Source organism: Chlamydotis macqueenii, chromosome 4 (assembly GCF_036417535.1).
Source record: "Chlamydotis macqueenii isolate bChlMac1 chromosome 4, bChlMac1.mat, whole genome shotgun sequence".
Lineage (NCBI taxonomy): Eukaryota > Metazoa > Chordata > Aves > Otidiformes > Otididae > Chlamydotis > Chlamydotis macqueenii.
In genome coordinates, this window is record NC_141559.1 from 65879876 (window position 1) to 66369846 (window position 489971).

Here is a 489971-nt window from a genome sequence, read left to right on the forward strand (position 1 = left end):
CAACAGCAGGAAAAAAAAATGCTGGATTTTAGAGTCTGAAGGAGCTAAGTACTTATTTCCCACTGAGGCTAAGTGAAGAGTGAGCCTCTACTTCCCTGAGTTTTGCTTTAAAAGCCCCAACAAATAAGTCAATTCATATCTTGGCTGATTTACATCTGGAGACAACATTTACATTGGAAGATTATTAAATAATTGTTTTCTCTTCTCTTTTTGGTTAGCACAAATAAATTCTGACTTGTTTATTCATTTATGGTAAGTCAAATTGCTTCTGACCCCTAGAGAACTTATTACAAAATGTTAATTTAAAAAACAAATGAGTTTCAAGGAAACTAGGCTCTCACCCTTTCCTCTCACCTTCTTTGTAACAAGGTATAGCAATACTAATGGCCAATTTTTGCTAAGTTCCAGGGCTGGCTTTCATTGTTTCTCACTATTTATTTCTGTGCAAGGATAAGGATACACAGTGCACAATGTTCTTTTGAAGAAATGTTCTGGTTGAGGTTTAATAGTCACAAAAATCAGAAAATTAAAGATTACTCTTTCTGAAAGCACTAAAACGTTGTGTGCTAACAGGAAATCCTGACTATTGAAGCGCCACTGTTTCAGGGACGTGTAGCTTGTTAGTAGTCTGTGACATCTTTCCTACACCTACTATCTCATTTTGTGTTTTGAATTCTCCCATATCCACCCTGTGGTGGGTTGATCCCAGCTGGCAGCTAAGCACCCAAACACCTACTTGCTTATTCCCCCCTCCCACCTCCCAGCGGGACAGAGGAGAAAATGGGAAGAACAAGAAGGTGAATGCTTGGGGGTCAAAATAAAGACAGGGAAATCACTCACCAGTTACTGTCACGGGCAAAACAGACTTGGAGAGTTTAAACTAATTTATTGACAATCAACATAAATATTTAATTACTGACTTGGGTATTGGGAAATAAAGAAGAAAAACATTTAAACACTTAAGGAAAGCATGCTTCCTCCCTCTTTTCCAGGCTCAAATTCACTCCAAACACTTCTGTCCCCTCCTTGTTCACACTGCAAGTTACGCTCAGTGACATGATGGGCAGTGCAAGAGGTTGGGTTAGCGCATAGTGTTTTTTCTCTACTGCTCCTTGTTTCTCGCTCTTTTCTAGAGCTGCTCCTGCATTCTTACTTGTTTCCTCTGTTCTGACATGGGCTTATCCATGGGCCACAGTCCTTTCGTGGTGTATGTCCTCCAGAATGGGTCGTCCATGGGCCTCAGTCCCTTTGGGAGCATATATGCTCTGCCATGGAGCGCCTCCCTCTCCTCTGACCTTTGTGTTCTCTCTCTCATTCCCCTTTCCTCAGCATGTTGTGCCCTTCCTCAAGGTACCACCAAGTTGGCTGATAGGATCAGCTGTGCCCTGTGATGGATCGGTTGCAGAGATGCCTGGAACCAACTGTCTAGCACAGGGCAACCCTGGCCTTTCCTCACAGAGGAGCAGCCCTCCTGCTAACAACACCTTGTCACTGACACCCAATGCACACCCTACAACAGGGTGCCAGAGGACTCTCAACGTGCAGGAGACTTCTCGTCTAGATCACAGACAATAAATATTTGAGTATGGCCAAATTACTGTTAATGTTTTGTGATTTAGAGTACACATAAACTGTTTTTGTAGGATACATTTTCACACAGTATGACTTAAAATAAAAAATACACTTCTAAGAACAAAAATACTCTTAGAAATGTATTGTAGCATGAAGAACAGTTTCTTTCTCATGCCTGAATAAAAAATAGCAAAATGGAATTTTATTACTTTTTGGAGAAGGAAGAATATTTGTCCTAGAAGTAACAGACTGATGTAGCTGCTTTTTGTTTCTTGTGAAAAACATTATAAGTGACATCCAGTATAAGCTTAATGACAAATTCTTCTGGATATCAAGAAAGCTCCCACCTGGAGGACCATTTTCCAGCACTTCCAGAGGAAGAACTGCAAAAATAAACGGCTTCTCTGGAGGCCTGGAACGTAACGTGGACCTGCTGAATCATTTGGGCTTATATTTGTTCTATTCAACTGCTTAGTTATAAATTATTCAGTTCCTTAGTGGAAATACAATTTGGGTAGCTGAACTACTGTGTTAGCCCTTTGCTGATGTCCCAAGACCAGTGGGGGAGCAGAAGAGACTGAAAGGACTGAATCTTTGGGTATTGCTATACACACTCTGTGAGACTCTTCTCGTCCACACAAATAGGTAGGAAAAAATCAGGCCCTCCCTGATAGGAAGGTGCTACCACTCAAAATCGTGATGAAAATTTTTTATTCACCAAAAATGATTTGATTTTCTCTTTTGGATGAAAATGCCTCCTCGATCATTAGTTTAGCTTCACAATTTAACACTTAATTTTATATATTATATATTTTAAACAGCCGTGGAAATGTGAGCGTGATTTGGACACGCTGAATCATAATGTTAAATCTTTCCAATTAGTTTACATTTGAGGCTAACAGAAATATGCTGATTCAGCCTCTAATTAAAGAAATCAGATGGAAACTACATCAACTATTTCAAGAAGAAGAAATTAAAATTTCATCACAGGTGACTGGAAGAAATCTTCAGCCATACGTGTACATTTTAAATATATGCTCAAGGTGCTATTAGCATTTAGCTCCAAAATAAATATTTTAAATAAATGAAGAAAGGAAGGAGTTCTATATTTCAGAATGTAGAAACTAGAATGAAACTCTGTATTCACAGAAATATAATTATATTTTGAAATGTGATTATATGGAAGGGATTAAATTACAGTTGATGTCAAATTTTACTGAATGTTATGCAGAGCAGATACATGGGCTTGACATGTTAATTGGAGGAAACTGAATCAGGTTTGGTAAACAATAAAGAATTTGCTTTTTAAAGCAAATTTGGAAAAACCTCACATTCTGACATATATTCTGTTTTACACAGAGCATCAACATTGCACATACTTATGTTTGTCAATTATTGCCAATAATTGTCTTAATCTAGAGTTAGATAAAATTAAAACAGATGTTCAATGGTTGAAAATCTGCACAGTTCTATTATTGCTATAGTCTTTATGAAGTCAGAAAATTATACACATCTGTATTAACTGAGGATTTTTCCAGTGATTTTTAAATAGGCTTTCATTTTTTTTTCTGTACTGCACCTCTAATTTGTAAGCAAATGGTAAATAATATGCTAACATTTAGATCTCACTGGCAATGGTGGTGAAAAAGGAAAATAGTCTACGAGGCAAGAGAAAACTAATAGATCTAAACAGCCAGGAAATGGAAGAGTTAAAAAAGAAGTTTAGGAAAGCCTATGGCTTTTTCCAAGACAAGTATTTAAATCCTGAGAGAACAAAAATGAAAGAGAATGCAGGGGGAATTGATCAAATTATTTCAAACAAGGCCCATCAAGAAGAACAGGAGATGAAGAACAAGTGGAAAAATAAAGAAGATTAGCTTGAGAGAAACATGCAGATTTATGGAGACAGTTCAGTTTATTTGGGTCACTTTCTTTTTTCTTTGCCTCAGACAGAATTGATCATAGAGGTGACACACGCTACCTTATCTGTACAAACTTGGTACATGCTTCTGGAGCTTATGTTCTGCACTGCATACCTGTAATTCTTCCTAAGACACAAGATGAATGTCTAGCTTAACTGGCAACTGCAAGGGTATTTTTGATGTATCACTACCATTCCTGCCTTAGTTCACTCTGTTATGACCAGCTGCTCACATATATTTAGAGTGTTTTCATAACTCATGGAGTTCTGATACAGTGTTAGGGTAGAGCAAAGCAAACAAAAGAAAGTGACAGCCATAAATCAGAATTGCCTCACTCTGAAAACTACATATATATATGACAACAAGAACTCCTGCAGAATTGTGACAAATTACAGTTATCTGTAAGGTTAGCTTCTTGATAATAAGTAAGCTCAAATCCTAACAATGAAACTAAATCCTGATCTCTCTTCTGACTACTTTGAATTTCTCTGATGAGGAAGAGCCACATCCTGGCTACCCTGAGGATTCACCTGATAGAAGGGAAATCTTTTGAGGGCATATAGCAAATACGATACTTTGAGTCCTGTCTCTTCACAGTCTTTCCTAAGCCTCCAGCAGTGAATGCACTTTTATAAAAAAAAAAAAAAGAACACTTGGCAGCAGCTACTCAATGTTGAGTTCTTCTTGGCCAGTGTTATACTACACTGTAGTGTCACTGCCCGTTCAAGTCTTCAATCATTCCATCATTTTGGAGTGAAAACAGACATAAGTCTATCCCAGGGAATAGAAGAGGATAGCAGTATTTTTTTAAAGCATTTCTTGGCACTGCGGTGTAGGAATTGCTCCATTATCTTTCATCTGATAAGAATCTTTGCAATACCTGGTTCAAGAAATAATATTAAATTAGACATTAAAAATAACTTTTAAGATTTTAGGTAGCTAAGCCTATAACCTTTATGTGCCTTGAAAAAACTACTAGAATTTTTGGGGAATGTACGCAAGGAGAAGAATAACTGGCATTTTTAAAGTAAATCATTATATAAGAATAAAAGAAATAGTACAGAAGAATAAAAAGTAATCTGTATAAAATTGAAGTAGAGAACTGCCATGACGGAAGCATTTGTGTCATGATAGGCCTTTATAAATTAGAGGAGTTATAGATGGTGTCTTAAAGTGCCCTTTCCCTTTTGAAGCACAACAGCCAAATCAGTCCTGATATCCCAGGACAGAACCCCATTGGATTCAGTGGAATGATATGAATTTCCTCCAGGGCTGTTCAAAGTGCCTGACTAAATAATTTCTGTCTGGTATTATTTCTGCGCTCCACACGTGGCTTCTTAGAAATGTCATATCCTATAGTACAATTTACCGGAATGTGACCAAGTGTAATGTTTTGTAAAAAAAGGAATGGATTTGATACACCACGGGCTTGTTCTTTCAGATCGGAGCTGATGGCAGTGCTGGTGAGCCATTCCAAAAAGTATCCCTGGGTTTTGGGAGCGGCCCCAGCTCCCCATCCCAGCTCGCTGACAGAGGGAGCGCAGCTGGGACGGGAGCTCCCCCGCGCAGGGGCTCAGTGCCGGGCCGTGTCCCGGGCCGCCCGCTGAGCACCTCTGCGCGGCCGCGGAACGGAGCGGGGCGCTCGGCCCGGCCCTGCCCGGCTCTTGCTCGGGGCTTTCCCCGCGGCAGCCCCCGCTCCCACCGGCGGCCCGGCCCCCGAGTATCGGCTCACCCCCGCGGAGGCGGGCAGCCCCACCGCTGCGGGGGCCCAGTCCGGCCGGGCAGGCAGCCGGGACTGACCCCCGCCCCGCGCCGGGCGGGGAAGGACTGGAGGCGGCGTCCCCGCCACCGGGCGCCCCGCAGCCGCCGCGGGTGGCGGGGGAGGTGCCGCCGCCGCCTCCAAGGCGGGGCCCCGCCTCGCTCCACCGCACCGCACCGCGCCCGGCCCCGCTCTGCTCTGCCGCGGCCCCGCTCCGATTCCCGCGGCCCCGGCGCCGCGGTTCTGGCGCGCTCCCCCGCCGCGGCTCCGGGCGCCTCCCGCCTCCCAGCATGACGGTGAGGAGGGTGGAGAGCATCTCGGCGCAGCTGGAGGAGGCCAGCTCCACAGGCGGTAGGACCCGAGCGGTGCGGGGGAGCCGGGTTTTTTTTCTTAGTTGTTTCGGGGTCTCGCCCCCCGCCTTGAAGCAGCAAGTCTTTTGCAACTTGGCGTGGGGCGAGGAGGGGGGAGCTGCCTGTTTGCATGAGGTAAACGCATCGCTGCTGTCTTGGGAAAATGTGTGTGTGTCTATGGGGACGGCAAGCGAACGCTTTACGCCTGGGATCTCGGGGTGAGAAACGTTCAGGGCTTTGCGGAGCCCGCCGTGAGATGCTGCTGTGACCTAACTGGTACTTTTGCCTTCGCTGAAATGACCCGGAGCTGGGTATGAACCTCCCGGGCGCATCATGCACATCCTCGCAGGTTACCAACTCCCAGGAGGTAATCTTGATCAGTCTCACTTATACTTCCTTGCTTTCATCTTTGTACCTTCCTGATGCCCAAGTAACAATTATTTGATGGAGACGAGCTTCTCCCAGTGAGCCAGAGGCTACCTGGTGCCTTCCTCTTCGCTGTATTACAGTCTGTAGCTGTACATTCACCTGAGAAAGGTAACAAAATAACTTGCTCTTTTAAGGAGGAGAAAAGCATGCTTTGCTCTCCTCCACGATAACTGTGACTTCTAGAGTGTTAAGAGTTTTCTCCCAGCATGTGTAGGAAACAGAGTTATTTAGAAATGAAGCTGCTCGAGTGCAATGTGTGTAACATGCTGTTGCTGAGAAAGGTGCCCAGTTCAAGGTAAGAAGGTTAAGCTGATGATGGTTGGAGAGTTAATGAAAAACCTTGCAAAACAGCCAGTCAAAAATAGGGGAAAATTGTTTTCTGAGAAAAAAAATGGAAAACTGTTTAATGTTTCTTACTGTGTTGCTAGGTTTCTCACAAACTGTGAGATGCCAGTGTAGACTGACAGCCTTACCATGAAGTTACTTGAAAGATGCAGTGGAGTCCCACCCTTTGCTTGATTTCTGATGCTTCAGAATAGTTGTTTTGCTTGCTGGAAGAGGCTCACAACCACGTGTCCTCTGGTGGATTGTACTTAGTTTTTCTCTTTTCTTTACATCCCAGCGTTTCTTATGTGTAAATGCTTGTAGCCCTTCAGATAGGATACTAGATCATTTGCTTTGGGGATGGGGAGCTTTTGTAATTGAGTATGCAATTAGTTTTAGGCTATCAGCTCAATTGTTAATCCATCTTTGCATTTCTTTAAAGCTTCATTAAAAAAATGCATACTTAGTCCTTATCTAACAAGGAACTGGGCCACCAAAGTGACGTGATACTTCTCACTGCTTTTCAGATCCCAAACCCCCAAGTTATAATTAAGACTTTTCCCTCCACATAGCACTGCCAGCCTTACAACTCCAGTCTGTTGGGGATCTGGAAGTCAGCCTGTTTTTTCCGTAATACATACCTCATCAGTGACAAATACTGGACAGGCTCTTAGCTACACCTGTGCAACTGCCATGCAGGACTGTTTGGGCTAAACAAAAGCAAGGTCATAATTTAGACACAGTGGATTTGCACAGCTGCTATTGAGGGATAGTTTGGGTTATGGATCATTACTAGAGGTGTTGAAGCATAAAGAGAGTTTGCAGCTTAACATTTCATCTTATAGGCATGGTTAGCAGTAACAGGAAAGTGTTTATATGAAAACTGGGGAAATACGATCTGAATCCATGTCACACAAATCATATGAAATACCAAGATGGTATTTTTACAGAAAATGTTTTCAGTTGAACTGTATATTAAGTGTGTGTTCCACTTTGATTCTCTTGATGTGCATGCCTGGTAGGTTTTAGAAATTAATGGTGGCTTTAATTCATTTTAAGCTTGTAATGGTGAGAGGTAGTAAGGTATACTTTTGCACTGTTTTAGAGTAAAAAGCAAAATCTAACTGAAATATGAGTTACTGTAGGAAAAACATCTCTCAAAAATACATTCTTCTGCCAGAATGGAAAGATAAAAATGACAAAGCTAAAAGAAAATACCTCCTTTCTTTTGGAGAATGACATACGTTAAATCACCACTCAACTTACATCTCATCACTAGCTTGATTTTTCTTTAAGTGAGTGTCTAGCTCACTGCTCTGGTCTTCCTCTTTATGTGAGAGAGCACATGTGTGTTCATCTTCCCCAAATATTGGTGCTTTTTCATCTAAACTTCACTTTCCACCCTTCTTATCTCTAGCTGTCTCCCTTCAGACTCCCTAGCTTTCAACTCATTTTCACTACCATCAGCATTTCTGTATGTACCTGTCTGTTGGTTACTTAATGAGGAATCATTCAGTAGATCTCTTCTCATTTATTTCCCTTCAAATACAAACAATATTTAAAATGATACTTATTTTTAAATGTGAAGTAGAGTTGTTACAGGGATTTGATGGCAGTGGAGGAGAGTCATAAAACTGAATGAACAGAAGTGCAACTGTTCCTCTGTTTCATTTTCCCGGTGAAATAAAGCCCAAGTAATCCACTAGCAGCTTAAATTATGAAAATTATTAATTACAAAGGAAACATTTTGTACCTTTTCACAAGTAATGACTCTTTTTCAGCTGCTTTTCACCTGACATTTACTGTATTGTAACTTGCAGGACATCTTTTACTTTCAGTGTAATGTCAGCTGGAGCATCACTGAGAGTTGTTGAAGTAACAAAATACTTCCTCTCCTACGTATTGAACCATTGTAAGGATGAACTGTTTCATCTTTCTGCACCATGAAACAGTGTTTACCAGTGTCCTATCTGTGTGGAAGTTGCATTTGTGCTAGTAATAGCCAAAACTCATCTGCTACAGGGTAAAGGCATGAAGGGTCTTGGCAAAACCAGAAGAGAACAAAAAGTTTGTGTGGGTAAGAATGAGTTTAACAGACAGATGTCCTGTGTGTTCAATATCTAGGGCAAACTTGAACTGTTAGGAATACCAATATGAATAAGACACTATCACAGCAACTGGTTGCTTTGCTTTAGGGTATCATGAATTCAGAATGTGGATTGTGCTGACCAATGTACCCCTCCTTATTAAAAAAAAAAAAAAAGAAATCTTTAAAAAAAGCCATGGAGTAATTTATGACAAGTTTTGAAGATTTTCTGTGACTAGACAGGGCAGTCACAAACTCTGCATTTCAGGAAAGAGGCTGTCATTTCTGCATTATGTGCAGAAGATGGACCAAATAGTACTACTAAAAAGTGTTTATCCAACTTCAAGTTTACTTAGAGTTTGGTATTCTCTGCCATACCTCTGAGAGATCCTTGTGCAATAGTGTTCACTTTTGCTTTTAATGACTGTCTTGCTCTTTTTGCCTGAGGCATTCTTGAGGGAATGAGGAAGCAGCTTCTTATACATCTTGAGATACAACTGATGTTAAACAAAAGTGTGTCCTGTTGAGGGCTACTGGAATGCGTTGGAGTAATTCCTTTGTAACCCAGATGGGATTCATTTGACACAATGAAAAGCAAACAGTGACTCTCCAAGTAACTTGCACCAATACTTGTACCTGCATGAAAGCTTTGGTTTGTCTAGGAGCTCCATCCATGGGACGTGCTGTCAGTCAAGAGTCAGTGTCACTCTTTCTGCTAATGTTGTCCCTAAGCACTCTTCTTGTCTTCTTAGATATGAGGGACCTCCTGGCCATTTTATCTTGTGCACCTGTATCCTAGTGGATCCTCTGTCTCTGCCTGAGCCTTCTGTAACACAAATATGTTCTTCTTGTAGGAGCCACAGCCAGCTAGAAATGCAGCTTCCAAATGTCACATGTTTCTGTGAAAGTTGCAAGTACACAAGGGAAGGAATAAATTAAATGGACTCATGATCTGATGAAGGAGCTATCTTTTTAATACACGTGCAAATAGATGCAAATATTTTAAGGGTAAAATATACATCCTGCTCCTGCAGGATGGAGGAAATAACTGAAGTTTTGAGAGAACTGACTGCGGTGTAAGCCTCAGTGTAAAATTTGGTCTCTGCCTCCATCTCGAATTCCTGTATTCAGTGAGCATGTGAAGCAGTAATTATATGCAAAATTTTTGTATAGAGAATCATATTTGATATGAATGCTGAAAATACCTTGGCTTCCCACCAATATAAATTTTATAGGTTTTGCACAAAATAACAGCTTTCTTTTTCATTATGCTATGTTTCAAAGTTACTACTAGTGTTCAGAGAGCTGATGCAAATAAACAAACATCTGGACAAGTTTCAGGTAAATTGGACTTAGGGAACTCTTTCCAGGTGTTTTTAGACTTTATGAAATATACAGGGGCAGATAGGGTACCTAGTGATTAATGTAGCTGTTTCAGAGGCAGCTAGCATGTGTCATGGAAAGCTTTTACAGTGTATCAGATAAGCATTTAGGACCCACGCTTTGGGTTGGAGCTGAATATTCAGCTGTAATATATCGCATCTCAGCCACTCAGTTTGCCATTGTGATTTATTCGGAATCTTTGGCACTTGAAAAAGAAAGTATCTAAAAATACAACAACGCCTGATTACCTCACTGTTTCATAGATATATGCATTTTTACCCGCTGTCCTTTGCATTTTGTCCTGCTGTCCTTCCCCCCGCTATTCTGCTCGTCCTCTCTTGCAAGTACTGAAAGAGTCTGTATTTGAAATCTTGCTTGCCAAACGACTGCTGGCCATTTATTGTTTCCTATTAGCAGAGGCCATTACTCCTATTTGAGATGAGAGAGAAAACATTGGCACAAGGTTGTGGACTGGGCCAGGAGCCAAGCTGATTTTTCAGTAGTTGTAGTCAATAGGGTCTGAACCACGTAGGCGTCTCTTATTTATTAGCACACACTTTAATTAATAGGCTTGGGCCTATTCTGGGGTGTAAGAAGTGCAGATACAAAAAACTTATTTCTTTGGAGCACAGCGCGGCAGCACAGCTGGAGATAGTTAATAGTGAGGTTAATGGGCTTGTTTGAACATAGTGAGGTTAATGGATTTGTTTGAACATTGTTTCTCTGTAATATTTGGTCTGAACAATAATGTGTGGTTGTGTCAAAAGTAAGTGGACAAAGGATTGACATAGGTGTTAAGCTTTTTGGTAGTAGTTGTCCCTTCAGAATCCTGCTTTCTCTGATAAGGTCTTTGCTTGCTGTTGCCTTGGTGGCTAGGCAGTACTTGGCCCAGATTTCCCCCTGAGTACACCAGGTGGAATGTGGAAGTGAAAATGTATGGAATGGATATTTTTTTTTCAGTCTGTGGAACTATGGAAAGCATGGAATACAAATATTTTGTGATGTTCTTATTATTTTGTAGTTGTATGACAGGAGTCTTGGGATCGCATAGATCATATAGATAATGGTTTGGTTCTTTCCCTCTTAATTTTCCATTCTCACACTCCACAGGAGAGATCAGTTCTGTGTTACCACCTTCATGAACGCAGCAACAGAGGATATTGGGCTTTAGACTTACTGCTATGAATGTGGAAGGTCTGTAGACAACTCTAAACTGGCAGCAGTTTAAAATATGTGGTTGGGTGGAAGGTATATTGAATCCATTCACTTCTAAGAATAAACTCAAACAGAGAATAAAAGCTGTAGATCTGAACACATACTGTGTTTTATTTCTGGCAGTCTAGCAGAGACTTAATATGGTATTAAAAGGAGCTTTCTGTCAGAGGTCTGAGAATAAATATAATGTTGGTCTTTTATATTCTTTTTCACCTATAAAAAAAATTTCTTTAGAGGTACAGTTTATAGTTCTGATGCCCTGTTATATGTTTATAACTTACACTGCAGCAGCACAAAGAATGGCATAAATGTCATAGATGCTTGTATGTCCACTGGAGAAACGAACTACAGGTGGAAGGCATGACAATAGGGAATTTTTAACTATAAATATTTTGCCTTGTTAAGAACAATGATTCACATTGAGATGTTTGGATTTTATTGTAGAAGAAAATGTGTTTATTTGTAGGCCAGATGTTTCACCAAATAAAGTGTAAACGCAGAAGCTTCCCTGAGCACAGTGAAATGCCTAGTTCTATGCAGCCCATTGTATCAGTATGCCACAAAATGACTACGTGGTGACAGCATAGACGTGGTTATACAAAATTGAAGGCTTTGAATGTCCTACAACATAGACTGTGAGGTAGTTGCTCTTCTTGTGGAGTCAGTAAGAAAGGGTTTGCTATTTTAGTGATGGGAAAAAAGACCAATTTTACTGATACGTTGTCTTGTTGTCACAATTTCCAGTTATCTTTCCAGCAGAGAATTTTTGTGAAAATCACTATAGCCATTAGGCTTTAGTATAACAAATATTTTTCTTATTTTTGAATCAAAGTTAACTTTTGTTAATAATCCAGAAGAAACATTTAGGATTTATTAGAAAGGTAAGCAGTAGCCATAACATATGATGATGAGTCTGATTCTTCACAGTGTAGGGTTTTTTTAATCCTTGCCCTAAGTGGGAACAACCAGAACAGCAGTTCATCACAGTAACTCATTTGACTATTGTCACTATTCCTATAAACCCTTTGATACCTCTGGGAATAATTGCCACGACTAAGGATTTTGATCCTAATATTTGTAAAAATCAGGAGAACACTGAATGTGGAACTGAAACACAGATCAAGTTTACGTGATTCTGCATAAAGGAAGGAAACTGCTGTGCTGGAAATACTTAGCAATAATTAAAAGTTTTATAGCTCTGATATATCTTGAAATAAGGTCAAATGACCAAAACCTTTTATTGAGTCACTTATCTACATGCTTTACAGTAAAATGAAAAGCACATCTACGCATCCCTTCCCAGTCTCTTAATATCTGCATGATACAATAACTGGGGGCTTACCTAATTTGTGTGATGAGTTGCCAAAGGTGCGCTCAGTGTCTGCGCGTTGCAGTAATGAACTGTCTTCTGGCTGTTATTCCCTGCCACGTAAGGACTGCTGTGGGGAATGCTGAGGCTAGTCATGCTTCTGCTTTGCTAGTTGAGGACTTCTTGGGTCAAATCCCTAGCATGTTTTCTTTTTTGTAAGAAATTCTGCTTTCTGTACACTCTCACAGAAATGTTTCTGGTAATCTGTACCAATTGATTTCCAAATCCTTGAACGGTTTTATTAAATAGAGGAGAAACAATTTGATTCAGATGAAATCATTGAGTCACTGTAGACATGGCGTCTGCAATATTGACAAATATCCATTTTTGTATAGAAAGTAATTATATTGATTTTTATTTATTTAATTATTTGATGGTTGTGCTCCAAAACAATAATTAATTACTTAAACGTTACTGTATATGTTTTGTTCTTCACTTGTATTAATACTATAGTTTTTTGCCCTGTGTTTTAATTTAAGGTAACACTTTCTAAACAAAGAAATGACATTGTATTCTACATCACAAGCATTTATCAGTAGAGTGTGGTTTAATCAGTGTTGATGAACCTATGGAAAAATTTACAAAATTTACATAATTTTCACTTTTAAAATTAAATATAGTTAATTGACTTAGAATTTTTAATGATATTACAGCATATGTTCTGATAAAAGCATGTTGAAAGACATCATTATGACCAACAAAAGATAAACATGATTAAAAGAACTGTCCTAAATGGAGAACGTCCTTAGTGCCTGCAGTAAGTTGGAATGGCAGAAAAATAATTTTTTTTTTTTTTATTTTAACTTACTTACCTGATGCAATTTGAAGTTATAATCTTCTCAAAGTCACACTTTATATAACATCTGTCAGATACAAACATTATTGCAACTGAACACTGAGATTTGTAATTTGTAGTAGGTAGAGATGTCTATGTATGTGCTAAGTACCATAAATTAACAATCTATTATCACGTTTTAAAAATAATTGAACCAGTACTACTAAAATGGTTTTTTTTTTTTTTTCCCAATGAATATTACTGCTCGTAGTTTCAAATAACACCCTAGAAAGAACTGACCTTTTTTTGAGACAGTTTGTTTTAGAGTGTGCCCAAGTGTGTTGTACCAACCACTCCTGGATGTTTTGCTGCAGCAGATGCCCCTTCCCTGTCCAGGCGCTGAGCTGGGCCAGGGAAAGCCCCTGCACACACACTCAGTTAGCACCAGTGCTGGGAGGGACATGCTGTGTATGTGCATGTGGTTTCCCAGTGCAGACAGGTGTTGGGAGAATAAAAAGTAGGCTGTGGGATTGCAGTGCCTGCCTGAGCAGCTAGAAGAAAGGAGAGGAAAAATATGAAGAAATGCCTTCTTATGTGTTTGGCTTCAGTGATATCCAAGCAAGCGGAACTGGGATCTGCTGTTCTATTACCTGTAGCTGGAGATAAATGAATCCTGTTTATTTTAAAATAAATAGGAGAAAAATCCTTAAGAATACTCTTTTGAAGCAATACAAAAGATTTATATCAAGCAGATCCAGTCATAGAATCATGTTTTGCTTCATTGAGTGCTGGTAACAGTATGATAGGTGTTTCCTCAGATCACCATCAGTCTTGAGTTTTGACAATGTAGCTAATTTTAACCAGATGATACCCAGATGTCCTTAATCATCTTGACTATTGACTTACATTCCACTGCTCAGTAAGTGAATGGTACCCTCCATATCTAATGATTCACTCTTTCTATTCTATATATCCTTTTCCATGTTGATTTATGGACATTTGAGGTTATTTTGTTGTGTTCTGAGATGCAACATTTTAAAAAGTATCACATGTTGTAATGCTGTCTATAGGAAAGATAAATTTAGACCATTTCTCCGGAGTATTGTGTGCTGGCAGCATCCACCTGCTGGTAACTGAAACAAGTACACAATGAAGTTCATTGTTATTTTAGAAAAGATGCTGTAATTGCTTACATACACACACTGCCTCTTAGGTGCTGCCCTGATTTCTGCACAGCCAGAGTCTGCAGTCTACCAAATCTAAGATGCCCAAGAAAAAAAATATAATAAAACAAAGTGGATATATCTGCAAGTTGTGAGAGTGTGCAGTATGATTAAGAGACAGAGAATTTCATGCTAGTGTTTCCGTAAATATACGATGTCATTCTCCAGTCTTTGTGTTGGCGATGAGATGAGGTTTTCCTGTTTTGCTTTTTGGAATATGCCACGTTATGCAATCATCTTATCAGCCTACTGTCCAGAATTGGGAAAATGAGAGCACTACCTCTGTGGCTAGGACCTATCAACCCATTTCATTGTTTGCTTCAAAGCCATTCCTTTCAGTCTCTCTCAAGAGGACTACATATTTGTTTCCCTACCTGGAAAACAGGGGAAAGAGGAGGTCAAATAGCCGGATGGATTTGGTAAATAGGTGATAGGCTTTGCCCTTTCTGCCTTCAAGTACATCGTGAATGAAGATCCTTTTTGCAGGATGAGATTGAAACCTCCAGCTCTTTCAAGCAATGGCTTCCCACTTCTGTCTCTACTTGCCACTTGGAAGGTGCATGTGAACCCCCTCAGCTCAGTGAGCATTTTCTCACCTTTGTTGTGTAATCTCTTACGTCAGAGTGATGTTGTTTTGAGGTTATGCACTCTTTCTAGGTTGGCTGATTGTCAGTCAAAGGAGAGGAGAGTATGTGATGCCTCCAGTGGAACTGGTGGGTCCCTAATGCATGTTTTATAAAACTGAATTCCAATAGCCTGGAGGAAAAAAATAGTATGTTGAGGTTAAGGTGAGGAGGGAACAGACGTGACTGAGGGTATACAGTGACACAGCTTTTTATGTGGCACACCTGCTGTCATGTTTCCCCCTAGTAATTTAAATCTTTGTTAAATGTATGGGCTAGCAGGACTTAAAATTATACAGGTTCATACTTGAATACCTTGCTTAATTACTTAGCTTGCAGAGTTGTACAGCATTTAGACATTATTTAGACTCGTAAAAGTCTTTGTTTCAATTACACTTTTTGTTTGCATTCAGCTAATTTTCTGATATTAAAATAGAATTAAGCAATTCTATATTTCAATATAAAGATAACTTCTTATTTCTAAAATCTTTGAGTCATCCCAGACTTCTTGAGAATGAGTAACTTCTTTCCTTCCTGAAGATATTGGGGGTGTTCAGCTAAAACTTCATGTTGTATTAAGAAAAATAACAGCTCTACTCCTAATTTGACTGGATATTTTACTTTACCAGGGTTCAAAAATGACTGCCTATACTTAGAAATGCAAAAGCGAGAATGTTTTGACCTGTTCAGAATGGAATGTAAAGCAATCTGAAAAGTGTCAGTAAATTTGTGACATCTTATTAAGCAGTGTTTTATCAACAATCACTTTAATCAGGAGCACTTTAAATTACTACTAGACTGACAATCTTTTAGGACATTTTCAATTACAGAATTCAGAAGAACGTAAACCCTTTTTTTTTTGTGTGTGTGTTTCTCCTTTCAAGAATGCAGAACATTAATGGTGTGTTTTTGTGTATGCTGCATCACAAAGAATATGTACAAAAATGCTGTCAGTTAAGAGACTAATTCCTCACTGAAAACAAACAAGAAAAAGTTGATGGCATTATCAAACCCCTGTTTGTTAAGTGACAACGTACAATGCTGATTGTGTAGATGGTGTATGGTCCATTTTGCAGGTGTAGTGTTAGAAGAAATGTGTATTCAATAGTAAACATACAGTTAATTGGATAAACTGATACCGGTTTCTCGTTGCAGTAACACTAAAACGATGGTTTGTGTTCCAAGAAGAGTGCATATTGATTAAATGCACCTTGTGCTGAGGCCATTAATGTAGATCTTGATCCATCAGTGCCTGTTTCATTATGATGAGACCTTACAGCAGTTGCAATACAGTGTAACGTTTACAACTTAGAATCATCCTGTTCTACTGAAGAAATATACTTGGTCATAATTATTTGAACAGTTGACTTTAGTCCTTCAGATTCTGAAGCCTCTTACAGAGAAGGGAAGAAATAAAGCTTTTCTCTCTTCCTGCATAGTCCATGATTTCATAGATCAAAAATACAGGCTGTGGCTTTAGAGGATACCCAACTACATTGACAGTACACCTTGTAATGCTAATATAATATTGTAATGCTAATATGATGTGAAAGAATATGAGAAATAGAAAAAGATATCAAAAGAGTCTCTTTCTCTGCTTAGAACACTGGAGACTATTTCCAATTCAAACCACGAAAAGTGCAACTTTCTCTTTCTAAGAGTCAGTTAATTATTTGCTTTCTGGGAAACAACACTTCTTCAAGGAATGCTGCGATTTTTTTTGTGCAATATCATGATTTGAGAAACTTGGGTTTTAAGAAAAAAAAACAACACTACTGACAAAGTTGTGGATTTTTTGGCTGAGGATAAAATAAATAGGCATATATTCAGTTGAGTTTCTAGGTTTATGTGTCTCTGAATGCTAGGCAGACAGTGACTAACCGCGCTGATTACATGCAGTTGTATATAATCCATACAGCCTACGCAGGGCAGAAGGCTGATGCAAAATCCAGCTCAAAATTTCTATTACATTGTATTTCATTTGTACTTTTCAGATGAAAGCAATAAAACCCGTGGAATCAAAGATAAATCATTTGGAAGAGAAATTGAAAACTCTTATTATTTTTCCTGATGGCCTAAGGCAGGATCAAATATTTTTATGGTAGTTCAGGCAGCTTTTTGTCTCATGTACTTAAAATCCACCAGTACTGAGTGCTTTGTAACATCACTAGGTAATCTACTCCAGTATCTTTCCTGGTACAAACTTTTTCCTGGTTCTAAAGTAAATCTTCTTACATTTAAAGCTTGGTACACCAAATACATGAAATACATAGCCAAGATTTTACAGTACTGAATAGCACAAAAACATTATTTGGTGTATCTTACAGACTTTTGTCTTGTTTATACCTTCAAGTATGAACTGCTACCCCTTTTGCAGAAGCCTTCCACCTGTCTGCAGCCTGTGATTTAACATGTTAAGCAGCGTCAGAGTTACCGAAATAGTTTTTCTTCATTCTATTTCTACAGGATAGACTGTTTCTCTGGAACTCTACTTGATTTCTTCTACTTTACAAATGATAACTAGACTTTGAGTGTTGCTTTTTATCTTCTAACTTCCAAACCTGTTGGAAGCTTACTGACTGCAGTGCTTGAAGTTGCAAAAATAAAAGCAGGGTACAAATTTCAACTTAGCTCCAGGAATTTCTGTTTGCGCAAAGGAGAGATTCCAGCTTGCTCCTGTGGATGGTAATTCTTCCTATCCTACAACAACTCTGTAGGAGTTATTGCTTCCACGGAGATGCAATCAGCAGCTCCCGGTTCCTGTTGGGTCTGAGGAATCACTGTAGGGTAAGTTACATCATTGTCTTACAGGAAATAACCCTCAACTTTACCTTATTTCTATGCGAAGCTTGATGAAAGACTACAAGGATCCTGAAGAGATTCTCCAGAACTTGTCTCTTTTATGATCTGCACATATATTCCAAATAAATAAAATAGGTAAGTACAACTTCAACTTGCACAGCTTTCCAGATGTTAGATTTGGATCTTCAGAAAGGAAACTTTGTCAGTGACCTTTTTATGAACTGTATCTTGTCTAAGGATATTTTAGCTCTTGAACGTTTGATATGTAGCATGAACATCTTAGTTCTCTCTTCCATAAATAAAAACTGAAGGCAGTTACTTTAAACAATTTTTAACATGAAAAGTCAATGTCACAGGCAATAGCAAAGCTTTTGATGTTTCAAACACTTCTTATTCAGATTATTTTTATCAGTGCTGTACCATCTCACACTTGAAAAGATGTGCCTCCGCTTTATATGAGTGTCTTTACCAAATGTTATTATAATGATAAAATAGAGTGTGCTCATTCCTCTCTCATTTATCAAGACTGATGTATCTAGGAGGCTTTAATCAAGAAAGATGTCATATATTTTAAATTTTGTACCATCTTAAGCTGTTCTAGTTGTAATTTTTGGTGTACATACTCCAAAAGTATTTAACTTCCGTTCAGTGCCTGATTAAAACCACCATTAGAATGGCATTTGCATACAAATGACATAGAGGATTTATTATCTATCTTTTCCAAATTCATTTTTATAGTTTGATAGTTTAGGGATACGGTCCTTTAAGCTTGTAGTTCCAGGAGAGTTCTGTGATAGCTCGTCTCTGGACGTTAATAAATTAAACTGTGTGTTTGAATTCAGTTGTGAGATGTGATAAAGCTATTTTAATGAGCCCAGGCAGAGGCTTTTAGCAGGCAGTCCTCTAGAGGCACAGAGCTGGTGCTCTGACTTTATACCATTCGACATTCCTTGTGTTGGCTGTGCTGGGAAAATGTTACTCTTGATTTTATATTTATATATAACTTTATTTCTTTTCTGTATACTTAGGCAACTTCACAGTGTTTTGATTGACAATGACTTTGTTAACATTTATTACAGCTAATGTATTTTATACACTGTGTGTCTTTGTCTTGACAGCATTTAATGTCCCTTTGGATTTTATTTAAAATGTTCTACAAGTATATTAGTCTAGCGCTGCCTTTTTCCTTTGAAACAATTTTGTCAGACATTTGACCTTAGGTGGAAATAAAGTGTGAAATGAATTCTCTTTGTTGTGCCTGTTCCTATATAACTTTTTATTAGTCTAGTTATTAGTCTTTATATTAAGCTATTTAGCCAGTAATCATGTACCTTTAATAGTACACCGAGGAGGAGAACTACATTGTTCTTGGATTATAGGTTCATAATGCTTTTTAATCAGAATTTTCACCATGTTAATATAAAACTACTGTACACTTTCTGAAGTCTTGAAGAATAATTTGTAAGTGATAGAGAAATGAAATTGAGAAGTTTTAGCAGGAAGATCATAATTTTCTCAGTGTAGGCATTTGGGCTGTGCCCAAATTTGAGAAAGAGTAGTTCAGACTTGCAGTGTGAAATGGGGTTCTGAGTAATAATGAATAAGAATTTTTACAGGGTTTTACTTCAGACTAGCTCTAGTCTAGTTCAATTGACTAAATGCCTGCTAATAGTTTGGGTGCATTAAGTGAGCTTCTGGAGCACATCTTCCCACTGAGTTTCATCTAAAAGAATCCAATTTGTGCATTCCAAGTGCATTCCATGATGTGAACCAAAACATGGCAACTGGGGACAGTTACGTGACTTCTGAAAGCACGTTCCTGATCTGAATGGAAATGCTAATGGAAACACCTGGAGATGACGTGTCAGCACTGTGAGAGCCTTCCTGTTCTCCAGAGGCCCAGAAATTGTGTGAGTTTGTTGAATTACAGTTTCATCTCTTTTGCAGAATTTAAATCTGATCCTTCCTAGGTCAGGGAATTTATGGAGGCATGCTTAGGGACTGTCCTAATATTTTAGGGATATTTGTTAAAGATTAGGCCTATGTATTTTAGGATTTACTATATTAGTATCACCAAAATTGTGTCTTGGTAGAGCCAAATTCTCTGTCAGAGATTTTCCTAACATCTAATCACCATCACCAAGCATCAGCATCATTGAGCAGAAGCTGCTCCTCACTATTTGATAACTGCTATCACTTGCCTAGTTGACAATTTGCAATTAGTTCTCTTTGTGTGTATTCAGACTGCTCATTTAGTTGTGACTGTGGAATGACACATGTGCAGAACACAGTACAGAGCTCACATTAGCTAAATGTCTTCTTGAAAAGGAAAATTTATAGCTGTGTCAAAAATAAACATAACAGGATTTAAAAGTAGAATACATGTGTGCTAGAATTTCAGTGCTGGACTTGGTAAATACACCATCTTAAATTGACTGTATCGCAGACTGCATTCTGCAGCATGATGCAGACACACCCTGGTAACTTTTTGTAATTTCTGTGTTTCAGGATGCAATTACTTGCCCAGAGAGAATATACAAAGTCAGTAAAAACCCAGAAAGAAAATTAACTCAATAGCACTGCAAAGAGTATAAATCTGTGTGAAGGCTGGCTAATTTTATAAATTACATTAGTTTGTTATGACACTAGAATTGGGACTTTTAAAATACTGTGCCAATATTTCAAGAATGTTTGTAAGTTCACTTAGAGTTTGATCATAGCAATTGGGTAGGGTTTTTCTTGCACACCATAACTATAAAGTCTAATATTACCCCTACTTGCTATAGAAATGGTCACAAAGCCAAATTAACTTAATTTCATCTTTGTCATATTTTCAGGCTCAAAAACTACACCTTGCAATGTCTTTCTGCATTAAGGAATCAAATTTGTGTGGAGTGATTATACTTCTTTTAAACATTGCTAAATTGCTTCTAAATCCAATTATTTTGGACATGATGCAGCTACCAGATTTATTTTTAGCTCATGTAAGTGCCATCTCAGCCTACTATGAACAACATTTAAAAATCTTGAGTACATGAAGACTTCGTTCCTTGTCTCTCATATTGAGTTCTCTTAAGAAAAAACACACTGGTTTGTTTTTCCCAGAATTGTATAAGTGGAAATTTCTTCCATGAGGAAAGCTAAAAATAGAAATTATTAATAGTAATTTCTTGAAGCTTGAAAGTGACTGGAAGTTTCTACTCATCACTGGTGAGGCCACAGCTGGAGAAAGTACTGTGCCCAGTTCTGGGCTCCCCAGTACAAAGGAGGCATGGACGTGCTGGAGAGAGTCCAGCAAAGGTCCATGAAAATGCTGAATGGACTGGAGCAGCTCTCCTTTGAGGAAAGGCTGAGAAAGCTAATGAAGGCTAAGTGACAGGACCAGAGGCAGCGGGCACAAAGTGAAACACAGGAGGTTCCTTCTGAACCTCAGGAAACACTTCTTTAGTGTGAGGATGAGCACTGGCACAGGTTTCCAAGGGAGATTATGCAATCTGAGTATCTCCAAAGCTATAATCCAAAGGTTATATATGGAGATATTCAGAAGCCACCTTGACATAGTCCTGGGCAATGTGCTCTAGGTAGCCCTGCTTGAACAGGTGGGTTGGACCAAATGACATCTGGAAGTCTCTCCCACCTCAACCATTCTATGATGCTATGACTGAAATTGACATTTTTTTTTAAAGTGCCATTATAGTACATTAATTGCAATTAAGTTTCTAGGAATACTTGTGGTTTTGTGGCCCCCAAAATATTGCATTTTTCATCTTTCTTTACATTTCTGTGCATAGTTTTGTATTTAAAAGTTATTCCAGGGATGGTCCTCACTGAAGAGAAGAGAAAACTGGATGAATAATTTTAAGCAAATCGCAGGGAAGACTGTAGTCACATATTAAATTGGAAGAGTGGTTCTGCAGTGTAAGATGCATTATGTAACTAATAGTTCATGGATTGGAAAGGAATGGTTTTAGGTGTTCAGTGTTAAGTAATTCAGTTCTCAATTACAGCCATGCATAGACATGCCAAAAAGAACAGTTTAATATATTCTCAAAGATGTAGGCACTCAAGCATTATGTATTATTGCCATGATCTATCTGAAACTAATTTTGAGAATAAACTCTTGTGTCAGTATAATTTCCTTATCTGTTAGGACTCTTGTTAGTTTTGTATGTAGAACCCTTGTAGAATGGGATCTGGGGGTTTTTTTTGGTATTTCTGTACAGCTCTTGATCTGTCTGTTCAACCTTATTAGTTTCCTGTTTTTATGAAAAGCCTTCAGTGGCCTAGGTGAGCATCAATAGCTGGAGATTTGAGCCACAGTGTGGAAGTGTTGGATCTGTATGCATATGCATGTATAGCATGCAATAACATTACATTATTTTTGTTTCCTATTTCACTGTGTCTATGTGTATGGTATGTACTTGATTGTGTTGTACATCTATAGCATCTCTAAATGAACTGAGTAGGTCAGCTGGGGTAAAACATACATATCTATTCACATTGGGTTTTACAGAAGTTTTTAAAACCTAAGTCTGGGATGCATGCTAAGCTGTTGTCTTTTCTCAGGGAAAACATAAAGCAGATTAGGGGTTCTGGAGCTCTGGGGAGACTTTAGAGCAGCCTTCCAGTATGTAAAGGGGGCCTACAGGAAAGCTGGACAGGGCCTTTTGACAAGGGCATGTAGTGATAGACAAGGGGTAATAGCTTTAAACTGGAAGATAATAGGTTTAGATTAGACATCAGAGAGAAGTTGTGGATGACCCATCCCTGGAAGTGTTCAAGGTCAGTTTGGATGGGGCTTTGAGCAACCTGGTCTAGTGGAAAGTGTCCTTGCCCAGGCCAGGGGGATTGAAACAAGATGATCTTTAAGGTCCCTTCCAATCCAAATGATTCTGTGATTCTATGATTGCAGACTAGTAAAGGCAATTGGCATTTACTGGCCAAATCTCCTACGGACAATAGAGTATAAGAAAAATAGCTTCTCTGCAAGCTGACAAGCCCCAGCTTGTTGGAACAGGCTATATTTGCAACAGAGGCCTCTGTGGTGATGCTTGGTGAAGTCCCAAGAGGTGTACTGCCAGGAATGGAGGAAGTGTTGTTAGGATTTTGCAGGGTGTCCTCGTTCCAACTAGGATGGAGTTAATTTTCACAGGAAGCTGGTAGGGGACACAGCTTTGATAGCTTAGCCGTTAGCCAACAACTGGGATAGCCTACCCAAATTAGCCAAAGGGATATTCAATGCCATGTGATGTCATGCTCAGTGTATAAAGTGAGGATGGCACCAAGGGGTTTTTTTGCTACTCAGGAGTGAGCTGGGCATCAGGATCACCATGAGCTATTGTGCTGTGAATCATGTACTTAGTATATTCTGTTATTGTGAGCAAGCTGCCATGTGGTATTATAGCTACCGAGTGGGGCTAAACCATGATGCAGGGTGTCCTGGTTTCAACTGGGACAGAGTTAATTTTCTTCCTAGTAGCTGGTATAGCGCTGTGTTTTGGATGTAGTATGAGAATAATGTTGATAACGCACTAATGTTTTAGTAGTTACTGAGCACTACTTACACTAAGGTAAGGACTTTTCAGCTTCTCATACTGCCCTGCCAGCGAGGGGACTGGGGATGCACAAGAAGCTGTGAGGGGACACAGCCAGGACAGGTGACCCAAACTGGTGAAAGGGATATTCCACACCATATGATGTCATGCTGAACATACAAACTGGGGGGAGTTGGCTGAGGTGGCGGTGAGCACTGCCTGGGGACAGACTGGGCATTCGTCAGTGGGTGGTGAACAATTGCATTGTGCATCTCTTGTTTTATATATTCTTTTATCATTATTATTATTTTCCCTTCCTTTTATGTCCTATTAAACTGTCTTTATCTCAACACACAAGTTTTAATTTTTTTTCCAATTGTCTCCCCTATCCCACTGAGGAGGGAGCAAACAGCTGTGTGATGTTTAGCTGCCTGCTGGGTTAAACCACAACAAGGGAGTAATACAATTGCCTAGGACAGGTGTCATATTCAAACTCATGAAGTCATAACTGCAGAGAACAGCGTACATGGAATTACAGAGACTCGAGTACAATTGTTTGTTTCTAGAAAACCCTACTGATTGACACATGTCAAAGTGGAGATGTGGACATTTGGAACTCCTTTGCAATTAACACCTTTATTCAAAAATGTAGAGTCATACACAGAAGATAAAAGTCATAAAATCTGACGTAATTTATGCTTGAAAATAATCAGGAATTAAAGATCTTTTTGATCAGGAGAGAGCCTGCGTCCTTGCTCGGCTCCTTCAAGCTCCAAGACATAATCTTTGCTGCTGAAGAAGGAAATACCTTCTCTAGACTGCAAGAAAAAAAAATTCAGAAATGTCTGGTTATATTAGTTTGCTACCTTTTACCAAATTAATGTAGAGCCCATTCAAGACTATGGTTTCTGCATGAATTAAATAAGATGACTGTTAGTACTAGCTGGGGGCAATCTGGGGATACATGAAACCTTAATTAGAGCTGGTGCTGAGTGTTGTATGTGGCATCACATTTGGGAAGTAAACCCACATAAATGCAGTTATAAAGTTCTGGAAGTAGTGAAGTGACAGTCATTTTGAGCAGAGAACTATTGAAGTTATTTATTCTTTTTGTATTTTACACTGAGGGTGATAGAACACTGGAACAGGTTGCCCAGAGAGGTGGTGAATGCCTCATCCCTAGAAACATTCAAGGCCAGGTTGGATGAGGCTCTGAGCAACCTGATCTAGTCAGGGATGCCCCTGCTCCTTGCAGGGGGGTGGACTAGGTGACCATTGAAGGTCCCTTCCAACACTAACCATTCTATGATTCTATGATTCTGTCTTGCAACCAAGTTTAGCTTTTCAGGTTGGGACGTAATTTGAACTGAAAGTTGATAGCATACTTTTTTCCTTTTTTTTTTTTTCCCCTAAATGTCTTATTTATTAAAATTGAAGCTTTTTACAAATGAGCCAGTAATTACTTCTATGTGGATGATAAGAGGCTTGGGTTAATTTTGGGTTAATTACTGTGGTTAATTTGCAGTTCAGGTAGGAAAGGATTGTGATAACTAGTAATAGTGGAAGCACTTCTATTTTAAATTGTTTTTACTGAAGAGCCATTTCTTGTGGTTTTATGTGATTATTTTATAATAGCTCTTCTATCTTTTGAGTGCTATAAACACTTGCTTAAAGCACATTTGATATTTTGAACTTGTGAAACGAGATAATTTTAATGTCTTTTCTTTCCCTTTCTGTACACTGAAATATATCTCATATGAAGATTGCATTGCATCAGGCCTTACTAGGCCTGTCTTTAAAAGGGAAAATAGAAAAAAAAAAAAACAGTAGTGGAGAAGAAAAAGAGGCAGAGAGCCTGTCAGGCTTCCTGTCTTTGCCACTGCTTTTTGATTGTAAGTATTTTCTTACATGGTTACAAAGAGCAGATATCTAGGTGACTCAGTCTTTAAAATGTTGGTCCAGAAGTTTATTTGTGCTGTACACGTAACTCCCTTTAACAAGAAAGGAGAAACCAAGAGGCTTATGCTGCACAGTCTGTGTGTAATGAGGTATTTAAACCAGGTTGCCAGCTACTTGGCTGCCTGGTTCATCCTTCTGCTGAATTAACCTAAGATCTTTCTTTCTGTAGGCTAGCGAAGTTTAAGGTGCCATATAAATAATAACACTGCTGTGCAGCATGTTAGATGGAATAACCCAGAAGCATTGCTGTGCTATTGAATTCAACCTTCAACAAAACCAATCAAATATTGATGGTAAGTCCTCGCCTTACAAATTCTCTATTCATAGAGCTCTTATGAATTTCTGTAAGAGTTCTACACACTTGAGGACTTGCAAACTTAGACTTACTAAAGCTGGATGCAGTTCAGCAACCTCTAATGTGGTAACATAGGTAAGGTTGACTCACTTGCAGTGGCATTATGGCACTTAACGTCCCTTTATGATTAATTCAATATTTAGAGACATTTCTCTTCCTTTTCTTAATGTCAGTAGTTTACTTAAGCAGCAAAAAGAAAAGAGAAAAGAATATGAAGGCACTGATAGGGAGAGTAGTATTTTGAATCCTTTGCTTCTCTCTGTGGAAATCTTCAAGTATAATGACTCTTTTTCGCTGACATCAAATTTCAAGTGTTCTGCAGAGAGCAGCAGTTGTTCTAAAATGAAATTGTACTGTTCAAAGTGCACTACAGGGTTCTAAATTCTCCTGTGAGTTTTCCCTCTATAAAAAGCAGACAGAGACTAAATTCTGAGATTATTAACTGTTTTTTGAGATGAATTTCAAATAAAGTGAAGATCATCCTGGCAAGAGCAGCAGCAGAGTTTGTATGTTTTGCTTTATGATTGAGACATTCAGCAGTACCTCACACAAGTACATAGGATTTTGACAAATGTGCCAAAAGGAGAAATGTCTGTTCTTTGCTATGAATAGTAACAGTTTTCAGACTGGGTTAAGACAATATAAGGAAGAAATCAATTATCATTTTTTTTTACTGGTCAAATCACAGCTTTATGACAAGTTTACTTAACTCTTATCCCATCTGGTTATTTTTAATTGAATGAAAAAATCTTTCACTTGCTTTCTCATTTTGCCTCTTTGAAAACCATTCATTCACAACATATTGTTTTACTGTATTGGACCGAGGATTATTTTTTTAGTCATGGCAAGTTCAGCCTTCTGTGTAAAGGAACTGGGATTTACTTTGACTTTTTTTTTTTTTGGAGATAGAAAATTACAGGTAATATCAGCCTCTGTTTCTACAACTTCTGTCTTTTCTTGGCCTGATTCTTTTGAAGATTCAGGAGAAGAATATTAAATACGTACCTTACAGCAGGAAAGGTCTATGCTGAAATTTCACAGAAGTAAGAAAAGACCATAATTGCCATAATTCTGTGATTAAATTGCAATATGCTGGTTTGGCTCAAATACTAAAATAATCTGATCCTTTCCCTCGGCTTTGGATGCTTTTTGGATACAACAAAGAAAAAAATGTTCTGCTCAGTTCATACAGTTCACTGGGAAACACCACAGCTTTAGAGAATTGTTAATGTGTTAACTGAGCCCTGACAATGTACAGTTTTTTGACGTGATGATAAATACACTAATAAGAAATTCACTCTTCACAGCAGAATTCATCTGAACCTTTTTTCAGTCAAGCAGACACTTTAAAATTTACACAAAATTTAGGGCTGAGGGCCTGTGGGGAGAAGCTAAAAGCTGCAGAACAGGGGACTCAAAGCTTCAGTGGGTGTTCAGTCGTACCTGAAGCCTTTTAATTCCAGCTGCTGTGGGCCCCTCAAGGGCCCTGCTGATTTGCATGGCAGTGACCTTCCCTGAAATTGTTCTGCTACATGCTGTCACCTGCTTCTTGCACTCCTCTCCCATTCCCAAGCCTCATGCCAAGGCTGGGGAGCGGACGGTTGCAAAGCATCTGTGCTGCAGCTTGAATCCTCTTCAGACGACCGAGAAAATTTTACAGTGCTGTTTCATATCTCTGAGAACACTGGTAATGGTCCTAATCTTCCAATTTTTTTCAGAAAGGTGATTACACTGTTATCATTACTGCCTGCCTGGTCTGGCTTCCATCAGATGGGTGCCTCTAGGAAGCAAAAGTGCTGAATTCAAGAGAAGATTTTTCTACAACATTTTTTCTAGCCAAGTGATAACTGGATAGTACTGGATGCATTGCAAAGACTGAAATAACCCCTTTGTTGGATTTTTAAAGTAATTTATTTGTGTTAAGTGGCTTTGGCAAGGATCTGGGCACTTCTGGGTCATGTCCATTGTTTAGAAAGGCGTCATAACCCTGATACTGTCTTTTAGTAATGATTTTTGAATTTACTGACTTGTCTCCCTTTCAATAGACAAAAATGCCTTCTTGAACACCTTATCAGAAGTCTATTGATGGAGATTTTAGTGGATTTTGAAGGCCTTGGAAATTTATTTAATACTTCTTAATATTATTTAAAATATCAGGTGAGTTTATGGATTGGTTAAAAATGGTAATACGTAGTTTTCATGTATAAAAAAATCTGGTGTTGCATATTTTGTGGCTGTTAAATTTAGCATAACTGCTGACATAAGAAGATGCAGTGCTGCATTTGTGCATTTGTTTCCAACTGTATATTTTTTTTAGTTAACCCAGAAGATAAAAAGGACATAAAAAAATTTTGGTAACTTTATTATCAAAATATTAAAAGACTTCAAAGACTTTCTCATAATCCAAGGAGTTAACAAGCTAATAAATGAGTACATAGTTACTGCACAGATGTTGCTCATTTTTTTTTTCCTGGGAAGTATTGATCAAAAATGGGCACCATATTAGATTTGAAGCCCTAGACATAATCTTTTAAAATAGAGCAAGTAATTGTATTCAGAACTGTATCCAGTTTGTAGTTAGTTAACATACTATAATAAAAATAGGTGTAGCAAATATGCAAATATTGGATATTTTTCCAATATTATTAGCATTTTTCCCCAATGTTATTGGAAAAATACTGTTGAACACATAGATATTGGAATCCATACCTGGGATAAAGAAATGTATTTTTATTTCCTGTGCAAGTAAAATCAGAAGTCTGTGGAATTTACTACCACATAAATGGTTGTTTCATTTTGCAATATATGTAAAATAAAATATCCGTACTCTTTTGTATGCAAAGATGGAAAAAAGGTAAAAATATGGTCCAGATTAAGAAAAACAAAAGCTACTTATTTTCTTAGAAAAGATGGAAGAGATATCTAGTGTTATGCCATGCAAACAAAAGGAAAAAAAAATTCTTTTAAACTCTGAAAGACATGTAGTTTCCAGAGCTCCCTTAGAGCCAAAGATCTGATTCTCAAAACTGTTTAAAGACAGTGGAAAACTGCTGCAGGTAGCTTCTGAGAAACCAGAAAAGCCACTTCAGATCACAAATGAAGAGTCTTCTGTGTCTCAATTTGCTGCTTGGTTCTTAGTTTTCCTACTACCATCTGGCCATATCAAGGTACTGGATTGTTTTAAAGCAATAGATTGCTATATATCTTCTACCTTCTTATTTCGAGGCTCACCGCTGTGGTAATTTGAGTGCAAATTAAGCAAGAGAATTCAGTAGCCATCCAGTGCACAGTATATGAATAGCTTTTAATAATGTACACTGCTGGAGTTCACATAAATGATTTGTCTTTGAACTTTACTTTCTTCCTTTTATAAGTATTCTAATACTTTAACTCACCTCTCTCCCTTTATCAGTCACTTAAAAGGAGAGATTTTTAAGTGCCAGCATCAGGCAGCTGGCACAAAGTTAACTGAGTGCTAATGACAGTTCTGAAATTTTCTGTGCTCAGAACTGATTATACACAAAGCCAAAAAGTGTCCTTCTGCTTGGTTCCCATCTTTGCAGGTTTTCTAGGTACTTTAAGACTGCAGTTCCTCAAGCACTCAAGTACATAGAATTAATCCATTTTAAAGTTAACCCATTTTATTAACACATATTAAAGAGTCATGCTGTGAGTGTTAACTCTCCATTTCATTTTACCTAGGGTCACAATTAGAAAAGTGCTTCTGTTAGACTGTCTGCTGTGGGGATTAAGTATTTGCTAAATCCTAGAATCAAGGCGGCTTTCTACATACAGATATTTTACTGAATCAAAGCCATTATAACCTCTGAACAGTGGAAGTGTGGAAGGATTTCCCATGAAGCCTCAGAAGAGAGGAAAAACTGTAAGATCCAGAGGATGGAGAGGATTCATTTGGGTTTAATTCTAGATCTTACACTTGTAAGTGTTTCCCCCCACCTCCTAAACTGATGATTAAGTTGGAAGACCATTAAGAATCAGAAGTCTTAACAAGAGTGTAAAACTTTAATTCAATACCCTCCAAAAGCATTTGTACCAAAAGTTATGTTTTCTAACATAATCTTACACATTGTCAGAATTGATAACATGGGTAAAGGCTGATATCTTTTTCTGTTAACTGAAGCAATAATTCTTTAATATTTTGCTTTTAGTCCAAAATGTGATTAAATAGTGTCCTTAATGTATTTTGATTTGTTTAATACTTTCTACTTTAAATTTCTTTTGTGACCTTATGTCACGGAAATGTAAGATCGACAGCAATGTATTCCAAACATCAGTTTTTACTGGTATAAAAACTTAAGAACAGGAATAGACTTCAGTGGACACAACTTATTTACAGGCTTAGAATGTCAGTTCAGAACTGTTACTACATGGTAAGTAACTAAATCTAAGCTTAGAATGATGACTCAAAATGCATAGCCACCTTAACCCCTGGCGTCCCGATCCAAGGGGAGAGTCTCCAACTGCAGACCCACTGCTCTGAGGAAGACTGGCTCAAAGGGATCTCCTGGTGAGCTCTATTTATGCATTAGTGCGATCAAGGCTTGTGGTCAAACATGCTCAGATTGGCCGTCATTGGTTCAGATGGTCTCCTAGGAGGGCTCATTGGCTGGAGGCCCCAGTAGCCACTGTGGGGCGTTGACCAGGACTTTCTAGGGTTTTCCAGGCACATGAGCCTTTAGGCTTTGAGGACAGGTGCGCCTGCCACACCTTAAAAGTGCAATAGAGCAAAACTTTTCTTTTTTTTCATGCATTAACTTTGTGTTTGACCAGATTACAAAACAGACTGTGTATTCACAGAGATAGTTCCAGAATATTAGTTGAATATGCTTTTCATATTGTATCTGAGGAAGACATTAACTTCAGTACTAGTCTACTAGTCAGCATATATTTTTAAATGTCTCAGATGTTAAAACTACTTTGTAGTATAATGATCTCTGTCCTGTATAATTATTCTAGTGTAATTACTTTAGTCTAAAACTTTGTCATTACATTTTCTGTTTTTGAGTTCTGGTAATCAACTATATCTGCTGCTGCAACTGATGAACTGTAATGCTTATCTGCAGATGTTTCTCTTCTACTTATAACTTCCTTAAATCCTGATTGCGTTAGGATGAAATTTTACTTTATGAAAGGGGAGAAATGTTCAGCCTTGCTCATGAAGCATGGAGAGAGATTTTTTCTCATTAGTAAAAAGAAAACTTTGCAATGTGATTAAGACAGAAAGTGGAGACTCTTCGAGAAAAAATGTCCCTACAGTTAAGAATACTTAAATTTCACAGTGAAAACAGGGCTAGGTTGGGTTGAAAGACACTTTATGTGTGCAGAATTTTTCATGGTCTCATTGACATGAGCTTGTTGTAGAGCTCAAGGGTAGCCTTGGCTGCAGTGACCATGAGATGGTGGAGTTCAAGTTCCTTAGGGCAGCAAGCTCTCTACCCTGACTTCAAGGGAGCAGACTTTGGCCTCTTCAAGGATCTACTGCGAAAAGTTATATGGGATAAAGTCCTGGAGGGAAGAGTGGAAAGTTGGTTGATATTCAAGGAGCACCTCCTCCAAGCTCAGGAGCGATGCATCCCAACAAAGAGGAAGTCAGGCAAAACCTTGAGCAGGCCTGTATGAATCAACAAAGAGCTCCTGGACCAACTGAAAAACAAAAAGGAAGCCTAAAGAGGGTGGAAGCAAGAATAGGTAGCCTGGGAAGATAACAGAGAGATTGTCCGAGCAGCCACGGGTCAGGAAGGCTAAAGCCCTGATAGAATTAAATCTGGCCAGGGACATCAAAGATAACAAGAAAAGCTTCTTTAGGTACATCAGGGATAAAAGGAAGACCGGAGAGAATGTGGGCCCTCCCTGGAAGGAAACAGGAGACTTAGTTACCCAGGACATGGAGAAGGCTGAGGTACTTAATTACCTTTTTGCCTCAGTCTTTGCTGACGAGGGCTCTGGCCACATTGCCTAAGTCACAGAAGGCAAAAGCAGGGACTGGGAGAATGAAGAACCACCCATTGTAGCAGAAGAGCAGGTTTGAGACCATCTAAGGAACCTGAAGGTGCACAAGTCCATGGAATCTGATGAGATGCATTCGTGGGTCCTGAGGGAACTGGCAGATGAAATTGCCACGCTGCTGTCCGTCGTATTTGAGTTTGTGGCAGTCTGGTGATGTTCTTGACAACTGGAAAAGAGGAAACATAACCCTCATTTTTAAAAAGGGAAATAAGGAGGACCTGGGGAACTACAGGTCGGTCAGCTTCACCTCTGTGCCTGGCAAGGTCATGGAGCAGGTCCTCCTCGAAACCATGCTAAGGCACATGGAAAATAAGGAAATGATTGGTGACAGCCAACACCACTCCAGTAAGGGCAAATCATGCCTGACCAATTTGATGGCCTTCTATGACAGGGTTACAGCACTGGTGGATAAGGGACGACCAACTGATGTCATCTATCTGGACTTGTGCAAGGCATGTGACACTATCCCGCACAAAATACTTGTCTCTAAACTGGAGAGACATGGCTTTGATGGACAGATGACTTAGTGGATAAGGAATTAGCTGGATGACTTCACTCAAAGAGTAGTGGTCAATGGCTCGATGTCCAAGTGGAGACCAGTGATGAGTGGCATTCTTCAGGGGCTGGTATTGGGACCAGCGCTGTTCAACATCTGTGTTGACTACATTGACAGTGGGATAGAGTGCACCCTCAGCAAGTTCACTGACGACACCAAGCTGTGTGGTGCAGTCGATACACTAGAGGGAAGGGATGCTGTCCAGAGGGATCTTGACAGGCTGGAGAGGTGGGCCCATGAGAACCTCAGAAGTTCAGCAAGGCCAAGTGTAAGGTCCTGCACAAGGATCAGGGCAATCCCAAGCACAAGTACAGGCTGGGTGGAGAATGGAGCAAGAGCAGCCCTGAAGAGAAGGACTTGGGGGTGTTGGTGGATGAGAAGCTCAACGTGAGCCGGCAATGTGCCCTTGCAGCCCAGAAGGCCAACCGCGTCCTGGGCTATATCAAAAGAAGCATGGCCAGCAGGTCAAAGGAGGTTATTCTTCTGCTCTATTCTGCTCTCGTGAGACCCCACCTGGAGTACTGCATCCAGCTCTGGAGCTCCCAACAGAAGAAGGATGTGGACCTGTTGGAGTGAGTTCAGAGAAGAGCCACAAAGATGATAAAAGGGCTGGAGCACCTCTCTTATGAGGACAGGCTGAGAGAATTGGGGCTGTTCAGCCTGGAGAAGAGAAGGCTCCGGGGAGACCTGATAGCGGTCTTCCAGTATGTAAAGTGGGCCTACGAGGAAGCTGGAGGGGGACTTTTGACAAGGGCACGTAGGGATAGACAAGGGGTAATGGTTTTAAAACAGAAGGAGGTAGATTCAGATTAGATATTAGGAAAAAAAATTTTACAATGAGGGTGGTAGAACACTGGAACGGGTTGCCTAGAGGGGTGGTGGATGCCCCATCTCTGGAAACATTCAAGGCCAGGTTGGATGAGGTTCTGAGCAACCTGATCTAGTTGGAGATGTCCCTGTTCCTTGCAGAGAGGTTGGACTAGATGACCTTTAAAGGTCTCTTTCCAACCCGAACTATTCTATGATTCTTTGACATCAGAATAGACTTTTAGCTGCTTTAAGCACATATGAGACCCAGCTGTTTAGCAGAGAACCAACTCTCTTAAAACTCTCCAAATATAAGCACCACAACTATGAGGACACATTTTTTATTGGTAATAGACTGGGAGGGTCAATTATTTACCCCTAGACTACTCTTGTGTACTCCCCTGCGAGCATATAGGCAGCCTAGAACTGAAACTGATTCATTTACCTGACTTTGAGTACTCAAGTAAACCAGGAAAGAAATAATCTTTGCAAAGAAGGCAAAAGTATGACAGTGTTATTTAGGAGTTATTTAGGAGATGGGAATATATATGTTGATTCCTCACACGCCAATGACTGATAGTTCCTTACCTTTTCCCTGGAAGGTTGCATGGTTCTCAATGCATTCATTGTTGGAAGAAAAAAGCCCAAGCAAACCAGTGAATAATATTCTGATGGCAATTATTTTTCTATTTTTGAGCTGCCTAGACAGGAGGTACTTTTATTCATGGATAATTATTCTTTGCAAATTGTCCAGAAGTTTTTATAACTCTTACTTGCAACCATTCACTCTTTCACTCACGTGCTCTAGTCTGCTTCAAAATTCATTTGTAGTTTTTATAAGAAGTGCGAGAGTGACAAAGCAAAGGCTTTGGTATTGAGTTTTCTGCCACAAGGCCTCTTTTGACTGTGATAATATTAGAAGGTAGAAGATTATTACTTTTTCTTCCTATTTTGGGAGTTTTATTATCAGGTTCCTTTCCTTCGCATTTTTTATTTCCAGTAGAAATTTGCTCATCATTTGTAGTATATGTGCAGATCCTGCATTTATTGTATTCTTTTCAAAGGGTGTTGATTCCTTTTGCAATGATAATGATTTTTCTTTCTTATACTGAGTGGTGTGGATAAGTAACTTGCAGTAAATAGGATCAAATTTTGAAGTCTTGCTTATGAAAATCAATAGGCGCCTACATGATTGTGTAACCTCTCTATTTTTGCAGCTTCATTTGCCCTGCTTCTTCCATCATTACTTTTTTCACATGAGCATATAATTTTGCAGTTTTCCTAGAAGTGGGACTTCAGAGTGTATTGTGTATTTCCCAAGACTAAGAGAAACAGTATTATTCTTAAACAAAAAACCAACTAAGTCTCATTTTAGTACACCTCATAACATAATTTCTTGTGAATTTTTACATAATGTTAAATCCTGAACTAGTCTAGTGTTTATTCAGGGAGTTCTGTTTCCCCACTCCCCCGATTCTACTGATTGCTATTAACAAAACATTTGGCACATTGATTTTTTTTTAATTTTTTTTTTTTTAAGGTCACAGCTATGTAATTTGCTACATTGTATAGGCTTAGAACTTAGGAAAGTAATAGCTCTCTGAACCTTTTGAATTTTGGCCATTACTGTTTATACATGTGATTTTTGCCTTGCAACAAATGGTAAAGAATCTCTTGTACAAATACTGTCTTCGACTATCTTATCTAGAACTGTACTTTTGTTTTATCCATTTTTACACTTGTTTTCATTTCTCACACTTCAGAAGATGGATGTATGATACACAAAACCTAATCACTCAGTACTGCAACACAAAAGTGAATCTGTTGTCTGTTTGCAGAACTGCACATATGTGCATCTTTTGAACTGCCATCAGAAGCCTTTCTCATAGTTTAAGTTTATTTTCTCTTCAAGTATTTAATATTTGATTGATGAGAAAGCACATTAGTGGTTTAACTGAAATACTGTTTCATGTGCTCTCAAAGGACTTCCTTCCAAAGCTTGAATCAAATTACTGGAGATGGTTTAAAGAACATAGGAGCTGAGGGAAGAAACTAAAATCAATACAGCCTAAAATTTATTGTTTGATTTTTGAAGTTACTGACTCCTGTATATCATTTTCAGATTGTGATCCTATTAAACCTGAACAAAGCAGTGCTCTTTTACTTGCTAGATTACGGAAAAAAATGCATACAGAAGCAGATATTAATGAGAGAAGGCATTGGCCTGTAACTCAAGCTGTCTAGGTCACAGTCCTGGCTCTGCTGCGTGCTGCCTCAGGCAAATCACTCGCTGGACTTCCGTTCCCCATCTGTCAAATAGAGACAATGGATGCATCCTTCTGCCTGGCCTTCATCTTGCCTTTTTGTATTGTGATTCAAAGGAAAAATAAATGTTTCTTAAAATGTGTTTGTATCATACCTCATATCCTGAAGCCATTAGGTACTTCCATAACACAGAAAGGGATGACAGCCCCTAGGCAGGAGCATTTTTAATGTGCATTTTGCAAAATGGATTTGCAGTCCACTTCAGACCAGTCCTGAAATAGTGTGGAACTTTTCTCCTAGTCTTTTTGGCAGATTATAGATGTTACTGTTAGGTTACCATATTGCGGTTGCCATAAAGAATTAATACTATCAGCAGTTACCACCCTGAGGTATTATTGTTTCAGTTAAGCCATCCTGCCTACCCTCTCCGCTCACAAACAGCCTTATAACAGGGCATTATAAGTAACTAGCATACATCAACTATGGATAGATAATGGCTTTTTGATGACTTCCATTGCATTGCTAGTAATATAACTTTCAGTTTTATGGCTTTTTTGCATTTCATGATCCCACAGTGCCTATGAGTGCTAGGACTTGATAAAAATGGAATGGACATAGCAAAACGCATTGACACTGCCTAACTTTAGGCACTTAATCAGGTCAAAAATGTAGCCAGAAGAGGGTAGTTCAGGGCCGAACATGCAGGAATTATGCATCACCCTGTGATGGAGCATCTTTCTACAGGACTATAGGTTGAATCAAGGGAATTTACCCACTCAGTTTAATGAGGGAACTTGGGTGCCAAAAGTCAGATGGCTTCTCTGCTCTTTACTCCCCTCTAACACAGGGATTTTTTAAATTTTTCATCTTATTCAGGTAGACATTTTTTTTCCAACACAAAAACTTCATTTGCTACCACTATGAAAAAAAAATGTGCAATTTATAAATGCCTGCAGGTGAGTTAAGGTATGTAGGGATGTTTTTAGTTTCATGATTTTTACATGGAAACACTCTCTGAAAATCTGACATGATCCTTTAACACGGAGTTGTTCATAGAATAAGTACTTTTTTTCCCCCCTAAAATTAGTATCTGGAAAGAAGTAACTTGTCATGGTATAAAAATCTGTGTATACTCATATTTTAATATATCACTTAAAATGGAAATGAGAACATGAAGTATTTTGACAAGTGTTTGGTGAGGTTGGACATTATTCAGTAGTGCAAATGTTTCCTCTTTTTAGATTAATTTGGCCATTTTGAATTAGCAGGAAGTATTAGTGTGGTAAGGTCAAAATTAGTGTGATGTCTCTTGAAGATGGTCTGAGTTACAATGTTTTTCATTCTTAAAGTTCATACAACGTAAAGTCCTGCTTTCTGGGATTATTATACAGATATTAAATGACAAACTCCCCCCTTGGATGTGTGATGGTTATATGAAGAGAACCTCTTGCATTGCTACAATATAGTTTCCATGAATTGTCAGGAAATGTAGGAAAGCAAAATACAGTTGCCTAAATTAGAATTTGTTCATGATAATGACTCAGTCATTATAGGAAATGCCATGGTACTTAACTACCCTGAGTTATCAGAACCCCAGAGGATCCTTAGTTATGCTAACATGATACAGGTCTGGGAGAAGTATCTGGATGATAAATCACCTTCACATCCTTCTGCAAAGTGTTACATTCTCAAAATATGGGCTGAACTCTCAGTATTCCTCTTCTTAGATGAATAGCAATTACAGAAGAGTCTGGGGAGCTGTGGGACAACTGTCATATTAATTACATGGGCTGGTAGTGTTTCCTCTTATAAATGTTTTAATATGGGGAAATTAAAAAAGGAATTTGATAGTGCCACATGTCCTGAATCTTTAGCTCTCATTCTCAATATTTATTTTACATCACAAATTGAATTTTCAATTCAAAAAGAAAGGTATGGTAGGCAGAATGCTAATTGCAGCAACTTTTCTTCTCCTTTCGCCTTCCTTCTCAGTCTCCTTCCTCCTGTCCGTATTTCATTCTTCCTCCCTCTTAGAATCACAGTTGAGGGTTTCTTTAAGTCTGTTGAAATAATTTTTGTGTTATTATTTAATATATACAGATGTTGATATGTCACTTCATTGTACTGCTGTATGCAGCAATATCAACACAGTCTATTGGTACCAGTGTATGGCATCATTCTGCTGCACATGCACACCGAGTACTGCTACAGTGCTCCGTATCAGGAGTGTAGGTCATACCTTACAGTACCTGCATATTGTCCTGAATGTTTAGGTCTTTTTTATTATTACCAGCGCACATACTTAGTATTTTACTTTGCTTACTGATATCCCTCCAGCCTGTCAATATTTCTAAGCTAGTCACTTAATTTAGTCTCTTAGTTTTCCCATCTGTAATATGGAGTAATAATGGTGCTTAACCAACTCTGTTTAGCTCGCCAAACTCTGCAGTTGAAATTTGCTCAGTTATTGTTGCAAAAGCTAAAATAGAATTGTTTTGTTTGTCCATTATACAACACATGACAGAAAGTAGCTATACCAAAGTGTGAGAATCACAATATTGCACCTGGTGGACCCCAGTTACTCAGAACTAGGAACTGCCATAAATAAATGAAAAATGAATAGAAGTCAGAATGAAAAAGAAAGGAAGAAAACCAGCATATCTGAAGCAAAGAATGGGGAAAAAAAGTCAAATAAGTGGTATGAATGCTTATTTCTCATTAATTGACCCTGACTTTTACAATCTGAAACACTAGGTACTGGAGAATGAGGTTTATTATAGATCCTTATGCATTAATTGCCAGCATGTAGTATACAAACTCATTTGGTATGAAGTATTTAGCTGAGAAATCACAATCATTTTTCTTTTATAACATCTAGAAATATGTATATGTTTGAAAAGGAATATTCATTTCCTTCTAACTCAGTTCTCTGCTTTTACTCTTCTACTTTAGTCTCCTTTAGAGTTAACACTTCCAATTACAAGATAAGGACAATGACAAAGCTGAAAGCTTTTGAGTTTAGCAGCAAAGTCTGCTTATGTCAGGCACACATCAATTTACATGACAGTGGAAGGTCGAAAATCTCATTATTATTTGCAATGTTTATGACTGCCTTCCTAACCAGTAGCTTCAAGTACTGAACTGTACGTGCTGGAAAGCCATCTGATCTATGAGATGGTTTATTAATTTGAACCACTTGATATTGCCTGAAGCTATGAAAATAGGGATATACTAAAGAACATTATTGTAATTATTCCATTAGGAATCCCTTCAATTATTCAGGTGTTTTAATCACTTGGGCATTTAACATAGTGCTAAATGATGATCATCTGATTAAATACAGATTTGTATGGATCTTCGACACTCTTATTTGCTGAACATAGGCAAATGCAGACTAATGACTTAATTCTGAGAAACTGATTAATCTTGAATTTATTTGATAGAATTTAGGTAATGTTAGAAGCATTATTAGAACCTCTGTGATTTGCCAGAAAATCTGACAGAATTGCTACAGAACTGTTCCATATTCATGTTTTTACATTTACGTTTCCAGCTTTTTATGACAGTGAAGGTAACTTTGCAAACAACCTGTGAAATGAAGGGAGAACAACATAGTGCTCTTTCCTTCACTCTGCCAAAAATAGCATTTTTTTTTAAATCCAGAGATGATCACAGTAATCTTCTAAACTGACCTTCTTCAGGCAGAGGTCTTTTTTTCCACAGAGATTGGATCATAATTTATTTTTCAAATATGATTATTGTTTTAACAAGTCAAACAAGAGATCACCACTAATATTTCACTACTCTAAAACTTCACCTTATTTTCCAGATTTGTCTAGCTTCACTTTTCACCTTCTGCATCATACTTGAGCTGTCCATCAGCCTTTGAGTCCATCAGCCTCAACATTTTTCCATAATCAGATCTCTTTTCCATTGATGAGTGTCTTCACGGAGATATGTAGCCATTCCTTAACTTTCTTTACTTTGTAGTCATCCTTTGAAGTTACTCCTTTGTTTTCTTTTCTCTTGGCAAGTGTGGACTCTGAACCAGAAACTTTTCTGGTATAGTCTTAGGGTTTTTTTTGTTTGAACAAAGATAGAGTCTCTGTTCCTTGTTTCCAGAAGTGTTGTTTTGCATTCTGTTGAACTGAAAAAAAAATTACTGAGTTTATTCTGTAATGGTAAAATGTCCTCCTGATTACTTATTCCATCTTTTTTTTTGCATTTGTCTTTATAAAGATTTAATAATGTCCTTTAAATTGCTGATAAAATCATTGACAAGTTGGACCAAGAGCCAATCCCTTCTCCATTCATAGATGTATTCTCGTTAATGAGTGACCCCTATGATTAATGTTTAAAGGGATCCTAACTATGAAACGATAAAACTTAATGAACAGAGACATAGCTGAAAGATAGACATGAAAGTTGATGATCACGCTAGTGACAACAAAGCATGTAGCTAAGGTGCTATGTCAGACCTCTGTATCATTTGATAGAGAAGGGACGTAAAAATATCCATGTCTAAGCAGGTAACAGTTATAATTTGCTGTTATGTTTCAGGCTCCTTTAATTCATAACAAACTAATTGTTTGCTGTTCAGCTGTCAAAATATGCAGTTACTGAATCTGAAGTTTATTATAATTCATCAAAAATTAACAGTCTCCAGCTCTGCTGCCTTCATAAGCACTATGAAAATACATAAAATTTTACCTTATTTTCCATCCTTTATTAGCGCAGTCTGTTTCCAGTCTCACTTTTTGAATGAAAATGATTCTTTATGTGCTTTTGTATCCAAAAAGCAAAATGACAAATTATTATTCTTTTTCATTAGCAATGAGAAATAACTGAGTCTTCACTCATTTAATAAATGTGGATAAAGATGAGACTTTTGTTTGGCTGTCAGGTACATCTTCCAAATGATATAAAATCTGCCAGTCTGCAGAAGTCCAGAGATTACTAAATTACAGCTTTTCTTTTTCTTTCCTGCACTGCTATTGTGGAGTAACAGCACAATGTGGAGATTTCTGAAAGCTTACTAGTTCACTAGGAAGTGACAACTTTGATTTTCTGGAAGGTATCAGTGGACTAGTTGTAACTTGCATAGTGTTTTCTATCACTGCGAAGTTGCTGTTAATGGGATTTGTTTCTGCAGTTTCCGAGTACCCTGTATCACTGATCCCTCTGAGGATGTCACAGTAACAGTGTAAATACCCTGTCATTGCTCTACCTGGACAAGCATTTAACATATGTTTTTAAATAGTGCTGGTTTGGTAAACCACTTTAAAAAGCTGGGTTTTCCCCACAAGTAATACTATAATATAAACTTTCCCTGACATGATCTCTTGTAAATATATGTCTAGATTAAGGCCCATGCTGATCAAGTTCTTTCTGTCATGAAAAGTTCTGTTTTAATATTTTGAGATTATTTTGAAGAAGAAAAGAGTCCCAGGTGTTCCAGTTATGGGAATTCTGGAAAGTGTTGGCAACTGTAGATAGTCTGTGCTGTACACTTTGGTTACGCTATGCACTAGAGGGAATTTTAGGTGGACAGAAGTATGAAAACACCATCTTATGTAAGTTTATAAGTGCACTTATGTAAGTGCATAAGTGTACACTTACATAAGCACATAAGACTTTTCATATTTTGGTTTCAAAATAATTATCCTTATATGTGTTTGAATCTGAGCTAGGTATGGATGAGAAACTTCTAGCTCCTATGGCACTCTTTTACACACAGTTCTAGTACTGCATAAGGATCATTACGCTATTATAGAAAATCAATAACTAGAACATGGCTATTAAAGAGGTTTTTTTTAGTTGCTGATATTCTGTGTGCTAATTACTGAGGAAAGCTGCTCCTTGTAATGGTAAACCTGTAGTTGTTAGTTGTTTGGTAACCCATTTTGTGTGATTTCAGTTAATTTTCTCTGAGAAATTGCAGCCACAAAAGATACAACTATCAGTTTTGCTAACTAACTGCTCTATTAGTCTCTCCAATTAGGCCCAGAATTTAGATGGAGGAAAAAAACCTTGTCATTAGATGTAGCTGTTCCAGTGGAAGACTAAAGGTATTGCTCTCGTAGAGTGCTTGTGCTTTCCCTGTTTTGTGACAAAACAGAAGATTTCTATTCCCATTACTGTCAGGCACATCACAACAAACACTAGAGCTTTGTAAACTGAGCATTTTAAATTGTACGAGTGGCCCAAGTGATTAGTGGTGCAGGCGTGCAGCCTACTTGATGTGGATTCAGCTTGAACCTAAATTGCAAGTATTGATCAGCTTGGCCTCTGGATATTTATAAACAACTTGAACCATTTTCTTCATATCTATGGCATATGCAACTATTTTTGACTGCTGTGCATGTTGTCTAATTTAGCAGAGACTAAATACTGCTGGACAGCCCTAGAAATAGAGAAAGCTACCATGTAAGAATGCTACGTGTGTCTGAAGAGACAATTTAATCTTGCTGTCTGTTAACAGATCCAATAGTTCTGGTAAATTTATTTGCATGAGGTGGCAAAAAACATGTCACTTATTAATTGAACTTACTAAATAGTAATGCTATTAAATACCATCTGTAAAATGCAGTCACTCCAAAGCTGCATGAAAAGGCTTCTCCTATTACCATTTAAAATAAGAAATTACTTTTTTGCTTGCCAGCATTGTTTCTGCTTCCTGAGTTCCTCCCAGCTTACGACTATGTGAATTTCCACTTGCTATAATTTTTCATCTCCCTTCAGGACTATTAAGGAAGAAATCATACAAGCAAAAAACCTAAAATAGATTCAAATCATAATTTGTCAGTATATGATAATAACCTGAGCCGATCTTGCAATATGCTGAACGTTGCATCATTCTGTTATCCACAGTAAGTGCTCAGCATATCACAGAATCAAGCCTCGATGCTTATGTGACTGCAGTATAGTGCAGTTGATTATGTTCTGAATTTATATTCTCTCAACCTCCATTCAGTCTTCAAGGATGTTCATATCTAGAAAAATATAAATTATTTGAGAACAGTTTCGTAAGAGTAAATTTTTATGACAACATATGAAAGCACATATTAAAATTCAGAAATAGCTACTATTTTTATTCATCTGCTTCATAACTTTGTTCATTTTGAGTGTGTATCCAAATAAACACAGAGCTTTAAAGTCTGTCTGAAAATATCTTTATTGTTTTTATCTCCTATTCCATTGTCCTTGAGATGTTTATCATTATTTTGCTGAGCATAAGCAATAGGCATGAAGTTTAATGAGACAATAATTTTCACTGTGATTTTATTTAGTGCAAAATTATATGCACTTAATTGAACACAAGTTTGTATCCAATCTGAATTGTTTTCTCCAAAATTTGGAAGATCATTTAAGAGTTCAACTGATACTTCATCAGGGATCCAAGTGACAAATGTGTTCATACTGATTCATGTGCACTGTCTCCAAGCAATGTGTATATATCCCTGGTAAATGAGACTTTTATGTCTTTTTGAGGAAACGTATGAGTAATGTTCTGCTGAAATAGGACATTATAAAACTTCTTGTCTACTGTTCATAATCAATTTTATTTGAAACTGAAATGAAATATGAGACCTGTTTTGCTTCCTTTCCCAAGTGTATTGTGCAGTAGCGTTCCTCTGTCTCCTGAAGCTCCTTCTTCAGCAACCATATTATGGATAAAACATTTCTCACAGTCAAATCAATTTTTAGAAGCTTCTGATTTCAGCTATTCAATTAATTGCTCAGTTGCATCCCCTTTAGCTTTTTGCATTTATCTTTTTTTTTTAACCATTTAAATGGTTAAAATGGTTACTTATCGACATGGTATCATAGCATCTGAAATCATTGAGATTTTGTTCCTGTTCTTCAGTGAGTAAAAAACAGCAATAATGATTGCTTTGTAGCAGGTAGGATCTCATTTTGTAGATCATATATTATAGCGTTTTCTTATTTTAAGCTGTTTAAGACTGATAATATATTGGATGAAGGAGACTATACTTTAGGAATAATGATTTCAGATACTAGTAATAAATTGTTTATAAAAACAAGCAGTAAAAATAAAAGAGGTCATGGAAATGTTTTGTCATTGTTCAGTTAGCTTCATTTGTTAGTGCTGCCCCATCTGCAGCATGCTCTTTGATAAGCAGGGCTTTTTGTCTATACGAGCTGGAGGTTTCTGACCTTTCTTGTTACTGGTGCTGCGCTACCACTCAGTGTTACTCACTGTTGCTAAAAGGTGACTGAAGGATGTAACACCCAGTAGGCAGGAAAAGAGCCTTCAATTGTGCTGAAAAGTTTATTTCTCCTCTATTTAATTTGTCTGTGAAAGGTTTGCAAGCTAGTTTAATATGTGTTTGATTATTTAGATGTTAATAAATAAGTCACTATCCCTGTGAGGTTTACTGATTATGTTCTTAATTCTGTGGCATTATAAAACCTGAATTAAATGGATATGTGAGAACTAAACACCTTTTCTCTGTCCCGTACTGAGTAACCCAGAAGTTTGTAGAAAAAAAAGAAAGCTTGTATGTCCTGGCCAGTTTTATTCTTGTTGTGTTTTGGGAACTCCACACCTCAAAATCAGGATGGACAATTTTTTTTTTCATGGTTATCTAGTTATAAATTTCATGTAAATGATAAAGATCCACAAAGAAAGGAAATTCCAGAGAGCTTCTAGGAATATTTTGACAAATATTGGGCTAATTAGGAGCCTAAGCAAAAGCAAAATGTAGCACTTTCCAAAGCAGTGATCATCATCTGAAATGGAGCTCCGATAGTTATGAGTTAACTGGAAGTCTTCTGCTGCTTACCTTAATGCTTTTGACCACCACAATGGATGTAGGGCCCATAAGAGAAGTCAAAGTCGGGGGTGAGGATCCTGTCCATACAATAAACTCAAGTCCAGTTTAAAAATGAATACCTCTCACTGTTTGGAAGTAAAATGCATTCACTTTTATTGTAAAGAACATTGTTTGCAACTTTCTGATTGCTAGAAAGTAAAGAATGTAATTAATACTGTTCCTCATAAGTAAGATTACTTGCAAAAAACTGTAAAAAAATTATTAAGACCAAGAGCAGACAATTTCCAACAGCAAATTCTAGCTAGACTTTCTCTTTAGAATTTGTTGGCAAGTCCATATGTTTACAGAAATTAATCAAATAATCTACTTATATTCATTTCCTCTACTTTTTATTCATCCTCTCCAATGTCATACACTGATGATATTACTTTTGATGGAAACAGATAATATGATTACACATGCTGTTTAGGACCAGTGTCACATTCTGTTAATTCTAAAGTAGCATCTTGATCTATCAATATTTCTAACTAATTATATGCAAAGCCATAGCATAGTTTGTATACAAAGTTACCATAATTTCTATACAAACTACCATAATTAGTCTCATCAACCTTCATTCTCATCTGTTTGAATTTTCAAACTTTGTAGACAGGTCTTTTTCTTGTAAAAGCATAATGATACACAAATATAGAAAACAGTATCAGTTTGTATGTAGATATGTAAGACTTTGGTATATTCATCTTGTGACTATGAGATAAAAATTTTTTATCTGGGAAGTTAAACAGTCCAATACACTCATTTATTCTTCATGAGCTTTGGCTGTATTGATGGCACTTTCAGGTATGTTGCTACCCCTTTTTAGTATCAGGGCATACTGTTCTGGCAATAAAATGGATCAGCTCACTATAGTCTTGGCATGTTTGCCTTACTCAAGCCATCCCTCTGACCTCCATCTACCCGTGTCCATCTCAGTGGCAGAGGATGGACCTCTTCAGTTTTGGAATATCAATCCAAGATAATCTTCTGAGCTATCTGATGCTACTGAATAGTTTTTTCAGAAAATATTTTCTAAGGATCATTGACGTAATGTCTTTCACAGCAATGGCATATGATTGTACAAATTCAGTACTGTAAAGTTACCTATGAAAAGAACCCTTTAGGAAATAACTAAAAAATTATTATGGCTTTCATATCCTCTTTCCCTCCTGTCATTAGTCCAATTTTCTCTTGTGATTTTGGAAAAAGAAAGGTTACTCTGTATCTGTAATAAAACCTGTAAGAATTAAGCCCTTGACATATTGACAAGAAAGATTCTTGGCAGCCATAAAACTTTATTTTTTTGCCAGTTAATAAACTATATTTCTCTTTGCTGAGACATATTATTACCCCTGAACATCTGAAAACTTCTGCCACTGTAACCAATTGGAGTAGAATATACATACACCCCAGACAAATGCTAAGAGCAAGTGGGAATGTTTTAGTTAACATGAACAATGGATTAATATTAAAATCCTTTCTGCTCATATCAGAACCACTGTCGCCTCTTTTGTTGCTATAATCTGACAGGAGGTAAACTCTTTCTCTCAGTTTAGTTCAGCTACTGAATCATCCAGTGAGAGCTCATCCCAATATATCTGTACACCCAAGAGGGCTCATTACGACGTGAAATTCCTCTTGCACAGTGAAGGAGCTCTCTGAAGTTCCCACCCACAAGCACTTGCTCTCGCTTATGTTGCTCGTTGTTCTTGCTGCAGTCAAATAATTGTTGAAGATGTCAAAATGAGTTCCTGTCACCTACACTGCCCACAAGCACTGTGACATAATGGATGTGAACACAGATGTTCACAGATGCTTCTAATCTGAGCAACCTGAATACAACCTGCACTGTCCCACCAAAGAGTCTGGAACTAAATAAACCTAAAGAATTTGAGAGAAGTGTTGCCCTACAGTCTATTCCTATTTCTTTTCTTTGCTTCTCATTTACAATATAGAGGTTCACTATGTATGAACAGGTAAGACCTATAGAGGTTTCATACATCAAGTAGGATGGTCTTTTTAAGGTAAGGAAAACAAAGGTAGCAGTTCTCCCTATACTTGTGGGATATTTTCAAATGCTTCCCACAGAATTTCCAGAGTGACTGGAACTGCTCAGCTCTTCACTGTGTTTAAGTTAAATTAAAATTTTTCAGTTTGTTTTCTCTCATCAGAAGCGGAACCCAAAATTGTATTCAATATTACAGCATACAGAAAACGTTTGATTCCTGGTATTTATCCGATTACTATTTTTTTTGCCTATAAATAGACATATAAACATTGACAAGGTCTTCATAAAAAGATATTAATGGAGCTCAAGTTAATGCAACAGTAAAACCTTAGAGCATGCTATACAATGGGAGTAAATAAATGGCTGGTATATCTTTTTCTGTTCCATCTTTTATTTTACAGAAAGAGAATGAAATTTTCCTTTCTGCTCACAAATCCTTTCCTTCATCTGCCAAAACTGGATACATAAAATACTATTAAAAACTCCTTCTGCTGAGAAAAACAAAACCAAACCAAACCCTGCTTTTTCTCGGAAGCATCTCATTGTAATACTCCGCCATATGTTAGCAGTCACCCACACATTGATCTAGGAGTGGATTCTGTAACCTTGCCCTATTTTTCAGTATTAATTTCTTATAGATGCAATCTCTAGTGGCCTAAAGTTTTCAGCAGATGTCACTGGTTTAATTTAACTTCATCTTTGACAGTAAGCAATTTATTTCTTCAAGACCCTTATGAGACCACATAGTCATCAGTGAAGGTTCTTGAAGCAGTTATGCTAGAGTAATCAACTAATGCAACTAATCAGTTCTGTAAAGATTCCCAAAAAATCCCAATATAGATGCCATCCATGTCAGTTTTGACTGTTTCATCTGGAATATTCCTGAGCCATTTCTCACTCTGTAATGATGCCTCTGGTCTTTCCAACTGCTACTTCATTATCAAGTGAAGAATTATTTAGTTTTCAATAAGTCCACACGAAGTTCAGTTCCATATTCCCAAAGTTCAGATCTGATCGAGCCATATTGAGATAACTTGCATACATGCTGTTACTGCAGCTGTGTTCATGTACACCCAGTTAAAAGACATTCCTTTGTAGCTCCAGTAAATACTCCTCAGAATGCCTGTAGCTGTGTGGCATCACATAGCACTATATGATTCATCAGCTTGTGACTTCCTGGAGTTTTTAACTGACATGATTTAGATCACTCATAAAAGCAGTTATTTAACCATCAATAGGAAATTAACAACTTTTTTATACAGAAACCTAGCTTTATTTTTGGCTGTAACTGATTACAGATGAAATCTGATAACATGAAATAATGAAAAGCTACTTTCTTTAGGCAGACCCCATTTCCATGCACTGTTACTGCCACAGTAAAAAGTTTGCCTTCCCTGACTGGAGGCACGTGGTCAGGATGAGTGCAGGTTTCTGGTTACTTCTGCAGTAACATGTAAGTAAGGGCTCAAACCAAAGGCATTGCAGGGTTTTTGCAGATCATTTCTCTGCCTTTGATGTTGATATTCCCACTAATACATAGTTCGGTTTCTTTTCTTTCTTTTTTCTCTTCTTACCTGTTTCACTACTCACTCCCAGTTGGAAGATCTACCCATCCCCAGATCCTGAGGTTGGTCAGGCTCAGTAATTTCTAGGTACCAGTCCCCTGTAGGTGCTCCCTGAGCAACATGCATTCATTTCAGAAACTGGATGCTCATTTGAACACGCTGATGGGTTCGGCCTTCAGTTCACCCAGAGTTAATGTACTCCCACAGCGCTCTTTGGCTCTCTTTTTCATTTTACCTAAATTTTGCAATGATTCAATGTATTTAGAGAAGGGAAGGATCCTGTGCAGCATGTATTGGAAATCCTTTCCGCACATGATGCTTTTCTTATGTTACTTACAACATGGCCAGTTTTTCTCCAGTATTGCATGTCATATTTTTTACAGTCCTTGAGTTTGTCAATGTGGAATTCACTGCCAACCCATTTCCTTTTCTCAAAGTTAATGTTAGAGTACATGATTCACAGAGGAAGAAAGAGGTAAATCAAGTGGATTGCTTCAGAATAGTGATGTTAATTCCTTTTATAAATTAAGCGTCATGGATATGTGAGGTACAGTATCATTTGCATGGAAAAAATTCAATGTTGCCTTGAACTTTACTACAGCCTAAGTTTATTTTAAATGTACTACAAAATTCTGGCATAATGATCAGCAGAGTAAAGAACATCTGATTCATGTATACTTTTATTATAGAAGAAAAATGCTGTGGAGTCAGTTAAGGTTTGAAGTAAGGAAACAGATACAGTGTAATCTGAATGCCTTGACATCTTCTGAACAATTTTTAGAACAAATACTTCCTTCTAGAGCTAAATCTGAAGTGAAGCTCTTTAAATCATGGTAAATAAGACATGATTTTCAGCTGCACATAAGTAAATCCTAAAGATTTCAGCAAGGGTTCTACCTCTCCATGTCCTCTTGAGTAGTGTGATTGAACTTGTGCTTTCATATATCCCATGTCTGGCAAAGCTCCTCTGTATTCTTGTCCCTTCTGAAGACCTTATTCAGATGCTAATATGGGAGCATACCCAGCAACCATCTCCACTGCATTTGAACAGTTGCTCCATGTCTAGGCAGTATGCAGTCCTGTTTACTCTCCCATCACGGCATAATCTTCCCAGATGCTTATCTCAGCTCCCATGTCTGCTTGCCCATTCACACTACATTTGGATGAATGAATCTCTGAGATGAGGCAGCTCTGAACTGGCACTCTGAGGAATGTGACAGAATATGTCATGAGAGCTAGCATTTGAGCTGGAGGATCAAGGGTTTTGTAGCTGACCTTTGCATGAACAGGCAGTTACTCTGAAGGTTTATATCAAGAAAGCTTGAATTTAAGTTACTTCAACAACACTTTCTAGTTCTAGCAGTGTGGAGCTATACTACAGGCTGCTATATTCCAGTGCTGCTCGGCATAGTATTGGTTTTCTCTTTGCGCTGGATGGGAGTGATAGAGATGTGTTCCACCAGAGAAGATGGTGACTTTCTGTGGATGCCCTACACAAACTCTGATCAGAAGAAACCTTCAGTTTTCAAAGGGATGAACTCTTAATTTCTAGAGTATGTTAGTTTCATTCAAAGACAGCATGCAGAAATAGTTTAGAATGTTATCTTTTAACATTCTTATTATTTCGATGCAATAACTAACATTCATGCTTTGCTCTTGCAACTCAAAATTCTGTCCAGGAGTCATCTGGAAATCCAGACTGAATTTTTTTTGTGGTGAAAATGTATTAGCAATGTAAAACACCAATATAAAATTAGTATTTATTCTCAGAATGGCACCTTTGAGAGATGTGAGAGAGCTGTGAAACATGCTTAAACTGGGAGGAGTTTCTCTGCTGAAGTTTCAGAAGTTTCAGAAACTCTGTTACCAGACTGAAATTCAGCTCCCTTTGGTAGTGGCTTGTGACGGGCATACAGCCATGACTGGAATGCTGTGTCGTGCCGTGGTACTCAAAGGACCTGATACCAGCAAGTACTGTTCCAACACTGCAAATTCAAGCTGTATTCAGTTCTAAATAGTGATGGGACTGAAATATATGAAATATATCCCTAGATGTGAATTTGAATGAAAGTGCTCCCCTTTACTTTGGCTACCTAAAAATCGGTTGTTAAGGCCCATGCTTCTCTGCTTTTAAGAACAGAGTTCACTGCTGATTGATAGGCTGTTTCCAGAGGTGGAATTAGTGTGCTTAAAAAACTCCATCCTACCCTCTGCTGATAGATCTGAGATGTCTTCTGTTGTTAAAGATAGGTATGGGGTTCTGTGTGTAACATTTTGCACGAAGCGAAATAGTTCAAATGTATGCAGGAAATTTCACATACATTAAACTTGTAAATTTATGTAATTGGCATTAAGATTAATTCAGTTACAAGGGAAGCGGACTGATTAAAAAAACCTTGGAGTTCTAGAATCTTTTAAAAAAAAATTCAGGAAATGGAAACGTGTTCCTTGATGGTTTTGCACAATCAGTAGAAACTCCTGACGCAAATGCAGGCAGTGAGGTCATGTGTTTCATCATGCTTGCTTTCTTTAGGAAGCAGTAAATTTACAGTTGAAAAGTCAGTGTCATTTCTCAGATTGTGGTCTGTACTGTAACTAATGCCAATATTTTTTTTCTTTTACTCTTTCTTATTTTCTGCCTTTAGAACTTAAATTGTGTTTAATGTTTTTAGATTCAGATTGTGAGTGCAAGTGTGAGGGAAATGGAGGGGAGTGAAATAGGGACCACGTTGGTGTCCTGCTCCTGGCTGGGCGCAGTTGTTGTTTGTAATTAGAGTCGCTCCCCCGGTGCAGTCTGTGGCTGGTTGTCAAAGGGCTGCCACGGCTTGCAGTTTGGTTCTGTCCTCAGCAGCAGGCATCTCTTCGGCATCTCACGCTGGAGCTCGCTGAAGAGCGAACGGGAGTGCTGTTTAGGACTACTGCGTGACCTTGGAGTAGCATAAAAGTCCTGGAGCACTGGGTAGGTGCCTTTTCTTAGTTTGTGACCCCTCAGTAGAGCTTTGGTTAGATCCTAGTCAGTCTTGGTTATTTCTAATGGCCCCCGGCTCCTTCAAAGTGGCAATCTATCAAGAAAAATAATGTCATATAGAAATTTATTGGTCTGCCTGTGTGAATCAGAAGGTAGTGTAGAGAAATGGTCCCCAAGTGTACAACTGGCTTTAAGTGGCTCAGCTGCTTTTCTGCATTTGAGTGACAGTGGCATTAAGGCAGCACAGAAACCCAACTATTCATCTTTTCCGGGTAGAGCAGCTGTCTTTCAATAACAGCTAGAGGAATGCAGCTCTCCTCTATGACACTGATGTAAGGCAAGCTAAGATAGGAAGGATAATAGGTTCACGCATAGAAGATTACATTATTTTCTTTACCTAAACAACTGACTAAGGTAAGAGGTAAGTAGTTGTTTGCCATCTAAAGATGTTATATAATTTATATAATTTAAGTAAAATCTAAGTTTTTAAAAAAAGTAGATAAAAATCTGATTTTTTTTCTCCATTTGTAATTTTACAAATACATTATTGTTCCAGATATATAATTCAAACCAAAAGAATATGAATACAATAATTTCATTTAAGTTATTTATACTGAGAATATATGAGCTAAGAATAATGGTTAATGAGATCCTAAAGCTTTTCCCTTTATCCTGAGTCTCTCTCCTCCCTTCTCCCCCCATCTTCCTTACCCCCAGTCTACAGATTTAAGTTGTGTATATATCCTTCAGGAAGACTAAAGGTTAAGTTTTTGTTTAGGATGGAAGTGTTAGCCCCTGAGAAGAAAACACATGAAGAGAAAGAAGATTTGCAACAGTATCATCAGAAGCCTGCAAACTGCAAGAAATTGCTTAGGAATTGCTGCTTGATAAAGCGAATTTTTGCCTGGAAAAGTTTGAGCTCTAAAGGTACCTTTCCTGTTGAAATTTTTAGTGTAGGAGAAATTGTTGTCTTTCCAAGAATTCTGAATTTTTGATACAGTGCTATTACTGAATTTAGCATCAGTCAAGTTACAGGTACAAAAAGTCTCTACTGTCTTTGGTCTATTGTGCAAAGAGATTAAAAAATGGTACAGCTTTGATTGAAGGTGCTTTATCATAACATGATATAAATAATTGTACTGCATGAGCATTCAGTTTGCAGCACATCAAAATACATGGTGTGCAGAAAAGGTCTGCAGAAAAAAAAATTCCTTCAATCAGAAGATAAATGAGTGAATGTAAAATTTCAGTAATTAAATTTGTCAATTTATCAGGGCCCAACCCAAAAATCTGTTTTGATGAGTAAAACCTTCTTTCATCACTATCAGAGTATATTTGCATGGAAATTACATGATCAATCCCTTTGTCTTTGAGGAAATGGAGAAAGGTAACATCCTGTCACTTTTATACATAATGATGCTATGTACTGTATTTATTAATAAATACTGAAAGAAATGCTTCTTTTAAAATTGGAAGTTGGCTGTGAAATATCTCAGCCATTGAAAATCTAACTCTTTTATGAATAATAAATTAAACGGCAACCATCCTGAAGTGATGGTTAATCTACTTCACATTATTTTCTTCAGCAACATACACACAGTTAAGAATTTTATTCAGCACTGATTCCTCTTCTTACCATCATATTTGTACTTTGCAACATTATGTAGGAACAAAACAAGAAGCATTGCCCCAAACAACGCTTTTGTGTTCTGGCAGCATTTGTCATCCCCTTGCACACATTTTATGACAACAAAAAACAGGTCCTCTGTATATTGAATTTGTGTCAAACAGAATGAAAAAAAAAAGCATGACGTTGTTCTGTCCCGAAGAGCTAAGTCACCATATCCTGAGTAACATGTTATTTTATTTACACATTTACTTTAAAGGATATGCTCCTGTAGCTTAGTTTCAGCATTTAGAAAATATGAGCTGGTTAAATACAAAATACTTCTCAATTTAAACTGCCCTTATCCCTGTATTATCCAAGTAAACACGTGTTTGATATGCCTTCTAATCTAAGCATAATCATTTAGCTATTCTTGGCCACTCACTTTAAAAGCTTTAGGCTAATATTTCCAACAAATGGCTTCTTTAATCACTACACATATTGTAGTTTACTAAATACATGCTTCATTTCTGATTACTGTGTCTGTTTGTACCTATAATTCTCTCCACTTTCACATATTTTTTGTATTGTTACTGGAGCTAATGAAGCAAAAACGAATTTGCTATAACCCTTTCAATACACTCATCCTTTTGTTCATGGGAATTTTAGAATTTTTTTTCATTGGGTTGTTTATTAGCAGCCCCAGTAGGCCTAAGGAATCAGCTCTTTAGAAATGGTGTGTGAATCTAAAGCATGTTGCACAGAAGTTAATAGGTCTAATTCTTCAGTATCTTTAAAGTGGCTAATCATTTGCACCTCTGGAAAGGGTCTTGAAACAGCTGATATGTAATGATAGAATTAAGGATTTATTTTGTCTTGGTAAAAAGAATTAGCAGATATATGAATCACTAAAATCAGGCTCAATTAAGTTACTCTGGGTTAGTGCAACAGAGGTAAAATCAGAATCTGACACAGAGTTAACTCAAAATGAAGCTATTAATTTTGCTTTAACTAGTACCAAATAATAGAAAGCATATTCCCATAGGGAATACAACAACTTTGCATATTTATCAGGATCAAGAAGACTGACGCTCTGAGATACTTTCTGCAGCACTGTCCTGCTGTCCAAGGTGACCTCACTGGCTGAATAGATTTTCTTGGACTTCAGTTCTAGAGCCTATTGAGGTCTGTTGTGTATGGCATATCCAATTGAGTTCCTGAGCTGCAGCTAAGTAAGATTTCATACATATAAACAAGTGGGCCATTTCTGAAACCCCCTAGGCTTGGCCATGGAGATGCTCATCCATTCTCTGGAATAAGTAAAGTCAGCAAGAGGTCTGCTGTAGTTTAACCTTCCTCCTAGTACCCATGGCAGTGCTATCGTAGCTACAGAGCACCTGAGTACTGAGATACTTGGTCAATAACTACTGTTTACTGTTGGCAGGATGAAAGTGGGCTTGTGAATGTTATTGTGGTGGCTCATTCCCACTTAAATATTCCTTTATGCAAATCAGATTCCCCACTGGTTGTCTTAAGCTACCTTACACTAGTAAAGTGGTATAAAAATAGTTGTTAGGCAGTTGAGGCTGGCAGTTTAATACTTAAAAAACAACTGAAATATTTTTATTCCTATTTTTTAAAAATAGTGGAAACTACAAATGCTGAATTATTTGGTGATTCCCTGCCATTATAGCAGTTTGTAGCTAGAAATACTGTAAAGTAGTACATACTTGATCTTCTTTTAAAACAGATTGTTTCTCCTCTACAATTTGTTTTTGATATTTTAGTTTATTTGTATGATCTTGAAACTGAGTTTTTCAACATGTTGTTTTAACTTTATACAATTAAATATACTTTCAAAGACAATTTCCATTTATGAATTTGTAGCAGACAAATAAATATGTGATTTATTGTAATATTCAGATAATTTAACTCTGTTTTCAGAATGAATAATCTTCACTCTTATGATAAAATTTTAGAATGTCCTGGCACTGGGGATGTCTTCCTGCTCTTCCTGCTTCAACATCTCTCATAGGAATATGAAGAATGTTCTAGCATAAGTACTGGAATGATATTTCTACTCAACCCTTTTCTATGCAGTATTTAAACACTATGAATTTAATGCATCAGTGATTGCTCCAAAAGAAGAACAAGAGAATAAAGAAAAAAAAAGGCTTATTGTATTCCAAAGGAAAGTAAATGGAATGACACAGTTGTTGATGGGAAACAATTCCACACTAAAGACACTATTTTAGTCAATGCTCAAGGCTCAGTAACTTGACCAATTTCTTCAGACAGCGGTTTCAGAGAGCAGTTATCTTGTAACCAGGGCTTGAGGAACAGGTTCTGACTACTGCCAGGTACACATCAGCGAGAGCTTGATACTGGGCTCAAGTTTAAAGCATGTGTTGAAAAACTGGAGGGTTTTACTTTCAAAAATGAGCAGCACTGAAGTATCTCCTTACTAAATTGGCAACCCACTCAGTTAACCTAGGGCAGTTATGAGTCCTTCGCAATTATTCCATACCATGAATATAGGTTCTGCTGCAGATTTTATAAAATGCAAATGGGAGACACCAAGAGCACAACAAGTTGTCTGTCACAAAAATAAATTCGGGGGAATTGTACTGCTGACTCCACATAACATACTGCTAAAAATATTATTATCAACTGTTTATTTAAAACCTGTTCTGTATTGTCTGCGTTTTCTCAAATTATGTATTTATGAGTTGAGTTATAACTAATTCAGGAATAATTCTAAGCTGTCAATCAATGTGTGTATTTTTTCCTGTCAAGTAGTACATTTGACAAAATATTTAAGGAAAAAATAACTCAAGTTTCTTGAGAACTAGTTAAATGTTCTGCTCTCCCTAGGGTACTTCATATACTCTCAGACCTTGGATAACTGGAGATTGCCAGTAGTTTTTTTTTAAATATGGACTTCTTGTGAACAGAATAGTTTATCCCTTGTGGTCTGTTTGCCTTTTCTTCTTCTATGCAAATATGTTGAGCAGTACTTTGAAATCCAGTCACATCTCAGACCATGAAAAGAAATTCTCCTCTCAGTTGTTCAAAATTAACAAGAATCTTTATTAATATTGAACAGAGGTCCTTTGGGCTGAAACATTCTTCCAGTGTGTCTCTCAGCATTAATTCTTGTGTGCCTGCTTGTACCCCTTTTCTATTGAGCAGTGAAGCGATAGGGCAAAGACAATCTGAAAGTTAGACACTGATGACAGCAGGATTACATACAGGCATTAAAGTATATGTCTTTCGAATATCAAAGCCCTGAACTGCCTTAATTAGAAACTATCATGACTACCAATTAGGAGACAAGTGTTGTTTCCTAACTTTGTTACTGAAGAAAAAGCATCTTCTTTTTGTTTGTTTCTGCATGGAGTGATAGTTACTGAAGTTGGCCTGGTCCTAGTTACCCTTCCTTACAGGAAGAATATGAAATAAATGGCATAGATAAAAATCACAGAAAACAACAATAAATAATAGATATCCAGTTTTAAGAATAGCATATCTCCAGAGTTCATTCCCTTGTCCCAGTAGTTGCTTTTCACAAGCAGTCCTCTCTTAAAGAATTGCTGATACACTTTTTGGATTGTAGCTTGTCTGGTGATTGAATTTGTATGGCCTGTCAGTTGTGAGACTTTTGGCTTCATATCATGTCAAACTACTTAATGTAGTTTTCCTAGGATTTTTTTTCTCCAGTTTTCCCCAGATGCTTTGAATAATGTTGGGTTTCTGTTGAATTTACAAATTTAAATAATGAGAGGACTTCATAGGACTTCATATGGTCACTAGGAAAAATTTGTTCTATGTACCTATATAACTGAAGTTCATATGACCTTGTTGTTTTGGGTCTGAAAGGCTCTAAGAGAACAAAAAGAAGAAAAATGAGAGAGAAAGAGAGGTGTAGGAAGGGAAGGAGAGTGAGAGAAAGAGAGAGATAAAGGACCATGTTCCTTGCCAGACCCTCTTCTCCTTTCCATTCTAGATAGTGAAAGTGTAAATAATAGACCATACCATATTAAATTTTTTCTGAATGCTCAATAAGCAAGTTTTGTAGCCTATTACTACATGTATTAACCATGGAAGAGATTAACATATCTAAGATTTTATGCTCTGGAGACAAATATAGAAATCAATTTTAAAATGGAACCTTTCATGGTTTTGAGCAATACAGAAATCTTTGTCTTGTAAAAGCTACAAGAAGAGAAATTTACTTGGGAATTCAAAATGAGCAATGTGTAGCCTAGTGTGTCTATTTGAAATATTTATGAAAACATTTTCCAATTTGATGGTGCATATGTTAATCTTAAGTAAGCTAGCTACTAAACGCAGGAAAAGTTACAGGATTAAAATCTTATTCACTTGGTGTCTTTTAATAATTTTTTTTTACAGAGAAAATAAGCATTGCTCAGTATTGCTTTAGGTGTTTCTTTAATTACAATGAACTATGAATTGGCACTATTTTCATATTCAGCTCTAATACATTGAGGGTTTGTGGTACCTTATACCTTCTGGCTCATTGTGCAAAAGTTCCATTTTATGTTACAAAAATTTTACCCTCTGAACAAATATTGCACGTGTATATACAAATCTTTTCAAGTCACTGAACTGGATGGAAAATGTGGATATATTCCATTTATTTGTAAAAGTGTGATGTAATGAGCTTTTTTTTTTTTTCTCTGAAACCATTATAGGACTCTATTCTTAGCTAAATAATTCTCTGTACCAGAACAGAGGTGTAGTTGCTCCTATTTACTAGGTATGAAAAGATTGTTTAAAAAATGCTAATAAAACATGGTAAGGAAAAAAAAGGAAAAAATGATAGGGTTAAAATAACCTATTTATAATATTTTTGTTTTGTTTTCCACCGAAACCTATTCACCATTATAATCTCAGATAAAGGAATTTATATAAAGAGGCCCGGCAAAAAAGGGGAGCTTTGTATTTTGTTCCCTTCTTGCAAAATGCTAACTCTGAAAAACAAATCATGGCAATAAAATTAGAAGCTCTCCCTGGTGAATGTAATTTTCTTTTAAATTTGTAGCACAGAGTGATCTAATCTCAGTAAGACTTCTAATACTCTCTTCAGGGTAGCAGTAATAGTTGATGGCCCAAATTAACAGGAAAGTGTATTATGCAGGAATGTTTGTTATCTTTCAGGTCATTAACAGGGGAATTGGAAAAACATTGATTCCCACAACTTAGAATCATTCCAGAGTGATTATTGCAGAGTGAGTAATGTTTTTTAAAGGGCATTTACTGTGTATTTGTGTACAGACTTGCTTATGAAAATGTGAGGCTCTGACGTATAAAATTATGTAGCATCATTTTTGACTTGAGAAAGTATAATAATCACTCTCCTATATTTCTCTTAGAAAAAAAACCCCAAATATATACCTTTTGAAGCTTTTAATACCTATTAAAGTTTTAAAATTAATACTTAAAGGCCACAGTCATGACAAAAGCTCTTGCTACTTTACTCTGTAAATACATAGATGAAAGTTTTTAAACACTTCCAAATTTAAAAATAAATCTTGCAATAACCACTAGTTTCCAGTTTGGGCAGAATTCATGTGTGCCTCTTCAGAGCTCTTGAAACTATAAAAGTGCCTGTAAAAGTAAGTATTACCTGCAACTTATTTTTTAACGATGCTTAATAGAAAGATAGCAAGTTGCAAAGTGCAGATTATTAAGTCAATTCTCTTTAAAGTGAATGTACTTGTAAGGAGAAGGCTATTTCATGGGAATTAGATTTCCTCAGCATTTAACATTCAAAGGATTAAATATGCTCCACAGTTAAATCCTGAGAAACATGGCTCAGAAAAATGTGGGTGCACCACTTCATGGAGTTTCTGCTTTCTGCTTCCCTAGCTATATAGACGTTACACAACAAGGTATGTTTCTTCTTTTCTCTTGGAGGTTTGTTTCCTTCATATCAGAATGGATTTTTATGGTCTCCTGTAATTGCTGACTTTGTAAGCCCGGTGTTGCAGCTACTAGGAGGGACATGCTAATGGAAGATGAAGCATTAACTCATGGCAAATTGCTGCCTAAAAACTCCACATTTGCAGAAGAGCATGTTGAGCTCCCAAGCTTTTTTTTTCCCTCTTTTCTTTCTTTTCCTACTGACTAATGTTAGTACCAAACAGTTTGCATAAGCTTCCTAAGAGACAGTGCACAGTTTTAAACTGGCTCTAATTAAGAGCTTCAAACATTTTTATTAACAATTTAGTTTTTGATTAACAGTAATGAATGTGTGTTTTCTTTTCATATAAAAAAAGCATGAGGAACCATTGAGCTGACTGGAACCTTTCCAGGGATGTCACTCTGGATTCTCTATAATGAAATTTTATTTTTCCATTGAGATTGTTATTCCTGCTTACGAATTATCGCCTTATTCGTCAATCAGTTTAAACTGTTAGAAAAACAGTCCTAGCATCTTTTTGAATTTGGCCAAAGAATAAAAGGAATAACTGATTAACTTATCTTTAATCAGCTAGTTATATCAGAAATATAATTTCTTCCTCTAATTCTCCTTGTTTGTCTAGTAGAATTGGAGTTGCTGCTTCAATATCATGCAGATATTTTGATCCATTGCAATACAATATAGAAACTATATGCCCTGAATATGAAAGAAAACTATGAAGTTCTGACTGCTCCATTTGAAAATCTGATGTCTAATTTTGTTTCCCCAGATTTTCCTTCATTGTTATGCAAAGGTCAGTGTCTCATTTAAAAAAAAAAAAAAAGGTAGCTAATTTATTGAAAATCACTTAAAAATCAAGTTCTAACAATCAAAAGTTTGGAATATAATAAATGTAGAGGATCACCACTTTTGGGAAACTAAGATATATCCTTTATGAAACCAATATATACTTCTATTTAGTGTCTGTACTCACAGTATCTTTGATTTCTACTGTGTCTGCCAACTGCTGCTTTTTTATTTCAAGACATTCTATCAATCAAAAACTAATAGGCTGAAGAAGTGTATTAGATTAAGTGGAAGGACTTTTATATTCATGGCACACTTAGAAAATGGAATCAATCTTTAAATATCTTGCCACTTTCCATCTGGGCATTATTCCAGCAATTTAAATTGCTAAATATATTGAGAGTATTCCAGATTAAATGGTGGCTCTGAATGTCTTTTTATAAATGGTATGGCCCATAAAGAACTGAATTTGTTGTGGTAGTTAAAGATATCTGCATTTTGTTTACCGAAGTGTACTAAATATTAGGGCAGTATAACACAACTGTGTTTGCGAGCATCTGTTCCTGAAAAAAATCCTGCGATTCAAAGGAGCACTTCTACTGCAGATCAAGTAGGCTATCAGAAGCAGCTTCTTGAAAGCATGCAAACCCAGCTTTTTTCCCTTTTTTTTTTTAGCATGATGAAGCATTATGACTGAATAACTTTTCACAAAAGATCAAATTAAAAGTAAAACTAACATATCTTAGAAGTGGAAAATTAGAGCAGAAGAAAGGAGGGAAAATCAGTAAGAAACAAAAACACTGAAATGGCTAGAACAACAAAATTACATGTTGTTTTGTTTTCCTTTTTTTTTTTTTTCATTTCTTTTATTGCTGCTGTAACCTTTATTGAATGCTTGTTTCCATTGGAGTCTGCAGTGTGGTCCTGACAGTTCTTCGGGCAGGCAACAGTTCTGACAGGATAGATTTACTGTCCTTTCAGCCCCAGAAAGGGTAAGTGGGAGGACTTGGTGCTCTTCGTTGCTGCAATAATGCCATCCTGCTGGGACCTCCCTGCTGTTCCTTCAAGCAGCATTATCTTCTTGGCCAGGAGATGTGTTCTCAGTTGTCCTTTAATTTTCTTATTCATCGTCTCTGTGTACAAAAGACTAAGAAAAAGTTTGTAAGGAGCTGGAATTCTTCACCAAGCCATCCAAATGTTTAGAGGGCTCAATGACTATTAGTCATATGTGGCAACACTGCAACTGAATTTTGCAGATCACCTCAACCCAATGCCAACGAAGCTGTACTCTGTAGCAAAGCAGAAGGCATACTTGATTTCACATATGTCACAGAAAATGGTGCTGGAAATATTGAGCTACCTAAGCACTTTTTGTACTGTTCTCCATAACCCTCCATCTTTGAGGTCAACCTGATTTTTTTGTTATACAGACAGGGAAAAGGAGAATTATAATAGGTGAACAAAATGAAAAAGTTTAATACCTGTAATACTAAAAATAATTTTCTAATACATTATTTAACTTGTGATGTCGTTGGCCCTGTGAGTGCAAAAGCAAGATGCTTGGGTGAGTTGGGGTCATCATTCCCAACAGCAGACAAAAGCTATTTCTGACAATACAAGAACTCAAGGTCTAGGGCAACAGAAATGTGAAGCTCGTTTCATTACCTGCTTCTGGCCTAAGCAGATGTGTAGGTTAAGGCTGTCTGGAATGTAACAGCAAGAATACAGAGTATTTAAACCTCTGTCAATTCACACCAATTCATTACCAAGTTTCTCTGAATATAACTAGCATTACTTCATGCGACTTCCTTGTTATACCTCGTGTATATATATATATTTAAAGCCATAAAAATACTACAGCTTTTGAGTATAGCATCTATTGGCTGAGCTGTTATAAATGTCTCTGTGTTTATCTTTGCACAGGTTTGTGTTTATCTTTGCTGGTTGAGAGGTAAAATATTTTAAACTTAAGACCCTTCAGTTGACAAGAGCTACCTTCCCAAGCTGCGATAATTTGACTGCTTTCACTAATTCCCTTAGTTCACACCACTTCTGATTTGTAATAACTTAAGGTTCCTTGTGTTTCTGAATCTCAGTATTCTCTGCTGTGAGAAAATATCTGTAAACCCAGATATTACTCTGTCTCTCCCTAGCTTTATATTATATGGGGGCACAATAAGCTACTGCAGCTATCAGTTTCTTAGCTGTCAATTTTGCCTGAAACAAAAAAAAAAACCAAACCCCTCTACTTTTTAGTAAACAGAGTGGAAACTCTGCGGTGATGAACAGATTTATAGAAATGCTGGTAAAGAAGACAACAGTGCAATTCCTTAGTTGTTGACTAAACAATTTAGAAAGTAGTGAACAAAACAGGATATAGAAAAGAGGTCCATATGGTTAATTTACACTGGAAAAATGGATTTCTTCTGAGTTCCTATGTGATGTTAGAGGAGTCAGTTAAGTTAAACTTTAGAGATTGACACTGTGTATTTCTTGTTTTCTGAGTGCATCTTTGGGGATTGATTTGCAGAATATTGAGCACTTGCAGCATTACTAACTTGGCTTTGAACATCTGTGAAAGGCTGTGTATTAAGCATTGTGAAAATGAGCTTCCATGAGTTTCCTACCAAGGGCCCAAATTAGTCAGTGTCTTTGATCTTAATTGCACTGTGCCTCTGTTCTGCATAAAGTAAGTATAATAATACCCTCTCATCTCAAAGGGATGTTGTGAATATACATGTAGTAATGTTTGTGAAGCACTTGGACACTGTAGTGATGAACATCATAGAAAATTGTATTTTCAGCTCAGATTTTCAATAATGTTTGGTGAGTAAATTGTGAGGGCAGAAAATGTGTAGAGTGAATTTTTGAATTTGGTAAATAAGTGATAGCTGTGAATTAAATTAACTTATCAAAAGAAACTCCTGCTCAAACTATATTACATGATCATGTCATTAAAATGTTGCACATGCATATGTAGAAAGGGGCTGAACAAATACTGTTAGTATTTATGATCACCGTACAATTCTTTTGATGTATGCTTCCTATGTAATTAACATATGCAGCAAAATTTCCGAGTGTAAAGGAACCATAAACCTGAGCTCTTGGTTTGTAGTTCTGCTTAAAAGTAAGGATAGTGTGATTGATCAAAGGATCAGGCCCTAAGATACAAAGTGTGAAAGATGTGAGGGTTTAGTTAATTGTGTAATGTTAAATCTTGGCTTGCTGAAATGAATGAGAATCTTGCCGTAAATTTCATTGTAGCAGGAATTTGATTCCATTTGCTTTATAAAAATAACTCTGTACTGAATAAGATAAATCTTTATGTAGGAAAACAAGATATCATTCATCTGTTGGCTTCGTAACGTTATATTCTAATGTATGCCTTATTTGTTTAGAAGGAGAATTTGGGGGGAAAAGAGTTCTTTCCAACAGGAAGTTTTTGAATTTTCATTACCAATATCAAATCACAGAAATGAGAAAAAAAATAATAGCAATTCTTTTTATAATTCAGTTAAGCTACAATTGATTCTATACTAAAAACTAATCAGTATACTATAATCGAAGAGATATTTTTGGACCAATGTACCAGCTGGTATCACAGATGGTACAGATGGCATAAGGCTCTTTAATGGGATAAAGATAATGTGTTGGCACGAAGAGAGTTGAGTATATGAACATGTGATTTTTCTTTCCCATTATAAACTGTCTAATCAGTGTAATTTTAATTGATACACAATTGATACGTTCCACAAATCTGGGTAAATACTAAGATCAATACTTTCCAGTCAGTGACATTAGTATAACCTTACTTTGTTCTGGAAAATCTCATATGCCATAGTAGGCAACAACTCATTAAGCCTTTAGTTCAGAAGAAGGAATTGCAAGGCAAATTTGATATTATTTAAATGGTCTACCTGACATTTTAAAAGGAGATTAATGAGAAATCTATGGAAACAGCTGAATCCCTCAGAAAGGTCTTATTCTTTTGAGCTTTGATATTGGTATGAATATGGCAAAAAGTATGATAGTAGTATTGATAATGAACAATCTTGATGACAGGTGATCAGGAAATAATTCTAATTATTTTCTGTGAAGAATCAGTGTGGCTGGATATTTCTCGACAGTAGTAGAAGGGCCTCACTGGATAGTGTGGACTTTACTAGACTTAATATCTTTTTTTTACATATGATATTCTATAAAGTAGTGTGGAATTAAAAATATTTTTACTTGTACCCCATTCAGAACTTTATTTTGTCACTTCTCTGTTTTTTGTATATTGCACAAGACATAAGAACTATCTACAGTGTATCCTATAGGCTGGGTATCTACAGTGGTGCTTTCAGTCACAAAGCTGGCAAGACATTGCTACGTTAGGTTTTTTTCCTGGTGTCTGAAATAAACCTCAGTGCCACTGTCAAAAGTTATCAGTGGGTACTTTACTGAACATCTAGCCAGTTGCATCCAGATTCCATATTCTTCGATATTCAAAAGTGCTCTGTCATCAGAAATGGATGATTGTATTTTTCCAGGTTAGGCAAAACCTTCAAAAGTATCCAAGCTTTTGTTTGGCACACCTAGATTGCTAAGCGTATTTGATAGAATATTATACCCAAAGAGTCATTACTCCAGTATTTACAGCCATTTCCAGATCACAGAAATGTGGCTAAAGGTGTCAGGATTTGTTTAGTGATAGCAAACTTGATTTGGAATTAATTTCACACAGATCCTGAGTCTGGTGATTGTTAGAACATATTGAAACAAAGCTAGCATAAGCTGGTTGGGATAACAAGTCACTGCATTCAGTCACCAATCCAGAAAAAAAAAAAACCTGTATTGCTTAATGTCCCAAGGGAAAACTTGTGAAGAAGACACCACCCCAGAACAGTACAAACCCTGCTGAAGTTTCGTCATCAGGAGCTGCAGCATTCCTCTGAATGGCCGTGACTGGAGGCATATCCAAAACGTGCCCTTCTTACAAGTTCCTAAAAGTTGCAATGGAAAAGGGGAGTTTTCTTGCTTTTTTCCTCTAGAGTGATAAATCACAAAAACCAAATGGCTTAGGAGAAATGAGTGAGTATGTCCTACAGAAGTGGAGTGTCTGTATTGTACAACAAGTGTCCAGATTTCTTGTACGCTTACATCACATAAGTGATGTTTTTGAAGATTCTAGGATACTGAGAATACAGTTCCAGTCACATGTAGCTAGAATGTCTGTTCCATTTCTTCTAATTTTATGAGAAATACTCTTTTCCATATTCAAACAGATTACGAAATGAAATATGATGAAATACTAAGTTGCCAAAACTGAAGTTCTTACACTGTTATTATTGTTCTATCTATAGGGTGAAAAGTATAACCCTACTTCCATTTGTATTTCAGAAATATGTTTATATCTCTTGGAAATTATCTGTCAGCAAGTTATCTTTAGATGTATTGTGAAGCAAAACCTGGTTTTGCTACAATGTCTTTTTCCACAGTTGGTTGTAAGGACCTTGGTAGTGACAGGATTTAATGGGCATTACTCATTAAAGAACCATTCTCTAGTGGGTTCCAGTGGGTCCACCCACACAGCACATGTTTCTGTAATAGCACCAGTGTTTCTGATTTTAGTTAGAAGCAAGATCCTGCTTACTCTACTGTTTGTATTGGGACTGAAGTGCTTTGACATAGACCAAAACTATACTGGTACTTATTTCAGAAAGAATCCTTCGTTGAAGTTTGAAGTTCTTGCCTTTTGTGAATTAAAATCTGATTCCCATGGGTTTTGTATTATTTTAAAATAGGGTTATATTTAATGTATAAGGAAATAAGTCAACACTTTATCATTTGCAAAACCAGGGAAGGAAGAATTGGAGGTAGGAGTAATGATAACATACTATTATTATTTTGCCATTTGTCTTTTCACTTTCACTGGGGTGCTATAGATTGGAAGTTGGTAAAATTTCTCCATTTCATTCATAGAAAATTAACGATGAAAAATTAAAAAGGAAACCTGAACCTTTTATTAGTCTTCTTGTCTGATTTCTACTATTTTAGTCTATTTTCTTTCTCTGCTTAGAAACTAGAGGTTATGATCTCATCTTTGTAAAGCGTTTAGAAGAGCCTTCCTTCAAGCATCATAAAGCTTATTGATCCATTTTTCATTTGAGCTTTGAAATGCCATCTGTTTTATATTCCAGTCTTGTATTATTGTTATTATTATCATTATTATTGTTATTATTATTAAATATCTCAGAATAAATTATCATAAACTTTCCAGTTTTGTTTTTGTAAAGCTGGTGTAATATAAATGATTTCATATAAATGAACCTCCTTCACAATTATGAAAGGGACTACAGTTCAGTGAGAGAATGATTTTCAAAGAGCAATTATTGCTTTTGGGGTCGTATCATCAGATAAACATATGTCTTGCTTCTTCTCCACACACTATCTATACTGACTGTTAAAAGTGTCCTGCAGTTGTACTTTCTCTGGTTGTCAGATTTTGATTACATAATGTACAGTTTACACCAGGATTGGAGATTTTGAAGATTTGGGAAGCCTTGGATGCAAGGCTTTTTCCTCTGAGCCACTGGTCCACACAATAGATTTGCATGCAGTTGCTGAAGGAGTCATCTTCTGCGGGAGATCTCAAACTGAGTTGTAAACTTTTTGTTTACAGTAATCACCAGAGTACCTTAGTCCTGTTTCTAAGGTCAAGGTATATATAGAATTTTTTGAGCAATTTCCAGGTTAAATTCCAATCTTATATATCAGTGTGTTTCAGTAGCTCATAAAATAATTTGAAGTTAACTATAGAATATAGCATCTGTTGTTAGAGCAGAAGGTTTGATCGTGAGCTGCCTTTCACTGCATTATTCTCTTGGAGAGGTGCACAGGAAATGATTTATTCTTTTTGCTCAATGTCAGTTATAGAAATATCTTTAACCTTTCCCTGAGGAATGCAGATACCTTTGTTCTGACCTCTCATTGTTGTGCAGCAAAGTCTAAGCTGCTTTTGTAGTAAGATGCCTTTCAATTTTTGTAGTAGATGCTCTTCTACAAATTGAGTAAAATATCTGCCAAATGAGAAGTAATACTTAAAACCTTATTTATGCCAGAAATAAATTACTTCATTAAGGATAAGGCTGTAGGGAAGTGGGCCTTCTGCATTTCATAGACTGAATCCAGGAGCTTTTCTAAGCACCTAGCAATGCTCTATGGATCCTCTGGGTGGAATTTTTAGTAATATTTCAGTTATCTTAATTTCATCCTCACTATTCACATGTTCCAAGTGAGAAGCTGCATATCTTTATTTTTCATTAATTTAATAAGTGCTGTCATTTTAGTCTGTTACTAGTGGTTTTTTTCAAGTACAAAATATGTAACCAAAATACTCCACAAGTTCACAAGTTCCTTTATTTATAATTATTCCATATAAAGTAGTAATTGCTAGAGGAGAAAAATGTCCACTTACATGGTTAAGATAATGAAAAATTTCCCCAGGTAATATGTTAGATCATTGTCATGTACTGTTTTAGTAAATGAAGTGTCAAAAGCATGTAATAAAGCAGTCATATTTGAATTAATTACCTAGGGTAAAGGTATCAGATTTTTATATTTTGGAAAGGTTCAATGATTCAACTTCAATTTTCTTCTATCATATAATACAAATATTCTTTCAAATATGCTATACCTTCTGCTGTGAGGACTGATTTACAGCACAGTAGTTGGTTTTAAACTATGAAAATGTGTTGAAAAGTGACAATTTAAGTTTCCAAGGCTGTATTAAGTAATTTTTTTTTTTATGTAAAAATGTATGTTCTGATGTACGTAAGGTAAAATATTCACCGTATATGTTACAGTGAGACATGTAATCTAAGGACAGAATTTCTTCTTTCACTTCATCAGCTTAGGAGCAATGATTTCTTAGAGAAATATGGGTCAAACTACAGAGATAGATATATATATCTTAGTTATTAATCTGCTTGATCATCACCATGCAGACTTACTAGGAATCCAGCTGTTTTTCTGGACAGTGATGTACTGTGCTGAGAGACCACAGCTGAGTTAACTCTGCAGTATGACATAATATGCAAGTGCTAGTGCAGGGCCTTCAGTAGGCTAATTAGCCGACTAAGCAATGCTAACTATAGCAGACATTATGCCACTTAAGCAGAGCTGTGCTACTTCTGAGACCCAGCTACTACACAATGCTATTTTTTGGAAATTGCGAACTCCTCACCACTTATTCAGCACTAGCCGCATGCATCTAGCTCCCCCCTGGAGCGGAGAGGGAAGAAGGCTGCTTCGAAGAACTTAAAAGAGAGATAAATGGCCTTGAGTTTCTTTCACCTATGGGGTGGGTCTTCTGGAGGGACACACAGACTCTCAGGCTTATCACCCCTGAAATTTGCCTCACTGGCAGATCTGCCAGGCTGCTGCTCGCTTAATGAGTGTGGGCAAGCCATTTTCTTTCCTGTCCTCCCTAAAACTGGGGAGCTTCCTACAGCTTTGGAAGGAAGATGTCACAGCGATTGTCCAAGGAAATCTCTGGTTTGTCATGTACTTCACATCACTGGGACGTTAGTAGCAACTTTGCTAGTGCCTGTGAGATCTGCAAACAGCCAGCTATTAGCTTTAATGGCTCTTCTAGAACTGGAAAAGCATGTTTTGAGATTGAGAGATCAGCTTCATGCACCCCAAAGATAAATGGGTTTTTTTTTCAGGTTTGAACTACTAGGAAAATTGATGTTTGCTACAAAACGTGAGTTAAAAAGAAAAGAGTTTTAAATAGAGTAACTTGAGTTTGTTTCTTTACAGTGAGAAAACTTGACTGATGTTTACATAGAGCCACAAAATCTTTCAGTTGAACCAAATCATAATTTTTTTTTTGTGAAAAAAGTTCTGGATAAAGTTTTTTTTGCAGCTATATGAGTCAGTTTCTAATAGAGAAAAATGTTCTTTGAAGTTGTTTTGGAGCAGTTGTAATGAGTACATACATGGTGGGAGTATCAAAACTGCAGTTATTCAGGGTAAGCCATGCTGAGAAGATATCATTAAAAATATTTCTCCTTCATACTGACTTCTATCATAATATTAATGCCTCCCTTAATGAATTAGATACATGTTGCTTTTTCCATACCTTTTTTTTACTGAGTTGTAGTTCATTTATCATCTTCAGAAAAGCCCTAGCATGATTTCCAGCTGGTCAAAGACTTTGGGAAGAAAATAATGCATGCAAATTATGATTAATAACTTATTTACTTAGCTTTTCTTTTTACAGCAGCAGCAGCACAGTGCATATATTCAAAGTGCCATGAAATCAGCAAGTAGTAGTATATACAGTATATAGAGAAGGTTATTCACTTGGGAAAAAATCATTCTGCAAACTAAAAGTGCAACAGGAAACGTTCTGATAGTGCCTTTTGGCCTGCAGCAACTCTCAAGTCATGACAGGAAGTCCTGCCATCTTAAAGGCTCTCCATGTCATTTGGGTCAGGGTCCCTGTCTGTCTTGGGTGATGTCACTAAGTGGTGTCCTCCATGGCTCCAGTGTCATAATCTCCCACAGAAAACAATCCGTTTATTTCTTTCCAAGAGCTCTAGGATGATAAATGAAGGGTTTTGTGGAAATCTTGCATATGCTAGTTCTGAGCAAGGATGGACTGGTTGCCTGTTTGGTAAAGGAGGGTCTTTTCAGCTCTGAAAAAGTGGTAAGAATTGGCCCCTCTGAAATATTCTTGTTCAGGAATATCAATTTTTTCTCACTGTTTGAAGCTGAGTCATTGTGCATTTTCTGGATGAGGAATGAGTACATAGGCTTTTTAGGAGACAGTCTTGTTTAACAATTCTTTGTTACTGGTAATGAATTACACCTTGCATTGTTCATGAAGTGACTGATTTAAGAATCAATCAGATGTTCCACCAGGTTGTGCCTTTGCAGAGCACTTCATGGACTACTATAATCTTACTCTGAGACATCAGATGTTTTATCATAAACATCCTTGGCATCGTATTAGTGAGAATCTTCTGCTATCTGTTTTCATAAAAGGATAAAGACAAAAATATGCATGGCTAATGAATGAAAAGACCCACTGTATTCTTTAAGGTAAAAGGAGACACAATTCCTGGTGTCAAAAAGAAACAAAGTATATCCCATGTAATTCTAGTTTTATCATATGAAAGATAAGAAAAAGAGCAACTTTTTTTTTTTTCCCTTGCTTCTGGAAGCATGAACAAGTATGCAAAATAAGCTACACTGGGTGGGGGAGTGCTCAGACTATACCTAATGAATACAAGGTGGTTTATTTTTAATTGAGGGAAGTGGAAAGAGGCCTATATAAAAGACAGGGATGACTGCTCTTTGTTGGTTTCTTCTTGTGTGCTGTTTTGCAGTCTCATTGGCATGAAAAGGATTAGACTTCTATGACTGATGTTGGTCATAATAAAGTGAAAATAATTTTATTTTCTTTGAGTCTTTTTTAGTTGAGACTGTCTTAAGACTTGAGTGGTTTCACCTTGGCTTGTTTAGCAGCTGAAACTCAAGGTAAATATTAAAATATTTAAGTATATTTTTTGTTTTATAGCCTTGGGTTTTTTTTACATGAATTGCTGTGGAAAAATGACCCAAGGAAAATGTCTATTAGAGAATTTTTCTACCATAGAACTGAATTTATGTAATATCTACAAAAATGCTATCTTTAAATTGATACAATGGGATAGGTCAAGCAGTGTTCAAAGGCTTACTATTCTTCTGTTTATCAACAATACATAGCAAAAATAGATGCTGTTCCTCAGAATCAGAAGCTTTATTTTAATTCATTTTATCTAACTGGAGAAAGGTTAAAGGAAAAGATTAAGGTATTAAGATTTGTACGAATTGCGAGATTCTCTAAAGCAATTCCAAAGAAGCTCTATTTTTGGCTCAGCTGCATGATAGCACAAACAAACTTTTGTTCTGCTTTCAGCTCAGCTATTTATACTTTGTAGTTCACCGAGGACAGTGCCTGAGGTTATTATTATTTTCCCTCATGGATTTTTTTTTTTTTTTAGAAACAGCAGAATGTTATTCAAACATTTATTTTATTTTGTGCTTGGAATGTTTAAAAGTGCCCTCATTGCTTCCTTATTCACACTAAGTGACAGTACTGTGAGTTTAATTCAGTGGAAGAAAATCCATATCATACCAACCCAGAAAAGCAGGTGATGTTTCTTGCAGCCTGAAGGAATGAGACTCAAGCCCCTATTTCTCTTCTAGAAATGAAGTGAGGGAGCATTGCAGGTGGTAACAAAAAAGATAGCACCATAAACTTCTTCACTGAAACAGGATCCCATAAAAACACAGCAGAAAACGGTTAGCTGTGTGGAAAGCTTGCCTGGGAATCCTGACATGAAATCGAGTAGCTCTTCTACAAGTGAGGATTAATAACAGGTGCTGAACCAGGTGCTGAATGGTGCAGACATATGTTGATTTTTTCTAGTTACCCCTGCCTTTAGAGACTTTAACTTTGCCATCAGTGAGAATTGTTCCGTTAACTTCAGTGAGTTTTAGATCAATAAAAGGCCAAGAAGAAAATCTATGCATTGAAAGGAAACAGATGAAGCACTGGAAAAAGACAGCTTTTTTTTTTTTGCTTTTTTTTTTTTTTTTATATAATGCAAGCTTGACTTGTGGGTTGGGTTTTCTTATTGTTGTTGGATTTTGTTTTTACATAAGCCATAATTAGTCCATGGAATTCCTTGCTGCAGGACAGAATTTGGGCCAAGATCTTGGGCTGCTGCTAGCTTGGAGTCCACATCTATTCCATTTTTGAATCCAGGTGGAAAGTCTGAGAGGTTGTACATATTGTGGCACACCAGTACTCCACAATTCACGCCCTGTAGCTCAGGTGATAGAAGAGGCACCAGCTTGGACCCTGGGGCAAGGTAGAAAGGACAATAAAGTGTTAAGAACTGTGAAATTATTTTATGAGTAACCTGAGAAAGAGGAGGCTTTTAGGAGATGAAGTTATTTAATCAAGGATTTGGGTTTGTTTTCTCTTTTCCTTTTTTTTTTTTTTTTTTTTTTTTTTTTTTCCTCATGAGTTGATCATTCTGTTATGTGCTTTTTAGGGTGATGGTCTGATTCAGACTTGAGAACAGCATGGGATCTTTCACAGTCTACTGAGAAAGCCTATCCCTTTTGGGGGATGGTTCATGTATTTTACTGCTTTGTAACTCTGATTTCCTATTGATTTTTCATGTTGGATTACTTGTGGTTTAAGTAGAAGTTTCTCTGCTTCAACGCGCAACCTATTTAAGCCATGCTGTTAGCTAATACACCTGTTACATGTTTCTTTCCCATTTTCTTGACATAAATTATACTTAGCCAGTTCATTCCAAATTGTTTATGTGCGCTGAGGTGTAAGCTACAGGGCAGCAATTAGATGTGAGTTAGAGAGAGAAAAATTTTCTAGAAAAGCTGTTAACAGATAACTTACATGCAGACGTTCAGGCAGAGATTGATGTAGTAATAAGGAAACACAGACTCACTCAGTCCTTTTTCTTTGTTTTCCCTATAATGTATTTTTTTTCGTAATTTCTTTTGTCTTTACCCTGCCATGCAACTCTCTCCCACTAATAAATTTCTGTATGAAATTCTGCCAAATATTCTTAGCACTGCTCTTTCACCGTCATAAGGCTTTGAGTATCCTCACTGGTGCAGTGAAGTATGCTGGAGGTAGAAATATTGATTTTTTTTTTTTTTTAATTGTTTTACTTATTTTCTTTTAATATATATAGTATTGTATTTGGAAATGTAATTAAAACCAACTGGTTTCAGCTATTTAGATATAAACCTGGTAAGAAACAAATCAATTTAACTTGTTTCTACTCATACAAAAAGCAGAACATATTTCAGAGGCTTCATCTATTATGGATACAGTTGTAAGCAATAGAAGAGTCATGCAATTTTTTTCTGTATTTTCACCTTTTTTTTTTGTTTCAGTAGCTGGACTGCATGCAGATGCAGCTCCTAATGCAGTTTATAAAATACCTAGAACTGAGCAAGTATGGTGTAGACTTATACAGGTGCAGGTACTGAAGGAAATGATCCGTTTTAGGGGCTACAGGGAGCACGCTGGAAGATGAGGCTGCAGCCTCACCACGCAGGGGCAGTTGTAGGGCTTGGGTACAAACATCACTGGCAACGTATCAGGCAGGAACATTAACAGCAAAAGCAGCTTCACACAAATGCAAAATATTTATTGTAACCAACACACAAGAGATGATTTTTAAAAGTGGATAGAAAAGTGCTGGAGGCAGGTGTCTTTGCAGTAACAGGCAGTACATCCCACCCACACGCGAACCCAGCAGTGTTTCACAGCTGCATCCTGGGAGGGTAATGGGGCACAGGTGTGCTGGATGTACCAAGCCTTTCAATAGAAGGGACTTCACCTGAAATTTGCTCAGCTGCTTGAGAGTAAGGGGGCTCAGGATGAGCTTTTTTGTGGTTGAATGATAAGGGGAAAGCTGTGACCTGAAGGTTTATTCTGATAAAAAGTACAGTGGTGTGAAGATGTATTTCAACTGTCCTAGGAATCTAGAGGAGAATTTGGATGGGGTGGGGAAGTGGCAGTTTCATCTTTGAGGGCTCTAATGGACTTCTGGAAGCAGCTTTGCAAACAGTGCTGTGGAAAGAGGATTTAAAGACAGAGCTGTCACGATTTTTTAGAAGTATCTGCTACAACAAGACTACAGAGTATCCAAGGGTTGTGTGACTCAGCTAGAAACAACGTGAAAGGCTGCCTTGAGTGAATGATCTGGGAAGAGTTTTTCAAGGCATCTTTGAGTGTTTTAATGGAGAGGAACGGACTGAAAGGCTGTGATTGAAGCAGGTAAGTCTTTGCTACGGCAATTTATACAGTTAAAGAGGTTAATTGTTAATTTTTTAAGTGCACATTAAGCATGTTTACATTTTATTTTAAACGGCATCGTCTGGTTACAGTTTACGCTTTAACGGCATGGGAGCTGATCTGCGTTGAGCTGTCACCACCTTGTGGTAAAATACAGATTATAACAAAAACATGGAGACTCCAAGTATTTTTTGTTGACTGTTGTGCTTTTGTTTTGGAAAGGCGACAGAACTGATGAATTTTATTAGAAACAAAAATTAACAAATGTGGTAGTAATTCATTACTAGCTTTATCTTTTAATTGCTTTTCTTTCAGTATTGTGTGAAAACATGTTAAGGAGTAGTTACTCATTCAATAATTTCTTTCTTTAAAATATTCCTTGTAGATGTGATTAGCTAGTCCCCAAGTTTTCTGCTCTTGCCTGTGTATGATTGATTAAATGGAGCTTTGATGTTTAAAAGAGGGTGACATTTATTGTATTTATGTAATGAAAAGTTTTAAATGGAGCTAACTACATTTTATGTCTACTCTGTTCTGACTTATCTGAATATATCTGTAGATTTTCCCTGATATGTACCTATTTAGTGTACTATGTTTTTAGTAAAAACACTTTCACTTCTTAAAAAATCACAAATCACTTCCAGTAGTATGGACAGTAAGCAATGTATTAGCTCATCAGTGAAGGTATGCTGGTGGTGGGGCACCTTCTAGAATGTGCATGTTTTGCCTGCCTACTGAAGTTTCCATTTCTATACCCTCTTGAGCAATCAGTGTAGATTCCCCAGTTCTGTGTTCAGCTGGGGTGGAGACTGTGGCTCACACCTCCATTAAACCAAGTATTGGAGCTTGGCCTTTCTCAGTCCTCTAATGTAAATAGTTACCTTCATTAATACTATATAAAACAGTCATTTTAATTATTCCTTCTTTGAGAAAGGAAAACAAAAAAGGAAGATCTGTCTCAAAGAACTGAACTTGTATAGCCTAGAAAAGCTGAACTGTGGGGGAGAGATAATGTGATGCTACCTCTGAGTGCCTTGTAAGGGTAATGTGGAGAAAGTGGAAAAAGCTATTGAGCTGAAGAGCAAAGTTATCCAAAAATAAGTAAGAATAATCTAGCTGTCAATAAATCTAGGTTTCTGACCATTAGACAAGTGTCTGAAGCAGACATCTAACTAGTGACAAGAAGGATGTTTACTTCAGAGTTTGAGTTTGGTAAATCCATCGAAGAAATAGGACGTGATTTTTCTGTAGTAGTGGGTAGGTGCTAGAGTCAGTGATGCTGTGAACACTTCTCTGAACATCTGTCCTGAAATAGGGACACAATGTGGTGGTTTTCTGGAAAATTTTGAACCTATGCTCATCCATTATTTTCTTTGAGGCACAGAGAGATGTATATCACTGATAGCTGTAATGTCTTTGTTTTAATCTGTGTCTGCGTAGGTTAGGGGAAATTATCATGCTTCAGGGTCACATTGATATGTCCTTGAGCCACAAGCCACTATATCTACATAGCTTTATACTGTGGCATATTGAGATATTTGAGCTATTGGGTAAGTCTCACAAGGTGCTGCAATAAACCAAGCCAACGTGCCTAAAACACAAGCAAGATAACCAGTGGCCTTCACCACTGTCTTAGTGGACTGATCCAACCAAAAGCGTAACACAGATTGACACCTTTTCTATGCTTATGTCCACCCTGTTTGTCTTCAGTGTCCCTCAAATGGTGTGCATAGTCTCTTCTTGGAAAGGTTTCTGCTTCTGTGTGGTGCCTAACAAAAAATGAGCAGCTTCTCTTCCAGTTCTATAAGCTGTAACTGTTTCTGGAAACAGTCATGCTTTCTTTTATTGTCTTTATTACTTGGATGGTTGCTACGAAGCAGAAAGGAATGTGATCTCTGGCCTGTTTTTATAGGTTCTTTTAGAAAAATAGCAATGATGCTAAAAATCATTAATGATCGTTGCTTTAAACGTGTTTATGTTTTTAGAATATAACTGCCTTACAAGGACAACCAATATTATTATTTTTGTTTTGTTTTGGGGATTTGTTATGTAAATATGAAATTACCTAATAATAAATACAAGGAAGAACAGATTTTTTTTTTCTTTTTACCCAAGTGCACAGGCTGAACACACAAAAATATGTGCTGTACCTTAGATTAAATGGCAACTTTATTTGTTGAAGTAGAAGTACTAATCAACTCTTTGACAAATGTGAACATAAAACAAAATTATGGTCCACTCATAGAAGATGTTTTCTTTGACCACAAATGGTTCTGTGTGTTAGGTATTTTGCTGCCTTGACGGCAGCAACACTTCTTGGCTCTGTTTTCAGGGAAGATTTCCTCTGGTATCTCTCCTTTTTCTCACTCTTTGCTCTGAATTTTAGACTTACCATTAGTGTGAATAAATCGGTGGCTGCTTGCTTGGACACTTCTTAAAGTTTTCAGTGTAAAACACCTGAGATTTCTTTTTCTAAATAAAAATCTTGTTTATTTTAATGAGGAAGACAAATAACAAATCTTTTTTTTTTTTTAACTTTAAAATTATCAGTATTCTTGAGGTGATGATTTTATCTAATCTAGCAGTGCTTTGGAAAAGTAAAAAAAGAGGATAAGATAAAAGCTGTACTGTGACTGAAATTATTTTCATTGAAAAATCTCATTAGATGTTCAGCAGAAATAAAGTTGTATGCTGCTATCTTAGGCAAAATGATAGAATGTGTTTTAGCTTTATCTCTTCCCTTCTCACTTTAATTTTTTTTAAATTTTTTTTTCCCTAGTATGGATTACCAGAGTCTTGTCTGAAGAGATCGTAATGTTTTAAATGACATATTGTTCTTTAATGTATATCGAATTAATTATGATACTCCATCTTTTAAGAGTTTTAGCTGCTGTCATGTTACAAATTGAGAATTTGAAGAACAAACAAAATGTTTTTCAACACTTCACTATGCAGATGGCTTTACATGTCTCACCCTGGTAGATGCTTCTCATGATACCAGTTACATCCATTACATTGTATATCAGTACAATTATCCAGTTCAGACAGAGGGGGAATGCAAAGTCAGCAGGTAGCAGGTGAAGGCAAGAAAAGTTGGTGTCTGCTGAAGGCACCGGTGACGGCCTAATGTTATACAAAAGACAGGAAGAAGAGACTTATATTTCCTTATTTCTGGAAGAGTTTTGACTATCACTTGTATCTATGTAGTGGTATCGTTGAATTACAGTTTGGACTTCTTGATACTACAGGTTGGTGTAACTCCTAGTTTTCCTCCCTCAGCATTATAATGTGCTGACTACTTGTATTCCTTTGTTCATCTTAAATTAATCCTTTTTCTATTTTTCCATATTTCTTTAACCAAAGTAATAGAAATGTGTATCTAATAACTGTATTCCACCATGTCTGCCACAACTTTATAGTCTCCTGATATCTCTTTTGTGATGCCTCTCCAGGCTTTGGGGAAGATACTGTTGTGTGTTTGTAAATCTGCCCCAGTAACTTCCAGTAAAGAGCAAAGTGTGATAGTTTAACTGGTATCTCCTGGGCTTGGTTTGCTTGATGGCACTGATGACAGTGAAAAGGTACCTGATGGAATGACAGAAGGGTCTGTGAAGCAGTAGAGCCTCTCTCCGGCACATTGGAGTGAATTAATTTGTCTTTCACAAAATGCAAAGTGTAAGAATTTAAGCAGAACACATATGATAATTACTAATACAATTGTAAACTGTACTGGCAGTACTCAAAGTTCTTGGCCAAAGTTGCCCCCACTTACATGCCATCAGACAGATAACAGTCTGGGAGGTCTGACTGTTGAATGTTATGAGTCCCAAGGGAGAGACAGCGTAACAGTTTTATTTCTACTAGACTGCAAGTATTTAGTGAAAGGATTATGGTTTAAAGGATGAGAATGAATAAGTAAAACAGCATCCCATGACTTAAATGGTAATTCTTAGAAATATATATATATATTTTTAATTAACAGATTTGTTTACAGGAACATACTTCCTCAAAAATTTGGGACCGAGTAAATGTTCCTTACTCTGGAAACGAAACACAAATTTAGGTCAGTGTATAATAAATAAAAGCCCTTTGGGTGGCACCTCCTAGCACTGTGTACCATCTGGTAAACTCTACTTCTATTTGAAGTTGCTATAATTTCATCTGATGTTTAGAGTTAAAAGTTATCTGCAAGGGTAATTGTCTGGTCTACTGATCTCACTTTTTTTGACACTCTTGGCGATTTATATGAATTTTCGTGACAAATATTGGCTATGTAGACTGTCTAACTAAGGTCAGAGGGAAGATCCAAGCTGCAGGAGTCTTTGAGACTGCTAGAACAAATCTAGCCTTTGTCTAGAAAGCATACGGTTCTCTCCAATGCTTTTTATTTCTAGTGTTGCTGAACTGTTTTGAGGGAGAGGAAAACCCAGTCCTCTCTACTGGTATGCTTTCTAAGGAGAGAGAAGGTGGTTTTGTTTTTTAAAATGAACCAAAGTTGTCAGTGAAAAGCAGTTCAAAGGTTTTTTGAGTCTTTTTTTGTGTGTAGTTTTTGGTTTTGTTTTGTTTTTAAATAGCCCTTTATAGCATTAAAGTAATTCAGGCTTATTGACAAAGTTTTGCTGATATCAACTTGAGATGTGGTGTTATCTGTTAAGCCTAAACCTAGTCTGATTTCTGTCCAGGTAATGCCTTATTATTCAAAGATGCTTGGCACTTTCAGACAATATCAATGAGAAATTATTCCTACAGTTTTATTTGATTTCACTACTGATTTTCCCTCTCCATCCACCCCCAGCTTGGAACAAGGTTTTTTTTTTGAGGCCAGCAGAGTTTGAGAATGGTACTTGTGTGACTGGTGGAAGGCTAGAATATCCTTTGAAAAAGCTAATCATTAAGAGTGTGAAAGGAGCATTTTCAGAGTCTTTCAGGACAAAGAAACTGAATGGTATTCTACCCAGCCCAAAGCACTCTGCATTGTTGACCATGTGCAAAGCTTTTCTTGGAGCTTTTGATGCTTTGAACACTCTGGAGTTTTGCTCCTCAAGGAGCCAATTATTTTAATACACCTCTGTATGTGTCACATTTTCCTGAAAAGAAAGCTGAGATTTCCTACAGCTTAGATAGTGCTCTTAATGGAGAGATTGTTGGGATGTCTTGGGCCAGTGAATGTTTAGAGTGACACCATTTGGGAAAAGGTCTGAACTAGGAATGTACATGGTCATGTCTTTTTAGGTTCTGTTGACTAGATTCCACCCAGAGTTGGGATAACTAACTAAATAACTTGGGAACACTTGGGACCTAAGAGCATGTGCCCTTACAGGTACATAGTTCTGATATGCAACCCTCATATGTTTAAAACAAACAAAACTCTGGTAAACAGCACAAAATATGGTAGTCTGCAGGAACGAGCTATGTATGTGTGTGCAGAAGTGTTTAATAAAATGCATTTATTAAAACCGTAGTGTTCATTTTCTGATAAGCAAAATGCAATAGTATAATGGGGGGTTTGGCAGTATATGATAATGTACCTGTCTGTTAAGGATTATGGAGAACAATTTATACTAAAATGTAAAACTCCAGTATAATCTGCCGGCCTGCATGGAGTGTTTGACAGATTTGCAGTTTTCACCTTGGATAGCAGTGGAAAAAGGATAATATTAGTCAAAGGTTAAATACAGTAGCATAAGCTTTCCATTAAATACAATATTTAGTTTGTAGTAAGACATGCCTTTTTATGTTGGATTTTGGTATTGTTTAACTAAGGGAGGAGGGCAGTTGATAGTTATTATTCCAGAAAGTTTGGGTGTAGAAGGGGAAACTAAGAGTATTCTCTGCTGTTTCAGAATGATAGAGCTCAGTCATTTTAGGAACCATAAATGTAAACTGCAACATCAATAACAGCTGATCTAAACCAACAAACCTCTTTGCATCATTTTATTCTGTGATCAATTGGAGATCTTGGGATTTAAATATTCTTACCTAGGCAAAATAATAATAAATGCAAGATGTCTCTGAAAGATTTCTACTAAAGAAATCTATGTAGATTTCCTTGGCCATCCAAGGACAAAAGGTTATGTTTCCTAGCATACGTTAAAACTGTATGTTTCCTAGCATACGTTAAAACTGTATGTTTCCTAGCATACGTTAAAACTGTATGTTTCCTAGCATACGTTAAAACTGTATGTTTCCTAGCATACGTTAAAACTGTATGTTTCCTAGCATACGTTAAAACTGTATGTTTCCTAGCATACGTTAAAACTGTATGTTTCCTAGCATACGTTAAAACTGTATGTTTCCTAGCATACGTTAAAACTGTATGTTTCCTAGCATACGTTAAAACTGTATGTTTCCTAGCATACGTTAAAACTGTATGTTTCCTAGCATACGTTAAAACTGTATGTTTCCTAGCATACGTTAAAACTGTATGTTTCCTAGCATACGTTAAAACTGTATGTTTCCTAGCATACGTTAAAAGAAGAGGAGATACCTTTTGAAATAGGATTTAATGTAGTAAAATTGCATATAGATATTAACTTTGAAACAGTTTTACATCAATCTTATGCTAGTGCAATGAAAAATGTGCCTGAAGTTTACAGGGAAAAAATATTTGAGTTTCCTTTCCCAGAAGAAAGACATAGATAAAATCACACTAACAGCTTTTGTGCTTGGAACCGAAGGAGGACCATATCTCTACAGTTCTGTAGCTGTTTGTAGCTCTTGGATCTGGCAGCAAATTAAAATTTCAAACTTTGGGGTGCAATTTACATACTACCTCTTTTGCTTCTAGATAACCATATATTGCCTTAATCATTGCCACAGGGGGGAAAAAAACCCAAACCAAAACAAACAAACAAAAACCCACCAACAAAAAAAATGCTCTTCATATTCAGCAGGATATCTTTTCCAGGCAGCTTATGTTGCATTTACTTAAAGAAACAACAATCTATATGTAGTAACTCTGAGATAATAGCAGTAATGAAAGCTGCTGCATAGTATTTTAGTTCTTTTCATTTTGTTGCATTCCACTAGTCACTGACCTCTACATTGTTTTATTCTCTAGATTTGTATGGAGACTTTAATGTTATTCTTTATACAGCACATATGATGCAAATGTATATTTATATTATCCTGCCTGCCTTTGAGTAGATTAAAAAGAAAAATTTTAAAAATTAGAATGTTTATTCGGAGCATAGATTAACCCTATAATGATAATGATTACTTAATTTATGAAGCTGTCTTATACTGTTTACTCCTAAGCAGTGATGAAGGATTGCCTGAGACTGCAGTAGCTCCTTAAGCTCCAAATCACAGAATTGTGTTTTATATCATTTTTTAATCTGATTTTTTTCCAATAAAGTTGACTTCAGTATCCAATACTAGTGTTTTGTTTTGTTTTTTCTTATTTTTCATTGTTTTTTGCTAAGCTTTCAGATGTTTTCAATGCTGACCTCTTGGAATTCAGCAGCATGAATAATGGATCAGTTAGATCCAAGTCCTTTGTATGAAGAGCTTTATTATTTTCATGGTATTTGCCACAGTCTTGCTGGAGACAGTGAGGTACTGAGCAAATAAGACTACCTTCTACTTAAACTAATTTGCACTTGACTATGCACAACAGCAGATATTTCTGGATAATAGCCTCAAGACTAGCATTATATGCTTCATCAACTATTTGGCATTAAGTTATTTTTATTTAACATTTGTGGGATGGTTTGGCATTTAGCTGTTACTTTGTTTTGTGGGGTTTTAAAATTTTTGTTTGGTTTTCTACTACAAAACTCCAACTACTGCCAAGGATCCCCACCCTCTAGTAACTCTTCTGTTCTTCTCTTCCCACTCCAAAACAAAGACTCATTTATAGTACCTTTTAGGACACCAAAAATCAGTTGTTTGGCATAGGGCTGCTTTATGGTACAGCACAGTCCAAACAGTGGGATAAACAAGGGATGGCTTCCAAGGATGGATCCAAATATTAACCTAGCGCCCTGTGCTCCTGTGAGTACCTGGTGCTAAGTGGTTTTCATGTGTTTGATAAAGCAGCCATCATGTTTCTAGAATGGAGAAATCAGTCATTTGGAAGTTAGGGAGAAAAACTTCCTTCTGCATATTTTGATTACACTTTTCACAAGTGTGTACTCAAGTGAAGGATTCAGCTTCCTACCTCTCTTTCTGTAGACTGAGTATATTCACTGATTAGAGATTTAGAACGTGCAGTGCAGACAAACGAAACTATCCTACTACTGATTTACTTTGTACACTTTGTGTGTATTCTTTGATAAATAATTCTGTAGGCTTGTCTTTCACAGTCAATCTAAGTAGGGCTCAAAAAGCCTTAGAGATACAGCCCATTTCAATTGAAGGAATCTGTCGCCTCAACTCATCTCTTTATCTCCCAACTGTATACTACTCCAGAACCTCATTCACATGAACCAAAGCAAGTCCCCAAAACTTCCTCCTCTTTCTCCTCGGCTCCTCTTCTGTTATCCTAACTGACCCTGGGCCTCACTTCCTCCAGAACTGTCATCTTGTCCTGGTTCTGGGGAAGATTTTGAAAGCTCTGGGGTAAGCTGTGTGTTCCACACACTGAGGATGTGATTTGGGAGTTAGATGACTGAGATTAATGAGGGCAAGGGAGGAATATGTATATGGCAGGGCTAGTCCCAAGCAATCATAAATTCTATCCTCACTACTTGCTTCACCAGTGAGGTGAGTAACATTGAGCCCCAACCTCTTTGATCTCTGTGTCATTATCTGTCATTTGGCCTAAATGAAATTTTGTTCCAGTGGATCTTGAGCATTAATATTTCCTGTGAGCATTTGCAGATTGAAGTTTTACTCACTGCTGCATTTACCTTACAGCAGAGTCATAGTTTACTACAGAACTATTACTTTGTGAAGTTTTTAAAATTAGCTATTCATGTAATCAAGAGTCTGAGTAATGATACCTCTTTAGATATAACAATGTGGGTAATGTTGTTAATATGCATGATGGGCTTCAGTAGAAATCGACATGTCAGATAGGAATAGTTTCAACTGAGTCATTAATGCCTTAATGTGTTAACGATCCATGTATAATCAAGTCCCTCCATAGTCATAGACAGGCATCATAATGGTCTTAGTAGGGCAGAATAGATGTAGCTCTTCTTTCCTTTTATCCTGAAGTCATACCTCTCCATTATGTAAAAATGCATAGTAAGACTGAAAAATGATGTAAAACATGAAGTCATAGGTAAGACGTAGCAAATGCACAAAAAGTTCATATATGTGTTGGAGCAAAACCTTTCAAAAGGCTGCAGCTTAATACTAACTGAAATGTGGAAAGCTTTTGGAGTTGAGTTACATTAATTTTATTCTTATTTTTGTTGGTTGGTTTGTAATGCAACAGTGCACACAAATCAGGGTAATTTTGTTACCTTGCTTTCTAAGAAAAATGGGAAACAACGATGTTTAATAGAGAAAATTTAATGGATAGCATCAAGCTTCTTATTTTCCATTTAAAGTATTAAAAAGTATAAAATACTCAGAATTTAGGATGTTCTTAATCAGTATTTCTAAAGGAAGTACCAGCACATTTCCCTTTTTTGTACACAGGGTATCAGAGATTATTATATTGGAGATAAATAATCCATCCACTCTGAGATCAGTACTGTTTTTTCTTGTGCTTAGCCCCAGTCTAATATTTAACTGCAGAAAGTGGAGTCATTTGAATGGGAGAGAATGAATTACTCTCTCAACTAGTCTGGTAACTTTATGGCTAGGGCTTTTGCTCACTTGGAAGAAATGAGCAATGAATACTTCTCTTTTTTTTTTTTTTGTCAAAAGGAGGCAGAGCAGTGAGGTTTTAAGTCTACTTTCCGTATAGCCATTGGTATGCTTACCTGTTATAGAAGAGCACCTTGATGTTCCCACAAATCTCTAATTCTTGCCTGTATCAATATGAAATATAAACAAAAGATGTAGGACAAGCTGGTAAAGAAAGCAAGAAATTGCCAGTCACATGGTCACTTTTTAATTTCAAGTGTGAATTTGTCAAACTGCTCAGTACAGTGCATAACTTCTTACTTAAAAATATTCCAGTAGCAGGAGGATGAAAGAAAATAAAAATGATCTTTAGAATATTTCAAATAAGACTAATAAATCTGATAAAAAATAAAAAAAAAAGGGGAAGTGATTAGTTGAAATATGTTGCAAAGGGGAAGAATAAATGTTACTTTCACAGATAAAAATTGCACATTAGGGTAATGATTAGGGTAGGCTTTAAGCTAAAATTGGTATAATTGATTAAAGTATGATAAGGATTTGAAAAACTCTTAGATTAGTTTTGTCACTAAATACTTAATAGGGAAGGTGCTAGATTAGTAGGAGACTAAATATAAGAACTAAGGGGATAAGAATTAATGGAAAGGTATTTATGCTTTTTCCACATTAATACGTTATCTGGGAGAGAAGGTGAATGCTGAAATGACAAATTCATGGAAGCTCCCCAAGTTAATCAGCATATTTAAATCTAAAACTCAGTAGAGGTACTGACAGAAAATTACAAATCTTAAGGACTAGCAAGTTAAAAAAAAAAATGAAGAAAAAGAAAATAAATATAGATTATGCAAATGGAGAATATCTGTATTCAGAACTAGACACACTTAGTTCTGGAAGCATGTGTGGCCTTGGGAACCTTGATGGAAAAGCAGCATATAACACAATATCCCTGTTGCTCTTCATAAACTCTATGTCCACGTGTTTCAGAAAGGATGTGGTAAATTTGAAAAGGTAAGAGAAAGGGCACATTAATTTTTCTTTTTCTTAATGGGACTGCTTCTATGTGAGGAGAAATCAAAAAGTTTAGAACAGTGCTTGGAAAACAAATGTCAAGATGATGGACACTCGCCTCTAAATGGAGTGAGGAAAGCAAATAGGGAAGACTTGTACAGTCTTCCTCACAATAGATGAGTCAGGGAATACCTAATGAAAGTATTAAGTGCCAGACATAAATAGCTGTCCACAAAATGCATAATTAAATAGGGGAGTTAGCTTCTGCTGACCACTTTATTAATAGCTTCAAAAGCCATTAGACAAGTTCAAGTAAGAAATGTACATTAAATGCTATTGAAAACCGTTTTGATAAGGCCTCTGTTTATCCCTAAGCCACAGATAACTGATGATGGAAGGGTACACAAGGAGAAGGAATGCTGTTTATTTGCCCTGATTTTATCTTTTGAAATCTTACATGGAAATCTTTGATCAAGCACATCAGTTTTATAATTCTTAATATTTTCATCATATTGCTGTGTTTCTTTCTTGCACATGAGCTTTTGTTTGCGCATCTTCTGTTTACGTATTGATTCGCCTAGGTCCAGGAAAGGGGTCCCAGTTGAAGGTCCCAAGCCATACACTCGAATAACTTGCAGTTTCTTGGTCCCCTCCATGTTGTGTATCTAGGTATGTTTGGAAAGCTGCTCTCAGCTGGAGGTCACCGCCCCAAAATACAATTACAGCATCTACCTTCTGTGGATTTAGCTGTAGAGTTTAATGTTATGATCTTACCAGTGTCTCCACTGATGGATGTCCATATTAATCAAGTCCCCAAAGGCCTTTCACGTCGAGTAGTTGGCAACCACGGGGCCTCAAATCATATATTTTACTTTTCTGCTGACATTGGCCTAAATTAGCACTTTCTGCTGTATTGGCGGCAATACACAGGAATTAGCATATACCCTGTAAGCTCTTGACACTCCCTGCCCTGGGGTACTTCTTGGCTTACAGTTTGCATCTTCCAGCTTTATCATTAGAGGGGAAAAAATAGATCAAGTGACTGACTTTGCCTACTGTATGAAAGTTTTTAATTCTGATCATTTTGTGGAGCAATGAAATAAATATGGGTGTGACTATAGCCTGTTAAAAAGGATATGAGTTTTAATAGCTGGCTTTAAACTTTTTTTTTGTTTGCTTAGTTTTTGTTGGTGTGGGTTTTTTTTGTGTGTGATGTTTTATTGATTTTTGTTGTTGTTGTTGGTTGGTTTTTTTAATATGGCCAAGCAGCTCACCCATGGGTGGCAGGTGGTTAGCACCTGTGGGCTCATTCAGTTGGAGAAGTGCATCCCTGAGCTGCAACTGCACCTCCCAGCCCCCTCCCCTCTCTTTTTTTTTTTTTTTTTTTTGGTGCAACTTTTCTTTGTTTTTCCATGGAAAAAAACATTGCTAATACTAACTTATTTTTATCACAAGACTTTAGTGGTTTAAGATACAAGACCTGCAGAAGGCCCTTATGTTTTCAAATGATAATCAGAAAGTGACATATTACAATTCTTCTAAAGCGATGCCTGACTTTTCAGACTCCACTGCAACTGAAAAAAAGGAATGTGAAATGCAATATGGAAAATGACGTCTTTATTGCCAGTCTCAAAATAAGTAGGCCAGCTTACAACTGTTATTCATAACGACATTTTATTGCACGAACCTTGAAATTAATTTTGATTCCTTGATTATAAAGACTGTTAAGAGAACATGCATTCTGTTATAGATGCATATAAACTAACTAGATTTGACTGACCTTGAACAAACCCTTAGCTGACATATGATTTTAGTTCCCTTGAAATCCATTAGAAAAGTTAGATTACTCCCAATTCCCAGCTTTAGCCTGTCCATAAAGTGAGCAATGAATACTGGCTCATTTGTGGGTAGTACTAAATGAGCCTGGTGCACCTCACTGATTTTTATTTTTTATTTATTTTTTCCCCCAGATTTCTTAAAACTTTTATGGAAATATATGAAGGACAGAGACATTAGCTAGCTGAACATTACACTTTATAGTAGCTATTTTTATTTTTTTTATTTAATACAGGTCTAGTAGTTTTTCACAGTGTAGTCCTTTACTTGTAATGTTTTGCTGTAACTGCAGGATGACACACCAAACTGCATGCTATTTCCAGAGAGGAACAGCAATATGGACATACCATGATGCCTAGGTGATTTAATTATGGCCAGCCTGTTCTGCTGTAATGCCAGGAGAAAATCAAAGTAAATTATTCTAATGTTACTTATCTAATAGAAAGAGGTAGCCATCCTAAGTAAATACATGGTTAATTCAGAAGTGTTTAGCAGGCACATAATGTGAAAACCTCAAGACTTCCATGTTATAGGCTCATCTAAATATATAATGCAAATCCATACAAATATATAATGGAAAATTATTCAATTTATAGGAAAACAGACTAGTAAACTTAATTGTCATCAAGGCTATTTAAAAAGTGTAATTAACATTAAATTAATACTTGCAAATTATAGAATTTTTCTCTTTGGAAATATTAGATCTAATGGCATCAGCGTGATTTTGGCTGCTCAGAACTGTAGAATTTCTGGAGTCCCATTAGGTGGCCATGGGAAAGCCAGGGTTAAAGACAACTTTCATGGTTTCTATCCCTAGCCACACATAAAGAAGTGCGGGTTCTTGGTTGCTCAGAAAAAAAGCTTTGAAAAACTTTATTTTTTTGCCATTGCTTGACTTGACTGCTTCATTTTCAATTTTGAAGGTTATGCTTAATTTTTGCATGTGGCTGCCTAAATTTGCACGTGATCATCTAACTTCATATTATACAAATATTGGCGGACTTGGGCAGGGTATAACTGGATTACTGCTTTTGAAAAAGCTCCAGAGCTCTGTGTTAACAGCTTTTAAATAGTGAACTTGCCCCATTTAGCTTTTAGTCAAGTTTCTAGAGGTGTTGCGGATTTCACACATCATAGTGGAACACTTTCTCTATTTCCTGTTTTCGGGATTTTGATTATGTTTATTTAGTGTTTGCTCAAGGTCTTGTTAAGAGTTGTTGGTTTGGGTGATAATTATTTCATTCAAGCAGCTTTTGGGAAAACTGGATTCTTTGAGAACAGGTACTAGAAAAAAGGAATTTTTAAAGAACAGTCAGCTATTAATGAAGTAACTGTATTGAGCCTAAGAAATTGTTTGTTTTCAGTAACTGCAGCATTGAAGTGCCATGCTTATTTAAAGAACATAGGAGCACCTGGTAGAGACGGAGACAACTTTGCTAGTTTCCCGAAGTTGTCATTTAAGTGCAACTTAGAAAGTTAGCTTGTGTCTTGGTGGTTGTATGATCAATGCATTGTCCTGCGGAGGCCGTGAGATTCTTCTTCTGAGGAGTACTTGCCTGAGTACTTGCATCCAGCTTGGAAGGCAGCAACTTTTATCTTGATGATTTTTCCTTCCCTCTAATCTGTATTTCTAAAGTGTAGTCAGGTAAAACACCAAATCTTCTCTGTCAGTATCAAGCAGAACCAGGGACATTCTAACAGTGGCCTTTTGTGCTGTGCTCTGGTAGCTGCTAGCTTTCATTCCTTCCTTCCAGTAAGGGTATACTTGAAGGCTGTCCTCCATTTCATAATCTTCTTCTAGTGGATATACCCATGGAATACAATTCTTCATGCTTTTCACAACAAAGCATATGAAAGCTTTCTATCTTTGCTTGTCATAATTTAATGTAGGATAGGTCAATCATCTGCTTCCTATTAGGATGGAGAAACTGAGGCAGGAACGAAATCTATGGAAATAATATTAATTGTTTATTAATTGCTTTGCTATGTTTAAAAGGTACAGAAAAGTAGAAATGTTCACCTCCATTGCAATTCCGTATATAACTTTAACATAATCGGAGTATGGGAAATGGCATTAAATGTACTGAACGCATTCATGCCAAAACAGCTCTGTGAAAAACCAAGCAGTTTTATGAATCAGAAAAATGTACCTAAATGCTACTTGAAGGTGACATGGTAAAATTATAAACTACCTAGATTAAATTGAATGACGCTGGGAAAAGTATTCCAAAATAAAATTGGTGTAAATCTCTCTCTCCACCTCTTCCTTTAGAGATGCAGCACAGGAGAGAAGCTGTCAGATTTTATTGATTTCTGTGAGCTCTCCTATGGTTTAGTATTCAAACCACTTAGAACTCTCATTATCTGTTAAATGTTCTCTAACTGCTGCCTGTCATAATAGTGAAAATAGGAAGCAAGTGCTTGAAGGAGAACGGGAGGGGCAGGGGAAAAAAGAGCTGCTCAGCACCACCTAAACTTACTTGCAGCTCCTTTCGGCCTTTGTGTAGAATTTTAATTTAGATCTTAATAAAACAGAATCTTGCTTGGTTGACTGAGATTAGTCTCAGCTTCTGCTAGCTGACTTGAATTAGGTAAAACAAAAGAAGATCCCATCCACGTAAGACTATAGTTTTAAAATGAACCACTGAATTCTGCTAAACTAGGATTATCTATATTTTTTAATTTTTTTTTTGCTTTAAATTGCTAAAATCTCTCTAAATTAAAAACAAACTATGGATTCCTAAGTGTTATTCAGGAGCATATAGAAACTTCTTTTAATCTTTTTGTTAACATCTGATTCATAACATTTTAGTACATGGTATTGGCAACGCTGGCATTTAGCCAGTAAGCAGATATCCAAAACACAACTGTTACTTAGGGAGATCGCTTTGCTCACCCTCTCTCATTCTGTCTTAAATTTCATTATTGAATCTTTCCTTTTTATCTCTCTTGCTTTGCCCTCTCCATTTTAGAGAGGATGATGGAAGCAGAAGGACAGGCAGACAGGCAGAGGAGAGAATTCCACCTGGGAACCAAAGAACTGAGAGGAAGAGTCAGACTACAGCTTGTGTATTTGCAAGTCTGTGCAAAAAAAGAAAAGGAGGTTTTTTTGAGAGTTTATACCTTACATAATTTAATCAATATATCAGAATTTTTATATTGGCTTATCAATTCACACATATTGAAGTTACATAGACTTCCATACTTTTTTATTTCTTATCTGGACTCTGTGCTACCACAGCTGTTTACAGAGCTGTGCTAGAATGAATATAGTGGAAGCTATTTTGCAGTATACTGCACTTCATTCCTCCTTGCTTATGCATTCAGTGACTAACTTTAGTTTTTTAGATGTCACATTGCAGTGCAAATGTGCTTAACTGGGTATAAATGATGTATTTTAAGTTCTTGCACCAGAAAATTACCCTAGTGTAGGTAATGCAGTGCAGTTTCATGTGTCATAATGGCATTGTGACTTCATTGCTGTGCATAGTGACTCAATGTCAAATGCTAGGGTTGAGAAAAAGTACAATTATTATTCAGGTGCCAGAATAACACTGTCCTTCTCGGTCTGCCAGCTTCTGCAGCCTAAACAACAGCTGTTGCTCAATGTTGTGGATAACTGTCTGGGGTACAAACAGTTGGGGCTTGTTTTTACCCAGGTTTATGTGGTCAGGGCAGTGGAAGAGCTGAGGAGAGTACCACTGGTGAAAGCTTTCTGTGGTCTAATCACTGCAGTGAGGTGTAAGAGAAGTGCTGGCATGGAGACATCTGCATCTCTTTGAGTCTGTGCGCACCACTGTTGCGGCTCCCCAAGCCGATAGCTTGCCCTCTTAGATGCCTCTGAACAGTTTTCCCTAAAGGAAAAAGAGCCCAAGCACAGCGCTTTTCTGCTTGCTCGCTTCAGAAGCATTTCTATTTGCATCATATGCTGTCCTCTAAGAAAAAGTGGTATTGCCCATTGGCTGTTTTTAGCCAACTAAATATCATTCAATTAAGTGGTGTTTTGTTTGCTGTTTGAAATACATTGCCAGCTTTTGCTGACCAGATCCAGAAGTTGAGCTCTTCTTCTAAAGGCCTTGGCTGCTCTCCCAGAGATAATTCGGAAACACTCATACAGTTTAGTGAATTTTTAAGTGGCTATGGTGGCAGACTGGCACAGGATACTTGAAATTGTTTCATTCGTAATCAGTAATTAGGATCCTCTGAAACTATGCCCTAATAAATATAAAAAATCGTCATCATGTCATTCCGTACCACTATTTTGATGCTTTCTACCAGCCAACATTCAATGTTTCCTTGAAATAGTCATTCACGCATGAAAAAGGTATTTTTGTAACTTAGCTAACCTCTGTGTTAAACCTCTCCTTTACACTTCTAAGGAGAAATGTAATGTCTTATAATTTATCAACCTGGACTATGTTTTACTTCATTTATTTTGGAAATAATTAACACTTTAACTTACTAATACATTGCCCAAGGCTTGTAACAATGAATTGCAGAAATAATCATAAAACATGACTGTCATCTGAGATTCAGTTCTATCGTCTCAACAAACTGCATATTTCCCAGACAGTGTCTTATTTAGTTTTGATTTTGAAGCCATTAAGCATTTCCTTGCAGCTTCAAGTAAAGGTCTAAAAATCTGGCAAAAAACCAACCAATCTAGTTTAATAATCCAACCATGAAATAATAATTAAAAAAAGCTCATTACTGCTGTCTAATAATAAAGAGGATCTAATGTTAATTTCTGAAATGCTGGCTGCAGAGTTTCAAGTTCTTCTAAAACCGAAAAAAAAAAAAAAAAACCACAAAAAAAAAAAAAACCCAAACCAAAAAACCCACATTGTGTTTTAGAGTATCACTGCAATGCTTTTATGTTTCAGTGACACCTGCAATTTTCTTACCTGGATGTTACCCTCCTTCCAAAAAGTTGCGTTATACTAGCAATAGAGAACTGTGATTGTATCCATAGGAGATATATGGATCCTGCAAGATATACCAGTATAGAGGCGATTTACAGCCTCTTCTTCAGCTTTGTCCTGTAGGGGACATTGTATATAGTATTATAAATATGTTTAATGTCCATCTGTTGTTTGTGAATTTAAGTGTCTGTTCCTAATGGCATAGAGTGTAAATCTACAGTACCGTGATTCCGAAGCCTGTGCCAAACAACATTAAATTCATTTATGGTGGTGCAGTTGCATGACCTGTTTTATGGCTCCATGCACAGAGGAAGGGTTGTCCTTTCTTTAAACTCTGCTGAAACCTTTTTACTGCTTCTCTGACCAGTGGGACGTAGCAGAGAGAAACTTGGTCCATTTGGATTTGGATGCCACAGCTTACTTTCGTTCTTGCCCATCCCCAAACATGTAGTGATGAAGTACAAGTCTCTTTAAGTATATGAAGTGCTCTTTTCTGCCTACAAAACTTGGAATGAGCCAACATTTTTTTTAGCATGGTGTGGTATCCTTGAGATTAAGTTGCCTGCGAAATTGTGTCTGGAAGCAGATCTCCTATACAAGCTATAGTAGTTGCAGTACAGATCACAATGGTGGAGGCATGCAGAAGGGTTGAGCGTAACTGGGGTGCGTGTGTGGAGGGGGTGAGAAAATGGATGAAATCTGCAGCTTCCGTGAGAGGTGAGGAAACCATGCATCTGCTGTAGGGAAATTATTCAGAAAAGTCCTTGGGTTTCGTATTCAGAGTTGACTCCTGTGGTGTGATGTTAGTGTCCTACACTCATGCTGAGTGGCTGTCAGTGAAATATAATGTGCTGTTGACGCACTTCCCAAAGGAAGTGGCAAAAGCCAGGTTATTTGTAAGGCTTAAAATTAGACTTGACAAAAGCCTTGGCAAAGTACTGAGAAATTATGCTGCACTTGCAGGGAGATGAAAGTATGCCAGGTTGTGCTTCCCAGTCTGTCTGACCACCCCTGCTTTCCCCCACTGCAGAAGCATCCTGAAAACCCAGATTTACAGGTGTCCAAAGCAGCCCTGTGGCAGCACTGAATCCTGTCTATATTGCAGCTGTTACATGCTGAGCTGTGAGCTGGTGAAGGAATTCACGTGAACTGTGCAATGGGTCTGCTTTGTTCATCAGTGGAAGCCAGAGTCTTGTACCCTGGCCAGAAGATGGTGGGTTCAATGGGAACTGTAGTGAATCTTGGCATCCCGCAAGTCCTGGGAGGAGCTGGGCTGCTCATGGGGAAACCTGCAAACTGTTTGGAAACATAGCCCTAGAAAGGCACAGAAGTTTGCAGGGTGAGCTTCTAGAGAGCTGGTGAAGCAAGGAAGTAGTTATGCAGACTTACATCTTAAAGGGTACATTTTAAAGGGGTATGTTTTTCCACAAGATGGATGAGTTTGAATGAACAGGCATTTTCTGATTGGAAAAAAAGTTTCACAGTGAAAAAAAATTAAAAAAAATTTTTTTTTTTTTTTTTTTAAAATGTTGTTACTCGTCTACTAGAACCATACTTTAATTGAATCCTTTGGGACCTAAAGAAGCATGGAAGATAAATTTAAGATGCATGCAAAGAAGTTTCAGTTTAATGAATATCCTAGATAATCAGGAAGAATTCAAGGTGAAATCCATTGAAACGGTCTTCCATAGAAAGTTTTGGGTTTGTTTTTTTTTTTTTTTCTTTATTTAGAGAATAAAGAAAATTTAGTTTATGAGCATCAGCTGGAATATTAAACCTATTCAGAAGTATTCAGTGTTGACAAAGAAGTAATCCACCAAATTTTGGACAGGTGAGTGAGATGGGTTTCCTGAATCTGATTTGCAAGTGTGCTAGCGTCTGTAGACCTAGACAGATTGGGAAGGGCTTGGAGTTTTACTTTTTTGCTTGTTGGTCTTTTTCCTTTAAAAGAGAGATGATGGACAGGGTAACAGCTAATTAAATGGATTTTGTGTCACCGATGGATATCTGTCACCATTGATTACCAGGTGGTTTTTTAGCTTTCCATCTTTGCTTTCTGAAAGGCACTTGCTATTTACATATAACTTGACCACAGAATAGTTATATACACAGGTAACTTCAGAGATTTTCTTAATCAGTGACAACTTTCTCTGAAGTTTTACAGGAAATAATCCAATCAGTTACCTTACCAAAATGTATTTTTTACTTTTTGCTCCTTTTGTATATTTTATCTTTTTGTTTAGTTTGGGGTGGTGGTTTTTTTTTTTTTTTCAGTCAGGGGTAATAAAAACTGCCAATGTTCTATGTTATCGTTATAACATTAGATGAAATCAGCACAACCTCACTGCAAAAGCAGTGAATCTTCACTACTTTTAAAGTAAAAATTAGATCTAATGAACTGTCTGAAGTAAGGCTGATGTTTTAAAATGTAGCTTGGTTTTTCTGTTTTGTTTCCCTTCCTATTATTTTAATAGCAAAAACCATCAACTCAGTTCCAAGAATATATTTAGCTGACTAATATAATTTAATTTTCTCATTGAGCATGCACTGAAATAAAAAAGCAAATCAATAGCACTCTTGGATATCTTCAAGATCGTTTCGGTTCCTGCTCCCCTGTGTCAGCCGCCGCCTCTTTTTATAAAACAATGAGCAAAGACGGCGAACGTGGCTATGTAAAGGTCAGTATTCTGTGCCTTTTAAATGTATGAGGAAATTGTTGTTCTTAGGATGTAGTTACCTCTGTGGTCTGGGTTATTTGTACAATATACTGCTAATGCATCCTTGGTTTAACGGGAAAACGCATCCCACCATTACAGAACTGATGTCTTGGCAGCCTGTTTTCTCAGGTGCATCTAAGACTTGTGCTGCTGTCTATATTGGTTTGTTGTCTGTTGTGTTGTAGCATCAGGTGCTTGTAAATAGACTTCATGGTCCTCATTTTCTTGTCTCTTATATAAAAGCTTAGTCCTGCTCAGATCAGTTGGTAGGTTTTGTTTACTTCTCTGCCAGCTCCATGAGAAGCTGTTGTTTAAAGTTAACAGACCACATGCCCTTATCTGTCTTCTCTTCCTGATTTGATTGGTTTTGTTTATATTGTACTATGCTCTATGGATTTATCAATGGATCTCTCATCTGGATCTCACCTTTTGGAAAACTCTAAATTTCTTCAGATTTTTTAAAACTGCATTTTTAGAGCGTAAAAGCATCACTCTCTTCCAGCATCATCTTTTTTTGGGATGTTTCTAAAACACACACAGTCCATATTTTCCATATGCAGGCAGAGACATGCTCTGGCCTCATTCTCTCCACAGGCACAAGCCTGACGATAGCTCTTTCAGTCATTGACCATCACTTTGCAAGATTTTCCCCAGAATGGTTTGTGTGCTGGTGTCATGTGAAACTGAAGTGATACTATTAAACTACTAAAGTGATGACAAAGCTATGTTTCCTAGTAGAAGTTTGCAGAATGCTGATGCACTGCTGCTGGTCATACCCTGGACCAACAGACTTCTTACCTACTTAGGTAGGTGCTATAGATTTTTGTGGTCCAGAAGAGATGCTTATGACACTGTCACATGCAGGACAGAAGACTTGATGCTGATATAAGCTGAATTCATCTGGAACTACAGTAAAATCCATAAGGGATTCTCATGTATAAATCATCTGGGGGATTTGAGTTTAATTTAAAGCAGTAGTTGTAACTAAAAAGAGGAAAAATAGGAAAAGGAAGGAACAATGAATTTAAAGCATCAAACAGAATGAATTGACATATAAACCAGTGTTAAACCAATGTTACATTGTCTTTAGAAAACAGGAATAAATGTCTAGGGATATAGCCTGTTTAGAAAAGCACAAAGAAAAATATTACTTTAAGTGTAGACATGCCAATTTACAAAAAAAAAAAAGTGATGCTCAGTGATCTTTGTTTTCAATTTTACACTGGAAAATAAGTTTTGAAGTTTATAATTTGTTATAATGAAAGCATAAATTCCTGTCACATCTTGACATGGAGAAGGATCTTATTTTCTTCTGAAAAGATTTACTTAAACCACCTTCTTTATATCAAAATATGTTTTGACTATCCATTGCCCTTCTTGATGTTACCGATGTATGAGAGAAGTAATTACCTGTGAAATTTAAAACTAGTGGTATTTTTGAAAGGACCTAAGACATGTTATGGGATAATTAATACTTACAACATCCCTGTGAGACAAGATTGAATTTATACCTATGTTACAGAGAGATAAATTTCAGTAGGAGAAAAAGCTTAAAGCATATATACAACATGCTTGTTGTGTCCACCCTGGGTAAAGTGTCATAGCTACCTTGTCAGTTCACTGACAAAACATGAAAAATTAGCAGCAGTGAGACTTGTTTGGCCATCATTTTGCAGATGTCATAGGAACACACAACTCTTTAGTCCCCCATCCCCTGTGTTTTCCTCTGGCTGAACCAATTCACCCTTTCAACTCAAACACGCAGACAGCTTCTGTCAAACTGAAACTTCTGTGTCCTTCAGCTTAGCAAATACATTGCTGTACGTATCCATGCAATTCTTCACATGTCTATGCACTTTTTGATAACATTGAAAATACCTTTTGAACAAGAAGTCTCTCCTAGATTTTCTCCTAATCTTGGCAGAAACCTTTAGGTATGAATATGACTAAAATATACAAGCATATTTATCATTGTATATTTTGGTATTAAATGCCTGTTTCTGAAAGCAGATATTTCTTTGTCTAATGTTTTGCCAATACCTTTTTGACATTATGATATTTCCCCTTACAAAATCTATTTCTAAATTTAGAATGCTAGCAGTGACATGTAAACAAATACAGATTCTTTATAACTCACTAAATTTACTCTTCAGAATTTCCTGTACATATTTTACTGTGAAAGTAGTTTTAAATAATCTTGAAAACTAAACTTGACTTTAGATATTCAGCTTATTTTCACCAATAAACAGAGTAAATTACATCCTCCTTGCAAATATGGTCAGTTCCTCTCATTGAGGACTTGTTTTTTTTTTTCTGTCCACTTAAGAATATGGTTGAATATGAACATATGATGACCCTCAATGGAAATAAAGCTTGCAGGAAACTGATCTCTTAATTATTGTTTGCATTAATAACAAAACAGAAATTAGTAGGAAAAAAAAGACAAGAAATAGCATGCTGTGCAGCACTTAGCTTTCCACGTGCTGCTTGGGCAATTAGCTGATATTGTTCCCTGTTACCACTTCATCAGCATCCAAAAGCCAACACATAATTTAGGCTGGAAGGGATGTTTGGTGGTCATCTCCTCTGCCTGCTTAAAGCTTTTGCTAGCCCTTCCCTGCTCCCTTTCTGGTGACGAATTATTGCTAAGCTCAGCCTGCCCCAGGGTGAACCCTGTGGTGGCATAAAATTGTTGATTTTCTACACTCATAGCTACTCTTTTGAAAAGAGTTGGTAGCAAAGAGGACAGGGATGAAGGAAAAAGTCCTGTGATGCCCTCATGTCGTAGTTCAGCCCCGATCGGTACCAGACTACGCAGTCTCTCTCTCAATCCCCCCACCCTCCGAGAGAATAGGGGGAGATGATATAAGAAAAAAGGGTCAAGGCTTGAGATAAGGACAGGGAAAAATCCTTAAAGTTACCGTTACAGGCAAAACAGACTGGACTTGGGGAAAACTATTCATTTATTTCTAAAAACCAGAGCAGGATAATGAGACAGAGAACAAGATAACCTCCCCCCACCCCTCTCTCTTCCCAAGCTTAACATTATCTCTACTACCTTCCCCACCCCAAGCAGCACAGGGGGGAAGAGGGAATGGTGGTTATGGTCAGTTCATCACATGTTGTTTTACGCCGCTGCTTCCTGGTCGGGGGAAAAACTCCTTGCATTCCTCCCCTGCTCCATTGTGAGATCCTACCCGTGGGCCACAGTCCTTCGTGAAACTGCTCCAGCATGGGTCATCTCTTCCACAGGTGCAGTCCCTCCAGAACAGCTGCCCCAGTGTGGGCCCTCCATGGGCCACAGCCTCCTTCAGGCATCCACCTCCCCCGTTGTGGGATCCTCCATGGGCTCCAGGTGGATCTCTGCTCCTCCATGGACCTCCATGGGCTGCAGGGGCACAGCCTGCTCCACCATGGGCTGCACCACAGGCTGCGGGGGAATTCTGGCCAGGAGCAGCATTACTCCTCCCCCTCCTTCTTCACTGACCTTGGCATCTGCAGCCATTCCTCTCACAAGAAACTCTTCACAACAGGCAGGCAGACGCCTCTCAGGATCTCTTCACATCATCCATCTCATCTCCTCTCCACTTCCTGCAGCCAGGCCGGGCCAAGTTGGGCCCAGTCAGCTTCCCAGTGGGAGGCCAGAGGTTGAAGCCTGCAAGGCCCACAAGTCTTGTGCCTCCCCCTCTTTGCCCTCACTCAGCATCTTCACACCTTCTTTTCTTTCTTTTTTTTTTTTTTCTTCTTCTGTTTTCCCCCTTAAATATGTTGTCGCAGAGGCGTTATCATGGAACATTCTGCTACCAATTGGCTTGGCCTTGGCCAGCAGCGGGTCTGCCCTAGGCCCGGCCGAGTCCACTGAACAAAGGGGAGCGACTTCTGGCAGCTTCTCATAGAAGCTACCACCTTAGCCCCTCCTCACTAATTAAAACCAGAACGCCTCAATTTTTAGTCATCTTTTAGTCCTGAGCTTTTTCGTCCTGTGGAGGCATCTATGTATAGAATATGTTGCACACTTGTAGCTTTTTTTTTTTTAATCTGTCAGCAAGAAATTAGGTGAAGGATGGGATCTTGAGAACATAAAGATGAATTTAAACTGCTTCTGTGCATGTGCAGTGCATATATTTGCTGTGGGCAGATATGCAATACCTCAATAAGCAGGCAAGGTTATTAAAAAAAAACTCCCTGTTTTTTACAAGTACTTTTATGTGTCTCTGAGTGTGTTATATATAGAGAGAACTATGTATACCAATATACATAATTCCAGTAGAAAAATTGTTTATCAGTGTATGCTGGAATACCCAATATATAGTATTAGTGCAAGGTAATAGTCTTCACCTTTTGAAATTTTTTTTTTTTTTTTTACAGTACTTACACTAGGAAACAATCTGGCAGATATTATAAGATGTTTAGAAACATATTTGTTTTTCATCAGCTACTGTAGTTGTCAGGAATTATTTTTTTCCAAGGGCAAGGAAGACTTACCTTTAAAAGCAGAATCCAAGTGACAAATTGCAGACAATTTTGGGGTACTAGATCACTAGGATTCCTTATCTAAATTGTTTGTATGTCAGATTTTCTTTGTAGCACTGAAAAACTTGGATAAATGACCCTTCAATTGGTAATTGAATTTCCTTAACAACAGTTGGGTGATGGTACATAAAAAGTAATAAAAGTCTCTAGCAGTGCCCTTTCCTGGAGCTTGTCACAGTCTCTACCTCTGATAGTGGATGACACATATTACTCAAGTCATATTTCCTTAAAAGCTATGACTGTGCTGAGGTTGTGTCTAAAATTATGCTTTCTCCTTTAAGTGAATTGTACAGTGGTAAAAAAAAACCCTGAATATTACTTTTTTTCTCTTGGCTAATGGTAGAAAATTTTACATTTTCCTCAAAATATATTCTCAAAAACTAAGGTAGCTGTTATAAATATTAGGAAACAATTTCTATACTGAGAAGTCAATTAATTTGTCAGTAATTTAACTTTACTGACATAAGGGAAGTGAACTTGGGTTATTTGCATGAGAACTGTACAAATTCTATAGCTATGCATATGTTGTCTGAAGCTCATATAGGACCAAAATCACCTCTAGTAATACTGGGGGTTTTTTTTGTTGACCTAAGAATTTGAGATTTGGCCTTTAAAATGCAGATATTGTATAATACAGAAACATACAAATGGAGAGTAAATAATAAATTATAGCTAACTAATTTCTTTAATGAAACGGCTTTCCCTGATTCTCTGACTGGTAGAGCTAGAAGAATTCAAAATCTGCCCTTTAAAACAACCTCGTCATACCTGAGTCTTGCAGAAGAAAATGAAAAACATTTAAAGAACAGATATGGCAAAAAGATGCCAAATCTTCCAGTATGTCTTCTTATTAGAAGATTACCAATATCTGACTAAAATATTTTTAAACTCTCATAAACACAAATTTTTAGAGGCATAAAACTTTTAATTTGCTAAAACATTCTCAAAAATACTTTTCATGTTAACTCCTTTCTCTTTGTAAACTGAGACAATAGTAATACCCTGAGATATAACTGTTTATTTTTATTCCATGTCAATCTTCCACATATATATATATATATTTTTTTTTTTATTAGGTTATACCCATAGTTCCCTCTTTTTAGAATCCAGGAGTGTTTCTGTGGCTTTACTTAAGTGTTTTCTATTCTAGCTTTATCTGGCTTTCTATAAAATATCTTGTGATGCTGCAGAGAGCATAATGTTTGTTAAAAATTTTTCATAGGTCAAATACCTGTAATTATTGGTACAGGTAATGGCATCACAATGATATGGGAATACTGGCTAGCAAATGTCTTAGATTTCTATAATACCGTACACATGACCTCATTTTATCACACAAAATATCTGAAATCACTCAGTCTTATGTGCTTATTTGCTTTCTCTTAAATAAATCAAATCTGTCTGTTTTGACTCTCTAAGCATATGAATTCTTCAGACTGGGTAATTCTCCCCCTGTTTTTTGTTTGAAAAAATACATAATACACTAGAATACCTCCAGAAACCATAATTAATAAGGATCATAGATGCTAGCTCAAAGCTGCCAGAAGTTGTTCAGCTCCTTGCCATGTGAATCCCAAAACATACTGTTTCATCTCCTCCGATAATAAACAGGGTTAAATCCTCATTGTAGTTGGCACTAGCGAGACTTTCCACATCATTTTGACTATATTGGAAAATTGATTCAGATATGAGTAAGCCACTTCATCTTGAATAAAAATACAATAAAATAAATATATTGCGTATATTAGTTTCCTCATGCATCTTTGTCTTCAGTGCCTGAGTTCTGTATGCTTTTTCATTTCTGTAAGATTTATTAGGAGCCATTATACTTGCAAAGTGCTTAGTGTATTTCTGGTTGCTACAAAGAAAATAATTGTGCTAGATAAGAGAAATCAAAGCCTTCCTATTGCGTGAAAGCACCTAAAACAATTAGATTTGTGATTGCAAAGCTCCAAAAATGCTGTTTATAAAAATAAAAGCACAATACATTTTTATAAAAACTAAGGACCTCTTAGCAATTTCTTCAATTCAGATCTTAGCAAAGCAAGTGTTATCTAAATAAAAAAGTGAGAACTGACTGACTTTCTTTGGGGGCAGCGTAATTTTTTAAATTATTGCTAAATAAAGGATATAATTATTAAGACTTGTGATAATTAATGTTGTTTTAATTTGATGACGTCAAAGTGTAGGTTGATTGAAAATAGTGTTGCTTTCTGAGCTGTAGTAAAGACTACTATGAATAAGTATTCACTAGGGGGTTTTTGACAAAGGCTTTTATAATATATCAATTTTTTCAATGTTGATTTGTTTTGATAAGGTAATTCTGTACTTGGGGAGTAACTGATTGTACCTGCCTCTGAATGTGTGAAGCTGTAACAATTTCCCTAGAAATATCATTGCTGGAAACAGTCGTCTTAGGATTGGCATTAAAATGTCAGTGCACCAACTGTTCGGAAAGCTGCTGAGTTTCATGATATAAATATTGCCATCTTCAAAGTCAATTAAATAAGCCAAATATGCTCTTTTCATCCCCCTTGGCTTCTAAGCTTCACTAGAAATAGTTAGCTAAATGTGACTCCCATTTTAGTAATTCGTGTATTTATCCTGTTACTCTCTAGGATACTCTTCATCAAAGCTTTCGGAATGAGTGCTTTGTATTCAAGACTTAAACCCTTATAAAAATATCTACAAGTGCACAGATGTATTTGCTTGACTTCCCTTCCTTTTCCAAAAAAACGCTGAATGTTTGAGATTTCCGATTGTTTTCAAAGGAGGTATGTTCCTATACGCACAGATGGTGTTTTTAGGAGCCTGATTTTCTGCCCAATCTTCTAATGAGTGCAATCTTGCATGGAAAGTAGCTCTCTTTTTCTTTTTTCTACTCTTTTTTTTTTTTTTTTATTTTTTTTATTTTTTATTTTTTATTTAAGTAAGTGCAGTATGGTATTCCTAACAGTGACGAGACTGGACTCTGTTTTTTAAATGAAAGTAATTTCATTATTCTTTCTTTGAATCATAACCTGTCCCTTTAGTACTTAATGTTCACTTGCCTTGGACCAACAGGTGCAGCAAACACCTCGGAACTCCAATGCCAGTTACCGACAGTACAGGGATATCAATAAAGTTTTGCAACAGGAATTGGAATGAATGAAGTAAAACTTTTTTTTTTTTTTTGGAGACTGTCATCACATAATCCATCTGGTTTCCAAGGCCTGGGAGTCTGCATGCAAACTGTGCAATTCCCTCTAAATTAAAACTTCAGATGTTCCCCTGCATTACATAGTATGAAGCCCTTATTGAATTTAGCATTTTAAAGGACAGTTTTACTCTGGAGGCATATGCTAGTGATACATATGAATGGCAACACTTACAAACTGTCTCAATCAGTTTTGAGGCTTTTGTGAAATCACATAATATCTTTGCTTCGCAAAATCATTAGTCACAGATTTACGTAAAAAAGCACTGAATTTCAGCAGAACAAATCTAAGCTCTTCTTTTTAACTCTTCTTATTTGCCTTTGATTTAATTTATTTGTGAATTAATTTTCTCACATTTAAATTGTAGTAATATCTTAAGCCTTTAATGTGTTCTTTAGATGTAATTTAGTATCAAAGTTTGAAACACTGAACAGATAAGAGGATATAATTTGTGCACTGGTATCTTTTTTTAACCCAATTTCTTAATATATTTTAGGTGTTGCTCTTCGTCTTGCTAGGAGTTAACATATAAATAATTGCAAATGCAAATCTTTACCCTATTTTTTGCTTGACTTCTCATTCCAGTGGTTTTCTTTGAAGCAGCACTCATAAATATTCTTTAATAGATGAAAATATCCTTGAAGAGAAAATGTATTCCTGAAGTGTTGAAAATGTCAAAGGAAGGATGGAGGTAAAAATTATCTCTGAATTTCCTATTTCTACTAGAAAATTCCCCAGAGGGAAAGAAGCTTGCAAAGAGCACTGATAATGCATAGATACCTATGCTGATTCTAGAACTGATCTTTAAGATCTGATGCATGTTGAGGTTTGTGGAAGGTTATATCTGATTTAAATTACTTAGTTTCTCCTTGTAGTAATGAATTTTTGTATGGCTGTGAAGGAACTGAAACTCCATTTCCCTGTGAGATTCCCTTTCCAGCCTTGGATTGAGTTTTTAATTCCAAACTCAGTTGGACATGAACATGTTTTTTGATTCTGCTTCTTCCGTCCATATACTTGAGGGATCTTGATCAGATGTTGTAGATATAGAAATACTCAGGGAGAGTAATTTGTTAATTGTGCCCATGTTCTTAAGTGTGGGACGTTGTTCTGCCTACTGTACACATTATGTGTATTCTTTAGTGATTTATAAATATTGATCAAAGCATATTATCAAATTTACCAGCATATTTTTTGGTCGCTACCAAATTAACCTATGCATGTATTGAGGAGTAATAGACTGCATCAGGATATGTGTTACCTGTGAATAAAATGTTCTGGAAGGACTTTGACTATTGCTTGGGGGAGGTGGTGAAATGATTAGATGGAGAGAACTGAAAAGTAGTGGGGCTCAGTATGCTGAAGAGAGGTCAGAGAAGCTGAGGAAAGTCTGCAATGCTGAGGAAAGGCTGGAGTACTGGATTTAATTTGTGATAAGTGGAAATCTGTGTGAGTAGACAGGATGGAACAGATTGTGAGGTATCTCTTACAGTAAGTTTATTTTGTGTTATATTACAGAGGTAGAAAGGTATATCAAGCTTGGGTAGAATGATGTGTAACAACTCAGTGTGTAGCTAAGAATACAAGGTAATTGTAGAGGGGATTTTTATATCAGAATATGGTACTTCAAATGTCTCTCGAACCTGTTGATACTGATTTTTATTTACAGTGTTCAAAAAAAGGAATATGTTGATATGTTATCAGTACAAAGGTTTTTCACATCCCATAGTAGCTCAAGGACAGGTAGTAAGTCCCTGAGGCTTTACCAAAGGTAATTTTCTTTCCCTTCAGTGTTAAATGTGTCACTTTAATTTTTAATTAACTGCATAGTTTAATACTTAGAATGTCTCTTGAGACCTTCTACCACTTTCTGGCTTTATATACTTCCCCTAAAATATGGGAATATTTGCACTATAACAAACACAAACATAAAAGAACAAGGCTGAATATTGAAGGCATCTGTTGTTCTCAGTAGGAAAAGGATCCTGAGGGAACGGGATGATCTAATTGAGCTAATATAAATTGTGAACTATGACAGATGCATTTAAAATAAATCTGAAATGGGATTCTAACTCAAAATGCTCAGGAAAAAAAGTCTTAGACCTGCAATGTTAAACTGATTGTTGAATGAATATTTATCTTGTCTTCTCTTTACATCAACTGTTTCTTGTAGCATTGTGTTCAGAGACTTGGCTTAGAAGTCTGTCCAATGTGTCTTCGCTTGTCAACTTCCGCCTACTCCTTTGTTTCCTCCCTTGCATTCTTCACAAGCTGAAATGTAATTTCACAAAGTTTACACATCAGCATTCCTGCTTATTTTTCTATTTTGGAAATACATATAAGACTTCCTAGACTACTACATGTTTAAATAAAATTGTATTTGTCACATTTTAGAAAAATGAACCTAAAGTAAGAATGCTTTGAACAGCGTGTCTTTCCTTCTCCGCAGGCTAGACTGAATAAGATAAAGCACAATAACATATAAGATGAAGCCATTCCTTTCAAAGCAATCCTCTCTGTCTTGTCTATTTTGATGGGCTTACTATCCTTTGCACACAATTTTTAAATGCTACGATTAGTATAGGTGAAGTGAGCACTTCTGTGTCTCCATGGCTGTCTGCCAAGACTTGGAATTTCATTTTTTTTTATTGGTCACAGTCTTGTAATTGTTGCAGAGTTGTGTATGGGTTTTTTCGTTGGTTTTTTGTTTTGTTTTTTTTGTTTTGTTGTTGTTGTTTGTTTTGGGTTTTTCTTTTGTTGGTTTTGTGTCCCTACCCACTCTGCTTTGGCATCTGGAAAGGTAGAATTAAAAAAATCATGGTAAACACTACCTCGTCTCTTATAGAGGCCTCCATGCCCTTAATGTGCAATTTTTCTTCATAGAAACCCTCTTAAAAGAAAAGGGTGGGAGGAGGGAGAAAAGACAATGCAGTTGTCTTGTATAGCAAAATACAGGTCCCTATCATAGATAAAGTACTCTCTCTGTTTGCTGCAGATGTAGGTGCTTTCAATTCTGGCCACAGGCTTTCAGTCAACCTGAATGGAGAGAAGTGTGGAAGAGAATGGTCTCCTCCTCTCTCCCTTTCCTTGCAGGTCAGAGGCTGAACTCTGAGGTAATGATGAGAAGTCTTTTTTATGCAAAGGACATCACCTGTACTTTTATTGAATTTTTAAAGCATTACCCTGATGTGCACTTTCTGAAAGCTGAGACAGCATACATGTATTTCTATGCAAATTATTTCAAGATCTATTGTTTTTTTTATCAGGCTCAGACATGTAGTCTCAGCCATTTTAAAAATCATGTTTTATGCAGTGTGGATTATTCATGCAATCCTGGGGTTCACAGAAGCGTTTGTTGTTAGAGTTCCCAGATTCTGCACATGTTTACAAGAACTAATAATCATGACTAGGCTTTGACCTTTCTCCCCAGCCTTAAATGCAGACTAGAGCAAGTTTTTTTACATATAGAACAAAATAAAATCTCTAGGAAAACACTGAGGGTTCAGTGTTGCTTTCCAAATGGTCTTTAACTTTTTTTGTTGTTGTTGGAAAAATGTCTTGGCCTTAATTATTTGTTTACTTATACTTCTGTTTTCTGTAGCATTTTTGTTCCAACTTTTATCATCTCTTATATAAGGTCTGAATTTTCACCACCAGAAGTTTTGTGCCATTTAAAATGGATAACACTGCTCATACCCTTCAAACCCAAGGGAAGTAACAGGAGGAATTTTTGCACTTGATTTAAGCTAACAAAAGAGGATCATTAAAATTTGATCACCTCTTAAAATAAAGCACTACTGGAAAAGGAAAAGCAATTGGTCTTGGCAAAACAGATTTTTTTTAGTTTAAATATCAGATGGTAGTAACTATGCAATAGATTATGTAGCAAAGGACCAGATAAAGATGCTTTCTTGAACTCCTCTTTGGAGAAGTAAATGAAGCCTGCACATGTCAATGGAAGTAAACTAGTTCTGTGTTGCAAGGAAAGGGAATGTTTCTGAAAGTCCATATTCTGGAAGAGAAACCAGGACAGGAGGTTTGGGATGAGGCAGAGGAAGGACTCAGCCCAATAATTTACCTTAAAGAACTAAGGACTGATGTAGACTGAAAGGCTGTGTCTTTTCACATTCAGATACCGTAAGTACTTCAGAGGTAGGAACGTCTGGCATGATTTACAGGAAAAAATGCATTAATTCTTGCAGTTTTTGCCTATGGAAAGTATATGTATGCTGATGACCAGTTTGATTTGCATGTTCAGAGTGGGTGCAGTTCTGGGAAATAGTATTTATACTGCTGGGCAAGTTCAGAAATTGGCACTGCCCCTAAACGATGAAAGTGGTTAGACTATGAGGACACCTTTCTGTAAAAAGCCACTGAAAGGAAAGCAGACTGCAAGCAAATTCTTCTGGTGAGAGAAAATGTTATGCATGAAATCTTGCTATGGACAAGAGAGGGAATATGCCATATATCTATACCTGATCCATATGTTTACAGGGTCAAGAGTTATTTTTAGCTTATTTAAAATATTAATAGTATAAACAAAATACCAAAAAAGTTGTTATTCCAGTTGCAATAATACTAACAATGCTCCATCCCTGGAAATATGCAAGGTCAGACTGGACAGGTCTCTGAACAACCTGATCTGGTTGGAGATGTCCCTGTTCCTTGCAGGGGGGATGGACTAGATGGCCTTTGAAGGTCCCTTCCAACCCTAACTATTCTGTGATTCTATAACATCTCATAGTGTTAATGACTAGACCTTCAAGAGTAATTTTGCTTGAGTATTATTCTTCCCTAGATAGCATCGTAATCTTCCTGGAGACTGTAGGATGTTTTGAAATAAAGTGTCCTCCTATTGGTACTATTCAACTTCTATCAATCATTTCTAAGGCACAGAGCCACACAAACTGCTCTTGTGGTTTTTGGTGTTGTTTTCCCCCCTTGGTTTGTGTCTTGAAAGATAGAATGTTATTGGGGAAGCCAAAGCAATATATTATTTAGAAATATTAATATTAAAAAGGTTAGGAAATCCTATGTGTGCTTTCAGATAAATGTTTTACCTTCAGAGAAAATCAACTGGTTTAAAACATCTATTACCCATTTATCTCCATCTTCTATTTTTTTTTCTTTTTTTTTTTTTTTTATTGGGTAGAAAACAAAAGATGTAAGCTATTAAAATGTGACCAACCTGAATTATCTCTGCAGACATCATATGGGGGAGTCTAGGTAATGATCACATAAAATAGTGTAGGGTAAAATGTGATTACTGAATCAAAAGCAACTTGAAGTTAAGGAGAGTGGAATTACCTAGCTTAATCAAGGCTCAAGAATGAAAACTGTATGACATAACCATAAAGTCTTTATTGACCAAAACTGGTAGGGGTATCTATGCAATTAAGATGCTTACACCTGACAAGTTACCTGTCTATTGGAAATTGTAGAGGTTGCTTTTTTATTTTTTTCTCTTTTCCAATACAGTTCTTTGGACATAAGATAACCTTAACAGAATTTTTTTTTTTTTTTTTTTGACTGAAGAGCTTATCTCTTCCACTTTTAATACAGCTTCTACAGTAGAGGTAGCTGCCCTATTCTGATGGGGAAAAGTTTGAAATAATAATTTATGTAATATAAAACATGATTTCTACTTGGTAACTGAAGTTCTATGTCCAGGCACACAGAGTAGCTGGTATGAACTAAGAAATTTCTGCAGGCCTTAAATAGAAGTAATACTCATATTCCGCCCCATACTGTTAAGACCTTAGAAGTTTGCCATCATTCTTCCAGTATTTAGTAGTTGTTTTTTCTTCTAGTAGTATTTCCTCTCCTCATAATAAGAGAAACAATTATAGTGGTATTCCCCTGTATCTTCATGTTCCTGAGCACCAGTGCTGATGATATAATACATATGTGTGTGTAATCTATAGAGATGGGGCAAATGCTCATTACCAGCCTTGCAGTTAACTTCCTGTTCTAGACTTCAGAGTTGGAAATTTATTTACAGCCAACTAATAAAATTTTCCTTTGTTCTCCTAGACCATATACAGGTTATTATCATTATCACTGACTTGTAACTTCATAATAGCCAAGTTCATCATAAGAACTACTTCACTTCCTCAGGCTATAGAGTTGGAAAATGATTTAGATTTATGCTTAAGACCTTTATTTGATCAGATCTTTTGGCCTCTGTTGTTACTAAGAGACTACAGTGATTTCATATGCAACTTGAACAGTTCCCTGAGGTCTCAAACACATGGTCCCAAGTACTTACCCTGCCAAGTGCTCCCAGCTGGGAACGAAAAATTCTGTCTTTCACTAATGCCAGTAGGTCATGTGAGGTTGAATTCCCTGGTTGCTCTATTCCTCTGCTTTTAATCTCCAAGATTTACTTTGATTCTGCTTCCTTCCATCTCTGGTCCTTGGGGACTGATTTTAAAGTAGTACTAGAAAGACAGGTAAGGGAAGCTTGCCTAACACTGAAAATAGTTGTGGCCATACTTCTTGGAGAAGTGGTGGTCACAAAAGAATATGTGGTAGGAGGTAGGAAGTCAAATGAATGATGATAGTCCTGAGATATTGTATAAGGACACCAAAATCTACCAGCTGTATGTAGTATGCAACTTCAAGACTGTAATGCAGATTCAGGTGTTTCCTTTACAGGGCCAGCAGTGCTAGATCAGTATGCAAACTGTCTGATTTATATCCATGATCACTGTTTCCTATCTGAAGTGCACAGTGGGTAGCTCCTTCAGGCTTTATCCATAGCATGAAATGTAGATGAATTTTCAATTGACTGGAGATGATCACAAAATAATTTGTGGAATGTGTTTTTTAATTTGCATGTAATGAAAATAAGTGTGCAGAGTAGAAAAACTGTTATTTATTTTAGAGTGGTAGAGTTCTGAGCATATATTCTCTATATAAACCATTCTTATTACCCATGAGCAAGGTTTAGCTCAGGCTTATCAGACCATAGATAGGATCAGATCAATTCTAAGTTTATTTAAAATGATTCTCTTATTTGTCTGAGCTAAATTTGGCATACTTTGGGAGAGCTAATCACCTGTATTATGTGGGAGGAAGATCTATGGGCCAGTATTACAATCACAACAGTTCTGGAAAATCTGAAGTAGACAAGTAATTGATCGTGTTCCCCAAAGGACTTTACTGAAGGATCCCACAGGAATGCTGACAGACTGTCTGTCTTCTCGCTATCTGCAGGATCCTGCTAGGAGGGAAAAGATGGATACCACAGGCCTAGCAGTGTGGTAGTCTCAACGTTTGTACTTCATATGAAATAATTAAGAGAATCAAATTTTGGATGAAGAACAGCTGATTCAAAGTTACATCAACCAAAAGGTGTAGGCTTTGAAGAACTGTTTGGGGTGTAGCATATCTTCTGTTTTTCTCCTCCCTGATGTAGTAGCTGCAGCACATCCACCCAAATGTATTGCAATTCATGCCAGATTAACAATGCAAAGACTTAAGGATTTGCACCTTTTAAATTTTAATTTTTAGTTTAATCATGGTATCAAGCCACATCTGCAACCTCTGCAGCATCCGCAATTGTTTTGGGCTAGCAAAAAAAATGCCAGGGGAAAGAAAATCTCTGAAAACTCTAGGGAAGCCCTTGACTCAGAAGATGAAATATAAGTTTTGACCATTTATGGGAAATCCTAGGGGCAAAAAGGTTCTCACAGATGACTGAATACATTATTGAGGCTATGAAATCAAACTTTTAAAAAAACATTTATATTTTATATAAATATATATACACACATTTGCTACATATATACATATATATGAAAGCATGCTTCTCTTGAATATTTGTACTTACTGGCTCAAGTTGTACATGTACATGCATTTATTATGTTTACAGACTTCTTATAGCTGATTTGGTGCAATGCCTATTCTGTCTTCTGAAGAATGCTGCGTAGCTAGCATGCATAAACAAAAGATGTTTGCACCCGATTTCTGATATATTTTTCTTCTTTAACAGGTTAATGTAGCTGTTGGGGTCGAAATGGAAGCTTTTCAAAATTCTTATTGTGTATCGATGTGATATGGATATGCTTTAGGTACATCAAATTTTGAAAGATCTATGGAACCTGTAGACTATTAAGGCTGTAGTTTCTATAGCAGGGAAGTTGATTCCTTCTGATTTTTTTTTTCCATTCAACTTACATCTGTATTTAGTGGAAGAGAAAGTATGTGCAGAATTGAGTACAACTAAACTGTGTTGTAATAACTCCGGATTCTTTCCACGGAGTAGAGACTTAGATTTAGTAATTTTTTTTTTTGCCTTGGAGGCAAAATGCAAATTTCATATAAATGGGGTATGTGAAATTAAGATAGGAGTCCAAAAGCCACAACCCGCCCCCCCAACTCACATACTTGTTGATAGTAGTATGCCTCAATCAAGTAGTATGTAAGTATTTGAAAATACTTACAATTGGTTTTTTTTTTTCTTTTTTTTAAGTTGGAAGATATGATTGTACGTAAAAACCAGGGTCTGTATAATAAGGAAGAAAAGATTTTAGTGTTCTGCAGAAAGGTTATTGATAACACTACCCATGCAGGTTTTATAGTTAGCTTTGCGTACAGATACTCAATTTATATTGAATGTTAAAAGATAGTACTCTAGCTTCTGCAGTGAGAATTTTACAGTCTATGCACAGAACTTAATGTGCAACATGAAAACTGCATTATGCCATTTTATGTTTCAGCAGTTAAGTTCCAGTTTTGTTTATTCTCCAGCACAAACTGCAGGCTGGCTGTGGAAGGTCAGGCTGGAGAGTTGCTCATGTTTGAAACTGCAACATTCTGGAGTGATGAATATTTAATTGGGCAACTGAGGACCGTGTGGGAGGCTGGGGCAGCCGTAGCTCCTAGTTGACTGTCTGCAGTATCATCTTAGTGTTCTGTGAAAATGAATCCTTGGGGTAAGCTTCAAGGACACTGAGTAGGTAAAAGAGGCATTCTGACAGCAGCTAGTTACAGGGAAGCTAGAAATAATATAGATAAATGTTTTAAGTGTTTTTGTTACACTGGTCAAAGGTTTTATGTTCTGGCAGGCTAAGCCACCATGTTTTATTAAGCTCCATAAAGGTAATAAAAAATTAAGTTTAGAACTATAGAGTCTGGAACTATAACAGCGACGGAAGTAGTTTATTTTATGCAGGTATTAGCTATTAGAATGGAGCATATGTATAATTTGTTGATATTATGCAAGCAGCATGAGGTAGCAGTTATTTCTCTGTAGTCCTATTTTGAGCACAGCAATAGAGCTGTCTGATTTTGAGGATATTATTCTTAGCAAGCTTTCAGAAGTTAAAAACTAAAGACAAAAGCAGTAAGACTGTATTAATTTTCAGTGGCATAGGCCAGGATAAAGATTTCTTATTTTGGATTCCACATTAAGAAACATTACATGCAGTTTGGATAAATAGGGGTTGGACTACTAGGAACTTTTAAAGTATGCTATGAAGAGTTGGGTGGTTTTTTTTTTTGGTTTTTTTTTGGTTTTTTTAAAAAAAAAAAAGTCCATCTTCATAACCAGGGACCTTGTCAGTCTCCTCACTATATCTGTCCTGGGCTCTGTGGAAGATACTATTACCACACAAGCAGAACAAGATAATCTCTGCATCCCATGTGGACATCCATTTTAATAGGGAGTGGATGAAGAAGAAGAAAGTTTTGTATTCCTTGTTGTTGCTATAACATTCAGGACAGACAGCAGTGAGCAATAACTATTTTAAACCAGGTAAATTTAGCTAGCACATTACTACTAATCAGTTAGGAAGGGAACACATATCTGCATCCATGCATCCCTTCCTCACGTTCTAGCATATAACAATCTCTACTTTGTGTTAATATCCAGACTAAATCTGGGCAAATGAAATGCAGGAGAATTTTTGTTGCTATTCATTGGCTGTGCCTAAAAGTGGTGGCTGATATTTTCAGAGACATGGTGAATAATTTAGAATTAGTTCTGCAGTTTCCAGTGACTTCTGTGATGAAGGACTCTGATCCTGCTGCATCCACTTTAGAATAATGGTGGCAAATTTTGGACACCTTAGTACACAATACTGTACAATCAAGAAGTAAAAGTCCAGAGAAGAGCTATTAAAACAAATACATTAGTGACTGTGATTTAAGACTTTTATGACAGACAAGGACCAACTGAAAGGAGATCTGATGATGGTCACCTGCTTGTGGCAGCTGTTTATTATGTTGATCGTAAACACCTCAGTGTTACCTTATGTTCACGCATCTGTTTGTTTCTACCCATCTGTTATTTCTTGCCATGTGCTAGGTTGTAAATATGCTCTCTGTTCTTTGAAATAAGGAGGTTAGAAATCCTCTGATAGAAATGTTGACTTGTGGAGTTCAGCATTTGCATTAAGAACAAAAGCCCTCACATGCCTCTGGAGTCAACAGCAAGGAAACTGTGTACACAGGTTTTCAGTGCTCCTGGTTGACTTCCTGACCCTTTCTGAGGCAGCTGAAGCATCTCATTGAGTTGATGTTGTTATTGTTAAAGACTTCAGTTTGCTCTTAGTCAATAGCACAGGTTACTTCAAGAGGAGATTTTGCTCTTTGAAGCTGGAAGAATGTTTAAATAATGTGTGCAGATGAAGGAGGTATACAAGGCAAATCTAAGTCTCAGTTGCTGAGGTGAGCAGCTCCGGTGCCACCACAATCCACAGTGGAGCACTCTACGTAGTGCATGGGCGGGTTCCTGAACCACAGAACCTCAGGGGGAGCTGAGAGGGCTGCCAGAAGCTCAAGGGACAGTGGCTGATGAGACCTGGGTGGGGTTAAGCCCCTCCACAGGTATAAAAGAAGCCCTTAGGGGAGTGCCAGTAAACAGGAGGGGAAACAACAAGGATAGTGGCCAATGGCGAAAAGTTTCTGCTTGGCACAGCAGGTGTGTCTCCTCTGTGACTACCTCACCTTCCCAGGTGCCCTTGAATAATGGGTATGAAGCTCTGCAAGTGGAACTGAACAATAATGAGGATGATGGTTCATCTTAGCTTGGAGGTGTCACCGAGGCTAAGTTGGCCTATGCCCTGCATCAAAACTGCTTCCATAAAAGAAAGAAAGATGGGTCATTGTCATAGGAGACTCCCTTCTGAAGGGAACAGAAGGCCTAGCATGTAAACTGGACCCACTTCTTAGGCAAGCTTGCTGCCTCCCTAGGGCCCAGGTTAAAGATGTGAAGACAAAACTTCTGATGCTGGTGTGGCCCTCAAATCCATTATTGATTTTTTTCTTTCAGGTACCCAGTTATGAAGTTGCAACAAGAAGTCCAAGAGCAATCAAGAGAGACTTCAAGGCTTTGGGATGAGTGGTTAAGGCTTCAGGAGCACAAGTAGTGTTCTCCTCTATCCTTCCAGTTGCAGAGAATGATGAGGGAAGAAATGGGAAGAGCTGGCAGATTGATACCTGGCTCCAAGCCTGGTGTCACCATCAGAATTTGGGGTTTTTTTGATCACGGGGTGGTCTATGTGACACTAGGCCTGCTGGCGACAGAGTACACCTGTCTCAAAGGGGGAAAACGATCTTTGCACAGGAGTTAGCAGGGCTCATTGAAAGACCTTTAAACTAGATTTGAAGGGTGAAAGGGATAAAACCAGGCTTTAGAGATAATCCTGGGGACGACACACCAATGTTGCAGGGATGGCATGCTAGCAAAGTCCTTCTGTTTGCTGTCGCAGTGGAGGTAGGGAATGGAGAGCCATCTGGTAGCAAAGACACAAGTGTTACTAATATGTTAGAAACAATGGAAGTGCCTGAGAATGGTCAAATAGGAATTGAGGCTTCTTCCCTCAAAAAGATGATGGGATCAATAGGCCAACTGAAGTACATCTATGCCAATGCACACAGCATGGACAACAAACAGGAGGAGCTGGAAGCCATTGTGCAACAGGAAAACTATGACTTGGTCATTATCTCAGAAACATGCTGGGATGACTCACAACTGGAGTGCTGCAATGGATGGCTATAAATTCTTCAGAAGGGATAGGCAAGGAAGGAGAGGTGGTGGGGTAGCCCTGTGTGTTAGGGAGTGTTTTGACTGTCTAGAGCTTAGTGATGGTGATTATAAGGTTGAGTGTTTATGGGTAAGAATCAGGGGGAAGGCAGACAAAGCAGATACCATGGTGGGAGCCTGTTATAGATCATTCAACTAGGATGAAGAGGCAAATGAAACATTCTATAAGCAGCAGTTCTCGTGGGGGACTTCAGCTTAACCAGATGTCTACTGGAAATACAATACAGTGGAGATGAAACAGTCGAGGAGGTTCATGGAGTGTGTGGAAGAGAACTTCCTGACACAGCTGAAGAAGAAAACTATGCTAGGCACCTTGCTGGGCCTGCTCTTTGCAAACAGAGAAGGACTTGTGGGAGATGTGATGGTTGAAGGCAGTCTTGGGCATAGTGATCACAAAATGATTGAGTTTTCAGTTCTTGGAGAAGTAAGGTGGAGGGTCAGCAGAACTGCTGCCTTGGACTTCCAGAGGGCAGACTTTGGCCTGTTTAGGAGCCTGGTTGACAGAGTCCCTTGGGAGACAGTCCTGAAGGGCAAAAGGGTCCAGGAAGGCTGGACATTCCTCAAGAAGGAAATCTTACAAATGCAGGAGCAGGATGTCACCGTGTGCTGAAAGAGGAGCCAGTGGGGAAGAAGACTGACCTGGTTGAACAGAGGGCTTTTGCTGGAACTTGGCGTTGGGGGGGGGGGGGGCGGGGCAGGACACGTGGGCAGGGAGAGAGTTTCTGACCTTTGGAAGAAGGGTAATACAATTCAGGAGGACTACAAGGAGATGTTGTGAGGTTATGCAGGGAGAAAATTAGAAGGGCCAAAGCCTGACTGGAACTTAATCTGTCTACTGCCATAAAAGACCATAAAAATGTTTCTGTAAGTGCATTAGCAACAAAAGGAGGGATAAGGAGAATCTCCATCTTTTACTGGATGCAAGGTGAAATATGGTGACAAAGGATGAGGAAAAGGCGGGGGTACTTAATGCCTTCTTTGCCTCAGTCTTTAATAGTCAGACCAGGTGTTCCCTGGGTACCTAGCCCCCTGAGCTGGAAGACAGGGACAGGGAGCAGAATGAAGGTGCCATAATTCAAGGAGAAACAGTTAGTGACGTGCTACATTCCCTAGACACACACAAGTCTATGGGGGGCCAGATGAGATCCACCTGAAGGTACTGAAGGAGCTGGTGGATTTGCCCACCAAGATACTTTCCATCATTTACCAGCAGTCCTGCCTCACTGACTGGAGCTTAGCAAATGTGATGGCCATCTACAAGAAGGGCAGGAAGGGAGGATACAGGGAATTACAGGCCTGTCAGTCTGATCTTGGTGTGGGGTAGGCTATGGAGTGGTTTATATTGAGTGCGCACATCAGGCATGTGCAGGACAAGCCGGGGACCAGGCCTAGGCAGTATGGGTTTATGAAATGCAGATTCTCCTTGACTAACCTCATCTCCTTCTGTGACAAGGTCACCTGCTTAATTGATGAGGGAAAGGCTGTGGATTTTATCTACCTGGACTTTAGTAAAGCCCTTGACACTGTTTCCCACAGCATTTTCCTGGAGAAACTGGCTGCTCATGACTTGGACAGGTGTACTCTTCGCCAGGTAAAAAACTGGCCAGGTCCAAAAAGGACCTGCAGGTGTTGGTTGATAGCCATCTGAATATGAGTTGCCAGAGTGCACAGGTGGCCAGGAGGGCTAATAGCATCCCAGCTTGTACCAGGAACAGTGTGGCCAGCAGGAGTAGGGAAGTGATTGTGGCCCTGTACTTGGTGCTGGTGAGGCTGCACCTTGACTACTGCGTTCAGTTTTGGGGCACTCACTGCAAGAAGGACATTGAGTTGCTGGAGTGCATCCAGAGAAGGGCAATGAAGCTGGTAAAGGGTCTGGAGAACAAGTCTTATGATGAGTGGCTGAGGGAACTGGGATTGTTTAGTTTAAAGAAAAGGAAGCTGAGGGGAGACTTTATCTCTCTCTACAACTGCTTGAAAGGAGGTTGTAGTGAGGTGGGTGTTGGTCTCTTCTACCAAGTAACAAGTGATAGAATGAGAGGAAATGGTCTCAAGTTGCCCCAGAGGAGTTTTAAATCAGACATTAGGAAAAGATTCTTCACCAAAAGGGTTGTCAAGCATCAGAACAAGCTGCCCAGGAAAGTGGTTGGGTTACCATCCCTGGAGGTATTTAAAAGATGTGTAGATGTGGTGCTTAGGGATATGGTTTAGTGGTGGACTTGACAGTGCTAGGTCAGCAATTTAACTTGATTTTAAAGGTCTCTTCCAGTGCAAATGATTCTATGAAATTGTCTCCAAGAAGCTGATCAACTTGTGCTCTGTATATGTCACTTCAACTTGTGCTCTTGTGTTTTTGTTACCAGACTAGCAAATTTATCTGGTGTGGACTGTCATTCTTTTTGCAGGGATTTCTTCTTGTCAAATATTTGTGATGTTTTTTTTTTTTTCTCCTTAAACTATTATACTGTGCTTTTTGTAAGCTGAGTCTTTGCCATTGTTATTTAAGATGATGATAGCCAAATTTAATTTCTTCTGTAGTATTTTAAGGGATGATTTTACTTTATTTTGTTATTTTTTGAAGAAACGACTAAATTGTCCTAGCAACCAATGCAATATAAAAATTGGGAGGATTTTTCCCTTGTTTTCCTATTGCTGTTAATTGATTTCTGCTTTGGTTTTGATTGTTTTATCTTATACTGAAATATTGTTCCTACATAGGAACCAGAGAAGAAATACTGATTACGTACCTGCTAATACTGACCAGCTCTTAATTACAAGATTTGCATAGTTTTGTCTTTTGTAGTGTGAGACTGAAGCTACATCAGTGTATACCCCTCTCTGAATGTGGTTAGGGTGCACTTCAATTGCCAACTGGTGTGCCTGGGGGATAGACTAGTGATGCCAAAACCCAATTGAAGTTCTGAAAATGCATGTGGAATTGCATCTATGCAAGATTCTATAGAATTGAATTTCATTAATTGGTGGTTTTGTGCTTTTTTTTTTTTTTTTTTCTTGCCATGGTGACAAAGATTTTCTTAAGTTGTTTTGTTTTTTTTTTTTTTTTCTTGTAGCTCTATTTAGAAATCCTCAAAGGAGGAAAGTATTTGATTATTAACAATTAATTTGTCTTAACAGGTCTATAGTACACTTTGTACATTTAGGGAAACTTTTCCATTTTTCATTTAAACTGCTATTATGGACAGTCCTCTTAAAAAATCACATATGTTTCCTCCCCAGTCATTTAATGCTTTCCAAGTACTTCAAAACAAAATAATTTGTGTTTTGTGTTGCTCTAGGACCCCATCAGCCAGAGTGGATAAAACAGTTTGAAAATCCGGGAGTTTACAAAAAAAGGTTTACTTTTTCCTTCCATTTACTTTTCCTACTATCAGAAAACCTCGTGTGTGTGTGTGTGTCCATGTGTTTTATTCCTTCTCCATTGTACTTAGTGAGTTTTAAAACCGGATTTCTAATACCTGATTCCAAAGTCAGAACTTATAGGATTTGATCCATATCCATCTGATGTGCATAATTTTTTTAAAAATTTTTTTTAATAGGTTTTAGTTTAGGTCTATAGATTATGAATTATTAGGAGTGGATATAGCTTAGAGATATTAAAAAATATATACTTCAGTGCAAAGAGACTTTTTCTCACTGAGGGCTCTAGTGTTGTCCCATCAATTAAAAAAACCCAAACATATATATTACATAGATATACATATAAAGTTTATATTCTCCAACTGTATTTCATATTGTTTCATTATAATATATTTGACAGCAAAACCATGACAGCTTTATCACGAGTTTCGATTGTAATTTTCCTATCCACTTTTCCCCGATCTGCTCTACTTGATTTTGGGGTAAGCAACCTTTTGTGCTGAGCAGAGAAATACTGGGAGCTAGATGTGAATTCAGTTCTGTCTGAATACTGCACTGTTTGTTGAAAGCCTCTTAGTGAAACTGGTCAGAAACCTTTCATGAACTCTTTCTTAGGTAGCAATTATTGCTGCGTTGAAATGTAAAAGGTTTAGGAAAAAGTGTCGGTACTGATGCCGCTTTGTTTTGGCGGAGGGAGGGGGAAGTAATAACAAAATGTGGTGTAAGTGATACACGGTTCTATAAAGCCGTAGAAAACCAATACTTGCGTTCTTCATTTAAAAGTAACATTGCTAGTGAAATTTGTATAAAGCAATTAAAAATGTGAAAGGATTAAGGTGGTCAAGGACTGTAGCTGAGAACCATTTGCATTGGCCTTTTCTATCCCATTCTAAAGAAGAGATGTACACTTCTGTTTTCACTATATCTTTACCTCCACTAGCTACTTAAATTATTCCCTTTTCAGAGACGAAAGGCGTTTAGAAGTTGTAAGGCAGACTGTGATCTCTAATGGCTCGGAATTTATTGGTTTTGTTTGGTTTGTGTTTGTTTTTTTATTTGTTTGTTTTTGTCAAACTCTTCTTGATAAAGTTGTCTTTCTTTCTTTCCAGAAAAATAGTTATTGCTTAAGATAGGTGGCTGTAGGAAGTGGTGTAAACATGAAATACTGAAATTTGCCCAATTCTGTCTCAGGCTAAATCTCTCACTGGCCTAAACTGGGGGTTTCTGGGAGCTATTTCATTTTGGTTCTTTCCATTAAGTATGTAGCCTCACTGGAAGCATGAGACAGCATGCTTATGTTTTAGACAGCAGACACAGAAACTGTGTCATCTAACTGCAACTTTGATAATACTTTGATGTTTTGTGTCTATAATGTATTTATCTCTGCTCGGTGTGTAATACAAAGAATAGCTTGAAGATGTGCATTTGTGTTTATTGTAATTTTTTAAAGGCATCCACCAAAATGTTTTATGGTCAATGCCGTCATTAAAATTAGATCAGACAGTGATTTTCTTCTGTTAAGCTTTTCCTTAATGGGTTCTTTGTCTTCTTTTAACTGTATTAGATGGTGATGCAATGTAATGCCTAATGCAATAGAGTTGTTCTCTGTGTTTATGTAGTACACAGAAGTACTCCAAAGGCAATGAAAACGTATTCTTTGGGTTCTTTGGTCATGGATAAAGACTTCAGCAGACCATTTTTATTAACAGGAAACACTTCTCACGCAAGTTGGAAAATCATGACTTTATAAGTGAATAGCAAGGAATGCATGTGGCTTCCTAAAAAGACTTTCTTGGGGAGATCCTAAGTACAAAATGTTAACTGTGCCAGAGCCAGCTTCCCAGCTGTCCCAGGGCAGCCAGCTGGAGAGCAGTGGGAGCTCCCTGCACAAAGGTACCTCTTCAGGTCCTGTTACTTCATTCCTCCCGTGCACTTGTGCAATGACCTGGGGTTTCCATGACCTACAGCAGGCTGGAGGTCCTGTGGCTGATGTGCACAGTGAACGCAGTGGGGAATCCTCCAGCCTGACCCCTTGATTTCACTCCTGACCTTGAGCAGCGTGATGCTGTGCTGAGGTGCTTTCTAATGCGTCAGGGTTTGCTGTCAGATGGGGTTTTCCCTCCCCTCAGCAACATGGCAATCATAGAATCATAGAATGGTTAGAGTTGGAAGGGACCTTCAAAGGTCACCTAGTCCAACCCCCCTGCAAGAAGCAGGGACATCTCCAACCAGATCAGGTTGCTCAGAGCCTCATCCAACCTGGCCTTGAATGTTTCCAGGGATGGGGCATCCATCACCTCTCTGGGCAGCCAGTGCCAGTGCTCCACCACCCTCATGGTAAAAAATTTTTTCCTTATATCCACAACAATCCAGAACTGTTGGGGGATGCTCAGTGCCCTCGCTGGCTCTCCACCCGCTCGCCAGCTGATTCGCGGCGGGAAGGCAGACCCGGAGCCCACGCGTGTCGGCGTGTGCCTGCGCGGGGCGGCCCGACCCCGCCCCAGCCGATGGGCTGCGCGGCCGCGGAGCCGTCCGAGGAGTCGCGGGCGGGCAGCGCCTGCCGGCGGGTCCGGCGGCCGCGGGGGTGGCGGTGGCTGCGCCCCTGCTGTGTCCGCGCCCGCTGCCGGCGGGACTCCGCGTGCGGGCACCGGGGTTGGGTTGGGGGGGGCGGGGGGCGAACTGGGGCGGGCCGGCGGTTTGCTCGGCTGTGCGGAGGCGAGGGGCGGTGAGGCTGCCAACTGCCCCAGAAGTTTGCTGGCAGCGAGTGCTCTCTGCCGTCGGCCAAGCCTGCTGGCTCTGCTGGGAGGAATACGCGGCTGCCTAAGATGAGCGGCTGTAGGAAGCGGTGTAAGCGTGAAATACTGAAATTTGCCCAGTACCTCCTCAGGCTCATCACAGGTTCTCTTCACACAGGTAATGGCTGTTTCTTCTTTGTGGTCGAGCTGTGCGGCATGATAACAAGCAAACTGCCTAAGGGCAATATAGCGATGGCGTTGTTTTATGTTGTAATTCCTTTCATCTTGTAAATAATAATAAAAAAGAAATCCGAGCTATTTTGTGGCAGGGCATAATAAAACCAGAACGCATAGTCTTATGTTACAGTGTTTGGACAGTGTCGTGGTCTGTAAGCGTTTGTACGCCCGAATCCAAATTGGAATGTGAGACAAATGGGAACATGAGGGTACGTGCTTTCACCTGTCCACCTGTGTACAGTAAAGGTAATGCAGAGTATCCGCACAATGCTCACGAGGGAGGGGTCTCATGCTTTTTATTTTCACTCTTTCTTGAACTGGTTTACTTTGGCAAGCAGACTACATTCTTTTTCTTAGAGGCTTGGTTTTGCTTAAGGTGCAAGTCAACTGCAAAGTGTCAATATGATGTTATAGTATCTTGTTGCAAACTTCAGATAACACTTGTGCTTTTTGCCCTTAGAGAATTTGAAATATAAATGGCTGTCAACTTTATGTAGGTTTTTTCTTCCTGTAACCTTGGACAAATTGTACAGGACCAGATAAGGTTTCTAAGCTAGACTGAATAAACGGTATAGTTTTCTTAGCACTTTGGAAAATATACTTTTCTCACAATTCAGCATTTTCTGCAACTGTTCCCAACAGCTGACAAATATGATAGCTTACAAGATCTCATTCTGTATTTATGAAATGTAATTGTGCTTTTTCCTAGATTTCAATTTTTTTTTTTTTTTTCTCCTTGGAAAAATCATCAAGCAGAGGTGCAAGTCCAGCATCAGCAGATAATAACCAATTATACTAATGTGATTATTGAGTATTAAGTCATTCATTTTAATACAAGTATTCTGAAAGTTTCTGCTGATAGGATGGTTGGTGTGGTTTTCTGGTTTTGTTTGTTGTGGTTTTCTGGTTTTGTTTGTTTGTTTTCAGTTTAGGCACTGATGGAAAGATTTGAGAGCAAAGTTGACTCTTCAGTAATAATTTAAAGCATTGCTGCATGCAGTTTATCAGTTTTGGGGTTATCATGCTATAAAGATCACAGTATAAAATTTGCAGTGAGTATTTCATAGGATGCTTGTGACTTGTGAAAATCTAATACAGCTTTTTGATAACTTTGAGTGTCTTAACAAAAATTTCCTTGAGTTTATTTTCTGTACTATTCTTAGTCTACTGTGGTCTCTCTTTTTTTTTTTTTTTTTGTGAATTGTATCAATTCAGTTTCCTCTGAAATGCTGGCTTCTTGCTCCTGTGGGTGGTTATGGAAATTAAATAGTATACAAGGGAAGATGAAAGTACCAATACTCCTTTTTCACAAAGTCACCCCAGCTTTTCCTTTCCTATCTATCGAATGATGCACACTATGTTAATTTTCAGACTGACATTTGTACTGCAAACTTTCTAAGCTCACAACTCAAAACCATTTTCAAGAATTGTTGTGGATAATGATTCTTATGTTACTACTAAAAGAAGTTATTTCATTGAAAATGTGCTTCTTAATTATAAATGCCAAATTGCCGGAAAGCCAAGTAGAGTGGTATGAAACACATTTCCTCTAAAGGAAACAAGCAAGCAGAAAACCCCACTGTTAGGAACTCATAAGGACTGAGACACTTCCTGGGAAATTTTCAGTTAGTTTTTACTACGGGCAACAGTATCTTACTACTATTATTAGGTTAATAGACCTCATTGTGTTCAAATGGTGTAGCAAATGAGATCAGTATAATATGACAGTACTTGAACTGCTGAGAGAGGTAGAGCTCCACTGTTCACTTCTTGCATCGCCCAGACTACTCATTAACCTCAACTGTTGCAGTACCAGTTACTGTTCCCCCGAAAAATCTGATGCGTAATTCATTATGTTGGTAATTAGTTGATAATTAATGAAGATGAATGAAGAAGCCTAGTTGAAAGTGTTAGAAAGTTATACTTTAATTTGTATACTAAAGATATTGCTGTTTCTATCTTGAGCATTCAAGAAATGTAGGATAGCTATCAGAAACAGTGTGCTTGGGTTTACTGGCTCTATAGGCCCAACTAAGAAGTCACTGGTTTTACTGCTTACATTTCATAATCATCTACAGTGCTACAGACCTGTTCTGTTGTTAATCTCAATATTTAAAATAAAAATTACTTCATGTAACTGTCTGATAGCACATAAACAGGGACTTGTGCTTAATATTCAACTCAGCTGTAACCAATATTCATGAAACTGCCCCCTTACTTGAAGGCAAATACTGTATAAATCTTTACAATGGGTTTTAAGTGGGAGTTTCTCCCTGAATACATCCAAATCTCTTCTAGGTTTTTGTTTTTTTTTTACAGCAAGTTTCTACGATGGACAGCAAAATGTAGTGAAACTTTGTTTAAAAACTATTTCTTTTCAGTAATTTTTTTATTTTCCATCATTTCTGCTATATATTAAGTTGATTTGTTTCCACAACTCAAACAGACTCCCTTAAATACTTGAATACAGTATTTTTCAAATATTATACCAATTTCTATTTTATTGCCTGCTGCCTCTTGAGGTGTGTTGGAAGTGCCTGATCTTTGAAACATTGTCGTAAATAACTTAGCACTGCCTTTGAGAATGTTTCAGTTTTCAGATGCAACATGAATTTGTGTATTATAAATAGCAAGATAAATCATTGTGAGATGAAGAAATAGATAACAATTTATTTTGAAATGGAGAAAACATAATTTCAGGACAATGGCTAGGAAATTTTTCTTAACTGTCACAACTGATAAAGTATGGGGATTAAAGAGATGATACAAACAAAACTGTCACTGAGTTCAGTGGTAAATTTTCACAAGTATGTCCTTTTCAGGCATGTTCTTATTAGATGTCTGATATGACATATTAAATGTCATAAAGGAGGCTAGGTTTTCTGGGACAGATCCAGATTCCCTGTTAGCATATGCCTTTATGAAGAAAGAAGCAAGAGGAGAACAACGCTGTGGAATTGTACTCTCTCTCCAACAAACTGAAGTAATCTCACTTTTCTAGGCTTGTCTAGATGAAGCTATAGATTTTTTTTTTTTATCTTTTTTTTTTAACTCTAGAGATTGATGCCATTGATATAAAATAACACTGATCCCAGACTTGAGATTTTTTTTAGCCAAAAAAGCCCTCTATTTGTGAATGCAGGCTGTACTTTTTGGTGGCTTTTTCTTTGAGAAACTAGATTACCTTCTGCTAATTTTCAGTGTTAAATTTTGCCTGTTTGCACACAGAAATATCTTCTAGCCTACTGCCAAGAGGAAGACATCATCTGAGCCTAGATCTGAAGGTGTGGGAGGCAGTAGCACAGAGGCATCCAGGGCCTCACAACAGTACTCTTGTGACTGTTGCAGTTCTCTTGTGTACCAGTGCCTAAAGCCTGAGTCTGTTTGAGATAGCAGTTTATTATGTATGCTTTCCAAGGCTGCTCACTTCATTGCACATGGATTCTTTAGATGAATACTCTGGAAAGATGGAGTATTTAAATACCTATTGGTTAGGCTGCCTACCAGGAAAGGAGATATCTGTGTTACTGACTCCACTTAGCCTGAAGAGGACTGAGATGTCTCCTCTATGTCCAACAAGAATGCCCATACTTCAAAAATCTGGAAGTAGGGATAAGAATTCACTCCACTTCTTAATGCATCATATAGCAGCATGTAAATATCATAGGACCACAAAGGGGTAATAACAGGGGAGCCTAAGTCTTTTCTGATGATTAGGGAATTCATGTGGGGAGAGAGTAGACCTGGTATTTAAACTGCTGTCCATGAAATCGCTCAGTAAAGAGATCTGTAACTGTCCTAAGAACAGGTGTCATCATCACACCACTTACTGACATTCATCTTCAGCAGAGAGCATGTCAGAATAGATCCCAGCCGCATGGAGAGATCCCGAATGTTTTGTGTTGGCTCTCTGTTACGGATAGAGTGAATCACCCTGAAGGCAGTGTCTCATTTCGTGTTCCAGTTCAGGAAGAGAGGGGGAATACTGAGACTGAATGTCCCACTGGACAGGTTTCCTGCCTTGTTCCCTTTTCCTACTCCATTCCACAACAACACATTCACAAGGCAATTTTAAAATTTTATTCTAGGTTCCAGTCTGTGGTGTGGATTCCACAGTTATTATAATAAAAAGTTTCAACTTTTAAGTCTTCAATTTTAGGTTTGCATGTTGTGGATGCATTGATGGAAAGATTCTTAAAAATCCGGGTGATATACTGGGATTTTCACTCTTTCTACAGAAGCTAGCAGAAGATGGGATCTGGCTTTTGGGCTATGAATGTAAAACTCCCAGCCTTACTAGCAATATATCAGGGTTTTCCCATTATCAACTTTTTCAGTTAAGCTGTGGAAAGTATGAAAATGATTGCTTAAAAACATAGAGTAATTAAAATATTTTACAAGAATGTAATTGTTTAGTTAGTGATGGTAGGTAAATATTCCAGAATAACCTTTTTCTTTGCAGTGAAGAGGTTATATGAAAGAGAATATTGAGACTAATTAGCTCTTAATTCTTACATTTAAGTATACTGCATTCTTCCTCTTTTTCTTCTCAGATTTAAAGCACGAAACTTAAAACCACTTCATATTTTATCTGCACACAAACATCTTAAATATGGCAGATGAAATTATTTCAACAATTGATTAAATCACTTTCCCAATCCTAGGAAGAATTACTAGAGATGAAAAAGTATTGTACTTCTAATGCAACGCAGAAGTTTCTCCTTTAATAAAACTGATCCTGAAATTAATTTAGCGTACCTTTCTCTATGCAGTCACTTCTGCATAACTTTGAGTGATGCTGAAAATCTGGATGGTGTAGCAAACAACTGTCACTCTGTCTCTCAGGTGATCCCTTGAGACCTTGAAGTTAAATAACAATGAGGGAAATATTCCTGAATTATTAACATAAATTTTACTACTTCTGTTTTCTAGTAATGCGCTTTCCTCCATGTTGTTTTGGTATGTTAATTTTTGTTTGTGATAAGTCACAAAAAACTATTCAGTGAGGTCAAAAATCTGGAATTACTCTTAACTGTTTTTTTTAATGTAAATATTCATAAGACATTTTGCTTCCAGTTTCCTAAGTGGAAGACGGAATATGCTTATGAATTTGTAAAAGAAATCTGTAAAAGTACTTTTTTTTTTTTTTATAATTTAATATAGCTGGCAATATTTAAAATGCTGTTCCATGAGCTGCAGAGCAGATAGTCTCCATATATGCTGCAAATTCTATTACATACGGCTTATTTAGGTAAGCTCAAAGGAACTTGGAGATTCTGGCAGACAAGTAGTGGAGGATAACAATCAGAGGGCTGCAGCAGTCACAGTCCCGAGGCAATCCACCTGTCCCTGACACAAGTTGCTGTGAAGGACCTCTGAGCTGCCCTGCTCCAGGTCCCAGCCAGGCACGCACAGGTATGTGGCTGCGCTGAAGGCTGGCTGGGCAGTTCAGGCACTAATTAATGGGTTGATCAAACACCTTTTGAGCCAGTGATGTCCGACAGTTAGGTGAGCTGAGGAATTTAAAAGCCCCAGTTCTCTTGTACTGGTCTTCTGAATTTCTGAGCTTGGAAGTGAGAGGTTGCTTCATGTCCTCAGCAGACAGAGCTGTGCTTTTGCTGGCATGCTTGGAGTGATGTGCAAAAACATCCATGTGGCCCTTTAGCATCTATCCCCAAATCTGTTTCCTTTGGAGACTTTAGGAATTGTGGTTCTAAAGAACGGCTTTTATTTATTTTTTTATACTTTCTGACATGGTTTTACTGAAAGTGGTATGATGAACTAAAATGATTTATCAAATGAAACTTCCTTATATTTTCCCTTATATAGAAATCCCATATAAAGAGACTATTTTTCATCACTAGGGCTGTGGCCTCTGAAAGCTTCTTGAGGTAAACTGTACAAGACTGACAAAAGAACAGAAAACAAGCTTGAAAAATAGAAATGAGAATTTGTGAAGCATTTGGTGAAATGGATTTTGTAATAGGATGAAGATTTTATAGAAAAGGAAAAATACAAATAAAACTAAGCTGTTAACATTCTAGTTCAGTTTTGATTTAACCTTGATGTAACCTTCTGAAAGACCCATGATGATTTTTGCGTTCACTTAGATTTATTAGCTTAATACATGGCAAAGTAAATGAATAAGTAATTACACTAACTTGTTAAGGCCACCTCTGAATTGCAGGAATATTTTTTGTATTTTCTGAAAGTAAAGATTAAAGGAAATCATATAAGAACTGCAGCTATTCATGAGAAAGCATGAAAGGGAATAAATAATTCCCAGTTGCCTTTACAAAAGAAATACAAGTGCAAAAACTGTGTTGCTGTACTATATCAAACTGTACAAAGTAAAGTGGAAATAAGCCATCACCTTACCAGAAGCACCAGAAACTGTTGATTGGACCAACTGATGATGGTCCCAGAGTCCCATGCAAAGTGAACTTGATGTTTCCCAGAACTGTTCCATGGACATCCATGCACCAATTCAAAGATACTCCTAAAGTCAGCCAAGAAAACTGAGCCTTCTATAAGTACTCTTAAATATGCATCTCCCAGGAAAAGATGATGGCAAATTAACAAATGTTGAGAAACTGGTATGCAACATTAGAAGGTGAATTATTGTCAGTGTGTATTTGGATGTTGCACCTGCCTTTGTCTAATACAGGGATTAGATGCATTTAAGGGTCAGTTGCTCATCAGATATCTTCAAATAGATTTGTTTTGTGGGTTTTTTGGTTTGTGGTGTTTTTTTTGTGTGTGTGTTTGGTTTTTGTTTTTTTTTGGTTTTTTGTTTTTTTTTTTTTGTCAGGAGTGTGAAGTAGAATGCCAATTTATCACAGTGAATAATTAAGGTCATTCAACCAATATGTAATTCAACATCTATCTTTCAGCCCTCAGTGAATTGCACTTTTAGACCTGGACCTCTGTTTGGTTCCCTTTCTCTCCAAACCTTGTAATGAAAGCATGTGCAGACGCAGTGACCCTGGACCCCACCACCTGGCTGGCTTGGGGCATCCTGCTTTTTACCAGAGCACCACGAGCTGCAGGCGTGGATCTCATTGCTGCTTCTTTCAGGTCTTGCCAAACTTCCTCCCATACTGGCCTGTGCTGAGATGTCACGGGCTCCTTCCTAAGCAGAGACGTGCTATGCTCATCCTTTCTGCATTCTTGTATAGTTTCGCGAGTGAAACTGATTTTAGTGCTGCGACTGCAAAGCTGTCTGTGTTCTGGGGTGAATTTGATTAAAGGGGAAAATGAGGTCTATCAAACAGATGTGTTAACTGTGCTCTTGCCTTCCTCTCACAATGGAGCAGTCACTGTGGTGTCCTTTAAAAAGAAGAGTATTTCTCACACAAGACAGTATTATATGAACCCCCTAAAAATGTTTCTGCATTTCTTTTAATTGATCTTGTAATGCAACAGTTTTCAAATGTTCAGGCACTGATGTATGTCCACTGTAATGAATTTTCATTTCTCAAATGTTTTCTTGTAGTGTAAACAGAAGATTTATTTTAAAGAAATATTACAGGGTAGACTCTTGAGAGAAGAGAATTTACAGCACTGCTTACTGTGCATAAATACATCTAAAAAATTGTGCTGCTTAATTACCCTACAGTGTGCAATGAAGAAAGCACAGTGAAGAAACATTAATGAGTAAATTTCCTTGATGACACTTTAAAATTTTCCTCATCAATTCTAATTGGGAATATAATTTTTACCATCTTCTTCAGTTCTCTACTTTGATTTCATAGGATGAAATTCTGAACTATAGAGCCAAATTATAATAAAAGGACTTTGTTCATCATTAAAAATCTTAACAACAATGCTTATCTCAGCCAGAGATGAAGTAACAGTTACAGGTGACTGTTGGACAAAAATCTATAATTAGAAAAAACAATTATTTGAAAGTTTTATTCAGGGCTACTTTGTTATTATGGGGTTAATATATGGAACCTTAACATCCAAGGGAGATGAATTACCATTTTTGAATGCAGGTTAATAATGTTCCATTAACTTCTATTGAAAATATGCACCCTTGCGGCCCAGAAGGCCAACCACATCATGGGTTGCATCAAGAGGAGTGTGGCCAGCAGGTCGAGGGAGGTGATTCTCCCCCTCTACTCTGCCCTGGTGAGACCTCACCTGGAGTACTGTGTCCAGTTCTGGAGCCCCCAGCATAAGAAGGACATGGACCAGTTGGAAAGGGTCCAGAGGAGGGCCACGAAGATGATAAGAGGGCTGGAGCACCTCTCTTATGAGGACAGGCTGAGAGAGTTGGGGCTGTTCAGCCTGGAGAAGAGGAGAGGAGGCTCCGGGGAGACCTGATAGCGGTCTTCCAGTACCTCAAGGGGGCCTACAAGAAAGATGGGGAGAGGCTGTTCAGTAGGGCCTGTTGCGATAGGATGAGGGGTAATGGTTTTAAAATAGAAGGAGGTAGATTTAGATTGGATATTAGGAAAAAATTTTTTACAATGCAAGTTGTAGAACACTGGAACAGTTGCCCAGAGAGGTGGTGGATGCCCCATCCCTGGAAACATTCAAGGCCAGGCTGGATGAGGCTCTGAGCAACCTGATCTAGTCAGGCATGTCCTTGCTCCTTGCAGGGGGGTTGGACTAGATGACCTTTGAAGGTCCCTTCCAACTCTAACTATTCTATGATTCTATGAATATATGTAAAATAAAATGAGAAGTAGAATAAATTAAAAGAAAACAATAATCCAAATTATCAAAATAGTCCTAAACAACATGAGACGAAGAGAGCTGATGAAAAGTATGTTCTCCTTTTTATGCAAATAGGATCCAAAATAAAATTATATAAAAGGAGCTTGTAGCTTGAAGTTGTCATGAAAAAGCTAAAATGTCAGCATTCATGGGAAAATATTTCATGTTTCCAAATGCTTTTTTTTTTGTTTGAATTGCTGAAATATTTTTTTCTTCTCATATCAAGTCAGTATTGTTCATCAACCCGATTAGTCTTTTTTCATTATTATTTTTTAAATGGTAAGGAATTACAGATTTAAGGTCCGTATCTCTGTTGCCTGGGAGGTAGTTTGAACCTCTAGGTTCTCGGATAGTTTTCACATACAGAGGTGCTATAATTCTCTCTCTGTATGTAGTTGCACAAGTTCTAATGTGCAAGGGTGAAATCTTTGTCGTGTCCTGTTTAGGAAAAGAAGCCTCATTAATTTCAAAGAAACCAATCAAGATTTAATTTGAAGTACTACATTGTATTTTATGGTTTGTTGGTTTCCTGATTAGCATTGACAACTTTTGCTGGTGCAGTCTTGGTGTTAGTCTACCTCAAATAAATCACTTTTGTGGGAGAGCATGGTAGGTGCAGAAATTTTACAAAGTTTCATTTTGAATAGGTTTCATACTACTGTTTGACTGAGACACCTAAATGTAAAATATCAGATACTGAGAGAAAAATACCTTTAAAAAAAACCAATCAACCAAAAAAAACCTCCAAACTTAAACTGAGTTTTTAAGTCCTCTTAGCAAATATATTCGTTTAATTTTGCTTGAATCCTCTTGTAATGTTGTTAGGATTTTTGTTTTATTGCATAGTTGAGTACCTGGTTTTTGAAAACACCTTTTTTTATGTTATCCTAAAGAAACAGGACCTCTCCTACAGGCTTCTTGTTTAGAAGTAGACTGTACTGTAGACAGTACTCTGAGACAAATGACTAAGATGCATTGAACTTAGCAGTGGTTAGCTTAAAAGAAATTCTGGGAGATGCTGGGAATGCCATAACTCAGTGCATAACTCACCCAAAAAAATAAATTCTAGCTATGTACATCTCGCATACTGCAGCTGCAGACCTACTGTGAACTTCCAGTGGTTTTTGTGGAAGATCACTCAGATTTTAAGTAATGTAATTAATTAGAAAATGTATGATAACAAACCACTGCTAATCACTCACAAATTATGAATTTCCCCCTCTTCAGAAAGGGGTCTAGACAAGACTGCCTTTGCATCTGCCAATTTGCATACCTCTCTCTTCCTTTAAGCCGTATCTGCAAAACTCAGTGCTGTGCAAAATGTTTCAACTTCAAATTTTATAGTCCTGCATATGGCAGATTGACTGAACATCACAGAAGACTGAAGCTGTAGTGAAAAATTTGTGTGGGTAGAAGGATGTCTTGAAGTAGGGGATCTAAAGGCAATACCCTAATCTTTTAGCATGTTCTCTTGAATATATTTAAATATTTTGCTCAAATGTCCCAAATTCTTAATACATTAACTCCACCATATAACCTATTTCAAAAACTTTTTTTTTTCCAGATCCTTCCAAAAGAGTAATCTTTGAAGTATTAAGATTTCCTGTGGTATGTTAATGGGCAAAGGACAGACAAAGTTAGCATGCTGCATAGCATTTCTTTTGAAAAGATTGAGGGTTTTATTCTCTCATTCCAAAACTGAATCTTAATTATAATCAGAGATACAGTTCAGCTTCTCTTACAAATGACACACTGAAAAGCATTCGATGGCCATCCTTAACGATCTCCCTTTGGAAGTCCTGCATTCTGTGCCATTCTTGTAGGAGTCCAAACTACTGACATAATTTATAAAGGTAATATTGAAACTTCAGCTGTATGTAGGACACAGCACTTGACATAATGTTTAAAAATACTCTTAAAGAAACTCTTAAAGTTACCAAATCATGCGCACAAAGTGTTAGGAAATGACAGCATTCAGACTATCTCAGCCTTATGCAGTTTTTAACTGTGTACGTACTTTTCCTTGAACCATTGTACAGAGTAACGTGGAGTGTAGAAGCAAGAAGGAGTAGAGTATACCTAGAGTAGAAATTTGGATGTAAACTGTAATAAATACTACCTTATAGCGCACACTGTTTCTTGGTTGTTGAGTTTTTGTTCATTTTTTTATAGGGACTTTTTATTGTAGACTGATTTTGTGCAATGATTCTCAAAGACTAAAATACTGAGGAAAATTCAGTGTAGATTAATGTGAAGTGGTGCGTGTGGGGCAAAATGAGCTTCATGTCTAAATGGATAGGTGGTGAGCTTACCATTACCAGTCAAGAATGAAACCCTGGGGCTGATAAACCTGTGAAACTCCTTACTAAAGGGTGTTGTAAGTGCAAAAAGTTCTACATGAGTTCAGAGGGATGAGCTAGGCAACTGCTTGGAAAATCTGTTGGGAGCCACTAACCTGATCAACTGCAGTTTACGTAAGAAATCCTCTGAAATTGCAATAGTCAGTGACTGGGAAAGTGTTAAAATGGGTAAAATATTCAATATGCTTGTCCTGTTTCTTTTCTTCTCTTTGGGCATACACTAATAGCTACTGCTGAAGACTGGATATTGTGCTAGGTGGATCCTTACTCTGAACCAGTACTATCATTGTTACATTTTTATGTCAAAATAAACTTCTCTGCAATTAGGATAATATCACTGCTTCAAAGGATGGTACAGTATCACAGTTTAACAGCTCTAACCCATGCCTCTTCCTAAAAAGCATTCTGAACAGTCATCTCTCCGGAGCCCCTTCCTCTCATCACCAGAAGTTTAAAGGAGGTGGTTTGCATGGAGTTATAAACCAGATAAGAAGCTGATTTCTGTGTATAACCCCATTGATTTAAACTCTGCTTGCAGATTTTTGTGTCTCTCTGAATTTGTGTAGATGTTGACTAAATAGAGTGACGCACTTAGTGTGATATCAGACTCCTAATTTGCCTCTTTTCATAATGACAGCCTGTCAGGGAAGACAACACAATTCACTTTAATACATCTTTCAGTTTCAAAACTGAAATACTTAATTTGAAGTAATTTGAAACAAAACCAAACAAACTGACAACTCTCTGGAATTGAACTTGTGAACTTTCCACTGCAAAAAAAAAGCTGTCCAAATTAGATCAGTTGGTTCTCTAAACATTGACTAAGATACTACCTTTAGATTCTGGTTTTTTTTTTTTTAGTGTCAGTTTGCCTGTTGTATTTTTAACTGAAGTCTGTAGCATGATGAAAGTATCTGTACACTTTGAACTTTATATGGGGATCACTCTACTGGAAGAACTGGAAGAAATTAAAGAAGATTTTTTTTTTTATTTTCCAAACATCCAAAACACACCGGCTACTGAGAGGGAAATTAACTCCATCCCTGCCGAAACTAGGACATAAAGCTACAGCAGATATTCTTAGGGACCCTGTGTTCCTGTTAACACCTTTCAGTATTGAACTCTAACATGTCATTAATTTTGCATTTGAAGTTCTACTCCAAATAATATTGATACCATAATTTTACAAATTAAGTTTTATCATTACTATGTTGTTGGAATACATCATCTGAAAATGAGCATATGCAGTATTATTGGGGGAGGCAGTGTCAGATAGGCTTTATTGCTTTTAAAACTGGTAATAATTTGATTTGCCCTCTTGAACTCTTTTATAGAGTGCCCATCTAAGTAATGTAACAATACTTAAATATAAATTAAAAGTGCCTGGGATGGGGGAAAAGGCTGTTTTCATCAGCACTCATACTTCATTTAATTAGGAAATTGAATAATTCTATGATGAGGTACTAAATTTTATGTCTCTATTAGTCTGCTTTTTATTGTCAGATTTGCTATTCTTTAAATCACTTATGAGATATGTGATTAAAATCAGATAGCATTTAGTATTTGTCATGCACAGGCCTTTCTGCATACAGCCATGGTAAAGTTCAGTTAATTTCATGATAAATAAGTCGTAGCTGATCATTTATATTGGATTTGTGGTAAAACTTCTAAAGGTCAGCAGAACATAAGAGTCCTTGGTCAACTCTGAAAATACAGATTAGGCTTTTATGTAATTAACTCAAAAGTTTGTCCACAGATTCTTCAGTCTAATAGCAAGATTTAATTATGTTAGAGAATAATTTCTTTAAAATCCCAGGTCAAATTTTCTCCTCAGCTGAGTCCCCTGGGACAAGGACTTGATGTGAGGTGAGGCCTCTCATTTCTGCAGCAAATGGGAGAGCAGAGCTGCTGGTCAAACATGGTACTGACACATGTGTTCAGGTACATCCAACCTGAGGCAAAAAAAAAAAAATCAAGTTCATTTTTAATAAGTAGAGTACATATAGTAAGTGCTAATGTTGATAGTGTAGATTTTTCCTGGATTATGGAAAAATTACGATTTTTACTTAAATTCTACATTCAAAGTCTATAAGTACACATATTTTTAAAGAAACACACTTTAAAATAATTTTTCTTCATACTCATGAGTTTTAAATGCGCTCATATTCAAGTATCTTTTGTGTCAGTACAATCAGTACGCTAACAGTCTAATTCACTAGCAACAATGCTTCTGGAATCCATGGCAGTAAAAACTGTAGAACTTTATGTAGAAAATACATATGAAATTACTTAATTACTGTAAATGTGAGTCTAATGATTATATTCATTTAGTCAGCTACCTCAAAATATCATGTGTCTGTGTCCAGACAAACAAATAGTAGCCACCAGTGATAAGCTGCTCTCAAATTACTCTGCTACAGCCTGACACAACTTCTGTAAATTTCTTCCACTATCATTTCAGGAAAGGAGTAGCAACATAAGAGGAATCTAAGGAATTGTCTTAATCTTTATATTAGGTAAAGCTGCAACATTTCTGAAGAATAACAACTGAAGTGACCTTACTTTAATTTAGCATAGTACGTTTCTCAAGGAAATTAAACCAAACTCTATTTTAATTCTGAATGACAGGGTCTCAACAGAGACTGACTTCATTTTAACTATTCCACCTTGCTAACTAATTAATACTTAACTTTCCTGAGTAGGCTGTGTGCACATCTCCTCAGGAGCCCTGAAAAGGCAGCAGAGCTTTTTAGTGAGGGCAAGAAGATTTTTCATTTCTTCAATCAGCTAATAACTTCTAAAAATGCAAACAAACAAATAAAATTAGATGCAAATTAATGCTAAAGAGAGGGAAAATATAAAAATAAGACTTTAAGGAAAACCTACCTGAAGTAAAACAGTTGCCTGTACCCAGGAGAGCAAGGATGAGGAGAAAAGACAAAGGATAGAGAAGAGGCAGTAGGAGTGACATGAATATATAAAAATGTGTGTATATGCACAGATACTGATAAATCTGTGTTATTGAGTACCAGATTCATCTGTCCTATAAAGCCGTTGGCAAATCTGTACCAAGTGAGAGTTTGGACTAAGAGAAACAGTTACGGGACAGTATGGTGTCATGCCTTTAGTCTTACAACTCTAAGAGCGCTGACAGTTAAGGCAAAATTATCAGTCTCGTAACTTTTTAAAAATACAATATAGAAATATTTATTCTTTAAAAAACAGAGTGGTTTTTGAGTTCACAGAGTTAGAGCAGTAACTAAAATCCAGGTTGGGGAAGACTGAAATGCTGGCGGTGGCTGACAATCACTGCTCCTGTTCAGTTTGACGCATCTGTTATCCTGACTGATGGTTTTGGAAATACCATCACAATTCAGGTCTTCTCCCTCTCACTGCACACAGGTGAATCTGAGTGCCGCAACATACTTGGTGTCCATGTTCATGGTGCTCTGAAACTTTAATGCTGAGTGACAGATGTGAATGGAAACAGCAGGGCATTCCTGCCCCTGTGAAGACTTACCAGATGAAGTGCTCCAAGCTCCTCGAATAACTGCTGTAGTCTATTGAGAGAACCTAATTGAATTGTATGTATTGCTTACAGGAAGTTCTGGACTGGTCTATTAAGTTACTTACCTGTTGTCTGTACAGTATCACACTGTGTCAGTAATTGAAATGTCATCCTTTTGAGACAGTGTAGGAATAAGGCCAGTTATTTCATGACTCGTCTACTGAATTGTTTTTATCAATCAATTCATACTATATAGCAAAAGATGGTCATTTTTATGAGGGAGAAAACTGAAAAAATTACAATTATCCAAAATATTCATCTTGACACAGTAATAGGCAATTTTCTGTGTGCCCCTTTTTAAAATCTGAGAGTATGAATAATAATTTATTTTCTGTCTTACCAAGTAGCGTTTATCAGCAAAGAGATGAGAAAAATACCATGTAATAACAGAAAATAGAGTATTTTAATCTTTCATTACTTTTATGTTGACTCTTCAATATAAGACAGACATTTACTTAAACACATATATTTACACATGCAATTTTAGCTGCATTGCTACTGATCTAAGTAAGCAAATTTAGATTTGAGGGAATTTAGGTTTTCTTTCTATTGCAGCTTATGCATAAGATAGATAGATATTGTCTCATTGTGTATGAAAAAAAATTGTTCTAGACTTTTTTTTTTACAACACTATTCTTTCCAAGCAATGCAATATTTTATTATTTGTATTCTGTCCTACTAATTTTTTAAATTTAGTTAATCTGGATCAAATACCAGATTCGGAGTCCCAAAGTAGTGTTGTAAAGTATTGTAATAAAACTATATAATATAATATACCTACTTGGAGGTGTGTTGGCCAAATTTAAAGCCTGATAGGGCAAAGGATAAGAGAGAGAAATGGCTGCACCACAGGAAATCAGAAGCATGAAGTACAGATGATGGAATGCCTATGGATCTGGGACCTCAGAGAGGGGATGTGCAATACTGGAATTTTAGCAGGCTGGACTATAGGGGAAGACATATTTGACGGAAAAAAGCCTTCAAACACAGAGTTGTGTCTAGAGGGCATGAAGAGAGACGATGACCAGTGGAATATATCATTAATGCATCCTGCTTCATGTGTCTGCCCACTTCTGTGCTGAAGCAGTATTGCAGATCCTCGCTATGCTTACATCTCCCTCTAGACTGAGTACGGTATAGGAAGCACTGCTGAAGGTCAGTAGTTCATAGAATCATTATGGTTGGAAAAGACCTCTAAGATCGTAAAGTCCAACCGTCAGCCCATCACCACCATGCCTACTAAACCATGTTCTGAAGTGCCATGTCTACAAGTTCTTTTGAACACCTCCAGGGATGGTGACCCAACCAGTTCCCTGGGAAGCCTCTTCCCATGTTTGATAACGCTTGTTGTCTGTAAATATCCAATCTAAACCTCCCCTGGTGCAACTTGAGGCAGTTTCCTCTTGTCCTATCACTAGTTACTCAGGAGAAGAGACCAACACCTGCCTCCCTACAACCTCCTTTCAGGTAATTGTAGAGAGCAATGAGGTCTCCCTTCAGCCTCCTCCTCCTTTGTGGCCCTGTCTGCATGTGCTCCAGCAACTCAATGTCCTTCTTGTAGTGAGGGGCCCAAAACTGAATGCAGTATTTGAGGTGTGGCCTCACCAGTGCTAAGTACAGGGGCACGATCACTTCCCTACTCCTGCTGGCTGTGCTGTTCCTGATATAAGCCAGGATGCTCTTGGCCACCTGGGCACACTGCTGGCTCATATTCAGCCAGCTGTCTACCAGCAACCCCAGGTGCCTTTCCGCTGGGCAGCTTTCCAGCCACTCTTCCCCAAGCCTGTAGCGTTGCATGGGGTTGTTGTGATTGAAGTGCAAGACCTGGCACTTGGCCTTGTTAAATAAACTTCATATAATTGACCTTAGCCCATCCAGCCTGTCCAGGTCCCTCTGCAGAGCCTTCCTATTGAGCAGATCGACACTACTGCCCAGTTTGGTGCCATCTGCAAACTTAATTGAGTATTGAGCTGGTTGTCTTCCCCGCCAGTTCATCTTATGGCATATGGAGACAGCCTGCTCCTGTGCCTTTAAGACTTCCTTCTTGAAGAACAGCTAGCTTTCCTGGACCCCTTTGCCCTTTAGGACTGTCTCCCAAGGAACTCTGTCCACCAGTGTCCTAAGCAGGCCAAAGGCTGCCCTCTGGAAGTCTGTGGTAGTAGTTTTGCTGACCCCCCTCCTTATTTCACCAAAAATCGAGAACTATCATTTCATATTTGCTAAGACTAAGATGGCCTCCGACCACCACATCTCCCACTAGTCCTTCTCTGTTTGTAAATAGCAGGTCAAGCAAGGCACCTCCCCTGGTAGGCTCACTCACCAACTGTGTCAGAAAGTTCTCTTCCACACGCTCCAGGAAGTTCCTAGGCTTTCCTCTCTACTGTCTTGTATTCCCAGCAGATGTCCGGTAAGTTGAAGTTCCCCTCAAGAACAAGGGCTAGCGATTGTGAGACTTCTGCCAACCACTTGTAGAATACTTCATCTACCTCTTCATCCTGGTTGGGTGGTCTATAACAGACTCCCAGCAGTTAGGAGGCTAATTGGTACTCAGATTTTCTGAAGTAGCTGAATTATCTCTGTCCATTTAAGCATCACTTGTTTTGGCTCTTTGCAGTGGGATAGGTTTGAACTGGCAGAACTGATGCTATATAATAAGATTTCAAATTATTTTTCTTAGGGTTCACAGTGGTTTATTCAGGTAGTGCAGGCACCTTTTTACATACAGTTAAGGGCTTTGTCTTGTTCTGCTTTCTAAGTCCATTTTAGCCTAAAGAGACCAAGTTGTCTTGTAGTATTTAAAATGTATAAACCCCCTGTTTTAAGAGTAATGTATGCTTGCTCTTCAATTATTTAATACTTCTGTAATAGTTCTTAACATTTCGTTTAAAGTGCTGCTAAGCTGATATTTTCTTACAAGTATGATCTACAAGAATAAATTGCCATTTTATAGCAGTTGTAGTCTGTAGTGAGTTCAGCCCCCTGTGGTCACGTTGGTTTTCCTACCTGCCTTGGGTTGTTTGTCTGTTTCATTTACTTGCTATTTTTAATCACTTCATCACCCAGTCATTCAGTTCCATGTGGTACTTCTGTAGTTCTTGTGCGAACCTTTCACTTTAGTGAATGAATGAATATTGTAAACAGATTTTGCTAGCTTCATTATTCATCCTGTTTTCCTGAACACTTATGAATGTATCTAACATAAGGAGCTTCAGCATTGACTTCACAGGGACTCCTCCATCATAAATTTCCTCTGTTATGATGTCTGACCAAGTACTTCTACTCTATTTCCTGTGTTTGACCTTCTGGGGTTTTTTAAATTTATTTGTAAATCATGCTTAATAAGTCATCTTTTTGTTTTGCTATTACCTTGTCAAGTTACAGCTAAGAGAGAGCAGAGTGAAATTGTCATGTTGAAGATTGACTGTCTACTTAAAATACTGAATCCAAATCAAGAGGTCATACACATCCTGAAGGGAACTGATGCCATGAGACATGCCTCAAGATATCAGTGTTTTTACATCCAGTCCACTGTGTGCCACTTATTTGCTTAAATGAATTTAAGGTTGATCTTTCTTTTTAAAAATATTTTCTCTTTGCTTTCAACTGGAATAATGTATTAAAACACATAACCAAGGCAGAGCGTGTCTACATAAGCCATTCTGGATTTCTTCTAAACACAGTATGAGGATAATATGAATCTCTTGGTTCAGTGCTTTGGGAGACACAATAATGTCTTGCAAAGGTTCTTCCACGGATGCTACTGGCAATTATAGAAATCTGTCATTCTAAAACAAGGCATGGTTGACTGGCTAGAATGCAAAATTATAACTTGGCATTTTTGCTCCACCACCAGTTCCCTGACAAGGACAAGTTGTTTCAGCCTGTGGGTAAGTACATCTTGAGTTTGTTGCCTACATTCTGCTGGAGTCCAAGAAAACATTGATAAAACTGCTGCCTGTGTTTTGGTCCTTTACAGTCCTGGAGCAGAAGTCATCTGGTCAGAATTAAGTAGCTTGGTATCTGTCTTATGATGTAGGATTAGAGACTTAGCATCGCAGCACTGAATTCCTGAAAAGTCCAATGAAGAAAATACGTCAAAGGCATACAAATGCATAAGTGCAGTAGCACATGACTCAACACAAAGCAAAGTTGCCAGGACAAGTCTCTTTCAGAAGTGAATGATAAGCTATTTTTAATATTATTCTGTAGCAGTCACGGCCTTTCCTCATCCCAGCCAGAGGCTGGAATACCTCTTCTCAGAAGGTCACCTTCTGCATAAACTCTTTTTTTTTCACTGCCCAGTTTGTTAACCTTCTCTCAGGCAGTCTGTTGCACGATATCCTGTCTCCTGGTGACACAAAAAAACATACTGAGGCTGCTAAAAATTCATCACATGTAATTTGTTATAGATTTTTTTTTTTTCTCCTCACTATCTCCCCTGGCTGAGAGCAGTAGCTGCTGGAAATTGAGTACTTAAATTACATGGCAAATGATGATAAATTTTTAGGCATAGAACTGTACCAACTACTAAAGTAAACTACTCATTTTCATTTCAGGTTGTAAAAATGCAATCCAACATCCTGAATCCCAGATGAATGTTTATAAAATTCAATTTATTTCACTCTGTACTATGAAAAAAAAATTGGAATTACATGTCCTAAAAGTGAGTTTTCTTTTTAAACTAACATTTAGTTCATTGTTTTTTAGAAGACAATTTTTAGTGGGGTTTGTATTTTTCTTTTAAAATTCTATTTTGAACAATTTCATTATACTGCATCATAATTTGAAAAATAAATTGCAAGAAAAATAAGAAAGTGTGAAAAATTCTGCCCCCGTCCCTTAACACTTTAACTAGTCAACTGTAGAGCTGATAGTAAACTAGGGCTTTTTTTTTTAATTTTACAGTGCTGCTGATAAGAGGGCATCTACCTCTCACACTGATGCCTGTAAATGCTCCTTTGGTTTTCAGTTTTTCACAAATGTCCTTCATGTTGCAGTAGCTATTATACTGCAGGCTGGGATTCCAGCAGGCAAAGGTGCTTTGGCACTATATAGCTGCAGGGAAAAAGACGAAGTGCATGGGCCCTAACACAAGACCCACATGTTGACATTTCCCTTTGTATGGATATGCAGCACAAAACTGCAGTGAGAAAAAATTCCAGGGAATTTTACATTTAAGGCCATATATTCCCTTTTTTTTCTCTTTTTTTTTTTTTTTCCCCTTAGTGTTTTTAGGAACATATGATTATGGCCTTGGTTTCTATTGTATTTTTTTTCCTGTGTCAAGCTGTGGAGTGACATTAAGATGACAAGTTGCTCTTACCCTCAAGCATCTAATTGGCAAGCACCAAGTAAGAGAAATGCTTCCAAAAAAACAAACACTAGGCCCCCAAATGGATGTCAGTTGCTGATACACAAGGCATGTAAGCTGTCAAAATTGGTGATCGTTTTTCTGCTGATATCTTCTATGATGTACAACAAGGGTTTGCTCCCAGAAACTCAAGCTTCTTTATGTTATATAAAAAAGAGATTTGGTGTTAGAAAATGGTGTAACTTGATTTTATTTTTTTTTCTCAACCTACTGAATTAAAAGTTTGTTTTATTTTGTGCTAATTTATTTCTGCCTTAATTAGGTAAATCCGTATTAGGAAAAAATGCAAGGAGTTTAATAAATTTTGAACTAGAAACAATGAAAATAATGTATTTTAAGACATGCTTAGAATGTTGCATTAGAAATATCTCCAGCATGTTATAGGCTGTGGAATTTGTTGTTCATTACTGATGGGATACCTCAGACCTGGGATTTCTTTAATTATCAATTTCTCAAACTCTTTATTAAGGTTTTATTCACATATATGTTGTATTTTCTTGTGTGATACTGCTCTAAGTCAATGGGAGGAGAAAAATCGGTTGCAAAGTGCTCTATCTTCTGATTTCCCTGCACCCAAATTCCAAGGATTTTGTAGCTAGCTCTTTATGTTCTTGAGATCTCTAATAAATATGTAATAAATGTGTCAAGTATATATTTCATTTCTGCTGGTCCTGTGTAGTGCTATCTATACCCTCAAAAGCTTATTTCCCTGTGCTAAACCTGCAGCCCCTGGTTACTACTCAGTTAAGAAATGGAACTGAACTAAGATTTATTTATTTTATTTTTTTTTTTAAATCACAAGAGAATTTTCAGAGTATATCCAAGGAGCCTGCTTTAAGAGTGGACCTGAAGGACTCTGCTGAGCTATTGAGTGTAGTAGAAAGATATTAATCTACTTTCACTTCCAAAATATATATTTTTAAAGAGACTGTTCAGTTTCTGCTTTGTTTGTTTATTTTTATGTTTAAATAGAAATGAAGGGTTCAGTCCTTCACCCTTCTGCCCTTTGCTTCTGGGTGGTTTAGCTTCAGCAGCTTTCTGCTGTATTGATTTGAGAGCTCTCTGTTACCTGAAAGGCTCTTCAGATTTCTTACCCTTTTGTTCTCTAGCCCCTGCAATGCAAGCAGTTCTTTGACTGAGTGAAAGTTTTGCTTTGCTTTGTAACAGAGCAATGACTATTTTTGTGGGTTTTTTTTCCAGTTTGTTATTAGTCAATAGTCTGGGGTGGAATGACAATCATGCAGTGGCCCTCTTGTTAGGATCTTGCAGAATGATCTTTGTAGATGAAGTAATTTGGACAGGAATAGTGATGAAAGATGGTGGGTATGAAGCATTAGCTAGGTCAAATTACAGTGGCTTGTTGTAGAGGGTTGCTAAAATTGCTAATTTTATTACTTTTTTGTGTATTGCTGATGAGTTTTGGCTCACAGGCTTTTTGACTTAATAGTAAGCATGCGTGTCTGATTCATACTTTTCTGTATTTTCATATTCTATATGAAGAACATTTTCATTCTGACAGCTTGGTGGTGAATGAAGGGACAATTTTTCCTTGACGGAAGTTTATTTGGGGTCTTCTGCTGGTCTTTGTTTTGTCCTAAACCATAGTCGTTCAGAATTTATTTAGCTCCTCAAATTTATGAAATTAACTCTGTAAACTTAGCAGCCACACAGATAGACAAGTTGGTTACTTATTTATGCTCTTGTTTAGTTCTTATACTGTATGCTTTTCTTTGATAAAATCTTGCAGCCCTCTCATGCTGAGCTAACTTGACACTATAGGAGCCACTTAGTTTTGGGATCAGCTGCTGTCAGTATGCTTCATTGTTCCCACCATGTGTTTGTAGGAAAAAAAAAATAATGTTTCTGAACACTCTGGAGCTTTCTTCCCTGTCTCTACAAAAATTGCAGGTCATCCTTTCATTTATGAGAAGTATTTTTGTTTGCTTGATAAATGTCATTCTTGATACTAAATGCTATTTGGAAATCGCTCCGAGGCAAGAAGCCTTCCACTGGCCTCCTCCATACTGCCTTTTGAGTAATCCGCACAGGGTATTTGGAAGATCTGTAGAAGATGCACTCAAAGTTATGTCAAATTTCTCAAAGATTCGTTGCCTTGCCTTTTTCTCTCTCGTAATTTACAAGCCATCCTCATTTGCCTTTATGAAAAGCCTGGTGTAAACAACTGGTCTTTTTGTGAATGCTTGAAAGTCAACAGGCTTGGACTTTTTGCCAGTTTTTAATTGAGGTCAATTACTCCTCTCAGTTTTGTGTAAAGGAACTTGCTTCTCTGTTGATAAAAAGCAAGGCAGGGGAATGCATTAGGGCTTCTAGCAGCTTTCAAAGCAGAAAGGTTGTTAAAAGTGCTTTGGCAGTGGCCGTCTTGTCATGCAAAGTGTGGAAGGAAATCTCCATGAAAGGTGTGAAGGCAGAAGAAAATAAAAAATATGGGAAACTGGATGGGAAACAGCTCTGAAGGATTTAAGTAAATTTAAGTAAAACAGAATACGGACTCTCATTCCTACTGCCACCTGGAACAGGAGTTTCTTTTCGCATCATATTTTTGTTTGAAAATTTCAGAGAACGAATGTCTACACTTTCTTCTAGAAAACAAAGTGCATTTCTAGCTTCATAGATTGGATGTTTCTACAGACTCCTAGGAATAAAGAAATGCTATTACATTTAAGAGCATCTCTGGGAAGGTGTCAGGTTGCCTTCTGAATGTGATAAAATGTAAGAGAGTTATTCTTGCCTGTGTCAAGAAATTGTTGTCTGTAGCTCAGTTCAGCAACAGGAAAACTCTGGTTCTGCTGTCTTGAGATCTCTTAGTGTCCTTGTTGTTGAGAAATCCCCAGTATTAATACAATAATTTTGTCAGGAAAAAATACTTTTCTTACAAAACTAGCTAACCCTGTGCAGAATCACATAATATCAAGGCGATTATTGTAATATAAAATTGAATATAGGACACTGCTTTTACTGTCATGTAAGACTGTTGGATTTAAGGGAAAAAGTAAAACTGAGAACAAAATATTTCCAGGTAATTTTCTATAATAAGGCAGAGTAATATAAATCCACAGAAGAGGTGCTGAGGTTTCTGTAACCTGCTCGTGGTTATTGCTGTCTAATGGTTTTATCATTTAATTAATTGTCTCAGTATTTCACTAAAATGTTATTACTAATATATTAATTTTGCATGGAATTTTCTTTTAATGGATCTGAAATCCAAATGCACAAATAATCCAAATGAGAACTCCACAATAAACTACAAAATTATGATTTGTCTAGTGTTTAAATAGAGCTTCCTGGATGAGAGAAATCCCTGGGAAAATCCAGAATAATTCTGAATTTTTTTCACAATGTTTCACAGTCTCTGCTAAGTTAGAACTTTAAGTAGTTCTAATGCCACTTACTATAACCCAAATTTACATTTTTTAGAAAACAGACACCTTAATTTGTCAAGGTGTCTTCCACACTCCATGAAGTCCATGGAGGCTGTTATGGTTAATGAGGGCACCATTTGAGGCATTCAGTTAATTGAATAGATATTGTGCTCATTTCTGTATGGTGAACTGTACATCTGTTCCCAAAGTGCTAGCAATCTATCATTATAAGAATAACCTGACTTCGCATATCCTTTCATTTTGAGGTTAATGTAGCTTTTTCAAACTTTTGGTTCACTTACATACCTTTCCCCCTCCTGATTCTTTGCTTATCTTTTGCCATTTGGACCTATTCCAGTTCCCTGCTTAGCCTTCCAAACTAATATATACATTAATCAGCAGTGCTGCAAGGGAACTTAATTGCATCTAGAAATTATGACATTGATTCTGGTTGTACATTATAGTTTAAGCATAACTCAAACTTTGACGATCACTGCTATAAAGCTCATGCTTGCCACTACCACGTAGGGTATTTTTTAGTGAATTGGCACAGACTTCATTTGTTCTGTCTGAGCCATCAAAACATAGTTGTGTAGAAACAAGCATAGGATACAGACTGGAGACAGCTGATGTTACTCAGTTCAAGTGTAACTTCATGTTTAGCTAGTACAGAAAAAATACAGTTTTCTTGTATTGTTTCATTTCTTAGAACTGTGACTATAATTTTCCCTGTTTCCTCAGGAATGTTAAACTACTTGGTAAGGGATATTATGGTGTCTTTAGGAAGGAGCTTGAAATGGTTATGATGATTTTTGACAGTAAACTTACTTGTTTATTCCCGTGGAATTTTTTCCATAAAATCTTTCCAGCGACGTTTCCTTACTTCTCACTTGAGATCTAGAGAAAGAGAGAGCAAAGGTCACAGGAGAATGTCTGGAAGCACTTAGCCACTAGCCAGAAAATACAATTTCTTGTATATTTGAAGAAAATTAAAAAAAAAAAAAGACTTTCTTAGAGAAATTGACTTCTCAGTATCTTAGATGATAATTTTCAGTTTAAGCATATGCATACAAAATGCATCACTTCAACTACAACCTACAAACACTAATACAAATAAGTTATACTATGTCATAAGGGCAAACTTGTAAGTCTGACAAAGATGGTGAATGGGACATCATAAAGAAGTCTGAAGGAAAAATATGAAGAGGGTCCTGAAGCTTAAGGCTTATAAGTAAGTAGATTACTTTGAGAGAATAGGAATTATATGCCAAGGAGAACAGATGACTCTTCATGTTGACCTGATAAATGTCAGGGAATTGTGGAAGAAGAATCTATGGCTTGTTTTGGAGAGACAGAAAAGGACAACAGATTTTCAGAAGCATGGGAAACAATTAGGCTAATAAGGTCTGATTGCAAAAAGTGCAAGCAAGTGAATGATTGAGCATAATCCCTGGAAGAATCTCTAAATAGAATGGGTTTGTTGCACTATTTTTTAAGCAGAAAGAGAATTCCAAGGTAGAAATTGTTCTAATTATGGATGAACAGATGTCCTATGAATTTTCATTAGACTGCACTGAACTGCACAGGAGAACAAGGATTTATTGAGATTAAGGAAAACAGAAAATTTTGTTCCTGCCCTGAAGTTATGTAAGTGGATCTTGTCTGAAGAAAAAGTGCCAATCAAGAATGAAGTCAGAAAGTACATGGGAAGGCTTGCTGTGTTGAATAGGAAAGCAAGAACTCAGCGCTAATAAATTTGTGAAGCAAATTGTAACCCTGTGGTTGAATGGTTGCTTTTTATGCTAGAATAAAATAGTAAGCAGGACTTTGGGCTGAAGGATGACCAAACTTGTGCATTGCATTTTTTTTTTTTTTTAAATACTGCCTTGGTCAGCTGCAGCAGGTGATTTACAGTGAGCCCCATCAATTTGTGAACTGATCTTTGAGAATGTAAAAACTGTACTCCTACTTGCATTGCCATGTTTTCAGGTTTCTGTCCGGGTTCTGGCTTCTCAGTGGGTGTTGTATATACTGTTAATTAACAAGTAAAATGATTTGTCTTCTTTGCTCCTGAGTGAATGATTAACTTGCATTTTCATAAGCAGAATTTTCTCTCTTCATCTTTCTCACATTAAGTATTATGTATTAAGAACAGATATACCATTTAAACTGTCCTCATAAATTAATCATCCTAATACATCCTAGTTGAGGTAGGTAAACAGTTAATGCTATGACTGAACAGGAAAGCTTCAGTAGAAAAACGAGGAGAAATTGCAAGGAATAGCCAGGTTTCTTGGGCAGATCTCAGGTCTGTAAGGGGTAAAAGATTATTTTACCTCCATGTCCCAATTGCAGGTTGATTTAAATGTAAAGTTTGGTTTTAAAGTAAAGAATTGCTCAACATCTACTTCTTTTCCAGCATTCATAATCTTTGAATACTCTAGGGCACACTCCATATACTGCTGTTTCTTTTTTCGCCTTCATCAGAAGGTATGGGTCTGATGGATGTGAATCTATGGGGTAAACTTTCCAGAAGGGATCTTAGGTGCTTGGCTTTGATTGCCAGCCAGGAGTCTGTGTGAGTTCTGCTGGAGGCTGTAGATAGGAGCAGATTTAGAGACCCCCAGCCTCCAGGAGACGCTTGCTGCTGTTAGTCAATCTCCTCAGTGCTGAGTTCAGTTGGATTAAAAACCTGTGCTCCACAGATGCTAGAGAAAGAATCTTCTCAGATAAGTTTGTTACTTTCCTTCTCCTAATCACTTCCATGGCTGCTTTGATTAGGGACACAGAGAAGATGGTTCACTTTTTCGAACTGCAGTTATATAAATATAGTCTTTAATTTTCAGCCTCATCTGATTTTCTCTTAATTAATCTTTAATGGAAAATTAAGTTTACTTCTTTTGTGCCTACATTCTTCTCTGCAGAACCTTTATTTTAAAATATATACCGTAAGGCGCAGTGAACAAATGGCTCAGTGATACAGGCTAATACTGGTTTTGCTCATTTAAATTTTCCTCTACAGTCTAATTTGTACTATGCAAAATAGGGCAGGGGGACCATATATCATGAGGATAAACCCATCAGAGCAACTCAAAGATATCCTTTTAGGAAAAAAAATACTGCTGTTAAAGTGATAGATATGCAAAGCCCTGTAAAGTGGTTTTACAGAAATTGCTATAGTTCAGTCAGGCCTAGCTTATCTGTATTTAGACTATCTCTCTATAGCTATAGCTTGTATGTAGGATATTTTTGTAATTAAGTTTGAGATTGTCCATGTTCCGTCCCCTCCTCCCCCCACAAGGATTCTAGTTTTACTGTTTTAGCTGATGAAACAGAGTAATATCAGAGAGTAGCAGCTCAGCTTTCCATTTTCTTGGACCTTGTATTGCCCTCTGTTAGTATATGGCTGTCCTGGTTCCGGCTAGGATGGAGCTAGTTTTATTCCCAGTAGCTGCCGTGTTTTGAATTTATTAAGGGATTTGGTATGTGAAGAACATTGATAATAAACTGATGTTATTAGTTTTTGCCAGGAGATCAAGGACTTTTTCCAGCTTCCCAGGTTTCACTAATGTGCAGGTCTAGGAATCTGGCAGGGGTATAGCCAGTATAGTTGACTTAAACTGGCCAAATGAAGTATTCCATAGCACAGACATCATGCTCACTAAATAGGGAGGATCAGCCAGTGGGCAACACTCTCTTTCTTGGGAAATTACTGCTCCATGATCGTTCTCAGTTCTGTTCTGTGATCACTGCTCGGGATGGGCTGTATCAGGTTGTCGGGCAGTGAGAAATTGTGCATTGTTCATTTTGTATACTGTATTTATATTTTATTACTATTATTATAATTATTTTTATATATATATAATTATTATATTTTCCTTTGCTGTCCTAGTAAACTGTCTTTATCTCAACCTATGAGTTTTCTTGCTTTTCTGATTCTCTCCCTCATCCCACCTGGGAGGGGGATGGTAAGGATGGTAAGCAAGCAGCTGCGTGGTAATTAGTTGCTACCTGGGGTTAAACCATGACAATGGCTCGTACAACCAAGTAACTATCTTCACTTGTTTATCCTTAAAAAAGGTTAGGTTAAATAATAGAACATAATTATCAGGCAGTATGTATGTTTATAATATCCAGCAGTTTATTTTGGAGTTAATGACTTTGTGGTGTTCTCTTGAACTCAACTATCTTACATGCATTAGGTATAGTAGTGCAATAGAGGCTATGTATTCTTTAACATTTTTCTCTTCCTTGTATGTACGGCTGCTGCTTGGCATAAGAAAAGTAGAAACAGCTTTGCATTTTTACATGCAATTGTTCTGTACGTAACTTTACTTTTGTCAGCTTGAGAAAGGGAGAGAGATCAACTTGCAGCATGTTGGTAGCACACCCGCAGTTTGTGGCCAGTTCATGCTTTTGTGGCTGGAGTTACATGGTTCATAACTGCTGTTCTAGCAGATTGGTCATGGCAGGCTTTTTGATCTCGTGGCATGTAAGACCAAAATACCCATACACATGGGTATGCATGCACATGCTAACTCAAATCTCAGAGCAATATATATTAGCATTTTTTATTTATAAAAGGCAAACCACATTTTTTTTTCCTTATTCTTACAGAAAAGGCCAAAAGAACTTCAGTAGATTTTTCTTAAGCTTGGTTTGAAAAATATTGAAAAATGCTGCTGTACTTTCATTTTTTTTTTTCTTTTTTTTTCTTAAATCAAGAAATCGACTAACTGCTGACAATATAATTTTTATAAATTCACACTCTGGTTTACTGAGATTTGAGGAAGAGTTCCAGAAGACCATACTTCACAAAAAAAAAAAAATAGTTTTCATTAACATAAAAAAAAATTTGGATAGGGTTGTTTCATTTCTTTTGTGGAAGCACTGCAGCACTTTGTCCTTTCTAGACTTTTCCCAGAAAAATATGAGGAACTATCCCTCTTATTTTCTCCTCTAGGAAGTTTGGTTTAATTAACAAGCAGAAAGAAACCTGAGGGTCAACAGAGGCAATATTTTGGCCTTTCTGATGGTTAGTTGGTTAGCAGACCAGACCTACAGAATTCCTTGGAGCAGAAAACATGACTTAAAAAATTTAAAAGTGACGATTATTTTTTTACATCAGTGACTTTTAACATGGCTTTTTCTGAGTCTTGCTTTGGCAAATGCTTTGTCCATGGTGAATCCTCTCATAAACTGTAAGATCAGATTTATTAATGACTCAGTAGTCAGTTTTCTGAAAGTACATTATTCTTATCTGACTTTATATAAAAAATTCTGTCTTATTTATCTTATAGTAGATATCGTGCTGTGCTGTGCTAGGGAATGTGTGTGTGTGTTCTCTATAGCTGTACAGACAGATATGACATTTTGTATATTGAACATCTTACATCTGTAAAATTTGCTGATAAGATAATCAAGCACAGATGCCATAATAGAAAATATCCTGTGAAACGACTTCTTGAATTTTTTTTCTCACATTTAACAGCTTGCTTGGCAGCAATACTGATTTCTCCTTGCTAGAATTCCTAGAAAGATCTGTTAAGAGGAACAGAAACAATGTGCAATACCCAAGTTAGGATAAGAATCACTTCACAGGAATTAAAATGACAGCATCTGCTAGATGAATGCTTGCAAAAGGAAAAAACTGCAGAACCCCCTTGAGCCAATTTTGATGGGGAAATGTAGATTAGTTTTGCATGAATGGACTTATTTTTCAAATTAGAAGGATATTTTTTGTTTATGGCAGTTGCAATTGTCACTGAGGATTATCCAAGTCTAGCAAGTCTGAGATAATAGCATTAATGATTACATTTTTAAATCCTCTGATAATTTCAGAGCATTTAACTCAGGGCATTTAACATTCCATAGACTTTGTGATGCATGCTTCTGAGTAATACTAAAGGCTACATCTACAGGAATGAGGTAATTGCACAATTTTCACTGTGGCCAAGTTTTCACCTCCGATGAGAGAGTTGATTTCCACAAATGGGTCACTTGATATCTGTCTGTTCATTATGGGCACAGTATTTCCATCAAGATTGCAGAAGTATGTCATCCTTAATCGCTCCACTGATCTCTTGCGACTTAAACAAGGGGCAAAATTTTCACCTGCTATCTAGGAGGCTGGAAATATCTAAGAGTTTTTATGATATATGCGTATGTCCTGTTAACACTTGAAAATATTCAGCAAAGTAGACTGCTTGGTTGCTGTAGTATATGTCATTCCAAGTGTAAATTTAAAGTAGTCTTTGTACATAAAGTTTTTATGCTGTCTCAGATACAAGTTAGTATTCAAGACCTACAGATCTCTGCTGAGCTGGTCAAAAAAACAATTTAGCTTTCTGGGAAGGAATCAGCTCTGATGCCTTTCTGCAATGGGGGAATGATCCAATGACCTCCTTCTGCCTCTCTGGGGTAGAAAGTGTGCTGTCATGGCTCTGTCCTCATGTTAAAAGCATAGAGGATACTCTCCTCTCTGTTCTCATCGTCTTGAGTAGAAGACATTTTTCTTCCTTGTCCATCTACTGATCAGCATGATCTAAAACAGCAAGTGTCGCTTTTGCTGCAATTAGTCATTTCATTGTGACACCTATTGCATTTGCTGTGCCCTGTCAGGATCTCATAGGACTCAGGACAACTTCTCCGAGGGGACTGAGAAATGATGCTCAAATTCCCCTTGTTTCTCCTGTTCTTGGCATCTCCTAAGGATCTTTAGACCCTTCCATCTTCACATATTAGTCCACACACACTTGGCCAGTGTCAGAATTGTATGTTACGGCTCATTTAATTGAGCTGATTTTCCAGAAATGGAAGAAGAGAGTGAGAGGGTTAGAGAGCTTTCAAAGGGTAAAGAAGCTAGGGGTGGAAAAAGAGGGATAAAGCAACAGCAGCAAGAAGGAAGCAGCACCAGATCTTGAAACTGGTAAGGACAAAAATATACAAGGAAAAAAAAAAGTAGAAATAAATAAAAGTGGAGAAAGCAAAGAATGTAAAAAGGGGATCCAGTCTGATTTTTCAGATAAATAATAAAATATCAAACTTGCACTTTTTTTTTTTTGCTCTTATATGACAGTGCCTAGAGATCCACATGTTTAGAGACAGCCCTTCATATTGAAGAATGCCCTTTTCCATTTGAACTGTTGTGTCTATTTTAGTAAGTAGTGCAGGAGAACAGATTAGTGGTTATTTAGTCATTTTCCTAGGCTCATGAGTTGAAATTTTCACTGGTTTTGACTTTTATGTAAAGGCTTATCTTAGCAAAAGTTCCTACACAGTTACAGCAGCCTCCTCTATCTAGTGCTGCAGGTTGTGCTTTCTGTGCCCTTACTAATAACTTTCTGCACACGCTAGAGTTAAAAGTAAAAAGAATTTTTTGAAGTAAGAAGCAATGTTAGAATCAGAAAAAACTTGCAATAACTTTTATCTTCAAACCTCTTGCAAATATGGCCCTTTACTTTTAAGAGGATAATAATATGTCTCCTTGGGTTTTCAAGCTAATCATAAGACCTATGTGTGTTATATAAGCTTTCTTCAGAGACTTAATAATCCATGGGAGACAACTGCCTGTTGAGATTAATCCATTTTTATTTTTTCTAAAAGCACAAAAATATGAGGCTTTTCCTTTTAAGCCTTAGAGTTATATGTAGGATGCATTGCAAAAGCTCTCGTATTTTATTTTTTTTTCTCCTGCAAAGTTGAAAAAGACATTTGCAATTATGGTAATGTGCTCTGGATGGGCTTTTTTTTGGGGAGAGTGAGAGTTGAAGTACTAGATTATATACACTTATACCTGCTTGATTAGAGATGAAAATAATTTCTCCTACTGATAAACTGTTTCATCACACAGCAGTGTCTGATGGTGCACATTTTCAAGTGATTAGAGATTCAGAAGTCCATGAATCTCACTTTAGGATCAGTTTTCTCACTGATATGTGTCTGGTGAATGTAGGTAGATAGAAAATAGTATTCCTAGATCCACCACAAACAAATGCCTCTCATTCATTTTTCCCTTTGTGGGAAAGTCTTGATCACATTCAGAATTATGGTAGCAAAATAATCTGCAACCAAGATTTAGAAATGTCGGTTTGTTTTCCTGTTGCATTTTTTTTGTAGTTGTCCTAGGCTTTCATTTTGAATGTATCTGGTTCAGTCCTTTCACTATGGTAAACTAAGCTTGTCTGATTGATATAGGAGATATCAGTGTATGTATTGCCCTACTTTAAAAGAAATTACGCTTTCTGCCAATAGGAATCATGCAGGATGCATCTCATGTTTTATATGTGATAAAAAAAAAATCTTTTTCAGTGCCTGGGATGTCTAAGAAAGGACAGCAAATGCCCTTGAAGGATATAGTCAAAATACTGTGCTTAGAAGTTGATACCTTCAGTGTATTGCAATCCTATGAGTGCTCCCACAATAAATCTGCAGATTGTCAAAGTAACTTTGGTTTAGATTTTAGTACATTTGGTCAGATGGCAATTTTTAATAAAATGGTTAATTGATTGATGGCTTGCAGATACCAAAACACAAGGTATATGTGTGTTGCTGTATCTGGATTTAGGATATTTTATGTTAGCATCTTCAGGAACAGTACATTTTGTTGGATAATTCTGATTTTATTTTATTCTTTCATTCTGTTGGGATTTTTTCTAGTAGCGGAATTTATATGGCTAGTGAGTATTTCTGTTCTTTGAATTATTTCTTTGTGGAAACATTGGATTATTTTTCCTTGTGAGGTTTAGCTCTTGGACAGCACAATACAATTACCTATCTTTGTTATGGAGGGAAAATTTAAATTTAGGCATTCATCTGTAACTTTGCAAGTATATTTGAACTTAATGTAATTCTATACTTTTGGTCCACCTAAGACTTCATATGTGCAATCCTATTTTAATTGTATGAGGGATTTCATGAATACAGTGGTATATTCCATTCTCCATACTTTATCTGATGGCTGTATTTTAGTAAGTATCTGCTTACCACTGTTTATCTGACGTGGGAAATAACTATCTCAGTGAAAGCAGAACAGCTTAAGTGAACTGATTGCAGAAAATATTGAAGCTAGTGAGCAATGACTTCAGCATGATTTTTAACCTAGAGGACAGTTTTGAGGACATATTTAAATCTGGCACTTTAAAATGAGATTGGTAATTAGTTTACAAGGCCAATGATGCTAAATAGACACTACAATATAACCTTGCCACATGAAATTGCTTATGATGCTGTCTAAATGTGAAAGCAAATCTAGCAGTGTTCTGGAATTAATTAATTGCTATTACAGCAAGTGAAGGGTGCAGGTTTGGGCATCCTAGTCCGTGGAAGCATCTGAATTGCCTGAAGGAGAAGGTAGAGTTGAAATGCAGAGAGACTCTAAATGGCTTATTAAAAAGAGTGGAGTAACCAGTCACTTAGAGGTGGTAAGGAGAGTAGGAAGGTTCCCATTATTTTCCCCAGAAGTAAGGGAAAGTAGTTTAGTTGCTCAAACTCCCCGCTCGCAGTGATGCTACCTTAATACTGTATACTGTCTTCCCAGTGGCATAACTTTGTTTCCCTTGGGATGTGTTTCACAGGACCCAGGTGGTTTTATTTGTAGTACTGCTGGTATTTTATAATCCTGGCATCACACTGAGTGTGAATGTGGAGCTAGGACCTTCCATATTTCATAGGTGTTGGATTTTAGCTGCCACTAAAGTAATTTTATTTTTATTTTTTCCCCTAAGACTCTTTTCTGTGCAACTCCCTTGGAACACACCTTATCTTCCCCTCAGTTTTTGTTTCTAAATCCAGATTAATATTGTAACAATTTGAAATTATCATGAAGAGAAAATATTTTTCCATGGGAGAGTCATAATGTTCTTTAAGGCAAAGAAAAAGGAGCTAAATATACTGAAGTTACTCAACTTTTGCAAACTAATAATGTGTAGTAAGAAATTATGAATTACAAAAATTGTGACATAATCTTGCAATCAGACCCGACTTGGACTTCTTTTTGGAGGACATTATATGCTCCAGGACGTGTTTTATCATGCCACAGCAATCTTTATCAGCTTTTATAAGCCAGCTGCTATCCTAAGAGCAAACCACCCCAAATGTAGATGCAAGTGAGTGGCTCCCCCAGAGGCACATTCGTTCTTACAAAACAGACGGCAGTAAACTAGAGGGTATTGTCCTTCGGGGATATCAGTCTTGCATTCAGAGAAGGACCATCCTCTAAGGAGCAAAAGCCTGTGCCATTAATTTAATCCTGCTTTGGTTTGTGTTTACCCACCAAGCCAGCTCTTTAGTTTTCAAATGTTTCCGTTTTCATTATATTTATTTTCCAACATGCCAAATGTTCTGTGATTCATACTGACATTTTCAACTTACAAAATCAATTTAGACAAACTGGGTTAGATAATAGCAATTACTGAAGAGAAGGAACAAAATTTAATTAAGGTCTGAAATTTAAATCAGTGGTAAAGACAAAAACCCACCTAGAAAACCAGCCATGTGCTTGGATCTGACCTTGCATATACCTTTCCACAGAGAGAAAAATGTGTATATGTGAATGTTGGGCAGTAGTTGTCTAGACACAGTTAATCCTCCCTCATTTTTTTTTCTTCTCTAGGAACTCCACTACTTTTATTGAAGTATATGTATAGAAAGGAAATAATAAAACCTCTGTAAGTAGTTCATTTTCACTTAGTCTAACACAGTATATACTGTACTTTCCTCATTCCATTTTCTTGCAGATCTTTCAGATTTGCAGAGCAATGTGTATAACTTAACACTAGTGCCAGTTTTGCTTGGTAAAAATCAAATAATAAATCTTTTTCACCTCAGAAAATGTTTTGGTTTATTTCTGAAATAGGCACAGTTTCTCAAATATCCTTCACAATGTTTTAAAGGACATATGCAAAGAAGCAGCTGAAATCGCCAAACAGAAGCAAATTTTATGTTAAAAGCTGTCTCCAAGTAGTCTTCAAAATGACTTACACTCTTCTACTGTGTGCGCTCTTCACTACAGTGACATCCAGCACATTCCTATTTTTAGAAAAAAACGAAGTGCGATTTTAAGATAACACTGTTTTATTTGCACTTTGAAACATGTGAAACTGAACCAAGATTTGCAAGACTGAAGCTAATGCTGGATCTCAACTACAATGCAAAAAAAAAATGGGTGTTAGCAGCTGCAGTACGACCATGTTCTTACACCATTTTTTTTTGACAAGCAGGTATTTATAGTTTCAACATGCCCTTAGTTTTTTTGCATGCAAGGTAACATTTTATACAGCTCTAAAGGATAGTGTGAAATTGGGTCAGTCCCCAAAAGTTTGTATGAAAGTTTAGCAACTTGGTATTGTTGATACCCTGTGATTATCCGAACAACGTTGCAGGCTGTAAAAGGGAGTGAGAGAGGCAGAAAAATTGAATTTCTGTGAATGCAATAAAATGGATGAAGATTTCCTGGTTACACCAAGACTTCAGAGATGCTATCATAGCATCAGAAGATATAATTTAAGTGACTTTATCAAGAGGTACTGAAGATCAGTACCAGGAAGAAACATGAAATTTCCTGGGGGGAAAAAAAAACAGTATTCACAAGGCAGGCACAAAACCACATCAGTTGATGATCTGCTACAGATTTGAGGCTGTAGATTTGCAAACTGGAATGAATAATGGCATTATTTCAGACACATATACACTAAGAATCTTGATTAATGGTGTCACACCTTTTAAATTTTTGATTGTCTGATAGGCACAGTGTCAAAGGGAGAAGGATGGTGTTGATTTTTCTGCTCTTCATTAGTAATTGGACTGATACCACCAAACAACATTAGGATGGCCAATCAGCTATCTATAATGACAACAATTTTATATTACTGCTAAGTTGAGCTGGTTTTGAGCTAGTAATGATTACTGGAAATTGATGTTCTTTAAAGTCATACAGAAATAAAATAATTGTTCAAGGAAAATGTATTAATTAAATCAAGAGAGGTTCTATCTAACTAAGCCTCTGTAATACTGTGAAGGTATTGCTGATGGGACAAAGAGAAACTTGGTGGATGGCAATTGCTTTGAATTTCAAAAGACTCTGACAAACTTTTACATTCAGATTACAAGCTGAGATAAAGAACTTGGAATACTGAAAAGGATGTTGTTAAGAATAGTATCAGAAAAGCATATTTTTATGCTGAAGTGCTATGTAACTTGCCAGGCTTGTGACTGAGTTACCACAAAGATTATCTGCATTACCTGTTGCTTAAACTAAATTACTGCTTTTGAGTCTGACATTAGTGGGATACTGATAAAAATGTGACATTGCTTCTTTTATTGGATCTGTACTCAATGTATTGCAGCTGTTAAGTGTTTATCCCCACTGGGCCTATTGCTTTTAGTAGTGAGTCTCGTGCATCTGTTTGACATAATAAATCATCCATCTTTTACGTGTCCTTGCTCACATTATCCTAGCTAAAGGTTGTTTGCTCCCCTAGATTTATAAATATTAATATAGATAAAGAGTGGTGCGCACAACCTCAGGCACCCTGTTGCCAGCAGACTTTAACTGCTAGTGGTGATAGCCACTAACATTCTTGCAGCTTTTTTGTTTCAGGATGGTTATATTTTATATTTTTGCTGTCACTGAAATAATTCTCAGGTGGCTCTCAGCATTTGGACATTTCTGCTGAGTGAAGGACACCTACTTCCCAGAAGCCATGGTTCTGTGCATGGACATAGCCAAGGAAAAATGTATAGGCATTGTGACACAATGAAATAAAAAGACTACTTCAAAGTACAAAGCCAACCGCATCCTGGGCTGCATCGAAAGAAGCGTGGCCAGCAGGCCCAGGGAGGTCCATGTCGGCGACATGGACAGTGGGATAGAGTGCACCCTCAGCAAGTTTGCCGACGACACCAAGTTGTGCGGTGCCGTCGACACGCTGGAAGGGAGGGATGCCATCCAGAGGGACCTTGACAGGCTGGAGAGGTGGGCCCGTGCCAACCTCATGAAGTTCAACCAGGCCAAGTGCAAGGTCCTGCACCTGGGTCATGGCAATCCCAGGCACAAATACAGGCTGGGCGGGGAATGGATTGAGAGCAGCCCTGAGGAGAAGGACTTGGGAGTGCTGGTGGATGAGAAGCTTAACATGAGCAGGCAATGCGCCCTTGCGGCCCAGAAGGCCAACCACATCCTGGGCTGCATCAAGAGAAGCGTGGCCAGCAGGTCGAGGGAGGTGATTCTCCCCCTCTACTCTGCCCTGGTGAGACCCCACCTGGAGTACTGTGTCCAGTTCTGGAGCCCCCAGCACAAGAAGGACATGGACCAGTTGGAGAAGGTCCAGAGGAGGGCCACAAAGATGATAAAAGGGCTGGAGCACCTCTCTTATGAGGACAGGCTGAGAGAGTTGGGGCTGTTCAGCCTGGAGAAGAGGAGGCTCCGGGGAGACCTGATAACGGTCTTCCAGTACCTCAAGGGAGCCTACAAGAAAGATGGGGAAAGGCTGTTCAGTAGGGCCTGTTGCGATAGGACAAGAGGTAATGGTTTTAAAATAGAGGGGGGTAGATTTAGATTAGAAATTAGGAAAAAATTTTTTACGATGTGAGTTATAGAACACTGGAACAGGTTGCCCAGAAAGGTGGTGGAGGCCCCATCTCTGGAAACGTTCAAGGCCAGGCTGGATGAGGCTCTGAGCAACCTGACCTAGGCTGGGATGTCCCTGCTCCTTGCAGGGGGGTTGGACTAGATGACCTTTGAAGGTCCCTTCCAACCCTAACCATTCTATGATTCTATGATTCTGCTCTGATGAGACCCCACCTGCAGTACTGCATCCAGTTCTGAGCCCCCAGCATAAGAAGGACATGGACCTGTTGGAGAGGGTCCAGAGAAGGGCCAGAGAAATGGTCAGAGGGCTGCAGCACCTCTCCTATGAGGACAGGCTGAGAGCGTTGGGGCTGTTCAGCCTGGAGAAGAGAAGGCTTCAGGGAGACCTTATTGTGGTCTTCCGGTACCTAAAGGGGGCTTGTAAGAAAGATGGGGAGAAACTTTTTAGCAGGGCCTGTTGCGATAGGATGAGGGGTAGTAATTTTAAAATAAAAGGAGGTAGACTCAGACTGGATATAAGGAAAAAATTTTTTACAAATGAGGGTGATGGAGCACTGACACAGGTTGCCTAGAGAGGTGGTGGATGCCTCATCCCCGGAAACATTCAAGGCCAGGTTGGGCAGGGCTCTGAGCAACCTGATCTGGTTGGAGATGTCCCTGCTCCTTGCAGGGGGGTTGGACTGGATGACCTTTAAAGGTCCCTTCCAACCCAAACCATTCCATGATTCTACAAGGCTTTCCCTTTATTACTTCCCTGCTACTGTATTAATTTATTAAACATTACCCAGGAATGTCCCAGACACTGCAACTTAATCATCTGTACTCGTACCGTGGTCCCTGAGAAGCTTCCACCTGTGTACTAACTCGTTCTCTCCCCAGCAATTCCTGGGCATCATTGTCCTGGTTTTGGCAGGGATGGAATTAGTTTTCCTCTCAGTAGCTGGTGTGTTTTGGATTTCGGATGTCAAGAACGTTGATAAACACTCTGGTGATATGAGTTATTGTTAATGAGACCAAGGACACTGTCCGGCTTTCCAAATTTTGCTGATGTGCAGATGCAGGAAGCTGGGAGAAAGACGGACCAAATAATTGACCCAAACTGGCTGAAGAGAGTGTTCCATGCCATAAACGTAATGCTCAGTATATAAGTGAGGGTTGCCCATGGCGGGGGCATCTTCCTATCTCTCTCTTGCTTGCTGACATCGCTCTCTCTACCATGCTGGCTCCCTTTTGCTCCTTTGCTTGCTGCTCGGTCTTGTTTCCGTGATCGCTGCTCAGGATGGGCTGTATCAGTCATTGGGACATCGAGTGGTGAAAAATCATGCGTTGTTCGTTTTGTATATTTTAATATCCTTATTGTCGTGGTTTTGTTTAGTGAGGGGGGGCCTAAGGTGGTAGCTTCTGTAGGAAACTGCTAGAAGTCGCTCCCCTTTGTTCAGGGGACTTGGCCGGGCCTAGGGCGGACCCACTGCTGGCCAAGGCCGAGCCGATTGGTAGCAGAATGTCTCGTGATAACGCCTCTGCGATAACGTATTTAAGAATGGGAAAACAGAAAAAAAGAGAGAGAAGAGAAGATGTGAAGAAGCTGAACGGGGGCAGAGGTGCAGAGGGGGAGGCGCAGGCCTCATGGGCCTTGCAGGCCTCACCCTCTGGCCTCTCGCCAGGCAGCCGACTGGGCCCGACTCGGCCCGGCCCGGCTGCAAGAAGTGGAAAGGAGATGAGAAGTGAATAAGATGTAAAAAAAAGATCCTGAGAGACATCTACCAGCCTGTTGTGAGGAACGGCTGCAGACACCAAGGTCAGTTCTGAAGGAGGGGGAGGAGTAATGCGGCTCCTGGCCAAGATTCCCCTGCAGCCTGTGGTGACGACCATGGTGGAGCAGGTTGTCCCCCTGCAGCCCATGGAGGTCCACGGAGGAGCAGAGATCCACTTGGAGCCCATGAAGGACCCCGTACCGGGGGAGGTGGATGCCTGAAGGCAGCTGTGGCCCGTGGAGGGCCCGCTGGGACAGCTGTTCTGGAGAGACTGCACCCGTGGAAGAGATGACCCACGCCGGAGCAGTTCCATGAAGGACTGTGGCCCGTGGGAGGGACCCCACAATGGAGCAGGGGAGGAATGTGAGGAGTTCTTCCCCCGACCATGAAGCAGCGGCGTAAAACAACATATGATGAACTGACTGCAACCCCCATTCCCTCTTCCCCCCTGTGCCGCTCAGGGGGGGAAGGTAGTAGAGATAATGTTAAGCTTGGGAAGAGGGAGGGGTGGATGGAGGTTATCTTGTTCTCTGTCTCATTATCCTGCTGTTTGTAGTAATAAATGAATAGTTTTCCCCAAGTCGAGTCTGTTTTGCCCGTGACGGTAACTTTAAGGATTTCTCCCTGTCCTTATCTCAAACCTCGAGTCGTTTTTCCTTATATTTTCTCCCCCTGTTCTCTCGGAAGGTGGGGGGAGTGAGAGAGAGACTGCGTAGTCTGGTCCGATCGGGGCTGAACTACGACACTTATATTTTGTTATTATTATAGTTTTCCTTTGCTATTCTAGTAAACTGTCTTAATCTCAACCCAGGAGTTTTCATTTCTTCCCATTTCTCTCCCCATCCTAGGAGAGGGAGGGTTGATTGAGAAACTGTGTGGTGACTTGGGCTAAACCACAACAATCATTCAGGCATTAAAAACTGTTCAGAGATCATTCCCAAACACAGGTATGCTATCTTGGATGATAAGAGAGTTTGCTAACAGAGACATAGATCATTTCATGCTAGCACGTCGGTACTCAGGGACATTCCCAGGTATATTGCAGTTATTTGCATAAATGTACTTTTTCTGACTTCTGTGGTATAGTAGAGAGAGAATAGAAACTAACCGGGGGAACCAATATATTTAATCAGTGAGATTTTCACTGTATATAATTACTTAAGACTAGTCCAACTCTATGTTTAGAAGTGAATTAACACAGTGTTTAGTATACGGAGGATGTCGTATTGTGCTTGTGTCTGCGCTATCTCGTCGTCTGCCTGCCTGCTGCTGGTGCACTGGGCGATGTGACTAACATCTGCCAGCTGTTGTTTGTTCTTTCATCCTCTCCCCACTGAGAGCAGAGTGTGCAGTGAAGTGTAATACGTATTGAGAAAAGCCTATTGAAACAAATCTTCCATATATGTACACCAGAAAAGGCAGAATTTTTTGGTTTAGGCCAGCAGAGTTCAAATTACTGTAAGGTTCACAGCAGAAAACCAAACTTTATGCAGTTAGAAATTTGCCACCACAACTCTTCTGGTTCTTTCTGTGGCTTTTTATATAGCATATTTATATTTGCAAATATTGAAATGTAGATGAAACACCAGAAAGAAAAACCCCTTTTGTCTTTGGATCTTTCCTGAAGGGAAGCAATCTGAATTGTTTATATAGTATTTCAGAATGTGTAACACTATATGAGTAGCTGTTATTGAGGAATAGAGAGGATTCCTTTTCAAAAGAGCCAGTAATAAATGAGGCAGGATAAATCAATGAATGCATGTAACATTTTATTAAGTCCTATTCACTAACCACTAAATACATTTATTTAAAATTTTAATGGCAAATTTCACTTTATATTATAACCAAAGAGACTTTGCTCACTTCACTGTGCAAACAAGTCATCATTGCTAATTATGCATTGGTTAAATAAGGCAGCTTAAACTAAAGCCTGATTCTTAGTTTCCAATTTAGTATGTCAAGGAAGAACATCCTAACAGCTTAAAATAATGCAAAGGTAGCCAACCTGCAGGGTTTTATCTGTCTTTCACATTCTGGTCTTGTAAACATTTGCCTGGTATTGCATCTCGGTTGTTAAGTGGGTTCTTTATCAGTATTCACAGCATAATGGTCTAAGGAAAAGTTTCACAGCAGCTAAATATCTTTTAGCAAGCAGTACTGGTATTTTCTTCATGGTTTTGGTGTTCATATGCACATCTGTAAATCTTACCACATGAGTACCCCACAAAAGTAACGTGATGCTCCTACCTGCCTTGCTCCCACTGTGCAGGCTTTCTTTCTGGCCAGCCGTTCACGTGAAACCCCCTCTGATGTCATTTCAGTTGCTGCACAGCCCATGCTGGGACTGAAGTATTTGCAAAGGTGCCACAGAACCCTACTTAGAGACGCAAGCAGAGTTTGTTAAACACACAGTGAGCTATTTCAGCTGACAGTAAAGTACGGGCAGACAACACAGCTGCAAATGAGTATGGCAGAACAACTGCGCTTAAATTGCACTACGATTGCAGTGAACAGGGTATCTGTTGCTATCATTTGTAGGACTTGTTGCTTCTCTCAAGACAAGGTATAATTTTATTTCAGACCTTGTATACGTTTTCTTCACTGCTCAGGGAGAACTGTAGCCTTGGCTGCTATCCAGTTTCAGCTGTTGCTTGCTTTATTTTTCACCCTGAAACCCCTCTGCCTGCTCTGTAGTGGAAGGCAGTCTGGCTTTTCTTAATTAGTAGACTGTTTCATGTTCAGAGGAATGTAAAAGTCATCTTTCACTAGGAGCTGTTTCCAGCACTTCCCTTCCTAGGCTTTAACCAGGGAAATGCAAGAACCAGAAGTGTAATTTCATAGAAGATGCACAGTTAGCTAATGCTGTCTCCCTGAAGCATGCTTTATTTATTGCTTTTTAACGCATCATGAGCATTTATAGATGTCTAAGATTGCTTCTGAATAGGCGGTACAATTCAGAGTAAATGCCCACAGAGGAAAAATGGGTTTTCCTGTTGTTGATTAACATCTGGGCAAATTTTTGAAAGAGTATATAGAGGTTTAAGGAAGATTGCTTGGGTGACTACAGTGTTCTGGAGACAACTGAGGAGAAGAGAAAATGAATACCCCATTAGGTGCCATACCTATGCTTCTGAGGAAAACTTTCCCATATGGTAGTTGTTGGGGTCTTTCCACCCAAGTCTGGCAAACCATCTCCTTCATCAGTCAAAAGATATTAATGCACTCAGTTCAGGAAATCTTTGTTGTTATATGCCCTACTGTTTGACAGCTGATGGTTCTGTTCCCAGATGTACAGAGAGGATTTCATAGGAAGATCTGAGTGCTTTTATACCTGAAGGCACAAATCTCCACTTGGATATCGAGCCATTGACCACAACTCTTTGAGTGCAACCATCCAGCCAATTCCTTGTCCACCGAGTGGTCCATCCATCAAATCCAAGTCTCTCCAGTTTAGAGAGAAGGATGTCGTGTGGGACAGTGTCAAATGCTTTGCACAAGTCCAGGTAGATGACATCAGTTGCTCTTCCCCTATCCACCAGTGCTGTAACCCCATCATAGAAGGCCACCAAGTTGATCAGGCACAATTTGCCCTTAGTGAAGCCATGCTGGCTGTCACCATTCACCGCCTTATTTTCCATATGCCTTAACGTGGTTTCCAGGAGGATCTGCTCCATGACCTTGCCAAGCACAGAGGTGGGACTGACCAGCCTGTAGTTGCCTGGGTCTTTCTTGTTTCCTTTTTTAAAAATTGAGGTTATGTTTCCCCTTTTCCTGTCACTGGAAGCTTCACTGCATTGCCATCTCTTCTCCAGATCTGGCAGTTTCCTCAGGACCCACGGATGCATCTCATCAGGTCCCATGGACTTGTGCACCTTCAGGTTCCTTAGATGGTCTCAAACCTGCTCTTCTCCTACAATGGGTGGTTCTTCATTCTCCCAGTCCCTGCTTTTGCCTTCTGTGACTTGGGCACTGTGGCTAGAGCCCTTGCCTACGAAGACTGAGGCAAAACAGTTGTTGAGTACCTTATCCTTCTCCATGTCCCAGGTAACCAGGTCTCCCATTTCCTTCCGGAGAGGGCCCACATTTTTCCTAGTGTTCCTTTCATCCCTGGCATGCCTAAAGATGCTTATGTTGTTGCCCTTGATGTCCCTGCCCAGATTTAATTTTAGCAAGGTTTTAACTTTCCTAACCCGATCTCTGGCTACTCAGACAATTTCTCTGTGTTCCTCCCAGGCTACCTGTCCTTGCTTCCACTCTCTGTAGGCTTCTTTTTTTGTGTTTGAGTTTGTCTAGGAGCTCCTTGTTCATCCATGCAGGCCTCTTGGTGTTTTGCCTGACTTCCTCTTTGTTGGGATGCATTGCTCCTGAGCTTGGAGGAGGTGATATTAACCAGCTTTCTCGGGCCCCTCTTCCCTGCAGGGCTTTATCCCATGGAATTTTACATAGCAGATCCCTGAAGAGTTAAAAATTTGCTCTCTTGAAGTCCAGGGTAGTGAATTTGCTGTGCACCCTCCTTGCTCCCCTAAAGATCTTGAACGCTACCATTTCATGGTCACTGCAGCCAAGGCTGCCCTTGAGCTTCACATTCCTCACTGGCCTGTCCTTGTTGATGAGAGCAAGGTCCAGCATAGCACCTCTTCCTTTTGGCTCCTCTGTCACTTGCATGTGGAAGTTATCATCAGCACATTCCAGGAACCTCCTGGATTACTTGTGCCCTGCTGTGTTGTCCCTCCAACAGATATGGGCGTGACTGAAGTGCCCCCACCATGAGAACCAGGGCTTGTGACCATGAGGCTGCTCCTGTCTGCCTGTAGAGGGCCTTGTCTGCTTGCTCCTCATGGTCGGATGTCCTGTAGCAGACCTCCGCTATAACATCACTTGTCCTTGCCCTCCCTTTAATCCTGACCCATAAGGTCTCTTATCCGTCCCCCAGCTGAGCTCCAAGCTGGTAATTGACATAGAGGGCAACATCCTCGCCTTGTCTCCTCTGCCTATGCTTCCTAAAGAGCCCGTATCCTTCCATTCCAACTCTTCAGTCATAGGAGCCATCCCACCACATCTCTGTGATGCCAATAAAATCATATCCCTGCAGGAATGTGCACATGTAACTCCTCTTGTTTGTTCCCCGTGCCATGTGCATTTGTATAGAGGCATTTTAGTTGTTCATCGGATGAAGCTAACTTGCTGGCTGAAGTGAGTGGAATTCCTTTGTGCCATAAGCCCAGTAGAGCAGTTATTAAGTATACCGACAGTGCATGTAATAGTACACTCCAAAAATCTATGGGAACTATGTTGGTTTGCGAAATAGATTCTGATGTGAAGTTTCTGCAAAAAAATAAGTATTTCTGCATTATTTAAAGGCTTTGGTTTTCATCTAGAATCCCGTCTCAGAAAAGAATACTTATAAAACTTGATTCACCCCACAGGTTTATATTATATATTTGCAAGCATGGTGACGGAGTGTAATGCGCCAGACAAAAAATAAGTTGAAAATGTATTGTAGACTTAGTACATAAATTCAACTCGGGAGAATGTCAACTTTAGTTGTTAAACAAATAACCTTGCTCAGTGAATTCAGTCATTCTCTAAGGTGACTGGCACCTTTTTAAAATGTGGTTTATCAGTTTCAGTGTTTATAAAATACCAGAATTGAGACACCAATGTGTTGGAGTAGACTTTTTGTTTGATGTTGATGTTCTTACTGGCAAAAAGAGTGAGTCTAGTGTGGAATGAATAAATAAAGCAATGTTTGCGGACGCTTTTGTACTGAAGTAATGAGGGTCTACTGCCCACATACATCAAACTGCTGCGTAAGGATTTAAGGATAATCACAGGCTCTCCAGAAATAGTCTTTATTCTGTAGTTGTCTCTCTACTTAGTCCTGTTTCAATTGATCTTATTCCTGCCAAGCAAGTAAGTCATGGTCCATTAGATAGAGGGAAAGCATAAAGATCTTTGTTGAAAAACATTGTTACATCTTAAATGTCTAAATACTCCCTCCTTCAGTTGTTGACTGCAGACATAAACTGGGAATCAAGAGAGTTCAAGAAACTTAAAGAACTTATGAAAAATAATATAATCTTAATACTGAAATGGTTTAATTTTTAAGATATTGAGAAACACTCGCGATTTGCTGTCTGGCAGGAATAAACACGGCCAAACATCAGATGTTTGTCGTGAACCTTGTACCCCCAGGTGAGAACCTGTAACACACTAAGAGTGCTGTGGTGCTGACTCCTCCTTTTGTTGCCTGATCACCAAAGCTGTTTTGTTTCCTGTATGTAACAGTGCTTGTAGTCCATGCAGGACAAATTTTCTTTTCAGTCTGTTTATTATTTATAGTAAACTAAACAGGAGATTTACCTGGTGAAACTTAGACTGTCAAAAGAAAACTACTTTTTTTTTATTGGGTTTTAAAGTCTCTGCTGTAAGTGTTATTAGAGGATTATTTTGTCATTTTACTCCTTGGATTCTTTTCATTATGAAAAAGATTTCAGACTAAAAAAGGACAAACTTTCTCACTCAACCTGTTTTCTGAAAGATATTGACCAAGCGATTTTAGAAAATGTAATCTGAATACACAAAGATGTTCTTGCAGTTACCTCATTGTACAGGATCTTAGTAGGTCAGATGCTAAATAGATATTTAAACCATGAAAGAAATTTAAATTTCTGAGCTTCCTGTGACATAACTCTAGGATACATTTTTATTTAGCTCTCACACAGAGACACTTTCAAAGAGATACACAAAGGAGGGCAATGAGTTGGTGCTTCAAAAATCCAGATAGTCTATATTCCTCAATTGCTTGCTTTATGCCCTGTTACTTCAACGGACTTGTGTTTAAATAATCTTTTTGATTATTAGGTTTGTGTCTTTGGAAAATTGCTTTTCATTATCTACTTTGCTTTTCTAATATGCATATTTATCTTTTATTGCTTTCTTATAGGCTTTAATGAACTAGATTTGCACATACAAAATACATCTGTCTATTATCTAACATTGTATGTGGATTTTAGACCTATTCCATCTGTAATTAGTGTCCATTGCTTTTGAACATTTTTTAACAAGTTTTGCAATTTTAAGGAACTCTCTGTTTAATCAGGAAACTTAACAATAACTTTTTCTTTTTTAAATTCTATCTTCTATTGCTTTCTGAAAAGCTGATCTAGAAAGTCATGAATATGGTAATTTGTCTTTCTGAGCAGACTCTTTTTTATGCTATTTTTGTTCCACAATAGTTAGATATATAGTTCTAAGTCAGTAGGCACAGTGTGAGTGTAAAATGGAGAAATGGCTTTCTTTTTAAAAATTTAGCTGTGAAATGAAAATCATTAAGTGATAATAATACAAATATCATGTTTCTAAATTTTGCAGTGTTAATCCAAGCAGCTCATTCTAGTGTGAAATGATATTTCTTAATGAAGAATAATTTTTAAGCAGAGTTAATCTTCTAATGCAGGATAGCTGTCACTTAAATTTTGTGGATGAATGATTTTCAAGGAAAGAAGAGTTGTCAGAGGAACGTGTTAAGTAGAAAAGAGGGACTTGCAGTGAGTGGGATGAAGGTCAGACCCGGATTTCAGAAATACTGATTAGTACTTCTGTGTTTTTTAGAGATTCTTGCTTTTTAAATCAGGAAAAAGAAAATCTGCTTAGCCAAGAAGAGAATATACTAAGGACATCAGCCAAACCTTGAGAATAAATATCATGATGTGGCAGTGAAGATAAGGATAAAAAATATTTTAGAAGATAACGATGACAAAATGATGAAATGAAAACGTAATGACAGTTATATTGTGTTAGACTTAGTATTCAAAGAAATTCATACACTGACCAGTCATAGAAAGTACAGGAGAAATTGAGTGTATATTTAATATCTTTCCTTGACATGGCTTTTTAGGCTTCAGCAAGCAGATGTTTAAGAACTTCGCGAGCTGTAGATTTTCTCTAATTTACAATTACAGTGAATATTTCATTTTTTTTTCTAACCTTTTTAGTAATTTTCATTTTAATGACTTCCCCCCCCCCCCCCCAGAGTAGACTTTTGACCTCACAACATCCTATGACAACATCCTGTTATGACTTCTACAGTTAGTTATATGGTAGGCAGGAAAAGGACCCCTTCCCTTTGTTTTAAACTTGGTGTTTGATATTTTCACAGAGCATACTATGGTTTTGGTCCACCTCTCCATATATTTCTCTTTTCCAGGGTGAAATGTTACACAGAAATCACTCTGTGTAACTGTCCTTGCTATCCTTTCTTCTGAAAGTTTCTTCTTGCTCTGTATTGAGAGACTGGAAAATCAGCACTGTGCACAGTTCAAGAGATGAATGCCGTATATAAAGCCACAATGATGCTCTTCTGTTTTCTTGTCCTTTCCTAACAATTCCTGATGTTGTGTTTGCTTTTTTACCACTGACAATCACTGATGATACTTTCTGATAACTGACTCCTGAGTCTCTTCTAAATGGATGTAAGTAAATCACTGTGAATTCGTTTTTGTGCTCGGTAGGTTAATAATGGATTTAAGTGCTTTATTCTTATTGATTTTTTATTTTAACCTGCATATTCCTTTGTGAACTGCTGGACAAAAACCAACTGAGACAGGAATTAAAGAATTCCCGGCTGCAAATTCTGATTCTTCATATATTTTCTTGCAATATTATTTTATCATTTTGTCATTCAGACTCTTAATTGTGACAGTGGCTTGGTGGTGGTAACTCTTCAAACCTCACAGTAGGTTTATGAGAAACAATATTATCTGTATTTTTTAAGATTAAAACCCATTAAAGGCTTGGTCTGCTTCTTATTGTAGAGGAAAAGTTACAGAAATATAGCATTCTACTATGATCAGGTAGAGCGTGCACATAGTACAAGTGAAAACCTAAACCCCCAAAACATCAGGTTACAGCCCGCAGTCTTTGCCTTTGGTAAAGCTTAAATTAAGATTCATATTTAGCAAATTATTTCAGTGGGATTTTGGAAGCAACATGCAATGGTAAAATTGCATGACAACTATGACAAGGATTTTTCTACTGTGTTTAATGAGTTTCACCTGTCAAATCCAGCAAACCTCTGGGAATGTTTTTGACAATAAGCTCTCTGATGCAGTAACAAAGGAGCTGGCTCTTGCTGTGTTGGCACAGTTAGGATGCAATGTAGGCGAGAAGTGTTAAGCAAAGAAATTCTTACTAACAATAGATAAATAAGGTTGATAATTACACCACAATCTATTATCCAGTACTATGGAATACATAAACTCTTTTTACAAGCAAGCAGGAGCAATACAATTGTAAACTATACAAGATATTTTCAATATGTGATGAAGAGAGACCAAGTTATCCACAGGCTTTCAGCCTGTAATCTTACCCAGGTTGCAAGGATGTCTATCTGTATCTTAGGTGGTTTTTCTTTTTATTTGTATTACTTCCTTGAAAATGAGGTGACCTACTTCTCTGTGAGACTGTGTTAAATATATTTGTTGGGCTTCACAATCTACACTGTGAGTTACTAGTCAAACAAATATTTCATTTCAGCAGCTCTAAAAAGGTGAGAGGATTCTTTATTTCTGCTACCTGCTTGGTTGCTGATAGAAAATGCTTCCAGACACAGGAAGGCCCCCTTCCAGTTTCATTCAACTTATGTCATGTTAGCAGAAATATTAATACTGTGCACAGTAGTGTGAACTATTTATAATGCATAATGTTGTATTATATATAGATACTTAAAATTAAATTGTAGCACACATCTGTGTAGTCTTACATGGTATTGACATGTTGTAAAACATTATAAAGGTGTATAACTTCACCGTAAAGTAGGCTACAGTTGGTTCTAAAGTTTTCTGTCAAGTATTATTACCTTTGTTAGGCAATATAGCTTTATATAGCTGTTTTATCTGCTATGAGAATTATTATACTCTGAAGAATATATGGACATATAAATAAAACTCCAGGTTGGCATATAAATGACAATATAGAACATAAAAATCTCTTGTAGGTCAGACTGAAGTTCATTTAGCTCTATATCTTAGCTTTGTCAATGGTCATGATGTTTAGAGGAAGTAAAAAATAAGAAAAGCATATATTGGGATGTCCTAGGAATGCTCTCTGATTCCCAGCAATTTACAATTCAAGGACTTCCTGAACAGGAGATAATGTCATTGTATTTAATAGTTCCTGATGTATTTTTCATCTATGAATTTTTAAAGCTGTTAGGGTTGGAAGGGACCTTTAAAGGTCATCTAGTCCAACCTACCTGCAAGGAGCAGGGACATCTCCAACCAGATCAGGTTGCTCAGAGCCCCATCCAACCTGGCCTTGAATGTTTCCAGGGATGGAGGATCCACCACCTCTCTGGGCAACTGTTCCAGTGTTCCACCACCCTAAGTGTAAAAAGTTTTTTTCCTTATATCCAGTCTGAATCTGCCTCCCTCTTTTTAAAAAACATTACACCTCATCCTATCACAACAGGCCCTGATAAAAAGTTTCTCCCCATCTTTCTTGTAGGCCCCCTTTAAGTACTGGAAGATTGCTCTAGGGTGTCCCAGAGCCTCCTCTTCTCCAGGCTGAACAGCCCCAACTTTCTCAGCCTGTCCTCATAAGAGAGGTGCTCCAGCCCTTTTATCATCTTCATGGCCCTCCTCTGGACCCTCTCCAACAGGTCCATGTCCTTCTTATGTTGGGGGCTCCAGAGCTGGATGCGGTACTCCAAGTGGGGTCTCACAAGAGCGGAAAAGAGTGGAAGAATCACCTCCCTCAATCTGCTGGCCACTCTTCTTTTGATGCAGCCAAGAATGCAGGTGGCTTTCTGCCAACGCTGCCCCTAAGTCCTTCTCCTCAGGGCAGCTCTCAGTCCATTCTCCACCCAACTTGTATTTGTGCTTGGGATTGCCTTGACCCTTGTGCAGGACCTTGCACTTGGCCTTGTTGATCTTCATGAGGTTTGCATGAGCCCACCTCTCCAGACTGTCAAGGTCCCTCTGGATGGCATCCCTTCCCTCCAGCCTGTCGACCACGCCACATAGCTTAATGTTGTCAGTGAACTTGCTGAGGGTGCACTATATCGCACTGTCCATGTTACCGACATGTGTGTTAAACAGCATTGGTCCCAGTACCAACCCCTGAGGAATGCCAGTTGTCACCGGTCTGTACTTGGATATTAAGCCATTGACCACCACTCTTTGAGTGCAGCCGTCCAGCCAATTCCTTGTCCACCGAGTGGTCCATCCGTCAAATCCAAGTCTCTCCAGTTTAGAGAGAAGGATGTCGTGTGGGACAGTGTCAAATGCCTTGCACAAGTCCAGGTAGATGACGTCAGTTGCTCTTCCCTTATCCACCAGTGCTGTAACCCCATCATAGAAGGCCACCAAGTTGGTCAGGCACGATTTGCTCTTAGTGAAGCCATGCTGGCTGTCACCATTCACCTCCTTATTTTCGATATGCCTTAACGTGGTTTCCAGGAGGATCTGCTCCATGACCTTGCCAAGCACAGAGGTGGGACTGACCAGCCTGTAGTTCCCAAGATCTTCTTGTTTCCTTTTTTAAAAATTGAGGTTATGTTTCTTCTTTTGCAGTCAATGGAAACATCACCAGAGTGCCTTGACTTCTCAAATAGGATGGACAGCGCCTTGGCAACTTCATTCGCCAGTTTCCTCAGGACCCACGGATGCATCTCATCAGGTCCCATGGACTTGTGCACCTTCAGGTTCCTTAGATGGTCTCAAACCTGCTCTTCTCCTACAGTGGGTGGTTCTTCATTCTCCCAGTCCCTGCTTTTGCCTTCTGCGATTTGGGCACTGTGGCTAGAGCCCTTGCCTACGAAGACTGAGGCAAAAAGGTCATTGAGTACCTTATCCTTCTCCATGTCCCAGGTAACCAGGTCTCCCATTTCCTTCCGGAGAGGGCCCACATTTTCCCTAGTGTTCCTTTCATCCCTGGCATATCTAAAGATGTTTTTCTTTCTTTGATGTTTCTGGAGAGATTTAATTCTATCAGGACTTTAGCCTTCCTTTCCTGGTCTCTGGCTGCTCAGACAATCTCTCTAATCTTCCCAAGCTACCTGTTGTTGCTTCCACTCTCTGTAGGCTTCCTTCTTCTGTTTGAATTTGTCCAGGAGTTCCTTGTTCATCCATGCAGGCCTCTTGGTGTTTTGCCCGACTTCCTCTTTGTTGAGATGCATTGCTCCTGAGCTTGGAGGAGGTGATCCTTGAATATTAACCAGCTTTCTCGGGCCCCTCTTCTCTGCAGGGCTTTATCCCATGGTGCTTTGGTAAGCAGATCCCTGAAGCGCCCAGAATCTGCTGTCTTGAAGTTCAGAGTAGTGAGCTTGCTGCGGTCCCTCCTCATTGCCCTAAGGATCTTGAACTCCAGCATCTCATGGTTGCTGCAACTAAGGCTGCCCTTGAGCTTCACATTCTGCACCAGCCCCTCCTTGTTGGTGAGAATAAGGTCCAGCATAGCACCTCTCCCCGTTGGCTCCTCTGTCACTTGCATGCGGACGTTATCGTCAACGCATTTCAGGAACCTCCTGGATTGCTTGTGCCCTGCTGTATTGTCCCTCCAACAGATATCAGTGTGGTTGAAGTCCCCCATGAAGACCAGGGCTTGTGACCATGAGGCTGCTTCTGTCTGCCTGTAGAAGGCCTTGTCTGCTTGCTCCTCATGGTCGGGTATCCTGTAGCAGACCCCCGCTATAACATCACCTGTCCTTGCCCTCCGTTTAATGCTGACTCATAAGCTCTCGCTCAGCTCCTCATCCATCCTTAGGTGGAGCTCCATGCCCTCCAGCTCGTCGTTGACATAAAGGGCAACACTCCCTTCCTCATCTCCCTGCCTATCCTTCCTAAAGAGCCTGCATCCCTCCACTCTAAGACTTGAGTCATAAGAGCCATCCCACTACGTCTCTGTGAAGCCTGCAAGATCGTAGCCCTGCAGGCATGCACACATCTCTAACTCTTCTTTTTTGTTCCCTGTGATACATGTTGTAGCATAGAGACACTTAATCTGGGCCTCAGATGAAGCTGACTTGCTGACTAGAACAGTTGGAATTCCCTTCAGCTGCACTTTAGGTGCTCTCATACTTACCTGCAGTCCTTCCGGAGGTTCTGGGCACCTGTTGCTGGCACTGGTGCCGCACTGAAAGTAGTAGGATGGATTGTGTTTCCTTCCCCAGCAACGTTAGTGTAAGGCCTTCTTTACCAGTCTGGCAAGCCTTTGGCTGAAGATGCTCTTCACCTTCTGTCAGGTGGACCTCATCAGCTTGTAGTAGACCAGGCTTCTCAAAGCGCATCCTATGGTCTAAGTAGCCAAACCCCTGACTGGGACACTATTCCTGTAGCCATTTGTTGAGTTGCCAGATTTGACTTGCTCTTTCAGGCATCTTCTCTTTGACCAGGAGGACAGATGAAAAGACTACATGTGCCCCACAGTCCTTAACCGTTGCTCCTGGGACTCTGTAATCCTTCTTTGTACTCCTCAGGCTGCTCCTGGCTGTGCCACTGGTGCCCATGTGAAACAGCAGCGGTGGATAATAGTCCATGGGATGTATGAGGTTTGATAGTCTCTCAGTGACATCCCTGATACAAGCCCCCGATAAGCAGCACACCTCTCTAGAGATGTGTGATTTTTTGATTAATATCTTTATTGTTTGATGAATTTGCAGCATTCTGTGAAAAACAGCTTTGTAACTTAACTATACAGTGTGTGAAGATATTTCTTTCTCCACCTGCTAGTTTCATTGAGTGTCCTCTAGATTTTCAGCTGAGCAACTGTTCTTTGTTTTTATGTTTTGCTATATTTTGTACAGAAGTCTATTCTTTATCTTTGATCATGCTCCTTGTTCTTCTCTGTCCCTCATATATTTCTGCTACAAATTGAAACCAAACAAACTATTTTCCTTGGTTTTTTTTTTGGTTTTTTTTTGTTTTTTTTTTATTTCAGGATATCTGATATTTAGGACCATCCTTTGGAAAATTTGGTTTGTAGCTGTTTTTACATTTCTCAAACTCATTTCACTTGTAAAAGAGCAATGGCTGTTTGAATTTGCAACCATTGTTCCATACTTTTAAAATAAATATTCTTATTTTTTTGTGTAGTAGAAGTTTCTTTTGCACGAAAAATGTGTGCTGAAGAGCAGATATCTTCATAAAGATTTCCTCTTTTTTAGTTGTTATTAAAGGTAAAAAATAAGTCCTGTCTGTAACTTGATTTGTTTTACAGTAGTTGAGTTTTCAATTATGTTATCAAATGTTTTGTCCCTTGAGAACACTTAAGTCATATGATCTATTTGTTTTAAATGAGCTTAGACTATTTTATCTTTTCAGGAACTGTTCAGAGACATGTTGAGAGATGGCACAGAAGTATATGTTTTCATTACACATAAGGGTTCTCTGACACAAACAAATTGAGATTTATTATCCTTTGTGGGCTAAACTGTAATGTTTTATGTAGTTTTTAGCTACCGTAGAGAGTATTTCTGTATTTTTCTGAGGGTATGCACATAATACCACAGACACAGCTTTTAAATCTTTTTATTAAACTAAACATTTTGACAGTTTTATTAAACTAAAATGGTGTTTGTTTATTTTTATCTTCTTCCTTCCTGTAGGGTCACGTAGACGCATGGGTCTGTGGCTTTTTTGAGTTTAATAAGGCACTATGCTTTGTTCTTTTGAGGGGTCAGTCATGGATATACCAGGTGAGCATTGATAGAAGAGGCTTCTAAGGTTATATAAATCCATCATGTCATTTACAGCCGCATCTCCAGTCTTCATTGCTGTGATAAAGGGCTTTCGGATAAAAATAGTATTTTTTAAAGTATATTTTTAGTCTGGTCAGCAATGGAATTGAATCAAGGAAAAGTAAAAAAGTTTTAGACTTTTCAAGGAATGAATATGTGTGTTAAAATAACAAGGCTTCTCTTTTATACATTCAGTAAAAACCCTGGCCTAATTTCAGAAGCCTTTTAGACAGTGAGGAGCTGCTGTTGATGTCATTTTTCTCAATGTTGACTGAACTATATTGCAGAGTGAGGAATGCACATTCACTAATTTATCTGCAAAAGAGATTTAACTGCAAATCACAGGCATCAGTTTCTTAACCCTTGCATAACAGGAGGTGGGAACAACTTGTCTCAGAATGTCATGGGCTGAAATCTTGGGAGAATGAAGATCTGCATCTCTACTTCTCCTCTCCCTGGGTGTATTAGTCAGTCCCACTGATGGGTAGAACTAACCCTTCATTCACCACCGTATATAAAACTATTTGAACAAAAATTTAAAGCACAATATGAGACCATTATAACTAGGAGTCAATATTTTTACTTTTCTGTAACAATATTTGAGATTTTTTTTTGTTCTCAAAGTGTGCAAATCATACTCTAAGCAAAATTGTATTCTGTTTTGCCACATTTTAACGATGTTCATATAACTTTCAATAATCTGTACCTTTCCTTGTTTACAAAGCAATCTATGTCTTTTTCAGGAAAAAATGTCTTAAATCACTAAACAGTAAGCTCTTTCATCTAAATAAAGTAATTTTTAATAAATAATGTAATTGGTAAATAAAAATTTCCTTTTCTGTGTGCATTAAAAGTGACAAATAGGAATCAGGCTCTGGGATGACTTTGAACAGATGTTTTTCTGATGGCATGACTCTCAATCTATAGGATAATGACCTACTTGGATAAAATTGTGACTCTTGCGCTAATGAAGGATGAAGAACTAAGGAAGAGAAAAGAGGTCTTCCATGTTCTTTTAAAAAACTGAGTTTTGTCCACTAGGTGTGAGGTTTTTATGGGAAAGTGGCCATCTTGAAGAACATTCTTAAACAGACCGCTACAGCGTATCATTGGTCAAAGAATGTGTCTTTCAAACTAAGTCTTTTTATAGAATTTCTTTTGTAAATCGTTACAACTGCCCTTAATGGTGCTACCTGTTTGTGGATATAGGTATGATGGCAGCTGAAAAAGGTGGAAACAGAATGGGACAAAGAAACAAAAGACAGGAGGAGTGAAAACATACAACTGTACTGTCAAAGTTGTAAAATATGGGGTTTTTTTTAAGGAAAACGTATTGCTGCTACTTCATTATGCCTTTTTCCCCTTCCATCCACTTTTAAGGGATATGTTGCATTTGAAGAACAATTTTAAATAGAAATTCAGAGTCATTTTTTTTTCTTAGTATTCAGCTATAGACATAAGAATTTAGTATCTGAATCTAAGAAACATATTCAGTGAAGTATGTCATAGAACATGCCACTTAAAAATACCATTATGATGGGAAAATTCCATTATCCCCTTTGAAGATAGGTTAAATGTGATTCCAAATGTAAATTTTTAAAACCCACAAATGACTGTCCCATGTAACGGCTACTCAGGGAACCACAAGGAAAGAAAAAAAATGTGAGTTGATTTGAAAGAGTACACAGGATCCAGTTCAAAATGTTACTGTCAAAGGGCTACTCTCCAACTCTTTAGGTCACTATAATGTAATTAGTTTCAATATTCTGACAAGAATAGCAGAATTCTTTATATTACTGCCTAACTTGAAAAGATCTATGTTAAAATGAGGAGTTCAACAAAAGGAAATTGAAAGCACCATTCTCAAGTGTAAAGTACATTCAGATGTAAAAGGGATAATTTTAATTCTAAAATATCAAATTAGAGGCTCAGTAAAAATCCATACTACCGTACCAACCAGATTTTAGTGGGGAAATAAATGATGTCATTAAATAGAAGGGTCAAAGAAATTGCTAAGTCAGAAATTGGTATTCAAAAGGTCCAAGAAAGGAAACTAGAAAAGTCTACATACTGTGCTTAACTGTAAAACCATTACAACATCCCAATAAAATCTTGAAAAATAACTTCCTAAAGGCATAAAGTACTATCAAGAATGTTGTTCGCCATGTTTCAGCAGCAGAAAGCCTTACAGAGAGTCTACAGGACCAGCAGGGTCTATAGGGTAGTCTTCTCCGGAGGGACAGTAAAACCATCTTATTGCCTCCTGTGAAATGAGAACCTGTTTGATTCTTTACATTACAAACAATATTTAAAGAACTGAAATGGTAACACTCAGCAAAGGTACTGGAATTAACTAAATGGGAGAGATTATCAAAGCAAATCACAGCTCAAAGCATCACTAGCAGGAGAAATAGTTGGAGGAGGGAGAGGTGCAAGGTAGTGCTAACAGGAGAGGCAGGCAGAGGGGACTAGCTCATACAAAGTTAAACTAATGCATCAAATGATTTTTTAAAGAGCTTTGCTCCTCAGTATGACTCAAAACATTGATTAAAATAAAGTAGGAAACAGTTCACATAGAACACACTGACTCTCCAAAGTCTGTGAAATACTATTGCTGTAGTTATATACTTAAGGGTATCTCCATTACCCTGTTTGTCTTTTCAGAGATTTCTTTTTGCATTTAATGAAAAAATATAGTTTTTTAATCCCTTGATTGATAATTGCAAATGGTGAAAAATAGGTCACATTAACAGAAAACCTAAAGTAGTTTCCAGGCTTTATACATAAGGATTATAACCACTGTTTTTTTTTGCAGTGACCTCCTTAAATCTGAATCTTATTGTCATTCATGCTATCACAATCCTGACAAAAGCGGACAGCAGGGGAGGGAGAAGTTCCACTTAGGGAAGAGCAAAAGGCCAGAACGAAAGAATTGCAGGAGAATGTTGAATGAATGGGTGATAAAATGTCAATACTCCTAAAGTAATGTATATGTTAAAAACAATCCTCCCATTACATCTGCAATGATGTGCTGTGTTTTTGGTTTTATTGCTCAGGAAATCACTGTGAATTGTAATAGGTTGTGCTCTGAAAATGTCACCTCAGTGCTGAGTAGCTATCAAAAAAGCAAATATGACATTAAGAATTACTAGGAAAGGAAAAGAGAACAAAAGCAAATATCATTATATCACTGTATGAATCTATTGCCTTTATCTTGAATCCTGTATGCTGTTCTGATGTCTCAAAAAGGACAAAACAAAGCTAGAAAGGGTATGGAGAAAGACAGCATAGATGATCAAAAGTACAGAAAGGGACAAGGACATGTCTAAGTAGATCAGGGCTCTTCAGTCTTTAAAAAAATGACTAATGAGGGGGAAGGTGGGTGATGAGATAGGAGGCTATAAAAGTGAGTGGCATGAAGGGACATAAAGAGGTTCATTGTTTCTCATGATTAAAATATAAGGAGTGAAATTACCATGTGGCAGAGTCAGAATGCATCAGGGATGTACCTGTGTCATGGTTTAGCCCCAGACAGGAGCTAAACAGCATGCAGCTGCTCGCTCACCCTCCCTGACAGGGGAGAGAAAATACGATGACAAACTTGAGGGTCAATATAAGGACAGGGAGAGATCATTCAGCAGTTACCGTCACAGGCAAAACAGACTCGACTTGGGGAAAATTAATTCAATTTTATTAACAATCAAACCAGAGTAGAATACTGAGAGATAAAACCAAATCTTAATAATACCTTCCCCTCACCCCTCCCCTCTTCCCAGGCTTAAGTTTACTCCCAAAGTTTCTACCTCCTCCCTGCCAGCGGTGCAGGGGAACGGGGATTGCAGTCAGTTCATCACATGTGGTTTCTGCCGCTCATTCCTCCTCAGGGGTAGGACTCCTCACACTATTTCCCTGGTCCATTGTGGGGTCTATCCCACGGGAAACAGTTCTGCACAAACGTCTCCAATCTGAGTCCTTCCTGTGGGCTGCAGTTCTTCATGAACTGCTCCAGCATGAGTCCTTTTCCATGGAGTGCAGTCCTTTGGGAATAAACTGCTCCAGCATGGGCTTCCCACAGAGTCACAGCCTCCTTCAGGCATCCTCCTGCCCCGGCATGGGGTCCTCCACGGGCTGCAGGTGGATCTCTGCTCCTCTGTGGGCCTCCTTGGGCTGCAGGGGGACAGCTTGCCTCAGCAGGGGCTGCACCACAGGCTGCAGAGGAATTCTGGCAGGAGTAACTCCTCCCCCTCCTTCTTCGCTGACCTGGGTGCCTGCAGGATTGTTCCTCTCATGTATCCTCACTCCTCTTCTCTTTACTCTGCTAGACTGGGCCCTCTGCTAGACAGCCGCCTGGCAGGGAGTCTGGGTGCTAGGCCCACACCTCCCCCCTCTCTCCCCACGCTCTTGCTTTGTTTTCCCCTTCTTAAATATGTTATCACAGAGACGTTATCACTGTCGCCGATTGGCTTGGCCCCAGCCAGTGGCAGGTCCACCTTGGAGCTGGCTGGCTCCAATGGACAAAGGAGAAACTTCGATCAGCTTCTTGCAGAAGCCACTCTGGTAGCCCCCTTGCCACCAAAACTCAACACAACTTATCACAGTGCACATAGTCAACTTGTAAATAACACTTATTTTGGCTAAAGCTTAGAAGAATTCAAAAAAGCAGATTTATCAATTCATGGAAGAGAAATCCAACAAGGCAGCTATGCAGGAAATTTACCTCTGGCTCAGAAAGCCATGGCTAAAAACAACAAGGATATCTTGAAGGAAATATCACTTTTCAAGTCTTCTCCACGCATCTACTTCTGGCTGCTAGTGGAGATAGGATACTAAGTTGGAAGTATGTTTGCCCTGCCCCAGCACAAAAAGTTGTTAAGTAATCGAGGTGGCTTGTGCTGGCTCTGAAGTCACTTCAGTGGAGGAGTAATATCCTCCTTAGAAACTTTGGACTTACACCCAGTACAACTCCTAGTGTCTGTGCTAGGAGGTGAAGACAAAGAACTTAATTAATTTTCTGTTCCACTATAAAATACGATTGTGCTGAATACTCTAGCTTGAAACTATTTTAGAGAACAGGCAGAGCTGAGTGCTTTCATTGATCGTTTCTTTGATTGTGGATATTTCAGACCATGCAGATTCAAAATTCCTATGGCTTTTCTAGATTTTTTTTTATTGGCTTTTACAAAGGGACTGCAAATAGCTTGTATCCACGGTTTATACAGTATTAGAGTGCTTACATGGATTGTGACATATGAAGATGCATGATTGGCTGATGCTTAGAAATATTTTCACCTTGGCTTATTTCTTTGCCCAAAATAATGCATTCTAGAAACAAAAAATTGAAAATGTAGATGGAAGAATCTAGATAGAACCTCTGAGACAGAGTCTAAAAATAGAGACTAGTTAGTTTTCCTTTCATGCACTTTGAGCTTTAATACTTCAACCATGTATGTGTAAAGGTTACTGTGAATTCAGTCCTTTGGCAAGTCAAGGCTCATTGCCTCTCAGCAGACCTACTGCGGGAGAAACTTCGCAAGTGGAACTTGTCTTGCTTGACTTCTTTGCACTAACCTGGGAATTTGCCAGATATTTTCTGCACTGTTTTGTCTGAGGGTTGTTTGAGGCAGTACAAGAGAGAGGCTATTTTTATTTTGTGTTTTTTATTTCTCTGAACATGAAAAAGGGGAAAAAATAGAATGAGGAGTTTACCTTAGATGGCTTCTCCTATACTAGTCTAGAGAACCATATGGGACAATAAAGTGATTAAAACTGCTTTCCTTCACCAGTTAAAAGTACATTTGTTTAGTTGATAAACTTTTGTGATGTTAGTCTTTTAGCTGTAATTGCCCTCTGGGGAACTTATAGTAGGACTAGGAATGATATTTCACCTTGTAGCCTGTTAATGAATATGAGGTAGGAAACAATTTCATCTCTAGAGCACTTGCCATCAGGTTTAATAAGGTGAGAGAAGGACTTAGGTTTTTTAATGTTTCAGGTTGTTTGTCCTGTAGCAGAGCTTCTTCCCCTCTGCTCTGTGAGAGCAGAAGACGAGTGCTGCAGATGTCTGTGCCCAGCTTTGGGTTTTCCAATACAGTAGGGGAGTTGGCAAACTGGAATAAGTCCAGCTGAGACCAACCAGATGTTTAAGGAGCTGGATTATATGATACTGGGGAGCAGCTGAGAGCACTGGCCTTGTTCAGCTTGAACAAGAGCAAACTAAAGGGGAACTTGTGCTACCTAAGGGCTGGTTAAAGAGATGGAGCAAGACTTGTGCATGTGCCCAAGCTGCAATAAGGAAAATTCCATGTGATTATGTGCAAAACTTCTCAGCTCTGAGTGTGATCAAATGCTGGAGCAGGTTGCCCAGAGAGACTGAAGTCTCCATCCTGGGAGATTTTTCAGAACTTGACTGGACAAGCCCTGAGCAGCCTGACCTGACTTGGAAGATGGATCCATCTTTGAAGTTGGCCCTGCTTCCAGAGGGAAGCTGGACCAGATAGTTTCCAAAGGTTTCTGTCCAAATTGGCAATTGTATGAGTGCATGAGCCTGTGTAATCTGACCTGCAGAGAATACGCAACTGCCATATTACTCTTGGACTTGAAATCAGTTTACAAAACTTTGTTTATTATTGGGGAAAAACCTATTATGCTGTAAATTCTGCTTCTCTGTGGCAATTACAGTAATTCTCCCGGGTCAATTTTAAAAGTGGCTTCCTCTAAATTATTACTATAGTCTTGTGGACGTATTCTCTGTTGAAGAATATTAACCCTGTTTATCTCTCTTGGCACAGAAATGCCAGAAATACATGTTTTCCTTGTGTATTTTGTGAACTGACATACCTTCCGTACTATACTAGGCTACCTACCCTTAAAAAAAAAAAAAAATTTTACTGGTTTGACAAACAAATATGTTTTGAGTATTTTTGGTTCATGTGGAATTTCTTTTTAGAATTACAGTTTGCAATAAGAGGGCTGTATTCTTAAAATGATGTGGACACTGTCAAGAGATTTATCTAGTAGTTTATTACAGGTTCTTCCCAGGAGTCAAAATTAGGCTGATGTCTGTCATTCCATCAGTCCTCCCTTTTCTCCTCAAGAGACAAATGCTGTATTTGCCCTTCTCTAGTCCTCTGGGACGTCCCCTGTCCTCCAGAGGCTCATAAAGATAATTGTTCATGATTCAGAAATCACTGTCTAGTTTCTCTAAGGTGAATTTAATAAGGCCCGGCCAATTTGAACACATCTATCTTATCTAAATATTCATTAATATATTCTTTGCATACTTTGGCTTACAATCCAGTTTTAATCTTTAAGTGGTCTTGAATGTCTTGTCTAGATTTACCATTTTGTGAAGGCTGAAGTGAAGGGAGTATTAGATAATTAAGTTTAACCTTTCTCTCCACTATTTTATCTCCTTTTCTCTTACCACTGACATGCTAGTTTTCTTTTTTTTTTTGTTGAGTATTTTAAAATTCTTCTTTTTGTTCCTTTTGTCTCTTGCAATTTGAAACTAATTTGAAATTGTATACTTCAGCTTTTTCTGTCATTTATTTTTTTTCTGTTGTATGTACTTTTTCTCTGTATTCCTTTGTTATATAACCTTGCTTTCCTTTTTTGTATGATTACTTTTTGACAGCCAATAATTGAAAATTTCCAAATGCAATAGCCTATTCTTTCCTTTCTTTGGGATAATTTGAGCATTTAATGTAACCTTCCTACATAAATTGTCAGCATACCTGTGAATGTTTATCTTTAAGTTGTCTTTCAAAAAGACCTTCAACCAGTTTCCAGAGTTTGCTGAAATCTGTTGGTTTTAATGGTGGTAGGGCGATGGGAGTGTGTTTCTATTTCTGTACCTGTAATATCTCATGTTTCCTAACAAATCAGTTTCTTACCAGAAGATGTTTCTTTAACCAGAAGATGTTTCTTCATATTTTTAATCCATGCTTTGCTATTAGATAGTACCAAATCTAAAATAACCACTCCTATAGTAGCTTCTGTCTGAAATGACAGTTTGCCTCCAATGTAGTATCCTGACAACTTAAGTCTTAAGTTTCCTCACATGGTACCCAAATATTCAAAGTCTCTGTCGCATCTCGTTTAGACACGTTTAAAGTTCCTTATTCACAAAAACCAATACCCTCCGCCCACAAGGAAAAAGTTGTAGTCCTCACTTTCTGGCTCAGTTTAGTGTGTCTGCTCTTTTCCTTTTTTCGTTTGCACCTGCTTCCCAAGATTTTCAGCAAACTTTTTTTTTTTAATCTATTTCGCTATGTTCTAGAATTTATTTTTGTTCTTAAAACTAAGGACAACATTTGCACTTTTTTTTTGCGTTGAGGGAGCTTGCTTAACGAATGACTTCCACACCAATACTGAAGTTCTGTGATTTGCCTCAAAAAACTCTACTATGCTGGTTATGTCTTCACTTGTGAATTAATGTCTCATTCTTCTTACTTTCTTCCCTCTCATGTTAACTAGGCTGTCTTGCCATTATTTCTGCATGCTCAAGGAAACTTTGTCATTGTGTTTTCAGAGTTTGACCAATTCAGTTAAATACTTTGAGAGTCTTCAGCAACTTTTGCAGCCATTAGGACATCCCTATACTACTGACACATAACTGATGTGGGCATCTAACTTAGCTAAATTAGGATATTTGTTCTGCTCTTTCTGTTGGTGACAAGGTCATCTTAGCTGTTAACTTGGCCATACTGTGTGAGTTCAACTTTTTGCAAAGTAGCTTTTTCTTCTGAACACAATATAATATTTGTGTGCATTTAGCTGTAGCCCAAGAGCTCTGGCTTTCTCCTGATCACAGCCTTTAGTTGTGCCTTTCAATTTTCATTTCCTGATCAAAAAGTCATTTTTGTAGATCTTTGTATCATTTCATCCATCAAAAACTTACAGTTTCTTACAAATTTTCAAAGTGTGAAAACTGATTGGAACCTAAATGGTAATCTGAAGAAACACTTTCTCAAAGGAAACATCAAATGTACACGAATGTGTTCATCTAAAGGAAGCTGCCAGAACTCTCTTAATCCATCAGGCACAGTTCTTCAGCTGTCCTCCCAAGAAGGCTTTGTCTTACAGAGGAAGAAATTTCTCAGTTCGTATCTGCTTGTTTAAATCTTTTGGGTCTCTACATGACCAAGTTGTCAGTTGACTGGTTGGTTTGTTCTTTTTTCTGTTCTTTCTTCTTCTCTTCTGTGTCTTGCACATGTAAACACCTGATCTTTTCAGAGTTATTTTGGTATTCCCTTAAAGTGGCAGCAATGTTTCTAGGAGTGTCAGTTATGAAATGGTTGGGTGATTTTACTTGAGCTCTGTACAGTATTTATAGACTCCTTCCAAATCTGTAAGGCATCTACAAATGTCTCCTCAGCTGTTTTGTCCTTGTGTTCAGTACTGAATGAAAATAAAACCTGGACAGTAAGCTCTGTATGGCAAACAGTTAGTTTTCTTGATTTAATTTTTCTCTTTTTTTAATTTTATTTTTTCCTTATTTTTCTTTACTTTTTTTTTCCAATGGCATCCAATGATACTGTCATTGACTCATACTACTCTGACTTGTGTACTCACGCCCAATTTAAAATTGGCAAGTGCCCATCTGTTTCTGGGCTACTGATCTACTAATCATCTACTATAACATCGTCTTTGCCCCTTGAAGCATCCCTAGTTTTGATAAATAAGACTTTCTGGTCTGTTAGCATTAGCTAAGTGAACAAAGAACATTCTGGGGCAATAAAAAACTCTACCTGGCAAGTGATAAATGAAGTGAAGAGGAGCAGCTGCAGTCCTGCATGGAGGGGAAGAGGAATCAGAAGCTCTTTTCCATCTCGTAGCAGAAAAGAAACCCTGAAGGGGCTGGAGAAATGAAGCCAGAGCTCTCTGCCAGAGAACCTCTTCTGAAAGATTAAATAGTGAGTGGGGCTTTGATAATGCTACAAAATCACAGGAAGACCTACACGTCGCTCCAGTCACAGACACACATATGACAGGAGTTTCTTAAACAGAATTTTATTTCAAAACAGATAAAGTAGACATTTAAGGACAATTCCAAATTCCACATCAGAATGTTTTGAGCAGTATGTGGCCATACTGGCAAGTTATGTGCAGTGTAGAAACTACATTTACAATACTTCCACTAAAATAAATTATTGTTATTTTGGGAAGAACAGGAATTCTCTCAGTAAAAGTTGTCAGAAAATTCCTCACTGGTATAAAGTGTCAAAACATTTTTTGAAATTGTTGAAATTATGAAATTAGGGCTTTTTAATTATTATACTTATATGATTTTAGAGATAATTTATAGTCATTAACGTAGATTAGTTTTTAACTTTACAATGCACAGAGGAAGGCAGTTTTTAGCTTAGATTTTAGAAGTTGCTAATCATTGCAGAATAGTAAAAATCCATGTGAAAAAAATGGGAACATTAACAAAAACCTAATTTATCTAATTTTTGCCAGATTTTATCCTTCTGCTTCGTAGAGAGAGAAATTCATTTTTTATCAAGCTGCCAAGGATTTTTATTCTTCTGGTAATGCAACATAGTCATGAGATTCATCAGACTGTCAGTTTTGTGAATCCTAGCTGCATTCAAAGAGTGTTTAATAATTCAAAAAGGAAGTTTCCTGTATCTTTGCAGCAAAACATGAAGTGACTGGTTAGTCCCTACTATTAAAGAAGTATTCGGTGTGTGAAAAACCGAGTTTAAAATACCCTGTATTTAAACATTCATTGGAGCAAAGCAACAAATATTTTTATTTTAATTTCTTCTGCCACTTATAATGTGAAATTATGTTTCCAGCTATATCCTTTATTTGATAATTGTTTTACATCTGAAAAGTCTTACAACTTCTTATAACTTAGGGGCATTGGACTACATGACCTTTAAATGTCCCTTCCAGCCCAAACTATTCTATGATTCCCTCTTAGTAGACAGACCAATATAATCAAATTCTAAAACTTTGGGGGAAAGTCTACTATGTATTGTAGATCGGTTTTAATTCCTTTTTTTTTAAAAAAAAAAAAGGTATAAAATAGGTTCCAAATGATATGATTTTAGACAATTTTATATATGTATCAGATAATCTTGCCAGTACATTAAGCTGCACATTTCAGCCTCAGCTGCTTTTTGACAATAGAAATTGATAGTTGTTAGCACCTTCCTGTATTCTGCTATCAATTATGCAGACATGTTTTCCCATAACAAAGGCAGTCATGGAGTATAATTTGTGAGACACAAATAATTTCAGACAGACTCAGCAGCCTGCTATAAATAAAGCACTTTTTTTTTGACAGCACTGCGATCAGCACCAGACAACAGTGCCATAAAGCAATGGAGTGCTGTGCATTCCTTGCCTCAAACGAAGGCAGTGTGACTGGGTCTGCACTTTCAGAAGCCTATGTCAAATGATCTTCTGCTCTGAGTGTCAGAAGAAGTTGGGGAGAAGAAAGTAGATGTGAGTTAGCTATGAATTTTTGCAGAAAAAAACCCATGATTTTCCAAGAGGAAAATTTTAAGTTGCGTAGTGTTTTTTCACAAGTATGCAGTAGTATTCATAGAGGATATGCAGTAGTATTCATAGAGGAATACAGGTATCTGAGAGCTAAATTCTCTCAAATTAGAATAAAAATGGAATAGGCGAATATGCCACTTTTGGTAAAATACTTCTGTTATTGGAGCTGCAAATACTTTATAAATATATGTGTCCTCTTTGGTATTGTTTCTTAACACGGAATAAAAGTAGCATATGTTTTACACTTGAGAGGAGATAGATGAGTTGTCCATGTCAGGTTTGCTCAGCACCAGAGAAGACTGGATGAGTCACTCCAATGACCTGCAGATCCCTCCCAGCTGCCCTTTTTTCCTAAGGGGGCCTTTCTTCCTATGGCTGGAAGACATACTCATTGTGAGGTGAGTGGGCTGCAGGGGAGCTGGTAATGTGCCAGTGGGTGTTTGTGTGTCACAGCCCATGTTGGTATGAATACGTGATTTGTAATAAAACCCTGGCAGTCTGTAACTGTCCTGTAATATGACATGGAGAAATCGTAGCGTCTGCCCTGTGTGGTTCATCCTGGCCATGTGGTGCTTCCCTGCCAAGGGATAAGCATCCCTTTACCTCAGCTGGAGACTACATTGGGGCCCCAAATTTTCTTCTGCCAAAACTGGATGTTTTTCCAAACGTCAGAGGTACTGTGAATCCCTCAAAAGCCTTGGCACAGCTGTAGCACAGTACTTAATTTCTTCTATATTTTATTTGCTTTTTTATTTTGTTTGTTCTTTGAGAATGAAGGTACTAGTGCTTGGCATACTCATTCTTTTGTTTTCCAGTGTACTCGTAGTACTGTGTTTTCCTCCAAATTCGCAAAAACTTTTCATATTTCTGGCTTCCATGAACTTAGTTGTTCTATTAATTAAAGATGAACATATACCTTTATTTTTTGAAGTGTTTGCTGTTCATTTGCTGTTATAGAAACAAAGACAGGGCTCATTAAATTTTACTAAGACATAAGATACCATAAAATTAGTAAACATAGTAATTTCCCATTTGTGTGCTCTTATCCCCTTGATAAATGTGAAGTAGTTTCAACATCCGTAAGAAAGTGGAAAGTTTCTAACCCTGTGGGAAAAAGATGCTGCCATGAATAAAGTGATGCATTTGAAGGTCGTGGTCTAGTTTTGTATACAGTAGCATCTCTTTAACTATACATGTACATAAATATTTTGTTATTCAGGAGTAATGGCATTAATTTTGCTTGATAAGTCTAAGTACATTTTTGGCCCTACATTTCTAAAAATGCCTCCTAATTTTGAATGACTTCTTCTGGATAATTACGCAGCCAGAACTTTTTAACTTTTCAGTGAATAAAATGTGATAAAAATACATGAAAATGATCTATTTTCATGTCAAGTAATGCTCAAATTTGCCTTGTCAGCCTTGTTTTTCTAAAGTGGCAGGTAGGAGAAGGACCCAGAGCAGAGAGCTGGAGATAAAAATGTTGAATCTTACAGATGCCTCTGTCAGCTCAGTCTTGACTTCTTTCCCATATTTTCTTCAGGACCCCATATTTCTTTTGAATTTAAAAGCTGCTTTTTCAGAACAACTGTCTTGCTATGTCTATGGCTGGGAAAGGTGAAGGTTAGGCTCCAGAAATGTCTTTCTGCACATCTGTTTAGGGGCTGATTGTTTTTATATTTTTGCTGCAGTCCATTTGGGGTAAATGAATATAAAATATGCTAAAACAGGATTAATTAAAGAGAATGACTTAATAAGCAAACTGAAGAGATCTGGGGTAAAATCAAAGCAATGTTTTGCAAAATCTGGTAAAGTACACTCCCATTACTTCACTTATACACAGAAAGAAAATATTTTATCTTTTTGAAAAGTTTCACTACTTACTGCTCCCTCAGTTGTTGTTAGGTATGGCTAAATCTTTGACCTACGCACATTTGGTAGATCCTGATGCCTAATCTGTTTTTTTTTAACCCTGGTACACTGTATTGACTGGGCAATTCACCATTTCCTTCATGAGCTAAATGTATAAAGACATGTTCAGCAATGTCTGTGAAACACTTGAACACGGTGGTGATGGGAACCATGGGAAAGACATCATGGAATGGTGGTTTTGGATCCGTTGTATACCTTGAGGACGTATAGAAAATAAGGTAGGGGCAACTAACTAAATAGGGTTAAAATAGCAGGGCCTCATTCCTTTTGTGAAGATGGTCTAACTATGGGCAAATAACTAGAGACACTACCTATGAGAGCAAAATTATGGCTTCACAGCATCTTCTAAACCCATGTAACATGAAAATTTTATTGCAATGTTAAACTATATAGAGTGCATATATGTATGTATAATAATGTAAATTCATAAACTAATAGGGCAATATTACCTAATGAGCTCTAGCTTTGTCTTTAAACCTATCTGTAATAATTTCTCTCAAAACATTTTGTCTTACTTTTTATCTCTGTGCCATTCCTTGGTTTATTTTGCGTGTTGTGAAGCTGGTTAGACAATTATAATAGCTCTATAAACCATAGCTGTGTAGTTTTATTGAATTCTTGTTTGTGGAGGCAGCATCAGCCAATAAAAGAAAATTGTATTCTGTGTTTGTGTGCAAACACATCCGCAAGTTATACATATGCATATGTATAAAAAAGAATTTTTCACTTCATTAAGCTATCACATCCCCTTTGTGGAACATTTATTCCTCTCTAGAGGAATTATAGTATTGTTCAAAATCTTGGAATTCTGTTAATTGCTTTTCTCTGAGGTAGACTTTAATTCTTTCCCATGCAAGTTAAACTCATTTTTCATGAAGTGACCTTAATTTATCAATTTCAAACTTAATTTTTCTTTTTTTTTTTTTTTCCCCAGTGAGCTTCCCTACCCTAAAGCTATGTAATTACCAGACTTTGAGAGGATGGGAAGGCAAGCTGAAATTTAGGCCTCCCCTCAACCCCCAAACCTGATTCTTATATTTCTGTCTGTATTTTTAATTTGATTGTTAGTGATTTTGAAGTGAAGATAATCTGTTAAGAGAACAGCGTGGTGCTTCATGACGTACATTAGCTCACATAATGTGCTTGCATTGCTGCAAATACCTGCCTTGGTTTATGTGAATGCTAGCTTTAGTTTGCATTGCTGGAGAGCGGATACTGAAAGCAGTAGCAAGAAGAGGTACTGTTACATGGTTTTAAGCCAAACAGAAGGCCCATTTTGGCTCAAGCCTTTTCAAACTTCTCATTAAGTGCAAGTGGTTTCCAATTCAGTGGCTATACATGGTGACTACTTGATAATCAGCCAAGTGACAAAGCTAGTTAATCCTACTGAAGCAGTGATTTCAGGTTTGTTTTTTCTTTCTATGGGTATCTTTTGCAGGGCAATAGACTACTCCATAGAGAACTCTGGCATCACAATAATAAATTTTCTTTTATAAATGTTCTTTTGCATTTTTTGTACCACTGCTAGTACCTTCAGTACTTCATTAAAGATGACAGTCTCCTTTAAATCGGCAAAATGAAGCAGTATTTAGTATTCCCAGGAAATAATCAGACAATCCAGATTCTGTCTGTAAAGTGTGTGTAGCTATCTAGCAGATATATTTGTGTGTTTGTATGTGTCATTACAGTGTTATCCTTGTAAAACATTGGCTGTATATTCTTCCTCATTCGTATTAAATTCAGACATTTAATAGAGCAGAGCATTTAACCTACACTAAACCTGAAAAGTGTTAGCTGAAAACGTCTGTTTTAAATTATGCCAAATGACTATGAACTTCTGACATTTAATAAGGAGCCTTTGAACATAGGTAATACCTTGCTCTAAAATCAATAGGTTGTGTCATAGCTGCAGGCAGCACACAGGCAGCCACCATGCTCTATTCCTTTAATCTCTTTCATTAAACATTTCTGAAATTAATTTGAAATGTTTTATAATACATTGAAGTTAAGACCTGATTATGGATGACCTTGTAGGAGTAGTTTTGTAGTAAATGGACTTAGAGTCATCCATAGCAAAGCATGGATAAATCTGATTTATACTGATAAAACAACCTTGTTCCATTATCCAAGATCAAGGAGAGTGACAAGACAGGAAGTCAGTATTGATTTATCAGAATGACAATAACAACAGAATAATTTCTAAAAGATTTGTGTTGTCATTTGCTGTTTACATGCATTGCTGAAATTAAAAATTGGAGGAAATTGCTATGTTTAGTTAAAAAAAAAAATCCTCCCAGTTTTTTCAAGACTATTTTGAGTGTAGACAAAATTATTTCCTCCCACAGTTTTAAATATTAGAATATAATATCATCTTCTGTTTGATACACACCATTAGACTCTTTCCCAGAAGTAATGTATCACTGTGTATTTAAATCATGAGTCAGCAAGTCCCAGATGAGAAATGAACCTCTTTAATGTCACACATCATATCAATTTTGGCTTGTGTGAATTTCTATAAATAACAAATTTTGCATAATAAGATTTAGATTCACACTTAGGAAGACCAACCAATGCATCTGAAAGTGCATACATGTGTGTTCATGTTGAGCACACGTATTTTAAGAGAGATCTTCCACTAGTTTTGTTATTCAAATACACTGTGTACATAAGTTTAGCCAGATGCCTAAATAATCTGTATCCTAGATGTCACAAAATATTCTATATTGAAAATAGTACTTTTAATTAACTGATTATAATGCAGACACTACTATGTTTTAAATCATTCTCACATTAGACATTACTTCCTGAAATGTAATCATTTTTCTATATAGCAGAAAATAAATCAACCAAAGCTTAACTTTGCTTAGTTGGGATAGGCATAATTAAATCTTTGATTATTTTAATGACTATACAAAATATTTCCCTTGATAGATTGCTTTGAAACTTACTGAAATGAATAACTAATTTTCCTGAAAAAAAATAATTCTTACCTTTTCCAAAATAGCAACAATTTTCTCTTAAGTGTTTAAGAAACTGAGATCACTCCATCTAAAAAAGAATTTCACCTTTTCACTTAAAGTATGAATTAAATAGTGTTGTAAGAAGGTAAAAAGTCAACTAATAATCAAAATAGACATGTTGTGTTCAAAATTAGACAGCCTTAACCTCATTAGAAGAAAAGTAGTACCTAGTAAGTAGGGGTGGAGAGCAGAGGGAGTGAGAAGAGCTCCATTCTTTAATTTGTTGCAAGTGAGATGGAAAACTGGGCTGGAACATTGCTGCAATCAGGAGGGAGTTAACCATAGATCACAGAAATGTGGTCATGATTTTTGCTTTTTTAAGTAATGATTCTGAATCTGGAGGATTACAGAATGGGGCTGTAAGTGTTTTTTATCTTGTGTATTTCTCCAGGAATTAGATTTCATTACATTTGCCTTCTCTTTTGCTTATTTGCACACAGACAGACACACATCCACAGAAGGCATTGGGAAGTAAAAAAACAACATAATTTGCCTTTGAATGCTCTGTGCCATTTCTGTGTCTGATTCATTTGCTGAACTGCAGGACACTTACTGCCTGCCTGCGTGTTCCTAAGTTCTTCCTCTCGGGCATTACAGAAGAAGGTTTCTTTCACATTTTTGCCTGTTGGTCTGCAGCATGGTTGTATAACACAGCAAAACATCGTTCAAATTTTTGTGAACTGTTTTGTATTTCAAGACTTTTATTATAGCAAAAAGAACTATTAAAAAATTAATATCTGTGGTAAATTAAGAAAGGACCCTGCAGTGATTTGGAATTCTAGAGCAGAGAATTTGTCTTCCAGAGTTCATTTCACTGGGGACAAGGATTCTATGGACTCTGAATTTAGCTATTCATAATTTTCAACTGACTTAGCAAAAAGTTCCTGAGACCAGTCAGTTCTTCCTCTTAAAAGGCTTTGCTGCCACACTGTGGAAAAAAGTATTTATTCCAGTTAAATTACTGTTATAAATAACACACAAGCTCAGTTCCTGTCTCTCCCCAGCATCTACCCTGCCCCTCAAAAAGACAACCAAAGAACTGTAACTAAAAATAACATATCGGGAAAGCTAACAATGTCATTTAAGTTTCAGCTCTGACCTTAGTTGTATACCTTAAGGAAGGAAAACAATTACAATAATTTGAAGAACATTATTTTAATGGAGAACTAATAGAAGTCAATTGAAGGATTCTTCCTGTTTATAAATGACAAGTCCATGAAAACTGTTATATAGAAGAGATGTCCATAGGCACTGTCATTGCAGATATTAAGAAAAAACCAAGTAGAATCAAGAGTAGTTTTTAGATATGACTCTTCTGAATTTGTATTTCCATTTTTTTCAGTCTAGATTTATTTCTGCTTTCAATGAGCAAAGACACTGATTTCTATATGAGCAATGTAAGGCATGTCCAAAAGGCAGGAATTTACCGTGTTTTTTTTCTTTTTCTATTTTTGTTTTAATTTGTTCTGTTTCTTGTTTTATTTTCTTAATTTACATTTTCAAAACAGGAGTTCAATTACCAGAATGCTGATATGGTGTAATGTACCGGGGCTAGTGTTATGGTTTCAGTACAAAAGGCGCTCAGTTTCTGTAAAGTGTTGAATTCTACTGCCAAGCAAATGTCCATATGACAACATGCTGCTTCACACAAAGATAAAGATGGGCACACATAGATGGCATCGTTGCTGGTGCCAAGTGGGAGCTGCCTGCAGGCTCCCTGGGTATGAAGAGCTGATGGAGTTTGTGCTGTGGCCAGTGCTGTGTGCGAGATGGCACAGCCCTGAGCTGTGCTCGGGTCACCTGGTAGGGGATCATTATCTTCTCCGTGGGCAATGTCCTCACATCAGCACTAAATCTTCTTACTGGGCTGGCTTCAAATGTTCTCTGTGTTCCTAGTTTAAAAATACTATTTGCATTTTACATGGGATACTGATGAACCAAAGTTATGTGACAGGACTCTTAGGCAGTGCAGCACCTCCTGCCATGAATAACTACTAGACTTTAAATGTACCAAAAATGATTGTTCTCAATACATTCTTCTTGTTACCCTTATCACATACTTCAATTCACACATAGTTATTTCTTTACTTACTACAGATATTATTTTATTTTCCGTCCTTCTCCTAGTTTCTTTTATAGTGATTTTTTTAATTGAACTTTCTGGGTTAAGCTAAAGAGGAGAGGAGGAGTGCACTCCAGGCTATGTGATGTTCTTCAGTGCATGGCACGAAAGTGGAAATTAATAAAGAGTAGCTTTCAGGCTTCAGGCCAGGATTGGCTTCATTAATCCTAGGCTGAGTCACAGTAAACAGGTGAAAGTGAAGCTGAAGATGACACGGTTGAGTTGTATTAATTTGTAACACTTTGAAGACATTAGTATCTATGCGGTCTTAAGAATTCTTAATGCAGGCGTTAAATTAACAAAAGCACAGAAGAATAACACAAAACTATGATTTGTTTTTGGATTATAAAAATTGAAATAAATTTCTAGATACTGAAACCTGGCACATTGTAAACACCTTGGTACAGAAACAGGTAACCACATAATTAAAATAACTGGGATTGCATACAGTTAAATATAATATAATCTATTTCTAAAATTGTTATTAGAAATATTAGAACCAGATTTAATTACGTAAATAACAAAATCTCATAGCTAGTGAAAAAGAATGCTTGTAAAAATACCCACCTTACCTCATTTTTCTGTCTTTTTTTTTCTTTAAACTAGAATTTTCACAAAGCTCCTTGGTGTCCATGTCTAAAAATATAATATGTTTAACTGTCTCTTTATGGAAATTGACTTAAGAAAAATTTATTATACTGAAAAATAATTTATCATATCACTAAACATACAATCTGCTTTTTAGTATGATGTTAAGTGATAATGTTAAGGATAAAAAAAAAAAGTTTGAGAGAAAATTTTTTAAGGCAAAAGCTAAGGGAAACATTTGAAGTGGTAACATTTGGAGTGTGTATCTCAGTATGCATGTTCAGTAAAAATCCAAAAGCAAAAAAAATTAAAGTCTTGTTAATTTAGCTACCAAGGGGATTCAATTCACTTAGCTGTATTTAGAAAAGGTAAAAATAACATTAATCTTGGTTTATTGTGTACATGTGTGAGACAGGAGAATGCAATAGATGCAGTTTTCACATACTTCCCTCAAGGTTGGAATTTTTTTTGGAAAGAGATTTGTAACAGAAGGTATTTGTCAGTTAATCAGCTAGTGTTTTGATGACATTTTCTGGTTCTCTATCTCATGACTAGTTCCTATGGTAATCATATTTGTAAGGTGTAGAAAAACAGATTGTCCTACCTGCAAAAGCATGAGTAATATCAGTTCTGGAAACAAGACAAATTTTACATGGAAAGAAACAACTAGAAGTCTGGTGGGATTTTCTCAGAAAACATAATCTTCTTCCATCAATTCAAATCTTCTTTCTAATACCATGGAAGGAAAAAATTATCAATTGCTCAATTACCACCTAACATTACTGCAGTAAAAAAATAAAAATAAAGGTATGTGGTTGGAGAAATTGTAAACTTGCAGTTAGAACATACTGTATTTATTTGTTGTTTTTAATTGTCTTAGTCACTCATTACAGAAATAGTCATGTACATACTGTAATGTAGAGGTACAAGATAATTTTCAAATGTTTTAGTCAATCAGTCTGGGATTAATCTCTAGTATGAGAACAATTACAATGTTCTTCACTAATCTTCTCCGATGTACACTTTCTCTAACAAAAAATGCTGAAATTTCTCAGAACTATGGAAAGGAATGATAGCAGTCCTGAATCTACATGTTTTCCTCTTTACCAATAAATAAATAACAGCCTTGTTAAGGCTAAACTTCTGAGCACTTTGAAGTCTTCGAACCAGAATCATCAAGGATTTAAGACTGGAAGGGACCTCTGTGGGAGGACCTTTCAGGTCCTTCCCTGAAATCATAGCTAACTAAGAAATTAGATCAAGTTGCAGAGGACTTTGTCCAGTCAAGTTGTGAAAATCCCTAAGGATGGACTTTCACAGTCTCTCTGGTACGCTGCTCCAGTGCTTAACCTCTCTCATGGTGAACTTTAATCTAAAACTATATGTCTAAGGAATATCCCATGCCTACTCAGAATTTTCTTTGACATAGTTTGTGTGTTACCTCTTGTCCTTTCACTGTGTGCATCCAAGAAAGATTTGGCACTTTCTTCTCTATAAGCATCCTTAGGTAGTGGAAAGTGGCTCTTAGATCACTTACAAGGAAGACTCTTAATAATCTTTTCTCCAATCTGAAATATCCCAGCATTCTCAGCATCTTCTCAATGTCATATAATCCAGCCCTTTGACAATCTTGCTGGCCTTGGCTATGAGTCTGTCTTATACTGCAAAGCCCCAGACATGGCATAGTCCTCCATGTCAGGTTTTGCAGGTGCCAAAAAGAGGGGAAGAAGCACTCCCTGCTGCTTACTGTCTCCCAGATGCAGCTGAGGGTGTGGATAGCTTTCGTCACTGTGAGAGCACAGCAACTCATGGTCAGCTTAGTGTCAACCAGGCCCTGGGTCCTTTCCTGCAAAGCTGCTTTCTGCAGCCAGTTGGCTCCAACTGGCTGGTGCCACTGCTTGGGTTTTCCATTTACCTTCTAGCCTTTTCAGTTTGGCTGGTAGGATGCTATTGGAGACTGCCTGAAAAACCTTGCTAAGGTCATGGTGAATATCATCAACTAAGCCAATCATTTCATCATACAAGGCAATTCAGTTGGTCAGGAATGGTTGTTAAATCTTGGTAAATCTCTGCTGGATGTTCCTAATGAACCTCTTCGATACTTGACCAGGACTAAAGGAGATTCCCCACTGAGGTGACAGCAGATAAAATGCTCTTAAACTCTCATGTACCTTCACATAACTTTCTGATGAAGTTTTGGTATATAGTAAACAAATGGTTTCATAGCTAGTGAAAAATAGGGTGGTGCTCTGTAAATAAACTGTTGTCTGTTGCTGAAAGAATGAACATGACAGGATTGAGATCGTCGCTGTTTCTGTGCTTGTATCATACCATATTCTGCTACTCTCTTCTATCAAGGAGTATTCCCTCAGTTCCTTTCCCTTGGTTTCCTTGCTTATTCGCTTGTTAAATTTGCTGCATGTAATTTATCTTGTTCCACTGGGATTTGATCTTAGCTTCAGGGCCTTCTGAGGTGCTTTGTGGTCTGGGATTGCATCCTTTCACTGAAAAGAACACCAAGAGATTGTGTAGAAACACCTCTTGCTGTCCTTTAAACACTCCAACAATCTAATTCACTTTCCCTTCTTGTTTTCTGTTACCTCTTTTAAATTTAAAAAAAATACATGCCCAACTTCTGATAATTTTCAATTTCAAGTGACAGTACATAATAAAAATGAGGTTCTCCTAAATTACAGATGTCTTGTCTGAGCATTCATATTTATTTGTAAGTGCATTGTGTATATGTGTAATATACATATATTGTCCATACTAGCATCTAAAATAAACTTTCAGTGTTTGTCCAGTTACGGAAGAAGTAGAGAGAAGGTTCTTTAGCCTCTTAGCAGCAATCCCACTCAAAAGCCCCATTATGTTTATGCAATACACAGTTACAAAGTCTCCCTGAGACCCTCTAAGTAACACTGGACACATAAGAAATAAAAGAAGCTAGCAGAAGCTTTGACCTTAAGTCCAAACGTGTTGATTAAGTTTGTCTGAAAATGATTTAAAAAACAGGATTAGTTTTCATTTCCTAAAGCTCTCAGAGCTTAGAGAAGCCTATGTAATCACAGTATTCAGTGCAGTTTACCTGGGAGGTATGGTCACATATTCTAGCTGTACATTTTGCTTAGTTTAGCTTTTTTTGAAAAGTTCCTTGATTGATTCCTGCCATCCCTGCTCTACCAAATTAATTACCAAATATGTAAATTGTGTGTTACTCATGTTTTTCTGTAAACTCGCTTTCCAGACATTAGCAGCTGAGGAGAATACTGGAGGAATTTGGTGTTTATCGTTCCTGAAGAGGGTTACATTTATCTCTAATATGGAGAAATCCCATTGGCTCACACTCTATGCATTCATTCTCATCTGCCATTGCTTTGTTGCCTTTTCTGGCATGAAGACTATATCACAACCTAGTATTTTTTGGAAGGAGAGTCAAAGCACAGGAGAAGATTATTTGGGAGAACTTAACGCAAACAACAAGATGCATGGGCAGAAGAGCCTGACTGAGAATATTTGCATCTGAAGTACATCTGGACTGACTTTGAGAGTGGCAAGAAAGGTATTAATCACCACATCTATTAATCAACATAATCAATACTGTACTCAATTTATCATTCCACTTTCCTGAAAGTAAGCTGTGTTGAGTACATTAGACAAATTGCAGTTAAAAAACTGATTAAAACAAATAATATTTAACACAAGTTATTAAATGTGTGCTGTACCATAAATGTCATGCACTCTAATTCTCTGTTTAAAAACTTAATGTTGGTACAGTTTCTGGACAGTAATAAGGGGCTGTGAAAAGAATGGGAGAGTGGATGAAAATTCAACAGTGAATAAAAAATTTTTCAAGGAATTCGGAATAAACAACTTTTTCTTAAAATTTTATCAGAAAAAAACCTCACATTAGTTTATTTATTAGTATTTAACTTTCCTACTCATGCAAATTTGTGACAAATTTCTTAACGTGTATTTGCATGTTTTATAAAACATATACACTCCTTCTTACTGCTTTCCCCATCGATGTTACAGTTTCGTCTTTCCTTGAGTTTGTACACATCTGTACTAGGTAGCATGATTAAAGAAAATTTGTGGGTCCTGAGATGAAGATCAGCATGATCACCTCTGTCAGCACTCATGTGATCCTGAAACATGTAGCTGAGTTGTGACAGCTTTAAAAAGTGTGGTTGATGTTTGCAAGACTGATAATCATGCTTTTTACAGCCGTGCCTAGAAACAAAATCAGGATTCAGTTTTTGCCAGTGGTCTCTGAGTAGAGAAACCAGTAGAAGAGCTACCAATATAAACAGGCAAAGCAGACAAGAACAAGAATAAGTTGGCTGCCAGAAAATGCCACTTTTTTTTCCTTGGTTTTCAGAGCTCTGGTGGCAATATCTTTCTGTCATCTGTGGTTCATGGAAATTAAAATTACAAACTGATAGTGTTGTCTGTGTAAAAGAGGTGCAAATAATCTTGAACATGTAAGATTCTAAGGGCAGCCTAAAATTAGTATTATGCATAATTTTTTTTTTCTCAAGGAAGGCAAATATCCCGATTAAAACAAAAAGTATTTATAAACTACTAGCATTTAATTCACTGGTAAAATTGGTACTATCGTCACCATTCACTCTGAATCACATTTGTAGAACGTAGAATTTATGTTATTCCTGTAAACATGATTGTTTGTTCTTTTGCTGTTCTTTTTGTCTTCATGTGACTTATTTCTGCACGTCACAAATTATTAGTAGTAATTAATAGTTAATTTTGTCTGGATCAAAGCATTAGCTATACCTACATCCTAAAATATCTCCAGTATAATGTTTTGATTTTATAACTATTTTAGAAGTGGAAAAAACTTGGAAAAGAACCCCAAACAAACCATATTGGTGGAAATAGCTTAGAAAAACTAAGAAAAACTATTTTGGAGTGGCTAATGGCAGTTGGAAATTATGAAAAAACAGAGTTGGCACAGCAGAAGCTCGCATTCAGAATAATACATTTTGTGTCCCTTGGCTCCATTTTCTTTGGGAAAGACAAAAGAGAAAGATATCAGAGAAGTCAGTTGCGCACGTTTTTTTCCCCTAACCAACCTACAACTGGAAAGTGTAATTATTCTTCTGAGAAAAATATTGTAAGATTTCCAACCAGCTGGTTTATACAAACCTTCCAACATGGACTTTTAACATACTGCTTTATGTTTTCCTGTGAACTTTTGCAAAGTTATCGAGGCAGATAATGAGACATGGTAGTCTGTCTTGACTTACTGTTTTGCATAATATTTTCATGTCATGTCTCAGGATGAATCTAGAATGCTCATTTGATTTCAGTAAAGTGTAAGGTGATTTGACTTTCTATGGGCTTGCCCAAGAATGAATGCTGGGTAGTAAATAACTCCACTGCATATCACAGCTGGCTTTCTCGGGTCCTGGTTAGTTATTTTTGAAAGAGCAGGGAAGCTTCTGTTACTGAATGAAGCATAAATTATTTCAGTCAAAAAAAGCATAAGCTATCGAGCAACAAAAATGTGTCAGAATTAAATTATTGAGTAATATGCTAGTTATCTCTTCAGGAAAAATAGGGTATTTTTCCTGTTGGTTTTTTTTTTTCTTTCATTTTTCTTTTCATTAGCTCTAGTGTAATTTTTACTCCTTCTTACATGCAGATGTTCTTTTACTTTGCAGTAATTATCAGAGTGTGTCAGTGGTTGCTGATGCATTCACTGCTTCTTTCTGCACAAATTTCCCTAAAGATTTGCTGTATTGGGAAAACAGCTGTTTCTCCATGCCTCTGTTTGCATTTCATATAACTGCAATGCGTGGCCAGCCTCACACTGAGGTTTCTTTAGCAGAACGAAGAGTTATACAAAGTCTAGTCGTACATCAGTTCTGTGAGTAAGCATGCTGAACATACATTCTCTGTCTAAATCAAGAGCTTTAAAACTACTTGGAGCAAGCTAAAGGTGCCGCTTCAGAGCTGTGGAGTGTAGTTACTTTTGTTTGAAAAATAGCTAGTTTTCTATGATACTCTAAGGCAGTTAGAAATTGTCAAGCATTTCCCTCCTCTGGTCTATGATTTGAGGGTGAAAATGTTTTTTTTTCTATGGAGTAATTATAACTATTATGTGCATTATAGAGCAATACTATTAACAATTAAAGCCAGAAATGCTTAGACCTTGCCTTGCATTACTATGTTTGAAAATAGGGTCCTGAGGAAGTATTTTCTGACATTTTTTTCTTAATTCTTCTGTTGTCATTCTCACGCTCACCTGAAAAAAAACATACTACATCAGTGGTAACTACAGCACATTCAGCTAGTTGGGGATATTTATTTCTGCTATGGTGATGAGACCTGTGGATTTTACATCTGCTGACTCCTCTTATTAAATATTTGATCAGGTTTTATTATTCCTAATGGGTTTACTTCTTAGAAATGATGGAGCTCTGTTAATTTTCCTGGGAGTTATGAGTGCTCAGTCCCACAGAGGTTATAGATGAATGAATCTGACAGTTGCTGAATTTTCTTTTTAAGAAGCATCAAAGGACAAGAATTTGATGATTGTATCTGGGTGAAATATCAGACTTCATGTGCCAATATGACATTCAGAAAAATTTCTAAGTAAAGATTAGAAAACAGTACTTTTAAATAAACTTTATCTTTTCCTAGAAACTTATAATAAGAAGTAACCGATTCTACATCTATCTATCCAGTACTACATCACAATCTAGTCCTATGTACTTAATTTTACCACCTGCTACACTCTACCCAGGCTACTAAAATATAAACAATTTTTTTCTGTTTATATCTTAAGAGCACTTGAACTTGTGTATGAAGAGGTGTGCGTGTAAATACTGTAACAGTGCAAAAGCAGTGGGAAGATCAATACAGATGCTGAGGATGCTATACTGTGTCATATTCAAGATCTCCAGCTAAACTGTGTCTCTCATTTCTGACTGCATATAAAGATAGAAAATATGGAGAACGAAGCATATTAATACTTAGATTGTAAAGAGATGTATGCTCATGAGAAGGCAGGTGGTAACAAATGTTACCTTCTCTATTTTTGTTTTTGTTTTCACAATCCCAGCTCATTTTCCATATAGTGTGTGATAAAGGATCCCTAATGCAGCAAATCAATATTGAGAAACAGAGATGTGGAACAGAAGATGAAAGCAGGTATTATGATTATGACTTTTTCTTGTTTATAGAATAGAGGAGATGTAGTGGGGGTGTCGACCTGTTTCCATTTCGTATATGGAAGCATTTAAGCATTGTCTGCAAGTTTGCAGATTGTTTTAATATATCTACACATGTATACGTGTGTGATTTCTGTATTGAGTTAAGCTTTGAAATTATCTGCGACATAGAATGAGCAATATTAAGCATTATTTTTAGTGAAGTTATTGTTTTAATTTTATTGTGGGCTTTTTTGAGGACAGGAGAAAAAACCTAAATATCTATAGAGGAAATTGAAATGCCAGCTTCTTAGACTTAAAGAACAAAATACTCCACTATCTTAAGTAAATTATTCACAATCATTTTCCTCCTATCAGTCAAGCTCCAGAAGAGTGAAAGTTTACTTCTGTGATGCTGTTTAGATATTGCTTTTAGTTTTAGGAAGCTGTGATTGTGGGTTTAGAGTTTCTAACTGAGAAAAAAAGATTTCTTCAGTTTTGACTTCATCATTTATAAATTTGTAACTAATAGGAAATGACAGCAAAACTGACTTCAGCAAGGACACTGTAGTAGGGTAGTACAGACACAATCATAGCTGCCAGAGCTCTGGTTGCAGGCAAGGAGATGTCCTTGTCACATTCTGTGTTTGATGACCAGCAGTTTGGGTTGGACTATTCATCATGCCAGCAGCGGTAAATGTTACTGTAATATCACAGAAAGATGGCAAAATTTTCATTAAAAAACAGAAGGTAAAGCAAAGAAGGAAGGAAAAACCTTAAAATGAAGTAATTCAAGAGAGTTTTCCAGGCCAGGCATTGAAATGTTTCCAAGTGTATCTCACATGTGTATGTACCCGTGCATGTATGTACGCAGCCAAAGAGGGGATGATTCAGGAAGAACTCTAGAGAGCTTGAGGACAGTACGTAGGACTTTTGTAATTTTTCTGATATATAGTAGCTCAGCAGCTAGCGCAGAATGAGAAAATAGTTACTATGTGTAACAGGGAAGATTCTGTTGTGCTTTAGGACTTTATCCCCAAAGACGCAGCTTTCCCAAAGACTTTTTTTTTTTAAGAGTAAGTAATCTATAAAACCTTAGTTTTCAAAAGATGTACAACCACATCTTCATTAAGGTCACGTTTGATAGTGTCCTGACTGTTGAAGAGGCTGCTCAGGTGCCTGCAGTGCCTTCTAGTGACAGCTGACAGCTGAGTCTTCGCCCTGCTCTCAGAGTCTTTGTCAAAATAGACTTTAAAGACTTCTGGCTTTTTTAGTACTTTTAGCCCAATATTGTTTCTTGTCACTGTTCTTTTCACATTTAAAATCTTTGCTACTGTGCAGCTAAGTGGATCAAAAGCTACTAAAGCATTTGGGGAGTTTCTTACTTAAGGGATGAAAAGGTTGTGATGTGATAAATTAGTTTTCGGTATCATCCACTTCTGGAAAAATTAAGTCAAATGAAAGATAAAATGTTAGAATGTTCTCTTTTCTTGTCTAAGCAACATTGCTGCCATTTAGGCATTGGTGTTTCAATACACAAATAATCACTAATGACAGCAGAAAGCTGTCACAGTGACCTAAATCACATAAAAAAGAAGAGGAATCCAAGTCAGGTTTCTTAATAATAATTAAATACAGGCAGTTTTGGCTTGCATAATTGAAGTACAGGAGAACATATTCACTAAATAGTGATATGAGCACTGAAGGAATGAATCCTAAAATAGCTGACATTCAGTTCTCTGTAAATACCACATCTTGTAAATACATGGCTGAAAGCAAAAGGAAGGAGGAAAAGGGTAAAAAAGAAGCGTTTCTCTGCTTTATAATATATAACCATACAAACTTTGTATTTAAAATTAAACTTTGCATGTGACTACAACATTAAATATAACTCCCAAAGGATTTTGGATGTTATACCTTGAAGTCTTTAACGGCATCTGAGCTCAGCTGCTGACAGGCATGGTTCTATGATAGCAGTGTCAGCCCTGCTGCATTACTCAGCAGTGCCAGGTTGATCTTGATCAGACTTGGGTCTGTGATCATATTATGTCAGTCTAGCCAGAGGGACAATCTGGATTTAGACTGGTACTGTTTTCTCAATCATCTTTATGCTATATGGGAGGATGAACAATATCAGTTGTGGTGAAAGCCTAGAGTGATGGGTGCATATGATCCAACATAACAGCTGCTGGTGTAAACTTAATCCGCCAGGATTTTTTTTCAAAAAATGGATTATCAAGACAGTCTTCGACAACTGTCAAGAGACTGTCAACATTATACCATGTTTTGCAGTCTTATTGTCTTAAAATACATTCTTACTCAAGGCAATGAAAACTCATTGAAACACCTATGAGGAAAGAAAGTAGATCACTGAGAACAAAGATAAGTTTTAGGATCTTTTTTACCCTAGGGGGGGGGAAGAAAGATGACAAAGATTAAAGGATAATGCTGCTTCTGCTCGACACTCATTATCTTTGAAGTAACTCATGATACGTCAGAACTATTAAAAATTTTTCCTGAACTCCTCCAACTTAAAGGCTCTCATACAATGTTCCCAGTCTTATAATCAAAGCTTTCCTCTTTGTTCAGAACAGGCATTTTGTGCCAGGTCTTCAGTCTATTTCTTGAACGTGTGTCAATTCTTACTCCTCTCACATGCAATTTAAAACTTTTGATCCTGTGAGGATGTTCCACTCAAAATAAGAGCTGCAGATCTGGCCTTCAGCAGGGACACTGCCACACTACTCATTTGTCATTATTATTATTTCTGTTAACCAGATAGCTGAGTCAAGACTTATACACCTAAACAGACGTACAGAAATGAATGGGTCTGTATGTGTGGGAAGGCAGTATTTTATGAGCTTTGTGGCTACAGAAAAGTCAGTAGAAGTTTAGCCATTTGCTTTAATAAGGCTCTATTATATCCTTTACCAGCCAGAATGTCCTAAGCAATCCTTAAGACCTTAGTCCCAAGAGCTGTTGTTTGCAACCTTTTAAAATCAGTGTCTGACCAAAGACTGAAAAAAAAAAGTACTTTCTCTTTTTTTTTTTTTTAAATGGAAGTACTAAATTTACCATCAAATCTTCTACTGAGAAGGAATCTAAGCCTTACATATTGTTACAGTGATGCCTGATTCACAGTAGATTTAAGTACACTCCTTAACTAGCTTTATTATCAATAATAGGAAGAATAACAATCAGTTGTTTAATTTATCCTGAATTTAAGTATTCATCAAGGACAGTCTCTTAATAAAGTTATGACATTTTGAAATGATGACATGGTGACATGACTTTCATCAGAATCTGTGTATCTTGTCAGATGTCATTTAGCATACAGTGCACACCCCAAATAGGAACACCATTATTTTTAATGTCATCATCATCTAAAATCACCCTTCATTTATTCAAAATCATTAAAAATCTATGGTGTTTGGTGAGATGATAACTATTATCTAAGTTTTTAATCTGTCAGTACTTAGATTTTTAGCTCCATAACTCTGCCATGCTTTTCAGGTCAGTGAATATCTTAGATTAGTCAGCGAATCCCTGACCCATTTTTGCCTCAGTTTTTGACTCCAATTTTATCCTCATTTAAATTGTTCCTATCAGTGTCCACAACTGATGGATTTTTGAAAAAAAAAAAAAAAAAAGTTCAAGTTGGCATCATTAAGCAGAGATGCCCTACATAAGTGCAGAAGTAGAGAAAGGCAAAACCTGAAAAACAGCAAGTATCATTAATATCTGAGTTTTTCAAATAAAAAGTAGTATTTGGTTTTGGACTAATAGAAACGTAGCTATAACAAAAAAAAAAAAAGAAAATGTCTTTAATTTAGATTTTGGAATCTTGAAACTGTAACCAGCATTAAATTATTTCACTGATATGATAGATTCATTTAAGTAGGAAAAGAGATCATAAAACTGTTCAGAGCTTCATCAGGATGAAAGGTAACCAAGCTGTCTGTGAAGGACTGTGCTCAGTAGCTGGGGAGCAGTGACGTTCATTGGTTCAAATTATCTGGTGGGATCAGCTTTGAACTGATGAACTGTGAGCTGTGGCAAGTAAGGGAACACCAGCTTATGGGTACAGTGCCTTTAATGAGGAGCCTCTGCCTTAAATCTGTGAGAGAGTGTCCAGGAGCAAATGAGATGTTCCTCATTCCTCCAGTTGGTAAAAAGAAATGAGCCACAGTGGGACAGTGCAGATATCTGGCCAGGACACTTGACCAACTGCTGCAGTCCCAGCCAAGTCCATGGGAAATCCACACAAAGGAGTGTCCAAAACACAGGGACTGAAACCTGGAATTTATAGAGAGTAGATCGGAAAGGCAGAAGTTAATCCAAGAATTAAAAGGTTGTATTCTAGAAGTCTTCAAGCTGTCACTGAAAATATTTACTTGATGGTGGCAGGCATCGTGAAAAGGGTCTGAAGCATCCAGGTTGCAGCTTAATCCTTAATCCTTAGTGTCATAATCTGTGTTTTATGTGCAGTAGTCCCTGAACCTTTCTGGAGACTGGCAGCATGGAAATATGAAAATCATAGCCTGACGTGAACTGGAGGTAAACATTAAACAGTGGGAAAGAAGGATTCGCTTTCACCTTCATTCATCCAGAATATGACATGCCTAAGGTGAGCTAATGAAAAAGCAAATTCTTCAATATAAATGACAAATGAAAAGAATGAGAACTGCATTTTGTTTTTTTCATAGCTGTTAAAATAGCCTCACACACACTTTCTGACAGCAGTTCAGACATAATACCCACACCAGTGTGTCAGATGAGATTAAAATTAAATAACAAATGAGAATGGGAAACAGCATAGCAGAGGCGTTCAACATGACAGAAGTGCAGCATTTGAAGAAGTAACATGCTTGAGTGCTCCAGCGAATAACGCTATCTGCCGACAGTCAGCTGTACCATTCAGTGCAGTTTGTGCTTTGGTAACGAGTTTCCTTGGTGATTCATTGGCAGGTGATCCATGGAGGAAAATGTGGAAGAATAGCATACAGGATCCTGGAACCAGGTGCTATCCTCCAGTGATAAACACTGCTTCAGAATTGTAATAATGGTATGGAAAACTGGCAGACATAAAAGCCTTTCACAGCTCTAAAAGCATTGAAATATGCCAATTTTAGGAACAAGATCTCTTACAAGCTTTCAAGCCATATGGAGCATCAGTATGTTTTCCATCATCTGCTTGTCAGTTTAAAGAGAAATAGTAAATTTTAAAGCACAGTAATTCAGCAAAGTTTGCAGCAAATGAAAAGAGAAATGTCCTGGAATGCTTAGCACACCCACAAAGGGAATTTTAACAGGCTTCATCCTTTAAATTGAAAAAATAAAATAAGGAGTAGATGATTTTGAAATTTACAGTTGTCATGTTTTGATCATACCTTGTGTGATGGTGCTGCGAAGCTCTGGTCAAGCTTCCAAGTGAAATGCAGTTAACTTTGTTTCCTATGGAGATGAAGTATCTAGGAGTATTACACTGCACATGTCTAATTGGATGCACGCATGCATTGTATGGGGCCTGTCTTTGACTTGATAATGTTTGAAGAAATCTCATTTCATTCAGATTTGGTGGAGGGTGGATCCTCAAAGATACTATATTTCCACTTGCTTCATGAAAATTCAGTACTGTGGAGGGGTAAGAGGCGTGTTAGTGCCTGTACAGAGGGAAAAGCCATGAGAAAAAGGATCGATAAAATATCACCTAGGAGCACCTGGACAGCTGTCAAGCTGCAAGTCAAGCAAGACTCTCATATCTGTTAATATTTTGCTAAATATCTAGAGCTGTATTTGTCTTGTTTAGTACACACCTATTTACATTCCAGCTGAACATAGCTGAGAACCTTTAACTGAGAATTTTTACATAGCTGAGTCAATAGCTGGTATAGAGTCGAGTCCTGAACTCAAGTCCAATATACAGTTGCATTGTAACAGAAATACAAGAATTAACAATGTACAAATCACTCAAGTAGTAAAATAATTTTCAGTGCTTAGTCTCTGTTAGAAAATTCTAAGCATTTTACTAAAGATTTCAGATGAATTAAGGCTTTTAAGATTTTCTTTCCTTTTTCTTTTAATGTTGTTGGTACAAAATAGCAAATTGATGTTTTTCAACTTTCTCTTTTTAAGGTAATAATAATCCAATCTTATCTGTACAAATAGGGGATAATTGCAGGGAAAATAAAGTAGCTGTCAATTTTTTTCATTGGTAACTGTAATCTTTTATATTCCTTTTATATATTTAACATTTCGTATTTTGTTCTTTACAGAGAATATTTTTTATAAAATTATAGGCTTATAAGTAGTACTCTTTAGGATTACTTTAGGAGTAAAAAGGCTAGATTTGGTTGCTTTATGATAGGTTGAATTTGTGTGGGAGTGACAGCTATGTTTACATTACAGTGTGGGCAACAACCTAGGCTGATGAATTAAGGAATTAATTTTACTCTACAATAGATTGTAAGCATGAAGTCTCCTTATTAGGCAATAGCTATATAAAATATGACTAAAGAGAACCCTTTGAAATCTTTCTGTAGTACACAGCTAGTATGGTCACAAATGATGCCACGGTCTGCCCGTGTCAGCAAAGGCGGAGTGGGCCATGAAAACTGGGACCACTCCCTTTAGGTGTATTTTCACCTATCACTTTTAAATCTGGAAAGTAATATAAAGGAATTTGTACTGCAGTTGTCTGTATTTGAAGAAAGTGGCTTACATCCTGTGCTGCCCTCAGAAATTAAGATCTTTCTAAATAAACACTATAGGGTTAATTGAGATTGGCATGCTCATTTGTGAGAAGAAACCCAGGGGATCTTGGCATTTACACTTAAATTGCACATCCCATGTGTGGGATATAACATGTGTCTGTGTTTGCCTACACCAGACCATGTGTCAGGTTGCACTTCTAAGCTCTAAAGGATGCTGTGAACTACTGAGCACTCAAGAGTTCGATAATAGGAACTAAATGCTGTCAACACTCACCAACACCTGAACACTAAAAAATCATGCCTGTGCTCATGGTCACATATTTAGCAAAGTTATTACAGGCTTTGATATTGCATTAATATAAACTTCCAAAGCCAAGTGCCTAAGCTTTCCAGATAACCTGGAAACTGGCTACACGTGTTATTGCATGGAGCTTCAAAGTCAAAATGAGTAGCAGGGGCTGTTCCACAGGCCAGATGGGGAGCAAGTCTTGTGCCCCTCCATGGGGAGGACTATTAAGCAGGCTCAGGTATCTGAGGAAACACTCCTTGACTTCCAGCTTGGGCTGTCCCCTCACTTTTCCCAGAACAGCAGTTTGTATTTTAAGCTGCATCAGTTTACAGCTTGGTTGACTGCAGCTCCCTAGTAGTTGTGCTCGCCAAAATGAGAGAGATGCAGGGGTGGGCAGATACAGGTGAGTGGGTGCGAGATGAGAGGTATTGCTTAGATGACATCTGTGGAAGCATAGCCATGTCACCTGGTTACGTTTTCTTCACAAATGTGGAGAAAAGCACAGGAATGTTTATATCTAACTGAAATTTAAGGTGCCTGTTTAGAGAATGAAACAAAGCAATGTGGCAAAGTGCCAATCACTGCAAGCATCTCAGCACCTTGTCAGCTAGGGAGTGCAGTCTAAACAGCCTGAACACAGCTATGGGTGCTTTGGCAGCTGTGGGTAGCAATGGGTGCTCATCTGTCTGCACATCTGTATAGAAATATCATGCATGCCTTTGTTTCTAGACCCCTTATTCATGCCTGCAAACTATTTAGTTAATGAAAGCTGTTGAAAGCCAGTGCATCCCTGAGTCCATCACTTTGTCCCCTTGCTGAGCTCTCACATTCCCACGAAGTACTGTTTTACTTCTCTGTCATTAATTTATTTATATAAGCATATATATATATATATGACAGATCAACTGCATTACATTATACTACTTGCCAGATGACAGAACATGACATAAGAAATACTCTTCAGGTGAAAAATCATACAAAGAGGAGTCAGTGTTTTAAGCTAAGGATTTAATAATCCTTTGATGATGATGAAAGTTATTATTCAGAGAATAAAGTGTTTCAGAGTGAAGTTTGTGGAAATTAAAACACTAGGTGGTACAGCCATCTGATTTAATTTATAATCTTTTCATCACAGTGAGCATTATATTTCCAATTCAGTAGCAGTAATCTAATGTGCTATGATGTTGCTAATGATATCTCAGATATTCCATATTCACCAAAGCTTTTGTCTTTACATCTGCTCTATAGATTAATTTGCATTTTAATTACAGTGTTTAAATGAGTGATATTAAAGCCTGGAAAAGGGAATATAATTTTCACGTCCTCTCTTCTGTGACTTTAAAACACTGAATTTAATCTATTGTATATAGCATTACAAATATAATCAATTTATGTTTATTATTTTCCAGTTTATTTAATAGTTACTCTATTTTCATTAGGAACTTTAAATTTGAATTTGTTTGCTTTAAATGAACATAATATAAACTACATTGTTATAGCATAGCTACTGTGTGAAACATGTGACTTTCTGAATCTTTATGATTTTGCTCATAGTGTCAGCAAAAACTAACTAAAGCTTTGATTAAGTATCAGCATCATAAATTACACTGTTTCACAAAAATTAGTAAGTGATAAATATATTGCATCTATCCCTTCAAGAAGTTCTTGTTCCAGCTCTTTCTTAAATTTTTAACTAAACAGCAAAAGCATAAAATCATAGCAAACATTGATTAGATAGTAGAATAGCAGAGGAAGACAGCCAACTACCATTTAGACTTAAATATATAACTAACATTAATTTTCAGGGTTTCTGGACGGCCCTAAAGGAGTGTTCTTAAGACTGCCATGTTCCATTTCTCTCATTCAGGAAAGCTCTAACTAGAATCTACAGAAATTTTGCTAGAGGTCCTGCAAGATGGCCACATCATGCTTGCTCTCTTACTGTTTTAATCTTAAAAACTTTAATTCCACACAACTTTTCCTTGAAGGACTTTTCTTTTTTTTTCCTGTTAGTGAGACAGAGATCCTTTATGTTTCAGTGAAGAATTCTGCCTACAAAGACAGGAGATAAAAATCACTCTCCTGTTAATCATTCAAATAATGAAGGAAACTAGTGGCATTTAAGACAACTCACCTGTGAAATTCTTCATTTGTATTCCCTGTAGGAAATAGGCTTTCCTCCACAGCTGATGCTTTGCTGCTCACACATGTGCTCTAGCTTCTCTTCCCAGAGCAGATCATTAATGTTTCTTCTCTTAATCCAGGTTGAAGTCTGTTTATCCCATGATAATAGACTTCCTGATATGTATCAATAAGGCCCATATTTTCCCATCTCTTTGATTGTATAAACACAGTTATTCCCTTTGTTTCTCTAACCTTCTAGTGTGCTGCTGTTTAAGTTGTTGAAAGACACATTCTGTCATGCCAAGTGGATTTCTTTTGGCTAATGCACGATGGTTACTTGATTCAAAGTCATTCAAGCAAACCACGTATGTGGAACTCAGAATTATCCTATGGACTCACAATGTACTTACCTAGCATCCTGTAGTACTTATGCCACCAAACAGAAAGTTAGCATCAATGAAAATGCACTGCTAACAAGAAGTTTTGAGGTTTTTGAAAGTGAGTTTTGAAATCTTCTCAGATGGGGTATGATCACATACCATTGTATCAGCCTTTTGGATACACAGTTATGAATTGACTAAAACCCTTCAAAAATACCGAGTATTCAGAAAGATGTTTTGGGCAGTATTCGTTCTTAATAAAGAGTCTTTCATAGCTTCATTAAACATTCCTGTATTTTTTTTTTTTTGTATCTTAGTTTTAAACTGCATAGCATGTATTTTCTTAATAAAAACAAATTTCAGGTGAAAAAATACACTTGTAAGTGATGTAACTTTTTGTGTGTGTGTGTGTGTTGGGAATTCCTTGCACTATGATATGATATCTGTGAAAAGGGAGATTAGAAAGCTAAACTCACTTTGTATTGGGATACATTTGTTTTATGTTTTGGGGGAAACATGGATGAGACCTGCTGTTGTGTTGTGTGTCCCACAAGTTTGCCTGGAGCAATTCAAGAAGTTGTGGGTTTCATGCTGGTGCATCAATTGCTGCTTTCTCAGTCTAAACCTCAAAAGGAGGTGTTAGAAGCGTGTATTGCTCCATGATCTTGACTGTGTTACTCTGCTATTCAGTGCCTGCTTTTTCTGTTTCTTTGCCTGCAGGGAGATAGATAGGTTGAAAGCATAACTTAAGAATAAATAATTCTGTCGATCTCCACTGTTTCACTCCCTGGTAATTCACTCAAGTGTAATTTCCTCAGCAGTCAGGGTGCCAGAGATAAGGCCTTTGGACAATTGGATTGCAATGACTTACTTGCTGTCCCTACTTAAGGTGATGTTCGGATTTGTACAAATCTGCTTTGATACCTCGCTCTGCCTGCATTGTATGGTGAAGTACACTGGGCAGTTTAAGATGTCTCAGCAGCAGCAAGTTTAACTGCAAATAAAGACTGCTTTTTGAAGAGATTAGAGCTATAAACAGTTTTGACAGGGTATACAATTGATTGTAAGACCAGATATTAATTCAAATAGAAGAGGTATGAGGAAAAAGAAAATAAGAATTTTCCTTTCTTTTCCCTCTGCCATTAATCTTTGGATTGTCATCCAAAGTGAATATTTGAAAGCAAGCAAGGAAAGTTGCATGTTAAAATTAGTTTTAGCTTTTGTTCTTTAAAAAGTTAGTTTAAGACTTTAGGTTACCACAAATTAATAATAATAATATAGAAAACAATGGATTATAATGTAATACTGATTTACAATATGATTTGAAAAGCTAAGGAAATTCTGGTGGGGTATTTTTTTATATAATCAGAAAATATTTATGTTTTTGGAAGTAGGTAGAGTCAAAGCAGAAACTATTTCTAACACCTTGTTGCTGAACATAATAAACTTTTTCATTCAGCCTGCTGTTCTAGCAGAGTGCTTAAGAGGGCAGCAAAGAAGCTCCTAAAAGTAAAAATGCTTTTGTTACGAGAGAAATATAAACTAATAACCAGTTTTAGTGGAAAGATTGAATTTATAAAGTGACTGACAAATAATGTTTGTGAAGCTAATAGATAGAACATTCCTGAAAATGACAGCCAGTCATCTTCCTGCTGCATGTTTATGTTACCACTAAGAGGATTATTGGAATACAGTCAAATAATACTGTTTGCCTTATAGTCGTGCTGAATTAAAAATAATATGGCTTGCAGCATCACTGAAGATTTGTTGAATAAAATTTGTAAGTAATACTGTGAAGAGAGACCTGACCCCCCAAGTCCCCAGTCTCTGCCAGGCTCTTTTGGACACCGTGCTCTCTGCTCTTTGACAGAGTGCCTCTTGGTGTCCTAAATTGCCCCCTCTACTCTGCCCTGGTGAGACCCCACCTGGAGTACTGTGTCCAGTTCTGGAGCCCCCAACACAAGAAGGACATGGACCAGTTGGAGAAGGTCCAGAGGAGGGCCACAAAGATGATAAAAGGGCTGGAGCACCTCTCTTATGAGGACAGGCTGAGAGAGTTGGGGCTGTTCAGCCTGGAGAAGAGGAGGCTCCGGGGAGACCTGATAACGGTCTTCCAGTACCTCAAGGGGGCCTACAAGAAAGATCGGGAGAGGCTGTTTAGTAGGGCCTGTTGCGATAGGACGAGAGGTAATGGTTTTAAAATAGAGGGGGGTAGATTTAGATTAGAAATCAGGAAAAAATTTTTTACGATGTGGGTTATAGAACACTGGAACAGGTTGCCCAGAGAGGTGGTGGATGCCCCATCTCTGGAAACGTTCAAGGCCAGGCTGGATGAGGCTCTGAGCAACCTGATCTAGTCAGGGATGTCCCTGCTCCTTGCAGGGGGGTTAGACTAGATGACCTTTGAAGGTCCCTTCCAACCCTAACCATTCTATGATTCTATGATTCTATGATTCTAAATTGGGGTTCAATTCAAGAGGCAGGTGAGGAGTGCTCTGCCAGAGTCCCATCCTTAGCCTAGCCGTTAGAGTCCCGTGGTAAAGGAGCTACAAGCTGCCAGCTGGAAATCGTTTTCAGCACCGTCTCTTCCTGTATCGCTGCTTGACCTGCTCACAAACCTATCTCCTTTCCTTCTCCCTCCATTCTGTTTTTGGGAAGTCAAGTGAAATCGGAGTACTTTGCTGATGCTGTCCCCAGCTACGAGTGGATGAATCTTTCCCCTCATCCCTCCAAACCTCAGCTGAGCCCACTGGGTCCCTTGCAGTCCCAAAGGAGGAATCCAGCAGGTTTGAAGTGCTGCCTGGATTGGGCAATCAAACTGGTTTTGGAAACATGAGTGTCTCCTATGTAAACTGTGATTTTGATACTTTGAGTTCAGCCTAAACAACATGCCCTGAGTCATGGACGTATTTGTGGCTGAGCAGGATTTGAATACAAATCTCTCTCTGAAGAGAGTTAGTGCTTAAATCATGAGGTCATGTTTTTCTCTGTGAAAATTATGTATAGAAGAGCTTTTTGTCTGGTATCTATGCCATGCCCAGAATGTAAATTATTGAAACTTTATGATTACCAAGATTGACATGTTAGTATATTTTAAAACAAGATAAGGTACTGTTTTACTGTTAGGAAAGAGCCTTTAGAGACCATAATCCTATAAAATGCTGCACCATAGGACTGCAACCCATTAGACTTGACTTTGTTTGCTCTATGAAGTGCTCCCTTGGCTTCTAGTCTCCTTTTGTGCCAACCTTAACAACACACCCTTGTTTCAGTGTCTTATTGGAGTAGCTGAAAACTTCTTGCTGTATTTTTCTTAAGCCCTGAATGTGTTGTTAAGCTCATCAAGTAGATTCAACTTACTATTATTGATTAGACTGAGACACCTGTGGCAAATGAGCACTTTAAAGATTTAAAAAAAAAAAACAAACAACTTTTAAATAATTTTTAAATTTTTAAACTGTTTGCAACTTTAGGCAACACTTTAATGTTTGGTGACAATTCATCTCTACTTTCCCTTATGATGATGCTGTTTTACCATGAATTGTCTGATGCTCTATCTGCAGAAGAGCTGTGCAGTAAAACAGACCTTGCTTTTCACTGCAGTTTCTGGAAACTTCTGTTCATATTAAATAGCAATAAGGAGGTAAAAAAGAAAAATACTTTAGAGGAAGAGACACTGACCCCAGAATAGAATAGAATAGAATAGAATAGAATAGAATAGAATAGAATAGAATAGAATCTTCTGTTCTTCAACCATCAATTCAAGTTTTTCTTGTACAAAATAAAAAAGCATGGGAGTTCTAAAATTTGAACTCATAGATGGAGAACAAAATATATTTAATATTGAGAAGTAAGGAATAATCTGTTCTGGAGCATGTTTTGCATCTCCTCCAAAATTCATATACCATAAATAAGATGTCAAATATGAGAAGTGTCACACATCTATTATACAAGTGCACCCCACGTAAGTAATTGCTTCTGGTCATATTGACTGAAAAATCCTCTTTGTTCATTGTTGGTTTAGATCTTTTTTATACCTTTTTATTGTGTTTTTTTTTAAATAATATCAAAAAGTGAAGTTATCTATAATTCCAAAGTTGCAAGGAACATGATAAATGAGCCTGTATAGGTTGCATTAAAATTCGGGAATAAAATTATTGTATTTTTTTCAGTTAAATTACCAAGCAAAAGAAATTGTCTGACATTAATTTGAATCCATTTTTTTTATGTTCTGCTGTAATTGTACTGTTTGTCGTTTGAAAATGTGTTGTAATATGCCTAAATAACTCATTTTAAAATGTGCTATAATATTCCTAAATAAGTAATATGTCAAGGGAACACTGTTTGAGAGTTCAATAAATGCAATTAAATGATATTCTGCTCCCTGCATTGTTCCAGCTAGAGCACATCTGCTGACTGAGGGAGATAAGTTTGTTTCTTTGAGCCAGACCACAGCAAGATGCTGAAGGAACATGTAGATGTCAGTGATAAGGTTGAAACAGCTGGAGCTAGGCTGCTACAGCTGGAGTATATGCTCTTACCTAAACCTATGTGAGAGTAGTGTTCATCCTTATGATACCTAGAAACTTGTTGAAGGAGATGTTTATAGACCCACCATCTACACCACATACCTGCTAGCAGGCAGCCTGGCAGCTTTACACACTCATCCCAGTTGTGGGCACTTTGTGCTGTGGAATCAGTGCCTTACAGGAGACTGTGAATTTGTTGCAGACAAAGCTTATCCCATTGCACAACAGCAGATGAGAAGTAGAAAGAAAAGCAGGGAACAGTACAGTGTGTTCTTGTAGGTGTGGGTTTGGGTCTACTGGAGGTAGCAGGGAGGAGGATGTGGTGCTCAGGGCATCCTTGATCAATGTGGGCATGGCAGCAGCTCTTAGAAGCTGGTCACAAACAGCAATATGTAACAAAAGCCCTCTACTGTTGTGAAGCCTCAGAACACATCACAGGACTTTTATAGAATTATAGAAGCCATGGGAAGCTGAAAGTATGAGGACCCACTTTATGTTTGTTGGAGCTCACACTGGTGGGATCCTGGGTCCTGGCCACTGCTCTGAGGTCTCCCATCTGACCTCGCTGTAATTCCCACATGGGGTGCAGGTTAGTGAAGGTATTGGTGTGAAGGGGTATTATTTTTAATCAGAGTGTTGTATCTAGTAGCAAAATCAGTTTGGTAAACAGAATAAATTACATCACATAATATTTAGTGATCTAGAAGACCTTTAGGTAGATAATACCTGTTGTTTAATACTCCAATATCTGAATAGTAAATACCTTTCGTAATATTATTTACCTTACAAAGTCACCAGAGTGTAATACATACCCTATAAAATACTGTTTCTGTAATGCTAATACTGTTATTTTTGTTCTTCTAAATGTTACGCAAAAGTTAGGTTCATTGGATTAGGTTTTTCTCTAAAACTGCATATAGTCAAAATTGTTTTATTGTGACTAAGGTTAAACATGTTTTTTTCAAAAAATCTGAAACCGTAGTCTTGCCCACATAACCAATCTTGTTTCTTCATTACAATTTGAAGAATTGTACAGTTACAAACCTAGGAAAGTAGTAGTCAATAAATAAAAAACAAGCTATTGTTCAGATACCAGGTGTGTTAACAAAAGGTAATTATGTTGACTGAAAATAAGTAAAAGCTCCATCCAGCAGACATGTACGTTTTTGCCATCACTCTCAGTAACAAATGCCTTTTAATACAGTGGAAAATTACTAGGCAAGTCTGAAATAACTAAGCAATTACTGAAGGCTTTGTTTAAAATTCCTCAAGAGAATGTCACAAAGAAAATGATTACCATTATTTCGACAATGAATATAGTACAGCCATTTCACATGAAAAATAAGCTCACATTTAACTATCAATTAGCAGCTTTTGATACTCTGAAATTGTTTCAACATTAACGTATTGATTTACATATCTGTCTAAATAGACCTGAAGAAAAAATGGGAAGAAGCTCAAGTTCTAAACTACTGCGTGTTGAATGAGAGTATTGCAGGCGAACTTGATTCTTGTTTAATAGTCGACCTACTGGGCTCCTTATTTATATCATCTGAAAATCTGGCTTATGGACAAGTGCTGCTTTCCTCCTTTCCTGCCCTAGTTTTAAAAGCAGTAACTATGAAAGCTGGTGGAGCTAGTGAGAAAATAACAAACTTATAATTGTGAGACACTCTAAAAAGCAACTCACGACATGCTGCCTATCAAAATTAGACTTGCCCTGTGATTTTTATCTCAAGTGAATAATGTCTTCGGGATTGAAAATAAAAGCAATTCTGACTTGTCAACAGCAAATACCTAAATCACCACAGCTTTATTGTGAGAGAGGAATGTCCTCTTGATGCCTATGTCAAAAAGGTAACAGTAAGATCTAGGTCCGTGCAAATCTGGGTCTAACAATGTAGACGGGACAATTATCAGGAAAGCATTTAAAATGGCTTTTGAGGGTTTTGTGCATGTATGTGATTCAGTAGAGAGAAACAAGTCAGAGAGTTAGACCCATACAGTCTATCATCAGTGCCACAAATCACACTAATAAGAGCTTCTTATTTAAGCTTTCTGACAAAACAAGTGAGGCTTTGGATCTCTTCAGAAGAAGGAAGATCCCAACAGAAGAGCAAGGGAAGGAATGAGATTACAGGTCTGTTGTACTGTTTAATGATTCCCATCATCACCTCAGATAACCGTTTCCATCTATATATATATATATGCTTCTGCAATATTTTCAAAGCCTATGTATCTCTTTTTGGTTTAATTGTATGAGTGCCAGGATGGATATGAACAAGAGGTTTCTATCTAGAGGTTTAGGTTTTACATCTGGAAACAGATGTGCATTTCTCTGTCTTTTCATATGCCCTTTCAGTCATCTGTCAATTGCATTAATTAAAACCTCTGTACAACCTTCTGAAAACATCTACTGTATGGGAGTGGTTGTCTCCCCCAAAAGACTTCTGCCTGAAGGGCTTATGATCCTCTCATACATGACCTACTGGGTACTTGCCAACAAAGTGTTGTTACTAACAAGGACAAAAGAGATTTCTGTGCTTTGGAAATGTTATTTAAAATATTATTGTTTATTCACTCTTCTGTTACCACATGAAGGAACTGTGAACTCATGTTGGTATAAAACCCATGTGCTTTAAATAAAAAACATTCTGCAAGTCATGTACAAAAACTATTTTCATTTTCTCTATTACTCTTTTGATATTGATTTGGTTTAGCTTGGCAAGGTCTTGTTTAGTACCTCTTTTCTTTGGCTCTTCGTTGAAAAAACATTCCTGGGATTTAGAAAAAAAAAAAAAATCTTTTCTAAGAAGTTTATTTGCAAACTATTATAGATTAAACAGGGTCAGTTTGCCTTATTCTGTTCTCTCAGTTTGCTTTTTTCCAAACTCACACAAATCTCTTTACCCCCCTTTCAGAGTTTAAATGATGTTTAACAATGTAGGAGACAAAAATAGAAAAAGTAATTGTCACTTGTTCCTTTGTCTCATTTTGTCATGCTGTTATATAAATGTATTTAATCTGGGCAGAACCAAAGGGGTAAAGCCTAATTTAAGAGCTATCAGTTAAAAGTTGGAAGCCTACAAGAAAGTCTTCAGTTCAGGTTCAAATCTACTGAAGGGGGAAAAAAAAGCAGTATGCCCAAGACTCTGAGTCTTCAGGGTTTCAGTCCAAACTTATCCATGGGCAGTTTAATCATTGATACTTCCTTCAATTTAAATAGCTTGTCTCTCTTCCTTATATTTATATTTTTCGTTCAACTGTTGCCGGGGTTAGTATCTTTACTGATCATTTTTCTACAACAAGCAGTCCAACTTTTCCTGATGTCTCACAAAGGGGAAGTCTGCAATGTTTGTCTCATTATGGAACAGAAAAGGATTTTAAAGAAGAGTGAATTCCTCTTCTTTTGACCTGTTCTGACACAGTTCAAGTTCATTTTTCTTGGACTTCGATGGCCAGAGATCTGTAGTGGTTTTTATGTGATAACCTGGTAGCTTCTCATTCCATTGTGTTTATACTTTCTTCTTGCCTGGGAGTTACTCTCCTTGCATATTCTCTGGTCAAATACTTCTAATATTTCTTTCACTATTTTTTGCAGAAGTTACTTTTATAGATTTTCTCTAATGGGAATACACTGTCATAGCTCCTGAACCCTTCATCTTCGGAAATATTATTGGAGATAAATCTAGAATGTTCTCTGAATCTTTGTATAGTATTAATTAACTGATCATCACTAAAAATTGGGAAAGGCCACATAGCTCCATCAACTTTACTAGCCTTGACTAAAAATCTTATGCAAGTAAAATCGAAGAAAAGATTTGTCCCAAAGGAAATATCATGCAATTCATACACTTTTCTTACTTAGTACTTATGGTGCTTATTATCATTGTACTCTGTATATTTTGGTTTTAAAATGCTGACTTTTATATTATTTCTCTGTATATGCTTAATCTTGCATATGCTGTAGATCACATAGGTTGGGAATGGGTCTGAAATTTATTCTTGCATAGCTGTCAACCTTAAGATTCAACTTGCAAGCAAAAAATATCTGAATGCATCTCTCCCGCATTGCTAATTCATTAATAAAAGTTGCAGGCTTCAGTCAAAATTTAAATGGTAAGTACTTATGAGATAATCAGGAATAATTCATCCACGAAAGTTAATAAAATCTAGAGCAGTTTCTGACATTAATTAATATGAACAAGTTAGAAAAAAAAAAAGTTATCAGGTCTACAAGAGTACAACAGTGTCTTGGCTATCTCAGCTGTTACTTGAAGATTTTCTGTCCTCTAGTGGAAAGGTGCTCTTGCAGAATAGGATTTAAGGGACAGCTCTTTAAATCTCTGATATATAGAAAACTGAGTAAGTTCTTGGTCTGAATTTCCTGGGTTAAAACAATCCCTGCCATTGTAGAAGGAAAGTGAAACAGCTTTTGACTGAGAAGAGCGCTTCAAAGAAAAGAAAATCATGGCTAAAATTCTGAGAGAACCTGAAGGAAAAAGAATGACTATCTATGTTTTATAGACAAAGTTAGTTGAAATACAAATGACAGAGAGAAAATGTTAAAAATAGTGTTATAACTCTTTGGTATCAGTAGACTTTTTACTCTTTGGTCTATACAGTTTTGCTCAGTTTAACATAGTAAAAATGAAATTATCTCTCTCTAAGTAAGAGGAGTCCAAACTGAAACATCAGATCAGAATTGAAGGGATAAAAAAGCGCATATCCGTCTTCTCATAACACAATTGCCCACACTAGAGCTCGTCGATTAATGTTTATTAAACCAATAAACCTTTAGCTTCCCACAGTTTTCTAGACTTTTGATGTGGCCTGGGAGTGAGGAAAGCCAAGAGTGCCAATAACTGAAAAAAGAGCAGAGGCAGAAATGATTCAGGGCTGAAGAAGAAAACTGATTTGAAGCAGCGATGGATTCATTATCACAACTTTCCTCAAAAGAGTTTTCTTTCCTACTCGAAAAGCAGCAGGCACAGACTTTTTTTCTTATTTAAACTGATTTCAGCATTGAGGAGGAGAGCTAAGGCTTTGCCATCTTTTGAACTTCACTTGTTGTATGTGAAGAAGAGAGTTTTACATTTTTCAGAAGGAAGACCATATTAGAAGCAGGACACTTTTTCTCTACTTTGTTTGTTTCTACAGGAATTGTTAAGTAAGTAATTGACTAGGGCAGAGTATCAGTCTTTCTTTACTCAGCACAGCACAAGCCATATAGATGTGAAGAAACAGGATGCTGAGCTGAAGGGCGCTCTCCTTCTTTCAATTCAGACAGTAATAGAAAGCAGCAGGAGATGCAGCCCTACATCATTTTTTCTGTCAGAGACAGCAGTAACTACATCCATGGAGAAAGTGGAGAGGAAGCAAGGCACTCGATTCCTAATTTCCTTTAACTCTTTGATCTACAAGTGAGGAAACCATCAGCTTTTCACTCAGGTCCCTGCATTTCCAAATGCTGGTGCTAACAAGCATGCAGAGAGCCCCGGGAGCGCTAGCAGCGTGGGTAATTGTACGCTCTTGCACAGAAGTGCAGAGAGTGATCAGAAATACTTGAGAGGGCAGTGATTTCTTCTTGGTTGTGATCATCCTCCGTATGAATTCTGATATTTCAGCTGATCCAGAGATAACTCTGTTTTGTGAGTCTGTCAACTAGCCAAAATTTCTTTTGATTTAGAATCATTGAATCATGGAATGGTTTGGGTTGGAAGGGACCTTCAAAGGTCATCCAGTTCAACTCGCCTGCAACAAGCAGGGACATCTCCAACCAGATCAGGTTGCTCAGAGCCCCATCCAACCTGGCCTTGGATGTTTCCAGGGATGGCCCATCCACCAGCTCTCTGAGCAACCTGTTCCAGTGTTCCACCACCCCCATCATAAAAATTATTTTCCTAATGTCTAATCTGAATCTACGTCCTTCCATTACCCCTAGTCCTGTCAAAACAGGCCCCGCTGAAGAGTTTCTCCCCATCTTTCCTATAAGCCCTCGTTAGGTACTGGAAGAAAGTCAGCTTATTTATTCAGATCATTTAAATTCAGATTTGTTGTTGCTTTCTATAAGCATACTCAGTGAGAGCTGGTATTGCTCAGAACCACTGCAAATGTGCTTTTTTTCCTACAGTACTGATATATTGACTTAAACTCCTGTCTCCATTTTTTTACTGTGTAATGTCTGGCTTTCCGAAGCAAGAGAACATTTCTACTTCTTCCAGACAGTAGTTTCTTATGCTCTCTCTGTATTATCTATGCCTTTCTTTTTCTTCTTTTCCTGAATATGGACAGGTAAACTAAGAACAGAAATGGCAGTGGTTTTTGTTTCTGTACTTACCAGGCAGAACCTGCAGTGCAAATCTCCACCTACATTAAGGTTATAAGCCTGTGGTGTAATTTGGGGAGCACTTGTCAGCGAGCACCCACAAAACACAGCTCTTTTTTGCTATTTTCCAACAAAGAAAAATTACACTGTGTTTTCTTTCAAGGGCTTCTCATTGAATTTGGAGCTAGGAGGCTCATTAAATGGAACAACTGAATTTGAAACATGAACGTGTCACAGTTTGACTTTAAATCAAAGTAATATTTTTTATCCACAGTGAAATGGTACAAACTTAAATGATTATCACTTAGGATAATAAATACTTTCTTATTCCATATTTGATTATTGGCAGGTCTTAGTGTTTAACCTACTCTAAAAAATTTCATTAAAAAAAAATCTAAGAACAGATAGTAGTATAGAGAATTCGCAAACTAGGTGTCTGCTATTACTGGTACTTATCTATCTACTTAAATTTGCAGCCAGGTCAAATTTGGTTCATAGAGAACATGGTTAAGAGGTAGGAGTAGCCTTAAGCTTCAGTACTAAGATTGTCCAAGATACAACGGTGTCCTTGAAGGCTTCCTGTCTAAGTGATACATGGCTGGCACATTTTCCCCAGATTTCTGAGTAGAATTTAGCTTAAGAGCCTTACCTGTCTTTTTCACTTCCATGTAACTATAAGAGAAGAAACAATTTGTGATTATCACAGCACCACTTTGCTGTAAAAAACCTACCGTCAAGTTCTCTCCACGATGAGGAAAAAGAGGAGTGCTGTCAGTAGATGAGTCAAGGAGTCTGGTCAAATCACAGTCTAAAAAGTCTGAGAAAGTGATGCTCTCACCTTCTATTCTGAGTAGGAAACAGCAGCAATTACCATTAACTTTTGTTTGTTTTTACTGGATGTAGACTAGAGGCAAAGCTGCTGTGATTTCCAGTGCTTAGCCAGATTCCCAGGACAAGAGTATGTCATGCTGCTTGCATGATCATCGGAAACAAAATGTACAGAGAAAATGCCAGGGTACTTACAAAGATATCCTGAACTGGGCACTGAAAAACTGAGAAATCCAGAAAGAAAAAATATTTTTGAGTGCTTATCCCATTTTTTTCCACCTTTTTTTCCTCAATTTATGTATAGGAGATATAACGTTAAAGCTTATATTTTACTGGGAGACAAAATGAATTAGTCCTTGAAGTACTACAAAAACCACACTCAGAAAGGACTAGGTAATTGTAGATTGTTATTAAGAACAGTAGCTGACGTTATTCACTGATGGACTACCCTTCCATTTATGCATGGGAAATGTGACAATGCTGTTCAGTAAATTCAGTGTTACGTATGTTTATCCACTCACAGGTCTCATCCGTCCTCTGTAGAAAATCTGGTAATTTCTCAGTCCCTGGTAACCTGTCAAGTGCCTCATCATATACAAAAATGCAGAGCCTTAGTTTTGAGAAGTCCTTGAAAAGTGGGACCACTGCTTTTCAGAGGCTCATCTAAAGAAAAACTATCAAAATATTTAAATATTGTCTGTGCCTCTCTGCTAGTTTTCTGGACTTAACATAGCACATGTCCAAAAGCATGTAACTCAAAATAGTTGGAACACATTAATTAGTACTGAGAAATGCTAACTGAAGTTAAATGACTTTGTATTACTTCTTTGTGAGTAATTGTTCAGCCTTTGGCTAATTCAAAAAAATGTCACAAATGTTCAGTCGGAGAAAAAAGCAAATAGCTTTTCTGGCAAGAAATCTGAAAAATAGCCTCTTCTAATGATCTGCCATTCTCTTCCAACAGTATGACTTAGACTGAAGTCTGCATAATGATTAGCTACGTTTAGCAAATGGCAACTAATAGTTCAGTTTCAGGGAGATCCTTCAGCTTGCATATTATTGCAACAAATTTTTAGTCCTTTTCATGCATATATACATTTCAGTAACATACCTAATTTGAAAATCAGAGTTTATGTAAGAAATGAACAGCAAGCAGAAGTCCCTTGCTGTGACTGATTGCATTAGTTATAGTATTGCTTCAGGTGTAATCAGGATTATTTGTCTTTCTGACATTAGCACAATGATATGAGATATAGTATGCTAATATGCCTATCTTGGTTTATAAGGTGTTATTAGTCTTTTGTTTCTTTTGGTCTCTTAATTAGTGACCATTGTTTAAACTCATCCATCTTTGCTCATATTTATGCAAATATTCCAAATTATTAACGATAGCACAAATAGAGTCGTGTTTATCCGTTTTTTTTTCAAGAAAATACTTTTCTGAAAGCCTCATTTTACCACTCTTGTTCACATGGAGCAGATGCTTATTCTGTTAATATATCTAGCTGTTTTGAGGAGTAAAGAATTACTGCCTGGGAATTTAAATTATACATATGTGCTGTATCAATAATAGATAAATGAATGCTTCCATCATTTGTATATCAGTATTTTCACAGAACACTATGGAGTGGCACACAAAATAAGCAGTCCTGACAGCATGGCCAGCATGTAGCTAAGCTGTTATAGTGTTTTTTTTTTTAAATCACAAATGCTTTTATTTCCATTGAATGAAGAAGGAATATCAGAGAAAATGGTAGGAATATATATCTGTAAAATATCTATTTACTGAGGACTGACTGGTAATCTTCCTTCATTGTGTCTGTGTTCACTGGTGATCCATGAGGGACTGGAGAGTGGTCAGAAGTCCCTTCCCCTCTCCTGCTGGAGGAGGAGGTACCCAAGTGGAGGGCAGGAGTGGGCAGACAGAGCGGAGCAGATCCGATGACTATTCCCTGACCCGTGAACAGCAGGACAGCTCGCAGTTTTTTTCCTTCCTCCTTTCTTTCGCCTGTTTCCCTTTCTAGCTTTTGCTCTGTCAGTGAGAACAGGTAACTAAAATTTTGTGAAGGAAGACATTGGGCAATCAATGCATCCACTAAGTTTAATTCAAAAAACTCTAACAAAGAGTTACAGGGATACATTTTTTTCCTGCCTCATGCCATGGCATTTCCCAGATCGCCCTTTTATGCCTATCTGGGTTCTGCAGTTTCCCCAATGGAGGTGACTCTCAGATGTATAAACCTTGTGTTTATAAGTACAGTGAAACCACCTCTGTTCTTGTTGATCTTATTAATGTGCTGTTATGTCAGGTTAATACCAAGAAAAGACTGAAAGACTGAAAAAATGCAAACTTTTTAATGGGCTTTGAAAATTAATTATTATTGGTGCCAAAACAGTATGTGGAATGTCTGAGAGAAAAGTAATTTGACATATTTCTGCTCATTTATGAACTCACAGGATATTGCATTTGAACACACTTATAATTAGCTTTGTAACAAAGCTCATGTTATAAAATAGCTTAGCCTTTTTTTGGAAGGTATTCTTTGGGGGTTTTTTGTGGAATTTGTGGGGTTTTTTTTCATTTGTTTTTAAATACTTAACAAGTTTATGAATTCTTTTCATTACTAAGTACACACAACATCTCTTGAATAAGATAGTTGCAAGTGAACCATTCTTGTGAAATGTCTTTAGCATGTCTAGTTCCAGTGCTTCCCAATAGCATGGAAACAAAAAGAAATCTTTTTTAAAATGCTAAAATGAGACCTGTTCATAGCTGAGGAAGACTTCTTTTGTAGAAGAAAAACAGGAGAGTGACATTGATGAATCAACACTTCTAAAGTTTTCTTTGGTACTTCAGACAAAATTAGTGCTGCAGAGTTTCATCTATCCTTTTGTAAAAAAAAATGTGTAATTTAAAAAGCATATAATACCTTAATTATCAATATTTTTATTGCTTTCAGACAAGGAAAATATAGCAAAGGAAGTACTGAAACTGAGCTTTTTTCTGCTTCTGAAGAAAACATAATGCATTCAAATAGGAATTTACCTGTTTGTATGAAAAAGCTATCTGCTGTCACATAAAAAGGCAGATTACCAAATTAAATAGAGGAACTGAAAAAATATTACTGTTCTGATTTTTCAGAATATATTTTATCTGTCAGGAAAACCACCTGAAAACTGCAGTTTGCTATCCTGGGTGTAATAAGAAGTGCATTAGTATATATGTACAAAAATGTTTGAACACCAAAAGCGAATTGACTTTATTTAGATAAAACTTTAAATTAAGTCTGAAATTTCAGTAATTTGAGGACTGATTATGGTTTTAAGAATCTACAGTCTCTTCTCCAAAGACACTTAAATTCTACAAAGTTAATGGGAATAAGAAGTAGTTCAAAATTAGTTGCTGATCAGTATCTGTAACCTGTAAAATATTGAGTTAATTCTCTGTGCTTAGAAATGATGGAGCTGTGTGTCTTCGGAGTATATTACAAAATAATACAGAAAGCTGATCGTGTATATAAAAGTTGGCTTGGAAGTCTAGGAGCTGTTTTATAAGTCTAGTGATGCTGGAGCAAGGCAAACTGAGTGCAGAGCATTCAGAATAAAGAGAAAACCGATAAAAGATCAAACAAAAAGAGAGAAGCAGAATTATGAAGAGTGCTGACACTGAGCTATTGCCTTCTTTAAGACATTATTGTCAGTAGGCACTGAGAACATTTTAGGTAGAAAGTTTTGTGTTGAGTTTCCATGCAATAGTATGATATGACTTCTGCTGGTGTAAATCTGACCATCCAAGGACTGTATTTTCATGTTTCTCCTTCCACAAAGTGTTTCTCCCCCATTTGTCAATACGTATTTTGCCCTTTTTTTTTGGTTGTAGTGCAGGCACTGCAACAAATTCCTGGTACAACATAAGCAATTTCTATTCCTTGTTGACTATATTCATTGGGCATTCTGTATGAATAGAGCCGTCTCCTAGAGAAATGCATTATTAAAGATTCTCTGTTTGAGGTGGTCGTATATCATTATTTAAACATGTTTAGCATGCCTTCCAGTTTAAAGCACAAAAGAGGAGCAACTCCAATATAGATATGGCAATACTTAAATGTCTCTTACTTGAGGGTGACTCTGCAGACACGCCAGCCCTTTGGAACAATTCCCTTAATAGCTGCAAGCATATTTGGTCATATTTGGCATAGATTTTCTTTGCCTGTGGTTAGGAACAGGTTGCTGCTAAGAAAAGCAAGGGGCAGTTTGAACAAAACCTCTAATCTGCTTTTACTGAAGGTCAGTACCTTTATCACATTGTTTTTCTCCAAAGCTCCAGCTTGCATTTCAGATGGAAACAGCCCTTTCTATGACCAGTATTAGCCCTCTGTGAACAAGTGCCATTTATCATTTTATTGGAAGCAGCTGAGGATGCTCTAAAAATAGATGTGTGAAATGATGGACAGTTCATGATTTGTTGGCATGGAATCAAGACATGACAGAACGGACCAGGTGAGCCAATTGCATCCTCACTGCAGAGGTTACCATGGAAGCTTTAACTCTTTACACTCCCTTCCTCTCTCTTGCTCATGTAACTTGTGCAGTATGCTTTAATTGTTATGGATGAAGTGTATTTCATAGTGTAAAATCTACCTGCCCACATTAACTGAAGCTGTCAGATATGATTTAGGTAGTTATGTATATTCTGTAAATTCTCATAGGAGAATGGAGACCTCTATATATAAGAGAGAGATGTAAGTTAAATATTGTATGGAGCTGAGGGAGAAAAAGATATTGAAATGACAGAAAAAGAAAAAAGTTCACAATTATAAGGATACTATGAGGACACGTTGAACTGAAGGGTGAGTGAGAAATGGAACACTTGTAGACCAGAAAGAAACCGGCAGAAGAGATTTGAGTAAGCTATTTCAGTTTTCCTTATTTTCTCTGTCTTTACTTTTTCCTTCCTTTTTCCTTCCTCACCGGGGGTCTTTTCATTAAATTCCCCCAATGTAAATATATTTACATTTACACAAATGAGCATTTATTTACATTTCAACTTTGCATGTCTACTGCTTTGTTTCCTCAAAGACCTTGGCAGAGGTCTTCATATATAGACAGTCTCTTATTATAGACAGTCTCTTTTATATATATGCACACATATATAAAGAGTAAAGACAAAAACAATTTTGTGTATCAGCAGGTAGGTAAATGGCAGTATTTAGAGAGTGTCACTTTTCAGACAAATAATTTTCCTCCTTTTCTCAGTACTTAAGCCCCAAAGGATTATTCCTATTCTCTTTACTTCTTTTGACTGCAACCCAAATAAGAGAGGTGAAACTTTCAATCAGATTCCCTTTGATCTCTCTGATAGTACACAGATAAATCCATCACAGTCTCTCTTTATGCCTTGAAAATTTCTTCTGCCATATTTCAGTATCTTGCTCTCTCAAACACTAGAGGTTTTCACGTAAATGCCTGGAACAGGAAAAGCAAATCTACCTAATTTTTCACTAGCTTCAGTCTCAGAAATATCTGCTCCACTTTAATTTAACCTGCAAAACAAATATGCATTTGCTTTGAATTGTTTACATTTGTAGTGGCTATAATTGCTCCTCATGGCACACAGTGCCATAATTTTAACTGAAGTATGACAACCAGATGCAGCTAGTATGCTCTTGTCTTTCTCTGAGTTGAACGCATTGTTACAAGATCTATTTATTCCATGACTTAAGGGAGTGTGTCTTTGCCTGAATACAATTTCACAAATCTGGGATTTGTTTGGAGCTCCCAGACTTTACAGAATGCCGTGGATAACCTGAAAGTTTTAACATGGATGGAAAAAGAAAGATACAGCAGTTTGTTTGAATCTCCTAAACTTTGGGCAGCTCATTTAAAGATGTAGTTCTAGTCAAGCTGACATCTGGATATATGGCCCCAGACATGCTGAGGTCAGTTTTTGGCAGCTGGTCCTCACTAGGTCCCATGTGGTTGTGCTATAGGCAGTTCTGTACAAAAGTCCAAGGAGTTCTCCTTGCTGTGGAAATTACTGCAACTCTGTAGATCAAAAGCAGTACAGGCCTGGCAGGTAGGACATGTCCTATCTCACTGGTAGTGGATCAGGCTTAGAGGATGGCAAAATCCAGAGGTTTTGTTTTTAGCTGTACACATTTCATAGTTTTGTATTATGCATTTGCCAGAAGGTGTTCCAATAGCACGTGCAATTCAAATCAAAACTCATCGTAGAATGTGCACATAAATTCAAAAGCTTATCGGCCTGTTATTTCTATGTGCTTCCACACTTTCCTTTCTCACATTCAACATTAGTAGAGAGCTAGGAACTGAGAAATTTGGATTCTGCTGTTACTATGAAGTCAGAAATTGTGTTATTAAAATGTCTGGTTTTCATTCCCGGAATATAAAAATCTAAAGTTTGTCAAGGCCAATGCTTTATCTAGCCCAGCTAAAGCAGCACGAAATGAGGAGAGATGCTTGATAACAATCAGACAGTGGATTCAGTTCCTTCATTGCAGGATGTCTTCCACTTGTTCCTCACAATGCTTGGATCAAGATTTGATACCACTTTGGGAAGAGGTTGGAACTAAGGCAGTGCTAAGTGAGTTTTTCCATTCATGATTATTTTCTGTAGCAGGATTACCAGAAGCCTCTATGTCATGTAGCATCCTGTGCCATTTTAGCCAGAACATTTTTCACACATTTGATTTTAAAGAGTTTGTGAGCTTCAACTGTTGAAGAAGCCATTAGAGTTGAGATTTCTTGTGAAGAAACTCTATCTTAAGATGACAAATTTCCAATAATTTTAGAGACTCTTTAATCTTAAGCCCATGGTCAGCCAATATTCTATAAAGTAAAAGTCTGCTTCTGACTTCTGGTTTTTTTTCACAGCAAGAGCTGTACTCTGCCTTCTCTTTTTTAGTCTTTCACAGCAGACTAGTACACTTAAAGCAATTACAGGAATTGCAACACAAAATTAAGAGTGTCGTAGATACTTTAAGCTTTATTATAGCAGACAGACTGAATATCAGGATGGACAAGAGGATATTCAGGTTATACTTTTGGCTCCGTAACTGTGTTATGAAAAGCAGCTCATTACCTCTTAGTTTATTTCCCTTTCTAAAGGTGAGCAACAAGTATTCCTGCAAAATACTTTTAAGGAATGCTTTGAGATTTTGGGGAAAGTGTCAAGTCCTGTGTACTATGGATTATAATATGGGAAGAGCACATATATACAGAAATGATGCAGTTTCCAGAATACACTAACAATACATTGATTAAGTTGGATTCATGGTAGAAAATAGAATCCAGCTCATACACAAGAATATTTACCGAGTAAAGTGCTACTTGTCAGTGTTCCTCTCAAGGTAAAATACCAGATCTCATTATCTGCTTCAATAAACCACATTAACAGTGAGATCTATTGATTTTCACACTCTTATTATTGCTGTTGTCCCTATGACATGAAGTGAGATTAACTATCTTCACAGGATTTTGATAAGGATGCAATAGGATGTACAAATAAAGTCTTTTCTTAAATTTAAAATAAAGGAGCAAAGAAGAGAAACATAATTGAAGAGCTGTGACTCATTTCTCTTAAAAACTGAGGTGCATGCCTATTCATGTGCCTTCTATTTTTAAAAATATAATGGCACTCTAAGACACTCTATCAGGCCATGTTAAAGCAAGCTGAAATATAGAGCTGAATTTTGTTTGTTAATATCCTTTATTTGGTATTATCTGCTGCATTAGAAAAGCCCAGCCTAAGGCACTGGGTTTCAATCAAAGGGGGTTTTTTTTTGTTGTTTTTTGGGAGGGGTGATGTGGACTATGATTTTTTAAAAAGAACTGAATCATACTTTAGTAAGATAAACTTTTTATTTGACTGCAGTTATCCAAAATAACTATCTGTTTTCAGAGCAACTAGAGGCCTATGTTCCTTGCTTATCTGTTTCTGCAGAAAAAGGATTTACAGCAAGGAGGCTTTCCATTAGGGTTTGTTCTGCCCCATGCAGATGCTAGCAGCTGAGAGTGGTCCTCTTCCTCCCCGCGTTGCCTAAGCTGGGCCCAGGTCTCCAAATTAAAGATGGCACTGCCTGACAATATGATGAGAGAATTCCGACAAGCAGCATTTCACTTGCATTTGATGCAAGTGTGAATGATTATATTGGTTACAAGGCAATGTACCTCTGGTAATTCTGCATAAGGGACTCTTGTGTACACCCATGAGCCGCAGCTGGGGTCGTCAGCAATGCTGCCCACGGGAGGAGAGGAGTCTCCTCCCCACAGGACAGGGTTCTGCCAGATTCCTGGTGTGGTGCCAGGCCAGGCTTGTGGTGCCAGCTTCTGTGCAGTTCTGTTCTCCCTGATGTGTGTAGTGACAGTGCCCTGGCTGGGAGAGAAGGCTTGAAGTCATAGCTCATGTCTTGACCTACACTGTCCCCTGCGTAGGTCAAGATATAAGTTAATATCTAGTTAGTAAGTAGACATAACTTAATAACCGTCTGTCCCTTGTGTAAGTTAATAACTAGCTGCACAGGAATGTGTAGTAGTTGTGACTGAACTAATCTATCGCTCACCTTCAGGCCCCAGCAATACAAGAGTGCTCCACAGAGAAAAGTTCCTTGTGACCATACGCTTTCCAAAAGCACAGCCAACATGCTGCCGGGCAAGAACACTGCTGGACAGAAAAAGTACAGAATACCTCACTCTGTCTTTTCCCTTTCGTTTTCAGTTAGTAAAGTCAAACATAACTCATGAGGCTAAAACTGTAAACATGAACTTCAAAAAGAGAGAAATCTTGGTCTACAGTTTCCAGCTGAGCCTGGTCACCTTCTTTCTCATGCTTGCATGAGAATACTAAACACTAGCACACCAGCATGCCATTTAGTACTCCAGTATTAAATAAATGTCACATATAATTTTAAACTGGTAAAAATTTGCACCCATTTTGTACTTTTGGAAAGGACTGTATATTACAAACCAATAGCAAAGTCCAGTATTGTTGGAACCACTGGTTTATGTAGGTCTTGTTGGTCACAGATGGTGTTACAGATTGCTTAGGGCTTTTCCTTGTTTGTTTGTCTGTTTTTAGCTGAGCTCCTTCAATCGGGAGAAGAAAGAGAGACATTATTTCAGATATTATTCCCCTGATCTCTGTGAAATCTCATGCTATTCTTTCTCTGTACTCAGAGTGGGATTGGGTCTACACTAAAGCAGAGGCAAAAGTGTGTCGAGATGATTCTTAGCCCAATTTCTTTGGGCATCTTTTTCTTCTTCTTTAACAATACATGGTTCAACCTCAGCCAAACCATTTTCTTTTCTGAAAACAGAAGCCCTGGAAATCCATCTGTCTTTTTGGATGATGTAACAGATGATATTCTGCTTTCCAGCATCTCTCGAATTCTACTCATGGATGACCCCATGCTTCATTTGTACTTAATTTATCCTGTGCCTTGTAATAAAGCTCTCTAGTGTTCAGTAAATTACATGGAATTGAAATTCAGCCATATAAACTGTTAACATGCAATAAGACAGTTATTTAGGGCTCACGTCTGCCAAGAGGTTCACAAATTCAAGAGTAGGATAATTTATATTTTGCATATTTGGCAGCAGCTCCCTCAGTATAAAGTGGTTTTTCTGCTGGGATACTGAATTCCTCCCGAAGAGTTCATGAGGTCAGAAATATGTATTTCTGATCAAAATTCCCTGAAATGGGTCCTGACTTAAAATTATATTACAGATTAAGTGGTCTCTCCAGTCAAAACTACCATATCAAAGCTAAATTTATTTCATACAGCAAACACTGGCTTTTCTTGAATAAATAAAGTATACAAGATATATAATTGTTTGAGCAAGTCAGGAACTCTGTGCCTACCCCTAATTTCATTTGTCTTTCAATTAATGCAGTGCTCAAAATGCAAAATCACTGTGTACAGACATTCTCTGTGTTTGCAGGATTTCTGCCGGGACTTTATTTTCCAGTGCCATGGATGGACTGCAAGTTATTTTCAGTGAACATGACCATAGTACATGTTCATATGAGTCATGCTGACCTCCATTAAAAACTGTATAGCTCAGATAAGCTTGCTGGCTGCAGCTGGTCTGAATTTGAGGAGCGAAATGAGCTTGTGGAAATGGTAGTATTTAGTGGCCTCCAAACAAAATAAAAAGCATGTCTCTGCCAGACTTTTCAGTGAAGTCATGTTCCACTTAAATAGAAAGCTTAGATGCTTTGCTTCATTTTATTAACATTTATAATTTAGATTATGATATACCTGGGATGATTTTCTGAATGGATACAACAACACAGTCAGTACCTAGGGAAACTTTTAACCAAAACAAGGAAAAATAGAGGAAAGAATACAGTGTAAAAGCAAAGTAGTAGCCAGTTTTAATTAGAGTTATGTTTTTCACATCTTTTGAATAATTTAGAATTTATTCTGGATGATTCTGAAATTTCTACATTTGTATGTTAGGGAAAAAAGCATTTCCCAAAACTTTTTTTTTGAGAGACTGTTTTAAAAATAGCCAGAACATTTTAGATATTCAGTTTTCCAATTAAAAAAAATATCATAAGTAGGATGTGTATGGAAGGACATATGAAAATTAATTAACTGCTTCAAACAATTCTAGTAACTTCAGTTTAAATTTTTTTGGAACAGATCTCCATCTGTGAGGGACAGATTTACAGGGATATATTAATAAGACAAGAATAAATGGGCTCAAACAGCATCAAAAGATGTGGAGGGAAATACTGGGTTGGGGTCAGAGTTAGCTCTTCTAGAGAGTGATGAAGTACTAGAGTTCTCAGGGGGGTTATGGTCTAATTATTTTGATCTTTTTCTAAATATGTGTCAGGCAAATACAATGCAGGAGTCTGGACCAGGTTGATTCCTGACAGCCCTTAAAAATCTACAACTTTGTAATTCTGAGTCTGCAGACTTTGAAAACTGTTTTTAATTGATGCTTCTTTCAGCACTATTTTTTGCAAATTGTAGTATTTTAAGTCTACTTTCCCAAAGGAATATTTTTGTTATGTTATTGTCTTGCATAGGTGATGTTTTCTTAGGGTCCATTCACCTTCAGTGATCCCATTTCTGGAATTTGAAGTGTAAGGTCTTTATGTATTTAACTCTCAGGAAAGCTAGGTTCATCTCTGATGATTATCACTGAAATATTGCTCTGGTTTCAGATAATAATTATATTAAATTTTTAACTTTACACTTCTGCTATTTTTGCAACAGTGTGGAGTAGTGATTTGGGACTAGGACAGACTTCAAAAGTTCATGCACAGAACAAGTTTCCCTGATGTAAGTCATCAAAATGAGGAATGACTCCCTGCAAATTGTGCAGTTTTTCAAAACGTCTCTGAATTTATTCTGGATCATTGAAAATTGTCCCCATGTGAAAGGAAAAAAAAAAAAACCAGACAGTCTGCTAATGTTCCCTGCATGTAGAACTTCTTTGATACAGGAATATCTCAAAAGCTGTTATGCCTACTTAAGTATCAGGTTGTAATATGCCGAATGTTTGGTTTTTTTACTGTCCACTTGTTTTTTATGTTTTTTTTTTTTAATGAGAAGCAGTGAAATGCCTAATATTGGTGACTTCAAAGCCATTTTTACTAAGCGACTACTAAGCACGTTAATTAACATCTCATTGACAAGAAGGATCAGCCTTATTCTGATGTCACAAACTTAATATTGTTAAAGCTGAGACTTAAATATTTAGCTTATAAGCCTATCATCATACTCCTGGACTCCATAGACTTTTGTTCCTGTGATTCACAGCTTACCAGCTATATGGACTATAACATAGTTTTAAAAGGCATTCTGGGTACTCCATGAATATTGCATCAAACAGTTATTTAGTATTTTCCCCACATTTGTCAGAACAAGGTACTCCATTATTTTTACAGAGGCTAATGTTTTGGTTAAATCTACTGCTAAGTCAAAAAGCTACATCCTGGGCTTTATTTTGTAGCAATTTATCCTGTGCTTATTTCAGTTTTACTTACGTAACATGTTGTAAGACCACTTAGCAAGGACATCATGTAAATGAATCTATGAAAAAAAAATGTGTGATGGAAGTTCAGTTCTTCCTGAAGAAGAATTTGGCAGTGTGGAAAAGATTATACTGACACACAACTAAATTGTCAAAATACAGTAATCTGTGGCTCAACTGCAAGGTAGTCTCTACTGCAATCACAGTTCAGAATAAGACCTGGAAAAAGAAGAAACTTTTTTTCTCCTTGCACTTTTATGTTCATACTTCAAGTGATTAGTGCTGGGGACAAAGGAGAACAATGAGAATTTTGTCCAAAAGAGGAAGCTACAGAATGACACATGCTGTTAGTGATTGGCAATGTCAGCAGGAAATAGTGCAAAGATACAAAACAGCCAGAGATGAAGAAAAATTATACTGAAATGAAAAGTACTGCAAGGAATGAAATGAAAATACTGCTTCAAAAATAAAGTGACACAAAACTCGGCCAAATAGTTGAGCCCATAGACCATCACAGGCAAATTGTAAAACAGGCATCAAAATGTCATAGCTCTACATTTGTAGGGTTTCTAAAAGTATAATAATGGAAGAAATCTTGAGCCTGCTTCTATTTCTGGAAGACACACAATAGAACACTGTGGTGGTCTTATGTAAGATTTGGATGCACGCATAGCACAGCTCAGCTCTGCAGGACCCTTTCCCTGAGGAAGGAGTGGAGCCTACATTGTGGAAAAGGTGGATACAGGGAAACAGAGACTACTAGCAAACTCATCTTGCCATCTTCCTATGGGCTGCCTTCCTTATATGCGGCAGGACTGAAAAGAAGTGGGGGACTCCACTCCAGCCATTAGTAATGCTGCCTTACATTTCTGTGGAAGAGCTCTCTACCGGCAATGACCTCCACTCCCATGGGCTCCCTCTGCCAGACCCTGCTGTTTGCTTTGGATACGGAGCTCAAGTTTTCTCTTCTGAAGCAAAATGCTGCAAATGCTTCAGAGGGATATTCTTCAGAGGGAAGAAAATCCAAAGAAGGCCTGAAGTTACGAAGGAGGAATTTTGCATTTGAAGCATAATGATAATGCTAAAGAAGAATGTAAGATGTGTATCAGTTACCTCCAGCCACTCCCATGTTGTGTATATAGGTATGTATGTGTTTAATTTCACAGTTCTTCTGTCCTCTGATAAGGCTATATTCATGGCTGAATCTAAATTACATTTTAAAATTAATTTCTAGGTAGCAGTCTTAGGATGCCATTTGGAACTTCTGGTTCCCTGCTTGAGGAAAAGAAAATGTTTAAGAATCTCTTTTCCTTCTTCCGTACTGGTGTTTCTTTAGCTCTGTTCAATTTTAGACTATGCTGTTTTTGCAGGAGATGTTGAAATATTGGTCTGAAGCTCTTTAAATTGCTTTCTTTTTAACCTATCTAGCACAATTTCAGTATTTGTACCTTTCCAGACAGGGAACACAGACACAATCTACTTACTTCAAGTATAGTTTTAAATCCTCCCATGTGAAAGGAAGAGTTCAATTTTTTTTGTTTGTTTTACTCCAAAGAATATTTTAATCACCTGACAGCCTGTGGAAATTAATCCTTCCTCTGTCATGTAAACTGACAGACAGCTGGGTGAAAGGGTTTTACTGGGCCATCGTGCACTGCATGCATCCTCTGATGCCTGTCCTTACAGTGCCCAACCTTACTACTTGAGTAAGCTCTTTTATGTTTTCAACAGATGACGAGAAAACATGGGCTCTCTTACTCAGTGGTATCCGTAATGCTAGCAGTGCTAATAAGAATAGCAAAAAGTCTAATGAAAAACACTTGATCTTTCTTTGTTTCATGACAGCCTGTCCTTTAAATTCATCAGACTTGGGCCATTCAGAGCCCTAAAGCGACTATACTATATCTATGGCTGCCTGCTATCTTCTTTTATTGCTGTCTCCCTTTTAATTAGCCTAACTCTGGTTTAGTGTTTTCATTCTTTGTTCTTTTTTTATTCCTGAGTAACAGACAAACTCTTACAGTCATCTACCCCTTACCTGCACTTTCTTATGTGAATTGCACAAAACAGAGCTGTGCTTGCCTATCAGTCCAGCTTATCCACAATGAAGTAGAGAATTTGCATAGATCCTAGTGTTATTTTCCTGGTGGAACAGAATATGGAGATTCACCATCAATGAAAAAACTGATGAGTTATTCAGAGAAAGCAATAGGAAACACAAAATAAATAATACCTAAGTGTAGCAAGGCTTTTCAGGCATCTCACTTGTTTTTCGTTTGTTTCAACAAGTGATGTACATTAAATGTCATATTTCATATTGTTTTACATTTCTGAACTCCCTGGGACATTCGGAGCTCTCTTCATCATATATTGCCAATGAATATAAAAGCAAAGCAAATATGATCTGGCCTCTTGTAGAAATTCTTGTAAGGTATTAAAATGAATGAGCAACACTCTTTTGACACGTTAAAAGATTAATATGTAAACAAATTTCAGGGTCTTGTGTGTTCTTTGTGTCTCCACTGGATCTGTCTTTGCTTCTGAAATTTCCATGCCATTTTGTAAAGCTACCAACTCACACAGAAACATGTTCGCCTTCCAGACCAAAGTGGAGAAGGTGTAAGTCAAGACCTAATCTTTTCAGTGCAGCAAGTCTGAATTTACATAAAAACAGCTTTCAGAAAGTACAGAGTGATGACAACTAGAGAACCAACAGAATTACTAATCTGTTTAAAAAGAAGACATATTTTGGTATGTAAATGACCACTTTATAAAGAAAAATATTCACTGTACACCAAAGAGTGTAACAATAGAGGAAGGAAGTTGTAATATAGGCGTTTGTATTGCATAAAGACAGGAGAGGGAGAGAGAATTTAGATAACAAGAAGAATTTCCTGCCTATTCATTTAAGAATAACTGTGCTGATTTTAGCAACGTTGAAAGTGCCCAAGTCTTGGTGCTCAATGCACAGAAGTCTTCTGTTTGTTTAAATAGCAAATGTCAGTGCTTTGTGTTTCTGTGGACTGTTACACTACTATTTTTCAAACCTATGCTGTAAAGACCACATAGGCAACGGAACTGGTTAGGACTGTCTGCTGAGACCACTAACCCAAGTGTTTGTTTCTGTATGGTTGTTCACCTATCCTCGTCAGCTGTTTCAAAACAACAATTAACAATCATTGAGTATCATATGACATAAACATTACTGTTGAATATCTGGTTGATATAAGTTGTTTGTAAGATGTTTTTTCACCATGAGAAAAATGGTACAGTGCCCCTTGCACCCTTCAGTGAGTTTCTGTAATACGGTGGCTTAGCATCACCCTTCTACCAAAACAAAACTCCTAGCAAAACTGAGACATTGATGTTTGAACCTACAACAAGGTTTGCTTAGGCTCATGGATTTGTTTGTGTCAGGTTCATCCATGGTACAGGTCTGCAGGAAAAAATTAAGAGACATTTTCAAGTTGTTAAGAAGAAACTTGTTGAGCTCTTTCATAGTACTCCACATAGGTTAATTGAGCAGAGTTGGAAACTGAGTATATCTGTCAGCTTGCTTTATTTCCTTTATGTATGTTGGTTAGCTTTGTATAACCCATCTGAAAAAAAAAAAAAACATTGAACTTGTCACTTTTCTGTTCTGTCATTTGTCTTAATAAAAACATCTGGGCAAAGTATCAGCTCACCCTTTGGACTAGAAACACACCCTAACAGCACGCTAGTGCTTAAGTCAGACTGTAAGGTTCAGTAGACATTGGTTTCAGATTTCCCTGGCTTTTTGATTCTATTTTGTTTTGTGGTTGTTTGGGGTTTTTTAAAGCAGAATTGTGAAATATGCTGTCTTGCTCCAGTCTCTCAAGCTGTTTTCCATGGGTGTACGAGCTAGGCTTTCTTGTGACTTTTTACTGCTGATTGGCCTAACAGTCTCTTGTCTGCAGTGAGCTGCTAATGAACCACCAAGGGATTAGGAGGAAAAGCCTGGCGAACATCCGCATGCTGCATCAGCTGAACTGGAGAAACTCTTCTGTCAGTCTCTTATTTTGAGACTGTAGATAAATTTCCTAATCATATTCGTGATAAAGTTAACTCAATACAATGTTCACAGCTGAAGTCCACAGGAAACATGACAGTTTTCCAGTAATATGCAGTAAACAATGTGGCAAAAAGCAGAGTGTATTTCTAACAATTAATGTTATTTGTAATTATTGATGGGAGGTCTTCTCCTTTTGCTATCTGGATGAAAACTTTACCACATTGTGTCATAAAATTCTCCCTCTTTCCACAGCTATGGGGTTCAAAAATGTCAGCATCCACATGCTGTGTATCACAGAAACTTTGTAGCACAGTGAGAACAGATGTAGTAACATTTCAGAATCTTAAGGGGCTGTATTAGAGCCCACAACATTTCTTATGAATGAAGTCTAACTTATGAATAAGTAAGGCTAGCGTTATTTCTTGAGTGGATTAGCAGCTCCATGTTCTCTAGAAGTCAACGCTGACTAGGTACGGCAGTAGTATGTTGGGACTAGCCTGGAAGGTGACGGCAAATATTTTGTATGTGATGAAGCAGTTCCATTAGAAGTGTAAAGGGAGGGCTCAGGTAGCTGGAGTGGTAAGCCAGAATTGTGGTCTTTGCAGCAGTGTCCTGAGAAGATAAAAGGAGCAAGGCAGCACTTGATAAAGACAGAAAAGAGAAGGTCACAATAGTTGAGAAGCAAAACCATGAAAGTCTGAATGAGAAGTTTAGTTGTCTGACAGGGAAAAAAAACACTGAATCTTAGAGCTGTTGCACTGAAGGCATTAGATATACTCTAGATTTGAAAGTATAAAGTGAGAAATAAACAAGAGGTGATACTCAGGTTAAAGGGCTGAAGAATTGACATGGCTAAGAAAGCTTTGGTGAAACTGCCTGTATCACCAGCATCAGCTCACACACTTACCCTTTGGCAGAATAACACAGTCTCTTAAACAATATCGAATGTAATGGAGGTGTGGTCATGTTGTACTAATAGGCCTGAGGAAGCATGGTGAGATGGGCTGCTGGAAGCTTCTTACCGCTTGTGGCATCCTATTGAACACAAATGCTGTGAGGCCATGTATCATTCTGAGCAAATTAAAGCAAATATCATAAAACACGATCCCTTGACATGCTGTGACTATCTCAAAATTTGAAGTGAAGCTTGCTGCATTAGTTCTTCATTGCTGAAGATGCATAGGAGTTCTACGAATGACAGTTAATAACTCTTTTGAAATTCTGTGTGGCAGGATGTTCTGGTTTTGTTAGTGAGGGGGGGGCCTAAGGTGGTTGCTTCAGTGGACTCGGCCGGGCCTAGGGCGGACCCGCTGCTGGCCAAGGCCGAGCCAATTGGTAGCAGAATGTCCCGTGATAACGCCTCTGCGATAACGTATTTAAGTAGGGGAAAACAGGAAAAAGAGGAGGAGAAGATGTGAAGCAGCTGAGCGGGGGGCAGAGAGGGGGAGGCGCAAGCCTCATGGGCCTTGCAGGCCTCACCCTCTGGCCTCCCGCTGGGCAGCCGACTGGGCCCGACTCGGCCCGGCCCGGCTGCAAGAAGTGGAGAGGAGATGAGAAGTGAATAAGATGTAAAAAGGATCCTGAGAGGCGTCTGCCAGCCTGTTGTGAGGAACGGCTGCAGACGCCAAGGTCAGTGAAGAAGGAGGGGGAGGAGTAACATGGCTCCTGGCCAAGATTCCTCTGCAACTTGTGGTGAAGACCATGGTGGAGCGGGTTGTCCCCCTGCAGCCCATGGAGGTCCACGGAGTGGCAGAGATCCACCTGCAGCCCGTGGAGGACCCCACGCCAGAGCAGGTGGAGGCCTGAAGGAGGCTGTGGCCCGTGGAGGGCCCACTGGGACAGCTGTTCTAGAGGGATTGCACCCCGTGGAAGAGATGACCCACGCCGGAGCAGTTTCACGAAGGACTGTGGCCCGTGGGAGGGACCCCACGCTGGAGCAGAGGAGGAATGCGAGGAGTTCTTCCCCTGACAATGATACAGCGGCGTAAAACAATGCGTGATGAACTGACCGCGACCCCCATTCCCTTTTCCCCCCCCGTGCCGCTCGGAAGGGGAAGGTAGTAGGATAATGTTAAGCCCGGGAAGAGGGAGGGGTGGGGGGAGGTTATCTTGTTGCCTGTCTCATTCTCCTGCTAATTTTAGAAATAAATGAATAGTTTTCCCCAAGTTGAGTCTGTTTTGCCCGTGACGGTAACTTTAAGGATTTCTCCCCGTCCTTATCTTAAACCTTGAGCCGTTTTTTCTTATATCATCTCCCCCTATTCTCTCGGAGGGTGGGGGGAGCGAGAGAGAGACTGCGTAGTCTGGTCCTGATCGGGGCTGAACTACGACACAGGATTTTCTCTGTAGTTTGGAAAATGATCAATATGTTCCCTCAAGTGCAAACACTTGAAAAATCATTAAGTTTCTTAGGAGAAAAAACCTTGCTAACAAATAGGTAGCAAAAACAAATCATGAGAACAGTTGAGCTTCATCTGTGGAATTACAACCGCCAAGTATTTTTCAGCTTCAGTTTCCACAGAGAATTTTAAAATATAGTTGTCTGACATTTTTAAGACATTGAACTTTTTAAAGGATTTTTTCTTTTTAATGAGGTTTAAAGATTTACAGTAAAGATGGAGTTATCAGAATAGTGTTTTCCCATGTGATGAGAAAAGTTCTGTCTTCTAATGGCATGTTTATGGCCATATTTAGTATATCTGCATTAATTTCCAGAAATATACACTAACAGATTCAGGGACCCACAATTTCACTGTATGGAAAGGAATGAACTTGAAATATAATTCCATGATAAGGACTCAAAAATACTCACATACTATTCAGAAGACTATTTAGAAGACTATTTACAGGTTTTGTGCTGCTTCTGACTTTTATAGAAACCCAAAACTTCTGAAGAGTGATCCAGATCTTCAGGTATACTTTTCAATTGGGACTACAGCTTAGTTGGCTGGTGAGGATGTTTTGTGTCAGAATCTTTGAAAAGCCTACTTTTGAATATTGTAATATATAACTTGTGCTATTTTAGTCAGTTCTGCAAAAGCACAGGATTTATGCATTGCCAAATCAATATACGCCAAGTGTGAAAAGCCAGAACTTCTGCTTCGTAACTTTATCTTGCCCCCCTCCAGGAACAGAGACAATTGGAGTCTCCATCCAGCTCATAAAAATTATTACTTCCTGCTGACATAAGGATGAAATTCCTGTTTAGAGAATTTTCATATTGGTAGTACAGCTTCTTGAGTGGGACGAGGAGGTAGTCGTCTTCTGACAAGACTAAGGCATCATCATGTCTGATCTGTGGCAACTCCTTGAGTTGTGAGAAGTGAAAAACGTTGGACACAGTTTGGGATGTACACTTAGATAAAATATGTGAGAAGAAATAAGGTACTGTGATGTCAGATTCTGTAAGGTGTGGGCCATTATAAAATTTAACATTTATAATGGTTGAATGTGTCATAGCATTTTGTATCTTTTCTTTGGATTCATTAAATATTTACTAAGAATTAAACACATTAAATATTACTAAGAGAGTTAAATTAAAACTAAAAGAGAAAACTTTGTATATTTTTGCTGGCTTTACGCAGTGATTTGATGAGCTAGAAGTTTTGTTGGATTTTATATATTTTTTTTTAAATTTACATTTATGTTTTACTTTATTCTCTTAATGTCTTATGTTAGTGGTAAATTTAAGAGAGAGAAAAGGGAGACTACAGTCTAATACCAGTTAGCTGCTGAGATAGTAAAATATTTGCATTTATGATACATCAGGATTTTCTGGCCCATTTTCTCCTTTAGAAAGAAAGAGTGGTTTACCTCTTTTTAAGATTAAAAAATATAAATTTATTTTAAATAGCTACTGAGAACAAATATTTTAATGATTTTATTGGATGTTGGAATATTTATTCAAACCTGTTCTTATTAAAGATAAGAGAAAAATGCTATTTATTTTTGTACTAAGTTGCAGGAATATCACTTTTAAAGCAATCATTAGATTGCTTTACCTTTACAGCATGTTTTTTACCCTCATCATATGCATGCTTAAAAGTATTATTTAGGATGTTCTCAGTCAAAATCTATAAATCAGAGATTCTGTTCTCAGACTTTATGTATGACATGGGACTCCTCCTGGTGCTGTTCCATTTCAGCTTTCTTTCGCTGTGCATAGAGGTCCTGTTTGCACCCAGCTCTGCCAGTTAGCCCAACCCGTAACTACCCTCCCTGCCCATGATAGTCTTCCCCAAAATCTGTTAGTGCAGCAGTGCACGTGTGCATCCCCGTTTGCTTTATGCAAAGTCATCAAGGTTATCTCAGATTACTAATCTGAACTTTTTAAACAAATCCAACTGAGTTTGACTTACGCAGGCCAGGCTCCCATGAACTATTTCAGTAGGCAGTCAGGAATATCAGATGATAGTAATCATCCTCATGGAAGTAATGATGAAAACCTGAGAGTAGCTTACGGCATCCAGATGAATAGGAGCACATAAGAAAAGGAAGTGTAAGGATGAAATACAAGCATTGCTGGGACTCCATCTGTAGACTTTTCAGTCTAAATTGTTTGGATCTTTTTTTAATGTTAACATTTAATGATATATAACATCAAGCAATAGCAGTAAGATCGATGGTATCAAGGATCTTATTCATAGTAATGTAAACAGAGTCACGGTATTGCAGTTTAGAGCTCTATCACAGGATGAGAAGTGACCATTTAGATATCTCCCTAGCTCAAAATATAACCAGTGACTTCAATTTAATATATTTGCTCTCATGATAAAAGCTAAGAACCTGCAAAGTGCTTTGATGAAAAGGAGACAGCATCTATAAAGCTTTCTAGGTTGAAACCTTTTATCTGCAGTTATACATAAGAAAAATACAGCTACCTGCTGTTCTGTATAAAAGACCTACATGGCATAGTAATTTATGCATTGGTGTCTTTCCTCCCATTCCTATTTCCTCCATTGCTATTTATCTTGTAGACCTTTTCCAAGTTTAATTCCACAATATAGTAAGACTTGGGTAGTTAGACAAGAGAGAAAATAGGGTTTCAATATTTGCAAGTATGTTAGCTACATTCTTGCTAGGTAAATGAAGATCACACACAAAATCCAAAACACACCGGCTACTGAGAAGAAAATTAACTCCATCCCTGCTGAAACCAGGACAATCACTTTCTTTTTTTTTTTTTTTAATGGAAGGCAAAGAATAAACCAACAGGCCACTTCACTAATTTTGGCAAGGTACTTGGAAAGAGAAATTATTACATTATGCAGTTTGTAACCCTACCTGTCAATAGAGTCAACTGCATTTTTAGGCAGGTAGGAATGTGAGGATCAGAAAGAGCTTTGTGCTGTTTTGCCTTCCTACAGGAGAAATATCTTTTGTAAGGTTTTATAAAGTTTTGTTAAAAAGCAATGACCCAAGTTTTGCCACAGGTTTCTTGCAAAGTCCTAGCCTTCCCTGGAGATTACTATTCTTACTGTGCTTTGGCATCCACCTGTAAAACTGGAGTAATACTAATTCTTTCCTTTCTTCTCTACTTCTCTTCTGTGCCTTGGAAGAAGAGTCAGAATTAGCCTAGGTGCAGTAGACCTACACCTCTGGGAAAAAAAAATGTTTATTTTGCCCGTACTTGAGGAGGCAGATCCCACACAGTGAATCTCCATGTGAGTGTTTGTCTAGTCACTGCCAGCCGAGGAGTCCAGATGTGGGGGCAATGGCAGCAGCCTTCTTTGCATCACTGCCATCACAAGCTCTGCTTCCCAGTTTTCTGCTCTCGGCTCTGAGCGCAACTGTCACAGAAGTAGTAAATACTGGGTCTTTTTAAAAAAAAAGTGTTTTCGTTTTAATATTTTTGGCAGACCAATGTTAATGAAAGCTATTAATGAAAATGAATGTGTCCATTCAGATGGCAATGTTGCGTGTACCCAAACACAACTTGTATCAGCCTTTCGGGTAAAGGCATGCAGATTGCAGGTGTTATGTTGCTGATGATGATAGATTATCCTGTTGTAGTCCCACATTGAAGGACAGCTGGACCTACTGTCCTGAAAACCGTTGATAAGATGACTTAGAAGGGAAAGATATTTAGCCTTGTTTGGAAAAAAAAGATTAAATGAGAGAAAGAAGAAGAATGTAAGGAGAAAGTTTGCAGCAAATAAAGGGAAAGATACCCAAGGAAAAGCAGTCAGCAGAAATGAAACTAATACGATATTTAGGATGGACTGTTAAACCTTAGGTTTTCTGACAGAAAAAGCCTAAGCAGCTTCAGGGAGTCCAATCCCAAGTGAAAAAGCAGAGAATAGTGACATGTGAACATTATGCTGTATGAATTTACTTATCCACCGTAGGAAAAAAAGGTACCTTTATTATATCTGTTAGCCTCCATGCTCCCACTTCGTTCCACTGTTTTCAGTAATGATAACACCCATCATAATGCAAGTATACTTAGGGGACTTAGAAGTTGCTGCCAGTTCTCACATAATGGGTTTTTTTTTTTTTAATCTTACCCAAGGAAAGAAAGAAAACCAAGCCCTTGGCAGTAATTGATTCTAACTGTATGAGGGACAGTGCTCTACCAGACAGAACGGAATTTGTTGCAATTGTTCCCCTGCTCATTTTTGCTGCAATAGAGGTGTTGTTTTTCTAATGTAAATTCCTTCTCACATGCTAAATTATTAAGGAATTTAAAGATTAAATCCTGAACCATGAATAGTGTGGTGCACTGCCTGTGACAATGCCAGTGTTGCAAACTCTTGTAGATAGTCCAGCGGCTATTACTGCTGTAAGATACCAGCTCAGTCCTGTGATATTCGTGTATTTCATCGCTAATATTTTCTATGGAAAATACTTTGTTTAGAAAATATTACTGAAGTGAGAAACCATCAAAAATAATGAGCTGGCTTTTCCTTCTCCCTCTCAATCTGTTCTTTTCTGGTTTTGTTTTCCCAATATTTAGTAAGCCTTAGAGAATTTGAGACAGCGTATTTTGGTTTTTTTTTTTGTTTTAATTAAAAAAAAAATATTAATGAACTTCTATGTATAAAATGCTGTATATTGCTTGCCACATGCAACAGTCTGTATCGCGTAGTACTGAGGCAGCTTTTTTTGCCCGGAGAAACTACCTGATAAGTTGGCGGGTCCCACCCTCTCCGCCCCTTCTCTCCAGCACAATTCGGGAAGAGCCACAGCCTCTGGCTCCGAGGGGGGTGTGAGCACCCCTTCCTCCTGGCAGCGGCTCCATCCCGAATCCCTCCTGCCCGCACCCTTCCTGCGCTGCCTGCCAGGCCGGGGCTGTTCCTGGGTACCCGACGCGCGTCCCGGTCCCCGCGTTGCCCAGGCAACCGGCTCCCCGCACCCACGCTGCCTCCCGCCGCCCGGCCCGGGGAGCGGCCGCGCCTCCCGCCCCCGTCTGCCGCCGCCTTCCCGGGGACATTTCCCGGGTGACCTGGGGCGGGGAGTGGCGGGGAGCGGGGCGTCCTGGGACTCCCCTTATGGCTGAGGGGCTGTGGCGGAGCCGGGTCACCCCAGCAGGCCGGAGCTGATCCGCCTGCCTCTGCGGGATGCGTTCCCTCCTGCTCCCCTCCCGCTCGCCCCCTTCCCTCGGCGGAGCCCTCTGCGTCTAGTTCTATGGCTTTGCAAAGAAAGCCAGGCAGAAGAGCACTTTCCTCAGTGGCGGTGGTCAGACCATGACCTAACTCATCATGAACTTGGAAGGGCTTGAAATGATAGCAGTTTTGATCGTGATTGTGCTGTTTGTTAAAGTGTTGGAACAGTTTGGGCTGATTGAAGCAGGTTTAGAAGGTAAGGGAGTGCTTTTCAGTGGCTTGTCATTTTTCTGTTCTGCATATTCTCTGGTGGCCAGGCAAGGGGCACCGGTAAGCTGGGTGCAAGATGCAACCTGAGTCACCTGGAGAGCGACGTGCGCGCCAGTGCCTGGGTGTAGTCGGTGTTGAAGTTGCAGCGATTTTCTTTCACAGGAAAAATAAACTGGTGTCCTGACTACTGCAAGGATAAACTTAGATGTTAAACAGAGAGAAATGCCTTAAAATCTGAATCTCTTCCTCCTGTTTTAGATCTGCGAATTTAAAGTAGAGGGATCAAAGCGGATTTCAGGATGTTAACATGCAAATACTGTTATATTGCCTTAAAATTGTCTTGTAATCTATTCAAAATTGGTTTGTAATCTATTCAAAATTGCTTTGTAATCTATTCATGTTAACATCATTTGTACTGGGATTGTTATAATACCAAGTTTTATATCTTATAGTGTTTAAAAACCTGTTGAATATTTGATTTATTCTTAACATTTTAAAAATGTGTCTGTAGAAGAAGAACTACAATATTCAGATTCAAAATAAGCAACTTAAACATTCACTTAGGGCAATCAAGTGCAAGTTTTATTGCTTGATGCTTTGTTTATCTTAGATCAGTTCCTTCTTTCTTAGCAATATTGTTTGTGTATCAAGCAGTAAAAATGAAAAATAAGAAGCTTACTTTATTTTAAATGTGCTTTTTATTTGTAAAACCTAGTGGAATATTGAGTATTTTAATCTTACTTCTAAAGGCACTGTTATTCTTACCATACGAGGAGTTAGTCTACAAAAACACTGATTGCAGCATGGTTGATAACGTCATGATATTCATTGCATCCCAGGGTTTTATTAGGTTCCAGACTGAAATGATCTGTTTCTCAAACATCGAAGAAATATCATATTCTCAAATCTTCTTGTAAGCTAGCATTTGAGTATATATATATGCCTGTGAAAAGGGGAACTTTGTTGACTGAGAGATTGTGGTTTCATGTGTTAACGAGTAAGAATATAAGCAAAATTTTCTCCTATGAAAAGGTCTAAAGTAATCCTGTTCATGTAACCCTTTCAAGAAACACAGTTTTATCTTCAAGTGATTTTAAATAAGTTCACTCAACTGTTTCTCTGTCTGTGTTGTTGTCTTGTGTGGACTTGCTAGTATTGATTACAGAATCTGAAAGCCCTGCAGGGGCTCACAAAAATGTGTTATCAAGCGCATTTTTGTAAAGAATTTATGTATCCATTAGAGCACATTATATTGAGTTTAATTGACAATGGAGAGATGAACTTCGGCTTTTCTTTTTGTTTTGTGTTCAGTTGTAAATAGAAATGTAAATCACCTTGGGAAATGTTATGATAAAAGTTGTCTCCAGCATTAGAGGCAGCAGAGATTAAAAAAAAAAAACAAAGGTGATATTGACTGTTCAGGTTGGTCAGCAGGTTTCTGTGTGCTCTGTTGAGTCTTGATTGTTGTCCGTCCTTGTTTTTATGGCTGGGGAAACTGATAATGGAAAGATCATTAGAAAAACATTGAAGCTGTCTGTAAGTGGTTGTAAGATTTCTGTAAGAAATAAGTTTCTCATGCAGCTACCTCTTTTTTTCTGCCTCAGTGGTCAAGAAACTGGTGGTCTGCATGTGCATGCAGTCTAAAAGTTTCTTCTGACCTAGTGCAGCACAGGTTTCCAGCATGTCAGCTAGATGAAACCACAGGGACACACATGTGCGCCGTTCCTCTGGTGTTCAACTGCTATGAATGAGATAAAAGGCATGTTACACGGGAGTCAAGTAGCAGTTATAAACAATGATTTATGAAAATGAGGCTTAGCTAAATTGTACAGATTTACAAATTAGTTTTCTCATAGTTCAGGAACAGGGCAGGTTTATTCTCCATTTCTTTCTTAAACTTGGAATTAAAGATCTGAATTGATAGCAATAGAAAAAAAAAGACATACACTTTTATAAGGAGTTGAAAAAGTTGTTATGATTTTAAATATCAAGGTTATTCATTTCCACCCATGAATGGAAAAGTACATGCATCATAAAATTGTGCAAATGTTGGAGATATTTTGAAGTAGAATGTTAAGAATAAATTAATTTTACAAGTATACTCCGGCTATCCTGTGCTTTTCCAGGAATCAGTGAGGAAGTTGGTTGCAGTTTTCAGATAATTTTGTTTATTATAAGGACATTGCAGTTGTCTGGTTTGGTATAGTCCTTCTTTATTATTTTTTTTTTTCTCAAAGCTGGGTATGTCCCAATGAAATCTTTTTGCATGTTTTGTAGAAATGAATAGTTCATGGGTTATAAAAGATGTCCTATGTATATCTGGAAATCATCCATAGATTCAGTACTAATCTGTAACACAGTGCACCTAAGGCAGGACGCTAAATCTGAAGTCTGTAAATCGTACTGAAGCTTTGGTAGAGATGTAGGTTTCAGAATTAGTCCCTATCGTCATAACAAAAGCTTGAAGCTAACTTATTTTCCCTCCTATACCAGTTTATCATAATTCTCGACTTTGTGAACCACTTCCACATTAATTCACAAGAATCAGGGGCAATTTATGTAAATCAGTAGGAAAATCTCATTTTCCTCTTTTTCAGTGTCATAATAACTATCATAAGTGTAAGTAATACCCTGCTTTCTTCAGACTTTTCAATACAAATTATATGTATAATGATAATATGAAAATATTTTTGTTATTTATGTAAATAATATAATATTTTCAGAATAGAAATTGTGTATACTTTCTTATACTTATTTTCTGATGTACTGCACTCACTTAGATAACAGTATACTTCTGTGGTTTTTTCCAGTTGCCTTCAACTGCTGAGTGATTCTCTTGTTGTTGTAGGAGAAGTATTTTCAAATAGGTGTGTTTAATATTGTATGACAGCTCTTAAAGTGGTAAGTGGCAGAATAGATTTATATACTTTTGTAGCTTGTGGGTTTCAGAGACTTTATCTCTAGGTTACATATTATTTTATGATGTATTGCACTCACTTAGGTGACAGTATGCTTTCTGTGGTTTTGCCTAGTTGCCTTTAACTGCTGAGTGGTTTTACTGTTGTTATAAAAGTGTTTTCAAATATTGTTCATTCAAAAAGATATTTTTAATGTTGTATGACAGCTCCTAAAGTGATAAGAAGCAGAACAGATTTATTCACTCTCATGGGTTGTGGATTGCACAGACTTTGTCTCTAGGTTACATATTTAACTCTCCATTAATTAGGTTATGTCCTCCTTAATAAACTTCACTGATTTTTTTAAAACAGTAGTGTATTAGGTGTCAGGAGTAATGTATTGATACCTAATGAGGAAAGTTTGTTCACACCTAGATATAAATTCAAAATTAGTCATGTTTCTTGTATGCCAACTTTTTCTAAAAGTCATTCACGATTAAAATGAAATACAAGAACTGAGGAAGTAAAATATACAGTATATTAGCATATTAAGATTATGCAATATTCAGGATATCAGTTTATATTATTTCAATATACTTCTAGTACTTTTCTGAAAAGATTGTGGTCTTCATGTATAAGGATCATATAAATTGATCAAGATATGGAAGAGGTTTTGTATGTGAATGTCTTCCTTGTATGTCAGTTATTCTGGGTAAATTGTTGGAGACAGAGTGGTTGAAACATCATGAGTTCAGCCCTTTCCTAAGTTAAAATGCTTTTGTCTTAATGTTTCTTGGGAAACTTGGATTGATTTTCGAAATCTAAATCACTTTTCAATTAAATAAACAGCAAAATAAACTCATTTTCATCAATGTAAGTACTGAAACCTACACAATCAGGGATAAGGTTCAGAGAAGTGTGAAGGATATGAGTGATCCAAAATATTTACGTAAGAATACCCTGTTTGTTAGGAAATACTCTTACAGCGGTTAGTACCTCTAACAGGAATTAAAAGGGCATAGAAGTAATTGTGTATGTTACTGTAAAATGTGGATTCCATATGTCTATATTATTTATATCTATCCAGTCTCCTTGCTTAGGAGCTCTGAGAGTGGCAGTAGTAGAACTTTACAGCTAAAATTGTAATAATTGAGTTAAATTACTGAAACATTTGATTCCCCTAAAATGGCAAAACAGCTTCTAATCCCATTTTAATAATCCTGGCTATTGACAACTTCCTATTCATCAGCTGGAAAAGAGAACAAAACCCCAGACACATAGGGAGTTGCTTCTGATATTTACAACTGGTTTTGACAAGGGCTGGATATGACTGGAAACAAGGCTAAAGTTACTTGTAGTTGCTCTGAAATTAGCAGCCACTGGAGCTGTTTTGTCATCCAGGATATGTTCTGCTGGGAATGTCAACATTTCCACAGGGGCGTCCCTCTTCACAGTGTTGTTCCTTGATGGAAATGGAAGAATATTAGTTTCAGAGGATTCATAGCCTCTAGCACATCATGCTAGAAATGGCCTGTAGTAAACATAGGGGCTTTTCTGCCGTTTTTCTTTTCTTAGGATCAGTGTTGATGTCAAAGAGAGTTATGTGCAGAATTATGAAGTACAAAAGCAATCATGGACCAATATATGAAATGATTAGCCAAAACTGACAGTGTGCAAAAGAAAAAGAGATTATGGAAATTTTAATATTAGCAATTTCAGGCATTTCTTAGAAGCAATTTGTTCAATTAAGTCTTCATCTACAGGAAGATAAATTGAATTAAACCAGCTGTTGAAACAATGACTCAGATGCAGACTAGTGAGCAGTAGATAGAAATCTTTAACACAGAACTCCAGTGAAGTTTTCCATGATGAAGTATTTCTGCTCAAACAGCACTAGCAAGTCATGTGTAGACAGCGGCATGTATTGTGGCTGTTTTGGACCTATGCGCACATGAGCACCTGACCAGGTTGTGCATCCTGCATGACTGGTCAGCAGGCCACTACTAGGAAGAGTTTTGTTTGTTTTTTTTTTTTTTTTTTTTAAATACTAGAAGCCTCAAGTTGTGGATATAAGTTAAAAAAAAAAAAAAAACAAACCAAAAATAGACAGGTAAGAAGAGAAGATTTCTAGTCAAGGAATTTCGTGAATAGGTACTTTCAGCCCTTAGTTGCCAGCTTTAAGCAGTCTGATGTCTCTGAATCATCTTCTGAAGGCTGGTCCATTGTTGCTGAAAAGCCTTCTAGTGTTCCCAGGTCAGTGTCTGCTGAAGAGCTTCTTTTCTCAAGAGTAGTTTTCGCTCCCAATGATAATGTGCTTGTCTAGTGCTTTACAACCACAGGAATCAAAAGTAGGTAAATACTGTAACTGCAAATGAAGAAGAGATGTCAAAGAAATAGATGGATAAAGAGCAGTACACTATGAGTTATCAATACAATACCTTTTGCAAACCTACTAGTTTATAATTAACCTTTTTAAAAAACAAAATAACAAAAATATTAGACCCAAATAAGCAGAGAGTTGATCAGAAAACTCTCAGCTTTTCTCTCTGGTGGATAGTTGTGGTGCAGCTCATCAACACAAGGGTCTCATGCCTGTTGCAGCTTGGTTATTAGATATCTCATTCAGAACGGGACTTTGAATAAATGGAAATTGTCTCATCTATAAAATAGAAGAATACTAGAACCTTATTGCTTGGTTTTACTCTTTCATAATTTTAGGTAGTAACATAGAGAATTTTATGGAAATAATCTGTGTATCATAGAATCTTAGAATTATAGAATGGTTAGAGTTGGAAGGGACCTTCAAAGGTCATCTAGTCCAACACCCCTACAAGGAGCAGGGACATCCCTGACTAGATCAGGTTGCTCAGAGCCCCATCCAACCTGGCCTTGCATGTTTCCAGGGATGGGGCATCCACCACCCCTCTGGGCAACCTGTTCCAGTGTTCTACAACTTGCATTTTAAAAATTTTTTTTCCTAATATCCAATCTAAATCTACCTCCCTCTATTTTAAAGCCATTAACCCTTGTCCTATCACAACAGGCCCTACTGAACAGTCTCTCCCCATCTTTCTTTTAGGCCCCCTTGAGGTACTGGAAGACCCTTATAGGGTCTCCCCGGAGCCTTCTCTTCTCCAGGCTGAACAGCCCCAACTCTCTCAGCCTGTCCTCATAGGAAAGGTGCTCCAGCCATCTTATAATCTTTGTGACCCTCCTCTGGACCTTCTCCAACTGGTCCATGTCCTTCTTATGTTGGGGGCTCCAGAACTGGACACAGTACTACAGGTAGGGTCTCACCAGGGCAGAGTAGAGGGGGAGAATCACCTCCCTTGACCTGCTGGCCACGCTCCTCTTGATGCAGCCCAGGATGTGACTGGCCTTCTGGGCCGCAAGGCTGCAAGGGCGTGTTGCCCGCATGAGAAAGAGAAGTTGTTCTGGCCTGTTTTGTCTCCTCCAAGGAGACAACTTCTGATATTTACTTCCTCTACTTCCTACTGACTACTCAATATAGAATTTATATTTTCAAAGTATACGTTTAATTTTTTCTCTTTGAATGAGTAAATACTACATTCCTACTGTCAAAGAGCCACCATAAACAAAGGAAAATTAGGCACTGCACAGTGTCTGCCTATCACTGTAAATACCTTTGCTTGTACTTATTCTCCACAAGACTGAATTATCTTTTAATGAAAATCTATAAATGTCCCCTAGTTACATTTATAGACTTTCTTTTTTTACAATTTCACTATCTTAGCTATCAGTAAATACAGGTAGTACAGATCAAAATATACACAATTTATTCCAAGTTTTGAGAATGTTTATTTCTTTTCGGTAATTAAGGCTGAAATAGAAAAAAAAATCTATTTATTTTTTAATTATTAAAAAAAAAAGTTAAGATGGTGTTATGGATTTTTTTAAAGGAAGATATTTAAAGCTAATTAGTTTTGTGGTCTACTGAGTAAAAGAGGAAATATTTTGTAAGAACACCATTTTGTCAATGATTAGGAGGAAAATGACATACCAAAGTTTGTAGGCAGAAGAAAATAATCTGACTAGCGAAATCATGTGTATCCATTCTGTTTAGAAATATGTTAGTGCTAATAATACCTCCTACACTTTTTTTTTCCCTGTAGAATTCAAAATGCTTTACAGCAGTAAATGCAATTGTCTCCTGCTGTATGCAAATGTATCAGGAAAATGAAACCAGAGAGTAGTAAATTTCACCAGTTGATACATGAAGTAAAAAGTTGTCACATCATGTGGTTTAAATTCCTGTATACCACAGGGCAATAAATGTCATCCATTGGCTTTTGTGATGAACTCCATAGCATGTTTTAACTAAACCATGAAATCTCTTTGCTGAAAAGAGAAAGCAAGTGAGCGTAAGTGATGATTTTTTTTTTTTTCTTTTCCATTTGGGATCTGTTCATTTGGGTCAGTGATACTCTCAAACTGTTAGAGTCACAGGCTTTCTCAAGTCAGGTGGGGTCACTCCAAAACCTTGACATGTTCTGAAGATGACAAGGGAAGGAGTAATCACTTAATTTCACAATTTCTTCCTTTTTGCTATTCTTAAAAAACAGTATCTGATTCCAGTTTTTTTTTCCCTTATCTTCACCAGTGATTCATGTTGTTTGTTTCTGTGCATCACTCCCAGATTTACCCTCCCTTTTAAGTAAGCAGTATGTTTTCTGAATATTAGCTTAATGTCAGTCATGTGGAGTATGTTTCAGAAATCAAGATTATTTAGTCCTGTGTGTTCTTATATCAATGGTGAAAGATTAGACAACATCACTGAAAGCGTGCTAGACAGCCTTATTATTTTGTATTGTATTTTGTATCTTCACGTTGCCCTGTGGACCCTTTCTGAATTCTCTGCCTAAATTTCTTCATATATGATTACAAATGATTGTATGTTTTCTTAAGATTATGAAGATCTTGTGTTTTAGCTATTTTTTTTTAGTTATCTGACCTATATATCTGGTAGCTATCAATGAATTGTTGAGCACCTGGTAGAAAATTCAGTCCAGCCAGACTGAATACTGCCTAAATCTAATGAGGCAGATGATTTAATCTGATACTACATCTCTGGTTTTGATTTCTGCAGTCTTTTTCCCTAGTGGTATCTCTAGAAGTAATTTCTGGTTGTGGTTGTCCACTATTTATTTTTGATAGCCCTTACTGTTTTCAGAAAACACGATAGAAGAATTAATATATATGGTTCTCCAGGCACATTTTCTTTATTGAATCAATAGTCCCAAAATTATTCTTCTTCAAACAGACAGATAAAACTTGGATCATTCAAAGCAGGCCACGGCAGCTGTCTTCTCATTGTTGATAATATGAGATAATGAAAGAAAAAGAGATTACATCAGGTGAATACCTGTATATTAATCAGATATTTATTTCTGAAGCAGTATGATTCTAAATTTAACACTTATGATTAACAACAAATTCTAATACTGAAAAGTACAACAAAATAAACCTGTACATCTGAAGCAGAAAAGAGAAAGTGTTATTAGAGAAGTTTAGGACATTAAGGAAGATGCCTTCACTGCATGATAAAGCGTAACAGTCATCAAATGTTGTAGGTTCATCAAAATAAACTCTTGTACTCCAAGGTCTACCCCTACATCAGGAAGGTTTGATAGAGAGGTATCGACACAGCCCTGATTCACCTCTGGGGGGAGCAGGATCAAGTTATGTGAAATCCACCTGACAGTGGGTTTTTTGGTCCCTTTATTATACTTTTCCATCAGGCTGACAACTATTTGTGTTCAGTGATGGCCTGCTGTTGCAAAGGCAATCATGCTATTATACAGACAGAGAAAAAGAAGTTACATAATTTTGTCTTGAAATCATTTCTGGAACTGACCTAATATAAAGATATTCGTTCCTGTGCATGCGTGTGATAAGAACGGAGAGAAAAAGTTCTGGAGAAAGTTCTAATGACCCACAACCCAAAACTGTAAGATGTGTTACTTTCAAGGTGAAAAAAAAATAGAGAGAGTTATGTGCAGTATGTATAAGGAGTGTCACATCTCACAGTTGCATGAATGCTTACTGGGTTGCTTATAAAAAGAGATGCCTTTTGGACCCCTTGCATTATCCATGCTCACTGTCACTCTGGCTTAACACAAATGAACATCTGATAAGAGACGTCTTCTTGTAGAAACTACTTTTCTAGCTGTGTTCTCAAGAATGCCATAAGCTATCCAATTTCCATAAGTAGTTGTAAGCAATGTCTATACTTTTGAATACTTATCTCATAGGTTAATGTTGTGCCTATATTACAGCATTGTCAAAATCCATTTTCTTGAAAAAGATCTGAGTCCACTAATGCTTTATGAGGACACATATTAAAACAATCTCATTACCTAGTTTACAAATATTTCAAACCTAATGTAATACATTTCAAGGTTAATTGCTACTATTATCTCTATTTAGAAAACCTTATGCTCTCTCTTGTGTTAAAGGTAAATTATTATACAAGTGTGCGTGTATATTGGCTGAATGCTTTAGGAATATTGGAGTAATTTTATCCAAAACTTTCTTTAACATCTTGACTGAGAAGGTGAGACAGCATGTCATGCCAGTGAGACCGAGAAATGAACTATTCTCCCCTCCACCCTGCTTTTCAAAAGGTCTTTTCAGAAGATCAGTCATTTTGCATCTCACATGTTATTTGCAGCTTATCAGGCCCATTTTCTTGGAAAATATCTGGTCAAGGATTTCAAATGCAGTGAACAAGCCATCTGCAAGTTGAGCTGTTCCTTTGATAGCAGAAGCTCATACTCAATCAGCATTTTTTCCAACTCTGCCTCTACCAAGTGGTGATGGGGTGGCTGTAGGTCACCAGGGAAGGCAATTGCTGCTGGTGGAAAAAATCATCTGTATACAGCCATCTCTTGGCTATGTCTGAGGAGCTTTCAGAAGAAAGACACAGAAACAAGACACAGCCTACATAAGTTTTTCTGATGATGGCAGCCCACGCTTATCTGTTGCGCTTAAAAAGCAGGCAGAGATTTATCTTGTAATGCCTGTTGAGTGAACCTGGTATTTCTGGAAAGCCCAAATTTGTGCACATAATCCGTAATGCTCATGTGCAGTTCCCTTGGAGGATAAGACTATATTCTGCCACTATAGGAGGGTGTAGTCTGCCCACCTGGAAAGTAATCTATCATCTGAGTAAAGTCCTTGACTGTTTTTTCATTAGAAAACTTTTTCGCTCTAAGTCAAATTTTATTTATCCTTAGGATATAAATGTTAAGTATTTAAAATATATTAACATGCCATCTGAGTTCCCTCCTTTGAAGTCTGAGATTTAAATTTATATTTGCAAGACAGTACAAGTACCTGTTCTCTCAAAACAATGTTTGTCACTGAACATTTAGCAAGAGTCCAAGGACAGAAGGTGCATTGGAAGTCTGACTTGCTTCATTTGTAACTTGCAGCTGGTGATAAAAGGAATTTTACACAGTTTGAGTTTTCTAAATTTTTAATGTATTTGAACAAAAAAAAATACTTTAATATGCTCTCATTATATGTATTTTATTCAACATCAATCTAGATTGTTTTAATTTGAGTTTAAGTCTTCTAAGACTTATTTTACAAATAAAAATCCTGTTCTTACATAAATGTGGCAATGTAAATGCCATGCTTGAGATTGAAGAGAAGTTAGAGCTCCTTCCTTCTTACTCCTCGCCACAAAGCTCAGAGTTCACATTCTGGCAAATTTTAAGGCTAGATAAATAATTTGAGATGAATTGATTTACCAGAACATGTGTAATGGTCTTCAGAAGTAGAGAGGTATACCTGAAGGCAGAATATGGTGCTGTAATTGCTTTAAATAAGTTGGCAATTTAGATATAATGAAATGTAGTTTATTTGCCCACAATCAAAATTGCTTTAATAGTTCAGCAATAATAAAAATGTCATTAAGACAAGAAGGAATTTTCAGTCAGCTCAGATGCTGACCCATTCAGTGAGAAGACATCACCTTTGAATTATTATTCAAAAAATCATAATAATCTGCTAAAAGTCATACTTTAAATGTTACTTATTTTTCTCTTTGCTTCCTTACCATTCTCTTACAGGACTATTTTAAGAAGCAATCACTTTCTAAATGTTAGAATTTTTTGACTGAGCCAATAATTAATAGACCTAAAACATTCTTATTTAAAAAGTAATCTTACTGTAAAAATCCAAGTTAAAGATTCATCATGACGTCTTTTGACAATCTGGCCCAGCATTTTATTACTTTCAGTGCTAGAAATGTGTATCGGCTTTTAGCTTTTGTTGCTGTTTAGCTCAAGAGCTACCAGCATATTATCTTTGCTTATTCTTTGCTAGATTTCAAGTACTATGTAGCATCAGATATTGTTAATCTTTGTCGATTAACTTTTAAACTGTGGTTAGAAACTTCTTCACATTTTAAACCATTTCAGCACTTGTACCATTTGCTTTCCAGATTAAAAATAAGTTTTATGTCTCTCTTCTGAACATTTTTCAGTTTTTAATAAACTTCTTAGAGGATTGATAGTCAAACTGGACACAGGATTCAAAACTGGTCTCAGACCTGCCTTGCCCATACTTGATAATTTGCCACTAATACATCTGAGCAATATATTAACTCATGTTATACTTTTGTGTAAAATACAGATAGTCACATTAGCGGCTCTACACAGAACTAAAGACAAGGGTGAATTCTTATCTTTTTCATTAGAAGAGTTCATTAGAAAATCTTCGGTATTTTTTTTTTTCCTTTGAAATAGCCTTTTTAAAGATGTGACCTTCTGTTGTGAAGCCTGATATAGATTAGTACAAGTGTACCACCTCCTGTCATTTTGTTAATCTTAAATTAGCCCGCAATGAAAAGTGAAATGTTGAATTAGGAGTGCTGCTTCAGAACTGTTCCATTTGTTACTGGGTTATCAAAATAGCTTTTAGAAAAAAATAATCTGCAGTTATTTATCTTTATGAATATAAGTGAGTATAAAGATGTATTGTTTTCCTCTTTGGAAGATCCCCATTTTTCTCATTTTTCTATTTTTTTTTTCTTAAAGATTTCCTACTCTGTAGGTTTTTCTTATGTTTATAAACCTGCAGTATCACTACTCTTAATTTATAAAGAGATATTTTTTTAGTGAGAAAAAAAATGATAAAATGTAACTTTTCATGCACAGATTTTTATTTTTCTGAAGTTCTGTAGTGAATGTTGCAGTGATGAAGTAACAAATTGAATACTTGTATATTTTTTATATTCACTAAAATTTTTAGACATCACTGTGTTATGTGGATTTATAGAATCAGGAAGTATAGAAGTATAGTTCCAAGTACCGTGTTCAATACCTTGTGCTATCAGTATCACTACTCAGATTAAAGCAGATTTTTTCTATTATTGGGGGGGCTTTTTCTGTTATAATTGAAGAACAGTAACAAAACTGTAACTTTTTGTTATCATAATATTAAATGTTTTCCATTGTTTAAAATATGATGGTCTCAGTAACCAAGTACATGGTTATTTGGATCTAGCTGAAGCTGATTACATTCTTGACCTTGGCCTGTTTCTTGGAAGTGAGCAGTAATTGGCAAGTAATTCAAGACCTTGTGCGCTGCCCTTGCCAGGCAGAAGGTGAGAAACATCCCCAGTCATCCATCTTGTCAATGTAAGGTGTTTTATCAAAAAATCACTGAAGGGAATGATTACCTCTCTCTGAGTCAACCACAGGTTCAGCCTGACCTGATTTGGGCTGTTAGATATTTTTCAGCAGCGGACAAAGCTGAGAGTGGTTATCTCAGTGAATGGCGAAACTCAACAGGTGGTGAATCAATGTGGTTTGCAACTGTATTCTGTATTGCCATAATCTTAAGGATAAATCACTCTTATTGAGTCCTTGTGCTCGTGGAAGAGACACATTTCTTTTCTAGTCCTGTGACATCTTGCTTTAAAGGTAAGGGAAGTGTGTGCAATAGTACCACAGAAATAAAAGCATATGCTTTGGTACTCCTTCATGCCGTGACCCATTAGTAGTTAAATCCTCATTATACCCATAAACTTCTTCAGCATCTATAGAAATACTAGGACTTTCCTGTCTCAAGAGAAGCTGTGAGAGTGTTCCCCTCTAACAGAAAAAGTCCTTCATAAAGACTGTACTATCAGGCATCACTTAATAGTGATAATGCAAAGGTCCATTCAGTCCTATCTTCCACTCTTCTCCACTTCACTCTTAACACTCTAGAATCAAACCTCTTTCTGTTTTTTTATTCCACACTCTCATGATGTCTTGAGCACCTCCAATGACTCCAGAGCCACTCTACATTCACCTGTAATTTTAATTTGAATTTCAGAATGAAAATGCATTTACAGTTGCATTCAGTAGTCAAGTCCTCTGAATTTCACTTTTGCTACCTCTGTACAGATGCTCACTGATGTCAACAGCAGCAGAAAAGGGAATTTGTGTATAACTGCTCCTCTTGTCAATTATTTAATTTATGCACTGGCCGAGTGTTAGCACTTTGAATTATCTAAGGGGAAATTTTCTTTCAAATCCAGTTATTTACTTCCAATCCTACACTCTTTTCTTTTGGACTAAGAAACTTAATCTAGCAGGCCCTTCAGAAATCCCACCTACATTTTGCATGACTTAAGCATGTGTAAACTTCATATTTTGTCAGGTAGCACCAACAACATGGAAGTATGAGGTCCCTTCTTTCAGTCTGGGGATCAACGAGTCTTGAGAATATTGGATATATTACATTCACGTGTTAACCTTCCAGGAGCCTTAAGCGTGTTCTTAGGCATTAAAACTCATATCAGACTAGGAGGTCATGAGTGGAAAGTTCATTCAGAATGGTGAACTATTTCTCATTTTTTTCAGACTGTGCCCAGTTTTTTTTTTTTTTGCTTGAGAGCAGGCCAGAAGTATCAGTCTTGTAGCCTGAGAGTTGAGTTGTCCCAAGGATCCCAGCTGAATGCCTTTCTGATTAAGATTCTCTGTTTAAGCCTTCCCTCAAGCCTTATTTTTACCAAAGTTCTCAGAAAAATACAATCACTAAATGGTAGCTTGGTTTTTGCTTCCAGAAATCTGCTCTGCCTTCCAAAGACTGAAGGTGCTTCAGTCTTTGTCTCAGTTCCAAGTCTTCTCTCACACAGCTCAGCACAGTGATTGTCACGTCTGTCACATACTGGATAATTTTCAGTATTTAAGCATCTTCTACACAACAAGGACATTAAGCAAAAGTGCATATCCAGGTAAAGCAAGTTATTTTCTTGTCTTCTGGTCAGCAGTCTGGCTTGTAGTCTTCACCATAAAGAGACTGACTATTTTAAATGGTTTATTTTAAAAGATTTTCACACAGAGCAGGAGATTGTGTTGGAATTTCCTATCACAGTTGTGGGGAGGAGCCACAAGATGTGATCCTAGTGCACTCCAGGCAGCCCCAGAGATTCCTGACATCTGTCAGAAACCATCTGAACTTGCAGCCGTGCCTTCATCAAACGCTGTGGAATTGCAGATGTTTCTGTTTACTAAGTAGCTCTTGGCAAGGCAGTTCCACAATAATTCCTTAAGAAATTCGTGCCCTACACCCTCTTAGCTTGCTCCAATCTGGTGGATGTGGTGGAACAATGATAGCAGTAGCCATGTAGTGAATTTGTGTTCTGGCAATCACTTCAAAAAGAAAGGAAGGTTATTTAGCAGTAAGTGGAAGGTACAAGTAAGCATGTAAAAAATTTTTGTTCCTCAGACATCTCAAAGTGTAATTGAGGTTCAGCTAGAAATCTTCCAAAGTGTAACAAGCAGATGGATTTAGGGAACAAGCAGATGGATTTAGGGAACACAACTTGCTAAATCACTGTCCGTTATTAATCCATTAGCCTATGGCTGTCTGCTTGATGTGGCAAAAACATTAACAAGATAGACAATGACATCCATAATATATTTGGAAGTGCTTTTGTCTACATCCAAAATAGTTACATTTGGTATAGAGCCTTTGTATACTTAATGCTTAGAGTAGCTAAGTAACTTAGAGTTGAGATATGCCTTTGCAAAATCCAGTCTCTGCTGAGCCTCTTTTGTGGTTTATCTACTGCAATTTACAGTTGTTTTGTTTATATCTATAGGTGTTGATGTTTTTCCTGTGCTTTCCTTTGAGATCCTAGCTCTGTGTTTGCTGCAGTATAAATCTTGATGGTTTGTACCTTACATCATGACCATTCTGGCTGCCCAGTTTAAACATTTCCGTAACCTGACTGACCAGTTTTCATATCCTACAGCCAATCCAGTCCAACTCACAATGGCTACAGTCTTTTGCAACATTAGATATGGTTCAAGCACAACTCATTCTTTAACACAGAGTTTAATTAGTTTTATTCTGAGATGACCTCAGATTGTTTTATCTGCAGTATTTTCACAGGCATAGAACTTCACATTAGTATGATCACTGAACGTCTTAGGTAATGGCCTTTCTGGCTGGTTCACCTTGTGTTTACCTATAACATTTATTTTGGGCATTAATTGCCAACAATTTTGCAATCATTGTTTTAATGACAGGAATATAGCCCACAGTTCATCATCTAGGAACAAATGTGTGCAGAACACAAACTGGCGGTGCAATGCCTGAGCAGAACAGGTTTCCTTTCCACAGACTGTTTATCAGACTTCATTGGAGAGAACATAACTTTCAAGCTACCCCAAACAAGTATTAGGAAGGAGAGACTTCACACTCAGTTGGGCTTTCACTCAGCAAAACAGTTATACTAAAATTAGTAGATAGTTGGATTCCTCCAAAGGATCCTATCAGTTGGGAGCCTGTCTCTGACAATGGTGTCAAGAGCTCAGAGGAGTCCTGTATACTAGCCTTATTAATTCTCTAGGCTCGTCTTAAGTGTTGGTGTTACATTTGCTGCCTTCCATTTGTCTGGTGTAGGAATCGTGCTATAGACAGTATAGATTTTGTGCCTTCCTGGAATATGCAGTCTCTCAAACTCATGGTTTTTAAGCAGAATCTTCAGCATAGGATAGTTCTTAAACTCTTCTGTTATGAATTATTGTAACCACTTGTAAAAATGTTCTCTTAAAAATGTCCTGTGTGGAAAGTTTTTTCCATCTATACAAAGCAACAGTAAAGGTAACACCAGGAAAGCAAGGCTGCTGATGTGGTAAATCAAAAGTGCAGATCAAATATATTTACAAGTCAATCCATGCTGTGGAATCTGCTTTCTGTTTCTCAAAAATGCCCCCCGCCATCCAGCAACAATGCTGCAATACCATGTTCAGTTCATCTACATGTGGCTAGCAAGTGTTTTTTATTCCCATCTCTGGTTTAGATCTTTACTTATGTTTTTGGACAGTATTTTACACCAGCAACTATAGTGTCATTTGTTCCCTGTATTAATCACTGGGATTAATTATTTTTTTTTGTTGGAGCAGCTCAGAACTATTCTCGAAAACAGAATCAGAGAGGCAGTTATAACTGCCCACTCCTCTCCGGTGTAGAAATGCATGCAGTCCTGATACTGGCTTTTCAGGGTCTGTAGTAGATCACCTGGGTCAGCGGGACTGAAGCAGCTGCAGTAGTCAATTATTTCTGATAGGAAGTATTTTCTTTATGATAGGAGTAAATAATGGTAGATTTGTCCTTTAAAGAATTTGTATCAGCAATTTCTGACACTGTGATTCCACAACAATTTTTTACCCACTGTAACAGGATCTGGTGCTCTGACATGTAACGAACATAAACATACTCTTTGGAGAACTGCTTCCTTTTTTATGTTTCTATCTGATTACAACCCTTTAGCTAGTTAGCCAGTTTCTTTGGAGGTTCTCAAAGGCAGAGCTTTGCATTAAGCAAATGAATGGAGCACAAGGGGAGATCCTAAGAGTGTCTGTGTAACAGGGTGGTCTTTGCAGCTGCAGGTATCCAGAAGCTCTGATTTACTACCATCAATAAAAAAATAAAACCAAGACTTCCTCTAGAATTTAATACCCTCTGAGCAGCCTTTCTGACAAACAAAAAGATCTCCGTTGATGGTCTGTTGCTGACAGTTCTATTTCAGGAAGAAGGAATGTATACTGAAAAGATGAAAAGGCTACCAAATATGAAGCAGAAACCAGTTATAATTTGGAATTACTAGTTGGACTCCAAAATACAGCCTTCTAATTAAAATCTCAACACATGTAATTGTTATATAAAGCTCATGAAGGTTTCATAGATTTCATAGGAAGCTTTTAATTTTTGCAATAAAAACTTGTAAGGGCTCCACTGTGTGCAGCAGTACTTTATTTCCAATATATCTATATAGAAGTAATTGCTCAGTGTTTGAAAGAAAAAGGAGATTTTTTTCCTGGTATACCTTGCAAGTGATGTATAATGCATGATAAAGGGATTGCTTTATAAAGGAATCTCCTTTGCATTAGAGCCTAACATGTAATTATCCATTTACAGAAATTGAAATGCAGTTGCCAGAGTGGATGTTTCAGTTCTCCTCTGTTACCCAACAATCAAATTTGGTTTTTAATTGCTAATTTTCTTCTGTATTCTTTTGGCACAACCATTATATTTCTTGTTCTCATCATCCTATTTTGAGCTGTTCTCTACTCTAAAGTACATATATTTTTTCAACAGTTTAGTGTAACTGATAATTAGCTTTTTTTTCCTTTTCTATACAGCTTTATGGAGATTCAGAAAGCTTGCACATTAATCGAGGTTCTAATCTGTATCTTATTTTTGTGGTTTTTATAACTGTGAAAAGATATCTCTAGCTTTCTAGCAAGTTTCTTCAGTTGCATGTGTTACGTAGATCAGACTCTTCCAAAAGTGATTTATAAAGTGCAACACAATTTCGGTTCTAAATAATTCATTAATTTGTATCTTCAGATAAAATGTGTATTTTGTCTTTATTATATGTAATTAAAACAAGCATAGCATTTTTTCTTCTTTCTTAGGTGTTTCAGTTCTAGGCTGCAGGAAGAGTTGCTATGTTATCAGTAGCAGTAATGGCACCATTCTGAAATTGGGAATTTCTGCAGTATTAGTTCTTGTCAACCTGGAATTACTTTGTGTATTTAGAGGATAGGATGGAGAGAAAAAAGTAAGGAACTGGGAGGCAGAGAAGCAGACATTTCACTGTCTTAAATTTTCTGTGACTACATGCATATTTTCTGAAGTGAAAATCAAAGTCTGGCAAAATCCTTTGGTAAATTTAGTCTGATATTCAGTACATCCCGTGATTATTTCCCCACTGTGCTTTAACAGTGACTCCAAGTTTAAAACAAAAAGCAATATATGCAGTTTGTGATTTAATCTGAAAGGAGAAAAGCATGTGATTTAACATGATAGCATGAAATACTGGAGTGTCAGAATGCATACTAAGGAAAGTAATACTTGGTAAGCACAGGTATTTGTGCCTGTGTTGTTAGAATAGAAGAATGCTAGAAAGAAGAGACCTGATCATATTAAAAAAATTTGTAAAACACTCCCACAGTTTGAATGCATACATGTTAATTCTTTGCATAATAGGTTGCTTTCCTCAGTACAGCAAAGTTTCTAGATGTTATAGATAATATTTATATATTATATTATAAATAATATAATATATATTTAAGTGCAAGTAACATAACAATTTCAGCTTCTGACCCTACAAAATTCCTTCAAAGAAAGCTTTTTTTTTTTTATAAAGCTTTTAAATATTCATTTGAGAAAGAAAAAAAAAAAAGGTGTTCCAAACATTATAGACATTTAACAGGTACATATTACTGGCTGTTGAAGCTGTTCACCAAAGTATTTGTCAACTGAGATCTTCATACATGACTGATTCCTAATATGTTTAAAATGTGTAATCACTACTGTAGTGTCTGTATTTACTAAATGAAATACACTTCATTAAAAGACAGAGTAAAGCATGATTCTAGTTGTCGTGGTTTTGTTTAGGGGGGGGGGGGGGGCCTAAGGTGGTAGCTTCTGTAGGAGACTGCTAGAAGTCGCTCCCCTTTGTTCAGGGGACTTGGCCAGGTCTAGGGCGGACCCACTGCTGGCCAAGGCCGAGCTGATTGGTAGCAGAATGTTCCGTGATAACGCCTCTGTGATAACGTATATAAGAAGGGGAAAACAGAAAAAAAAAAGAGAAGATCTGAAGAAGCTGAGCGGGGGCAGAGGGGGAGGTGCAGGCCTCATGGGCCTTGCAGGCCTCACCCTCTGGCCTCTTGCCAGGCAGCCGACTGGGCCCAACTCGGTCCAGCCTGGCTGCAAGAAGTGGAAAGGAGATGAGAAGTGAATAAGATGTAAAAAAGATCCTGAGAGACATCTACCAGCCCGTTGTGAGGAACGGCTGCAGACACCAAGGTCAGTTCAGAAGGAGGGGGAGGAGTAATGCGGCTCCTGGCCAAGATTCCCCTGCAGCCTGTGGTGACGACCATGGTGGAGCGGGTTGTCCCCCTGCAGCCCATGGAGGTCCACGGAGGAGCAGAGATCCACTTGGAGCCCGTGAAGGACCCCACACCGGGGGAGGTGGATGCCTGAAGGCGGCTGTTGCCTGTGGAGGGCCCGCTGGGACAGCTGTTCGGAAGGGACTGAACTCTGTGGAAGAGATGACCCATGCCGGAGCAGTTTCACGAAGGACTGTGGCGTAGGGGTGGGACCCCACAACAGAGCAGGGGAGGAATGTGAGGAGTTCTTCCCCCGACCATGAAGCAGTGGCGTGAAACAACGTATGATGAACTGACTGCAACCCCCATTCCCTCTTCCCCCCTGTGCTGCTCAGGAGGGGAAGGTAGTAGAGATAATGTTAAGCTTGGGAAGAGGGAGGGGTGGGGGGAGGTTATCTTGTTCTCTGTCTCATTATCCTGCTGTTTGTAGTAATAAATGCATAGTTTTCTCCAAGTCGAGTCTGTTTTGCCTGTGACGGTAACTTTAAGGATTTCTCCCTGTCCTTATCTCAAACCTCGAGCCGTTTTTCCTTATATTTTCTCTCCCTGTTCTCTCGGAAGGTGGGGGGAGTGAAAGAGAGACTGCGTAGTCTGGTCCTGATCAGGGCTGAACTACGACACTAGTTTATGTCAGTTTGACATCTTGTGATTTCTTATCACAGAAATTATGGAGGTTACTCTTTTGGAGCTGCTGAGTCATATGAAGAAAAACGTGTATCATTAATTGCTATTATGCAGTTCTCCATGGGTCTTTTATATGGGATATTGAGTGCAACATGTATTCCAGAAATTATTCAGAAAGTGAAATTTAAGGTTTAACTCAGTGTATCTTTCATATGAGTTTGGATAAAGCTGAAGGAAGTTGTTACTGAAAATTGTAAACATGCAAAGAAATTGAAGGCACATCTTTCATTTGAATGAAGTTGCTGATTTGGAAAGGAGCATCAACACTCATATAGAGGGAAAAGGCGTGAGAAAAAGGGGACGACGGGAACACAGTGTTCCTTGTGTCCTTTTCAATTCAGAAGTTACAAATTTTAGAAATAAGTGAGCATGAGTTCATAATGCCTTGCTGACAGGCTGTCTGCTTTGCGATTTTTAATTTGTTTAGCAAGGAGCTCTAGGAATGTGTACATGGATTACGGAATCATAGAATCTTAAGGTTGGAAAAGAACTCTAAGATCATCAAGTCCAACCATCAGCTCAACACCACCATGCCTACTAAACTATGTCCCGAAGTGCCACGTCTACACGATTTTTTAAGATCTTCAGGGATTGTGACTCAACCACTTCCCTGGGCAGCCTTTTCCAATGCTTGACCACTCTTTCAGTAAAGAAGGTTTTCCTAATATCCAATCTAAACCTCCCCTGATGCAACTTGAGGCCAAATCTTCTCGTCCTATTGCTAGTTAATTGGGAGAAGAGACCAACACCCACCTCCCTACAACCTCCTTTCAGGTAGTTGTAGATAGCAATGAGGTCTCCTCTCAGCCTCCTCGTCTCCAGACCAAATAATCCCAGTTCCCTCAGCCGCTCATCATAAGACTTGTTGTCCAGACCCTTCACCAGCTCTGTTGCCCTTCTCTGGACACACTCCAGCAATTCAATGTCCTTCTTGTAGTGAGGGTTCCAGCAAACACAACTCTTACTGAACTGTTTTAAAGAATGTTCTGAGAACATCAAATGTTGCCTCAAAAAGTGAGATGTTTTATTAGTTTTTTTTCTAGTTTAGGTTAGTTTTTGGAGGAAAGAGAAAAGAGAACCAGCTGGCCAAAGGTCAATACTTGATAGTTTTATCATTAATAAAATCTAGGTCTAGTCATCCAAATATGTGATCTGCAATAAAGTATAGTAACAGAATGCATAATTATTTATTGTTAGCTTTTGGTCTTTTTTATTTTTTAAGACTTAAGTATAGAATTGAAGATTTTAACTTAGTGATTAAGTCAACTTTATGTAATATTTTATAATGGAGGTAATATAAAGCAAAGAAAGTGCAGTAAGATGTAGTTCAGTTTCCTGCATAGTTTAATAATAAAGGCTTTTAAATAGCATCATAGAAATAAATAGTTTAGAATTTAGTTTATTAAAAAATGGATGTTTTGTTTTTTTTTTCCTCCTTAGTAAAAAAATGTGTGAAATCGTTCATTTCCGAGGGAAAGGAATAGAATTTCTTGGAAGATTTGGAAAAGAACTGCTAAGTTTTTTTCTGTCTTTAAGGTTAGCAATAGATTAGGCATGTTCCACATGACCTGACTAGATTTATTTTGGTGTGTTTTTTTCCATGGTGTACCGATTTCTGATGCACAATTTTCCATTAAAGGTTTTACACTAGCCCCTCTCGTTTCAATGTAGAGCTCACTTTACAGAGACAGTATCAAATGCATATGCATGCATTATTTATAAACCGTGGCATTTGGTTTGTAGCATCTAGAATCTAATGAAAGGAGTGAACATTCAGCTCTGCACATCCAGCTTTAGATGTGAGTTTTAATCAAGCATTTGTGCCAAATGTTGATTATCTGTTAATCAGTTCAAATAAACCCGAACCTGTGTATCACATGGCACATAAAAAGGGCTATTTTTAGTTTCAGAGACAGTCAGTGTTAAGGTAGAATTATAATTCCAGAGATAAGCTACTAGAAAGCTGAACTGGAAAAATATTTTTTACCTGTACAGGACTGAGATGTTGCTGTTTATAGAGAGCATAATTTTGCAGTCACTAACAAACAGCTAGTTTTTTTTTTTTTTTTCTATTCTTTTACCTTTACCCATAACAGAATCCATGAAGTGTCTAGCATGAGACTGGGGAAAATTTAGGCAAACATAGAATACTGTGATGGACAAACTGATTACTATATAAATCTGCCACAAATTGGATGGATGAATAGGATTTCCTTTTGTTCCTTTGTAAAGTGAATCTGGATCTCACCCAGTTTCCCTCAAAACAGACAGACTGATTTGCTTTTATTTCACTTTTGTGATAATGGTGAAAGTTATAATTATCACTGTATTGTACGGTGGTTTTTACTAATGAAATTCAGTGTATAACTGGAAAAGCTGTATTTTGTACTAACGTGTCTGAAGTTTTATAGGCTGAAGAGCAAATTGAGATCTGTGCAAGAAAAAATATTCTCTAGAGGATTAGACTGAGATAATGTTTCCTGCTGCTCTTTAACATCAATAAATAAATTTAAAAATAGTCATCAAAAAAAAAAAAAGAAGAGAAAACTCTTGATTTTCAAAAATCAGTATCTTAACTCAGTAGGCCTGATCTTGTCTACCCCTTAAAGTCAGACTGTATCTTTGACAATGAAACTTTTCCTTACGATGTATTTTCTCTAAAAGAACTTCAAATTACTAAATTTCTTGTAAATGGTAGATTACTGTTGATAGTATAATGATTTTGCGCTAGAGATATGCTGTATATCTATTTCACTTGTGCTTGTGTTTGGTCTACATCAAGAATTTCAGTTAGCTTCCAAGTGAAAGAGGAGGGGAAAGCCAAACAAAACAAATAAAACATCCATGAACAGTTTCAGTCCAGGCAGTATTGCCAAATTGGCAGAACACAGACAATCTGTCATCTGTCAAGCTCTTGCATTTGGTGACCAGCACTTAATTGTTAACCATCTGTTTAAATCTTTTTCACATCCTGTGGTTACACTTGTTTCATAGGTAATTTTAAAATATGTTAACAAAATGTTACTGAGCTAATGTGCATTAGAATAAATGAATAGATGAATCCATATGGTTCTAGCTTAGGAAGTTTTTACAACTGTCCCCTTCACCCATGGAATATTTGGCAGTGGTTAGTTAGGCAGATCTATTAGCCAGAGAGTGTCCTCACAGAAAATCAATGGAACTGAAATTATCGCAGTCTCTGTAGCTGTACATCTAATAACTTTTTAGTGTATCCAGGTCAAATTCTAAAGAAATATGTAGGCTATATCTGCATCACTGTGAACCATTTATTTCTATGCACAGTATCTTATAAGGCATCATGTCATTCAAATTTCATCAGAGCCAAACTTTCTCAAAGCTCAAGAAAATTAGTTTCTGTTGGGACTGTCTCTACCTTGTCAGTGTAATGAGGTTGTTCAGAGATTTGATCTGCTTTTAGAAATGCAATTGTAACTCTAAGCCTTAATTTTAAGCAACTGTACCTTCTTGTAAGCAAGTTAAATTTTAAAGCAAAGTTAATTCTGGTGAATATATTAATAAATAATACTGCCAGCCCAGCTGTTGATCTGACACATGCACTGAGGCTACTGGTCAGCTTTGCAGTGTGTGTTTCTAGGGGCAACGGCTGAAGAAGCTCCTATGAGTAAAAAAGGAAAACAAGCAAAACGCAATCTTACTGCTACCTTAACATAGATATTTGAAGTATGTTTATTGATGGTCAGGAAGAAGAGAAAAAGTGCACATACTCTTGACTTGCATTTCACCTTTTACTTTGATTTTGAAATACAGGTTTTTGGCTCAGAGTTTCAATATAGTATTGTACCAATCTTTTTTTTTTTTTTAAAAAAAAAAAAAAAGCTCTCACAACAGTTACGTTTATACAGTGCATCCCTTAAAGTATACAGGAACTAAAGCTGAAGAGTGAAATACCAAAATACACAGAACCATAGAATCATTGAGGTTGGAAAAACCATTGAGATCACTGAGTCCAGTTGTACACCTAACACTACCAATTCCACACTAAACCATGTCCCTAAGCACTGCATCTACCTGACAGAAGTCCATTTGATGTTTAAAAACTAAACTTAATTCCAGGTAATCTGAAGAACCTATTATTAAACTAGATTAACAGTTTATGGAATTGAAACAAAACCATGTACTCTTACAGTGACCTCTGCTTTGAGGTCACTGTAGTTTTTCAGTGTGTCAGACATATTGAATAAACAAATCAAGAAATAAATGTCAAGATTATAAACTGATAATTCCATCAGTTTTGGGGGAAGATGTTGCAAATAGTTAGGACCCAGAATTTGCAGACAGTTTTTAATGTTTTACTGCTTCTCTATATGTACATGGGCCCATATTAACATTATTAATTAATTTTTTTTCTATGTCTGATCATGCCAACCACAAGCCAGTTATGACTAAATCATGACAACCTCAGTATTCCATTTTTAAGTCAGAAATTGCAGCATAGAAAGCCTCTTGGCACAACTCTCCCATCCTGCAGTCTCGTGTTTTTAATTGTGAAGTGCACACTGCTTTCATTAAAATAGTTTTTGAGAAAGATAACACTGTGAAAAGTCCATAGTATCTTCTTGGTTATAAAATAAGTTGTGAGGTTTTTTTATTTTAATTCTTTAGGTACAATATTAACACAATATTGAACTGAAGATGAGGATTAACCATAAATAATAAGCCTTCCAATAGTGTTTGCATTAGGAATATAATTTCCTTCCTTGACTCATCCCTGGTCCTTATTTATTTGTTGAATATCCTGCATTTCACAGGCTGAGTAGTTTTCTCACTAACGGCTTTCCTTCTATAAGTAGCTCTGGACACCTTGATCATTGAATTGGAGAAGCATATGTATCAGTGCTTATAGGAGACTTGCCTACCACTTCCGGAGCTGGTGAAAAGTCACACACCTGACTAGTGAGTGACTCACTTCTTCTGAGGAGTCAGTCAGATGAAAGAAAATCACATAGAGGAGTATCAATTTATTATATAAATAAAGAAGATATACTCTTGGCAGGACAGATCAGTTGAATGCAGCTAGGTTTAGTCGTGTTGTTTAAATGCCGTGTCAGGTGTCATCGTCTCACGTGTGTGTTCTGAAGTAAGAAATCATACATTGAGACTCTGAGTTTCTACTTCTTCATCTGAACTATTTCCACAGCTTGCTTTCTCTGAAGGCATTAGTATGCAAATCCATCCCTGAATGTCTCTGTGTTCTGGGACACAATTGAAAATGGAACAATGTGATTTGTTTCTTTGTTTCTCCCTTCATTCTTGAAATTTTAGCTATGACATCTCTATGCATAACTGCTTTTCCTCAGTTTATTCTAAGGAAGTTATTATTTCTGCTCTTTTTAAAAGATGTTTACTTAACTTATTCTTTTTCACATATCAAAATTTTCTGCTTTGCTCCCCTAAAGTCATCTCTGTTCTGTAATATCTACTCATACTGCAGCTATTTCCTTAACTTGTCTCATCTCTTCCTATATTCATTCCAGTCTATACATTGCTCTTAGTCCTCGCTACATCTTTTGTTTCATTCTCCAAACTTTAAAATTGCCCCTACGTTTGCAATTTTGAGTATTTTCACACAAAGCATTCTCTTTCATTCAAAGAGGTAAATGTTCAAACTTTTAAATCCTTCCTGTTATATATAACTGGATATCACATTGGTCTTCTTTATTATATTCACATTATTTTATGTCCAACTCTAGCCTTTAGAATGACTAGTCTTATTGCAGGAAGTTTTTCATAGAATGATAGAATGGTTTAGCTTGGAAGGCACCTTTGAAGGTCATCTAGTCCAGCCTCCCTGCAAGCAGCAGGGACATCTCCAACCAGATCAGGTTGCTCAGTGCCCTGTCCACTCTGACCTTGACCGTCTCCAGGGACGGGACATCCACCACCTCTCTGGGCGACTGTTCCAGTGCTTCACCACCCTCATCATAATTTTTTTTCCCTTATGTCTAGTCTAAATCTACCTTTTTTTTAGTTTAAAACCATTACCCCTTGTCCTGTTGTTGCAGACCCTATTAAAAAGTCTTTCCCCATCTTTCTTATAGGCCCTGTTTAAGTACTGGAAGGCTGCAATAAGTTCTCCCCTCCTCTTCTCCAGACTGAACAACCCCAATTCTCTCAGCCTTTCTTCATAGGAGAGGTGCTCCAGCCCTCTCATCGTCTTCGTGGCCCTCCTCTGGACTCGCTTCAACAGGTCCACGTCCTTATGTTGGGGGCTCCAGAACTGGACACAGTAGTCCAGGTGGGGTCTCATGAGAGCAGAGTAGAGCTGCAGAATCGCCTCCCTCGACCTGCTGGCCACGCTTCTTTTGATGCAGCCCAGGATGTGATTGGCCTTCTTGGCTGTGAGCACACATGCCGGCTCATGTCCAGCTTTTCATGCACCAGTGCCCCCAGGTCCTTCTCGGCAGGGCTGCACCCAATCCCTTCATGCCCCAGCCTTTATTAATACCTGCCCTTGTGCAGGACCTTGCACTCAGTCTTATTGAACCTCATGAGGTTTGCATGGGCCCACTTCTCAAGATTGTCCAAGTCCCTCTGAATGGCATCCCATCCCGCAGGCATGTTGATCGAACCACTCAGCTTAGTGTCATCTGCAAACCTGATGAGGGTGTGTTCGATCCCACTGTCCATGTAATTGATGAAGATATTAAACAGTACTGGTCCCTCTGAGGGACACCACTTGTCACTGACCTCCACCTAAACATTGAGCCGTTGACCACTACCATCTGGATGCAACTATCCAACCAATTCGTTGTCCACCGAACAGTCCACCAATTGAATCCATATCTCTCCAATTTAGCGAGCCAGATGTTGTGAGGGACCGTGACAAAGACTTTACAAAAGTCCAGGTAGATTACATCTGTAGCTCTTCCTTTGTCCACTGAGGTAGTAACTCCATCATAGAAGGCAACCAGGTTGGTCAGGCAGGACTTGCCCTTGGTGAAGCCATGCTGGCTGTCTCAAACCACCTCCCTGTCCTCCATGTGCCTCAGCGTATCTTCTAGAAGGATCTGTTCCATGATCTTCCCAGACACAGAGGTAAGGCTGACAGATCGGTAGTTCCCAGGATTCTCCTTTTTACCCTTTTTAAAAATGGGTGCAATGTTTCCCTTTTTCCAGTCAGCAGGGACCTCACTGCCATGACTTTTCAAATATCATGGAGAGTGGATTGGCATCGATATCAGCCAATTCCCTCAGGACTCTGGGATGCATCTTGTAAGGTCCCATAGACTTACCTATATTTATGTTCCTCAGGTGGTCACAAACCTGATCTTCTCTTACAGTGACAGAGACTTTGTTCCCCCAGGCCCTGTCCTGAGGTCCATCACTCAAGAGGTGTGGGAAGAGGGGTTACCAGTGAAGACTGAGCCTAAAAAGTTGTTGAGTACCTCAACCTTCTCCTCATCTGTTGTTACCAGCTTGCCAGTTGTGTTCATCAGGAGCGGGGTACACTTTCTTTGACCTTCCTTTTCTGGCTGACATACTTGTCACCTCTGCCTGGCAAGGTCATGGAGCAGATTCTCCTGGAAACCATGCTAAGGCACATGGAGAGCAAGGAGGTGGTTGGTGACAGCCAACATGGCTTCACCAAGGGCAGATCGTGCCTGACCAATTTGGTGGCCTTCTATGACGGGGTGACGGCATCGGTGGACAAGGGACGAGCAACTGACATCATCTACCTGGACTTGTGCAAAGCTTTTGACACTGTCCCGCATGACATCCTTCTCTCTGAACTAGAGGGTTTGATGGACGGACCACTCGGTGGATAAGGAGTTGGCTGGATGGCCGCACTCAGAGAGTGGTGGTCAACAGCTCGATGTCCATGTGGAGACCGGTCACGAGTGGCGTCCCTCAGGGGTGTGTGCTGGGCCCGGCCCTGTTCAACATCTTTGTCGGCGACATGGACAGTGGGATAGAGTGCACCCTCAGCAAGTTTGCCGACGACACCAAGTTGTGTGGTGCCGTCGACACGCTGGAAGGGAGGGAAGCCATCCAGAGGGACCTTGACAAGCTGGAGAGGTGGGCCCGTGCCAACCTCATGAAGTTCAACCAGGCCAAGTGCAAGGTCCTGCACCTGGGTCAGGGCAATCCCAGGCACAAATACAGTTTGGGCAGAGAATGGATTGAGAGCAGCCCTGAGGAGAAGGACTTGAGTGCTGGTGGATGAGAAGCTTAACATGAGCAGGCAATGCGCCCTTGCGGCCCAGAAGGCCAACCGCATCCTGGGCTGCATCAAGACGAGCGTGGCCAGTAGGTCAAGGGAGGTGATTCTCCCCCTCTACTCTGCCCTGGTGAGACCCCACCTGGAGTACTGTGTCCAGTTCTGCAGTCCCCAACATAAGAAGGACATGGACCAGATGGAGAGTGTCCAGAGGAGGGCCACGAAGATGATAAGAGGGCTGGGGCACCTCTCCTGTGAGGACAGGCTGAGAGAGTTGGGGCTGTTCAGCCTGGAGAAGAGGAGGCTCCGGGGAGACCTGATAGCGGTCTTCCAGTACCTCAAGGGGGCCTACAAGAAAGATGGGGAGAGGCTGTTCAGTAGGGCCTGTGCAATAGGACGAGGGGTAATGGTTTTAAAATAGAGGGGGGTAGATTTAGATTAGAAATTAGGAAAAAATTTTTTACAATGCGAGTTAGAGAACACTGGAACAGGTTGCCCAGAGAGGTGGTGGGTGCCCCATCCCTGGAAACGTTCAAGGCCAGGCTGGATGAGGCTCTGAGCAACCTGATCTAGTCAGGGATGTCCCTGCTCCTTGCAGGGGGGTTGGACTAGATGACCTTTGAAGGTCCCTTCCAACCCTAACCATTCTATGATTCTATGATTCTTATTGTTCTTTGCGTCCCTTGCCAAGCTCAGCTCCAGCTGCATCTTGGCCTTCCTGACCTCATCCCTACACAACCGTGCAGCATCCCTATACTCTTCCTAGGATACCTGCCCCTTTTCGTACCATACAGTCCCTCCACCCACAATAGTTTACCTGTGTCACTTGGGCTTTCAGTAGTCCGAATTGCCTTACAGTTGCCATATACAAACTTTTGCTTAATGCATGTTAGATGTGGTAAACACTTCATTTTAGTGGCAAAAATAGATAAAAAAATTAGCTAGCTAGGTGGCTGACCTCCATTAGATGAAGAATTGTTAATCAATCAAAATTGTATGTGACTGCGGCTCTGTTCAATAGTGTCTAAATCAAGGATATTTCTCCATTTATTCTGACATTGATGTGTGCTTTGTCTTATTTTTTGTTTCCTGGACTTTCATTACAAGTTGACATTCATTTGTCCTTCTTTATACTGTTAAAGAATTCATTTGATTCTGGTGGAGTTTAGATAAAATGTCTCCATTCATCTACTGACAATTAAAAAACACACACGTACTCTTACAATCTATTGAGCGGAAGTGTGTGTAGACAGCAGTGAATATCTGCATGCTTTGAGACCCCTCCAGTTTTTTTCCTCATTGTACTCAACAGTATTCAAAAGTGGCACCATAATGTCCAACTCTCATAGCATGTACTAATTGCAAAGTCCTTATGGGTTTTTATGGTATTCTGTCACTTTTATTTTGCATTTCAAACTCCGAGCAGATATTTCTGAGCATTGATTAATTCCCTTTTCACACACCTGTGTGATTGTTATTGTTTTAAAACCAAAAAAGGAAGTTCTATTTTAATAGTTTTCCTATTAACAATTGATTTGTGACTCATTTGTGTAACATCGGTGGAATAGGCCTGAAATTAGATTTTAATATTTTTGCTAAAATTATTCATAGTTACTGATGGAATTTCTTATGGATGAGGAAGACGGAGATTTTAAAATTATATCAGTTACTGTTAGTCTGTCTCATTCTTCTTTCATGGAGCTTCTGTTTAAACTTTGGTGCAATTATTTGACCTATTTTGGAAACAGCATTCTGGATTGATTCAGCCTTCTCTTCAGACCCTTCCCAATAATTTTACTGCTACTAACTAGTTCTTTAAGTTCTATCATGTTTTTTGTGCTTTTCATTATGACATTGATTGATCAGTTCAAAGTATGTTTCCCTCCTTTTGATAGCCATATGACTTGATACAGTATCTCATAAAAAGGTAAGTAGAAAACTGTTAGCTAAGTGAAGCTGCAATGTCTGTATTTCCTTCTGAGCTCTTCCAGAAAGAAGTTCACACGCATGTTCTGTGTCACGCACATTTTTGTAAAGCACTGAACCTACTGTGAGTGATTTGCCAAGCTGGCACAAGACCACGCAGCAACTGCGTGTAGGACTGTAAGATATCCAGTAGGCAAGTCAGATACCCTTTTCCTGCTCCAGCTGGCTTACCAGACTTTCCAAAACATAGGAATAGCATCCTAAATATGTACATAGATAAAATTTCTGGCCAGAGCAAAAGACAATATCCTGAGAAATCCAAATGTATGCAGCTCTAGTAAAAGAACCATGCAAATAGCAAATAGAAGAACAAGCTCAGGATGTTTTATCTTTTGGGGGAATGTGAAAAACATCCAGAAATGTCTTCCACCAAGAAGCTGTAAAGGTGACTTTATGCTCCTAGAATGGTTTTGTAACTAGTCACTAAAGGCTTTTTCTTTCGTCCTTTTTCAACGCAAAACGTCTTTGGCTTAGCAGTTTGCTTTTTACATTGAAGTACAGTCCAGAGCCTTGTGCACTTTTTATGCCACTACTCAGAGTACAACCATAGATATTTAGTCTGATTTACTAGAGGTATCAGATAAAATAATGTTAGGACTGTCCCCTGCTGAAGCACAGAGATGCCAAACCAGCATGGTCTGTTCAACAGAACACAAAACTGAGTGGCTTTGAGATCTTTTCTGAAGTAATGGAACTGCTGTGTTATTTTAGCCCTCTGAGATAATTACACACACGATTCATTTATGCTGGTGTACCTTCTCTTGGTCCTTAAGACGTCAGGGCCCACTCCAGCTGCCAGCTGAACTATCCAAAGGCTTTAATTAGATATGCCCTACAGTTACCAGATGTTCTTTTCCTCTTTCCATTATGAATGAGTGCATTGCAACAGCTTGCTCTTTCAGTTTTTTAAAATTTATTAACTCACTCTTGTTTTCATCAGATCTTTTGCTTGCTCCTACCAGACCTTGGCTTCTTCTGTTTACTTGTGCATGTACACTCTGGGTGAAGGCAGTGTGAGTAATAAAAACATGCACTGAAAGTGATCACATTTCTTTGAATGTTGCAACAGCTGACCACATGTGCAGAGTGCTTCAGGAGCAGAACTTTTTGACCTACAGCTTTAGAATAGAAGCTCTCTCCTAGAAGAATTAAAAGCTTCACAAAATAAAAATTTACATGTGATTTTTTTTTACAGAGAGGGCACAACTGTCATTCAACTGAAACCAATACATCGTAGAAAAAACTATTGAATTTTTATATAATCTTTTGTCCTAGGAAAATGGGGCGGTAACTAGGCTGGCATTTCATAAAATCAGAGAATCGTAGGACAATTTCATTTGGAAGGAGCCTCTGGAGATCACCTTGTCCAACCTGCTGCTCAAAACTGGGCCAGCTTCTTAAATAGGCTTGGTCAGACCTTGTTCAGTTAAGGTCTGAGTATCTCCAGACCCCTCTGAGCAGCCTGTCTCAGTGTCTGACCAGCCTCATAACGGGTAACTTTTTCCTTACATGTGATCAGAATTTCCCTTGTTGCACCTTGTGTGTTGTCTCTTGTCCTTTCTCTGCATGCTTCCAATAAGAATCTGGCCTCATCTTCTTACCAGCCACCCACTAGGCAATGGAAGGCATCAGTTACACTCTTTACCTTCTCTGCTTTAGGCTGAAAAAAAGCAGTACTCTCAGCCTTTCCCTAGCTCAGTTTTGGAAGCATCCCACCCAGCTCCATAGACTGGTGTATATCCAGTTTGAGTTCAGTAGTCCCTGTTTTCCTTCAGGACTACCCATCCTCTGCCATGAGCTGTACTTGGCACTGGCACCAGGGACCAAGACAAAAACAGTATTGAGTACCTCAGCCTTCCCAAGTTCTTTTTAACTAAGTTCTTCTCCCCATGTCATGCCCACATTTTCTCCTCTGCTATACCACAGCAGGTTTTTAATTTTAGAACTGCTATTTTAATGGCAGTATGTAGGAAAAGCAAAAGGCTGAGGTAGGGAATGAGAAGCAATGGTTGCTGCTGATGATACTGGCCTCCTCTTGATGGGGAAGGGGGTTTTATTTACCTCTTAAAGCACTGACTGGAGAGAGCAGGTTGAAAAAGACAAGCAGTGTTACTCTTCTGCCTCTCAAAGAAGTGAGGCAATGGGATCTGCTGTTTTATCTGTGTACTGGCAGTCACTGCAGCCTTATGGAAACTCAGAACGGATTCAAGGACAGGTACCTGTCTGTGTAACATCCAAATAGTTGAGTCCAGCTTAGAAAAATTGCTTTCTTTAAAACTGAAAATTTTATGGCAGGAGACTTACATGCTTATGTGGACCCCCTAATCAGCAATGAAACACAGGGAAAGATTTTGTTGCTGTTAAGTTAAAATAAAAAGCAGCTGTAGAAATCTGAGAAGCTGAAGAATGAGGAATCAGATTTGAAAAAGGAGAGGGACAAAACCTGTAGAACAGGGCATTGTTCCTAGAAAGAGAAAATGTTTTTAAAGTAGAGAGTGAAAAAAGAATTTATGGTAAGGTAATTTGTTGCACTATTTTTTTTTACAGATATGAGCACAGCAAAGAAAGTATTGAAAGACTTTACGCTATGTTTTAACTATTATAAAACTTGTAGCACTATTTTATAAACTCAAGTAATGATGAAAAAAATAAAATCTATTTTTGTCACTGATGCTTACAGATACTGAGGGACAGAGTAAGTTTTTAGCCTTGGATGTACTCAAATAGCTTCTGAACAAAATTAAGGACGTAAATAAGAAGTAGAACTACTATAATGACTGGAAGTGTCCAAACCATAGAAAACCAGCTTAGAACCATTTCAGACTGATGTACTGTTCAGCCACAATTCACAATACTGACCCTATAATTCTTTCACTTCTGTGTTTACCAACTGGCAACTCAGTGCTTGGAATTTGGACTGCAACTGGAAATTGGAATTTGGCCTTTGACAGCGATTCCTTTATCAATTCTGGGTGCAGATCTTCCTTAGCATAGCTTCAAGGTTGTGTTACTGATGTCACCAGTGAAGTGTTCATCCTGATCTTCTAGTTTGTATTTCATTTGCTGTGTATGTAAATTTGTTTTGGCTTTCCCTTTATGCAAATTCTTTCTATATTGTCCTTTCACAGTTGTGAAATAGTGACTTTTCTGGTACTGAGATGTATAATGTCAGTTCCCAGCATGATTTTCACTTTTTAATGCAGTTCTTCTTCTGTTTAGGAACATTAATGCCTTCAGCTTTGTGAGGTTGTGACATTTCAATGCAGGAAAGATAAATGTTACTAGCTTTGCTTTTGTTTTCATGATAGTTTATACTGGACTAGGACTCCCTCTGTGCTTGTGTGTATCATAGGAGACTAATTCAGAGCATCCAAAGTCTTTGCCTTCCAAGCTGCCAGTAATTTTGAGGTAGGTGATGCTTCTCCAGCTCTCCTTGCTGACATCTAAATTCATCCATAGGAAGGAAAATCCAGCAAGTTTTCAGTCATATGGATCATTTCACAAGGCTTCAGGATGACCACAAAGATAAATTTTAGGCTCAGAAATTGATAAAGATAATGTCAATTTACTTTATGGACATAAATTATGTTTTAAAACATTCTTGTGAAGTGGAAGCAGGGTTACTAATTTCAATCTGAGCACAGAAGGCACAGATAAATAAAATAGTTTGAATCAAGATCCCCAAATGAAGATAATATTTAAAAAGCCAGCCTTCTGATTTTATAGTTTTAGTCATCAATAAATTTCTATTTAGTTTAATGGAGAAAGAATCAATACTTAAATCTGTTTCTAATCTGAATCTTAAATCTGAAGATTTATGAGTTCTAACATGCATAAAAATTCTAGAATACTTTTGTGTGTATACACACCCAACCAGTGTTCAATTATATCTGCACTGCAGAAAGAAAGGAGTCCCCACAAACACAAGAATTTTGCAAATGCTTTTGTTGAAGCCAATATTGAAAGGGTAAAACTGCACTGCATAATCAGTTCCACTTTATGACATTGGCCTTAAATGTCGTGTTGTCAACATCCTTGTATTTGTGACAGCTCTTCTATGCCAACAAGTCCTCATCTAGTTCCACCATAGCTTTTCTAAAGTTCAGCTGCAGTGATTTGTGCCACCTGAGCGTCTGACTCTCACAAAACTTAAGAGGATTTTTATTTCAAAAGGAATTTTTTTTAGCAACTGAGGCTTTTTGACAAAATTATGCTAATCTCACTTGCACTCCATTCTTTGTAGAGATATTATAATTCATGTAAAAACTGAAGCTGCAAGAAATATTATCACAGTGGATGCTTGAGTAGTTTTGTGATAGGTAATGACGTCTAAATCCTCTAGGATTCAATACCCAATCTGCCATTATCTAGCATCTATTGTCTTTGTGGTTTTGGAACCTTTTTAGTGTACATCAACTACTGGCCTCAGGGATGCAGTTGCTGAGAACTGGCATTTTCTGCATCAGTTCCTTCCCTGAAGGCTCAGCAGGACAAAATAAGAGTAGTCACAAGTTGGTGAGGTACCACAAAGCTTAATCTGCAGCACTAAGGCTCTCTCTTAAATCTTCCAGGCTCCTTCTGTTCAGAAAAAATAATGGGAGAAATGAGAAAGATGTCCTGAATAGAGGTGATTTTGACAGTTAAGAAATGCTTACATCGTTGTGTTTGATTATACATACTTCCCAGAACACAGCTGATTTTCCGACTATTTTAAAAATACTTTAACCCCTGTGTTAAAGATGCCTTCTAACGTGTCTGTATTGTGTAGGAAAAAGTTACCTAACAGGTTTTCAAGATGGACTTTACTATGTGTTTACAAAGCTGCATCTGCTGTGTGAAATTACACTGCGCTGTGTTTACTAAACTGCACATCATACATTTATTTGTATGTGAGATATGAATATCTTTAACTACACAGGCATGAAATCTCTACTTTGAGGGTAAATGCTGACATAAATGGCACCAAAAAAAAAAGTGGCATTTCAAAAATTTGGTCATTATTTGAAATATAATTGTACCTTGGTACAAATTAGTACATATGGACTCCTTAGAAACTGTGATATAAATGTTCTTACTAATCCCCAGGACTGTTCACATTGTCCTGTTTCTTAGCTATTTTCTTAGCTTGGAGGTTACCTATTTCTCATGCATTACTGCTGTCACACCAAAAGACAGCTTCTAAACCTAACTACCACTTACAAATTCCTTTGACAAATGCTATCTCAGTCCCACTCATGATACAAAAATCCTCTAAAAAGAAATTTGCAGTCTCACAGTTAGTCTGTGAATTTGGGAGCATCTCTTCTCCGTGCCTTTCTCAATTCTACCTGGCTTTCCCACTGCCTCTTTACTTCTTACTGCTGCCTGTGTTACTACACTGGAACACCATTCCTTATACACATTTAAAGGATTTCCTATTAATTACTCTAACTAGACGTAAGGCAGCTATTCAACAGCACACTCTGAACCATGGTAATCTGCTTTGGACCAATGAAAGCTTGGTTGATATTAGTGAAAACCTCCAGTAAATCCAGGTTGCATTGCTGCTTACTGAGTTCTTTGTATCAGGGATGTCACCAAGAGACTACCAAACCTCATGCAGTCCACTGACTATTATCAGTTGCTGTTGTTTCACGTGGGCACCAGTGGTACAGCTAGGAGCAGTCTGAGGAGTATCAAGAAGGATTATGGAGTCCTAGGAGTGGCAGTAGAGGACTCTGGAGTGCAAGTAGTTTTTTCATCAACACTCCTGGTCAAAGGGAAGGGATTTGAAAGGGCCAGTTGAATCTGGAAAACTAACCAATAGTTAAAGGACTGGTGCCACAGCCAGGGGTTCGGCTACTTAGACCATGGGACTTGCTTTGAGAAACCTGGTCTATCGGGGCTGATGGGGTTCATCTGTCAGAGAAGGGGAAGAGCATCTTTGGTCACAGACTTGCTAAGCTGGTAAAGAGGGCTTTAAACAAAAGTTTCCAGGGGAGGGGACCCTCAATCCATCCCACTCCTACCAGTTTGATGCCAATGCCAGCAGCAGATGCCCAGAGCTTGGAGAAGGATCACAGATCACAGCAGGAGAGCAACTGAAGAGAGGCATAAGGGAATTCCAGCCACTCTAAGCAGCAAGCTAGCTTCATCTGAGGCCCAGCTTACGTGCCTCTATGCAAAGAAACGCAGGTAGCATGGAGAATAAACAAGAGGAGTTAGGGATGTGCACACATCTGCAGGGCTATGACCTTTTTGCCATTACAGAGATGTGGTGGGATGGCTCCTATGATTGGAGTGTTGGCATGGAGGGATACAGGCTCTTTAGGAAGCACAGGCAGGGGAGACAAGGAGGGGATGTCGCTCTCTATGTCAACAACCAGCTGGAGGACGTGGAGCTCTGCTGGGGGATGCATGAGGAGCTGACTGAGAGCTTATGGGTCATGATTAAAGGGAGGGCAGGGACAGGTGACGTTATAGTGGGGGTTTGCTACAGAACACCTGACCAGGAAGACCAAGCGGATGAGGCCCTCTGTAGACAGATAGCAGCAGCCTCACGGTCACAAGACCTGGTCCTCATGGAGGACTTCAACCACTTTGATATCTGTTGGAAGGACAACACAGCAGAGCATAAGCAATCCAGGAAGTTCCTGGAATCCATTGATGATAACTTCCTTCCTTCCTTCTCCAAGTGATAGAGGAGCCAATGAGGAGAGGTGCTGTGCTGGGCCTTGTTCTCACCAACAAGGAAGGACTGATGGGGAATGTGAAGCTCAAGGGCAGCCTTGGCTGCAGTCACCATGAGATGGTGGAGTTCAAGATCCTTAGGGCAGCAAGGAGGGCATGTGGCAAGCTCACTACTCTGGACTTCAAGACAGCAGATTTTGGCCTTTTCAGGGATCTGCTTGGCAAAGTACCATGTGATAAAGCCCTGGAGGAGAGAGAGGCCCAAGAAAGCTGGTTGATATTCAAGGATCACGTCCTTCAAGCTCAGGAGCAGTGCATCCGAACAAAGAGGAAGTTGGGCAAAACACCAAGAGGCTTGCATGGATGAACAAGGAAGCCTACAGAGAGTGGAAGCAAGGACAGATTGCCTGGTAGGAATCAAGAGATATTGTCTGAGCAGCCAGAGATCAGATTAGGAAAGCTCTGATAGAATTGCCTATCCTCACAGGAGAGGTGCTCCAGCCCTCTGATCATCTTTGTGGCCCTCCTCTGGAGCCACTCCAACAGGTCCATGTCCTTCTTATGTTGGGGCTCCAGAGCTGGACACAGTACTCCAGGTAGGGTCTCAGGATAGTGGAGTAGAGGGGCAGAATCACCTCCTTTGACCTGTTGATTATGCTTCTTTTGATACAGCCAAGGATACGGTTGGCTTTCTGGGCTGCAAGTGCGCATTGTTGGCTCGTGTTGAGCTTCTTGTCCACTAGCATACCCAAGTCCTTCTCCTCAGGGCTGCTCTCAATCCATCCTCCATCCAGCCTGTATTTATGCTTGGGATTGCCCCAACCCATGTGCAGGACCTTGGCCTTGTTGAACTTCATAAGGTTTGCATGAACCCACCTCTCAAGCCTGTCAAGGACCCTCTGAATGGCATCCCTTCCCTCCAGCCGGTAGGGTTGACCACACCACCCAGCTTGGTGTTGTCAGCAAACTTGCTGAGGGTGCACTCAATCCCACTGCTTCCACTTGTTTTGTAATGTTCACCATAGAGCAGTTTTGCTTCTGAGTGTACCAAATGACAAAGAAGGGCATGAACGCAGAGATTTACATTGGCAATCTGAAGAGTGAATGACTTCATATTTTATTACATTAATAAACCATAATTCTCTTATATGCCAATATTTAACTTCTTTCTTTCTAGGGAAGCATTTCTGGTGGCAAAACCCAAACACTTTATTTCCTAATATTTGTGTTTTCATTCACAGATCTTACATAAAGAATTTCATATTAGGCTGAATTTAGTAGAAAAACCAGCCATATAATTACAATTGCATGGAATTAGTGTGGATGGGAAAGAATACAAATAAGTGTCTCCCTTGCTAGAAGCTGTGGAGCTTCTGATTTTAAAAACCCATTACACTTTATAAAAAAAGAGTCTATTTCTTATGTTTTATTTTTAGATTCTACTATGTGTACTTGCCTAATGTTGCCAAGCAAAACAAGAAAATATATTTGAATGACAAAAATTCTTTATTTAGCTAAATACCAAATTCATCCTTAATAAAGACTGTAAAGGAAAGAACTTGGTTTATCTCTCCTGGAGGCAACGTATTTTTGTATTGTGCTAGAATGATATGTGCGTTTCCAGATTGCAGCTATTCTCTCTGAGGAATGTCCTTGTAATTCAGCCCTTCAGTTTAACAGCAGAATAATAAATAAGTTAAGTATTTGTACAGGTAATCCGAGTAAAGTATCACTTTTATAACAATTTTAAGAAATCCTTCATGGCAAGAAAACAGTACACAATTCATCACTGTTTACAAGACAGGGATAAAATTCAGTGAAAGCTGACCTTGAAGTCAATGGCCTTGGGTAAGTGCAGGTTTTCCTTAGAAATTAAAAAGCTTGAAGAGTGATTTCTGTAGAACATTACTCTTCTTATCCTTTTAAGCTCTCCAGTGATTTTGTAGTCTCACTTTTCTGTAGCGTATTTTCTTCCTGAAGTTGGCTTGAATTTAACAGCACTGAATGCTAATAAACTGTTACCTGTTTTCATGCACCTTCAGTGTTTTGATGGAGAGCAAAATGTTACTGAAATTTCTGGGTTTGTGCTTAGGGTTGATTTTATGAGACCGTGAGTTACAGGAACCTCAAGGCACATTTTTTAATTAATCTAACTAATTTTTGTGCAATTAGAGCAGTAAAGTGTTTATTTCTTTAGGCTATAAATTAATTTATATCACTGTTGAATAGGGTGAAAACTTTGTAACCATGCTAATTTTGTCACATTATGTTTTTAATTCTTTTTCTTTATTTAAAAAAAAAAAATCTAGTAAGTATTAGGCCTGTTTTCTCTGTATAGCCATGTGTTTAGAGTCAGAGGTTTTACAATTTTCTTAGATTTCTCTTTCTTCTAATTAAAAGGAAACTTTCAAATACTGGCAGAATGTGGTTTTAATATAGTGCTATTAATTTATGGCACTGCAAATGCTGCAATATAGACAACATTTGTAGATAACATAGAAACAAACATAAGCTGTAAGTATGCTTTTTATTGGTCTTGGCAGAGCTGTCCCTGGGAGCTTTTACAAAATAAATGAGTTACTGATTGCCGTCTTGCAGAGAGGAAGCTGAAACATAAGAAAATATTCATATTGCCCTAAGATAAACATATGGAGCCAAGGAACATTATAGGAAGTGATATACATTACAATATGTAGTTTGGTAGGTGCTCATTTTGAAAAGATTTTGTATTTAGTTATGATAATACACCTTTTTGACAGACCTTCACAGTTCCTTTAGGAACAGTTAAAGTACCACAATAGAGATTTTTTTTCACCTAGCTTGAGGGAGAGAACTGCTACTCTCTATAATTGTTATACAGCAGAGCAAGTGGATCTGATCCAGCTCTTGCTTCACTCAGGTGAATGTAATACAAGGGATCTGCATAAAACCAACATCATTGCTTCCCGTTAAAGGGATGCTTCCCAGCTCCTAGGTCTAAGAAGAGGGAGCTGGCTGAGCTCTGACTGTGTGCATGGGTTCTGGGGTGTCCTGCAGCCTGGCTCACATCCCAGGCATGAAGGAGACTGGGAACCAGCACAGATGCGGGCACCAAGGATGAGGTTTGTCTGTCTCAAAGGCTGAAGCAGCTACAAATAGCAAAAGCAAGCTCTTGATCTCCAATGTTTGGGTAGTAAATGCTTCTTAAAATACACAAGACTATGATGCTAGCAACAATAAAAGGCAGAAAGACTTGCTAGTGGAGATAGTTGGAATTGTTAGTTTTAGAAACACTTGAATAGAACCACATGAAATATTTGCAGTTGCCCATGTAAAAGTAGTTGGCATTGTCAGCCCAACTTTAAATGGGCGTCTGCCCCTATCTAGAAATCTTGTCATTTCCAGCACAGAAGCCAATAACTCAATGGAAATGAAAACTGAACACTCTCACTGTTGTGTATACCCCTGGCTGAGGACATAGCTTAAGTTTTGTCTACTCTGTGAAATAAGCTCAGGACTGTGTTCCTGAGGTAACAATTTCAGTATTTTTTGTGTGTTATGTTTGTTTCAAGTGTCCATTTTTACAGGTCACAGGCTTAGGAGAATTGCTAAAGTTCTTGCTTGAAAAATTGAAAGAAAAGAGATTAAAAGTAATTGGTGCTAGAAGTACAAGCTCAAATCAAAATAATAAATATTCATATCTCATTAAATAAAAGTAGACCTGTTTATAAATGGATGCAGCATTGGTTTTCTTTTGATTTCAAATCATGTGGGGCATTGAAGAATGGTGTGGAAGTTATTATCTATGTTTTAATACACTTATTTTTTTTTAAGCAGAATTTTGAGAGCATGACTGCAGAAGTCAGTACTTCTTAAAATGCAGCTTGCTCAGTTTACAACTGTATGCTCTAACATGAATGCTAAGAAAGTAAAGGACCAGATTAAATGTGGTTTAAGTGCTGTATTGCTATACAATCAGACAAAAAGGGCTAAAACAAATGCTTTTGGGGAAGAGTTTCTCGTTGTTTATGCCTTTTAGACTTGAAGACTTGGCAAACCTGCTGTGTAACTGTGCCTGTTGCCTGGAAAATAGCTTTTTTTGTTGTTTTTGTTAGGCTAACTCAGGCCCTGATTTATTGAGCAAGATAAGACAGCTTTAGCTCTTCCATTAACACCAACTGGGGCCTGTATCACATAATGTTGTGTGAATGCACAGCTTCATCCCATCATATCCAAGCTGCAACAACCCCCAGCACCTGCCAGTAGTAACATAACTTTATAGAAATTATTTATGCCAGATAGCTCCTTAATTCTTTAGTTTTCTGTTTGTTTCTTTTCTTTGTGATATTTTTGCTTTAATGTTACACAAAGAGGCTAAAATCAAGGAAACAAACTGAGATACGGATAACACTAGTAGGAAACAATACAAATAACCTCCTTATTATCTGTAGGATGCTAAGAAGTCTCAGAGAACAGATAAGGGAAAAAGGCTTCACTGAATCTTAAAAAGCCCACTATGAAAAACATCGGTAATAAATAAAAGAATAAGTAGTCAGTTTGATGGAAAATTTGTTGAAGCACCTGTTTGTGTATTAGAATAAATGCATATAATTCAAGACCCCTGTAGTTACTAACCATAGTATAATCCATCTCTACATGACTTTTACACTAATATATTTTTATAGCTTTTCAGGTTATTTTACATACAACTGTTGCAAAATATTCTCATTAACTTCAGCTTCTGAGCACTGGATCCAATACTGCTTCTGTTGGTGAAACTCAGCCCACCTCCTATTAGCAGATCAAGGTAACCTACTGACTGTCATGTACTTATGCCACAGCTCTTACATTTCACAGCTTTTTGTTTCTTGGTCTTTTTCTGTTAGAAGGGAAACTGCTTTCTATCCCCTTCTATGAAGCAGATACTCACTTTCCTCCCCTTCAGTCCTCAAGACTTCTGTGGTGGTTCGTTCATCACCAGCAGAATGAAGAACTCTGTTACAGGCCACCATCAAAGGGTTTTTTCTTAATAAAAGGGACAATGAGTAATTTGATTTTTTGACTTAAATAATGCAATGGGAGAAAGACACCCTGTTTCCAAATGTTTGGGTTTTTTTAGCTGCAATGGTAGAAGTCCGTGTTTATCAGAATATTAGGCAAAGAACCCTGGTGATTTGTCTTCAAAGATAAACTTGAGAAGAGGTCCCACTCTTAGCTCAAGGTGTTCTATAGTTAAATTTTTTGCAAGTGTTAAATCCAGCTAGTATTAGAAGATAGGCGATATCAGCGAAAACTTCATGTCTACAGTGTAGTGAGAGCAGAGGTGGAGAGCAAATTTGCAGCATGTAATTTCTTCACTCTTGATAAGACCTGTTAAAGAAAATTTGCTGTAGAGATATAAGGTGTTAGAGCACTTCCAGGCTTTTCAACCCAGGCCTGCAGCAGTCGCACAGTTCTGTTTGTTATCTTGCAGATAAGAAGCTAGAAACAAATGCAGACATGAATAAAATGGCACTTAATTTTTTTTTTCTTTGCAGTCTAGCGCATAAGATAAAGTAAGCTTTACCCTGTGGGAACTTATTTTGAGTGACATGATGCTTTTTATCTGCCACCCTATTATAAGGCTCACATTATGTATTGTGAGCTTTCTACATTCTCCTCTTTGGTTTCTTCAAGCAGAATATTTGACATTTAGCTTACTAAATGTTAGTCAAGGTAGCATGTCCTGCCAATAACAGCAGTATACAGTAAAACAGTTCAGCACTTTCAGGCTGTATCTAGACCATCTTGATGGGCTCAGCAGTGAGGTCAAGTGATATGGAATGCCTTGTGTTCATATTTTTAAGGTTGTAAGAGACTATTTGCATCCATAATACCTCTCACTGTCACAGGATTGCCATGTATATGAGTCGTTTGATTACTTTTTACACCTTACATGCTTTCCTCCAGGGAAACTGCCTTCCTGCCCAAGGGTCACAAGCACCGGTGAGATCATTGTACTTGTAAGCCCTTGCTACTTATATTCGTGCTTGAAACTGAATTTCCACTTTGAAGTTTGTGCTTTTATTCCAAAGACACTCTGAGCACATATGAAATACAACACTTAACAGCATGACAGCAAGCTTTCCCTCCTTTTTTTTTTCAATTTCCTTTAGTTTATTTCTCTAGTCTCCATGTACTTTCATTCTCTCCACAGAGAAATTTGAAATGGTTACTGTATCTCTTAATAAGATGGAGCTAATCAGTCATCACAAAAATCATTACAGAAAATGATAATGGGAAAAACTCTCATTTGAGTTCTTTCATTATGTCTCCTGGGGTACCCATTTAAAACCACCGAGTCTAAACCAGAGCACAGTGCAATTCATGCCTCTTCCTGTATCGTGCTGACCTCAGATTTCAGTGACAGAAAATGGTTTATCAGCTTGAGGTGAAAGGTAGAATGGTAAATGTCATGAGGAGAAAAGACTGGTAAGGCTATATTATCACAGGTTTATTAGTTGGATGTTAAGTTAATTTTATGTGTAGGTAGACGATGAGAGAGTAGCTGAATTAACCTATCTCTGGTTGCTTTCAGCAGTGAGGTTATAGAGAGGGATACCATCTCTTTGGAGGTGGGTCCTAGCATGTTTATATCTTTAGCAACATCGTTAGAAAGTCTTGATTTCTACACTGTCCACTGGTGAAGAGATAAAGGTACGTTGTAAGATGTGTACTATACTTTTTTAGTATACCATAGTCTGTCACTTCAACCACATCTAGATGCCTGCCCTTGTGCTGTTGCTCTGAGTGATCACATAGTGATAAAGAAATCAACAGTCAACAAAAGCTGTGGAGAGGAGATGGAATCTCTTTGACCACAGTGATGCAGAAGTGGTGAAGCAGAGTTGAGGCAGAGTTGCCACTGCTGTATTTGGCAATCCAGTAACGAGATGCATTCAGAAAGAGTGCAGTAGAAGGCAGAAATTCTCTGAATCTCGTATAACAGCCTGAATTAGTTGCTCAGAATTTCTCCTAGGCTGGACCTGAGATTTCTATCTAAATCCATATTTTATTCAGACAGCGGGAGAGAGATGAAGCAAGTGATTGTGATCCAAATCACAATATCTCAATCATCCACCACAAAATTACAAAAAAAAAAAGTGACTTTATAAGAAGCTGTGCTCAAAGAAGGGAGGTAAAGGGCTTGAGTGACAAATAAGCTTTACGTGTTGACTTGGTTTTGAATTATCTTCTTTTTTCTCAGCTGATGTGAAAAAGGTTTTTGGCTACATGACATGGGCCAAGAGAAAATTATCTGAAATGTTATGAGAACCAGTTGAAAAAGCATTCTTGCTTAACAGAGATGGATAGGACAAACCTTTGCTTCTTTGATAAAGGCAATGAATGATCTATTGCTTTTTGATATTTGGATTTGAAGGTCTAGCTCTTTGCACAAAGAAATGAAATTGGCTACAAAGTTTAGAAAGGTGTGAGGCTTAGATTTTGAAATCTCACAGTTGTCATTAAAGAATGTTGGTATATGGATGTTTGATTAACTTTTAATATTAACAATTTAAGCTATTTGAAATCAATGTCTTGATAACTTGCAATGCCAATATAAACATGAAAAGCAAGGAAAAAAGGAAGTAAAATGTACTTTTGTATATGTTCTGATCATGTATATTTTTTATCCATTAATTATGGGGGGTTTTTTTAATAAATAAATTTGTATATTATGCACATATATTTGTTCAGAAAAGCCCAGAGATTTATTTCTGTAGCAATATATTGGACCGTTGCTTCAGTATGTTTTGTAAACTACTTAATCCAAAGCATAATTTTAAAAAACGGTCCCAGACATCACAAAATATTTTTATGCATCTCTTTTATGTTGTCATAAAGTGAAGGGCATCGACCTCAAGTAGAGCTCTCTGAAGCCCTTTGGGAATATATTCCTTAGCTGGCAATTTCGTTTGATGCTCTGCGCTCAAAGCCAATTCAGTTTTTGTAATCCCAGACTATAGCTAAATGTGTCTGTGTAACAGTGCTGAGATATTTCATTGAGAAAAACATGAGTTTGCAATCAAAACAAATAAATTATTCATATTTCTATACTTTGCTAAATAAATTGTTTGATTAACTGAACAAACAGAGTTGTGTTTCCTGCTAGGTACAGATATTATATTATTTGAAATGATTTGTGGAAACAATATTACTTTCTTATATTCTGATTGGGTATAATTTTCATCTCATACTTCAGCAAATTTTAAAATTAGCTTAGTCTCCCATAAAATACTTCTTTATGAAAAGATAAAATGATTTTCACACTATGGTAATTTTATGCTGTTTATTTTGGAGCCACTTTTGAAACCTGAATTCATACTGAGCAACAGTTACCCAGTGAGGCCACTTAATTAAGGACTACCCAGCTCAGAGCTCCAAAAGTGAGACTTCTATTTATATCAGAATTCAAATAGAAATTAAGCAGTTCAACAAGATCTTAAAGGTGCTTGAAACTAGAAATGGTAGGAAACATATTTATTTGTTATTTATTGACAAAATTCTTCGCCACACTAGCTGAGGCAAAGAATCAAAGCAGGTTTTGACAAGATAATGCTGATCCGATATTTGATTGTGTCTTAGGTACATACTGGGTAATAGATTTTGTAAAACGGGCATGAACTTCCAGGAGCAACAAGTATATACATGTTGGGGGAAAAGGACGTTCGCACATAAGCCATCCTTCTGTCTCAGAGGGTACTTTTGCCAGGTAATTCATATTTATGGAGGTCTGAATGCTGACACAAGGAATATTATAAATGAGATCTATTAAAGTTTGTCGTGATTGTCATAATACTAATAGACAGATTCAATTAGATCCTTTAAGGTGAAGTTAGAAAACCTGAATGGAACCAAAATTTGCTTTTGTTCCTAATGGCTGTGTGTCAAACTACCTCTTTTGTAGATGGTCCATACAGTTGGAGGTTTTGCTCAGGCTCTGACTCGTAGTTGTTGCAGCTTCCATTGTCTAGCTGTCCTCCTTATTAACTAGGAAGCTGATCTAGTCTGGACACAATGCCTTTATATTTCAGAAAATGTTGATATTTCAATCTTGTGCAAATCTTAATTCCTTGAAGTGAGATCATGGCACAACAGAAATCACATCTTAACTACTTAAATGTTTTCTTTACTCTCTTTACATTAGACTCTTGCACCACAAATCCTCTACTCCATTGCATTCATTGACCTTCTTGCTTTGCCTTCCATTAAGTGCAAATGTCTTGTTTTTCATTCAGGCTTCTCTACAACTACACTATGCACCTCACTTTTCTCCTCTCATTCTACCTTTTACTCTTTCTGTGCCATACAGTTAATCCATCAAGAATGAATCTAACAGTTGTCCTCTATTTTTTCACACTTCTGCACAACAATCCTTCACAACTGTGACTTACAACTTTAAATTCTTTATTTCTGGACTTTTACAGCTCTGAGTTTAGAACTGGGCCATATTACATTACAGAATGAAAAGAAAATTTTACAGTTGTACTTGGTGACCTGTAAAAAAAAAGTAACATTCTGAAATACACATCAAGTATACCATAAATTCTGACAGCGGAAACCACATAGGATCCAAAAATAAAATTATGGATGGTTGTTTTATTAATACAAAAATGAAGTAAAACCTCTTTGATGCCAGTGTAATTTCAGACAGTAGCTTCTGCTAACAAATTACAGTTAAAAAAATAGGATCTACATTGTTCTAATACACAGATATTTTCACAGTGCTCACTGTGATGAATACTGTGAACTAGAGATGGAAATTATTGCTTTGATCTGTGAAATGGTCTTCAGTTCTCACATTGCACTGTCCCATCATGTCTGGTGAACCTCATAGCATTACTTTTTCATTGTTGATTTCTGAGGAATTTAAAGTTCTGCTTTGTAAGTGATGGTCGCCGGAATACTGATGTACGAATGAGAACAAGTCATCGTGATGACCGAGATGGTGACTTAAATGCGGTAAAAGATCTTCCTATTCATGTGATATTTACTAGACTTCCTACAAAATTTTCTGATTTCCTCTACATTTTAAATAAAGGAATAATCCCTTTGACCAGCAGAGAGCAGCAATGATATACTTTGTACGGACCTAACTGTGAGTCTGCCTTTGCAAAATCCTATTGCAGTTCTAAACTGGCATGAGAGGTAGATAATATTGTGTATGATTATCATGAACCCGTATTTATGGGAAAAAAAATGTGTTAAAATGAAATCAACAACAGGCAAAATATGCCCCCTTTTAATTGCATTCTTTTATAGAACCTTTTAATTTAAAATACTTTGTTTCATTTCTTATTTGTCTTGATGAAACTTACAAAGATTTATTAATTAGTGTGAAGTATTTTTAATTCATCCTTATTCTTAGTAGATGGTTGTGTTCACATTAATCTGAAAATATTTATGGAGTTTATCTGCTTTATTTGGATATTGTCTGTATTTTAATTCTTACAGTAAAATTTTAGCCCCACAAAGTCAATAGGAGTTTTTTCCACCGACTTACATGAAGTCAGGATTTCACCATTCGTGTGGTATATATATTAATAGTTCATCATCAAGAGATTAATAACATAGGTTAAAAAATTTTAGCAGTGCTTGTTTTGTTTTTTTCTGCTCTGGTCACAAGGATACTTGTGCAGTTTTACAGGCTTTGCATAGGAAGGATGAGAACCTCAGTGTTTCCTCTTCTAGAGTATCTAACAATGCAGTTAGGAATTTGTATTCCCTATTCTGGGTCTGTGCCTCTTGCATGCTTGGCTTTGAGTGGTACTCTAGAATAGATGACAACCATTCTTTGTTCTCAAGCTTTTTGGCTAACCCCGAAAATTTGGGAAAAAGAAAAAAGTAAAGTCCTTAGTGGGACTAGTTTACAAAGTAGGAAGGAAGGAGTATTAACAATGCCACTATGCTGTCACTTTTGGAAAGAAAGTGGGATTACTGTTGGTTGACCCAATGTGGTCCAAACTAGAAATTCTATTTGAATTTAGGCTACACTAGGGTTGGGCAAGGCTGGAGAGCAGGTGTTACAAATGTCTCATATTCTAAATCCAACGTGAATTGCACTAGCTCTCCCCCTTTTTTGGAAGTTAACAAAACTTGTATTTAATTCCCCTCGCTTCAGTGGTTCTGTTGCAAACTCAGAGCAATAGTGTCACGGAGATTTTATAAAAGTAAATTTGGTCGTGCTTATGAAGCATTGAGGTCCTATCATGATGGGCTCTGTAAAAAAAGCTAATGAGGAAAATATTACTCTTTTCCATCAGAGTGGGTCTTGAATAGTGTGCAACAAATTAGTTGTAAGACTGCAGACAGGATAAACAGGCAGAAATAAAATATTAAATAGCTCTTCGTTAAATGAGTACCATCCTTTCTATAAATGTAATGAAAAAAGGTCTTGGAGGAAAATAATGAAATAATGTAATTAAAGATCTTATCAGCATTCATATGCCCACAGCACCTGGCTTAGGTGTCTATGGGAAATTTATTTCTGGCGTTTCATCACAGGAATGCATGATTCTGCAACCTGAGTAATACTTTTAACAAATTGCTTTGCTGCAATGCACTCAAATTAGGAATGGAACATGTTTAATTTTGATTAAATTATAATTATAATCCTTTAAATATTTAATTTGATTTAATTATTTGGAGGATTATTTTTAAAATTACAAGAACCATTTCATGAATCAGTTGTTCATTGATCTTAATTTATCATTTTATTAAATAGAAAGGGATTACTGTCATTTCCATAATTATTGTCACAGCAGTACTTATATTGAAACCAATATTAGAATCTTACTTTGCTAAGCATAATACACTGAAAGAACGAGATGCAGTCCCCGACAGGGAGAGATTAATGCCTTTGTAAGCAGCAAAGGCAAATTGTAGAAAAGGAAGCATTTAAAATGGAGGGTAAAGGAAAAAAATGGGGTGCATGTGAATATCATGTTTGTTCTGACAGTGGCTGTCCTTTTTTTAAAGTTTTTTATTTTATTTCTGGGTGGAGTTTTGTGCGGAAAGACTTAGCTATAGAGAATCTAAAGAAGAAAAAAATGGGACAGGAGCAGCTTATGGTGGGCCACCAGATAGAGAATGAATGAGGGAGTGGGAGCAGATAGGTCTAAACACAGAGAGAATTAACATTACAGGGAAAAGGTTATTCTTCAGCATCTTCTGTAAACTTAACTTTCTATACAGTTTTGACATTATTTTCTTGATCCTTCAAGCTTTGATTAACATTTAATTTCAAATTCATTAATATAGAGTGTAAAAATAAAATTCACTTAAAGGGAAGGATTCAATTAAAATGCCCACATTTGCTACAGTCAGCGGATAGTGCAAGATTCTGCATGTAAATGTTTTTATGCACACACTCAGTGTGATATAAATAATAATACAGTTGAGGGGATGATTAAACATGAAAGCACATATTTTCACCTTATTTCTCAATTTTCTTGTTTCTCAGGCATTGTTTAAACACATAGGGCTGTTGCCTGCTTAATTTCAGTTTCTACTTTCCCAGGACATCCGAGCACTGAGGTTGTCTCCTCCTACCTCTGCCTTGGACAGGTTCTGTGTGCAGAACTTGCTGCCATATACATCCCCTGTCTGATAATTATCTTGTTGAGACCTCATTAGTATCTGCTTCATGCTGCTTTGAAAATCCTGCCCTACCTTTCAGATGGAGAAAATTTGTTGGTTATTTTTGTTGATTATTTTTGTTGATTATTATTTTGACTAAATGACTCTGTTGAGGAGATGATAGGCAGAGAGAAATCAGTGGGTGTAAGCAGAGATTACTGCAGCACTTTATAGGGTGTGTTAATAATTATTGATGAGATAAGAAATTGTACGGGACCTAAAATGAACCTTCTCTACCCTGGTGTCAAGCCTCAACTACCTCGACACCTCCATCTTTTACTTGTTTGTTTGCTTTTTCAGCCAGGTGGACATTTCTGAAGTTTAGCCAGAAATGGAAATACCAAGTTACAATAGGAAGGTGTGTGCTTACTCTTGGCTTGCAGATACTCTGGAGCAACTGAAACAACTCACAGAGTTCACTGATGAGATTTTCATACCTTCTTTTTTTTCCTGACCTGAGAGGTCCTTGTGGTCTGAATACATATCTCAGATTGGTTTTAAAAATTATGTGACGTCCAAATCTAGGTTCTGATAAATGAAGTCTATGAAGACTGTCCTGGAAGTCCGAAATTCTGTCATTTTCGGTCAAGGATCAATATGCCATTTTGTAGTTGGATTTTTTTTGTAACAACATTCTTGGTTTGTTTGTCTCTGTTTTATTTAAAGTAACATAAACATCAGTATCTCCATTGTTCAGAGTTTCTCTAATATTAATTAACATATTTTTTCAAATATATTAATAGAAAGAGAACTATGAGGATAACCATGATAATACTATGTATCTACTTGGAGAAACAAATTGCCTATTATAATTCATATTTATATTATCTTTTATTGTATGCAATCATGTTAGCTATAATTAATGGTGAGTTATATGTTTCTTATTAATTAGATATTTCTTAATAAATATAGCTATAATATTGTAAGAAAACTGTTTGGAATTTTTCTACTCCCTATGGGACTACCCATAAATAAATACTATTCTTTGTAGATTATATTTCACATATGTCTGAGGAGCAAAATATAAAACAATGCTATCATTATTTTCCTTTTGAATAGCTTACAGTTTCTAGTGCTCATACTTTTCCTTAATCTGCCTTCAAAAACTAGCTTTGACTTCTGTTTTTATTTCCTGTTTTGGTTCCTCCTTGCAGCTCTTTATAATGCAAAAGAATGAGCAAACCACCGTGATTTACTTTAATCTTTAGCCTATTAAATCTTGCACTTGAAGGTCAAATTTAAGCAAAGGCAAATGTATGCTTCTTTAATAAACTTTAATTCTACAAATAAAATGTGATTGAAACTAAATTGTAGTAGGATTTCATTTTAGAATTTCTTTCTTCTTCATCTGGTAAATATTGATTGAAGGGAGGATAATGAGAATCTGAAGTTGCATGTTCCCTGGAGTACAGGCATCGTTTTCATATGGCTTTGTTAGAATGTTGCAAGACGATACTTGGTAAAAATAGTAAAACTATGAGCTTGTAGCAGAAAAAGAAAAAGTCAGTGAAGGGTAACAGAAATTATTAGCAATATGGAGAAGCTTTCAATGTAAAGCAAGATGAGAAGAAACCCATTGTTTGCTCTAATTTCAAAAAGGAAAGCATTGCCAGATTTAACTTTTATTCCTTTCTAGAAAAACTGAATGGGAGTTTTAAATTTAATAAAAACGGATTAGATGCAATTAGGTGGCCTGTATTATGCCTTAAAACAAACCACAGAATTCTAAGTGATAGTTCTGATTATAAAACTGTGAAAAAAAAAATAATGCTTTTGAAAGCAATTTCCATCTTACAGATAGGATATAGGAAGAAAGAATACAGAAAAATTCAAAGCAGTCTTTGAAAAGTTTTTAACGATTTCTAATATAATTACCTCGGAATATGGTTTCCAAGAGGGAGTAAAATGAAATTAAGATTGCTAAACTGTACCATGTATAAGTTAAGTAAAAAACATTCTTTGCCCAACTATTTATTTCTTAAAGTCAGAGACATCAGTAGGAATCCATTAGACCAATGTTGAATATGTCTGGGAAAAAAAAACCACTGAAAGCAATTTTAAGGAAATTTAATAATAACAATGTTACAAGAAACTTCCATGTAAGGAAAGAAAGAAAAGATTTTTTCCCTCTATTACTCTTATAATTTAATGACTCTTATGTGATATCACTCCCTGGGATAATGTACAGGGAAAAAAATGCAAGTGTTGGTCTGAAAAAATGCTTGCTGTATGAAGCAGACAACGTGGAAAGCCAACAGATGAATTTGTGGACAGATCAGGGGCACCTGATTCCTAATTAATTAAGGTTTCTTCTGAGCTGCACCTGGGCTGCAGGTTGTAACCATGGGGTTTTGGTCTGATGTCTTCAGTGACCCTGGCCCTTTCTGTAGGGGAAAGGCTTGTTTCAACCAGGCAGAATGCTATCCAGAAGCAGAAGGTTTGTTCAAACAGGGAAGAAAAGAGTCCTTCAGTATCAGAGGTGAGTGAAGCTGGTGGATTTGTCAATCTGTAGCTGATGAGGTGGTTGGACCAGAGGCCAGCTGAGTGGCATGGGTAACAGTTGTCTGGAAAATGGGTGAAATAGGCTTGAATTCTCATTGACAGAGGGAAAGATGAAACTCTACATCTCTCAAATCTAGTTGCTTAGCTAATATGTATTAGGTGAGAGTGGGATGGACTAAATCTCCCATGGGAAAGAAAAGAAGTAATCTCTGCGTTACCTTCTAAAGGAGAAATCTACATGCATGTAGGTCAGCTGTTTAAGCAGTAGCCATCATTGTGGGATCCCTATAGTGCTTTGAGCCCTGAGGAAATGCAGGATTGGAAATAATTTTCTCCTCAGTGCTTGGTGTTGGATTGTTCAGCTAACCCTTGACTCAGCTTAGTGGACCTGTCTAAATGTTCAATGTGATTCTCTGGCTTTGTGTGAGATGTCTTGGTGCATGCACTCAAAGGTGTCTTGGAGGATACAAACACAACTGAATTTGCCTAAAAGGCTTAAAAATCTTCTCCTGATCTCAAAGTGTAGCAGATGCTGAATGAAAGAGAAACATGGGTATCAGGACTCGGGCTTTTAAAGAAATAGTCTCAGAAGTTTATCTAAGAAAATAAGTTAGGTTACTGTGGCAGAGAAAATGTTTGGTGAAAAGGAAGCAAAGGTAGCAGTTAAGAAGCAAGGCTGATGGTACTGATGATGTAGCTGTGGGAGGGAGGAGGAATAATTTATGGTGTTGCAGCTGTGTATAAACTAGAAGTACTCTTTACCTGACTTTCGTAGTGAAGTTACTCTACTGTTTACTAGATGTGGAGGTGAAAAGTCTCTTTAATGGCATATACGAACTTAGATGCGCTGCTTCAATGTGTTAAAGTGTCAGAAAATTTGTTTGCATGCTCAGGCTGCTCTAATTAAATTTAAATCTGCTTAAAAAGAATTTAATTAGAGTAGAGCAAGTCTTTTGCAGGCGTTTTAATATCTTGTTAAATTGGTTGTATTGCTTTAGTTAATACATAAATTTACACTTAAGCTATAAACAGCTAATGTTTTTTTAAGCTGTCATTTTCAGCTGAGATGTTATCTGGAAGTGTGTATCTTCTTGTTATATTGTAATTGCCAAGTAAAAGTAGATTAATTAAATATGTTGCTTCAGAAGTGTTTTAAATACATTTCATGGTATTATCAGTTCCATAAGTGTTGCATGTGACTGGTCAGCTGTGAGAAGTCATTGTATACTGGATTTTAAGAATTTCTCATGTGCTGGCATTGATATAATTTATGTTAAATCTGTTTCAATCCTGTATACAAAACTGGATTTACACAATGAATAAGTTCTTTAAGATATTATACCTTGCATCTAACAGAGTTAAAACTTGTTTGGCCAGAAGAGTTATCAGATTAAAGGAGTAAGAAAGAGTATATTTTTTTCCCTGTTCTTGTCAAGAAGATGCGAAAGGTTGGCTCTTCAGAGTGTGCCAAAGAGTTGGCAGTGGTTCTGAGATGGAGGCCATCTGACAGAAAGAAGCAGCCTCAGAATTCCTAATATTGGCTATTTAATTATATATGAAAAAGATCTTGCTAGTGAAAAAGTATGGTTTGTGAAGAACAAAGAAAAGACTTTTAATTCAGATTTTTTTTTAAAAAAAAACCATAGACTATTCATTATTAAAATATCAGGGATGTTGCTAATACATTATACTATCTGCTACTTATTCCATGTTGAGTTTTAGAATCGTATAAAAAGGTCTTGCTAGTGGCAAGGTGCATCTAGCTGTTTGAAAACCTCCAGAGATGTGGCGTATTCATAGCAAAAAGAATAATAGTGTATTATGGAATATAATCAATTATGTAGGATATGACAAATCAGGCTGAGATATTAATTTGCACTAGTTCATTGTCTATTTTGAGCAAGTTGCACTCTTCTTTCATGTAATAAAAGCCTAAAAAGTGCTTATTTTTCTCTTTAACTGGAAAATACTTTTGAGATTAGACCTGCTTCTTTTTTAGAGTTCTTTGACATGCCAGATATACAGAGAATAATATATTGCAACCCAAACAATTAGTCTTGTCCTTGAAAGGATGATCAGTAGTCTCACATTCAACCTCAAATGTAATCAGATTCATTGCAGTTAATTTGCCATTTTTCTTAGTCATTTAACTGTGCTATTTCATATTCTTGTAGGCATTTTTGTTGTTGTTTTCCCAGAATTATTTACTGAGATTTTGGAACACCTTAGAAAAATATGAAACTATTTAAAAATTAGTAAAATATCAGAATTCTAGAATTCTCATTGTGTACATCAATGAAGGGTGTTCTGGTTCTGTAATCCTGTGCTCAGGTGCACAACTCTTCTCTCCACAATTAATGATTTCTCTGTTAATGACACAAAAAGTGATTAAAAATCCCCTAATACTCAGTGTGAAGTAAATATCGTGAACATTACAACTTAATGTTAGTTTTAGAGTTACTTAGTGCTTTTAGGAAAAAATCAGACAGCAGTCCTACTACATAATGCTTAGAAAAATACAGATGTTATGTCAGAAGTTGGAAGGGTACATACTCACTGGAAGACTCTTATATGAGGGCAACGTTGCATGTAGATGGGAAAAGCTATGGTGCACTTTGTTCTAGGCTCCCTGTCTTCCCCTGGCTCAGCTAGTATCGGAGCTACAGCTGTGCCTTTCTTCAGAATAAATCCGCTTAATCTTCCAGGACAGCCACAGAGGGCTAGGAATAATCTTGCTCTTTAGATTTGACTTTTTTTGGTCAAATACACACATATCGTTCATAAAAAAAATTAACATCTGCAGAAGCAATACAGTATTTTAAACGTTAAGAATAAGAATGTGGAAATGAAGAGTAGAAATAAGTATTTGTTACAGTTGCAGAGATATTAAAACTGTAATTTTTATTTCAACTTTTAATGAAGAATTACAGACTGACTTGGGAGTGAAACAAATGCAGTCCTACAAAGTTTTTATTGAGTTCTATAGAAATAATGCAAAACCTGTAACAAGATGCAAATTTTTGTTAGACTTGGGAATCTATTACCTCCCTGTTTTGTTTTGTTTTGTTTTTTCCCCAGTATTTAACCTAATGACTTTTATTGCACACATTCATAGAATCATAGAAGGTTAGAGTTGGAAGGGACCTTCAAAGGTCATCTAGTCCAACCCCGATTAGATCATGTTGCTCAGAGCCTCATCCAACCTGGCCTTGAACGTTTCCAGGGATGGGGCATCCACCACCTCTCTGGGCAACCTGTTCCAGTGTTCTACCACTTTCATTGTAAAAAATTTTTTCCTAATATCCAATCTAAATATACCTCCCTCTATTTTAAAACCATTACCCCTCGTCCTATCGCAACAGGCCCTACTGAACAGCCTCTCCCCATCTTTCTTGTAGGCCCCCTTGAGGTACTGGAAGACCGCTATCAGGTCTCCCCAGAGCCTCCTCTTCTCCAGGCTGAACAGCCCCAACTCTCTCAGCCTGTCCTCACAGGAAAGGTGCCCCAGCCCTCTTATCATCTTCGTGGCCCTCCTCTGGACACTCTCCATCTGGTCCGTGTCCTTCTTATGTTGGGGACTCCAGAACTGGACAAAGTACTCCAGGTGAGGTCTCACCAGGGCAGAGTAGAGGGGGAGAATCACCTCCCTCGACCTGCTGGCCACACTTCTCTTGATGCAGCCCAGGATGCGGTTGGCCTTCTGGACCACAAGAGCACATTGCCGGCTCATGTTAAGCTTCTCATCCACCAGCACTCAAGTCCTTCTCCTCAGGGCTGCTCTCAATCCATTCTCTGCCCAAACTGTATTTGTGCCTGGGATTGCCACGACCCAGGTGCAGGACCTTGCACTTGGCCTGGTTGAACTTCATGAGGTTGGCACGGGCCCACCTCTCCAGCCTGTCAAGGTCCCTCTGGATGGCTTCCCTCCCTTCCAGCGTGTCGATGGCACCACACAACTTGGTGTCGTCGGCGAACTTGCTGAGGGTGCACTCTATCCCACTGTCCATGTCGCCGACAAAGATGTTGAACAGGGCCGGGCCCAGCACAGACTCCTGAGGGATGCCACTCGTGACGGGTCTCCACTTGGACATCGAGCTGTTGACCACCGCTCTCTGAGTGCGGCCATCCAGCCAGCTCCTTATCCACCGAGTGGTCTGTCCATCAAACCCATGTCTCTCTAATTTAGAGAGAAGGATGTCATGCGGGACAGTGTCAAAAGCTTTGCACAAGTCCAGGTAGATGATATCCGTTGCTCGTCCCTTGTCCACCGATGCCGTCACCCCGTCATAGAAGGCCACCAAATTGGTCAGGCACGATCTGCCCTTGGTGAAGCCATGTTGGCTGTCACCAACCACCTCCTTGCTCTCCATGTGCCTTAGCATGGTTTCCAGGAGAATCTGCTCCATGACCTTGCCAGGCACAGAGGTGAGGCTGACCGGCCTGTAGTTGCCCAGATCCTCCTTGTTCCCCTTTTTAAAAATGGGGGTCATGCTCTTCCAGTCATCAGGGACCTCACCAGACCACCACAACTTCTCAAATACAATGGCCAGTGGCTTGGCAACTTCATCCGACAGCTCCCTCAGGACCCGTGGATGGATCTCATCAGGTCCCATGGACTTGTGCTCCTTTGAGTTCCTCAGATGTTCCTGAACCTGCTCTTCGAGTACAGTGGGCGGTTCTTCATTCTCGCAGTCCCTGCTTGTGCCTTCCACAGCTTGAGTGGTGACACAGGAGCCCTTATCAGTGAAGACTGAGGCAAAAAAGTCATTGAGTACCTCAGCCTTCTCTATGTCCCAGGTAACAAGTACACCGGTTTCCTTCCAGAGGGGGCCTACATTCTCCTTGGACTTTCTTTTGTCCCCTACATACCTATAGAAGCTTTTCTTGTTGCTTTTTATATCCCTGGCCAGATTAAATTCTGTCAGGGCTTTAGCCTTCCTCACTCAATCCCTGGCCACTTGCACAGCCTCTTTGTAGTCCTCCCAGGCTACCTGTCTCCGCTTCCACCCTCTATAGGCTTCCTTCTTTACTTTCAGTTGGTCCAGGAGCTCCTTGCTCATCCACGCAGGTCTCCTGGCCTTTTTGCCCGACTTGTTCTTCGTCGGGATGCACCTCTGCTGAGCTTGGAGGAAGTGCTCCTTGAATGTGGACCAACTTTCCTGGGCCCCTCTTCCCTCCAGGGCTGCCTCCCATGGCACTTTGCCCATCAGGTCCCTGAAGAGGCCGAAGTCCGCCTTCCTGAAGTCTAGGGCTGAGAGCTTGCTGTGTAGTTTCCTCGCTGCCCCGTGGATCTTGAACTCCACCGTGTCCTGGTCGCTGCAGCCAAGGCTGTCCTTCAGTTTCACATCACCCACCAGTCCCTCCCTGTTGGTGAGCACAAGGTCGAGCATGGCACCTCTCCTTGTCGGCTCCTCTATCGCCTGCAGGAGGAAGTTATCGTCCACGCATTCCAGGAACCTCCTGGACCGCCTGTGCTCTGCCGTGTTGTCTCTCCAACAGATGTCAGGGAGGTTGAAGTCCCCCATGAGGACCAGGGCTTGTGACCGTGAGGCTGCTCCTATCTGCCTATAGAGCGCCTCATCTGCTCTGCCCTTCTGGCCAGGCAGCCTGTAACAGACTCCCACCATAACGTCCCCTGTCCATTCCTGTCCTCTAATCTTGACCCATAAGCTCTCTATCAGCTCCTCCTCCATCCACAATCACTCCCAAGTGCAAAGCCTGTGGCTATGGTGGAAGAACTGACTTATTCTGTGATTCCTTACTCCCTCCCAGGGTGAGAAGTGTGTGTATCTCTGGAGAAAATAAGCTACTGCTTATCAGATATTAAAACTGTTACTCTGTTTTAAGCTAGAGTTCATAGATGAAACTTACTTCCTTTCAGCATGAACATATAATGAATACATATACACATATATGTGTGTATATATATAACTATTATAACTATTGAGGCTCTGAGCAACCTGACCTAGTCAGGGATGTCCCTGCTCCTTGCAGGGGGGTTGGACTAGATGACTTTTAAAGATCCCTTCCAACCCTAACCATTCTATGATTCTATGATTCTATTAGCACGAGCAAATATATGCAAAGCTACAATTTTATGCGTTTTTTCATCAATCAGATTTAACTTAAGTCTACTTTGCCACTGAAATTGAAAAGAAGAGAAAAGCGGTCCCTCTGAAGAGCAATGTGATAAAGAATAAATAAAAATGGTTATAGCTCATTGATTCTCTTTTGAAGAGAGCAAAGATATAATATATATTGGAAAATATAATGTATTGCAATGTATTTCTCTCGTATATTGGAGACAAAGCTTGTGTTCCCACATGAGACCAAAAGAATCTAGATTTGGTGGATGAGAAGCTCAACATGAGCAGGCAATGCGCCCTTGCGGCCCAGAAGGCCAACCGCATCCTGGGCTGCATCAAGAGGAGTGTGGCCAGCAGGTCGAGGGAGGTGATTCTCCCCCTCTACTCTGCCCTGGTGAGACCCCACCTGGAGTACTGTGTCCAGTTCTGGAGCCCCCAACACAAGAAGGACATGGACCAGTTGGAGAAGGTCCAGAGGAGGGCCACAAAGATGATAAAAGGGCTGGAGCACCTCTCTTATGAGGACAGGCTGAGAGAGTTGGGGCTGTTCAGCCTGGAGAAGAGGAGGCTCCGGGGAGACCTGATAGCGGTCTTCCAGTACCTCAAGGGGGCCTAAAAGAAAGATGGGGAGAGACTGTTCAGTAGGGCCTGTTGCGATAGGACGAGGGGTAATGGTTTTAAAATAGTGGGGGGTAGATTTAGATTGGAAATTAGGAAAAAAATTTTTACAATGCGAGTTATAGAACACTGGAACAGGTTGCCCAGAGAGGTGGTGGATGCCCTATCTCTGGAAACGTTCAAGGCCAGGCTGGATGAGGCTCTGAGCAACCTGATCTAGTTGGGGATGTCCCTGCTCCTTGCAGGGGGGTTGGACTAGATGACCTTTGAAGGTCCCTTCCAACTCTAAGTATTCTATGATTCTATGATTCTTTTTTAATAGTCAGCTAGGAATGCATTTTTTTAATGTAGAGAGCAACATATTCTTATCTCCTTTTCATAACGTGCACTTTTCTGTATGAAACAACAGGGATTTCCTTCCTCTCCTCCCCATTTCTTGCAGCTTTCTTGCGATAACTCTCGGGTATAACCATATTTTGGCCTCAGCCCATCCGAAGTGTGGGGCTGGAGTCAGTGTTGAGCAAGGCACGTAGGACTCTAATTTGAAGGCTGATGGCCAGTACTTATACAGATGAATACCAAGAATAATACTTGTTTTTTCAGAACCTTCCATTCTCACAGTTCACCGTTTTCCCTGCTTTATGTGTTTTCCTTAGGGTATATTAAATTAATAGCTTACATTGTGGGTGGGTTCCCAGTATCTAACCCAAGTCTCCTTTGATAAAAGGTAAGCCAATTACTTCTCATACTGCCTTGGTCATGGAAACCTCATAATTGTACATTATTTTTGTAATATCATTTCAAACACTTGAGAACTGTTCCCATATATATTTCCCCCCTTTTTTTACCTCCCTAAGCCCAGCCCTTTCTCACAAACCAGTTTCTAAGCTTCTTCATTTTTCTCATACTCTCAGCTTGGCCTTATTTTATGGATGTATTTATTTGACTAAAACTTGTTAGAGTAATCCAGTGGAGGATTCTCCTGCAGCTCATCATGGTCAACAGAGTAGGGACAGTTTGTACAATGTATAGTTCAATATAGTTATCAGAACCGTCTCTGCAGCACTGCTGCTCAGCCATTTATTTCACAGTCTTTTTTTTTCCTTAAATATGTGACCTGGTTTTGGAGGATTTTTGTTGACAATCTGTGTTTAAAATGTTAAGTATAAAACTGTTTTGTAAAAGAGCTTCAGGTGCAACACTGAAGACTGGAAAGTAACAGAGTTCTGTAATTTTTGAAATAAAAATATTCTTAGAACTTTCTAAGACACTATTAAACATTTCGTTTGTGTGTGTGTATGTATGTATGTGTGTGTGTATATATATATATATGTAAAAGTAAAAATAAAACAGGTTAGGAAACTAAAATTCATCATTGCAGTGCCAGTACTAAAATATTCTGAGGAAAAAATAATCCCAAATAATAGGAATAAATCCATCAGTTTAATAAAGTAATGGATAGCTTTTATTTTAATTTATTTTCATAGCTGTTCTCTTATGTACTCGCAAGCAATTCAAGTGAGAATATGTGTTGACACATCATAAGGGCATAGTTTTATTTACAAGGTTTATTGCACTTGTTTTCAGGGGATTATTTAGCTGTTTTTGGTGACTGTCCTGACTCACTTCGCTGTATATGCCAAAACTCCTTCCTCTGTCAGTCACACGCTTATATAAGCCCTCAGGTCTGAACTCAAGCAACTCTGCAGAACCTGCCCTCTTCTACTGATTCTACTGCTCAGACATCTCTATAATATGTCCTCTAGACTTTTCAATTGAGTCTTTTAAACATATGGTAGAAAAACATAAGAATTTTTATAATCAACTTTTTCTTATTTTAGCAGAGATAAGAATCTGTTATCTATGTTTGCTGCATTATATAAAATGCATAGAGTGAATTCTAATTACCTGAATCAATGCTAGACTTAAACATCACAATAATTGGGGTTTTTTTTTTTGGTCCATGCTACAAGGAGCTAGGATATCCACGCCCTACGGATAAGGGCCTGATCTATCAGCTCACTATTCACCAGTCTCTCCTTTCCCCTCTGTTTCTGGCCATATAATGCCATCGATTGTTCTGTGATAGTTCTGTTCCTTATCTGTTTATGTGCTAAACCAATTAAGTAACCTGCAGAAAACTACTTCAGCATAGAAAGTGGCTTTATTTATTTTTTATTCCACTGTCATTGTGTCGCCCCCCTCCCCACCTTTGTGTTGATGTTTAAATCAATTTACTGTGCAATCAGGCAAGTACCTGAGAGAAGACAGGGTCACACAGTGAGAAGATGGGGAGGAATGGCATTACCCTTTTTGCAACAGTGAACCACTTAATCAGCTCTTCTCAGTGTAGAGACTCTAATTATTGCCTTGAATTTAGATGTCAAATTTGTCATGACAACTGAGCTAGGCAGTCTTAATATTATCCTATAGATTACTAGTGTATTTTCATTCTGTCTCATTTTTTGACTCATCACATCTATTCCTGAGTATAAGGAGACAGGCTTTTGTATTTTGAAAATTACTTAACCCTTCAGAATACTTTTTTCAAAAGACAATACCAAAGGAGAAGATCAGATTAGGAAGATGAACTCATAAACGAAGTGGAAGCTGGCTCTGTTCCCACTGTTCTGCTTTGTATGAAATTTGGAGCTAGTAAAGATATTGTCTAAAAATATGCAAATTTGGTGGGAAGCACAAGGAAATAGTTGAAAAAGTTTAAACTGAGACTATAAACATTACCTAACTGCAAGTGTTACCTCTGTTCCTCAAGTAAATGCTAGATTTCTCAAGTAAGTAAAAAGTATCTTTTCTGGTCCTTGAAATTAGACTTGCAAGTATCTCTGAAATTATTCTATTATATTATTCTATTATAGCAAAATAAACAAAAAAAAGGCTATTTATTATAGAGATTTCAAAAGAAACAGGTTTCTTACTGCTTTCTTATTTTTTTTTATTTAAGGTAATATGTATAAAATCATTGTCAGCTCCTATTGTATGATACATAATGTAGTGTTAAAAAAGTGCTTACGTTATCAAGAGTTTCTACACAGCAATAAATGAGATGCCACCTCATTTCAGTAGATTTAGCACAGGTAATAAATTTGTAGAGAGAGAAAATTTCACAGAAAATAACTTATGGCAAATAAACCTAAAAAATATAACCTCTCTAAATTGTCTGTCAGCAGTTCAAGATCTAGTTATTTCTTCTTGTGCTACCTTTTATCAAGCTATTTGAAAGGAGTCTGTACTTTGAAAGTAGCTATATTGTCTTTTTGGTGTGCATTGTTATTATATTCAGCAGTAGGGTGAATAGATTAAATTTCTGTCAATAATGCTCAGATTTCCAATTGAATATACTCTCTCAATGTTATGCTCACTTACTTATTGGGGCAATACGAGGTTAGTAAAGGAAATTTCATTATTTTTGCCTCTGAGTTTTTCTTTAAGATTTACCATCCTATTGTGAACACATAATTAGTAGAAATGGATGATTAAATGTGTCTTTCGGTCTTGGTTTTAGCTTTACTTTGATTTAGAAATATAGGGGATATTATAGATGTTAATGTCAAAGATTCTTCTCACTTTAAGTCCAGTCTTTGTGGATGGCTTTGGCAATGTTTAAGGAAGGTATGAAAGAACATAAAAATTGTCATACTGGCACTTCCCCAGTATTCCAGACCCAAACGATGTGTATCTCGGGGAATTCTAAAGTGAGAAGATATCATCTCTCTACATTTAATATGTCTGGAGGGATTTTTTTTTTTCTTTTGTTGTTTGACTTGTAACTTTTTAATCTGTATGATGATGTCTTGATAAGGAGTTTCACAGTAACTGTCTTAACTGATAAGTGAAGAAGTACAACTTTTGATTTGTTTTGAATTTTTTGCCAATTTAGCACACAAAACTTCATAACCAGTTTCACGGGCTTCACTGCTCATCGTACACACTGAAAATATGAGGTTTTAGTATCTGAAATGTATGTAGAAACATTTTAAATTAAAATTCTAGATGTTTTAATTGACAAAGCTCCACACAAAACTTTTTGGCACTGTGGTTTTTCATGTTTTGTCATTTTTTCATTTGTTTTTATATTTAAAAAAACCTAAATATTGATAACAGTGACTCTTAAGTTTCTGATCCAACCTGTTCTCCAGTGGGAAGGATGTTCATTTGGAAACTATCTAGAAGCACTACACTTCAAGCTTGTGCTAATAAGTACTTTTTAACAAAACCTTCCCTCTACAGCCTCCAGGAGTATAAGTCCAGTGTAAATTTCTGCAGGAAACTACTATAAATGGTTCTTGGCTCTGGTAAGTGTTGTAATCACCATAATGAAACCTAAGTTTTAGGCATATATTACTCCCTTCAAAGAGTATGTATGAACAATCTGTTAACAACTTTGAAAACTAAGCTTGCTCTCTAGGGGGTTACAAACTGCCGAAGAGATAATTCCTTTAAAACTATGCTTAGAAGTCTTTGTTCTGACAGTTCTTTTTTTTTTTTTTCTGCAAAACAAACAAAGATTTTTAAGGAAAAGTTAACAGTTTCAAATACTACCTTTTGAGTCTCCAAATGCTTTCCATAGCTTAGGTCTTTTTTATATCAGAAAGAAATGAATCTATTTCACGTTCTGAGAAAATGTCTAGAATGGTTTTTGTTTGTTTTCTTACAAAGTCATAAGCATTACAGACTGTGCAAGCACACAATCACTGAAACAACTATATATACTGCAACTTTTCTTGAAAAAGGAAGTAAAAGAGTCTAGGAATTTATTTCTTATGTATTTCTTAATTTACTGAATGTTCTAACTCCTACTTTGAAGATATTCTGAAAAAAAAAAATATCTTCAGAGCTTCTCCTGGAAGGGAGGCTTGTCTTTTGTGTCATAACTGTGTAACATTTGAGTGACTGGGTAGCAAGTCTGATGTGACCCCTACTGTATTATTCTGCGTTTACAATCTTTTCACTGTTTCCTTTTGTTTTCTTCAAGTTTTTTAATCTGCATACATTTCTCACCATAACTGATTTTTACAGGGTTATGTGTGGCAAAGTTAGAGGGAGGTGAGTTTGACCTACACAGCTGTGCTGACAAAAGCCATTACCATGGCATCTGTTATGCTGGAAAAATTTTTTGTGCTGTTTCACTTGGGAAGTGAACTGTGACTGGGATTGCCTGCTCTAGCAGAACTGAAGCTCTGCAGCTGCCCCGCTACAGCTGGATTAGCAGTGCTTTGTCCATGCCGTGCATCGTATAACTGCACAAGTGAAACCATTTTGGTAGGTTAAGGTTAACATCTAAATTGTAAGATCTTTGAACCAGAAATCATGCCCACCTCCTTCCTCTTCTTGCCTAAACATATACTTTTTTTCTCTTGGGTAGTCCCTGTAAACTTGAGTTACCTACCGCTATCTATGTCATGAGACCAAGGAATACTTACTCCAAAAGCTGAGAACATCAACCTAAGGAAACAGCATCTTACAACACAGTCTGCTTACTAAAGTACTGCTTTTACTAGCAATGGATGCTAGAAGTCAAGATGCCACTGGAAATGAAATCCTTGCCCGGAATAACACATTTTATGTTGCAACAAACTTAAATATGGCTGATGTCCTGCAGCTATTTCTTTAGGTTAGTATTATTTTTAACCCTTGAGGTTACATCAGAACTCGTGTAACTCATACGTGTCAGGGCAGGGGTCCATTAAGGGTATCAGCCTAGTTCGTTTAGGGTTTGGGGTTTCTTTAAGGGGAATGTCTTCCATGTTACAACCAGCTATGGAAATACCGGCACACAATTTGTCGCACCTCGAATACCTCTCTGAAACCTCACAACAGGCATCTGAAAGTCACTAATTGCTACCAAGGTTAAAGAAGGATTACTGGAATCTGACATATCAAACTGCAAGAGTAGTTGTCAGCCCAGCAAAGGTCCTTGTGCATGTTTAGTGTTGCTGTGTATCAGGAGAATACTCCTGAGTAAAAATTTGAGAAGAAAGTGCTGAAGTGCTGACCTGGAATAGATATTTTTGGTTCTTTAAGACCAACTAAATTGATTTCACTGCTTGATCTGGGAAACCCCTCTTGAGCAAAAGAAACAGAAGGGCTATTTAGGTCCATTACCACTCAGGTCAGGATTACTGTTCTTGCTAGAAATACCATCTGGGATTGTAGATTAAAGGCAAACAATGCATCAATTTTCTGATACTGAATTAACGTTACATAATTCATTCTTATGTCAACCCCAAAACTGTTTTATAATGTATTGTGTTAACTTGGGATGTAATTGTTAATACATTAATTTATCAAGTAATTCTTCTATTGTGACCTTTATTATTCAATTTTGATTGGTTTATAATAGTTTTGATAGTAGCTTTCTAAATGTTGATATTTGCTCACTCATTAATTTACAGAAAGTCCATTAAGACAAAATCAATTTATTATTCCTGATTGCAACATAAGTCAGTAACTTCAAAAAATTTAAAACAATAAATTCAAGAAAATTCTAATTGACCACAAAGGCTTCATGCCTGGAGATTTTAACAAGAGGAAAACTCCCCAAACCTCACCTTAACCTCTTCCCACTTCTAAATAGGACACTTTAACTTAACTGATATTAAGGATATAGTAACATCAGATATACTCCCAATCATAAGTTCTGTAATGTTGCATGTGAAGATCTTGGAATTGATAACTAATTCTTCTCAACTATTTAAATAATTGATCCTTATCTGATTAATCTGAAATATTCAAGACTCCCTAAGGCTGTGATTTTAGTTTAATTCTCTTTTCTGCCACTGTGCAACTGTTTTATTGACTCATTTGAAGTATTCAAGAGATTAGCAGGGCACAATTTTTTTACGTCACAGAAATATCCAGGTTTGACCTTATTCAGAGATTATTATGTATTCCTGCATTTATACAGCATAGTCATAAAATCTCTCTTGCAAGTCTTGCATGCTTTATATTCAGGCTTATTGACTCTACTGCAGTAAGAACTCCTCGAGGTAAAAGATCTCTCCTTTCTTTTTAAGGTAAGAAATCAATCTTTCTGAAAATGTTTGAATATATGGCCATAACACTTTCTAATCTCCCTCAACTTTCTCATACTCAAGTTTCTGTGAAATGTTAATATTTTCTCCCTGGCGATAAGCTTGATTAAGTAATGAAAACCTGAGTATCTTATGAGTCACTGCCAAGCTCATGAAGTACTGATGACCTTATATGCTTTTTGGCATGATGCAATCAGAATAAGCTCTTAGAAATAATTTATTTTACAAGTATTTATTCAAAAGCTGTCTGAATTATGGTTTATATTAATAGACATAAGCAATAAAATCAACTTGTTTATCACAATCCATTGTTCCTAGTGTTACAGTTGTTAATTGATGTGTTTACTTATTGGAACTTGCTCCTGAGTGGGAGTCATCACCCTCCAATGTATTTGTCTTTCTCCTTTGTCATCCTTTCTCATGTACTATGCCAGGATGAACATCTGTATTGTAGGATGTCATAGACTGTGTATGTATAGTGACAAAAATGTGCAGCATGACAATACAGTGCTTCTGAATACACTTTAACCTGGTAGCTGAAAAAAGCAGTGGGGAAAAAAAAAAAAAGGGAGGGGAGTGACACTATGCTTTAATTTTTAATAATGAATTTTTTTTTCCTGATTCTTCTTTTCTCTGTGTAAAGTGATAGAATCTATCAAAACCAGATCAGATTCTGATAGTCCATGCTTCCCAGTTTTGACAAACCACATGAAAAAGGAAAATACATTTTTTTTTCGTGTTCCACAAAATTAAAATATGCAGCCACATCAGATTTTGTTCATACAGTTGTTTGATTACAAAATAAAGGGAATGGGAAGGAATAGAAAAGGAAAATAATTTAAAAAACCTAGCCTGGATATGACTAAACAGACCAGGTAAAAATACAAACATAAAATCAAAATTAATGCTATCAGGTTTTGAGAACAATTATAGAACTCTTTATATTTATTCTTTTCTTGTATGCTATCTTACTTACAGTAAGATACAGTACAGTACTTACAGTATTTCTTCTGTGTTTATTTCTGTTTCTCTTTTAATGATCCACCTACAATACTCTGTTCTAGTCTCCATTCTCTTAATTTAAAACTACCCATTTCTGAATGCTAAATCTGCTAATGAAAGTTCTCACTCATTCTCTGTGTGGTTTTAGCTGTGATCATACATAAAATGTTTTTTTCCTCTCTGTTTTCCTATGAATTTCTCAGTGGCCATTTACATAATCTCTTCTTTTAATGATCTGACTGAAGTTCACTTACAGGATTGTATTCTTTCTCAGGGATGAGTACTTATAGATCAGTTGGAGGATCAGTAGATATTGCAATGTGATGTTTGTTGGTTAGTTACTGCTAAACAGTAATTTTTATGTCACTGTCTAAAAAAAAAAAAATCCATCAATAGTTTATTTTTTGCCTTAACTAATGATGACTTGTTTGTTTTCCTTGTTACTGGGTAAAAGCACATTAAAACTAAAGACTGGAGCACAAATTTCAAAAGAGGAGCTGCTTTCCAGAAGGATTTTCCCCCCTAATTTGTGTTTCAGAAATATCCATTCTGAAGATGCAGTTCTAAAATTTTGTAGTACCCACTTTCACCTCTTACCTAGTTTAGAGTATTATTTAATTCCACTGAGATTATTAGATCTTGATCAGATGAAGTTTCAACCTATTATCATATTAAGAATGAAAAAATAATAGCTTTATTGTGTAGAATTTCCTTGTGGCATAATCTGTGATTCTGATATACTAATCAATTTGTTATAGATACTACACTAGATATGGGTCTTGAGAATGGGCCTTTATTGGAAGAGAGGTTGATGAACTTGTTCAAATAGGGGATATACAGATGGAGAAAATGTAGCAGGGACAAAAATATCAAAGAGAGAAAAGTAGCTTATTGTTCAAAATGGGCTTCTAAATTGAGGGAAGATAACAGCTGACATGATAGCCTGGCAGACATAGCATTAACTATGCAGTAGACACCACTGTTTCAAGGAAATGCAGAATTCTTGGATAATGAGTCAACAACAGAAGGTAACTGATAAGTTTTAGGTAGATCTCAAAGTGTATACAAATAAGGTGGATGTTTAAGGATTTTTCTTGTCATTCTAGATAAAAGCTCAAGTCTTTGTTCTGAAGTCTTACTCTCCGCCCAGGAACCAAAGTACACTGGTCATTGGTACAAAGAACTGGAGGCAAAGCCTCTTTGACTTTGGTCAAATCTTGGATCCTAGGCTTCATGCAAAACAAACAGACACACAAATAATGCCGTACTTATGCTTATATGAAAAGAAAGATATTTTTATTTCTTTTAAAGAGAGATCAATTAGTTTTTTCTTGCTTGTTTTCTTGAATAAAGGGACGCTAATTTTACTACTTTACTTTTACACATGCACGTATCAGTATTTTACCCCTATGTTTTCTTAACACTTTGGAAGAACATTCATAAATACCTAGAATGTTATTGTTGTCTTTCTGGTTTACAACTTCTTTATTCTGAACTTCCTTTGAAACAGCTCTCCTGAACCATGCTGACAATTAGCAGTATGTTATGGTATTTTCTATCATTCCTGTCAAAACTGTACCACAGTTCCTGTGCCTATTTGCCTATAGCAACTGAGAATGAGGATGATGCCATCCTCATGTTCTTGGTCTCCTTCAGCCATCCTCATGCCACATCAGAGGGGCAGTGGGACAACAGAAACTTCCTGGCAGCAGTCTCAGACCCTTCCTGTGGTGTCCTGCTGTCCTGAGCTTAGCACATCAATGGCCAAGATCTTGTCCTTGAAGCTGGAGAACAGGAATGCTTGAACTCAGTTTTCTGAGTAGCTGTTTAAGAAAAGAAGATGTCTTTTCAAAGACAATAAAGAAAAGTGATGCCCAGGATATGCATGATGAACACAGGGTGAATGAAATATTTTCCCAGTTACCTACAAATGAATGCAGATATTAGTATCCATAACTATAGTATCTATATTAACATCTGTCCAAGAGAAGGAAGATTAAATAGGAAAGTGTGAACATTGCACTAAAGCTTTCCTGCTTTTTTTTTCCTTAGCTTAGTGAAGACTACAGATGTTTTGGGATAAAATAGACTTTTCTCATACCTACTCAGAACTTGAAGGAAAATGCCAAGGATACTTGTGAACTTCACCAGGCCTTGATGAGCTATTGTATATTTTAATAACTAAAAAAAAGGCAGTAATCAACATGGTGGTAAAAAATAAACCATTAATAATTCTAGCAAACCACCTAAATGTTGCCTTACAAGTATATATACAAATCAGAAGAAAAGAAGAAATAAGAGGTTAAGATCTGTACAGGCGTGGACTGATTAATACCACAACAAAAATCAGATTTCCTTTTTCTTGAAATGCTACCTTTCTTATTTTTAAAAGATGTCCTAATTACTAATCAGAGTTTAGTTCTTTTTTTTTTCCTTTCTCTTTATCATAAGAGAACACTGATATATCCATCCATTCTGCCTCTCTATTTATTATTTCACTTTTGGAATCTGTGAAAAAATATTCATATCTTCTTCTTGAGATAGTTCTCAAAGAACTGCTTTCTAGTAATGTGAAAAAGTTTCCATTTGCCCTTCACAACTCAGTGAGCTGTAAACACCGAAGTAATTGAGCCACCCTCATCCTGGTCTGCAGGTGATATGAGTGTTGTATTTTATTAGCATTTAATTAAATTGCAAATATTATGCTAAGCTGTGAAATTACTGGCAAAAGTTGAATAACTGGATTAAATGACACCCTTGTTTAAAAGCAATAAATTAAAAGATTTTTGAGTAATCTGGAGAAAATGCATTCTTCTACTCTATTGAAGCAATTAACCTATGCTCTGCTGCTTTAAAAAAAAAAAAAGAAAAAAATTAGCCTTCAGTAAACATACTGAAATTTAAGGCTGTTGCAACATTAATTTCACACCTTCCTAGTTTAGGTTAATGACTTCTGATTATAACAATGAAGATTAAATAGATCTCATTCATTCTGTAGTAGTAAAGAGATAATATACACTTGCAGCAGTTTTATATTGTTGCTTTAAGATTGAGGGAGGGGTGTAATAACTTCAGTTTATGAAAAAGTTGATTCTATTTCAGTTTGGGGAACACTGAATTATTTGACTTATTCCCATTTGCTTATTTGGATGTGTACCTTAAGAAGTCTAATTATGCAAAAGCCATTTGATATGACTTTGTTTAGAACTAAATATTTCCAGTTAAAAAGTATAGCTATCAGTAGAAGATGCTGGCTACTGCAGAGAATGCTACAGCCAACTGGAAAGAGAAAGAGTATTCTGATGGGAAATGGGAGGTAGGAGGGCTTCAACATAACATTTTTCATTTAAGGGATGTAACAAAAAAAATGTGGAAAACCACAAGTTTTCTGCTTGCAAAATAAGGAGGAGTTAGACTGGGAGGGGAACTGGGTTTCCATCCAGAATTATTTTTCTTTTCTAGACTTAGAAACAAAACCAACAAAAAATAAAAGAAATGTTCACCTGTAAGCGAAGTAAGTGGGAAGCAAACAACTTCTACAACTCCCTTCATTCAGCCCTTGGAAGCTATAAGCCTGGACTCAGTTTCTGTAGGTATTGTTTCCAAAATATTAAGTTAACCACAGTTTTTAAACAATTCCTAAAATGTGAAAGAATCGCAATGAATATTGGCAGAAAGAAGGTTAATTTCTTATTGCAGCATATTCACTTACAGTAAGAAATATTTAATCTTTTCTTTAATTTCATACTTTCCTCGAAATATTTCAATGAGCTAACTAATGATAATTTCACTTTTAGATATTTCTTTTTGTGAAATTGGAGCTACATGATGTGGTATTTAGACAGTTGTCTAACTTAACTGAAACTGCAGGGAAAAAAAGTAAGATCAGTAGCGACTCTAATCCAACAAATGACCTGGGCACATGCAGGTTAGTCTGTGCAAAACTCAATTTCTAAACATATCTTGGAGTGGGCTCTACACGCCTTCTTAGACAAGGACACCAGATATATGTGATAAACACACACACACAAACTCTTTTTTTTTTTTTTTTTAACCTAACATGCAGAATGTTCATGGACCTCTTTTATGTCAATAGTGCTAGCCATTAGATGTTTTGGAGCATCAGTTGGAAATCAGGAGACAATTCAAATTAAGACCTGGCATTCTTATTATTTCAGGCTATAGATAGATCCATATGAATAAAATACTGCCCAGTTGTACTGTATAGGCCATGAAGTGTCCTGCATCCCATGGATGTTGGCAGCTCTGCAATTCCATCCCTGATTTGAGAGAATGAAAAATTCTGTGATCTAGCTCAGGGGAAAATGTTAAACTCAAGTGCTGCCAGTAAAGTGGTAGGTCTGCGCAGCCCAAATTGACAAACTCACAAGACAAGACAAGCAAAGATCAACAAAGACTTAGTTCTAGTCTAGTGAGTGTGCCACTAAAATGGAAGGAAAGGTCCTAGGTGTTTACATATTCTAGATTATGTCCTCATGGACAAGATTGAACTGAAATCTGTTCATTTTCTAAAAAATTAAAGTGCAGAAGCAAACAGCCTAAGCTCCTTTTCTCAGACCTTGCTAGAGCAGGCCAACTATGATACAATGGAGCAATGATAGATATTCTTATTCAAAATCTGTTGAGGACAAAGGAGAGGTACTCATCACTTTAATAGACCCTTGACTGGTTTTGGAATGAAGTGGCAATTAAGTCTCCAAACCCATTAATTCTGATTGCATTAGTGTCTTTTTTTCCTTTTTTTTTTTTTTTTTTTTTTTAACTGTCTGGTTATTTGTTAATTAATGACTAGTCTTAGATCAGCTAGCTTCACAAAGATTGTTGAAAAGCCATTGGAGAGTAATAATTGTTAAGCTATGTGACAAACCAAAATATACTTTTTGCTTTCTGAATATATTTTTATAAAATTATATTTGTCATGCCTCTGTGAACAGTTGTTAGAGCAACTATCACTAACTGTAGCTATTAGCTGTGGCTTAGATTAGGTGTTAGCTTGAACTTTACCTGCTACTGCAGTACTTAAAAAGCTCATCTATCTGTACATAGAGAATCTTTAAAGAAATGGCCATAATTCTGAGTACCACATGTATCATTGGTTTGGTGATGGTATTTGTTTGCATCCTCTAAGATAAATCAAGCTAGAACATATCATGAAACAATCAGTAAGCATTTGTAAACAAAATTTGCAGAGCCTAATATTTTTTTAAGTAGTTAGCTAAGACCTTTTTCTATAAGCTTATTCCCATTTTCAAAGTTGCTTTAAGACTCAAAAGGATAAGTCTGTTAGTACTCAAGCTTTCCAAAGAATTATCATGGTTTATGAGTTAATAAAAAGTTTAGTGTAACCCAAGGCTAGTGCTAAAAAGTTATATATGCATTCAGACAGACAGGGGACTCTGAAAATTAAAAAATCCATTTTAAATAGTGTGATAAAATGGGAAGTATTAACTGGGTTACAACCAACAATTCATATGCTTATAACAGTTTCTTACTGTTAAAATTACTGTTACTAAATCAGTTTTCCAAAACCTAGTAACAGGACATGAGCGAAACAGAAGAGTGGAGGAAGAATTGGGAAGTGTGTTGGATGAAGATTCATAGCACCTATGCAGTTACAGTTGCTTGTTAACAAAAGGGAGAGGTTTTCTTGAAGGGGGTGCAACCCTGGGTAGGAAATCCTGCTCAACTTTAGAGAAAGGCTTCTAAGTTGACTATGATAGTTTGATAGGGTAAAGCGTGTTGCAAGCTTTAGATCTTTTAGTCTTGGAGTGGGAATAAAGAACTGGGGAAAAATTTTGAGCAAATAGATGACATTCTGTCAATATATGCCTCTCCAACACTGTCAGCAAAGGGTAAAAAGAGATGGGCAACTATTACAGTCACACTGGCTTTGGATTTCCAAAATTTTCAGCTCTAAGGAATAGTGTGTACTTCTGTATTCCCATGAAGTGATATTCAAGTTTATACTGTAGATGAAAAACCTAATCATGAGCTCATCTAAGTGCAGTCTTGAAATATGTACTTTATTCTATTAGTTAAATAGTTTCTTCTTTATGTTTCTCTATCTAGCAACATTTCCTTTAAAGGCTCTGCTTTCTAGCTTTTTCTTTTATTAGGACCTTGTTACTTCTGTAAGCTGCTTTCCATAGGCAAGCCGTATCTGTTGTTTAATCTGCTGCAACAGGAACAGTTACAGAACAAAAGGCAGAAATTAGAACTGTTCTTCTAATTACACATATTTTAAAATATGTGCTGTTTATCCTGTGTACGTTCACAAAATAGAAGACTCTAAAAGGAGTGGGGCTTGTTTAAATACTTCATCTAGGATAGGTGCTTACCTTCAGATTTGTGACTATATAGGAAAAGGATATCCTAGATTAACTTTCAAGATTACCATAAATGCTATGGTGAAATTTTAGTGACTGTAATTTATAAATTTCTCTGTGGAAATGTATTCTTCTCCTAACGCTGTCATCGTTCTTCACATGCCTTTTATTGACTGTAACAAGGCTCTTAGGAACATTTAATCAGACACAGTCAATAAGCTCTGCTTGAAGGTTTGCTATTATGCGTTGGCAGAATGCTGATTTATTTAGCTAGACTCAAGGTCTAAATGCCACACATAGACTGTATGCTTCTCTTGCCTGGAAAACATAGAACGTGCATTGGGCCAGATGGCAAGCTGGCAACCTGGTGCACTCGTATAGAGGAGTTGAGGAGAGATGTGCTTTCTCCTTTGCACAGCTCATTAAACTGCTGTTTTATGGGGGAGGTGAAACTACTGGGAGTCATTTCTACAAAAAAAAAAAAAAAAGAGAAAAAGGCAAATGTGTCCAGTCATACCTCATAGCAAACTTCCTTGTGCTCAGAACAAGAAGGGAGTCAAAAGAGTTCAGACAGACTGCATTGCATTTAATTCCTTGAACTGATCTTTGAATAGGATACCTCACATCTACATTGCTCGAAAATAATTCTTTGCTGATGTCACTAGTAAATGATAGAAACTGAAATGCATAAACCTATAAATATGAAACAAAGATGATTATTCTCTGCTTTGGATAACCAACAGTTTAAAAATAATAATACACTCTAAATGCGGTTAGTTGCTTGCCCTGTTGTTTCACTCGTAAAATATCCAAGGAACAAAACCTCTGATTTAAATGTCTGTGTTCATTAAAAAAAAAAAAAAAAAAAAAAGTTATTTTGATAAAATTTTAGACCCCAGTGGGATAATTGCTACAGAAAAATAAGAAGTTCTTTTAACACTGGTTTCTTTTGTGGCTTATCCTTTTGTTTTTGCCAGTAACTGAGGCTTTTTCCATCAATGAAATATTGTGTATTCCAGTTTTGATGTTATTCCAAAATATAGTTCAATAAGATCTGTTGAGGATTACTGAGGCTCCATCTGTTCTTGCCATGAATAGGAAATACTACAGATGATAGTGAGCAGATGTATCCCGCCTATTACAGTCATGCTCAAAAACACTGAAATATTGGATTGAAAAGGCAAAACATTTTAGTTCTATGCAGCTTTCTCCTGTATCTGCCAGAATCTATGTATGTGTCTGACAATCAGGCATCTCAAAATCATTTTACTTTTCTTTAACAGTCTCTAAAAATGTGGTTTTTTTCTTGCAATTAGCATTGTTCTCAGCCCAAGACAGAAGTCAGTTTTGCAGCCAATTCAGAACAATATATGATATTTTAGCAACTTAGTGCCTAGGAATTTATGCTCACACTTTCTTTTTCTCTAGCTTAATAAATTTTGAGGGGGATTGTGTAATTTGTTTTTTTTAAATTTGGATTTTTAATTTTTTTTTTCTTTTTTTTTTTCTTTTTAAGTACAGAAAGACAAACACCAACCAGGCATCCTAAAAAATTTGTATGTCAGTGTGGTGGGTGCTGTAAAAAAGATCCTTGCTTTGCCTTGAGCACAGGAGGAGTTTGAATGCAGGCTTCTCTTCTGAGGTGAATACCTTAAGCTGCAGCGATAGAGACAGAAGGGAGGTAGGGTCTGCCCTAGTTTCAAAAATGTAGCACCACAGTCTCTATAAGAATGGATTTTTTTGCAAAAGGTGAATTTAACTGAAGTGCATGGTGATACAGCCAGTGTAGCTATGGCGTGGATGGCTGCACGGCAGTGAGCGCTGGCATGTGGATCATGGCTGCTCCTCTCCCTGCCATCCTGAGACAAAAGGCCCCAATGTCGAATGTGTGCTCCAGCGTGTGGGCCTGTACGTGTTACTGGAGCTTCTCTTCCACTCGAGGGCCGTGCAAGCCCCGTGCCTGCTCCCCTCAGAGGCTGGGCTGTTGCAGTGGCCAGTCTTAAAGTAAGTGGCTGATGTGAAGGCTGAGGAAGGCATTGAAGGATTGGTGGTCCTGCTGAATTTATAAGACTGATGGACATAACTCCTGCCCCATTATATCTGGGGCTGTGACTATCGGGTAATTGGCTTGTTTTGTACAGGGATCAGAGCCTGTGACAGCTCATTTTGGTTTATGACACTCTGCTCATCAGGTTAGAGGCTGAGAGATTAATTCAAAGTGGCAGAGATGTAATGAATGTACTCAGACAACCAGGGAGATGGAGAACCTCTCTTACGGGAGGAAGTTGAAAGAAGCTGACTCATTTAGCATGGCAAAACAGAAAGATATGACCAAGAGACAGGAAAAATTGTATCTAAGGTAAAGGATTAAGTTGGCAGAAGTAATAGGTTAAACTCTCTGGGAGTCAGCTCATGTTGGAAATTGATAAAGCTCTGGGACACTTTTCCAATAGGAGCAGGAAGGGGGGGTGGGGGGAGGAACACCCTGAAGTTTTCAGGAAGAGTTTCAAGAATTAATTAAAAGGATTGTTGAATGTGTGGTGATAATGAACAATGCTTACTTTTAGTGCTGTATTTCTGTGAAAGTTAAAGTCAATCTTTTTGTAACTGACTTTAAATCTTTTGATGTTGGGGGATTTAATTGTATAAAGATGATATTTAGACCCCTGAGCAATCCTCCCTGATGGAGAACCCAGGACTGCTGTTTGGATGATATCTTCATTTTCTTTTAAACATCACTTCTCTCTTAGAAGAAATGCTTTTCTAAATACTTTGACATTTTCAATTTAATTTTATAAGTTCCCTACTTTAGGCATGCCCTTCTCTTTTCTCTGGTTTTCCAAAGTGAAGGGGATATGCAGTAATACAGAATGATTTTTATCTTTAGTGGTAGTCTCCCTATTTACAATGCAATAATTAATGGATTTAAAAAAAAAAAAAGCCTCCTGGCTCACACAACTCAATTATTTCTTTGTGCATGTCATATTGTTAATCTGGGAAAAAAAAATTAATCTAAAATGACAAAAAGAAAGAGTTGCACCACAGGAAAAGTTGGCAGCTGTCATTCTAGTGGTGCCACATGTTACTTCCTTGAGGCCATGGGAGGGATTTTAAATAGTGTGATGATTATATTTGTGGGATAAAAATCTGTAGCTAGATTGTATTCAGTCCCTTCACTGCTGCTCCAGCACCTCACATGCTGTAGTGTGATGCCACCCAGGCTGCTATTATGGATCTGTAAATTTTGTTTCTCTGAACAGTGGTATAATAAAGCAATGGCACTTGAAGAGTGTGATTCGATCTAATTTTTAATATTAATAACCTTCACACTGAGTATGATGATTTAATTATTTTGACCATCTTTAAAAAAAAAAAATCTGAAGTTCAGGACATTTGTTTCCAAAATATTAGTAGTCTGATAGTTTGCAAACTTTAAGTTCAATTTTATATTAGACTAGCTAGAAACAGATTTCAATCTGTAGACATGTCCACTGGGACCCTTTTCTGTGTACCTGAAGACATGAAGGTCTTTTCATTTTTGCCTTCAGTTTCTCGTGTATAAAGTAGAAAAGGGAAGCATGATTAGCTGTCTTTTTTGTTATTTTATCTCTAGAAATGAAGGAAATCTCGGAAGAATTAAGTGTTATGCAGTTAACTCATTTATAAAATAATGATCCTTCACCTTGATCATTATGAACCACATAGAAAAGCAAGCCATACTTTTGAATTTGAGTCTGTACTCCATGCTTGTCTCTGGTTGCTAGGTATTGATCAGAAAATATAAGAATGAGGGAAAGACTGAGACACATTCTTCTCTTGGCTAACACAGTGAAAATCAATCAATCTACATGTATCGATAAATGACTTTATTTCATTTATTCAGTTCATTTTTTCAGTTCATTTTTCTTATTCGTGTGACATTAGCAATGCAGTAAGAATTAAAAGAGCAGAACAACAGAACCAAGATGCTTAGAGTTCTTGTTTTGTTTTTTTTGTTGTTGTTGTTGGTTTGGTTTGGTTTGGTTTTTTTTCCCCCAGCTGACATTCTTGGGCAGAAACTCTTGTGCAGTCTAAAAGTCAATTTGGTTATTTCTCTGAAGGCATGCGTTTTTGGAGGAATGTAACACAGAGTAAATTATCAGGCACTGTACTCTTTCTTTTTGCTTAGTAATAGCAAAATCAAGTGCTTCTGCATCACTGGTTAGAAATGTGCATATGCGCTCACACATCCTGCAATTAATAGATAAGCAGTATAGTGTTAAGCAGACTATATACAAATAATGTGGAAATTTGTAGGGAAAAAAAAGTGGAACTGAAAGATACAAGTCCAAGACCATAGGTCTCCAACATACTGTTCTTGAGATTCTGAAAAGAGTCAATAAACTAAAAGCAAGAGCAGACAGAAGAAAAAATGCTATTGGAGAAAATCAGATTCTTCTGTTAAAAACTGATAGGCATAGAGTACTTTAGTACTTCTGAGTGTAGAGAAGGGACTAAGACTGAGAAAATACCTGTGGAAGAAATAGACTAAATTTTTAATTTTATTTTTATTAAACTAGATAGGTGACAAGCAAGGGTCTATGAGGTACCAACAGAACCCCTGAAGGTACTGAATAGGAGAGCTTCCATTCCTCCTTTTTTTCCCCACTGGATGGCAAACTGTTCAAAAGAAGTTAGAACAACAAAAAATTGCATTTAGGAAATGTGCCTTTAACAAGTCAGAATATATACTTTGCTATAGTTTTCATTTTCTAACATTTTTTTAATTAATTTTTATCAACTATTGATGTTTTGGGGGAGAACTACTTTGCTTTTGTAATTCACTATAAGATTTTGTAATAAACATAATAAGCTATCACACTTTGTAGCATTTCCGAATATATACATCTTGTCTTATGAACATATGCTTTTGATTCCAGTGTGTTTTGATCAGGACTCTCTCTTTAGTACTTAAGGCTTTCAGTCACATTTAACTTACTGAGCAGCAAATTACTTCCTCTTGCTGCTTTCTGGAATTAAAATCATTCTGCACATCCATCTTGAGACTCTATAAGTACTTTAAATGTAATCAAACATTTGGTCCTACTATTCTGTTATAATCCTATCATCTAGATGATCTCTGAAGATCCTTGTAAGACATGTTAACAAGACAGCTGTAATAAAAACAAAAGAGTGATTGTCATTTTCTTTGAAAATTAGAAGTTCTCTTTAACAAAAAGTGCATCTTGGACTATGACCTATCCTCTTACATAGACTGCATAAACACAGATTAGGAATGGGTGTTAGAAACTTTAGAAGGCCCCACTTTGTACTGAAGTATTCTGTCAAATTATTTGTATAGACCCTTGATTCTGTAACTCTCTGGTTTAGGCACCAATACATCTCTTGTACTCTCCAAGCTGCACTTAAAGGTCTAGCAATGCAGCCAGGCATAGGATTCAGCAAGCAGCTCTGTACTTGTCTTCTTTTGTGTCTATGGGTAAAGATATCTGAAAGTGTGCATGCACTAGAAGGGTATCAAGGAAATTACAGTTTGGATTGGCGGACAACAAGGCAGATAAAAAAAAGCCCTGTTTATATGACTAGACTTAGTGGATAGTGAGACATACTCTGCCTGGAGGCTGATAACAAGTGGAGTACCACAAGAATCTACCCTGAGACCTGTCCTGTTTCACAGCTTTAGCAATAACCCACAAAGTGCAAAGAAGTGCACTGTCAACAGGTTTGCAGGTGATGCCAAAATTGGGTTAGCCACTAGACTGAGAGGCCTAGACAGACTGGAGGAATAGGCCACCAGGAATCTTGTGAAAGGCAATAAGGACAAATGCCAAATTTTGCACACTTCAGAAGGAATACGTGTGGGGAGCAGCTCTGCTGGAAGGCATCTGGGGGTCCTGGCAGACAGCAAGCTGAACGTGCTGCCTGGCACGTTGCTGACTCAAACAAGGGTGGGCTAGAAGCATCCCAGGCTGTATTAACAGGAAGGATTACAGCCAGTAGATTGTAGAAAGTTATTATTGCACTCATTAGACTGCATCTAGAGTGCTGCATCTGGTTTTGGCTCCTCTAATACAAAGTACTGATAAACAGTACTTTGAGTTCAGTGGAGGCAGTTAAGCTGGTGTGTTGCCGGAGCATGTACCAACTGAAGAGAGGCTGAGGGAGCTGAGCTTCTTCAGACTGCAGAAGAGAGCTTCACTGGGACCTAACAGCAGCACCGCAATGCATAAAAGTAGGTAATGGAGGAGACAGCCAGCTTCTTCATAAAGTTTCATGGCAGAGAACAAGAGATAATGGTCACAAATTGAAATAAGAGAGGTTCTAACTTTTTACAAAGACAGTCAAGCAGTGGGACTGGCTGCCCAGAGAGGTGCGGCCTCCATTGTTGGAGGTTTTCACAATCCCCAAGCACCCTGGCCTGATCTCATAGCTGGCACAGCTTTCAGCATGACCTTGGACTAGACACCTTCTGAGGTCAAAGGAGGGAGCAGTTGTGGAAGTATGGAGAGGAAAAGGAAGGTCAAACAAGAACAGAGGATAAAAAGGGAGGGGCTGCTTCCATAAAGGAGATAAGCCAGGAGCTGATGCTGTTCCCAGCACAGGCAGTGCCCTCACAGACCAGGGCATGGTCCCAGGGGGGCAGGGGTGCTGATGGAAAGAGTAACTGTCAGCCATCCAGGTGTCATCAGAGAAGGTGGTGCAATAAGTCAGGTCTGAGAGGTCAATCCAGAAAGTCCAGTCAGGAATAGAGGGGAGACAGCTGTGTGTTCTTCTAACACAGGTTCAATGTTCACAAAGGAAATGGGGGCAGAAATGGGTACAACCATGACTTATCTCAGGCAAGGTGCCCAGGCCTGAGCAGAACTGGAGCACCTGGGACCGTGGATGGAGGAGGTGGGTAGGAGATCCCAGGTGAGGCTGTTCAAGGCCATCAAAGCCTAGTAGTGAATTCAGGACCCTGGCTATGTGTCATTAATGTCACCCTCATTACTTCATGTGTTTGGACTATTTAATCTTGTTAAATTGTGAATTCTTAGGTGTGCTGTGCTGTACCTGCAGAGCTCTGCAGGAAGCTTCTTTCACACCCATACCTGAGCAGAAGCCTTTGGTGGTTGGCAGGCATGGCCTCAGGTGGGTGATGCTCCCCTGTCCTGCTGAGGATCCTGAGGCTGCACCTTTGAAGGGAACCAGTAAGGTTCAACAAGGAATGCGTGTTAACCGGGGGCAGTTTCTGAGGTCAAAGGACAGATGGCAGGTTTAAAAACTTTTTAATCACTAGTCATAATTCCTAGTGACAGGAAGAATTACTTTTAATAAAATAAATCATTTGTGTCCACTTTGAATGTATTTTTAATCTGTTGGTCATGCTTAGGTGCAGAAAACTCATCATCTCACAGATAGAGTGGCCATAAATTGGCTTGCAGTGCTTTTTCTCTTGGGATTATTTCAGAGAACCACCTTGAACTTAAAAAAATATATATATAGATATGTATCTATCTTATAGCACTCCCTGTCACAATGTTATTTACTTTTTTGTTTTGAAGGACTTCTTTCAGTTCACAATCCAGTGGAAGGGTTCAGTAGCTGGATATGTAGCAAACACAGCAATTACCTTGAAGAATATAAGGTATGATGCACTCCATTAAGGTAACTCAAACTAAGGCTATTTTATATATTAATAAGTATTGAACACAGAATATAATGTACTTTCACAAAATGAATTTTACTTTTTGATCATTAGATAGTTTGACTTGGCTTTTTAGCAAGACATCCCTGCACTTGCCCTTAATCTTGATGAAAGAAAACAAATGTAGAAATAAATGCTACTAATGTGAAAAACTTGTATTACAAGCATAGATATAGTGGAGGCTCTTGATGGACAGTTATGTGTTGGTTCACCAGTTACCTCTTCTTGCATGTAAATATAATAGTTATGAACTGGAGCACAAATATGTCAATTGTTTCATTGGTAAGCAGATCACAAAAATGAGAGTTTACATGTGTGCAGAAAGCAGTCCCATGTTTGCTGTTCAAGATACACAATGATTAAGAATTCAGGTATATCAGAACGAAAAGTTTGTATTACTAAGATAATATGACTCATAGAAATGGAAACTTACTCTTGGGTGATACCAAGTTATTGAATAACTGAACTATTGGAAGAAACATTTGCAATTCTTGTCATCATCATCTCCAGAAAAGATGTGATTTCCTAGCTCTTTCCTAAAATACAGTTACTTACTCCTTAATATAACAAAAGGAAAATTGAGCATGTATGAATTGCACATTCTTAGACTGAAAATGACTGCTTCTAAACAAAGTTAGAGTTAAAATGTTAACTATTCCGTGGAGAGAGATATTGTAGTAATTCTCAATTCCATTGGGAAAGGACAAACGTTCATGAGAAATTCCATGTGTAGATAACTTTCAAATACGACTACTAATAACTATCGAGTAATCATGAGATACATCTAGTAAAATCAAATATTTTTACGCTACTAGTAGTTATCTTATTTCTGTTAAGATTGCTTCTCTTGGATGGTAGATATGGGTTTTTTCCTCCTCCTTTTCCCCTCGTTGTGTAGGAAACGTGTATATAAATTATTTTTGTGGTAATTTCAGTAACCACTGTTGTCTTTGCTGAGTGTGTCTTAGTGCTTGCACTGCAGATCCGGTAGAATTTATAGCAAATAGTAAATAAACTCTCTGAGTTCTTACGCTACTCCATAGTTTCGGTAGATTTTCACGTGCTTGTTTCTGATATTTTCATTAAGTGATTAAGTCACTGTTTTGGAGGGTCTTGACTTGAATTAAAAATGAAAGAAAAATATTCTCGTGGCAAGGTGTGTATCAGAGGAGGAATTGCACCCACTCTAGTTTCTACTTTGGGGCCTTAATACTGTTTCCTAACCTTTTCCTTCCTCACATGCTATTTTTAAGAAAAGTCTCCCTGGTTTTTTTCTGAAATGAAACTTGTCACTTTGCAAATTGTCAAAGGCCTTTCTCTTTCCCAGCATCTTTACTGTTGTTTGTTTGTTTTTTTCGTGAGAGACACAGTTGGCTGTATGATTTCAGCCCCCTGCTAGCATATGAGATGTGATTTGGTGGTAGTAACCCCTCGTTAACTGAACTAGTAAACATAGAAATAGCTGCAGAAAGGACTGAAGCAAAAGAAATCTGAGTAACCTCAGAGCAGAGAGATTCAAGAGCACATTTAAAGTGATGTTAGCAGGTGAAAAGCTTCTTGCAAAGTTTTTATCTTTTTTTAAAACGTCAGAGCAGACCTGCTTTAAGCTCTGAGTGATTCTGTCACCTGCTGAAACCAACATGCTGTGCTCCCTTTTGACTTAATCACAGAGAATCAGTATTAATTTTTCCATATGCCAATAAAAGTATAAATGGCTATCCTGTGCTTCACAGAGGTAAATGGGGCTACCTTTCAGGCTTGGAAATGTGGGCCCTTGAATCCTAAATGAACAGGTTCAAAAGAGCTTCTAAAATGTAACATTTCATCACAGCTAGAAAACTTCCTGCTTCCTGAAAAGCAAAATTATGCAGGACTATTCTGAAAACACTAATCTAGGTGAAAGTGAACTTTGTAGGTTGGGTTGGTTTGTTTTGGTTTTTTTTTCCCTACTACACTAAAACTACATGAGAACAGGAATCTTATAGATTTCATTCGATATGTGTGTGAAAAATGCATCAAATTATAGTCGATAGGTAAGTTTGAAGGAGTGTGTTCATAAGATAATAAATTTGCAGTTAATATTGCAAATAAGCTTCTGGAATCTGAAATTTAAAATAATCTAATTTCTATGCAAAATGTTACTGTTATCAGTTTTTAGTCCAGTAATTGCCCTTTGATATCAGTGAGATTATAGCATTATTAATTTCTATTATAACCTTTTTAAAATGGTGGATGTTCAAGGACTCCCTTCAAATTCTATTTTTGTGGGAACACTGGTGGGGCTTTTAAATGCTAAATCAGTAATATGTTTTATTAAGTCAGACAGTAGTCCTTGGAAAATATTTATAGAACGTGATTTGTTTATTCTCCTAAGCTTCTCAAGAGGTTTTGTGCTCAATGTTATATAATCTAGGGGATATGACTTTTCTTGTAAGAACAGGAACAGTATATTACCACTAATTCTGTTTTGCTTTTCTTTTGGCTGTAATAAACTTATTTACCTATGATTTTAACATTAAAAAAAATCTACAACAATGCAAACTCACGTTTTCCCGCTTGTAGGTGGTTTGTTGGTTTTTTTTTTTTTTTTTCCTGTTTTTAAGGCACTGTCCCTCTCATGTTAGCTGTACAGTTCTTCTAGGTATTATCCTCTGTTATGTTTTATAGGTAGTTTACAGTATTCTGTAAATGAACCATATCAACCTTTTGAAAATCTATAACATCTATTTTTCAGGATTTTTTTTGAAAACATTCTTTTTTTTTACCAAGAAAGGTTTACAAAAATGAAACTTTTTTTATAAGCGTTGTGGTAGAATATAGCAGAACAGTGATTATTTGTGGTAGCCTGTAGTAATAAGAAGTCATGTTTCAGTCTCCTTGAAAATCTTTTCTCAAATATATCCTCAAAACTGCATTGAGCACCTAATCCTTTGTGAAGTTTAGTCAAAACCACTTTCTTATTTCAATAAGTGTTCTTGTTTGCAGTGTAATATGGAAAGAATATATGCATTTATTGAGTTCATTTTAAATAGGTTTTGGTAAACATTACCTCACAGTTTGGATTTTTTTTTGAGGAAAAAGGCAACAGTAATAGTCAATGATTTTATTAAGATGTGTTAAGAATGAGTCCAAGTCCAGATTAGCTAATAGGTAAATTAAAAAAAAACTACTTGGAAGATGAACTGAAAAATTTATCATCACTTCCTAGCTGCCTGCTTCCTTGGCACTATAAATAGTGCATCTCTTCTGTTTTGCATGAAGTGTATTGGTACAAGTTGTGTTATGTTGAGTGAAGGAGTACAGATGAGGAACTGCGATGTTCTGCTCAATCTGTGACTTGTGGCATTTTCTCAGGTGGGTCACTTGACAATGCCTTATCTGGCCCTTTGTGAGCAGCATATGCTGCACTTGTAAATGAAAACAAACAAAACAGGGAGAAGATTTATGGCCTGTTAGATGCTCTGCACTGAATAGTGGCATGTAGCTATGTAATCCATGATAAATATAGGTTGACTGGTTTCAGAGTGATATTATATATCTGCACATTAGATTGATCACTAATGAGTCATTCTCCTCTTGATGTATGTAAGGTTTAAAAAGTCTTTAAATATGTGACATTATACAGTACTGTATTGGTGTGTTAATGTAATGAATAAATAAAATTTTAGCAAATTTTGGTTCAGTTTTGCTCTTCAGGCTCTGATAGCTGATTTAGAATATATCATAGAGACGTGAACGAGAGAAGCAATGACAAAACAGATTTGAGTTGATTGTTAGATTCATTTCCTTCCTGCATGCTTTGTGTTCTCAAATGAAGATTATAACCTATGCCTTGCCCAGCTTTAGTTGGACAAAATTCTTTATGAAAAGGTATAGTCTTTTGGGTCTGTTCTTTCTTGCTGATGCTTGAAAATATGGGTAGACAAATACCAGTTTTTCTTTGCATCAAAAGCTTGACTTAAATTAAAAAAATAAATAAATAAATTATCATCTCCTGATGCATATTGTGATGCATGAATACTTAGGAAGAACAAAAGGCATTAATCAATCAAATTATTCCCATTTTAAAAGTAACTCCAGATGAGTTTCACTGAAAACCAAAAGAACAATATGAGTATTTTCATCTCGTTTACTGAAAGAAGTAAGTCTTGAGTAGTCAGCCAAATACTTCTTGCTTATGATGAACTGGATCCTGCAAATCCTTCATTATTCTGGAAATCAAATAAGTCACTAGGAATGGAAAAATAAATTTGGGATTAGAGTCCAAGAATAGAAAGCAGATCTGGCCTCTACTTACAGCTTTTCTGTTGTTTCATTTTGTGATCTAAATGTTTCTGAGCCTGTGTTTACACATTTGATCTCAGCCTCACAATGACTCTGAGAAGTCAAGGTAACTTTTCTTATTTCTACTTACTGCTGGTGGAACTTAGTTCTTGACTTAATCCATGATCTGAAAACACAGTGTCAACAGACCATATACATTCCAACCTGCTATGAAATATCTTGTGAATGCCTCCTAAGGTCTGATTATTGAAAACTTTGAAGATGATTTTAACAGACAAGCCAATATTTATTTAACGTTCTGTACAACATTATGTGCAATTCACAATTTCTTAAGTACAGAATGTTACCAATGGGATGTATTCCTATGCTTCAGAGGTCCCCACAAGTATTGTGGTCATGGCCAGACCCATTTTTCATGTTTTCTCAGTATATGAAGTTATGCAAGTACAACTGTATTGTGCTTTCCCTTTCCCAAAGGAAATATGCTTAAAACCAGCAAATTTACCTAGTCTTTGAGATCAAGATAAAACATGTCTAAAACTACACAGCAACTTTTTTGTTCATTAGTTAATAGATGCTTTTTAAAAACTCTAAGCAACATATATAATGTATTTTCATTGCTTTCAGCTAGACTGTTTGACTACTGTGATATCTAGTAAAAGGAAAATTGTATTGATTTACTTTTTCCAAAGATCTGCATCTGCAGAATACTGTCTCACTATGACCTTTGCATCTTTACTGTTCAAGAGATTTATTTAAAAAGCTAGCATCAAACAGCTAATGCAGAACTTAGATTGAAAAAGTTTTACTCATGGCTGTTGTAGCTATAACCCAATGCATTTGAAAAATTGTATACAAACTTGGCAGAACAAAACCTGCAGCAATTTACTGGAACTAGATAGTTAGTCCTAAGGATATAATTACTGCCTCATTGCCAACATTTCCACTAGTTCACTGTAACATTTTGGATGTGTACATTTGAGTGTGGGAAAAACAAGGTGCGGTCTTTTTCACACAGTCTAGTAATAATTAAAAAGTTAAAGTATTGATATTTTGTCAGTTTTGTTTTGCATGTTAACACACAAGGCTACTAATAAGAGAGATTTTTTTTTAATAGTAGGCTATGTAAACATTTCTAAAAGTACTTCTGAGATCTGATTAAAATCCACCTTTTGTTTTTAATTTTCCTGTATCTCCTTCATGCCCTGCAATGATAAATGTGAAAGACTGAAGAGCGATGACATGACTTCTCAGATTAGTTAGACTGGTGGGAGAAAGATAATAATCACAATAATTCAAACTTTTTTCATATTGTGATCAAACTAGGTCTCAGAAAGTTACCTTTTTTTTTTTTCTGTAAAGCACCATAGCTTCAATACACAGATCAGCAAACTAAGGCCAAAAGTTAAATACCTTGCTCAAAGACAGCCAGAAAACATGGAGCACAAATGTGGAAAAGAGTCTGATTCTGAGTCTTTGAGCGCATTTTAAGCACTCCCTTCATCAAGCAACCAAAGCCTGCCTTTTCTTCATTCATGCTTTTTTAATACATAAAAATTAAGTAGTGAATTGTAGTGAATGGGGCTACATCTGGCTGGCAACTGGTCACCAGCAGTGGTGTTCTGGGCTCAATCCCAGGGCCAGTTCTGCTCAACATTTTTATCTGTTATCTGGATGCAGCAGTTGAATGAACCATTAGCAAACTTGCTGATGATACCAAACTGGGAGGTGCTGTGGACTCTCTTGAGCGATGAGAGGCCCTGCAGAGGGATCTAGATAGATAGGAGCATTGGGCAGTCATCAATGGCATGAAATTTAAAAAGTCCAAGTGCCAGACTCTGCACCTGGGATGGAGCAATGCCAGGGACAAGTATAAATTTAGAGGGGAGTGACTGGAGAGCAGCCCTGCAGAAAGGGACCAGGGGGTGCTGATCAACAGCAGGCTCAATGCAAGTCAGCAGTGTGCCCTGGCAGCCAAGAGGCCATGTCTCCTTTCTTTTTGCACAATATCGATTCTGTTGTGACAGCAACTAGTCCTTCATTTGAAATTTCTTAAAATCATTTCCACTTTTGTTTTAGCCTGATATGCTATGCTCTTCAAGTCAAATTAGTTTGTATAGGTAATAAAACTCAAATGTACTTATCCATTCAGACTTATCTGCAACTTTCAGAATCACCGACCACAATTTTTAATTTTTTTTTTTAACTTATCAAAGTTAGAGTAAGCCATATAATCTTTGTGGATTCTGCTTTTTCCTCCATGAAACTTTTGTACAGTTCCTATCACACCAACCTGTGCGACAAAGCACTGTTCACAAGCTATGGAGCTCTGCTTGCAGCCCTCTCCAATAGCTTTTGAAAGGTTTTCTTTTTGAACCATCCATCAGTAAAATACTGGCATGAAAGTAAGTGCATTTCACTTAAGATAACATTAAGAGTGTGCTACTGGATTGCAACAGAATCTGGACAACATTTCAGAAATATTTCCTTTGCAAAAAGTTCATGTTTTTATTTAAATAAAATTTCTTCTTCAAATTGCTACACACTGATTATAACTCCTATGTAATATTAACCAAAGATGTAGTATCAGAAAACATTGCAATTGAATTGATTAAGGAATCAAATCATAGTCCAGAACAGAGATATGTGCACACATTTTTGTCTTGTTCCACTGGGGAAAAAGATGGTTTCCACTTCTTTACAAAGCTGACATTCCTCTCTACCAATTCTGTTTTGTAAATCTTGTATCTCTTGATACTAAGGTGTCACCACATCTGTTATAGATGTTCTCTGTTCAGTCAGGTAATTTCTATTTATAACTGTTTTTACGAAGCACATAAATTATGCAATGCACCAGGAGGAAACTATTCTTATCTAATGTGAAAATCTGATTTTTAAGATGCATAACACAGCATGCACAGCAAAACTTCAGGGTAAAAACAAAGTTTAGTTAGGAAATAGGACCACTAAATAATGTAGTTGATTAATAATAGTACAGCTTGTGTTCTTTAAATAGAATATTAACAAGAGATCCACACTGTAACAGCTAAAAGGTCATTCAAGAGACAGCTGATGCACTTCTGTGTTGCCATTTTAATCATTAATACCACGTTGGAAGGTACTAATTTAGATGGTACTATGATTATCACTTATTTCAGTCTTGTCCATTTCTGGAGATATACATTGGATTACAAATTCATAGTATTTAAATTAATTAGACACCATACTTTCATTGATAATCAAAAGCTAATTCACAACAGCCTGCATAAGCATGCATAACAAATATTACTATTTTGTTTGTTTTTAGGGTGTGTGTTGCTGGGTACAATCTTTAACTGCAGCAGGTTAAAACATGTTTTTAGTTGAAACAATAGTAAAGTCATTGATGTCTCTGTCACCAGGAATTCATTCACTTAGAATATTTTATTTGAGATATTCAGAAAAATTGAATAAGGAAGCAAATGCTCTTAGAGTTGAATTGTTCATGCTTTTTACACTTTAAGTTAAAATAACTGTTTGGTCTTTTCTAGCTTGTCTCATTTAATGAAATTTTTATCATCCTAAACGTATTTTAGTGCGCTCTTCAGTTTTGAGGAATTTAAGCAGATGAGTAACGAAGCTTTAAATGAGCTGTTCATGTTAAGAACATTGGAACAGGCTTTGAGCAAAAAGCCATATTTGAAAACTGATTGTTCTAAAGAACAGCATGTCAAAGATGCCATACCTGCTTTCAAAACAGTTCTGCTAACAGTGGTCCTGCTTCTCTGCCTCTATGATGTAGCATGAAACTTGGAACAAGGATGATCCACACAGGCAGGATGTGTCAGAGATAGGAATAGAAAAGACTTATGAAAATGTACACGTCAGCTTACTGTGAAATACCGATCAACACAAAGGAGTTTAATGATAAAATGCAACTAAAGAGCTGGAAAAAGTTTTCAAACGTAATTTATTAATCTCTGTGATTTTTCTCTTGATAAAATGTATTACCTATTCTCAGGGATGTTTCATTAATTGTTAATTGGTTTTGATATAGCAGATGCAATGGGAATGTATAGAACAAATACATTATTAAAATATATTTATTCATCTTTCTTAAACTGCCTTTACTACTGCATAAGACCGAAAGCTATTTCAATGTGTATTATTGTTTATGAAAGTCATCAATATAATGCAGCAGCAGGAAAGGCTGCAATTGTGTATGTAAGGAAATGCTGCTGCTAAAACAGCTGAGGTTACTGCATTCTAATCTGTATGAATTAATAATGTCTGAACGTGCACTATAATTATAATAGTAGTAAGAATCTAGAGAAATGGAAAAGAATATTTGAAACTTTGCACAGTTCCAAGTCAGTTCAGTATTTGTACAGCGGGTGGTCAGGGCAGAATTTTTTCCACAACACTGATGAAGTTTCTTGTCGTAGTTCAGCCCCGATCGGGACCAGACTACGCAGTCTCTCTCTCGCTCCCCCCACCCTCCGAGAGAATAGGGGGAGATGATATAAGAAAAACGGCTCAAGGTTTGAGATAAGGACGGGGAGAAATCCTTAAAGTTACCGTCACGGGCAAAACAGACTCGACTTGGGGAAAACTATTCATTTATTTCTAAAATTAGCAGGAGAATGAGACAGGGAACAAGATAACCTCCCCACCCACCCCTCCCTCTTCCCGGGCTTAACATTATCTCTACTACCTTCCCCTCCCGAGCGGCATGGGGGGGGAAAAGGGAATGGGGGTCGCGGTCAGTTCATCATGCGTTGTTTTATGCCGCTGTATCATCGTCGGGGGAAGAACTCCTCGCATTCCTCCTCTGCTCCAGCGTGGGGTCCCTCCCACGGGCCACAGTCCTTCGTGAAACTGCTCCGGCGTGGGTCATCTCTTCCACGGGGTGCAGTCCCTCTAGAACAGCTGTCCCAGCGGGCCCTCCATGGGCCACAGCCTCCTTCAGGCCTCCACCTGCTCCGGCGTGGGGTCCTCCACGGGCTGCAGGTGGATCTCTGCCCCTCTGTGGACCTCCATGGGCTGCAGGGGGACAACCCGCTCCACCATGGTCTTCACCACAAGTTGCAGAGGAATCTTGGCCAGGAGCCATATTACTCCTCCCCCTCCTTCTGAACTGACCTTGGCATCTGCAGCCGTTCCTCACAACAGGCTGGCAGACGTCTCTCAGGATCCTTTTTACATCTTATTCACTTCTCATCTCCTCTCCACTTCTTGCAGCCGGGCCGGGCCGAGTTGGGCCCAGTCAGCTGCCCGGCGGGAGGCCAGAGGGTGAGGCCTGCAAGGCCCATGAGGCTCGCGCCTCCCCTTCTCTGCCCCCCACTCAGCTGCTTCACATCTTCTCCTCCTCTTTTTCCTGTTTTCCCCTACTTAAATACGTTATCGCAGAGGCGTTATCACGGGACATTCTGCTACCAATTGGCTCGGCCTTGGCCAGCAGCAGGTCCGCCCTAGGCCCGGCCGAGTCCACTGAAGAAAGGGGAGCGACTTCTAGCAGTTTCCTACAGAAGCTACCACCTTAGGCCCCTCCTCACTAACAAAACCAGAACATTTCTGTTCTGCATTTGTTCAATTGAATGCATCATGAAATTTAAGACAGTTTGGCAATATGCTTGCTGGAATGCATGGAAGAGATGGGAAAAAAAGCCTCCAAACCATTACAGGAAGTTTTCTTTCCCACTGTATTGATCATGCTGGATTCTGTGCTTAAATAACTGTACTAGTGAAAATAAATAATAGCCTAATAAAACGTGCCAGGATGCACAGTAAATGTGCTTGGAGACTGAACCTTAATGACTCAAAATTCCAGCTGATTAGACAATTGTCTCTTAAATGTGCTTTTGTATATATCAGCAGCTGTGCCCAGATCTCTTCAAGAATGCTGTTGGTTGGAAGTCAGGGGTCTTTCATTAGTATAAAGTTCAATTCGACTTTACTTGAATTAGAATAAAAGGCAGAGACTATATCAATATTAACAAGAAATGCCATGAGAAATAGCTTGGTATATTTAAGCATTTGTTTCCTGCTGGGAGGACTAGTAAGAAATCGGTGTCTCACCAAAAAAAAGGCAACTGATGGCACGGTGGAAGTGCCCATGTTCAGATCCACTGAATTCCCAGTGTTCCTACTGAAGCAGAAAAGCAATTCCCATTCCCAATGAAACAGTGAATGACCTAGGAAAAGTGAAAAATTTCAAGGAGAATAGCAATATGGTCTCCCAAAGGCTGAGCGTTTGGGGTGATGGCAGGTGAGGAGCAGTGGTAGGCATGACGGAGAAGTGGGAACTGAAGTCTTTGAGGACAGATGGATCTCTGGGACTCCTTTTGGGGCAAGAGAGCATACAGAGAGAACTATTTCATTCTGCCTGTGTTCTCCACGCTTCCCTCCATTTATTTCTGAAATACTGTAGACCTATCAACATGCAAGTAGAAGAGAGTTTTCTCAGCTCTCTAGCAGGCACAAAGATGTATCTGAAAAAATGTCTGATTTAGCACTTCTGAGATGTAGTCCCTCCATATTGTATTCACAACACTGATCTCCTTTATAAGGGTGATTTGGAAGAGAAGAGATAGGGGTACTTTTTTTTTTTTTTTTTTTTTTTTTTGGCACAGCAGCCTAGCAGTAAAAGCCAGGCTTGTGGGATTGAGAAGAATAAGCAAGTTCAGCCTTGTAGTAGTGTGAAGTCTTACACTTCTGCCATTCTGTAGTGGTTGCTACATATTTTTCATTTAAGATTATTCGGATGAACTGAACAAAGATAATCTGAAACACAGGCAAGAGAATTAAAATGTAGGCAAGTGTTGGAAGCCTTGCGGTTTGTCATAACTATGATAAATATAATAAAAAAAACCTGATAGTTTGATTAAAGTTTCATGTTATTAAGTTGTAGAATTGTGTTATTCAATATTTTTTTTAAAATGGAGTTTTAAGAAATATATGTTCATTATATTTTTCATTAATACTATAGAACAATTTTTTTTTATTTTATCCTCAACAGCTATATAATTAGTATAATAAATTCATTTTCTATTGTGAATGAATACAATAAAAAGAAAAACCTCCATTGTACAGATTTTTCTGCACTTTAATCACTAATTTGACAATCTATTTAATATGATTAAATATATGGAACAAAATCTTTCAAATTAAAAGCAGCTTATCTTTCACCCTTTCGTTTAATTTCTGTGTGCAGCAATGGGTTGAGCCAGTAAGATGATAAAAATATGAGCAGAGATGATAAAAAGTTCAACAAGCAAATTTCAAAGTAAAAATGGTGTTGGATGTTGATGATAGAACTTGTAAGCATTAGCAAGTAGTGTATGGGGATGACATAATAGCAATAAGTCACATTTCAGTGGCTATCATAAAAGAATCTGAAATAATTTTTCAAGTATTAACAAAGTAAGCGTTACAACTGAATATTTTCCTGAGAGAGAGATTACTTGAAAAAACCCAAACTCTGAAACAGTTCACCACCACCATCATGGTATTTTGGCAAAGGTGGGTTTTAGTTTTCTGAAGGTAGCACATAAGCTCCTGGTTTCACTCCTGAACCATGCAGCATTTGAACAAGAATTTACTGTAGATTTCTATTGTGTGTGAAGTTTTTGTAATGGGAAAAAATTACTTCAAGCACATAGATTTTTGCATACTTATTTCATCCCCAGTCTAGCGCTGATTGTGTATGGCCAAGTCAAAAAAGCTACAAAGGACAATAAGATGTAGCATTTGAAGCTAGTTTTACAACAATATTTATCTTTCAAAACTTTACATCTTTTATCTTGGAATGCTCATAGCAGCGTAAAACTTATAAAATAAAGGAACAAAGGGACTCTGTCTCTTTTATTTTGTACCATATTCACAGCCATTACAACTTGTCAATGTATTTTTCAACTATTCCTTTTTAAAAGTATTTGTGAAATTATTATTGTTAATATATCTAAATAGACTAGTGTTTGTAAAGAACAGAGTTCCTATCAGGGTGTGCAGCTTCTTTCTTTTCATTAGCAATATCTCCTTATGAACGTAGCTTAGCTCAGGTTCTGCTTCTGTCTGTCTGTCATGTCACTTATGCCAACAGTTGTGGCTTCTCTTGCACTTATGTTTCCCCTTTAAAACTTTCAATACAACTCTTAAAACATGCAGAAGACATTTATCAAGTTAATGTCACAGCTGGTGAGATTTGTTGTTGATTTTTCTTTCTAAATCAAGTAAACCTCCTCTTGAACTTCAGAGGGATGAAACTTTTTTCCAAAACATTTAGCAATGCCCTTTAATTCTACTTCCTTCTGTAACATCAGTGCCACACATTGCTTATGGGAGCAGTGAATGCAGAAATTACAGAAATATGATTCCTTCTGGTAACTTTATGTTCAAGTTTCACTGTCTTCAGTAGGTCTTGAGGACATTCTGCTTCAGTGCTGTCCTGGCTGAAAATGTCCCGAAGCAGACTTAGTAGAATGATGAATATTTAAATACTCTCATCTAAAACCAATATGTGAATCTTTAGATTCTTACAGTGTTAAAATACTCAGTAATTTTGTTTATGGAGTATAATAGTAAATCAGTGGGGACAAGGATTATGTAGATTACATATTATTCAATGTTGGTATTACTTGCCTTTGCAGTTCTTCTATTAGGGCACAGCAGTGTCACGCAATGTACTGTCAGAAGTCCTGGAGTCCATGGTCATTTGGTCACATAATACCTAAAATGTCAAAATACTAAACCAAACTAAACAAAGATGTATTTCCGAGCATGAGAAGTAGAGGGAGTTGTCATGCAGAATTTTTTTTTCTTCTTTTTGAAGTAACTGCGAATTTGCTTGTTTTAGCTGATAGAATTTAGTACTTTGAATTGCAGATATCACTGGAAAGGGGTAGACATCAGTATGCTCTACCTACTTGACTTACTGTCAGTGCATTCTAGTAAGTTATATTTCAACATTTACATCAAGACAAAGGTAACGTAAGTGAATTTCAGTGTATCGGACTGAGTCATGATACCTGTGTTAGTGTTCTTGATCCAGTATAACAGTAATTTCTGCTACTTTTAAAAATCTTAACAAAGATGTTAAAATCATATGAATCAATGTTCCTTTTAGCATCAATAGAAATCTGTTACTTTTGTATTTTAAATCTACAAATATTCAAAAATTATAAGCAGAAAATGCAATGTATCACCAAAATACATTTTTTTCCATATATTTATTTGTATGTTTTCTTAATACATTTTGGGTTATATTTCATATGCGCTTGGAAAACATAAAAACCCCCCAACCTTTGAGAGAATAGATTGAATAGATTGTTAGAAAGTACCAGTTTCAAAATACTCAGCAGCTGGACTATTAATACAGCACTACTGGACTTGCTCATTGTTATGAATAGTAACTGGAACTTGAGCCTGGATTTCAGTTATTCCAATATGAATGACTTTGACCCCAGACATCACTTAGTGCCGTTCTTTATGTTCAGGAGTGCTACAAACATTTTCTCTCTGTGAATGTTCTATCTATAGATGCTATCTTTCTCAACTGTGCATTGCTCTTGACTCATTCATGTAACACTGTTTATTGCCTTTATTGAGTGAGTATACTTCAGCTGTTATATTGATTGAGAAGTAATTAACTTTTATATTCTCTTTATGCTATTTAAAGCTTGCAATGTCCAAATCATATCAGAAGTCATATAATCACTCCTACTGCTGCTACATTTTCTCTTTTCCTTCTTATGAGCTCATTTTTAATTTTCTTTTTTTTTTTTGCATTTTTAACTACCTGTCTTCAGTCATCTATTACTGATTGCCTGATTCACTCTCCCTGTATATTAGCAGTACAATTGCAAACCTGAAGCTAGTATTTCCTAATTTGTATTTAATGCTTGAAACAGCATAGCCTTAAAGAATCTGTTGGATCTAACCTCATTATGATATTCTGTAAGCAAGAATAACAGAGAAAAAAAATAGTATTTCTTTTTAATATTGGTTATCTTGGTGATTATGAGCAGAAATACCATTATCAGCACTAGTATTCAGCACGACAGCTTGCTACGTACAAAAGTACATTTCCTTATTAGCAGGTGGCAGTACTGATCAAAACTAATTTGCAGTTGTGGTACTTGTCTAGCAGAATATACAAAATGGAAATGGCATAATATTATGACACAACTGTGCTGCAGCTATGTTAGTGTTAATTTAGTATTAATTTGAAATAAACTAGACTAGGATAAAGCTTCTTAGAATTTTGTAATTTTAATAAAGGCATTCCAGCTTCTAAGCACAGAGAAAACCTTACTTTCCTCTTTTTTTCTATAGGAATGTTTCCATTTGAAGTAAGATTTTCAGGCTCTGTACTGCTGTGTCCCTTGTACAGAGCTACGGGCAGAAACAAAAGCAGTGACAGATAAAATATGATTGAGAAAGTAACAGGTTTTTGCTTGTCTTTTTAGGAAGACGGATTCTTCTTTGCTGCAAAGACACCTTAAGGAAAATCTGACTTACTGTTATGGGAGGGTCAATACTTGTCCTCACTGGCAAATGGTACATTGTAGAGTCTGAGTTTATTCAGAAGAAAAATGGTAGCAGATCACTGGGGGAGGGGTATGGGGGATGGAGATAACCCTCCTTATAAAGGTGGAGCCTGAATTTCACAAAGGGCTGCTTTGCCCATACATCTGCACTGCTATTAAACATTGTTAACTTGTTGTTAACTGTATATATGGTCACATATGTACACCTGGAGTTTAATTAGACTGATTAAGTATTAGATTGAGGGGCTTGGCAGGCTAGCTGTGTGGAGCAGAAACTTAGTGAGTCTAGCAATTTAGAGGAAAGGATTTTTAATTTTGGATTTTTTTTTTTTTTACTTTAATAAACTGTTCATTCCTGCAGCTATTCACAAATGAGCAGTGACTATTGAAAGGGAGAGGTATAGTTCAGTGATACCTAGTAATTCCAGAAGATTGTCATCAACCTTTTTAAAAATAAAGGTAGGATCACAAAATATGATAGTTTCATGGTCTTCCTTGGTTTTAGCTAATCCTCCAGAAATGTTTACAGCTGAACTATGTGAATCTAATTTTCTGCCTCACTTCTGTTTGTTTTTATTTTCCTTTCCTTCAGTCCAGTTTTGTAAAGTGTAAAGGGTTTGTCTTTGCTAAGCAGCAAAGAGTTAAACAAAGCGTAAGTAGAACTGTTGACTCTGTCAGCAGTGATATCTGGTGACTTTGATGTATCCACAAATGTATGGAATTGAAAACCGAAGTGGTTTTATCTCTTAGCAGAAAAATTGTTTAATTGGGAGGATCATGATCTGCTAACAGATAAAAATATAGTGGTGGTGGAAGGCAGAACCTGCTGATCGGCAAGTACAACAAAGATCTCTTTTCCATTAAATTTAGCAGCAGATTGGTACTTGCTATTCATTATGAATTGGTTTGCAACTTGGGGGAAAAATGAAGAGATTGAACAGATGTAGATAGTAACTGTTCACAGAGTGCTGGAGGCAGAGCTAGAATGATTACAGCTGTATGAGAAAGGCTGCTCTTAGTTCTCAAGGAAAATGAAAACAACAGATAAAAGATGACAGATGGATGAAAGTGGCATAATATTTTATAGATCTAAGTTCATGAGATATTTCAGTGCAATAACAATATAAATCTTCTTTGGTATTTATTCTGCAATTGACTAGCACTTCCAAAGTGTATTAATGTTTGTCTGTTATAGTCTGTACAAATGGATTGCCAGTGATGCACAACAAGCATTTTGTGTTCATCTTGTGATCGTAGTTAATATGGCTTAGATCTCTCTTCTCAAACGTTCATGGCATATTTACCTATATACTATGGGTTATTATGAAATAGAAAATGTTTTCCTTCACTCTTTTGTTAAATTTATTAGTAGTCCATGTGCAAACTTTGCTAATGTAGAAGATGTTTGGTTTTGGGTTGTTTTTTTTTTTTTTAAGTTATAAGTATGACTGCAATGTAGCCCTGGAAGGGAGCAAGAGCCATAGTGTAAATACAGCTCCTGAGAGAAAGAGTGTGATTTCTTCCAGCTCTTTCTCAAACAGCTTCATGGCCAGTCGTGACTCCTTAAGCAGCTCTCGCTCCCCAAGGAGCTGGCCTTGGGCAGAGGCAGCTCCTCCTGGGGTGGAGGAGGCACTGTGACCTATGCATCTTTGAATCACAAGTACGACATTAAGGACCTAATGTTTTCTTCCACAAATTCTTAAGTATCCACCTTCAGACATGTTTTTTTCTAGCTTTCCTGTTTGTCTGTTTGCTGTGATATTGTGATCAAATTACTTTATTTTGCAAGTTTAAAAAAAGTACGTTAACATAGGTGGAGGCATTTTTTTTCATACATGCTCTTCCTGAGCCTCTAAAAGTAGGCTTTAGATGTCAAATATACATTTACCTACTGTCAGTGTACATCTTTTATCTGTATTTCTACTGGTGAAATAAAGTATTGCTTATAAATATCCTAGAGGGGTTTGTTAGAAGTACAAGAGTAGAGAAAGAAATGTAAAGGATCTACAGAGATTATCTAGTTAATTTCTGTCTAAAGGGAGTAAAAATTTGATTTATTAATATTTTGGGGTTTTTATATGTTTTGAGTCTAACAGACTTAGCAGCCTGTTAACATATGGGGTTTTTTTTCTTAAGTAAAAACAAAATCTGCACAATTTTTCCCTCATTCATCATTCTAAAGATGAGTTTTTCAAACTTTAAAATTCTAAATTCTAATACTAGATTACACTGGTACAGTTTAAGGTTACTACTAATTTTACACAAGGTCAAAAGGCTGGTTTAACTAAGTAGATCTTAAAAATACAAAAATCCTATAGCTTCTAACAGAAATCGCCAACTTTACCAGTGAACCAATCGTAGGGATTGATATACATTGATACATGTAGGGGTATGCAGTGTCCGAGTTTCCTGAAGTATATTTCATGCTATATTTACACATAGGAGCAGTGTCTATTTAAAGATTGACTTTTCTACATGTTAAAATTCAAAGACTTGCACAGAAATGTCATTTGAATCGTACAGGGTGAGAAAAGAATAAACAACAAAAAACCTCTGAATTTGAACCAAAAAATTCCTAAGATGAAGTGTGCTAAAAATACTCCCCACAGAAACTTGAAATATTTTCTTACCTTTAATCATTCTCTTATTGCTGTTTTTGTGTTCTTTTGCACATCAGGTCGTGATTCTGACTGAAAAATTATTTTCAACATTTATTTTACTGCTGAGCAGTTGATAGCTCAGGGCACAAAATGAAAATAATAAGGTGAAAGCTAAACTCTCACTCAAAGTGTTAGTCACTTTTGAACTAAAAAGAGTATACGGTACCAAATCACTAGGGTCACTGGTCACCAATTTCTTCATAGAGCAATGTGCTACTATGCCTGACACCATGTGTCTAGCTTTGATCTCTTTATTCTTTGCAAAAAAAAAATCTCTTGATGTATTTCCAAATGCTGCAAATACCCCTAAAATGTTAGACAATTATCTCTGTAGTGTGTGGTGGTACATGCTTTTTCTTCTTTTGCTTCAAGAAAGCTGTATTGCACAGAGCATTGAACCAATCATTGAGATCGTGGATAGGGCTGCAGCGGGGGTCTGGCATCTGGATCTGGTACTTGGAGGATGTCAAAGACCCTTTTCTTTTTCCCACAAGTGGGTTAAAATTGCATCTCCTGTCAAATATGATCTGAGAACCTCTATTCACCGTTACTGCTTGTCAGCACATTGGAAATGGAGAAGTCAGCTGAACACCACTCCTTCATTTTGTTTTCACTGGAGATTAACAATTCTAGAGAGGCTGAGGTTGTTGGGACTATTTTTTAACTTTTGTATCTTGCTTTTTGAAAACTTGCCTTTTCACCAGGAGAATTTGCCAGCTGGCTGAATGCCGTATGATATAAACTTAACTTCTTCCTACAGCCAGCATCCAAATAAGAACATATAAGGAAATACTTTTCAGAGGTACTAGTTCTATAAACATATCCTGTGTACTTATTTTAAGAAAGGTAAATCAGGATTAATCTTAAAACACATTAAAAATACAAAGCTAGACTAAACTGTGCTTTTTCCACTGCTGCATGCAAGCATACAGCCTGTATGACTCTTCGAATCCCCCACGGTAAGGAACACTGTTGCTGCTTGGCTACTGTTTTTCTTTACATACATTTGGTATGATAGCAAGTCTTGCAATGTCTTTGTGCTGGCTATGTCATTTAAAACCCACCCAAGATTTGTTTCCTTGCTCGCCTGCTGCTTCGCCGTTAGAGTCTGGCCTTTGTCCTTCTCCCAAGCCTGCACAGGATTGCTAGTCTTGGATTACAACCATGAGATCAGTACTCAAAGTGAAACGAGCACTGTCTGCAAAGTATCTTGAGGACAAAGGCACCACTTTCTGATATTGTTTATGTCAAACAATTTTTCATCTTCTTAATGATCTGTGAAAGCTCACATAGTATCAGACAAGCACCAAAGCAAGTGCAGAAGGGACAATATGCTAGGGACAGAGCAACAAGCTGTCAGACGTGTTCAGGCAGGCTTGGAACAGCCTAATTGTTCTCCAGTGTACCACAGAGTTGCTTCAGAGAAAGACGGTGTGTGTTACTGTCACTATTAGCAAAGAAAGATCTCTAAGAATAAGTTTGAAAATAAACATTACCAAAACAAACATCAGTTGCAGTGAGGGAATGAGCTGAAGTCTTGGCATTCTCTTGGGGTACCTCAACTGAAATACGAGTGAAAACTAAGGGCATACATAGGCATCTATGGAGAAAGGGGTGCTGAGATTTATTAGATTAAATTAGATTTATTGCATAATAAACAAGATAAAATGTTAATAAATATGTAATATTCTTTCTGAGAGGAAGATGGTTAATGAAATGCCAAGGCTATGGCTGACTGTCTCATCATACAATCTTGATCATGACTAATTGAGTTCTACCCAAAAACTAGTTACTATATTTTTTCCCTATAACTGTTTTTCCTAATTAGAGTGAGTTCAGAAAAGAGCAGCATGATTGGAAAGCTAGGGAAATTGCTTCTGAGAAGATTAGAGAAATTAAAATTCATAGCCTGGTACACAGATCATTATTGGGGGCAAACGATTCCTGAAGTATTGATGGAAGCAAAAATATTCTTCCTCTTGAAAATGGCTCAAAGTGGCTTTAAAATGGCTTAAAACGTGCAGCCAGCTCCAAATCATATTGGTTTAACAGGAGGAAGACATGTCTCATTTATGGAATTTGGGTATGGCTGCATGCATGTCAAGAAGCATGTGAAAATGAACTTCTCATGACCCATAAACCCACTGTGCATAATGAAATATCTGTTTATGTAAGCTGTGAGCATGGATAGTATAGAGGCTGTGGTAAACCCTGCAAAGCTACTAAACAAGAAAAGTTTTAATCCCTGCAGTAACATAACACAAAAGTGCTGTCTACAGCTTTGTAGGAGGTTCAAGATAGTGTGCTTCTTGTTTTGCTGCTTCCCTCATTTCAGAATCTACAAGGACCTTATGATGCTGCAGTTAGTTGGACATTATAATGTTTTCTCAGGGAAGAGCTGTAACCTTCCTTTTTACTTACTTAAGTGATAACAAGGCATTGTAAGCTCATTGCTCCCTTTGGGGTTTGGTTTTATAGCCTTGCTTCTTTCCAGAGCGCTAGAACAGCAAAACTGCTGGAGCAGATACTTTTTCATTGTATTGTGTGGATCCTGAAATATCACTGTAGGTTCTTGTATCAGGATGGGGTTATAAGCCAAGAAAAAACTTCATAAGGAGCTGAGAAACATCCTTATGCTATTTCTTCCAACCTCTTTTTCCCCTCTCACTTTTGTGAAATAATGGGAGTCTAGCTCACAAAACCTTTAAATTTCCTGAACTATTAGTATGCTGCCTAACTTATACTTTTGATGGGGGAATTAGAGGGCTTTAGAAGCCTCTGAGATTTCCAATAGAGTGAAAGCTCTGAATGAAGAAAAGGCGAGGTGGGAGGAGAGAAGCTCTTTTTTCTTTCAGCATGGAGATTACATGTATTTGTGTCTATGTATGCTTGTTTGTTTCCCTTTGTTGCTACTCCTAGCATTTCTTGGCAGTAAATCCATTCACTCTGGGTGAATTTCAGGCTCTAAACTGAAAAGAAAAGGAAAAAAAAAAGTCTTTAATGTCCAAAATCAAGAAGAGATCTGACCTTAAAAGGTTTATTTCCAAGTCATCTGGTCCAGCCTTCCTGCTCAAGCAGGGACACCTAGAGCAGGTTGCCCAGCCCTCTGTCCAGATTCATATTTGTAGGCCTTTGCTGGACTCTCTCCAATATGTTGATGTTTACCTTGTACAGGAACTGGATAGAGAACTCCAGGTGTGTCCTCATCTGATGAGGCATCTTTTTTATTGTCAGTGATAAATAAAAAATGAACAATGACACGCCTCAGAAGCTGTTAATAAATCAAACAATAATACGTAAGCAAATGCTGTGGACTAATTCTGAATTTTGCATTATTCTGAGTGGTAACCACATGCTGCAGATTTGTAGTCGAATTTGTGCATATGTTACGTGTAGTCCTTGTCTTATTACATACACGTAAGAGACAAGATCATGATTGCAAGGTTTTTTTAGTTATGTTTCTTGAATGTGCTGCAGCTGTTTAGTGTGAGTTAATTTATTGTAGCTCATCTTTATAGGACCGATACACTAAACTTTTAACAATTACATCAAATCTAGAAATATGTCAACCACTTCAGACTTAATTTATAATGCTTTCCTATTGCTATGGAAAAATACAGTGTTTCACCTTTCTAAAAGCCAAGGAGAGAAGTAGAACATTTATTGTACGTGGGTCATTTTATATCAGAGGAAGAACAGTACATCACAAGAAAAGAGCTGCACAGTAACGATGTTCTTATGATCATGTTTAATAATACGTTTTTTTTTTTCTTTAGTTGCTAACCAGTTGTTGAACCACAGGGAGCCAGACACACCAGTTTTGATACAGAATTGTTGCACAGGAGGTTGAGGGTTTTAAATTGATAGCTGGTTGGTTTGAAGGCTGGAATGCTGAATATTCCTGTTGGTTACTAGAACGCTAACTTTTACTACTAGCATACATAGTTCATTTGTTTTCTCGTCTATGACAGCAGAAAACACCTTTCCCTTTCTTTAGGAGCTCATCTGAGGTCATCAAACTGAGGTCATAAAAACATAGCTTCTTAAATGTATGGGCAAGTGTAAGTGGATATATTTATAATTTGGTTAACAGAAAATTACTGAATATGGAGCTGTGAATGCTGCTACTCTGTCCCATCATTTCTACCAGCTTGATCTATAGGCCTCCCAGTAGTTCCTTTTTTGCATAAATAAAATGGTTGGTAATGGTATCATCTGGCTCCAATGTATAATTACAAAAATAGTAGTGAAAGAAGAAAATCACCAGGTCGGGCACTGCTATTACTCTATACTTTCCAAATGTGAAAAAAATTAAGATGAGTAGGATCATGCAGGCCAAAAATATTTTTTTTTTATTATAAGCAGGAAAAGCACATCTTACATGTAATGTTAGTCAGAGGAAAGTAGGTCAAAGATTTACTTGGTTGTACTTCACAAGAAGGGGTGGGAATTAAAGATGTACAGGTGAGGCATGCCTTGGGCTTGAGCTTCCTTAAAAATACTGTTTGCACTCCCATTCAGGTAGTTCAATGGCCAGAGAAACAACAGTCATTTAATTTTAGAGACAATCTACAGCAAGGTTTTTGGGGCAAATTTACTTTTACTGATGATTCTCTGCTGGTTAGGTTAACTAGTCTGAGTTTTATGGTAACACAGCTGTATTATTGCAAATAAAGTAGTTTGGTTTGTTGCCTAATAGTCCCGTTATACTGCAGTTCTCCTGTGTAGACGCACATGTAAGCATACAAAACTGGTAGTGGCAATTCCTGCTGCTGCAAGATCAAGCATGATTTAATATAAAAAGAAAAACAAGTCTGTAGGCTGAAGACATAGTCACATAATTTAAAGATAATTCCATTTGCCAAGCAAGCTGGTGGGCTTTGCAGTAAAACAAACCAGAATTTGATTACTTACTATTACTAAATGTAATTTAACCTTGTTTAGGAAAGAGATAGCCTCTCTGTAATGCTTTGCTAAAGCTTAATAAATTAAAATGCTACTGTTACTCCCATGGCTGCACTGTTTAATTTACAATCCACTTGCACACGAGCTATTTTATGCAGAATTGTATACCCTGCTGTATCAAGTAATTTTATAGAACAGTGAAAGCACCTGTAGCTGTTATGTCATGGGGGAAGGTGGTAACCATTGTCTTGTGGGATTCCTTTCAGCTCTTGTTTTCAGGTCAGTAATGGCAGCAGTCCTTTGATTTAGATCAAAGCAAGAACAAAAGCTTCTTATGACCAAGTGAGAGTCAGAAGGTGAAAATGAAGAGGGGAAAAAAAAAAGTGATAAAATCCCATAACAGCCTAGAGCCAAACTACTAAAATGAGGAAATCAGCTTTATACATCTGCAGCTGCAATATTATTTTAGTGTAGTTTACTTCTAGGACCAAACCTTCAAAAGCTTGGATATAGTATTTTCTCCCTTGATTACAAACCAGTGAATCTTATCTTGCCTGTACAGGTGTTGAATTTTTTATTTCTCAGCCTATATTCACTTACAGTCATTAAAGATCTAGAGTACTTAGTGTAAATATTAAGGATGATATATGAAGTCTGACAAATTTAATCTTAGGTAATTACACTCTGCCTAGCTAATTAAACTCTGCCTGCAGTTTCGATTGGACAAGTAATCTGCTAGTGCAATACTGCGCTCTTCAGTAGCAGCAGCACTGACAAGATGAACAAAGTGATTCCATACATGAGTCTCTTTTTATTTTTTTAAGCATTTTATGAAAATTACACAATGTTCTGTGATTAGATGTAACAGCTTATGCAGGAGATGTTGCATTCAAAAAATATGAATTCTTTTACCCTGAGAATAATTCTTGAAAGGATATGTGTAAATTAATTTATTCTCCTAGTTCTTGAAATGCTTTCAAGTGGACCTAGTTTTCTTCTGCAGATCTAAGACAGAAACTTTTTGGTGTAGAAAGCTGTAAATTATTGCCTGTGAAGAGATTTCTTACTGGCTAACTAGTAGGAGGATTAAGTTCATTATCCAGTAGATAACTTTCCTAATAAGCTGAACAAGAAGCCGAAGCTTAGCAGTTCATCTACCTGCTATGTAGGTGCCCTTTCTGTGTTTATTTGACAATTTCTTTCTCTTCTGGGTGATTGACGTTTCCCTCTGGAAAAAGGGAGTACAGAAAGAAGGGCAGCTAATTAATACTTCCAAATTTTGTTTCTATTTCTAACTCATCAGCAGTTTCCCTTTTCAGCTACGTTAGGGGAAAATATCAAAGAGTCTGATGAACCATTACTGCTAGCCAATTAAGACTTCTTCCCCCTCTCCTGTAAATTAGTTACAACAGTGGGCAGATTTTGTCACTTAGGAAAGCAGTATAATTCAAGTCAGTTAATAAATAATGAAACATCCTTGCCTTGAAAATAATTTTGATCAGCCCCATTCTACACTAAACAACAAGAAATCCGGAATGTCTGCACAGAAGAGAAATTAAAATCACTATATGTATGAAGAGATTTCTCCCTTAGAAAAGCCAGGAAAGACTGATGCTGTTTACAAGTAGATGTTTAAAAAAAAAAAATATATATATATATAGTGGAAAGACATAAAACTCTTCAATGTATTTGGGATCAAGTATACATTCATATTTCTCTATTCTCATGTACAAAATTCAGAAGAAATTGAAAAAAATAAGAGTTTATATGTTACAGTGAAACCTTTTTGTAAGTGTTAAATTAAAAATAAAATAATGTATATTTTTTAATTTTTCTCATGAAAACTAAAGCACACTCCATTTTCCTGGTTAATTATAGTGACAGGTTATATTTAAAAACTAAGAGTTTACGGGAATTAAATTAGTTTACCAATGTATATAAAAAGTATTATAATACCAGATAATTTTGAAAGAACTGTGTAATCATGTGAAACTTTTTACACTAATTACAGAATTGTTATTTAGCTATTTTTAGGATTTCAAAATGGTTTATTCCTTCATTGTTCAATTTATAGCATCCTACATGTACTCTTAAGATTTTGCTACTTCTTGTCATGTGTTAAATTAGGTGGATTATTTTTTGTTTTGAAATAGCAGATCTTCTCTGCTTTTAGTCAACTTTGAAATTAATAAAATTTAATATCCAATATCTAAGCTTTATAAAAGTATTTCTGAGTATTTATTTCTTTTCCCAAGATGTGGGAGAAAATTGTAGGTACTCTACAAGCATATAGCAACCAACTCTAAAATTTGCTTGGTACATAATATACTGTCATATCGAAGGTGTCTCTTTTATATTAATTACATTCCATACATAAATCTGTGGTTAGAGCAGCCAGTAATTACTTGGGATTTTTTGTAGAAAAATGTAAGGACTCCTTAATGCGCTTGATCTTGTAGCCCCCACTAATTTTGGCAGATCTACTCTGTCCAGTTCAGAGCTCACTCAGGATCTCTGCTTCCAGAGATAAAGCTATATCTCTGACAGCACTTCAACACAAGTTTCTCTTGCCATTTCACTTAGGAGAGAAAAACTTGTAGTACTTTTTATGCTTGCACAGCTCATCACCACGGAGAAAGAACTGGCAGGAGCAGATCGACGGCCATGGACTCCTTCACTCCATCCTTCAAGGAGCACCGTGCCTTGCCATGCCTCTGCACCCACCGCAGCCTTACCCTGCAGCATATACTCCCCTTACTTGGTGGAGGGGAAAATCTGCCTAATGCTGTATTTTTTTTTTTTGTGAGGGTGAGAGTGCCTGAGTTTCCAGCACGCAATAAAGGTTCTGCTTCAAATCTTTGTGGAGGGGAATTTATGGCCAGTGGAAGATGCACTGTTTAGATGGGACAGCTTCCTAACAGTGCTAGCACGTTTTTTTTTTTTTTTTTCTCATGCAACCTATTGAAGAATCACAAGAAAGTTTATGCAAACTTAAATATATTACTAAATCACCACCAGAATGCATTGTAATGTCAAAAATGAAAACAGGAGTTAGGGAAAGACAATAAGCCAAAGCAATGCTTGGATATTACAAGCTGTCAGCCCCTGGTTTCAGTGCTTCATGTAAAGGATGGTGTTTTCTTTTGTATTCCAGGGGTTGTGTTGATGAAAAATTCATTTTCTTTGAACAGCTTTTAAAATTTGCTTGTAGTGTCAATATAGGCAATCCATAAGGATGTGTCACAGAAATATTTCATTTGAAATAATTGAACAAAATACAAAGTATGAGAAAGAAATTACACTTGACTATTAATTTAGGAAGGGATCATAATACGAAGAGGTGCCCTATATGTAACTGAATTTTACTATTTCCTTGTTCAAGATTGATTTCATTTTCAAATGCTTTGAGGCATGAAATTTTTTTGATTGAACCACTTCCAGAAGCATTCATCTTTGTAAGTGACACTGTTGTTTGAATCTGTTGTATGGTCCATTAAAGGAAACATTTCGTACATCACTTCCTTTTGCTTTCTGCATATTTTCTTATCCTTACTGCTTTACTTTTCAGAGCTAAGATTTGGAGATGCCTGTATGTGGTTCCCCTAACTATCATAAGAAACAACAGGAAAAATCTACTACTTTTTTTAAAGAGGTAATCTTTGAAGTCAGTAATCAGTTACATTAATTCAACTGGATGTTCTCAGGTTAATTTTTTTTTTCTTTAAAAATTCTTCTGTAAATCATCTGCTATGGAGGTAGAAATGAGCCCTAAAACTTATCAAATTCATAATCTCTGGCCCTTTCATTTTTTAGAAGGGATCCAGGTCTCTCCTCTTGTGTGAAGGCAGAAAACAAAACAGTGATTATGGCTGACACCACTTCTCGCTGGGCAGCTTTCTGCGTGTGGGTTGGCCCATCCAATGGTGGAGTAGAAGGGCCTCTGATCCCAAGAGTGGACAAGAACACAAGTACATCCCAAGAACACAAGTAGCCTGGACCTACTGCATGAAAGGGGAATGTAGACTGGCAGATTTCTCCATTTTAGTAGTTTCCCTGATACAGTTTATTAACAATAAATAAAGCCTCTTTCACTGTTATAGTATGATTGCATTATATTAGGTTTATTGTTTCTGTAATGCCTGTAAAACTATATGGGTCAAAGTTCCCATCCTGGGATCACACTAAGCCCTGAAATATTGTGAACTTTTGACCGAGCTTCATCATTTGAGAAAAAGAAAAAAAAAAAAGAGAAAAAGAGAAAAATAAATAGGAATAAACTCAAGGAGAAAATAGAAGTCAGAGATGAGAATAAGTTAAGATTAACATGTCAGAGTCTTAAAAGATGATGATGATACAGAATAACTAGAAATTGGAAAGCTTAAACAATTTTACTTTTCTTTTAAAAGGAATAAACTTAACATGGAAATATATTAAGTATTTTACAATATAAGGCAAATGTAATGACAAATTTCGAAGGTGCAAACGTGGAATAGTGCATTTTGTTTTATTTATTTTTATTGTGCTTTCCTCTTACACACTGTTTTAGCTCTAGATGTTAATAGGGAAAGGAACTGACATTCAGATTGAGAGCATAAAAAATAAGAACTCGTGACATTCTGGTATTAAGTACTCAGAAGAGCAAAATTAAAGAATATCGTTGCTTATATATTGCCTAGATAGAAGCTAAAATTAACTGAAGTGCACACATGATTTTTCAAACTAACAAAAATATGCAGATTCTAGAGTCCTACCTATATGGAAGAAAATTTGTGACTTTGATTAGTTGTCGTAACTCAATACAGACAGTCTTCAATGAAAAACAACAAAAAAAAGCTGATAGTGAGTTAGAGATTACATTTTTTTTTTCTGTACTTGGTAGTCCATAAACAATAGATTTTAAACATTACAATATGTTGTTATGCTGATTTAAAATTATAATGGCTTTCTGAGTAAAAATAAAAGTTTCTGAGCTTCCTGAAAGTTTGTAAAAGTTGTTTCTAACAGAAAGAGTTAAGCAAGCTGAGTGGTCAATACCAGACATCAGTGTTGAGATTGTTTTTAGTGTTAGATCATATGTGCTGCTTTAGTAATAAGGATGTCTAAAATTATTTTGTTTCTGAGACTTCCCTTCACTTTATTCTAGTGCCTTGTATACTAGTGGACAGATTCTAGTTAAATTATTAGGATGGGCACAAGAATAAGCATTTAGGCCTAACCTTATAATATTTATGCATATGCTGCATAAATATTCTTCAGAGCCTATTCTTCACACTTGATATCCTCTTGGTAATCACATTAATAAACACAGGACAATTCGTTTTATGCAGACTATTTACTAAATCAGCTGGCATCATAAGCCTCTTTTCTTTTTCCCCTGACGCATAGCCAGGGCAAGATCTTCCCAGGAGCTGTGGAAAATGGCTAATTCCTATTCACATATGTCAGAGTTTGGGGGTCAGCACTTCTAGGTTCATGTCCTTGGACAGAAAAGCACCGTTTTGTTTCTCGATTAATAATATATTTATCCTGGCTACAAAATGGGAGTTTGGGCAGCATGTGTCTCCTTGACAGCACTGTATTTTGCTAGCTGGAGGCACCAATCGTCCTGATGTGTATTTCTTTAATTTCCATTCTCATTTCCACTGAAGATTTTAATTCTATTCCAGTGATGCTTAAGAAGAGGAAAGGACAGTGTTTCTCTGAACATTATTCTTTCCAATGCAGAGGGCAGTAGTTTCCTGATGTGCAGCATTTAGCACAGGTGAAAACAGATGCCTGTCTGTAGCAAGCCGTCATTTGTCAAACTTAACAAGAATTGTGTGAAGAAAAGCTGGGGAAGGGCTGCGAAGCTGGAGGAGAATTGCAAAGGCTGGGTCTGGAGCGCAGAGCGCTGCTCGCAGCATGCTCCCTCGTGCAAGTTTCCAGGGAGCGTTGCTCTGTGGCACTGACACAGGCAAGTCTTCAGCTCCTACACAGATGTTGCTCCAGCAGCTCTGAAGTAACGCTGCTCGCTGGGTACAATGTCACACCCAGGGCTCCCTGGTCTACCACAGCCTTCGAAGAAGACTCGCTACTGATGAAATTAAATGCTTAGAGAAGCATGAGATGCGGGGCTTTATCTAATGTTTTGTCTCAGCTAGAGTGGCTGGTGAATCGCCACAGCTCAGTACAGCGCTGCTTTACGCCACTGCAACTTTCTTCAAAGCAAACTCTTGGTAAAATCCTCTTGATTTCCCTCTGATTGCGAACCGATGTGAAGACTGGAATGATTTGCCTGTTGGAAGAATGTTGACTCTCGAGTGGGAGTCAGAGGGACTGCAAACAGTGGGTATTGTTGTGATTATATTTGCATCTCTGAAGCTGCTTCATTTGCTGGGACTGATTGATTTTTCAGAAGGTAAATTGGTCACTTGCAATTTGTGCTGTTTGTAGGGGTGGTGTCTGATCTGCTGAAATAGAGAGCCTCAGGTTAAGGCTGTGAAATGATAAGGCTTGAAAAGTGAAAATAACATTCAGACTAAAAATCCTAGTTTGCTTCTGCTGGTTTTACTTTGTTATAGTAAAATGGAAGTAGACGCTAGTGTAAGATTTGTATTTTACAATGAATTGCCAAGTGTCTGTGAGTGAATGTTTATTGGAAAGACTGAGAACAGTGAACGTAATGCCTGCCTGTCAGTTCCCTTTCAAAGCTGTTCACTGCTATAAAACTTGATAGATTAAGTGGATCTTAGTTCAGTTCATGTTTATAACATGCTTTGCTCTTCTGATTTATGGTGCAATTAGAGTTTTGTTCTGTATCAGTATCTGTGCTTTAAAAATCCATTTCATAGATAAAAGCAAAACACTTACTGCAGGATAAGCTTTAGGATCAAGTCTGCTCGATACCTTTCAAAAAAAGGCATAGATGTCAACATTAGATGTGGATATTTTAAATATATATAATTAATATCTGGTTTAAAATTCCTGTTTTCTTGCTCAGATTCCTGTCTGCTCTCTACTGTGTGGGTCATATAATTTCATCTACTCTCAGAGGGCTTCACATTAATTTTAATGGTATTTTTATTTCTATACAAAGTGAGTTTTTCCACATTTTATAGAATTTTAGGCTATTTTGGTTCAGTTATTAATGAGTTCTTTTACTGTCAACATTAACGAAATGTCTTGTGTGAACTGCTGTAGTTAACAAAAGCTATTCACTCAGTGAAGCTCTTGCTCAAAAAATACTTGCTTTTGTCAGTCTGTTTGTGTATGTGAGCCCAAACCAATCCATTTTGCCATGTAACTGCTTTCCGTTAGAATCACGCGGCCAAGGAGAGCACTCTGGTTTTCTGAAACATTAACTTTTCATCATAGAATAGGATCTTTGATGGATGTAGATTCACATCATCACATCATAAAACTGTTCAGCATGCTGATAAAATGTGAAATCTTTAACACAGCACTTTTATAGTTACTGAACTATTGAAATAAATCATCCTTAAAACTGTATGTGGTGAGAATGTATAACACTTTCTGTGTTACTATATAATGCATTGGTTATGGAATTGTAAAATTACTTTTTGAATTCTAAACAAATGAGTAATTTTTCTCTCATAACAATGCTCACTTTGGGGTTTTTTTTTATCCTCTGGATGTGTAGCATTTTTAACATCTAAAAAATTCTCTTACTAGGTACGTGTTAGCTTTAACTTTGTAACACGTGGTAACAAATAGAAAAAAAAAGATTAAAATGCAATATTGTTTTTTTTTTAGCAGATGTACAGTTACATCCCTTTATTTTTCATAGAACAATGTTGCCCTTTAGTCTGTGGGAAAATTTCAACTATATTAAATCACCTTTTAAAACGAAATCCCCCTGGTAGAAATTATACTGATTTTGATATAAATAGTAAGTTCAAGATGATATATCAGTTTAAGTATAACTTCTTGTTTTAATGCACCCATTAGTTCCATGGCATTGCTTCACATGATAATGTAATAATTTCACTCAAAAGTACCTAGCAATGTAAAACCAATCTCTAAGTGTAAAACGATTAAACGTTGTAAAGTACAATGGATGTATTTATAATATCCACACTGTGAATAGCTCCAGTGACTCGGGAGGTTTCCGATTCCTTTAAGGCTCATTCATGATATTTAACTCTTCCATGTTTGGGTACTGTCATTACCATTAAACAAGAGTTCTGCCCAAAATGATTAAGGAATATTTTGTAGGGTATTCAGAATTAATGGTTTGTTGTTCTCCTACTGCATGCAAGAACAGGTTTTCTGTTGACATAGAAGGAGGGCTATGTTTGAATGGCCAGTGTTGATCCTGAAATAAAAAATAAGCAATGAGCCCTCTCCATATACCCCATGGAGACAGAGCATGAGCCATGTGCTGAAATGAATCTGTTTCCATGTTGAGGCCTTCTGATGTCTTAACATGTGTGTCTTAATATTCTTGATATATTGACTTGTGTTGAAAAGATCACTGAAAGATGGGGCAGCGTGCTTGTCCGGGTGTTTGCCAGTAAAGGACAAAAAAAAGACAGCTAAATGACAAATCCTTAGTTGCAAACTTGTTACAACTCACTGATTTTAGCGAGGTTGTGATGATGCATTACGGCAGTTTCTATGAGCAAAGCAACTTGTCTAAGCCCAAACCAAGAGTCAGCAGCAGAAATAGGAGGAGAAATAAAGTGATCCACCAAGCATCATGGATTGACTAATCACTGTTTCCACCCTTCCAGTTCACTTTTTCTCTCCGTCCACAGAAGTGTAGAGTTAGCTTTAGCTTCACTACGCCTTTATCTGTTTGTACTGTGAAACTGGAACAGTTTGTTTATTTTTGTATATTTTTTATTTTTATATTGCTTATTTTTATAGTCATTTATAATGAGGTATAGAATACCCAACATCATGTATTCCAGGCACTTTCAGTATTCCTTTTAAAAAGAACAGAGTTAAAACAATGCTGCACTTGCAGAAAAAAAATCTTTAAGACAGATACTGGAAGTGTTCTACTCAGTAGAGATTCTTTGCAATACAGTCATCTCTCCTGCAAAAAATGGACATTCGATTGAAAAGCAATTGACAAGCAAAAAGATGGGTTGGTTACTGTGCTATGATGGACAACCACCCTCCTTTACTTTACATAGCAAAGGAGTTATGGCAAAGAAGAGATTGACTTGCCCTCACTCCTCGATGGGAAAGTAGAAAAATCCAGGCAATCTGCTTTATTTTATGGCAGTGTTCAACATTAGGCAGGACAAGGAACCTGATTTGATCCTGTGTTCCAGGCTAGGGACTATGGTGTTCTACTTTATCCATCCTCCAGTTTCCAATAAGCAGGAAAGAGAGACCAGAATGAGGAGAAAGCTGCCTTCACTGGAGCCAGAGAGCTATTTCATGTATAAGGACAGAATTGAATCAATACCACTTTTACTCGAAGAGTGTCACTCTCCTTTCCCTCTCCTTCCTTTACTTTGAAAAGTGGTTTGACACTGATCAATATCCTCCCTCCAGCTTCCTTGCTAGAAACTTTTGCTGCTGGGCAGCTTCCTTCCAAAGGTTTGATTTTGTTACACCGCTGGCAGGGGAGGAGAGGAGGGTGATCAGAACTGAAGCAAAGGATTGGAGCAGTAAAGTAGCAGCACCAGGCTTCGAGGGAACTCACTCACCAGAAACTTGGAGGGCAGAGATAACAAAATGAAGGATTTGCTTCGCATTTGTGTGTCCAGAATATCTGTCAAATGGTAGGTATAGAATGTGGTTATACAAAGAGAGATTATGTAAATATATGTGGATTATGAGAGTTTCTGTAAATATGTGTGCAACTTTGTAAACATCAAGGGACTGCGTAAATCAAAATCTTCAGGACAAACTTTGTGCCTTTTCCTTCATCATGTATTGATTATATTTAGGAGTATAACACCTCATACAGAATTTTTGCTTTTGTTTGTGAATGTTGAAATTGCAACCAATGTTGCAATCTATTTTAGACTGCACTGTTCCTCCCCTTTTCCTTCCGCTAATCTCTAACAGTTTCCAGAGCTTGTTATTGTCTTTCAGGTGCTTATTCAGAAAAAGAAAATTGTCTGGTATATGAATCTCCCACGAACTCAGAATCTTTTGGCTAGTAGGGCTTACTGGTCTCTACATGTCTTTCAACCGAATAGGCCATCAAGGCTAGCTAGGAATATTTGATGCTTAGTTTCTCTTACTGTGATGGAAAACAAAAAGCAGTTCACTTACAGTTATCAATAAACATATTTGACTGCAAAGTCAACTTTTAGAGTAAGTTGAGTAATTTGTTGCTTTGGCTAGAATTTGGAAAGTGGGGGAGATGGGTATTTTCTTTAAATAGAGGTAGTTTTCTGTCTTAGAATGTATCTGCTCTGTGCAGGTACAAAAAGATTTTTTGTTTTTCTTTCTAATCTAATTTGGATGGACAGAAGCCACCTCCAGTCCAGGAGTCATATTAGTGCATTTGAGTTGATCTGTTCTGTCACACTAATGTGCTAAAATGTGTTCTCTTTCATACCTCAGATACTTCAAAGCACAGAGAGGATAAGGTTAGATCTGTCTGCAACCATCTGTCTTAACATGTTGTTAGTTACCCTTACAGCTTAGCAAAACCAGTAAGGTTTGAAATATTGTCTTGAGTGCAGTATGACTCTCACCCTTGGAAAATGAATTATATGGGGAAAGACATGTTGTTGGGAAATTCTCTATTGCTTCATATTTCTCTAAGAAAAAGAACCCCCAAAAGTATGAAAGTTTTCCCCTTGTCTGTGTGTGGCTGATAAGAAATACCGTAATTTGAATGTCCTACCTGTGCACTGACGTCTGTGCTACAAGCTCAGCTTCCAACACACACCCCTGTGGTACTCTCTGTCCTGTGTCATCTCTCTCAGCCAAATGGGATGCAATGTAGCATAACTCCACAATAAACAGAAGGATAGGGGATACAGCACACAGCAGTACATGTTCCCTTGCCTTTTCTCAGCAGCTGCTTATAACACCTGATTAGAATCATAGAATCACAGAGTGGTTGGGGTTGTAAGGGACTTATAAAGGTCATTTAGTCCAACTGTCCTGCAAGAAGCAGGCAAGTCTTCAACTACATCAGGTTGCTCAGAGCCTTGTGCAACCTGGCCTTGAATGTTTCCAGGGATGGGGCATCTACCACCTCTCTGAGCAACCTGTTCCAGTGTTCCACCACCCTCATTGTAAAAAAAAGTCTTCTTTATGTCTAGTCTAAATCTACTTCCTCCTATTTTAAAATCATTACCCCTCATCTTATCACAACAGGCCCTACTAAAAAGTTTGTCCCCGTCTCTCTTATAAGCCCCTTTTAGCTACTGAAAGACTGCTCTAAGATATCCCCAGAGCCTCCTCTTCTCCAGGCTCAACAGCCCCAACTCTCTCAGCCTGTCCTCATAGGAGAAGTGCTCCAGCCTTCTGATCATCTTTGTGGCTCTCCTCTGGACTCGCTCTAGCAGGTCCACGTCCTTCTTATGTTGTGGGCTCCAGAACTGGATGTCGTACTGCAGGTGGGGTCTCAGGAGAGTGGAGTAGAAGGGGAGAATCACCTCCCTTGACTTGCTGGCCATGCTTCTTTTGATGCAGCCCAGAATGTGGTTGGCTTTCTGGGCTCTGAGCACACATTGCCAGCTCATGTCCAGATTTTCATCCACTAGTACCCCCAACTGCTTGTTTTCAGTACTGTTCTCAATCCCTTCCTCCTCTAGCCTGTATTCGTATTAGGAGTTTCCCTGACTCATGTGTAGGACTTTGCACTTGACCTTGTTGAACTTCATGAGGTTCACAAGGGCCCTTCGCTGTAGCCTGTCAACATCCCTCTGGATGGCATAACTTCTCTCCAGTGTATTGACTGCACTACACAGCTTGGTGTCATCAGCAAACTTGATGAGGGTGCAGTCTATCCCACTGTCCATGTCACCATGTTAGACAGGGCTGGGCCCAGTACTGACCCCTGAGGAACGCCACTGGTCACTGCTCTCCACTAAAGTCTGCTATCAGTAAGCTGCTCAGTTTTCACATGGTGAAATGTCCATTTCCTACCTGTGTTTTCTTCTTCAAAGACACTTGTAGGATTGAGAGAACTACTTTATTCTAAGTACCTATCACTTGCCTTAAAAAAATCTGTTTGTGGATGCTGATATCCCTGTGCCAATTCATGTCATCGAGGTACATTGCAGTGTTAGGTTTCCTGTGATCATCAGTGAATTTTTCAAACCAGAAATAAGAAATAATTATTCCTTCCACATCAAATATATTAGCGCCTGTGCACAGACTGTTTATTTGCTGAATATGGCTAGATGAAAGATGTTAAGGTTCAAACATTACTTTTCCAGAAGCATAATTCTTTCCTTCAGAAGTCAACAAACTGGATTACCATTTTAATTTGGGCATTTCCCCAACCCCCTTTGTAAATCTTGACAGAGACTCTGGATTCAAGTTCACTATAGAAAAGTCAGCCTATAGAAGTCAGTCTATGGACGTATCTATAGACTGCACAGCAGAGAATAGTTATTTCAGACAAAATGCAAAACTGCATGAAGTTGCTGCTTTAAATCCAGTCTTGATCCAAATTGATGTTAAAATTGAGGTGTGATTTTCAATATGCTCATTTATAAGAACATGTCTTCTTGGACATATATGTTTCTGTATGCTTATGTTGGATGCAAGATAGGCTGAAACTTACTAAAACTTGTAACCATCTGTTACATCTAGCTCAGGGTTGTTGAAGATGTTCTATTTACTCTTCACCTTCTTTCAAAAATTAGGCTCTTCCAGGCTTGGGGAACGATTTTTTTTTTGTTTGACCTTCTTAAGACTATAAGACTGTAATCTTAATGTAATTATATTGAAACTGAAAAATTTATTTTATTTTGCCTTTAGTGCAGTGGCTTTCTTACCTGGACCCAATGGTAAGATGCACAGGTGATATACAAGTGTGAAGTAATGTGCAAAATCATTCTTTCTCAAAAGCAGGGAAATAATACATCAACCTAAACATTTGCTTTTGCTGAACTGAGAATTAAATGGAACAGTTTACTTAAGAGTTTTAAGGCAGGTCGTATTGTTTATGGAGATGTTTTCAACAACTGCTTCCCACGGACTTCTCCAGGGCATTTTAACATCTAGATCATCTGAATCACTGAGGAATATGTCATTTTAGATCCATACCAGTCTGAATTCAAAGTTTAGATACTGACTGTGTGAAAAATATTTGAGATGTTAAAAATACTGTTATAAACCAGAAAGGCTTCTGTAAGGACAACTTAGGTGCTGTCTTTTCACATGAGTGTTCTCAGAAGGATTAAGCATTATGGATTTGCTGGGCTGTTTAGATAAAACATTTCTTTTTAGCATGCACTCACCCACTGTACTAAAACTTTATTCCCTGTCTCAGGATCACACAGTATGTTTGCATCCTAATTTGGGGATGGCTCCTTTTGGCCCCAGTGCTCTGCAAGAACCCTTCCCTCAACCATTGGGTCCCCCACTTGGACTTCTAGTCTTCTTCCTAGTCTTGATTATTTTATTTTTTTTTTTGTCAAGAAAACATTCTTAGTGAGTCATTTTAGCCTGAGGGGTTGACTATCTGCAAGCAGGTAGGGCAGCTTCTCCTTATATTCATCTTTGCAAAGACAGAGTTACTTTTGAGCTTGCTTTGAAGTTTCTTCAAGAGATGCTGAGTATTCATCAGAAGCAGATCATTCTTCCAAAGATGTCTGGGTTTTTATGACTTTTGCCTCCATACCAGATCAGATGGCCCTTTCTCAGGACCATTTTACTGTCATCGTTCAAGTACTTTATGAATACTTGTGTTGAGTACAAACACATTTGAAGAGCAACTGGAGTAAAATATATTTGAATTAGCACTCAGAGAAGAAAAACAGAGTACTAGGTTTTATCAGGATGTACCTATACAAATTATGACCAATCCTCGATCTGTCTATTACAGAATACTAAAATAAATTGATTCTTTATCAACAAAGGAAATCAGATGATGAAGGAAAGATCACACAGAAAACTTTCAGTATTTAATTGTAACAGCCATTTCTGGTGAAAATTGTATGTCTTTTTGAAAGGGAAAGAGGTATTTTCTCCCAGAATATAGAGGGAAAAAAAGAACAAAATAAAGGTAGGTAACATATATTTAACACCTGTAGCAAAGTCTGCATCTAACCAGTTGTGCATTCCAGAGCATGGATACTGGGAGCTTCCTACAGAATGCCCTGCTTAGGCATTTTCCCTCTGCACTCTGCCACTGCTTCAGGCCCAGGCTGCTTTTAAAATGCAGCCTCACATAACATAATTCATTTTAAGGTGACAGAGATTTGATATGACAAAGTACACTTCGGAAAAATAACTACACTCCGTCAGCTGAGTATAGGTGAGGAGAGAAAAGCATTGCCTAATCACTAATGTACTTTAGGGCTGAGACTCTAGAAGGCTTTGCTGTTAGAATATTATATTTGCAAAGACATAAAGACATTGCCTAAAGTGACATTATAGAACAAGATTAAATATGCACAATGATACAATGACTGAATGAAAAAATCCACCCATCCGTAAGAGTGCACTGATGTAGAAGTAATATAGTCACCATTGGTCTCTTGACTTCTTAAAGTATTTGTTCCATATTTGATGCAGATTTTGACCAAAATTTTTTGACCTTTGGTATTAATGAGACATGGAAGATACTCAGTGAATTTTATAGGGATTTTCGTATCTGATTACATGCAGAACTGTATGAAACATCAAAATTTACAAAGCAGTTAAATCTGTTCCATATAATGTGAGAATAATAACATAATTTAAAGACATGCTATATTTTCATTGTCTAGTATGCACTTTAGCTCATAATAAAAATTCTTATGGAATTACCTTTGGCAAAAATTGCAAAGACAGCCATAAAGCTGGTTTTGCAGTTTCATCTGGACACTTAATGCTATATAATTGCTTCATGTTAAGCAGTATAAAGAAGCACAAATCAGGCTATTCCATTTACAGAAATGTAATATGCCTTTCCAAAGTTTGTAGTCTATGAACTTTTAGAAATAGCCTAACAGTAGATTGAGAGTATGTCTGTATGCACGTGTATACATTAGTTGAAGAGAGAGAAATAATCTAAAGTTAAGATTTTGTGTAGCAAGTTTTAACACTAGGTAACTTTTAATTGCTACGGTATCCCAAGGGGACAACTGTATAATGGAAGATCTGACATAGCTGCAAGTAAGTAACTTCTAATGTTTAAAAAAAAAAATTGTCATTACTGGTAAATTCATTATTTGTCTGTAAATTATGTTACTGATGAATAGTCTATATTTTCATATTAAAATGACAGGCTATTATGCAGTTTGCTTATTTTATATTTGCTTGTAAGTAAATAGATGTATTCCATATGCACATTTGCCTGTTTTTTGGATATGTATATAGACAAACAGACCTTGAATATTTCTGATAGACATCTGACTGTATTTTGAGTACATTTCCAGCCTTCCACTAGTCACTTAAGAAAGAATGAGTTATGTCATATAAATCATTGTTCAGACAACACGGCTTTCGGAAGTTAGAAGGGGGGATATTGATCAAGGTTCACTGAAATGAGTCAAAGCAAAATGAAGTGCAACAGTTCAATGGCTATTTCATGATGCTCCCAAAGGTGGTTTGTTCCTGCAGATAAAACTGCTGGGTTTGGAGTGGAAGAGTGAAATTAGAGGAATTAGTGGTCTGTCATCAAACAAATAAATAGTGAGGTAAGGAGGGCCTGAAAACATTTTTTGAATAAAATAGAATAAGTAGGAAAGTAAAAAGAAAATCTCATGAGTTTCAGTGAATTAGATTTTTGTGTTGTGTCAATCGTATTACATTCAAGCGTGTGTTCTTGTGTAAGGAGAGGAAATGTAGCATTCCATGCTCAAAAAGAGAGTATTATATTCCCCTGTGAACTAATGGGGAACACCTTACTAAGTTGTGATTCTCCAGATATCTACAGTGACAGAAGCACTGGTTTTAGGCTAACTATCTCTGAAAAATGCAGCCATAATCTTTAACCTATGTACTAGCAGTTTGAGCTATATCTTTCTTATACTGTCAGTTCTTTAGATTCCTTTGTTTCTCAGTAAATGATGGAGTTCTAGATTCTTGTCGCCATCATGAAATCCGAGCTAAGGAAAACTGGGTGGGTCAGCATTTGTCTTACAAAATTGTATTTATGAAGCAATAATCTCAATTACTCCCTCTAAGATACCAAGAGAAGAATATCTCACTTGGTGTGAAATATATCACTGGTGAAAGATATTACTTTCAATAAGTGATACAGGAGTGATATTGTTTACATTGAAATATTAACTGCTAGTTATTTTTTACAAGAATATATGTGATTATTATCCTTAGACCATTGGCTAATCTGCATTCAGCCTCTCCCTGTATTTCTTCTGTAGTTTGAGTTGTTTATAACGTGCTTCATTATTTCTCTGTCAGACAGGTACCAATTATCAGCAACTTCAATTACATAATTAAAAAAATTACAATTAAAAAGTAAGAAAGTTGGCATTCAGGAACCCTCATTCTGATTCTTTTCTTTTGTGACCATAGGAAATCATCTAGAAAATGGTGAAAATTGTACTACTTAACTCACTGGCTGTTGTGAGAGTAAGTAGATTAAAAGTTGCATCAGATGCTAAAGTAGTGAAGCCATGAGTGTTGAGACACACACATTGATGGATCTCTTAATCTCACTGCCAAAACTAGGAGCCTAAGTTTGAAACTTGATCATGGTAAACAATAGAGTACGAAATAGCTTCGACATATTGAGACTTTTTAAATGAAAGAAGGCACTCTGAATCCAACCAGAAATATGTCGGCATCAGTCAATATCCAAGACTTCACTTTGTACTACAAATAGTATATGCTTTCTTTTTGAGAAAGCAGGTAATCTCATCTCAGATTCCAATAAAAAGCTGTTGTAAAATAAATTACAATAGGATTTTTACTGTAGCATAGTAAGTATCTTATGTTGTACTCCCATGTACTTCTTTCAGTTATAAATGCTTCATACTACCTATTCTTAAGACAAACCTTGCTATTTCTTCTTTGTTTATTATGAGCAATATAATTTATTTGAACTTACATATATAGGGGGAGAGAGAGAAGAAAACACTCATTTATGATATATATAGCACATAGGATACATATATAGAATCATAGAATCTTTGAGTTTGGAAAAGACCTCCAAGATCAAGTCCAACTATCAACCTAACACCACCATGTCTACTAAACCAGGTCCCGAAGTGCCACATCTAGAAGGTTTTTGAACACCTCCAGGGATGATGACTTCACCACTTCCTTGGGCAGCCTGTTCCAGTGCCTGACCACTCTTTCAGTTAAATGTTTCCTAATATCCAACCTAAATATACATATATGCAGTGGAATATATATGGAAAATACTTTTAGTAGTGTGGCAAGTGCAAGTAGATGGATTTGCAGTATTTCACAGACTGCAAATTAAAAAAAAAATTCTTTACTGATTTGTATTTCCTTTGAAAGATTTCAAAGCACAGGCCATATTTCTCAACCTCTTACTCACATGAATAGTTTTTAATAAAACATATGTTATATGAACGTACCTTTCATTTCAGCATAAGATGTTATTTTTTTATTAAAGTGTAGAGATTTTGGATGGCATCTGTTATCCCAAACATAAGTAATATAATTCATTTTAATTTAAACTTGTAAAATAAATTATGAATAATAACTTGAAGGAAATTTTTTACAGTTTAGCATTGCAGATAGACTCTTCCTTGTTATATTTCAATAATAATGCACTGCAAATAAATGTTTCTTTGTTATATTTCAATAATGTCATGCAATTTACATTGGTTAAAAAAAATAAATTGTTTCCAGTTCTTTCTCCCTCTGGGCAATTTTTCATCCTTATTACTGAAGTCACTAAATGGAGCCCCATCAATTAACTTGTAGTAATTGTTTTGGGATTGGATTCAACCCCTGATCCTCAAGTATATCAGAAAGCTGTAACTTTTCTACTTGCTTTTCTCCGATGAACAAGTCTAATGCCCTGTACTATAAGCAGAGCTTATACTATATAACAGAGATTATACATGTCCATCACTTTATTTTCTTAGTAGAATATTGTGCATAAAATAGCGCATTTCGAATATAGCAATCAATACAAAAGTATAGGCCGTTTTTATTAAAGTAGAGAATCTTAAAGTAACACCAATAAATGGATGCTTCACTCCGTACCCATATATTACCATGAATTTGAGCTTCTAGCTTTTTTCCAAATGGAGATGAAATTGCTGAAAATAGTGTTATTAAAAGCTTTTATTTAGATCTCTTTTATCTGCTCCAAGTTAAACATGTATCTCATGGACAAATGCTTGAATAGAAGCATCTGAAAAATCATAATTAAGTAAAATCCTTAGTAGCAAATTCTTGCTTTTATAAATTTTACTAAATTGTGCAATTTTGTATTTTTGGTATAACCAGAGACAGTAGTAACATCCATTCTATTGGTTATTATTTAAAAAATAAGAGAGTTTCTGCCCAAAGGCTTTACATTTCAAGGGCTGTTTCTATTTGTATTGCTTCAGAAGCAGCCAGAGAGAAGGCTGGTGACTCAGGGAGCAGCAACGCCATTTCTAGTTTTCTGCTGCTGAGAAGGAACAGGTAGCAGCAGGTCAATATTTATGGCAGCTCACCTTTTCTTCACTCTGCATGGCGTCCTAATCAGAGACATCTGATGGGAGCGGGAGAGAGGAGATCTAGTGCAATGCTTTACATGCACAGAAAGCAGGACAGAGTGGGTCCTCAACTCATCTCCAGAGTTGAGGAGGTGGTGAATGACCAATATACGTATACATGTGCTATATACATAGGTCACAGCCAGGCCTAAAGGCTTGCAATGGAAGCGCATTTTGAATGCAGTTTTTAAGGAGGGCTTAGAACTGTCATGGGTTAATTCATTATGAGAGTTAAACATCTAAGGAACTGCAAGGAAGGAATCACAGCAGTGTTTGTTAAGATCCTGATGATGTTAGCAGTCTTTTAAGAGTAGGTAAGATTCAAGAACAATTTCAACAGACTTCATAGGCTCAGGGCAAGCAAGCTATAGCTGTTGTTCATTTTTGCTCTTCTACTAAATGTATATATATGGATCTGTGTATATCTATGTATGACCATGTAGACAAAAAGCAGAAGAAACTCAGTGGGGAGGGGCGAACAACACCAAAACAATTAAACTGTTTAGGATTTTCTGTTCTTGCCATTTTCCCAGACAAGTATAGTTATCTACTTACTGTATTGGATGATAAGTGAATATTTGAAAAACATCAAACAAAGAAGCCTGTAGTTGGCAATGCGGGAATATAAATAAGGATGCTCTGTTTTCTAGAAGTGTTGAACTATGAGAATTGTGGCAGATTTCAGAAGAAACTTTTCTAAAAATCAGGCCACCTCAATTCAAATTCCTAAATATTGATCTTTGTGACTCAGTTTAGACACCTACATTTGAAAATGCAGTTTAAGCGCTGGTGGTTCTTTACGTGCTATTTATTCTCAGTGGAAAATCTTTTTCTTTTCTCATGGTTTTTAAGACTTTTAAGTTTTATGATCAATCTCTTCAGTGAGATGAATCCAGGCAGGCCTAAAGCGTGCCCTGGTTCTTCATTTATCCAAGTTTGGTGTGGAGTGTAGCAGACTCAGATGGCCAGGAAGCTGCTTGAAAACTACACTAAACTACTTCACACTGAGAAAAGAGTTTTTATAGACTTTTTTTTTGAATAATCTCCCTCATTCTTATTTCAATAAAGACTACTCTTACCCTGCAGGCAGTAAGAAGCATTATTTAACACCAAGTGATTTGCGATGTATTACTACTGTACTACACAGTCGCACATTTCTGAGAAAAAATGAACTTAATAATAGTTTTATTACTTTAATCCTATCATAATTGAATTCATAAATTAGAGCATTGCTCCTCCTTTGAAATGTATTTGAGAATGGTTAACAGAGACTAATTCTAAAAATTAACGGGGAAAAAAAAAGTGTTGTCTCTACTCGGATATTTTAAAGTTATATGATTTGTGGTTTCTTCTGATTCCCTTGTAGTTGTGGACTTCTGGCAAAATATTTATCTGAGTTGAATCCTTAGTTCCTAAAAAATTATATAGAGGATTTTTGCTAAAAGTCTTTCTGACTCATTATGAAAAGGAGGAAGGAAGAATAAGTTAATAAGGTAGAACTAAGGTCATGTTTTTTTTTCTTTTAGGAGTTATGGAGAGAAACTGAAAATGCAAACTTTTCACGAAACTTGAACTCAGGAATTCATAGGGGTGGTAGGAATGTGAATTGACAGAATACAAGAAATTTTCACCTGATTTAATGGTTTTCGATTATCTTATTTATTACCTGTTTTAATATTGATAAATATATTACATGTAAATAGTGTTTTTCATTCCCCAAACTTGCAAGAATAGCAGAAGAAAAAAGGGAAGAAAGGAATTAATTTCAAATCTCTAAATTCCTATCCCAAATGTTTTCCTTTAATATAAATTTATCATCTAGTCATCCTAAGTAGCTAGTACTTACAAGATGAGACTGGACGATTTAAAAGCAGACAGAAGTAGCAAACTCTCTTTAAGATGGGTTTCAGAGAAACTCAATAGTGGACAGTTCCTAATGGACAACAATGTTCCTAATGTGACAACTCAACTCTTCTGAAATGTTCTGTCTGTCTAAATATAGTAGTAGGGTGGAAAGCTCTTTGAAAATAATTATACTAAGCTTGTACAAAGTTAAGCCACAGAGAACTGTTGTAGGCCTCAAAGTCAGTCATAAGTTGGATGCCTATAGTGCCTGAACTTCATGCTCCTCTATAAAGACCTGAGTTGCACTCTGACTCTTCATACAGCTGTGTTTGTGTATGACTCCTCTTGCACTTTTTTTTTTTCCCAATTAATAAACTTCCCATTTCTGAAACATTATTTTACTGTGACAACAGGGAGCAACTTGAGTAATTTGTATGTATAGTAATTTCATGACAATTAAAATGAGTTCCTGGCTGCTATGCTTTGGGGAAATAATTAATCTTCCCAGAATTACCATATCTTTAAATGTGTGAATGTCCATCAGGTACATGAAATGAATCGTGTAACACGATATTTTTAACAAATTAAGGGAGGCATATTCTATGAGTAATGATGAGTGCCAGTGTACTGCATATTTCTTTTCCGTAGTGCTGTGATTATGCTCTTGCAATAGATGTTGGGATATTCTAAGCTATCTATTTCTACAGATATTTTTGAATTTTTGTTGCAAATTTGTCCTGCTCCCCAAAATGCTAGTATGTGATCATAGTTTCAGCTAGCAATCACCTGCTTCAGGTTGTTTTGTGGAAGATCAACTGACACTAAATGCTCAATAACTATATTCCATTTGATGTCTGTCAGTTCTTCATATATTTGACACCAATCAGGTGTTTGTCATTCAACAGCACGATAGATGATAGAAAGTATCTCTGAAAATGCTATTTTAAATTAGAATCAAAAGCTTAGATATTTTTCTTCAATCACTACAGCTGTCATCCTGTGGTTCTCAGAAATGCCATTTTTGTCAGTTGCAAATGAGAGGAGGATGGGAACAACCTCTGAGTAACTTAGTGATATCTTATTTCTTGTCCTCTGTATAAAGAAATACATTAAAAGCCAAGTTGTTATACTGAAGTGAAAGTTAAAATTAATTTTTTAAAAATGCATTTCTTGATATCATGGTAGCAGATAGTATTTTAATTTAATCGATAAATAGAAGTATCATTTTTTAATGTTACATGTTTTAATTTGTTTTCTTACCCTCTTAAAAGTAGTAGGACATTAAAAAATAAGTAGCAAAAATTAATTCAAAGGATTGTGCTTTACAACTCTTCCTGGAAGAGACAGATTCATGAGAAAGGCTAGGCTGGGATTAATTGGAGTGATTGTCCTTCAAAATTATGACAATATGATAAGGTAGTGGATTATGAAGTTGTGAAGGTGTGGTATGCAGGGGAAGTGTAATAAGCTTAAAGGAGGAAAGCAGGACTCAGTAAGTGCATGTATGTCAAAAACGTCACATGACAGTTCCATAGTTTATGACCGTACTTCAACAGTCATTCTAAAATGTGGAAGTTGAGTCAAAATGATCTTAAGATTGCTTCCAGAACCCTTTAATGGTGATTTATTGTGTTGCTGTACATTGTAATGAAGAGTAACAAAAGCTTCCTGGAGCAAGAATGATCTAAGTATTGTAAATGATCACCACCAAGACATTTTTCCACGAATTCCTGAAACATCACTAGAGACTCTAATTAAAAAGTATCACACAAAAAGGAGAAAGGAAACTGTGACTAATTATTAATCTCCAGAACTAAACCGATTTAATTAATTGAAGAATAAAGGTCATTGTCAAAGCTAACCAAAAAGGTACAACTTCTGTCAATATTTATTGGATTAGACTTTTCTGTTTTCTTTGAGTACTGCAGAATGCAACTGCCTTGTTTTCCTATAGCTATTCACTGTTTGGATCTACAAGGCATCTTTGTACCCATTTAAAGCTGTATCTTACCACACTTTAACCTTTAGTCTAATACTGGCTCCATTTGACAAATAGTCAACCAGGCCACCAACCAGTGAGCTGAGGGTACGACAGTGCCTGTGACATGTGTGAGATGTGTTGCTCTGGAGACAGATGACCTCTTTACACTCCTTTTCCTATATGTATTTGAAATACGTGCAATGCCATGTAACACTTCAGCACCAAAGCAAATTTCAAACAGCACAGACTCTTAGAAATAATATTTTCAGTGTAATCAAAATGAACTTCAGGTTAAAAAACCTCTCTTTTATTATTCCTTCTGAAACATTATTTTAAATTAGGTTAATACACAGTGAGACATTTTACCTGTCACATTCACATGAAGGCAGTTGAACCATATGCTGGTTATTTTTCTGAATAGCTATTTAATGTAAAAGCTATTTTGAACAAGAAAACACAGTTCTGATAGTTTACAGTATACATTCATAATATATAGCTACTTGGGGCCCGTCCTGCATTTTCTGCCAGTTCCCATCTTCCCATGAAGAACCCTTCATGATAATTTTAATTGTTAAAGTCACTAGGAGTTTAGAATAAATAAGAAATTCAGAATAAGTCCTTCTTATTGTTATCAGCAAAGCAATAATCTTCAGATAATATGAATAAATTATTGTTTTTCGGAGAGCATAAAGGTCAGCTTCTACCTGTCTGGTTTTTACAGTGTGAAATTGTCCCCTTGCTACTGTTAGTTTAATAAGATTTATTAATAATTAAGAACTTTGTTATGGGGAGAAATAAAATTAAATGTCAAAGGATTTTCAGTCTCCTTTTCAGGTGATGCACAAACTTATCCATTCATAGAATTGCATTCTGAAGATGAGACATTTATTGCTGTAAAGCATTAATTTTCTTTTGTTTTTTCTTTTGTTTTTAATTTTGTTTTGTTTCTTTACAAGCATATACACAGTAATTGAAAGACATCTTTGGTTTAAGCAAATCCCTTAGGTAAACTGCTGTGTCACAATGGCCAACCATTATAATTGTTGTGAAGAAATCTACTTTTCTGGACAATTAATTTGTAGTAAAATCACCTCTTGGCTTCTTCTGCAACCTTTAATCTTTGTTGGTCACAGGCTAGCAGAGAAAAATAGCTCAGCAAAGGTAATCGCTTTTGCTAGGCTCTCCCAGCTGGAAGATGGAGGCTGCCAGCCAGACTTCCAGCCATGTAGAGTGTGAGCCACTGCAGTTCAAATGCAACATGGGTGAGACCACCTCTGTCAGCTGTCAGTTGCCCTTGACAGGGACAGTTTGGACAGCATCCTGACCCTAAATTACCATAGTGAAAGTTTGCAGAGAGCAACATCAGCAAATAGGCTGTAGTCCTTTCACAAGAGTCAGTGGCAGTGGCAGGCTGTCAGAGCTGGGCCACCCATCTCTACCTAACCCTCTGCGGGACCCCCTCTTCCATAGTAGAGACGTAGCATCTCCATTCCCAGGCGAGGAGTGGCCTGGAGAACTGCCTCGTATGTGTCCTAGAAGCAGACAGACAGTCTGGCGAATAATTGAATCTTACTCTCTGCCTCTCTGTGGAAGGCATTACTCATTTTTCCATCAGACTTTGTGAAAAATTTGAACTGTTTCCACTGATTTGACTCCCGTTGTCCAGTTAGCTCTTTGAATCATTTTTCCATTCCCCTGTCAATTGTCTCCAGTAAAGCAAGCAGAATTTGTACTTTTACAATTCCTTCTCTATCATCTTCTCAAAATGCAGCCTAATTAACATTAATATTTCCACATTTGCCTTCATATTTTTAAAAATCAGGCCTAAAGGTGGAAAGTGACTGTCAAGTGCCATTGAATGCAACATTGCAAGACAGTATAAAACAGGTCCCATTTCAGACTACCGGACAGCTAAACCTTCATATAGGCTGAAATGTGTGTAGAGGGAAAAAAAATTGCTACGAACATCTGGTAAAGACTTTTCCAGAGTCAGTTTTTTGGATCTCTTATGCTTTTACAGATTTCAGAAAAGAAAATTCTTACTATGCTGATTTCTCTACGGTAGTCTCCCCAAAATGGATATTTGTCATACTTGACTAATGCTTTGTATAAATTAATTGCTAGTTGCATATAGCAAAAATATGTTCTGTGAAGCTTAATATATGAGGAAAGCGTAGCACTTCTGCTCCTCTTCAGCAGCATAAACCATTTTTGAAGGAATTTTCTTATAGATGGCATAGTGCATTTTCTATCAGGCTATTTGGACAAGGCTCCAAAAAATTCTACATGTTGTAATTCTAACTAGTGATTAGTGTTCCCTGGGCTTGCTGACTATAACTTTTCAACTGTGCATTCAGTCTGTAGTAAATGCTAAGTAAAAATTACTCTGCCGTTACATTTACTGCCGTGCTGATACGTGCCCAACCATCTTTACGGTTTTGTTCTACCAAAGTAACTGATGAGATTAACCAGTGTTAGTTACTTAGTATAGCAAAACCTCCATAAAAACTACTTGTCCCTGGAACAGTGGAAGTCTTCCAGCCAAACATATGATCATTTGGGATGCTAAGCTTTCTCCTCACATTCTCAGTTTTATGGGTCAAAACCCTTGGAAGGCCATGAAACTCAAGATCTTCAAAGAAAAATGCACATTTTTGTCTTTATACATGTTGTGGGGATCTTCCCACAATATCTATAAAATTCGAGAGCAAGCCAGACATGAGATCATTTTTCCTTACTGGGGGGAGGGAAACCCCCCTCTTTAAAAATTACACCTCTTTCCTTTTTTAATTTTTTTTTTTCAATGTAAATAACCACTTATTTATAAAAAAAAAACTTGTAATGAATATGTACTTGAGCAGAATTTGGAGGAGGAACTATTTTCAGTTTTATTTTTCATGCACTTGTAACTTCTTTCACGTTAATTTTTTTTTTATTAATGCTTCTGCATAGATTTTGTTTTGACAAGTATACTGTAAGGAAGTTATTTCTTTAAATTCTTAAATTTAGAGCCACAATTTAAATGTTAAATATGTGTTTCTTTTACTGTTGCTGAAAAATTAAAAGAACAAAAGCAAAATGTGAACTTTTTTTCTGTGAAGGAAGATGTTCTATATGGAGTATGGCTTTCACAGGGAAGCAGCGTTCTCTCAGCTGATCTGTTATTCAGAGTTGTCTCTGTTGAGGATTTCTAACAGCCTGAAAATACAGATAAGAATGGTGAAAAATGAGCTTTGGCTCTCTGACAAATTTAATCTGCATCAAATTTTCACTGTTTGAGTAAAATATGAAATATTAGATTGCTCTTACGTTCTGTGCAATATTTCCTAATACAAAGAATAAGAAACCTAACTCAGAAAAAAAGTAAGATCTAATTTAAAAGTGATTCTCTATTTATTACTTATGTACTTTTGACTGTTTATTTGTAATGGACTGGGAACTGCAAAAGGCTGTGTAGTTTAGTTCCCTTTCTGTTCAGTCCACCTGAAATCAGGAAGTCAGTACAACTTCACAATATAGCCTACTTGTGTTAAAGGACTTGAAAAAATAATTTTTTTCATAGCCACAATTTTTCTTCTCTCAGTAGACACACAGATAAACATACATGCATAAAATCTGTCTTAATATATGATGACTCAAATACTTGTATGATTTGTATAATCATGTAATAAAGTCAATTTTCACAGGATTTCTTTTCAGTTCGCTGACCAAAACTGTTCTGCAGCTAGAATCTAATTTAGATCCTATTTTAAAAAATCTGTTTCTAAGCTTTCCTGCAGGCTTTCTATTCAACATTTTCTAATCCAGATTCTTTTAACTGTTGATTAGTTTTTTCTATTGTTGCCCATTGTCTTCTAACTTCAGATTCTCAAACTACTACTTCAACTAGTCCAGCTCTTGTCCCTGGAACATATAATTTGGGAATACCTTTTCTTCACATTGCCTAGATTTTATTCCCTACTCTCAGTTCAGTTTATCTGTGTGCAGCCTACTGTAAAGAAAATCCTCTGCATCCTTGGCTTCTTTGCATTATGAACCTTTGAATAAAAGGAATTTAACAATAAAATTGTCGCAATTTCCACTGTGGTTTTGTGAACCACATTTTCAAAGATTTAGCATTGGGGCCAAATTTTAGTAGATTTTAAAGGGGAGTCCAAAGGTCCTTTCAAATAATAGGCAACTACCTGCTAAATTTTGAGTCTCAATTTCAAAGCTGACGTAGCTTGACAAAGGACTTCAGAACATTTTAAATCGGGACAACAAAGTATATTTTCCTAGCAATGCAAGTAACAGCAATGCTTCTCTACAGAACAGGGGAAATGATGGGAAATCCTAGTTCAAATGGCTTTGGATTTTTCAAATTAGAGTTGTAACTGAAAGCAGGATATCAGAATGGGAATAACAACTGGTAGCTTTGTCATACATGAATGTGCAAGTTAACAGGTCTGCTTTTATGTTTAACACAACTAACTCACTTGTGCACATAGGAGTATTATCAGAAAACTGACTTCTTTCTCTTTCTCACCTATCCTACCCTTCCTGTGGGAGAGACCTCATGTGGTACTTGGACTGTTATCTATTGTTTGTCACAGCACTGTTTCCAAACCTCCCAATGTACTACAGCCCAAAGGAAATTATTATCTCAAAAAGACAATTAAGTATGTACACTAAAATCTCATTTATTTGTGTTTTTCATGGTTATCTAAGAGTTTGTTGAGCAGTAACCTTTTCCATGTATTCAATACTTTATTTTTATTAGGAGACTGCACTATCTTCTACTCTAATATCATGTTGTACTTCTTGCTCCTTTGAAAAATGAATAATTGAAGCACAAATATTCAACTTCATGTAAGTACTGATGGAGATACTGGTAATTGGACATATGTAACTAAATTTTCTAATTTATTTATAAATGCTGCTCATTAAAAAAATATTCAAGAAAATTTACAATATTGTGATGATTATATGTGGTGCAACATTGACTGTCTCCATAAATAACAGAGATAATTGAATATATTATACAAGCTATTTTATACAAACACTTACAACACAGACAGCAACAAATTGGAAAGTAATATATTTTACAAATTCCTCTTTGAGAAAGGCCAGACAGAATGGATTGATTTAGCAAGAAGCAAACTTTTCCATTGGAATCAATTATTGGATTTTTTTTTTTAAGATAAATGGTAAAAATGCTGTACAAAGTGCTGAGAGGAAAAGGGATATTAACTATTTTCCCAGAGCAGTCTGTGACTACATTTTTCAAGCTTGGAGGTTGCGGTAGCTACAACTGCCAAGGTAGAAGTTATCTTGACTCTCAGGCTTTCAATTCTTTTCCAAAAAGAAGATTTTGTCAGTAATATTTGTCAGTGAGCCAGAGAAAGCTCATGTGTTTGAGAGAGAAATCAGTTATCCTCACACAGGGTCAACTAAAATTTAGAATTTGCCTGCAGCCGGAGGTCCAAACCTAATTTACTGAAAGCTTTTTATCAGGCTTTAGAGTATGAGGACATAATAACTTCTTGTATTTAGATCCCTTATGGTAAACAAGTAGATGTTCACCACTGTCCAGTTTTTCAGTGACGGTAAATTCTAACTTTTCTGCTCCTGCGGTTCTTGCTTACAGTGAAAAATCGGTACCTTAATTGTTTCTAAAAATATTTCCATACATTTCAGGGATCAGTCTAAATAAGAGTTATCACTATGACTAGGGTCTATGTTAACCTCTCAGCTTCGAGAACGTTATCTATTCCCTGAATGTCTGTTATGGTTGCAATGGTTGATGTTAAAGATTGAGAAAGTGTTAGAGAGCGATGCAGAGAGACATATTGTCTTACTTTTTATTTACATAAAAAGGTGGGTCAAGGAGAAAGGATGGATGTCAAACTGACATTTTCAGTTGAGACCACAGTAAACCAAACAAGAAAATACATGTGCTTTTATGATCAGTGTTTATAAAAATACTGTACTTGTTTCTTCTCTCCAGCAGAGCAATCACAGAAATGCATAAATTAAAAGGCAATTATTTCCATTAAAGTCTGTGCACTTAAAAATCAGGTGAATGAACTGTGCTTAAACTTAGACAAAACTTAAAGTTAGAATAATGTCAGAGTAACTAAAGCTTGGCAGGGTCAAATATATGGTTACTCATTAGACTTAATTTATGGTGTTGTCTTGGGTTTGTCTTAAAAACTATCAGTGATAAAGATGACAAGTATAAAATGAATACCACTGAAAACAAGCAACTTGGAGACTACTTGTCATCAGCATGTGGTGTGGAAGATTGCAAGACACATTAATTATAAAAAACCCTTATTTATAAAACTAGGTCTGATGCTGCTTCCAGTGTTCCCAGAAATGTGCATTAGTCATCATTATAAAATCAGCCTTTCCCAACAATTACCACGGAGTGATACATGAGTACTGCAGTTGTTTCATGGACACACAAAAGCCTTTGCTCTACAAACCACGCATTCTGTTGCTGAGTTCAAAAATGTAAATAAATCATGCAGACCTCTGAGCACTTGGCTGTGCTAGAGATGAGGTAGTGGCTGGATTGCTGTGGAAATTTATAGGTCTCCAACAAACCGTGTTAAATATGTACTGTATTAATATGCAGAGTCTGAGTTACTCTGACACAGTCAAAATCAAATTAGGCAATGGTATTATTGTGGATTAGTATTGTGCTGTTGCTTGGACAGAAATGGTGTCTAACTCATAGATTCCTCCTATTAGAGAATGGAATGAAATATTCAGGCCCATTACAGCTGTGTTCTGTGGGACTAGGGAGAAGTTCTTCCAGAACAGCTCCTGAGTGTTTTGTGAGCCACTCTGATAGCCTAAGAAGTGCTTGGAAAGAAGTATTATCACCTGTGGCAAAGCCATGAGAGATTACTAGGTGTTCCTGAAGCACTATTGTGTCATGAGTGCTGAAAATTTTCTTTTGCTGTGTTTTTTTTCCTGCTTCTAAACTTTCATTTTCAGTGCAACCAATTGTTACTTGTGGAAGGTTTATAGAAATCCCTCACCACAAAAATGACTTGCAGCATTTGGTTGCACTAGAAGGCTTAACAACAATGATCATGGTTTCATAAATACAGGAATAAATAAGAGAATGTGTACAAATATATATTCCAGTTTAATGGAAGTTCACTGAATATAATAGATATTTTTCATTCTACTCTATCAAAAATATCAGTCTGGTATTTGTGGTATTGTCACTAACACCTTTCACACCCTCCGAACTTCATATCAATGTCATATCAGTCTGTACTAAAGGGACTGTCTCCCTAGATAAGGCTTTACTCCATTTCTTGGCAGACCTAGTATCCTTTTTTTTTCTTAAAACTTGATTAAACACAGTTCCATCTAGTGGGACTTGGAAAAGTCATGTGCACACCATTTATTAGTTCTCAGCAGCTGAGGATGACTGTTGGAATCTGATGCTGATAATCTCATATTTGGCAGAACCTTAAGCAGCTCTGGCATCTTTGACAAAATATTCTTCAAAGAGATGAATCTGCTTCACCATTTTTTTTCCATTTAATTGCATCAGAATTGCTATAGGCAGCTTGTTTTCCAACAATTTTTCCTTTAGTCATGCGATTTGCAGATCATCCACTTTTTTTACTTCTCTGTTGTTTTACTCATCTGATGAACTACTTATAAACTTTATTTTACAAATCACAGATAAAAACCCATTAATTTCATTATTAAAATGTAATAATCTAAATTAACTTGGAATTTTAGGAGGCAAGAGAATGAAACGTTATTTTAAGGCTGAATTGTAGAGAAAAGGAAAAAAAAAAAAAAAACAAACCCAAAAATGAACTTGCTATGATTAGTCATCCCCTGGGGCTTTTTATTTTTATTTCACTATATGGGCATTTGCTTCTGTTAAAAAGGTGTCTGAGAAGACAATATAGATATAGGAATGACAAGATCCTTTCTCAGATTTAGAAATTCTGAAGATGACATTCAAACCTCTGAAAGGGTTTCTCTTTCCCACAAGGGGCTTTTGTTCTGGGTAGACAAATAACCCTTCTGCAGTGGAAGCAGAACCCCAAAAAACTCTGTTCCAAGTGCCAGACTGGCTGGCATTTTGCATATATTTGTCTTTTTAATAGGAAACTTCTTCTCTGAGCAGCTGTAATTTCCTTAGATTTCATCTCAAACTTATCATAGATAATCTGGTCTATCTAGTGTTTATTCCTAAGCTGCTTTTTTTAAAAAAAAACATTTTTCAGCATACCATGCTAAAATTGTATCCCATTACTTTAGTAAATTGATTACATATTCCAAAAGCTATTACTAAAATTGTAACAGATCTTATCATATGTTTCCTAGCCTTTAGACAGGTTCTCTTCCACTTGGCAATATCCACTTTTAAGAATATAAAAATATGCTTTGAAATCAGTTAATTAGTAACCTTGACTTTTTCCAGTACTCTCTGTTCAGCTGCCTATCATAGCAATACATTCTTACAAAATTTCAGATTGTTCACCATAAGGATTTATGGGTCACATTTAATTTTCAGACTTGTTAAACTGATCTTTCACTGAATAGCAATTGTATCTCTTGTTCTACTTCAAGGGAAAATAACTGACAATATAAAGTATTTTCAATATTTTGGTCAGTTCTCTGGAAAACACAGTTTATTTAACAGTCTGTTGCTGAATATTTTATTAATCTAAATATTTGTTAGATTCAGGAGTTCCTGATACTAGCGTACATAAAGATGGTATAATATGGAATTTATCATCTTTACTTGCATAGATTGTGTCACTTTCCTGTTGGGCTGATTTTATTGTTTGTTCATATATTTATCCATAAATTTAAACAATCCTTTGTACTAAAACATTGACATAAAGCTTGAGAGGCATGACCTCTCCCTCTGTTCTGTAACATGAAATGAACAATATGCATCCCCTCTGAATCTCTGTGAGTTAAAACTGGAGATAACATTATTGCTAAATCCTTGTATGTTTCTTCATTTCTGGCAGAGAAATTCCTTCCTTCTTCTGCCACAAACCAACTTCTGTTTCCATCTAAAAATATTTTCCCAAGGCTCTTTCTTCAGGTCATCTCTTTTAAACTTGAAGGTGTCTGATGTCTTCTTGACACCCCTCAATCCACTGGGAACTGTGGTCTATGCTACTGGTCCTTCCTTTGATCTCTGGTAGTTTTGGAGTAGAGTGTTATAGATCACAGCCTTCTCAGATATTGCTATATTAACAAGGACTTCACCTGAGGCCACTGAGAAACCTTCAATAGCTGCATTTTAATTTCTTCACAGATTTGTGAACTCTTGCTTTAAATTATCTTGGTAATTTCATTTTATGTCTGTGAGCAATTTCTTTTTTTTTTTTCTATCTTGGTCTAATAGGAATAATAATTTCCAATTTCCCTTCTTCATCTCATGCCATTGTTGTCTACTGTCAGATCAGCAATGTTCCTATTTTTTGCCGGCTTTAGATGATGGAGGGTTTCCATCCCTGGAAACGTTCAAGGCCAGGTTCGATGAGGCTCTGAGCAACCTGATCTAGTCGGGGATGTCCCTGCTCCTTGCAGGGGGGTTGGACTAGATGACCTTTGAAGGTCCCTTCCAACCCTAACCATTCTATGATTCTATGGTTTTTTGGTATTTTTTTTTGTTTGAGATTTTTTTTTCAGCTAGTGTAAGAGTAAAGACATGTAGGGCTCACATAAATTCTAATACTCTGTTGAATTGCTGAGAATGTACACCAGGTTCCAGGTCATGGTAGGAAAAAAACAAGAGACAGATCTCTACTGCCAGTCCTATACCCTCCTCCCAAGAAGAAAATTGCAAATATTGTCTCTCTTGACTGCTTTACTAAGCTGTGAGTTCAACTGTGTGCACCATTTGGGACTTTATCATACACCTACCAAGTTAGCTGCATTCCTTAATAAAATGTAGCTATAGAATTTTTCTTTGCTTGTATTTTTTCTTCTCCTTCTGTCTTTCATTTTGAGATCCTTACTGGCTTTATTAGTATTTCTGTTGACTGGCAGGTGCCTACTGATTTGATTTTCCAATGTATTAATCTCTGCAATCCTTGCTTTAGAAACGTAGGCACGGCAGACAAATGAAGTGTGGTTTATTATTCTTAGATGTATATATATAATAATGCATGAGAAGTTATGATTCATCAAGATAACTTTCAAATTCCATAACAATTTAAGGAATTTAATCTTTATTTCCCAATACTTGAGATATCAGTTCCTACCAGTCAAAGAAGCAATTAGGAATATTCTGTAGTAGTGCCATTTCTGGTACATCTATTATGCTTATCTCCACAAAAGCAAGATTTTTTTTTATTATTTATTTTTTTTTTGTCTGTTTTATGTGTTTCCATGGCTTACATCCTGAAGCCCGGGCAGAGCAGATTCCCTGTAATTTGTGTCGTGCTCCATTTACATCTGACTGCTGAAGAGCAGAGTTACTCAGAGTGTATGGTTTACTGGGAGAGAAGCTTTCCAGTGAATGCCTGAAGCACACTGTATCTCTGAAACATCTAAGTAGATTGTACAAAAAAAAAAATGAGAGAAAACCTATGTCAAACTGGAATAGGAAGTAATGACATGAGTAGAGGTTGGGAAGTTGAGCTGTGTAATTAAGCAGTATCTTATACATGCTGTATGAAGCTGACATTATGGACATAGGAGTAATGTGTTTGAGATATTTTCCCTAGCTAAAAGCAAAAACACTTTACGTGAACAAATTGTCAACACAGGAAACCTACAGCTTCAAAGTACAATGTATGTCTAACGAGACAGCCAGAGTTCCTCTTAAACTTGTCAGTTCAGCTAACAAGCAATCAAAGAGCTAAAGTCTGAGTATAGTATATGCATTTTTGACTGAAATGTAGCCACTGTGTATATACAACTGTCAAAAAAAAAAAAGCCAGTGAAAAAAATAGGCAAAATTATTAAATATAAATAAGAATAGTAACAAAAATCTCAAATATTTTGTTGTTTGCTATTTACTTTTTCTGATATTTCCTCAGAGGTCTATATACCCACAAAGATGTTTAAATGGTATCCCTGTGCAAAAGGATTTTGACCCATAAAACTCTTAGTTGAACATTTTTACAAGCAGTACATTGTTTTGCCAAGGCATATATTTTTTTGCCAAACTGTAACCCAACCCTGGAATTTAGTGAAATTCACTGAAAAGCGCTAAAGGAATTGTGGGTGTTGCAAGATGCTAACTGGACAATAAACCCCATGGGACCAAGACTGAAGCAGGACTTCCATCCTGACACGTTCTCACGGAGCCTTCCTTCTCAGAACTCTACTGGGGCACCTGCATTGCACCAGAGATATCACAAAGCATTGCCCCAGTTTCTCTCCCAAACCTCTGCAGTTCATCAATGTTCATAAATAAGATTACTTTAAAATGAAGGTACTTGTTCTAGGTCACAATAATTACCATGGTGATTTAGGGAATACACCTATGTATAATTTCTGAACTCACTTCGAGGATATGAACTCTGTACTTGTATCTGTGTCAGGCTGAAAACTCCGTTTTTACTCCACTTTCTACCTCCATTTTGGAAAAAAAGAGCTAACAAAAGACAGTCAAGCTTTGATTATCCTTATTTACATGAAAGTATTTTTGAACAATTTTGAGTGTTGTCACAGGTGATCTTTGGTCACCTGGGAAAGGTATTAGACATCATATAATGAACATGCATGGAAGTTGTAAAAGACATTTTCTGATCTGGTGTTTTGTAGAAAGGGATAGTAGGTGAGAGGTTTTTTTGAGGGGTAAAAATTAATATCCAAGAGGCAAGGAAAGATCTTGTACTGCTTACACAACTCTGATCCAAGTAGAAAGAAAAAATCATTTGTTAAAGAAATGGAATAATTTTTCACCTTTTTTTTTTTAGTAATATTTGATTACATACTCAAAGTCAAACTGTTTGATTCGGAGGAGATCCGTTGTAAACCAAAGTGTCAGTCAAACTGGTGCTCTGCAAAAGGATGTTTTTTTTTTTTAATAACTGAAACATTTGGGAAAGTTTGCTTTAGTCATAGGGCCTAGGAAGTTAGACGGTGAGAGATCTTGCTTCTCACAATAAGATGCTATTTGGGGAACATTATATCCTGAAAGAGCATCTGGAGACCAAAAAGCAGATTTACAATTTACCATACATAAACTTTGAAAACTCAAAAAATGTCGCCTTTGTAAGTAGTCACAAAACAACAGCCTGAAGAGTGTTTGGTAAAGGGAGATTTACCAAAGCAGTGATGATTGCCAGCTATAAAAATGAATCAAATAAAATAGGAACATGGATTTTTTTTTTTAAATCAGCTTGTATTTCAGGACATAGTTTAGAACTTTAACAGTTTTTAAAGGAAATTCACTGTTCATGATGGGATCTCCTGGGATGCTAGGAGATAACAAGTGTCTTCAAGATATTCTAACAAATTCTCTAACAGTTACTATAACATTTGATGTGAGATAGAGACTTTTCTCCTCCTTTAAGCATAATCCTGAATAGAACTTGTGCTAAAAATCAATGGAGGAATTCAGGAAAATTTCAGGAGGAATAATTGTTACTTCCTTTCCAGAGGGAAAACTTTAGGAAGTAGATAAAAAGATAAAAAAAGACTGATAAGTTATGGCCCTCATCTTTGCATATTTTCATATAGAAACAGTGATTATCTTCTATCATTTCCAGACTGAATGTCCTGGATTTCCTTAGCAATATTTCCTTTCCTTCTGTAAGAAGTAAAAAGAGATCTTTAGAAGCTGTTTTTGCTGCAGTGCTACAGCATGTTTTTATGTTGAAGGTGTTGTTTAGCTCAGAGCTTAGTGTAACTTGCAGACTTAATGTAGTTTGCAGACTGGTATCTTAGGCTATGCCGTGGCTGTTCCAGCTCAGCATATCAAATGTTATCATTCCTCCCAAATCAGCAAGCTGAGATAAATGTGTGTTTTTCTCTTTCTTGCAAGTAAAATGGGGTATAGCAAGGGCAGATGACTTCAAATAACATAATTCTCATCTTATTTCAGGCTATCTGATTTTTAGTCAATGTTTCCCCTTCCTTTATTTCTCTGGTCTTCCAGATACCTCTGGACACACTGAGTTCTAAGTGTAAACTGTTGATTTGCTGTAGTTACATAATTACTCACGTTTTAGACTTCAACAGCAGTCTGTCCGTGCAGCAAGTAGCCAAAGAAAAATAGTTGGTGAACACCAGTTACTTTATTACAGTAAATTAATGATGTGTAGTTGGAAATTATTAGCATTATCTGATTATGAGCAATTAGCAATATGACTTTAAAAGGATGGGGGAGAAAATGTGATGGAAAAGCTCATGGGTGGACATAAAGACAGAGAGATCACTTATCAATTATGATTACTGGCAAAACAGACAGAGAAAAGTAACTTAATTTATTGCCAATTAAAAATATATTAGAATATTGAGAAACAAAAACTAACTTCACTCCTTCATTTCTGACTTCTCTACCTCCTCTTCAATGCCAAGGAGCACAGAGAGATGGATAATGGGGGATTGCAGTCAGTCCCTGACTGTTCCTCTTTGTCACTCCTTCTTCCTCACATTTTTCCCCTGCTCCAGTGTGGATCCTTCCCATGATCTGCAGATCCAGCTTGGTCTCTCCACAGGCTGTGACTTCCTTCAGGAAATATCCGCCTGCGCTGGTGTGGGGTCCTCTGCACTGCTGAGGTGGCCCTGCAGCCCCCTCCACTGCTACCAAAACCTTGCCACTTAAATAAATTACAAGTAGAAATAAAAAAAAAAAAAGATGTATTCTTTGTCACCGAATCCCATAGACTCAAAGGTAACAGTCATAATCTGTTTAATCAAACACTTACCTTGAAGCTAGATATGTTCTACTAGTGCTGCTGAAGGACTCCAGGTTCATGGTAGCTGAAAATCTTATGTTAGTTTCTAGCTTAACAGTATTTGCAGTCATTTCATACCCATTTATGCCAGTATTATTCTTTGGATTAAATAGTGTTATTTTCAGTTCTCAAGTTTGCATTTTTTGTATATTTGCAAGCAAGAACCATATCCTTTCTTGACGTTGCATTCACTAAGCTAGACAAGCTCAGCTTATCCTGTGAATTTTTGTCTTCATGTATTCCAACTCCAGTTCATCTTTCACAAACAAGACTGAGCAGAACTTTGCATGGTATCGCTGAGTGTGTCTCCCTGATGCCAAAGACTCAGTGTTTCCTGGCAGCAATGGAAAAACTTTCTTTGAAGTATTTTAGGTGTCTTCTAACATGGCCACTTTGGACTGGTAGTTGATAGTCATTGTATAAACAAATAATACCTGCAGGTCTTTACTTTCTCTGTCATTTTAAATTAAGGAGATCCTTTGTCCAGTTCACCTTTCTTGCTGTTAGGTTATTTCACCCAATCCTGCTTATTGTGCCAAAATCTTTTATGAAAGCCTTGTTATTTCGGTATTAATATTTGGTACAATGGTATTGTACCTTGTACCACTGCCAATATTTGGTACTGATGTGATTATCTCTGAAGAAAAGAAATTTGACCATTAAAAGAGGTGAAGCAATTACTTGTAGCAAAAATTTGTGATGGGGAGATAAGAGGAGCAATAAATATAATTAAATATCCCTGATAGAAATTATCAGTTTTTGGGTAAGAGGGAAGTTGCAGAAACTCAAACAGTTGTGTAAGCTAGCTGTTGGATGAGTGCAATATTTGTAATTATACTGAAAGTATTTTTTTTTCCACTGGTTAAATGTCTTAATACTGCTAATAAAAACAAATAAAGTGCCACATACCCCCTTCCTCACATACTGAGTTGTTCTTTTCTCGAATGACCTTTGTGGGCTCCAGTAAAACTGGCCTGTTCATCTTTCCTGCCTGACAAAAAGGGGACATTAGGAACAAAGGAAAAGAGAGTTGCAGATCTCAGAAATGTTCTGGCACATTGTTATTGGTATAAACTTGGCTGTAAACTACCAAGATGATAACCACAGAGTGGCAGTCACAGACACTGTTTTCATCTTTTTTTTATCTCCCCAATTTTTTTCCCTTTCTTTTTTGTCTCCATGGCAACAGCTATTAATGAAGCTGCCACAGGTGTTTTTATGCCAGAACTTCTTAGATCTATTAGTTGACCAAATCCATACACCTGTAGCTTTTTATTAGCACTTAAGTTGTTCCTGTTTTCTAGCCTCCTAGAAAAACAACATGCGATTGATTTGATATTTGAAGAAAACACATGAGCTGCTGCCCAAATCTCAATGCACCTAACTATGCCTGAGCAATGTGTCTCTTAGCTCCTTAAAGTTGTGAGAATTCATGGACTGGATATAGTATGAAACTCATGAAATACATAAGTTTCTTCCATTCAGTTAAGTTTTCCTTTAAAATTGAGATTTGTAATTTCTGCTGGTTAGTTCTCAAAATTGTAAAATGAGGATGACAATAGTTTATGTAGCCTCTGCCTGAAAATAGCTCAAGCCCTGTGCATTTTCAGCTTTGGTTGTTGTTAAGTATAGTAATTTGCTTTGCACGCAAAAAAAAAAAAAGCAGAGGCTTCAGGGTGAATGGTTTTAGTGCTTTTCAATTCTGAATACCTCATCTTCTTTACATGTCTATTTTGTGTAACACATCGGGAGTAATTTTTGATAGTAAAGTTTTAATGTACATCATACAGCTCCCACAGAGGATGTTTTGCAATAATTTGTTTTGTTTTGCATTGTTTCCACATATTTGCTGCTCAGATGATATACAGTTTCTTAGATCACAAGGGCCACATTGTGGATGATTTTTTGTTTTCCTCAGGAAATATTATTTGTTCTAAAGGAACAGAGAGTTGTTGCAATTATCTCAGAGCTCTGTAAAGTTTGAAGTTGCAGAGACATGATAATTCAAGAATTTTATCACTTTGGGCTCTGACACATATACAGACTAACTAACAGAAGGGCTTACTAACAGAAATAGTTGATTAACCCACCATGAAAATGTTCATGTTGGTATGTGAGTTCTGATAGTGTTAGCTCAGATACCTTTCTTCCATTAATCCTCAGCTAGATACTGTAGAGAACAGTCTGTCATGCAGAGTAAGGTGAAGAATTAGACTCATCTTAGTGTAGAATAGGTAGCACTAGAATATGAATAAAAGCATACCATTCATACCTAATATAGCCTATAACTTTGTCTTCAGTACTAAATGGTCATTAATGCCTTTAAAAGGATTGTTAGGGTGCTATTTCACAATATGCTACGTCTGATCTAAGTATGAACTAGATATACCAAAATGAGGAACCTATCAGGATGTCCAACCGCAAGTATTTATCTCGCCACACATTTTTCTAGCTTTCTTGTGTTGAAAGTAGGGATTGTGTGAGCTCATGATGAGTTCAGCTCACTGATCTAGCTAAGCACTAACTCAGTGAAGTCATCAGTCTCAGTCATTCTAGTCAAATGAATAAAAAGTCAATTACAAATGAAGCAGCAGAGAGAGTAGAAGAGCTCCTTCAGAGAGTATATAATCAGAAACATTCAGAATTTGCTTGGGGATGAGAAGATACCTTTAACAAGCATTTCTTCTGGCCCTCAGGAAAAGCACAATTGTCCCCGATGATATTTTTCTAATCCTAAGTGATAAGAGGAGGAAGCAAACTTGGTTTGCAAATGTTTTAAATTGTAGGTCTCTTTTTTATTATTTTATTTTATTGTTTTACTGAAATAGTATATCTCTCAGCTCTGTCAGGAGAATGAAGTACAGACTTTCTTACATGGTAGAGAACCCTCAGCCTCAGCCTGGATATTAAGGGAAGAAATTATATAAATATTGTTGGATTTCAGTTCACCAGGATTTTTTTGAGAGTATGAGAATCCATCCAAAGACATGAACACCTGAGTAGGGTCTAGAAAAGAACAATAAAATGGCAAGAATCTTCTCTAAAGTTAGCCCTCTGTTAAACTAGTCATCTTGTTTCATAATTCACATACCTTTTTACAGTGCCACTGAAGTCTAGAACAAATGCTATTTTCTGTTAATAGCCACTAGTGTAAGCCTGTATATCGCACAAAGTATACAAGTCTGGCTCTTCCCAGAGTTAAAAAAGGAGGTTTGGATACAGCTGTATTGATTGAAAGCACACCTAATGGTGATCCCCCATTGTTTTACATTTGTGCTATACAGTAAGATAGACGGAGAAGAAAACCATTTTCTGTTTCCGTGTCAGTTGAGATCATAGAATCATAGAATGCTTAGGGTTGGAAGGGACCTTCAAAGGTCTTCTAGTCCAACCCCCCTGCAAGGAGCAGTGACATCTTCGACTAGATCAGGTTGCTCAGATGGAAGAATACAATTGATATTTGCTTTTCACTTTGATGCGACATTTTAATGGCATTCTCTTTTAAGCAAAAGGAAAGTTCTGGTGTAGGAAGAGTGTGGCTTATTTGGCTTTTTTAATTTCAATTTTATATAATAAGTATAATAATAAATTAAATAAAATAAATGGATTTAGACATAATCTTTGCTGTTAAAGTGCATAAGGGAACAGATGTGAAAATAGTATTTTTCTGTAATGGGATAAGCTTTCCTAAGATTTTCCTGCCTGACACCATTCCCGTTCTCGAATTCTTAGATTTGACACATAGTAAAATTTCCTCTGTGAGTGTGACCTCTGTACTACTCCATTCCATCTCCCCATCTGAAGCCACTAGTGCTTCAGACATCTGAGAAGGAACCAGCACCACTCACAAGGCTGACATGAATATTTACAAAGCTGAGCTGCGTAGAAGGAGACTAAGAGGAGACCCAGCAATCAGGTCTAGAACTTTGCTGACCTCACTGCAGATGCTATATGAAGCCCCATCTGTAACCTGTTGGTAGGGGCCTGATTTAAATGCACAGAAGGCTGAATGCAATGAGAAGTATTATGTTCTGCCCTCACAGAGTTTGGTTTTCTCCTTGTCCTGTGCTTCAGAATCCTGATAAACTTACTCCTTTAGAACATTTCAAAATTATTTTCGTATATCAGTTACTAATGATAACAATTGCTTTCTGAGTACAAAGAATATTAACCATATTATGCCAATTATTTAATGAGAAGTACTTACATTTAAGAGAAGTCAGAAATACCTGCACAAATACCCTGCCAGGGTATTAGCCAGGTATTTCTGGCTGCTATTAGCCAGCTCCAAGTAGCTCTTTGCTCAGAACTCAGACCTCCGAGATCATCAGTTTGAGACATTTAAGTGTCCTATCTGTAGAAAAAAAAATTATCCCAGGGTTCTGAAAAACCTCTCTGGTTAACAGCATGGTAATTATGCAGCTTTCAAAGACTCTTGCTGAAATCTTCAATCAATAATTCTTTACTAATGCAATTTGCATTTTGTACCTACTCAGTCTTAAAAAGCATTTTATAATTTTTACTGTAATAATGTTTTCAAAGAGCTGAAAAAAACCCTCAAAACAAAACAAAAGCAGAATTGCATATTATCTTCTGCTCTCTGAAAGCGATGTACTGTTCTACCAACTTGCAAAAGAAGCAGTAGCAGTACTGAAAATTTGTTTGAATACCTTTTTGATGCCATTAACTTGCTGTGTATCTTGACTCCTCTTTCAGAACTAAGCAGAATTGACTGGATTTGCATGTATTTTGTACTTAAACTTCTCATATATCTCACTTTTGCTTGTGTGCTTCTAAGCATTTAGGGCATAGATCTCAGTATCAAAAAACCCCTGGTTTTGAGTAACAAGAGATGTAGAGAAAAACATATGAAAAAATAATATCTCTGCCTACTAAACACACAAAATTGCTGGTGTATGCTTCCCACTGTATGGCACCAAAAAAAAAATCAAATAACTGGGTAATTTTAGAATTTGATTGACAGCTACTTTCATTCACCTTTCAATACTGTTAAATTACTCATAATACAGTCTGGTGACAGCAGTAGGGTTATACTCCAGGAACACTTTAAATTAGATAAAGAAGATCTTTCATTAATGTCGGAGAAGAACTGAGAATAGAAAGCTTCCTGTGTGTTGCTGGTACTGCCCTAACACATATTGTTTGTCTGGTATCTGTTTTGATTTGAGTCCAAGCATCTGTACTTGGAAAAGACCACAGTCATCTTATCAATGCAAGCTGTTATGAGCAATATTAGTGAGAAGCCAGCACAAAAGAGTTGTGATGGATGACATCACAAGCCCCATTCACAGGAAATTAGATTTTCTAAGTGCTGAAAAGAAGCATCATGAAATTCAAACACCAGTACATAACTGCTTTCTCCATCTAATGTTCCTACAAGCCAGAAGGAATGTTGTTTTAATAATTGAAACTGCACACTTGATCTTGCATACAGATCTTTTGTTTCATTAGACTTAAAGGCCATTAGACTTGAAGGCAATTCTGATTCCTAAGTGATTATTCTTCACAGAGACACAGAAATACATATTGAAGAAAATAGTATACAGACTTTTAAAATATATCTACAAAAATGCATCTTTTTTTGTCTTTCTTTGGGTTGTTAGTATTTTTTTTTTCTGATGCTGATTAGGCAGACACTCCAAATGAGAAAGAAACCAGAAAGACTTTGATTTCAAAGGCAGATGTTAGAATCATTTTTAAAATAACTTCCTCTAAATGTTTTCTGAAACTTATTACTCACTGTCTCTTACACAATAATCATTAGAAACTTCTTTTCATTTTTGTGACAACCTTGCACAGAGTGAAGACCATCATATTGTTTCCCTTCAGTCTTATCCTCCTTAGACTAAAAAATCCTGCTTTTTCAAATTGTTTCTCTTACAGTCCTTTTCATTCCCCATACTCATCTGTTGACTCATTTCTCTACAGGTCTGTGGCCTTGCAAAGTGGTTCCTTGACACTGACATAAACTCATACCTGAAGCTTTACTAATTTTGCCAAGTCATTCTTTCTTCAGAGAGCACTTTCCACTTGTCTTGAGTGACGTATTCTTGAGGGTTCAAAATGACTTTTTCTGATTTTTCCAAATCTCCTTGAATTCTAATCCTGTCTCCAGTGTGCTTCCGGTTCTTCCCAAACAATAACTAGAACAGTTATTTTAATTTTACTATTTGTGCAGTTATTTCATATAACTTACTCATGATCAGAATGGGATCATCTGTGGTAGATGTAGGTTTTGGGCAGAAAAGCCTGCTAATCATAGCAAGATCAGCCATTTATGCCATATAGACAGTTGTATATTTTTTCCCTGCTTTTGATACCATCAATAAGCACAGCTGAAATTATTTACAGTATTAATAACTTGATGTGAATATTTGGCATTTTTTCAGTTTTGCTCCATCAACATTATTAATCTGAAGTACTGAAACAAATTGCTTACATTATTATTTACACAAAAATGCAAGTGGTTTGTCTTATAAGTGATATTGAACGATTTGGGAAAAAATCTTTCTAGTTAGCATATTTTAACAGCTAAGGTAAAATTTCTACTATGCAAATGTTATTTTACAGATCTTGGAATGTAGTTTTTACTCCCTTTTTTACCCCCTGCTGAAGAGTGCTATAATATCCATCCAGTTCTGTATTATAATTACATTTTAGCAACCGAATCCAAACCAGCATAGCCTTAGTGACTTCATTGTAACTATAATGGTGTGTATCTGCCCACTGTCTGCCTAGGACATTTTTAATGCAACTTCTAATTGTTATCAGTAATTCCACTCGTTTGTGTTCCACAAACACTGATATTCAATAGTGACACCCTAGCAATGTTAATCTATTGCATCAGTGAAGATACCTAAGTCTCTATGAATGTGTACACATGTGATAGTCAATGTGATAGTCAGTCAGACTAAAGGTCACTTCCATGTGCTCTTCCATATAGTTTCTGTCTACATCATTCAATAATAGGAATAACTTCAAATCCACCTGTTCTTGGAGAGTATATTGCTCGCTGGAAAATGATACAATTTTGTCTGCCATCAGTATTATAAATTTATGATTACCGATGAATCATTGTTCCTCAATATTATACATTTTAGTCAAATGTTCCCCGGGGCACATTTTCATTTCAGATCATTAGTGTGACTCTTATTAGGGCAGAGAAAGACATGTAATGGAAAACACCCAATAGCAATCTGAAAGGAAAAAAAAATTATAGAGGTTTCAAAGTCTATTAGCGTCCCATTTTGACATTTTTAATGAAATAATTTAGGCTAATTTGATATTCTGCCTGTGAAAAGAAGTTATGTTTTAGGTAGTCAAGGAAAATCTTCCAAGGCTACCTGGGCCTTTCAAATTAAAGCAGCCCAGTGCTTTAAATGTATGCATATAACATATAGGTTTTTTTCTTCTCTTGCTTTTGGCTGTAACACTTAGTAAAGTGAAAAAAAAAAAGGTAAAATCTTTTCTTGCTGTGTTTCTTTTTGCACAGTAGGTGTTACTGAACAAAATATAGCTGCAGGCAGTTTTGAATATTGGACTGCAGCTTTCATAAGGAAGAGATTAGATTGGAAATTTCTCTGTCATCACAACACAGTGTATATTACAAGTAGCCAGCAATAAAGGAGGAGGAAGATGGCCTTTCAGATATCTTAACAAATCTGCCCCTGGATTTGGGATCTGGAAAGAAATAACAGCTCTAGTAGCTACTGTACTATGCTACTTGTATTTCTTTTATTAGAACCAATAGAATTTCTTACAACAGATTCTCTTACCTGTTTGGTTTTTTAAACATGTAAAATATAATAAAGAACATTTTAATAAGACTAAAATCTCTAGCAGTGGATTTCAGTGTCTTTCTGTAGAAACATGGACAGAGAAAGAGTAAGGCTCAGTTGATCAGGAACAGCTTAGAGAATAAAATGACTAACTGGACTAAGTTTCCAGAATATTCTTCCTGATGACTTCTCATTCTTAAGGTCAAAAGGAAAATGAGATCTCATCATCAACCCATAATTTAAACCTGAAAGGCAACGTGCAATCTGCTCCCAATCCAGAAAAACCTATATGCTTCAAGGCTTTGCTGTTTTAATGCCCAGAATACTCACCACCCCAGTAAATTAACAGTCCTTAAAGTCTCACTTTGCTCAGACTTTATAATATGATTTTATCATTACAAATAAATCATGCTTTTGTCATTCATCATACTAGCTGTGAGAATGTCATTGTGTTTGCAATTAAACACATTGTAAACTTCTGACATTGCCACTCTTTCTACTAGTAATTGTAGCAAGGAGTCACGCTAGATAATATTTCTGTCTTTTATGAGATTGATTTTATAAAATTCATAGATTTGTTTACTTCTTGAAAGTATAATCACATGCTCTGCAGCCTTGACATAATTTTCCCTAAGTTTCTCATGAAAGATCTGGCTAATAATTCAGCATAGCTTTTAGCCTATAAAGCCACATCTTCTTTGACTTTTTAAATATCATTAGATTGCTAGTTCCATTTAATCTGCAGAAACATTCCTCAATTAAATAATTCTAGTGTACGAAATGATGAGATTAAATCCTCAGAAGATTTAATTCAGAACTGAATTAACCTGAACTCTTTGCTTTATCTTTTTTCATATCAAAGTGATTACTGAATTCTTTTATTTGTTCTCCTGCTGTTGGATTTTTGCTCCAGGAACTACTGCTTTTTTTTTTGTGAGACAACATCGTAGGGATAGGAGCTGTGTGTGCTACTTGCAGGCTTCGATTTACTCTTGCGTGGTTCTTCAGTAAGGTCAGAGTATTGCTCAACCAGTCTTACAAACTTCACACTAAGTGAGATTTCAACAAATTCTAACAATATTTCAGAAGATTATCTTTAGAAGCTTGGGCTTCTGCTGTACCAAGTCTCGAATGTGTCACCCAAGAGGTGTAATCCTGATCTCTAGGCTAAGCTTGGACAGAATTTTCTTTCTCACATTATTGTTTTGAAAGAATTACTGATATTGCTTTGAAATACAATATTGTCAGTTGGAACTATGTCCTAAAAAAGCCCTTTAAGAATGGGGAGGAGCCCTTTTAAACACACATTTTCCAGTGAAGGCAATTTTAATAAGCACTTGTTAGTACTTCATTTATTCAGCTGTAATGAGCCCTGCAGTATATAAGGCAGAAGGATAAAGTTTCTGCAAATCTGAAAAAGCTCACCATCTAGAAGGTATTAACTAGTAACTTGAGGGGAGAAAATAACATGTTTCTTTTGCTATTGTTATGAATTGACTTAGTGGGTATTATACACTAAAGACAGTTTAGGAGGGGTTTTGATAAAAATGGTGCAGCATCTTGTTTAATAGCATCATTGCCTGAGGGGATGAGATCAAAATATCAAATGCCAAGTGAGATATGTTAGTTCCACAAATTTGTGTAAGGAAAATTTAACAACAATAATAAATAAAGTTTGGACAAAGTCTGTGGTTATTAATTCCCCAGGTGAATATTCTTAATAATATTTTGAAGAATATAATAAAAATCACATGCTGAAAAATAACATTCTGACTTAGAAATACGACAGGAACAAAGATTTCGCTGGAAAATATTATTTTTCTTTGATATGTCTTCCTTGCAACCATGATTATAAGAGAAAATTCTTTTGAACAGGATGGTTTCGAACAATGCTTGACTCAGAACTGAGGAGCAATTAGGAATGGATTTTCTGTATCTAAATGTAAGGGCTTATTTATTTCAGTGTGTGTATATTTTCTATCTGCTAATGATACGTATTTATTTTAATTTTATCAGATAGTCATCCTGCCTGAAAAAAGAAACTGTAACAACCCTGACATCAGTAGGACTCTAAAGGCTTAATCACTTGCAGCTACAGCTCTGCCAGCATTAGAGATTGTTATCCACTGCTTTCTCACAGCCATTTGTCACTCTGGGGAGATTATTGTTCTCCCAGATCTATTAGCTCAGTCTCAAAAATAAACCACACTAGTGTAAACAGTTTCGATGGTATTTTGCTAACATGTCTAAGGATATATATGTGTTGAGTAATGAGATTTTATTTCTGAATTAACTACCATAATGCTTGTGTCACTGGTTACTCAAGGAAAGAAAGAAAAATGGTAGATGTTAATTTGGGGTATATTGCACCTTGAAAAATAACCAGATTTGATCTCAAGAACTCATTAAGCTATACTGTAATAAAGTGCTGTAGTAAATTGGTTATTGATTCTGAAACAATCAGACTGTTGGTGATGAGACTGCTTTCTCAATGCTCTTTATCCTGTTCCACCATTCTTTTTTTTTCCTTTTTTTTTTTTAAATTTAACTGGAAAGTATGTGAAGTTCTCCAATACTAGTGCTATAGATGGCAAAAGCCTTACAATTTTTAGTTACAAGGATTAATGACTGTAAAGAGCTGCTAAAAATCAGTAATTGTAAATAGGAGTGACAATTTGAAAAAGAAAAATAAAACACAAAACTTGTTAAGTCACTCAAGGAAAAGTAATCCAAATACCTACAGAATTTTTTTTGAAATAACTTAATTAGCACTAATATAGCTGTCATTGATTATCTAGTCCAAACAGTTGCCAAAAAGATTACCAAAAGATATCTTTTTAGGTATCTTTTTTTTTTTCCTCAGTCAGTCCAAACTCTTTTATTAGGAGAAGGTATCTCAAAAGAAATTCCTACAGTTGTCCCACTTCCTGAACCTCAGTAGTTTCTTGAAGCTTCAGGACTTAGATTTCCTTTGCAGGTAATTGCAGACAGATGATACAAACTTGACTGTATCATTGTCTGGTGGAGTGCAGCTGCTCAAATGGATTTGATTGTCCGGAGTGCCTATTCCTCCAAATGTGTTTTCCCTAACCCTAAGTAATCTGGAAGAAAAATGAAAGAAAGAGAGTGCTACTCTGCTTTTCTGAGATGGCTAATAAGCCTCTTTATGACGCAGGTCAGAAAAACAGGCATTTTCTGTGAAATTTCTGTCCTACTCACAGAATCAGGCTTTCATGCAATCATTCCTGGTGTAATACCCTACATTTAGAGTAGCAGCATCAATTTAAAAATCACACTTATATAGAAAAAGTCCTCTTTGTTTTGTTGAAAACTATTTTAACTATTTCAGTATGTTTATTCTGTGGTTTGTCTTACTATTTTTATTGGTTTTATTATTTCTGGGGACATCAGAGCTAGTGGAGAGATTTTCTTTCTTAATAAGAGAATGTACATGTAAGTCACAGAAATTGTCATTAGAAACTCGGATCAGAAATAACATCTGAAAAAAATTACTACTCCTTTAAAAAAAAAATCTAATTTCTATCAGTGTCCCCAGTGTCCTAGTTCTATAAGTCACCAGCAATACTTTGCTCGCTTTGTCCTAGAAGACCTTTGAAAACTGTTGAATTATGCACTCTTTAGAAAATACCAGCTGATGTTTTTGTGCCTGTTTTAATTTTTTTTTTAATTTCAAAAGAAATACTTAGGAGGTTTCTTTTCTTTAAAAGTAAATAAAACCAGCCACGTAGAAAAGCTGTTTCATTGCAGCCTGTTACAAAAAGAAACAGGGAAATTACTGTCTGAATCAAGAACATTCTTCCATATTAGTGGCAAAGTATTCTGATTAATTCTCAATTTCTCTTTTAAATTTGTACTGTTTGTGAACAAAATTAAATTAATTGGATGTGCATGGATTTTGTTAAAGAAATAAAATTGGACCCTTGCCTTACTATTGCTTCTTTCAGTATATACTATGTCACCAAGTTGCTATCATTACTCTTTTCATTTCTATTAGATAAAGTGAGAATTATTGGTCCTCCTGTAAGTATTGGTAGTGCCCTGTAATAAAAATTCTGATATATGTAATTTTGTCAATACATGTCAAAGAAAAGAAATGAAAGACTGTTTCTATGCAAATAATTTTCCCATCTATTATATAATTTCTTTAATTCTGCTTCCCAATCTTTAACAGTTGACACCAGATCTAGTGTTTCTTTTCCAAAGCTGTCTCTGAACCTTTTTACAAGCTACCTACTCTATCTATAGTACAGTTCCTGTGCTCTGGTTTGCCAAACCATTGCTTTCTCTTGTAACTCATTTAAATATATCTCCTCCCTTTTATTTCATTTACATAGATCAATAACATCTGTTATTTTATCATTTGATGTATTGGGTCACAAAGTGGAAAAGCTTGAGAACCTCTGTATTACTGATTTAGATTTGGATTGTTAAGTATTTGTTTATATGCTTTTCTAGTTACAGAACTTTTACACAAGAATTGACATTCACATGTTCTGTGCTCTACAGTAATAGTAATTAACCATAGTTTGACTGTCTATCCGTACAGAACACCAAAGAAAATGGCTTATAGTCACGTATTAATCTTCTTGAAAGTGGATTTTGTTCAACAGAATTAAGGATTTGTTTCGTTGAGTTAAAATCACAGCATATCCTATGTAAAACAAGACCTATAATGAACTATTTATTATATTCAGATATTTCTTAGGTTTTAGTTCCACAAGTGAAAAAGACTGCAAATTGAACAGCTTACTGTTACTCATCTCTTGCTTCCTTAGTTTTGAACAACAATCAAGAGGTTTTCTCCACCTAGCTATTAGACATCTAGTAACCTTCTTAGAAATAAATTGATTTTTATTTTGTGCATGAACAGCTAAGAGATGCAGTAAGAAACAAAGTACTACTTCTCCTGCTTGGATTTACTTTATAACAGAAAAATCAAGTGCTTTATTAAAATATAAAGTGAGAATTATATATCAAGGGCTCTATAATTTTTTTCTTTCTATTTGGGTCTTTTAAAGAAATTACTACAGATTTGCATATCTACTTACAATTTTTTTTTTGTTTATGTCTTAATTAAAAAGTGTATTACTTTAAAGTGTAAAAATAAAAAAGGTAGTCATTCTCAATTTTTTAGTATGACATAAGTAGTTTTATGAGAATTTATATAACTACATATATATATCTGTATATGAACATGGTTATATCTCTGTCTGCTCACCTGATTTTAAACTGAGCAACAAAACCCATTTAATTTTGCAGATAGCATTTTAGACCATGGGGCTCCTATGTCTAGCAGCTGACGTTAGACAGCTGTGCTATTTGTGTTTATGCATGTAAGTGTAAGAATCCATAATGAGTTTTGTTATTTCTCTACTTTATTGTGTCTGCTTTATTTACATCATCTAGGAGTTCTTGCTAGGTCTTTACATTTCACACTTTAAGGAGTTAACCGTGGCTTCTAGTCTGAAGTTGTTACATTGTGAGCACTCTGAAGAAACAATGTGAAATTACTACTTTTTTTTTTTAACTGTGGCTTCTTTGTGTTCCACTGGGAAACAAAGAATTTGAAGAAGTCTTGAGGAGCTCAAAAGGAATTTCAGTTTATCCTTGGCAACAGTTTCCAGCTGTGCCAAGGACGGCTGAGATCCAGAAGAGAGTAGCACGAGGACAATTGCCAAACTATGATAATAAAGTAGTCCAAGGTATTCTGTTTAATTGCAGTCAACCGTAGAAGTGGTCTGGAAAAGAAAACTAAAAAAAAAAAACCAAACCAAACCCTATCAGAGCCTTCTGAAAAGAAAATAACAAGTGGATTTGCTTGCTTTTAGCTCTGCTAAAAATCAGTACCCAGTAGGACAATTTATTATAGTATGGCAAGAGTGTGGTTTGTCAGGATCCCTGGGGAATCTCTCTGAACTGAACAGATTTGCCCTGGTAAGAACTCCCAAATCAATAACCCTTGCTCTAATGGGACTTCTCAAATACATTTTTTTTTTATTAGTGACAGGACCTTTAGGGCAGGAGGATTCTCTACTGGAAGCTTGCTGCTTCTTGCTTCCTGTGTTCTAGCACTGCAATAGCCAGTGATCTTCCTACCTACTTTATCTCTCCCACATTTATTCACTCATACATTGACATTTCTTCGGTTGCTTCTTTTAATACAAACTAGTATTTGTTATTGTATATGGTTACTTTACTCTGTTTTAGGTAAAAATTTTGAATAATAAATAAAAAAAAACATTTAGTAATAGGGAATGAAAAAGACATAGGGATTTTATGCATAGCAAATGAGTTACAACTGATTTATATCAGGATCTCTCAGGTTCAAAAGTCAGATGTATTTCTGATTGACACCAAGTAAGACAGAGAAAAATGAGATAGAGTAACCTTTTCAACAAATTGTGGCTTGTTTGGAAACAACTGACTCAAAGCACAAGGGTTAGGACCGTGAAAGCTGCAGTCCCAGCAAATGTTCTTCCTGCACAGTTGAGAGCTCTGTCAGGCTCAGTGTAAGAGTTTCCTCCATGTAGCTCATGACAGAACACTGCAAAGCCTCTTTGGCTGAAGTTAAAATCAAGCACTTCTCCCTGTTCAGTAGCTGCCACTAGTCTTTCTTTTGTACTTTCTAGTAATTGTTTTGAGTTTTAAAAAAAATTATTTTGTTATTTATAAACATTCCATGTGAGATGATTGCCTATGGGTTAGAGTCAGCTTGGATTTATTGCAGCAGGTATTGTGCAAACATAAATTAATGAACTTGTCCTCCCACACATAGGGGGATCTCAGGGACCTGTAGATAGATGAGGAGCAACTAATGAAAGCAGAAATAAAAGACAAATAAAATACAAAGCAGTGCATGCTTTAAATGCCTTTATTCACGCCATTCACAGCTCTCCATGTTTCTATGTAAAAATTCATTATAGTTGTAGCTCAGTGCACAAATAGAAGAGTTTAAAGGGATGGCTAAAGAAGAATGTTATCCAGTTCTCATTTCCTTGTGCGTACAGTGATATGAGTCGAAAGTGAAAAGTCTTAGCTAGAAGTCCAGAGGACTGAGTGATGAAAAGCTGAGATCACCAAGGGAACAAAGGAAGACATCAAACTTATATTAGGGTAACAAGCCTAAATGAATTATATATAGTTAAATTGAAGAGAGTTTCCACAAGGCAAGAAGAAAATTTTGCTGCTGGAGGAAAGAGATGGGGAAGGAAGTTTAAGAGAGATGTTTATCCAGGCTACAGAGCAGCAAGTAATAAGTTTATGTAAGGCTGACACATTCATGTCAAGGCAAGACAATTATCCTCATAGTAGATTTTGAGCAGACTGCAGGAAATACTTACTAAAACTAGGAATGTAATAAATGCACAACAAGTGAGAAATGTAATGTGAAGGTTATGAGAAGAAATGGAAGCTGCAGGCAAAAGAGAAGAAATTGAGCACTAGCAGCTGAAAAGCCCTGCAACCACAGAAAACTACATGTTTTAATAGTTAGAAAATCAGGAGATGTAATCAAATCATCCCCACCCGTTGCAGCAGTTTATTTCTTTTATCTTGCAGCCTGAATTGCCCCAGGGAAGACTTGTAATCAGCATCAGCATGGTGTAGTCAGTGTTTGTGTGTGCAACTTTGTGTGCAAGTGTTGGTTCATAGAGAAAAGCATCTTTAAAAAGCTGTCCAAATAAATAAAGGTTTAAACCTTTCAGTAAGTGACCTTTCTTTTATGTTTCAGTGTTATTCCTTCCTTAGGTCCTTTGCAATGGTTAGCAAAGTGTCAAGATGGAAAGCCGGTGATCATTTGAAGCTTTTTTTCCTAATGTTTTTGTGCAAACATTTCAAAGTTTCTTTATAAGCCAGATTTCATCTCTCCTTGGTCAAGCAACTAATTTTATTAGGATTTTTGTCGAATGAAAGCACAAGAACTTTGCTCCAATTATCTTCATAATGCTCTGGGAATTAACTAGCCTTTTAAATGTTGTAATTCATAGAAAAATGAACAGAAATAGGTTTTCTTTTTACATACTTATTGCATGTGTTAGATAAATCTTACTGTTATGATAGTGTATAATCACCTAACATGTTTCAGGCTGTTAGTTAATAATGTCATGATTTTGCTATACATGATATCATAGAATCAAGAATAGTTTGGGTTGGAAGGGGCCCTAAAGATCATGTAGTTCCAACCCCCCAGCCATGGGCAAGGACACCTTCCACTAGACCACGTTGCTCAAAGCCCCCTCCAGCCTGACCTTGAACACTTCCAGGGATGGGGCATCCACAACTTCTCTGGGCAATCTATCTCAGTGCCTTGCCACCCTCACAGTGAAGAATTTCTTCCTTATGTCTAATCTAAGCCTACACTCTCCCAGTTTAAAGGCACGAAATAGAATAGATGCCTTTCAAAATGCTCATGAACAAAGCTGACAATAAATGTAATTTCCAATCTCAGAAACTATCTTGGAACACCTCAACTTTTCTTTTGCAAGGATTAGCAGGAAAATATTTTTTGTCTTCCTTCAATACTGAATAACACTCTGCACCTTCCCACCAGCTCTGTGATGTAGAAAATGAGATCATGCTTCCGCACTGTGCAAACTTTGGCAACAACATAGGCCTAAGAAGCTCCCGCTTTCCCAGGTTTACCATTCATTCTCATCTCACCCAAATATAACACTATCCCAGGCAGGCATACAAAATTATTTGCAGAGATGTGCTGTGCATCAGGAAATAGAACCAGGTTTACAAATGAAAAGGCTGTTCTTAAGCAGTGTGATGCTGTGTTGGGAATTGGAGTCAGGGAAGAGGGGACTAGTCAGAGACCCTCAGCTCAGGGAGCTGGGGTCTGCCATTGAATCACAGACTTAGTTTTACAAAGAAGAAGAAATTTGGCATTTTTTGTACTTTGTAAATTATTTAAACACTGTTTCAAAATGGTGCGAATGCATCCTACTATTTTACATATTTGCATATATGCAAATCCTGAATTTTAATAAGCCTTTAAACTGTACATGAAACTTTTATCAGTTAAGTTCTTATATTCACCACTGCTAAGGAGAATTTGTTGCTGCAAAGTGGCTTTTTTAATTATGACTTTTAGAACACCACTGGAAAAAAATGACAGTATTTGAACAGTGCTATCCAGATCATTAATTTTTAAACCTATCTGAGATTAATTATATTCTCAGAATGCAACTGTAGTCAAGAGGGACTAGAAGACTGAGTAGAAGTTCTGCATCTTGCCACAAAGTCACATTTGTTACACCAGTCCTTAAGGAGAATGGGATTTGCAAGAATGTACCTGTTACTTCTAGCCAGCCTGTTCGCAAGACTGTTGCACTTACCCAGCGCATCATGCGCACATACTAGGTATTTTAAATTAACTTAGTGCTTGTTAAGACTGTCATCTGCTGCATGCTTGCAAGTGGCTTTCAAGCTGTAACTGTACATGCAGTTGTAAAAGCTATAAGTGTAGCTGCATCATTCTTAAGTAAACCACACCACATTTGAAATAAAACACTGTTCTTACCACTCTGTTAGTAGGAATACCGCACTGCATCTAACTACTGTAAGTAACTTATAATAATTCAACTCTGTACCAAGGAAATGTAAATGTAAACATCATGTTATGCTTGCCAGTTGATCAATAGGAAGGACTGATACTCTTTTCTTCTATTTCTTCTTTATAATATTTTTAATGAAGCATTTAATGAATGGCACTATTTTTGGTTTCTTTGAATCTCTTTGCAAAAGAGAAAAGTGTATTCTTCATTACTTTGTTGTGCCCGTTTTCTGTCTTATTCAATTTTTTTTTTTTTTAATGGAAGCAGGATACAGATCATCAATGGAAGGTAAAGCACATTGCCTTAAGACTGGCAGCTTAGCAACTGAAATACCAGTTTTAAAGAAAGGCTTGGGGCTTTCTGTACAAAGGTGGTGTAATGTCACTGTCACCTCAAATCAAAATGAGCTGTATGCAAACCATCAAAATTTACAGAAAAAAAAATTAGCAATACAAGTATGGAATATAAAACTTAAGCTCCAGACAAATCCTACTGAACTCCGTGAAAAATTTGCTGCGGACTTTGACAGCAGGCTTGGAAGTGACATACTCCTGAACGATCCAGGTCAGAGCTGACTCACTTGGGGCTAGTTCAGCAGAATTGAAGAGTGTGCACTGGTTTCATTTCACCATTTTGTGAACGTTCTCTGAGCTCTCAGTGAGACATCTCTCCTAAGAACTAAATTTATATAGAGCATTTAAAAAACATATTACAGTGACAGCCTACAGCACTGCAGGTTAATTATTTCCACTCAGAATGATTGGATAATAGTGTGAACTCTATGAAGGCATACTCCGCAAATGAATCTCTTTCTGATCTTCTCTAACTCTCCTAATGAGTATGAAATGACTTTTCCCTACAAAGTACAGACATGCTTGTTAAGGGATGTTATAACACACACCACATTCATTATTTGGGGGACATGCAGACACTCACCCGCCAGCAGCCAGCACCAGACAGATGGGCTGTGACCTGTGGTCCTGCTCCAGCTGCCAGCACTAAGCCCCTCACTCTCACTCACACTGGACCCCTCAGTCGCTGGTTTTCAGGACACGCATCATTCCCAGCCCAGTGTCTGGGGCCGAGACCCCCACTCACCCCAGTGGGCAGCAGACCCCACTGGCTCCCGTAGCTGACACCATGGGCCAGTAGTGCCTATATCTCCAGGTTGACTCCAGCTGCTGGCCCTTTGGCAAGTGTAACCATGTCTGAGTCCAGCATCGCACATGTTCAGATACACCATACATACAGTTTAGATAAGAAGCTAAATAGGGAGGTAATAAATATTTGAAAGGCCTCTCAACATTTTTGATATCTCCCTATTTACTTTTTCATTCTAATTCTTAACTCCTCTTTAACATTTTTACTTTTTCTCTCTCTTTCCTTTCTCTGCTGAGGCTTTCTTTTTCATTCTAGCTCGTCTCATGTCACCCATTTGATTTCTTTCCATCATCTGTCACTCACTTTTGATAGACTCATCTTTTTTTCTTCAGTTGCTCTCTCTAGTGTTTTTATGCCTGTATTTTTCTCTCTCTACTTTCGTATCCCACAGCACAGGCACTGCATATCGCTGTTTTTTAGTCCCCTTGGTAGAACTGATCCTTCATTTTGATTGAAGCATCAATTAGTTTTCCTCCATTGCAAAACTCAGTGAATTTCCACTAAACCAGATAAACTCAGTTTGTTATCACTGTTTAATCACATTCAACCCCTTTAACAGGTTTTCTTTACAAGTTCATACAGCCATACCTGCCACGCTAGGCCTACCAGCCTGGTAAGTGAGGGAGCGCTTGGAAGGTCCCTCGGCCCCCGCCACTGGTGCCAGCCCTTCAGGCTTTTCAGTGAGCGGGGACACTACCATTGACATGTCCAGACAAATCTGCCTGGTGTGAGTGCCCATTTCACTGCTACTGAAGTATTCACCTTGCTTAGATTGCAATAAAGCATGCTGATTCTTCAGTCTTTGGATCCATAAGCCATCTGCAAGATCTCAGGTTTCTCAGCGTCACTTGCTCTCATCTGCCAATCTGTTTCTGTTGCACGAATTTGCTTCTGGATAGACACAGCCAGTGTGACTTTTCCAAAGTTGTGTGTCCTTCCTGAATAGGAAATAAAGCATTCTTGAGCCACATAAAGATTTTCTTTGGCCCAGAGTTTTTATTTGCTGCTTTTTCTTTGAGAGAAGCTATTATTCCATAAAAGCTATACAAACATGTTTGACTCAAAGCCCAATGAAAAATTTTAAAATAGTTATTTTAGCTCTTTTGATTCCTACTTACACACGGGGGTTTAAGTCTATTAAAAAGTGTTACATATGAAGGCTGTTAGCTGTTAAGTTCTGTAGTTCAGCGTTTTAATTTCAATTCTAAAATCCCTTTGAGCAATATGAAATTAGGTATTGCATTAAGAATAACATACAACTATTTTATTTCTCAGGATAGTAAAAAAACCTGATTTTAAAAATTAAGGAACCTGCATAGTTCAGCGTAGCTATCAAACAAATCAAACATTGTGCATTTTCTTATATGCTCACATGATCCCCTTCAAGTGAATTTTTTCTGAACAAAGCAAGTAATCTGGTATAAATACATTTTATGTCATAGGGGACCAGCTTAATTTTACACATGGTCTGGGAGTGTGTATGGAAGGGATAATTAATGAAGTGGTATTGAAAAACTAGTACGTTTTCAAGCTTTGCACTGAAGAATCTCTGCAGTTTTCAGCGTTTACATTCCTGGAGATGCTTGTAACAGTTTTAGATAACATTTGCATTAAATATTTGCATAGAAACTGTTCATAACATAAGCAGTTTTTCAGGTTGAAAAGCTGCGTGTGTGTCATGGGAAGGTATGCCTGAATAATAAAGCTGTATTTTGGAAATTTAAGGACAAATTTGTGACCATTTCTCTGTTTTACATTTTTTATACTTTGACACTTCTCTACTCTGTTTTTTTTTCTCCTGTGATATTAGCTTTTTTCCTCTCTTCTTTCATCCTTTTCCATTTACCAATCCCACAAATGCCCAAATGTAGTTACTGTTTTTGATGTGATCATTTGTTCTTTGTCCTTCATTTTCAATCCATGTTCAAGTACTCTTGGCCTCCAGACTTCACAATTGACTCTGACCTCTAATTTATTGGTAGAGAAGTGTGGCTACCAGCTCCTAATCTGAGTCTGCCATTGGGAAGCTGATTTAAAACAGCATGTACAAGGGAATTTAAAGTGAAGGAGAGCAATCTGACTCTTGAATAAGTGTTTCAAGGTAGTCCCTAAAATGCTGCCATTTATTTTTCAGCTCAATACCTTCATGTCTTCTCCTTGTAGCGGATCTGATGTGGTTTATAGGGCTTTAGTATTCCATGAAGCTGATACATATATTTAGCAATGAGAAACAGAAAGTTAGAAGCAGTAGAGGAAGAATCACTAAAAATACATATGTACATACAAATGAGAATGGCAAGAACATTTTCCTGGCTTGGCAAAAAGTGCTGATGATCTGGAGAGTAGCCTACTGACAACTCTCACAGTACCTTGGCAGGTGTTTCCAAAGAACTGAGGCTGAGACTTATAAATATTTATGTTATACATCACTTTATTTCATTCCCAGACTCACTAAACAGAAGGAACATGTACTCTGATTTGGTTCTCTTCCACAAGTCCTGAACTGTGAATATGAAATCTGCACTTCATTTTGTCTCCCGTGCCTCTCCATCTGTGCTGAACCATTAACAGTCTAGTGGGGCTGCCAGCCCTTAAGGCCCTGGGAGAAATTCCATCATACAGCTGAAATTGAGCATAAATTGCTATGCCAAAAAAAAAAAAAAAAACACTGCATGAATTTCTTTTTCTGGTTTTCAGAATCCTTATCACTTCCTACCAAAATTTTAAATTTAGGTAAATTACCCGTGTAGCTTGGCTTTCAGGTTTTATACTAACCCTCGTCTGAAAAGATCACATTCAGAACTAGTACAACATAGGCATTTTTCACATTTTCATGGGAAGACTTAAAATCCTGTGGGTGAACAAAACCCAAATTCCAGCACTACTAGGAGCTTAGCTGTACTGCCAAAGCATTCGATGTGGCCAGTGGATTGTAAATACTGCCAAGTGAAAGGTGGAGTAAGACTCAAACAGTGGAAGCTCATTTGCTGTCTTTACCAAATAAAGGAGGGAGACTTTGAGAAAGAAAAAAAAAGTAAACAAAATTTAAAAATCACGGAGGGAAAAAGAGTGGGGAAAGAAGAGGTACTTTTACAGGTCACTTCTCTCTTTCACTGACAGTGAATGCAGAATTTGTTGGGCAAATATTTTTTCTAGTTTTTGAACTTTCTATTGAATAGGATAATTACCTGCCCCAAAAGCTCTTTGAAGTACTGAGATGACTGCCTTCTACCTTGACATTTATCATCCAAATTCCATTACAAAAAGGCAGCAATGAGTCAGGAGGCAAGGCAGGAGAGTGCTTCTTTGAAAGGAGGGCTCTTGATGCAGGCAGCAAAGGTGGACAAGACTTTGGGGGCAAGGGCAGCGACAGCACAGTCCATCTTGTGCACTTAGTGGAGATGCAGGACAAATCTGCATAAAAATCAGATAAATCTGTTTTATCTGCTACACCAGAAAAAAAAAATGGCCTACCTTTGCTTTCATGCTGACTACAAAGAATTTGGAAAGAAAACAACCACACTCAGAGAGAGAGATATTTTACCTCTGGAAACTCCTGCAAAAATCCCTTGGATTGGTAGTCATTCCTGGGGTAGTCTCACCTGTCTCTGTAACAAAAGAGCAATATGTAATATGTAGTGTCTTTCTAAAGCAGGGATCATACACCTGAAAAAAGTAAAGATGTAAAGAGTTAAGCTAGCCTAGGTATAAATGTATATGATTAGGAATATATGGTCATTTATAAATCACTTATAATTTGTAAATAATAATTTTTATGTTCTAACACATCCTGTTTCCTTATCTTTTAAAGTCTTTTATGACTTTAAAAGGAAAAAATTTTGTGCTTCTTTGTGTATTTTTTGGTAACCAGTAGTGTCAGATCCACATCAGCCTGTCAACATTGTGATATTGGAGTGACTAGGTCACACACATAACAGCAATCTGGATGCTTCTGGCAAAATGTGATTTTTTTAAAGTAGCAATTCAGAAAACAATTGTACTGAACATGTGCATGCATGGTACTCTCCGTATTAAACTTTTCTTAATAAAATTATAGTTACAGTTCTCTAGTTTAAATATCTGTAAATCGGAGGTTTAAGCCATTGGTGCATTTATCAATTGCAGCTACAGATATAAATTGTGCTAAGTAGCAGTCACTCCTAAAGGAGGTCTAGTATTCCCAACATCTATATGCAGCATGTATATCAGTACCGCAGTACCTAGGTATGAGAATATGTAAGCCATGCTCCAGTTACAGAGTGTTTTGTGATGCGTGAGCACCTCTTGGGAAAATTGCCCACAATTCCAGGTGGTGTCGTACAGAGATGAGTTCTAGGATGCTCCCACAGTGAATTCTGGGGAAAAGTGTGTCTCACAGTTTAATTTCATTGCAGGGGAACAAATTATCAAACTCAAGAGCAATCAGCACCAGTTAACTAACCTGAATTTGAAGAATATTTGCACTTAGCCCAGAGGGGTTTGTGGCTGATTGGGTTAGGGGTAACAGCTATCTCTAGTCAACTAATTATTAAAAAAAAAAATCAAGAAGAGTTTGGAAAATCCAGCTTCTTCTTAGTATCTCTTTGCAGACTAAGAATTACTGTTATTCTATTCTAGAAGTTTGAAGGAAGCCACATCTGTCCGTTATCACATCTGTCCGTTATCTTCGTTTTTTCATGAACAGCAGTTCTGAAGACCGGTAACACAATAAGAATCTCTTACTGTATAATAAATAAATTTTAATCTAGTTTATATTAATTAGCTTCTTAATGGACACAACTTTTTCCTCAGCCTGTTTCAAACTGGGCAAATAGCTACAGAATCGCAGAAATTATTGCAATGTTTCATCTTAATTACACTCTTAGTGTTTCAACATGTATTAAACACTGACTTAGCATAGGCCCAGTATGCAACATGTTTTCTCTGTATTAAGTAGCTCTTTACTTATGAAAAATCACATTGAAAGCTGTAGCACTGATTAGGAGGTCATGACAGTGGACTGCGATAGCTGCAGAATAAACTGACTGCAGCCACTGGGAGCTAAAATCTTCCGTGCTGCTTCCTCATACTGTGAGAAGATAAACCAATTCCTTCACCTCTGCCCTGATCTTAGTGTCAACATTTTAAATTAGCTGCCAGAAGCTAGTACAAAAATATTACTGTCCTCCTAAGTTACTCCTTTGATATTACTTTCTGCTATATATTTCATTTTATTTTTTGTCTTGATCATACCACTGCAAAGCCCATACAGTTTGCAAGGACTTCCATGAGCTTTTGTGTGAACATAAAAGTAGCAAAATTGTTTGCTACTCAAGGCTTTGAGCTTCAAACTCTTTGGAAATAATATGTTCCTTTAGGCTTTGCAAAGACCTGTATACATCTTTAGTAACCACATAGGTTGTGAACCTATGTAATTAAGTAAGTAATACACAGACAGTAAACCTTTGCAAACCTTAACTCAAATTAACAAGCTAGAAGTAGATATTTCTAGATCATGTCTATGCTAGAAGAATTCCTAATAAAGAAAAAAAATCTTTAAGATAAATACATTTCCTTTGTGTTCCAATATATACAGTACCGCCATAGTGTGATACTGCAGACATTGCCAGCTGAGACCACAAGGCATTCATTTAAAGGCTCAGTTTTTGTACTGAACGAAAAATATGGAATTTGAGATACCCATCAGATCACAGATTGTCTTTTATTTTATGCATTTATCTGCACAATGTTTCTGAGTTGAGCTGATGTTTAAGTGCTACAGATAATAAATATACTCATTCTTATTATTTGTATTTAAAGGTTTTGACATTTCCAGAGATGGTCATTTAGGTCCATCTGAGCTTGTGCTGAAACTGGATTATTTCATCTGTTTACCAGAACTGCTGTTCTTGCAAAGGCAGAATTTGCCTGGTAATAGTTGGTTGACTTTTAAAGGCTGTGGTTGAGTCTTTCCTGTTTTTCCTCATTTCTTTAATTTAATTTCCTTCAATATTTCCTCATATACAAGCTGAGAAATATTTTTTTATTACATTTACAAAGTTTAATATCCCTAAAGCCTTCTCTCTTTCTCCTTCTGTTCCCAAATACAAGTACATACTTTCTCAAGATTTCCTACAAGCTCCCCTCAGTGTTACAGGTGGGAGATTCCCACACTGTCCAGTCTGGTGACAGAGGAAACTATTCTGCATTATGTTGCCCACACCAGTGTTCAGCACAAATGCAGAGGTAATCCAAGATTACCCTGGTGCACAGGAACTGTCAGTCCTGTCTTTCATTTCTTGCCCCGTCTGTTTTGCATTCTTGCTGTTGCAGCAAGAGCTGTCACAGAGCAGCGTTTGTATTTGAGCGCCTGCAGTTGAGATGAAAAGTGCAGGAGCTTCATAATATCCAAACTGAGCTCCATCTTTCTCAGGAACATAAATCATTTACTCAGCTGTTTTACAGATGTTAAGTCTGTCATTTGCAGCAAATACCCATCCAGGAGATGCTTGCTTCTATCACCCATTTTGTATAAAATGGTTAATTAGACCTCCCAGGCAGTTACTATGACACTTTCCTTCACAGTAAATAAAGGTAATACAGTCTGTCTGCTTTATGACACATGAACATTAACTATTCAGTCCTGTCAGTATTTAAAGATGAAAATATAAATAAAACTTATTTTTATGTCTATATAGAATGTACAATGTTAAGGAAAAGAGAGACTGGCTACGCATAATGGTTGATATTTTAATATTCAGAAAAGGCAAAAGTACCAGGCTGGTTATTGATGAATGAATTATGAATTATATGGGAAAACTCAGCTGTGGAACTAGAAGACTGCCAGAAAGGACAACAAAAGATATCTTTGAGATTTTATTTGGTTGTGATTTTGTTTTCCGTATTAAACTTGAAAATCAAATAGACTTAAAAGTCTTTCAAATATTTTAGCATTAAAATTTTTACAAACACTCTTACCTTGTGTTGTTTCAAATACATAATCTGATATTTCTCTGTTAGATGTTTTAAAGTGGGTTATAAGAACTTTTTAAGAGATGCACACATACCAAAAAATCCCCTTCATTGGAAAGATCCAAAGACAAACCAATTTTGTTGTCCTCTTCAGAAATTCTGGTTGCCCTTTGCAATTCAGGATGGCTGCCATCCGTTTGACCTTTTCGCATCAGGATTCTGCTATAACGATGAACTCTGCAGCATGTACAGAAATAATTCTCAAGCCTATGTTAACAGTCCTGATAATATATTTTTTTAGGTTTCCTCTACGCTCAGAACAGTACCAAACGCAGCATTAAAGAGCGACTTATGAAGCTCTTGCCCTGCTCGGCTGCCAAAACGACATCTCCTGTTACTCAAAGCAAGTTTTATTTTTCATTTGATTTTTTTTTAGGTTTGCATGCATCAAAAGTTATACTTTCATTAACTGCTCATTTGAGAGACAAGATATCTACTGGAGTAATTGTATGATCTATTGAGGTTTAAAAGGAAGTGATGAACAGATTTGTGGGCTGGTAACAGATTTGTCAGTGCAGAGCTAGATGGCAAGATAGCAGCGCCAGGGTCTGCTGCATAGGAGCTGCTGGCTTGGCACTTTTGCTCGACAAGCTAGCTGTGAAGTGATTCACTGGTTAAATTAAATACCTGCTCTCAATGTATTTTAAAAGTGGTTTCTTTTTTGTGTACATGTGTGCACGTGTCTGTGTGTGCTTGCTATCCAATACATAGTATCAGTATCCAGTACCAGTATCAGCAGTACTGGTCTGGGGAAAAAGGCTTGGCCCTGCAGGTTTTGACTGTGTAACTTCAAACTATTTAGGGAATGAGACCTAAAGTATGTGTCTGAAAGAAAAATAAAAATAGGGTTGAAAACAAAGTACACGAATGCAGAGATAAAGAAAAAGCACACTGACACTACCTTTAATGTCTTGATATGCTGTGAGGAAATAAAACCTCTCCAGAGTAGCTAACAGATAAAAATAGGGGAAGGGAGGGAGAGAAATCAATACATACATATATATACACCTAGACCTAGATAGAGATACATTATAGATACATTATACATTCCTGTATAAATTGACTAGTATAACTTATTTTAAAATATGTCTGTGGACCAAATTCAGTCTAGATTAATTTGGCTTAATTCTAGGCACTAATCTGAACACTTAAAATTACAAGCTGAGTGGTCCCTGTGCTTCATGTATACTTTTGTGATAAAATGTATAAATCAAAGGTAAAAATATACCTCCAAGAGCAGTTCCTTGTGTCCAGTTATTATGGAACAACCCGAGGCAACTTGGCTACAAACACAGGCCTCTGTTAAGTGCCTAGACTTCAGTGGTATGAATCTAGGCTTTCTTTTTGCTAACCCACTTGAATGTTTTTCGTATGCTCCTCTGTAGAGAAGACTATGGTACTTACTTTCCTTTCTAACTATTTGAGATCTCAATGATGAAAAGCATTAAAGATGTGAATGCACAGCAACTTTTTCATGGTGGCTTCAGCTCATGTGTTTTACTTGAAAATAACCTTTACTTAAAAAGATCAGTTACTGTTGTGACACCTGCTAGTAATTAATTATCTAGAAGTCACTTTCAGCTACATGGCCTGAGTAATATAGCCTTAGGCTATGAAAGGAATCATAGAATCATGGAATCACAGAATAGCTTGGGTTGAAAGGGACCTTTAAAGATAATCTAGTCCAATCCCTCTGCCATGGGCAGGGACATCTTCAACTACATCAGGTGACTCAAAGCCTCATCCAGCCTGGCCTTGCACACTTCCGTTGATGAGGCATAAAAGAGAAAGAGAAAATAGAATAGAAATAATAGAAGGTTTGATCTGTTTGTTTGGAGTTTCTTGGAGAGGAACACATCCTTATTCCTTGAACATTTATATGCGAGCTGTTTATCTGCAGAGGTAACAAAAAATATTTACAGTCAGTCTTAATAGCCTTGACCATGCAAAACTTGTATTTTCTTGGTGAAAGTTTTTTATAAACCAGAAGAGAAGTCAATACAACTTGCATCAAATATTTCGTATTTGAGAACTAAAGAGTAAAAAAAGATGCATTCAAGATTTTTCTCTGTACTGTCGTCAATAATGAAATGCTATATTAAGTGAGAATGTTGTATTAAATGAAAATATTATATTAGATTAAAAAATCATTGTAAACACAAATTGTTATACCATTTTGACATAACATGCTATTTGATTTCTGCTAGCATGAAAGAACAAACATAGTAATGTACTAGGAACAAAGCCAGCACTACCTACAATAACAACCACGTAATGTGAATTTCTTCAAGATTTTAAGGGGAATATTTGTAACATAAATAATTTATTGAAATAGACATAGCCTGAATTTACACTTAACGTCTATCAATATGGCAGAAAAAGGTTACTTGAATAAATAAAATCTTGTTTCAGCATTCCCATTCAACAAAGCATGTCAAACAATGTATTTTCTTATTTGTGTACTTTAGCCTAGTAAGCCTAAACTTAAATCCGTCCTTCCTTAGCTATATTTTTAAATGCGTGTGCTAGAGATAGGACTAGACTCAAGAACAGTTTTTCAAAATAAAAGCATGTGTGCAGTTATTAAATAGATAGAAGAGCTATAATTTGGAGTTTGTGCAGGCAAATTGATGTCCACAATTTTTACAGATATGAACTGAGCCTTAACTTTAGACATGCTTCTCCAACTGACGTTATTTGAGGGATATGTCTGCTTCTTGTATTGCTTTTACCATTTTGTTCTTTAATGAAAGGTTCAAAGCATAGCTTCTGTGGCAAATACATTTAAAACTGTCTTTACTATTTAGCTGGAAGAAAGCTACTTATGAATGAAATCAGTAAGAATATTTTTATAACATATAAGTGAGTGAATATGAACTTATTTCTGTTTTTTCAATGAATATATGTTAGTCTTCTATAGGAAAAAAAGAGAACTCTTAATTTTCTTAGGCTGAAGAAACTAGATAACTGAAATAACAATTTTTTCAATTACACTATAGAAATCATTAATGTTTAGAAATAGATATATTTTCACATATATTTTAAAAGTATAGGGTTTTTTTTCCAGCCCAGCTAATGGTAAATGTAAGTGTGAAGAAAAAAATAAAAAGCCTGCAAGTGACTCATGAATGCTATTTAATCAGTGTAGTTGACTCATTATAAGGAAGTTTACGGTGATCTTGTTTTTGGACTATTTATATGTGTAAGAGATTACAGAAATAGAACATGAGAAGATTATTATACTGAAACTTTTCATTAACAAAAAGACATCACCACACTGTAGTCTTCTACATTCTCACTGAATCACTAAAATACAATAAAAATATTTATTACTAAGGATATAGCAACCATTGTGCTCAACATAACAATGTCTGGCTTTTATCTCTAGCCTCATATTTATTATGTGTATCCATTTAGCTTCTAGAACAGCTTGTAGATGTCTCTCTAGGTAGCCAGATGTTTCACAAATGGATGCTTACAGAGCTCATTTCCAGTTAAGTCTCTTTCTGTCTAAACAATAGCCCATTTAAATCCCATATAACTCCTGGCATATAAAACACAAGTGACTCTTCAACAATATCTATTCTCAGGTTGACTCTTTTCTCAATTTATTATAAGCACCTAGTGTTGACTTGCAGTTGAAAAAAAAACACATTCAGCTGCATATCTACAGCATGACATTGTTGTAGGGACTTTAGCAACTATATAAGGAATATAAAAGATAAATCTCTTAATATATGATGGAAAGGCTTTAAAAACCTTGCAAAATAAAACCTGGGTGTTTTTATGCAGAATTAAAATGGGACTCAAGAACTTTGCTACACTTTCCCTGGATTAGGAAGACAGCTTCTTAAATTTCAACCAGCTTTATTCTGGTTTCATCTGTAAGGGCTGGACTTTCAAGACTCCCTGTTTTTTAAGAAGAGAACTGAAATGTTCTTATGACCTTGTGAGTTCGGATACTGACTCTTTAAAACTATTATTAAACATTATAAGGTCAATGTAAAGTTGTGTCAGTTGGGTTTTTTTTTTGTCAATAGCCTTTAGATTTGAAATTTTCACAAAGGTGGTGGTGGTCTGTTAGTCATCTGAGATAACCTATAAAGAAAAATGAAAGAGAAACATGTTATAGCTTGCCCACAAGCCAACACAATAAGAGAGATAAGACTATGAGTGACACTAAGGTCATCTTCCTGAGATGAAGGCCAACAGCAACATCTCTTTGACAGGAGAGAAGACAAAGCCATACAATTTTGGGAAGATCTATGCAAATAGTTTATATATTTTTATTATATCTATTTAAAGGTTGTTCATTTTTTGTTTAGCTGAACTGTATCTTCTGATGCCAAATTTCTCCCAAGCAGCTGAAAGTTATTATTACTGCATTGTAGCAGAACAAAAATATGTGAAAATGTAAGCATAATATTGTTTTAATGGAGTATTCTAATATTGTGCTCTTATGAAAATTGAACTGAATAAAATTTAAAGAATGCAGAGTCCCACACTCTGATGAAATAAAATATATATATTCAGCATTGTAGAAATAACAATTATGCATATTTGTTTTCTCTCTAAGTTACATTTTTATAGTTGGTATAAATTATAAACCAGAATGAGGCAGTGATTTGATTAAATTAGTCTGGAGTACTACATAAGCTGTCTTGAATGTTGGGAGTACTTAAAAACAGATGCACACATTCATATTTTTGATCAGCTATATGACTGGCATCCCATATAAAGATACATACTATAAGCTTCTTTGGCTATTTTTTTGAACTTTCACATTTAAAACTCTACCTGGAAAAAAAGTGCATTGCTATCTCTCATTCTTTTAGGGCTGAACTCCCTGAATGTGTATACCCACATTCTTATTCACCTAGTGATGAGGTCACTAAAATACTCTTGTTCGCCACTTAGACTGCTGACGGTGAATAATCATATTGCCCTGAAGGGTACAGCACTCAAAGTAAGGGGTACTGCTGAATATGCAACATCAATCTCATGCACCTTCCAAAGCACAACTTCATGGTAAAACAAGAACACTGAGAATCCCAGTCTGATACAGTGATTTCACATCTGTTAACTAACCAAGGGAAAATTTGCAGTATTCTGGAGTCACTAAAGTTTTATAAAATTGTTTCCTTTGCTCAGAGAGCCATGGAAACAGAAAAGTCATTCTGAATGTGTCATCCATGCCCTTGCAGAACGTTGGCTTTCCAGCTCATTGCTGTTTGTGCTGATGTGATAATATCCAGAATGCTGGATCGTCTCTGTTGTTCCATGTTCTGTGCAGCCACTGAAGCAGACAGATACCCTTTCCTTATGAGTTCAAAATGGACATGCTATTTGTCTTTAGAGCTGAAAAAGTTGTTTTTTAAAATAATGCCATTTAACTTTCTTTTTTTTTTTCTGCAAGGTTTAGTTATTTCTACATCCTATGTTTCTCACTAAGCTTTACTTCTCTGTCTTTTGTATTCTGCAGACACTGTAGAAGATGAAATGGAAATGGCCACAGTACGACATAGACCTGAAGCTCTTGAACTGCTGGAAGCACAGAGTAAATTCACAAAGAAGGAACTTCAGATCTTATATAGAGGTTTCAAGAATGTAAGCACTTCCTTTTTGAATTTACCATCCATTTATAGGACAGGCTACCGCAATCTTAGCAGTATAAGAATAACTGGCAATGAAGCTCATGGGATTCAGTAGCTAGATACTGCGTGTCTGTTCAGGTGAGGAAACAATCACTCTGCAACAATTGGGCTGTTTAACGACCAAAAGATGCAGACAATTTTGGAAAGCATCCAGAAAAGAATAATTATAATTTATTATAGTAGGACATTGTTAAAGGACAGATTGAAAAGTGTGTTGAAGCTGTTTGTCAAAGATGAAATAATGGGAGATAACATGAGTCCCAAAGAATTTGATCAGTGAGAAGAAATATTTTTATTTTTGGGTTCACTATAGCTATCAGAATAAGTAATTGGCATAAATTGCCCTAGAGGAATTTTCTGTTATGTGGACAGCACTAGATGACTTCTTTACTTTTTCATAACTTGTCATATCTCTTTACCTGGAGTCATTATTCGTGGGGTTTTTTTGTTTGTTTGTTTTTATGATATATATACTCAATGGGCAGGTCCAGTGTTTTTATTTGGTGGGCATCCCCACGGAGGACTCCATGAATGCAGTCTGCCTCCTTTTCCAGTGTGTACTTGCTGTCCTGTGGTGCTGGGCTTGGTGCTGGCATGTAAGGCACCTGATGGTCAATACAACAGAGAAATAAGACCAAAAAGATTTTACTAAGTATTACTAACTTCTGTCTCTATACCAAAAGGAAGAGCTGCCCTTGATTTTATTAATACTATAAAAAAAAAAAAGTTGCCCTCTTAAAAAAATAGCCCTTTTCTCTCTGTTTTATTCTACTGTCTTTCATGTGATTAACACTTCTGTAGGTTATTGCCATTAACATCAGAAAGAAAATACTTGATATTAAAAAAACTTGAATAATAGCAATTGCTTGCAAATCATGAGTGTTTAATGTTAATCTATGTACACAGTTGTGAGTATTGTGCAGGTGCTGTCTCCTGCTGAGCTGGAGGTAAAGATGAACTTAATTACATTTATCACCTTCTGATTTAGTTTTTCTTTCACCCTTAAAAAAGGCTCACCTTCTTACCCTTGGCATTTACCACTCAAGTGAAATGTGTAATGAAATGTAATAATGCCAAAAGAACAATGAAGTTCAACCGTGGAATCGCAGAGAGTATTTTCAATTGCTTATACAAGGAGAAGTGTAAATCTTATAGAATTCGTAGATATCATGTATTTTGTAATGAAAACAAGCCACGGAAGTGGATGTTTTAAAACTACATTTTATCAAAAGCCTATAATGCAAGTAAAATATGGAGTCACTTAATGTGTCCTGTCTATATATCATCCTCAGTTCCAGAAGGTACATAATGTTGGCATGTTAGTGATTAACAGTGATTGCTCTTAAAAGCTTTTCATTTCCTCAGGGTACCAGAGAACATTCCCCTGCTAATGACAGTATTCTCTAGGTATTGCAAATCATGAACTAATGTCCCTAATTATCTAAAGCAAAAAGGTAGAAATCATAATGCATAAAATAAGCTTTCTGTCTGTTTTGCTAAGAATAATTATTTTTAGAGTCTCAGAAATTAAGGACCTTGATAATTCTCTGCATAAAATGAGGTATGGAAAGAGAATAAATTACAAGAAAGCATTTTAATTGATTACTATATTACCATTTTTTGAAAAGAAGCATTCCGGCTTTCCATATGCTTTCATATGCTAAGATATAAGTTCTACTTGCATCAAAGGAATATCGATGGTAATACATAGTAATACATCTTTATTCAAGTGTTTCATTTCCTCATCAGTACATGAAAATTCAAGACAAGCATATATAAATATTTTCAACTATTTAGAGTTAATGAGCATGAAGGTCAGGTTTTTTGTTTTTAATGTAATTGCAAAATTATCAATTACTTTCAAAAATACTGTAAAGCATGCCTAGGGCTGGTGACTCTTATGAAAGTAAATCACTAGTCTTTAGCCCAAGCATTAGATTTCAGAAATGAAAGATTTCAAAACTTTCCATTGAGTTGGGGTTTGGTTTGTTTCTCATATTTATCAATTTCTACTGCAAGATGCTCTACAGGTCTATGAGCAGCTTGCCTATACGGATTAGTTCATCTTTCCTGTCACATATCTAGCTTTTACCAAATGCACTTTGAGCAGCTTTGGTGGCTCCTGATACAGGATGGCATTAAAGTGCCTCCCATGGTCTGTGCTTAGATCGTCTCCTCCTGATAGTGCTCAGTCACCCACTTTTGTCTGCCACAGGCCACCTCCCTTCTCACTCTCCTCTTTTCTGATGTAGCTTAACACTGTCCTGCCATCTCCACCCCCTGTGTGCTTCCTTTGTGTGCTTTATGCACCAATACATACCTGGGGGCTACCAGACTGGAAAGCAGCTTTGCAGAAAAGGACCGGGAGGTCCTGGCGGAAGCCAAGTTGAACATAAGCCAGCAATGTGTCCTGTGACAAAGAAGACAAATGGTATCCGGGCTGCATTAGGCAAAGTATTGCCAGCAGGTCGACGGAGGTGATTCTTCCCCTCTACGCAGCACTGGTGAGGCCACACCTGGAGTGCTGTGTCTAGTTCTGAACTCGCTAGTGCAGGAGAGACATGGACATACAGAAGGGTCACAAAGGTGACTAAAGGGACTGAAGCCTCTCTCCTATGAGAAAAGGCTGAGAAAGCCAGAATTGATCACCCTGGAAAAGAAGAGGCTCAGCGGGGATGTCATCAATTTGTGTGTTATCATGTATATCAATAACCAAAGGGAAGGTGCAAAGAAGACAGAGCCAGGCTCTTTTCAGTGGTGCCCAGTGACAGGACAAGAGGCAACGGGCACAAACTGAAACACAGGAGGTTCCTTCTCTAGATCAGGAAATACTGTTCCACTGTGAGTGTAACTGAGCACAAGCACAGGTTGCCCAGAAAGGCTGTGGAGTCTCACTCCTTAGCGATATCCAAAAGCTGTCTGGACCTGGTCCCGGGCAACCTGCTCTAGGTGGCCCTGCTTGAGCATGGATGTGGGATCAGATGACTTCCAGAGGTCCCTGCCGACCTCAGGAATCCTGTGATTCTGTGATATTCTGTTTAACCATTCCACTAGGAAGGAAACTCCACTGAAAATATTTAATGAAACACACAGGCACACATCTTTAACATGGCACCATCAAAACTTGTGCAGATCCTACATCTGTGCTTTATGCTTTTCACCTGATGTTTGCCTGTCTTACTAACACTTCAAAAATTCAACTACATAAAACTAGATATGCTAAAGCCAATTTAAGTTGCTGTAGCTCTGCTGATATTATGCTCCTGTTAAACTAAATTTACAATGTCCCACAGCACAGTAGTGTCATTGTACTGTGCGCTGGCAGGAGCTCAAAAGACCTGTAGAGCAGACTGGCGTCCTCAAGGTAACATAGCTAATATCAGCTGGCATAATCACCGAATGTGCTCTCATTAATTCAACAGAATTATGCCCTACCTATGGATTTTTGCTGTATTTGTATCACCAGTGAAATACAGAATAATTATTGCTATGTGATCACTTGATATGTGGAATCAACATGCAGCAGTTAAGCTAGTTCAACCATATCAGTTAAACTAGTTACTGCTCGCTAGTCTAGGAGTGACTGTTGGTTTCAGACAGCATTTTCTCACCTGTAAATCCACAGATGTCTTTACAGAAGGAACAGACAGCAACTCTATCCTTATATAGAGCCTAAAAAAAAAGGAGATTTTCAATAGTTAAACTATAGTACTATCAGCAGATAAACCATCTGTAATAGTGCAAATATTAATAACCTTAATGAATACAGAACTTCAAGCTTTAAAAAAGACAAAACTCTATACTTGCTATGATGATAGTAGATGTAAGTTCAAAACTGACATTTCTTTCTGAAGAACTTTGATTGCTCTATAATGTAATAATGCTTTATGTGTGTCAGAAAGTAATCAAGAAGCAAAGTGGAATTTTATTCTGTATATTTTCAACAGCCTTTCCAGTATGCAAATTTTTCCCTCTGTCTTTATGCAGGCATGGAATAAGGAAGAAATAGGTACCAGACATGACAAAGAAAAAACAGTGAAATAGAACAAAAGCAGTACTCAGCCCTTTTACCTCAGTATCCTGTTTTCAAGAGTGACCAGATAAGGGAAAGAATAAGGGGAATTTAGAGTGATAATTCCCCTAACATACTGTTCTGTCACCTTGCACTCTGCTGCTGAAATACGTCCTCTGCTGAAAGTTATAGCTGCATCTTTATATTTTACGTACTTTAACCAAAGTTTCTTCCATAAACTGTGATAATTAGTTTTTGAACCTATCAGGGTATTTTGACATCTACAGCATCCTGTGGGAAATTAGGTCCATACCTAATTATGTCTTCTGTGAAAAATAATTCACTTCTGTGTCAAACCTGCTGCCTTTTATTTTAATAAGATATCTATAGTATTTCTGCTGTGAGAAAATGAGCAACCATTACCATTACTTCTCCAAGACATTTACTGGTTTACACACTCTAACACATTTCCTGCTTAATCCCTTCTTTTCCTAACTGAAAAGTTTTTGTCTATATAATCTTACTTCAGCTTGCTGATTTCCTTTAATCCTGTCTAGTTCTAGGATGTCTGTTCTGAGTTAGAGATCACCAGAACTTCTCACAGCTTACATCCAGTTGTATATTATTTATTACTTTGAATTACTTACTTATAGTTCTGACTGCCTTCAGATGAGAAAGTAGCAAGTACCTCCTCTATTTCTGTAGTGTTGGTGATCACAAAATTAGATTTATTACATGGTTTTACTTATACAGAAACAAAAAGGGAAACCTTTAAAGATATTCTCGTCAATTTGGTATTCCAGTGTAGGCAAATTGCATGCTAAATCCAGCAAAAAGTAATTCAAGCAGAAGGAGCATAGGATCTCAGATAGCATCTCTGTGTGTATGTACACACCTGAAAACTTCAGATCACACTGTAGTATAGCTAGCTGATGCTCTAGGAAGCAAAAAGTAGGGGATAACTGCAGGAAAGGCCCAGAGTATTGAAAAGCAATAGTACTACTGCTAGTACTACTAGTAGTACTATTACTACTACTGGTAGTAGTGAAGGTCAACATTTAAAATACAAGAGGAGAAACACCAAAGCAAAGATAAGAAAGTGGGATAAGCACCTTCAGATGACCTAAAACTATTATAAGGAAAAGAACCAAAAGAGAACTTATGCCTACATTCAGTAATTTAGCCACTTTAAAGCTTCTATACTATCCTTCAAAAATGAGCTTAACGGAAGTCCTAAGCCCTCCCCAGGCTCAAAAGGTTGTCCCCAGCACTCTGGTTTTACAGTGTTCCTGCACTTCTGTTGATGAATTGTTGCTCAGCTGCTATCACAGTGGGATCTCTGAATTTTGTATTTGGCTTCCTGTCATCCCATTTCTTGTAAATTGAAATTGTGATTGCTGCAGTCATTAACCTTTCAAACCAATGGCTCTGTGGCAGGCCTAGTGCAAGTGGTACTTCACAATAAATTGCACAGACTATCAAGCTTGCGCTCAACATGTGGTCTTTCTTTCTCTTTTGTCCATTGATAGATCTCGCAGTTTTTAACATGTCCATGAGCTATGGCACATTTCCATTTTAAAAATACTTAGATAATGCTTTTGCTGCACAAAAGATGCTCCTGTGCTAAACTTAAATGTTAATGATCTTTTCATTTTGGTTGATTGTTCTCATCAAAAATTCTGTTGAACTTTGTGTTGGGAAACTACTAGACTTTTCTAGAAAAGTGAAAGGACTTTTGATGAACATTGATCTTACCCATCTGTGTATGAAAGAGTAAATTGAAGTCATGTATGCATAAAGATGTCCCTGGATACATACTGTAGCTTTAAATAGGCAGCTCCGTACCTGTGACATTTATTGGGAAAACAACATTTCTAAGATACCTTTCTTCCCTATTGCTGTTAGCAAATGAGACAATCAATGACAGTAAGATAATAACTCTGACAATGTTAGAGCTCAAAGATAGGCTCCCCCATCACACTACCCATCCATGTAAGAATATGTTTGTGCATAATTCAAAATATGCTAATTTATTCAAAGATTTTTGCATTTCAATTATTGTTTGATGGAAGCATTTTATTACTGTATGTTGCACTTCTGAGTCTCATAGAAATTTTAATGAAAGGTTATAAAGCTCATTTATTGTTTATCTAGAGCATTTGAGTTTTGCATTATAAAATACAACTATACTCATTGTTGTTTTCTGGAAAATTCCCTCCCTTTTTTTTTTTGTTCTTCTGTTAGTCTCTTACAGAAAAAAAAAAAGTGAGGAGAAAGTGATTATTTTCTCTAACTAACTATATTTCCAATCTAATGACTAGGAAATAAAAACATATGGTTCAAGTAATCTGGGTTTATTCATCTAAGATATATCTCAATACCTAAATGTAAGAACATTCATAGGATATTTTTGATAAGTTGGACTAGATGACCTCCAGTGGTCTCTTCCAGTGAACAGTGCCATCAGTTAGTGATCTGAACTGCCCACATTCAGGTTAGATAAGTAATTCAATATACAGGAAGAGCTAATGGTTTAAAACTAATTGATGTTTCTGTATTGTGCATTCTGTATTGTGCCCAATCCCCTCAAAACCTCAATACACTTACAGTGTGAATTTTCACATTCTTAGCTGTAAAAAGTTTCCAGAAATAAATAAAATTTGCATAACTACTTACTGTGGAAATTCAGGTTGATGTTAGATATGGCTTTGTATCTAGGCAATGTTGGCACTCTGACATTAAAAAAGAATTTGAGATCACTGAGACACTGTATCTTATGTCACCATTAACATTAGCTGACAAGAAAGTAAATTTCAAAGTTTTGATGCTGATCTTCAAACATCCGTTCTAGATCTCATATGATAAGTGCTTATATTATGTATTAAAAGGTCTCTAAAACTATCTCTGCTAGACCCAGTAGTATGATGTAAAAAATTTAAGTTTGGCCTCAGGTCTCATTACAGTCAGTTTAGTCAGAGAGAGAGCCTATGAACTGCAATTAAGGAAGTCTTCATGATGGCAAGGAAGCCACTTAGGCTGGCTAATATAAAACACCAGGTGCAAATATTTATCTGAACTTATATAGAATCATAGAATCACAGAATGGTTAGAGTTGGAAGGGACCTTCAAAGGTCATCTAGTCCAACCCTCCTGCAAGGAGCAGGGACATCCCCGACTAGATCAGGTTGCTATCCCTCTCTAAAGCCTTTAAGTCTCTGAAGTCTAAATATTAGGCACCTTAATAATCTACAGTGATCTGCTGAGAATAGCCGCCTGACAGGAGAAGGTAGCTTTATCCACATTAGGTATAACAAGCTGGTAGTTAGAGCATTTTCTCACATAATGAGAGTTTTTAAAAGTGAAAGAAAAATTATAAATTTCATAAACGTAATTGGGACTTAGAAGAGGAAAATTGAGTTGGTGCACCAAATAAAAATAATTTTCACTGCATAAATCATTTATCTACTCCTGCAATTTTTTGTTTAATGGTGAAGAAGGTTAGGAATATACTGTGCATTTTGCAGTACATGCATTTGCTTGTGCAAAACCTGAAACATCTCACTGTAATGTTGAGGTTACTAAAGTTAAAGTTTTCAGACTGATTTAGCTTTTCTTATATATTTGTATGCATGATATTCTAGGAACACTAAATATGTTTGTTTTGCTCATTTTAATTGGAACTTACTTGGTAAGAAAGGAGGTATGAAAAATATATCTCACTGTCCTACACACGGATGACTTTGGCAACAGCTATTCTGTTTCCACAGCCTCTGATCTATGACTAACAGAGATGTACAGCTCTGTCTTTCTTTTCTGTCTTTCAAATGTAGTTTCTAAGACAATCAATGTCTTGATTAGAATTTATTTAGTACAAATGGAAAATGTGTCCCCTTGCATTATATTTGTGACACACTTAAAGCTGACAAGGGACATAGGCATTTGATTGTAAAATAGATTTTAAAAATGAGTGACGCAAAGAGTTTGAATACCTCTGTGATACCTTGATACCTTTTCCACCCGTTCTAAAGCATGACAAGCGGCAAAACCAACATAATCCTCTTAGTTTATATCTCTGGAACACCGTGTATTATGAAACAGAAGGTCTCACACTAAAACACTAGTAACATTTTATCTTTGATCAGCTGTCTCTGATTCATCAGTGTCCCCCCATCTCACAGAGTTAATAGGATGTCTTCAGTTCACTGAGATCCTATTCATTGACCTATATCCCTCTGTGACTCTGAATATCAACAGGGGATGGGTTGCTCTACTGAGTAATGGTGCATGACACATGCCTGTTGTTCTAAAAGTTTTTACAGAGGTGCTGACCTCTCTGCACAAACAGTGTGTGAACAGCCGTGTTGTGGACATGAAGAGGGTATATATACAAAGAAGCACCAACAATTTACCTTTTCAAATAGATGCACTGATGACACCCAAATGGGTTGCACCTCATGCAAATAAACCTGTCAAATTTGTAGCATAGAAATGCCAATAAAATAGAAAAAAAAATAAAGGAAGTTCTGAATCTCACTAGAAAATTAACATCTCCCCATGTTAGAAAACTCCTGCGACTTGCTTAGCCTTAATAAACTAAACAACAGACAAGAGCATAATGAAACTCCAAGCAAGTAAACCTAGAAGCTGGATACCATCTCTGCTGTCAACAGACAGATATCTGTAAACCATCTTTTTCTAACTGGAGAGAGTTTCTGAAGACATGAATAATGCACATAGCTCAAACCTCCATCTTTTAAAATTGAGTTATTATTTACCAGTTGTGCTTCAGATCAGTTGTTTTCTAAACTTTAGATGACTGAAGAAAAACATAAAAAAAAAAACTCTTGCCAAGGCAGAATTTTGTTTTGAAAGCACTGGTATTCATTTACTAGTGGCTTAGAGGGAACTTTTCTGTATTTTAAACAAGACTATGTGAAAATCTTTTAACAATATGAGCAATAAATAATGCTTATATTCATTATATATTTCCTTCAGGAGTTAGTCAAGAAACTTGAAACTTTTCAAATATAAGAGTAAAAATAATTTGGAGGTACAGTTTGACAGACCTAGCTTATACTTGTCAGCCATCACAAATTTACAAACCTTAATTTACAAACCAAATTTACAAACCTCAGCAGAGATACTCATTTCAATTAGTCTCACAGTTGCTGGCAGATATTGAAATCTTCTGTTTGAAAGTTAATAATGAACTCAGTTCCTGCACTTTTATTCATCTCATGACTTACTGCTGTTCATGGAAATACTTTATGTCATGTTCACAAGGGAAAAACTGTCATCTAGCATACCAGGGAGTGTCTTCGTAATAGAGATTGTTTACTTCTGAATTATCTCTGAAAAAGGTAGATGCTAAGCCGCTAATTAAGCACCATATAAAAAAGAGCGTGATTATAAGCACCCAGCATCAATAATAGTGCAGAGCACCAAATGCCTGCAAGGTTCTTCTTTATTCTACAAAATTAAATATTATATTTTGGTGGAATTGTATTACTCTGTGTGCTTGTCTGTTCCTCTTACTTGAAATTGGCAGTACCATGTCTGGTGCTCTGGTGTGCTCTTGACGAGGCTCGTGGTAAGGCATGCCATCAGTCATTCCAGGCTGACATTTGATGCACGGTGTGTGCTTTCTGCTCTGCCAGGCAGCTGCTCAGTATAACACATCGACTGCTTTTTCTTCCACAGAGCTTGCATCTGTGACAGTATGTGATATCTGAGGAACATAAATGTTTATGTACTAGATTATGAGCAGCAAAATGTCATCTTTGGCTAGACCTCACTGCAGCTACTTTTTTTCTGCATCTGGACTAAGTATTACAAAGCTTGGTACTTCAGTTATTTGAAATTGTTGTGGTTTTGTTTCTGGGTAATCACTAACATTAGAGAAGTAAAATTTGCTGCAATGAGCTATTGATGATGTTGTAATTTAAAAAATGTAGTGAGTAGACACCTCTTATTCTTCTTTCTCCTACCTGCCTCCTTTTCTTCACAAGGTGAGATGGATACTAACTGAATCTGCTCTAAACATTGCACATTGTAACACACAGCTTAGCATAAAATGCTTTAGGGAGCCAATTCATGAGTTCAGAAAACAGTGTTCAAAAAATCCCTCTACTTGGATTTCTCCCTACTATTTTTCTTACTTTTAAAGAGTTTTTATAGAAAACATGATAATTCCTCATTAAATCCTGTACCAAGTTACGTCCCTGTTAAACTGCAATTCAGAGACACAAAGTGGACACACATACTTTCAGGGGGGTGTCCTAAGCCTTCAAAATGACAGCAGAGGGAATAAATTCATCTGCTAGTCATATTTCTGGATGATGCAGTTCAACCTTGGGTCCTGATTACTTCAAAACTGTACAGACAAAATTTTATTTGTGTTGGACTCAGGGATCTGTTCTGGATCCCAGGATCTTTGTAATTTTTTTTCTTGTTGAAATTCTTGATCAATTTAAACAAAATCAGCAACGTGTAGGTTTTATCAAAAAGCAGTGAAACCATCAAAAGTCTTATCTTGATTTCAACAGAATTAATTTCTGACTAGAAATTTCTTTAGATCTACATCTGTGCTAAAAATAAACACTGATAAATCTTCAAATAAAACAGCAAATCATAAGTGCCAGAGCACCAAGCTCAACCCTTTCAGTGTCATGGAAGTTTATCACAAGTCTTGGGCCAACCTGCATTTACCTTTGAGTGCAAGTCTAAAATCTAACAGAGCCCATACTCTTTAGATCAGCTGGACTTTTCTGCAGTTGCTCTTCACTCAGATTATGTGAATGATTCTCATGTTAACTTTCAAGTAAGGGAATTTATTCAACCCAATCAATTCCATTGTGAAATATACTTAAAGGACCTTAGATACAGTGAGTATAACAGAAGAAATAGCAGCAACTGACTCAGAAGACAGCATGATTCAGTAAACCCAGCATGAAACTAAAAGTCTAAAGACTCTAGCCTTTTGGCTCTCTGGCTGGCTTATTAACTGCCACACACCTTTAAAAGCCTTGACTATCACACTAAAAAGCCTTCTGCATTGCGAAAGAGCATTATACCAGTGCTTCACTGCCTGCACGGGCTCCACATTGACAACTGCCTAATTTAATGTCTCTGGTCTGACAGCCAAAACCTTTTAGTGTCCCTGGATATCTGAGAGCTTGCTTCTCCGCCTTCGATCAAAGCCTCCTCGAGCATGCCCTGGGAACAAAGTGGGGAGCACCAGTGGGGGGGCTGGTGGCTGTGAGAAACTGAACTTTCCCAGGAGCTGGCGGTAGCAAAGTTCATCCTTATAGGGGAGAAAAATGAACACTGAATTCCTCAATGTTAAGAGTGAAATGTGTGTTCTGTGGGCAGTATATTTGAGCAAGACTGTTTACCCCTCCATGACTAAGCTCCATATCTGTCAAGTGAAAATAACACTAACTTCATGTCTGAAAAAACACTATCTAGGAGACATTCTATGTGGTATTCCTAACAATTATTTACTTGCTCCAGTTGTGCATCTTTGAGCTGTGTCAAGCTTCACTGTGGTCTCACAAAAAGAAACGTTAAAAAAAAATTTTACAAGTGACGCCCCAGTAGCTGGATATAGCTATATTTGTCTCTGGCATGCTACTATGGTACCAGCAATTATAAGTACCAGGGCAAGAGACACATGATTGTGCTTGTGATTAAAAATGTCAGCACTAAGCACTGGATCTAGGTGCACAGGAAACTTTTTGTATAGGTTACTGAGCTTTGGATCAGCAGGCAGGAAATCCAGGTTCAATAACTAGCTTCCGTATTGTCCTGCTGGACAGTCCAGTTTCACCTCTTTCCTAAGTTTTTAGGGCAAACGCTCTTTGTCAGTGTTTCTCCATGTCACCCAATACAATGGGTGATTCATTTCAATTAACAAAGTTTTAAACTAGGAAATGTTTTTTTTACCTTTCTCCAGAGTAAGAAGAAAAAGAAAAGTGACACAACAGAGAATTTTAATATGAAAGCCAATGCAAAATTAGATTCAACTTGCACTAGAGGGTAATAGAAAATTTTTTTTTTTTTAATTACCCTTATAGATTCATCAATTCTGGATATGTGTAACCTTTAGCTGCTGTATTCTTCCAAGCTAAAAATCCTGCTTTTCTTAAAGTTAGTTGCAAATCTTCACTGATTTTAATGGAACGTGCCCAAATGTCATGAAGATTTTTCGACCCTCTTAATGTGTTTTTCATTACAAGATGCCTTCTTAAGGATTTCAGAGCTCTACATAGAAATGTAGCAATTAAGATTTTGTTCAGCTGATTTGTTCCCCACCACATTAGCTGTCTGTGATGAAAAGAACTGCACATTCCTTCAGTCTGTCAGACAACTGTAATTTAGTGGTACTTGGCTCTAAAATCTTCCAGTCCAGTCCCAGAGGAAGATATTCGCATGAGGCAATATCAAAATGTAGTCTAAATATTATTTTTTAACAGTAGATAAGCAAGTACCTGTCCCTGTTCTCCTGTGAGGGAAAAATCTGATCCTTTTTCTGGTTGCTTCGGAATATTTTTTTAATGTCCTACATTAATAAGCCATGAAAGAGTATGCATCCCAATCAAGGTATTCCCTCCGTTCAATTGGGAGCATGCTGGGCCTCTTCAGAGCTTTCAGTTGTTCAACAGAGGACCTGAAACTGAAGGTTTCAAGTTTAGCTCTGCAAACAAGATGCCTTTCTCCCTTTGGTCGTTGCCTTCTGCATTTGGAGTTCCTGGGAGCAGCAGCTTTTGGGAAATCTCAGGGCACTCTAGTAAGTTTTCTGCTCTGTTTCCCAGTGAAGACCTAATTAGGATCCTAAGATTGAAACCCATCCCTTTTCTATTAATTTAACTGTCTCGACACTAAACAGTTGATGAACAGGCTAGAAGCTTATGCACAGGGATCAGTTGTTTTTTCTGTTTCTTATCTGTAAGTAGTATAACTCCAAGATTTGAGTCTCATATCATCCCTTAGACTTGATCAAATAACCACTCCATATCTGATTTCAAAAAAAATCCACTGTATTGCCAGTAGTGTTGAAAATAAATAAATCAAGTCATATAGCATCTGCTTCCCTAAACAAGAGATGAGTCCCATCCGTTGTAATGCAGCCCAAGTTATAACAGCCTTATTTTCTTATTTTGTACTCAGAAGGTGCAGTTATGGAACAAAGACAAATCTGATGTGCCATAAACTTAGCAGGTTTTGCAAGAAGTTTTTACACCCAGCAATTTCATCCTCAATGAATCTCCATAAGGAATGATACCACTATGAGACATGAAATATTTTTCTTAGGCCTACCATGTATGATAGATAACTCTTTCTGAGATGTGCCTGATTTTCTAGTTATCATTTTCCCTTCTTGTTATCTGTTTTAACTAGGAGATGTTTTCTGCTTCTTTTTTGTTTCTCTATGCTGTTCTCGTTTTGTTAGTGAGGGGGGGCCTAAGGTGGTAGCTTCTGTAGGAAACTGCTAGAAGTCGCTCCCCTTTCTTCAGTGGACTCGGCCGGGCCTAGGGCGGACCTGCTGCTGGCCAAGGCCGAGCCGATTGGTAGCAGAATGTCCCGTGATAACGCCTCTGCGATAACGTATTTAAGTAGGGGAAAACAGAAAAAAAAAAGAGAGGAGAGAAGATGAGAAGGAGCTGAGCGGGGGCAGAGGCGCAGAGGGGGAGGCGCAGGCCTCATGGGCCTTGCAGGCCTCACTCTCTGGCCTCTCGCCAGGCAGCCGATTGGGCCCGACTCGGTCCGGCCCAGCTGCAAGAAGTGGAAAGGAGATGAGAAGTGAATAAGATGTAAAAAAAAGATCCTGAGAGACATCTACCAGCCTGTTGTGAGGAACGGCTGCAGACGCCAAGGTCAGTTCAGAAGGAGGGGGAGGAGTAATGCGGCTCCTGGCCAAGATTCCCCTGCAGCCTGTGGTGACGACCATGGTGGAGCAGGTTGTCCCCCTGCAGCCCATGGAGGTCCACGGAGGGGCAGAGATCCACTTGGAGCCCATGAAGGACCCCATACCGGGGGAGGTGGATGCCTGAAGGCAGCTGTGGCCCGTGGAGGGCCCGCTGGGACAGCTGTTCTGGAGAGACTGCACCCGTGGAAGAGATGACCCACGCCGGAGCAGTTCCACAAAGGACTGTGGCCTGTGGGAGGGACCCCACAATGGAGCAGGGGAGGAATGTGAGGAGTTCTTCCCCCGACCATGAAGCAGCGGTGTGAAACAACGTATGATGAACTGACTGCAACCCCCATTCCCTCTTCCCCCCTGTGCCGCTCGGGAGGGGAAGGTAGTAGAGATAATGTTAAGCTTGGGAAGAGGGAGGGGTGGATGGAGGTTATCTTGTTCTCTGTCTCATTATCCTGCTGTTTGTAGTAATAAATGAATAGTTTTCCCCAAGTCGAGTCTGTTTTGCCCGTGACGGTAATTTTAAGGATTTCTCCCTGTCCTTATCTCAAACCTTGACCCGTTTTTCCTTATATTTTCTCCCCCTGTTCTCTCGGAAGGTGGGGGGAGTGAGAGAGAGACTGCGTAGTCTGGTCCGATCAGGGCTGAACTATGACATATGCTCTTAATGTTTTCACAAAAATATGCCAGCAAATATCAATCAACATTTATTTAGATTTATCTCAGTACTCATTTTCAATGGTTTGACTTATGCTACAAATTTTAGATATGTTGCCAAAAGCAATGTATCAAGTATCCACGTGTGAGACAGTGAAAGTTTCAGAACAGTCTAAAGGAGATTTGTGTTGTTTATTTAGACTTTTTGCTGTGCTAAAAAAAGTTATCAGTTCATATTCCTGAGTAGACTTAAAGTTCCATTCTGACGCTTTTCTCATGTTTTTTACTGAATCAGAGAAACAGTATCTCATTTGTAAGTAGCAATGATACATCTTCCCCTGTCTTAGAGAACTGTTTGCTCCTTCTTCTCAAAGGCATTTAGATTTCTGGCTCAAAGCATTGCCATGAAGCCTACTCTGGCCCTTCCATGATCACCATAAACAGCAGAGCTCTAGTGGTCAAGTATCTTCTCCATGTCATGGACCCATGCTCTAGGGAGCCCTTTGGGCAACAGAGTAAAGGAGATGTCAGTGCGGTGTGCTGGCTGGATGAGCATATGTGACAATGCTCCAGGATGAGGCACATTGCCCTCACTGTATGAACAGGGGAGAAGCATTTCTTCCCACGGACTGCATCTCTCTCTCACTCACAGCAGCTTAATACACATCATTGCTTCAAATACTTCTGATTTTCACCACTGTACTTGGTGAATCAGGTCCTATTTATGTTAACTTCAGGATTCATTTTATAAACATTTATGCATATAAGCACTTTTGTTCTTATGCTTGCAATGCTGGGGCCCTTCTCCTGAGAGAAAGTGTTGTTAGCAGCAGAGAAAACAAAACCCTTTCTTAAAGGATAAGTGTGTTACTATATAAATTATAAATAATGAGTACAATGTTTGATTTCTAGTTTCTAACCTGCTCCCTATTGACTTTCATGCTATTCAGCATTTCTGCAAGCTGACAGGATTCTGTAGGGGCTGAAATTCTTCAGTACTTTTCATCATAGTTAGCACTAACCAAATATTGATCTGTCTGCCTTTACCATTGCACATCTTTGAAAGAAACAAAGAACTACCACTCTGAAAAATGCTGAAATAACATGAGTTAGGACACATTTTCAGATGGAATGTCTTTCATGCAGACAGGTGTCCCAGGAATGTAAAACTCACAGTGTTCTTACTTCATAATTAAAATGAATATTTGATTTGGTGTCAGTACTTACTATCAACATCCAGTTGACTGACAAACACACACACAAAAAAAATCAGATTAGCATTTTAAACAGAATATAGTTATTTTTTTTCACCCCTGACACACTGAAGTTGTCTCATGTATACCTTGTGTTACATTCAGGCTTTCTCATTTTCAGATATGGCTATGAAATATTAGTAATCACAGTGGTGCCAGTCTACTAATCTTTAGCAGAAGGTTATTAGTACAGTTTCCTCCTCAGTGAATCTTCCACTTTTTATGGGTACAAGGAGCTTCTAGGCAAAACCAAAGGACAAACTGAGCTTCTAATTTCTAACTCCATTATGTAAGAAAAACAAGATAAATACCCCCATGGTTTTAAAGTGGGCAATTGACTTATACACAAATATTTTTGTTAGGGACTGGTGATGTCCTTCATTCTGCTTAAGTGAATCACTTGAGTAGGTCTGAGGTATCGCACCTGAGCGACCAGCACTTGCCAGCAAGGAGGTATTCTCCTGCTCTCACCTAAGGTTCCAGTCAATTTGAAGGGATGTGATCAAAAGCACTCACATGGGAACGTGTGAAAGGCAAGTCACAGAAGCAGTGCTTGCCTAAATACGGCTTCACCCAAGAGCCTGAGTACCTTGTCGTTGCCAAAGTGTTTACAGCAAACTGCACGGCTCAGTATCTGAAGCATGGGTTCTGCTACATCTAGTTTAATTATAGCTCCCACCTATTTGTGAAGGCAGGATTGTAAAATGCCCTCCTGTAGTGACAAGCAAGAGCAGAAACAGTAAGCACCTTTCAGATGCCGGGGATTCATCCATAAATTTTGGTGTGTTAGGCTTTGGGCTGAGCTTTTGAGTTCAAATCTTTAGTCATGTTGTTTACTGTTGTTTTACTGCCAGTGCTAATAATAAGAAACTAAAAATTGTACTAGTTAGTGGGCATTGCTAAACATAGAGCAGTGCTGATTAAAAGCATTGCTGGCACCTTGCCTGCTGCAGAGTGGAAGCAGCCAAAGTGTTGATTGTTATTTACTGTGCGAAGCTGTGCATGCTGGATGTGAGCCAGTTCCTTTATTGCAGCTTGTTTTCCTCTGAAAGTGCCACAACAAGTAGCGGGGGTGAGAAGAGGCTTTTGTTCATTAGAATATCGTCGAGTGGGAGGCTCAAAGTCTTCTACATCTTTGCTGTGCCATTGGGAAGCAGTTTCGTAACTCTTCTACAGGTGGCTAAACAGAAGCAAGAAGTTTTGTGTTTTACCTGATGAGACAAGGCTTGAAAAGAGTTTTTACATGTATTTCACCAAAGGATGTCAATGGAGATTGATGCTATCAAATCCACTAATGTTCGTAATGTTCCTAGAAAGGTATACTGTTGCCACTGAGCTATCAAATGAGTCTACAGTTTCTGTGACAAAAAATGATAGTGCAACGACCTGAGGTGTTGCCCCTGTGAGACTTTAGCTGAAGTAATTCTGCTGTACTTTAGATCAGGGAGGAAAGATCGAAAGGAAGGATGTCCCTTTAGACACCGTAATTAGTGTACTTCATTTAGGGATGCCTCCTGTGTTCTAGGTCCTCCTTCAAAAACTGCTTATGCTTTACACCTGTAGTAACAATAAATAAGCAAATTCATAGGAAGGCTTCAGAGAGAGACAAAAGACTATCCAAGATAACCATCCCTAATCATTTCACAAAACACACTTTCCTTTTGTATTGCTCTGTACATCTTTCCTCCCATACAGCTTGTACAAAGAACTGAGAAAATATTTCTTCACCTCCATTACTAGCTCTCAAGGCTTACGAGTGTATTCAAGTATACAAGACTGGAGTATGTTATTTTATGTTCTAAAATATAAGGCTTAATTCTGCAACAACTGAAAACAATAGCAAGGTGTTTTAGGCAGAAATTTTGGCCCTCTTGAAGTAATCAAATAAGTCTGGTCTGAGATATAACTTTGGTCAACATATTTCTTCATTCATCATTGTTTGGTTACAGCATCTTTCTGTATGATTGGACAGAAGTTATTTTTATAGATGTAAACCAAGAACTGTTTCAATAAAAAGAAGGTGCTGTGAAAGCTTTTTTTTTATAGCCCACTCCTGAGAAAACCAAGACGTGAAATCAAATCAGAACACCCTCCCCCCCAAACACACCCCCAAGAACTAATTCAATTTCAATAGACAGAAGATTAAATTAATAGCTATCCCGTTCCTGGTAACATAAAAAGTAGAAGTGATAATTGAAATTTAAAACACCAGTAGTTTTCAATGTAATTGAATTGAACACAGGTTATTCATTAGAGAAAATGAGTGAAAATCCATCAAGCTAGAAGTAGGTCATTATAAACATACTCATTCATATATATAATGTATATTGTTGTACATAGTGGGGAAAATATCCCACAGATGAAAAGAATAATTAAATTTTTCATAAGAGTAATTTCAAGCAGTGTAATAAATAAAAATTTTAAAAAACCCACACCACTTTGTATTTTGAACTTTTAAAATTCCTACTTTCTGAGTATCTTCAAGTATCTTACACATATTAATGTACTGGGACTCAACTCTCCTACAAAGCAGGAAAGGCTTCACTAATGTACTAATTAATCTTCATTTTACTCCAGGAACCTTTTTTAGAGAAAAAATGATATTAAATTCTTTCGGCTATAATTGTGTTTTAAGCACACTTTGTCCTATACTTTGTATGTGTTCTACTTTAAATAGATATAGCATAATTATGGAGCATGAATTATGCTCAAACAGGGGAAAAAAAAAATCCCTGATTTAGTCCATTTCTGGTTTGTCTGATATAACCAGATCCACAATAGTTTGAAAGTTCTTTGTTTATCAGTACAATATTAATAATTCATTAATTAAAATAAATACAGAATATAATTTTAAAATGTTAGGAAAGTTAGCAAATATTTCAATTATTTAAGGGAATATGAAAATTGACCAGAGTAGAAAATTCATGTTTCTGAGTTGTCTGAGGGATTATCTTCTCTCTCTGAGAAAATTAACCGATATTCTGTAAGTGGCATGAAGAAGAAGGCAGCTCTGTTTTTTGGCTAGAGTAGCTGGCAACTCAGCTACTAAGCCAATATAAAAAGTTGTAAAACTGGAGGGGGCTCCCCTGTCTTGCAGAAAGAAAGAAATTACACTTACTCACTGAGTGTGTTTTATGTCTTTAATCTGAGATGTTATGATGTTACAAAGCCTCACTTTGTTTCATCTGCACAGATCATCCCCAGAACAAACACTTTTCTTTTGAGCCTGTCTGGTTGCCACTACTGAGGACCAGGCATCCAGCACACGTGTGTTCAAGACTTTCTTTTACCCATTCTGTCTCTGCTCAGCTTCCCATCTCTGGACATTTCTTGGTAATTAAAAGCAGCTCCTTCAACAGCTTTTCAGAAGAAAGGCAGGTAAAGTCTGGACTTGTTCCATTTATCATGGGCCTGGCCAGACCCCAAAATGATAGGTGTAAATATAGAATAAAAGCAATTGTCATCCTTTGTGAGTGCTTTGATACACTGTCCTGCCAATCATGTTTCCAGTCCTTTGACAAACTGGCTTTTATATTAGACAGACAGCAAAGCTCAAGAGGAACAAAGAGGTGGGGGAATAATATAATTGTCTGATCAAAAGAGCCAAAGTAGGTATCTCTTCTGTAGCCATTGCAATTATTTCATACATGCACTGATTTCCTAAAAACTTCCTCAAAGCTCCCATTTGATGTGTTGAGGTGTTGAATGATAAATTTATACAAAGAAAATTAAATGTTTCAGTCATTCATCCAGCTTCAAAAAGAGATGTTAAAAAAAAAAGTAGGAGCCAAAATACTGACGATACAGCAGTCCAGAAGACATCAGTTCAAAGAAGCTCCTCAGAGAACTGACTGTCTATAATAGATTACAAAGGCATGGGTTTTTTTTGTTTTTTTTTTCTTTTAGTTCATAGGTGAAACAACCTGTTGAAATTTTACCAACACCTAATGGACAATACTTTACTTATAGTTCAGTCTCTGTGAATTCGTTGCCCTCTTGAGGGATCTAACTGTGGCAGGAAAATAGCTGCTTTCTTCTCCCCACATCTTCTTCTATTATTTCTTCTTCTAGAAGTATTTAGAGCAAAGGAAAAGAAAAAAAGAAAAGGAGCATAACTGTGTGTCTGAGATTTTTAAAAATTTGTATTAATGAAAAAAGAAAAAGATCTTTTGAACTATCTAACTATTCCCAGGTTAGTTTTCCCAGTCTTAATTTCCAGTGCTTTTTTTTCAGCCACATTTCAAATGTTTCAAGAGAGAGAGTTTCTCTGAATTAGTTTTTTTGATGCTGCTTTACAGGTTATGGCATGGCACCTCTTTTAAGCATATCTTTTGAGATATTTTTCAGACTGCATTTGCTTTTCCTTTAACGGCATAAAAACCTTCTTTCCTCCAGAAACCTCATTTTGTTTGTGTCATGTGCTTTGAAGTCCTGCTAAAATATTTTCACTTTTATTAGCTGCTGCAGGTTTTTTCCCTACTCTTGGTGTTTCACCTATGTTGGTCAATAATGTGATCTGAACTCCAGAAATGCCACCCAGCCCCTTTACAAAAAGATCACTTCTGAGATGTGTTCTGCCTTTTTACTGAAAAAAAACCCAGTATAATCAAAAGTGAATCCCATATTCTACAAGTACTTTCAGGACAGAAAGTTAATGACACTAGCTCTCACTTCAAAATAAATAGGCAATGAAATATATTCCTGATGAACATATCAAGGACAAATAGATTTATATTTACTACAGAGAAACAAGTTACAAAATTACAAATTTTTTTGTTTGTTTAACTTACAATAAATTACAAACTTATTTATTCTTAACATGTAGCTCTAAGGTTGGTCAAAACTTGAACTTAGCCCTTATTGGTATTTGGTAAATACATCTTTAATGCTAAAAGTATTCCCAAGTAAAATCCATACAATACTGATGAATTAATGTACTGAATTATACAAATGTATTAAATAAAATAAATGAAATAATTACGTTTCTTAGGGGAAAACATCGGGTCACATTCAATAGCATGAGAGCATCCAGCAGCGAGGCTCAAGCTGTATTCCCAGTAGGCACACGCACACAGAGCACACATATAGATCACATATATACCTATATTTTATACCTATATATTAACCCTTAATTTGAGTTCCTGCTTGCCTTTGTTCCTCTGTGCTCCTCTGGGCTTGTGGAGCTGGTCCTTTGACAGGCTGATGGCTCCTGGGATGTCCTGGGAGCAGCCAGGGCAGGGCATTAGCTGGGCTCCCCAACCTGCCATTGTCTCTTTGTGCACCTCTGTGGGTGTGCAGACAAGCTCTTACCACATAGCCTAACAAAATCCAGCATACAGCCAGGAGCAGCATCCTTATAAAATATAAACAGTTTTATTAAGTATAAATAAAATATAAACAAGTTAGTCTAGAAGTGTATTAGCTTGTGGTTTTGTTTTCTGCTCTGCCTGAAGTACATTCAGTGGTCTGCAGACACGACTAAATCATTTTATACCGTGTCATCTGGATATTGGCTAAATTTCAAAGCCTGAAGGCATAGGAAAACACTACAAAGCCAGTTCCTGCATTGGCCTTAGGAGAATAATAAGATGCAGCAGCTATTGAATTCTCTTCTTCCTGTGTCTGCAGTCTATGAGATTTTTAGGCAAATCTAGTGTATAAACTTCTCCTAACTAACATTTTGCATGTGCAGGTCCATATCAGGACATTATCCGCTACCATTAATTACTTGCAATTATATAAAACACCTAGTCAAAATAAAATTTATTTTCATCAATAGTATACATAATTACTTAAATCATCTTTGAATAGTTTTCCTTAACATCCAAAGAGGTAATTTTTCAATATTGCTTCTGCTTGCCAAATTAAGATCATTGCCTTCTCACGGCCCACAAGCGCTGTAGATGCTGAGAGAGCACCAGGTTTTCCTGTTTGCCATGAGAATTTACCATATCAGTTTAACATGATATGCCTTATGCTGCCTCATGCTGGCAATCCTGAATTGCACCTACTTTTTTTCCCTGGGAAGAGTTTTCTCTCTGCATCCTTTCTCTGGCTTATGCTACAGAAACAGCACAAGGCAAGATCTGAACACAAAGGAGAATGCAGAAGAATATTAGGAAAGATATTATTTCAAGCTTTTCACAGAATGTGCTAGTTCTTAAAAGTGAGCTGGGATACTGAATCTATGTGACTGGAAATTTGCATCTATCTAATGTCTGCTCGGTTTGATATTGGACTATTATGTCTGACAAATTGGGTAAAATTTGGTGATAGCCTGATTAAAGGTTATCTGTGAAGGAACTTCTGAAAGGGAATAAAAGATTAGGATCTGGAAAAGATTCTGAGATGTGGAGATTCAGAGGGAAGTTGGTAGATACGTTCTTCCAAGAAGTAGGAAATAGACTACGTGAAACAGGGCTTGGTGCCCTATTGCAAGGGTAAAGAGAAAAGAGACAGGCAGGAGTAAGGTCGCAGCCAGAGGAACTGGGAAGAGGCTCTGGGAAGAGCTCTCCCTGTGGAGTGAAGGGAAATGAGCACAGAAGTGACTGGGAACAAGATCTGTCCTTCTGCAGAACCGAACAGCTCCGGTGGAGCCCAGTGGATTGGCAAATCTGGGAAAAGAGCTTGGGCTACCCTGTGTTGGAGGCAAACTGGGATATTATGTTAAACAGCAGGCACTCAGAGGAGACATTTGAAACAAGCTGTTGTGGATTTGCAGCTGTAGGAAGGAAAATTAAATGCCTCAGAAACACTGACATTGAAATTACTTTTGCCATGCCATTGTTGCTCTTTGGCTTTTATGTCACCTCCAGTTGTTTTGTTTTTTTTTTATTTTGCAACTTTAACTTCATCCCTGCTCAGCCAGTTATCCCATCTAAACATGAGATATAGGCATTTTAAATGACCTAGCTGCTTAATCATACCAGCACTTAGAATCATATTCATCATTTCAATGAACTCAAACTGTTTTTTTAATGTGACACTGCTTGTTTGAGAGAACTTTTTCTGTTTGTCTCTGATCCTTTCACCCTCACCCTTCTGCTTTTGTAACTGCTTGCTCTCCTGGTTGCAATCAGCCCATGGCTACAGAGCCATTACCTGAACAGCAACACCGGGAAGCAAAACACTGTTATCTGAAGTGCATTGGCAAAACATATAGAGGCTATTGAGGGTCAGAGATCTAGATTTAGGTTTTGAAATTGGTAGTTGGTAAGATTTGTAAGTCTAATTGGTTTTGGATCTAGTGTCGTATCTGTATGACAAATACCTGCATGACAAATATCTACTTGTCTCAGCTGCTCCAGTACAACGCCTGATCAATGCTGTTCCAGCAAAAGGCTTCAAGGTGGATGTCATGCTGATATCAACGTGTCAGCTTCTGTTTCAGGGTACAAAGGGGCCCTTTCAGAGTGAGCTTTTTCTGGTGTTTCTTCTTCTTCCAAGGCATAGTGAGATCATGTTAGACATGTTTCACCAAAGCCCTTACCTTTTCCAGCCTTGGAGTGACTGTTTGTACCTTAGTTTCTTGTGTGTGCTACTTTTGACAAGTTTTACTTTGGAGAAGGATTAAGATAGGAGTAATTTGTGAACTGAGTATCACTAGGCTTGTTCCAGATAATTTATATAGTGCTTAAATACTTCAGCGAATGAATTTTCAGATCACCTTGTGGTTAAATTTTCTATACACCTAGAAAAAAAACACTGTACATTTCAAATATAAACTTTGCTGATATAATACATTATTGTAGCCACACTAAAAAAACTCTTCTATCTGATAAAACATTGATTAACGGTTTGCTGATCATTTTGCTGAGTAATCTTACTACTAGCCACTGATGTCTTGCCATGGGAGGCCAATATAGGCTAAATACATATCAATGTGCACTGATTAAACACCAAACACGTGGGTTTTTTTCTGAATAAAACTAAATGTTTAGTCCAAAAACACTAATTGTATTACTTAGTGGGAGAGATTAATTTGGTATTGCAACCCATGTGAATTGCATAATTATAATTTGGCTCAGTTTTCTGCAAACATGAAAGCAATAAGAAGGCCTATGTTTCAATCACATACATCAGGACAAACATTAGATATAGCAGATTTAAATCAATCTTAAGTATGCAGCTTTGAAAGTAGGGAGTGCATAAAATTAAAAGTTAATATTCATAAACCTTAAAAGCATTAAGAACTGAAAAAAACACAAGTTTCAGAACCTATTGTCTCAAGTGTCTAACCCACACCCTTCTGTCCTGGTCAGTATATTCGTGTTTATAATGGCAAGACTATCAAGGTCCACTCATCAAAACCTCTCATCTCATCCTTTAGAAAAGCTCTGCCACATACACGGACAACTTTCCAAGGCTATTCAGCAGCACAAATTTTCACTGCAATTAAGGGCCATCTTAAGTATCACCACACTTCAGGGTACCAAGAAGAGTGAAAAACCTTTTCCTGGTTTCTAATGTGAGCTCACAATCCTCGGACTGTGGCCACTGAACTTTGTAAAATTGTCTGTCCCTACTAAGAGTTTGGTCCTTTTATCTCTGTTAGTGCAGGTGGGCTGGTATGAGCTCATCCCTTAGTGATGGTCTAGACTAAAGAAGCCCAGCTCTCTCAATCTCTCCTGGTTAACCATGTGCTCTCATCCCTGCCAGTCTTCATGGCCTTCTGCTGAACTCTCTTCAGTTCCTCCACACCCCTGGGAGGGCCCCAAGACTATTATGAGTAGAGAGAGACAATAACTCCCTCAGCCTGCCAGCTGATGGTTTATCTTATTTGCAGTAAGAATTCTTTGTTGGCTCATACTCAGCTTGACATCCACTGTAACCCCACATACTTTTTGGCAGTGCTGCCATTCTGCCAGTCACTTCACAGCTGGTACTGGGGCAAGATATGATTTCTTCCAGACGTAGAACTCTTGTTGAGCTTCGTGATGTGCCTGTTGGCCCAGAATTCATTATCAGTTTGACCTGGATTATGTTATTAAGCCAAGGTAATCTGTTAAATTCTCGTGCTGTTTTGATCAAGGCCCTATTATACTCAAATGAAAAATTAGGAACTGGACTGGGCTATGAAAAGCCACTATGGGTTTAGGTTGTGGGATTGTTGGTAGAATTAGCTTTAAAGTACATGCATGCTACTTCAAAATTACACACTTGTTCTTCCATTACATTTTTGTGTTTATGGAAAATTTTAAATTTCAGTCAGAATAGAAGTACATGCAAAAAGAGAGAATATCAGTCAGAGATAATTAAGTCAATGGACATGAACATATATCTAAAATGAAGCAGAATGAAAACTGGGAGCAGATAAAGCATGGGATGGAGAACCTGTCATACAAAAGCCTGTAATTAAGATATATTTTAAATTGCCAAAGCTCCTAATACAGCTTTATCCATCATATGAAATTTGTTATGCAGACAAAAGTCTGAGCTTTGAGTTTGTTTCTCCTTCATTCTCTTTCCTACATTTCACTATTTGTCCTTTTTTTGTGTCTTCTTGGGTTTGCTTTTTGTCTAAAAAGGGTGTTGATTAGATAAGTAAAGAAGAATCCACCCATTGCAGTGTTCTTAGAAATACTGAAGAAAAGGCAGCTTAGACAGCATGAAGCTTGTAAATAATTTACAGGTTTTGGAGTGATTCATAAGACCATGTGCTGGAAGTGTAATTTCCCAGCAGTAAAACTGCAAGCAAGAGAGATATTAAAAAGGCAGAATCATATTTATTATTCTCTGTCTCTTCTTTCTGTTGGTTTATATTATTTTCTCTTTAAAGGAGGGAGCACTAGATTCGGGGAAAACAGTTCAAGATTAACTTTTCCTCCTTTTTATTCTCCAAAAGGAAAATACAATACATCATTAATGCAATTTTAAAAGACTATCAAACAGAAATTTACTGTTACAAAATAGATTATATAGAGCTGGAGGAAAAAGGAATATAGAAAATGGTTTAAATAAGCCTCACATTTTTCTTTCAAACTATTTAATTATTTTCCTCTCTTTTAAAAGAGTTTAATGAAAGGTTAGAAAGATTTTTTTAATTGTAGTTGGTAGCATAGAAGAAGTCAGCAGTAACTTGACGTAAAACCATGGGGCATACTTAACAATTACAATATTAAATCTCTTTCACTGAACTAGAGAAATTTCCTGATAAAAACAATAAAGTCAGATTTATGAGTCAAGAAAAGAGCAGTCTTAGAGGTAAATGGTGTTGGCTACATATATATTTGGACTGAAGTTATTTAAGAACAGGAGTGTTCACTATCTTGTAGAGCCTCAGATGAAAGATCCAAGTTAAAGAAAGGTCTGAACTGATATTTCTGATAAGAGTAATCGGCCAGCATCACAGATTTTTAATGAATGTCCTTAAGATACCATTACTACAGACCTCCAAGTATGGAAAAGGTAAGGCATTACTGGCCATGCTGTGGTAGAGAGCAGAGGAAAATATGGAGGGTAAGCCTAGATAAACTCAAGAGTTCATTTCAATTCTGTGAAAGTAGGTTGCCTTTCAAGCAATGTTTCTTTCAAACAGTATGGTGAAACTGGAATTCATTAAGTGATGGAAAAAACTACTGCCTTTAAATGAGGTATGTAGAGCATGTATTTCTAGAAAAACAAGCTGCTAACTTATTTGGAACTAGCAAATAATATTTCAGATAAAGTTTTCCAGAGTACCTTTAATTCTCCTCTAACATCACAACACTTAAATGCGGTCAGGAAATGGGAGTCTTATTCTTCACAGCTTCAGACTAAGGACTGACACAGTTGGAGTTGCTGGCGTTTTCTGTAAAAAAGGGGAGAGCACTCTTTGCAAAATGAGCATATTTTGAGTGTCTTTCTCATCCAAGGAAAAGGTAAAAAAATCACCTTACATATTCATAAGCCATAGAGTTAGATGAACTTAAATGCACATTTTATCATTCATTATTTATTAAGTTTCTCAGATTTTTTTTTTAATTGCGAAATCTGAGTTGTACAAATTCAAATCTAGAGGTTTTCCTTTTAGTTCACTCAAAATATGCCTAGCTTTTTGTCTGAAAATAAATTACATGCAGAACAGAAAGAAGCCATGGCTTCTTTTTCTAAATTCTAAAATATTGCACTATCCTTTTACACTTCCACCTATCTCAGGAACAAGGCTGTGTTATGCTTCCTTGGGCAGGTCTAGGAATGATGTAGAGTACATACCAATGTATGCTTGGAAGAGGAACTTATGAAATACCTTTGTTACATTTTCTACATTGAATATAATGTTATATCAAAGAGTATCTGAACACTTCACCAATGTTTTATTTGTTTTCTTTAAAATACAAGTGAAAATACTGCTCTTTTGCATGCACTTACAGAACTCCAGAAGGCTTCACATAAAAAGACAAGGAGCGTAGTGAACCTGCTTGGAACCACAGAGACACTAGACCATCTGACTACAGTCTTTTTGAGAAGCGAGCAAAGCAGAGATGTTTTAGAATGCCCTCACATGCAAATACATGACAGGCAGTGAGATGATGCCTCAGTTAATGGATTGCTCCTTAACAGTCTGTTGTAGCTTAGCCCTGCTCAGGATTAAGCCCTATGCAGTCACTCACTTACCCTCCCCACTCTCTGAGGGAATGGGATAGAGATATATAACAAAAGGCTCAAGGTTCGAGGTAAGGACAGGGAGACATCATTCAAGTTACTGTTATGGGCAAAACAGACTCAACCTGGGAGAAACTGGCCTGCAAGGCCCACACCTCCCCCTCCATCCACACTTCTGTTTTATTTTCTCCTTACATACATTATCACAGAGGTGTTAGCACTGTCGCCAGTGAGCTCGGCCCTGGCCAGCAGCACATTCTCCCAGCCAGCCCCACCGGACAAAGGGGAAACTTCTAGCAGCTCCTTACAGAAGCCACCACTGTAGCCCCGCTACTGGTACACAAACCCAATGCACTGATGAAAGGTAGAGATGCTAGATTTGTTTCAGTGTTCCTCCCATTCCCCAGAGGCTTTAGTTTGAAAGGCAGTGTGGCCTACCAGTCAGTACAGATCTGGACTTACAGAAACCTCTGCTCTAATTCTGCCTTCATTGGTGACAGCCTCTGTGACCAGGAACAAATGATTTTGTGCTTCTATCTCCATGGTCACTGTTTGTCTCTCTGTTCTGATCAAACCAAATTGTTTCTTACTACGTATTTGCATGTGCTTAGTTTTGGTGAAGAGCTGATTTTGGTGGAGGATAACTGACATAAATCAAAATAATCCTAGATATATCGATCTGACATGCATTTTTCAGGCAGTGCATTCATCTCTCAATTAGCAAGATTACACTATTTGTTTCTTAGAGGAAGCTGACAGAACTATGTATATCTCAGTGTTCCATATTTGATCTAATAGAAATATCATTTGCTTTCACAGGAAAAGCTGTTATTACACTAGTAAAAAATGTTACACTCTTCTTTACCTTCATTTAAAGGTATTTCCTTTCCCCAGTTTTGGGCTAGGAGAACATAAGCTTGAGCCATCAATCCAAATAGCATAGCAATAGACAAAAATAAATGTATGAACACCAACACTTAATTTGCCTTTTCTTACTTACCTTTGTTTCTAGAAATACTTTGCTTTTAAAGAGCTCGCCAGGCTTTTTTCACCCTCTGTGTTAAAGAAGGAATTAAGGCAAAAAGGAATTAATTGCATTGCCTAAAGTAATCTGCTCAGTCTGGCAAATTCAGGACTAGAAGGTGGCTGTCTGGTCTTTATGTGTGATTTAGTAAACAATACAGTATTCCTTCTGCTTTTCCTACCTCTTTACGTAAGTCATTTTTGTAAAGTCACCACTCTAATCCTCTTTTTTCTTCTCCTTCACTTCCTTTCATTTTCTTTGTAATCACTCTGCTCTGACACTTTCTGCTTATTCTTTCTTATATATTTCAGTTTCTGAAAAAGATGTAAAGAGGCAGAAGGATCTGCAAGGTTTAAATAAGATCTTCTGGGGCAGGGTTCTTTTGAATTCATTGAATATAACTCTTTCGGTAGAATATGACTGCATGTTCTATCAGTGATACCTAACTGCAAATGCAGTTTACATTCCTGCTTGGTTTCCATACCCCGCAAATGCTGCTTGCAACTGCTGAAGCAACCACCCATGGCCCACAGCAACACTGACAGCTCCATGCACTGTGGCAGAGTGCTTGCTGCTCACGCATGTCAACTGAAGATGAGATATATGGCACAGAAGAAATTTTTGTTCTGTGGGAACTCTTTAGGAAGAGAACTTCAAAGTGATAACGATTTAATGCATTAATATTTGGTTGAAAGTGCAAAATCAGACACACTGAACTCTCAGAGTCACATATATGTTCTATATGGTCTCATGAACACATGATTTGATTGGATCAGATTGGATGGTACTCATTTCTTGTCTTTCACTTTTTTTCAGGAATGCCCCAGTGGTGTTGTCAATGAAGAAACCTTCAAAGAGATTTACTCTCAATTCTTTCCACAAGGAGGTGAGTACTTTGCAGACGTAATTAGTACTTCAGTGAACAGAGAGTTACGTTTGTTAGTTCGTAAGTCTGACAAAAGAGCCTGTTGTTCAAATTCACAAAGTTGTCTCAAGCTCTATCTGAACTCATGGGGTGGCTGGACATCCTTGGTGGCTGGACACATTTTAAAGTATATATTTCTGAACAAAATGCAATGATATCTACAAGAAGTTAATCTGTTATGATGTTACTACCTATGTTTGAGTACTTTGAAAACCAGGTTTCTCTGAGTATGTTATTTCTTTTGAACTTGCTACACAGTCTTCCCCATTCTGTTATTCTACAAAACCTTTCACAGTAGGAATGAAAACTGTACGAGGCACTACAGGTACCCTCTTATATCGATGGCAGAACCCCCTTGACTTCTGTGGGGCTTCTCTACTTAAATGCGAGCTTTTTTGATAACATTAATTTCAATTAATTAATTTCCATGGGTTTCATTAATTTCTTTATCTTCACTATCTTTTAGTGCAATGAAGGTAACACAAAAATGTATAACAAATTTTGTCTTGAACCTTGGATTTCCTTTTAATTTGAATTGTTTTCCTCTCTTTTCTTCTTCTTACTTTTACCATTCAATCCTTCTTCTTCATACTTTCCTACAGCTCTTCAATCCTGCCTCTTCATCTTCTCCCACAGCTCTTGAGATTTCCATGTTGCCCTGGGACTGTTCATAGCTCTTTCTTTTCACTCGTATAAAAAAAAAACCAAACAAACAAAACCCACACTTAATTGGTAGGAACAAAATGTCTCCCAATTAGTTTTATTTAGAATAAAGACCTAGAAGGTAAAGAGCATCATTCACTGTGGATTGCCATCACTGAAGTCCTTAATAAGTAGGCACACTCAATAGGGAAGAACAAAAGGCTAAAGAGTTGACCAGCCTACTGCTTATTTCTGTATCTAAGCTTTTAAACCAGACTAACAATTACAGTTTCAGATATTATATTTTTTAGTTACCCTGGCTAGTGAAAATAATTCTCTGCCTGTGATTTACTACACTTTTACTGTACTTAAAATAATAATTTAAAAAATTATGATATTTGCTATTGTTACACTCAAAATTGTTTATGGGCAAAGAGAAAGCACATCTTTTCTAAAAGTAAAGCTGAAATCTATTGTGAGAATAAATGTAACCTTAAAAGCCTAATCTTTATTAGTCCAGACCTAATTGTTACAGAAAGGAAAGCATATTAATGTAGTTAAAATTGATATTTACCTGGTTCTTAGTTTCTACCCTTTTCCTGGTGCTAATGTTCACCCTTCTGCTGCTCCTCTGGGCCTTTAGGGCAGTGGCATCATTTGGGGGAGGAGGTGGGCACTGCAGCATCTGGAGTCCTTACCAAGGAGCCATACAGTGCTCATGTCGGTGCTTTCTTCTTCCTTACTCTAGGATTCGCCTGGGGTAATTTCTACATGTTTGCTAACGTTTTGCTTTATCTTCATTGTCTCCACATTACACTCAAATCTATTATAGATGGTGGCTTTTACATGTGTTAGATACTATTTCTTTGTTCTCTTTATAGAATCATAGATTGGTTAGGGTTGGAAGGGATCTTTAAAGGTCATCTAGTCCAATGCCCCTGCAAGGAGCAGGGATATCTCCAACCAGATCAGGTTGCTCAGAGCCCCGTCCAGCCTGGCCTGGAATGTTTCCAGGGATGGGGCATCCACCATCTCTCTGGGCAACCTGTTCCAGTGGTCCACCACCCTCATTGTAATTTTTTTTTTCCTTATGTCTAGTCTGAATCTACCTCCTTCTATTTTAAAACCATTACCCCTTGTCCTGTCACAACAGGCCCTGCTAAAGAGCTTCTCCCCATCTTTCCTATAAGCCCCCTTTAGGTACTGGAAAACTGCTACAAGGTCTCCCTGGAGCCTTCTCTTCTCCAGGCTGAATAGCACCAACTCTCTCAGCCTGTCCTTATAGGAAAGGTGCTACCCCTAAAATGAGTTTTGTCCAGCTCCACACCTGCATTTCTTTAACTGACTACAGATAAGTTGTTTATAGCTGTGGAGTCTCCAGTGCCAGCCTGCACCCCATCCCCTGTCATCCCACACCTGCTGTCCTCTGTGCTGCATCCTATCTACCTGCTGCTCAAGGCCTTTGCTCCTGTACAAGGCAAAAAGTTCTTCTCTCCAATGCACCATTATGTTAGAGTTGTAAATACCTACTTCTAGATAGAATAACTGCCTGTTTCTGCTCCCCGTATGAAGATATAGTTGCACCACAAAAGTAAAAACAATGAGCTGTAGGAACTTGGTCAATCTGGGAGATTGCTGTCACAGCTAAACGATGGCAAACAAAGCTGCAAGATGAGCCTCCATCCTGGGGCAAGCTCCCAATAAAACTTGTGGCTTCTTAGTAGCAATGGCAATACTGTGTTACTAGGGCACACAGTTACACTCTTCGCTGCAGTTTCAACAGTGCAATTACTCATCTGCAACAGGGGAGTTACACTTTTCTTGCTTCATTTAACTTTAGTAAAATACAATAAAAAGTTAGATTTTTAGCAGGGTAGAAAAGTATTGAATCCAGATAATTCACTCATCAGTAACAGATGTTGTGTAATAGTAATAGCATTTTTAGCTTTCTTAATAAATCTATTTCAGAGATCTCATGCGTTCATGCAATGGATCGCCTGAAATATAACTTAGGATTTGTTCTTCAGCCGGGCAGGTCGTAGACACTGAATAATTATTACACTCTTTTGCAGTAATGAACTGAACAGATTATGTTCATAGTTTGATAAGGCATACTCTCGGATGTATGACTACCATTTTTTGTCTCTGATGTTTAAAATGCTTTAATGGTGTATTTCAAAGGAATTCTGATTTAATATCTGTTCCTGTCTCAACCCATCAAAATATCAATTTAGCCTACTAGTTATGATATCAGATCCCTCAACAGAAAGCATATTTTATTTAAAAAGTTAAGCTTTTGAAACATGATCAATGTTCAAGATTTAGGGAGGGAGGGGCAGAGGGGAATCACATTAAGTAGCTCTAATTAAAAGATTAGTATACCTCATCCTGCCGTGTTTTTGAAGGCAAAATTTCAGACCAGAATTGCCTGAACAACCAACTCTGAAAAAGACCTCTGAATTCTTTTTTTTCAGATGAAAGAAAAGATTCTTCAACTAAATATATACTATATCATGTATAGCAACAAACAATAAAAAAACCTCTGTGTTAACCTTTGTATTTTCTGTAAATCCACTGAAAATAATTAGGAACACTGCACATGTTTTTAAGAAATGAATGCCAAGAGAATTGGAAGCTATTTAAAATTCAGTTTATATTAATTATACCTCTATAATATGTTTTTTTCCCTGAAAGTAGTTTGCATAGTATATTCTATTGCACAACAGAAGTCTCAGTAGATTATAGAAAATATGACTAGTAAAACCCCAAATATAAACTGAAGTAAACAAATTTACATTTTTCAGTTAAAGTGGGAATTTATCTGCTAGGCCATGCTTAAGCAATTACGCTGATGACTGGATACATAGATAAATGAATGTCTCCATAGTGGGGTTTTCTTTTGATTCTCTCAAAATGCATTAACAGACACAGGGCTTAAAGGTTGCAGTTTTTTCTTGTTACAATTATTTCACATCATATGAAATTAACATAGCGAAGTAAGACTAGAGACTTCACTTACTAATATCAGGTCTGAATCTGTGAAGTACAAAGTTTTGAATTTGGTATACTTGGTTCCTTGGGCTCCAGGTGGCATTTCAGGTGAGTGACCCAAGACTATCACTCAGTTTGATTCAAAACGATATTTTGGGTTGTGACAAATAAAGGTTTTCAGGATTTATATGAAAGATAAAATGGTTTAGTGCCAAGAAACCAGAAGAAGGCATGCCAGCACTGATGAGGTTCTTCCATTATTTCCATGCAAGTTTGTCCTGCAAGGGGGACACGGATTTTATAACACTTCTCCCTTTATGAAAAGTTTGTGAGGTTAATGTTAATTGACCTAAAATTAATGTAAATACATGAAGTAGAAAAAGCAAAGCAATGAGTATTAAAAGTAAACCATACCTCAGCTTACACTAATTTGCATGGTTTTGAGGGAGGGAAAAGACACTGAGGAAAGCTGACTTCCCATAACCCCAGCAGCTTGTACCTCACATCAAGAGGGCAGTCTCTGGAGAAGTTCCTCTCTTCACAATATATTACTCCTGGAGCAGGTTGTGCGTCTCAGAAAGCATTCAATGGAAATGGAAAGATGGATCTTTACAAAAACTTGGAGGCTTGACAGATTTATATTCACGCTGTCTTGTGTTTCTAAAGTGAGTGAATACGCACTGGTCAGTAGGTTTGAAAATAATTAGTGAAGGCAACAGTGGTCGAAGGTCATCTTTCAGAGTCTTATTTACCGCTTCAGTTAGTCACAGTCAGTTTTTTTCCACGGGTTTTAAGCACCTAGCCCTCATATGGTGTTGAAGGGAATTAAGCAGCAAACCAGCTTTAAGAACCTGCTTCTCTGGGCAGGATTTTATCTCACCTGTGGGTGGGAGTATGCCCTGAGAGCAGCAGCAGCTTCCTGACAAGCTCAGCTTCAACCTGGGTAACAGGCCCGTCTTCAGAGCAAAAACAATATACCAGATGCATGGATAGTAGTGTCCACTTCCTTCATTTAAAGTGAACAAATGAACAATTTTTTTTTTTTCTTTTTTTAAACATATAAGATAGATCCCCTATCACGATCATTTAACTGATGAAGTAGCATTTCCATTAACACAGGTTGTTTCAGAGTACAATAACATGATTCTTTGCTATTCATTCAGATATCAGTGATTAGTAGAAATGGGAATGAAAATTAATAAAAATATTCTAACCCAGAATGTCATATTTTCTGTGTAGCTGCCAACATAATTGCACTTACAATTTATCCCTCCTCCCCTGCCAAAAAAGAAGTTTAAACTGAATTGAAAATGTAGTCTTGCTCCCAAATTATAGTATCAAAATATATCTTGTTATCAAATCTTCTTCATGGAATTAAATTAAATGAAATAAGATGTGCTTACTATGAATTATTTTTACTGTTTTAAATTGTAGATTCCACAACTTACGCACATTTTCTGTTTAATGCATTTGACACTGATCACAATGGATCTGTAAGTTTTGAGGTAAGTGATGCTGTTACTTCTTTCTCTGCAATTGAATATTTTGCCATTCCTTGTAATTAAGTCCACTTTGATGGATTTTATTATATGGCTCACATTATGAAAAATTTAGCTTATGTGAATCAAGTTTCAAGTTTTTTCAATGTATTAACAAAAGAAATTATTATTATTTTATAATTCTATATCCCAAAATGGTAACTCAGTCTGTGCTGCTATGTAATATTTTTATAAATCTGTTCATTTATAAGGTAACACAATTTATACGCAAGTTACATAAAATAATCCTTATCTTTCTCCCTGCCTCTGCAAGGTGAGGACTCTGAACTACAACTAATGTTATGGGGATGACTCAGCCAAAATAGGATTGCTCACCACTCCATTAGTTTCCAGGAGAAGGCTCTACAAAAAAAGGCTTTAAAGCAAATGTATTTAAAAGCACAAGAGTTTAAAATGCATTCTTCCTCCATATAACTGCCCAATGCATTTTCAAAATTCTGCCTTTCCCTGCCAAGGCCGATGTCATCACCTGCAAAGGCTGATATCATCAACACAATAATATGGTAAAAAGGGCAACTGACTGCAATAGTTCAGATGAAAACAGGGTGTACAAAATACTGCAAAGGTGCCACTATTTACGCTATTAATTTTAAAAAAATATATATATCTCAGTTCATTTGCAAAAGGATATGTTAGCTTTGTCATTCTGTGCTTTGGGTTTTTTGTTTATAATGGATGAATTTTATCCTTACGACTTGAGATTGGATTGTGATGAATACACCCACTTTACATTTGTTTAAATGTCCTATGTATGTTTTTATGATTTACTTGAATGAATGATTGTGGGGTCTGACAGAACTTTTTCTGAAAGCACTTTCATTGCTTTATTATTCATGTGATAATGGAAGGAGAAGCCTCGCCAAGCAGGCGCACTGCAATCAGAAATCTATATCTCAACTGAGACTACAACCGGATGATTTTGTAGGAGATTATTTGCATTTATTTCAAAAAACATGAACCTCAACTACCTTTTTCCAGGCAGCTGAAATCAGTGGGCTTTATGTAAAACTAGAAGCAGAAATGGAGATTTTATTCATACCTTCTGTATACAGGCTAATTATACAAGGAATCCTTCTGGTCAAATCAGCAACAGGAGAGCCAATGAGAGAAAACGTTTTTTAGCATCAGTATTTGAGAAATATTTCTGCTGTTATCATTAAGAATAATGAGAACAAAATAAGCTTTTGTATCTTTCCCGGACAGTTTGTTGACATTTGTGTCTCAGACAGAAATCCCTAAGAAGTGCTGCAGATATGAAGCCCTTTTAAAGGGATTTGAATATCTCAAAGTGCAGGTCTGTGTACAAAAAAGGATTTGGAATAAAATAAATCAGGTAAATAAAAGAAGCAGTGTTTTTTTTTCTTTGCCAAGACAGACATTCCCAGCTTACTTTTGTTCAATATCAACAGACAGAATGATCCAGACTTTGATATTATTTGTGCTAATTGTGAATCCAGCATAACTCTACTGCTGTCAAAACTCCTGCTTCTGCATCCTTGTACCATGTAGTAACATTGTACTTACAAACTATATGATAGCCATTCTGAAAGCATCCTGCTTATGTTAAAAATGTTTATGTTTTTTTTTCTAATCATGTGAAAGTAGCTGCAAAATGTGAAAGGAGATATTGTGAAATGTGAAAAACACAATCATGTCATTTTTCTCCTGCTCCTTTTTATCCTAAGTGCAGCTGTGCCATATTCTTTCTATACCAATTTGTACTCTGGTTTTCTGATTTCCATTAGGAAATAAAAATCCAGAAAACACATCAACAAACAGCACAAAAGGTAGAGAAAAAGGGAGTGATTTAAAAATTTGGAGAATAAATAATAATTCATCTCAATTTACTTTTTATATCAAAGTGTAGGAGTAAATAAAATTTAATATAATGACCTGTAATGAAAAACACTCTTCAGCATTCTTCTGTGTAAAAAAGATCTGAAATGGCACTGAAAGAATGTAGGTAAGAATAATATTTTTTGTGTTGCATTCTCCTTTTTCTAATGAAGCAGTGGCATCTGGAATTGTGGGGAAGAAGAAAGACAGAATTTGTTCTAGATTTTTGCTTGTTTTTCCTCAAATTTTCAACAATCAACAATGAAGTATTAGACTTTAGCACAACTTAAATGCACGTCTTCATTGGACAAGATTGCTTGGTGAGATTGCTATGTCCTTAGAGTTTTGTCATCTCTAAATCTGTCTACTCTGATAAGAGTCAGGGTCTCCAACTGCTGCATAAAAAACAAACTCATGAAACTAGCTGCTTGAACCTATCTCTGCTTATCCCGTGATTCTATCAATTGTGAGATTAACTTATTTCATTAGTTATGCCAACTAGTTTTGCTTTAACATGAGGTACAAACAGAGTTTCAGAAAACCTAACGAGCCAGCTATCGAAGGGCTCTTTTGGCATATTAGTGAACTGAAATTCTTTTTCCCATTGGCAAGGTTTCCACTTGCTGCATTAATATTGTAACCGAACCAGAATGAAGATCCGCACCTCAAGGCTATTTACAGAGTCAGGAAAATTTAGGCTAATTAACTTCAGAAATACAGTCAAAGGTAAAGCACATTGCAGCCACATGTGAATATCCAAATCAGTATCCCTAGTTTGTTGTAGATGCAGATTAAGGCTATTGTAAATGTGATCTTGTTGAGAGGAATATCACTCAGTAATCCCACTAATTCTCAGTGCCTTTAAGTACAAAGCTGTGCCTAAATGCAATGGAGATGTTTAAAGATTTTTGTGATTTTTAATAAGAAACAATCTTCTATTTGTTTCTCAAAAAAAAAACGATTAATAATTCTTAGCAAAGTTGTTGGTGATTTTCTGATTGCTTTATTCCTCAATTATTACCTGAGAATTTTTCATTAATTAATAAATTAACAAGCATGTTAACTCTATTCCATAGGAAAGTATAGATCGTAAGATCAAATGCCACTTTGGTATTTCAATAATAATAACAGTGATAAACAGTCATTGTCTCCAAGGCAATAATATGAGGGTAGCATTTTAATGAATGTATCCAAGTAAGATTCTCGGTGTTCAACACAGAAAGCCTTGTTCATGTCATGTAGGAAATGAGTTAACTTTTCTCAGGACACTGGTCATCTCATGAGTGTTTTAATACCAGCTGATGTAAAGTAGCTACAAAGACATATATTTCCTCTTAACAGCAGTTCCTCCTTGGTAATCTTTGTTTTACACATGCCAGGGCGCCACTACTTCTGCGACTAACATTCATGACTTCATTCTTTTTCAAAATCCTAAGGGCTAAAACCAAAGGTGGAGTTAGGTGCCTACCCATCTACTTCTTCTGGCCTTGAACAAGACATAAAGGAACAAACACATGATCAGGTGGAATAATTTTAAGCTTTCCTATGGATTTGAGACAGCACACTATTGAGCTTGTTAATTAATTAATGAACTAGCTATCCCCAAAGATTTACTGAGGGATAACGCAATCAGAAAGTCATCAATATCCTTGCTAAGACATAGTTAATCACCACTGGAAAGAAAAACAAATACAGGTTAATCCCAGATCACAACCTGAGGCTCTGTACAGCTGTAGCGCAGAACTGAAATGTGAGCAAGTTGTGAGACTGAGCACACAGAGGCTCCAATACAGGTGCAGTGATGCTCCATTTTGCAACCCTTCAGTGAGATATTCCCCTTTCTTGCAGAATCAAAGTTAGGCACAGGAGAGTTCGGCATTTAATGGAGGTCTTCGCAAGTATTAGCAAGCTCAGCAGGAATCTAGCAAATTAGAAATAGGAAGCTGTGGGAAGGAGTAAAGGCAAGTACCAAAGCACAGACTTCTTTGCTTCTAACTTTGCTGTCACAGACTGAAGAGAGAGCTGACCTACAGTTCTGTCTCAGTCCTGACCTCCTCCAGAGTTTTAGGCTCCTTTGTGACCTTAGGTCAGATGCACCTCTCCTCATTAGGTGCTCACTGTCCCTCTCAGTGGACATCCTCTCAGTGCTGGCATCCTTAGGGGATGTAAGTGTCCAAGCAGTACTGTGAATCTTTCTTCAAAAATAAATAGGCTTTAAAGGTGGAATTCCTCTCTCCCCAGAAATCAGATATCTAAACCAGGAAGGAAAACACATCTGGCTACTCTGATACTGTAATGGGCACCTGGGTTCATGCTCCGTGCTAAATAGTGTCCCTGATTCATGCACCACTGAGTTGTTGGTAACAAGCCTACAGAAGGACGCTCTCTAAGCTTAGCTGCTACCCTCAGCACCATTGCTTTGCTATGGCATTCTGCACTGGATTACTAGCTTAACTGGAGCTATACTGCTCCTGACACACACATCGCCTTCCACCATGCAGAACATTTTTCTGTTTGAGGAGCTAGCCCAAAATACCCTGTGGATTTAGCCTATGTCCATTGAATCTGATTTTATATTTCTACATGATTTTATTGCTATATTCTTCAACTGCAAGAAAGTATGTAGAAAAGATACAACATCCTAACTGGTCCTTATTCAGCTCATCACAACTTCCTCTTATGATAAGTCCTTTCTGTTGGTCCTGAGATGGACTCCTGCACAACACTCAAAGTGCACCTGAACTATGTGTGATTCCCAAACATATTGATGCAATATGGAAGGAGATGGCCCGCTCCTGCAAACTTTAGACTATACACCTGGAAGGTTTTTGAGTTGCCTCAACTTTTATAAGGACATTCAGTCCCATGCAAAACAGCACAAAGTCAAGGGTTTTTTTTTATGCATGGTTTTTAAAACCAATGATAGAAGGGCAGCCTTGCAAATGGGGATATAAATGATGCCAGGAAGCCAGCTAACATATAGGTGGTGCATCACAAAGAGGAAGAAAGACAAATAACCAGGAAAAGAAAAATAGATATAATTTAGGTAGAATAAATGCAAAAATGTTCCTGGTGCCAAATTAAAAATCAATTCAGAGTTCTGAAACACAATACTCTAAGAAAATAAAGTTATTGGAGACCTTTGCAAAGAACTTCAGGAAAAGCAACATCGAGAATGTAAAACAGTGCAGAAAAGATTTGAAGACATGGTACTGAATTAAAAAGGTTAATTGCTAATGCTGTAAGGTGATCAAATCTGTTCTGAATTTCTTGAACATTTTAATACTTAATAGTACATTTTTAAAGAGCTGTTTGGAGATTTAACCCTGTGACCTTCAATTAGTCATTGAGATGTAGACAAGACAAGTTGAGCAAAACTCTTTCAAGATTCATATATCCATTCACCCCAAAGGGCACATATACCAATAAGACAGAAACTTATGATAGACTAAGAAAACCCAGAGCACACCACTTGAATTGTTAAGAAGACTGAACCTCTCAAAAGAGCTGTCTGTGCCTACTAGACCTAGACTGATGCCATATCTGTGTATGCTTCACTGTATTGGGTATACTTATTTGACTGTGTGGTACATCAGACCCTTGTAATTTAGGTCTAACCCCAGTGCAGTCTTTTCCATTGTTCCTGTTTTAAGGAAATGCGTAAACCTTGCTGGTGCTGTTAAGAAATTTTTCAGCTTTTATTGTCTCTGCTTTAATATTACTCTAAGACTTCCTGTATGTCTTTGCCAATGACACAGACATATATATTTAAATATACACCCTTGCCATGTTCTGCTTAACCTATTATAGAGACAATTTTATAGATTTATGAGTTTACAAACTTATCAAATAGAAAAAAGTGGAGGAAAGAGTTAGGTAAAAAAGCCCTAGTTTAAAAAAAGTTAACATGCTAAGAAATACAGAAGACAGGTGGTGACACATCCCGGTTGATATTTTCGCCAATATGGAAGATGTTCAGTAACTGTAAATGAGGTTTGTGCTGTCAAAAGCGTATTAAATATGGAACAAAAAATCTATAACCAAACATGAAATATAAATAATCTCAAAGGTCTTCTGATTTACTTCTGTGGAATAGCTCTACAGTAATAGAAGGTCACAAAAGCATTAAGGGGGTACACGGACACATAATAAATATTATTCCCTATCATGTTTTCAGTAAAAGATTGTAGTATAGAGATGTACTTTAGCATACCTGAAGTTTCAAATGTTGACTGTAGCAGATTGATCTAAGAGGTCTGGGAACCATATATTCCACTTCCAACAAGGTATAGATTTAACAAGAACTTAATGTTCCTTAGTAGATAGTTCTCCCAAAATTGGTCTCCTGTGCTTAGGTTAATCTAACTACCACTTAAGCTTTTTTTTTTGGACCATTAAACCATGGGTATTGCTTTTCTCTTGTATTAAGCTTATGTGAGGTATTTTGGAGGATAAAGCCACTAACAGAAAATTATGACTTATTTTATAGAAAATTACTCAATTTACATATTAATTATGAATGTAGCAAACAGTAATGTAATTAACAGATTGTTAATTATTAAAAAAAACAGCAATCTTTAACACTTAATGTGGAGAAAAAAAAAATAGAAACAACACACATCTTTCCAGATTTCTCTGCTTCTGATGAATGCATTATACTAGGTTTCTGACTGTTTGTGAAAAAGTGCTTGAACTGACCAAGACCTTTTGTCTATCTAGGATTTTGTTATGGGTCTCTCAATTTTACTCCGAGGGACAGTACAGGAGAAACTGAACTGGGCTTTCAATTTGTATGATATAAATAAGGATGGATATATAACTAAAGAGGTAAGGTCTACTTTTTACACTAATCACTGAAACTAAAGGTTGTATATGTAAGTCCTGCTTTCAAAGAACGGCTTCATTGTCAAATGAGGCATGTTAAAAAATATTATGAAACTAGACATGCTAAAAAGAAAGTAATTTTCTCATTTTAAAGGCAAATATAAAAATTGAAAAGGGAAAATCTTCACAGAAATTGTAAAAAGACAGAATTATCCAGGTACAGAAATGTTTGGCTTCAACTTATGCCCATGTATTTGCACGTACAGTCACTAGAATAAAGTACTTTAGTAGCATATTTTGACAAAAAAGAATTATGTACATGGGCTATAATTGCTACTCATTTTATGAGTCTACTACTAAAATTTGTACTTGAAACAGAATTTATATAAAAAGATCCCTACATCTTTTATTCTGCAAAGATTCAAACATGTACTTAAATTACAGTGGGACCAAATGACTACTTTCATAAAAATATATGGGTTTTCAAAACTGATTCTTTATGTAAACATATATATTACACATAATTTTACACTTTTAGAAAAACACTTCATGATTATTATAAAAGGGTGATCTAGAGAATAATTTCTCAGCATACTGACAGATTACTTGGTTTTATAATTATTTTACAGTTTTCACAAGCCACTCCACAAAATTCAAAGCTTTTGATATAAAAGGAAGACTCTTTGCATATGTGCATAGGTGTTTCTGTTTTCTCTAAAGAAAACTCAGTTGTAAGAAGCTGATATGCTTTGACCTGTTACAGAACAATTCCTTCCTGTTACAGAACAATTTTTCCTGTTTAGTTTTATTCTGAAGACCTCAGGAGATTCTTCCCACAATCCATAAACTTGCACATATTCTAAATATTTTAAAATCAAAATTATACATCTGCATCTATTTAACAAGTTTATCTGTGAAAACTGAACTGACATGCTAGAATTTCTGCGAACATAGTGGTTCCTTCTTGAAGCTGGTCAGCCATAAAATAACAGGCACAATCTCAAAATTTTACTCTAAAATGTAAATCCTAAAAATAATTTATGCATTCTGACTTAAAGCAGTGTCTACAAAGCACCTGACATTACACAGACATATTTTTTTTCTCTTCAGGAAATGCTTGATATCATGAAAGCAATATATGATATGATGGGGAAATGTACCTACCCTGTTCTTAAGGAGGATGCACCTAGACAACATGTGGAAACATTTTTCCAGGTGGGTTGGGTAACATAGGAGCCAAAAAGCCTGCTCTGTTAGCAGGTATGGAAAGATTTTCATTGTTGTAACAGCTTTGCATATCCTACCAATTGAGTAATCCTCCTTCTTCTCTGCGGTTCCAGCCCAAGTTTTTCAGATCTACTCATTACACCTTGCTTTTTCAACAATAAGATCCTTAAGCTTTTTCTCATATATCACTTACGACATCTTTACAGCATTTTGGTCTGGGTGTTCCTATGCTGACATGTAACTGAAATGAATAATAAAAGGAACTTGTTTTATACAAGATTTCAGGAGGATAAACATACATTCTTATTCTTTCTGAACAGAAAATGGACAAAAACAAAGATGGAGTAGTTACCATAGATGAATTCATTGAGAGCTGCCAGAAAGTAAGTGCCCAGTGATAAGTACTGAACCTGTTGGCTAATGCTATCATAGTGCTACATGGATTTCTGGAGTGGCAGTGATGGTAATCCTGGTACCAGAAACAGTATTTTCCCAAAGTGAAGCATGTATGTACCATTACAAAAAAACCACTAAACAATGCAAACAAATTTGTGACCTGAATCTGTAGAAGAGATGTTATATACAAGCTGTCATTGCTCATTAGACAACTGTGTCCACGTCCCTTCTCTCTTTAAAACTTTTGTTTGTACTCATAGCAAAAAGTTTCTTCACATTCAGCTAAGTATTTCTTTCTATCTTCTGCCCATGCTGGGGAACACATTCCTGTTACAATTGGCATCTAGTCATAGCAGTAATAATAATATTGCTTGAAAATTTATCATCTAGATGAGCGTTTCTCAAACAGCGAGACATGACCTGCTGGGGGCCTTAAAAACAGAGAGTGCAAGGAGCTTGCAAAGTGCTGGATGGCAGGAGTTAACAACAGGCAAGTTTTCTCAAGGCAAGGGAATGAGAACTGATTGTGATTATCAGTTGCAAGTGTTTACACTACCCAGGTAGCTGTTTATTTCATTCAAAAAATAGCTGAAAGCAGCTTGTTGCCTCTAGAGCCAAGAATGAGAATAAACTTCTGCAGCAGGAATTATAGCCTGTTTTCACTCCTCTGTCCTTCAGAAGCCATCTTGCTGTCAGACCAGAAGATGGTATCAGGAAAGATAAGTTGCATTTTCAGAAATTTAAGGAACTACTATTAACTTGTCAGTTAAAAAAAATGCAAGAAAAAGAAACAGGATATAGTACAAATTAATTATGACAAATCTTTGGCGTGATAAGAGGTTGTTACGTACTGTAAAGTGTCACATTAGACCTAGTGATACGATAGGCTTGATTATGTTATGCAAACTGATGTGGCAAATAAGCCCAACACTCTTGGTTAGTGAGGAAAAAAAAAAGAATCATAGTAGTGTTCTACTGATACCTTGTCCAGGCTGGCTCTGATTAATATGAAGCTAACACAGAACAGCAATATAGCTTGTGTGTATTGCTTATGTCCTCTGCCAAGAAGAGAGCAGTAGAGAACAGACAGGAGAGAACAAGCCTATCAAGATAAATGAAGTTTGTGAGTGACAGATTTTTAACCATTTGGAATAGGGAAAGCTGAACAGGAAATAGCAAAGATGATCCAGAACTGGTCTATTTTTATACACATCTGCAGTAGTTCCTTGGAGATGCTCTCATGAGCACAGCTACCTCGTAAGTGATTCTCTGATTTTAATCCATTGATTTGGGCGCATGAAAGACAGACAACAGCTCCTCTAATTGTGGCTGTTCTGCATGTCCTTAGCAATGGGTACTGGGTAGAGTCTTATCTGTCAGCAGTGCTCTATTGCATTTACCATTGTTCTAGCTTCTCAATCTTGTTCAACATGAATGAAAGGCATTTGCTCTGCTAAAGCTGAGTGATCATCAGAAAGAGAGACGAGATTCCTTTCCAAGCTGAGTTCTGGAAGTTAAAGGACAGATTAATGTGGATATGACAGCAATTATAGTGATGAGCCGAGTGATTCATTTACGAAGAAAATTAAAACCTTTGGTAAGGAATTGCCTGCTGTCCTTTTGCAATGTAATTCACAGTTTCTCAAGTGTGTTAGAAGACTTATTTACCTCTTCCGAGTATTCAGAATATATGTGAGATGTGCCTTCTAAACTGCTACGTGACAGAGACATCATTCTTTATCGTGCCACTTACCTCACCTTCATTTGCTTTCAACTTCAAAGGTGGCAATGTTATACAAAAAAGTATCTTGCTGCCTGATTTTTTGTCTCTCTACCTACTAAAACTTGTTCTTCTATTAAGACCTCTGAGCTGCAAACTGTTCAATTCATGTTTATATCAAGATTTAGTTTCAGAAAGATTTAGGGTTAGGATTCAATCCAAGTCTTTCAAGAAACTTGATTCAGGAGTCAATGTGGCTTCAGCCTTTTCAGGACTACATTTTTCACAAAGGAGAATACTGGCTGCTTCCTTTTAAAACACAGCACTTTTTTTAGTATCCTAATAAGTATGAGAGTGATCTAAAAAGGTAAGGTTCAGGTTCCTATTTCCTCAGCATGCAGTGAGTCACATCACTCCAGGAGTGAGATGTCTCATTTTTCATGAGCATTTAACCATGCCAAAAGTGAAATTAAATGATCATGTGATCCTTCCTGTAGTAAATCTGCCTGTATTTTAGACCTGCCATGCAATAGTTTTATGTTTTCCAAATGTTCTGATGTTACAGAAAAGCAATGGTTATCATTATGCCCTTCATTCAGTATCTCTTTTCCAAGCTGTAAAGTACTCATTCAATTTTTCCTCCTAGGGAAACCTATCTCCACCTTTAATCATCCTTAATTAATTGAGGACAGCAAAGGTGCTTCCCCTCATTCTCCCTCTATCCTGGACAGGGAACATGTATGACCTGATTTCCCTGCCCTCCCTACCCCACATACCTATGTGCTTGAATGCCAGTCTGCCATCCAGACTCCAGGAGTCTCCCTGCTCTGAGAGGACAAATGAACTATAGTGCCCTAGGTATGCTGGACTGAGTCCAGAAAGCAGCTGCTGTCTCTCCTGCTTTGTCTAAGTTACCAAATAGCAGAGAGAGGTCTTGGGAAACAGTCATGTGGCTAACTCAAGGGCTAGGCATTACCCAGTTACTCACCTGTCTCCTTTCACTGCTTGGTGCCAGTGGAAAAATCATCTGACTTGGGCATTGCTTCATACCTACAGCAGCACCATGAAGAACAGAGGCAAAGGACTAAGGCATGCATGGTGCATAGGTCAATGTCAGGATGAATGACTTAAAGTTCCTTCTGGTAACGATAAAAAGGCCCCTGGGACAGATCTTTTCTACAGGAGTAACTGATTCCATACACAATGCTGATGGTCTGGGCCAGCCTGAAAACAACAAATGCGCCATCTCAAACATAGTAAGAAAAACTTCAAAGTTGGCTTGAAGTTATGTCAGATCTGGCAAAGCCCATTCATCCATGTTTTGTGCTTAATATGGACTATGCTTCATACGCACTAACACCTCCTAATGTCTTGAGTTAGTAATCGTTAAACAAATCTATTACAAAAAATTGGTTAGAAAAATGTACTAAAAAGAGCCAAATGAAAGATACACTTGCCAAAGAATTCTAATGAAGAATTCTAATGCAAGTATTTGCTTTTTTTTTCTTTTTTGAGGTTGAAAAAAAAAAAAAGCTACTAAAAGTCACCAAATATTATGACAAGTCTGTATTTTCTTGTGAAGACTCTTCTCATGTGACTGACTAAAGGAAGGGCATTGCAAGTCTTCTGTATAGAAACAGTAAACTTCAGAAATATGGAGCAGATTTTAGAAAACTACTAGTTTCATTAGTGACGATAAATATTTTATAAAATTGGTAGGAAGTGTCAAAACACTTTCTAAATTAACAGCATGTTGTTCACTTTGTACATTTGCTGTGCTTCGTTGCCAATGTATATACAAAAACATTTGTAAATAATTAAATCACAAATTATTCCTGTTAAAACAAACTTTAACCTTATATTAATCAGATCTTCAATAGTATATTGATGTTTCAAAACAATGCAGTGGGAAAAAGTGAGTTTATTTTAATTTCCAGTAATTTAATATAGTAAATTTCCTATACAAACTTTTAAAGCGTTCATCTACATAACTTCTTTTTAATTACATATCATTGCTTTCATAAGTTAGTTTATTCGCACAAAATAGTGTGCAGATCACTTCTTACAGCAATGTGACTTGAGATGACATACGGAATCAAAGAAGAAAAACTCTACCATGCATGTTTTAAAACATAAATTAAAAAAAATTACTCAGACTTGTCATTTTCTACAAAGAAAATAACCCACTAGACTGAACAGTGAATAATTTATCTGGAAATTGATATTGAACATGTGTTATTGGAATATTGTCATACAGAAGGCCTACATACCTAGCAGTAGCAGAGAATACAATGAGATAACTTTTCTAGAAGTGGGGGTTTTATGCCCCTCTTTCATGAAGCTTCTTAATATATGCTATCAAATTCAGTCTTTCTATTCACTAGAATTAAAGACGGCTATTATCTCTCACGAAAGTAATAAAGGATGTGCATGCAGATTAAAAAAGAGGATCATTACAGTACAGACCAGCAAATGCGAAATGAGCATGCAATATACTCTTGTATTGTAAATATATTGTATTGTACAGTCCTTGATCCCAAAGTGCTGCCAAATATGGGCTACTACAAGTAAACCATTGCTTCTATACATTGAAAAGTAAATGTTACAAAAAAAAAAAATTTTTTTTTTCCTGACTGCTGTGCTGAGAGTTATTTACTGATAAATACTGGAGTACAGAGTGGTGCATCAGTAGGCATTATGCAGAACTTGGAAATCAAAGGTTTGGTTACCTACCTAATGCAAAGCAATCGGAAAGCAGAAGTGGTATTGGAAAGCAGTCAACATCTTTCAGTGTCAATACACAGAAAATCTGAGCTGAGGAGTCAAACAGTGTTGGGGTGATATTTGCAGAAGTGACTGACACTTTGGTTCATGCAAAGATGCACACTTAAATCTATTTTATTTTAGAATCATCCCTAGCTAGGTGATATGATGCCCTACAATTGCAAAAAAGGCTCCTGTGGACTAGCAATTTCATGTACAGATTCACTTTTCAGATACAACAATTATTCCTTGAGTATTTATTGTCTATATGTATTTTGTTATACTGGATATAAACTTACAACCTCTGAAATACTGCAGACCTAATTTTCTTAATGTGCTATTGCATTCTGCACAGAACAGTTTTGGTTTAATTAATGTATTTAAAAAAATATTTAAGCATAGATCCATTAACAGGCTTTTTCTGCTAACATTTGCTCCAAACAAGCTGAAAAATGATGTTGTCACTAACTAAAATACAGTTAGTTCTACTCAATTTCACTATAGATATTTACCAACTAAATGTGTAATGGTGTATGATTTTTGGATTTTTGTTGTCTTTTTTTTACAGGATGAGAATATAATGCGATCCATGCAGCTGTTTGAAAATGTGATTTAATGAAGACATTAGGTCTACAAAAAATGGACAAATATGAGCTATTCTGCAACATCACCTAAAAGACAGATTTCCCACTTTATCTTAAATAAAATTACTCAGCTTTACACTGAGACAAGTATTATGCAAATATTTTTTTAATTATAAAATTTTCCCCATAAGAACTTTCTAAAATATACAATTTAGCACTTCAACAGTGGCTACTTAGTTAACAAGATTGTTCTGAAAAGTCAAGTTTTTACTCCAAACCCAAACAAACTTGACATTATGCAGCTTTATTGTCATTCCAACCCCTAGATAAAATAGATACCATCACAAGGAGATTAAATAAATACTCTTAGTTTTGCTACTCATTTGTACTGGATTAAGCTCCAGGTGTTTGAGTGTATTTCTTAAATCTAAGCTTCTAATTTATACAGAGGCATTACTATCTATTTTCTTTTCACACTTGTATGGCGTAGTCCTCATTTTTTTAATAATACTTTGAGTTAAAGTGCTATAATCAATGTGCAATGCACATCTTGCTGCAATTGCCTTCCACCTTTGCTTTTCTCTTCCAAAAAAATCCCCAAACCTAACAAAATAGGTAACTTGAGAGGACAAACTTATATAGAACAAAAAAAGAAATTGTTTATAGGTAGATTTACTCCCTAACAAATACGAGTAAGCTTCTATCAATCACACTTACCTAGTAAATCTACATTTAATTTATCATGACATGAATATCAGAAGTCCTACATACCGTATTTCTAATTCCTCTTGAATGTGTCTGCAAAGTTCTTTGCTTAAAATTAAGGCTTCCAACTTTGAGTTTTTCATGAAGAAACCTTGACTGGATCCTAACACTGTTTTCACGAGTATGTGTATTTCTGCCTTTAAGAAAAAGGCATGAACTTCTTTTGAAATTTCCATCCCACTTTGGTGCTCTGAATGAATATTACTATGTAGTAACACCTACTGATAATGACTGCTAGACAGGCTAACATGTCTTTCAGCTTTTTGTAATATCTTTAATTATAAGACAGAATCAGGAAAAAATTGGAAACTTCAGCTCTATAATGTCATCTATGCGTGATAACTGTATTAAATTTTTTAGGATCATTGCTTCATTAAGATTGGAGCTACCTTAATTGTGAACCTAGAAAGACTTTTCTAAAAATGTATGTACCTAAAATATAATATTGCCCCCCCCATCCATGTAATTTTTGAGATATATTGTCCACAGTTTATGCCAGTACTTCAAAATAGGTGAAATGCTATCAGAGATAGGCCAATCTTCATTGCAACATTGCTGCAGAAAGGAGATTAACGAAGTAGAAAGAATGTTGCAAGCATTCTTTGGCAAAAATAAATCAGGTATCTATTCTGGTGTAGAGATGGGATGTTAGAAGCATGTTGAAAGCTGCTCTGCTATCACCAGTGTAGGATAAGAGTAGTACAATACATGTACACCTGAAATCTGCTGTAGCGTGTTTGTGTAAACTAAATGTGCACATTTTGTAAAAAAAAAAATAATAAAATAAAGTAAACATGAAGAAAAACAAGCATCATGATTGATCTTTTAAGTTGTTAAACAAATACGTGTATTTCTTGAAATTAAACATTTTTGCTAACAAAATTATTTTTTAAAAAATATTAAATACATAGATCTTGACTTAGCACAGTTCTGATCTCAGCAGAGATCTCAGCACAGTTCTGAAGTAAATTTAATTTAGCCAAGCAGTGGTAATTTTCAAAAAATTCTGAAATAGCTTTCACATGACAGACTTTTTTAATACCCTACGCAACAGAATCTTCTGATGACAAAAAAAAAAAAAACAAACCCCACAACAACTCCTTCCAACAACTTTAAATTCCCAAATTGAATTTTCCTCAGGGGAAAAAGTTACATGGCAAATTTTGTTACTTCAGTCAGCTCTCCCTCACAGAGTAACTCTGATACCCATAACAACAGGAACCCTGAACAGTATTTATTACAAGACCTTTTAGGAATTATTTTGTAATCAAGTTCAAATACGTTCATGGACAAACGCTGTACCCTACAAGGCTTGACAGCCAGGTAAGCTAGCTTCTGTGATCATTTTATTGTCTTTAACACCTATTTTTATCATAGCTTCCACATACAGAAGTTTATTAGCTTGTTCAGAGCTGAATTCACAAAATAGTCCCAAGCATATCTGCGGCATTACAGAACTCAATGCAGAGGGAGCACGGTGTAAATACTCCAAAGTTGCCCCCTACATCTAACACATATTCAGTGGCCCAAAGCTAACCGGAACTAATTACCTGAGCAAAACCTAGGCTGTGGCTCTATGCAGCAACCTGATGCCTTTGCACTGTATTCTCCAGAGCCTCTCTAGCTTCTCAAAACAATGTGCTGAGAATGCACTGTGCAAGCTCAGTTGTGCACCATATGCTACCTATTTAGCACATTCAAGCTAACTCTCAAGAAGTCTAGATGAGTTCTCATAGTTCTACATCGATACCCAGTAAGCCCTGATGGACCCAAACTGCATCCATCTGTGACTGTGGCACAAATGAAGTTACGTGTTTCAAAAGCAGGTATACATATGTAATATAACACCAAGTTAGTTACTATTTAAATATTTAACTACAGCCAAATTACTTTGCATCACACAAATGTACAAAACATATTAAGCACTGTAGATCAATTAAAGGAAATTGTACTTTACAACAAAATAAGAAATGCTCTGCTTTTGAAATAACAGCCAGTTAGTCAATATCATTGTAAGCACAATGCATATGCAAATAACAGCCGATACAGAGAGATTTATGTTAAACAATCTTCCATAATTACATATTCACAAACTGATAGGACTTTTCCTACTCTCCATCATAATGAAGAATTGTGATTATTTTCAGAGAAAAGATCATACCACATATAATGTCAGTGATGTTCGCAGGCAGTTTCTTTCCAAATTTCACCTTACAGTACAAATTACTACAGTTTTCTTGTTCATGAGGAGATAGAACAATAGGTTGGAATTTTAGATTTGATGATAACCACAGTTGCCTGTTGAGGAAAATAAAACAAATTTAAACAAAATAAGGAGCACTAGCACTACATATGAGAGTATTCATATAGTCTCTATAAATTGCATAATTCACAACTTTTACTTAGTTATCTTTGTTATTAGCAAACAGCAGACAACTGAAAAGTTAATATATGCTGAGAAATTTACTGTCAAAAGGGTTGAAAATGATTAACTGAAAAAATGGAGCATTGTGATACCTAATGACAGAAAGTAACCACCTATGAGAAGATATATGTAAATTCATATCTAAAACTGAATATAATTATAGACATGAAATAACAAGGATTTTTAAATAGAGAAGTGAAATTCTGGGAGGGACTTCCAATAAAAGTAAGAATCATATACATTATAACTCATTTAGAACAGAAATTTGATAAATTCATTAATTAGATTATATAATATTGCTTGTAATCACAATTTGGGAGTTTCCAGTTTTTTGCCTTATCTTATTAGAGAATTTTTAAAAGACACACAGGAAGACCTACTCACGAAACCGGTAAAACTACAAGAAACTGGGGGATAGAGAGAAGAATTAGAAGTTAATGATTCACTGGATTAGTTACCTTATCTAGGCCTAAATTTTCAGAACATCAAGATGAGATGTAGTTTTCCTTTTCTTGTCTCACTATATATAAATAAAAGCTTTCGTGCTTATTTATTTGTCTTTATGCTTTTCAGGTCTGTAACACAAACAGTGCTACTGTTCTTAAATTAATATGAAAGAAAAAAAAAGCGCCTACTGATTAAGGCACACAAGCTCAGAACTGATAGACCTACATTTATGGTCCCTACTCTTTAGGTTATTCCTATACTTTACAGACGACCATTTAATATAATACATGCAATTCTTCACAGGGTCAAGAAAGTAAATATTTTCTCTTCTAGCTGAATAGCCAAGCCAATACTCTCTCACTTTTTCTTTTCTCTTCCTTTCTGTGCAATGTACAGTACAATGGAAAATGTCAACAGAATGTTCAGCAGCTGAATACTCTGCCATCTATTCCTTAAACCATTTCTTTTTATTTACAGCAATTGCAGATCTAACCTCTGGGTTAACCAGGGAGGGCTGGAATGTGAGTATCTGATTTCTTCAGTAAGTGATCTAAACACTAAGCTGTTAGTGGGAATGGACAGGCATCATCAATAACACCAACAAGGACCTTTTAACAAGAGTAAATCCTGTTGAGGAATATTTAGGCTCAGAAGAAGGAATACAAAGCCTGCATCCTAGGCATATTGAAGCAAGACAAATATTCAGCCTGAGTCAGGTGTCAATACTCTAGAAGGGGCCAGAAGCTATTTACTATTTGACATTTGGTAAATTCCTGGATCACTCTTCATGGGCAGCAATCCTACCCTCTGGTCTGTACAAGAAGCTCACATGATTTACTCAGCACAAGCATCTACTTTCTAAGTGCTGCAATGCCCAATTTGGAGTAAGGACTTACTTATATTAGGCATCCTGGATCTTACCCTGTGTAACTAACCCATTCATCACATCAGTTCAAACACCAGGAAAAAAAATAAAATAGATTTTCTAGAGAAATGGAGAATTTTCAAGAAAGAACAGTGGGTATCTCATTTAACCACTAAGTCTGCATAAGCTTCACAGCTAGGACGATAAAATGATCCAAGCAAATATGATGGGTAGGGATTCACAAGATTTCTCCTGAATGAGTCTTGGTGTGCTGTGCTGTAAGAGTCCAGCCATGCAGCTTCTTATGTAGGTATGGAACTCCTGTAATATTTTACTGAGACATCGCCCTGTATTTCCTTCTCAGTGATTAAAACAATGGAGAATACAAATGAAGAGTGGGAGATAAAAAAATAGGAGACAACAAAACCTAAATGGCAGAACATGGATCACCTAGAGTAATGTCATTAAGATAAATGACATTGAATGTCATTTCTATTGTTACTCAATACATCAAACAGACTAAAATAACTATTTTACTATTGACTGGAATACAACTCTGCTGATTGTCACAGTACAAAATCCTGTGTTTTATGCAGTTTTCAGAATGAGATTCTTAATCTGAAAACCAGAGATGGAAGTTGATTTGGGAAAGTTGTATTCAAATGTGCCGATTACAGAAAAATCATGTGGTCTACTCACCTTTCCACCATATTGCTCCAACTTTTGCAAAGCAACAGTAATTTTTTCTTTAAATTTCTTGTCCATTAATCTCCTTGAAAGCTATCAGAAAGTAAAATAAACAGGTTTGTTGCACAATATAGTACAATACATGCAAAGAGATCAATATTATTACTTTATTTCATAGAATCATAGAATCTTTGAGTTTGGAAAAGACCTCCAAGATCATCAAGTCCAACCATCAACCTAACAACACCATGTCTACTAAACCATGTCCCAAAGTGCCACGTCTACATGCTCTTTGAACACTTCCAAAGGATGGTGACTCCACCACTTCCTTGGGCAGCCTGTTCTAGTGCCTGACCACTCTTTCAGTTAAGTGTTTCCTAATATCCAACCTAAACCTGCCCTGCCGCAACTTGAGGCCATTTCCTCTTGTCCTATTACAAGTTATTTGGGAGAAGAGACCAACACCTACCTCCCTACAACCTCCTCCTTTCAGGTAGTTGTAGAGAGCAAAATCATCTTATCTTGGGAAAATTAAAGCCAAAAAGAAACATCACCTTATAGCTTGTAACTGATGACAAAGTATGGAACTCAGTAAAGGCAAAAGCAATAAAATGTTAACCAATGAGAAACTTAAATTGAAAAAAAGTTCAACTGCTAGCCAAAAAAAAATACTTATTTTAATTTTTTTTCTTTTAGCAAACAAATCTTAAAGCTGTATGAACCTTAAAAAAAAAGTCATTTTTAAAGTGCTGTGCACATGAAAAATTAAAACATTTTTCACATGCACTGAAAGAGATTTATTATAGTGGAAATACTTTTAAAAAAACCCAAAACTGTAATTTCTCTCTTCTGCATTGGGTGTCTGAAACATCTTTTTATTTTGCTGTAAAAGTGCGCTTTGGAAGCAGGCTAAATGAAACCATAAAAAGCCTGTCCAACAGAGGAAGGATGTCTGCAGAAGGACTCAGTATAAAAATACTTTCCACAATCCCACTCTTAGTTTATTTAATGAAAATTTCTTTGTGCAAAATTCCCATCTGAAAGAAGTGGGAATATTTGCTTATATTAATGTATTGAAACTTTCATAGATTTTTAAAAAATATTCACACTTAAAATGCAAAACTAATTTTGCATTAAAAACTTAATTTTGCAATAAACATAAACATCTCTTCAAAACACAGTCTCTATTTCACCTCAGTCTTTAAGTTGGATCTTTTTTAAATAGTAGAGACAGTACTTCCATTATTCTCCAATTTACGTTAACAACAGTTTTTGGACCTTGCTAGACCTTTATAAGTCACAAGATTATTAAAGAATGATGGACTTGCACAGAGGAATATATGAAGTAATGCTTTTCATGGAACTGCTGAGTCCTCCACTGTATTTGTGCAGATATTATAGTAAGCATCTCACCAAAAGTACCGTAAAAACACAGATTATTTTTTTACTACAGCATTAAAAACTTACATTTGTGAGCAGATGTTTAAGATAATCATTAAGAGATGGGCCAACAACAGCACTCAGTTGAACTAGAGCATCCAATCCTCTTCCAAATACTTCATCATCCGAGTGGGCCTTCAGAGAAGGAAAAAAGAAAACCCTATCAGTAATATTCAGATAAATGCACAAGTTCTTCAAAACTGCAGTCTGTAAATTAAGATTCTACATAGTATTTTTAAAACATAAAAATACTGTGCAACTGCTAATCGTTATGTTACAAGTTTAGAAACACAAGTGCAATATGACTGAATGTTACTATCTAGAGGTAACACTTAAAAACAGAAGCATATTTTTTAAAGTAGAAAACAAAAGCATCCATAAAATGTCAGTGAAACTTCTGCATTTCTTTGGAAACAAGTAAACGAATAATTTCTTACTGATGAAATAAAAAATTCAGCAGGCAAAACAGTTTACTACACCAACAATTCTAACGCTTCACAGCATATTAGAAAGAATCCCTCAAATGGGGATGTGCTGAAACTGGGAGACAGCATTTTAGTTACACATATAAGGAATTCAGAATAATTTCTATGTAATTCATAACAATAATTGTCTTTGTTCGAGAAACACACTTGGACTTTCTAGCTCAATTAATTTAGTCCCCTGCAAGCTACTGCTTTGTCACCTGCCAGCAATTATCAGGCTCTTATCTACTTCTAGGGTGCTTTGTCATCTTTATTGCTCCCATGGGAGGCTTCTTCTAAACCTGAATTCTCTAATGGTTTAGTTATCTCACTTTTCCTTTAGCAGTGAAATTGATTAATGACATTTTATTTTGGTTTTGTACTGATACTGACCTTTATTTAAACAGTTATTTTTCCACTCTGACATTTGGGTCCTGAACGTTTTTTTTTTTTTAACTAGAAGTCATCAACTGCTTGTTGTAGTAGAATTATACCAAAACTTTATACCAAACTTCATACCAAAACAGTGCAATAATGAAAATTATCAGATGAGTAACAGTAATTGGCAGAACAGAGAAGAATAACTCTTCTAATTTTGTCTTCCAAACTAAACCAAAGATACTGATAACACACAATTCTGATCTTCTATTACACCTCTGATCTGAGATCACAAAGAATTTTCAAACTTTCAGCCATGTCTATAGAAGCAGAATTGAAACATGGCTAGATTAAAGGACAGCAGGCAGCTGAACTATAAAAGGGCTCTGAAAGATACAAAAAAAAGATCCAGAAGAGATTACCTTCAAGGCCAATACTTTACCTTATTTTATTTTCTGAATGAGTAGAAAAGTTAAAAAAGAATTAAAAATGAAGAATATGACCTCCATAGTTTTAACTGTGTTCTTCCCTTTTCCTCATTGGTATATTCTGTTTTATCTTTGTAGCATGTTCTGAATTTTTAAATGGAACAGGTAAGTATTTATTCTTGTATCTCCATTTTACTTCACCTCAATATTTTTTTTGCATGTTATTATGTGGATATATAAACCCACAACTAATACATATCTTTATTTCTGCTCATATTCAGTTCTTTAATAGAACATTGCCACAGAATTTGCCCATAGCTACTGTCATACAGCTGGATGAGGAGTAACCCATCTGAATTCACAGTTAAAGACATATTTATCTAATAAAACCAAGGCAGGGTTAACATGAGAAAAAAGAAACTATTCCTAAACCCTCAAATCCCAAAACAGATGCTCATGTAATAGATTTATCACATTAATATTTTCTATGTAGTCCTCACCAGCACAAGGAAAAAAAAAGAAAAAAAAAAAAAAGTCAAACCCATTAAAAATCTCAGCATGAAGAGTAAGACATACCAATGCAGCCTTTAACGCTGGAACTAGACGAGGCAACAAGGGAATTGCTTTTTCAGTAGCACCTTCAACCATAAGTAATTCTTTAAAACCCTCCTTTGAAACAAATGTATAGGGGTGTTTTGTCTCTCTTAGACCCTGTTGCAAATGTAAAACATGTTTGTTTAATAGTTAGCCTTCTTTTAAATAAAAATACATTTTAAAAGTTCCACAAAGCAGCAAGATAACGTTTAGATTTTGTTACATCAGTTCAAAACATAAAATACACTAACTCCACCATGTGGAGCCCTTGAGTACAACTCTGCTTACAGAATATTCTTACTCTTTTTTTTTTTTTTTTTTTTGAGCACTGAATATTAAAACTCATATTGTGAATACTATCAAATCAATCAATATTTGTACTTCATTACCTTTAATCTAACTACCCAAGATATTTTTTCAACAAGACCATGAACAAGAACGGGCTGTATTTGTAAATGGTTTTCGTACCCTGAAGGAAAAAAAAATAGGTGAACTATGGAAGAAAAGATACCTCCCATCACACACACCCTCCTACAACACCAAAAATTTGTAGATGGTACAAATATGCACTTCTAGTGAAGATGTGATGATTGGCAGAACTCAAAGATTTAAAGCCCCATGGTTGAAGTCTTTCGTCTTTCCATAACAGGAGGTCTAAGTTACTTTAGGAATTGACAGCTTTGCTTAATCTTAAAAAAAAAAAAAAAAAAAAAAAAAAAAAAAAAGACACTCCCAGAGTATGCACTTTATTCCATCTGCCACACTTGACTCAACATTTATTTACACTCCTGAAACATATTTGGTGACAAATGTCACAGATGATGCTGAGAAAACAGAAGCCTAAACATATACTATTTTTCTTCCACTTTTTTTACAGGATCCTATTATTTCCATTGTTTTAGTTCAATCTATTGAGGAGAGCACTCTCACTTCAATAGTGTGTTGCATTTCTGTAGGCAGGCTACAGTGGCGGCTTCTGAGAGAAGCTGATAGAAGTTTCCACTTTACCCAGTGGATCTGGCCAGCTCCTGGGCGAACCAGCCACTGGCCAAGCCAATTGGTGACAGTGATAACAACTTTGTAATAACATATTTAGGAACAGGAAAATAAAACAGAAGTGTGGGCAAAGAGGGGGAGGCATGAGCCTTGTGGGCCTCATCCTCTGGCCTCCTGCTGGGTGGCTGTCTGGGCCCAACTTGGCCCAAATGGCTTTGGCCAGCCAAGAGAACTAAAGCGAGGAGATGTGAAAAGAACATGAGAGGGGCCTGACTGAGCCTGCTTGTGAAGAATTTCTTGCAAGAGGAGTGGCTGCAGACACCAAGGTCAGTGAAGAAGGAGCGGGAGGAGTAATGCTGCTCCTGGCCAAGATTCCCCTGCAGCCTGTGGTGCAGCCCATGGTGCAGCAGGCTGTCCCCCTGCAGCCCATGGAGGCCCATGGAGGAGCAGAGATCCACCTGCAGCCCATAGAGGACCCCATGCCGGGGCAGGTGGATGCCTGAAGGAGGCTGTGGCCCATGGAGGACCTGTGCTTGGACAGCCTGTTCCTGAGGTACTGCACCCTATGGAAAAGGACTCACGCTGGAGCACTTTCTGGAGGACTGTAGCCCATGGGAGGGAACCCACCCTGGAGCAGGGGAGGAATGTGAGGAGTTCTTCCCTAAGGAGGAAGGAGCAGCAAAAAATAACATGTGATGAACTGACCGCAACCCCCATTCCCTATTCCTCCTGTGCCGCTTGGGGGAGGAGGTGGAGATAGTCCACCTCCGGGAAGAGGGAAGGAGTGGGAGGAGGGTGTTCTTAAGACCTGGTTTTGTCTCTCATTATCATTCTTCAGTTTTATTGTTAACAAATTGAATTAGTTTTCCCCACATTGAGTTTGTTTTGCTTGTCACAGTAACTGTTGAATGATCTCTCACTGTCCTTATCTCGAACCTTGAGCCTGTTGTTATATTGTCTCTCCTCTATTCCCTCCAAGGCAACTGCGTAGCTTGGTCCTGAGCAGGGCTAAACCACGACAAATAGGTAGGCTTTATACACAAAAAGAATAAAAACATTTTTTTGACAAAAGAACCTGCAAAGCCACAAAGGGATTGAAGTATTTGATTCAATAGTTGGGAATCTGAGATTCAGTCTTGTATTTGGCCAGTATCTTGAAGATGAAATAGCTCTACCTACCTCTCCCAGACCGCTCTAACCAAAGAACTACAAATGGCAATGTTCTTAACTGTCTTCGTTCATATAAGAGCCTCATAATTTTTTTTTTTTTTCATATTTCCCTAGTAGGTGAGTCTAAGTTAGCTTGTTACAAAATGCCATGTGCAATTAGGAAATCCTGTATGCCTAACTTGGCAAGAAAATAGAGTTTACCTCTGCCAGTGTTACAAGAAGAGGATCAAAGGGAACAGATTCAGGAAGGCATTCCCATTGCAGTCTGTGCTTTACTGAGCCATGCACTAACCTATGTAAAAAATAAAGTTTTAACAAAATAGCATATCATAATATATCATTTATTGCCAACACTATTCACTTTAAATGTATTACCAATTGGTTTGCAATATTACCATAATGTTATATACACAATTTCAATACTTACTGCTCTCCTTTGTGAAATGTATAATGATATTTAACAATTTAATTATTATAATTCCCAAATATGGCAGCTTTCAAAATTCTGCTCCTAATCACATAAAAATCAGAAAATAAAGTTATAAAAATTATAGATGCCTCTCGTACCGACACAGAAGATGCTTCCTTTGCAAAGTTACTTATTTTGATAAATCAAGAAACATTTTCCTCAAGTAACACCTGGTAGGGGAAATCAGTTGAAACAGAATGAAAATTATACTGAAATTCATCAGTTACTCCTAAGATACGGATATAAATTAAATATTAATGATTATTTTATACACGTATATACATGTACTTAAATTTTTGTTAAGTCATTCTGCATTCACTTGACAAAACACTTATTGTCTAGGTAAATATATAATATACAAAAGTAACTTAAAATACCAGAAACTGTTACTTACAAATAGTTTTGTTAATATCTGATATTGCTGACAACTTCAGAATTAGAATATTCAAGAAAATGTTCTCATGCTACTTATTTCAGACCAAAAAAAAAAAAGACTGCAAGATGTCTACTTACTAAAATGGCACTAATTGTATTACCTTTGTTAGTAGGGAGAAGTAAACACCATTACATGAATAAATTACCTTCTTTCATGAAAGAGGCTTAGCAAAACAAATCTGCAAATACCTAGCTATTCTTTAAAACTGCAGCTTCAGTATTAACACAGCATAAAAAAAAAGAAGCAAAAGAAGACAATTTCAAATACATGGCAATTGCTTTCTGCTTTGAAAAGAGTAAAGTATCAGAAATCTTTTCAGAAATGAAAGGAATCAAACAGCCTAACTAAAAGATCAAACATCAATAGATGTCTTTTAATCTCCATAATTCTGCCTAACCATAATATATTTAGCAAAAAAAAAGCAGAAAAAAACAACACACCTGCATGGAATGCCACCTTTAGCGTATATGGCAGCAAATGCAGAAGGTGGTCGAGAATGAGCACCAAACTGTGAGGACCGAAAAAAAAAAAAAAAAGGATTATTTATTCATAACAGTAATGTTTGATAACTATTTTGAATCTGTTAAAACTGCAGTTTACCAAAAAAGGAAATTAGTTATACAATTCTAAAAGTAATTTAAAAACCCCCAAAACTGCAGCTATAGGACGGAAAACATATATTTGGTACATTCATCAGAAAATTGCTTTTCAGAATTGTCTGGCTAGGGAGTTGTAAAAATGAATAAATAATACAGAATTAGTGCTCTCCTCCAGGAATACCCTTAATTTTATATTTTCTTTTGCAAATCTTAACACTGAAGTCTTATGGGATCTCTTCTTAACAGCCTAAGGACCTCTCACTTTCCTGATGCTCTTATTGTTGTTATATTGGTAACATGCAGAAGGCAGATTTACTCTAATTCCATCTTGATCTGAGTATAGACAAATTTATAAGGTGGCAAGGTGTGGGAGAAACACCATATGTTGGGCAAGATGGTATGAGAGCACTGGAAATCAGCAGGGATGTACATACTGGTGAGAATCTTGGGAGGACTCACTGGAGAAGCAAACTGGGACCTTCATCAGATGAAAGCCTGCACAAAGTTCTTTTTTATCATATATATGCTTCTTATGCATGTGAACTATGATATTTATTAGCATGATCATTCAAGGCTACTTCCCAGGTTAAATATCTTATCACAAAGCACATAGTAGGAAATACCATAAAATCTTAATTTTTATATTTTGAGTGTTTGAATCTACATTAACATTGTTAAACTTGTGTGCATGATTTGAAAACTTCTTGGCTTAATTAAGTCATTGTACTACTTGCAAAAAGCTTTAAAGGAAAATAATGCTCCCATGAAAGCATTCAGCTTGTGTTTACAGCAAATTAGTACTTCACCAAAGTACTCCCACATTTAGTTTGTTTTCCAAAAAGTCTGTGACATTACTAATTGTTTGGCTGATATGGCCCAGTGGTGAGCTTTAATTGACCCACTCAAAGCTAGTTTTCCAGGCACAGGACTTCCATGAAATAACAGCTCCTTTCATCAGTCTTCTCCTGAGAGCCCAAATTCTTCCAGATTTCATACTCTCAGTACTTGGGAGTTTCAGTAACGCTCACCAGCAACTAATTTGTTAGATTTTACGAGGTCTAGATGATCTTCAAGGTACCACCTGATTCTTGGTTTAATTGCATAACTGATAGCAGTTCCTCTAAACATGCAGGTGCCAAAATTTATAACCATGCCAAAAAGACCTCACCAACCATTTTTAACTCTTAGCTCAAAATCTCTTTTTAGGGCAAAAGTACATGGAAAATAAAAGAGTAACCCTCGAAGCCACAATTGTACCAAAACTCCATTTTTTTAAATTAAAAAAAAAAGTAATAAACATGCTATGCCTCAGAGATTTGAGCTTAGAAATTAGGGAATATATGATTAATAGAAAAGTTTAGTTTAAATTTACAAAACAGGACCAGAAGCAGCATGTCCTGCAAGTATTTTATAAAGAAAGGGAAGTTCTTCCAAGAAGAGATGTGTATTAAACAAACAAACAAACAGAAAACCCACCACCTATACATACCGGATCAATAGTTTTAGGATTCATCTTGTCACTAGGCTTTGGCTGTGGCTTAATTGCAGGTTCTGGAGAACATGGCAAAGTAGATGTCTTGCTTTTCTGTACTGCAGTCTTTGGCTTTATTTGGATGCCTGATGACATTTTAGAACATTACATCCTAGAACAGAAAAAGATTAAAAACATAAAATAGTTTTCATTGCTACATGACAGAATATCAAGAGTTTGGACCCCAGGTCCAAAGACCGACATTGAACAATCAGTCAAGAAAATCTGAGTAAGTGTGTCAGAAAACAAACGCTCATTCTTATATATCCAAAGCAGCGCACAGGATAATTTTGACAGTCTCATGACTCCATCTTTCAAATGCACATGTCCTAATCCCGCACTGCTCCCCTTTACTTCTGCATTTTGAGACCTGCAGCAAAAGTGAAATTAGCTACAGTCTGCCTTTAGGGTAGCCTACAGAAATCCAAGCAACATCACAGTGCTTAGCAGAACAGCCCAGAGTGAAACAGGCTGGTTGGGTACAGTTACAGCAGAAGACAGCAACAATTTGAGGAATGGCCAGGATGAAGGAACGAACAGAAGAGCAAGTAGATTCAGGACACAAAAACCAAAGCAGAATGAATAAGAGAAGAGAACAGAAATGTAAAGCAGCAAAGAAAGAACACTGAAAATGAATTCCAATTCCAGTACGAAGAGTGAAAGTATTTTGTTAAAAAGAATGCAAAAACAATTTTCTGCATACATACTTAAATATAGATTTAGGTACACATATCTTCTAAATGTTAATGCACCAGCTACACGTGTTACTATATATGTATGCAATTGGGTTAAAATGCCCCTAATAAAAAGAATAGTCTACAGCCTATTTAACAGACCAAGTCTGACATTATGATGAATAATATAAATTATTCCTAGGAATAATTCCAGGTTTTCAAAGAATCATAGAATCATGCCATGCAGAGATACCTGGACAAGCTTGAGAAGTGGGTCGATGCAAACCTCATGAGGTTCAATAAGACCAAGTGCAAAGTCCTGCACCTGGGTCCAGGCAACCCCCAGTATCAACATAGGCTGGGGGATGAAGGGATTGAGAGTAGCCCTGCCAAGAAAGACTGGAGGGTACTGGTGGATGAAAAGTTGGACATGAGCCATCAATGTGCAATTGCAGCCCAGAAGGCCAACCATATCCTGGGCTGCATCAAAAGAAGTGGCCAGTAGGTTGAGGGAGGTGATTCTCCCCCTCTACTCTGCTCTGGTGAGACCCCACCTGCAGTAGTGTGTCCAGCTCTGGAGCCCCCAACATAAGAAGGACATGGACCTGTTGGAGCGAGTCCACAGGAGGGCCATAAAGATGATCAGAGGGCTGGAGCACCTCTCCTGTGAGGACAGGCTGAGAGAGTTCAGCCTGGCAAAGAGAAGGCTCTGGGGAGACCTTCCAGTACTTAAAGGGGACCTATAAGAAAGATGGGGACAGACTTTTTAACAGGGCCTGTAGCAATAGGACAAGGGGTAATAGTTTTAAACTAAAAAAGGGTAGATTTAGACTAGACATAAAGAAAAAAATGTTTACGATGAGAGTGGTGAAGCACTGGAACAGGTTGCCCAGAGAGGTGGTAGATGCCTCATCCCTGGAGACCTTCAAGGTCCGGCTGGATGGGGCTCTGAACAACCTGATCTAGTTGAAGATGTCCCTGATCACTGCAGGGGGAGGTTGGACTAGATGAATTTTAAAGGTCCCTTCCAACCCAAACCATTCTATGATTCTACGATTAGGTTGGAAAAGACCTTTAAGATCATCAAGTTCAACCATAAATCTAATACTGCCAAGTCCACCACTAAACCATGTCCCTAAGTGCCACATCTACACACCTTTTAAATACCTCCAGGGATGGTGACTCAACCACTTCCCTGGGCAGCCTGTTCCAATGCTTGATAACCCTTTCAATAAAGAAATATTTCCTAATATCCAATCTAAACCTCCCCTGGTGCAACTTGAGGCTGTTTCCTCTCGTCCTATCACTTCTTACCTGGGAAAAGAGACCAATACCCACCTTGCTACAACCTCCATTCAGGTAGTTGTAGAGAGAGATAAAGTCTCCCCTCAGCCTCCTTTTCTCTGGTTAAACAATCTCAGTTTTCCCAGCTGCTCCTCATAAGACTTGTGCTCTAGACCCTTCACCAGCTCACTACCCTTCTTTGGACATGCTCCAGCACCTTAATGTCTTTCTTGTAGTGAGGGCCCCAAAACTGGACACAATATTCAAGGTGCAGCCTCACCAATGCTGAGTACAGGGGGATGATAACTTCACTACTCCTGCTGGCCACACTGTTCCTGATACAAGCCAGGATGTTGTTGGCCTTCTTGGCCACCTGGGCACACTGCTGTCTCATGTTCAGCCGGCTGTCTACCAGCACCCTCAGGTCGCTTTCCACCAGGCAGCTTTCCAGCCACTCTTCCCCAAGCCTGTAGCATTCATGGGGTTGTTGTGACCCAAGTGTGGGACCCAGCACTTGGCCTTGTTAAACCTCATGCAATTGGCCTCGGCCTATCGATCCAGCCTGTCCAGATCCCTCTGTAGAGCCTTCCCACCCTCAAGCAGAACAACGCTCCCACCCAAGCCATGAGCAGCCAGTTTCTCCAGGAGAATGCTGTGGGAAATTATGTCAAAGGCCTTACTAAAGTCTAGGTAGACAACATCCACAGCCTTTCCCTCATGCACTAAGCAGGTCACCTTGTCATAGAGGGAGATCAGGGTAGTCAAGCAGGACTTGGCTTTCATAAACCCACACTGACTGGGCCTCATAATCTGGTTGTCCTGTATGTGCCGCATGATGACACTCAAGATGATCTGCCCCATAACCTTGCCCCACACCGAGATCAGACTGACAGGACTGTAGTTCCCCAGATTCTCCTTCCTGCCCTTCTTGTAGATGGGCGTCACATTTGCTAAGCTCCAGTCAACTGAGACCTCTCCAGTTAGCCAGGACTGCCGGTAAATGATGGCTTGGTGAACACTTCCACTAGCTCCCTCAGTAGTTAACATTTCAAATGTTAATAAAATTATAAAGTGTGATGATTTTAGTTTGGAATATTATCAATGTTCAGTAATTTATGCTATGGTGTACTCCAGATAACGGAGAAAATAATTTAGTAAATAAGAAATTACATTCCTTTAGTAAACAAGAATTGACACTATATAATAATGAAAATAATAGGAAGCCAATTAAATAATACACATAAACAAACATTGCCAGGGTGCTTGATATCCAGCCATCACTTTCTGCAAGTTGATGACACCATTTTGTCAACAACATGATTAAATTCCAAATACTGAGATCAGGATAAAGTAGAGATGCAGACTTCTTTTGCCACATTACTTCCACTCCTTCAGCTCTATAAGACACCTGCCCTAATCTCTGCCAGAATCTTGTACTTGCAGTCCTTGTTTAGCTTGGTTGTTCTAGTTCTTCTCTTCAAATAGAACTTCCAGTCAGGAACTTTTGTCATTATCTAAATTACTAAATCTTTAGGATTATTTCTGCTTCTAGTAAGAAGTGATAAGGCCCCAGTACTTGTGTTTTACTAAATGTTGAGAAACAACATATTGTAATGATTACCAAATTAGCTAAAATAAACACACAAAGCAAAACTAAAATTGAAATTTTAAATCAATACTTCTTGACTGATTATTTAATCAGAACTAGTTATTCAAATGAGTCCACCCACTGTACATCTTGGATTTCTCTTTCTCCTCATTTTCAGAATATGGCCTGTCTCCAGTGACAGTCTTTTAAAAAGAAGAACTAACATACCACAATTAGACAATTAAATGTCGCTTCAGAACACACAAAAACTTAAATTACACTTACGGGAGCTATTGTGTTTGTAAAATGCAAATTATTAAATCAGAAATAATTTGAAGCCCTAGAAGACAAACAATAACATACTTACTGATTTTGTAAGTGCCAGCTTATTATCACAAAACTCTAATCACATTAGAGTTAGAAAACACATTTCTAACTATCAGAAAAATAAGAATAAAAATGGTTTTATACTATAAAAACACCAGATAAGTTCTTGACATTAGCATTATACATCACAAAATAGTGCTATCAGTGTCAATCTTTGAAATGTACAATTGCTCGTAATGGGAATAGTCATCTTGCTAATAACACCACAAATATTTTTCTCAGAAAAATATTCTGAAGTATTTCAGGTATATTCAGATTATTTTCTCTTCCAGGAAGTAACCAAGATACATGCCAAGGATTTTACTAAGTTTTTAACTAACAACAATATCTAGACGTGTTTGAAAAGCCATGGCTTGTACCATCAGAGAAACTAAAAAAATAAAAAGCGTGACCACCGGCAGGAACAGTATTAGCCCTCTGGGACAAAAATAAAGATAGGAGCTAAGGACAGCAATAACGGTTTTGTAAAAACACCACTGAAGTGACACGCCTAGGTACTGTCAGAGGAGAAGGTGACGGAGAGTGGAAACCCGATGTTTCATAAGGAAGTCTCAGTCTTCAGAGCAAGATGAAAGGTCTTGTGTAGTCAAAAGCTGGGAGTCACACACATTTGTAAAGAGATCAGACAGCAAAAGTACAGTTATGAATCAAACAAGTGACATACAAGGCTTGATACAGAAGTGAACCATCCTACTGGCAGATGACAGACTTCAAGCAAAGGACAGAAATCCTTAAACAGAAATAGGAAAGGCCCCTTTAAAAGACATCTTTCAAAGGAGGAAAAGCGCAGCCTGGAGTTTGGTTTCTGGAAGTCACATAAGAAAGGTGGAACGAAAGTAAGTAGGATTTTAAAGGCGAGGCTGCTCCCTTACCCTGGTGAGTGTCAGCTCTCCCGAAGCACAGCTAGAGTAAGGAGGAGAACAGGGGCACCAAGTACCGTAACCGCTCAGAAGCTCAAACAGCCAAGCTCTGGCAAGTTACCGCAGCCCCACCCTCACGAACACCGTGAGCCCCATCGAGACGACGAGGAAGAACACGCACGCCCCTCCTGGGGCCCCTTCTCCACAGCTCCCACTCCCTCGCGCGAAACCCAGATGAAGGCGGCCAGAGGGGAGAGTTGGGCCGCTGGGGAGCGGTATCCCCTCTTCTTACGGGTCCTTAGGGAAGGGGGTGGGAGGGTCGCACAGTGCCCCGGGGGCTCGCTGCGGGACTGCGCCGCTGCCCGGTGACGACAGACAGAGTCTGGCCCGGCCCGGCCGCACCGACAACCCCTGACCTGGCGGGCGGGCACCTCGGCGCCCAGCGACGCTTCCTGCCGGTTGCCAGGGAAACTACGGGACGCCGAGAGGCCAATCTTCCGCGGCTGTCCGAGCAGGGGGCGGGAGCATGCGCGGTGGGAGGCGGCGTCCGTTAGCAGTGCCGGCGGAGCGGACGTGGCGGTAACTGTGGTGTCGCCTCGGGCGTTGTGCTGGAGGCTGTGCTGGCGGGTCTGCTGGGCCAGCGGGCCGGGGAGCTGAGGCACCGTCCTCAGTGCTTCTAAGGAAAGAGCCAAAATTAGATTAAAAGGCTGGGTTGTTTTTTTTTTTTCAACCGACCTTGTATGTCTGTGATTAGAATGGCGATGGTTAAATTTTCAGGTGACATTGCCACTCATTTTTATCCACTTTCTTAATAGTGTCCCAAGGAAAACAGGATATGGAAGATACTGTGCTTTTATTTTCACATGATGAAAGTTTGGCTTTCAAGGATGGGGCCACATTCCCATTTGTGATCATTTTTGTTCCAAACACAATGATAGTTAATTTTTACTTTCATTTTTCAGATAACCCACTCATACCATACGGAAATCTCTGTCGCAAATACAGTGTTTATCACTTGAACATGATAAAAGACTTCCTGGGTAAAAGGGTACTTTTTTTTTCTTTTTCCCTCTGTGGACCCTATTAATTATCAGTGTACTTTCTTGCTTTCTTTAAGAGATGTGTTCTTTCATGCAATCAACAATAAATCAAGCAAGGTGTGTTCTCTTGGTTTGCTTAAATGGTCTAGAATGCAATCTTTCCACAGTCACATTCTTTCTCACTTCTGTAATTTATAACAAGTAACTGAATGGGACTTTAAAAGTGGATAAGAGAGGCTATTCTGTTGGGTTTCTGCAAAAAAAAAAAAAAAAAAAAAAAAAAAACAAACCAAAAAACAAACCAAAAAAACCTCAAGGAAAATGCACTGACAGTGTTGAAAAGTAGTTGTCGACTATTTGAAAATTACCATCGGCATTAGATTTTGGCCAGTGCTGGCATTTCATAATTAGTTTTATCCAACATAAATAGTTTGTATCTGCCAATAACGGGAAGTCAAAGGTGAGGACGTTTGCAGAGTTAAAATAAGGCTGCATAACTGAATGCCTTTTAAATTCATTAGAGCAAGAGACCTTCTGGAAATACAGAAGGAAGAAGTTATTAAAATAATGCTGGAGAAGGGTAGATTTCTATTTTATTTCTAAGTGTTTTAACTAAATCAAACAGACATTAATAGTACTTTCACAACATTGTTTTACTGGTCCACAATGCTGAAGGCAATAGAGGAATGGATGCCTTTTTATCCATAAATTTTACAGGCTGGTAAACGATCTCAGAAGTATCCAATATTTGTAAAGCAGACCATGCAAGTCTTTGAAAATCACACTACAAAATGCAAACCAGCATGCTTATCTTCATGAGAAAACAGAACTGCTTTTCTGAGCAAGGTTTGGTTTTAGTTCAGTGTTCTAGTGTCATTTTATACATATAGCTGCTATACTTGCTCTGTGAGTACAGAACAGACTACAATTACATTCAAGCGTGGAAGACACTAGTCATACAATTCCTAAGTCAGTAGGAGGTATGAACTGCTGTGTTGCATGAACAAAATACCACTGATCAGCTCTGTGGAGTCAGCAGCTCCCACTGAGTTCTTGGAGCCACAGAAATTACTGGGTTATAAAAGGACAAGTAAGACTCCAGTCTCTGTGCAAGAGCAGGGCTTAGTTCAGAGCTCAATCAGTTTCCTGAAAAATGCAAAATAAAGGAGTGTTATGGTATGGTAGTGTGTGTGGTACCACAGGGAGTCCTGCTGTACTTTGAATGCTGAATGTACAGACTGCACTGCTCGCCTTGTGTGAAATCAGAGTCTGAGAGATACTTACTGAATTGTGGATGCCTGATAGACGTGTGTCCCTCCATTTCATCTCTTGGGACATTTCGTCTCTTGAACTGGGACAAATCACTACATCTGGCTCTCAGGGAATTGCCTTCATCCAAGGCTTTTTCAGGCATGGGGTCCTACGCAGGGATGCTGGCCTGGCTTTAGTCAGCACCAGCATGTCCCTCCCCATGCCAGGGCACCTAACACAAGACATCGCTGTATGCATGCAGACATACACCCTCGCCCCGTGCCACACATGTGCCAGGCTCATGTACCTGAGTGCTGGGACCCTGCAGATCTTGGGTGGGATTGACCCTTTTGTGCAGGAACCTACTTTCTCCCTCCTCCATGGGAGGAACACAGATTAAAATGATCCTATGTTGTAGTTCAGCCCCAATCAGGACGAGACTATGCAGTCTCTCTCTCACTCCCTGCACCCTCCAGTAGGACAGAAGGGAGAATTGGTAAACAAAAAATTAAAAAACCAGCAAAAACACATGGGTTGAGATTGAACAAAAAGTAAATTTAACAGCAATAACAGAAGAAAACAAAACAGTGATAGAATACAAATACAGTATAATGGCTTACAACAAATCTCCACACCTGGTTTCTTCCAAGTAGCAGGAGGCTCCTCTCAGCGCCCTCCTCACTTATATACTGAGCATGATGTCAGATGGGATGGAATAGCCCTTTGGCTAATTTGGGTAAATTAACCCCAGCAGTTAGCTAATTAGTCAGTTATCCCAGCTGGGTGCCCCAGCCATAGGGGCTACCAGCTCCAGTTCTCCACCCAGCTCAGGTGAATATTAACTCTATCCCAGCCAGAACCAGGACATCCTAAATTCTTAAAATTGGGTAGGATGAAACTACACCTCTAGAGATATCTTCTTCTAACTCACATGTTAAGTGTTGGGAAAAGAGAAGTCCTAAGGCTTAGCACACATTCAGTCCCTTTAGATTCCTACAGTAAAATGTTAAAATGGTTTGTGTTGCACTTTTCCTATGAATTTGCAGCTCCCCCGCTCCTTGAGTAGCTTCCTTGTAACTATACCTGGCCTTGAATTTTCTAAGATCTTGCTGAATAATTGACATGGGGCATATAGGTCAAAGTACTTGTAATAAAATGGGTTTGTTTAAAATAAAATAGTTTTCCTACTGTATCCCACTATTTTTGGTAGTTGTAATAGGAACTACTCTGTGACATTTTAAACGTATTTGGTGGATGGACAATTTAGAAGTAAAAACACTGTAAAATTTATACTGTGTATAGATCAACCAAACATGACAAATTTTAGCATTTTTCTCCATCATGACACCACTTTGTAATCTTAAATATGCTGTCATGAACTACCATTGCTACTGTATATTCGTATAGCATTACCTCCAATTATGAGTTTCTCCATTATGTATTTTTTAGTTTAATTAAACGGCCATAATTCTTTCTAAATGCTTGAAAATAAGTAAAAGACAAAAATATGAATATTTTTCAAGGAATTTTTATCATTAAAAGAAATACAGTCACTTATATGTATGTGAGTGCGTTCAGATAAGCACATAAGAATCTGAAGACGAAAGCTAACTCTGGACTGCTTACTTATGTTTTTATAATGATACTCAACCAATTTAAATAGAACCAATGATTAATTAATTATCTATCACTGCTGATAAAACCAATATGCAATTTGACTTCTTTTTTCATTAGTCACAGTTAAATAGTTAATTACTGAGAGGGAGGAGAACTCACTAAAGTGAAATGGATTTTGAGGCTGATGAAATTAAAACTGAAGCTTATTGGAATATCACTAATTAAAGGAACATCACATAAAACACTCATATTTTAGATCTTTTTGTCTGAGAATATTTGTACCTTTATTAAGCTAATTCTTTTGGTATGTTTTAAGCTTGGTGTTTGGCCAGTGCTAGTTGGGAAATGGTGGGGAGAATGTTTCTTCACAAGTACAAACTTTGGATGTGGAAGGAAGGGAGTTAGTACTTTAATTTTTGTCATAGTGTCATTAATTTACATTGTCACATTTCCCTCACTATTTGTAGCAGCCTTTTTGTTAGACAATGTGTGTTTTATACTGTTTTTTTTTTTTATAATGTTTGTTACATTTTGCTAAAGACAAGAAAGGGAATACCAACAGACTTAAAAATTGATTCCTCTTACATCCTACTATATTCTTTAATATTCATCTAATAATACACAAACTGATATTTTCATTTGAGATTATTTTAGAAGTTTCTAAACAAAGTGCAATTTTAACCCCAGTTGGGGCTAACAACTCTTACAATCTACTAAAAACAGTAAAAAAACAAAATATATTTCCTCAACACAACATATTGGGCAATTCTTTTTATTTCTCTAGTAACTCTGAAAAGTTAGAAATTCTCACTGGTCTCTCAGAAAGTGCACATTTAAAACTGAAGTCTCTAGGAGTGTTTTCCTTAGTCTCAGTGAATAGTGGGAAATTCCTCAGAGTATTTATCCCAATTTAACCACTATATATGCTTTATAAACAGTATTCTATAAAAGAGAAGTTATTTTACAGGGTTTGTCAATAAAGATAAGCTAGAGAACAGACTGCAGACACCTTAACTGTAGTTTTCAGGGTCCTCTGCAAGGATTTAGATGCTCCAGGTGCTTCCACCAGCAAGTGCCGTATCAGATGATTAGTTCATTGCCTGTCAGAAGCTGATGGACCTGTGAATATTCCCTTATATCCTCAGTGAAAATTGGCTTGAAACAGTGCCATTCCAGTTGAACAATTCCGGGTAACAGTCCATAGATACTATTGGATTGCTTAATTATTTTTTTTTCTGTAATACACCAGAAATTACTTGATTGCCTATTATTAAGTGCTAAATTGCTACAAGGACTTTGGATTAGCAGATCAAAGTCCTGTGTAAAACTCAGAGGCAAATTCCCAAGATGGAGACTGACCCACAGGAACGTTCCTGTTCCGTGTAGTTAGCTAGTACTATCAGGAGCCAAAATAGACCAGTTATACCCACCTATCAATGAACTATACTACCTCAAAAATGACATTAGGATTAAAAAGAGACATGTCAGGATTTGTTGTTGGTTTTTTTTTTTTTTTTTTCTGATTCTTCTAAATTTTCATATTGCCATCAGTAATGGCAGTTTGACTTTGTTCTTTATTGTGGTGATGCCAGTTGCTCAGGAAGGGCAATTAATTCCATTGCCGTCTCTGAGATGGTGGCACAATCACAACTGCTGCTGTAAAAGTAGTTTACTACTTCTGCTTTTTTTTTTTTATGGAGAGAGCTCCATTCCACTAGTACAGTCAAAAAAGTAAAAGTTAGGAGCCTATGCTTCTTGCAGTCACTGGACCTAAATCTGAGTTTTATGATACTTGATTTCCTGCCTCCCTGCTGTTCACTGGAATCTTCACTCTTAATTTCTCTCAGGAGTAATTACCACAGTATGTTGATAGTTATACACCTAAGAACAAGATTTACAGAAAGTACCAAAGTTGAGCAGGCAGTGGACAGCACTAGCTCATGAAGATGTTAAGGAAAAAGCTGTGATTTCAGGGAAAAGTAGGTGCCAAACACTTGCAGGAAGAAAAGAGGGAGTTGAATATGTATCTGTGAATTCTTTTTTCTGCAATTCACAATGCTCAAAGTGTTCAAAGCTAACAAAAAGTTTTGGAAGCAGTGCTAGAAGACCCACTGGATTATGGAAAACTCAGGTTCAAAAATCTGCTTTTGCCTGATTTGGAGCATAGCCTTGAACCTAGGCTCTCCTGCCTCTCAAGCCTGATGAACACACAGTGATATATCCAGGTGTTATTCTCAGCTGCTTTAGGATATCCCAGTGATATTCTGAACTATCCCAGAGTACAAACTTTTATTAATTTTGCTTTTCACCAAACAGGTGCAGGTACCTGTAAGCAGACATGTAGTGAGAGAATGTATCTGTATGCATAGCAAACCTGAAAGATGAAGTGGTACCCAAAGTCACAGACACAGGACAGAACTAGAAACACCATGTTCTCTGTATAAACCAGAATCTACCTTTAAAAAAGGGACGGGATAGTCAAAGGTGACTACTTTATCACAACTTCGGGTGCATAGAGAAATGGTCTCCACCATTTTATATAATATCATGAGTGCCACACTATGCAAATAAAAAAAGAGAAATAGGGTAGCCTTTCTCTTCCCCTGCAGAGAATGCCTTTATGCTCTTCCTGCTGATTTTTGTGAAGCTGGAATTTGCTTTTAGGCATACAAAAAAGTTTCCAGGGGATAATGTTCTTTATATGCTTGACAGACATGCAAGGGCTTTAACTGTGCTCACCAAATGATTTCTCTATAAGTATTTGAAAATCAAAACTACCTACTAAATTTTTGAGGCAGGATAAATATGATGTAAATTCTGCTTGGGGAAATAAGCAAACAAAAATTGAAAACTTGCAGCTGATTGTTAGGGTGCTGCTATGAGAGGTGACTGACATGTTTTCCCTGTCAGGGTTGCACAGGGAAAGAACCAGTTCAGAGGCAGACGCTGCAGTTTTGCATTTTCCCACTTGGTGGCAATCATTCACTGCCTTTCCTTCCCACTCCTGCGCGTTCTCCGGGAAAGCTGCTGCTCTGCATTCTGCAGCCTCTCTCGGTTTGGAGAAAGAAACAAGGGAAAAATCAAAGTTTTCTGTTATTTCAAATATCAAAGGTGGCAGAATAGAAGAGTTTGTTAAATGGAAATGGAAATATTTCATAGTTCAGTTGTCAGAGAAATTGTGTTCTTTGTTAGGAAACCTTTTACCAATTTTATCTCGCTGTAGGACGCAGATCAGTAGTGGTATATAAAGCATTACTGGACTTTATAGCCCTGCATAGAATGAGGTAAATAATATAAATGTGAAAAAGCCCTCCACAAATTCACAAGGCATCATGATAGTATTTCTACTTTTCCTTTTCTTTTTTTTTCATCTTTTTTTTTTTTTTTTTTTTTTTTTTGCCAATAACAGGAATAAATCCAAGTAGTTAGGACTTTGTGGTCTGCAGAGAACATGCTGGGGCAGAGGTGTGGTTGCTCTGGCTAACCAAACGTATCTGTGTGGAAGCTGTAGCTGGGTCCAACGTTGTCTTTCATAACATTAACAGATCTTTCAGCTTTTTCCTGAGTCTAGGAATTTCCCTTTGCTGGATCAGACATAGGGAGAGCTGCAGCAAAAGCATCAGGCTGTGCTCTGAGGCACACACAGCTTGGATGTACTGCTTCACAAAAGCATTTAATGTCTCCCACGTACCACACACAGCTGGCACTTGAGATAACAAGTCTAGGAATGGTAGGACAATTTTCTTTATTTATTATATAGAGAAGGTTTGAAAGGCAGACTTAAGGTCCCTTAGGACTCAATTCAAACTGGTGGCTGAGAACTAGTAACAGACTAGGAGTATTGGCTGTAGTGATGGTGATGAGGATGGGATCTGTGGGAATGGTCATAGTTACAGAGTATAGGTAGAATCAAAGGTGGTGATGGTAGTAACAGTTTTTATCTTTTCTCTTTTCAAAAGGCAGTGTAGCAACAACCCACAGCCCCTCTGTCCCTGCCCACACAAGAGCAGCAAGTGCAGGAAATAAGGCTGCCCTGCTGTCACTTGCTCCACTGGATTTTGGAGGAGGGTGAATTAAAGCCTCTTTGTAACACAAACAAACAAACAAACAAGAGGAGGGGAAAAAAGAAAGAAAAAAGAAGAAAAAGAAGATCTTTTCAGGAAAAGTGGTGGGAGATGGGGGAGGAGAGGGGGCAGCGCACTGGGGTTCCAAGTGAAAGCACTGAGATGGGATGCATAAATGGGTGTAGAAGAGAAAAAATAAAAATTAGGGGAACTGCAAGCAGAGCACAGCAAAGTCGTCAAGTTCATGACTTTTGTACTTCCTGTATCCATGAACTGTAGTTCTTGTAATTCAGGCATCATTTTGGTTTTCCACAGTTCTACTTTCTGATGCAAGGAAAGACCTGGAAGGAGAAAACAGAGGATGGGAAAGATTTGAAGGAGGAAGTACATAATGAATCAGAAAGAAAGGTAGGGGGTGAGAGAAGCTTTCACTGTATTCCTCATCATAGTACACTTCTGTAGTCTTTATTTGAAATAGTAGAATATGAGCATGTGTGTTTTTGAGGAAAGAAAAGAAAAG

General features: G+C 37.4%; 2 protein-coding genes across 12 annotated transcripts; one reads left to right on the plus strand and one right to left on the minus strand.

The window, feature by feature from the left end:
- Window positions 1–5461: 5461 nt before the first annotated feature.
- On the plus strand, window positions 5462–463177 carry KCNIP4 (potassium voltage-gated channel interacting protein 4). 10 transcript variants are annotated; one of them, XM_086746789.1, is made up of 9 exons: window positions 5462–5604; window positions 409665–409766; window positions 414906–415030; window positions 444342–444411; window positions 449518–449588; window positions 456198–456305; window positions 457413–457517; window positions 457850–457912; window positions 462977–463177. In XM_086746789.1, exons 1-9 carry the CDS (start codon window positions 5544–5546, stop codon window positions 463022–463024), a joined length of 753 nt encoding a protein of 250 aa, XP_086602915.1. In that variant the 5' UTR covers window positions 5462–5543; the 3' UTR covers window positions 463025–463177. The 10 variants fall into 10 exon arrangements, with proteins under 10 accessions (XP_086602915.1, XP_086602921.1, XP_086602917.1 ...); XM_086746791.1 differs by lacking the exon at window positions 409665–409766 and adding an exon at window positions 169615–169720 and having other exon boundaries at window positions 5595–5604; XM_086746796.1 differs by lacking the exon at window positions 5462–5604 and adding an exon at window positions 5634–5738.
- PACRGL (parkin coregulated like) lies at window positions 463002–481978 on the minus strand. Of its 2 annotated transcripts, none has more exons than XM_086746801.1 (8): window positions 481896–481978; window positions 476645–476798; window positions 474997–475064; window positions 473853–473943; window positions 471468–471602; window positions 469649–469756; window positions 468194–468274; window positions 463002–466055 (listed from the first exon to the last, which is right to left on the minus strand). In XM_086746801.1, exons 2-8 carry the CDS (start codon window positions 476780–476782, stop codon window positions 465999–466001), a joined length of 678 nt encoding a protein of 225 aa, XP_086602927.1. In that variant the 5' UTR covers window positions 476783–476798; window positions 481896–481978; the 3' UTR covers window positions 463002–465998. The 2 variants fall into 2 exon arrangements, with proteins under 2 accessions (XP_086602927.1, XP_086602926.1); XM_086746800.1 differs by lacking the exon at window positions 481896–481978 and adding an exon at window positions 481492–481864.
- Between the last annotated feature and the right edge of the window lie 7993 nt (window positions 481979–489971).

Bases quoted from the DNA above. Each gene is read 5' to 3' on its own strand.
- KCNIP4 (XM_086746789.1), top strand. From the start codon at position 5,544: ATGACGGTGAGGAGGGTGGAGAGCATCTCGGCGCAGCTGGAGGAGGCC. The intron at 444,412-449,517 runs GTGAGTACTTTG...TTTAAATTGTAG, and splicing joins TCAATTCTTTCCACAAGGAG to ATTCCACAACTTACGCACAT. The intron at 457,518-457,849 runs GTGGGTTGGGTA...CTTTCTGAACAG, and splicing joins ATGTGGAAACATTTTTCCAG to AAAATGGACAAAAACAAAGA.
- PACRGL (XM_086746801.1), bottom strand. From the start codon at position 476,782: ATGTCATCAGGCATCCAAATAAAGCCAAAGACTGCAGTACAGAAAAGC. The intron at 473,944-474,996 runs GTGTGTTGTTTT...TTTTTTACATAG, and splicing joins AAAGGTGGCATTCCATGCAG to GTTAGTGCATGGCTCAGTAA. The intron at 469,757-471,467 runs GTATGTCTTACT...CCTTCTCTGAAG, and splicing joins CAGCGTTAAAGGCTGCATTG to GCCCACTCGGATGATGAAGT.